At 41.8% G+C, this 460,414-nt stretch overlaps 5 protein-coding genes, 2 long non-coding RNA genes and 2 pseudogenes across 20 annotated transcripts; 4 read left to right on the forward strand and 5 right to left on the reverse strand.

The window, feature by feature from the left end:
* The first annotated feature begins 26,298 nt into the window (after positions 1-26,298).
* Positions 26,299-185,187, forward strand: LOC110084023 (netrin-1). Its single transcript, XM_072990389.2, has 7 exons — positions 26,299-26,533; positions 29,557-30,624; positions 121,352-121,540; positions 138,927-139,076; positions 143,089-143,142; positions 162,734-162,808; positions 179,045-185,187. The coding sequence occupies exons 2-7, from the start codon at positions 29,586-29,588 to the stop codon at positions 179,371-179,373; spliced, it is 1,836 nt and encodes a 611-aa protein (XP_072846490.2). The 5' UTR covers positions 26,299-26,533; positions 29,557-29,585; the 3' UTR covers positions 179,374-185,187.
* Positions 92,220-117,488, reverse strand: LOC144586895 (uncharacterized). The gene is made up of 3 exons (XR_013541981.1): positions 114,560-117,488; positions 111,758-111,907; positions 92,220-109,929 (listed from the first exon to the last, which is right to left on the reverse strand). It is a non-coding gene; the product is annotated as an uncharacterized LOC144586895 (long non-coding RNA).
* Positions 132,406-326,777, reverse strand: STX8 (syntaxin 8). Of its 13 annotated transcripts, none has more exons than XM_020803021.3 (9): positions 326,586-326,772; positions 323,692-323,791; positions 315,570-315,664; positions 314,688-314,798; positions 304,883-305,007; positions 302,510-302,602; positions 233,710-233,811; positions 135,364-135,466; positions 132,406-134,095 (listed from the first exon to the last, which is right to left on the reverse strand). In XM_020803021.3, the coding sequence occupies exons 1-8, from the start codon at positions 326,600-326,602 to the stop codon at positions 135,381-135,383; spliced, it is 729 nt and encodes a 242-aa protein (XP_020658680.3). In that variant the 5' UTR covers positions 326,603-326,772; the 3' UTR covers positions 132,406-134,095; positions 135,364-135,380. The 13 variants fall into 13 exon arrangements, 10 of the variants coding, with proteins under 10 accessions (XP_020658680.3, XP_078242037.1, XP_020658683.3 ...); XR_013541979.1 differs by lacking the exons at positions 132,406-134,095; positions 135,364-135,466 and adding exons at positions 170,811-173,719; positions 190,035-190,399 and having other exon boundaries at positions 326,586-326,767; XR_013541978.1 differs by lacking the exons at positions 132,406-134,095; positions 135,364-135,466 and adding exons at positions 179,613-184,702; positions 190,035-190,399 and having other exon boundaries at positions 326,586-326,767.
* On the reverse strand, positions 192,190-197,169 carry LOC144586945 (uncharacterized). Its single transcript, XM_078386119.1, has 4 exons — positions 196,976-197,169; positions 196,048-196,846; positions 192,563-195,314; positions 192,190-192,303 (listed from the first exon to the last, which is right to left on the reverse strand). Exons 1-3 carry the CDS (start codon positions 197,167-197,169, stop codon positions 193,578-193,580), a joined length of 2,730 nt encoding a protein of 909 aa, XP_078242245.1. The 3' UTR covers positions 192,190-192,303; positions 192,563-193,577.
* Positions 198,325-214,194, reverse strand: LOC144586894 (uncharacterized). Its single transcript, XR_013541980.1, has 2 exons — positions 209,437-214,194; positions 198,325-203,262 (listed from the first exon to the last, which is right to left on the reverse strand). It is a non-coding gene; the product is annotated as an uncharacterized LOC144586894 (long non-coding RNA).
* LOC140705147 (U1 spliceosomal RNA) lies at positions 224,221-224,371 on the forward strand (annotated as a pseudogene).
* LOC144587675 (U2 spliceosomal RNA) lies at positions 270,993-271,097 on the reverse strand (annotated as a pseudogene).
* A 6,309-nt stretch (positions 326,778-333,086) lies between the features above and the next one.
* LOC110084018 (TBC1 domain family member 24) lies at positions 333,087-360,235 on the forward strand. The gene is made up of 8 exons (XM_020803011.3): positions 333,087-333,396; positions 334,898-339,608; positions 346,914-347,949; positions 349,779-349,937; positions 353,543-353,606; positions 354,145-354,240; positions 355,220-355,484; positions 358,774-360,235. The coding sequence occupies exons 2-8, from the start codon at positions 339,476-339,478 to the stop codon at positions 358,917-358,919; spliced, it is 1,899 nt and encodes a 632-aa protein (XP_020658670.3). The 5' UTR covers positions 333,087-333,396; positions 334,898-339,475; the 3' UTR covers positions 358,920-360,235.
* Positions 360,236-376,133: 15,898 nt separating this feature from the next.
* On the forward strand, positions 376,134-428,793 carry CFAP52 (cilia and flagella associated protein 52). Of its 2 annotated transcripts, none has more exons than XR_012083773.2 (14): positions 376,134-376,280; positions 383,349-383,548; positions 384,118-384,254; positions 386,644-386,772; positions 387,711-387,810; positions 388,492-388,608; positions 420,876-420,976; positions 422,477-422,647; positions 425,152-425,300; positions 425,813-425,958; positions 426,425-426,576; positions 426,873-427,056; positions 427,164-427,275; positions 428,304-428,793. XR_012083773.2 is itself a non-coding variant. In XM_072990393.2 (14 exons), the coding sequence occupies exons 1-14, from the start codon at positions 376,214-376,216 to the stop codon at positions 428,477-428,479; spliced, it is 1,860 nt and encodes a 619-aa protein (XP_072846494.2). In that variant the 5' UTR covers positions 376,134-376,213; the 3' UTR covers positions 428,480-428,793. The 2 variants fall into 2 exon arrangements, 1 of the variants encoding a protein (XP_072846494.2); XM_072990393.2 differs by having other exon boundaries at positions 426,873-426,975.
* The last annotated feature ends 31,621 nt before the right edge of the window (positions 428,794-460,414 follow it).

Here is a 460,414-nt window from a genome sequence, read left to right on the forward strand (position 1 = left end):
GCATGTGGGTCTGGTCTCTGGGTGTCTGTGTGAATTTCACTGTTTGGATATACCTTGTATATACTTACAATGACAATAAATTGATTTGAAATTGAAATTTTAAATTTTGAAATTGAACATTAACCTTGGCTTGGTATGGAGTACAGGGAAAGCAAACTGCAGCCCAGGCACTCAGAAGTTGCACTGGGAGGGTCACATCAGTAGGTGGAAGTCACACTGAATAAAGCAGAGTCGTTTTAGGGTCACAACAGGAAGGCTACAGCTGTCAGAACCTTGGAAAGCAGCACAAAAGAAGCTCTTTTCCGTCTCACACAATACAGGAACCAGGGGACATCCACTCCAATTCAGTGTTGGGAGAGCAAGAAAAGACAAAAGAAAATATTTTTTTACCCAGCATGTTGTTAAAGGTAAAGGTAAAGGTTCCCCTTGACAATTTTTGTCCAGTCGTGTTCGACTCTAGGGGGCGGTGCTCATCCCCGTTTCCAAGCCATAGAGCCAGCGTTTGTCCGAAGACAATCTTTCCGTGGTCACATGGCCAGTGCGACTTAGACACGGAACGCTGTTACCTTCCCACCGAGGTGGTCCCTATTTATCTACTTGCATTTGCATGCTTTCGGACCGCTAGGTTGGCAGGAGCTGGGACAAAGCAACGGGAGCTCACTCCGTTGCGTGGATTCGATCTTACGACTGCTTGGTCTTCTGACCCTGCAGCACAGGCTTCTGCGGTTTAGCGCCACCACGTCCCTTCAGCATGTTGTTAGTCTGTGGAAATCCTTGCCACAGGATGTGGTGATGGCCTGTGGCCTAGATGCCTTTAAAAGGGAATTGGACAGATTTCTGGAGGAAAAGTCTATCACAGGTTACAAGCCATAATGGGGATGTATAATCTCCAGAAGGAAGGTCCTTCAAAATGCCAGATGCAGGGGAGGGGTATCAGGAGACAGGGATCCAGTGGTCTCGTGTGCTCCCAGAGGCATCTGGTGGGGCCACTGTGAGATACAGGGAGCTGGACTAGATGGGCCTTTGGCCTGATCCAGCAGGCCTCTTCTTAGGTTCTTACATTTCAAGGAGGTATGAGTATTTGACCACAGATTGAGTTATTGTCCCATCAAAGATCTGCACTCAGTGGAGATCTTTAAAAGGCTTTTGCAGCCTGGTCTTCCCTTAGGTCCACCTCTGCTGGAGTCTGACTCCAGTCTTGAAAGGCCCACAGCTGGTTTTGAGGTCTCATGCTCCTGTGTGGCTGAAAGCTAGGAGAAACTGCATGGAACACGTCTTCAGAGATGAAGGTTAAGGAGAGGGCCCTCAGACTGGCAAGCTATGGGAAAGGGCATTGAAAACTCCCTTTGATATGGGGTAAACTGAGTTCCATCTGATGACACATTCTTCCTTGGGGTGCTGTTAAACCTTAAACAAGGGGACATGAAGAACAGCTGTTCTTAAACTGTACCAGTTTAAAACTAATCACCATAATCTAATGCTATCAGGACACAATATTGGGGGAAGTCCACACCTCCTGAGTGAACAAAATGATTTCCAAATGGAACTTCTCCATCTAGACTAGATTGAGAAAGGCCTTAGTCAGAGCAGATAATGCTGGACCAGACAGCCCAAATGTCTAACAACAGTCGTTTTCTAAATAAGGCCTTCTGTTTTCTCCCTTCCTCCTGCTATCCCACAATCCTTTGAGTCAAGGAAGAATCTGTTTGGACTGGATTCCAAATGTGGCAACCTTCTGCAGAGGATTGGCAGTGCAGTAGATTCCTCATTTATGACTGTAGAGCAACAGCCCATGATTTCACTCGGTGCCCTTTAATGCTGTAGTACATTTGCTCTAGATTTGGAATTATAAAATGGTTAAAAACATGCTGTGTGCAAAAGAAGCATGTTTTAAAAATGCTTAGATAGATAGATAGATAGATAGATAGATAGATAGATAGATAGATAGATAGATAGATAGATAGATAGATAGATAGATAGATAGATAGACAGACAGACAGACAGACAGACAGACAGACAGACAGACAGACAGACAGACAGAATCCCAGTGGTGGTTTCACTCAGAATCTGTCTAAAGACAATATTGTATGTAGAACATAAAGTTGCAGTCATTTGAGTTAGGAAAGAGCAACTTAATTCTGCAAGTCATCAATGCATATTTGAGCAACTGCATCTGTACATGTAGATATGAACAAACACATTTATTTTTTTAGTTATTCTGTATTAATGTCAATAGCAGACATCATGCCCCAATACCATAATTCATGTTTCCCCCAGAAAAAGCAGTTGCTCCTCTACTCTGTTAATGTAAGAAGAGCCCTGTTCAATCAGGCAAAGTCCTGTCTAGTCTAGTCCTGCTCCAATGGTGGTCAATCAGTTGTCTACGGGAAGTCCTATCAGCAGCCGCAATTCTACCCTTCTCTTGATAGTCCTCCAGCAACTCCAGTACAAAGGAATGCTACCTCTTATCCTGGAGGGGGGCAGACTCTCTTTGTTCTGGTATCTTTTACTATAAAAACATAAGAAGATATGGCTGTTTATGGAGAAGGATGATCCTGTACCAAGAGCCTCGTGACGCAGTGGTTAAACTGCTGTCCTGCAGCCAAAACTGTGCTAACGACCCAGGGTTCAATCCCAGGGAGCCGGCTCAAGGTTGACTCAGCCTTCCATCCTTCTGAGGTCGGTAAAATGAGTACCCAGCTCTCGGGGGGGGGGCAACGTGTAGCCTGCATAACTTTTAAATCACCCAGAGTGTGCTTGGTGCTATATAAGCAGCATGCTTTTTGCTTTGTACCAGAGTGGTGGTGCAAGAGGAGGGCACAAAAATATGTGAGCTTGTGCTGAATCTGTGCAATGAAGATGAGGAAAGGAGTCTTGACTATTTTTCTGTAGAGGCTTTTAAAAATGGGGAAATAACAGGAATCCACTTCTCACCATGATCTTTACACACATTACACTCCAAACCTTTGAAGTATCAAATTCATTGTTATTTCATCAAGCTCCACTAGATGTCAGTATAGCCATAGGCCAAAGCCACTCAAAGGAAAAAAATTAAGCATCTAAAAAATAGAGAATCAAATTATGCATCTTCTTGTTTGGTGGCAAGAGGAGCTGGAGTAGATAAGGCGAAGTAGGCTGTCCTGAACCAATATCGCTAAGGCTTGTGCTGTAATGTCCCAAGTCATGTGTATGTATGAAAGTAAAGTGAGCATATTGGGAGACATAGTGGCACAAGTTTCTGCTCATTTAGATTATACTTCATGTTAAGGTGCTTTTTCCATACTTATATTTACAGATTGACAATAGCTAGATTGACTCCTTGATTATGGAATCACGCAACTATAGAACTGAAATGTAACAAAATTCTGGACATTTGTGCAGCCCAGTTCTATAGACATTGCATAAGATGGATCTTTTGTTCCATGGTCAAGTATTAAGCGCCCAGGATTCCAGTCATGTGGTAGAGTTAAAGGCATATTTATGCTTCAGAGTTCAGCTGAGTTACCTCACAAGCAAATGTCTTCAGAATTATAGCCTTGGCCAGTGACTATTTTACTATATTTATTTACTATATTTTAACCGAATCTACAATAAATATCTCACTTACTCTGAAAGTCCTATTAAAGTCACTATAAGTTGGTTCTGACTTGTCGACACATAACCCTAACCCTAACCCCAACAACAACAACAAGAACAACAACAACAAGAAGAAGTTTACTTATATTTACAGATTGATTTTCATAACAGATTGATTTTCATAACAACTAGTATATTCAGAAATAAAGAAGCACATAACTGAGGGCTATAGGGAACCACACCAAACTGAATTTACCTACTTTTATTCATATGGTGGCTGTACACATTGCAATTTGTAATGGTTATTTATAGCATGAGCTGTGACCTATGTAACAAGGCAACTTGATTTACAAAGCAGTGTGTCAGTGGCCCTTCATTTTGTTACTTAAGGTGGAGCAGCAAACATTGTCTCAAACTCACACATCAAAATGCACAATATGAAGTTATGCTGACACATGAGGTAGGAAACTCCGCAGGTACCTCTACCTTTGGCTGTAAAAGCAGGATATCAGAAAATTAAATAGCGTAACATCTGATGCCTTTCATGAATGCTGCTTCTTATCTCCCAGCATCCAGTACCAAAGGTAACTATCTCACTGACTAATGTTAAAGCCAAACCTCTAGGGGGATTAATACGGGAGAAGACCTTCATGGGAGTAATAAACTGGCGTGTGTGTGTGTGTGTGCGTGCTTCACTCCCAAAGCTTCAGAAGAGAAACTCATCCATTCTGGTAATGAGCAACTTGTGGAAGGAATGATGCCTAAGGTACTGTATCTGGATGCTCCCAGACAGTGAAAGGTCTACAAACTTCAGTGTTCCACCTTGAATTCAGCTTGAAGAAAAAAGCTGCAACCAATGCACTTCATGCAAGATCAGTCCAATATGTCTTCTTCTCCTGATATCCCTTGAGAGATGTTACGTTGGCCATGCTGGCTGGCCATTGTCATGGATGGGGAGGCTGGTTAGAAGTCTCCACTGTCTCTGTACAGGCAGGGAAACAGAAATGGTCCTGTCCTGCTATTCTCTGGCTTTTTTGCAACCATGCCCAGAACACTGTTGTGACCAGTCTGTGCAAGAGTAAATGAGAAAAACTGGGGTGCAAAGAGCTGTTAGATATCTCCTTGCATGACTTCGGAAAAAGCATTACTCGTGGAAATGTGATTTGGATCCTGGCCTTTAACTGCACGATTACTGTACTAAACTTCTAACTTTCTTCCCATGACCAGACTGGCTGGGGATTTCCCAGCAATTGTAATAAAAATGTAACTAATTCTGAACTCTGCTGTCTCCTGAATGTTGCCTCCATCTCATTTGGGTTCAGTTCTGGGTGCTACAACCTCATCTAACTGATTTCATCCTTCAGTCTGTACCTGTACCTGGTACAGAATAGAGCTGTTTCTTTAATGGAATGTAGTATCATCAGCATACTAGAGACATCTAACTGTAGGATGTCCTCCCATTGACTTCAGTCAAAATGCAAAGTGTAGTAACAAAACCAGGCTGTAGAACAATCATGCAATCATAGCTAGAATCAGTCATGACCACATGGAGGTTGTAGGCAGACCAAATAAATAATGCAAATGCTGGAACATGAATGCTCTTATCTCAAGAGGTGGAGGTGGTCCACCTTGTCAAATGATCTGAAAAGTCTAAAACATACGTAGCCTCATGGATGGAGAAGGCAGGGCTCCCTCCCCCTAAAATCTTGGGATGACCCACAATCCTGGTCCACAATCTGCTACTGATCTAGCAAGTTCAAGAGAAAGAGATTATCCTAGTCATCCTCCAGACATAAATACTCCACTAGGAACATCTTTAGTGCCCTAGTAAGACTGGAAACTAAAATGGAAAAGGTTGGGAAGGGATATGCAATCAGACTACTGTGAAGGAGTAAACATAATGTGTTTTAGTTCTAACAGTAATAAAAGCACTTTTTATTTACCTGCGAATACCATTGAAAGATTGGCTGCAAAGGATCCTGCAAAGAGCAGTGTTGATATTTCCTGCTCATGGCTAGGATTCTGAGGCTACCATCCATACTTACACAGCATATAAACCCAACTGAACAAAACTGAGCTTATTCCTGAATGGCCATACAGATTACACTACTGCACACTTAATTCTGATAAATTCAAGGTAAATATAAATAGCTTTAAGCTGTTAACCTGAAATTGGACACCGTGCAACTTCAGAATGAATCATGCTGAAGAAAATGGAAATTTTCTTCACGGCCAAACGGCCAAAGAGCCCGAAAAACCCACAACAACCATTAGATCTCGGCCGTGAAAGCCTTCCATACAAAATGGAAATTATTATTAAAAATTCATAGGATTTGGGCTGTACAGGCTTCAGTTATTTTTCTAATATTTAGTTCCACAATTCCATCCTTAAAGCTCCAAGTGATGTTGATTCTATTGTTATTTGATAACACTGGCTGATTCGTGCAGAGAAATTTCTAACCGTTAGCCTTAAAATATATTTTTAATGTTTTCACTGAAGGTTTGGGATGTATGTTCTATTCTTTACAGAGATTAAAAAGTATGACGTGGCCTCCCAGAGAAATCCAAGAGAAATCTGTGACTTTATACAAAGCTCACTCTCTGCCAGTGGTTTTCCATTGTACTTCAGGTTACAGTACCTGGGTTGAAGAATTGGTTTTTCTTCCCATGGAGGAGGCATACCTCCTCAAGTAGTTTCTTCAAAGAGGAAGGAAGTGTTTCCCGTGGGAGGGAGAAGAAAAGATGGAGTGCCTTCAACATAATGGTGTGAAACCCTTTGGAATCTGAGTGAACAAACAGGGCCTCTTTCAGGTGACCTTGTTGTCTCAAGGATGATGGATCAGGTAGGATGGTGACCACCAAGACATGATTGAGACAAGAGACTTGCTGTGTGTGGGCAAGGGGGAGGTGGGTAAGGGTTATCAAGTAGGGCCAGGAGTAGGGCTGGCCACTATTAGAGCCCATGAAGCATGTTGCCTAGACAAATACAGAGCTTTTGTTCACTCTGCTTTGTCTGCCTGCCGTCAATGAGTTCATTTGCTATTGCTTGCATTACTGAGTAGTCATGATCAGCTTTACCCTACATAACAGTGACAATTAATAAGGCTGATAAGAAGAGGTGTTAAAACACAGTCCCTAGATCAGGCATCATTCATGCGAAGGTGTTGTTAGGATCAATGGTGCCGTGTGTGTGTGTGTGTGTGTGTGTGTGTGTGTGTGTGTGTGTGTGTGTGTGTGTGTTGGAGGAGGAGGAGGAGGGACAACCATAATGCACTAACAAGTCTCACTGAACTCTAAACTGCTTGCACAAGTGTCATTCTTCACAATAGGGAGGATGACAGCTCCTCAGATTGTAAACACAATTTTCTTTAAGCACCATTAACCATGGATTAATGATGGATTGCACCCCACAGTAACAATATGGTTGATGGACTTTGGATCAAGAGTCCATCAACCTACAACAGAACCAGAGCTTGGGAAAGGTTGTTGTTGTTGTTGTTGTTGTTGTTGTTGTTGTTGTGCTGCTGCTGCTGCTGCTGCTGCTGCTGCTGCTGTTATTGCTGTTGTTGGATTACAAGTCCAAGAAAATCTTGGCAGGCAAGGCCACTGTTTCACAGGCAAAGTTGTACTTCTTATGTTTTGTCTTTTGGGGAATCAAGCAAGCAAGCTCAGGCCTTATCAGGGAGTGGAGGCAACCATCTCACTTTTTCAGCAAACACCTGCATGCCTGATTTGGCCAATGCAACCAGAAACAAATCTCTGTTAAATTGTATTGGTTTCTCTTCCTTCTCTCAATCCCTGCCCTCCAACCCCCAGATGTTCTGGATGAATTGGATGACTACATTGGCAAATAATGTGGGAAATGCTCCAGGACTGGAAGAGATTGAGTTGTCTTATTTTCTGTTGACCATATTACATGAAGTCAAGGTGAATCAGCCCAGAGTCTCTCCCCCCCCCCCGCCCAATCTTTATTTTATCCCTCCACTGCTGGGGTTTCTACTCTTTTTAAAATCATATCATTATTCATATCAGTTCAGGCAGTGTGATCACTTGAGCAGATGCGGTGTGTGTGTGTGTGTGTGTGTAGGTTACCATTGGATTTAAATCTATTCCAGCTGAGTCCAGCAGCAGGGAGAGAGGCAAGGCTCTGGGGAAAGTGGCATTTGAATCCTCTTTTTCTCACACCTGGAGCCTGGATCTGCATTCAGCTTCCCTGCCTCCCTCCTTCCTTAATTTCACTGCTCATGCAGCTAGGCGATTAAGAGCAAGGAATTGGCAGAGGAAGACGTTTTAATGCAATTCTGTTCTAACTGTCCCTCTTCCAAATCTAGACATTCAGAGCAGAGTTGCCTTTTCAAGCTGGAAATAGGGCTGAACTGAAAACTTCCTCCTGCATCTGCCAATTCCTCCCGTTGACTGATGGGAGGCAGACATTTTAAGAAAAAGAGGGCTGGTTGAACATAAAAATGGAACGTTGCCAAGCATACCTGGAGAAATAAGGGAAGGAGAAAAACAGGTACCGCCAGGGGAGGGAGATGGGAGGGAGGTGCCTCTGAGGGGAACATAAGACTTAGCTACTGGGGTAGGGGGGAGAGATGAAGAAAAAAGGAATGGGGAAAATGGGAGAACCAGAGAGGGATAGACGTTCGGGTGGTGGAGAGGAGAGGAGAACAACCTAACTCTACAAATGTGTGTGAGCGAAAGCGAGAGGAAAACCCTCAAAGAAGCTGGCATCAATAGTAAGTTAAAAATAAGCAAATTCTTTATTTGTTCAGTCTTTCCCCTTGGATCCTGCTAATGGACCACCGAATTTTGTATCATCTGTTTTTGTGTGAAACTGAAACTCCAGAACAACATGTTGGTGATTTTAGACGGCTGCTGCTGACTTTCCCCGAGGCTGAATCTGGTGGTCCCCTGAACAATGCGCCTGGGGTGTCTTTGCTGAAAGAAACCCGGCTGCCCACCTGAAATCACATGAACATGGCCAATGGCGCCCCTTAGAAGCCTCTGGGTCGTGATTTTCCGTTTGTTGGAGAAGGAGGGCATTTTTGCATGGCGTCGAAGGTGAGCTGGAAGGGTCAACCCTTCGAGAGGAGGGGGGAAACTGCCCCCCCACCTTGAAAAGCTGCTGCTGTTGATGTTGTTGATGATGAGGGCGCCAATGTTATATTCCGGCTTTTGTTCCGCTAGAGATTTTAAATTCCACCAGAATTGCCTAGGCAGTGCCTACCTCGAGTTCATTGCCAGGCGGTGGAGCTCCAGGTGTTTTCTCTTGAAGGACACACTGGTTTCCCTCCTGGTCTTCGCTGTTGATTTTCACCCTTTATGGGATGGAGGGGACAGCAGAGAGAGAGAGAGAGAGAGAGAGAGAGAGAGAGAATCACCCGGGAAACCACCCTCCTCAGCTCTGCCACCTGTGCAGTTTCAGTGAGAGAGCTTGATGCCCTTTTGATCGCTCCCCCGGGAAGAAGGTCCTCACCACCAGCATCATGATGGTGGAGGGGCACGGTGCCAGACCACCCAAGGAGCTTTGAAGCTGGACTAGGATTCGAACCCCAGATCCTCTAGTCCAGCGGTCTTGGCGCCTGACTCGTCCTTCCGAACTCTCTTTTCCCGCCGCCGCCGCCCCCTCCCCTTCCTCCCCCCCCCATCCCTTTCCCCGCCGCCAAGTTCCTGCAAGAGTCAAGCGTGGGGAAGGTTTGAGGTCAGGGCTCTGTTTCCCCTCCCTCGATTCCTTTGGCGTCCCGGAACGCCTGAGCGCGGCCACTCCGGGGACCTGTCAGCCTTTCCACCTTCTTGGTCTCGGGGTGTCTAGGGAGGCACAAAGGAGGGGGTGCCCCCATCTTCTAATCCCTCCTTTTTGCTCAGAAGAGGAGGAGGAGGAGGCGTCCGGATCGTTGAACTCCCCCCCCCGGTACCCCCTCTCTTTTCCTAAGACAATTATCCCTCGACCCGAGAGAGATTCTAGAGGGAGAAGACCCTCGAACACATTCCGAACACACCAGACAGGGGAAAAAACCACACGCCCAGTCAGGTAGAGGTCGCTTTGCCCAGGGGGCTCTACGGAAAGCGACCCAAGACTCCAAGAGGGGACTCCAGTGGGCCCTGGCGCGGGATCCAGGAGCAGCGCTCGTCAAGGGGCGCGCCGCCCCCTCGACCCCCGGCACCCTTTCCGAGGCAGAGAGGTAGCGAGGTTGCCCTTTTCTTCGCCCTCCGGGGAAGGTAAGTGGAGCGCCGACGGGAAGCGGGCTCGGAAGCTGGGTGGGAACCGAGCCCCGTTCCTTCGGCAGGTGGCCAGGGATTTGGCCTCACCCTGCTTACCTGGGACGGGGTGGGGGGGGAGGCCGGGAGAGCTGCTGGCGGCAATTATGCAAAAAGCGGGGGGGGGAATCAACCGTGCAAGCGAAGTGGAAGATCTGGGAGCCCCCCTCTCCGGTCCCGGTCTGGAGATCTGCGCTGGGAAAGATCCGCGAGCTGCTTCCCCCTCCCCGCCGCCAACCCGCCTCGGAGACATCCCCGCCGCCGCCCCCCCCCCCCGCCGCCCCTTGACTGTATCTGGCTGAAGCCCACTGCCATTTTTCCCGGCCGCGCCAGAGCCCTCGGGTCCCCGTGGCCTCCGCGCGCGCTCTCTTTGGGCCGCCGGAATTTGGGGAGCGGGTTTGGCGGTCGGGAAAAGACGCCGAGCTCCAGGAGGCCGGGATCCCCGGATCGGCCGGGCGCCCTTCGCTGGCCGCCCTCAAGCCCCGCTTCCCAGCTACCTTGGCCTGAGTGACGTTCAAGGGCTGCAACCCCGAGAGCTTATTTTTACTCGTCCCGGAGAGAGAAAAATCTCTCTCTCCTGTCTCCTGCACTTCTCCGCGCCCACTCCTTCTTGTTCCCCTTCGGCTGCTCCTTGCCTCCTCCAGTCCCCATTGCCTTGATTCAGGCCTTGGTAATTAATTTGGCATTTCAAAAAAGCCCCTGCTCTGGATAAAGCCGCCATTCATCCCCCCAGCCTAATCTGAACACAATCTGGAAGAAAAGCTTTCAGAGAGACAGAAAACGCCTTTCGCTTCCCGTTCAAAAGAGCTGTCACTCCGTCGGAATAAATCGGGCCTGATTATTTCGAACCGGGGCTTCTGGCCTCGCCGTTGCGCCGCGAACTTTGTACAATTACTTGGCGACAACGGTCCCTTTTCAATCCCTCCGTCTCTCGCCCCCACCCCGCACCTCGGCATGCCAAATAAACCACTCCCTTAAAAAAAAAACACTTGCAAATGATTTTATTTATTATATATATAACTTTTCCTTAGTCCGTCCGCAAGTGCGCGCATGCCTGTAGTTAGAGTGGTTTTATTTCAGAGACAAGGCAGGATTGCCTCTTCGCTTGCTTGCTTGCTTGTTTCCTTCCTTGCTTGCTCGCTTTTTGCGCTAGGCGGCCAAAGCGACGATCCTTTGGCAGGCGGGTTTGAAACCGAGAGGGCTCTTTCCCAAAGAAAGACGGGAGCTTTGAAAAGAAGGGGCGCCAAGGGACGCCCGAGGGCCAAAGGGCAGCAAAGGCCGGAGCGATCCCGTCCCACGCGCGGAAGTCCTCTCAGCACCAAAGGGCGGCGAAGGGGGGGGGGAAGAGTTAGATTTAAAAACACGCACACCTCAAACTTGTGGAACAAAGGCTAATAAGAATAAGAATACCTTTAAATCCAGCCCCATAATTGATTGCATTCTAAGGTTTCTGAGGATTACAACCCACTTCTTCAGGGCCATGAGGCACCACACTGAGGCCAGATTTATACGCACGTGTTAGGAAATAGGATACCGAAGACGACAGTCTCATCATCAACACACTTTCAGATTAAGGGAGGGCGATGCCCATGCGTTCACTATGATACAATATCGTACGTTTTGCAATCGGCATCAATTCCTTTGAGGTCTTGAGAGAGCAACAAAACCGAGGGACTAGATACCAATGCGCCCAACTTTTCTCCATTGCTTTCCCCTCCGCCTGGGATCCATAAATCGTCGTTTTTAGGGAAGGCCAGCCCGATTTCGGTTTTTCTTTAAAAGTAAAATGGAAAAGGTTAAGATCCCGGCTAGCTCGTTTGCCGGGAGCACGTTGCGACGACAGAGTGACGGGACTCCCGCTGAAATCAATAGATTTCAAAATCATTCACGTCTCCTGCGGTAGGTACATTCCGCATCTCTCCTTCCTTCCTTCCTTCCTTCCTTCCTTCCTTCCTTCCTTCCTTCCTTCCTTCCTTCCTTCCTTCCTTCCTTCCTTCCTTAAGACAGAGCGACCTCGTGGAGCAAATTGCCCCCCCCCCCCAGGGGAGCCGCCTAGGGCAGAAGGAGGGCGGCTGCGCGGCCGGGCGGCAGGTCCCGGCTCCCGGGAGAGGCTCAAAAGGAGGCAAGGGAGGCCCGAAGCCCTCCGCCGCCACCGGGGCGACTCGAGAGAAAAAGCAACCTGGCCTCGCCAGGGCCTAGGAGGGATCACAGGCCCCGGGTGAACCGGATCTGTTCAGAATCAGAAAACTCCCCCCCTATTCCGCCGGAATGGCTTTCGGGACCCCCTCCTCGCCTCTCCAAAGAGCGAGGAAAAGCCACAAAGATGCGGGCTCCTTACCCGACACACGAGCCCAGGCATAAAGCAGATGGGGAAGAGTTCTCTCTCTCTCCCCTCCCCGTCCTATAATAATCCGATTTCTCGCCCTTCGCCGCCAAGGTCGCTTTTCCTTCGAGTCAACTCGCCTCTGACCGAGGCCGGTTCTCCCGCGCTCGTTTGGACGGAGCGAGCGGGCGAGCGAGCTGCGAAGGGCGTTTGCCCGGCAAGGGCGCCCGCCTGGCAGCTGCAGGGAGCCGCGGTCAGCTAAGGACGACGACGTCCGTCGAAAACGGGAGGAACTGCCGTCGGGAGGCGGAGGAGCGGCTGATGCGCTTGCGCGGGAAGGGCCACGATCCCCTTCAGGCTCCCCCGGGAGTCAACGCCGCAGGGACGCGTCCTGCCCAGAAAAAGGGGTTCCCCTGTAAAAGAGAGAGAGAGAGAGAGAGAGATTTCGGGGAGACAGAAAGTGGCCGGCACTGTTTCCGAAATTTGAGGAAGTGCGCTACCAATCAATAACCCCCGGAGACGGAGGTGTGGGAGTAGATCTAAGTAGGAATAGTAGCAGCAGCAGTCGCGGGTAAGAGCACAGAGGTGGTGGGAGTCCATATGAAGGGCCGCCCATCGAGGCAACGAGCAGGGCGTTTCGGGTCGGATCGGCAGCGGGTCTCCGCCACAGCCCGGCGGGCTCTCACCCGGACTGGTTTCTCGACCTGATCTTGGGGAGAGAGGCCTGCCTGCTGAAGTCACCCCGATTCGGGCAGGTCAGCAGCCTCTCCCTCGGGCCGCCCTTCCGCACACGGCCTCCGGCACGCAGGGCGCCCCAGTCCGGCAGACGCGGAGAGGCTGTCAGAATGCCCCGCGAGCTGAAAAAAAGCATTTTCTTTTCACGAAGAGCAAGACATCCATAGGCTTCCAATGCAGAGTTTAGACCAATTGTTTGTCTGGACTTTCTCGTTCAGAAAATACAACGAACTCCTGTTCGTAAAGACAACGTTTGGGCAACGTTCCCTGAGAGCTGATTCACACGAGCAGGGCTAGACACAAGCGTGTTTATAACGTCACGCGGCGGCCCAGGAGAGCAGCCTCTTTTAAACAGCGATGCTTTTGGGGTGATATTCGGTGACCGTGGCGTGATGACCCCGCGCTGGTGTTTGATCTGCTGCGACGGCTAGTTCCCGAACCCAAGTCATCGCTTAGTGACGTTAGGAGAAACTAAACACGCACGTGTAAACTTGGGGGCAACCATCACTCTTTCAAGGGAACGGCTTGTCTGTCTGCTCTTTCGTTCCATTACAGGTAACTGGGGGAGGTTCGCGCGCAGAAGCCCGGAGGTGGCAGCCCGGTGTATTCTTTTGGCCGGTTGTGGGACGAGGGGGGAGCTGCCATTTGAACTGGACTAGAGTTTCCTTCTGCATGAACCGGATTGCTCCTTTGCTGGTGCTCCCCGCTGTTTCCAAGAGAAAAAGGGGTGCTTCCTATGCAGCAATTAAATCTTAGGTGTCAGATGTTCAGCACACTGCCCAGAGTGCAATCCGATGCATGCTAATTCAGGGATCAATCCCACTGTAAGAATTCGTGCAACTAAAAATGAACCTTTGATTCCCATACATGTTGAAAACATTTGATTTCAGACTTGCAACTTCAGGGACGTTTTAGGGATACCACGGGTACTGTTCTCAGCAGAAACATGAAAACCTAAAGAAAAGGCTATGATACTTGGATCAAGCTAAGCATCCATATATTCCAGTCCAGGCATGGAGGAACTGGTGGACTTCTCAGATGTTTGGGGCTACAACACCGAGCACCTCAACACAACATAGCCTGTTGTCCAAAGCTGGGGAGGGGGAGAGAGGCATTTGCTAATGTTGACCTAGGCCAATATCCTCTTTCTTAAAATGGCTAGCCGGAGACTTTCAAAAGCCAGAAGGCAAAGCATGATGGCCTCTTCCTGCCATTTGGCTTAGCAGCTGTTCAGAGCTATACTGACCTTGCAGGTGGAAGCTCCATTTAAATGTATTCATCCTAGCCATTCACCTTCCTAAAAATTATTTGTCTTTTCCAGCTCCTCACCTGTGCAGCCATCACCAGATCTTATATTAACGATGGCTAGTAATTTTCTTACAACAGACATCACACTTACAACAGACATTAATATGTCCTCATATACTCTAAATGTGTGTGTGTGCGTGCGTGCGCATGCGTGCACATGTGCGTGCCCATGCACACAGACATAGATACACTAAGAGTACATTTCATGCATATGAGAAAGTAGAGTGTAACCCCTGAAACCTTATGTGTGTAGCTCAAACCGCTTAAGTAGGCATAGTTTGGGGGGTGGGGGTGGGGAGAGACAAATAAAAGATCAAAGGATGATTCAAGGAAACAACTGACTTGTAAACAGTCAGGTAAGATGATTCTGCAGCAGAAACTAGGTGTGTTGCTTATTGTCTTAAACTTCTAAATATCCACTGATAAGTTTGATGTCTTCTATCTGTCTCTTCATGTTAAAAGTGGCATCTTGGAGTCTTTTGATTTAATCCTTCCCCAAACTATATGGATCACTGGGTAGAAGCAGTCATTTCATGGCCCCTTCTACACAAAATTCAGAATACTGATTTTCAAATGTTACATTTATTATTATTATTATTATTATTATTATTATTATTATTATTATTATTATTATTATTATTATTATTATTATTATTGCACAGAATATCCCAACTAGCATGACTACCAACTGAGAGTCATAGTACACAGAAGTTGCTTCTTCATATATATATATGAAGAAGCAACTTTTGTGTACTATGACTCTCATTTGGTAGTCATATAAATTTATTAAACAAACATCCGACCTAAACAACATAATGTTAACACCACAATAAAATACAATTACATAATACACCAGTGCCACCATCACCCTCAGGGCTAGCATTAATAATATCTTAAACTTCATTCAGCCCATTTTATCTCCAAAATGTCATTGTTTCTTCCCTCAGTGTATACCCCTTCCCTCTCTGAATACACTCCATATTTTCTTAAAATCATTACAGTATTTTTTGATAGGCCTCTTATTTTCATATTATATGTCAGTTTATCATTAATTGCCATATCCCATAGTTCTCTATACCATTCCTCTAAATTGAGTTGGCTATCATTTTTCCAGTTTCTTGCAAAAATTAATCTTGCTGGCATAATCATTATTACTATTAAGTCCTTATTTTCTTTCAAAAATTTGATCCTTCTTAACCAAATTCAATAAAGTCATTGATGGGGACATTTGAATATTTTACCTAGTTATTTCCCTTATTTCTTTAAAATTTGCTTCCATTCTTGCTTTCTTAGTTCACATGACCGCCACATATGTACAGTATATACATCCCCTTCTCTTTTTTACACCTCCACCATAGTGATGATACATTTTTGTTTATTATATTCAGTTTTACTGGCATTAAATACCACCTCCATATTACCTTATAACAATTTTCTTTTATCCTTACAGACATGTTCTTCATAATTCTTTGGTCCCACATTTTATCCCATTCTTCTCCTATTACTTCTTTATCCAAATCATATTGCCACTATGTTTTTAATCATTGTGTATCCTGTTCAGCCTGAATTAATAATTTATATATTTGACTTACAGTTCCCATTATTTCTGTCTTTTCCTCTAATTTCAATCTTTTTTCAATATTCTCTTCAAATTTTGTCATTTTCTACTTTTCCCTTCCTTACTATTCCATTCCCTTGTCCACCTTTCTATTTGAATCATATTAAGAAGGTGAATCATATTCAAATTCAAAATATTTGAATCATATTCAAAGCTCCAGAATAATTAAGGGTGAATTAAAGGAGTATAAGCAAATATTAAGTTGATCATTTCCCCCACTTTCCTTGACATGCTGTTTCCCTTTTCACTCTGGAAATATATATATTCCTGATTACATCAGATTGAGGTCTCAAGAGGGCAAGTTTTACGAAATCTCTGGCCCTCCATTTTGTGATCATTGGTCTGATGTGCTTAAGTTTCACCTGGCTTAGCTAATGAAAAGGGGTTGGGAGAGTTGCAGGATACTTTTTTTAGAGTATTAAAAGTTCCTCAACTTTTTATAGCATTATGCTTGGGGGAAAATGCATTTTTAAAAGATAACTCTCAGAAATTGCCCAGCCAACATGTTCAATTGTGGTCCAAGAGAAATTATTTCTTTGGACTCCACTATAGGTCTTAAAAATAAACCAATATGGAATTCGCCTTCGTGAATACAGTATGGAATTGTTTGCCTTTTGGGAAAAGGAACCATGTGGAATCCCAGGTAGCTTGCTCTGACCTTTCATGGGGAAAGTACAGATAATATATGCATAATAATGAACCATTTAAAACTATAGCTTGCATAATAGACCAGTGGTTCTCAACCTTGCGTAGCTCAGGTGTTCTTGGACTGCAGTTCCCAGAAGCCATCACCACTATCTGGGCAGCCTGGGGTTTCTGGGAGTGGCAGTCCGAGAACACCTGGATTACTCAAGGCTGGGAACCACTGATAACAACTAAACTCTCTGTATTGGAAAAATACAGAGAGTTTAGAGGATGAAGAAAGGTTAAAAAGGAAGGAAGGAAAAATGGAGGAAGAGAAAGAGGAGGAAGAGGAAAGAAAAGTGCTGCAGGATTCTTCCTGGTTTTTGCTGTCAATTGTCATTTGTGAATATCAAGATGGAAATTGATGACAAATTGATTTATCTCAACAAAACATGCCAGGCCAGCTTTGTTTTCTCTTGTTCCCACACTGATGGAAGAAGTAGTTTTGCTGATGTAGCAAATGAGTGTTAATTAAATCTGTAATCCTTCCTTTCTCCCATTTGCTAAGATTTTGTTTCAATGCCAGCCTGCCACATAGGTGAGGCTGAGAGGGAGTGACCTCCTTGCTTAAGACGATCCAGTGAAGTTTGTAGCTGATCAGCAATTTGGTCTTCGCTTTTCCTACCCAACTATGATATTTTGCCTACTCCTGCATCTGGCTTCTCTTTCTGCCCCTCCCCCCACGCTCATGAATACTTGTCAAATGAGGACAATTTACACATCTGGCGAAGAGAAAGGCCTTGGACTGTGACATCCCAGGCTGCAAGGGTTAGCTGTAAGTTGCTGCATGTTTTGGGGGTGGGAAAAGCTCTTGATGTGTCATAGTTGTTACTTGAGAGAAGAGTTTATATGACATGGCCTACAACCCACTCCATCATATGTAAAGTCCCTAAAAATACCCCATCCTGTCATTGGACTCAATGCTGGTTTTGCTGAAGCAGTTGACACAACTACCCTTCCAGCAACTGCTGTTCAAAGGAAGTGCTAGATACATGCCTTGGACATACAGCCGCCTAGAGTGGTCCATCGGTCCAGATAGGTGGGGTATAAATCAAATAAATAAATAAATAAATAAATAAATAAATAAATAAATAAATAAATAAATAAATAAATAATGTAAAAGCAACCCTTTTTGAACAATTGTGTTCCACATAATTAGGAAGAACATTAAAGCATAAGGGGGAGCGGACACAACTGGCTGATGATTATGCAATATTTTGGTTAGTGTCCATCCCCTCCCTCCGTGAGTGTTAACACATTGGTCAGTTTTGTAATACTGCTGACTAATCAGGCCTGTCCTATCTTTTGCACTGGCATGGATGAGTTTTATAAAGTCACAGCCACTATCTGACACTAGACCCCACTCATTATAGGGGTATTTTTTTTAAATCTATGCATTTCAAATCAGGATGTTCACCACTCAGAGAGGAAATGTAATATCTATTTTTAAAAGGCCTTATTAGTATATATAGTGAGGTGTCCCCTCCTTGGTTCAGCCCCTATCCCACCCCTGGCTGTTTGAACAAGTCTTTGTAAGACCCTCTTCTTGATTTCTCCCTACCTTGCTATTCATCGCCATGCATTCTCCCATGGTTAGAAATGTTAAAGCATGAGATTTTCCCCCCTCCTCTTTTCCTTTTAAAGAATAAAATATGGCAAGCCAGCTGTTATAATGTCTCTCTTGATTGATTGCAACGTTGTTGAGGAAGCATGGAGAAAGGCATGGCATTTGGACAAAACAAACATTTTTTCATCCCCTAACAAATATCTCAGGAGGTTAGTTGCATTCATCCAAAAAGAAAAAGGGGGGAAAGGAAGAGTATTTGGACGAGGAGAAAACCAGGCCCCTTAGATGCTAAAGGGTGAAGCGGAGAAAAGAAAATCCATCTCCTATGTCATCAGGCAGATAATTCTCCAGTCCTACTATTTCAAACATGGACTACGGGGACAGCCTGATTAAGGACATCTATTGAATTTTCTCCTTCCTTTAAAATCAGACCATGCTGAAGAGTCTCAAAATATTTTAGCGCCCTGAATGCATAGCTCAGGGAGTTAAACATCTGGGTGCAAAGCCAGAAGTTGGGAGCTCCATTCCTCAGTGGGCGTCCCAGAAAAGCCAGCCTGTGTGGCTTTGGGTGAGCTGCCCAGTCCCAGAGCTGCCCTGGGAAGAAGAGAATGGCAAACCATTTCTGAGTGTTCTCTGAAAAGGGTCACCATAAGTCAGAACTGACTTGGCAGCACACATTTATTATGTAACAGAGGTAGTTTTCTATACACATGCTCACTGAGTACAGTATTGGTTCCTGAACAGTGTAAAATGGTCTCATGGGAGACAGGTAACATGTGTCCTATAAGTTTAAAATTTGCTTTAAAAATCTCCATTTATCACAAACTTCTAGAGTATGAAGAACAAATCTATCTTTATTGCTCTTAGTAATGAGACAACATCCTTTCACAACTGCATTCCTTCACAAGTGAAGCTTATCTAACATTGAACTTAATGAGACTTTTAGGAGACGCTTCCTTGCACTTCCAGCCTACCTGTGTGGGGCTGGAGTTCCTGCCCCCTCCCTCGCCCCCACCCTGAAACAAAGCTCGGCTCCAAGCCCAAGCGAAGGCAGATAAATGTTGGGAGTCCATTTTCCTCTCATGGCTGTAGCTAGAGAGACTTGGGTGGAAGAAGGGAAGGGAGCCTGTCCTACCGAATTAACAGATCTGCCTGATACAGATGAAGGGAAAGAAAAAACAACAACATGGTGTTGCATCCTGTGCTTGGGGCTGATGAAGAGCAACTGCAGGGATGGGACTTTGGAAGCAAGTCATGGAAGGGATTTTCATGAGTGAGAGATTCTAATAGTGGAGAAGGAGAGCAGAGATACGAAAGAAAACTCTGGTTATTTTTGGCTGCTTAAACAGACCATCAAAGATCATTATAAAATCAGATTCAGGCCCTTTACAGGCTTACATCTTGGTTTAAACCACGACAAATGTGCTAGTCTTCCTAGGTGCTGCAAAGCTGTTTGTTTATATGATTTGGGTTTGCACTTTAAACAATTTCACTTTCTTACATAATGTCTGGCCATCAGTCTCCCGGGCATAAGCATAATTCAGCTTCAGAGGGTTATGTCATCACCAGTGAGCGCAATTAACCAGGTAAACTTTGGAGCCCTGGTGGCACACAGATCTCCAGGTGTTGGCTAGTCACAGTGGGACTCATCTGGGGGATGTCAGAGGTGCAACACCTAGGATTGTGCTGACCTTTGAGAAGAAGCTTAGGTGAGCATGCGTTTGAACTGGTTGTTGAGCGGGGCTGGAGACCTATAGCCCTTCAAGAGTTGTCAGACTCCAGCTCCCATCAGTAGGAGTCAGGGATGATGGGAGCTGTAGTCCAACAACATCTGGAGGGCCACTGGAGCCCCCATCCTTGCTATAGGAAAAATAGTGAGATCTTGCTGGAAGGTGGATCTGAATGGAACTTTTTAGAGAGATCCAGGTACAAGGTTTCTTTTGAAAGGTACACCTGCCTCACAGCTCCTTTTGCATTTGTATCCAAGAGTTCTCTGTTGCTACGGGAAACGTATGGGCAAATGTTTATTTTCCCTTCTCTGGACATCAGGGCTTTGACCCTAGTTGTCCCGGGTCATAAGCCAGCTCCCTTGGGAATTGGAGCGTGTCTGCTCCAAGCAGAGTCCAAATTAGAGGAGGACCGCAGCCCTTTTTTACCCTGCCAAAAAAATATTATTTTTTCCTTGTCCATCTTTGAATTCCAAGGAAAGACATAAGACACGGAGCTGGACTGATGCTGAGATGGAGGTTGTTGTTTCCCAACAAATTTCTTTGGGAAGGGGATGATTAGGTTAGACAAGGGATCACAAGTGTCTTAATTGGGATAGAGGGTGAAGAGTGAGAAGCAAATTACGACCCAAACCAGGGCATGTCCACTGCTGTGCAATAAAATCCTTTCTAGATTTTCTTTCTACAGTATTTGGCTTTTGTGTGGTGTGTGATCCTATATGCCTGCTTTGGCTCAATTCAGAAACTAGAAATCTCACAGAATTTGGTAAATAAGTAGGCAGGATTCCAGCCTTCAGGCTGGTAAGAAATGGTGAAAACTTCCTAGTTAGAAGCCAGGTAGGAATACTTTTTTTTGAACCGGGAAAGGAAAAATCCCCGAATGGATTCCCTGAGGGAAGTCTGACAAAATGGGGACGTGGGGAGAAGTCCAAATTCAGAAAAGGAAGTTTATTTTTTAATGATATGCTATGTACAATGCACACACACACACACACACACACAGAGAGAGAGGTTTCTGACAAAATGTACAACTCGGAACACATCACTGGAGCTCAATTAAACCAGAGTGCACGCGTTTTTAGGATTCTAAGTGACACTTTTAACCCAAGATAAGTGTATATGGAAGAACAGTATTTACACAAGTCCGTACAGATATAATAACTCTCTCAGTTTGTTCCCACTAATGGAACTGATGTATTGAAGATTTTCTTATGAGCAAAGGGAATGTGCAACTACCAGGGGAGTAATCGGAAATGATTTAATCATCGGTTTGTTTGTTTTTTGCCATTTTTGAAATAATTTCCTCTAATACAATTGTTTCTAAAATGACAATGTTATGCAAATATTAAGGATAAGCAATGTATTTATATTTGTATCCTAGGCAGATAAGGCTTGAGACAATTTATTTCGACATGAATACAAATCTGAAGTAGCTTTTAGCTGTAACCTTCACTCTCGTATCCTGTCTTGTGTACCCCACCACTCAATATTTAGGTAAAGAGTTGTATTCTGAAGACTTGAAAGGGAGTTCTATTAAATTAAACTGAAATGTCGCTTTCCAGGTATACTTGCCTTTGTGATCGGAACATCAACATATAATGTAGTGGGGGGGGAGAGAATTATTGAAAAGCACAAGTTCAAACAGTCTAATATTTCTAGCCAGTCGTCTTAGTACATCAGGGAATAAAAGGACACGGAGGGCGGCGGGGGTGGGGGGAGAATGAAGCGCCAGGAATCTTAACCTGGAGGAGAACGAAATGCATTTTAGTTTCTAAAAGTTGATATTCCGCAATTGGATACCATTATGATAGTTTCCCTTCTTATTAGGGAAATCATGGCATTCTTCGCCTCAAGAGAGATGCTTCAGATTTTAATACGATTTAAAAAACAATTGTAGATGAGGTAGAACCTCCGAGTGTGATCCTATCAGAGATAAGCGTTTTAAGCCCCATTGGTTTCAAAGGGGGAAAGTTTGGCAGTTTCTTAAGGCTGAAGTCTTGGAAGGTGTCGCAAGAAGAGCCAGACCCCGCATAAGTCTCACTGTGTCAATGGAGTGGATCTTCTCCCCAGCGGTAGCCTAAGCCCTCTTGAATTCAGTGAGAGTTACGTTTTGCAAGATATACTGAACTTGGCGGGAGAAGGGGCGGTGTCGGGGGGGGGGGGAGGGCAATTACGGGAAGCCAGAAAAGAAGGTTGTGCTGAATAATGTAATGGGATAAAATTACTGGATGCTGATTAGGGGCATGCCTAAAACTGCCTAGGCGCTTGAGTTGCTTTTGCTGTGATGACAAGGGAATCCATGCTCCTGAGCTGCTCAAAGTCCCGCCCTTCCTTGCGCCGGCGCAAGCTCCTGTCTGGGACCAGTGAACGGGATGCGTTCATTTCTGGAGAGCCTTTCCGGGAGCCCCAGCAGGCAGAGTCCGAGATCAGCAGGGATTAGCATCTTAGCCAAAGCTCATGGGAAAGCTTCGTCCCGATCGAGAACGACCATCACAAGTCAAGGACAATTGCGTTTGCGCCAAGGAGGGCTGCACGGAATAGTCCCTACGCTGATCTGGTACTCACTCGAGCTTTGCATAGGAATGCCACAGACGGTCTCTCGTGGGCCTGCCCGTTTTAGGGCTTCCCCACAGCCACCTCTGGGCCAATACAGGGAGAACACTTCGCGCATCGGAAGTGAGCTGAAGAACGATCAGATTTAAGCCACAGGAAGGAACTGCGTTATCTTTTTTTTTCTGTTTTCTTTTCTTTTGTCGAACAAGACTTAATTTCTTAATTTCTTTCTACTAGAGGTGTGCATTGATTTCTGAAGCCGCCGACAATGTAGTTTAAAAGCAAAGAAGTTCGAACACCGCTTAATATCTGCGTAGAGGGGGGCCTAAGCACCTTGACTAAGAAGGGTTAAAGTAGATTTAAAGTTCATCGCAGCTGGAGTGGCCCCACTGAATCAGAGGGACGTGAGCAACTCGACGGTCGCTTCCACAGGGGCTAGTCTGTGATCGGCTCTGATATCTGGAGTTAGCCAATCGTTTGCTTAGAATTTCAAGCAATACACATCTGGTCCCCCACAGGGCAGAGGGAGTCGCGCCATTTCCCCTGCCGGCTAGATCGGAGGAGCGGGGCGGTCCAACCCAGCCTTCCAAAATTTCGTCCGAAAACGATGTGCGGATCCTAAAGGTTCTTCCCATAGGATGAGTGAACTCCCCAGGATTATCTAACCGAGGTTGGCTAGCGGTTTTAGTTTCTACTGGGGAAATCACGCTCTTTTAATAATTGTGTGGTAGAAGGAATTTTAGGAAGCCTAGCTGGTTAAGGAGCCCTTCACTTGCTGAAATTGCCTCCTTCCAGACAACGATTAAAGGTATGGAAGACCAGTCTTCTTTTTCATACGGCCACTCTGTTTTACACCTGGGCTGACCGACTAGCAAGGAAGAAAAGTGACGACTGAGAGTGAAGAGAAGTTTCGCCAGTCTGCCTTAAGAGTAATCTTAGATCTGAAAAGCTGGAAGGGACCCTATGGATCGTCGTCCAGCCGCTATCAAGGGGACAAAGCGGGGAATCGAACTCACAACCTCTGGCTCCGTAGCCAGATGTCTAAACCACTGAGCTATGTACGTGTGCCCGGCGAACGTGTTTGAGTAAAGGGACTTTCGGTATTAGCTTGGACACTATCTAGCCAACGTTGACCTCTGTATTTATTTATTTGTTTAAAGCAAAAATAAGCAAGGTAAGTCTCAGCGCATTGCTGGCTATAGATGACGGAGAAGCAATATAGCACATCTGGAGGAAGACTGTACATTTGCTTTGCGTTACTCCGAGGAGTCTCCCGCCAACCTAGCGGTTCGAAAGCATGCAAATGTGAATAGGGACCACCTCGGTGGGAAGGTAACAGCGTTCCGTGTCTAAGTCGCACTGGCCATGTGACCATGGAAGATTGTCTTCGGACAAAACGCTGGCTCTATGGCTTGGAAACGGGGATGAGCACCGCCCCCTAGAGTCGAACACGACTGGACAAAAAGTGTCAAGGGGAACCTTAACTTTACTCCGAGGAGCAGGGGAGAAAATCATTTGCAGGTGGCAGCGCTTGTAGTCAACGTTAATCCACGCCCATAGATAACAGCCTCTCCCAGTTGTGCCTCATCTCTTCCTCGCATTTATGAAAGCGGATATGAAATGGCTGTGTGGAGGCACACACACACACACACACACACATATATGCCATCTTCTCGCCATCCGCCTGGAACGAAGCAGGTTTCCCGTCGAGCTCTTTCCACCCGCAGCGACTTGGACTTAGCTGGCTTCCCGTCACTGCCGCGGGCGGTGCCAGCACTTGCAAAGGGCAGCCCACAGCTGCCTTATGGCGGTCCAAGCTCACACCCCCGGCAAACTCTGTGCCGGCAACATGCACCTGGCTGTGCCCGCCCTCACTTACTGTCACTCCGCTGGCGTTGAGTTCGGTACTGCCTGATCTTTCCCAGCACATCTATTAAGTGTGACTCGGTCAGCGGCCGAGACAGCCGAGAAAAACAGAATCGCTTCTGGTCCTGCTGGGAACGGAACTGCAGAGAGCGTGGGGGGGGGGGGTGAGGGCGGTTTTTCTCTCCAGGGCGGCTTCTGCAGGTGTCTCGACAAAATCCTCTTTCCAGGTAGGCAAACAGCCCCGTTGGTAGGGCTAGCAAGGACAGCAGGAGTAAGCGTTCTGGGGAACGGAGCATCGATTGAGGACCGCGGGTCGTCCACGTCTGATATTTTGTCTGTATAGAGCAGTGGTTCCTAACCTTGGCTCCTCAAATGTTCTCGGACTACAACTCCCAGAAACCGAGGCCAGCACAGCTGACGGTGAAGGTTTCTGGGTTACCCAAAGTTGGGAACCACAAGTATAGAGGGTGAGATGGGCGCTGGGAGTTTTTGTAGGCAGCTTATGTTTCCCCTAAAGCTTATCTTTGGCGAAGCACTTGTGGCCTTTGAACAAGATCCCAAACCAGCTGCTGCAAGTGAGGTGGAAACGTCGGCGCTCAGTTTTCGCACCCTGTAAGGTGCTGTCTGGGCGAATCCAGGCTGGCTATCCACCGCAAAATATCCCCGAAGTATATACAAACAACCCCATACGAAGCCGTTCACCTCGTGAACTAATCGGCAAAGGGAATCCAGCCCTCTCTCGTTGTGTTCAACAGCGAGGTGTTGGAGCAGGCGAAAAATAAAAGATGCCTGTTCTTTCATATGAAAAGGCGAGATGTCGGCGCACGAATTTATCGGAAAAAGAACACCAATCGCACCAGAATTCTCCTCCCGGTAACTGTGGTGGGCGCTTCATTATGTGAACGGACGGCAAACAGGCTTATTACATAAGTAAGAGGTGAATGGCAAAGAGATTCAGCAGGAACTGGAGTCCCTTGGAGCGGTTCTCGGGATTTGAAACCTAGCAGCAAAACTGAGGGTTTGTTTGAACTCTCCTTTTAACGTGAGACAAATAAAGGGAACAGCGAGGAAAGAAAGTTACCAGCTAAAATCCTGTCGCAGGATTTGCGCAGTAAATCGCACCTAGAGTAGGCCCATTTAAGTCAATGGGATAAGGTGACTCACCAGATCCTACTCCTATGCAATTTCCCACAGTAAGCAACAAGTTTTCGGTCTTTGACTAAAAGCCAAGTGGAATGGGGCAGTTTGGGTGCAGAGAAGAACGCCCCCAGACATTTTGATACCTTGCTCGTAGTAGCATGACTTACACTGTGGTGACAGCTCAAGTCGCTTGAACTGAAGATTCATAAACCTGCTGAAAGGCTGGGCGTTTTGGTTAGACATTTTTTACTTTGGCAGTGAGTGAAGTTTAGCAGCCCAGACTTATATGTGAAGCAATCTGTATGATCGCAAAGGGTCCCCTCCTATAGCTTTCGGGCCAGAGTCCTCGGATCAGAGCTGCGGGGACAGAAAGCGCCTCGCCTCGCCTGACTGACTGATCGGCTCCCACAGGCGCATCCTGCTCTTCCTTAGCAGCAAGGACCGCTCCCACGCAGGCCGCCCAGCAGAGCAAGACAACAGCATCAGCTGGGCAGACGGAGTTGGTGGCTTTCCTCCAGGGCGCTCCTCTTCCTCTAAACCTCGGGTAGTTCAACTTCCCCCCAAGCACCAGCTCTAGGCTCTGCCCCGCCCCCCCGTCCTTCTCCCAGAGCAGCTTTTGACAACCTCGGAGGGGGGGGGGACGTCAGATCTTCCCGCGTTCCTCCCGGGTAACCTGAGCTGCGACAGATCCTTAGCAAGCCCGCTCCCCGCCTGGATGGAGGGCATCGCCTGTTTCCTTTCCTTCACGCCACTTGCTCATCGGGATCCTTTCCGTCTACCCGCTCTCCCCTCCCGGTACCTCCCCCTTCCAGCTCCCTCCCTTCCTCTCCCGGCTCCTCCCTCTCCTGTAAGAGCCGCAGCGCAGGGGACGCCCCTTCTCTTCCCCCCCCTTCCCGCCCCCCGCCGTGTGTCCTGCCATCCCGCCAGTGGATGTCGTTGTTTCTTCCCCCGCGTGAGCCCACGGGGTGTCACTCCTCCGGCATGACCTCAACCTCGGCCCGAGCACTTCGCGTCACACGCTCCGGGCATCCGCGGAGCCTGGCCGCTCGCTGGGGCCGGATCATGGGCACCTCCCGGGACCCCTGAGCGACTCCAGTCCGCCTGGAGCTGCAGCTGCCCGCGGAGAGAGCAACGCACTAGCTTCTTTCCCACCAGCCACCGCCAAGCTAAGCAAGGTAGCTCGGAAGGAAGATCAAGAGGGAGGGAGGGACGGGTGGCCTGGAGGGAAGTTTCCAGGCGGGCAACCGCAGGAGAGGTAGATGCCTCCTTAGGATCGCCGCTGCACCTTCGCACTGAAAGGTCCCGGCTGAGGCCCCGGAAGCGGGAAGGTTAGTCATCCCCCTGCTCGAACCAAGGCGGATCCTCTCACAGGAGGTTGGATATTGTTTCCCCGAGAAAGAGCAGGGAAACCTCTGGCTAGGCTTGGCTCAATTCCCTCTGAGGCGTCTCGTTCTGTTAGTGCGTGATCCTGAGCCTTCTCTGCCCCTGTGCAGCCTTGCAACTGACTGATCTCCCAAAAGACGGGCCCTTGAACATCGCTGCACTGCTCCTTTCCTCTGTGGTGCTGAGAACTGCGAGTTTTCTTATCGAGGAAAGCGTTCGGTATGTCTCCGAAGTCCGTCTCTTTCTCTTTCGAAGTGTTTTGAAATTCTGTCTGCCAGGCTTGAGGCTTTCGTCCGTCTTCCCTCCCTCTTTCTAGCCAACAGTCGTCATGTGCAGCGCAATCCCATCCTTGTCTAAGTGAGAAGGCAGAGGCGCGTCTCCAATGAAAGCGGGGCGGGGGAAGGGAGAGACTTATTGCCATGTCTTTAGGATTAGAGCCTCAACCCGATTTGATTCCACGGCTGACTTGCAGGGGAATTGGGCTCGGCGGAAACCGTGACAGGTTGGAAGGACCCCCGAAGGCGCTTGAGATCAGCAGCTCCTTCGCTTCCTGCCTTCGCGGTGTTTGCCAGAACAACAAGCCAGATAAGCAAAATCGTTTGGTTCTAAGTTGGTTTTAGTTTTAGTGAAGAAGGCTACCCTTCCAATCCTATGTAGTCCCGTTTGAGTCCCACTAAAAGGACCGAAACGTGCGCAGGTGTAGGCTCGGGCGTGGCAGGTTTAGCCCCACGGAAGAAAGGTAGAACCTATTGATGTCGAAGAAGCAAGTGGGTCTTATAAAATGAACTGTCGTTGTGGAGGGCAAGGAATGGGTTTCCAGGACCTCAGTGGGGAGTGGGGTGGGCAGGAGCGGAAGTTCTCCCGTCCATTCCCCAAATGCAAATCTGTGCGTCAGGGTCTGTTTTTCCTTCCTTCCTCCTCCACCAAAACGGCGTGTATTTTGAAATAGCAAGCCCTCCTGGGCAATGACCACCACGAGGAAAGGAGCCGCTCCGCAGAAGAATCATACCAGGCCTGGAGGCGACCTGGCGATTAAACGGAGGCCGATTCCCTCCCCGTAGAAATCCACGGGTCGAATTTAAACACACGGCAGGATATCAGTCGACTTTACTTGCAGGCGGAGACACATGGATCCCGTTGGGGTTGAGTGGGAGCTTTAAGTGGCGTCTACGGGGAGGGCGTCCGCAATAATTAATTTTGAAACAAAACGGGCCCAGGTCTCCGGCGGCTGACTGAGGCACTTTCTACAGAACAAAGCACCCTTGACTAGGAGACAAGCTCTCCCTTAATTCAGTGGGGCTTACTCTCGAGTAAACATTTTAGGCTCGGGCTGGTTAATGGCTTCCTTTTTCTCCTAGCGCTAGGGTCACTTAAAAACACAAAACAAAGTCAAACCAAAAACAGCAACAACCTAAGGGGAAAAAAATCGAGATGTATTAAAGGTTTATGTCTTGAATGAGGCATAGGTCCCCGAAAACAAGGAGCAAATTCTTTGAACTTTGAAGTTTAGGGAGAGAGCCAGCTGTGGTGTGGTACAGTGATTCCACCTTGGGTAACCCAGGAGTTCTTAAGACTGCAATTCCCAGAACCCTTCACCACCAGCTGTGCTGGCCAAGGTTTCTGGGAGTTACAGTCCTACCAAGCTTGGGAACCACTGATGTAGTGGTCAGAGTGGCGGCGCACTTGGACTCAGGTGTGTGTCAGGTGCCGCTAAGTCGCATCCCACTTCCAGCAACCCCGATGGAGCTATACTAGTGAGATGAGTGCTTTTTTAACAGTTCCCTCGGCTTTCCCAGTGAGTGTCCATTGACAGCGGGGATCTGAACTCAAGTCTCCGGAGTCCCAGTCCAAAAACTCTGTCCACTCACCGAGCTGGACATATAGTGAGAACAGGTCACACGCCGTTGAAAACCTCGCTAGGGCAATAACCCTGGTGGGCCATTACACAAAAAAGAAAGGCTTGTATATTAGTTATGTCACGTTTTTCCCTATTCATGTAAGGAGTTCAGGGCAGCCGTGCAGGGCCGTCTTCCGCCCCGCCCTCACATCAGTCCGATCCTGTAGGATAGGTTCGGCCGCAAAGAAAGTGACTGGTTCAAGGTCGTCCAGCGCGTTAATTTTAATGGTCCCGTAAGGACTCCACCCTGAGACACCCCCTGCCCCAGCTTCGTTCCCGCCTTCTATATCTAAGACTACCCTGTTGCTCCGCCATGGGCTCTCCTCCTCGGAGACCTTATCTTCCTGTAATGGTTATAACTTAACCCCTTTGGCGCGTGGAAGTTCGGTACTGAAGCCTCACAGCACGAAGTCCCGCTGGAGGTGGAACGCGTCTCTCTCTATCTAAGGAAGTGGCCCCCTCGAGAGGGAGGCTGATGGGGGCCCCGGCAGAACCAGGAGATGTCACCGTTTCGGAACAGAATTTCCAGCCGCCCCCCCTCCCCGCCCCCTCCCCAGACGAGACGAGCCGAGCAGAGCTGCGGGGGGGGCGGTATTCTGAGAACGGTCACCTTCCCAAGGTCCCTCACCGCGGCCTTCTTTCTGTTTTACTCTGGCTCAGGCGCGCGCGCGGGCGCTCTCAGGTTGCTTCAGGGCGCGCGAGGGGCCAACCCCCCCCCCCGATTTTCCCGCCACTTCAGCCTCCGGCAGAAGTCGGCTCAGCTGGAAAGCCGAGGACCGCTCAGGCTCCAGACGCGCCCACTCGCCAGTCCCAGTTCCCGAGCTGCTCGCCGTCTCTCTTTGACTGACTCCAGAGGGCCCGGGGGCGTCGGCGGCTGGGTGGGGGCTCACGCTCTTCTTGTCTCTCTCCCCTCCGCAGGCCCTCCCGCAGCCTCTGAGGCCGGCAGGATGTCCCCGACGGCGTGGGAAGCCCTGGTGGCGCTGGCCGCCGTGGCGTGCCTGGCGGAAGGGGTGCGCGGCGGCGGCGGCGGCGGCGGCGGCTACGGCCTGAGCATGTTCGCCGTGCAGACGGCGCCCCAGCCGGACCCTTGCTACGACGAGAACGGGCAGCCGCGGCGCTGCATCCCGGACTTCGTCAACGCCGCCTTCGGCAAGGAGGTGAAGGTGTCGAGCACGTGCGGCCGCCCCCCGGGGCGCTACTGCGTGCTGGCCGAGAAGGGCGAGGAGCGGAGCCGCACGTGCCACCTGTGCGACGCGGGCGACCCCAAGCGCGCCCACCCGGCCGCCTACCTGACCGATCTCAACAACCCGCACAACCTGACCTGCTGGCAGTCAGAGGCCTTCGTGCAGCACCCGCTCAACGTGACGCTGGCGCTGGCCCTGGGCAAGAAGTTCGAGGTGACCTATGTCAGCCTGCAGTTCTGCTCGCCGCGCCCGGAGTCCATGGCCATCTTCAAGTCCATGGACGGCGGCAAGAGCTGGGTGCCCTTCCAGTTCTACTCCACGCAGTGCCGCAAGATGTACAACAAGCCCAGCCGCGCCGCCATCACCAAGCAGAACGAGCAGGAGGCCATCTGCACCGACTCGCACACCGACATGCGGCCCCTGGCCGGCGGCCTCATCGCCTTCAGCACCCTCGACGGGCGGCCCTCGGCCCACGACTTCGACAACTCGCCCGTCCTGCAGGACTGGGTCACGGCCACCGACATCAAGGTGGTCTTCAGCCGCCTCCACACCTTCGGCGACGAGAACGAGGACGACTCCGAGCTGGCCCGCGACTCCTACTACTACGCCGTCTCCGACCTGCAGGTGGGCGGCCGCTGCAAGTGCAACGGGCACGCCTCGCGCTGCGTGCGCGACCGCGACGACCACCTGGTCTGCGACTGCAAGCACAACACGGCCGGGCCCGAGTGCGACCGCTGCAAGCCCTTCCACTACGACCGGCCCTGGCTGAGGGCCACCGCCCGCGAGGCCAACGAGTGCGTCGGTGAGTGCGCGCGCCGGCCCGCGGATCCGGACCCGGGGGGCGGGGGGCGGGGGGCGGGGGCGGCGAAGGGCCGGCGGGAGGGAAGGAGGGAGGGCGGCGCCTTCAGCCCTGCCCGGCCCTGTTTTTCAATGGAATCGCCCGCACCTGTGGGATGGAGGAACAGCTGAAGTCCTATATAGGTGACTACAAATATGTCCAGCTGTGAGTTCCAATTCAGAGCTGTCCTTCCAAGGCTTAATGTTGAAAGCAGGTGGGGGCAGGGCTGAGCCTTCACCCATCCTTTCCTAGCCTCCGCCTGACCCCAAATGTGTGGCTAGTAGCTACTGGCTACCCTTAGTTGTGGCCATGGCGACTGAGTCTTAAGGATGTGGGAGGCATCCAGCAAATGCTGGAAGGTCCTTCCCTCTAATTTCTTCCCATGTGGCTTGGAGACCTCACGGCTTGGAGAATGTAGTAAAACTTCACGGCCATGGCTTCTTCTCGACTCTTGTGTGCTGTTCCCAATTGATGGGGGAGGGGTTATGATGGTGAGCGTGTTACCTGCTGAATTCAAGCCCCTCTGTAAGTGGCAAGGGAGATCTGCAAAATTCTACTTCTTTTGACTTTCTCCTCTTTCTTGTTTGGTCCACACTGCACATGCCATTCTTTCTCCCCCCTGTTTTTTTTCTTGTGCTAGGTGGCTGAGCTGCCCCTCTGCTCATGTTGAATACAGGGTCCGTGTGGGGGGAACAGTGACCAAGGTCCTCCACACAGTACAGTTCATATTGTGTATGGGTTTTCAACTTAGTCAGCTTCAAACAGGCATCAGTCCAAGGATTTCTGCAACTTAAAATGAGCCTGCCAGGAAATTAAATTCTCTTCCTTCCTTGTACCATTGACACAACCTTGCTGGTTCATTCTCTGTTCCCGGCCGGCCGCTTTCCTTGGCTAGAGAGACGGGAAAGCAAAAGGGGCAGGGCATGCTGGATTCTGCCTTTCCCATACAAGAACCTGTACAAGATTCCATCCCCAAGTCCTGCAACAAGGCTGCTGGAATCAGGAATCACCCAACAGAGGAGCCAGAGGGAATGTCTTGGTCTATTTCTCCAAAGGGAGCCCAGGGAGGACTTGGTGGATCAGGGGACAGATGAATGGTGGAAGCCCCAATGATAGGACAGATGGTATCTCTGGAAGGAGGTGGCTGTGCAGCCCACAGCAAAGTTCCACACCACCGGATTGAAGACCAGGGCTCTGCAGCAACTGGGCAGCTCCTTGCTATCTCAAAAAGCAGGTCCATAGTGGTGATTTGGGTCCCAGAAGTTGCTCTGCTCTTAACATTGACCCAGGGGAGCCCAATAGGGCTGGGTGGCATCCATAGCTTTTACTACTGGGAAGGGCAGGCCAAGACTAGGAGGTAAAAAACAAACAGAAGAACCTACTGTTACAAGTCCTCCTCTTCCACTTCTAAGGCAGAGAAGTCAATATGGGAAAGAAAGTGGCTCATGGTTGGCCCCTAGGATATGGAGGTGGTCTGAGGCTTTGGAAGGGCCCTGGGAATTGCAAAGTAACCAGACTAGATCGGTATTAATCCAGCTGCCAAACCAGATGTGTAATATGACTGGGAATATTTGAAACCATTATAAAGTGTACATAAACACACTCAAAAGTATTTGGGGGAAATGAAACACTCTGCTTGTCGGTTGTTTTTAAAACATGGATTTATTTACTTCTTTAGCACCTGTCAGTACTAAACATGTGTGAATTTAGAGGTAGTTTCGACTGCAAGACTGCAGCCTGTTCTTGGAAGACTCCTTCATTCTAACAAAATTGGTTTCAAAAATGTAAATGCGTTTTCTAAGAAGTGTGTTGGTGTACTCCTTAGTACAAGGTTGCTGTTTAAACTGACTTGACAGATTTAGGCACCATTGAAATTAGGGTGGCGCCTTCTGAGTAAATGTCTTGTGGATCCTGATTGGAAAAAAGACACTGATCCGGCAAGTATAACCTGGTTAAGAGAGTATCATGACAAATATTTGAAAAGCTAATAAGTGTAGTCCTACATTTTCCCCTTAGTGTATTGATGATAGAAGTATATAGTATTTGAGCTGCAGTTGCATACAAGGCCCCTGGCACCGCTAAGGAGTGTGTTAATGTCAGCAGTCTTTTTGCTGCTGTATATAAAAGGGAAGTACTGTATAGTAAAAGAAAAGAAAAAGAGGATGCTGACATTAAGGGATGTTTCTTAATCAGAACACTGTTTTCCTATCTTGTATAAGAAGATATGCTGGCTGGATAGCTTAGTGGGTTGGTGCAGGGGTCAGGAGTTCGAATCATCGTCGAATCTTCCAGGCAAAGGGCCAGCATGTGCATTGCTGGGCAAATCCCAGTGAAGCTTTGAAATAACAGACTAGTAAAACAATTGTGAATATTATATGCTTGGAAGGTCAATATATGCACTATATATAATGCTATGACAATGAAGCAGTGGACCCAGCAACTTGCCTTTCCATGCTACATGAGGGGCAAAATATATGATGTGATTCAAATAGCCTGGCTTTGTAAAACTTTGAAGCTGTAAGAGTTCAACCTCTAATCAGAGCAGCAGCACCAGGGAAGAGGACACTTAACCCTTTCTCCCGTGTGTTTTTCTAGACTGTATCTTTCCCATATCGTAGAAGCTGCTTTTAGCTCTGTTCAAGAAAATAATGGGCCCAAATCAAGACTACAGTAATGGCATAATGTTGTGTGGGAGTGGGGGTTTTTTAATATGAAAAAGTGACACAGCGAACCCCCTCCTCAATGCCTGTATCTCACTACTGACCCTCACTGGGTAGTTGCCTTAAATGAGGTGGTCCTCCAGATTTTGCTAGATCCCAGCTCTCAAGATTCCCAGCCAGGGGTCAGAGATGTTGGAAATTGTGGTCAAACAACATCTGGCAAATCACAAGTTCCTCACTATTGCTTTTAAAGTTTGTATATATTCTGAGGATCATCAGTGGTTTCAGATTTTATATCGAAACAGTTGGAGTCAAGCCTACACTCCGAAATTTTATTGGTTTCAGCTGCAAATCCAGACATAGTTTTTTTTTAAAAAAAGGTGAACTTGGCACTTAGGTGATAAACTTCAGAGCATCCATTTGTCGGTAGTTTGTTTAGTTTTTCCTTTAGAAAATAAATGAATTAGAAGAATTTTAAGCCTTAGGTGCTATGGTGTTTTCATCAGATCCAGGGTGTCCTGGAGTAATCTGAGGTCCAAAACTAGATGTGACAATGGGGATTCTATGGTTTGCACGCTTGTGGGTTCTGATTGTCGCCATCAGTCTCCTCCTCCTTTAAACAGCAGAGCTGATGCCAGAAAGGCGAGGGGGCATTTGCGTTAGGGCAACAGAAATGTGGAGGGAAGTCAGCTCTTCTTCCCCAATGCCATTTTCTTCATCCGAATTGCCTGCTGGGAGTTTTTCCTCTATTGGGGGCAAAGTTTTGTCCCATGGACAAATAATAACAGGAGGGGGATTAGAGGCTGAACTGGGAAAATCATGTGGAACAAAAGTTTATCTCTTTTGTCCCATCTCTATATGCTTTCTGTAAATTGTTCATTTCTTTAAACAAATCTTGCCTTGACTGATATTGTCCTTAGATTGGCTCAATGAATTTCTTTCCATTTTATGCCAAGTTTGGTAAAGTGAACAACATTCACTTTACTAACATTCACTTTGACTTTCCAGTTACCTGTATTTGATGCTGTGGAAAAGTAATACAGCATATATACAATTCCATTTATTCCAATCATCATCACCTAAGAGATTTTGTTTGTTTGTTTGTTGTCTTACTGCTGAACACAAGAATAATAGCAAAACAAAATATTGGCAGCAACAACTGTTGGCTCACTCAGAACACTTTCCTTTGCAATTGAGTCCAGATAATTATGTCATTATACAAAATGCAGACATGGGCTATGCAAGATATTTGTTAGAGGCTCACATCTTGGTTTAATTTTATCTAAACAGAATTGTTTTGCTGTCCAGCTAACCCTGTGTAAACATACTATTTTGGTACACTAATACGAGCTTAGGTTTGTGTTAATGAATCACATAAAGGAACATTTTGTTCTTGCCGGGGTTTTTTAACAGATTTGGACGCCAGTAGGTAATACAGTATATCTTACCCTAACCACCTACAGGGATAAATGAGTGGACCACAGCATGTTGTCCCAACATGTGACCCTGCATAACCTATTGAATCTGCTGTGGTAAAAGTATTGTACGTATTACTGCTAAATCCTTATGAGCAAGGTAGACCTGACCCTTGGCCACACTTTGGAAGGGATTTAATACGTCAATGGATATTGAACTTTTGGGTAACCAAGAATCCAGGTACATGACACAACTTGTGGCCCAAACGGGGGTGGGTGAAGCACTTTCATTATGCTAAATTTCAAGATCCCAGGTACATATCATAGTAGGACTGCTTTCATCATAGGTTCATCCACACTGAGGTGTTGTCTGTAGTCATTTTGGGGTTGTTCTGATATCTGTTGCTTTTCTGTAGGTCATCCCAGCATTGACACTGACACATGGGGATGCTGTTTGTTGCTGGATGTACTGAGATGCAATGGGTTTTCCCTGCACTGCCTATCCAAACACATCCAGAATTGCTCCATCTCCCAGCATAAACTGCTGCCACCCTTCACCTCTTTTCTCAGCCTTGCCCCCACTTTCTTCACTCTTTCATCCCATCCTTCCTTGTTTTACCAGCCCACCATTTTCAGTCTTCCATGTTTTCACCACAATGCCTTCCTGCCTGCTTGTTTGTTTGCTTCAGTTTTCACTCTTGTGCCACAGTGCAAAAGTGATTAAAATATTTTTTTAATAAAAAGAATGCAGAAAAATTATATTTTCTCCACCTCTCCTTGCTTCACATTTTTACTTATTTTTATTTTTAGGTTTTACTCTTGTGCTACAGTGCAAAGTTGACTGCATGTAAAATAAAATTTAAAAAAATAGAAAAAGCAGAATGTTGGAATAGCTGGTATCCCCAGAAAACTGAACAGTAGCAGTACTAAGGCACAGAGTGATCAGCAAAAAATAAAAATAAATGCCAATAAGAAAATGTCATCAAATGACAAAGACCCAGAGAATGTGCAGATCAGCACACATCCATGTGTTGGCTGGGGTCCACAGGAATATATCCTGTTCTAGAGCAAATCAGAGTAAAACAGAACAAAAATATGCCACCACCTGGCGGGGGTGTAAAAAAAAACAACAACCAAAAAACTAGAAAGCAAGGGTTTTTGTCCTGCTTTGATTTTATTAACAGTAGTTTCAGGCCTGCATTATGCTTCTGGGTGCTCACTGACGACTTGCACAGAGTTTTCCCCAGCTTCATTGACTACAGAAGTGTGACTAAACAACATATTTAAAACACACCATCTTTATATAGGCTAGTACCACCTGTGTAATTAGAATCACTTCCCCCCCCCCAGTCTTCTATCTTGAGTACAACTTGCATCTGAACTAGTTCAAAAGAGGTCACTGCTTCATAGCTATGATGTTCGTTCACCCATGGAACAACAATATTCTTTAAGTCTGCTGCCCCTCAGAGGTATAATGATTGTATCCCTTAAATTTGTAGCTGGCGTGTTTACATAAATGTCAACAGAAATATTTATTTATTTATTTATTTATTTATTTATTTATTTATTTATTTATTTATTCATTCATTCATTCATTCATTCATTTATTTATTTATTTATTTATTTATTTATTTATTTATTTATTTATTTATTTATTTATTTATTTATTTATTTATTTATTTATTTATACATACATACCCTGGATTTCTCCTTAGAAATGGACACAAGGTGGCTTACAGCATTTAAAGACAATACTTAAGAACAAAACAAAGAGTACACAAAGGTGGCGTACATCATTAAAAGGCAATATTTAAGGCAAAAAACACTAAGTATAGAAATATTAAAAAGAAACAACAAAATACCCCTCTTAGAAATGAGAAACGGAAGCAATACTAAAGACACAGTCAAAGCAGTGATACATAACAATCCATCTAAAAAGATCATGCTCAGGCGGCCATTTGTTGAGGGAAAGCTTGCCTGAAGAAGACAAATGTAGCAGAGCATATATAGTAGTGCTATAGAAGTTAAAGCAAATGCACAGGGATCCTCATGCAATCTTTAATGCATGTACACTCTGCACGCAAACAGCAAGCTGTTCCTCAGGAATTCAGACTTAGGTCGGCTGAACAATAGAGGAGTGGGGAAGATAGTTTTTTCAGAATGAGACACAAAGTTTGTTGATGTTTTAATCCATTCCTGATGAAGACTGTCCTCCTACTTGAGCATTTTACTGCGAAAACATTTAAAATATCTTGCACCGCAGATGCTTGTGAGCAGCACTTCCCAAGTCTGTGGTTGGGCTTAAGTTTAAGACACTAATCCAGCAGTCATGGCCAGAGGCAAAAAACATCTGTAATTTAAAACCACAGCAAGTTAGGGTTTTGAAAACCACCCCCTTCATACCACTTTGTGTCAGTAGTAACTATGAAGTCATTCCATGGTAATGAAGCAGAGCAAACAAATTGGGTATCTCCAGACAACAAAGCTTGGAGGCCCAGAAGATCCATGCAGCTCAAGGTTATTCAAGGGAACAGTCATTTGTGAAGGAACACTAAACTTGAATAAACTATGACGTTTATTGGGTCCAGATCTTTTCTCCTGAAAAATCTCTTTGGTTTTCAGACTCTTTCTTTCTCCCCAACCCCTCACCTTTTGCTGTATATTTATTGTGTCCTTAGTGACAGAAGTAATTTGTAGTGTTGCACATTATTAATGTGTTAGATTTTCATTATTAAAATACAGACAATTTTCTCTGGTTCCATCTAGTGGTGAGTTCTGATTTTGCACCTTGCAAATATGATTAAAAATTAAAAAAAATACTTACAGTACCTTGTCACTTAGGATTGATAAGAGAATGACATGAACTTGGGGGGGATCCTGGCAAAAGGCCTCTAAAGGGCTTACAAGTAATATTTGAAGGTAACTGTGTTATCTGTTACTCTCAAAAGTAACTCTAATTTAAAAAATCCTCATTAATAAAAAAATTACTGCAGGCAACTTCATTATTTGTAACTAGCTGTTTTCAGGCTCTGGTTAAAACCAGCATTTTGACTTCTGCACAGAAATGGATCACTAGGTGTAATTTTCTCTGGCTGCTTTAAGGACTGAAAAAAAAAGACTTCTATTGGCTTGCTTTAGGGATCAGGGAAAAAGGGCTGTTGCACTCTATTGGTGGGTGTCTGTCCCATTGAGAAGTAAGGTATCACCCAAGGGCTATCTTTCATTACTCTGGAATGCTCTGCTATTTATCTAAAGAGCAGAGAACCACAGCAGCCAACAGGAGGCAGCATTGCACCTGAGGAATGTGCAGAGCATGCCTTCACCTGCAACCACCACAGAACTTGTGCACACCTTCTGCTTGGTGACTGGTCTTTGCAACCTACTGGGGCTAGGCAAGGTGTTTAACCCTGTTAGACATTGTTGCCCAGTTTGCACAAACTGGATATATTTTAACGACCCATGTTCCTTTGTTGCCTGTATAGTCCAATCCCCAGTCGCATCCTGTTTCTTGTGTTATACTGGAAAATGACAGAATTTTGTGAAACTCTTCGAGGAAAATAGGTTCAGAGATACTTTTTAGCAGGCAAACTGTATATAGCAATTTTTTTAAAAAAATAACTATGTTAGAGTAGTTTCTAACTTTGCGTAACTCAGATGTTCTTGGACTGCTACTCCCAGAAGCCCTGGCTAACACAGTTGGTATTGAAGGCTTCTGGGAATTGCAGTCCAAAAAATCCTGAATTACACAAGTTTGGGAACCACTGGTCTGTGAGAAATGTTTACTACATCATTCTATTGCTTTTAGACTCAGAATAACTTACAATAGTTAAAATGTAACACCGAATATGTCACCATTAGGCGATGTGCATCTTGCTACATAACACACAGATACCTAGCACCTTGCCTCCAGTGTACAAATTTACAGATATCAATAGCTGCAATTTGCTACTGATTTATTATTACTACATTAGCTCTGGGTTATAAACTGGTTTCATCCATTCACTAAAAGTTCCTATACATTTAATTGAGTTCTTGGGATGAAAACACACATAAGTTGTGAACAAACTGTCTTTGAAATATTTATTTGTTCATTCATTTGTTCTATTTTTACCCTGCCCATCTAGATTCAGGAATCTACTCTGGGCAGCTTACAGAATATAGAGATAAAAACAGCATCTTTCAAAGAATAACTTTGTTCATAAAAGCAATAAAGATCAACAAAGAAAACAGGATCCAAGATGGGATAAGGAAGCTATGTAATAGGAGTGGGGGGAAGGCCTGCTGGAAGAACTAAGTCTTCAACTTGTTTTTTTAAAAAATGATGATGAATACATCATCATCATCATGTGCCAACATAGTACCTTATGCTACTTAAAAGATCAGTTTTAAAAAATAAACAGATGGTAAAAGTGTCCCATGAGGGATGCAGATGGCACTGAGGGTTAAACCACTAAGCCACTGGGCTCATTGATCGGAAGGTCAGCAATTCGAATCTGAACAGCAGGGTGAGCTCCCATTGCTTGTCGTACCTCCTGACAACCTACGTAGCAGTTGCAAACGTGAGTAGATCGATAGGTACCACCTCAGTGGGAAAGTAACAGTGGTCCACGTCTAGCCATGCCAGCCACATGACCACAAAAAGTGTCTATGGACAAATGCCAGCTCTTTGGCTTACACAGCTGGACTTGATTGTCAAGGGGAATCTTTACCTTCAAAACCGTGTCCACAGCTGAAGTTACATCTAATGTATGTTGATCTGGGGTGGGTTCAGTTGCCTGATAGGTCACTGTCCAAATCAAAACTACACTTCTTATAAAGATGAGAGACTACACGAAGGGCATCTACAACCACAGAGACAGAGTGACTGCTCTGTCCTTCTAAAAGAAAAGAGAGTTAGTAGTTTAAAAAAAATAGAAATAGCATTAGGAAAACACAGCAGAATTGTATGTGGATGTCAATGGCACATGGACATTCTCCCTCCCAAATGTGGATGAATGAGACATGAATAAACTGTCATGTGGAACCAGGCCCTGCTTTTTCTGCTTGGACCTCCTTATTCAGGGTTTCTAACTCTGCACATGGGTAGGGTGAGTGGAAGGGGTTGATCTACTTTTTGCTGATACTCCAGTAATACAGTGCTTACACTTGCAGGTTACACAAACAGCACTTCTGCTTCTTTCTTCAGAGAGATTTCCAAGAGGAAACAGGATTGTTTGCTCCTTAGCAAATGTACAACCATTTTATTTCTGCTTTCTTATCTTTTCTCACAGTAAATGTGCTAACTTGATGCTCCTTTGTATTCACATTATGGTTCTAGATACAATAGTAGACTAAATTATCTGTTCGTGCTGGTGTGGGAAGTATCCTATAATGTGTAAAGTGCTGGCTGAGGTATTATCTCAGAGTATGACCAAAATCCTTCTGGCTTGATTCCATTATCACTAGATAGTGCTGAATTTTAGCAAAATCAAGGGCATTCACTGGATGTCAAATTCTGCCTTCACATGGGAGCAGGCTATCTGGATGGTTGGAGGGGTGTTATCCCCTGTCATTTCCTTGGGAGATATACAAGCATGCATTAGCAACATTTTTTAAAGCAATACAACATCTTGGCAAGAGTAGCCTGGAGTATATCAGGATACCTGAAAACGTAATATTCACAATGTCCCTCCAATGCCTTCAGTTTTCAGTGTGTCCTTATACTAGTGAAGGCAGAAGTTTCATCTTTGGATCGTGAACCCTTGGGAATATAGTCCCTGTTTTAAAAAAAACAATTTCCATTTCATAGGATGATTATCACGAGACATCTCAAACTCCAAAGGCGTCTCTTTCCCTGGTGCTGAGAGTATCATCATCTGAGGGGTTAACAGAGGTCATTCTTTCAGCGATAGGGTCTTGGTGGGAAAGGGCATCTCGGTCTCTTGTGGGATGTCCATTAAGGACCCTTTAAGTGTGTAAACAGTCTAGAGCTATGATTTATCTCCTTTGGCCTGGAGCAGCTGCAGGAGGGGCACTGCTGGGATTCTCATTAACACCTTGGGAGGGGGTCAGTGCCTGACCGGCCTGCCTTGGGAATCCTGCTTGCTTGAAGCCTTGCACATTGTTCACTGCAAAGAAGCTCCTTTCCTCATTAGGGCCATCACTTCAAAGAGAACTTTTCAGTATGCAAGACTTTATCTTGATTCGCCGTTCTTAACATCATAAAAACATTCACGTGTTTGCCTTCTTTTCAAACACATCAACAATGTGCTTGGCCCAGAGCCAAGAGCTGGCCTTTCTAGCTGAACCAGCAGCTGGACATGCCTGGAGACTCTGTAACAGGAGAATCTGGAGCTGACACAAAAATCTATGTTTGGTTGGGTTTTTAAATATATATATATATTTCTAGTTCAAGTTTAACAAAATGCCTAAATGCAATGCAGTCATGTGTACTAATTACAACACATCATTTTAAATGATAAATTGAAAATCTTAGCTATTGTAGCTCCAGGTCAGAGGCTCAAAACTGAGATCATTCATTGCAAAACAGAAGTGTAAAATATATTTATTTACTCACTATGTATAACTTTTCTGCCCATTTGTGTCAAGAATTAGGAATCAAATTAGGCATTTTCTACACTGGATCTTTTCCGCCTCTTTCTTTCATTTTAATTAATACAGCTTTCCAAACTCACTACCTACCTCCTATATTATATTTACACAACATAATACTTTAGTACCCAGTGTGGTGTAGTGGATAGAGTGATGGATTAGGAGATTTGAGTTCCGATTCCCTGCCAGGCTATAGAGGCCCATGGGGTGGTGGTGGTAGAAGTGGTAAAAACACTCCTTAAATACCTAATTTACCTTAAAATCCCTATTAGGGGTGCTGTAAGTCAGTTCTAACTTGACAGCATATAACATAATACCACATGGTAATATAGCTCATTGTCAGGCCAGAGCTTTTGAAGAACTGAAGCAAAAGATGAATAGAAGCCAGAGATCAATGTTTAATCTAAAGCAGTGGTACCCAGATGTTCTTGGACTAAAACTCCCAGAAAACTCTTCACCACTAGCTGTGTTGGCCAGGATTTCTGGGACTTGCAGTCCAAAAATTTCTGGGGACCTAAGGTTTTTACCACTGATCTAGACTCTAGTGTTTAGGATGCAACCTTCTGGACTAAGCTTATCCAATTTAGAGGGCCACGTGTGATTGCTTCTCTCAGGTCAATCCATGGAATCAGCTGTTGAATCAGAAGTCAACTGTAAATCCCATTGAGCCAGTGGGTATAATTTTGGTTAGAACTAACAATAGGATACCCACCTTTGAGGCTTATTTCAGCTTAGACATAGGGTTGGTTCATATGGAAATGAATGTAATTTTCATATTCATATGACTCAGTGGCTGGATAGCTTCGTGAATTAGGTATCTGACTGTTGAGCCAGAGTTTGACATTTTGATTCCTTACTGTACCTCCTGGGAGAAGACACGGCCTTGGGTGCCTTGAGAATGCTGCACAGTTCCAGAGCGACTCCAGAAGAAGAGACATCTGAGTACTCTGTATCTAGAAAACCTTGGAAATGGTCACCGTAAGTCAGAATCAACTTGACAGCATGTAATATGGAAAACAATAGAATGCAATCCAGGCAAGTAAAGAAAAAACAAACTTGGATCGCTTAGCAGAAATGCTTCAGTTGCCATTTCTTTGTGCTTTGCTTCCCAGCGTACCTTCTTAGGAATGAGGACTATTGATATCTATGAATGTACTTAGAATGTGTGGGGCTTTTAAAAATAAAATAAAATTGAAAGCATATTGTTTAGATTACAAAATGGATAAAGACATGCGGGTCAAGGCTATGCATTTTGAACTGTCTAGCTATTCTCAGAGAGGTGTGCCATCTGAATAGTGCATAGGATTGTAGCCATAGAGACCAGTTATCCTGAAGAAAGAAAGGGAATGCAATCCAAAGGCTAACAATGGAGGGAGGCATGTGGTCCTTGAAGAAATTCTGGAAGCAAGGGTGGGCAGTACAGATAACAAGGAGTGTAGGAAAGGAATGTCTGTCTAGAAGAGAGTTGACTGGATATGGAATTTGCATTAATTTAATAATAATTCCATGCCATCAAGTCAATTCTGATTTATGGCAACCCTTTTCTAAGTAGAGAATACACAGAAGTGGTTTACTATTCCTTTCTTTGGAGAGCATCCTGGGACTGTGCAGCTTGCCCGTGACTACACAGGCTGGCTCTGATTACAGGAGGCATGGTGGAGAATCAGTTTCCCGTAGTGGGAAATCATTCTCTGCAGTTAGATACATAAACCACTGAGCTATCCAGCAAGCTGGAATCTGCATTACAGGAGGCATAAGAGAAGCCCTTCTAAATCAGACTAGAGGTAGCTCTAGTCCAGCATTTAGCTTTTGACAATATACACCTGGATTTCACTGGGAAACCCATAAGCAGGGCTAGTCACTGTCTTGATACCCCCTTTGTGTGTGTGTGTGGGGGGGGGGGGTTACTAAGCAGACACATTTGTCCTGAAGTGCCCTTGCATTAACAGAAGTATGCCTTGGACATTCATCTCAGTATATGGAGAAAATAATGGATAACATTCCACAGAAGGTAGTCTTACAGCACTTGCAAAAGTTGTCTATGGAAAGCTTCTTTACAGGCAGTGCCTCTCAGTAAGCTTACCATTAAACTACACTGGTATGTTTTTAAACAAAACTGCTTGTTTGTTACAGCCGTTTCAAAACTGCCTGCTTTAGTGTGGGACACTAATCTAGGCAGCTAACAATCATATACTGTATAACCCTCCTCACTCGTACCCTTCCCCCTCAACTCCCCTTCCCAAATCAACCCCAATAACCCAAAATCAACTTATCCCAATTCCAAAACAATGCAAATGCACTTCAAACACATAGATAGGCGACAGAAAAGCCATATTCCAAAGTAATGCAGGGAAGGTGGGAGAGTTTCTCCAAGGGCTTCCTTGAAGAGACAGGTTTTAGACAATTTCTTGAAGACTGAGAGGGATGACATTTGATGAATCTTTATGGACAGATTGTTCCACAAATGTGGGACCACAACTGAGACAGCTTGGTTCCTTGTGGGCACCTTCTCTGCCTCCCTCAGAGTGGCCACTTTTAGGAGACTGGCCCAGGTGGATCAGGTAGCATGGATAAATGTTCTTTGACGGAAGCACTCTAAGAGATAACAGGGTCCCAAACCATTAAGAGGACTGTATATTAGTACCAACACCTTGAATCGGCCCTGGAAAGGCACAGGAGGCTAATGCAGCTGAGCTGGTGCTGGGGGGGGGGGATGTGATCAGAATTCATCACCTCAGTGATTTACCTGGCTGCTGCATTCTGTACTCATTGCTGTTTCCAAGTCAACTTCAAAGGTAGCCCCATTGCAGTAGTCAATCCTGAGATCACCAGAGCTAAAAACCAGTGTAGTAAAGGACACACTGTGTAACTGGGCAATCAAGTGAAGCTGATTAAAGTCTGACTTCACCATGACTGCTATTTCATGTTCCAAGAAGAGAGCTGGGTCAAAGGTCACCGCTGTATTATGCACTCTGTTGCTAAGACAGTAACCCTCCACCCTAGAAAGATGACTCTCCAGCCTGTCTTGCCCCCCCCCCAAATTAACAAGAACTCCATCTTGTCCAGGTTCAGTTTCAGCAGATTCATCTGGTCCAGTCTGACACTGAGGCCAGGCAGAGCTCCAGCACCTGGACAGCATCCACTGCAGAGGAAGTAAAGGAGAGAAGGAGCACCCCATCATCAGGATACTGATGACAACACACTCCAAGACTGTGAATGACTTCTCCCAACAGCTTTACATTGATGTTAAATAACATTGGGGAGATGGACAACCTCTGAGGAACCCCACACTCAGGCATCCATGGGGGCGATAAAACCACTCCCCAAGCTGAACTCTCTGGACACAGCCATTAGGAAAGGATCAGAACCAGTTAAGAACCAGCCTCTGATCCCCAGAGCAGATAGCCTGTCCAGGAGAATACCATGGTAGATGGTATCAAAAGCCACTAAGAAACCAAGGAGAACCAGTAAAGTCCCTGTTAGCTTCCCTAAGAAGGTCATAGTGCATGGCAACGAATGCTATCTACGTGCCATGCTGCAACCTGACCCCCAACCAGAATGGATCCAGACAGTCCATTTGTTTCAGAAATGCTGAGAGCTGCCCTGCCAACACCCACTCAAGCAACTGGCCCCCAAAAGGAGTATGGCCTACTTGCCTAGAATTGTTTAGACCATATGAGCCCACACTTGATCTTTTTAGGATGGGATGTACAATAGTCTTCTTCAAACAGAGGGGCATTTCACTATCCTGTAGTGATGAGTTAATCAGATTCACAGCATTGCACCATGATGTCCCTGACTGATTTTAATAGCCAGGATAGGCAAGGGTCGCGTGAAGAGGGGCACAGAATTGGAGCCCACAAGGAATCTGGCAGTGTCTTCAGATGTAAGTGGGTGAAACTGATCCTATAAGACTGGAGAACGGGATTCAACACTGATGTTATTTTGTCCAGGGTAAGGTTTCCTGTTAAGTTATGGGCATACGAAGTGCTATAACTGAACTTGTTTGGTCTGTATTTCAGACAAAAGAAAAACCTTGCAAAATTCACTGAGGTTGCTAAAGACCAAAATGGCGGGTACACTGTTACACCTATCTGTTTTTATAGAAACAAAAGCTAGGCCCTTGGAAGGTATGGTTTTGAGCATAAGAGAGGATATAAAGAAGGAGCTCCTATTTGTGCTTCACAAGGAGAATGAACTTATAGCTCCCCTCCCCAAAAGGAGCAAGGCTTCTTTTGCTAGGCATGGAAACCTCCAGACTCTGCGGATGAGAGCCCAGTGTTTAAGGAGAGATGACTACAAAAGGAAATATTGCAAAATTAAAAAAAAAAAAAAAGATGAAAGGAACTATTATGAACATTCTGCTGAACATCTGGCTGATTCTTTGCATACAAAGTATGGTTACTACTTTAAATCACTGGTAGTCCTGACATGATTTTCATTTGATTAGCCCTGGGGATAGTGAGCTTCTTTGCCTTGTGATTTACTATGGCTCCATTCTGCGTGGTGCTAGCTCACAAGTCTTATGCTGATGGTGTATCTGGTGACCTGTAGTAAGATGCTATAGAATTAGAGGTTAGAGAAGCAGCCTTTCCATTTATCATGCGAGCACACACAGATCTTGACAAGATTTGGCATGAGTATGCATCATAACCTTTCCGTTCAGTTTGCTGGTACAGTGGGGTCTTGACTTGAGAACTTAATCCGTATTGGAAGGCGGTTCTCAAGTCAAAAAGTCTGTAGGTCAAGTCTCCATTGACCTACAGTGCATTGAAAACCAATTAATCCCGTAACAGGCCATTTTTGTTCCATTTTGTTTTTTTTCTGGTCTGTAAGTCAATTCTCAGGCTGTAAGTCAAACCTAAATTTTGCGGCCAGAGAAGTCTGTAACTCAAAAAGTCTGTAAGTCAAGCCGTCTGTAAGTCAAGGGTCCACTGTAAACGTAATGTATATTTTCCCTGGCAATTACCATTCTAGTGCCAGATCTTTGGTAAAAGCATTGTGGCTCCTGGCCAAGCCTCAAATTGTGCCATTAAAGTTAGGAACCTGAGGAGCTGCTGCTGCAGTTTGGGTTTTCTACTTTCATTTCTGGTCCTTTCCGTCAGGAGCTGTTTACCCGTTCTTTACCACTCAAGGATAGTAGAGTCAGTTCTGGGTAATGTTTGAGATTGCATCAGGAAATGAAAATGGGATCAGGGAAAGAAATTTGGAAGCATTCCGGGCAGGCTAAGGATAGATGAGGGTGTTGAAAGCAGCTTGGCAGCAGGCTTTGCACTTTGCACAATTGAGTCCTGACCGTGTGAAGACAAATATCAACAGTGGCTTGTGTTTGCACATAAGGGCTTTGTGCACCGGTATCCCAGGCCCTATACTTTACATCACTGAATCTGAGAGCAGAAAGTTGGTGGTGTGACTTTGGCTGGAATGGGGTGGGGTGGATGTAGGGGCTCCGTTGGGCATTTTGAAATGAATTGAACTGTGCAAACATTCCACTGAAAAGCTCTCCGGGTAATGCTTTGGAATAGATACCGAGCCCCCTTGTAACACAACTGCTGAAATTTAAATAGCAACTTTCACGCTGGAGCAAGCTGAACAAAAGAGGACAAATAAAACAGACCTGAATGAGATTTTATTTGTTTGCTTTTGTAGCTCAGCTAATATTTCAACAATTGTTCTGACCAGGAATGTGAGGGTTTCCCTTTAGAATTAATTTGAGGGAAACATGAGAAGACTCAGAGTTGTGTGAAAGCCACCCATAGTCCATCTACTGCTCTGACTCCCAAATCTGGATGCAAGGAACTCTAAGAAGAGAGAGAGAGAGAGAGAGAGAGAGAGAGAGAGAGAGAGAGAGAGAGAGAGAAGCTTCTAGCTATATTTCCAACATTTCTACTCTTCCAGTATTTGCCTGCATTTCTCCACTCAGCAGTAAGTCCCCCTGAATTCTCTGGAGATTATTCCTATGTAAAGGAGTTTATGATTGCAATCATAGATTGTCATGTGTTTAAGAGGAGAAAAGTTAAATGAAAAATTTGTCAACTGGTTTAAAAAACATGTGTATCTAGTCATCTACCATTGAGATATCCAAATTATTTGTTAATCAAATTTAAATACTTTTGCATATTACTTAAAATGTACATTTTTGTGCCTTTTGGAGATATTGAAGGAAATAAAAATACGAGTGAATAAAGAAATAGAAGCCAACTTACAAAGGCCTCACTAATTACCATTTTGATCTTTGCTTTCTCTTTCAGCTTTACATTACATCAGATTGAGATAACCTCAAATATATGAAAGAATGACACAAACCTGCTACTTAGATAATAAAAATTGGGCTTTATTATTCTGTTAATTACTGCTTGTAGCTCTGGTTTTTCAAATTAAACTTGGGTTTTTACATGTGTTAGTCTTGCCAGCTTTTAAACTAACAACAGAACCAAAACCACAGGGTAGAATTAATGGATTAAAAGGATATTACACGTGGGTCAGACGCAATTAATAAATTAGGGTTGCAGTTCTGTGCACATTTGCTTGACACCAAGACCCACACTGAAATAAATAGAGCCTACCTATGAGTAAAATTGGAGAGGTTCAAACTGCATTTAATTAAAATATCTTAGAATGTCAAGACTTAAGGTAACTAGTTGCATTTGAATAGCGCATAGCAGTCTACATCTCCCTAAATTAGTTGAGAGTACAGTACTCAGACTGGTTTGATTCAAGTCAGGCAGGTTAAAGAATTATTTAAATCTGCAAGGGGGAAAAAAGTGGCCAATCATGATATGTAATATAAACAGTTTCCCATTAATAATACTTCATATATTTCCTAAAGAAGTCTGCAAATCTGATCAGTAAAAATTTACAACTAAATTTAACACAATTGACACAGTGTAATTCTTAAAACCAGGTCTTCAGTTTCATTGGTATTCTCTTGCATTTTGAATTCTACCTGCAAAAAAAAAAAAAAAAAAAAAAAAAATCTGTACAGAAGATTGTCCTTAGAATATTTCTGTACAGATGCAGTCTTACAGCAGGTAGCCATGCCATTTGGTAGAGAGGTACGGGGATCTAAGTACCTGCACACCAAGCAATGTTGTGTTCTGTCCTTCCTGGTGCTTTTCTTCCTCTTGATCTCCAACTTGGAGAAGTCTAACCTTCTCAAAAATAAATAGGGAAGTGTTGGGTTTATAAGAATATATAGAACATTCAAATCAGAATGGAATACTTAAAAGTTCTCTCTGGAATGGGCACACAGGCTCAGCAAAATTAACAAAGAAAGATTTATCAGTACAGAAGAGTTAACAAGGAAGGCATGTTAGACCAAAGCAAGATGACAGGCTAGTAATGAGTGCGAGGAGAGTCTCGCTACATGATGTTACCCTATTGTAAGCATGAAAAAGGGATGTGTTCTGCATACTCAAGAGGAAGCTGGAAAGGGATATGATTATAGCTTTCAGATGTGCAGAAGTCCTCTGTAAGCTTGACCATTGTCCCATTAGCTTGAATGGAAAATGGTTTCCTCTAGTACATGAGTGGGCAACTTTAGCAGGCTCACTCCCTAAAACCTACTGTGAACTATACTAGGCCCACAAAGGGTGAAAAATAACCCAAAGATACAAAAGAAAGAAAGGCCCAGACATTCATTCACTTCTGGTTTTGATTGAGGGTGGGCTGATGCTGAGAGTTAACTGCTATTCCTGGAAGCTTCTAGGAGAGAAGAGAAAAATTAAATTTGGCGCTGGCAGCATCAGCAGAGCTAGGGCCCCCAGAATTGGCTTTGGGGGCCACATGTGTCCCATGGACAGCACTTTGCTCACCCTGGCTCTAATCATCAGAGACCATGCTAGAGTGGCATAAAATGATCTATAGGCACTAGACAGGTGCCAGGCTTGAGGAGAGGGAAAGTAGCGTGGGCCTCATGATGTGCAGCTCTCTGCTATAAGGTCAGCAACAGGTAGTCATAATGGGTGCAAGTTCCTCAGCTATCACAGGTAGCATCTACCTGGCAGCATGAAAGGAGGAAGACAGATATGGAATGATTCCATAAAGATGGATTGATTCAGTAAAGAGTCTGCAAGAACTGAACAGGGCTGTTAATGAGAGGACATTTTGGAGGTAACTAATTCATAAGCAAAAAATAATCACCAGGCAGATATGCTTTGATTGCATTCCTGCATTGAGCAGGGGGTTGAACCTGATGGCCTTGTAGGCCCCTTCCAACTTCACTTTTCTGTGAGTCTATGGTTCTATGAATTGGAGATGACTTAATAGTACATGGCACCAAAAACAGCTCTGTCCTGTTGCCGTGCCTCCAAAGGTGTCTGGAAGGGCAAATGGAGCTGCAAAGTGATTATGTGAGCATATGTTGCATGCACAGCCTGTGCTGCTACAGGAGTTTTCTTTGTGTATTCACACATGCTTTAATCCTTAGTCTCATATTCACTGTCATTTAGAACCTTATAAACAGTGGGAGGAAAATCCTCGGAACGTGATATTTGAGAGCAGTAACACAAAGCACAAAAGGCATCAAGAATTGTAATATAGGTTTGTGTGGCATTGATAGATATGAAAAGGAGGAGAAGAAGAGCAGAGAGAAACCTAAATTGAGTTTATTATGATGGGTACAATAGTGGTGGAGTGTGTACAGAAATAATTTTTAATTTAATATTTATTTTTTAAAAATAGTAGACATTTATTGCTTTTTAGCTTTTCATATTTTTTGTTTGAATATTGAAAGCCACCTGTGATACTCCTGAGGAGAAAAGTGAGATATAAATATAATTTAAAAATAAATGAATAGAAAATAAGATTGTATGGATACAAACTTATGTCCTGCTGGATTTATATTGTCATAGACAATTTACCGGTTATCTAAATATTAGATGTCTAAATGTTGCAAACTCTCAGCTGGTTGGATAGCTCATGACTTCCATATTTGGCTGCTGAGCCAGAGATTAGGAATTTGATTACCCACTGCCTATGGAGACTGTCTCAGTCTGGCTCTTGACTGGTCTGGTGCTGCTCATCTGAGCCGTCGGCGGGCCCAGGGAGGCTCTCCTCTAGAACAACACAGAAAGTCCAATTCTGGAGATCAGACTGTGATAGGAAGGGTCTCAGATAATGCTATAAATCTTTTGATGAGTAGCTGCATGTGTGCTCTGTTTCTGTACCTCACAGTCAAGAAATGTAGGATTCCTAGTGGAAATCCACTACAGGATCACATATTTTCTAATTCCAGTGAGGTTCTTTTTCAGGTTGACATTTACAAAAAGAAGATTCAGGCTAATGTTTGGGCTGAACTTTCAAATAAAAGACATTTACATAGTAGGTTATAATGGTATCAGTATTAAATGCCTCTTACTGTTTGGCATACAATTATATTATTTTAAAGTGTTTTACCTCTTTTGTAAACTACTCTGAATTTAGAAATACAAAAAGGTGAGGTATAATGCTTCTTTTATTTTTAAAGGATGTATTAATCATCAGTGTTACTTATGTACTGCCTTTCATTCAAAGAACTCAGAGCAGGACACGTAGGGTCACCTTGTCAAATGTCACTTCAGGTACTTGCCTCGTTTCAGGTGTGGAAGTCACTTAGGTGCATTCAGACTGTTTTATGAGGCAATGGGTCAGCAGTAACCATCTCGTTGGGTTGGACCAAGTATCATGCAGAACAGTTGGCAAATGAGTCATGATAATTGCAGAGGGGTAGTGGGACCTTCTCTGCTGTGTTAGTCAACGTAATTTTTAAAAAGTAGCCGAATAATTACTGTTTTAAAACAAATTTTCCCTAATTTTACATGCTAGCAAATGCTTTCATAACAACTGGTGCTATGCCCACCCCAAAAAGCCATGCCATTTCTTTCTTAAGCAGCTTCCTTAGGGACCTATGAGCTTGATCTGAGTAGCAGGGGAGCAAGAAGCTTTATTGCTAGTAAGAGATTCCTGGTTTTAGTGCTATATGTTAGAACAGTGTCTTTGAATATGGGAAAGGATATGGGATCCCTGATACAGCTCGTACATGCATTGGATTATCACAAAGGTCACCAGTCAGGCATACGTCATCCCCGCAAAGTGTGGGAAAGAGTGCAAGTAAAGAGGTCTGCAGTGTTGTGAAGTGGGCTCTTGGGGCTTTGGCAATATGCAGCTTCAGAGTCTTAATCTTTGTATATAGAACACCAAGCAGTGCACTGGTGCAAGAGAACTATTTAAAGCAAAAAGAAAAAAGAAAAAAAATCACTGCAAGGAAATACATTAACATGTTTTCCTGCTGAATGTGGAAGATACAGAGCGAATGTGATTCTCAGAGCAGTCAATTGGTACAAAATTCCTTGAAGGAAATGAAGTTTATTTCAGCGCATTGCTTCAAGAACTGGATTCACTGAATGGAGTGACTTTATTTAAACAGAGAAGCTGAAATAATTTAAATCACAGTTGTGTGAAAGAAAAATAAAAGAAATGCAATAAAATCTGAAATGAATAAAATGCCATAAGATGTTCTGATTTATTGAGAGCTAGATACTGCTAGAATTCATTCTTTTCTTTTTTATTCTTCATTTGTCTGTTTTGCAGTAGTAGAAATCATAGTGAGAGCAGTGGTAATGGGAAGCTGTTGTGGAAAGCACCAGCAAGCATTTGAAAACTAAGTAAACAGTAATTTAGAGTAGTGTTCTCCCCCCCATAAGTTGCACAGTATTTAGCAAATTTTGTTTTATTGCGTGCTCCATTATTTTCTAGTACTCTGATAGTAATACTTGTCACAGGAGATATTACATATAAAACAAGAAAACAAAAACAGATCAGTTGAAGTCTCCATGAAAGTTTATTTCTGGCGGAAACACTAGAGATTTAGAGAAGTTGCAGAAATGAATTTCTTACTTGTTCTGTTTTGCCAAGGGAGCAGATAAGGAGGACAGATTTCCATTAGAACAATTTCTAGTATTGTAGGTGATGATGGAAGATATGGTTAATATGTTCCTGATTTATTTCAGTGCAAATGAGTGTGAGTGTGTATAAATTTTGAATTATTTTATTCTATTATTTATTTTGTTTTGATTTGTTTCATTTTGTTTTGTTTTGTGCTATTCTTTTCCCCATGTAATGACTCAGGGCAGTTCACAAATGATTGAAAGCAGATGTAACTAAACACAGTGGCTGAAATCCTGTTGCTCAGTACAAAGTAAGTCACAGCTAGTGAACGTCCATTTGAATCTGTTGAACTTATGGAGAAGTTTACTCATCAAATATCCACAGATTCAGTATGCCTACTCTAATGTAACTTGCTATGCAATTTAATGCTATATATGTTTGCTTTTTTAAAATATTATAACAGGTTAAGTTTTTACTTATAGCTCTTTTTAATCTTGATATTTCAATAATAAGACAATTAAGAATATATTTTGTATATTGAAGAAAATTTACAAATGAATGGCACACTTTCATTCACTAGAAATCTGAATAGAAGATAAAACAGACTGACACATTTGACTGATTTTCAAACTGCTGGCACCAGTTTGCGAATTTGGGTTGTTGTGTAAATGAGTTATTCTGTGTCATGAGTGTGTGATAGACAATATACAATACACAATAAGAGTACAGTGAGGTCAACAGGAGACTTGAATTGAATTCTGCAGTGTGCATTGTGTATCAGTAGAATTAAGTATATCTGGTATAATTTGTTTTATTGTCAACTCTGTTATTTATTTATAAAATAAAATTTCAGGAGGAAATATTACATGCTGTCTGAGGAAAGGTGAGAAAGCTGGGGACAGTACAAAACTTTGCAGATGTACATCTAAAGATAACTGTTTCCAAATCAAAGGCCCAGATTGAACAAGTGCCACAGAGGTATAATTACTAAGAAGCAAAGGTATGTGCTCATTATGGTGTCAGTCTGTCCTGCTTTTGGAAGACAACATAGCAGATATGTTTAATCATTGGGTCCCCACAAGAGGAGAAAAATTCAGTAAATGTGAAGAGCTTGGGAGCTAAGACAGAATCACATTGTCAGAAGCATATGAAAATGCATGGATACTCCAAATCATCCAGCTCTGGAATATGTATGAAATATGGATCTTCTCATAAATGATCACAAAAAAGAGTGAATTTTAATATTGATGCAGGGCAGAGACACAGTGCTAATGTGCTGATTTTAAAATATGATAAAGAACCGCAGTTAGAACCATTTCTGTACTTACATGATCAGAAATATACTGTGTATGTTTCATTAAATAAGTCAAGACAGCTCAGTTAGAATTTTAGGTTGAAGACTTTAAGATACAAATTGTATTAAGTTGTTTAAAATGACTAGTAAGAGTCTCACCTCTTGTTTGCAAAATAAAAATGTCATGTTCCCCTTCTTAGTAGCCTCTCACACAGCCTCCCACATCCCAGTATCCATTGAAGGAGCTCTGTGGGTTGGTGGGCCTCTTCCTACATTTCAGCCTTCTGCTTAGAAGCAAGGGAGGACAGGAAGCTAGCCTCCTAGTAGCTAGTTTCTGTCCTCCTTTCCTGCTTTTCTGCAAATCACTTATGATAGATAGTCCTTGAAAATGCAAACAGGAAACGAAATACAGCCAAATAGTCTATTAAAGGAAATTTTAAAAGAAATTAAAAGAATGAGGTAGGAATTGCAAAATAGTAGGTATGCACATTAAAACAAAAAAAAAATAACATAATAAAAGCTGTTGTAGATCTCATGAGTCATAGCTATCAGTCTGAAGAGTGAAACTGAAGACCTTTCAAATAGGTGCCTCAAATACTGGGATTTTCAGTCCCAAAAAAGAAGCGCTGACATCTGTTCGGCAAGAATGACCATACTTTTGAGTGCCAGTTCCAAACTAGCTGATGATATTTAAATTATAGATAGGATCCAAATATCCTATGTTCTACATAATTTTGTGTCCAAGTCTTGGAAATAAAGTTTCACTGTTCTGTGCTTTGATCATAGCCTTAAAGAGCAACTAGTGAGGTGTGATTCATGGTCTAGTTTATAGTTACAGTATATTTGGTTTAAGTAATCACATGAAACCTTCAGATTGTTTCAGTCCCAATGTCCACACTAGCACTCAGTTTGATGCAATTTGAAATGTGCCTACAGCACATGGTCCCCTTTTGTTCGTATTTTTTTTTCTGTGCAGAGGCAAAACTAACATATTAATTCAGTAATTTGGTGATATAGGGGGACATGGTGGCGCAGGGGAAGGTGGTGGCGCTGCGGGTTAAACCGCAGATGCCTCTGTGCTGCAGGGTCAGAAGACCAGCAGTGATAAGATCGAATCCACATGATGGAGTGAGCTCCCATCGCTTGTCCCAGCTCCTGCCAACCTAGCAGTTCGAAAGGATGTAAAAATATGAGTAGATAAATAGGTATCACCATGGTGGGAAGGTAATGGTGTTCCGTGTCTAGTCACGCTGGCCACGTGACCATGGAAACTGTCTACTGACAAACGCTGGCTCTATGGCTTGGAAACGGGGATGAACACTGCCCCCTAGAGTCAGACACAACTGGACTAAGTGTCAAGGGGAACCTTTACCTTTACCTTATGGTGATATTGTGGTAAACTTGGTAATTAGTTTTTAAAAAATTAAAAAAAATACTTTGGGACAGCTAGGGAGAAAGATCATAAGGGTAGGTGTTCCAGCTGTCCCAAAACATCAGGCCCCAGTTTAATATGTCACCATAACACCACTCAGAGTCAGTTCCTCGCCCCCCCCATTCCACCCCATTCCAGCCACACACTAGTGGAGCATAGGCAGTACACTAACCTATCCTTTGATGGAACTCTCTTATTTCTTTCAGGAGCTAAGTGGCAGATTCTGAAATAGAGAAGTAACTTAGGTCAGCATTTCCCCAGGCAAACAGGATGTGGCTGCCAAAAGGGCATGTGGTGACCCAGAAACTTTCATAATGACAGCGAAAGGATAGTAGTTTTCAGTGTACAATAGCATATGCAGCCAATAGTAGATCAAGTGATCAACCCAAAGAGTAAATAAGATTCAGTAGAAACGGTATCTAGAAAGCAGAGTCCTGCAGTAGCAGCCCCTTACTGGATTACAGAGCTGTGCCTATAGGAGATACCAAATTATATTCATCAGTTTTAAACAGGAGATTTCAGGGAACTGCACTGAAGTTTCAGTCTCAGTCATTTAAAGGAGCCACACTAGCCTATGTGAAATTTGGGCTAAAAGCAATTGTAACTTGTGTTTTTTGTTTGTTTGTTTTTAAGGCACAGAGCCTTTACTCTATTTTGCACGTTGGAAATTCAGTTACCATCATTCAGAATGAAACTCAGAAACATGCAAAAATGATTGAACAACATATGTCCCCCACTATATTTAATTCAATATTAATTCCAAGAGATGGTGTAGCTGTCTAAGGGGATATAACAAGCTCTGCATAGTTCCAAAGATCTTGAGCCACTGTTGGTGGGAATAATTGTGAATGATGAATGTAAGTATTTGAGAATGTAGTTGTATCAGATGCAACCAAACAAGAAAATGAAGTTTTTGTATCACTGTAAGGATGGTTTTGCACTACATTAAGGAATAATGAAACAATTAGATACGTACTTTGAGAAATATTTCCTTTTCCTTTTATTGGGTATGGTATGTGACAGTAATGAGACTGATTTGAGAGGGAATACATAAAAGGAAGAATCCTGGAGAATACCAACTGACAACTGAAACTTAGAGGAACAAGCGTTCTGAGTTCAGTTACTGTAAGAATGGCAGAGTGTTAAGCAGAATTTGTTTTACTTCACTATTTAGTCTCTTGTGGTATCACTTTGTAGAATCTGTTCTAGAAGGTATCTGAATTATGTCATGGGCCTGAAAATCTGTCTATTTGACTGCCTCCATTCCCCACAGTAAAGAGTTCAACTGGAATTTATTTAAGCATTCTGGTCTGTACCTTTTAAGACATGCTGTTAGTATAATTCATATCAATAATGTATGCTATGCCTCAATACTCAGTATTTTGGCATTGAATAAAATAGGCACTGATCCAGATATAAAACTTTATTCTGTGGAAGCTTGAGGCTCACCACAGATTGGTTCACAGTAATCAAAACCACAGTTGTAATCAGAGATGGGCTACTTGGAGGAGTCCAAGGGCTAATTTCCACTTACGCCTCCCAGACCTTGCTATGGGTCACTTTCCCCATTGCTGCATTACTGATATTTGGTGGCAAACCAGAAAATCTGCTTTCAGATAAGCAATGCTTCTTTTTCAGGTGAGGTTGAGTAGGATGGTGTGTATATAATTGACTGCTGAATTCTGGAAGCTGCAGTGGGGGCCAGGAGTGCATGTGACCCATGAGCTGCACATTAATTATGTCTACTCCTGGTTGAGATTATCATCCAAACCAATCAATTGTGCCACAAAACAGTTAATAGAATGATAATATTTTATCCGAGGGCACAAATGGTAACATTTTCAGATGCAACTACTGGGTACTACCCAACTCTCTAAATAATAAATAATTTAGAATCATAGAGATCACAGGGCTTTTGGAAATTAAAAAAAAAAATCAAAACGCTTGCTCAGGGCAGTTTCCTCTGAAAAGTAGGATGTAATTAAAGCCTTCCTTGCAAATAGACTTCCAGCTTCTGCTCAGATACCTCCAGCAGGGGGCAACCCTTTATCTATCTATCTATCTATCTATCTATCTATCTATCTATCTATCTATCTATCTATCTATCTATCTATCTATCTATCTATCTATCTATCTATCTATCTATCTATCTATCTATCTATCTATCTATCTATCTATCTATCTATCTATCTATCTATCTGCCATCTTTCTCCCAATAGGGTATCCGAGCAACAATTAAAACTAAAGACTAATCACAGTTTTTAAAATAGCATTAAAATTTATATTAAAAACCATTGAACATTTGTCAATATTAAAACACAGATTAAAAAATGATCCCCCATGGAATCAGTTTTACCACTGACCTGGTGTTATAAAGCTTCGCTGTAATCTTCTTCATTTAATTTTAGTCCTCCCTCTAAACCAGTGGTTCCTAAGCTTGGGTCCCCAGGTGCTCATGTGCTTGCCAGGATTTCCAGGAGTTTTAGTTCAAGAACATCTGGGGATCCAAGGTTGGGAAGCACTGGTCTAGAGCAAGAGAAAAATAAGTCTGCTGTGTCCTCTGCATGACATCCCTTGAGACCTGAACGTATATTTGTACAGTGGCTTCTTTCGAGATAATAAGCAAGTTGTTTTAGATTTTATTGGTTCTTCCTCCTTTTCCACCCCTCATTGAATAATCTTTGTGCTTATTACCCCAGCTCGGACGAAAAAGAGGTAGTGTTAAAAAAATGGTAGGACATTTTAGAGGAGCATAAACTCTGAGTATTCAAAACTGAACAAAAGAACCATAGATTTTTGTTCATGAGTGGAGGGGGGAAACATTACCCTTATCATGACTCTTTAGCAATTTTTCTTCAGCTTCTAAAAGTGTTTTCTACCTCCAAGATCTGCAAATAGCACAGAAGAAAGTTATGCAAAGCCAACTTTTTCTAACAAAATCTATTCAAACGATGCAAGTCAACTGTCTCCCTCCCTCCCACCTGCCTTTATGAGATAATTTGGAAATGTTAAGGTGGAACAGCTCAGTGAGTAGGGAAGCCTGATTGTGGAGCCAGGTACTGGGAGACTGAATATCTACTATGCCTCCCAGAAGAGGGACCAGCTGAGATCACATGGAGCATATGCAGCTGATGGGATTACATATCAGCTCCCTGTATAGTCAGGGGACTGTCAAACTGCACCGTCTCATGACACCACAAGAAGGTGGGACTGGTAAAGCATTTCTGATTACTTTATGCATAGAAAACTCTGAGACAGTCACCTTAAGTCAGAATGTATATGATGGCACATTATTATTATTAACTACATACTTTAGATATACTGTATAGGTAAGTCTGCATGGTGCCTCGTGGCGCAGTGGTTAAAACGCTGTACTGCAGCTAAAACTGTGCTCACGACCTGGGGTTCAAATCCCAGGTAGCCGGCTCAAGGTTGACTCAGCCTTCCATCCTTCCGAGGTCAGTAAAATGAGTACCCAGCTTGCTGGGGGGGCAATGTGTAGCCTGTATAATTAAAATTGTAAACCGCCCGGAGAGTGCTTGTAGTGCTATGGGGCGGTATATAAGTCCAATAAATAAATAAATAAATAAATAAATAAGAATGTTGCCATTTCCACAAGGTGATCACACACAGCCAGCAAACTTCTGACATTTTTTTTAAAGGAATAGGAGCCTTGCATGCAATATCGATCATAACCGGCATTTGAAATTCTTCATACTTTCCCCTTGTTGTTATGTTGGTGTCTTACCCCATGCAAGCAAAAACACTATCCACCATGTAAAATCACCATCAGATACAGCCCAGCCAGTTCAGTTACATGGATTCTAGGGCACTCTTAGTCAAATCTCCAGCCTGATTGTATCCATGGGGCAAATCGTTAGGGCTACCAATCAGTTTCCCAGCTATTGAATCTGGCATCATCTGCAAGTAAAACAAATACTCTCCCATGCAGTTACAGCTGTTATCCAAATTGTTCACTGTAGGTTATCAGTCCTCTCCTCGCCAGCTCCAGTCTTTCCAGGGCTACAACATTTTTAACAGCAACTCTTAACAGGAAAGCTCTTCTCGTTCATTCTGTTTTTCCCCAGTAAGAGTTTTGTTAGTCTGCGATTTCCCTATCAGACAGCTGCTGAAAGCACAGGATCTTGCCAAGGAAGAAGTGGCAGCTGTAATCTTACTCAAAATTGAAGCTTTCCCACTGATTTTCTAAATGTTTCCAGATGGGTGGTGAGCAGGTTAGTCTGTTACAGAAAAAATAACAGAGAGTCTAGATCAGGGGTTAGTCTTTGTTGCAGTTAGTCTTTAAGGTCCCACAATCTCTCTCTCTCTCTCTCTCTCTCTCTCTCTCTCGTGGTTCTCTTTTTTGTCTGATATAGATCAAGAGTAGAAATCACATGATCTGCAGCCTGCATGCGCCCTCCCTCCCACCATGTCTGTGGACTTGGGAGTTTCCCATCACCTTCCAGATAGCTTTGGAAGGTGTCTATGTTTGTGCACGAGTACAAAGAACTGAAGAATTACGCTCCCAGAAGTGTCTAGATATTTGAGTCTGCTCTCTAGTAGGGCATATCCCCTGAACCCTGTTTCAGCAGCAAAGAACCAGCAGTTCAGGAAGTCTGGGTTTTTTTAGCCACCATGCTCCCATTTCCACTCACTTCCAATTTTTCTGGAAAGGGTCGGACTGCAACCCTCTAAAACCATGTATATCTTGTCTAGATAAAGTGAGCAGCAGTTTACAAAAAAAAAAAGATTCCAAATCTAATTTCAGATGCTACTGTACTTCTTATTCCTCCGGTCTTGTGTTGATAAATCTATGGAGGCAGTGATGTTTATTGTCTCCCTGCCCATTTTCTGACAAGTGCTTTGTTTTCATGGGATGTGTTTAGGTTGGCAGATTTTGTAATTCTCTTCCCATTACTCTGCCTTCCTCTCTCTCTCTCTCTCTCTCATTCTGCTTTAATTTATTATAATGTTCCATGTAACATGGGTATTATAATTCCATTAGATTTACTAATTCTCTTTCTAAATTGCACTGGTAAAACTAATGTGTAGCTCCAGGTGGCTTGTGATTATCTCTTTGTATTTATAGAGACATTGCTGCAAGAGCAAAGTGGGAATGAAATTCGTAATCCCCAACAGAATGTTGGAAACTTGCTTCTACAGTGTTATAAATGAGTAGATGCTCTGTACACAGGCTTGGCTGCAAGAAGAGCGTGCATTTAAGTATGTGGATGAGGCTGTGTTTCCCATCGGGGACAGATTTATTTAAACAACTATCTTTCAGGATATCAAACTTTTAAAAATTGCATAGATGAGCTTGTTTGTTTTACAACCCCAGCATGCTGCATTTGTCACTAAGAGTTTTGCTCATTTATATACAAAAGCATAGAAGTGTGGTAGGTGGAACTGTATGTTTTCCAGCAGAAGTGGACAATGCAGCTCCAATGAATGAATGGCTGCTAGTGCCCCTGGAGCAGACAATTGTGGGGGTAGGGGTGGGGTGGGGGAGCTGCCAGCACAAAACGAGCAGGCTTCCAGTCTTCTCAATGGCTGAGCCATTCTCCTGAGGGTTTAATTTTTGGGAAGCTTTAACATCACAAGCTTATCCAACATTGAAAGAATGAAAGGTCAGCTAATCCTTCACAATATCTGAATGAATTCAGGCCCAGAAGTGAGATTACGCAAAAGGAACGAGGAGGAGGACGGCAAAGCTGCATGGACCCGTCTCATAGCCAGACATGCTTTCTAAAGAAACTGAGCTTTTATTTAGATTTTTCTTTCCCTGGGAAGAGGAGGGGGGCGTGGATGACTAGAGGCATGCAAGGAGGGAAAAGTCCAAACTATTTTCTCCCTCCTGTGCCATACCCAAGATCAGGCACTCAAACACAGACCCTACAAGATTGTGTGGAATGAAATTGAGCAGCTCAGGTGAACCTGGAGATCAGCCAGAAGTAGAAGGCAGACAGAACTGCGAGTTAAAACTTTCATATATAAGGTATAGAGCATATAAGGATAGCAGGATAGCTCCATGGTTTAGGTCTGTGGCAGTAAAGCCAAAGCTTGTGAGTTCAATTCCCCACCTGTGCCTCCTGGACAGAGGCTGGACTTGATGACCCATAGGGTCCCTTCCAGCTCTGCAGTTCTAAGGCAGAGGAGTATCAATGTATTCACAAAGGCTTTCACGGCTGCGATCTAATGGTTGTTGTGGGTTTTTCAGGCTCTTTGGCCATGTTTTGAAGGTTGTTCATCTCTGAAGATGCCGGCCACAGAGACTGGCAAAACGTTAGGAAGAACAACCTTCAGAACATGGCCAAAGAGCCCAAAAAACCCGCAACAACCGTTAGAGGAGTATCATTTTCAAATCCTGGGCATTCGGGCTTCTCTTGCTTTTCTTCAATGCAGCCACTGGTTTATTAGCAGAACTGGGATCGTGTGTTTTGCAGGCCCTTTGAATGTCATGGAAGAAAAGCCATTTATGTAGTCTGGAACCAGGAATGGGCAGAGTGTAGCTTGCAGACTCCATGGAGTCCCTGTGAACATTTTTGTAGACTCACCCCTTGCAACTGCAGAACCCCCTCATAGGACAGCCAGTTTCAATCTTTTTTACTGTTAAATCGTGGCGTTGAGCACCCGAAGAAGAGTCAGGACACAGCAGTTATTCCACACGATTTAATGGATAAAAAGTCATGCACACGCACACGTGTATATATACATAAAAAAACCCCGCCTCTCGTAGAAGGTTTCCGCCCCCACCCCAATTACCCACACCCAAGCTAATTGAAGGGAGGGAAGTTATCTGTGACAGCTGCTGTTGCCTCCACCAGGCTGCTGCGAAAACCTGGAAGGACACAGCAAGGTTGATCCCAAGACACAACATTTACAAAATGAAATCAAACCAAACCAAAATCACTCTTTCTGCTCCTGGAGGCCTCTGGGAACAGTTGTTTTCTCTATAGATCTGACACACACCCCTCTAATCCCCACCCTCCCCCAAAATTCAGAAACTGAAGTGAGTCAGTTTTAATAGCGAAACAAACCAGAACATTTTCATAGAGAGACTATAAATTCTATCCTATTCAGTGGTAGACAATCAACAGTTTAAAATTTCTTCGTATTTAAAAGATTATAAATGAGTACATGCATATATATTACTCCTTTGTTAACTTCTTGTTTCTGGGATATGGAAACCCTAATTCATACCACCTAGAAGTTGTGTGGAGTGCATCATCACCATCACCATCACCATTCTCCATTTTCACATCTCTTTGAATGTGCTTCCCAGGAGAAGAGTCAGCCTGTGTGGCCTTGGACAAGCAGCATAGTCTCAGGTTGCCCCCAAAAGAAAATACAAGTGTTCTGCTTATACATCCCCCATAGCATTTAAAGCACTCTCTGGGCGGTTTACAAGTTAATTTTGCCGGCTACACATTGCCCCCCCCCCCCAGTGAGCTGGGTACTCATTTTACTGACCTCAGAAGGATGGAAGGCTGAGTCAACCTTGAGCCGCTACCTGGGATTTGAACCCTGGGTCGTGGGCACAGTTTTGGCTGCAGTGCAGCAGTTTAACCACTGCGCCAAGAGTGAAGAGAACAGAAAACCACTTCTGAGTGTTTTCTACCTGGAAAAACCTGGAAAGGATCCAAAACCAACTCGATGGCACATGATGATGATGATGATAATAATGATGATTGGAGGTTTGATTCTTATATAATTCATCCCAGACAACATCCCTGAGTGATAAATCATTATTTCCATTCCACAGATACAGAACCAAGCCTGACAGATTATGATATGCCCAAAGCTACAGAGGGAGTTGTTCCTTCAGATGGGATTTAAACTCCATCTTTGAACGCTGGACTTATAACACAGTATCTGTTAGCTCACAGCATCTCTTTTAACCACCGGCAGACAAATGGCAGTCGTCGTAGAGTGCTTTGTGAAACCTGGCTTAAGCAGCAAGTGGGGGAAACTGGGAACTGAAGATCTAAAGGCCAAGATGGAACTTCCAACAGGTTTATGAGAAGCTTAACTGGGAAGGTGGCTGGTACAAGAGAGCAGATAGCAAACTGTGTTAGGAAAGGAAAGCCCACAGCCAGTATAACCCATTCTGTGGGCTGCATTTGGATCAGCACTGCTAGAGTACCTTTCCCTGCCCAGAATCTTCTTTTGTAGCTTCTGTAGAGACCTTTGAGCCATGAGAACATTCCAGTGCTCTGCAGACAGAAGCGGCCAGCTCTATTATGCATTGCACCCACAATCCATTGTCAATCCTGGGGTGATGACATGACAGCCCCACTAAGGGCTCTCTTTTCTTCTGCAAATCAACTGTCCTTCTCAATGCTGGAAGAGCTGAGTCCCATTGAATGGGGGGGGGGGAAAGGCACCCCCCGGGGTGTGGATGCACAGAGGGTGAGCCATGGTAACCTGGCTGCCAGTGTGACAACACAGACACCCAGGCCTTAGCTGTTCTTGCCAGGCTCTGAGTTCTCCCCAGATTGAGTATTCAGGCTTGAGGGTTTCTCTCCATTGAGAACCCTCCCAGTGTTCTGCATGGGAGAATTTGTTCTTATTCTCCCACCCACCCCACTATTTCCCCCATTCCCCACTTTTTTAAGGCATCTTGGATATCAAACATTTGCAGCTAAAAAGCATTTGTTACCCGTCAACAAATCATTAATTTGATTCTGCCAGGTTGTACTGTATCCATACCGAAAAGCTTTAATCAGCAATTCTCGATGCCAGGCACTGGAGGGAAAGGGGAGTTCTGGTACCTTTTAGGCTAGCTCAAATAAATTGAAAATAGTCTGTTTCCAGGACTTCTGAATTATTAAATCCAGTGTGCAACTTCTGTGGGTGTTGAACCTCTGGCAGCAACAGTTTGGCGGTGGCCTAAATAGACATGTAAGGTGTGTAAAAGTTCTTGCCATGGTGCTTGTTGGGTGGTGGTGACTTGTGTTGGGAAAAATGCTGGAAGTCCAGTCTAGGCATTCCAACCTGTCTGCATGCAGACAAAGTACTACAATGAATGGCCCAGGCAAGAAGAGAACTCTTATAAATGGAAGTGTAAAGTCCTCTGGGCTGCTTGGATGCCCCAAATTTGCTGCACTATTCAGAGTGAAAGAAAGAAAGAAAGAAAGAAAGAAAGAAAGAAAGAAAGAACGAATGAACGAACGAACGAACGAACGAACGAACGAACGAACGAACGAACGAACGAACGAATGAAAATCAAATCAAATCAAATCAAATCAAATCAATCTTTATGTGTACTGGTGGCTCTTCTTAAATGTCAGCCACAGTAATAAAGTCTGAAAGAAGGCTATAAAGGGAGGAAATTGAATTGAATTATATTCTGGAGTTGCAAAATGAAGGGGAAAAATGGCTACAGCATTCTTCTGTATCTGTATGGGACCATAGCCTCTGTCCTTCTGTCACATGATGAATTAATGAACAACACACAGAGCTATCAAATAATTGCATCATAAGGACATAGTGGCTGGAATTCAGCATTACATCCCAACTAGAGTGGGTCCACTGAATTAGTGGAGGTTTGATGAATCAATACCTATGTAAATTTCATTGATTTAATGGGCTTATTCTAGTTGTGACTTACTACTGGATTTCAGCCACTGACAGAGTGATCCTCCATGAATTTGTCTGATCTGTATAATTGATCATTATAGCTTATGGCAGTGAATTTCACACTTTGTTTTCATTCATTCATTCATTCATTCATTCATTCATTCATTCATTCATTCATTCATTTCCAGTGAATGAATTCATTTGTAGTCCATTTCTGAGCTTGCTTCAAAATGCCAGTGCCTGTTTTTAAATTCAATATATATACTTGACTCCCCTTGCAACGTGCCAATGCACAGAAGTAGTATTAGATGCTTTCTTTCCCTTTTCCTTGAGATAAAGCAAATGATAGCAGAGAGACCTTTTTAGATGGTGCCACCGTATTGGTGGTATTCCCACCTCAGAAAGGCCTGCTTGGCTCTAGTATTATTACTCTGCAACAGGCAAATGTGTCCTCATTTTCCTTCACATGTTATGTGATTGTTTATGGATTACAGTATATCTTGTCTTTTTGAGCCTGAGAAGCTTCACTAAAGGATGACATATAAATTTTTCAAACCTTTTTTTTTAGATTTGGAAATTCTATATTGCAACTTCAGAATTAATGATTAAGAAGTTAGTTAACAACAAAATGCAAAAATACAAACAACAGCCCTACACACAGGCCTTTTTTCTCTGGTGGTAGCTGAGACTTCCCCCTTTGTTTTGTAGCCCTAAGACAATTATGTATTTATGCATTGTGTTTCTTTTGTCTGTTCCTGTCTGTCAGTTTCAGTGGGTGACCCTGAATTCTAATATCATGGGAGGAAAAGAAAAACTTCTGTTTCTACAACATGCATCATTTTATAAATGTCTGTCATGTCCCACTTCGCTCACTACTGCCCGAATTAAAGTGCCTTTCAGAAAATTTAGTCTTTTCTATAAGGCAAGTTCTCCTTCTCTCCCTCTCTCTCCCTCCCCCCCCCTCTCTCATTCACTCACTCACTCACTCACTCACTCTCTCATTTTGGTTGTCATGACCCACATACTTTTTTAGTACTACAATATTCAGACTTTTACACGAAACCTCAGTTTAATTCAAAGGCAAACTATAATGTACTTATTAAAAATAGTTTTAATTCTGCCCTAACCTTCTGAATCATTCCATTGTGGCTTTCCTATTAATACTGTACATGCCACGTGAATAAGGATGCTGAATTTTTTTCAGTACCATCTGGGGAGTCAAGGTTGATGTCAAAAACTGATGATGTATTCTAGGAAGTGTAGCTATGTCTAAAGGAAAGGATTATTTGCTTGAGTTGTGAGGAAAATGAAGAAACTTTACTATACTGTTTTTAATTTTTAAAAAATGTTTCTACCCTGTTTTGCAGTCATGAATCACAAGGTAGCTATGGTGAAAATGCTAAGGAATGACACTGTAATGCAGCCGGTCTCAACTGGGGCCTTATGGCCCCTTGGGGGACCCTGGCACATTTAAAGGGAGCCACAGACTGGAAACAGTTCTTCACACACCACCTTTTAAGGTTTGTTAAGTGTCTTATACAATCCTCACCTAGCCTATATTTCTTTCATATTATGTTTATGGCAGTGGCCTTAAGGATTCTGTTGAGTTGGCCTCTTGACCAGGAATCCATTGTCAGGTCAGAGAGTCTGACTCCTGAACATCTCTCTAAGAGAGATAAATAAATCCTTTAAATCCTATAAATCCTTTTAGACCTCTGGGGAAAAAATCAGAAGCCTGTGTTCATCACAGCTGTTAACTCCAGAATGAAACCAGATAACTATTTCCAATCATATCAGTGATACCTAGTTGGATGTTTTTTCATTGTTGCAATAATTCCAGGCAATATCAGCTTTGTCTCTTTCTACAAGCTTTATTCATCTACATTGTTTCTAGTTTCCATATGCACAAAAATAGTTCAAAGTTGTTGGAAACATCCAGAAGTCTTACAGCTATGGAAAAATTGTCGACACAAATGCTTAAACAGAATTCTACCCTTGCAACTTGTGAAAAGCTACACATGTGATTCCCATCCAAAATGCTTATAACTATGAAAAGTTGCAAAGAAAATTACATTCAAAAACAAAGCTCACATTGTAAGCAGAACTTAAAACATGTTAAACTCATGCTCCAAAATTGCAAGAGCATGCATTCTAAAAATGCAGGCACTTAAAGCCTAGAAAGACCTGTTGAAAAAGCAGATAACACATCTCTAATGTACATCATTAAAAAGGAAAAGGCATCATGACCTTGAGCAATCTCTAGCTTTTAAGGCTATTACTGGACACCAATATACCCTCTAATTTTCACTGGGCGGGGTTCCACCTCTCTCTTGAGCGACTTCACTCCTGTGTGTGCATGCAACTCCACCCTGGAAACAAAGGTGTTGAACGTGATCGCTGTGTGATGGAGGAAGAGAGCGGTGTGGAGGGAGGAGGCGTCACATGGCCCACATGCTTGCCCAGCTTAGAGGGAATCTTGATGGACACACATGAAAAGTATTCTAAGTGTTCATCCAGCCAAGCCAGTTTTAAACTATGGAGAAAAATCCATGTTGTCCTTGTCTGTTCTGATGTGCTGCTGCAAGGTGTGCTGCTACATGTCCCTGCTCTGTCATGTCTGGTGCTTAGTATCCGTATTGTTGGTATCCGTATGTGTAATGTGACATCTTCTTGTTTATAATGTGACATCTTCTTATTATCTTTGCCTCCCTGTATTTATATTTCTCTCAGTTGTTTACATTTCTCTTCAACTGGAAACAACTGAGTTTTGCTGGTGTGGTAAGTTATTGATCCCTATAAACAGTCAGAATGTTTCCAATGAAAATGTCCATTGCTTTCACTGGGATAGCAAAATATGTCTCTTGTAACTTATAAACTGACAAGTTGCCGTATAGCAGACAATAGCTATTATTTTGACTATATGGGACCCTGAACTTGCAGTTACTTGTTTACCATTTTACCAGGTAGACAAAATTGCATGACTGTAAAGTACTGGTGAACAAAATTGGTCAGCTACAAATTTACTCTATCTGCACTTTAGGACTCTAGGAGCCCCCCCCCCCATTGTTTTATATCCTTACCATTTGTTTACATGTTCAGTTGTCAGCCATGGAAGTGATTCTTTGTGAAGCCATGTTATTTTATATTCGCAAAGGCTTTATATTGACTTTGCTTTTAGACTTGGTTCAAGAGTTGGCTGATTGTATCATAGTGGCTTTTATTAAACTGCAGTTCAAACTTCATTTTTAAAGTACAATGTATACTTTCAGGATTGCATTTTTTTCTACACCCTCCTTAATATTTTTTAGCACTTTATACACAAAAAACTTCACATTTTGACACCATGAGCCAAAAAGAGCATAATGGAGATCTCACTATAGAATTTGTAAGTTTTGTGTCAAGTAACTTTTGACTTAATTAGTTTTGTGCCATCAAGTAATTTCCAACTTCCAAGGGTTTTACAAGGTATGTAAGATGTTCAGAGAGAGGTTTATCACTGCGGCCCTCCCAATAAATTTTCATAACAGGTGGTCTCCTGAGTCCTAATCCAACATCATGCTGGTTCTCTGTTTGGTAACAATATATGCATCTTTTACTTTTATTAATGGACAATGTAAGCATATTTTGTTTATATTACTGACTGTGAAGTGGTTTCACACATGTCATGGGAACAGACTTGGAAGTCAGGCCTTCTCCAGAGAGGTTTTGTGCAACTGGCAACTTGCCCAGGGAGATGTTTGAGGTGTAAATTATGTCACCAGCACATATGTCTCCCTGTGAGGAAAATACACATATTTTTGGCTTCCAAAAGATTTGAAACAGCATATCAAGAATATCAGGGATCCTCTGTCATCATTTTTTGTTATATGTGGAGCAGCTACTAGCAGTTATGAGCCCCGAGACTCCCATCATTTGCTTTCAGTCCTGTAAGTGGATTTTTTTCTTTTCTTTTGCATTACAATTTAGTTCTCTGGCCAGCATGTTATCAACATTGTTTGGAAACACTAGTCCCAAAGCCGCTGTGTGCACAACAGTAGCCCCTTCCATCAGTCCTGTAGCAACGGGGGCAAGGCAAGTATTGCAACCTTCCTAACTCATCGAAAATTAGCACTTCCTGAGTCCCGTCCATCAGTCCAGTATTCAACCCATTCCACCACCCCCCAATCATATGTATTTTAAGAAAATACTAATGTAATAGAAGTAAAATGCATTTAATGCTAATATACTCAAATGTATTTAAAATTATCTGGCTTTAATTTGTGTATATTTTTCGATAGTGGTACTGAAATCTACATTGAAATCTCTCTCAACTGACAGCATTGCTAGGTTACTCAGTCTTTCTTGGCGCATTGCAGATCTCTGATACGTTTTGATTAATTTAAGTTTTGAGAACCTGCTCTCACAACTGACAGTTGAAACAGTGATACTTTGAAAGTTTCTTAATGTCACAACAAAGTTAGTCAAACTCTAAGACGTATTCTGTTACCGTAAGTCAGAAGCGGCTTGATGGCACATAACAACAGCAAATGGTAGGCCACCTTCCTGAGTTGTGTGCCATCCGTTTTCAGTGTCTGATTTTCTGCTAGCTTTGAGGGAAGACCGAAGGGAATGTTTCTGTGAACAGGAACAACAGCTGCTGATCACCACATATGGGTGTGAAAGCTGGACAGTGAAAAAAAAAGCTGACATGGGGAGAAATGATTCGTTTGAAACGTAGTGCTGGAGGAGAGCTTTGCAGAAACCTTGGACTGCCGGAAAGATGAACAAGTAAATCCTAGCTCAGATCAAGCCTGAACGATCTCTGGAAGTAAAAATGCTGAAACTGAAGCTGCCCTACTTTGGGCATGTCATGAGGACACAGGGTTCTCTGGGAAAGACAATAATGCTGGGAAAGGTTGACGTTGGTATGAAAAGAGGAATAGATGGACTCCTCGAAGGAACCACCACCTTGTGTCGGAAAGAGCCAAGCAGGGCGGCTAATGCCAGGACCTTTCGGAGGGCACTCATTCACAGAGTTGCCCGAAGTCTGAAGTGACTTGAACACAGGTCACAACCACCACCGCCTCTATGCCCTTTTTTCCCCCTGACAACTTGGAGCCAAGAGGCTGGGGGCGGGGGACGCTGCATGCAGGTGCACCAGTGAGCAAGTGAGTGCCTCTTGCAAAAACTCAAGGGCTCAGCTTTGGGATTTTCCACCAGAGCAGGCTGTGCAGGAGCAGGAGGCCTCCTGGTGACTTGACTGCACAGCTGCCCCACGAAGAAATGCAGGGTCAAGGAGGCCACCTTTCCTTCTCCAAAGTTTAACTGGGGGGGGGCTGCCCTGCTCATTAGCTCCTAACACCTGTGAGAATTGCATCCTCACCCCTGCTGAGCCACCTCTGGTGCCCCAGGGCCCCCACACACACACACACACCTGAGAGAAGGAGGCCCAGGCTCCTCTGCCCTCACCTTGGGATAATAGCTCCCATAATCCCCCAGGCACATTGTTAGGAGGAGCTGTCAAGTTGGAGCTCATCCCTCTATCCACTCCACCATGCAGTGTGTGGCCTCTCCCAGCCAGAGGAATCGCAGATTATATGGGGAGGGAAAGGCTGCAATGGACTCCCACCCCCTGCCCCATGGGAAGCTTCTTCCAGCTCTGCATTCCCCCCCCCAGCTTGGAGCTTGCCCAAAGCCCTGCTGCTTGGCAACTAGGGCAGAGGTGGGGGAGGATCTCTTCAGAGTGCAGCTTCAAACACGGGGAGGAGTAGCAGAGCTGGAAGTGCCCTCATCCAGACACTGCAAGGGGCTGCGGCTCTCAGGCCTCCCAAACCCGAAGAAGAGTTCTGGTTCTCATGTGTAGGGCAACGGCAGAGGAGTATATGAAATTTTGTGCCCCTAAGAATTTTGCACCCAGCGCAACTACCTCTGTGGTCCCACCCACGCTATAGCACTGTTTTCCATACAGTATGTGGTACAGCTACAGCCCATTTTTCGTAGATTGCAAAAGAGGATGGCTACTGTGTTTGTTTGTTTGTTTGCTTGTTTGCTTTTCCCTTCCTGGGCTACACAGGAAGGCTTAAGAACCTTGATGCAGAGCAGGGGTTGAATGGTGAGGAGTGATTGGAAATGCAACCCAACAACATCTGGAGGACGATAGGTTCCCCACTCCTCGTGTAGGGTAAAGGGAATCAATTTCTATATCATCTACTCCAGCCATCACAACTGTTTAAGGGGCGAAAATTCATTAGTTCAAGAAGCTTCCACATTTCTGATGCATCAACAAGTAGAATTATCTGGGGATTTTATTAGTCCATAAAAATGTCATCAGCTCATGAAGCAATGTCATAAAAAAGCCTAGTAAACTTTATCACCATTTAATTCAAAATGGGAGTCTTTTGGCAAGGGATAAATAAATATCACCACTTCCCCTGACACATTCTTACAATACTTTTGGGGAAGGGGAGTGGAGCATCAAGCAGGACACCCAAGCAGGAAATAGTCAGATGGTGCTAAGTAGGCCACTGTAGATATTAGTGCTGGGGCTAAAGCTGCAAACACATGATGGATGAAAATCTTAAATAACATTATTCTCTGGTGCTGGCCCATCCCACAATGCTCCTGACTAGTATCTCCTGCAATGGCAGCCCTAAGGGTGAGTCCAGGTGCTTTGATGTGGTTCTATGTCCAGCAGTTGGTGGAGGTGAAAAAGTTTAGGATTCAACAACAAAAGACTCTAAAGATGCACAGTTAATGCTGTGCTTGATGCTGTCTCTATCTTGAGTTAAGTTGCAAGGCTACTATGTTGTGTACACTATAGTAAGAGCTGGGCATCTTTGAGTCTTCAGAGAAGCAAGTACTACAGATAGCCAGCTCCCTAGGACATTGTCTGTCCTAGGGAGTTAAATTGGTTACGAACTCTACAGGTTCTTGGTTAATTCTGTGAATTTAATGGGCCAGCACTGTTTAATAATAATAATAATAATAATAATAATAATAATAATAATAATAATAATAATAATAATAATAATAATAATAATAATAATAATAATAATAATAATAATAATAATAATAATAATAATAATAATTATTATTATTATTATTATTATTATTATTATTATTATTATTATTATTATTATTATTATTATTATTATTATTATTATTATTATTATTATTATTATTATTATTTATTGTCATTGTAAGTATATACACAGTATACCCATACAACGAAATTCACAGACACCCAGAGACCAGACACATACACACACATAAAATTCCCCAAACACTCCCCACCCACTAAAAGTCCCCCACTAAAAATACAAACATCTACACCGCAGGCCAAGTAACACAGTCCAACTAATTATTCACTACTGGTGGTCTTTAAGCTCATTATTAATTGCAATTATAGCTCTGGGATAAAAACTATTCAGAAAACGTGTGGTCCGAGTCTTAATTGTTCTATATCTTCTGCCAGATGGTAACAGTTCAAAAAAGTTATAAGCAGGATGGAAAGAGTCTATCCTTCATTTCTGGATTATGCACCTAAGGAACACTAAAACAATACAACTAATTGTTTGGATAAGAGCTATCTCCAAATGTCCCAATAAACATTTTTATAGTTGCATTCCTGTGAAATACTCCCTAATTTACCATCTAAAACCTCACCTCCTGGGAAGTAGTGATAGGACTGTAGCCTTAAATAAAACATTTACCAAAGATTGGGCTACATGGCCTACAAGAAGCTGTGAAGGTTAACCACAGTGAAACAAACAAAAAGGTCTTATTTCTGCCAATAGTGACTTGGGAGTCTTCTGGAATACAGTATATTTTCTTTCCCTCCCCTTACGGCAGTGATGGGAATGGCCCCTCTCTTGTACCATGCACCTATCTCTGCCTCTTAAACTTGCTGCTTCCTTTAATCAGTGAATTCATTTAGCACAATATGCAAATCACTTTCTCTCCAAGGTAAACCTGTGGGCTACGTCCTCTTTGCTCATCAAGGAAATTACTTGCTGTCACAGCCATTTCCTTCTGTGATCTTAAGCGGCCCCTACATTCATTCCCAGCATTTTGCTGGCCCAGATGAAGCTGAGATTAGAAGGAGGAAGAGATGGAAGGGGGAAAGATAGCTCCCAGATGCAAACACATCTGCACCTGGGAAATGTTATGCTTTGTTTTGAAATTTAAATCAGGCAAAGTGACAGCCACAAGGGCATTCATGCTGGGGGAGTGGCACAGATTTATAGCTACAGGTCACTGTTGGACTACACTAAGTATTTGAACTGACAGGAGCTTTATGAATGAGTTTAAATGCAACAGATTAGAAACATGTTCTTTATTATAATAAAATATTCAAGAGAGCCGGCATGAAAACAAAAGCCCTAGGAATATATCTGTCTGGTTACATAGATTTGCTTTGTTTGATGCCCTAAAATGCAGCATGGAAGATGGAGACACAAAATGGCGCCCATGTGGCTTAATTTCTCTTGATTGGCACAGAGAGACCAATGCAGGCTTAGTTATACTAAGAAAATATTTGTATATTTATTGTTCAGTTAATATACTCATTCATGGGGGACCCAGTATAGTACAGAATGTAATCAAGATGAATTGTTCATCTGTATTATGTGGGGTCATATGAGGTTCTAAGTTTTAATTTGGAAACTGTCCAGAGTAGTGTTTCTAGTAAAATGAAGGTATATCAATCAATCAGTCAAATAAATAAATACATATATAATGTAAAGCACCAGCTGTAAAATTAGCACAATACTAACTTTATTAAAACAGTAACCTCCCAGGGTCAGGCTATCTCTCTTAAGCCTGCTTGAACAAATACCTTTTGCATTGTCTAAAACTTGATAAAATGGCACCTAATCACACTTTCCCTGGAAGGAAATGTGATAATTGCATTAAGTCTACATTAAGTCACTAAACCATAATTTGTGACCAGTGGTGGGATCATAAGTTGGGCTTCCCTGGCTCAAAGGAAATATGTGGTCCAAGAAGGGGAGGTACCTCACCCTAAATTTTACAGGTGACCCCTCCCTCCTCAAAGCTATGGTTTTTTCCAGTAGCAATGTATGGAAGTGAGAGCTGGACCATAAAGAAGGCTGACCACCGAAGAATTGATGCTTTTGAATTGTGGTGCTGGAGGAGACTCTTTAGAATCCCCTGGACTGCAAGGAGAACAAACCTATCCATTCTGAAGGAAATCAACCCTGAGTGCTCATGAAAAGGACAGATCCTGAAGCTGAGGCTCCAATGCTTTGGCCATCTCAAGAGAAGAGAAGACACCTTGGATGTTGGGAAAATGTGAAGGCAAGAGGAGAAGGGGATGACAGAGGACGAGATGGTGGACAGTTTCACTGAAGCTACCAACATGAATTTGACTGAACTCCAGGAGGCAGTGGAAGACAGGAGGGCCTGGCATGCTCTGGTCCATGGGGTCACGAAGAGTCGGATATGACTTAACGACTACACAACAACAACTAACAGTCACAACTGAGCCTGCCAGCTCATAGGCTACCAGTGCATTGATTTATTTTATTTTATTTGCATGCTGTTTTTCTCATGGAACTGGGATTGAAGGCAGTTTACAATGCTGTTAAAAACAATAGAAAATTAAAATATAATTAAATTACAAATATTACAATAAAATAAAATGTCCTATCTTATTAAAATACAATTAAAAGTAAAACATTTTAAAATTACTTCATTAGAATATTAAATATTACTTCCCCAAAGAAGGGAATGGTAACCCACTTCTGAGTCCTTGGTACCTGTAAAACCTTGGAAAGGGTCACCATAAATCTCAATTTGCTGATGACACATAATAATAATTATTCCTAATTTTCCAGACATATGCACAATCCAGAGGTCTTAGCATGTTTGATTCTTCTCAGAACATTTGCACCTTACCACCCTCACTGTTCATCCTTCATGCTATCATACGTTCTTTCATGAGATCTGGAGGTCCTCAAGAACGGCCATAAATTCATCCTAGTAGTTAGCCTGTGTCCCTATTTTAGGTAGCTTTGATGTTTCTCTGTACCTCACACTGAAATTGTAGTACCACCACTAGCTATAGGGATTTATCATGACTAATCAACATCTAGGTAATCAGATAATTTGTGAGGAAGTTTTCCACCCTGCCCTGGTGGCTTCACGTGAAAGGCAAAGGTGATGACAACCTATTCCTTGCAACTAGGAGATTTTTGTTTGGCTCTGGGGGTGAAGAAAGGTGAGGAAGAAACAAAGGAAGATTGCTGATGTTGGTGGGAAAGATTAAGACCTGGAGAGATAAAAGCATACATTTCAAATAAGCTCATAGGCAGCCATTCACATGGGATACAGATGCCTTCCCAGGTACTTTATTCTAGGAGGGAAAAATACCGAAGACTGCTTCCATTTGTTAAGCTCTTTTGAAAGAAAGTGACTTCAACTCCAGGCTAAATTTATTAGAATGAGCTACAACAATAATGATTTGTTATATTGGCCTGTTCAGCATTTGCTCAGCTTTTTCCAGCTGTTTTTCTGTAATCTTAATGAAATCTCTTTTTTTCCCAATTGACTCTATTTGAGCACAAATTGTTGTGCAGTTATTTGAGTGGATTATGAGGTAATCAGCTTAGTAATGAAGTACTAAATCTAAGGAGGCAGCACTACTTCCCTTAGTTCATATATACTTCAAAAGCTTTCAAGTGAGGGAGCTGCTGCAGTTGCTGAGGAACAGAAGTAGCAGTGGAAAAAATTAACAATTTGCTTAATACAGAGTGGCAAAGGTCAGAATCCTGATATATAGGTAAGTCTAGCTTGCTCATGCCAATTGGGAGAGGGCACAGTAGGGCAAAGAATGGCTGAGATGCCAAAGAAGTTTGAAGCAGTTATTTAGAGGATTTTCCTTCCTTCCTTCCTTCCTTCCTTCCTTCCTTCCTTCCTTCCTTCCCTCCCCACTCCCAGTGGAAAGTGGAACAAAGCTACAGCACTATTCTTTCTCTGTTTATACTCTTATTATGATCAGTTATACTGAAGCCAGGCAAGCTTTGTACTTTGCCCTACCTCTTCGTTGATGTTTCCAAACAATAGGGGAAAAACATCTGAGTAACACAAACTGCCAGGGGGAGCACACAAGAGTCTAGTTCTAGTTACAGTATGTGCAAGCTGGAACTGTTGTGCAAGACGGTTACGCAAAATGAATCTTGACTATAAAGCAACTCAGCACGGTCTCCTGCTATGGACAGGATCAGCTTTCTTTCCTAACAGGCTTTGATTTGTCATGCAGTGGTAAAGTATAATTATGCAAGTTCTCAACCTACCACACATTTAATTGATTAAGTTTAGTTATGTGTTGAGTGTGATCGGTAGACATACAATTACACATGCCAGGTCTTTGGGCACCAGCTAAAGTCTCAGGAAACTGTTGTGCTTCTCAGGTCTCCATGCTCAGGAACTAATCTCAGGGTGATCAGGACTAGAAAAACATATGTCTGATTTTTTCAGTTGAAGTGACATTAAAACATGGGTACCAATGAACTTCCTTCTGGCCTCAGCTTCTGGCCTTGAAACCTTAGGGAATAGGTGCTGAAGACCTGGCATCTCTACATGCAGCAGTGTGACAGATCCCAGAACTATTGTGGCCTGGGTGTGATGCCAGGGGAATATGGGCTTTAGGATTTGATTTTGCCATTTTTCTCTCTTATCCTTTTTTGTCCCATTAGTGGCTTAGATTTTCCCACCAAAGGACAAAGTTAAGGAATTATTTGGGGTCCAATACGCCCTCCTTTGTTATTAAGGAACAAGAAAGCAGTGAATCCCACTGACTACAAGATTATACTGGGAAAAGAGATTCTTCATAAGAGTCCTAAGACAGGATCCTGGATTTGAGATTATTCTTAGCTACTCATCTAAGAAGCAATTACTTGGCAGTTTCAAGGGAGGAGAATATTTTCTACAGGGATGCTATATGTACTTTCCATGGAACTGACATTTCTCTGCTAGGGGAAAACTTGCAGAACCTCCATATTACAGCAGTTCTACTGGGTGCCGATCCAGATACAACTCAAATTGCTGGGTTTAACCTATAAAGCCCTTAATGGCTTGAGCCCAAGCAATCTCAAGGACTGTGTTTCCATTTATGAGCCTGCCCTGGTGTTAAGATCATCACAAGAGGCATTTCTCTCAGTCTCACCTCTCTCACTGGTGTATTTGGTGGGGACATGGGAGAGGGCCTTCTCTGTTGCTGCTCAGAGACTCTGGAACTCCCTCCCACTGGATGCCAGGCTGGGCCCATCTATCCTGTCCTTCCACAAGCAGACAAAGGCCTTTCTCTTCAGTCCTTTCCCTTAATGACTGCCTGTCTGAGAGAGGTTTTTTTTTAAAAAAAAAATAAGTTGTGCCTTGTTGTTTTGAATGTATTTTTGGTGTTTGGGTGTGTTTGAAAAAGATGGGACAATTTTCTTAAAATAAATCAAATCAAATCAACAAACATACATCTTTATTTCCCCTGAATCCTAAAGAATATGCAGTTTTTAAAAAGCATGTTGGTAAGAAGCAGTGAAAGGAAAGTGGGACATACAATAAAAAGTAACAACCCTGTTACATTGCTACAGATAATTTGAGGCTTATCTCTAAACTTCCTGCTTCGTTCTCATTATATCTGCACAGCTACAGAAGCTTAAACTTAGAAGTATGCTCTTTCATTTCCTTATGGCTCACAATCATTCACCAACACAACTTCTTTGTTTGTACTTCTCACAAGTCAATGCCAAGCCAATGCCACAAGGCATGGGATTCTACAAAATTTCTTCTCTACACTTAAATCTTTGTATACTGTACCTCTATTAATGTCCACCAAATCGCATCTCCTTACTAGATTCATATTATGGTTACTTTGTACAGAATTTTAAAATCTGTAGGTTTTATAATACTACATTTTCTTTGTACATGATTGTATGGTAACCACAAATGTCTTTGCCAAACTAGTACATAAAACTCAGTGGTCACCATGGTCACTATGAATTAAAGTGCAGCTAGATATCTCCTGTCTTTTCTTTTGGAACTGCCTTTTGATGTTGATGTCCCAAGAATGAAATTATGCCAGTATTCTGTTTGCATATTTATAAATGCATGGGGTAAAGTATCTATACTCCTCCAAGTGCATGTCACTCGTAACATTTATGAGATATGGTTGCTGGCTTCTTGGTTATTGACTGGGGTGGGCTAGAGCAGAACTGAAGGATGTGTGGTCCTCTATGTGCCACTGGACCACTCTCAAATCAGTTTTGGCCAGCATAGCTAGTTGTGAGGTAGAACTTGGAAATGCCACTCTTTTGAACTACAGCTCCTGCTATTCCTTAGCCAATGTAGCCAGTGGCAGTGCTTGCTAGGGATTCTGGGAGTTGTGGATCAAAAAGCATTTTTTCCCCAAGCTCTGAAGTGGGGGAGACGAAGGGAATGGCAAAGCAAAAAGATCTAGGAAAGTACATATTCTTTATCCCTCAGCTGAAGGAAAGTTATCTAATTATATTTCTTGCAAAAGCATCATGCCCTATCTTAGTCTGAAGGGACAGGAGACATCCTGATAACCAAGGTTTGTCAAACCTTTGTAATTCTTCTGGAAAGACAAAAACACTGATTGTGAAGAGTAAATGAGCAATTTTGTTCACCACCATGACAGAAACAAAAGAGGTTGGTAGTTTGATTCCCCACTGTGACTCTTTGACAGGGGCTGGACTTGATGATCCATAGGGTCCCTTCCAGCTGTCCAATTCTGTGATGGTAGTGGTGGTGAGGATGATAATGAAGAAGATAGTATAATTTTGTAATTTACTTCCAAAAATAGGCCAGATCCTCCTTTAATGCTAAACAGTCTAGCTTCTCCTTTGGCCTCTGCTGTAGGACTGTCCCTTTACTCTAGCTGCCTAAGCAGCCCATTCAGCCAGAGTCACTTTGTGTAAATTGCCTCCAGCTCTAGCTTTTCTTTCTTTCTACCTCCCACCAAATATGCCCCTAGGAACTGTCAGCAGTTCCCTCTATTCCCCACCTCCCAGCTTGTAGCTACGTTGGCCAAAATGAACAAGACCTCACATTGGAGGTAGTTATGAACGGTCTGCTCATAGTTCTGCTTAAGTGAAAACAAGTACCCTATGCCAATTTAAATACAATCCCCCTTACATGATGTGGAAACCATCTTTCAACAAATTTCCTTCCCCTCCCACCCTCTGTGCATCCCCCTCATTGTACCCTAAACTCTATATATTTCTTGGCTGCAATGGCAAGGGGCCTCAGAGGACACGTCAGCTAGACATGCAAGCTAGCCTACACTTCATGCTACTCTGTCAGGTGATGTCTACATTAAGTGCTTGATGTCTTTCTAAGCACTGAAACTAGTACCAAATCCCAAAGGCCTCCTTTCCTCCCTGCTTGTCCCACCCACCCTCCTCTGCTCACCCTCTCTGTTTTGGATCAGCATGTCACTGTTCCCACTTGGAGTTTGCTAAATATGCCGGCTCCCTGCCAGTCAGACAGGTTGCTTAACATTTCCTGTACTGTCTCAGTGCCAGCTACCCTGCATAGCTGGCATCTCCCGCAGGCACGTTCTTTTGGTTATTGTGAGAACTTCAGAGATGAAAGCGCTCCCACCTAATTACAGTAAGTTTGTGCACTGCATCCATAGGAAGATTCTCAAAGTATCTGACTCAGTGTAAGTGTGAGATGATGAGGGGGGAAAAAGAAAGAGTGCCTTGCCATTAACCCTGGGCTTGTTGGTTAGAGACAAGTAGCTGCCTGACCTTTGGGGAAGAGAATTAAGTGGAGATGGATCTACCATCCATCACTGCTTTGTCACTGGAGAGCGGACTAGGGGTTACTTCATTACAACAGCTCGTTTGGACAGATGCCCTGGCGGCTTGCACTTTTCCAAGAAAATTAGAAGTTTGGCAGAAGCAGAAGAATAGTTTATTAGGTTAGGGAAACAAGAGTTTAGAATGCTTTCAAGGAACCCACCTGTTTATTGATAAAGAGGGTTGGGTCTCAAGCAAGTTAAAGAACAGGAGTCTCTCCCCTCCCCCACTGCCCCTGGCAGTTCATGTTTAAAAAAATGACCCTCTCAAATTAAAGATAATACTGCAAAAGAGCTGAGAATAATCTCTCCCTTACCCCCACATCAGTGTCCTAGCAGCATAAGACATGAGTGCTGTCCCTCCTAGGCAGTGCTGAGAGACACTGGCTGCCTGGGCTCCTGCAGGCACTTGTCCACTACAAACCAATGTTTCGGCCAAAAGCAACCTTTCAGCTATCCAAGAGGCTGTCTCCTCCAGAGGTTCTTGGGCTTTGAGCAGCTGCAAGCGAAGCCCCTGGGAACCATCCCTGCTGGAAATATCATTAGTGCCGTGTGTCACCCTGCTTGGGAGGGCTAATCTGCATGAGGAGGAGCTCTGCTTTAGGAGGGCCTCCATGGTGTGTTAAAAGAGGGAAAGAATTTTTTAAACAAATAATTAAAAGAAAACACAATGGAACCTGATCTCCCAATAAAATTTATAGAGCATGGAAATGGTTTCAAGCTGGTGCAGTTGGCATAGCATTTCAGGGGTTGTTGACCTTGGGTTTTTTTTATGTTGAGATGAAATCATAGAAATCAGGAAAAAAGCAGGCATGTCCCACCACTTTGATAACTCTGAACAAAATTTATGCATCTGTTTGGACTGTTAATATCCAAATCTGTGTATATATGTGTATGCCATATACATGGATGAGGTGATGTTAGCTGTGATCAGGTGGCTGTGGAATTACCTCCCTGTTGGTAATCATCTGTTCTTGTGGATTTTCAGGAAGGATGCAAAAGCTGCCTCTTCTTCAAAGGGTCATGTTTGCTGAGGAGCCACTAGTGTGCTTTGTTTCTATTGTCTTTCAAATATTCTGTTCAAAGCCTCAGACTTGAAGAAGACAAAAATTTAAATGATAACGTTCCAGGGTGAGCCTCCAAGATTCATTCTGTTGCCAGACATCCAGAAACATTCTGGCATATCCTGATAATTTCTGATAATTCAGTGATTTGTATTAAACCTGATGATGATTGAGTCATTATTATTGGTCAATAGTATTATGGACTCTTGGTGCTACAGTGCGGCTCAGCCTAAAATGACCATATCATCTCTGTGGAGTTAATTTGACTTGCTATCTGGGCCACCATTTCTCTAATGTTAACCTTAGGAGCTTTAGCTAAACAGCCATTTCTAAGTATTTAGGAGAAGGTTTTCAGACTTTCAGTGGATTCTGACAGGTAACTGATGCCAGGAGAGGGTGGAAAGTACAAGAGGTAATGCAGTTCCATTAGTGCTTGTGAAAGTACTAGCAGAGCAACAGCTACAACTAGTACAGTGGGGTCTTGACTTGAGAACTTAATCCGTATTGGAAGGTGGTTCTCAAGTCAAAAAGTTCTCAGGTCAAATCTGCATTTCCCATAGGAATGCATTGAGAACCATTTGATCCGTATCTGCTCTTTTCCGTCCTTAGAAACTAATGGGAAGCTGCTATTCTGCCTTTGACCACTAGAGGGGGATATTTTGTTTCTTTTTTTCTTAGGTCAAGAAAGGTTCAGGGAAGGCAGGGAAAATACAGTCCAGGCAGTACCAGGCAATCCGAAGACTGTCTCCCAATCCACTCTCTAAACGCTGGGAGGAGTGAGGAAGCAGACAGGCACCCTTTTCACTGGCCAACAGTTAACTGAAAGTTCACATTTTGCACTTTCCCTGCCTCCCACGTGGTTTTTTTTCAGTTCTTAACTCAAATCTAAGTATGTAAGTCAGGTCAATATTTTCCTATGAGAGTGGTTCTTAAGTCAAAATGTTCTTAACTCGAGCCGTTCTTAAGTCAAGACCCCACTGTATAAGGGATACGTAGCTGAATGCAGTTGTCAGGATCTGTGCACTAGTATGCACAGTGCTGTGTCAACTCCTTATGCAATAGTCTGTCGAAAGACTTGAGAAGCATCTCTGACAACCATAATCAAAGTTTGGGATTTGACACTTGTACAAGAGTGAAAACTGATTTCCACCATCAAATGTTGGAAACTGTGTGCCAGCAGATAAAGGACAACACTATATAAAACCCAAATGACTAAGAAGAGCTCCCCTGAATCAAATCAGGGTTCATCTTGTACCTCTTGTTTCCAAAAGGGGCCAAAAAGATACCTCCAAGAATCACAGTTTATTTATGTATTTTTCTATGTTATGTCAATTTTCCATTGGGGGTGCAATATACTCAATATTTCTGTATAAGAGAACATTTGAGGATATTAGAATGATTGCTCAGTGAGTACCCCAAAATTCAAGGATCTTAAAATTAGTGGTGGTCACTTTTGTGTGCACTCCCCATTCTTTTTAAACTTAAATAACACAGTTTATATTTATAACACAGTTGTGGCATACAAAATATATTTTGTGATATATTCAGTGACATTTGCTATAAATTACTACCTATTATGCTTCTTTGGCACATCACATGAAAGACTCCCAGGGAACTGGTGACAATTATTCTCCTATTCTGTGATATTTGCTAAGGAATTAAAAGGAGGATAAAGCACAAAGCAAATCTGATGCTTAGTGTAGAATGAAAAGGTCTCAGATCCCTAGTGAGGTAGAAAAGTGTTGAACAGGGGGCACATGCTGTTAATGACTCGTTCCTCAGTTCAAATGTGGTATGGTGCACAATGGGGGTGAATAATATCGTTCTCTGAGGTGGTGAGTCCATGCCTTGCCCATGATAATTTTTTTTTAAGTACCAGTGAGAAAAATGGCTCAGATTAACAGCTTCCATGTCCCACCTGCTGACTCAGGGTATTCTTCCACTTAATAGGCCTCTGGCTTCCCCAAACCCTCCCCTCCCCAGGAGCCACTCCTTTCCAGGCCACCATTCACAGGCTCTGGGATCACAATGCTGCAAGGAAAAATTCCTGGAGAGCCCATCCTGCGAATAAAAGGACAGTCTGTCAGCAAGCATACTTCAGCACAAATGCCTGGCTTGTGAAGAAGGGAAGCGCTTGGGTTTCCTGCAAGCTTGGCGTCGGAGGGGAGGATGGGGTGCACAATAGATACCAGTTGATGCATGAACTGGCCTCCGTGAGCTGGTCCCAGAAAGCCTAAACATCTCAATGGCATCCTGTGGACCCAACCTAATCTGCCATTATGTTGCTGTGCTGAGATGGTTCTCTTTAGTGTGTAGGTTCCCTATTGACCTTTTTCTCCTAAAGCGAAGCAAGGATGTGTGACCTGCCACTTCTTATACACTAACGCACTACCAAAATCAACCAGTTTCTAACATGTAATGCCAGTAATTGCAAGAAAATTCAGAGGACTCCACATCACTGTGCTTTTGCTGCAGTAAAACGTTCTTTGGAACAGGGGGAGATCATTTAGTTTCAGCATGAGTGTCTACAGACAGAGATGAGGCCGGGGTGGTGGTGCTTCCTGAGTGTATTTATTTTATTATATGCAGGGAAGGATATGTTCATCCAGGCCTATTCTCTTAAAATATCTGGGGTTATTTTCATACATGAAATCTGGAATTCCGAAAGGACATTTGTACAGTTCAGAGTTCAAGAAATTTTCAAGAGAATTCTCTCTGTGCTAGCTGATACAGAAAAATGGCTTATTTAAAGTGAAAAGTAACGTCAACAGTATATGTACTCTCTTCTAGAAGCCCCAGTCCTGACCCTTTTAATGCCAGAGTTACAAAAGTAAACCATCTAGGGAGTTAAAAGAAACTAGTCTCCTCCACGATTCCCCCTATTTCCAGAACACATCAGTATTTTCTGGGAACATAGGTTTTATGAAAACATGATTAATTTGGCCTTTAAAATTGCTTCTGTTGTTTTCATTGTTGTTTTTATGTTGTTGTTTTTTTACTGCTGATACTTACTTTACTATTGCTTTATTTGGTTTGTTCTGCCCACCCCACCCCCGCAGCCCTGTATGTGCATATTAAGATGAGGAGGAGGTTTGAGTGTGTCAGGCAAGCTGTGAGCAATGCCATCATGAGACTAAACTCTGTTGTGTGTCTAGAGACGTTTGGCAAAATCACCAAGGTGGAATGGTCAAAGTGGGAACGCCAGACCAACGTGCGTTTATTCCCTTCTGGAATTAAGCAGAAAGGAATTGATAGTCCCAGTGGTGATGGGGGACGGGAAAGGGTCTATCTTATGTTTTTATTGCACAAGCTAAGGGCTATAGAGGAGCCAGGGTTTGAAGAACTTGGACTCTCTGAGAAGCAGGGACTACTGTTTCATCCAGGCTTCACTGTTGCTTCTGGGCTTAAGTTGCCATCCTCCCCAAATGTCAACAGAGAATGTCAACATAGAAGCTACCCCTGCTGTAATGCGAAATATTTGAGGGTAGATTGCTATGGAATAGGCAATAGCAGCCTTTGTCCAGCTGCCTGCATTTTAGATTCTTCTTGTGTGGGGGGGGGGGGGCGTAGGGACTGTCATGGTAGGCATTTACACTTCTAGATTTAACACTCCACCATTGCATAACCTCCCTAGCTTGAACTTTATGCCTGACTATCTGAAGGTGTTCATGGTTATGGCTTTTTTCATTTTCTTCTAATCTTCAATCATTTTTCTAGGGACTGTAACCCTTGTGTACAGAACAAAATCGGCAACCTTTCTACCATCCCTGTAAAAACTTTCGCTTTCACTGTTTTCATAATCCCATGTGGTTCTCCCTGTTTGTAGCTGAGGCCTGACGTACAGTACCTTCCTGGAGAAATAGTGAGTGGCTTGGAAATAATAAAACATTATCGACTGTATCAAATGGTTTCCTGATGGTGTATGCTGCAGAAGCTCCAGGCAGAGAGAGTCCCCAGCACCTACTTTGACTGTATACTACGATCTCTTCCATGCGCGGTATTTCTTACTCCACCCTCCCTGAAACCTCAAGAGGGTGTTTTTCTGTTTGTTTTTTTGTGGCTCACTCTTCACCGCCATGGTTTGGAAATCTAACATGGAATTCACCATAGCACTTGCAGTAACCTTGCACAGGAGGAAGGAAATAAATATAATTTACTGCCTGTAAAGAAAGAGTGAAGAGATGGCTGTGCACCCTGCATTTCCCAAGGGCCCTGCAAATTGATAAAGCAGCTCAGGTACTTTTGAGCAGAAACTGAGGCTGAAGGCGACTATGAAAGATTCAAGAAGAGGAAATAAGAGCTCTAATGTCATCGCTAGCTATTCAAGGGTGTTTGTTATGTTGAGGTTAAGGGCAGCTTTGTCAACATTGTGAAATAGCAACTGACAATCCTTATGGTCTCTAGGATGACAAACCTACTTCTGACTAGCAGTAGAAGTGAAAAAGGAAGTGCTTTGTAACCAAAAGTTTACCTTCACCAATTATGAAAGCATCCTTCCACAATAGGGAGAGGAAAAGACTGTGCTTTGTCAACTTAAATGACTCAGTATATAACTGTGTTTCTGAACTGTCTGTGAGAGACGTGTGTGTAGATAAATTAAATTATGGCTATTGATGAGCACTAATTAATTCTGTCTCTTGTACAGTACAGCTGTAGTTTCTGTGTACAGAATCATATTTTTTAAAGTATGTAAGTTCAAAACAACCTGCAATTTGCTCCAATATTTGCCAAGGGACATTTCTATTTCCACTTTTTCAGAGCAAAAGTTTAACCAGAAGACAATCTTAATAAGATAATATTATGTTCTGTCTATTCTCTTCTTTTGGCATAATTATATATGACAGAGCCACTATGTCTAAAGAGGAATTGATTCAAATTGCCAGAACAGTTGGAGATGGCCATGGGGGCAGGGGAGTGATGACATATGGGGGGATGTATAGTTTCCTGCATATGCAACACACTCTCATGTTTAACAATTCTAAATTGCCCCATTCCGAAGCTATTTTAGACATTTGTTACCTGTAGTTCTGTGTAGAAGTGTGTGGTGCCTCTGCTAGAACTCAACATGTATTTTTAAAGCTTTTGGTAAACTGCCATCGTTAACAATTATCAGACAGATAAAACACTTTAACCATGTCAGATTTTTTTTTTAAAGGCTCCCAGTATTAGATTGAAATTTTTTTTAGTACAATAGGTTGAAAGGACAAGTGTGGGTGGGTAATGTTGAAAGACCCAAGGTACAGGTTAGAGTTACTAGGTTTCAGGGCCCCAGCTGATTTCTCAGAGAATTGCAGTGGTTTTCTGATTCTCCAGGCAGGTTGCCAGTGTTAGGGAGAGTTCTGCTGCTGGAAGAAAACATTTTATATTTGTGTTCTGAAATTCTTTGAAGTCTGGGCACTACCCATTCCCAGCTGCCAATAGGGCTCACTGATTTTACATGAAGGTGCGTGTGCTGTGCTTGTGTCCCTCCCAATTCTTGCCTGCCTGCCTCTGTGACATCACATAGACCAATGCCTGTGTCATCACATGGGCCCACTCCCCAGTCTCACATTTTGACCCTGAATTCAGCAACTTTACAGAGGATAATACTTTGAAAATAATGCAGTTTAAGAACAGAATTTACCAGTGAAAGGTAAAAGGAAGAAAACTGATGGGAGAGCATAAGAAGCAGAAACAAATTTGTAGGCATCTTAATTTGCTATCTGGCTGGTGTATCATTTTCAGGCTGGGCCTCTGAAGATGATTGCATAAGTTGTTTTGTTTGAGTTGCCTTCTGAGCCTCCCTCTCCTCAACTCCCTTCTGTCAAAGGACGGACCTATATGAGCATATGGCCTATTCTATGTCCCCTCAACTAATCAGTTAATTCGCTGGCATAGTGGAGGACACTGTTCCATCATTGGGGTTGAAGTGAAGTTCAGTTGTCTATTCAGTCCACTTTTGCACATGGTGGGAAGACATCTCGTCCTCTGTCTCGGGCAACATCTTGGACTGGTGTGGAAAATGCTGACAGACAATCCCAGAAGAATATTTTGAAATGAAATTTCAAAACCCATGCTGATTTAAATGGGAAATGATATCATCTGATGACTTGGCCAGCCATACGTATCTGACATGTGTGTGAGACTAGAGTTCTCCCTCAGGAAATTGAGCAATTCACTCAAAGCAGCTGATTTGAGACTTGACTAAGCAGGTTTCTGGCTTTGGAGAAATGGTGGTGGTTGTCTGCTCAAGATGACAAAATGCTAACCAGCCAGTCAATGTTAAATCTATAGTGGCACTGCAGTAACAGGGAAGACACCAGTAAAAAGTCATTTGAAGAGATACACTAGTTGGCACAGGCTCTGTACCTGAAAGAATTTAAAAATATCAAGACACAGAAACTGTTTGTAATTCATGCATTTTGCACTTCTGATTCTTTTTATTTGTGTATCTTCTCACCTGCTCACTGAGTGGTGAGGGGTGTCCAAAAAACAAAGTACTAGTAATATTACTCCTCCTACCCCTACCTTTTCTCCTCCTACTCCTCGTTTCTCTCCAACTGGAAATTGCAACTCATCATGGCTCTTTGGATTTTGTACATGGAAGCTTTTAAGTAATGTTGTGTGGTATCCAAACTACTATAGTTTCTAAGATTTTTCAGCCAATAGGTTTTTTTCTTCCTGCACGACTTCTCTAATTTATTTTACCTCAAATGATGTGCTGCAACAATCTGTCCTTTTTTCTTTATTATGTGCCAAAGTGTTAGCTTTCTGTGCTTTGTATGCTTTACAATTTGCTTGTTCTTTGTTCACTCGTAATAGTACTTCCTCACTGGTCACTGTCTTGATTCAAGAAATTCTTAGCATCTTGTGATAAATCGACATCTCAAAAGCTTCTGTTGTTGTTGTTGTTGTTGTTGTTGTTGTTGTTGTTGTTGTTGTTGTTGTTGTTGTATGTCCTGAAGTCCTTGATTCCCTGTTATACATTACAACCAAGAATACATGTGTGTATGTTATGTCAATTTCTACTTATGGTGACCCTCCAAGGATGTAAAGGTATGTGAAATATTTAAAGCATGTTTTTACCAGTGCCACCCTCCAGTGAGTTTCCATAGCTAAGCTGGACTTGAATCTAGGTCTCCAAGTCCTGAGTCTTAATATGACACTCTGTCCACAACACTGGCTCTCAGTGCATACATGGCACATTCAAATAAAAAAAACACATTTTATGCATGTAAGGTCACTTCTACTACAACTACAGGAAGCTCTTTACCTAACCTGTGTAGGCCTAAATTTGCATGCTTTTCTGCATCACTTTTAGTAAGGTGAATTCTCTAATTAGGGAGGTTATGAATACATACAAACATCTTTGAACTCACCCAGGGAGGCCTAAACAAAAATGAATGGAGATGAGCTCCAAGACTTTAAAGCAATCCTTCAGAAAATATCATACATTGTTCTTCATTACCACTTGCTCTGAGACATACCTCTTTGCTTAGAGACTCTGGGGAAACATAACAGTTACCTGAGACTTCAGTTGATGTCCTGAGATCTGGCCACCCAAATAACTGTACTGCTCCTGTTCCTGCTCTATTTATATAAGACCAGTAAAATGTGCATGGTGCTTTAGGGCAGAAGAGGCTCTCTCTCTCTCTCTCTCTCTCTCTCTCTCTCTCTCTCTCAAGAAAGGAATTCATGAATCTTAGGGTTCGATCCTATATGCATTTTCCTTGGGGACAAGTCTCTGTTAAACTCACTTAGGTTTTCATCACAACTGGGATTCTGTCGGTGTTAGCATAACTTGCCATGGCTGACTGCAGGTAGTTTACATTCTGCTGGAGCACATCTCAGTTGTGCAGTGTGCTGGTGCGTCACTGGGACAAGCCCTGGTACCTCATAAATTAGCTGCAATTAGCCATGGCAAGTTCACATAAACATCAATAGGATTCTGTTCACAATTAGAAAGGTGTTGTTGTTATCATTGTATTTGGTTTCTTTTTAAATGGGAGCCAGGATTTTTCAGAATGCAGAATTGGGCGCTTAATGCTAAATTCTGTTCATGTGTGAAACGTGTGCAACCCTGGTGATCATGTTCAGTTCCACTAAATAACATAAATTGGGTCTGACTGCAAAATTTCAAAATAAGCAGCTGTTGACGTCTCCTAATGTGTCCCAGAAACTTTTTAAACAAAACATCTTTAAATAATTTTGTGCTAAAGTGACATAAGCACAAATGCCAATGTTGTTCCAGACTGCACCATTCTTCACAGAAGAATGAAGGGAGATCCCAGAGAAAATTAGCATATCTGAAAGCTCTCTAGTGTAGCACATGTCTGTAAAGAAGAACAATTTGCAGATCATTGATGTTGTTAAACATATCCATATGACAGAGTAAGAAAGCTCTTCTTGCTCCTCCCGTTACACCTACTGTTCAGGAAATAGTTTCTCGTTTTATCCTCCCAGGAAATAAACATGAAATAAAATAAAACTTATATAAAATCTGCCTGAATAGCAAACTTAGTCCAAGAGAGAGAAATGATGATAAGAGAGGGGAAGAGAACAGAATAAAACTCAGAGCGGGTTGTAGCGAGCAGAGCCTGTGGGATTCCTACACCAGAGCTTAGATGTGTGTGATTTGCATCACCTGGCTCCAAATATTACAGAGACAGATGAACCTTCTGTGTGGTGACAGTGATGCTAAAATAAAGAATCATAAAGCATGGATTTTTTTTGGATTCTGGGCTGCCCTGGGAGCTGAAGTCCAGCTCTTTTATGTATAGAGGAGCCCTATCAGTTTATTTGAATGTTTAGGCTGAATCCTGCTGACACTGTGCAGAGAGTTTTCCTTCTCATTCTGTTCATGCACTTGCAAGGAGTAAACTGTGTAGGTGGTCTTCTGCCATTTTTCCAGCAGGGAAATTCTGTCTGGCTGCTTGTGGCAAAGTTCCAACTTATACAGGCCACCAGAGAAATATAGGAGTGAGGGAGACAGATTCTCTCCCCCAAATTCCATGGCAGTACTTTGATCTGAAGAGTTTTTCAGTCCTGTCTTCACTTGGCTGAACTTCATGATGGGAATCACTCTTGCTGAAAAGTCTGTGCATATATTGCATGGCGTGCCTTTCAAGGCATTGCTGCGAAAGAGAGCAAAAACAATTGGATTTTTAAACCAAAGAGGAAGAGGAGAGAATCATATTGGGCCCGACTCCTCTTCCTTAGACCTTTGAAGAGGTGACAATAAAATGTTCTACCAACAGTATTCTCCACTCTTGCCAGCGCCCTGTCTTCTGCCACCTGTTTACACGCACCTGGATTAGTGAATAAGCAGTGTGCAGGGCAGCAGAGAATTAGGCTCATTCCCTATTTTTTCCCCTGCATGTACACTCACTGTCTTTTTGTTGGCATTAAAGTTAACTAATCCTTTTCACTGCATCTTAAAGTTTTCTCCCTGGGGCCCATGGTATAGCTGCTTCAGAAGGGATTTCACTGTTGGTAGAACGTCAAATGAGATCTTCACAAACAAAATGCAAACTAAAAATAGGTTCATCTTAGATTCCAACAAGAATCCATTGGCTTAAATCTAGTAGTAAAAAGTAGAGTAGGCCTATTAAATCAGTGGGGATTTGGTGAGTCAAATCCTCTCTGAGTTCCATTGATTCTATGGGCCTGCTCTAGTTGTTGTTCTATTGGATTTCAGCCATTAGCCCCCCTCTTGGTTACAAATCTTAACATAGAGAAGGGATTTGAGTGTCTTTGCAAGACCTGAGCAGGGCTGTGAATAATAGGACTTTTTTAAAGGTAATTAATTTGTGGGGTTTCCATAAATTACAAATTTACATATATTTTAATATTATTCAAATAACATGTACATACAGGAACATGTTGATTTTAGTCTTGTGCATTTTTTCCAGTTAGGATTAAAAAGTGAATATTTTATTCCCCTTCCACCAAAGAGAAGGATAAATATAATGACAGTGATGTGTGCAAAACTGATCAGTATCAGCTTCCTTGGAATCAAATGGGAAGCAGAAATAGAGTTAGTCGTCATCAGCATGCTGGTGGTACCAAACCCCAAAACTCCTGACAAACTCTCCCAACAGTTTCATATAAATTTTTAATAACACGGCGGACAGGACTGAACCCTGAGAAACACCATAGGCCAAGGTGTCAGACAGGATTCCCCCCTACCACTTTCTGAGTTTGGCCATCTAGGAAGAATCAGAACCAATGTGAGACAGTACCTCCAAAACCCATCCCAGAAAGGCACCCCAGAAGAATATCATGGTCAATCGTATTGAAAGCTACTGAGAAGTTCAGCATAACTAACAGGTACACACTCCCTCTGTCTAGTTCCCAGTGTAGGTCATCCACCAAGGTGATCAAAACCCTCTCTGTTCCATAACCAGGCCCAAAGCCAAATTGAAATGGATCTAAATAACATGCTTTATCCCAGAACCTCTGGAGCTAGAACACGGCATGCTCCAAAACTTTGCTCAGAAACTGAATATTGCAGACTGGCTAATAATTATCCAGTATAGTAGGATTCAAGTTGGGCTTTTTAAACAAAGGTCTTACTACTGCCTCTTTTAGGCATGTTGGTACCCTGTCTTGCTGCAAGGAGGCATTTGCACTCCCCTAAAACAGTGGTCTCCAACCTTGGGCCTCCAGATGTTCTTGGACTGCAACTCCCAGAAGCCTTCACCACCACCTCTGCTGGCCAGGATTTCTGGGAGTTGAAGTCCAGGAACATCTGGAGGCCCAAGGTTGGGGACCACTGCCCTAAAACACTCAGCCAGTTCCCATCTAGCTGGTTTTATAAGCCTGGATGGGCAATAGTCCAGGACACATGTGGTGAATTTCACCTCTCCAGAAATCCTGTCCACATCCTCGTACTACTACTGAAGTGTATCAGTTATCACAGGGCCCAAAGTTATATTAACTTGACTTGCATCAGCTACAGCATCTAAGGCAGAGTGGATTCAAGTGACTTTATCTACAAAGACCCATGGAAAATGTTCACAGTGGGCCATTGAGTGATCATTGTCCATTTCTTGCAGACATCTGTGCAACAGGCCCTTGATTGCTTGAAAGAGCTCTGCTGAATGGCTCTGTGCAGATACAAGGGTGACAGAGAAAGAATAGCTTCTTTGCTGCCACCATTACCAGGGAGCAGGTTTTCCTGTGTTTGATTGTTCTGAATTTTCTGCCATCATCAGTCTATTCTCTGTCCCACTTGTGTCATCATCCTCATATCCCTAGTAAACCAAGAAGCACTCCATGACAGTGGATGCTTAAAAGGATCATGTTAATAGCGTTGGCCACCTCTGCCTTCCAGAGATCTGCCAAAGCCTTGATGGTATCACTTGTCATTTACTTTGAAGGGCCTGCGTGGAATGTGTCAGGAGCGGAATTTCTGAGAAAATTTGCTTCATAATTCTTGATTGCATGATAGAGACAGCTTCCCTTAACACTCAAGACTGGCCTTCACATGAGGAATGTGGCCATCTTAGGCGATAGATTCGGCTTTCCTTGAAATGGCAGCAAATCCTTCATTTTTAAAAAGTTATTTTCTTTTTACTGCTATGGGGTGTTGGATGGATTTTCCAGCTTTCATTTGTGCCAAAATAAATATGTTTCTCTTAATTTGGATGAATAGGAGAATAATATTATTATTATTATTATTATTATTATTATTATTATTATTATTATTATTATTATTATTATTATTATTATTATTATTATTATTATTATTATTATTATTATTATTGTTGTTGTTGTTGTTGTTGTTGTTGTTGTTGTTGTTGTTGTTGTTGCTGCTGCTGCTGCTGCTGCTGCTGCTGTTGTTGTTGTTGTTGTTGTTGTTTTGCTTGTTTACACAGTAAAATAGGCTTTGAGCCACCTTTGTTTACCCCTGGTGGCTTTTTGATGAAGCAGGTTATCCGCCTAAATTTTGGGTGGTGCCCCTCTTGGTCCATGAACCCACCTCCTCCATAGGCAGTAAGGCTTAAAAGTATCACAGTAAGAGTGTACAAGGAACCACTGAATTGGTTCTTGATGTTATTATTATAGTTTGATTTGCAGTAATGACAATCCCCACCTCTTTTTCAAGCAGGAAGCTGGTCTTCACTTTAGAGAGGTCACAACAGACACTTCAGAGCTTTGGCATATTGAAATAGCTGCCATTTCTAGCCTGTTTTGTGTGGAGAAAAACTGAGAATTTTCCTGATTCCAGTGTTTGCTTGGGAAAACAAAGCTTCCTGGAAGCACACTCCACATCCTTCTGCTTTACTTAAGCTGCCCTGAGGGGAAGCCTAAGTGTTGAAGCTAATTGCCTGCAATAAACTAATTAAATGACTCTGATATAAATCTTTCTGGCATGCTCCTGGGGAATCCAATGACATCACTGAGCAAAAGGGTTTCTCCCCCCCCTTTCCTCTCTGCTGCATGCTTACCTCTCCTCCCACCCCAATTTGTCAGCAACATTGCAGTGACCTAGACCTGCTCTTTTCTCTGCCAGCTTTTGTCATTCTTTATTTCTTCTTCTGGCAATTTGTTCTTTATGGGGCATCCTTGCTTATAGGCACAAGCTATTCCAAACAATAACAGTTTTCCACCACCTTGAGAAAAGCCTAAAGATTTTTCCTTCAAGCACAGTATCAAAGAACTGCTGGACAGCTCCATGGTTTAGCTTTCTAACTGTGAAATCAAAGGTTGGGAGTTCAGTTCCCCACTGTGCCTCCTTGACAGGGGCTGGACTTGATGATCTATAGGATCCCTTCCAGCTCTGCAGTTCTAAAGTTATTATAATTATAAACATCCCCTTGCTTTGTGCTAATGCATGTTTAATGCCAAGGGAGATGGCATAGAAATGTTTGGGTTGAAACTGAGCATCAGCCTGTGGAGCAGTTGAGGGGACCGGTGTGTTTTCCCCCTCTTTTCTAAGTCTGTGCAGATTTGCTATGCTCAGCCTCTTTCTCCATGTTCCTGTAAAGTCAGTTTTTGCTTCTTCCTGTTCCTCTGTTTAAGCTAAACAGAGGCAGACTAGCAGATACTGAAGCCAGCTGCAAGGTGTCCATACCAAAGTTACAGATTTTTTTTTCTTTGCCCTATCCCTCAATGTGTTTTCTGGATAATAAATACTAAATTTCCTCTTTGCCTTAATACCAGTTGTGAGCTCAGTGCAAGTCCAATCTACTCTGCCAGTAAATGCCAAATAATCTAAAATTTGTACCATCAAAGTACATACAACCTTTAAATGTGTTTCATATAGAAGTATGCAGGACAAATATGTCATTTAGCTCACTCCTGACACCTCAAAGTTCCATTACCCACACATTAAATTGCACACATACCTACCATAAATCAATATGCTATCAGTTCACTCATTTTATTTTGGTAGTAGTATGCCACAGGTGGAAAGCAGAAGCAAAGAAAGAACCATATGTCAGAGGTGCTTATGTCAGAGGGGCTTGCATGATTGATGCGAGTAAAACAGCTCCAGATGGCTCAAACAAGTGAGCAAATTCATAGACCATAAAGGAATGTAAAAATTGCAGCAGCAGCAGCAACAAAACGTTTAGGTCCCTACTTGGCTTGTCCTTGAGAATAAAATGATCCTGTTTGATCATTTAAAACTTGCTGAATAGTCTTATTGCTTTAGAAAACTTGTCACATTTAAGGGGACATCCTTCTTGGTGTATAATTCCTACTGCTATTTATCTGGCCTGAAGAGAATTTATCCAGTTTTTCTAGAAAATGGGAGATGGGACTTGTATCGACTGTTAGTTCAGATATAACAGCAAAAAGAGTAACAGCATATCTATACTGTATTCTTTTGGTCATCCCATTTCTGGAACAGTTTCTGAGAATTGCGAAAAAGTTACTTTTTCCACACCATTTCATTGTTAGATGCATTCTTAAGATGTTTCTAAAATGCAAAACTGGAAAGTGTGAAAGTGTCATCTGTATAAAGTAGACAGACAAGTCAGACAGATAGAGAGGTTGGGAATGTCCTGCTCCCCTCTTAATGTATATCCTGTAATAAACTCAGATTTTTCTCTAAGGCCTAAGCAATGTCTGAAAGTTCCCTTATGTCACATTAAACAAGAAGGAAAAATATTCTTTTGTTTCCTGTTTTTAGTTATTGTTGAGTATTCTCAAGGCCAATGTCAGAAATTGTCACTAGAGGGAACCAGAGAGCATTTCTCTGTGTTCTTCATACATACTTGTCACCTGGAATGTACAGTATGTGCAACATGAATTACTCTCCGGGAATAGCCATAACTATAATGATGAAAGAAATGTAGCTGCCATCAAGGAAGGAGTAACAGAAGAAATGAAATAGAAAATAATGTTTTTTTGTATGGAGGAACTCGGTAGAGGAGCCATAGGACGATCAGGGCTTGGGGGATACAATATATATGTGAATAACAATGGCCTTTATCGAAGATGTCTTCCAAATTCTAGAAATAATGCAGTAATTCTGCATGGCTAATGGTTTTATAGCAAGAAAGTTGAACTGATACTTTAGCCCTCCAAATTGTGACAGCTATATGGAGCATCCGAATTCAGAAACAACATGCCACCAAATGCTAATTAACATTGGGTAAAGAAGGCAACTGCAATTGCCTACATGCCTTGCTCGTTGGTTTCCCTGATTGATCATTATGTGATTATCATTATGGGACAAAGGATGCTGAATTCTATGTACTATATTTTAACTAATACGATTTTACTTACGTTTCCACTGGTGTGAGTGAGAAAGAAAGACAATGTGTGACTATAAACTTGTTTATTTAATGGATATCACTTTCAGAATCTACAAAAGCCCCTGAAATCTTTAGATTTCAATGGGGCTTTGTAGTAGTAGTAGAGTTTACAAACTAAAGATAATTTGATCAAAGATGGCCCTAGATAGTGAGCATAAAGAATTTAATAAATATTAGGTGAGGATTATTTGTGGGACGTAGTGGCGCTGCGGGTTAAACTGCAGAAGCCTCTGTGCTGCAGTTATTACCTTTAAAAATGGTATTTTTAGCCTATATTGTTTGCCATTTTTTGTAATATAATCTACATCACCTATGTTTTTGTTTTGTTTTGTTTTGTTGAAACATTGATTACAGTATATACTGTTATGTGATGAAATAAAAGAGAGTTGTCAGAAATCTGAAGAATGAAATATGAATAACATAGAGTGTAACTAGAGAGCCAAATTGTCCTGGTCTGGATCAGGCTAGATAACTGTAAACAGGATTTCTTTGAGGTGCAGTATGTCATTTGGGGCACACATATGAGGGTCAACCACACTGCACTTCAAGCGCCCTATTTAACATGAACAAGATCTTCTTTCCCTTTACATGGAAAGATGTCTCAAGACCATTAAACAGTTAGTTGGCTGTTGCTTTGCTGAAGCCACTTAATGATCTTGAGAAATTGAGAGCTTCTGTCGTACTGTACTCACCTTGGGAGGAGAAGGATTAGGAAGTTTTTCATTTCTTTTTAATTGTTGCTAGATGACACAGTGCATCACTGATGGCTTAAAAATCCTTTCAAAGCACGGATGGTACATTAGCAACAATTAAAAAGAAATAGAAAACTTCCTCTCCTTTGACTCCCAAAGTTGAGCAGAAAGGAAGCTTTCTATTTTTCAAGATTGTTAAAAGGCTTCACCAAAGGGCCAGCTGGCCAGCCACTTTGGCTCTATCACAGCATTTATGCATACTGGAACTAAACCAAAAATTGAATAAGTCTACTGAAACAAACAAAAACAACAAAAACACAATAGCGCATGAAAGGGACCCAAATGATGAGGGTATGCATTAAGCAGGTGTGGCTAGTTCAATATCACATTGATTGATTGATTGATTGATTGATTGATTTGATTTGATTTGATTTGATTTGATTTGATTTGATTTGATTTGATTTGATTTGTACCCCACCCATGTGGTCATCAGAAAAAGGAGCAAACAACATGGACCAAACCATGGGACAAATCCCCATCTGATCGTTCCCTTACTTTGTTTGTAGCCAGACATAAAGAACCTTACAGTTGTAATTTGTATGATCATACTTTACTTTAACAGAAGACTCCCATCAAATATCTGTGATCAGTTGCCAGTAGAAACTGATTGGCAGTGAGCCCAATCAGAGGGTGATACCCAGGTATTTTAAGCTGGGGAATCAATATTATCCACATAAAAACTTGTGTTTCTAGTTCTTGTTCTTTCAGAAATCTTAAAATGCAAAGAATGTGATTTAGATAAAGCTGTGGCCCTGTGTAACAGCATGGCTGGTGTTGAAGAGGAAAGAACAGAATATAGAGAATGTGACAGATTAGCTTTCCCACAGTCAAAGTAGATGATACAGTTAACATGTACATAATTAGATGGAGAGCTCTCTGAAGACAGAAAAGGCTATCTGTGTATTTAATACAAGCATGACTTAAATCTGCAATTAGCTTGCTTTTGTTTTGTGAGTGGTCATCAGGAAGTAAACATGCTTCCTTGTTTGATTTTTCAGACACTACCTTTGAAGGATTTTGTATGCCTGGAGGGAAAATGTTGTAAAAGGAGGAGACATTAATGTGTGAACTCCGGTCTCCCTCAGGGACCAATGCCCTCAGACAAGTGAAATATCAAATACTGTACTGAAGCCCAGCTTGTTTTTTTTCCCTTCCTTGCTTCTGTTTTATATGTGCCTTTTCTTAATCTGTTAAAATCAGGTTGAAACTGTAATGCCAAAACATCCTAAATGTTCAGAATCAAAGGTGTGTGTATCAAGTCAAAATAAGTGTAATTTAGTTTCTGAAATCTCACTGTGTCTAAGCCCAAGTTGAGACTTCTAAAACGTAGCACATTTATATTTTCTTGAAGCTGGGGTTCAGCAGTTCATAAATCAGATGATGATGAAATAATAGCAATAAGAACACTGAGTGATGAGCTGCCTTTTTGCGTGTGTTACAGCACAATTCTGACATACATTTTGGGACTCTCACTTTTCACAGAAGGACAAAAAAAGTGTCCTTGGTTATTAGTATCTGAGAGTTCCCTGGAATGCACTCATGTGCATACCCAGCATACCCATATACCCATACCACTCAGCACTGAGACTAACACTTTACAAAAAATAATAAAGGCAGAATCTCCACAGTTAGACAGGTTCAGCATTGGCCAGGTGGTGGTGGTGGCCACACTGCTCACCATGTTGCCTGTGGCTGGCTGAGTTGGCACTAAGGGGAAACATCTAAACAGCTGCAAGGTATTTGCCCTGACCCAAGGCTTGCCCTGACACCTCCCTGCAATGCTTTTCATGTCCTAAGCGAGTTGGTGATAACTCTGACTAAGGTGTCAGTCAAACAAGCTCTTGGCTCTCCTTCATCCCTCAGATCTCCCCCGATAAAGCCCCTGGGCATCAGCTGGCTGTGTTTGTAGAAGGGTCAGCCGGCCCCTGCTCACAAAAGAGTGCTCTGTCAACAATCCTCAAGGGGCACTAGTGGCATATCTGAGCAAACAGGACCCAAACAAGCTCTTCACACCTGTTCATTGTTTTGAAAGCAAAGCCTAGGGACAACCTGACAAGCTGGATCCATGACTGATTCCTTTTTTGAAGATAACAGAAGAAAAGGAAGGGAAGGAAAGCCTGCTGGTCTTTAACACCACTGTTCCGGAGCTGACTTTAGCAAATATACTAACTTTCCCCTTGCAACCATCCCTCTATGTTGACTTTCTATGGTGCTGTTCTGGGACGAGTCTTTAGCTTATGTCTGGTGGGTCCTTAGCTGGCTGATATTTGTTTGTATGGCTATGTCCGTGGTTGACTTGGGGGGATATGTTGAAATATATGTACCAAAAGTTCCTTACCATTTCACTGCAACACTCATCTTTATGCTATATTTATTTATTATTATTTTTATGTAGAGTTCAATGAGCTCCAGGCAGCTTTCTTTCTTCCTGCTCTATTCCCACATCACTCCTGATAGGCATATCAAGCTGAGAGAGGTCTAAGTTCACCCAGTTGAGTTTCATGGCCCTGTGAGGACTAGTAACTGAATGTCTTGATTTGATGTCCCAAACTACCCCATACTGGGCTGACACTTGTAAGAGCACTGGGGAAAAAATAAGATTGGGTATCCTTTCTTACCTTACAACTTATTTCTAATATGCCCCCCCCCAAAAAATACATAGTTATTCTACTCCCCATATTAGTTTCAATAATTTTGAACTTCTTTACAGATGAGAAACAGGCTATATTTCTGTTACAGTATTTTGTGAAATTTATATCAATGTGCTCCATATGTAAAGATGAGAAGGTTGAGCCTCCCAGTGATTTGTATCCTCAAGCCCCACTTGTGAAAGTTATTCAAGGAAACTATCCAATCCAGATGAAGGGGGAACAGTGGGGAATCAAACTCCCAAACTCTTCTTTTCCTAAAGCACTAAGCTATCCAGCAGTGCTGAAGAGGTGGACTGCACTCCATGAAAGCTTTTACTGAAATCAACTTGTTAGTCTTAGAGACTGTATGCCACAATATTTTTGGTTGTTGCTGTTGTTGCTTCAATAAAGTTTCTGTTGTCCAGGCTAATGTTGAGTAATTTTAACTAAGCACACTTGGAAAATCATTGGCATAACTCTGGAGAGATGACTCTAAGCATGTACAGGACAGTTGGTATTGAGTGGATATGACAAAAACAAGCAGGAAGAAAGAGGAAGATGCAGAAGAATTCTTATTAGTAGAGTGACAGCCAAGAAACATTTCTGATGTTTCAAACTCTTCTGCACCCTCCCCTTTCTTCCTGCTTGTTTTTGTCATATCCACTCAATACTGACTGTCCCGTACAGGCTTAGAGTCATCTCCTAATTTCTTTCACATTATCCTATATGTTTATGACAGTGTTCAGTCCCTTCAGTATCAGCTGACATGAGGAGCAGCCCAAAATGAGGTTGTAAAATATTGCACCAGTCAGAAAAACTAGGTGGTTGAGCATGGTCCGTTTATTACTTGACTTTTTTTTTTAAAGGTGGTGTTGTGCAATGCAGCCTACCCACAGGGTGCAAAGAAGGAGGTTGTATTCTTGAAGGCTTTCATGGCTGGGATCTAATGGTTGTTGTGGGTTTTTCGGGCTCTTTGGCCGTGTTCTGAAGGTTGTTCTTCCTAACGTTTCGCCAGTCTCTGTGGCCGGTATCTTCAGAGGACAGGAGTCAGAACTGTCAGAGGGAATACACAGAAGTGGTTTACTATTCCCTTCTTCTGGGGAGTGCCCTGGGACTGTGTAGCTTGCCCAAGGCCACACAGACTGGCTCTTGTCACAGGAGGCATGGTAGGGAATCAAACTCCCAACCTCTGGATCAGCAGCCAGGTAACTAAACCATTGAACTATCCAGCCAGACTTGCAGATTCTCAGTTAGAAGTAGAAATAATAAGCAACTTTTGCTCCCACCCCTGCCATATATAACATACAATGCTATGGCCAGTTTGTATTCAATGAATGTCATTTGTCTGTAAATGGCATGATCTGAAGTTGATTTTTATATTGTATTGAAGAGTTGACTCTGCATAGTATGATTGTGTTGCTGATGAGATCTTTGTAGTATTTGAGTTTTCAAGGGTCAAGATGAAAATTTTGACTCTTTTCTGAGCAACTATAAGCCCCTCCTCCAAAGAAATAGCTTAGGAAAATTGTTTGATTTGTCTAAACTAAAGCAGGGGTTCTTATCTGAATGTTAAAATTCAAATTGAAGATTAAGGTATAAGTATGATGCACATGCATATATAACATAATTATTTTTAATTTTTTTTGCACAGTTTCACATTTGAAAGCTTGAGATAATTTCCCCATCATAATCCTGTTCAGTTCTGACTCCCTGCTGATTTTAGAGGACTTCCTCTGGAAATGTTGGTATTTCTGCTCATTCTGCTGAACAATTTAATTGAAAACATAATATCTTTCCACCTGCCTTATGTTTTGGAGAAGCAGTGGCAAGTCTCTCAGAAGCACAGCTAGCTTGCTGGGTATGTTTCATTAAGCTAATTTTAGATACACAGATCCCATTGGATCTCTCTCTCCCTCTCTCTCTGTATCTCAGTGTTTGTGACATGTTCTTCACATATTGAAGGAAACGCGACAGTCTTTTTTTGCTCTAAAATGGGAATTTGAACTTCTGAATCTCACCCATACTCAGACCCATGGGTTTTAGAAGTCAGCTTGTGGCCTGGAAGACTTATTATGGGGGAGATAATAAAATCATAGGGCCAAAACAGACACAAGTTACATACCTTTAATGTAGATTATTTTTCCTCATTAAAAACAGCAACCAGCACATGAAATGTCTTTGTATATACAGTATTTAAGAAAAATAAAACCCATCTCCATATACAGTACCCTCATTCTGATCCATCCTTCTTATTGACTGCTAAGTCACATCTGCTTTGGTCCTGGCATCCCACCTTATAAAGGATCAGAGACCAGGGAATATGAATTATTTCCTTTTCCCCATTAACATGGAAAGTGCTTCTGAATGATACAGGAATGATCTCCTACATTTGTTTCATATGCATCATGTTGCTTCAGTGCATAGATTAAGATCATGTTCAGCAGCTGTACAGTCATAGAGTCTATAACGTAGGTAGCCCATGGTCAAAGCAACGTAGGGTGCCTCACTCTGAAATTTTGAGGTGAGACCACTAGCATCTGAGGAGGAAGGGGTGCTTGCCCCCTTAGAATTTTTTTTTAAAATTACATTCATGGACACATGTATCTAGTCAACAAGAAGTTTAGAATGACTACTGTTATTGAGAACCCAGCTGTGAGTCTCAAACCATCTGCAGTGTTCTGGATAAAGACCTTCCTGGCCAGTGGCCAGCTCAGGTAAAAGCTACTTGTTCTAGTTTAACAGCACTACTCCTGAAAAAAAATTTTTTTTTACAAGACTTGCATGCTCTAGAAAGAAAAGATAGCATAAACTTGGTGTGATATAAGTTCACAAGAAATAAGAACTTAATTTTGGTATAAAATTCACCCTTATTATATCCATATTACAGGGTTGTCACAGAGAAACTGCCAGCTGTAAGAAGTAGCCCTATGTTCTTACACCTGTTTTGTCCTGAAAAGGGAAAGTACTTTATTACAGCTGTCTAGCATAGTGCAATGTTGCTACTTTTTAACTATGTGTATTGGCATTTTGTGTGGAAATGTTTGGTGTGGCTCCTAAATTGATTACAGCAACAGTGCAATTTATTAAGGTCTAGAAATCTTTGAATGGTATCGGGGGGAAAACTGAGGGTACCAGCCAGGGTGGATTTTTTTATTTAAATCACAATTTAAAGTTGTTTAAATTAGATTTTTTTTGATAATTTAAATTTTAAAAATCAATTAAAATTAAATTAAATCAATAATGATTTAAATCAATTTGATTTTTTCAAAATGTATTGATTTTCATCCTTATAACAGCTTCAGGTAATCAAGCCTGCTCAGGAGGAAATGATAGTAGAATAAGTTTATTATATCTGTCTTTAAGGCCAGGTAAGCATATTGTGCTAGACCCTGTTGCCAGGTCTGTGAGAAATGGCAAAGTGTTATCTGATGTTCTTGTGGCTTTCCTCCTACACAAAAAAGAAGAGCTCCAAAAGAACGTTTGTACACCACACATATAAAGAAGTGTAAATGTTCTTTTTTAATTGATATAAAACGTGGCTGATAACAATGTGAATGAAATTGTATGAAATTGTTCATGGTATGAGAAGAGCGCTAATGCCAGAAAATATCCAAGATATACTTAAGTGCAGTGCTTGCTCACCTGTTTCCCACTTTTCATTTACTCTACATGAAAATCTGTTCGCATTCGTGATGCGTCTTCTTTTCTACTGTCAGATTCCAAATTATGAGGATTTGCCTTCCACTATTTAAACAATCCTAAATCTCTTTGAACATTATGGTACTGCTCAAATATTACACGTGTACATACAAAAAAACATGCACAGGCGTGTTATAGCAGCAAGTGCTACATGGACAAATTATTATTATCCACGTTTGTACAGATTTGCTCACCTTTGGAAAAATGCATGTGAACACTCTTAGGTGAGATGTCCTTTCTATGAGACTATAGGTGTCCTGTGGTCTGTAAACTTTCATTGTACAAGCTGAAAGAACTCAGCACAGTTTGACAGTACCATTTACAGTGGGGTAGAGCTCGGGTTCTCAGAGTATGAAGCGAGTCTGTTTAAAGAGCCACAAGCAACTGCTAAGGGAGAAGCAAATTACCCTCCCAACTCAACTTCTCTATGTCACAATTTGGCTGTATACCATAAGTGGTAATATGTCCTTGCTAATCAGAATGTCATGGGATATACAGTAGATACATGTGGTTTACTATGACTAGTTATGTTGTCTTTAGTAGATATGGACTTCAAGTCACTCTTTTATGTTATGTTTGGTGCATTAATCAATTTAGGATGATCATGTTGTCTTCTTGTAATTCATGATTTGAACAGTATTAATTTTTTCCTCCTTTAAGATCCCACCTAGTTTAATCACATATATCAGCCTTCCCCAAACTGGGGATGAGCTGGTCAACAACTCCCAGAAACTCAGGGTCACATGGATGAGGGATTAGGGGAGTAGCGGTCCAGCATATGTAGAAGCCATTGGTCTGAGGAGAGCTCCCTTGTGTTTTGTGATGGCAGCGAACCATTATAATGCCCAATACATGTGAGAATAAAAATGGGTGTGTGTTTGTGTGGGTGGCTGGGTGAGTGGGAAAAGAATACTGGCTACATTCACTTAGCAATTTAGACTGGCTCAACAAGAGGAAAAACCTCACTGAGAAATTGTCAAGACCTGTGATGTTCTTTGCCTAGAAGTGAGAGCAAAGCAAGGCACTCTGGGTTTTTTTCCCCCCAACCAAGGTTTCCATAATTTCTGCAAACTTCCTCTGTGTAAAACTAGTAGCTGTTCCTTTGAAAAGCAAAAAAGACCCTCTGACTGTTTTTTTTAATGACCCCAAACCCCCTCTCATGATCTTAGCCCTCCAAAGTATACAACAAAGTAAATGTTGTCAATTTATGCAATTTGTGCTAATTGAGCTTAATTTGTAATTAATTTATGCACATAAAAATAATTCAGCTCATTTTAAATTTATTTTTAAAGGATTGTACTGTTACTGAACACTCAAATGTATAAACAATTAAAAAGGGCTTGCCAGATGAATTAAAGAAATGGCCTTTTTGACCTTTGGATGTTCTAATATTTGAATGCAGAATTTTTTTTAATACAAGCCATGTGGAATTCACTCAGGGCCACATCTAAAGGGTCTGGATCCCCTCACAAGTTCCTCTTGCCTGTGTGGTCCAAAGTGTCCACAGAATTGGCAAGAAGTTTTGTCTTTCCTTGTTGGAGAGAAAACTCTTATCTATGGCTGACATGTTCTGTGTCATCCAGCATCTCTCACATGGGGCATGGGGAACCTGTGAGAAGGGCGTGTGGAGAAAAAAAACACAAAAGTTAAGCACGGAGGAGTTACTGCAGCATAGGGAACGGCTGGACCTTTTTCTCTCTGATAATCAGCCACACTGGATGTCTGTGGAAAAGCATGAAGCCCACATAATGGTCCTCATTGTTCCGTATTCTCCCTGGTTCCTGAGACCCCCGCCCCGTGCACACACTTTCACAGCAGGAGAATCAGCTGCTGAATGATCCTTATCCGAGGCAAACAAATCGTCTCCCACCCCCTACTCCCAAGCCCCACCTTGGAAACTCAAGATCAGGCATCTTTGGCCAAGCTATACGACAGCGGCAGCATAAACACTTGGTTTTGCTCTGCTGGGCAGAAACAAGCAGCTTGACCTGCCAACTGTTCCCTGGAGCCAGCTCTGCCTCTGAGGAGAAACCAGTGCTTCCCAAGAGCTGCAATCTGTCAAGCCTCTATGAGCATGTCTGGCACATCAAGCCTCTGGGCTGTGGTTTGTAATTCATTGGCCTCAGGAGGAGGACCCAGTAAAGTGCTCCCAAAGAGCTCACACTGTGTTCTGTTTCTCTTGCACAAGGCAGGAGACCAAGCAGCGGGGAAGTTATGGTTTTGCCAAGCTGGCTGTGTGAAAAAGTCACTTCTGGCTGCAGGATAGTTCTACAATTGCACAATGATGAAAAGTCAGGCAGAGTCACTTTTCTTCATTTCTCCTCTGCTGGGAGGTACCTTCCACTCCTTCGCAATACATAGCCTGTCTTCTTGGGACAAAGTTGGTTTTCTACATTTTGGAGGGTATGAAAGCTGTCCCACACAGAAAGAGTCCCGTTTTTACTTTCTGTGATCATTAGTCTCCAATAGCATTTCTTTGTTGTTTTGGAACATCAAGTTGCTTCCAATTTATAGCAACCCTAGTAGAGTTTTGGGGTTATGTTTTCAAGGAATGCGTGGTGTTTGAGGGATGGTTTACCACTGTAGCCCCCAGGGAGTTTCCATAGTCATGTGGGGGTTTGTATTCAGGTCTCCCAGGTTCTAGTCTATAACACTGGCGATAGCTCTAGCCCCTGCTTCTCCATTTCCTTTCATTAGTGTTTTCATTAGAATCTCTATTTACCTGTAGGAATTGGCTGATCATCTGAAAATTATCTAACTATCCTGTTATCAAAGGATCCTGAATATTGTTAAGGATTCTAATAATGTCAGTGAATATGATATATACAAGTTGCAACAATGGGGAACTTGCATCCCAGGATATTTTCGGGGTGAAGTTCTCTTCAGTTGCAAGGGACGTGGTGGCGCTGTGGGCTAAACCACAGAAGCCTGTGCTGCAGGGTCAGAAGACCAGCAGTCGTAAGATCGAATCCACACGACAGAGTGAGCTCCCGTCGCTTTGTCCCAGCTCCTTGCCAACCTAGCAGTTCGAAAGCATGTAAATGCGAGTAGATAAATAGGTACCACTTCGGTGGGAAGGTAAAACAGCGTTCCCTAGTCACTCTGGCCACGTGACAAAGGAAACTGTCTTCGGACAGGCGCTGGCTCTATGGCTTGAAAAGCGGGATGAGCACCGCCCCCTAGAGTCGGACACGACTGGACTAAAAATGTCAATCTCTTCAGTCAAATATCTCATAGACACTAGTGAAGAATTAAAAGAGCTGAAGATCAGCAACATCTGCAGAACTGTATATTTCCACTCACACTACACGGATTTATTGCTATATGTTAACCTGGCATAAATGGGCAGCTCTTACTTGTAATACAGTGTGATTCAGCCCACACTCAGAAATCTTTTTGGTTGTTGCAACCCCTGAACATTGCCATTAATTTTGCTCTTCTCTGCCTCTGAAATGTTGCTAAAAATGGGCACAGATTTCAGGAAGAAAAGACAAGTGTTGCAACCTGATACAAAGTAAGGAATGGAAGAAAATTTACATGAGATTTTGAGAAACTCAACAAAATCAATATATTCGCGAAGGCTTTCATGGCCAGGATCTAATGGTTGTTGGCAGAGTGCTGTCCTTTGAAGATGCCGGCCACAGAGACTGGCGAAACGTTAGGAAGAACAACCTTCAGAACACGTCCAAAGAGCCCGAAAAATCCACAACAACCATCAACAAAATCAGTTTGGCAAGATTTTTATTTGCCTGTGCTATACCCTGTGAGTTATAAAACAGAGTGAGGAATCAAACAGAACCCTAATTTTATTTGTTAGTGCTGCTGCTTTTTTATTTGTTCTGTGATATGAGTGTCTCAGGACAAGGCAGCCTTTTCAGCAGATCTTGTATACTTCTGATGTACAGGCATCTCAAATCTCTAAGAGTAATAACTCTCCATATTCCTCATTGATTTGTTACGGCAGTGAGCGCCCGGATACATTTGTAGGGGGAGCTGAAACTGGGACATGCTTTTTAAAATCTGTTTTCTGGAAAAAGACACCCAGAGTCAATACAAAACAACAACAAATCTATCATCATCATCAAACTAGTTCTGTCTAACATAGGGCTAGCCTTCATATTGTAATTCTCCTAGTTTTGCATTGGGTTTTAAAACAGATTTTAAAATATCCACCTATACAATTTTCATCTAAGCATGCATTTTTGGTCAGAAGGTGAGTTTAAAAAAAAAAACACCAACAAGGGGGTTAATTTTTTAAAAAAATCAATTCTGGTCACTGGTTTGTTTGTTTTTACTCATTTTGGCATTTCCGAATGCCTGTGTTTGAGTAAATAGTGTCTGTGGGAGTCTGTGGGGTTTGCCAAAATGGGTGCCAAGTACAAAGGGTTTTGTACTAACGCTTCCTTTTTTCCTACCCATTTCTATTTTAATCCTGCATTGATCTAGCACGGGGTCTCCAAACTACAGCCCACGGGCCACATCCAGCCCGCCTTGCCTTTTTATCTGGCCCAGCAAACATCGCAGGCTCAGGTCTGTCCCCTTCAGCCTGTGTGTGCACATGCATGTGTTCCTTCAGCCCTTGAAAATGTGGAAAATATATGATGTGGCACTCACACTGAAAAGTTTGGAGACCCCTGATCTAGCACTATGCCAGTTCAAGACTAATTTTAAAATTTAAAAAAAAAATGAGGAAACTGGGGAGACAATGCTGTTGTTGACACTGCCACTCCTACAACTGTTCTAAAACTCATGATTCTTAACCCCCTGACCACTTCCTGGTAACTCCCCCTTGCTGGAACATGTACTGAATCCTCCCTTTTAGCTCCATGGAGCTCCTGGCGGTTGGAGAAAGTGGGGTGGCTGGTCTTCAGAATGAGGAGGAGACATCACCAACTATCCATCTTCTCCCCAGCCTGAGAGGTGCCTCCACCATGTAGGCTGGGAAACACTCACCACATCGAGGCAAGACATGGGAGGTGCAGTTTCCATTAGAGTGCAGAGACCAGCACAAAAACCATCAATTCTAAAAATAACCAAACTAGCTCTGGATTTAATTCAGCAGTGCAGTCATGCTCTTAGACTTCAGAGAGGCTTAGATTTATTAATGAGACATTGTAATTAAAGCCAATTTGCAGAAAAATGACTTGTAAGATGAGTGGCCAATGGCCAGGAATGACTACTGTTTAGAATCTAAGAACTCGCTATCACTTACACTCTTTCTTTCTCTCTTCATTCAAGAGTGAAGGCAATGCATGCAATAAAAGCAGAAAGTCTTTGATCCAAAGACATACCTAGACCAACATCCTGTTTTCCACAGTAGCATCCAGTAAGATGCTTCCAGAAAGCTGAAAAGCAGGTGTGAAGGCAATCCATTCTGTTAGTTCCTGGAAAATGCTAGTCAGCAGCACAATATCTTGAATCTGGGTAGTTTCATGTAGCTGTTGTGATTAATAGCCAATGACAGACCTATCCTCCATGAAATTGCATGTGTCTCTTCCAGCATTGCCATTTCGCCTCCAAATACAATAGGTGGCTGACCTGTATCTTCTGGTTGAGACTACCATGTGTGTGAAGAGGTGCTTTCTCTTTATTTATCCTGAACTTGCTGCCCTTCATTTTTGTTAGATGATGGCAAGTTCTAATATAAGAAGGGGATTTTCTGATTCTCAGAGTTCAGAGGCTTTTGAGAACGCTGTTAGAATGAAAGGCTCTGTTAAGGCAAGCAAGGGGACCCTTAAATATATGGGCATTCTCTCCCATACATGTAAGCTGCTTCTACAAATGGCTGTTCAGGAGTTCTGAGTGACACCTGTGAGGTGGTTTGACACTGACGTGGAAATCATCACATTCAAGGTAGTGGCTCTTCTTTTCTTCCACGGAAATCAATAGGAATTGTTTACTTTTTTGAAGTATTAGATAGAAGATGAAATAAAGCAGAAGTTAGAAATCTGAAGTGTGTTAACTTGTGCGTGTATGTGAACTATAAATCACCATTGGGAACCCCAGTGAATTTCCATATGCACGTGTGGGAGAAAAGCTCCTAATCATAAGTATCCACATAAGCTGAAATGAAGCTACAAAATAAGTTAATTTTACACTCATTCACTTGAACCTTGGAGGGAAGGTGTTGATTTATTTTTACTTACCAATAGAGGAAATTATTGCCCTCATATTTTCCCTTGAAGGGAGCTAGAAATTTGAGGTACCATCCAAAATAGTACCCATTGGGTAGGATCTGCATAAGAATTTTACTGGCTCTGCTTTGCCAATAGAAAACTGCAAAGTACTCTAGACATGATGCAGTTTGCTTGGCCATTAATATGAACAGAAACATATGACTTCTTTCTAGCATTACTATCCCCCTTCCAAGTACAAAAAGTGGCTGTGCGATCCATTTGTAAAAGCAGAGTTCAAGGCTGGGTGATGCCAGTGATGAGACTCTAAAGAAATTATAAGTAAGACGAGCTTTTGAGTGTTCCAGAAGTCTTCATCAGGCAAAGACAGCATCTTCTACACCTTGGAGCGAAAGCAGATAATCCACAATTTGGGCCAGATATTATGCCAGCGACTCATACATCCAGAAAATGGAACTCAGATATCTCATGAGGCCAAACTCAGACACGATCATCTTGCAGTCTTTTCTCCTTTGCAGACAAAATTCAGTTTTGCCCCCACCCCACCCCTTCCTCACCATGAATCTGCCAGTTGCCTTTGGATGAAGCACAAATATCTTTTGTAAATTTGAAGCAGAAAAAGGCAAAGCAAAACACCAGACATCAGTAAAACAGGAGAATGGAACTTGGCATCACACTAGGCTAAAATGTGGATTACAGTCAAATTAGTAGTCATACTTAGCGGGGTTCAGGAGACAGAATCCTCACGTAAGAATGAACCTTAGTGGTCACTATGGCCCCCAGGGTGCAGTAGGGAAACAAAAGAAAAGACCCCCAAAGTGGAACAAAGCACCTAATGTGGTAACTGTATCGAGATTCTTTTATAAGCCATTACTGAGAACTAGGAGTCATATAATAATAATAATAATAATAATAATAATAATAATAATAATAATAATAATAATAATAATAATAATAATAATAATAATAATAATAATAATAATAATAATAATAATAATAATAATAATAATAATAATAATAATAAAGGATACTCGGTAGGTAAGAAGGGGAGAAGTGATAGCGAGGAAAGAGAGAAAGAGGGTTGGACTGTTGTTGTTATGTGCCATCATCTTGCCTCCGATTCATAGTGACTCTATGAATGAGTGATCTCCAAAATGTCTTGTCATCAATAGCCCTGCTCAGTTCCTGTAAACGAACTTCTGCTTCTCCATCTCCTGCTTCCAATTACATCGTCGACTTCCTTTGTGTATAGACTATTTGGTGATGTCCCTGCGTAGAGTCATCTGTTTGATTGTTTGAAACATGTATTTGCAGTAAACAGATTGTTGACTTCACAGAATTCTATGATTTGTTCTCCTGCTTCATTTTTGTTAGATCCAAATAATTCAGAAATACATTTAAGGCTTCAGAAGATGCTCAGTCTGTTGCTCATTAAAAACTAAATGATTTAGAAATTAAAGGCATCCTGTTTGAAAGCATTATGTAAAGAACAACCAGCAAGGTTTTTTTTTTTTTTATATAAATACCACAAGAATATTTTGAAGATGGGGAAGTTCTTTGCAAAGAAGAACCTGCTTTGCTGCAAAACCTGTAACAGAGATTAGAAACAGGTATGACCAGGACTGCACCGAGAAAGAGTTGCAACCAGCAAATAGGTCCCAAGAGGATTTCTGTTGAATTCTAAACTGAGCACTTTAAATACCCCTTAGGCATTTTCAACCACCCCATAATAGCAGTTCTGCATCAGATTTAGTTCCTGCCTTAGTCACGGAATAGGAAGTCAGTGCCAAACCTTGTTCACAGCCAAGTCTCTACAGCAACATAGTTAAGGAGCTGTTGGGGGAAAACATTAAATAATCCCTACTTGTTTTATTGCTTTCAAATATTGCCTTCCTAAACCTGGTTTTCTTACACTCATCACCAGCATCAAAACATATTTACATATAACATGCAGATATCCCTGCAGGAAAAATGGCAGGGAAAAAAATAGCTTGTACAGTGCAGCCCCATGGCTTCTTCGGTACTGTTTTTATTTGTGAATTACAGTAATGTCGCTGCTTAGACTCTTCCAGTGGAATGGGTACACTGCACTTGAGAGGAAACAAAAGTAGCCATAGCAAAGGCAGTCTGTGCTTGCTTCCAAAAAAGTAGTGCTGGTTAAAATATTCTTAATCTTTTCCTCACTGATTGCCAATCCCCAAATTTGAAATGGTCAAGAAACATGCACTCTTTATTCTTTGCAGTGCTGTGTCCATGGTTTTTGTTGTTGATGGTGGTGGAAGAATTGTGTTGGCTGAGTGGCAAGAAAGTGCATTTGGCTAGTTGATCCCCAATCACCCATCAGAGATAGAGAGAGGGGGGGGGAGAGAGAGAGATGTCTGCTCTGCCCCCACTATTTTTGCTGTGGTTGCTTCAAAGGTCATCGTCTCAGAGCCCATTTGCTTGCAAAAGTTAAGTTGAGTCCTCCCTAAATCCTCACAGGGATGGGGGAAGGCTTTATATAGAAGAAAATTAAAATTTTGATCATGCCCCTGGCAAATCAGCTATAGAATGAAGGAGACTGTATTCAGAAAAACATTATTAGATGCCACTCTTCACATGGATCTTGCTTTTCTCGTGACCAGTTCTAAGGAAGGAATTTAGTCCAAGGAGTCATTTGTCCTGCCTTCACTGCAGTTATTTGTGTACAGTAAGATATCCCATATCCATAGGATCAGTATCTGTGGTTTTACTTATCTATGGCCTGAAAATATAAAAATATTAAAAGAAAAAAAATCCCAAAAACTATTTCCACATGTACTACCAGAACCAGCCTCTAGAGGGAGTCAGAGACAGTGCTATGAATACTTGCTAGTGAAGAATATGTAGCATGGTCTCTCACACCCAGTTCTGGTAATACCTGTGAAAATGATAGTTTTCCTGTTTTTACTTTATTTTACCATGCTAAATATGCTATATATAGTGTTCACTATTATCTGCAGTTTTCAGTATCTGTGATGGGGCTTGGAACCATTTCCCCCGCGAATATGGGGATCCTACTGTGTTTCCATTTGTAATGCACGTGTTTGCAAAATGCAAATTAGAACTCAATGGGATATCAGCCCACAAAGTGTGCTACTGCAGTGTAGCAGAAGGAGAAAGGTTCAAAAGGCATTAATTAAACAAACAAACAAAAATCATGATGCTGAGGCTTTCTTTCTGGGTATAACTCAAGAGTGCTTGTTACCTGTGTTAAGTTATATACTTTCTTCCCCTAAGCAAGCAGCTCCAAACGGTCCAGAGCTGGGGGATTTTGTTTTAAATTTCTCAAGTAACTCTTAGTCAAACTGGAACTCACACTTTGCACAAAGAACAGCAGCAGATTGTTTACCAAAGCCACCCAAACGTAATTGCTAAGGTGCAGATCCCCAGCTCACCTCATCCTCTATTCCACAGTGAGTATAATGGTCTGTATTTCACTGCAGCAGTAGGATACGTTGCTCCTTCTGAGCTCCTGTCGGCCTTTACTCTTTAGTTCTTATTCTTTTTATGCTTCCTGGCATAATGTGTTCCATTCTTGGATGTTACTGTAAGGGGAAAATGGTAAGAGTATTTCTTAGCAAGGCCAGTTTTCCCTATTTGGGCATCATAAAGCGCAGCAGGCTAACAAGAATAACTGCCAGCGAGAGCTGGCTAGGGGCCAGGCCAATCCAGCAGCAAGATATTCAGAAACTGGGCATTCAGGGTCAGGGGGAAGACAATGGTTCCTAATCCATTCCCCTCCTAATGAAATTAGAGCCTGTATGAGCTGCAGTTCCAGTGGGAAGGGTAATTTGCAGGGCCTGGTTTCAGCCAACAGGTGCATGGTGAGGGCAGGGAATAAATAGCTACATTTGCATCTGCTCTACAGTAGATCTAAAATGCTTAGGATGTGTTGTAATGCGTGGTAGGACAATGGAGGTAGAACCCTAGACACAACAAAACCCCAGTGAGTTGGCATAGGGAAGAACCACTTCCCAGTGATTAGTTTGGTGATAAAGAAGCAGACCTCTTCCTTGTTATGTCGTTGCATTCCAAACATAGCCCAGGATGAGAAATGGGGGTAGGGAGATGCAGACGGCTTCATTCTCCTCCCAGGCTGGATAATTAGCTTTGCATTTGTAGGTAGAAATCCTGTTTTCAGATGTGTTGTAATAAACATATTGTTTGTAACATATTCTGTTTGCTTACTTCTAACAGAACACAGCAGAGGAATAAAACTGAGATGGATCCCAGGGTGTGAGCAACCAGGAATTTAATGGGAAAATAGTAGTAAGAAAAGGGTCTAATGGAAGAAGAGACAAAAACAAGGGAGACCAAAGAGACAAAGGCAGAGAGTTATATATTAACAAACTTTCCCAGCATCCTTCAAGGCATTCTTACTTTATCTCAGTTTTCCCCAAAAGAAAGTTTATCCAGGCAGATGTTGAGTGCAAGAGGCTGGGGAGAAGATTGCAGCTTAAGACTGATGAACAAATCTTACTACTGTGAAGGAGTTAAAATCTCCAGAACCAGATGAACTGCATATCCAAGAGTACTGAAGGAACTAGCGGAAGAGCTGTCAGAACCACTGTCTATTATTTTCTTGAAATCATGGAGGATGGGTGAAGTGCTGGATGATTGAAGGAGGGCTAATGTTGTTTCTATCTCCATAAATGAGGAAACTGAGAACTGCTGACCAGTCAGCCTTATATTAATGCAAGGGAAAATTCTAAAGCGGGTTATAAAACAGTCATTCTGCATGCATCTTGAAACCAATGCGGTAATAACTAGAAACCAGAATGGGTTTGTCGGGAACAAATCATGCCAGAGTAATCTTATCTCTCTCTCTTTTTTTTTTTTTTTGATTGGGTAATTTCCCTGGTAGATGATGGGCATGCAGTAGCTGTAATATATCTTGAATTCAGCGAAGATTTGGATGAAGTGCCCCATAATATTCTGATTAGCAAGCTAGCTGAGTGTGGGCTGGATAGACCAACTGTCAGGTGGATACATAATTGGTTACAGAACTGTACTCAGATAATGTTTATCAATGGTTTATTCTCAAATTGGAAGGAGGTAACAAGAAGGGTACTGCAAGATTTTTAATGTGTGCCTGCTCTGTCTTCTATTCAGGAGTAATTGATCAGCAATGTAAAGGTCTCTTTCCTCACTTCTTATGGATTGTTATACGTAGAATAGACATGAACAGATTAGTTCATAATAAGAGGATGCATCTAAGCAGCGAATAATCCTCTGAAAAACTTAACCCCGCAGATGAAGAGGTGTCCCATATAAAGTAAATTCTATGGCCATCCTATCAAGGCACAGCGTAAAGCATTAGTGCTGCACCATTCCCAACTTGGGGGGCAGGGAGGAGAAACTGACTCACATTTGAGTCAGATCTGGGATCCATAAATCCTCGCTACAGTTCTGTGTTGCAGGAAAAATCAACATTTTTATTGGCCCAGGTCCTAACATATTCCTCCCACCCACCCTCTGCCCCGTTCCTGTGCCTGGAGCAATTTTCAAACTTTTAAAATCTGAGTAGCATTTCCTTTGCCTCAAGCAAAGAAAGGAAACCCCTCACTTCTTGCTTCAAACATTAGTTTCTAGCTTTAGGATTGAAATGCACCTGTGCCAGTCCCAGCAGGCTTTACAGGCTAGGGAAAAGGAAACAAAATGGCATGCAAGAGCCAAGGAGAGAAAATCTCTTTTGGCTCAGCTGACCTTGTCTGAACGTGTAGATAGGTGTTTTAGGACACAATTTGGTAAAGGACAAATTGGCAGTCCATGTTGATGCTGTGACCATTGGGAAAGAAAGAAAGAAAGAAAGAAAGAAAGAAAGAAAGAAAGAAAGAAAGAAAGAAAGAAAGAAAGAAAGAAAGAAAGAAAGAAAGAAAGAAAGAAAGAAAGAAAGAAAGAAAGAAAGAAAGAAAGAAAGAAAGATTTTTTTTTAAAAGCGCACACCTGTATTGTAATTCTGAGGACTGAAATTTGATAATCAGGCAAATACCACACCTCTGGCTCCAGCTAGGAACATGAGGTAAACACAGGAAACTATGAGGGATTAAGAGTTTCTGTTCCAAAGAAAGGTGACAAACCGTGAGACATGGCACCTTCATGACGTGCCAAGACTTCCAGATGTTTGTTTATACTATGATCCTGCATTGTTCAAGGGCACAAAGCTAATGAAAACAAAAAGCAAAAATAAAAACTACCTGTGGAGTATTTTTGCAAAGCACAGATCTCTAGGGAAACTTCCTTCTTGCCATTTCTTTGATAACTCTAGGTGACCATACAGGAGGGCCGCACAGGTTCCCACTGGGTTTCTGCTGAAAACACAAGTACAGAAGTAGATCTCTTTGGAGTGGAGTGGGAGGCAGATGCTGTCACATGATGTCAGGGAGTGTCAAGGAACAGGGCTTGGGAATCTTAAGATGTGATTTGACCCATGCAAAGTGTTTCAGAAGATCATGTCACATAGATAAAATATCTCTCTCCCTCACTATATTTTACTACTTTTTTGGTTGTAGCATCAGGTTGATTTAAATTATTAGGGGGCCTTTAACAGCATTCCTAAAAAACATTTAAAGCATGGGCTGGTAATCCTAATGTAGGCTAGATATTGTGGGAACATTCCCAGAGTTAACATTCGCAGAACATTAACCACGAGTTAAAGATATAGATTAATATAGGAAGGGGATTAATAAATTTGTGCTGGATAAAAGGTAGACTATTTAGCCCTTCACAGAACATGAATCACTCTTAAAGAGGGTACATATACTAAGATGTAGCTAAACCTTATGAATCATTAGGCCAGTTCTTGAATTCTCATATTCCTGTATTTATTTTATCTATTTCTGTCATTTTTATACCGCCCCACTCAGTAGAAATCCACTATTCTTGGTGGTTTTACAGTACAACATAAACTCTTTCCCCTCCTTTCCCAATCACAAAGTGTAAAAAAATCAATATATACTGTATAAAAGTAAGCGAACAAAACAAACCAGTAAATATTTTTTTTTTTTAAAAAAAAAACTAAACTAAGGAAAATAAATTAAACGGTAGTGACAATCCTTGCAGCGAAGTTGGGAATGTGGGTCACATGGTTACCTGGAAGATGTCCTTATTTTAAAAAGTTCAGTTTTGTGTAGTTCCTAAAAGTCTGGAGGGAGGAGGCCTACCAGATCTCCTAAGGGAGACTATTCCAAAATACGGGAACCACCACCGAGAAGGCCCAGCTTCTAATCAAAGTCCTCATTGCCTCTCTCTCAGTGTGGCCATCTGCAGCAACAAGGTCTGTGAGGATCAGGTGAAATGGGCAGCAGTTCTCTGGGAGAGACACTTTGATAGGTAACAAGATCCCAAACCATTAAGGGCTTTATACATCAGAACTAAAACGTTGTGCCTGGCTTGGAATGAAACAGGCAACCAATTCAGGTGAGCCAGGACTGAAAAGATATGGCCAGACTTCCTCAATCCAGAAATCAACCTGCTGACATCTCTGAATCAGCTTCAAGGGAAGCATCCCATGAAGAGCATTGTAGTACTTGATCCCTGAGATGGCCAGCATGTGGACCAACATTATCTGGAACCTCCCATCCAAGTATGGGTGCAACTGGTCAATCTATTGATGCTAGCAAATGACCTAGTCACAGCTGAAATTTAAAGTTCCATTGAAAGGGCTGGATTTAGGATAACACCTAAGTTATGCACTCAGTCCCTAAAAGGGAGGGTCACTTCATCCAACCTAGGTAAATTCACAGCTACTTGATCCATTCTGGCCCCCAACCCATCCACAACCTCCATCTTGTGCAGGTTCAGCTCTAACCTGTTGGCCTTCATCCAATCCAGTACTAAGGCCATGATATATTGTACTGTTCTTTTTATGTGTAATTAAGAAACAGAAGTTGGGGGAAGCATGAAAGAAGAGACAAGAGGAAAATAGACACAATGCTTTGTTTCCCACCTCCTCTTTGCACATACACTGTAGAAGATTCTATATATTTGTGTTCCCCCCCCTAAATCTGAGAAAAGTGTTTTGTCATTTTTTTTAAGGATAGGATGTCTCTGAGGCCAGAACAGCTGTGGAGTTGTAGGGTTACTCAAGGAGTTTGTTTGTACAGTTCATCTGCAAACACAACTTGAATAATCTCAGCTTCAGAACAGAGTGCACCTTAACAACAACAAGAACAACATTATATTTACCACAAAAAATTAGAGGCCATGGATTGCTGCAAATACAACACATAGTAGAGGAGGAAAAAAGAAGCCTAAATGATTATATCAATACAAAGCAAAAACAATTACTTAAGGCAGTGAAAATGGAGAATAAAAATGGAAACAAAGGCTCAATATAAGAAACAACAATGTGAAAATAAACTAAACAATTGGAAAAATGAACTGCTACATGGACAACACCTGAGAAATCTTGGTGGAAAGTATGATCATAATTCAACAATTCAAATTATCTGTAAACATCACTTTGGGAATTTAGTGTGTGATTCATGTTCATTAGTTTCTGTGGTTTTTTATCCAATTTCTTCATGTCGATTGTCAGGTCTCAGTATTTTGTTAGTTTTTCCAATTCTTTATTTTCAACACTGGCATCCCCTGGAATTGCAAAGTCAATGATCCAGACATTTCTTCGTTCTACTTCTATTATGCCTGGTGTGTTATGTTCAAGGTGTTTATCTGTTTGGATCTAGAAATCCCACAAGATCTTGACTTCCTCATTTTCTGACACCTTCTCTACCTGATCCCATGGATTTTTGGAGGCTGGCATGTTAAATATTTTGCATAATGACCAGTGAACTAACTTTGCCACTTTGTCATGTCTAACTTGGTAATCTGTTTGTGCAATCTTTGGGTATTCACAGTCACAACACAGTTCCATCTTTTTCTTGGCAGAGTAGACATTTGCTGTTAGCACTAATTCCTTGGATCTTAGTTTTCATCACATTGGTTTGGAGTGCTTATTCTTGTGCAGCAAATATCAAGCCTTCAGTTTCTGTCTTAAAGAAAAAGATGAAACTGTCACACCTCATATGTGAATGTCCAAAGACTGCACAAACAGATTACCAAGTTAGACATGACAAAGTGGCAAAGTTAGTTCACTGGTCATTATGCAAAATATTTAACATGCCAGCCTCCAAAAATCCATGGGATCAGGTAGAGAAGGTGTCAGAAAATGAGGAAGTCAAGATCTTGTGGGATTTCTAGATCCAAACAGATAAACACCTTGAACATAACACACCAGGCATAATAGTAGTAGAACGAAGAAATGTCTGGATCATTGACTTTGCAATTCCAGGGGTTGCCAGAGTTGAAAATAAAAAATTGGAAAAACTAACAAAATACCGAGACCTGGCAATCAATACATCTCGGTTCTGGAAGAAACACACTGTAGTCATTGGGGCTTTGGGAACAATATCAAGAAACTTCACACAGTACTATAAGCAGTTGCAGGTCTCACACAATCTGAGCTCCAAAAAACAACAATATTAGGAACAGCATACATGATGCGTGCTACTATCCAAAAAGTCCCTGAAAGAGAGGCACTGTTCATTCTTGGAGACTTTAACGCTAGAGTGGGTGCTGATCATAATTCTTGGCCCACTTGTCTAGGCCGTTTTGGCATTGGAAAGATGAATGAAAATGGCCAACGCTTGCTGGAGTTTTGCTGCTATTATGGTCTTTGTGTCAGCAACACATTCTTTAACACGAAGCTGCAACACAGAGTTTCCTGGAGGCATCCAAGATCCAAGCATTGGCATCAGCTCGATCTAATCCTCACTAGACGTTCCAGCCTTCCTAGTATTACGATCACACGCAGTTACCAGAGTGCTGACTGTGATACTGATCACTCCCTGGTGTGTAGTAGAGTAAAACTACGAACAAAGAGAGTATATCACACGAAAAAAGAAGGAAGACCACGTATTGACATCAGCAAGACTTGCGATGAAAGAAAAGTGAAGGAATTTGCCCAAGCACTTGAGGAAGTCCTTCCAGGTCCGGCTAATGCAAATGCACCTGAACGATGGGAACACTTCAAGAACACTGTCTATAACACCGCCTTGTCCACCTTTGGCAAGAAGACCAAAAAGATGGCTGACTGGTTCGAAGCCCATTCAGAGGAGTTAATGCCAGCCATCGAGGATAAGAGAAGAGCTCTAGCAGCATACAAAGCCTGTCCTAGTGAGTACAACTTGCAAGCTCTTCGAGCTGCTCGCAGTCAAGTCCAGCAGGCTGCCAGGAGATGCTCCAACAATTATTGGCTCCAGCTCTGCTCTCAGATACAGTTAGCAGCGGACACAGGTAACATCAAAGGAATGTATGACGGTATCAAGCAGGCCTTAGGTCCAGTACAGAAGAAATCTGCTCCCCTGAAGTCTGCTACAGGTGTGCTCATCCAGGACCGAACACAGCAGATGGAACGCTGGGTACAGCACTACTCTGAGCTATATTCCAGAGAGAATGTAGTAAGCGAAGAAGCATTAAATAACATTGAGTGCCTGCCTATCTTGGAAGAGCTGGACAGCGAACCAACCCTAGCAGAAATAAAAGCGGCCTTGGACTCCCTCGCCTCCGGCAAGGCACCTGGAAAGGATAACATCCCCGCTGAAGTGCTGAAATGCTGTAAGGAGATCATCACCTCCGAACTGTACGAAGTCTTTTGTCTCTGCTGGAGGGAAGGTGGAGTACCACAGGACATGAAGGACGCAAACATTATCACATTGTACAAGAACAAAGGAGACAGGGGTGACTGCAATAACTACCGTGGCATCTCTCTTCTTAGTGTGGTAGGGAAGCTGCTTGCCCGTGTTGTGCTGAAGAGGCTCCAGGTGCTTGCAGGTAGAATCTATCCAGAATCACAGTGCGGATTTTGAGCTAATAGATCCACCACTGACATGGTATTCTCCCTCCGACAGCTGCAGGAGAAATGTAGGGAACAACAACAGCCACTCTTAGTGGCCTTCATAGACCTTACAAAAGCATTTGATCTGGTTAGCAGGGATGGCCTTTTTAAAATACTTCCCAAGATTGGATGTCCACCTCGCCTCCTTAACATCATCAGATCTTTCCATGAGGGAATGAAAGGCACTGTAGTTTTTGACGGCTCAACATCAGACCCCTTTGACATCCAAAGCGGAGTGAAACAGGGCTGTGTCCTCACACCAACACTTTTTGGGATCTTCTTTGCTGTCATGCTGAAGCATGCCTTTGGAGCTGCAACCGAGGATGTCTATCTCTGGACTAGATCAGATGGAAAGCTCTTTAATCTCTCTAGATTGAGAGCGAAGACCAAAGTCCAACTGAAATGCATGCGGGACTTCCTCTTCACAGATGATGCAGCCATTGTTGCCCACTCTGCTGAAGACCTCCAACAACTCATGAATCGTTTCAGCAAGGCCTGCCAAGACTGGACTAACAATCAGCCTGAAGAAAACACAAGTCATGGGCCAGGGCGTGGACTCACCCCCCTCTATTACCATCTCCACACAAGAATTGGAGGTTGTTCATGACTTTGTGTACCTCGGCTCAACCATCTCTGACACCCTCTCTCTAGATGTCGAGCTGGATAAACGCATTGGCAAAGCAGCCACCATGTTCTCTAGACTCACAAAGAGAGTATGGATCAATAAGAAGCTGACGACACATATGAAGATCCAGGTTTATAGAGCCTGTGTTCTAAGCACACTCCTGTACTGCAGTGAGTCATGGACTCTTTGTGCACGGCAGGAGAGGAAGCTGAACACCTTCCATATGCGTTGCCTCCGACGGATTTTTGGCATCACCTGGCAGGACAAAGTTCCAAACAGAGCAGTCCTAGAACGAGCTGGAATTTTCAGCATGAACACATTACTGAAACAGCGACGTCTACGTTGGCTCGGGCACGTCGTGAGAATGGCTGATGGTCGGATTCCAAAGGATCTCCTGTATGGAGAATTAGTGCAGGGAAAGCGCCCCAGAGGGAGACCACAACTGCGATACAAGGACATCTGCAAGCGAGATCTGAAGGCCTTAGGAATAGACCTCAACAGATGGGAAAACCTGACATCTGAGCGTTCAGCCTGGAGGCAGGCGGTGCATCACGGCCTCTCCCAATTTGAAGAGACCCTTGCCCAGCAGGCCGAGGCAAAGAGGAAGTCACAAAAGCAGCAAAACCAGGGAGCCGGACAGGGGACAGACTGGATTTGTCTTCAGTGTGGAAGGGACTGTCACTCTCGAATTGGCCTCCTCAGCCACACTAGGCGCTGTTCCAAGCCCTCCATACAGAGCACGCTACCATAGTCTTTCGAGACTGAAGGATGCCTAACTAACTAACATGATGCGTCAATACTGTATTTAAGAGATGCTTAGGTTTTTGGTTAAAACCTATATCTATTATATAATACCAGTCAATGTTTTTATAATGTTGACTGCCTGGTGTTTCTGAACAGCAACAGCAGCAGCAGCAGTAACAACAACAACAATCATCATCATCATCATCATTATCAACTGTGGAGATGGAAGAGACCCAGTATAGACCATTGAGTCCAGCCCTTGTCAAGGAGGCAGAGTGGGGAACTGAAGTCCCAACCTTTTCTCCACAGCCAGATACCTAAAACATTAAACTATCTAGAAGTTCTATGTTAGCCTTACTTTATGTACCATGCTTACGTTGGATTCCTGAATTAGGCAAGAGGAAGATAGAGTGGTGTTAACTATACTGACTGTGTGGTAAATTTTGGGAGAGCATTTGTTTCCATGAGACTCCTTAATACCTTGCAATCTGTAGGTACAGAGAGATGGATAAAACTACTTTCTCACTGCCATAGTGATTTCCGCTGAATTTCATCCTTCTCTTCTCCAAAGAACTCAAGAGAACAGGCTTTGTGCCTGTTGTGGTATCCTCAAGTCTGTTAGAATATACTCAGGGAATGTATTATTTAAGGTTTGATTAAACTCTATTCTGTGAAAAAAAAATCACCAGTCATCAGTAAAAACATGTCTGCTATTCCTTCCAGCTTGTAACTGCAACCTGCACGCCCGAAGGTGTCGTTTTAATATGGAACTCTACAAACTATCTGGTCGCAAGAGTGGAGGTGTTTGCCTTAACTGCCGACACAACACAGCTGGTCGTCATTGCCACTACTGTAAGGAAGGCTACTATCGGGACATGACGAAACCAATCACCCACCGAAAAGCATGCAAAGGTATGTATGTATCTTTAGGAGAGAAAGAGTTGGGAAATAAATCACAAATCTACTCATTTCTTCCATCCTCTGCTGCATGTAAAGGGGTTTTCATTTTTATAGCTTGGTCCTGTGCACTTTTGTGCAGAAGTCAGCTCTTCTGAGTTCAGTGGGGCATTTGTTGTTGTTATGTGCCATCAAAACAGGACGGATTTATAACAGCCTTAATGGGATTTTCAGTGTTAGTGAGGTATTTAAACACTGCATTTACCATTTCACACACACACCCAATGAGTTTCCATGGCAGAGCTGGGAATCAAACCCAGGTCTCCTGAGTCCTAGTCCATTGCTCCATCCACTACACCGCACTGTGTCCATATCCCTGAGTAAAATGTACATAAGACTGTATACTCACTATCTGACTTTGTCTATATTCAAAACTGCATGCACTGATATGTCTTTACATTTAATTTTTTCTGTCCCTCTATCTGTCGCCACCTTTCCTTTTAACTCTAATGTTACACAAATGGGGAGTGGTGGGGCCGGTGGTGGTGGTTAAAAAGAAGGCACAGAGAAAATCAGATACAAACATACCAATCACACCTTTTTAAACAGTTTGTCTCCTCATACATGCTTATTATACTAGCAAACAAGCAAGACCCCACAAGTTGGAGACACTTTTGGAAATTGGCATTAGCTGGAACATTGTTGAGAACAATGTTAAAAAGTTTTTGCTCATTTTCCATTGCACATTCATTCATCATGTACATTTCATGTACCTTACTGCACATGAAGGAAAGATCTTAGATGAGAACCATGTCATGAGCAAATTTGGGAACTCAACCTTGTGCACTATTGCCCGCAGAATTCCAGCTCACCAGTACTGTGTGTTCAGCAACACACAGGCTCTGCCACAGAGGGGAAGATCTAGGCCTTTTAGTCTCATTTATTTCTTAGGGTTTTTGCAGAGGTGCAAGGGTGGAAGTCTACCATCACTGTTAATTGATTTTTCAGTAGCAATACTTGCAAAGTTGAGGAATTGATTAGCTTCCAAAATAGTATTTTGCAGGCCTTTGTGTGCCTCCTCATCCCCCTTGAGCTGGCTCCTGATTCCCCCAGTTTCAAAGAGGATTCCACTCATTGGCTCAGGATGGTTCTGTGACCAATGGCCCTACTGGCTGCGGCACCAAGAACATTCCGACCCTTCTCTACTCCCATCTTTTACTCCAGTTTCCCTTTTGTGGAGGACCTGGAAACTTCCCAGAAGACTGGGAGTAGCTCGGAGAAAGCTGAAACTGAAGTGGGGCAAAGGTTGCTAATGTAGATACTGTACTCACACAGAGGCTGAAGTTGTGGGCTATGTATGAGGAAAATAAATGGTTCTTTCAGCCCCAAATTTTGTCTTTTTGGCTTTGGGAGAAATATGCTACATAGAGTTATTTTCCCACCCTCACTTGGAGATATTTGCTGCCCAACAGACTTTCCCAAACTTCCTGACTTTCAGCTGTATTCCCTTTATTAAATCTGGTTTTGGAAGGTACGTAATTTAGAGGTATAATACTCGGGAAGCTAGTCCTGAAACAGTTGTTAGAGGAAAGTGATCTGGGCAGTATAATTCTAAAAGCCCCATTTGTCTGGACTATGCGCTGTGTCCAGGAAAGCATAAGGCTTTGGGGACGTTTTAAAAGAAGAAAGAGAGAGATCAGAAGTCTGTTTTGTTCAACTTGTCAGAGCTTATCAGCCTTCTTTCCTCCTTTTCCCCACCCTGTCCCCCTTCAAACACATAAGGACAGGAACACATACAGAAATACTGAATGGCTCCCAGTAGCTATTCAGAACACTTGTGACCAGACAAGTAAAAACAAAGACATGGAAAAGGGACCTCAGACAGAAGAGAAGAAAGACAAAGGTGTGAAAGGATTGTTGAGGTTATTCAGATCAGCCAAAGGGCCTCTCAAATTAAAAACAAAGGCTCACCTTCCCTCCCCTTCCCACAGGTGTGCATACCAGGAAACAGTGGGCTCCATTCAATAGGCTTAGTGACTGAGAGAACAAAGACTATTTATTTTACAAATACGCATAAACACAGATCTACTACACAGAGACCCATAAATTCTATCTCCATATCCCGCATATGTATTTAAAGCCCGCATATATTCATTTATGATATATTCCAGACCAAGTAACAACAATAACATTTGGAAACATCTGAAGAAAGCAAAATAAAGTTAAATTTACAGGGATGACCATAATGCAAACATTTACTGTTGCCTATTCACATAAGATACAAAAATTAAAATGTTAGTCTAAATGAAATTGCTAAATCAGTACTGGCTAGGGCAGATAGACTGAATCAAGTGCTGATTGGGAAGTCAACACTTATGGAAATCCCCTTATTTCTGTGGGTTACCTGGACTGGCAATTGAATTGCTGATCGGGAGTTCAGGGGCATAGGATCAGGATCTTGAACAATAATCAAACCAACTCCTTAGGGGCTATCATGAAAATGTTGTTATATCCTGCTTTTCTACTACAAGAATTTTGAACAAGACACAACTACAGCATAATAATATAAACATGGAATTGAATCAACATGAAATCCAAATGCAATAACCAGTTGATAAAGCTTATAAAACACAACACAACTAACACTTAAAAGCAAAACATAGAGAATTAAAAAAAAAATAAAAGTAAAAAAACCCTTAACAGCAGCACGAGTAAAAGAAGTTACACATTTAAAATAGCCATAATAAAAATTAAGTGTTATAAATTAGAAACGAGCCAAATGCCATAATTCCTCATTTAATGGTGAAAGGAAGCCAAAGGAAGCAATTTTTTGACCAATTTCACTTGAGAGCATTCCGAAATGATGGTATCATCACACAGAAAATGCCTTTTCTCTGTGTTTTGCACCTTCAAGTCACTTCTGACTTATGACAATTGAGGTGGAGGTTGCAAGATAGCGGAGAAGTTCAAGTACAAAGTGAATATAAAGTCATCATTGCAGATGTATGGCACAGTCATCTTATCACAGTGGTTGAACCTGAGTGATAATGGATGCTCTTTCAGATAAGGCACTTCCCTCCACAATAGCTCACTGGCAATCAGAAACCAACATTGAACAAACTGGAAATATTAGATGTTGATCATAGTCACAGTGTGACCTTATTTTCTTTTTCTTTTCTTTTTGGTCTTTACATTGGTATCTACCAACTCTCTCCTGTTCTCTGACATGTGCAAGGCCTTTCAATTTTTTTATTTTATTTATTTATTTATTTGATTTATACCCCACCCATCTGGTCTAAAAGGCAACATGTGTTATTTGACAAGAATTTCTAAATTTCTTCAGATTGCCTTTTTCTCCTTTTTTTTTCTTTAGCTTCTCTTCAGTCATATCTCAAATCTACTGCTTCTTAGAATGTTCTCTGTTATATGTGAACATATTGGCTTTACATTTGACAGCAGTCCTCACTTTTTCACACCACAGTCCAATGTTATTACTAAATTAAATTTCTTTTCTCTTCAGATCACTGTATACATTCTTCTCTAATGTTATATTTAAAAGCCCCTTGTTCCCTTTTCTTTCCATTTTACTTTTATCAGTGCTCTATCTCCCAAAAGAGCAGTACATGCACCATATGACTATTTTAACAAAAACTTTATTCTGCCTTTAACCTTGTCCTACAGTCAGCACAATGTAGTGTGTAAAAGAATGGTGTTATGTGTTTCAATATTTTAAAAGATCTGATGTTGAATCCCTTTTGATATATTAGATGCAAACTCTGTTTAGCACTGGCAGAAGTGGTTAATAGCTTATATAAGGCAGCAGCACCCACACTAAAGCTAGGCATGCGATTTTCTATTCTTATTGGTAACTGATACAGAAAGGAAGGAGAAGGAGGGTTGGGGATAAGTGGGATAAACCAGTTGGGAATGTTTGCATCAGTGAACAAAGAAACAGCAAAAAACAAACAAAACGGAACAAAAAAATGTGCTTACTGGAAGCTCCTTTGAGACATCCCCTCATGTACCATCTTGGAACTTTAGGCAGATTACATTTGGAACCATGAGAACTAAAATTGAAATCTGAGTTCCTCAGCGATATGGCAAGGGAAGCCAAATTTCAAAATTCATGGACTAAGTGCAGCATAGACAGTGATCCTGTTTATACTCTCCAAAGTCTGTCTCTCTGTTAAGGCAAGGCCTTGCGTTTCAACAGAAGAGTCTGTCTGTGGGAGGCACATGTATTGTGCGCCCACCTTATTCATTTGATAGAAAGGAAACATGCCCAACTAATGTGGGCCACTCAGAACAGCCTGAACCTTTTGAATAAAATGGTGATTTCAGCTGCAGAGAGTAGCAGATGGGGCCAGGGTGTGTGGGGCAGGGGGGCGAGTGGTGAGGGCAAATCAGCCACACCACTGAATGTGGGCATGAAGGAGGGAGGGGGAAATAAAAGATTGCTTGACATCATTGCTTGGCAGGTTTGGGACCCACAAGAGCAGGCCGTTCAGAAAAGACCAAAGAAATTCAAACCTGCAGTGGGAAGAAAACAACTTTGACACAACAGTTTTAATACTTCTCAAGCTGCTTAGCCTTCCTGGAGGGAATAACATGCTTGACTCATTGGTAAATTATTGGCAGAGCATAGAAGCACCAAGCAGAAATGTCTGGTAATAAAGCTGACGTTTTAAGCTTGAGACTAGGGTAAGAAGGGTTTGCAATAAAGAAAGAGAAGGTGGAACACGTGGTCCCTTTCCGAATAAAAAAAGGAGAAGGCAAGAGAGAGAAAGAAAAAGAGGTAAGAACTTTTGAACTTTTCTGTGTTTTGCACAGGGTCCTGCAACTGCTATCACTGCCCTGACACTTTCGTCTTACAGCAAAAACACGTCTTGTCTCCCTATCTTCCACAACAGTTTTCTACATTCTTGCAGAATTTCCAGATTATAACCCCCAGGTTAATTCTGGATAGAGAGGTGGGGGAGAGGGAAAGAGAGAGAGACAATTTTGTCCCTTAGAACTGCTGGCTTTTCCAGACCCTTTTTCCCCCTGTGCCTGTAATAATGTTGTGCAGCCTGGAAGCAGGCTTACTCCCTCACGCGTGTTTCTGAGAACCAGGTCTTTTTCGGTATTCATTTTGTACTATTCATTTTCTGCAGCAACTTCAAACAACCCTTTGCTCATTGTGGTTTGCTTATTAATGACCTTGTTGTTTTTCTGTTGTTTATCTGAATAAAATCAATTTCTAGTGGTGCAATTATAGTTGCTGCTGTTACAATCCCCAGTGAACTTCTGCCCATATAATAAAATCCATCCGTTTCATATTTTTCATTGGGCAAACATGTTGTATGTACACACAAATTACTCCCAAACTACATAGTCTTCATTTGTTTCAAAATCAAGCTGAACAAAATTATCTTGAAGGATAATGCAGCAGCTAGTGCACTGGAAATGTGCACCTTAAAAATATCCTATGTTTCAGTGAAGCTGAAGCCAACCTAATCGGTAGTCGTGACACTATGGGTGAATGACTGATCTCATAGTCTTGTTCTGTCCAGACATCGATGACTTCAGGATGGGTGGCAAACAGAGCATAGCTGGGAGAAAACTTACTTTGCTCTTCTATTCTCTGCCACTGGCTCTCTCAAGATCGCTCAGACCAAAGACATTCAACTAGCTTCTTTTGAAAACAATAATGATGTAAATTCAGTTGAATAAGTGCTTTGTGATGATCATTTTGTAGAATACGCAGAATGTCTAGAAAAAACTCATTTCAATTAAAGCAAATGATTTAGCATATGAAACTTTCCTGATTCCAGAATGTGAGAGTAATATTGGCGGATTTTGCTTTCCTTTGAGACTTGTGAGTCATAATGAAGACTTATAAACAATAAAATAGCAGGCTTTGGTTGGATGCACCTGCCTCAGACATAGCTCGACAGTATGCAAATTGTCTAATGCAATACTTTGCTGGAGAGGCGGATTCTTTTGAAGCATAACTTTCTCTGGGAGATTCTTGCCCATCAGACATATTTGTTTTGTTTAGAAGGATCTGTTTAAAAACCAAGTATATGGAAACAGATTTGTGAAACTTGGCCATCTAACAATCTCAGCTATTTTTCCATTGATAGTAATATTCATTTTCATTTCAACATCTAGGCTGGGCTTACCAGAAATATGCAGTTGGAATGCAATTTGCATTAAGAAATTAACACACATTGCATTTGGCATCAGCTTTCCAGCAACTCACCTTCCATCCTACTCAATAGACTTGATTCTTTCAACCATTATGCTGTGATTCATTTGCGCTTGCATTTAATACATTTTAAAAAATACATCTAATATAGTGTTGATACTTTGTAGGTTTAAGTGACATAACCGTCTCTCAAGTAAGCATGCAGTAAACTTCATCATTCTTGTGTGTATCTGTTGGCTGTTGAAAAGCTGCAGCTCCTGCCACTCTGCTAAGAATCTATGTAGAGTGTTTATGTATAACAACAACTCAGTTTCATCTGTTCACTCTAACAGACATGCTATGCTAAACTGCTTTCCTTCACCCCTGTGCTTCCTATCTGTCACTCCTTCATACTCTCTGTGCTAGCATTATTGACCATGCTGTAGCTTTACTACAACAGACAAATATCGATCTTGAGTAAGCTTTGTTGAGTTCAGTGGAGCTCAAATCTCAAATACAGAATTGCATTCTGAGTTACGTGAAGATTCTCTGTCAAAGCTGTTTTAATTTTGAGAAATTTGTTTGATCCTGGTGTTGCATGATCTTAAAAAATAAAACTTACAGAACTGGATTGTGATGCCCCCCCCCCTTTCATTTAAAAATCATATGCACAATAGATATACATAGTGGATGTTGTGAAACTTCAACATCTTTTAAAAGTTGTGAAATTGCTGTATCTTCTTTAGACATATATAAGCATTATCAGAACTTCTTTTTAAAGTCATAGTTAGGAGAAACATGAATGTTAATTTTTAACTGGTTCTGAAAAGAATAATACATTTTTTATAAAAGAAAAAGAGGAACATAGAGCTATTTGGTTTGAAAGCTCCATAAGCGGATGAAAAATGAACACAGGTATAGCTAACTTTAAAAGAAAAGAAAACAATTAGTGGATCGGTAGAAGAGAATTGCAGAATGTTGAACTTGAGGAGCTTTATTTAAAAATCAACTGGGGAAGAATCACAAAAGCAAAAGGAATTAACAGAATGAGTAATAATTTGCATATTATAATTGGAGCAAAGAAAAGACAAATAGAATGGTTAATATTTTTTTTCTTTGAATCTTAATGGGGCTGGAAGGTAATTCATTAAAGAGATGACTTTAAGGCATAGGGAATTATGCATTTCTGTCACTTGTTTGAAAATTTATTCAGCCCTGCTAGGCTTTTCATATAGAAAGTTTTAACTGGTCTCCCCCCAGTTCTCTACCATATGGTAAACCCAATACCAATCAAATGAAAAACTTTTGCTAGGCCAGCAAGCGTGATGAGTCCTTTACTGCAGCTTGGAAACAAGCCATACAACAGGAAAAGAGATGACAGAGTGAGTAGGGATATCCCATGAAGTGGCAGGGTTGGGAGGATGCCAAGGTCTACTAGGACATAGCTGGGAAGCAATAAAGGAGCCAAACTGCCATATGCTACCGGGTGGTCAAATGCAGAACTGAAATGCCAGTGATTCAAGAAGGCTTTTTGTTGAAAAGAGAAGGATAGAAACCAGGTGCCACAGGCTGAAGCAAGATATGTTGTATTGGCACCGGAATGGTAGTGTTTGTTACTAAGGCCTGATCCAGGGCTCCAGTTCTTCACCACCACCATCCAGCTGCTGTCTCTATCCTGTATTCAGAAGGAGTTTAATTTTTAACAAATGTCCATGTTAAAAGATAAACCAAGTGCCTCTTTGCAAGTTATGTTGCATTGTAAACAGTCCTTATAACCTTGTTTTGAATATTTCTGCATTATTTTACTTTGATGTCCATATGTGTATGTCTAGCTTCCAAAGAACATCACACTCCCAGAATCCACCCAAGGTATTTTATTACCCAAGACAAGATTTTACTGTCCTTCAATCCATGCACAAAAGTTGACCGATCGTTGAGTGTTACGGTAACAAGACAGGAGCCTCCACTCCACCTCAGGGAAGCACGTTAGTTTACAAAGTATAAGGCAGTCTTTGGGACACACACAGCTCTGCCCCACAAATGAGGGGAATGCCCTATGGAGGATCAGGAGGAGTGGTTCAAGGAATGCCACTGTTATTCCTATCTCCCACTTGAGACAGTTGCCTCACTTCGCCTCACGACAGGGCTGACCCCGCATATCTTCCGTATCATCCCACTTTCTCCACATCTAGATGAGTGTGCCAGTTACAGTAGGCTGTGCTGAGCTAAACTGGATAATATTCTGACTGAGTAGAAAGCAGCTTTATATAATAATATAATTATATTCTCATGGGGCCTGAGAATATAAACTAGGATTGAGTCAGTCATGTTTTTTGGCACATGAAGTAAGAAATGCCAGAAACATCTGTCCACATGCCTCACAGTTGAAATACTGGACAACAGAAAGAAAGTAAATAACTTTAAATTTGCTGTCTTGTCGTGACACATAAAATCTTTTACCTGAGACAACTGCCTCATTTTGCTTAATGGTGGGGCTTGTCCTCCCTGTGTTCAAGGGCTGATGCTACTAGTATGAAGTAAGTACTGTAAGGGTATCACTGGTAGCTCTCTTGCTCTTCTTCTCAGATGACATGGCCTATACGCTTATGGTCTGTTTCAGAACCTAAAAATATTGCTTTGATTTTTTAAAAAAATATGTTTTGCATGTTTGTTTTGTTTTTAGTGTTATGACACATCTTCAGTCAAAGGATTTATTCTTCAGTGGTGCAGAAGGGATGCTTGGCTGTTTCAAAGAACAGATACAATTCCATCCCTGCAGCTGAATATTTCAGGACTAGTTCCAGCTAGAGATCCATGTATGAATAATAGTCTGCATGTGTAGTAGGCTATTTGGAAATGAAGACTGCACATCCCTTTCTGAATGAAATCAAAGGCGAGGTGGAGAATTGCTGCTTATCAGCTGTTCTTAATCCATTAAAAGTATTGTGTAGATAGGTCTGTAAGCCTCTCTGTCCTCCCATATTGTCTATCCTGTGTGGAAGAAGACATTCATATACCTTTGTGATGATCATATACTTTTATAGTCCAGATTAAGGAATGGCTGTGTTATCAGATACCAGTCCTGTTGAAGGACTGGACATAACTGTTGAGCAACCAGGAGATAATGCAACATGCCTGCACTTGGAACCCTATGAATAGGCAAAACAATATGGAATGCTGTGAGAGACTTGTTGTAAATACTGTATGGGATGGCACCTATTTCTGCAACACCTGAATCTTGAAAAAGCAAGCAGGCTATCTTTGATGAAGTAAAGTAGATTGAGGTTTTGAAGTACTGTACTGTGTTAGAAACTGAGGCAGATACTATATATGATTTTCTTGTTTGCTACTAAGCTTCCCCAGAGTGGGATATGGAGTTTGCTTTGGTTTCTGCTCTTGGGAATTCCCTGTGTCCCTCCCCCACCCCATTCTGGAAAAGAGAGGTTGGTGGGGAAGCTCCAAAATCATGTCTCCAATTACTGTTCTGTTGTGAGCTGTGTGCAGAGTTTGTTCTGTAAGCCCTCTTTGATTAATTTCAACTCTGATATTTGCCAGGCTACTGATCCTAATGTAATTCTATTGAAACAGAGCCCCTCTTGGGTTTTATAGTATTGCTGTAAAACTTTTCTGTACACAGGGGAAAGGATTTCCCTGCTTTTGATGAAAAAATGATGAATGATATGAACCATGAATGCACTCATGTTCCATTTGCCAATGTAAACCTAGCACAAGGAACCATGGAATTTAACATATGGAAAGGCGACAAGTTGGCTTAATGCAGCCTAAACTTTTAATTAAGAATGCCAATCTTCCTCCCAAATTTGTGCTCCAAAGATTCCCAGCCAAAATTCGAAGCTTGAGCAAAAAATTGTTTCTCAGCTTCCTCACCCTGGGACTGTAGCTGCTACTTTTCCTACAATATCAAAACTCTGAGGGCTCCTTTGAGACAGGAAAGTAAATGAAACCTTCAGCAAGATTTCGGCTAGCACATCAGTACAGTTAGCTGGTATTGCTCAGTAAGTTGGAGTACAGAGCTAGGGTCTGGGAGTTTCAATCCCCACTGTGTCTCCCAGGAGAGGGACTAACCAGAGGGACCAACCTGGATCATCCAGAGTTTGTGTGGCTGACCGAGTTATGCATTCTGCTGCCTATGCAGACTTGGGCAAGCTTCATGGTCTCAGAGCACCTCCAGCAGGAGGAATTGATAAGCCGCTTCTAAAAACTCTGTACCTAGAAAATCCTGGGAAGGTTGCATAAACCAGAAATAGCTTGACAACGCCTAGTTATATTGTAATATGCTATACTCTTCATTTTTCTTTCTGGTTTACCTTTCATTTTCTTCCCCATCTTTGATTATTTAATGAAATCTCTTTATTTATTTATTTATTTATTTATTTATTTATGTATTTATTTATTTATTTATTTATTTATTTATTTATTTATTTATTTATTTATTATTGTTATTATTATTAGTATTATTAGTATTAGTATTAGTATTAGTATTAGTATTAGTATTAGTATTAGTATTATTAGTATTATTAGTATTATTAGTATTATTATTATATGACAGTATTATAATTTTGTAAGCCACCTAGAGTGGTCATAACGACCAGATAGGCGGGAAATAAATAAATAAATAAATAAATAAATAAATAAATAAATAAATAAATAATACTCTCTTGCTGCAGAAATAACAAGTTTTAGTGGCAACTTAAAGATTAACAAGATTTATTTGGTACAAGTGTTTTTGAATAAATTAATTATGACACTTTGTTGCTTTAACTGCAAAGATAATGCAGTGATGATGATAGAAATTCATGATAAAGACATAACAAGGCAAAATCCTGTTGGCATAGTTGTGTGAGCATAAACCAGAGCAAGGCACTGGAAATAATTACATTCATTACAATCTTTCTGTCCCCTGTTTCAGGGTGCAAGTCTCCCTAAGGCTCCCTTTTGCTCTAAGAAAGTCTTTGAACACCTTGAAATGGGGTGGGTGGGTTAGAAAGCCTTTTATAGTGAAATAATTGCTGGGATCTGCACTGCTGGCTGGGTTTGGGCAGCAATTTGTGGCTGTTTAAAGCTCCTGTCATCTCCTGTCCTAAAGCCCCCGAAGGCTTCTCTAAGGAAAAAGGGAGCCCTAGAGAGCCTTAGAACCTGAAAGAGATGGGGAAATTTCAGTTAGGATCAAGGAGGATAGGATAGGATAGGATAGGATAGGATAGGATAGGATAGGATAGGATAGGATAGGATAGGATAGGATAGGATAGGATAGGATAGGATAGGAAAGGAAACCTTTGGTTCAGGATTGAGTCCAGTTCACAACAGTATGTTTTTATACCAACAAAATTTTGCCCACCAGCAAAGGGCTTGCAGCATTATACTGCAGCTTCATGAAATGTCCTATCAAAAGTTAAAACATACGAGCAGTATGCTGTCTACTATAAGCAAAGATAAAGTGTTATAGTGGCTTTAGGATTTCTTTGCTGCTGTTGTTACATGCCATCAAGTTGCTTCCAACTTATGGCAACCCTATGAATGAGAGATCTCCTAAATGTTCCTGTCCGAAGGTCTGCTCAGGTCCTGCAGACTCAAGGTTGTAGTTCCTTAAGTTTAGGGCATCAATCTGTCATGTATTTGATCTTTCTCTTTCATTGCTGTCTCCAACTTTTCCCCAGTATTATTATCTTTTCCAGTGAATCTTGCCTTCTCTTGATGTGCGCAAAGTATGACAACTTTGTTCTACAAATAGGAATAGAAATGCCCTCATCCCTTTCTCAACCCTGACCCTGGCCATTTACATCGTTAGTTCCTTGCGGTGACACTTTGAAAAAGTTTTGCATTTTTATAAATCTGCTGGTTCTTTAATCAATGTATAGTATATAATGGACATTCTAGTGTTAATTCTCACTGTACTGTACTTGAAAATAGAAAAGAGAGATAAAAGAGGAAGAGAAGAGGAGAAATGGAAATACAGAACAGGCAAAAAGAAAGTTCCTGCTTTGAGAATCATAAATGTAAAATTTGGACAGCATTGTCATTCACTCTGTCATCTGTGGGCTCAAACAACAAAGACCCCAGCTCTAGCTCCTTGAACATTAATTCAGCAAACTAAACATCTTTCTACATGCAGTGATAGCAGCACACTGAAGTCACACTGACGCCAAAAATCCACTCATGCTGCAGATGTCTTAAAGCTCTAGAGAAGCCAATGGTTTCCCACACTTCCACCCAGATTTCATCTTGTTAAGTTTTGTGTCCAAGAAAGGATCAAGCAGTCTCTTTCCCTTTAGACTTTTTACAATTCATGATAGTGATGTTCTGGACGTTCTGGCAGGTGGTTTCTTCCCCAACAACTCCTACTCTTGTCTCCTCCAGCTGAAGATTCTGGCTTTCTGTTTCTGTAAAGGGAAGAGAGGCCACAAGGCAGTGGGGATTTGCTTCTTAGGAATACTGTTCTACACGACTGCTTTTCTCCTCCACTCCAAATCAAAAATCTAGCCCATAGTCTATTAGATATTTAGGGATTTATGAAAGCTTGTCATATTTCCCCTTATATATCAAGTGTAAATCAGAAAAGTCTTCGGGGGGGGGGGGAGAAGGGGAAGCTTTTCGAGGCCCTTCATAAAGGCCAGAAAGACATCTGGACATAGACAGGACAAAGATTTCTTGGAACTGAGTCAGACCTCCAGTGTAATTCCCAGAACATGGTGCTGGCATGTCCGCTAGACCTCCCCTGTGTCCCAGTCCAGTCAGAAAATGATTGAGAAATATCCAGGGGTTCCCTGTTTTGTGATCATATCTTATTGCACGTGCTTGCAGTTCCTGGACTATGGGATATCTGCACTTGTACAGATGCTCTCGTTTGTCATAGGCTTGGTATTTCACTCCAGGAAACAGAGTATTTCAGAAAACAGATTATTAGCAGGGCACAAATCAGCCGCCCCTTGAGATGTATGGAGGTGGAGAGACAGTGGTGAGGAGAAATGCAAAGGGGATAAGAGTGGTACATAGCTACAAGGTGCTGTTTATTCAGAATTTCTAGATGGCAAAGCCCACATTCACGACAATGTATGTACTGTACCTATTATATTTATCTTATTAATGTGATCAAATCTCAGTCAGACTTTTTTCCTGATCTCTGAGCTTCAAAGACTCTATTCAGAAAATTGATGGGCCAAAGCAGTAACAGTAGGAAAAATCCAACTTGTCAATAACAAACAGTTGGCAACATCTTACCTTGTTACAATGCTGGAGCCAAGAAAAGAAGAGTAGATGGAAAGATAAAATCAAACAGCGAGCAATTCTGAAGAATGCAATATTTCAAACAGTAATATTTGTCATATTTCCCTATTTGTCAATAGCTGCTGAGCCATATTTTAATTAGCTCAAAGGGGAAATAGTAAACCAAAATATTACAACCAGCACTTTTTTTAACAAAGTTTATAACTGATCAGTGTGCAAAATCAAGGCAATTTAACAACGTAGAAACATTGGTATAACAATCTAAAGAATAAAAACCAAAACATATAAAATCAACACAAGGATAAAATAAGAACTGAGCTGCACTATACTTATTGTGTTGGAGGAAAGTTGTGTTCAATTCAATAAGAGAGAGAGAGAGAACATTAACAGAAGGCAACAATACTGAGAAAAAACAGAGAGTTACCTGTGTTAAACATTGTTTTAAAAAGACATTTGGTGAGCCAAAATGGTTCCACGCCCACAGGACATGATCAGTAAATGTAACAATTTGCACACAGCCACAGCATCTGGAACACAAAACATTATATTGGTTGCACTTATGTGCATATGTACACATTCACCATCATCCCTTTTGCAGGAGGAAGGGCTGAGAAAATGCAGCATTTAATTTCAAATTTGCTTGTAATATTTCTGTTTGTTATTTTGGTCTCAGAGCCAAGACAAATTTATTTATTTATTTATTTATTTATTTATTTATTTATTTATTTATTTATTTATTTATTTATTTACTTTATATGCCACCCACAGTACCCAAAGGTCTCTGGGCAGCTTACAACATTTAAAATACAATAAAAATTTGTAACAATTAAAATACAATTAATATATATATAAAATTGCCATCAGACCCACAGCTAATATTATTTCAATTAAAAGCCTTCTGGAACAGGAAGGTTTTGACCTGGCGCCGAAATGTCATCAGTGTCGGTGCCAGATGAATCTCAGTCGGGAGGGCATTCCATAGTCTGGGGGCAGCTGCCGAAAAGGCCCTTTGTCTACAAGCCGTCCCTCTTACCTCCTTAAGGGACAAATAAGGTTCAACAGTACTTATGTTTTCAATGCACTGAATTAATTAATTAAAAATATTTACAGTGGTGCCCCGCTTAACGATTACCTTGCTCCGGGATGAGGTTTTTGTGATTGCAAAATGATGTTTAAATGGGGAAAATCCGCTTGACGATGATCAGTTCCCTGCTTTGGGAACCGGTTTTTTGCTAAACGATTATCTAAAAACAGCTGATCGGCGGCTCTCAAAATGGCTCCCCGCTGTGCAAAATGGCTCCCCGCTGTGTTAAGGACGGATTCCTTGCTATACAGGCACCAGAAAATGGCCGCCCTATGGAGGATCTTTGCTGGACAGTGAGGTATTTCATCCATTGGAACACATTGAACAATTTTCAATGCATTTCAATGGGTTTTTTACTTTCGCTTGACAACGATTTCATTGTACAGCGATTTTGCTGGAATGGATTATCGTCATCAAGCGAGGCACCACTGTATATGCCACCTTTCTCCTAGAGGATCCAAGACAGATAACACTATTAAAAGAAACAAAGTTGAAAACCACGCAATAAATTATACAATACAATGCTAGTGTTGAATGCAAGGTATTCCTAGTGAATGCATACCTAGTGAATAGGTATGTAGTTGCTGTAGCTAAAGTTTTAAAAACAGGTTATAGCTAAGTGAATAAAATCTTATGAAACTAGAATTTCTGTTGGTTCAGAGTCAATATGTCTGTTTAAAAGCTTGATAATATGAAAAAGTGCAGATCTGAATATGATACACATACTATATACAGATACTAAGACCTCATAAACCAAAACAATATGAATTAATGAGAAGTTAGCTGGATGGCCTCTAACAAAACACAGTGTGCTGCTAAATCATGCCACTGAGTAGTAAACACAAGTGTGTGTGTGTGTGACTATTCTCCTTTCCAAAAGTACAGTCTTCTGTGTCATTAAAAAGTACAAACCTGGATGTACACAAATCAGGTCTGTTACCCATGTAGTACATCAGTACCTATCTCAACAGAAAACTTTCTTCTCTGCCTGTTCCAGTGTGGCTACTTACAGTGGTTGACATTTGCTGGGTCAGTGGAGTAAAACCCCACTTTTGCTGGATGAGCTTGATTGACTTAGCTGTATATAAAAATGTGCTGCTTTATATAGCCATGTCTCAACAAGTTTAGTAATGCTTACTAGTTGATCTGGGGACATCCAATGACAGGAAGGTGGGGACCAACCCTGGATTGTAAACTATAAATAAAATTATAGGCGTCTCATGCAGTCACAGCATTCTGAGTTTGGGCAGAATACATACAGTGGACCCTCGACTTACAGACAGCTCGACTTACAGATTTTTCGAGTTACAGACTTCTCTGGCCGCAAAATTTAGATTCAAGTTGCAGCTGGAGAATCGACTTACAGACCAGAAAAAAAAACAAAATGGAACAAAAATAGAATAAAAACTGCCAGTTATGGGATTAATCGGTTTTCAATGCATTGTAGGTCAATAGAGATTCGACCTACAGACTTTTCGACTTGCAGCCATCGTTCCAATACGGATTCATTCCGTAAGTAGAGGGTCCACTGTATGTGTCACTGAGAATCTGTAGCGAACATTTTAACCAGGAAGCAGCAAAGAATGTCCCTCTCCCCTCGCAACCTCTGCGTTAAAAAACAAAACAAAACAAAATCCCAAAGGTGCAAACACAGTTTTAATAAGGCAACTGATTTGGCTGCTTAATCCTATCAGCTATAGGAAATTTTCTCACATAGTGTGTAAACACCTCATTACAGTTTATTAAAAGAAGTGGCAGCTGTCTGTCCGAGGATTCCAAGGTTCAGATGCAGTGTCCCTTTGTGTCCTGAGGAGGCTTAACAAGAAAGGGCTATTGCTTTCATTTCCTACCAGTGGACTTCCCAAGAGCAAAACTTGGGAAAAGTTAATTTATGCTTCCAAGAATCCTCCAGCCAGTGTAGCCTTTGGTGGTGGTGGTGGTGAACTGTGAGAGTTGCTTCTGAGCCATGCGCAGGACCCACCTGGTTAGTCACTGTGGGAAGCTGGATGCTACCTCATTGGTTTCCTCACCTGGGGTTCTCTATGTGTCCTTAAAGGCACACACTCCTTGTGTTCAGTGACCTAGAGAGATAAGTGAACACTTCGTATTTTTCTTCTTTTCCTACCACCTGTGTAGCCTGAGAGCTGACAGTGAGGTTAGAACGTAAAGTTCTTTTTTAAAAAACCGCTGCTGGAAAGACTTTGGAGATGCAGAAATTGAATTGTAGAGTAAATTATCCTGAGTCAAAGCAGGTGTGGTAATGTCATCCACAAGGCAAGTCCATTCAATTCTGACTTATGGTAACCCCCCTCTAGGGTTTTCTAGGTAGAGATTACTCAGAATTGGTTTATCCTTCCCTTCTTCTGGAGGGTGCCCTGGGACTGTGCAGCCTGTGCCCAAGGCCACACAGGCTGGCTCTACTCACAGAAGGCGCAGTGGGGAATTGAACTCCTAACCTCTGGCTCAACAGTCAGATATCTAACTCATTGAGCTATCCAGCCAGCTCAAGTCCACTCAGGGATAGTAATATCTGCCTTAAACCTTATTATTTTATCAAAACATCTTGTGTGGCCCATGAAATTTCATGTAGTGCAATGTAAGGGCTGTGACGGATCAGCCATCACTTTTCTTTCAGACTTCTTGTTTGGGAAATGGAAAGAAGATTTGCTGTGTTTATACAGCTCCTATATAGTGCGCAAGGTCAGCTGCGATCCAGGGGCAAAGACTACAATAGTGTTTGGTCTCACTGCAGCCCTGCAGCTCCGGAAATAAGAATCCCTGATGCTTTTCAGTAATGTTGCTTATTGATAATGCATATACTTCTTTGGAAAATAATTCCTCTACCCTCAACCCCTCACCTCTGACCCTGTTGTTGTTGTTGTTGTTGTGTGTTCCCCCCACAGCATGTGATTGCCATCCCGTGGGTGCGGCTGGAAAAACCTGTAATCAAACTACAGGGCAATGTCCCTGCAAAGATGGCGTGACAGGCATCACTTGCAACCGATGTGCCAAAGGGTACCAGCAAAGCAGATCTCCTATTGCCCCCTGCATAAGTAGGTGGATGCTCTTTCTGACGTCTGTATTGTAACAGGATTAATCCTGAGTCTGGACTGTTTACTAATACCTGGTTAGATCGACTCACTGTCTTATGTGTTAACTAGAGGGACTGTGCAGTTGGCCACTGACACATTACAGTTTTTATGGGTGCTTGGCACAGAAGCTATAGAATGGGATTTTGGGTCCCACCCTTTTGCCTTTGGCCCCACACAGCACCCCGACTGTATGGCCCCTAAGAACGTCTCTAAAACTGAATCTGGCCTTCCCAGGCTGAAACCTGTATTAGCTTGGAAATTTAAATAGCTTTGAAAAGCATGTCCTGGTTGAAGCAGTAATGTGAACAGTGGTCCTGTGTTGTGTATTTCTGGGTTGCACTGTGGATTTTTGCATGCATTTATGTTTACTAATATATAGATATTCTCTATATATCACACTAGTTTGTTAATATGGGGATAGACAAATGAAACAAAATGTCCAAAATGTGAAAAGCTGTAGAGCAGACAGCTCTTGCAGTGCTACTTCTTTCCTTTCCTTTCCCTTCCTTTCCTTTTTTTTCTTTTCTTCAGCAATGCCAGCATCAAACTACTGCAACTTCCAATTATGCTTCAGGTAGGCTGATGAACATAGTAGAAAATTTTACTTGAAAACCATCACACCACCAGTATTCCATAATTGCTGGGAGGTTGCATCATATGAAAAAAAGAAAGTGCCAATCATGTAAATGTATGAATTCAGATAATCGTTTACTTGGGGTCTAATACCAAACTGTTGAAAGGAGATGGATATTTACATAGCTGAACAAAAATGTGGCATATCTAAGTGTTAGATTCTCCCCCACCCCCTCTTAGTTCAAAATATATTTAGTTAAATAGCCAAGCCAGCAAACTGCAAATCCCATTTTTGCCAAGTTTATCATCTCATAGCTGATTTATAAGTCTTCTATCTAAATTACTATGAGTCACGCTCATCATAGTCGTATATTTAGTTTTATTTCTTGGGCACTTCAGAATGCAATGGGGATCCTGGGGACTTTCTTTAAAAATGCATATTTGCTAGTGACCAGTATCTATCTATCTATCTATCTATCTATCTATCTATCTATCTATCTATCTATCTATCTATCTATCTATCTATCTATCTATCTATCTATCTATCTATCTATCTATCTATCTATCTATCTATCTATCTATCTATCTATCTATCTATCTATCTATCTATCTGTCTGTCTGTCTGTCTGTCTGTCTGTCTGTCTGTCTGTCTGTCTGTCTGTCTGTCTGTCTGTCTGTCTGTCTGTCTATCTATCTATCTATCTATCGGTCACTAGCAACACCCTTTACAGTAGGATCATAGAACTGTAACAAGCATTTTCTCTTCACTTCTCCTCTTCCAACTGCTGCTGCCTGTTATCCTTGCTGTTGCTAGTTCATCTGATGAAGTTGTGGATCATAACGCTGTCCACATTCCCTTAAGGCACAGTTTTTCAAAGACAACAAGTCTGTTAGATTTTTTTAGAAAGTGCAAAGAAAGTTGTGAGGAGGCATAACAGGATCACAGTTCTTTTTCCTCAGCACTGATGTAGCAGAAGGTCATGGTTGAAAGAATCAAGTCTTTGGAGGAGATGTAGGACAAATTGTCTGAATACATTTTGTAGTAATCTGGAACAGAAACCAAAAGATCATACAGTACTCTGGTACTGTTCTTTCACAAATTATACATGGTCTGTGGGCATATGATGCAGCAACCTTGAGGTGTGTTCAGTACCTGGACTGAGCACCTCATGTGCACTGCCTTGGACATCCTGGGTTGAAATCATCATCACTACTGATATTTTATGGTGATGCATCTTCATATGATGAAGAGCACTGTACAAGATTCTTTTGTAATCATGTGTTGCACATGAACTAGAGGAATGACAACACACTGGAGGGTTCCATTGGCATTACCACTCCTTTTCCTCTCAAAAATACACTTAAACAACAACATCTACCATGTTGCCAAGTTAAGAACTCTGCTAGTATGAGCAGTATAGTGCTGTTGAGATATTCCAAAAATAGATGTTGTTCACACTTGTGAAGATGGGCATTAGGATTTCTGTGTTGGACTCAATACCTGCTTTTAGGCCATTTATCCTACGTGTGTACATGGACCCTACAAGCAGTTTGCACAGAGATCTGAGGAGCAGCCAATGTTTCTGATTTTCCCTGACATTACTATATCCAATTTTCACAGCATCTGAACTGGATTTGCATAAAGATTTAACTAGCAGGAGGTACTATTCCTACTCTGAAAGGCTGCAGTTTGAACTTTATCAAGATAATTGTAGATCATCACATTTGCTATTGCACTTTGGAAACCATAAATTTGAAAAATGGTTATGGTTCTAATATTATGTTCCCAGATAGTTTTGATGTTTTTAAAGAGCATAACCAGGGGCTGTTTGACCTCTGATGGCATGGGTTTATGAGATGATTAATTACATTGCCTCATAAATTATTGGTTATAATGCTGACCAATAAATTATTAGTTGTATCAACACATAATTGAAGGATACCTTATCTGGCCACTATTCTATAATTATTTATCGTCCATTGATGGGGCTTTGCACAGAGCTTGGAAATCTTATGATAAAGAATCTGCAGTTCTAGAATTCAAAATGAAAACTGCTCTGAAAGCACTAGGAAGAAATAAATCACCAGAAGTAGATTGAATCCTGATAGAACTGTTTCAAGCTACAGAGACTAAATTTGTCAAAATCCTGACAAGATTATGCCAACAAATATGGAAAACTAAGCAATGGCCCACAGACTGGAACTACTCAATATACATTCCAATCCCTAAGAAAGGAGATGCCAAGGAGTGTAATAACTATAGGACCATTGTTGTTGCTTCATATAAGGTAAAAGCTTTTGCTGCAAAATCTTGAACATCTTTCAGTTGCATGAGAAATTAGAGCAATGGTCCTGTAGTTGCTGCACTCCTTGGCAACTCCTTTCTTTGGAATTCGAATGTATATTGAATGCTTTCAGTCTATGGGACCTTGTTTTGTTTTCCACATTTGTTTGCATATTCTTGTTAGGATTTCGACAGACTCAGTTTCTATGGCTTGAAACAGTTATATTGGTATCCTATCTACCCATGGTGATTTCTTTCTTTCCAATACTTTCAGAGAAGCTTTCACTTCATATTCTAGAGCTGCAGGTTCTTCATCATAGTACTCCTCTTCAAAGGAGAATGTCATCCTTTCCTCTGTTATGTATATATTTTCAGTATACTGTTGCCACATTCCCTTGATCTGATCTTGGTCAGATATCATGTTTCCCTGTTGGCCTTTCAGCATTCTTAATCTTTTTTTGTTCTTTATCTAGTCTTATAATTTTTCTTTGATTTCTTGGATCTTCAGGAAGACATCTCTTGTTTTTCCCCTTTTGTTCTTCTCCTCTATTTCTTTGCAGTGGCTATTGTTATAGTTCTCTTTTCACTGTGTGACAGTAGCTGAAAAGGTGCATTCAGGGTTCTGAACCTATTTCTGTCAACTTTTCCTTTTCCTTCTCACCTGTCCTTTACAATTTTTAGTGTTTCTATAATTGCAATTATAGTTGCAGTTTTAAGACGGGAACTCCACTTCCCCACTTCTCAAAACTAACTATAAGAGTTTTTTTTAAAAAAAATTAATTTGTAAAAGTCTGAATGCTACAAACTGTCTGTAAGACAAAATACACTCCTTCTGTCCTGATTACATGAACTCATGTGCCCTTGCTCAGACCACGTGGTTTCCCTTCTCCACCATTCAGTGAGGCTGCAAAAAGAATGAAACAATCACAATGCAATGTTTTTGTGCCTTTGCTCCAGGGAAAAGGTAATAATTACAAGCAACTAATTTGAACAAAGAATCAATAGTGATGGAGAGTTTTTGCACCATTTCCCTCAACCCCATTTAACCCCATTTAATGCCCTCCATTCGTGTTCATTCTTCCCTTGTTTCTGTCCATTTTTTCTTCTCCCCCACAGAGATTCCTGTTGTTCCTCCCACCACTATGGCCAGCAGCACAGAAGAACCCGCAGGTATGTTATTCTTTTGGGTTTAGGATAAGTTTACTGCTAAGACTGTGTCCACAATGAAGTTGATCAGATGGAACCTAAGATACGTTTAGAGTAGACCCATTTAAATCAGTGGGGCTTGTAGAGGAGGTCAACTCTGTAAGTAAGCTTCTGTTCTAAGGTCATTTATTATAAACATGTTTAGGAAGAAAAGATTACTTAGGACCAAAGTAAATTTTGTTTCATGCAAAGGTATGCTGTACTCTTGTGGTGTCTTGCTGAGATAATAAAAGGACAGCAAATAAGGGACTAGTTTTAGTAATGTTGCCTTTTCTATATGATCATCCAGAGGAAATGGCAGATGTGGTTGTCCCTCTTGCTCTTTTCAAATTGCAATCCCTTACATTAATATATATTAATCGGATGAATTCTGTTTGGTGCACCTTGGACTCTGGGTTTCATATCTTGATTAGTAAAAGAAGCAAAAAAATTTGTTTCAGTACACATACACGCACTAAGAAAAATGCCTAAAGTCCTAAAGTCCTAAAATGCATGATAACATTTTAGTAGCAATTTTGCTGGAGTTTTAAAGTACCATTTAGTCAGGGACGATGAGCTTTCCTGTATTATCATTTTTATTTGACTGACTGACTACAGTATTAGTTGCTATGGTACCCACAAAGTGGGGGCACTTTCCAGAGTCTGTTGTCTCACACTTCCCCTGAAGCAGGGCTGGGAAACCTTAGAAGCAATGCCTGCTTTGGACCACAACATCCATGTTCCCTACCATTGGTTGTGCTGGCTGGGACTTCTGGGAGTTGAAGTCGAAAATATCTGATAGGCTAAAGGTTCCTAAGCTTTGCCTTTAAGTCTATCACCCCATCTTGGCTGGTTCTTGCTTAAGGTAAACAAAACGACCTGTTGTTGATTAGAGACAATGTCCAGTTGTGCAAGGTGAGGACTCTGAACAGTGCAATGCAGGAAAAAGAAATCTAGATGGAATCTCTGAACTCCCCTGGCCATTGGCCAAAGTTGGGTTCCTATTCTCACTCAGAAAAGTGAGAAGAGATCCAGGAAAGCCCAGGCCCAACTTCTCCATCCAGTCATGGAGGTAGCCTCGTTCCGTTCATTCTCTGTCAGCCTGCCTACCAAACAGGGCTATTTTGAGGATAAAATAGGGGTGGGATAAACTATGAAGGCTACCTTTGAGTTTCTTGCACAGATCTCGGTGAGTGGGATGCATCATTTTGTGATCAATTTGATGTCAAGCAAGACTGAAATAGAGGATAAGCCAAGTCAGGTTTGGAGTGAAAGAGAGAACATACTGTTGTTGCTGGTTCTCCACCAGGGTTTGCTACCTTACCTATGTAAGAGCCTGTCCACACTGAGCATTTGTTCAGTTTTCCTTGCACCCATGATACCAGTACGTCATCCCAGTGTCTACACAATTTAGGGCCAAAACTAGTATCAACAGAGTCAAAGCAAGGACACATCCCCCCCCCACAAAAAATCCACAAAACCAAAAACCCTTTCTTTCTCGGTTTTTGACACTACTACTGGGTGATTGTGTATTTTTGCTCTGCTTTGTTTTATATGCTCTAATGCAAGATCTCTGTGTGTGAATCCTAATACTGCATTGTTCTGTGCTCCTCTGCATATTTTGTGGCTGTGTGTTATTTGATAGTATTTTGTGTTAGGGTTTTTCCCCCTCCTGGTCAATCTCCACCCCTTCACACCACATGGACAGGTAGAGCAAGGAGGGAAATGGGGGAGAGAGTGAAGAAAGCAGAGGAAGAAAGCAGAAAAGATGCACTAAAGAGAAGGACAATCTGTGATGGGAGTGAGATGTCTACATGCGCAGCACTGGGACAACCCAAGACACCCCCCCATGTGTGGCTGCAAGTGCTCTATTCAAATTTGCAGCAACAACGAAAGCAACAAGAACAACCAGGGACACCATCAGCATGTGGACAGGACCTAAATTCAGCATCTGGTTGGAAAATCAATTCAGCCTTTATTTGCTTTGAGCAAATTGCTTTTTGCCAACACTTTGTGTTAGCAGACCGGACCAGTTGCACAACCTGAGCTTTTAAAATAATATCCCCTCAATATATACTCCTACTGATACCTTTTCAACTCCATGCCTGTACTCTGCATTGTTGCTGAAGGGCAATACTTGCCTTTCACAGGCTAGTGAGCTAGTTATGATTATCTACAGCACGCAAGGGTTTGGCCTGTGACGTTGGCTGTTACACTGCACATTATTCAGAACAATTTGTGAACACACTTTGAGTCTTTCAGGTAAGATGAGATGTTGCAATTTGTATCTCATTTGGGTCTCAATTTGTGTTACTGTAACTCTGACTTCACTTTTCTTTATTAGGTTTCAGGTCCAGTTCAAGCTCCTGGCGGCGATATTAAAATTTATATACTAATCTGGGTCCTGCTAAATGTTTAGGACTATAGTTCCCATCAGCACAAGCCAGTAATATGCGTAGCTGAAGAGAGCTGCTGCACACAGCCTAACAACCTCAGTATATTTGGGAACACTCCTGCTATCTATAATACTTTCAGATCATCAGGGTGTGATGCTGTGAATGGGATAGGTTTCAGGCTGCACCTTTTCCATCATGATGCCCACCCTGTTGAATGTTCCGCCAGCTCAAGTGAGTTTGGCTTCTTCTTAACAAACTGTTTCTCTTCCAGCTGGTTAACTATGGCGTTTTCTTGGGTGAGGAGGAGTGAGGCAGTTCTTGCTGTTTTTCTTCTGCTATATGGCCACAATGTGTTGTTTACATTTTCCCTTCCTCTTTTTGCTGTTGTGGATGTTTTTTATTAGTACATCTAGACTGAGTTTTATTATTTATGCACTGCATCTCATTTTTCTTTGGTGGCAGAAAATGCAGTACATGGTGGTAGAGGAAATAAATACTTGAGTAGAGGAAGAAATGTATTCGCGAAGGCTTTCACGGCCGGGATTTAATGGTTGTTGTGGGCTTTTGGGGCTTTTTGGCCATGTTCTGAAGGTTGTTCTTCCTGACGTTTCGCCAGTCTCTGTGGCGAAACATCAGGAAGAACAGCCTTCAGAACATGGCCAAAAAGCCCGAAAAACCCACAACAACCAGAGGAAGAAATGTTGCTCCAACTTCAACAGGCAATTGTGCTGGTTTTGTTGCATGAATCGCTCAGTCTCTTGGCTCTGTAAGCACTTTTCTTTAATCCAACTCTGTGCTCTGCTTGTGGCACATTTTGCCCTCAGTTCTCTAGTTATATTTGTGAAGGGGTTGATGTGGACCTTTGTCTTCAAACAGAGCATTGTACTGTTGCATTAGATGATTATTTAATGCTTCCCAACTTCAGTTCTGGAAGTGGTGTTTGAAATTATTTCATGAGATTAATTTAGCATGTGAGCCATGTCATGACATCCAGTACTATCTACCTCTTTTTAGATGCACTCAAACGCTTTGCAGCTTTCCCCTTCATATTTGCTATTAGCACCAACTGCTTTGGGCCACAAATTCTCTCCTGGAGTGCAAAATTGGCTTTTGAGATTACAGTCTGCGCACTCTGAGCAGGCAATGGAAATGATATTAGCTGGAAAAATCCATTGCCATGTTGAAGGGCTAGGTTTTCCTGTCAGTCTTATCATGTTCCTAGCAGTTCTCACAACAGCCGAGGAGTACAGTTTTGTAAGATATGACCTATTCTGTTTTGGCTATCACAATACTTCATTTGCAACAGCTGTGTTCCAATGCAATTACGCAAATCCCTGGGCTGATCAGAGCTGGGCAGGACAACAGCCCAGAGGACATACTGTAGGCAGGATTCTTCTGTTGTCCCTAGAGAAGGGCTACATCCTATTTCCTTGTCTTGTAATTTTATATAAATATAATAATCTGAGGGACAGAAGCAAGCAGGCAGGAAAGTGAGGAGAGAATTATCGTAAGTTTTCTGATAACCAGAAATAAGAACTGCTGTAATTCTTGGATGGCTATACTGATTGACATTTGTAAAATGCAAAATTATGCCTCTGATCAGACTCTGGAATAACATTGTGCACTGGTGATTTGGTACAGTTTCAAATAGTCTACCTCGGCCATTTCAGTGTGAGCCATATGGCCCCTAGGGGGTCCTGGCACATTTGAAGGGGGAGCACAGACTGGAAACAATTATTCGTACATTTATACAACTTATGTTCATTATGTGATTTATGCAATCCTCATCCAGCCTATATTTCTTTCATATTGTGTTTATGGCTGTGGTTAAAAAAAATGAGAATGACTGGTCTACCCAATCCTGAGTAAGGAAAGTCATTCATATACTTGTTTTCTTTGCAGTGGAAGTCCTGATTACTTTACCTGAACATATCTTAGTAAATGTGTGTAAGACTGTTACCCAGGGAACGCTTTCTTTTGAAAGACTAACACGAGGGGAAGGAGACAAAGAACACTAAGCATCTATTTAGAATCATGTCCCAGATCATTCCAAGCTTTGGGCTTAATTTCTTTGAGCAGTGTTGGGCAACTGTGCCCCTATAGATATTTCTGACCTACATTTCCCAGCCATAACCCAAATAGGTAAAGATCCACAGTTGCACACCTCTGCCTGGAGAATGCTGCCTCTTGAAACAGCATTTCTAAGAAATTCAGGAGGTTTCGATATTGTTTGTAGCAATGCTTTTTCATGTCCTGTGATCAGTCCACATGTCCTGTATGACATGCAGCTTTGAGCTGGTGCTTAAACAAAGGAGCCAGCTAGAAAAGCAGAATGTTTCCTGGTGTGATCACGTGGCTGGACTCCGCAGGCAAGTCCTTCCATGTGCTTACACTATGTTCCTTTGGATTCCTCCTTTTTGGATGCTCATGAGGCGAGATGGCAAAATGGGACACAGATACTTCTGTTGAGGATGCTGCATGAGCAACTCTGATGCCTGCTAGAGAGCAACAAAACATCATACCAGCATCCTTTCCTGCCAGTCCCATGACTACCTTGAATGGGAGATGGTCCAAAACTGTGATCAATGAGTTAATGCTGCCCCCTGCTTGCCACCAGAACATTTTACCATGGAACCCCCTTACAATACAGGAAGCCAAAGGTCATGCCAAAGGTTAGAAAGCATCCACCCGGAGCTGCAACTTGCTGTCAAACACAAAGCAGTTTTTCACACTCTCAGTCTTTGGGGGTTGAGCATTTTATTCTGTTTTCATTTTGTGGGTGGACATGGCTGCCTGGCAAACAATGGGGCATCTTGAAGGCAAGTGTGGGTGCCCTTGACAAATGCATTCCATTCTTTTCCCCCAAACCACCATATAAGAAAATCTGGTGTTCTTTGTTATAATTTCAAATAGGTATTCACTTTCTTAGGCTATTTGCCCACATTTTTCAACAGTTTCGTAATGTCTAATAATTATGGCATATGGGGGAGGCAGGACATCCACATGTGATGCCAGAATAAAACGTTGATTCCAAAATTAGAAGTCTCATATATAAATTTGTTCTTTCTCCCTCCAACCAGAGAGAAAGCAATGAAGGCCAAAGTTGTGAAACAATGTCACTGAGAAGATCCTAGGCAGACATATTGGGGGGTGGGATGGGAAAATGATAGTCCATATTTTATGTTAAGTCAAAGTTTATTATAAACTAGGAAGCGTTATGAATTAAACACGATTAAAAACTGTTGGACAGATGCAGCTGTTCATAACTCAAGTAAAACAACTTTATATTGGTATTGGCGGATCTTCTCTGAATTTGCAAAACCTTCTGGTCCCCAGAAACTGTAATACCATTATAAAATTATAATGACATACACGTATCAGGTGAAATTCAAATGTAAATATTGAACAGATCAATGCTTACTGCAGTGGTCTCATCATAACTATAGAGCCATTTTTTTTTCTTTTTAAATTGTGTCCACATTTTGCCAGTTCTTTTTAGGATGCATTTATACTATCACCTGCAAACACTGGGGCTGAAATGCCCTTTTGCTATGAGTCCCTGATCAGAAAAGACAGAGTGGAAAACTTCTACTGATGGAAAAGTCCATGAAGGGATAAGGCATTTTTGTCATAGAAATGTTCACCGAACAAATATTGCTTTAATATACTAAAATCATATTAATTCTATGAAGTGCAGACTTAAATTATACTTGAAAAGGAATTAATCCCATCCCCATCCTGATCAGAATGGGTGGTTCTTCTAGAATAGAAGAAATGTGCACTGACTTCCAGAGAATAATATGGCTTTAAAAAAACTGCTTGCCACACACACAAAAACAATCTACTGAACCCACTAGATAGGGAACTGGGGCCTTGCCTGGGATCCTTATTTGGAGAAAGGCAGCCCAGAAATGAAAACAAATAAGTAAATAAGGTACCTCCAGGAGAGCATGTGTGGCAGAGGAGGGAAGCAAAGTGCCTTAAGCATGTTCTTTCTCTGCATGAGTCCTTTTGTTACAGGGACGTGGTTGCACAGGAATACCAGGTGCCTTTGTTTTCCCAAACCTCCCTTTCACCGCTCATGGTATTCCATTCTATGTAGCTACTGCCTGCTGTGGTGAACACAACCTTCAAAGCACCCCATGATTTGTGGCAATAATCAGCCTCTATAAATATGTGAAAGAGTATTTTAAAAGAAAGAAAAACTTGGGGGGAAAGTTGGAAGGAGCTCCCCTTCCCCATTTTTTTTTATCCCAGGTTCTTTCCATTCCAAAATTTAACTTCTCCACTTAATGCTCTCCTGAGTGGCAAGCCTGGGAGGAACGTTGGTGCTTTATTCAGGTCATGCTGCTCTAGTTTGTTACAGAACGGAGGAGCCCTCGTTCTCCTTTGCTGCTTGAAGCGCCACTGGAGATGTGCGATGGAAACATCCATGGCCCTGTCTTGTGTCTTACAGTGCTTGAAGTGTCTCTGGAACCTGGTGCAAATACTTTTTTTTTAAAAAAAAAATGATTACAGCCTGCTTTTCCTCCCTGATAAAATGCAAGCTGGTGTACAGGTAGTCCACAGCCCGTCTCCTGTCCACGAACTGGTCAGGCTATGACCTTCTTAGTCCCAACTGGATTCTGTATCTTCTTTCTGTGGCTGTTGCTGGGATGTTTTAGTGATAAGACCCTGGCTGTTCTTCTCTTCTAGCAAAGTGGCACATGGGTCTGGCAATGTTCACCTAGCCAAAAGGTGTAATTCCTAATACCCAAATCTGCAGTACTCTCCAGTGTCACAACTTGTTTTCTCTTCCACTGTGATGGTTGTTCAGCATAGCCTGATGAAAGTCAAAGGTGTTTAGATGTAGTGTCCTGGCTAAGAGCAATAGGTTTATATTATGTGCCTTACAGGTGTCTGGTCTCGGTCAGCTCCATACTACCAAAATAGAGCTTCCACTTGCTTCTTTCCAGGTATCAGCCGTCCTCCAAAGGCAAACAATGACTTTTCCTCTACATGCAACACAATATCTCCCTGCCTTCTGTGGGCTTATTTTCTGGACTCCATTCTGGTGGTCCCCAGAAAAAGGACTGCCATCCCTGCCACCAGCTACAAAAAACAAAAACAAAGCAAAGCAAAACAAAAAAAAGTTTCATTTCAGTGTCCCATGTAGATCATATTTATGTCTACCCTTGGTCAGGCAAGACCTTTGCATGCTGAGATTTTGCATTATTGGGCTGGCAAGGGAATATGTCGGATAGACAAGTGTCAGCCTCCTTCCACCCACTGCCAGGCTGGGAATCATATCCAGCAGTTATTGGCTTGGGGTGGGGTGGCCTAGAGGCCCCCAGGAGTGGGGCAAGTGGCCACGTTTGATTGTTATGGCTTTCTTCCAGTTTTGTGGAATTTCCATTTTTGTCTTCCCCAAATGGGTGGATATAGTAGAAAATATGTAATCAAGCAGGAAGAAACATCCCATCCAGCTGGTTTCCTGTTCACGTTTTTAATTGGGCAGAATGGAAGTTCTCTACAAAGTCTGTTAGGCTTCAGGGGAACTGTAACCAAGAACACTGGAATGTTTGAGCTGTAACGCACATCATTTGGCAGTTGATGTGTAAGAAGAAAACACAGTGGGAGGGAAAAAAACCCCTTCCTGTTTGTTTATAACGATGCCCTGTCATAGCCTGGAGCACATCCCCTTGGGCTATAAGCCTGTGAGGACACGGAAGGGCCACAGGCAGGTTTATTAATGGTGTCTGCGCTCCCATAGAAGCCGGCCCAAGTCTTGATTTCCCTCCTGGCAGCCCTAGGCGAAAGGCTTTAATCTAATTTCATGCTTTATTTGCGCCAATTTGTTTTTCAATCAATCTTGCTCAGCAAGAAGAAAGGATATTGCTGAGGGCTCATTTGTTCGGTCTTGTTCCAAGGGTGAGGTTAATAACAGTTATGCCTTGCTGGGAGTGCTGCTGGGTTCATGGAGATTCAGCTCCGTGTATGCATCAGGCACATCCTTCTATGCTGTGACTTTCCATTCCAGCCGTGCAGGAAACACCTTGCACAGCAGAGCGCTAGATCCTGGCTTCTGTCATAAGAGAAACTCTCCCACTAGAGGAAACACTGTGAAATGGCATAAACTGGCACAGGTTAGGCCAAGCAAGAGTCACTCTAGAAAGGCAGGATTTTGTAGAAATGAAGTGAGAGGAAGGGCAGTTTCCCTTCTCTAGGTTTCTGAAGCTTTTACAATGGACTGAAATCTACATCCTTACAAGAGGAAGGAAAAGACAAATTCTTAGTCTGGGGAAGGGCCTGTGAGGGATTTACAGATCTTCCTCACTTCTTGTAAGACCTGGAAGTATCAGCAGAGGAAATCCAAGTGTGGGGCAAAGTATAACATTTCGCTGCCTGAAGCTGACCAGCAGATAGTGTTCTATAACTGCCCAGGTCAAGGTGCCTCCAGTCCAAAGCCAGCAAAGTTACTTTTGCACATGCATCAGAAGATCTCATAAATACATCTCCCTGCATGGAGCAATATAAAGAGATCAATAAGTATAATCACTTACAATGTGACATTCTGTCACCCCACCTAAATTCTGCTGCCTAGTACTGCCTCCCTGCTCTATAAGGCCACGCCTGGGAGAACATACTTTTTCAGAATATCCAACATGGATCAAAGAACAAGGGTCAATGAACTGACATGTAGCCCAGAGCCAGACCTTGGAATGGCATATTTCAAAAGGAGCTTGTTAGGTTGCTTGTTTACTTCTTGGCAGCCAGGTTATTGTCATTGCTCTGATCATGCAAGCAATTCATTGCATGGGCTGCATTATGCCATAGTCATGTGTTACCAACAGACTGGAAAAACACACTAGGGTTGTAAAAAGCATGCTGTTTATATATTGTCCTATAGTGCTTAAAACATTCTCTGGCTAGTTTACTATCTATCTATCGATCAATCAATCAATTGCCCATTTGGCCAAAGACCACTCTGGGTGGTTTACTACAGATAAAAACAACAACAACATAATTAAAATACAGTTTAACAGAACAGAAAATAAAGTTAATAAAATACAAATAAACAGTACAATCCAGCTGTAAATTTTATCTAAAATAGATTTTAAAAACTGTTAAACATTTATTGCTCTGATCATGCAAGTCATTTGTTGCATGGGTTGCATTATCCATATTCTTATGTTACCAACAGAGCAGACTTGATCAAGAAGGCTAGCTAGGCTCAGTGGAATCCGCAGGTATACTATTTTGGGATGTCTGCCTAAATCACCAGGTTTTTAATGAATTTTTAGAAATTGCCAATGAAAGAGCCAAATGAATTGCAGGGGAGAGTACATTCCACAGCCAAGGGGCAACCACCAAAAAAGGCGGGTTTCTCGTCTTATACCTCTGGGCCTCTCTTAGGGTTAGCATCCTCAGTCGGCCTGCTCGAGATGTTCTTGTAGGACAGGAAGATTCTTTTTGAATCAGGCATTCTGCCAAGTTCAAACCATTAAGGGCTTTATACTGTAGTTAGACCCATCACCTTGAAGCTGGCATGGAAATGGACAGGCAACTAATGTAAGGTGTAATGTTGATATTTATTCATTCTGCTCAATAGCCTGGCCACCATTTTCTGGATGTGTTGGAGTTTCCATGACAGTCTCGTGGGCAAGCCCCACAAAGATAGAATTGTAGTAGTCCAATCTTGAGATTACCAGTGTGTGGACCAGCGAGGTGAGGGACCAGGTGCTATGGTGGGTGCCAATTTAATTATACAGGCTAGACATTGCTCTCCCCCATCACCCCCAGCAAGCTGGGTGCTCAGTTTACCAACCTTGGAAGGTCAGTGGCCATTTCTGATATCTCACCTTGAAAATATATACAAACACTCCAGACAAAACCAAGCAATACCTTTGCTATTTAGGATGGCTAGGATAAAAGTTAAAACTTGTAAAGTTTATGGCAAACTGTTGAAAAAGTGCCATTTAAAAATAACTTTTGTGAGTAACTGCATAATTATTTGTTAACCTAAAAAGATAATTTTGTAGCTATTATGTTACTTTCACTATAAGTTTGTAACTGTTACATTTTTTTTTTGGACTTATATACCGCCCCATAGCGCTACAAGCACTCTCCGGGTGGTTTACAATTTAATTATACAGGCTACACATTGCCCCCCCCAGCAAGCTGGGTACTCATTTTACTGACCTCGGAAGGATAGAAGGCTGAGTCAACCTTGAGCCGGCTACCTGGGATTTGAACCCCAGGTCGTGAGCACAGTTTTAGCTGCAGTACAGCGTTTTAACCACTGCGCCACGAGGCTCTTTCTTTCCAAAAAAAGGAAAATTAATATTGAAAAAAAAAATAAAGTAGGCAAATTCAGGAGGTTGAGCTTTGACAACAAGTGTAAGCAAGGTTTGACTCTGTTCTGGATGTCTGAATCAATGGAAAGGTGAAATGAAAAATGGTTCCCTAGTCCAGCCTAGTTGTAAAAGTGGAGCAGCTATTACAATATGTTCCTTGTTTGGAGATAACCTTTCTTCCAATGCTCACAAGTCTTTAGCTTTTGGAATATCTCCAGTGGATGAATTTTCATGTCTAAAGTGTTTCTCATGTAGGATGCTGTCACTGTGTTTCAGCACAGGCTTCATGGTGAAACATGCTGCCAAGGTAGAACAATTACACATGGATTTCTTCTAGCTCTCTTTGACCAGATGCGCTGAGTTTGCAAAAATCCAGCAGGATCCATTAATGAAAAGCTCAAAGCAGCAAACCTTTTGAGGAAATTGCACTTAATCAGCATAGAAAGCAGATACTAGTTCTGTGAAATTTTTTTTTACCATTGCCCATGGAACTATTTGCTGCTTTGTAGCTAATCTTAAAAATATTAAAGCCAGCAAACTCACTCAAAGGACAGATTGAGCCTGATCATAAAATTAAAGAAATTACAGGATTGGGGTGGAAAAACCTTGAATATCACTGAGTCAACATCTTTTTACCAGGAGGAAGGAATCACTGCTACAGGACTCTTCTCTTTTATCCAAGTTGCATCTTCACAGAGAAAAGTGAAAATGATTATGATAGTGATTCAGCTATACCAAGGTTAGCAAATTAGGTAAAGGTAAAGGTTCCCCTTGACAATTTGTCCAGTCGTGTCTGACTCTAGGGGATGGTGCTCATCTCCGTTTCCAACCCATAGAGCCAGACTTTGTCTGAAGACAATCTTCTGCGGTCACGTGGCCAGTGCGACTTAGACACGGAACGCTGTTACCTTCCCACCGAGGTGGTCCCTATTTATCTACTCGCATTTTGCATGCTTTCAAACTGCTAGGTTGGTGGGAGCTGGGACTGTTCATACAAAACGGTTTCCCTTTTTTTTATTGAAAAAGCCCCTTTGTGGCCAAATAAATATTCTGTTAAAAAATTTAAAATATGCGTGTGTCGGCCACAAGGGTCAAGTCCCGCAAAATATGGCAAAATGGTGCCTGTGCCCACTAGATTCTCCAAAAGGAGTCTTTGAGTCATAGTTTTTTTTTTTTAAATGACGGTAAAATTTAGGGATGGGGGTGCATGGTGAGCAGCTGCAGACTCACATGTTTTCCATCCCTGTTCTACACTTAAGACTTTTCATTGTACCCCCCTTCACTTCAGCATTGGCTAGATAATCACTGTTGGCCATTTATCTTTTGGCACCTTCTGGAAAGTTTCCAGTGTGCTGTCTGTAAATGGTAATTCCCTTGATGACTCATTTTGGGGTGGTCCGAAACCCCTAGCTGATGGCTCTGCTTCTTCAGGATCAGACGTGGAGACTGGGCAGTCAGTAGTTTTCTCTCAGTTGCTTTGCTGTACTCCTGGAAGGAGAAGTTCTTTGGCTTCCTGCATCATTCGTGACACCATTTCTTCTTCTTGGGTACTTTCCCTTACATTCCATACCTCATGCTGATGTGGTGGCCGACTGCAGGGTTTGGGACCGAGAGGCTTCTTGTAAAGAGGGTTGGAGACCTGGCTCTGCAGCTGGAGAACAAAGCAGATGGAGCATGCAGGTCCACAGAGAGGGGATTAACATGAAGCTCTGTTGATTCACTTGCCAGTGCTCTCACTATATGTGTTATACGGAGCACAGTGGCTACCTAGGCAGAACACTGATCCCCATGTAATGAAGTGCATCCACTGGTACACAGAGCTCTCTCTTCTTTCACCTCCCCTTCAACTTTTGGAACTTCCCTGGAGATAAGTACTGTATTTTTTGCACCATAAGACTCACTTTTTTCCCACAAAACAGGGGGGTGGAAAGTCTGTGCATCTTATGGAGCGAAGAAAACAGATTATATTTTCCTGTTTTCTTCTCCTAAAAAATCGGTGTGTCTTATGGAAAGGTGCGTCTTATAGAGCGAAAAATACGGTAACTCCTGCATATAGGGCGTGATGTACTAAAAGAGAACTGTGGGTTTGGCAGGAATGGGCTAGGCTGCTGCAGTCTTTCCAAGACTACAGATGTCTTCTGAATCGAGTTTGTTTCATCTAAAAGCAAGAAAAGAGGCACCTCCAGACAATCAGCTCTGGAGGCTGTGTTACTAACAACATGAGAAAAGCTATCTGTGCCAAAGAGATAATCTAGAGCCATCCGTGATCTTCTCTGGCTAGCTTGAAAAGAGCTTCAAGCAATCTTACAACTTTAACATCCCGTACAAATTTGAAGAATAGCAAGCTTTCCATCTTCAATTCACTGCTTGAAAAATATGTCTGTGATACTAGAGACACCACACAGCCAGTGGAGAAGACAATTACGTATCCGTGACCTTTTGACAACTTGCTTTTGCATTAGATTGTGTTGAAATCATAAAAGAGCACAATGGCATGGAAGAGTAACAAGGTATTGAAATGTATAATAATAAATAACATTATGAAGTTTAATTTATAGTAGTATAGATTCAGTGATGGGGGGAATAAAAATAAATGCATATAAGAAAGACTGTCTTGAGAGAGAGGCAGATAAATAAACCCAGCTAATTTACCTCCAAAGATAGCCCAATTTGCCTGCCATTATCCAGTGTGCATACTTAGGAAAACAGAATGGGAGACAGATGGACTAAAATAGATGTGCTGTGAACAACACAAGCCAGTCTACAAGGAGAATATCATGTACTGCAAGCGCTGCCACTATGCGTGTCAGGCTTCTGGCATTCTGTCTAGGACGATGCATCCCAGCTAATGCAGGCAGTGCACTTTGTTGTAGGCTCCAAACGTCTCTAACACTGTTATTTAAGAAGTGTTTAGTGCTGTATGGTTTCAGCGCCAGACATTTTGACTACCCACGATTTCCATCTACATGAACCCTATCCTGAGAACTCGGACAGCAGCATCCTGGGCTTTCTTTGTTCCAGGCTTAGCAGATCTGAAAGTATGGAGCTTAGAATTGTACTGGCAGAGCTACATGTCATTTCTTGCCCAACACCTGGGAGTGCCACTGCACAGCATACAAGGGGGCAGTAAAAAGTGGGAGCAACTAATTCCCCAACAGGACATTAAGAAAATAAATTTACTAAACAAACACACTGGCAAGGTGTTTAGCTGTGAAAAATCTCCTGACATGTTCCTAAGCTGCCAATGAGACAAAACAGCTGCCCCACATTTTATTCTATTTTGAGGAGTTTAAAATGCTAGGGAGTCCAGACATGCTTGAATACTCAGGGCTTGTGCTGTGTTATATAGTAAAAGAGCAGAACAGGGAACAAAGGGACCCTCATGGCACTACCTATCTGCAATCTTTTTCCAGCTCTAGTGCTTACCTGCTTGCTCTGCTTTGCTCTTCAGAAGTTCACAGTCACTTCTTAGGCACCCTTCAGTTTCGAAAGACCATGATAATGCACTACAGAGCACGAAGCCTGGGTAGAATAATATGGAGGATAGGCTGTTACCCAAGCAGCAAATCCCCCCTCTCCATGTCACTGAAATAGTCCAATGGAAAGGCAAGAGCCAATACAACTGGTTCCAACGAAGTCGCAGGAGTTGCCAGAACGACGCGAACTGCCTCCGGGACTCCAGCTCCGGATTTTGCCTCAAGGTTTACTCCTGAAGCCTTTTCTATCAGTGGATATAGCCACAAGGCAGTGGAGGTTTTAAATCAGAGTTTTCCTTCTCCTAGATGGGCTGTCTTCCAAGGCTGACAGCCCCATCTACCCGGTTCACAATCAATACAGGTGAATAATCCCCTTCACAGTTTTCCTGTAACAATTTACATATTTCTAACTAATACTTCTTTCTATTTTTTAAAAAAGGTAGAGAACCTGTAACAGCAGCATGAATTTAATTTTATTTTCTTTAAAGATTTCATTAAGTGAAGTAGCTTTGTTTGGAAGTGAATCCCGGTAAACTGTGCACTCTTCTGACATGGAGCAGCAAAAGGGGGAAGGGGTGCAAATTCTTTAGCTGGAGGAGCCACAAGACTGTACAAAGCAGGAATTAAAATCAGTTTATCTGCTGAGAGAAAGGAAAAGTGTTTGGTATGGTGTTCTTCCCCTTTTCTCAAGAGCGACATCTAGATGGCAATCTTCCATAACTTTGTTGAGAGGATACTCCACTGGTAAAGAAAGCTATTGCACAATTTTTGTATGTTGTGCAGATTGAGTTGGCAGCTTTATATGTACATATTAGGAAACTAATCCTGAAAAGATTACTAAAAGGATTTATAAATAAGGACTGCATTAATTGGAGAGCAAAGAGTAAGAGAACATCTACATTATAATTTCCAAAAAAGAAGATAATTTGGGGAGTGAAAGAAGTCAAATACTTCATCTTCTGCCATTTGGAAGTACAAAACACCCAGCCAAAGGGCACTGCAAGAAAAGAATCTCCAATGGGTCATGCCAAATTTAATCTCCCCCCCCAAACTTTGAAACCAGCATGTCTGATTCCTGTATTCTCTCTGTGAGTTGTAGAAATTTCAAGCCCAAAGCCTGTATGCATAAAAGTTACACTGGACTCCTAACTAACAGGCTTCCTTCATTTTCTCATGCCCCACTCTGAGCCCAAAAGTTTGGCAGATCAGCTCAGTGCAAATTTGGTGATTCCTTGGCTCTATATCAAGATAATGCGCTGAAAAGTTATTCAGTAGCTTTTTCTATCCTCACAGCAAAGGGAACAACAAGTAGAAGGGAAAGGGGGTAAAAATAACTTTACTTGAGAAGGTACAAAGTAGCTTCACTCTCGAATTGGCCTCCTCAGCCACACTAGACGCTGTTCCAAGACCTCCATACAGAGCACATTACCATAGTCTTTCGGGACTGAAGGATGCCTAACTAACGAAGTACCGTAGCTAAATCATAATTTCTGCTTACAACTTGAGTCCATCCATACTGGTCTCACTCCCATCATGAGTTGCCGTCTTCTTTTTCCTGCTTTCTCCATCTCCTACTTCATTTTCCTTCCCCTCTCCTCCTTGTTTTGTCTGCCTTGGTTTCCCAACCAAACGTTCATGTTTTTGCAACAAGGCTCTCTAATATCATTATGCTTATTTTTCAGCTGGAAAAATACAGTTGAAAAATGTTGTGCTATAGTGCAAAAATGATTTTTTTTTTTAAAAAAAAAAAGCAGTGGAATGCAGAAAGATCTGGTATTTTCTTTGCCCTCTCCCTGACTACTGCCCTCTCACCTCCCATCAGGTTGTTGCCCCCATGCTTCCAATTTTTAAAAAATTAACCCTTCCTTTTTTGCTATAGTGGAAAAGTGATTCCAGTTTTAAAAATTATAAAGCAGAATGCAAGAACAGCTTGCATCTTCTCCATTCTGTCCCCAAGTTCACCTCTCTTCCCTGTATTTTTTAAAAACACATCTACTGTTCTCAAATCTTCATATTTTGGCTTAAATTTTTTTGAAATTAAAAAAAATTACTTTTCATTTTTTGCACCATGGTGTAGAAATGATAGCATTTTAAAAGAAAATTAAAAGGCAGAACATAGAAATGTTAATATCCAGAGAACACAGAACAAGAGCAGGAATAATATATGGATAGATTCTGTCCAGCAGAAAATGCTTATAAGGAAATGTCATCTAATAATATACATCCATAAAATGCATGGATCAGCACACAAGGTTTCTCAAGCACAGATCCTGCACTGGAACAAATCAGAGCACAGAAGAACAAAATATGCTTTCACCTGGCAATGGGGGGGGGGGGGACAAAAATCAAGGGTTTTTCTCCCTCCCCCCCCCCCCCATTTTGACTGCTGACACTAGTTTCAGCTTTGCATTGTGTGGGGTCTGGGATACAATACCACTAACATGGCTGCAAGGAAAATTAAGCAAATGCTCGGTGCAGACATATACTCGTAGGATGTTTTTCTTTGAAGCTCAAAGGTAGGCTTTTCTTCTGTTCTCTTCTCTTTGGTGACAGTTCATGTGTTGTTATTGTGTACTAATATTACCAAGTGTTATGGTGCTGCTGCTTGGAAACATGGCCTCTGCTTTACCTGATAGAGTGAATAGTGGGGCTGCAGCAAACCTCATGACATATATTCAGGTTTGTTGCATTTAGGAAGAGAATCCATTCATCTCCCCAAAACCAGTCTAATCATGGACATCTGTGCATATGGCAATGTTTAATTGAGTGGAGTTGTTGTTTGTGGTCTTTGCTGTTGTTGTTTAGTCGCTTAGTCGTGTCCAACTCTTCATGACCCCATGGACCAAAGCACGCCAGGCCCTTTTGTCTTCTACTGCCTCCCAGAGTTGGGTCAAACTTTTTTGTGGTCTTAGTAGACTTAAAGCCTGTCCACACTGGCATATAGATATGATAAGACTATTTGAATTTTTTTAAAAATCAACTGCATCCGCTAGTGTTTGTTCTTAGAACAATCCATCCTTCCCCTTTAAGAGTTGTCCCATACTTTTCTGACCCTTGCCTAGGGCATGCATTCTTTTCGGCACAATTTGGAGCTCAGCAGGCTCAGGGGCCAAGAAGGGAAGTGCAGTCCAGGAGGCCAGCCAAGACCAGGCTCGCCATGGCACCATGGATGCACAGTGTCCTGAAAGCTGGTGGTGCCTCCACATCTTTAAATGTCACACATATATTCCATCATTGTCCAACATTCCACTGCTGTGTAGCATACATTACAAAGTATACATTATATATTAAGCAGACTGAGGCTGTTAGCTCCCAACAAATCCATGTACTGGGGTAGGGAGGAAAAGGGAGAAAGATGAAATCTGGTAAAAATGTCTTTTCCTATTTCCTTCAAGGCATGTGGGGAAGAGTGGTGGGAAAGTATATGTGTGTGTATGTATGTATGTATGTATGTATGTATGTATGTATGTATGTATGTATGTATGTATGTATGTATGTATGTATGTATGTGTGTGTTTGTTTGTTTGTTTGTTTGTTTATTTATTTATTTATTTATTTATTTATTTATTTATTTATTTATTTATTTATTTATTTATTTATTTATTTATTTATTTATTTATTTATGTGATTTATATCCCGCCCATCTGGTATATGTGTGGTTGAATTCTGAATTATTTCTTACTGTCCAAGAAACCTCATGCCTTTATACCATGTTTCTCCAAAAATAAGGCAAGGTCTTATATTGATTTTTGCTCCAAAAATGCATTAGGGCTTATTTTCAGGGGATGTTTATTTTACAGTCATGTCATCTTCTGATTGCTGCACAATGCAGCACAATCGTGGAGGGTGGGGTTTCACTTAACTGGGGCTTATTTTTGGGGTAGGGCTTATATTACAAGCATCCTGAAAAATCATACTAGGGCTTATTTTCAGGTTAGGTCTTATTTTTGGGAAAACAGGGTAAGTAGCCAAGTGAGGTAGATCAATATATCTGTGCAATTTTGATTTATTTATCTACTATGGTGTGTGTGTGTGTGTGTGTGTGTGTGTGTGTGTGTGTGTGTGTGCGTGCGTGCGTGCGTGCGTGCGTGCGTGCGTGTGTGTGCATTGTTCTCTGGGTACTTTCAGTAGAAGAGCAGGATAGAAATCAATTTCCCTTCCTTTCTGATTTATCGTTCCACGTAGTGACTTTAGTTCTAGAGCATACTCACTGTAGAGAAGCAGTATGATCATCAGCATTTCCCGGACAAGAGGTTATTGAGAAAACCATGTAATCTGTTCTGAGATTTCTAAAGAACATTATGCTACATGTGCATGATGAATCCAAATATTTATTAATAGTTGCTGAAAAGACAGTGCAAAATAATATCTGGCTCACTTGCCCCTCCATTCAGTGTGGGTAAGCATGACTGTTGTAGCAGAAACTGTGGGGTTTGGAATATCTGATTCTGGCAGGATACACAGCATGTATGAATGTGCAAGTCAACTCAGCCAAACTGTGGAAAGAAAAAGGAAGATGTGGCAGCAAAGAACAGCCTTTCGTGCAAATGTATAGAATGGCATTCCTCGCCTTCCAAACAGCTCCAGTACATCCAAAGCAGGATTGAGCCAGAGCCAAAGTGTCAGTGTGGCATTGCAATAGCAGCACTGGAACCCAGAAATGATGTTCAGAAGGAGCAAAACCATAGCTTCACAGCAGTAGAGCCCATTAGAAACGAAGTGGTCCCACTGGGGCATTTTATTTGCACACTCCAGTAGAGTGGACGCCAAAGGCTTTGCTAATGCTTCATGGGCTGCTAATTTCCTCTCTGACCCCTTTTGTTGAGGTGTGACCCCAGCCAGAATCCCTCTGCAATGAATGCCAAAGCCTGACACAGGTCTGGGTTAGGGGGTGACAAAGAGGCCTCTGTGGGCTTTAATCAGGCTCCAGTTTGCAGTTTAAGGATAGGGGGGGGTAGGGGCTCTCTAAAGATCTGGGTGGCACAATAAGGGAGGCCTCGGGGTCTCCCATGGAGGCAGCTGAGCTGTGGCAGCCTGCAGAAGACGGCTTAAAGAATTTGTCAGGCGGAGAAGAGAGGGGAGGGGAAAGGAGAGGTGGATGGCTTCTTTTGTGAGACACTTTAGAAAAGGAAGGTTTTTCAGTGAGTGCCCCCATTAGATGACCCAATCAGGTCCTGGCAGATGAATATCACAGGCATGCTGTTTATTCACAGCAGCCTGCAGCGTCCACTCTTTTCCCCTTCCCCTTCTCCTCCCCCTGCTCTTACCTCCCCCCCTTCCTTCTTTCCCAAAGCCTTTCATTCGTTTTAAGACTAATTTGTTTTTATTAATGCTTTTTCTTTTCTGTTCTACCTCATCTCCCCCCAAGACTGTGATTCCTACTGCAAGGCATCCAAAGGAAAGCTGAAGATCAACATGAGGAAGTATTGCAAGAAAGACTACGGTGAGCTACCTATCCTCTCCCTCAGGTCACCCTGGGGGGACGTGTGTGCCAGTCTGCATACATGTGACAAATGGTTTTAAAATTGTGTTTCTCTTCTAAAACGCAAACAGTAGCAGCCAGAGGCATGATGAGCAAACAATGAGGGTTTTTTTTCCCTCTGGAAACAAGCGGGTTCAGATGCCCACTAAGGCTAAGCCACATACATTACTGAGGGTCCACAAACATGTGGCTATCTCTCCATCTAGCATATTTGCAATATGAAAATAAGTAGCAGCTAAAGTTTCAGGTGAAATGTTTTATATGAGAAAGTGTGCATGTGTGCGTTCTGGAGAGAGAACCAAATGAACAACCCTGCTACAATTAAAGAGTTCTTTGTTGGCAAGGAAATGAAAGGCTATCGATTCCTGCTCAAGGGACTGCCTAGGAAGGAGCAGCAACATAAGGCAGGACAGGCAAACACTAAAGAAAGTGATTTCAGGTGCTCACAGTCAATAACTTTGCCAGCCAGGTAACCAGAATTCATTGGCTCTGTGATGCCATTTAGCCTCACTACATGATCTCTGATTTTTTTTTGTTACTCAGGAGGAGAGGGGTGGGGGTTGATGTCACTGATTCTGTGAAACAGCTGCAAGCCACCACAAAAAAAATTGGATGACGAAATTGTTTATGGGAGGTTTGATAGCAAGTCAGCACTTACAACCCAGAAATGTTGAAATGCACATTAGACATTCAACTAATTATATTTCATCAGTAAGGTGAGGATAAAAATGTGGTAAAGATACATAGTATAACTTATTAATACTTTTGGAATAGTGCAGTAGAAACAAACATGCTGTTTTTATCCCCTTCCCCCCACCCCGTTCCAGCCATCAGAGCACTCTGTTCTTCTTTGCTTCCTTTGAAGCCACAGCATCAAAATAGATGAGACATCAGCTCTCATTTGGAAACTGATAACCTGTCATTCCTTCACAATGTGATTGCTTCAGATGTAGAAGTCCAGTCAATATAACTTGCAGATTATGTCCATATTTACTTTCCAGTAACCACTCATTCAAGATAGCTTGCTCTAATGTAAGATTACAGTGCTGACTAAAAGCATGTAGGACACATTTGACCAGTACGGGAAGCCACTTAAAAAAATTATCAACTAATTTGATCCATGGAGTTGGCTGCAAATGAGAAATCTAAGGAGTCTGCAGTTAGGTGAAATACCCATTTATGAGGCAATATGCATAAAGTCACAGAATTAGAATTGCATAATAATTAATGGAGACCTCACTCCCTGCAGACTGAGTGGCTGCTCAACATTTTCTTCCAAAGTCCAAAGGAAGGACATGTCTGCAACTTTCTAAGGTAGCACCACCTTATATCGATTTACTACTTTATTATTTAAAAAGTCTGCTGAAGTGTCTTTCCATGTTATATATGATAAACAGACATTTGTTATTTATGTGTTCTTCCTCATCACCTATGTGAGCCTCAGTTAATTAGGGAGCATTAATAGCCAAGACCTAATTTTTTAATATGGGAAAATATTTTACTTCCTATAAAATATATGTTCATTTCTACTTAGGCTTCCATTTTGAGATAATATTGCACTATTATTGAGCATCTCTATATTCCTAAACTTGCAATATTTTATTTTTGGTTTGAACTGGCCATTAAAAATAATAGTCAGTGGATGTATGTCCACTATCCAGTCCTGCTGCATGTACAATCAGATATTGTTTAAAAACATTACTAACAAAGTATGTGCACTCTTTCTTATACTGAAAAAAGATGGGGGTGGGGAGGGACAGAAAGATTGAATGAATTGAGTTTAAATGCTTAAAATACTTTTAGACTTTGATGGAGGCCTTCATTCATTATGCTTCTGGATGCCATCCATATATTCATCATCATTTTATTTTGGCCTCAGTGATCTTAAGCATCATGGGAACCTCATATGCCACTAATGTTTTGAATCCAGACTTTGTCATATTTAGAATAGACCCACCAAAATCAATGGGCCTACAGTTAATAAATCATTAAGTACCAGTGATTTCAAAGGCATACTCCAAGTCAGTCTGTTTCCAACCCATTTTGCTGCACTGATTTTGTAACCATTTCCCAACAGGAGATGGTGGGCCAAACAATTATCTATAACCTATTAAAGCTGCAATCAGTTAGTGTTCAAAAAGTGTCTGAGAAGTCAGATTTACAAGAAAGAACATACTTGCAGCCTGCAGACTAACCACAAAACAAAGCAAGTTAATTTGTAAATTACATGAGGTGAGGAATGCTTCTGATACGACAATCATACCAAGTGACATACGGAGCAGTGAAAGGAGTAGTTAGACTACAGATATTTTCTGTATAAATTGGTAAGACTTCCCATGGGATTGGGTCATGAGCTATGAGACTCATGCCATGGCAAATGCAGAGAGGCCTTGATGGCAGATGAAAGTACCTACCACATTGGAGGATGGAACAGGCAGATGAACCTTTGATGCTGTCACTGATATTATTAATACTGTTGCCTGAATTGATATGGAGACAATATAGGCATTTGGTTGTTTTGTTTCTGTGTCTGTGTCTCTTATGACATAGGTATGATTCTATGAATAGCTGTTTTAGGGTGGGGCCTAAAAAAGGGCAGGTCAGCTTTTCAAGACCTCTGGGAGAGAAGATTCTTAGATGAACTGTAGTTCATTGATGGTACTTGCAGTGATTTTTACCTGAGAACTATAATGACAAGCTACAGCTTGGTCTTTTTTTTGGTTCTGGCCTTCAGTAGATCATTCTTATGTACCAGTTTGACTTTCTAGGTCTTTTTCACAGTTCTTGTCTAAAAAATGACTTGCATAAATCCTTAAGTAGTGAGTCTCCAATGAATGAGAACAGACATGATTCTATCATAAACTTTAGTCATAGACAGTGCATCTTGTAATGTATTCTCAATGGGCATCATAAGCTTATCAGTGGGGTTTCAACATAAGGAACTCATTATGTATCTACAGAGGAATGCCCAGAAGGTGTCATAAGACTGAGTGGTAGCCATTTAAGTCTGTGAGGGCAAAACAGGAGATTTTAATACATGCCTACGGATCAAAAAACTTAACGAGTCGTGCAACAAGTTTATAGATTCCATTGAGCCAGTTGCTTTTCTCTCAAAACAGAAGACATACCATCATAACTGAGTAGATTACTTTGATTCTCACTGGCTGCAGCTTCTCTTATTTACTGGAAATACAGTGGTGTCTCGACTTACGAACTTAATTGGGTCTGGAATGATGGTCGTAACTTGAAATGGTTGTAAGTTGAAGCACCATTTTCCATAGGAATGCACTGAAATGCAATTAATCTGTTCCGGCTGAAGAAAAAAAATCACACACACAAAAAAGAAACACAAAAAACCACTACAAGACCCATCGGAAATGCAATTAATCCATTCTGGCTGAAGAGGGAAAAAAACAGAAAAGCAAACAAACCCTGCAAGACCCACCGGAAATGTGATTGATCCATTCCCAGCCAAAGGGGAAAAAAAAACACCGAAAAGCAAACAAACCCTGCAAGACCCATCACAGCATAGAAACAGAACCCCACCACCCAGCCCAAACCCACACTGCAAAACCCACCCAGAATAGCCAGTTTTTAAAGTAGAAAGCAGCACCTTACCAGGCAGTCCGAAGTTGCCTCCAAACACACACTCTCCAACTGCTGGGGCAAAAGAGCTACAAAGAAGCAACCTCTTCACCACCAACGGTTAGCAATTTGAATTCCCCACCTTTTTCCTGGTTGTAACTCGAAGCTCTGGTCACAAGTCGAAGCGAAATTTTGCGGCCGGAGCTGGTTGTAACTTGAAATAGTTGTAAGTCGAGGCACCACTGTACAAGAGGATTCCATCACCTGAGGCAGCCTATTGTACCATTCTATGTATTTGTGAAATCTTATTTTTTACAGTCATTATTATTAATACAATTCATGCATCTGCCGTTGCTTGTAGCCAAATGTGTGAAATACCAAATTCTGGCCTTTGCCAATATTTGTTTTTCAGTGTATTAGGAATGTCACCCAGATTTCATGGAGCTTTTCATTCTTGACTCTTGATCCACTGGTGGGAAAGATAATCCCTTCCTCAGTCTCCCCAATACAAGAAAAAGGAGACAAAGGAGCCTGTTGAATTTATATCTGCGCAGAGTACACCTGAATGTAGCATTCAACTTGTTATGTCAGTCAGTCGTGTACACAGCAAAATCTATGGAGCAGGATAAGATCAACTAAAACTGATGGCTGGAGGCATCTGAATCTCCCCACCTCTAATTTCCTTCCTGAATCAGAGTTTCTAGGAGCCACAGAAGATTCCACTCATTTGAAACTTAAAGCACATCCTGACAGTGTATGCAAACAGCAAACAAATTTCTAAATTACTCCCCTTAGCAACATTATCTTCATACAAGGGAATTCTTGACCGTAATTGAAACCATTCCGAGGATGTGTTGATTTTGTTCTGTATTTAGACAGCTTATTTCAAATTCATGGGAGCAAAACGGCATCCAAGAACAGGCAAACAACAAAAAGACCCTCCTCTGGTATACATGGAAAAACTTCCTCCCACTTTACCCTGCCATGGCCACCTGCCCAGTCCAGCAAAACAAAATTCCAATCCCCCTTTGCAGAGATAAACCCTGAATAATTTATCACCTTTTTCCCATGGAAGGACAGTGTGTGGACTGTGCCTGTGTGACACTGGGTGAAAAACCAGTGCTGTTAGATTCTTTGCCAGTTCCCCCATTGTGAGGGTCAAATGCTAAGCCTTGTTGTTTAGGCTCGCTTTTAACAGAGAAATGTGTTCTGAAGCTTAAATGAGAAACCCTCTCTTCTTTTTTTCTTCCACAATAAATATTCATTCACTAGGGCAATAAAGAAGAGTCACATGTCCATCAGCAGAAATGAGCTGGGAAGTCATCTCCAGCACTACCCACCTCTCCTTCCTGTGACACACAGTTCTCATCTAGTCTGTAGCAGCAGAAGTTGTCTGGACTTCCTTTTAATAAAGTCATAGGAAAATCGAGTTGGAAGGAGCCCAGAAGACTATCAAGTCCAACCTCCCTTCTCTGTGCAGGGGGTTGGACTTGATAAGTCTTCAGGGCTCCTTCCAACTCAATTTTTCTATGACTTTAGAAAAGTCATTTGGATTCTATGACTTTAGAAAAATTTGGATTCCTGCTCCGTGCAGGAATCCAAATAAAAATAAATTAAGACACATGGTAATGGGTTCCATTGTTTGTACTGCTCTAACAGTTAAGAAGCTTTTCCTGATATTCAACAGTGTTTCAAAAGTCGCAAAAAGCACTTATTCGCTGAACTGCAAGGCAGTGGTGCCATATGCATTCTTCCATTGTCCAAACCTCCTCAATTTCTGGCAAAACAGGGAATTACCATTCCTAGAGTAGCATTTCACAGTTTAAACAGATCACAGCCCCTTCTACATTTCTTATCACCTCAAAATACCATTTTTCAAAATGTAAAGGAAACCTCTAGCCACATCAGGTTTCATTTTGCATTTTTCTGGGCAAGCTGACACCCAGATCAGCCAAAATTGCCCATGCCTGTTATGAAGGGTGCTTTGCTATGATAAAAAAAAAAAAACCACACACAGTTGAAGTCTGAAAGGGACATATAGAAATTAATTATTTTTATTTCAGGAGAACTTAGGGCTGATTTTACATGGCTGTTGAGCCACATAATACAGTATTTCCTGTGGCAGTTTCTGCCACCTTCAGCCTATGTTGCTTATCTCATAGTCTGGTCTGGCAGTACAAACTATCCTTAACAGAGATTTGTGATGACATACAAAAGATGAATATGAAGAATACTCATCCTGTGGCATGGCCTTTGGAGCGCAGAAGCAGGTAGAACTCAGAAGAGGCTGTCTTGTTTCTACACTAGCCATGGAGTGAGGTATTCACATTAGATCAGTAGTTCCCAGCCTTGGGTCCCCAGATGTTCTTGGACTAACCCCCCCCCCCCAGAAATCCTGGCCAGCACAGCTAGTGGGGAAGGCTTCTGGGAGTTTTAGTCCAAGAACATCAGGGGACCCAAGGTTGGGAACCACTGCATTAGATGGCCCTTTCTTTAATATGCTTAGTAGGATATACTATAGCCCAATTCAGGTGTTCTAGAATCTAATGGCAAAGGGGATGCAAGAATGTGTATGGCACCCCCAGCCCTTCACATCTCCCTGTCTTGTACTTGAAGGTCTGAAAGGAGATGGCCACTGTATTCAGCCAAATGTGGTCAACTCTCCATGTAATCAGGAATCTGGATAGTGTGGAGTTCCCAATGCACTTAGAGGATTTAGCCCATGTTCAGATAAATGCAGTTAACACTATTCTTTCAGATTTTCTTCAACCGGAGAAGACGGAGGGCCAGGAGGAAGGTCTAGAAGAGGAGGCAGCATGTTTGTGCTCATGCCTTCCACCTGCTTAAGAATTTACATTAAAGATGAGCACAAATCAGAAAAATTGTGATTCCGTTTGATTCATGATTTGTCAAGGTCACCGAATCATGAATTATGAATTTTTCTGATGAATTGATAAATTTGTCAATTTGTTTTTTTAGTTTAAAACCCAATAAAATGCCCCCAAGAACCTAGAGACATCAAATTTGCAAAGAAGCTCCCCCTGACTCTCCTCTACAAGTCCTGCAAGTTTGATGAAGTTTGGGTTTCAGATGTATGACTAACAAAGAGCCCTGCCACAGAAAATTTTATCCAGGCACCTAGAGACACCAAATTCAAAGAGAGGCTTACTCTCATTTTCCTCTACAATCCCTTCAGGTTTGATGAGGATAGGGTTTCAAACATCCAAGTTATGTACTCACAAAATGGGTTCCCGCACAAAAGCACCCTTTAGCAGTTGCTTTGGAAAAAACCACTCTTCACTGAACTTGGGAGGGATGGTAGAGGAGAGTCAGTAGATGTTTGTCTGTGATTTGGGGGTCTCTAGCTGCCTGGGGAGAACTTTCCTGGGGACCCCTATTTGTGGGTGCATACCTTGGACATCTGAAACCCAATCTTCACCAAACTTGGAGGAATACATAGAGGGGAGTCAGAGGAAGTTTCCATGCAATTTTGGTGTCTCTAGGTGCCTGGGGGGGACTGCTATGTAGCCAAATGAATCAACAAATCAAAAATCACTAACATTCATTGAATTTGCGATTTTTGAATGAATTTGGTGATTCATTTTTTTTAATTCATGCTCATCTCTAGTTTAGATCAAATAGATATTGTTTGGAAGACATAAGTGATCCCAACATATTCAGGGCCGTGCTGGAATTATGTGAACCCCCTGATATAATAACAAAAGCAGCTCTGCTAAAAAGTTGCCTGCAGATGTGTAGTATGCAAGAATTTCATGTGTACAGCAAAAAAAAAGAGCAGCTGTTGGCCAGTGTTGTTCTTAACGTAAGAGTAGTTAAATGGAACAATACCAAGCCAACAGACTTAGAGGCCCAAAGCACAAACCTGGTACAAGCTTTGCGTGTGTGAAAACCTACTGAACTCATAATGTTCATGTGTTTGTACGAGGGTAGTTTCCTATCACTAGGCCTTTAGAGGAGGGCAGCACAGTGTTCAAAACAGTCCAGCTGCAAAGAAAGTGCAAAGCAGGTTACAGAGAAGGACAATAAAGACGTTTTTATGGACCCCAGCAGGAAGCCAATTAGGAGACTGTTTGCCTCAACTTTACGGAGTGATAGCAGCTCTGAATATCCTAAAAGGCCTTAATTAGATTGAACGCAGTTATTTCACCCATGCATTAAACCGAGGTGCTATCATCTGGACAGCCAGCCTCTACCGAGCTTCTACCATCCTTTTAATTTGCTGACACAGAAGGGTATTTAAAAGAGGGCAGGCTCACTTATTTATACTTTTTTTAAAAAAAGGACACACAAGCAAATTGAATTCTGTTCAAATATTTAGAGCTGAAGAACGTTAGAAGGAATTTCATTTCACTTTGGCTGACATCAAGATGACTTTATTTTTAGTTGGCTTCTAAACTGAGTAACATAGAGACTTTTGCTTAAGTCCCAACAGCCAGGCAAAAAATAAAAGAAGCTGGTGGACATGGTGTCTTCGAGATACTGCACATTCAAAGATAATTACAGTCAACCCTCGACTTACAAACGTCTCGAGTTACAAACATTTTGACTTACAAACCACTCTGAGAGAAAAATATTGACTCGACTTGGACACTTAGATTCGAGTTACAAACCAAAAAAAACGTGTTTGAGGTGGGGAAAGCATGAAGTTTGAACTTTCAGTTAACTGTTGGCCAGTGAAGAGGGTGCTTATCTACTTCCTCAATCTTCCCAGAGTTTTGAGAGTGGATTTGGAGACAGTCTTCAGACTGCCTGGTACTGCCTGATACTGCTGGTATTGCCTGGTACAGTGCGGTACGGACTGTATTTTTATTTTTTGGCACTTTTTTAATTTTTGATTTTTGGATTTTTAAAAGGTGTTCCCTCCCTCCTTTGCTGCCCCCCCTTTCCCCAAAAGGTGCTTGTATTGGTTTGTCTTGATTTAAAAGGTGCTTTTCAAGGTGATCTGTTGTCTGAAAGGTGCTTGGTTTTTTCCAGAAGGTACTTGTCTTGGCTGAAAATGTGCTTTTCAGGGTGTTCTGTTGAAAAGGTGTCTTTTCCCTCCTTCTCTCCCTCATTTCTTTCCTTTTTTTTTAAACCGAAGTCATCTTAGATTAAAAGGAAAAAAGAAAGAAATTCTGCCCCTAGTGGTAGGAACGGATTAACCGGCTTTGCCTTAGTTCCTATGGGAAATGCCCCTTAACCTAAGAACCAAAAACAGCCGGAACAGATTAATTGGCTTTCAGTGCATTCCTATGGAAAATGCTGATTCGACTTACAAACTTTTTGACTTACAAACTGCCTTCCAATACGGATTAAGTTTGTAAGTCGAGACCCCACTGTAAATAGCACATAGTATTAGCCACAGGAGGATAAGCTATTGAGCACGAAGTGAGACAGTTGAGGTCACCATTTCCTGGCTGATGGAGCAGTGGAGCCTGTTTCTATCTTTACCATCTCTTGCCTACTGAGACACAATACCCAAATGCTACAGGTCAAGGTTCATGCAGGATTTGCAGTGGGGCATCTAGACTGCAAATGTGTACAGGTCTATGTTTGTCATAGACGGGGAACATATGGGCCTCACAGTGCGAAACTTCATCATTGGCTGTTACCTAGAGTTGTTGAAAGTTGCAGTCCAGCATCTGATAGGCCACATGTTCCTCATCCTTGATTTAGAGTGTCACCAGTTGTGCATGAGAATAGTAAAGAAGAGCTGCTAGCACTATGTGTTTTTGTGTGGAGGCTGTGTAAAGATTTTTAAAGGCAGTAAGTACAGTCATTCAGCAATGGCCCCCTCTCCTGAAAAAAGCCTTATAATCCACATAGACTTACTCAGACACTTCTAAGTGGCAGGCATATTGTACGAGATGGAGTCTCATGATATGGGAGGATTCACTTTCTCAATGAGATTCTTAACACACTAGCTATACTCCTTAAAATCAGTATAAAGAGACAGAAGAATCTGTTCAACCCAGTCCCCATTATGTTTTTTCTGAACTGACCTATACTGGGGAATACAGGATTCTCTGGACAGGGTTTGGGTTCCTGCCTTATGCAGGAGGTCATTTGCATAAGACTAGACAGAGAGTTTGGATCTGGCTTTGCAGATTGCGTGCGCTGCACTCTTAAGTTTATCCTGGTTCTAAATTACTGAGTCTTATTTGCAGCCTGGCACCAATGTATAATGACCCAGTTTTCTCCCTTTATTTTATTCCTGGATTTTTGCAAAAGGGATGGCTGAGTACTAGGGATGTGCCAAATGTTTTTAGTACTCCAACTCCCAGAATTCTCCAGTACCCCAGGCAGAGTTCTGGGAAGTTCCAGCCCACAGACCCACACTCACAGACACCTACATTTTGCTCACCTGGACCAGGGCTTAGCTCTGAGACTACAAGTCCTAGCTATGGCCATGCTTCCTGTTGTGGTTGTTCTCTGGGAGGCACCTGGTCTAGAATCTAAAAGGCAATGAAACAAACATTCTTGAGAAGTACCATAGCAACTTCCTTTTTTGCACATTAGACACAAGGCCAGCACTAGGTCATGCAGCCTCAAAGCTAGGCCTTGGTCAAGGTGAGCAACATGTAAGTATCCATAGGTGTGGGTCTCTTGCCTGGAACCCCCAGAATTCTGCCTAGAGAATTCCTGGAGAGGTCCAGGAGTTGGAGTCTAAAAAATCCAAATGGCACATCCCTAATGACCACATACAGATTGTTGTTGTCAGTTCATTCCCACTTATACTTAACAGGCATTCGTGGGCATGAGAACTGATTAGCAAATCATGTGAAAAGTGCTTAATGTGCAGATACACTACAGCACTGTAAACATTTACATTCTTCAAAAACTGTATTCTACATGGTAGTGTAATATCTATGCACATAGCTATTCATGCATATTAGTAATTTGCAGTAAAAAAAACATGTGAAATCAGGAGTGCAGTACAATAATTTAGAACACACCAAATCAACTTTAGGATTTTCACAAGTTAAAACATAAGTCATACAAACTGAAGTAGGAGTCAAAGCCAAACCACAGTGCAGTAGTGAAGTGGACTGGGGATGGGGAGGGGACGGGGAATCTGCTCATCTCTAGTTGCACTTGTTTCTCATACTGGGCACGTCTAATGTCTGGGCTTGAGGGAGATGTGGGTGAATTCATAAGTAGGCCTGTGAAGAAGCTAAAGCAGCAGTGGCACGACTGGGCTAAATTTACTGTGATTGGTGGGGGACACACACATCCCTGCTTCTAGGTAATCATTGTCTTCTGGTCAGATCACATCCCCTTATGTACCTAAAAGGGTAAACAAAATATATATGATTAGTATCCTTGTCCAGCACTACACCTGCACGGAGAATGGCAAAAGAAAGTTTCTTTGTCCTGGACCACTTAATCTCTTAATTCTGATGCACTGTGCACTCAGTTTCTTTCCCTTGTCCCTCCCCACCCAGCACAAACACACACACCCTTCTCTCACATTACTAGATAGAATGTCAGTATTGCAGGCAAGAACACAATTTGATCTGTTCCTTTACCCCTTCCCTTTATCAAACAGTGTGGATCAACAAATCTCATTTGCACCCATAGATTTAGTATGCAAAAGTAAGCATAAATAAGCCACAACAACTTCTGAACAGAGACAACTCAGTACAATCCATCATTGACTTGAGGGGAACCTAGCAATAGCTACGGTCTCCCCATCAGTCAGTATATCTGTTAAGGAGCTTGGGTGAGTGTATAGGGGTGGGGTGCCTTCTATTCTATCCCAGAAGGTGAGATCATGATGCATGGTATAGCCGCTTTCTTTGGAAAATCTTTCCTTCATGGATACTCTGGTTAGTCATCCTCTTTGTTGAAAGGCACCTTGGCAGGAGCACATGGGAAAAATATGCTTTCAAAAGATCTTTACTGAAAAGTATTCCACATAGAATAATTTCCACAGGAATGTGGTGCTGCTGCATGTTAAACCACAGAAGCTTCTGTACTGCAAGGTCAGAAGACCAGCAGTTGTAAGATCAAATCCGTGCGGCGGAGTGAGCTGCCGTCGCTTGTCCCAGCTCCTGCCAACCTAGCAGTTCGAAAGCATGTAAATGCGAGTAGATAAATGGGTACCACCTTGGTGGGAAGGTAACAGCGTTCCGTGTCTAGTCGCGCTGTCCACGTGACCACAGAAACTTGTCTATGGACAAATGCTGGCTCTACGGCTTGGAGACGTGGATGAGCACTGCCCCCTAGAGTTGGACACGACTGGACTAAATGTGAAGGGGAACCTTCACCTTTACCTATTCCACATGGAAACCCCAAACACCTGAGAATAGAGCTGTGGAGAGAAAGGAAGCACATGCTGTTCCAGTAATGGTTCGTCCCAACATATTAATATGGTGCAACTATATTTCTAACCTTTGGGAAAAGATTCCCAGTATGGCTGTCAATTACTAAAGGTCCCTGGGCGTAACTACATCCATATGTCATGTGGAGAATCAATATCTATGTGACAAAGAAAAATTATGTTGTGCTTCATAGCCATAAAACTGGTTGGGGAGAAATGAATTAAACCATGTAAAGAAGGAAAGTGACTGCATGGGTCACACTCTTTGCAAAAATACGAGATTAAATCTCATAAATCTTCAATATTAAACTTAAACAAAACAGGTAAACCCCCATAAGCCGTCTAGCTCATTTTCATTTAAAAAAAAATATTGATAAACTTTACTCCAGAGATGGTTGAAACTGGAATGACCTGACCTAAGCTTAGTTTAAAAGAACTAGAAACTGTATCAAACACATTTGTTTTGCACATGTTTTGGAGAGGTCAGAAAGGAGATTTCCCAAGTCAATTTTCTCTGTTTAGCAGATTTTAATTTAGCTTGGTAAAGCAGAGTTCCTAGAATTTGATACGGAGGGCTCATCTTGCAGCTAAGTCTCTGAGACAAGATAATCAAGCTCAAATATTTTTTATCTAAATGATATTCCTTCCTGTTACTATTGTGAAGGACTTTGCTGTATATCTGAAATACAAATTGTTAGAGAGGATGAAATTTCCACGGGGTTTGGCCTGTTCCAGATTTCAATATGGGAATATGGCTAAGAACCTTCCCCCAATTTGTATTTTAAATACTTGCAGATTGTGTGGCATTGTGGAGGAGATGCAAGAGATTTGCAATGCAGTCCTGGAGCGTCTGCCAGTAAGGTCCTTTGAGTTCACTGAATCTTGCACCTAAGCAGCAAATTGCACAATTTATTAAGAGTATTTTGCATCTTGCCTCAAACTGTGACTTAATGTAGTGCTGTACTTCTTCAATTGCCTAAAGAGCCATATTGCCATCTGGCGGCTGGTTAGTGGCACATTGAGAAAAATAAAAGCTTTGCCCCCAAAAGGGATTGTGTCCCAAAGAATATGTATTTACCCTCCACACCTCAATCAAAAGTCTCATGAGGAAACCATGTTTGGTAGAGCCAATGTCAACCCAGTAGCCCCAGGATGATAAGCAAGAACTTGGTGGAAAGGATTTTCTTTTCTGTTCCTTTAGTGATGCAGCACTTTCTTAGGAAACCCCTTTCCTGCACCGCACATTTCTACCTAAAAGAGTTCTGTGATGTCTGCCTATTCCCCATCAACCAACCATGTCCCAGAAGTAAGTGGGCTTTGGCCTGAGTAATGGTTGCTTTTAGAAACTCATTTCCAAAAATGATAACTCTTGCCGTTGCTGATTTGGCCTTCTCTTCCCTACTAGTATTAGATAAAAGTTTACAAACACTAGGACTACTGGTTGTTTTAATTGTGCAGTAAGGACAATAAGCCCAATGCCAGCCTTGGGACCCCTGTCCTCCTCTGCTCACAAACTCTGAGTTTTGCATGCCTAAGATATTTTTAGCCAAGAGCTGGACACATGCCACACCATGTCGGAAACTAGTGTCATCAGGGGCCCAGGCGGCAACAAGCTCAGTGTGAAAGCTGTGATTCATTTGATTTTGTTCTCCTCCTCAGGGGGTGTATTGCTAGAATATAAGAGCTGCTTACGGGGCACCTGCTGCTTGCTTCATCCGCTTGCCCCCAGCTACCAAGCCCAATCATTTTGCCCATCGTGGTGGTTTTCTTGATGCCAGGGCTCAGGCTAATCCACTTTGCTTGTGATCATTTGACTAGGAGGGGGGCTTTGTGGCTCACAGCACAAGCTCAGCAATGAATGAAACAGAGATGTTGCCTCTGGTAGAATTTTCCCTTCTTCCCTGCTGTGAAAGGTTACCAACCCTGTTAAGCAGCTGGCTTGTCAGTGCTTTCCTTTAGGCAAATGCTGGTTTGATCTCTTTTTAGTCTGGCAGCAGGCAGTGGGAAGGTATGCCAGCAGCTGGAGGAATGTCTGTGTACTCCAGTGCAGAGTCTACTACGATTTACTAGATTTACTAGAGTTTTCTTCCCCCTTTCATTTCAAGGGGAAGGGGGGAAGGGGGGGAAGGACTGTTCTCAAGACTTCACAGACCCAGCTTCCAAACTTTGAGCAATAAAGCTTCCTAGTATAGGACCAGCAACCTGAGGTACAGTCAGAGTCTTTCCAGAAATAAAACTGTAATTATCCGGGACACTCTATGACCGGAGGAACAATCAGTGTCCAAAGCTTCCTAAGCTGATTTGTCAAGAGTATCATTTTAGCCTACTGAGTTTGCATTGCCTCCCTCCATGAAAAACTACTACTACAGTACTTCTAAAAAACTAAGCCACATTTTATGAAGAACAGTAGCAAGATAAATTGCTGCCATTTATTGAGTCAGATGCTTGAGCCCATCCTTCTAGCTCGGTATTAATGACAGCGGCAGGTGGGAGTTCTTCAAAGTTTGGAGCTGATGTCTTTCCCAGGGCTTCTTGTGGAACTGGACCTAGGACCTTCTACATGCAAAGCATGATTTTCACTACTGAGCTATTGCCAATGTCCAAAGATATCAAGCTGCAGAGGGGATTTGAATTTCTACTTCTAGATCCATAACTAAAGGCTCTGCCAACTCAGTTTTACACGGAACTGTGAAAGGCTTATACTCAATATTCATGCTAGGAGTCTAGACTGGGATGTTTTCCTTACCATCAATGTCTCACCAATGGAAGGTGGTACAGGTAGTCTATGAGAGCCAACAATTCTAGATTTGTAATGGACCTGGTAGATAGGATGGTTTATTTATCTAAACTAGTCTGAAAAGCCTTGCATTTCTATGGGCTGCACATGGTTAAAAGGTAAAGCCTCTACTTTGTGCAAATGCAGTGCAGCAAGATTATTTTCACACACTGGCTGCACTGTATGCCAGAAAATCAAACAGCGGGGCAAAGTTCTGGATGGGTTTTGTTTCCTTCCTTAACTCTCTGCTCAAAATGAAAAGAATGCCTTTTGTTACCATGGTCACCTTTCATGATTTCAGCCAAACAAGACCCTGATTTCCTGAACATTAAAAAAAAAAATGAAATTTAAGTGCACATTGAGTTTCAAATCCCTAGGTAAGGGAAACATGGAAACCGTTACCATCATAGTTCGGCTTGGAATGTGGGACCCAAGCACAACCCACAGAGGTCCCAATGCCCAGCAAGACAGGAGAATTGGGCAGGTCCCTGTCATCACAGTGGGAAGACACAGAAAAAAATCCTTCTAATTGCTATTTGGCTGGAGTAGCCAGATGGCAGGCAAAGAATGAAGTAACCAGAGAAGAGAGGGTTGAGAGTTTAGGCAAGGGTTAGAACATGACAAGAATAAAATATTGTGCCCAAACCATAAGCCCACTCTTATAACACTCAGAAAACCAGAACAAGCTCCCCCCACACACGTCCTCTTTAATTATTAATATCACCTTTTTTCAAATCAAAAAGCTAAATGTATAGCAAACATTATTTCATATCTGAGCAATACCAGATCCCACCAAATGACCATCCTGAATTTTCTCTTTCGACAATGATCTCATAATTAACCAGGCAACAAAATAATTTCATTCTATCAACATTTCAATGGCTTTAAAATTATTTCCTAAGTCTTTGAAAGTCCTGTTCTTTCAGTGATCTCTTAATAGTTGTATCACTCTCAGTCTTTGGTGCATTAAAGAGGCATATGTATGGTTTACTACCTTTGGATTCCAAAAGATGGCAAGTCTAATATTTCTATTTTCATTTGTGTTTTGTATTTTTTGAGATTGTAACCTGCTCAGAGTGGTGCTATGACACTCGTGAGAGCAGGATAAAAACTGAATAAATTAAATAAATATAAATAAGTCTGAAAACAAAATAAAAAATGAATAAATGGGCCTCCCATGTGGCAATCCTAGGGTGATGTGATGCATTGCTCCTTTTCCTATTAAGTAGGGAGATTGCTTCTGTTGTACTGCTCTGTTGAACTAGGACATAAGATATTTTTATGCAGAGCATTTGGACATTGGATCAATAAACTGGTGGTTTTAGGGGCAAGCCTCTGCCATGACTCAAGAGTCTGGAAACTATTCCAACAATACAAGGTATAAGGTCTATTATATTCCTAGATAACAAGTGTTAAACCTTGGTACAGACTGGATCATTGCACCTTGTGCTCCGTTATTGGGATGAGAAATGAAATAAAATGATAGCTCCTTTCCTTGACTTTTTGTTCCCAGCTGTCCAGATTCACATCCTGAAAGCAGACAAGGCTGGAGAATGGTGGAAGTTCACAGTCAACATCATCTCTGTATACAAGCAAGGGACAAATCGGATACGGCGTGGAGATCAGATCCTCTGGATACGCTCTAAGGATATTGCTTGCAAGTGCCCGAAAATCAAACCCATGAAGAAATACTTGCTACTGGGCCACGATGAAGACTCTCCTGACCAGAACGGCATCGTAGCAGACAAAAGCAGCCTTGTGATACAGTGGAGGGACACATGGGCTAGGCGGCTGAGGAAGTTCCAACAAAGGGAAAAGAAAGGGAAGTGCAAGAAAGCCTAGAGGGAGGACTGGAGACGAGACGAGAGACACTACGCACGTTGTTCTGTGTAGAACTTGGAGCCAGTGGGGTGGGAGAAGGGACACACTGGCAAACACCCACTTTACAACTTATGTGTAAAAGGCTGGGGAGGGCAAAGGAGGGACTGGTAACTTCTCTGAGACATGCCAGTTTTGCACCTCATAATACACAAAGGTTTGTGAGAAAACAGGTTTAGAGAAGAGGGCTCTATGTGGGGCCCTGCTCACCATAGTAACAAATATTAGATCAGTTACTAGTTTTCATCAACCCCTTTGGCTTCCCTTCTCTCTCGCACTGAACAGGAGAATGACCAACTGCCTTAAGTCTGCTAACAATTAATTCCAAAACACAAGATTAAAAAATCTGTCATTACAACAACAACGGTGACAATGACATTGCCCTCTGAATGAGACATCCACAGCCCCCTGGAGACTGAATCAAGTTGTTATTGGTAGGAAGAATGGCAGGTAAGGATGTCAGCTTGAAACAGATTCCTGGAGGAGCAACTACCTTGTCAGCAAACAGCCTGAGTATCTCACATGCAGCATCTAAATAACTGGGTCAGGTTTTCAAAAGAAGCCTATGAAAGACAGCTTAATTTTAACCTATGACAATGCTACTTATCCACAGTGATTAGGAGATGAAAGAGGTGTGCTGTACCATTCGGGAAATGCAGTCCCAAACTAAAATCTCATTTGCTCAGTTTGAGGAAGAAAAGCTTGAGCATTGTGAAAGAAAAAAAATGTATTTATAGAGCTGCTGAAATAATGAATATTTACTCACCCATATGCTTGAAAATCTTACCACCACCACTTAATTATGGATAACTTAAAGAAAGAATTGAATATGAATTAATGCTCATGCTCTCTAGGGTGTCTCCCAGTGATTTATTTGTGGATATGGCTCTTCTCTGAGAGAAACTGGACTCCCCCCCCCCTTTCTTACCTTTAAGCAGAATGTAAAAGTATCACAGTGTTAAGTGGTAGCAGTTGCTGTCTAAACACCAACTAAATCTTCTGCAAACATTATATACTTGGCAGAGTCTATACTGTACTAGCTCTCCCCTAAGATGGCACCATAGAACAACTTTGCCACCTGTGCCTTGGAGGGATGCAGTCTGAAGGAAGCAATGAAATTGCACTTCTCTGAACTTGTGTGTCTCCGTAGTGGTTGTTAATACCTCAGTGTAAGACCCAAACAGCACTTCCAGTATTAGCATAGCATTTGAGCTGGAAACATGACTGTAAGCTTGTTCTACTTGCAGTGACTGAATTGACCAAGATTTGTATATTAATTGCTGCATGGAAGAAGCAAAAAATTATCATTGAACAAAACTCTTGCTAGTGCTTATATAGAACAATCGGACAAGAAAATCCCTTTGTTTGTTACGTTAATGTCATACTGGTATGGTTTGGGACTGATCAAGTACTTGGAATGAAGACGGCATGTCCTTTTAACATCCCCTAGAACAGCTTTCTGCACTTTTTTTAAAGCTGGAGGATGGGCTTTGGCTTCCATTTCAGATCACAAGCGATGGTGAAGTTGTTTGTTTCCACGCATGCAAATCACCCACTGCCCCTGCATAGCAAACCTGGATGACTCTATGAGCAGGCACTTCACCCATGAGCTCAGGGCTGCCAGCCGTGTAAAATAAAAACTTCCTCAAGATGTTTCCTATTAGGAAACTTGGAAACATCCTTTTAATGACATTTTTCCAGTGGTTGTGCCTTGTTTTATAGCAATTGACAATATTTATATAATGACATAAGCTACCATAAAGCAAACTGCAGCACAAATAGGTGTAAAGTGGCCAGATGGTAGGGAAGTGGAGCGCTGGGAGGGGCAGAAGTCAGGAGCCTTGGCCTAAAGGGGGAGAAATAAGCACACTGGCTCAACTGCTGTGCTCACTGCTGTTTCCCCCCCCCCTTTTAAGTGCTTAGTTGATGAAATAGGTATATGATATTTTCTTAACTGAGATGCATTTATCCATGTAGGTAGTATCAATTTTTATTTTAGACCCAGAGGACGTGAGTTCACCAATAGGAAAGAAGAGTTAAAACTTACAAGGAAACTGAAGCATATTTCAGGACTGAATGAGAGACACTTTTCTGCTGTCCAGATTGGTTTTAATTTTACTTCTACGAATTTCTGTAGGTTGGCCAATATTAAAAAATGTTATCCCTCTCCCTCCCCCAGCAGTCTGAAGCAATAAAGCTCCATTTCACCATCTCAAGATATGGCCACCTTCATGTTCTGCTGGATTGGGTAGAAGAGGGCAAACTGTGTATCATTGACGGTTTATATTTTACCAGGTAACAGATGTCAGACTTCTTATCTTCAGTAAACCTGTTCTCCATTGATTTGTCTGCTTAGGAATCAATGTGACAACAGGATTCTGAAGGGCAATATAGAGAATGCATTCAGTTCCTGTGGCCAGTTTCAGCTGTGCCTGCTGGACCTCCACAAGAGAGGTCATTACAATACACCCAATATTTCACTCAGCCTAGGCACTTCATGGAAGGAAAATTGATCAAAGAATACTGGATAATCACTGGCAGGAACACCATTTGAATACCACTGCTGCTTGTGCTCAAAGTCTTGTTTTCAAAAGTCATCCATGTTATGCAAATCCAACAGGTTAAGGAGCACTGTGTGAAAGAAGTGTGCAAATGCATAATCAACATCTGGACATCTCAAAAGGTTCTGTTTCAATGGTACAGTTGTAAAGCACATAGACAAGAAGTATATGTGGCAAGTTGTCTGGCTGATGGTCCATTCCATCAAAACAGGTAATTAAACATATTTGCATACTAACTGTGGCAAATTCATCCAGAAAATGGCAAGCTGGTATCAAGACCAGAGAAATTTGAAAGCAGCACCCATAGTGGAAGGAGCAACCACAATAAAAGCTTGAAATGTAGTTTTCAGAGTGCCATGCTGACTATGGTGACTGTTTCTAAGCGAGGGCTACAGTGCAGTGAAAGCTGGACTCTTTGGGGGGGGCGTCTGCTCCATGTGTCCCATGAAGTGCTTTCCCCCCCATTCAATGCATCTTCTTTCTCCAGATTGGGTTTTCAGAATTATCTGCTTCCCATGCAGCCGGTGTCTTTAAGAGATACCATCTGATCAGCAGCAGAAGCACCAGAGCTGCCCAAAGGAGAAGAAGGCAATAAAATTTCTTTGCAGCTATTGAGCACTTTATGTTCCCTCTCAGCCACCCCAGAATGATCCAAGTTCATTAGCCTGACCCAAAACTGTTGTCAGCAGCCAAGACAGAGATTACAAGGAAAGTGATGGAAACATTTTGGTTTGCCCCAAAGACAGGAAGCCAGCTACTTTGGCAGCAGATAACAGTTTCACTTTCTATGAATTATCATAGAGGTGAATTGTCCAAAAGCAGTTAAGTGAGGAAAATGTAACAGAAGACTCATATCTCATCAACATTTTACCAAGAAGCACCTACGGTATTTTTGCTTCCTTACAGTTCATATTTTAGCATGGTGCTGGTGAAGCAATTCTCATCATGACTTGTCAAGACTTTGCAAAGGTCATCTGCAAAAAAGTCAAAATTATCCAGGGTTTGTATCTGATTATGTGTATACAGGATACTACTGTACTTTCCAGGGGCGGATCTGCTGTGAAACTAACAAGGCACAAGGTTCACGGCTCCTAATCCTGGAGGATTCCAGTTTTTTTAAAAAACTGTCATGGAATAACCCCCACTGAAGAAGATAAACAGTGGTTACCCAGCCTTCACTGCTGGTTGCAAGTTCAAGCCTCAGGACCCCAAAAATGTAGGCCAGCCACTGTTACTTTCTATCAAATCACAGCACAGATTGGCTAGTCATAAACAATTGTGTTGGGTGCTGTTTTGTACTATGTGGCCTGGGGGAACATGGCTTAAACAAAGGGTATATAAAATACTTTGCCTACAGTTCTGTCAGTTTGACAGACACAGAATTCTTGGGAATCTTTATTCCCAAAGTCCAAAAGATTTGAGTTCCATTTTCATGTTATGTACTTAAAGAGTCTAACAAAATGTTTTCTTTTGAACGTGCAAATCTCAACACAAATAGGGGGAAAAACATGGAAATTATGCTCAGCCATATTAGTGCACTATTCTCAACACAAACATCTTTGCTCTAGATTTCTAATACAATATATAACACAAAAAAGTATTCTCACTGCAGTTCCTGGTGGAAAGATGCTTGCTTTGGCAGTACCTTTCCCCACTCAACTGCAGCATCCTGAATATACACAGCAGCGGAGTCCTGTGCGAGCATTCCAAGGGAATTCTATGTTTGAAATAAGTAGTCAAAACCACTATTTAATCCTGAAAGCCAATGTTTACAGAACAGATACTCTCATAGCGTGCAATCCCCTTGAAGAAAGATGTGAAATGGCCTCACCTTGCATAAATGGATACTGGGGATCTGGAAAACTCAAAAGTGATGACAATGCCTGACAGCAAATGCAAGACAAAATACAAAGGAAACTAAGAAGACTGATGGTAGGGCACTACAATATATAAAATAGTCTAGAACTTGAAAATTGTACATTTATTCAAGCTACAATATTGGATTAGATTTTTTTTAAAAACAGTCCTCATACATTCCATATAAGTGAGAAACCTTTTTTCTTCACAAAACAGCATCTATCTTGACAGATTTAAGGACATATTTTGCACTCCTACATTTTAACAATTATGTATTGCATGGGCGGCTTTTGATTCAAATCAGCTAAGCAGAAAAGCTCAAAGTTGCATGTTTGGAGGACTGTTTCCCCAAACTTTTCCTCCTGTATAACAAAAATACCCCAACACAACATTTACATATTTTGGACTATTTATTGGAAGAGCTATAGATCTTGCAGCATGATCAAATGTGCTTTGGAGGTACTAGATGGCCAGGATCAATTTAGGGCTGGCATTTTTATTTGGAAGCCTACAATAATTACACCATCTTGCACATGGAAGGAGATCAGTAAGTCTTTATGAAGCTAGAACTAGGCAAGATGCTTAAGAGGTTAAGAATGGGGCAGGATAGTCAGATCACAGTACAGTACTGGCAAAGATGATCTATGAAGTAAATGGTAGTTTCCATAAAGAAATTTAGTGCAGTGCACAATAGAAATCCATGAAAATGGTACTGGGTCCCAATACAAGCAATGCCACCACAAAATACAAGAAAGAATCTGAAGCAACACAAATTGGTGCCTTGAACTTTTCCAGAAGTATCACGCAGTAGTAGGCTGTCAAGTCTACGTATGTAATGTAAAAGGTTTAGGTCCTCTGAAGAAGTATCCCAAGCTCTGTATTAAGAGAGGAAAAGAGTGACAGAAAACATTCTGAGATGCAACTGAAGTACCAAAACGATTGTTACTCACAAAGAGCACTGAACAATGATTTCCTTCCCAATTTTTCTGTTTGTTTTACCTGGTCCACTTGTATGTTTCTTCACTTGTTGTCACTTTTTATCCATTACACAGGGAAGGAAAGACCCTGTGCTCTGGTGATTCTTGTTAATATCATGAATTGTAAATGTTTACTTACGACCATTGCATATAGTTTTGGGGCAATGTTTCTTTACAATGCATACTAATATATTATGGTTATATATATGAATATATTTAATGACATGTGGGGGAAAAAGTTGTGGATTTCCTTACCCTTATCTTTTATTCGTTAGATGGGCTGATAATTGAACCAGAAAAAGCATGTAACTGCAGATTCCACTTGATAGGACTAAATCCAGACATCTGTCAAATAAACTTTTGTAAACTTCTACTCATCTAAAGCCAGCCTCTTCTGTTTCAATTGAGATGAACAAAGTGATTCTTTCAAGCTCTAAGGAAATCTAGGCTCTTCCACTGAAAACAGCTAGGCAACTGTTTATTTGCAGCCATTTCCTCTGCGGTTGGGAAACGTGAAATAAAAAACACTAATTAGATCGGAAGTGAGAAAACAGCAGATCATCAGCCTAAGCTGCACCAAACTCTGCTCCCATGGTAACTGTACCATTCACATACTCCTGAAGGATCTGCATACACTGTTCTACTGGGATTTATCTGTGCCTCTTTTGCTTTCCTATTGAAAAACTTGTTATTTCACTTATGTTAAACCTGAATAAAGTAGCACACACTATAAGCAACTATTTCTTTTGAGGAAGACTAATAATCACAGGCTAATACTGTAATAATATATCAATTACTCACATATATTAATAAGTGTTTACAAGTCCCACTAAGCCTTTTAGTGGTAATATCAAACTGGGACTGGTGAAATGCAAGATACAAAGTAGAAGAGGCTTTTAGTGGCAGTTCTAGTGCTTACTCTTAGTCTGTCCATCAATTCTGAGTAACCTCCTCCCCTCCCCAAAATCTGAAGTTAAAGGAAGGGCCTCCTAATGAAAGAATAAAATTAAAAGCAAGTCTGAACTCTTGTACAATGTGAGAAATGAAGCTCCAAATTACCATTCTAGCTTTGCTCAAACTATGGGATAGTTACATCTAGACCTACTTAGCCGTGGAGGAAAAGGTCTGAAGAGCAGTTCCCCATGCTGCTCATTTAAACAGTACTGTAATTTGGCCATCTTGGGTTCAAAAAGACACATGGGTTAATGTATTTCACCACAAAGGAGGGAAAACTACTGAACTTATATCTTACTTTTCCTTTCTCCTGTATACCTGTTCTTAAGGTGTGCACATCAGTACAGCTTAAGAACAGAAAAAAATCAGTAAAGGCTCTTTGGCATCAATGCGTCTTACTGTTCCCTTACATGAGCCATTCAGTATTACTGTGTCAATGGTGGTCAAAAGTGCAAGTTCAAGCTCCACATCAACTGGAATGACCTCAGACAGGCCACTGTCCTCTCAATACCATTCTAGTTTAAATACAGCAACAGAGGCAGGTTCTGTCGAATAAAACAACAATAAAGTAAAAAGGGAGACAATAAAAGACTAGCTAAGCTGGAATACTTAAGAGATAATTGCTCTTCTCTTCCAATGGCAGAAAAAGAGGAACTGAAAGGAAGTTGGAGGAGGCGGAGCCTATATACCCGGGGGGGGGGGGAAGCTTAATTGATGCTTTTTTCTAAAGCTCTAGAGTCTTCTGAACGTCCTGCACAGGCGCAGGATTAACTCATTTTTGTGCATTCACAGAGACCACTACGAAGAATATATGTGAAGCTTTTTGAACACTTGCTTTTATGTATTAGTTCAATAGCTCTATACAAATTCTAAATCAGGGGTCTGGGAACTTTTTTACCTTTTACCCCCCAAAAAATGTATATACGCCGACATTACCCCCTTGATTCGAGCGGAAGGAAATCATACATTATTTGAATTAAAAATATTATTGAATCTACACAGGCTGTGTACCAAACTAGCAGGATGCACCAAATTTGATAAAGATGTGCAGTATTTTTGCTGGAACACATTGCACTCCAGCCATGGTGTGGTATAGGGAGTAGTAAGGTGTCCAACGTGCCTAGCAAGTTGCATTAAATTTTTGCTAGCTCGCAGAGGATTTAATCATCATCAGTGGTTACCAGAGTGGTGTTAGCAATGACATGCTTGCTAGAGACAGCCAACACAGAATTGGGGAGGGGTCTTTCCCTACCACTTTAATCATTCTATGTGTGGTGTGCAAAAAGGAACAAACCAGGCTAAAGGCCATGTCACCCACCCTGGAGCCACAGCCCAAAATCACAGGACCACTGCACTATTTTTTTTATCATCATCATGGGAAAATTCAGCAGTGGCCAGAGGGTTGGAAAAGATCAGTCTACATCCCAATTCCAAAGAAGGGCAGTGCCAAAGAATGCTCCAACTACTGTACAATTGCACTCATTTCCCACTCTAGCAAGGTTATGCTCAAAATCCCCCAAGGTAGGCTTCAGCAGTATGTGGACCAAGAACTCCCAGAAGTACAAGCTGGATTCCGAAGGGGCAGAGGAACTAGACACCAAATTGCTAACATGCGCTGGATTATGGAGAAAGCCTGAAAGTTCCATAAAAACATCTACTTCTGCTTCATTGACTACGCAAAAGCATGGCAGAAAGTGAGGAGGAATTAAAGAACCTCTTAATGAGGGTGAAAGAGGAGTGCAAAAAACGGTCCAAAGCTCAACATAAAAAAAACTAAGATCATGGCCACTGGCCCCATCACCTCCTGGCAAATAGAAGGGGCAGATATAGAGGCAGTGACAGATTTTACTTTCTTGGGCTCCATGATCACTGCAGAGGGTGACAGCAGCCATGAAATTCAAAGATGCCTGCTTCTTGGGAGGGAAGCAATGACAAACCTAGAAAGCACCTTAAAAAGCCACCTTCCCCCACCACCGCCTTAATTCAAGGTTTCTCTTTTTCTTGCCTGTTCTTTTTCATAGTTTTGAGTCAGTCTCTCACTCACACTCTCTCTCTCCCACACACACACACATCCATCCACCCTCCATTTTCTACATACATTTAAATAAGCTTGATGAAGTCCTCGGTCTCTCACACCTTTCTTCCCTCCTTTCCTTTCTTCCCTCCTTTCCTTTCTTGCTCCTTGATCCTTTCTCTCCTGCTGCTTCTTTGCAGTCATTTCTGGAGGAAACAGTCATTCAGAAGCCCTGGATTGATTGATTGATTGCCTGGGGCTAATCCACAGCTGCAACCAATCAAGGAGCTCATCTCCGATCTCTGAACTAACGGAGGATTTACAAGTGCCTGCTGCAACCAAGAAGTAACAGGGAGAGGTGGCTTACAATTTGAGATTTGGCTGCAGAGGGTGGGGGTGGGAGGGAGGGGATTTTCACTTTTACCCCATTTGGGGTAATTTACCCCTGTTCCCTGGCCTATGTTCTAAATTGTATACCTAAGCAACTAATCAAATTATGCCACTGTAACAACAGTCAAGCATTAGATTCTTTAATACTTTGCAATGTTGAGGACTAAGCAAGGTGATGGTTAAACAGACCTGCAGAAGCAGATTTTACCTGAAGCTAAAAGAAGGCAAACAGAATCTTTATTTACTTGGCAATCTGTTGAAAATATTGATATCCCAGCTTTGGTGGTGAAAATTTGAAATCAGATGGGCAATTGCTCCAGCAGTCTCTTAAATTACTGATAGCGAGTTACTAAGTCTGTTAACTCTTGCTTCAAAAATTATCTTCATATAAGCCTTTTTTACAAATCCCACAGCATGCAATGATCTTATTCCTCAAGCTTTTTCTGAATGGAACAAGCAAATGAGCCACACAGCAGCACAATTTCTAATTGTTCCAGCTTCAAAAATGATCTTCAATATTAGGAGGTAAATGTTTGAATAAAGACCATGATACCCTTCAGAGGAAAAGTGATCCCAGCACTTATGGGTGCTGTTTCTTATAACAGAGCATCACACTGCTCTAATTAATACCATAGTATTATAATTCATGTGACTGCTGTGTTGCTCAGCATGATAGCATCTCTTTGCCTTTCTTGTTTTGACAGAAGGCAACAGCACTATGGTGAGCAGTTTTGCCAGCACAGAAAATAGCATTTAGATTGGTGACTCAGGCTTTCCCTCAGAAGGTTTTTCCAAATGAGAAGGGATGCCCGTGAACATTTTACATCTAGGGAGCACTGAGCAACATGATTCATTGTTGCATATGCTTCCATAGGTTCTTTCCCGTGGATTATAAAGCGGATATCTTAGGTTGATTTAAAATGCCTCATTTTTTCATTAATCTCACCTTCAGGCTTGTATACAACCTGAAGACAAGGGCAGTTTCCTTTATTGGACCATATGACTCCTATAGAAGCTTTCATCAGGCTGAGTATTACAGGCAGAGGGGAGGTGATGCAGAAGAAACATAAGAGTTCTAAAAATCATAGCCAGATGTACAGGCAAGGTTCCTCTGTTTTAAACAGGAACTGCAGACTCAGCTCAGAGGAGGCAGATTTCAGGTTTCACCTCTGGTATACGTAAATTTGATTGTCTCTCCCAATCCTGTTAGACAAATATCTTAATTTTATGCAGAATCTTAATCTTTGAGGTTCCTTGTGGTTTAAATGTCCCTGATCTGTAGGAAATTTTAAAAGAAAAAATACTGGTAAAGAAGGAAATAATACAGAAATGAAGCAGCTTTTATTCAGTCTTCTTATTGTGCTATCAAACAGGTTGACAAATATGTTACAAAATAATAATATCTGGAGGTAAATGGCATTATGTTGTTTTTTAATATACTGCTAATCTTTTCTATCTATTCTCAAAATATAGACAGATTCTCAAACTTAAGTATGTACAGTTTTCATCATTTTCCCTGCCATTACTGTGTTTAGGGGAAAGATCACACATAGCATAGCATATTATGACAGATTCTGCAGTTTGGGACACAAACCCATCTACCCTTTCCACCCAAATACCTATCTGATAATGGTATGTAGATCAATGTGAAATAATTGATTGCTGGTTCGAATTAAATACTATCTTGAGTTTCTGTGCATTTGAAGAGGTCTAAAAAGACATTGCACACCACTGTCCTTGAATGAAAGTTGTAGTTTGCCATGAATCACTCTCCAATCCCATGCCATGACATCTTGAATGAAAACTGATACTCTTTAGCTCCACAGAACCTTATTTTCAACAGGCATTCTAAAAATTAACTGTAGATGCTACCTTGCACTCTTGAAAGCAGGGTCAGCTAGTCAGATAGCACTTCTCTGGAATCAACTGCATTTATGTCTGGATGGTCATGAGGTGATACATTCCATTCTATGTAACCTTCTTCAAAACATGAAGTCTTCCTGGATAGCGATTTTGGAAAATAAAATCTGCCCCCTGCTGTGGATCTACCAGTGCACTCAGAGTGGGATGAATGCAACTCAGTCTGTGGAATGTGCCGACAGTGAGAAAGAGCTGTCCTTGCTTTTAGCTTGCAGTTGACACTTTGCAGCAGAATGGTATTCTGTTCTGTTATTTCGTAGGCCACACAGCAACAACGACAATTGCAATCAGCAGCAATACGATCACCACTATCATCCCTGTAAGGAACCAAGATGAAATGTAATTATCATTGTAAGTATCTTCAATCTCAGAGATAAGTAAAATAAACAAAATAGTTTCCAGAAAACTTTAAACAAGAAGTTACCAGAGAAGAATGGCATCATTCTGGAAAGAGAATGCCTAAGACAGTGCTCACTGGTACTTACTTAGTTTTGGCATTCTGTGTGGCATCTCAGAGACATCTCAATAAGCATTGTTTGTTCTGAACTGGATGAGAGAATGGATGACATGCCTCTGATTCATATAAATAGGAGGCTAAGATCCTCCCTTCAAACAGTCTAAGTCACTTCTGCCAACAAATACATCAAGCCGAAGACCCACCTCCATTTGTTTTGCGAGTGATGTGGCACCTGTTGTAATGCAGCTTCTGCCCATGCTGCTGATGCAAATGCAAAAAGGGGGTCTACAATATCAATCTTCTTTCAGCCAAAGAACGGACATCGGAAAGGGCTTCCTTCAAAAGCACTGAAGCCAGCTTTCCGATGTCTGTGTTTGCTCATTTTTAAGTGTCTTACAATGTTTGGAACATGTTTTAAATGGTTGGAATAGTTAGTCCACCTTGTGAAACCTATGCACACTTAGTTTGGCTTTCTTCTGAGTCTTCGTTAATTTTTGGTGATTTTTTGTTTTTTCCCTCATTGAAATCCAATGGACGGACAGTCCAATAGATTTCAATGAGGGAAAAAACAAAAAAATCACCAAAAATTAATGAAGACTCAGAAGAAAGCCAAACTAAGTGTGCATAGGTTTCACAAGGTAGACTAACTATTCCAACCATTTAAAACATGTTCCAAACATTGTAAGACACTTAAAAATGAGCAAACACGGACATCGTTAAGTGAAATTCCCCCACAGAGAACATCGTTAAACGATGCTGAAAATTCCTCAAAGAAACCCATCGCAAAGCGAATACATCGTTAAACAAAGCAATTGCTAAGCGCGGCACCACTGTATTCAGTTCTAAAGTAAAATGATCACTGTCAGAATCCAAGGTTCTCGACTCTCACATCGTAGGTTGTTTGTCCTTCAATTGTGTTCCTTATGTTAAAAGTGAAATCGCACATTATTTTGCTATATGCCAGCAGGCATAATCTTACACAACAGCAGACTCCCTTGCTGTGTAGAATATCTGTCTAATATGCTAATTTTGGGAGGTTTCTATGCTGGTTTTCTATGCTGGCTTCTTTGCTAAGCAGTCCTTAGTTGACGAAATATTCTTGGGGAATGAATGCACACCCCAACATTTTTTCCATGGAAACTCTTACTATGAATCTGTATATGAAAGCTAGACTTGCTGAAATTTAAATGAAGACCGTGAAGGAGAGCTGAGTTTGAAATGAGGATGAGGGAGAATGCCATATGGGTATAGATAGGTGGAACAGAATAAAATTGAAGCCTAGGCCTTTGAGAGTGCGGGGAAACAGTATAAAATGAGATGCAGCTACTCTCACGGTGACTGGAACTATGTTTCCAAAGAAAACAAGTGGAATCGTGCATGGCAAATGTAAGCATAAATGTACTCCTGAAATGAGTCAGTCACTGGAGACCTATTCCCTCACTTATGCACTATGCAAAAGGGTAGCACAATGACAGGCACTGTCTCCAGCATCAGAGGGCTTCCAAGTGCCAAGCCCAGCCAAGTTAGAGAGTGGTTCTCTTAATACTTTTCTAGCATCCTTGGTTCAGCAATGAGAGATGCTCAGGCAACCGCTTCTCATGAAAAATGTCATTGATTTTACAACTTGTACAACACAGAACATGGGAAGGTGCAAAAAGAACAGGTTACTTACCTGTAAACATGGTTCTTTAAGTGGATTCTCTATGAATACACACTGATGGGTTAAACAGCGCCTGCGCTGGTTCCTCTCGGAATTTTCCAGAGCTATGAGGGAAAAGATACAATGTTTGAGTTGCCCTGCACTGCGCAAGTGCAGCCCGCCAAAAATCCCCAGTTCCATGTGCCCGCACATAGAGAGAGTTGGAACTCAGTCAACAGTGACGGACACGTGGGGAGGTTGGGCGGGTCGTGTGTATTCATAGAGAATCCACTTAAAGAACCATGTTTACAGGTAAGTAACCTGTTCTTCTTTAACGTGGTTCTCTATGAATCCACACTGATGGGTGACTACAAAGCTACTTACAGGATGGTGGGCCGTCACTGCAGCAGTGATGTAAGGATAGCCCTCCCGAATCTGGTCTCATTCTTGGCCCTGAGGTCCAGTCTGTAGTGCTTGATGAATGTGGATACACTGGACCAGGTAGCTGCTCGACATATATCGGGGATGTCAACGCCACGCAGCAGGGCCGTGGATGTAGCAACAGCTCGTGTGGAATGAGCACGCAGGTTTTCAGGGAGAGGTTTGTGCTGCAACTTATAGGCCAACGAAATGGTGGAAACCAACCATCTGGAGAGGGTCGACGTCGAAGCAGCAGTCCCTTTACGTTGGCCATAGTAACACAAGAACAGTCTCGGGACCTTTCTGAAGTCCTTGGTCCTGGAGATATAAAAGGACAACGCACGACGAACATCTAAACAGTGGAGTGTGCGTTCAACATCCGAAGAGGGTTCGGAAAAAAGAGTAGGCAGCAACAGAGGTTGGTTGACATGAAAGTCTGAGACCACCTTTGGGAGGAAAGAAATATCTGGGTGTAACACCACCTTGTCCTTGAAAAATTGGAGGTAAGGGGAATCAGCCCGGAGAGCCGCCAATTCACTAGCCCTACGGGCAGAAGTGATGGCCACAAGAAACAAAGTTTTGAGGGACAAAAACTTCAGGTCACAGGTAGCCATTGGCTCAAAGGGGGGACGAACCAGTGAGTGTAGTACTGTCTGTAAAGACCATTGAGGTAATGGTCTTCGCACAGGGGGTCTCATGTTGGTCAGACCTCTGAAGAAAGCTTTCACCGTTGGATGGGAAAACCATCTGGAGGATTGAGATCCCTTGGGTTGGAAAGTTACAATGGCTGAGGTGTATACCTTTAAGGTAGACTTAGATAAACCAAGATCGAATAGGTGTCTGAGATACAGTAGCAATGTAGATAAAGAGACGGGAGATGCTTGTAAACCCCGCTCCGTAGCGAATTTGAGAAAGCCTTGCCACTTGTGTTGATAGAGGCGGATGGTAGAAGGCTTTCTTGCCTTGTCAAGAACTTCCATTATTGACGGGATATCCTCCACGCTGTCAATTGGAGGGAGTCGAGGTCGGGATGGAAGATCGTCCCCGAGTCCTGGGTTATTAGGTGAGGAATGAGAGGAAGCTTGACCTTGTCGATTGCTGCCTGCAGAAGTAGAGAGAACCAAGGTTGTCTGGGCCACCAAGGTGCAATCAAGATTGCTTCTGCTTGCAACTGGAGGGCTCTGACTACTGACCTCTGAACCAATGGAATGGGAGGAAACAGGTAGAGAAGGCCCTTGTGCCAAGGGATCATGAAAGCATCTCCCAATGATCCTGGGCCCCGTCCTGCCCTGGACGCGTAGCGGAGACACTTCTTGTTGGAGTGCTTGGCGAACATGTCGATTGTCGGAGTTCCCCACCTGTGGCAGAGTTCCTGAAAGATCTCTGAGTCCAGTTCCCATTCGTGATTTTGAGTGGGACGGCGACTGAGCTCGTCTGCAACGATGTTGTCTGTGGTGGCTATGTGGATGGCTACCGGGTAGATTTGCTCCTGGTAGCACCACTCCCAGAGATGTATTGACAGGAACAAAAGGGACTTTGATCTTGTTCCTCCCTGCTTGTTCACATAAAACATCGCTGTGGTGTTGTCTGTGACGAGCTGAATCGCCCTGCCTCTCACTAAAGGTAGGAAGGACCTCAAAGCCTTTATGATGGCTAGCAGCTCCAGGTGGTTGATGTGCAAGCCCTTCTCCTGAGGGGACCACAGGGCGTTGATCTGATGCCCCTGGCAATGGGCGCCCCATCCGAGTGGACTCGCGTCCGTAGTGACTTGAGTTGTCAAATGAAGAGGACGGAAGGGACGTCCCACCAAGAGGTGAGGTGGGAAAGTCCACCACTGAAGCTGTTGTGCCAGCTCCGGGGTGACAGTAAGAAGCTTGTTTGGACTGTCGAGGAGTGGATCGAAGAGGGACAGCAGCCAGATTTGAAGTGAACGCATCTTGAGGCGAGCATGGGACAAGGTCGCCGTTGTAGAAGCCATGAGGCCTAGCAGATGTTGCGCAAGGCTTGCTTTTACTCTTGTCCTTGGCCTGAATTTCCTGATGGCTTTGTGTAACTTTCGGATGCGTTCTGGAGGCATGAACATCCGAGCGTGTACTGAGTCTAGCCTCGCTCCGATGTAGTCCACCACTTGAGATGGGTTCAGCTTGGACTTTTCGTGATTCACGGTAAGACCTAGTGATTGTAACGTCTGGAGAACATACTGAGTGTCCTCTAAGGCCTGACGTTTTGAGGTCGAGACAATCAGCCAGTCGTCGATGTAGGGAAACACCTGGATCCCTTGGAGGCGCAGGTATGCTGCCACGGGAGCCATGCACTTGGTGAAAGTCCTGGGTGCTGTGGAAAGGCCGAAGGGTAAGGCCAGAAACTGAAAAATGGTGTTGTTGAAGAGTAGACGCAGATATTTCCTGTGGCTCTTGTGTATGGTGACATGGAAATATGCGTCTTTTAGATCCAGGACCACAAACCAGTCTCCTTGCCTCAGAAGATGGAGAATGGACTCTAAAGTCACCATCTTGAACTTGCGTGGTTTGAGAAACTTGTTGAGGCTTCTCAGATCGAGGATGGGACGGAGTCCCCCGTCCTTCTTTGGTACCAGAAAGTATCGGGAGTAAAAACCGTCGAGGACATCCTCTGATGACACCTTCTGGATGGCCCCTTTCTGAAGGAGAGTCAGGATTTCCTCCTCTAGGATTGGATCGAATGATGTAGGGTTGACCTGTCCTAGAGGAGGCAACCTTATAAACTCCAGGCGGTAACCGGAGGAGATAATGTTGAGAACCCAGATGTCGTTGGTGATGAGAGTCCAGTTGTGAAGGTAAGGAGAGAGGCGGGTGGTGTGGGAGGGTGACGGTGGAATGGCCAGGGAGTCAAAGGTACTGTTTCTGTTTTCTTCCAGGTGCTTTGAAGGACTGCCTCTTACGGGACGGTTGGGGTCTGAAAGCAGCAGATGAAGAGGAAGAAGCTTGAGGTGGACGTTGGGAAGAATTGCCTCCATAAGGACGGTAAGTACTGGTGGAAGGCTGTTGGTAAGACTGGGTGGTGTACTTTGGACGCCACTGAGGTTTGGATTGTCTAGGTGGAGGTTGGACAGAATAGGACTTGGCTGTTTTCTTACTTTTATGTAAGTTTTCCAGGTTCTCATCAGTACTCTGGCTGAAGAGGCCTGTGGCATCAAAAGGTAGATTTTCTACTCTAGTCTTAATGTCCTCAACAATGTTGGCTGAGCGCAGCCAAGCATGCCTTCTCAGAGTGATAAGGGAAGCAAAATTCTTGGACGTGGCCTCTGCTACATGGCGGGCGGCTAGTCGTTGGTATTTAGATACCGTGAGAGCTTCCGCATGAGTATCCAGACAGAGCTGTCTAATGTCGTCTGGAGCCATTTGAAGGGCTGGAAGAACCCTGGACCAAAGTTGTTTTTGGTAGGCACCCATAGCCACTAAATAATTCACTGCACGCAGGGTGAATGTGGTCATAGAGTACATTCGACGTGCCAGAATCTCTAACTTCCTGCCCTCCTTGTTGGTTGGGGTAGGATGACCTTTTGCAGGAGTCTTAGTGGAGCTAGACTCCACTATTAAAGAGTTGGGTGCAGGATGCATGACCAGGAAAGAGGTGTTGTCACCATGGATCCTATAGAGATTCTCGGTTCTTTTCGAAATCGAGGTAGCATTGGCCGGGTGGTCCCAGAATTCCTTAATAAGATCCATCAGTTCAGGTATGAAAGACAAACTGACTGGATGCGTTCGCTCGGCCTCGATATCCCCGAAGATGAGATTTTCTTCTCTTCTTGGGGACTGTTCAATTGCAAGCTTCAAAGCCTGCGCCATGCGGCCAACCATTTGGGTGTAGGAAGAAAAATCTTCCGAAGGAGAGGATGGCTTTAAGTTCGCTGCCTCTGGGGGCAAAGGTTCCCCCGGGATCGGAACTTCCAAGGACACCTCCGACTCGGTGTCGTCTTCCGCACCGGAAGATTCCTCTCCGGGATGCTCTTCCTCTGAGTGGTATGGAGAGGATGGAGGACGAGGTACTTTCGGCCCCGAAGGTGTCTTTTTCGGGGCCGGAGGACACTCCTCTGCAGGTCGTCGAGGTGGCGCGACAGGCGGTGCAGTCGGGGCATCCGTCGGCGCCGTAGGCTTACCGGAGCCCGTTTCCGAAGGTCTATTCGGGGACGGGGTTCGACGCGGAGAACGTGACCGAGAGGATGAGGAATAGGAGTACTTAGATCTCTTTCTCCTATGTCTCCTATCTCTTGAGGTAGAAGAGGACTCGGTAGAAGAATCCCTTCTTCGCCGTCTCCGGTGGGACCTCTTCCGACCCCGACTGTATTCTGAGTCGGACGGTGAGGAGTCCCTTCGGCGTCGGTGGCCTCGACGGTGCCTGCGTCGATGACGGGGTTTTTTCGGCAATGGTTCGTCGTCGGCAGAGTGTGAAGCTGGACGCCGAGGGACTGGATCTTCGACTGGCTTGGTAGGTCGACCCCGTGGGGGGGGAGAAGATGCCGATCGACCCGACTCCGAAAGGAGTGAAGGAGATCGGGTGGTACGCCCGGTAAGTATTGGGCTGAGCGGCATGCTCTCGGCGCCGGCAACGAGCTTGTCGAGCTGGCTAACCGTAGGCGATTTTCCCAAATCCACCGGAGGCGGTTGGCGAGGTGGAATGGGGGCGCCTAAGTCGGAGACCGAGTCTCGGTCCCGAGAAGACTCCTCAAGAAATGGAGAAGGGACCGAAGCCGAGACAGGTGGGACGACCAGGGTAATCTCCTTGGTCTTCGCCTTAGCCTTCGACGACGCCTTGGACGGACCCTTCTTCTTTGTCGGTGCCGAGGTTGAAGAAGAAGGAACATCAGAGGAAGACTTCTTTCCAGTAGGCAATTTCTTAGATTTCGCTTTGGAAACCTTCGTGGACACCTCCTTGGATGTCGAAGGAGGGGAAGAGGAGACCAAAGTGACCGATGAACGAACGGTGGAGACCGACTGAACGGATTCCATATCTGACGGTTGTGAAGCTGAAAGAGTACGGTTCCAGAGAAAATACTTGAGGCGTTGCTGACGAGATTTTAGGGTCGCCTTGGTGAATTCCTTGCAATGCTTGCAAGTGGTGGGTGAATGGGTCTCGCCCAGACAGAAAAGACAGAGGGAATGATGGTCCTGGAAGGGGAGCTTCCCGGAGCAAGCAGAACAGCGGCGGAAAGGTCCCTTTTTCGCTGACATAAGCCAAGCGGTGAACGAACGGTAGAGAAAGTCAGTAATTGAAGAAATCCTGCTGGCGCGTGGCGCCTCAGCAGGAGGTAATAGGCCTCAATCAGGATCAAGCGGGAAGTGAAAGTACTTGCAAGAAGCACGCCAGAGGCAAGGGAAGGTCAGCCGGTCCGAATTCAGGGCAACGGAGAAGCGGATAAACGATAGGCAAGCCAGGTCAAGTCCAAAAAATCCGAAAATAGCGAAAGGAGAGTAAAATCTCAAGAGCTCTAACCGAGAGGTTCCAACTCCGCGGGCGGATAAATGGAACTGGGGATTTTTGGCGGGCTGCACTTGCGCAGTGCAGGGCAACTCAAACATTGTATCTTTTCCCTCATAGCTCTGGAAAATTCCGAGAGGAACCAGCGCAGGCGCTGTTTAACCCATCAGTGTGGATTCATAGAGAACCACGTTAAAGAACATAAGCACATCTAGCTCAGCATTGCCTAAAGTGGCTGACAATGGCCACCCAGGATTTGCTACCCCTACCAGGGGTGCCAGAGTTCAACATGGGGACTGTAATATGCAAAGAATGTGCTCTCACTTGACTATGGTTTCTCCCCTGACTTCCGAAGAACATTTAGAGACGGCCATTGGTCCATAACACAGCAGCTCACCATCTGAGCACAGAACATCACAGAGGCAAACTGACGAGTGCTCAGGAATCTGCATCACCCGAAAGCACTTCCATTTCAATGCATTCCTTTTGTCCTACAAAAATTGCAAGTGGCTTTTGTCCAGAATTTTACCAGAGAACCTGTAGCTCTATTACTAACCTATATTACGAGGTCCAATTTCTATCAGCCCTATCTCAATGGCAAGGCATGATGGGAGCAGACGTTCATCAACACCTACAGGGCACAGATTCTTCATCTTCACTTTAGAAACTGCCTCCTCCTGGGTGCCTTATTGTAATTTATATCAAGTATGCATCATGTTTGTCTACAAAAGACATACATACGGTGGTTTGTTGTTTTTCTGGAGATCACTCATTTTCTGGAAGTCCTTATATCCCATGACCCCAGTGGCATAGAGGCATATTTCAGTGTAAAACAGTAGGAATCCCATTTCACCACAGTAGCTAAGCAAATGCACAGTGTCCTGGTGTTTCTTCATGAAATATTGTCACTTGCCTTAGAACTAGAAATAAGCTCAGATCAACTGAATTGATGTTTCCACTAGGATGCACTCCCTGATTCTTAAGAAAATCAGGACTGCAAGTTTATTAAAACAGTAAACATTTTATTTGTTAGGCACTTGATTTTTAAAGCCAAGATTACAACTGGACTACACTGCAGCAATACCAGGAATTCCATGTAGAAAAAAGAGATCTGTCTGATATTACACACTATGCAAGATGCAACTTATGTCATTACAGTGGTGCCTCACATTATGATCGCTTTGTTTAACGACGAAATTGCATTACGATGAACTTTTTGCGGTTGCTTTTGGGATCGCAAAATGATGTTTCCTATGGGGGAATTTCGCTTTGCGATGATCGGTTCCCTGCTTTGGATACCGATTTTTCGCAAAACAACGATTTTCCAACAGCTGATCGGCGGTTTCGAAATGGCTGCCGGGTAAATAAAATGGCTCTCCGCTGTGTTTAGGGATGGATACCTCGCAAGACAGGCAGCGAAAATGGCCGCCCTATGGAGGATCTTCGCTGGACTGTGAGTTTTAAGCCCATCGGAACGCATTAAACAGGTTTTAATGCGTTTCTATGGGCTTTTTAATTTCGCTATACGATGTCTTCGTTCTACAGCGATTTCGCTGGAACGAATTAACATTGTAATGTGAGGCACCACTGTATTTCTTTACAAGGGGGTGGATTACAGAACTGAACATGGCATTTTCTTTGTCAGCTATGGTTAGCAACAGGGGCTACCAATGGAGTTTGTGACAAAGGTCACCCGACAAACGCTGAAACTGCAATTGTTTCTCCAGTTACTGTCCTGTCTGACGTTAGCACAACTGAGTGAAAGTGTTGGACAACATCCTTTTAATGAGCAGGGCTCTCCAAAAGCAAAAATCCTTGCAAAACTTATCAGCTCAAATCTTTTGCTGGAAGTTACTAAATCACAGAGTAACTGCAATAGGTTCATCAGATATGAATCGTAATTTTCCTTTCAATGTTATTCAAATATGAATTGAATTAAAATAAGCAGATAAAATAGCTGCACCATGCAACTTAGGATGCATTGTAAGAAATGGTGTTGAATCAAATATGAACAGATATTTAAATGGTCATGAACAGATGTTTAAATGGTCACCAAGTAGGCACTGTGTATAACCTAAATGTGGGACAGAGACCTACCTAAAATACCAAAACTGCCATCTTTGATATAAAACAATGGCTGAAATCCTGCTGCTTAGCGTAGTAAATCACAGCTAGAATAGGTCCACTGAATCAGCGGAGATTCAGTGAGTCAATACCTTCAAAAGTTCCACTGATGCCATGCGCCTGCCACTTAGCACACCAAGCCACAGGATTTCAACCACAGTCGCTCTAAGGACCAGATAAGAAATACTGCCTCTTTTCACACTGGCTCATTGGTTAGTTTAGTACATTTATTTATTTTTCCATTCTTGTGTGTATGATAAAAACTATAACTACCCCACAAGAATTAAGAAGTCAATGTGTGCAGATAAAACACAATTTCCATAAGCACTGTGCGGCAGTTGGCAAGAAAATCTCTTTGCTTCCTTTTATCCACTGATGCCGGCTGGTAAGCATACAGAATGAGAGGAAATAAGAAGCAGAAGAATTCCTGCATGTCAAACTCTGTCAGTAGAAGCGTATAGTGAATTTTCAGTCCAAAATGTTTATTGTCTCTATGATGAAATAATCCCTAGAGTTTATGGTCCCAAACCACATGCACAATCTGCCTGAATGAGAGGAAATGAGATAAGTGTTTCCCCTCATCTATCACTGTTAGCCTTCAATTTCTGGAGGTATATATATTTAACTCTGTTGCTACTTTTTAAAAAGAGAAATCAATGCCAGATAATATACTTTGCTATTTCCAAAGGAATTTCAAAGACATTCCAATTTCTTTCCAGAATGTAGAGCTGTTAAATCCTCCATTTTGAGCATGAATTGACAGTGAGGCCTGAGCACAGTTTGAAAACATATGTATGTTTAAGAACAGATAAATCTCGTCTAGTAAGAAGCATTACTTGTTGTACCTTGCCTTTTAAATACATTTTCAATTCCAATTGTATGCTTGGAAACACTCTGGAAATGCTTTTGAATAGCCTAGTTCAGTTGTGCTTATAATTACCAGCTGATGATGGTTCATTTTAAAATTTTAAAAAGTGCACAGAGCCAAATATACTGCCTTCCTGACGTCTATCATCTGTAGAGGCAAATGATAGTATTACCTTCCTGGGAAGTGCATAGCATGAGAAACATTATGAATTCGAGGAAGATATTAGGCCTGGTTCATGTCATTATGTATCAGCGTAGCAGAAGAAAGAATGCTGTGGGATATGTAGTTTGGCTGAATTAAAAGACAACTAGGGCAAACGAAAAAAGAGGGAGGGAGGAAGGTGAAGAACAGAAGAGTATCTTTGAAAGATCAGATGCTTTTGCATTCCTGATCAGAAGGTGACAATGGAAGTGATTTCTTCTTAACATACTAAACACTGGAACACTAAATGTACCCCCAAGCCTGGTGCAGCTCTTCCCTTTTACTAAGACACATCTTCACCCTAATAAGAGATGTTTTGAAGATAGCACTAAACATTTCAGTGTGGGCTGCCCAGTCTCCACACTCACATCCTCTGTTTCTATTAGAGCCCTGTTATCATAAATGGAAAACTGCTCAACCCATTGCCATCATAAATCTTCTTTCAAGAAACTATGCAAGAAAAACACCAGCTGCAACTCTTCTTTTTGAATGAGAAGACAGAAATTGGAAGAAAAGGCGACTGAGACAGTTTGTCACTTTGAGCAACATCCATCCACAAAAGATGACTCTTGGAAAATTAGGTCCCATAACATTAAGTGGCTGCAGAGAAAACTGAAGAAACACGACTAGTACACAGGATTCAAGTCAGAAACATGGCACCTTGCAAATATTGTCTCCTGCCAAAACCACAATTTTAATATCCTGTGATTCAGAACACTGTTTCATAAGGGACTCCAAATGCAGTGGCTCATAAAGATGTTGCATGGATTGGGGCATGCACACATCACCTGTACATGAATGACGAAACACACTTGTATGGTGAAGCAGTGTGTACATTCAATGGGGAAAGCAAATGTTTCTAATAACATATTGAATATCAGTATATAATAATAACTATGTGCTGTGAAGTCAATTCTGAGTTACGGTGACTCTTTTCAGAGTTTTCTAGGTAGAGCATACTCAGAAGTAGCTCGCCATTCACTTCCTATGGGGTTGCCCTGGGACTATGTAGTCTGCCCAAGGCCACACAGGCTGGCTCTTCTAGGATGCACAGTGAGAACTGAATTGCCAACCTCTGGCTCCATAGCCAGATACCTAACTCACTTGAACACATACTCCAGGTTTGTGGTTGGTCACACAGTAAGCAGTCAGTTCTCCTGGGAAAAAACTTTTAAATCAAGCAGAAGAGCACATCATCATTTAATCCTGATTATTTTCTGTCCATAAGTCTAACAGAAGAACAACTCAAGTGCAATACATTTCCTTTCAGACTCCTGTAACTGCTAATGAACTCTCCCTTTCACTAAGTCTCTGTATTCCAAATCAGACTCCAATACCATCTACACTAGGCACAAGGATAAACCAAGAGAGATCACCCTGTCATCTTTGATTGCTTGCCAAGTAGTAATTTCAATAAGAACAATAAAGGCTGAGATGCGATTTTACTCCCAAGAGCAAATGTGAGGTTCTGCTGAGGTATCCAAACTGATTTGTTTCAGGCAAGATTCCTTCAATTTTCATTTCATCGGGACTGAAAGAATGTGTGTATCATGCCAACTTGGCTTTAAGAGCCATGAAACTGGATCTAGCCAATATGGCCTTATCTTTATTAAGTTATAATTATATTCAGAGTTGTTGGCATTCTGTTTTTATACCATAAAGCATCCCGACCTACAGCACCACCAAGATTTCACACCTCTCTTGATTTATTTTAACAGTAGATGATTTTTGTTCATCAAAAAGAAAATCTACATTATTTCATATACCCACATCTCCTAAAGAGAGATCCACACATATCATATCTTCAATATTCATTATGAAAGTTTGTCAATACACCCATAAGCCTCTTATTTTTATTACTGGTCATTGATCTACTCTTAAGATGACCCTGAATCACATACATCCAAAGTCTAAAAAGGTATAACAATGCATTGTTATCTGGGACTCCAAGAATCACTGTAATTTTATTAGAATTAATGTGAAATAATTTATCTTAAATTGATTTTTAAGAAGTCTTAAGTGTTACATACAGCACTGATGTTACCTGTCTGTCATGGGTTTGGAGGGAAAGTTCCATCCTATGGGGAGTGGAAGGCGGGACATCAGGAGGAGGGGCTGTACTGTATATATATGTGGAGCGTGTGTGGAGAAGCTGGGGGAAGAAGCTAGAGAGAAGAGCTGAGAGAAGAAGCTTGAGTGGGAGTCTGTGTGTCAGACAGGGTACTACTGTGTGTCAGTCAGTACCAACCTGATAGGTTCAGGTGTCTGTAGGGTTAGCCAGAACTGATAGGTTCAGGGTCTGTGCTTTATTTAAAAGTGTTCTGAGTGAACCAAGCTGGTGTATGTATGATTGAGACTAAGCCACGTTACTGTATCTTATTCACCTGATCATTTTATTTTCCCTGTGTGTTGTTTAAATAAACCTTATTCCTTTATTTGTTAAAAATCCATCCCTGGTCTGTGTGACTTCTTATAGGGAATGGTTGGTGGCAGCTTAGTGAAACTGTGGCATATCCCAGTAGGTCTGGGTTTGTCACATTGATTGGTGTCCAGCGTGTGGGATACGACTGGTCCAGTTGTCCAGTGGTACAGCAAAGCCTTGGCAAGTGTGCCCAGAGCAAGGGGGGTCTAGTCAGGGACAATCTGAGGGCGCGTAGGTAATCTTCTAGGTGTACCTCACGGGGAGGTGCGCTAGTGGAAGAACGTGCCAACTGGGGACTAGATTAGGGAGCTCTGAGGTTGCCTGTTTTGGCGGGAAAAAAGCTGAGGCAAAACTGTGTAGTAGCAGTGATCTAGCCTGCCTGCTGAGAGGCCTAGCAGAGGGGGGTAGACTCTGGCTCGCAACTGTTGCAAGTTAGTGCTGAAGAACAGCAGCAATCTATAGAAAGCTGGTTCTGAGGCAAAAGAAAAAAAAAAGTGGTCGCTTTATGCTGAGGCTTGACTTTTGAAAGCAGCCTGTTCTGGGGGGGGGGGGATTATGCCCTTGACTCGAAGCCAAATGGCAGAAATGGGTGAAGTGAAAGACCCCCAGGTAGACCAAGGTTCTGAGGATGAATTTGGCTCAGTGCAGGGTGACAGCACGGGAGAACAGAACCCAGAACTCAGAAAATTGCTCCTAGCCCAACAGCATGAACTGAGGATGAGGCAATTTGAAATGGAGCAAAGGGAAAGAGAGAAACAGAGACAATTTGAATTGGAATTGCAGAGAGAGAAAATGGCGTTTGAGTTAAGAAAATTGGAACTGATGAATCAGAACAATAATAACAATAGGGATTCTGAGGGAGGCCAATTGTCTAAAGCTGACCTGAAGAAATTCCCTGTGTACCACAAGGGAGATTGTCCTGAAGTGTTCTTTTCCCTAGTGGAAAGAGCGTTTGTGGACTTCTCAGTAAGGGAAACTGAGAAGATGACCATCATGCGATCTTTAATCAGTGGCAGCCTTGCAGAAGTCTATGCAGAGATGCCAGAGGAACTGATGAAAGATTTTGCAGAGTTTAAAAAACTGGTGTTTGCCAGACATGGGATAAATGCGGAACAGCTGAGGCAAAGATTCAGGTCAATCACCAAGAAACCAGAGCAGACTTTTACCCAAGTGGGGGCCCAATTGGTGAGGCTGCTAGAGAAATGGCTATCTCAGGAGGGGACAGAGACCTTTCAGCAGCTCAAAGACTTGATAGCGCTGGAACAGTTCTATTCAGTCCTGCATGGGGAACTGAAATTCCAGGTGAGGGAAAGGAAACCGAAATCTGTGGCAGAAGCAGCTGAGATCGCAGATTTTATTTACCAGATAAGAAAGCCCTTAGGTGAGGGGAAATCGATGGGGAAACCTAAAGAAACCTACAGCAAGTACTCTCAGGGACCAGGGAAAAGCCAGCAAGGGGGAGGGGCCCATGGTGAAGGGAAGCCCTCAGACATGAAACCAAGACCTCAGATTTTGGAGGGAAAACCAAAACAAGATGAGAAAGACTCAAAATATAGCAGAAAATGCTATTTCTGTCAGGGAAAGGGCCATCTAATCTCAGAGTGTGAGAAATTAAAGCAGCTAAAAGGAATTGTGCCTCAGGATTCGAGTGGAACCAAGCCAAAAGCTGTGTTCTGTGTCCAGAAAGAGCAAAGCTCCTTGTCACTGAGGGAGCCTGTTGCCATGGCTACTCAATCTGGAACAGTTACATCTGCTGATCAGGCTGAGGAAAATGGTCCTCTTGTGGAGGTCAAGCGCTGCTTGCTCATGAGAACAGATTCTCAGTTGTTTGAAACAGCAGGGGTGGACGTAGGAATACTTGACCATCAGTATCGGGGGTTGAGGGACACTTGTTCCCAGGTGACCCTGTGCCATCCAGATATTATTCCTAGGGAATATATAATCCCAAATGAGAGCATGAAGGTGGCAGGGATTGAGGGGCAGGTGATCTCACTGCCAGTAGCGGAGGTACCTGTGAACTTTCAAGGCTGGAGGGGAGTTTGGCGGCTAGCGATTTCATCGACTCTGCCAGCAGCCGTGCTCGTGGGAAATGACCTGGCTGAACATGTGAAACGGGTGCTAGTGATTACACGTTCACAAGCCACCACGGGGACAGTTCAGGGGGGTACTGATGAGCCAGAGACGGAAGCAGAGGGGAGTTCAGAAGCTGTGGTGGAAACCTTAACCACAGACAGCAGATTTGGCCAAGAGCAAAAGGCAGACGCCACTCTCCAAAAGTGTTTTGAACAGGTGACTGATGCCCAGCTAACACCTGAAACCCCAGTGAGATTTCTAGAGAAAAAGGGGATTTTGTATAGAGAGACCCTGAGGAATATCTCAAAAGGGGGAGATGGGATCCAAAGTCAGCTAGTGGTACCTGAAAAGTATCGCCCCATGATCTTACAAAGGGGGCACTCTGACATGTTTGCTGCGCACTTAGGGGTGAACAAAACACAGCAGAGAATCACACAGAATTTTTACTGGCCTGACATAGGGAAGCAGATCAGGGAGTTCTGTAAACAATGCGATGTGTGTCAAAGGCAGGGGAATAGCCGCGACAGGACCAAAGCAAAGTTGTGCCCTTTGCCTGTGATTGACACTCCGTTCAAATGTATAGGGGTGAATATTGTGGGACCTTTGCCCAAGGCCACAAAGAGGGGGAACAGGTTCATTCTCACCATTGTGGACCATGCCACGAGGTACCCTGAAGCCATTCCCTTGACTAACATTGAAACTAACACAGTGGCAGATGCCTTGGTGGGGTATATGTCCAGGATGGGATTTGCCTCAGAAATAATCACAGATTTGGGCGCATCGTTCACATCGAAGCTCATGAAACGGTTATGGCAAATCTGTGGAATTAAGCACAAGGAAACCACTGCCTATCACCCTGAAAGTAATGGGTTAACTGAGAAGTTCAATGGGACTCTAATGCGAATGATTAGGGCTTACTTGGCAGAGAATCCAAACAATTGGGACCAGAAGCTGCAATCCCTTTTGTTTGCTTATCGATCAGTGCCACAAGCCAGTACCGGGTTCAGTCCGTTTGAACTTTTATTTGGGAGAAGGGTGAAAGGGCCCCTTGATCTGATCAAACAAAATTGGGAGCAGATCACCCAGGATGACCCACAGGACATTGTGACATACATAGACTCTTTAAGGAATGACCTAAAGAGAAACCTAGAGCTAGCAGCAGAGACCCTGCAAGCTCAAAAGGTCAGAAAGAAAGCTTGGGATGACCAGAGAGCCAGGGAGAGGCGCTTTGACCCAGGGGAGGAAGTGCTTTGGCTTAGGCCCTGCAGAGAGAACAAACTGCAGCTCAAATGGGCAGGACCATATAGGGTCATTTCCAAGATGTCAGACCTGAACTACCTTATAGAGCAGGAGGAGAACCAAGCAAGGAGGGTGGTTCATGTGAATGCCCTAAAACCCTACTACAGAGGGGAACAGAGGGTTTTATTTGCGATAAAAGCAGCTGAGAGTGAGGAAGCTGAATTACCCTTCTGGGAGGGTAGAGGGGAAGTAAAATACAACCCAGAGGAGGTAAAGATCAGTCCTGCACTCACCCAAGACCAGCAGCAAGAACTAAAAATGCTGCTCATTAAATATCAACAGGTGTTTTCCAACAAGCCGGGGATAGTGAAGGGAGTGATGCATCGGATCCACACAGGGGATGCACCCCCGCAGGCAGTATCCCCATACCGAGTAACGGGACCCTATAGGGACAAGGTGCGGAAGGAGCTGGACGAGATGCTTAGGGAGAACATAATCGTCCCCTCTTCTAGTCCTTGGTCCTCTCCGATAGTCCTAGTGGACAAGCCTGATGGGAGCATTAGGTTTTGTGTCGATTACAGGAAATTAAACCGCGTAACCACTCCTGATGCCTACCCAATGCCCAGGCTAGACAACCTGATTGAAACCATAGGGGGTTGTCGGTTCATCTCATCATTGGACCTGGTAAAGGGATATTGGCAATTAAGAATTGATCCCAGGGATCAAGAAAAGACCGCCTTTTGCAGCCCTTTTGGTCTCTATGAGTTTCGAGTCCTGAGCTTTGGTCTCAGAAATGCACCAGCCACATTCCAAAGGCTGATGGACCAGACCTTGGCAGGGCTCAGTGACTTTACTGTGGCCTACATTGACGACATAGGGATCTTCAGTAATACCTGGGAAGATCACCTGAAACACCTGGAGTTAGTGCTGCAGAGGTTAAGTGCAGCAGGGCTAACAGTAAAGGCGAGCAAGTGTCAGCTGGGTAGCCCAGAAATAAAATACTTGGGTCACATGGTAGGGGGAGGAGTGATAAAACCCCTCGAGGCCAAGATAGAAGCAGTTCGTGATTGGCCCAGACCCAACACCAAGAAAAAAGTCAAATCATTTCTTGGGTTGGTGGGCTACTACAGAAAGTTCATCCCGAGGTTTAGCGAGATTGCGGCTCCGCTGACCGATCTGACGAGGAAGAAGGCTGATGACCGCATCCCGTGGACCAGCGACTGTGAGGAGGCGTTCCAGAGGTTGAAGCAGGTGCTCATCAACTATCCAGTGCTGCGTGCTCCAGACTTCGACCGGGAGTTCATCATCTACACCGATGCGTCTAACAGCGGGGTAGGAGCAGTTCTTTGCCAGGAGGATGAGAATGGTGACCAGCATCCAGTGTCCTACCTGAGTAGGAAACTCCAGAAAGGTGAGAGACATTTGGCAACCGTGGAGAAGGAGTGCCTGGCCATAGTCTACGCGATCCAGAAGGCCAAGCCTTACATCTGGGGAAGACATTTTATTCTGTGCACTGACCATTCACCACTGCAATGGTTAAAGACAATGAAAACCCACAATAGTAAACTTATGAGGTGGGCTTTAAACCTGCAAGACTATGACTTTGAAGTGAAGGTGGTCAGAGGGTCAGTGAACTGTGTTGCTGACGCCTTGTCAAGAAGACCTGAAGAATGAAGACGGCGAAAGAAACATGGACTATGTATATATTTTGATGACAAAAAGTCAAATGTGTCTGTTTATTAAACATGTTGGTTTGTATGAATAAAGGTAACTTGATGTATTGTTAATGGTAAATGTTTAAATGCCTAATAGAGTGTAAGTATAAGTAAGTATGATATTGTATGTATGACTGTTTTTGTTTGTTTTGGGTCCAGGTTGTTTTTTGGTGAAAAGCACCTTAGCTTTCCCCCTACAAAACAACTTATAAAGAGGGGAGGTGTTACATACAGCACTGATGTTACCTGTCTGTCATGGGTTTGGAGGGAAAGTTCCATCCTATGGGGAGTGGAAGGCGGGACATCAGGAGGAGGGGCTGTACTGTATATATATGTGGAGCGTGTGTGGAGAAGCTGGGGGAAGAAGCTAGAGAGAAGAGCTGAGAGAAGAAGCTTGAGTGGGAGTCTGTGTGTCAGACAGGGTACTACTGTGTGTCAGTCAGTACCAACCTGATAGGTTCAGGTGTCTGTAGGGTTAGCCAGAACTGATAGGTTCAGGGTCTGTGCTTTATTTAAAAGTGTTCTGAGTGAACCAAGCTGGTGTATGTATGATTGAGACTAAGCCACGTTACTGTATCTTATTCACCTGATCATTTTATTTTCCCTGTGTGTTGTTTAAATAAACCTTATTCCTTTATTTGTTAAAAATCCATCCCTGGTCTGTGTGACTTCTTATAGGGAATGGTTGGTGGCAGCTTAGTGAAACTGTGGCATATCCCAGTAGGTCTGGGTTTGTCACATTAAGTAACTCAAATCAGTGACTGGCATGGACTTGAATTCTGTATGACATTTTGAGACTTTAGCATGGATTTCAGCAGTCTATTAATTACACTGAAGACACATTAAAATTTATTTAATGTGTTTTCTTATGAAAAAGCAACCATTACTTTACTATCCAGACCTTTGAAGAGCAAAATTTGAAACATAATTTCAAACTTAAATGAACCACACAAAACTAATGCTTATTATAAATACACAATGATCATGATTATACTAACACTTCTTCCTTTAACTCACTGCTAATCAATGTCCGTTACAGGTTTTCCTTGAAGGTTTTCTGTATTTAAAAACAAAAAAGTCATTCCTGATATTCCAAGCTCAGACCAGTCTACTACAGCTACTACTCTGTTTCTTTCCTTTCTTCTTCTTCTTTTACAGATACACAGCTCCTCTCACAAAGATAAATGGAATGCCAATAGAAATGTGTCAAGACACATATATTGACTCTTTCAAATTCCTAACAAGAATATATCAAAAAAATACAGAAAACAAAACAGCCCACAGACTGGAAACAAGACACATCCTAAGAAAGGAGATACCAAGGAGGCAGTAATTACAGACCCGCTACTTTAATATTCCATTCAAGCAAAGTGATGGTCAAAGTGTGGCAACAAAGGCTTTGACCTTATATGGAGCAAGAAGTGCCTGATGTTCAAATTAGATTTTGAAAAGGAAGAGGCACTTGAGATCCCATTGCAAATATCCACTAGCTACTGGAAAGCACCAGAAAGTTTCAGAAGATCAGTACTGTATATGCTTTATAGATTACAGCAAAACCTTTGAGTGTGTCAACTGCGAGAAACAATGGTTTGTTCTGAAAAAAACAGGTGTGTCCCAGCACGTGACTGTCCTGACACGTAACATCTATTATATATTACCTGCCAGGGCTGTATGGGTGCCTATGTGGTAAAATATTTCTAATGGACTGTTGAACTCTTTATGAGCTTTTTTTTTTCATTACTGGCCTTACTTGGCATTTAGCAATTATCTGTGGCTCCACGTAGCTGTAGCATATGCAGCGGCCATATCCCAGTAAAATACACAACAGGTAGGCTAAACCAGATGAGGATGAGAGAGATCGAGGTTGATGCTGCATAAGCCCTCCTCACTTTGAAGAAACCTATGTGCAAGCCATCTCCATCACCTCACCATCTTACTACCCTAGTACTACCTGTTATTTGAACAACCCTGAAATGACGGGTGAGTAGAGAAGTGGGAGGTGCAGATACACCAGTAGCCATAGTTGCAAATCTGCAGACAGGAGGCTCAAGATACAAAATTACTCTCAGGTAAACTGAAGCAGCAGAAAAGTTCAGCACCCTCCTGAGTGACACTAAGCAGAGCTTTTTTAGGATCACGCTGCTCAACTCTGAGTTGAAGAAGGGGCTAGAAAAGATGCCCTAAATATTGTCTGCTTCATAGTACTCTGGCCAGTCAGCCATAGGTAGTGGGAATCCTACACTTTGCAGCAGGAACTCACAAAATAAAATAAAAAGCATATCCAGATTATGATTGGGGCATGGAATGTTCATTCTCTTTTAGATAACACCGGGAATAACAGACCTGAGAGGAGAACAGCACTTGTGGCCAGAGAATTTGGATGCTATAATGTTCCCATTGTTGCTGTTAGTGAAATGCACCTCCCAGAAGGAGGACACTAAAAGAAGCTAGGGCTGGCTACATTTTCTTTCTTTTTTTAAAAAAAATATTTTTATTTATTTATTTATAACTATAACAAAAAAAATCATATACATAAAACATATACACTTACAACACAATAACAGTGTTCCCCACCACCATATACGGGACCTCTTGCCATATTCTTCTTTTTCTTCTTCTTCTCATTCTTCTTCTTCTATTGTCCTCCTCTCCAGAACTGCATAGATTCTTGATTTGGAGCTCTCCCTTTTCCCCTTATTAACACATATTCCAAAAATTTGCCCCATATTACATAAAAATTATTCTTTTTCAACTCTCCTTTCTTCATCTTTAAATTACAAGTTAATTTATCATTTAATGCTATATTCCATATTTCTTTATACCATTCTTCAATTTGTAATTCAGTCTTTAATTTCCACTGTCTAGCAATAATCAATCTAGCTGCTGTTATTAGATTAGTTATCAATTCTTTAATCATTTTGTCATATTCCACGTTCTCATATATTGATAACAAAGCAATCTCAGCCTTACATTCTATATCTTTTCCACAGATACAACTTAATTCTTTAAAAATTTGTTTCCAAAAACTTTGTACCTTTTCACATTCCCACCACATATGAAAGTATGTACCAACTTCTTTCTCACATTTCCAACAGACATTCGGATGACTGGTGTTAATTTTGTTTAATTTTACCGGTGTTAAATACCATCTTAAACTAAGTTTAAAAAAATTTTCCTTTATTCTTACTGACATCAATCTTAAAATCCTCATTTTCCATATCCTCCTCCATTCTTCTTCATTTATTCTTTTCCCAATATCTTGTTCCCACACCAATTTCAATCCTTCTTTCTCACTTTCTTCTTCCTCTAAATTAAGAAGTGAATAAATTTTACTCACTGTACCTTTTACTGAGTCAGTCATCTGAATGTCCTCATATGAGAGTAAAAATTGCTCAAATTTTGTGTGTTCTCTACCTTTATTATATTTATTTGCCCATTCCTTAGTCCATCTTTCCAGTTGTACATAGTTCAACCATAAAATAGTCTTGTTTTGAAATACTTGTTTCATTTGATCTATCGATCTCATTTTATACAGCCAATCTTTCAGTCTAATCACTTTTTCTTCTTTAAATAAATCCATATACACCTTCATATTGGTAGGAAAATCTTCTATTTCTGTCACTAATCCAAATGGAGAGTATGATGAACATAAATTCTTTTTATACTTATACCATATATTTAACAGTGTCTTTAAAAAAGGATTATTAACTTGACTTATTTTGTCTTTCTTACCTTTAGCAAATAAATATTTTTCTATATTTCCTTGTAATTCTGATGATTCCATTTCCCACCAAATTAACCTTTCCGGATTATATATAATTTCACCAATAAACCTCAGTTGGTTAGCTAAATAATAGTTTCTTATATTTGGCAAACCTATACCACCTTTTTTTGTTGTTTTATACCAATACTTTTTATTTATTCTAGATTTCTTCCCTTCATTACAATATTTGTTAACTATTCCTTGCCAATATTTCAACTCATCCTCTGTTAACTGCATTGGTAACATTCTGAATAGAAAATTAATTTTTGGTAAAATTTTCATTTTTACCAATGCAATCTTTCCAAACCAAGATAATTTGAACTTATCATATTCTTGTAGTTTCTTATTAATTACTTCCTTTAGTTTGTTATAATTATAATCCTTTATCTTTTGAATATTTTTCGCTAAATCTATTCCTAAGTATTTAATTGTTTTACATATTTTAAAATCATGTTTTTCAGTAAACTTTTCTTGTTCTATTCTACTCATGGCTCAGCAGGAAAGCAAAGGAGATTCAGGACTTTGCTAATCATGGAGAAGCTAAGAAAGTATTTGAAACAACCAAAACCATCTATGGCCAACCTGTGAGAATGTCTCTCCTTCTCAGCTCTAATAGCTCACTACTCATCACTGAGAAATCACAGATGTGCTGAACAGACTGTCTGGAAGTGAAGAGAAATTAGTAGGTTGCTACAAGTGCCAATCAACTGTTCCACAAACCTCCCCACATACCTGGAAGAAGCACAGGAGGCCATTAACCAGCTCTGTAATGGAAAAGGGACAGATGCAACTCCAGCAGAGATCTATTAAAAAGGTGGCAATAAACTCCTCCAATAAGAAATGTGGACACAAGGCAAAATCTTTCAGGACTTCAAAGATGCACAATTGTTTACTCCTATAAAAAGAAAGGCAACTGTCAACTCTATTACAGCCACCAATGCATCTCACTTTTAAATATTGCTGGAAAATTCTGGGTTCCTTTTGAATCACCTCACAGGACACTTAGAGAGAAGCCTCTTAGCAGAAACTTAATATGGCTTCTAGAAGGGACTACTGGCATGATCTTTGCCATTTGACAGCTACAAGAAAAAAATATCAAGAGCAGCATGTTAACTTCTACAAAATATTCATAGATTATGATACAACACGCACAAAAAGTATATGGAAAATCATGAAGAAATGTGGAGTCCTGAGAAATTCACACATACCATTCAAGAATTCCATGATGGTAGGCAAGCTCATGGCCCTGACAAAGGCATCCTCTCTGATCTCTTTCCTGTTACAACCTGTGTAAAATAAGGCTGTGTTCCTGTTGCAACTTTTTCCAGTCTTATGTTTTCTGCACTGCTCTGGAATGCTTACAGGGAAGAAAATGTTGGTGTTGATCTTTGATATCACACAGTGGGAAGCTGTTAGTTACAACCTGAAGTGTCTGCAGGTCGTAACAAAAATCTCATTTTGGACAATATGTGAGCTTGCCAATGGCTACACTCTTAATGCAACCGCACTTCTAGAAATTTTGATCTGTTCTTCTATACCTGCAACAATCTTAGCCTGGGGATAATATAGATAAGACAGAGATGATGTACCAATCTATTTTGAGTGTACAGTGGTACCTCGCTAGACGACGACCTCGTAAAACGACGAATCTGCATGACAATGAGGTTTTGTGATCACTATAGCGATTCGCAAAATAGTCATTCCAATGGGCGATTTTCGCTGGATGATGATTTGGTCCATATTTATTTATTATTATTATTATTTTATTTATTTTATTTCTATCCCGCCTATCTGGTCGTACTAGACCACTCTAGGCGGCTCACAACAAACAGCAACAACAAAATTTTAAAACATTACAATTTAAGAAAGATAGAAATTAAAAAGATATAGAAAGAAAATCGTCAGGAGTTTTCTGTTGGAAAGGCCCGCTTATACAACAGCGTTTTTAATTGTTTCTTGAACATGCCCAGCGAGGGAGCCGCGCGAATCTCAGGAGGTAAGTTGTTCCAGAGGCGAGGAGCCACCGCCGAGAAGGCCCTATTTCTGGTCTTTTCCTTCCGGGCCTCTCTCGGCGTTAGGCTCCTCAGCCTCACCTCCTGGCTAGCACGAGTGACACGGGTAGATCTTGGTGGGAGAAGGCGCTCCATCAAGTATCGAGGTCCTAAACCGTTTAGGGCTTTGTAAGTAAGCATCAAGACTTTGAAGTCGATGCGGAATCGGATGGGCAGCCAATGCAACGCGGCCAGGGTGGGGGAGATATGTTGGTATCTTCTCACTCCACTGAGTAATCTGGCCGCAGCATTCTGCACCACCTGTAGTTTCCGCAGCAGCCTCAAAGGTAGCCCCACGTAGAGCGCATGCTCTCCCACGTAGAGTCCATGCTTCGCGGACAGTTTGTTCGCAAGACGACGATTTTTACAGCTGATCAGCAGCTTTGCAAAATGGTGTCCTTGTGTTTTCGGGACCCATGCTTCACAGGACAGCCACTTTAACAGCTGATCGGCACTCGCAAAATGGCTTCCCTATAGGCGATCTTCGCAGGACGATGATGTATTTTCCCCATTGGGACGCATTAAACGGGTTTCAATGCATTCCAATGGGGAAACGGTTTTTGCATGACAATGATTTCACTAAACAGCAATTTCTATGGAACGGATTATCATCGTCATGCGGGGCACCACTGTACGTCATGAGGAATCAGTTCTGAAGGTATACGAACAACCTCTTACTGTAGTGGATAAGTACATATATCTTGGCAGCAATGTCTCCTGCTGCGTTCTCAGATAATGAGGTGACCTCATAGATCTGTAAAGTCAACACTGCTATCAGAAAACCTTGATCCTCTGTGTAGAATTGACGTGGAATCCATCTTTCAGTTAAGGTGAAAATGTGCAAAAACTGTTGGCTCTATCCTCTTTGTTGAACAGAGATGTGGATTTTCTATCAATGCCATATAAGAGAATTCAATCATTTTCATTCCACCTGTCTTCAGAGAATTCTCTACATCAAATGCAGGATAAAATCCCTGACAGTGAAACCTTGGAGCAAACATAGATGATGAGCATTTTTCAAATCTTAAAACAATGACAACTTCAGTGGGCTAGCCATGTCTTCAGGATGTCGGACAACCATTTTTCAAAACATATCTTCTATAAAGTGCTCGTTGCAGGTGCTCAATTCCATAGCATAAAAAAGAAACAATTCAAAGATACGCTGAAGGCAACATTGAAATATATTTTTTAAAACTGACCATACCAATTAGGAACCCCGAAATCTAAACAGCATTAGGGAAGTCTATCAAACAAGTGGTTAAAGAATTCAAATCCAGAATCAAGGATAGACAAAGAAAGAAAGTGAGAAAGCTGTGGCGTAACTTAACAGTCTAACAAGCCCAAGATCAGCTAGCCTGCTCCCGCTGTTTCTGTATCTTCTGGGCACATATTGAGCTAGTTAGTCACCTGCATGTCCATCAACTGCTCCACATTAACCATTTACTTCTCTTTTATCCCCTAAATGATGAACCTGATATACTCCTATATTAATAAAACAGGGGAGTGCTTCACATGCTCCATTTTCTTGACACAGTGTTATAGAATGTAATGTTTTCAACTTATCATATAATGATCATTATGTGAGTAGTCCGCTGTGATACATCCTCATCTATGCTTTTAAAACTGCTCCACATCAACAAGGCTCATCATACAGGTATATTCAAAGATGCCATCTGTTAATTCTGAAAGATAAAGTGTCTGCTATTTTATCAGTTGTTGGGGTCATGGGTGAACACCTATTCTGGAGATCTAGCAGTTTGTGACCTCTGGGGATGGATCAGCACATGCATTTCAAACGAAATAAATTCAGAGTTCTGTTGGGTTGGGGAAAAGGCACAGCATAATGTTTCAAGCAAGCCAGACAACTGTGTGATATATACTATGCTGGGTTTCATTCCTTGCCTAAGTTAGCATACAACCAAATGTAAGAACTTCAAAGACTAGTGACACACTGAAGAAGCCCTCCAAGTGCATCTAACATTAACAGGTGGTCCACCGAAAATGCTGAATGACTATTTTTAAGTCATACAATACATCTCTTGTATCATTTCAACCGGAAGTATACTAGGATGCCTTCCACAAAGGAAAAAATAATTTAAGCCAAATGCTGAAATATTGCTGAAAAAGTATTTCAAAGAGAAGCTCAGTTTTGAGATGAGAAAAGGTTATACAAGAGTACAGTACAGTTAGATTTTTCAACTTTGAAGTTTGAATAAGCCAATGCCCAGTTAAAGCTTCAATTTAACATATAAAATACAGTTCAAGGTGTTACATTAATCAGGCAAACAAGAGATAGAAAGATAAGGAATGAATGACAAATAGTTTGTACTTGTAAAGCCGATAGTGACTAAGGTCTGTCTGGGGCTCTGTTTCCTGATATCTGCATTTCTGCCCTGACTTTTTTGTCCATTCCTGGTGCCAACCTATCAATACTTCTGTTTCTGCTTATTAGCCCTCATCCGGTCCATTATCACTGCCAGATAGCGCTCAAATAGCTCTACTGCATCACCTACAGATGGTGAAAGGGAAAGACTGAGTTGTGTGTCATCCATGTATTGATAACAACATGTTCAAAATCTCTAAATGCTTCTCCCAGCAGTGTCATATATATGTTGAAAAGCACTGGGGAAGAACAATCCACCATGGGGTAGATGTTGCCTCCCCAAGCTGTAGTCTCTGAGAACAACCCTTGAGGAAGGACTGCAACCTCCGAAGAATGACACCTCTAAGCCATCTCAAAAGGATACTGTGGTTGACAGTATCAAAGGCTACAGAAATATCCAGGAGGACCAGCAGGATCACACTCCCCCTATCAACTTCTCTCAACAGGTCCTCTTGCAGGGTGACCAATGCAGTTTGGGTTCCGTGGTGCAGCCTAAACCCTGAGTGAAACGGATCGGGACTCTCTGCTCTGCCACCAATCTTTCAATTCACTTGTCCAAGAATGGTACATTAGCAACAGACCTATAGCTATTAAGATCATCCAGTGCTAAATGAGGTTTCTTTAAAATGGGCCTTATAATGGTCTCCTTTAAGAGGTAAATGTTCCTCCCATAGAGACACACTGATAATATATGTAGCGCATTCCCTAGCTGATTTTAGGAGCCAGAATGTACGAAGATCTAGAGAGGAGATGGGGGCTTTGCAGTGTGCAAGTGCCTTGTCTACATCCTCAGGCCGTAAAAACTGGAATGAATCTATTTTAATCTAACTAGAAAGCGTTTAATCATCTGGCAACTCAATAAAAGCTTAAAATTAATTACCAAAAGACTAACATATTAGTATCCTCTAACAGATTTTAAAAACATTATTGGCAAATTGATGGACATTCTATAGATCAAGTTAAATCCTTCATATATCTAGGCCTAAAATTTTCTTCATCTGACTCCTGAAAAATTCATAACGAAAATACCAAAAACAATTGCCACTAACACAGTAACTCCCTTCTTAGGTTTTAATGGGGCAGAGGTGGCAGACAGATCCTTCCTGCCCTAAAAGTTTGTAAGGCTAAAGTCATCTCCCAAATTTGATATGGTGCCGAAACATGGAGTCCAGATCAGAAATCATATTTAGAAACATCCCAGAACAAATATCTAGGGACCATTCTAGGCCTCCCTAATGGAACAGAGACCTCAATCCCCTGGTTGGAAGCTGGCCTCCGGTCAGTGAAGGCCCTAGTACATATCCATGTGATTAAGTACTCACTGAAATTGAAAAAGGGAATTGGCTTGGTATTAGTGCTGACAGATTTCAGAGAAAAATGTCAAACTTTATCCACAGAACAGCCCTATCCTGGAATCAAAAATTTCTCCAAATTATTAACAAATACTGTCTTTTAGGGGATCTCTTGAATTTTGAGGAGGCAGAACGCTATTTGAAGACCCATACCCTAAAACAAGACCTGAGTGCTGACCGTATTTCCATCTGCTCATCAAAATCTGCCCCCTGGTACACAAACCTACCCATCCAAACACCGTATCCACAATATCTTAGCAACATAGCAACCTTCAAATGGAGAAATGCCCTAACAGCTTTAAGATATCAATCTATGGCCTCGGCAGTGGCTGAAGGACAACGCCATCAGATTCCTTGGGAATAGAGAACTTGCCTGTGTGGCACCATGGAAGTAGAAAATCTAATTTACTACTTAATTAATTGCCCCATATACAAAGACCTAGGAGCAAACTTGTTCAGAGAGACAGGCCTCATAACCAACAGATCAGGTGCTTATCTGATAATTTTTTTGCTGGGGGGTAGGGTTCCAATATATAACAGAAAAAGTAGCCTGCTTCACCTTTAGAGCATCAATTTTAAGAAGGAAACACTGTAGTGATAAGGACCTGATCAATTAACTGGATCTAACTTATTTTTAATATTAGTTTTGACTTGTATCTAGATAATTAATATTTCTGTTTTAATCTATTTGTAATGTGTGTTTGTAATGGCTAAGGCCACACAAATAAACTTGCATTTGATTTGATAGCCTTTGCAGGATATGTTAAACTAAAAAACTAGATGGTGCTTCACAGCAGCATAGCAGCAGAACTATAAGGGGGAATAAATACTGTGATCACTGTGTAAATTGCAACTGGAAACCAATCTCTTTGAATATGACTACAGCAGCTCATTTGCGCTTTCATCTACAAATATGTTCTTTGTGGATAACATTAGGAATACAGTATATGATCTAGTCCATCTCCTCTCTCACATACCCTTATTCCTTTTCTGACTTGTCCCACTCGTTCTACCCCACCTACTATCATCCGCTGTGAATCTCCAGAACTTCCTCAAATGTGATGAAAAGCCATTTAATGGCTAGAACGTTGGACTGGGACTAGGGATACTAGGGTTCAGAATCCCACCCATCCATAAAGCTCACTGGATGAGTCTGGGCAAATCATCATGTCTCAGCCTACTATATTTCACAAATCTCTAAATAAGGTACAGGAATTAAGACTATAAGAACTATGTATATGACTCTTACTTGACAATGAAGAATGGGATGAAATTTTAATGTAACCATTTTATACACATTCTGTGCACCTCTGCTGTCTTATATTCTATACCTGCTTATATACAGACGTACACAGGCTCCCACTGTTGGCTCAACCTACAAGGGTAAAGCCTAATGTACTATGATCATCCTGCAAATCCACTGGCCTCAGAGCATGGAGGACATATTTACTGTAGAACAGAGAACAGTTATTCACACTGTGGCTCGAAAAACCCAAAATGAGGCCCATTACTGCACTTAAACGAAGGGTGCCTTTCAAGCTCTCCTCCTCACTTAACCTACCAGTGAACATGGGAAGCCATTAGTTCAAGCTGGCACAATTAACTCTCATCTTTCCCTTCAAAGGCTCACGGAGTCCAGAGCTACTTATCATGCAAACTGGGCTGCAACCCTCATTCTCCCTGCAAGGCAAGGGGAGGGGAGAACTACTGAGTTAAGTAGATTACTGGGGAAGGAGTCACACTCAGCTGCCCTATGAGATTATCAGACCCTGGGAAAGGCATACTCCAAATCCCCTGCTCCTGACATTGAACATTCATCAACCGCATTTGGATAATCTGCAATCAAGAACTTTTACAGAAGTTTCCAATACCCCCACCAATGGAATGGCAAATAGAACGGAACATCAGCTTCAATATTGAAGTAAGAAAGTTTCTGTACTACTCAATGTAAAACTGCAATAAAAGGTTGTCCTATAATGTGCCTGCTGCTGTCTTTGTCTTATTCAAACACATAATTCACCACTGTAACATGGAATAAATTTATAGTATTCAAAAACAGAAGGAAACTCCTTTTGCACATAAGCAGTGATCATCTGGGGGCACCACAATGCGGGCAGTGGGCCTTCCTCAGGTGCCTTCTTTCATAAGAGCAATGTCCCTTGCCCCACAACCCCTCCCGCTAAACTGAACTCAGCTTTGAGTGGCACTGCTGCTGGAATTCATATTAACTGCTAACTGAAAGATTATATATGTGTGTTTGCATAAGATGAAGGTATCATTTTTATGAAATTTTGGTGTAAGGAAATCAATTAACACTTTTTCACCAAGCATTTGAATTCTACAACTCAACTAAATGTGTTTTATACAGTTCTTGGCTCAATCCCTTTGTTGTTAAATTCTTCCCATTGTAATTCTGGTTCAAGAGTTTGCTGTACAATACTGGCCAACAAATAGGATACAAATATAGCAGAGGGACAAATAAAATGCATTTTACTAGGCAATACTCATTAATTCAAAATGACAAAAATATAGTAAACAGCAAGAATGGCTACTTTACAACACATCTCTAGGCCTACCAAAAATTTCCCCAATTACGCCACATGATTTCCCCAATTCCTATCCCATTGTACCTCCTAGCACTTTTCACCACAAACAGAAGCTCAAACATTCTTCCCCTATTTTTGTAACCTCAGGAAAATTGCTGGACCTCAAGAGATGGGAAACCCTGACATCTGAGAGTTCAGCCTGGAGGCAGGCGTTGCATCATGGCCTCTCCCAATTTGAAGAGACCCTTGTCCAGCAGCCCAAGGCAAAGAGGCGGTCATGAAAGCAACAAAATCAGGGAGCTGGACAGGGGACAGATTGTATTTGTCTTCAGTGTAGAAGGGATTTTCATTCTCGAATTGGCCTTCTCAGCCACACTAGACGCTGTTCCAAGTCCTCCATACAGAGGACATTACCATAGTCTTTTGAGACTGAAGGATACCTAACTAATGAGATAGTTGTTGGCTACTTGCGTATTATTCATCAGAAACTACTTTATAGCAAAATAATTCAACAAAAATGAAAATCTTTATCCATAATAAAGATACTGGAATTGTGGCTTTCCCGTTCCACCCCACCAGCTCTCATTTTTTTATTTTGGGAAACTTTCCCATTCTGAGCAACCATCTCTTTTCAGAAGGAGGAGTTTTAAAGACCTATTTGTTCCCAATTATTTAGTTTGTAGCTCCACCTGTACTAAATTATTATTTAAGCAACATTATAGATTTGCATTCTGCATGTAAAACTGTTCAGATATCTAAAGAATCCCACCTGCTATTCCTACAGAGTACAGAGAGAGTACCCTGTGCATCAAAAAAGAATCCTAGGCTGCAACTGATATATAAAACTGATCAAGCATTGTTTCTGAATTCAATTCATGAACACATCTCATGCTGAAATACTAATATCAATTAATTAATAAACATATTCATCTAATACATTCATTTTCTACTACACCCGAGAATGGCAACTAGTTCTTAATATGTTGTCTGTGAGTTTATCACCCAGTGTGTAATTACTTCTTTTCTGTATATTCAAGTGTCAGCAAAGAGAAATAGAGGCAATCAAAACATGGAGATAAGAGATGTTTCCTTCCTAAAATTCTATTCTTACTACCACTGTAAGAGATACATGTGAGCTAGCCATGAAGGTCTTTACAAAGAACCTTATGAAAAAGCTGTGAAGATACAGTAAATGCAAGTTTGTACAGGCCAAAGCTTCCTAATATGAGGTTTACAGCAGGTTCGCACAGAAGACGTTACAATAATTGATTGCTTAAATTACTACATCATGAATGATTTTTCGGCCTGCTTCTGTTATGGTCCTTAAACTCCAAGAACAGCTGCAGCCAAGGAATCAGGTGCAAATGAAAAACAACACTTAGCTATCAATGCTATCTGGATGCCCATGGACCTTCCAACCTAGGTATCTGATCTTCTAAGAGTGAACCTGCATGTTCCTAACCTCTAGATGGAACGAGACACACCACTTGCAGTCTTGATTGATTTCTACTCAGTTCATTATGCGCAACCAATCAATTAAATCTCCTAGATGAAATGTGCATGCAAGTTCTCATAAGAGAGAAGCAGGGGTAACAGATATGTATTAAGATATCTATAGGCAAAAAGAAAGGAGAACTGAATCAGCCCAAACCCAAATTACCCCAAATCATTCAGAAGGAAATGAGCTGAATATCATGAAGCAGCACAACAGCTGAGATTACTAAACAAAGACCATCTAGCATAACTAGAAAAATGTTTAGGGCCCACGGCCCAAAGCCACAATAAAGAAATTACCGTATTTTTTGCTCCATAAGACGCACCTGACCTTAAGATGCACTTAATTTTTAGAGGAGGAACACAGGGAAAATATATTCTGAACCAAATAGTGTAATAAAATATTTAATAAACTATAACAGAATAACATTTGAACCATGTAAAGAGAACAGCAGTCAACAGTGGCATTAATATAGACCATTATCAGCCAGTGATAAGACCTATACCACTCTACCTATATTTTACATTTCCTTTCATCCACCTCCTCCCCATGCTTATAGAAATGTCTCAATGACAGATGAGATTGTTGTGCAACTCTGCCCAGCTACAGCACAAGCCTATATTAAATTAGAAATGGTTTGTCTGATTTGGCACTGCATTGAGAGGTCCCTTTTAGTTGTGTGGAGGATAAATAGTGGAATTAAACTATTTAACAGCTGGTTTTCCTTATTTACTTTAGGTTATGCAAAAGAACAGCAACACAAAGCTTAACCCGATCCCATTTACCAGCAGTAGCACATGCTCAGCATAAGACCAAATCTCCATTTTCTGGCATAATTGAATGTTTATAGCATGCAAGGCACAACAGGTTAGGCCACACAAAGCCATGAACAATGTTCTTGATGAGCCAAAAAAAAAAAAAAAATGAATACAAACTATAGTAGCTGAAATCAAGAAGCAGGTACTGTAATCCAGTTAGAAGTCACGAGACAGTTTCCTTGCTGCAACACCCTTTGGAAATACATTCTCTATTAGATGCCCAGAACTAGTTGAAAAGTTTGCAAGTTGAATCCAAATTTCCCATAAAAATACATTGAAAATTAACGCATTTTTATGGGGGGGGGGAGGTCAGAAACTTTAGAAAACTTAAAAGAAAGTCACTTACCAGGTACTGTAGACTGAGCCTTGCTCTTCACAGTGCCTTGGTAGACCCCAGAACAGCCAAAAAAGAGCCCCAAACAGCTAAAAGCCAGCAGGCACCTGACAGATGGCAGCCATTTTGTGCTCTTCTCCGCTCCTGCTCCTTCCCCCTCCCATCTCCTCACCTAACAGCTGATCGGCACTGGTCTGAAAGGCTTTGCAGGCAGCTTTTAAAGCAAGTACCCCTATGCACGTTTCTACACAAGCAGGTTTCAGCTCAAACGGAGCACCTTTTCACCCAAGCACAGTTTAACCCAAAACAAGCAGCTTTTAAAGCAAGTACCCCTATGCACGTTCCTACACAAGCAGGTTTCAGCTCAAACGGAGCACCTTTTCACCCAAGCACAGTTTAACCCAAAACAAGCAGCTTTTAAACTACATTTTACATTTTAAAACGACAATACCAGGCAATACCAGCAATCTAACTGCTTGGACTAGCAAGGAAGCAGACAGCAGCCTCTTCACTAACTGAAAGTTTGAATTTCCCCACTTTCCCTGCCTTCCCCGCATATTAGGTATGCTAATATCTGTGCACTGGAGGATTGTGGGAAGAACATTTCAGACCCTGATGGGGGTCCTGTGGGGCACCCCAAAACACTGAGTAGGTCTCTTGGCCTCTTTCAGGACTGGGGTTGTGCAGCCCTGCTCTGATCAGGAGGTGCAGCCGGGGGGGGGTCACCATGTCTTTGGGGGATAGGGCACAGAAAGGGGAAGAATTTTCAGGGGCCATTCCAACTCATACCTGGCAGGGGAGATACCATTATTGTAAAAGTGATTTTCCCAGGGTAAGGTTCATCTATTGCACTCTGGATGTGCTGACCCCTGTGATTTCCCCAAATGTGGGAAAATCAACTGCCTAAGTGGGGGACTGCGTGGTTTCCCTTGGTCTTTCTAGAATTACTCTTTCCCCTTTGGTCCTTGGCTGTTTTCATTGCCTGCTGCCATAGGCCTGTTAGCCTTGCTGGTTTTCCAGGTGGGCTGCAAGAAGCAGATCCTGGAAAGCCAGCAGTGCAGAATGGTGAGGTCCAAACAGCAAGTAGTCTTTGGTGCCAGTTCAGAGGCCTCCCAGCATGGCAGTGGGAGGCTTCTGGGTGGTGGTGGCTGAATCCTTTCTTACTGTATTCGCTCCATAAGACGCACATACTTCCCCCCCCTTTTTTGGGGGGGGAAGTGCATCTTATCGAGCAAAAAATATGGTAATATCACCCAAAAATGTGTAGACAGGTTGCAATTACCTCTATCACAGTACCTATAAATAGTAAGTGATCAGAATGCACCCATTTGTTGTGAGTCATTTTTCCTCCACCTCATTTTATCATGCTAATCCTAATCAAAACACCAGGCTCTTAAAATCCCTAGCAAGCTGATATCTTTGTGTATTTGTTTGGAACACATCTCTTCAACACAATTTCTTCTACCAAGGGAAAGCAAAATACTTACACTTTAAAATTTCTTTTATTACTTCTCTAAAACAATGAAGAAGGGTACAGATATTTGTTTTCCCATACACCCAGACTATATGCAAATTCCAGCGCTTAATGAACTCACTCAAAAGCTTTTGATAGCACACACCCTCTCAACAACACAGTTCCTCGACTGAAAAACCAAAACAATGGCAACTAATTTCATTATGATTATGTACTGAAAATATTATATAAAAATGAGGGGGGAAAGGCTAAAATCGACTGATTCCTCTACAAAGCAGTACCTGCAATACTTCTGTCTGGTATGAAGACATTCAAGTTATTCCTTCATTCACAGAAACAGACATAGAGCACTGACTCCATGAGGAGAAGTGTTTGCCCTTTGTGGTTTACCCTCTGACCCTTCATTAAGGCTAAATAATCAGCCTGTGGAAAGTGTTACAAAACCTCTTCTACCTCCCACTGTTTTTTTGTTTATAGATATACACACATGAACATAAAGGTTGGTTATTCCTAAGAAAGACTCCCTCAGACTACGCTCGCTTTCTCTTGGGGATGTGGACTCACTTCTCTGCACAAGAGGATGACCTCCACCAGCACAGAGCCTGCACTTGCTACTGTCTTCAGTTTGGCAACCCAATACAAAGGCAGCAGGCCCGTATATACAATTTCAGGGCCGAGGCCCCTATTCACAAAACAGGCTCCCCAAGAGACAAAGCCAGCAAGATTCTTAATTAAGTCTAAATGAAAGAAAGCCTAACTGCATCCTGCTCACATCATCAGAGTACCTTCATTCTGGACTTCAAACGCCATAACACTGCCCATCAAGTAGGCCACGGCATTCACAGCCAACAACAAACAATTTTTTCTCTTTTAAAAATATAGAAAGCTTGGTCTTCAGCAGTGCCTCTTCAGGCTGCTCTCATTTGTTGCCGATTTTAGACATGTCTCTGGTTTATAAAACAGGAAACAAAGGGACATCTTGTGTGTTAGAAGCTCTCCAGAGGGTCTGCATTTCATTCCTCCCTCTCCAGGCAGTACGTGGAGAGCTCTTTAGCCCATTTTGTCTCATTAACATTTCCACAAGTGATTGGAGAATATATTAAAAAATATCTAAGTATTAAGTACAATTCCTTCTAGGAGAGCAGAATATAGAGACTGGTACAAGAAACCTCCTCAAATTCCTTTCCCTGACTCATTTTTTATTCAACAACTGCGTCTTCATTAAAGAAAAAAAAACTTTTCTTTCAATTGAACTGTCTTTCTACAGATCCTGTGAAAATCTTGGTAAGTCCATTCCACTGAATCCCCCCACCCCCCAAAAACTGCAAACAATTTCTGTTTTCCAAGCTTTGCTGTGATAATGTCCCTTGAAAACAGAAACCAAATTATTCCCTGGCAGTAAGTCACTAGCAGTATGAATTGCTGTAATTTTGCCCCTTTTAGCAGCTGTTCAGGGTGGGCTGAGAGGTGGCCCTGGTAATGAAACAAGGATGAATACTAAAGAAGCACTGAGGCATGGCATCCTGCAGAGCAGCAGTGTTTAATTTTTCTTAAAGTACTTTCTTGCTCCAGGAAGCAAATCAATGAGATTTACGTGTTAGAAAAGGAGCTTTCTGTTGTATACTTGTATTCAGAATGCCAACCAGAATACGAATTTCTATGCACCTGACTAGCTTGTAAAAACGTTCACCTTATGTTTTAAAAATGCTAACACAGCCCTCCCCCTTCCTCTGTAATTCCTTGCTTTCTCATCAGAAATGCCCAGCAACATCCACCAGACAAAGACACTGCAAACAAAGTATACGGAGAAGAAAGGAGAGAGGGAAAAAATTAGAGAAAACAAAACAAAAAGACACGCAGAGGAATTCCTTTTTCAGGGATCTGTGGAATACATTAATATCTTAAACTGTTGGCACAGAGTCCAACGTTCAGACGGGTAACAATACAGGCAATGACTCCGAGTCTGGGATCTTCAAATAAACCTCCCCTGCTGTCATGGCCACAGGGAAAAAGACCGAGGGCAATATTAGCTGACCTTCATTTCGTTGTTTCACCAGACCTAACTGCTGGACCTTTGTTTGCCTGTTACTAGGAGTTGCTCTTTCAAAAATGTCAGCATTTCCTCGAGGACACAGGAGCCGGTTTATTAGGTAAATAAACCCATCCTGAGCAGACTGTCCTGCTTTATGATGAGAAGCCATGAAGAGCAAAGACAAGAAGCAAATTTCACACCTCAAAAAGAAGAAAGAAAAAGGGAAAGACAGCAGTTTAAAGTGCATTTTAACAAGAATATATGAATACAATTTGTGTTGTACTAGGCCGTTGAGGAGTAAAATCAAGCGCAATGAGAAACGCAAAGGGGAAACTATTAATAATTAGTGAACATTCATGTACACAATCATATTTTTGAGTGGCTTATTTTCAGGAAATTCATGGGCAGTAGACCCTGGCAGATTATAGTAGTCATCTGGACCAATTCAAGTGGATTTGCCAATATTTTGTACAGGTATGTAACAAAGTTAGAGACCCTGTAAAGATGTGCTCTTTATTTCTAAACATCACCGTCATGGAAATATATTAGCAAACACCAAAGATTCACAATGTGACTTATATTTGAAATTTTGGATTGAAAATACTAAATTTGTCTACTGGAAGCTGCTGGCATTTATTTCATCATTCTTTATGGGCAAAAAATCAACAAAACACCTTCAGCAGTGGCAACAAACTACTAAGTATGTCCATATAATAGGACAGTTCCAAATGTTTTCCACAAAGCTATCTACTAATGGTGTTTTTTTTTTAAAATTAAGTATCAGATCATAGCTCAGCTGGCAGAAATAGAGTGGCAAGGAGAAGTGTCAGGTCTCCCGTCCACTACCCAGACAACACTGGCCCCTGTTCAGAATACAATCACCAACCACTTGCTCAATACCACCCCACAACACAGCTCAAGGCCAGAAGTTCTAAAAAGTCAGCACAGGTATGCTCAGTGTTAGGAATGAGATACTATAGATTCTTGGAAGTTTACTATGGAAGTATCTACAGTCGTGTCCCGCTTTACGATTGCCTCGCATTATGACGAAACCACACTACGATGACGTTTTTGCGATTGCAAAACAATGGTCTGAATAGGCTTTTTTCGCTTTGCGATGATCGGTTCCCTGCTTCGGGAACTGATTCTTTGCAAAACGACGATTTTAAAACAGCTGATCGGTGGTTTCAAAATGGCCACCAGGTAAATAAAACGGCTCCCCGCTGTTTTCTGAGACGGATTCTTCGCAAGACAGCCACTGAAAATGGCCGCCCTATGGAGGATCTTCACTGGACAGTGAGTTTTTAGCCCACTGGAACGCATTAAATGGGTTTTCATGCATTTCAATGGTTTTTTATTTTTGCATTACGATGTTTTTGTTCTACAGAGATTTCGCTGGAACAAATTAACGTCGTAATGCGAGGCACCACTGTATACACCTTAAGACTGCTATTATGGTGGGATGTTTCCAGTGAATATGCATCTTGTTTCCACCATTTTCCAGTTTTGTCCACAATCTTCTGTACTGTCCAGTTTCTATTCCTGAAACAGCTATCCTTCTGGTAAAGCAAATTATTAACCCTATTTTTTCCCTTGAGAAGAACATGTGTATAGTCAGGCAGAAAGGGTAGTACATAATCCCCAACCAATTTTCATTAAGTAAAGTTATGCTATGATCCCAATAAAACTTCAGCACAATGGCTAACTCTTTCTGTTTGGACTTTTAAAAGGCAAAGTTTGAAAAAAAAATAACCTAAGCCCCCCACTAACCTATAGGTCATGCTGGAAAGAAAGAGCAGGCATCAAATTCTGATTATTGGATTTCAGCACTGTTTCCAGAAATATCAAACAGTGATTTAACTCCTTGACATGTAGCCTTGGAAACTAAACTATAAGCAGCTGCCCCAGATTCTTCACACAATGCCAGGTTTTTCTTCTTTGTATTCAAATATAAGTAATTACTTGGCCTTTGAAATGATAGATGGTTAAGGGGGCGTTGTGGGGTCTCACTGCAGCCTTCCAATGGCAGAGCCAGATGGTAGCAACAGCTGTGCCAAATCCCCCACGAGGTGAGAGCAGGCACTGGTGAGGCTCTATTTGAACAGCTGCATATGCAAATGTAATTAACTAGGTGTTGCTGGCTTTTTCTGCTCCTAGGCACAGTAGGCTCCCTGCTTAATCATTTCCTTAAAGAAAAAGGAAGAGAGGCAAATCACTCCACATTTTAAAACTAGATATGTTAAAACTATAAATAATGAATAAAATTAACGGTATTATTTGGATGTCAGTATTTATGACTGGCAGATACAAAATCCCAACTAAAGCATCCCAACTCTAGATGGAGTACTCTGAATTTAAGATTTCAGCTCTTGAAAGCAAGATAAAATTAACTGAGCTTGTTGCTTTTCGTTTTGTTTTGAGAAGTCCCTGGGAGTTGAGAGGATGTATTGTCAAGATTATTTTTTTCTGAAGATCTTCATCACAGACTCTTGCTAAATAATGAAGTGATTGTTGTATGATTAAAGCCTAAGGTTTAATTATAACTATGCTATAGGCTGTTTGGGTGACTTTGGCAAGTCAACTTAACTTTTTCTTTATTCTACTAGTAGGAGAGAGTGGAATAGGATAGAGAGAATTGATGGCAGTCAGATGGAGATAAGCTTATTAATATTGACAGCAGTGTGGAAGAAGACATGCCATTGTCCTGTAAGTATCTGCTGCTTACGATCCTGCAGTCAGTGAATTATAATGCACTGAGCAAAATTATCTGAACCGTAAAAGTTATTAACACACCACAGGAGTTATAATCTTCCAAATGCATCTGACAGACATAGAGAGGTGTGTGTGATATATTAGTGCTGGAGTCCTGCATTTGAAGTAAACAGCAGCTCAGTCATTACAGTGCTTCAGTTCAAGGTACACCTACACGACTGCATTAAATCATGAGCTGGTTCAGGTTTTTAGAAATCGGTTTAACATCACATGGTTTTTGTGTCAGTGTGGGCATTCTCATGAAGCAACTTTTAGTCCATTGTAAGCTGTGTGTTATATGGGTACTTTGGTGCTCCAGGTCCCGGTTTTTCCACTGTACTGGGAAATAAATTCTTCACCTTAACCATACCTTGTGCCCTTCTTGTGGCAGAGAACCCAGAATCAGCAGCTTTTATTTAGCAAAGCAACCCACAACACAGGCTACAACCATTTCCTCTGTCTTTTAAGAATCATTATGTCTAATCTAAATCACGTTTTGTAATATCACACACACACGTTTTCAAGTGGCATAACACTAGATTGACGGAAAGCTAAAACAGAAACAGATGAGGGGGAATCCCATTGTACTTGGCACCCAAAACTTCATAAACCCCACATATCCCCATAGATACTATTTAATTCAGCACAGGTGATCACACATACCAGAATGAGCTTTTTAAAAAGAAATCGCGATCAGAATTGATATAAAATAAACAACAGGGGTGTTTAAAAAATAAATAAAAACACTTTCTCACCAAAAAAAAATCATGCTTGGCTGTTCATCATTTAGCTGAAGATTTCTAATTTGCTTTCAACCATGCAAAAACAGAAGTTTTACGATGTGTAGCTGAGCCATAAGTCACACAACAAACCAGTGTTACAACCTTTTGGGCAATTTCTCCCTAGGCCTCATGGCCAAAGCAGACAATACTAATTACATTAAAGCCACTAATGGACACTGTCAGGACTGGGGCCATGCCAGAACCATGTAATCTTAGTGCATGCAGGATTGGCCCAATCTCTCTGGGGAGAACTGCTCCAGAGATTGTAGGACTGGGTCCTTTCCCTGCTGCTGTTGCCCAGCTCCTCAGGAGGGCCACCTGGGGAAGCTGAAGACTGGGCTATATGAGAACAGGCTTTCCTTACAGACCTTTGCCTCAGCAAGGAAGGTCTCTGGTTCTGCTGTTATTGCTGCCTTTCCTTTCCTTGTGTCCCTGGATCCTGTTGCCTTGACACTATTCCTCCTGGCTTTGACTCCTGGACCGTCTGACCATGATTTGCATCATCCTTCTACTTGGCCGCTGTTTGGACTCAAAACCTTAGCTGGTTGGTCTCTGCTTGGGCTGTGGGGTTGTTTCTAGAAACAGTGTGGGGATGGCACTGAGGTGAGGGAGCTGTTCCACTTCATGTTTGTGGGCACCTGGTCCCATAAATCAGCTGGGGGATATTCTGCTGAATTATGGGTTGGAGTCCCCAGATGCCAAAAATTCCATCCATGCAGTTAGGGTCACTTCCAATTTGGCCCTCATTTCTATTCAACGCACCCTCTAATGATCAGCCCTGCTGGGTGGGGCTCTCCCTTTCATGTGCGTGACTTCGCCCCTGTGTGCGCACACAACTCCCTCCCACATGTGGGCTTCTGTCATGACTGGAACCGAAGGGGTTGAAAATGAAATGTGTGGAGGGAGGCACAGTTGTGTGCAGGCATGCGCCTTGGAAGGAAGCTTGCTTCTAATTGTGCAAAACACCCTTCCTCTGTCCCACTTCCTACAAGAAAACTACTGTGCCTAGGCACCCTTCTCTAAACTGGGTCTCACAGTTTAGAAGTAAAGGATCAGCAAGGCGTGAAATGCCAAAAGACCTCTTCAAGGATAACTTGATGGGAAAAAAATTTGTATCCATCACAAGCAGAATGGTAGCAATACCATGGAAAGTGACTGAGAATACTCCAGACAGCTAGACGGAGAATATGAAAAGAGGTAAAAAGGAAAAAATAAAAATGGAAAAATTCAACCACCAGGAAAAAGTTGTTTGGAGAAAATCATCTTTTGGTTCATACCCAAGGCAATTGTCCATGCAGTATTTGGAAGGAACACTGGCATAACCTTCTGGCAAACAGGCCACAGGAAAGATTTACTTCATACCACAAGGAACTAAGGTCTCAACTATGCTAAAAATAAAATGTACATGCATAGCCTACATTAGATGAATAAACCCAATGTTTTGTAGTCCTGTATTTATCAAGTCAATTTTTTTTTCAGAAAGCTATGGAAGGTGGAAAGTACATTGGAAAGATGAATAAGACAGCACATATTCTGTAGAAAACAATTTTAGAGAAAAGGGAAAAATCCTTTAGAATGTCATTTGGATTAAATAACACTTGTTAAAAAAACAGACAACTTTTGTAGAGTACCTTAAAATTGATCATTCCTGACAGATTAAATACAGTGAAGCACATTTTTATTAAAGCAGACAAAAATTAAAGCCATGATTTTTGTTTGCCTCAAAAAAACTGTCAAAACTAAAAACGAAGAGACATCTTGCCAATTTCTCCAATGGGGATTTCCTAAGGATAATGAACTGCAATGCCATCTTGTGGAATCAGAGAAAATCATATTTTCTGAAACAACCACATCTTATCTCTTCACTGCATACAGAGTATGTTCTATCACCTCTACTGGGTATTAATTTTCACAAACTGTCAGCCACTTTAGATTCTTTGGGCTCAATCCTAACTAGCCATGAGGGCTGGCTGGCACTAAGCCAGCTGAGGCCTTGCTGAATCCAAATCCCTTCCAGCCAAAGGAGGTTGGAAATTAGTCAGTACTACCTTAGCTGCGGCTTAACTTTGTGCTGGCACAGTGGCTATAAGTCTGGTCTGAGAAGGGTTTGGATCTGGAGTTACTCAGCTACTGTCCTTCTCTGTCCTCCTTTTTTGGTCCTACTACCAGCTGATCCCAGCCATTCAGCAGCTATGCTGGCAGATCCAGTCGCGCCAACCGACCTGAGATCAGCAAGCACAAGGGCAACAGTGTCAGCAAAAGGCTGTTGTGCCATCACAAGCAGCTTCTGCCATTCTCAATTCTCCACAACCAGTGTATCTTTCAAGTTTGGACTGCACTACCCTATCATGGGAAACACAAAATAAATATGTAAAAAAAAAACACCCTGAAATATAATTTCTCTAGATATAAACTAGTCAGTCTAACATAACTTCACTGCTGTTTTTAATTTTTTTTAAAAAAAAAACATGTTCATTTACTTCTGCAGTAAAAATGGGCTGAAGATTTTGCAGTAAACATATGGTAAACTGCCCGGTGAATAAAAAAGGAAATTAATGAACATTAAGAACTCTTAATCTTCAGATCAACTGTTTTGCACTCCAAATCTCATAAAATTTAACACAATTTACATGTACAGTCCATCTTGGAACACAACAGAGCTGTAGATAAATAATTCCCCAAATGTTCTTGGACTACAACTGCAAGAAATCCTGGCCAGCACAACTAGTGGTGAAGGCTTCTGGGACTTTGAGTCCTGGAATATCTGGGGACTCAACGCTGGGAACTACTGCTGTGGATGTACATTCAAATGCTATTCCACCATCCAGATGACTGGTCCATGCTGCTTTGCACTTAAGCAGTGTACTACATGGAAGTGCTGAGGTATCTGAAGTGGTCTTGATGTGAGTGAACGCTACCTCAGCTGAATAACAGGGTGGGGTGATAAACCTAATGGAACTGCTATTGAAATAACACTCTTTCTCTCCTCATCCTTTCTCTCAGAAGCAGTAGTTGCTTCAAAATGTTCTTAATCCAAAAGTGACCCTGTGAAACTATTATCAAGAGACAATGAAAGGTTATATGACAATCTTTGTGATTAGTGATATCTGACTCTTCAGTCATGTATTACAAGTAGTTTAGACTTTTCAGTTTCAAGTCATATATATTGGAATTTACAACATCTTAGCCAGTCTAAAACAAAAAAGAATTTTAAGTCAAACCATAGCTTACCACAAGACGTTGACTTTTTCTCCACCATCATCACACGCCTGGTTTGGTTCCGCAGTTTGTCGTCAGTGTTTTCAACCAAATTGGCTAAATCATCAATGATTTCTAAAAGGAAGAATATTACAGGATATCAGTATTTTAATCTTTCCATCGCTGACTACAAACAAATAAGATTATAACATTTTAAGGCATATTTTTCAGTGGAGGTTACAGAGATGGGGGCTGTTTCAGCTCTGGACGTTACCACGTGGAAGCCACCACAAAGCATCATGTAGCCATAGCCTACACAGGTGCTATACAGTACCTACATAGTACAATAGGCCAATACAGATGCTGTAGCCGGGACACAAATGATTCAGGGAAAGATGGAAGTCTTGTATTGTTTATGTAGGGTGCCTACATGGATGCATTCTCCCCAAAAGGCTGTATTGGCAACGAAGCACAATGATTCACTAAAGGTGAATCTCCAAGTGAGCTAAGCTTAAAAACTGGCTTTTTAAATTCAGTCCTAAAAGTACATTCATTGTACCATATTATATCATAGATTTCATCCAGGGTTTCAAACAAAGAATATTAGTACCTTTGTATATTCTGGTAACATAATTTCTAAAGAGAGTCGGTGGGAAGAATCAAAGACTAATATTCAAAATGTAATTCTATTCAAATAGCTTCCCTATAAAACATGTTCCTTACCTCTGTACTTTGTATACCTCCCTGCAATATATCTCTTTTCATTGAGAACTAGAAGAGTAAGATAGCTACCAAGTGTTAATTCCATTGATCATGTATAATAAAATATTAAAGTTAATAAAAGTACAGTAAATTATTCATATTAACCTTAAGAGAAACTATTTAATCAACACAAATAAATTTAAATACATAGAGAATTGAGTTATGTGACTCAGTATAACATTGATAATGTCGAAAGTGGTTTCTTAACTTCGGGCAATTCATTTTCGTAAGGTTTCAATATGGTTAAAATGATCCACAGCTTCTCTGTTTCTTGAAGCAGTTCTGCAGCAATTTTCCAGCAAGTTTAATAGCCTTTCCCCCTTTGGTTAGTGTTTGTATAATTTATTTAGTTATGAAAAAGAGCTTACCACTTTTATTTTTGTCAAAAATGCCTGCTCTTTACCTTAATAATGTTAACTGAAAAAGGAAATTTGTGATAATCAGTTTTTACTTGCAAAATAACTTCCATGTTAATAAGTCTGTTTGTTATTTCCTTAACAGTCTCATTGGTTAGGGATTATATGACATCAGAGAAGCAGAGAATTGCAATTCACTTACATGTAAACAATCTCTAACTATTATAATTGTTAAAGGAAGTAAAGAACTGTCCACTCAACAAAGACTATAACAGTTTTGTTCTGGGAAATAAATACAGTACCCTTATCCACGGGATCAGTATCCACAGATTCACTTATCCACAGTCTGAAAATGTTTACAAAATATTAAAAATATTAAAAAGAAAAAAAATCCAAACAAAAGTATTTTCACATGTATTGGGAGAACTGGCCACTAGAGGGAGCAAGAGACCATGTTATGAATACTTGTTAGTGAACAACACATAGCATCTTCCTCTAGTTGCCTGTTCTGGTGATGCATGTGACTCCCCCCCCGTTTCCCCCCCTTTTACTATGTTGTCGGTTGGTTGATCCTTCTGTCTGTCTGTCTGTCTAGCATTTGCTACTAGCCACAGTTTTCAGTATCCATGGTTTACAGTATCCATACTTAGCCCTACTGTATGGTGGCTAAGAACCTCTTTGTTAAAGATTATTAAGACAAAAAATAAAAGTGGCAACTCCTTGAAGTTAAAGATGCTAGAAATGTGCAAAAAATGCTGCACATTGTCTACGAAGTCACCTATGGAGGAGATGGCTCCAAGCCCCCACTGATTCAATGGACCTACTTAAATGCAATTTACTACATTAAGCAACAAGATTTCAGCCACTGTCTTAAACACAAATAAACACCACCACATTATATTCACAATAAGTATAAGAAGATAAAAGTACATGTAAAACTAGACTGAAAATCTACTTCTGTAGAGATTGTTAGTGGGGAAGGGAGGCATCTCCCAAAGATCCTAAAGAGTCATAACTGTCTAGTAATGATATTAATTAATTAATTAATTAATATCATTACTAGACAGATATTATCAGTTATTAATTAATTTGATTTATATCCCGCCCATCTGGTCTGGTCGACCACAACCAAGTATTTTGTTTCTATTTGTGAATTAAATGCTAATTTGTTTTCAGTTTTTCTTTTTTTTTTCCTAATTGAACACTGAATGATTTAGTGTAAGAATGCTCCTTATAGACAGGTCGATTTTCATCACAGAGCTCCAAGTGCACTCAGAAGTGAAAACAATGAGTAAAACTATCAGGACATTAAAAAGGCAAGCTAGTAAAATCACAGAAACCAAAATCCCAGTAAGGCTTCAATGTGTTTTCTTCTGAGTACAAATCTCTTGCTCCAAGCTATTAATTAGTGTCTCAGTAAATTCAACCCCCCCCCCGCCGTCTCCATAAATGTATTTATGTAGTGTAGTGTATTTTTAAAAAAGTAGTTTCTTAAGTTCTTTCAGGTCAAATACTGATAAAATGATGACTTCCATAAGTCATGCAGCCACATTAAAATTCTGTTTTTATTATGTTACAACTTTTGCATTGTGCTAATCCATTTTCCTGAACACAAAACTGGTTTTAAAAAATTACTACAAAATATAGAAATGATTCGTATCAGTAAGACTACATTTGCATTGCAAAATTGCATTAAACGGTTACTTCAAAAGGTGGCATTTATTTGGACACCTGTGGTATTTCCAAATCTTCAGAATTTAGATGACCACTACAAGGTCCTTCTTTTTTTTCAATTTGGTGTGAAGTCTCAATTTTCAAAATGTACCTGATTTATGTATTTCACACAGTTACAAATAAGGTGCTCAACAATAGGCAAAACCACCACCCGAAGCCATACTACAGATGCCATGGGAGATATGAAGCCACCTTTCAAGGCCACCCCCCCCCCAAAAAAAAACACAAACTCGGTCACTACCAAGCACATTAATGTGGCTGAATTTCATAAAAGTGATGGGCAGGAGGCAGATTGAGATTTACTGGTACATTGTACATTTGGGTTTTTATTTGTGGGAAATCGAATACCCATTTTTTCTTTTTTCTAAAAATAATTTTATTAAGTTTCTCCCGCCAAGAACACACTAGGGAGAAGGGGGTTCACATAGGAGCAAGCCAGTCTAACATTTTTTTTCAATTTTTTCTGACAGTTTGTTTCAGGACTTCTTACTTGGAGAGCAACAACTTCATAGGAACTGTACAAGCCTCTTCGCAAAGTATTCTAAGGCTAGGGGCAAAGTATTCCCAGGCAGCTGCTAAAAGAAGATGTTGGTGGGCAGCTTTTATTTTGCACTGTTTCGCTTAAAAACTTGCTCATGGCAAGAGTCCACAGCTTTTCAGGTAGGTCAAGTCTGGAAGTCGCTAATCTTTATGAGACCAAAATATGCAGTCTGTATGAGGACCCAATCAGGAGACTAGGATATTACAAAATGTTAAGAAATAAAGAAAATAAACAAGCTTCCCTTCCATCACTCTTCTTTATAAATGAGTTCACCAGGAAAGAATTTGGAGAAAGGGGGAGATGGGTAGAAAGGGAAAGAGAGCTCAGTGAAATTCAGGGCAGATGGGCAAGGAGAGGAACAGAAAACTGTTCAGCTTCAGAAAATGCTCCCATTCTGCCCAAAGTAAAGTACTTTTTCTCTTCTCCCCCACACTGGGAAGAGGGACTTACTTGGTTTACTTTTGTGTTCCCCCATATCCCAAACGAAGAGTTTCTGCCTGTACATCATTCAGGTATGTCCCCTTCACAGAGCCATAAAAGTTCTTTTGCCACACACAGAGTCCCAAGAGCTGTGGAATTCCTGCCGCACTCCAAAGGAAAGCAGGCTGTAGAAACTGATTTGTCCTCTAGCTTTGTAGAAACTAATATTCTGATTTAGTTAAACCACGTAAAAGCACTGTTTTAGATTTGGCAAATGTTTTCAAGAACCGCACCATCATCCTTGTGAATTAATGAAAGGGCTAGCTTTAGGTCTGAGCATCCTCTCTCCCAGCAAAACATCCTACATGCCCTGGCAATGGAAAATGACTAAGTCTGTGGTGTTATGTTCAATACTTGATGTACAGAATGGAACCTGATGGCTAGCAGGTAGTCTTTCTTCTTCTCTTCCATCATTATTCAGTAAATGAAAAGTAAACTATCAGATAAGTTCCTTTCACTGGCTTGGTGCTGCTGTACCGTACACCTAATCCCCCACATGCCCTGTGTATCATGTCAGTGACAAAAGGATTGCAACAAACTTATGTATGTATAGAAGGTAAAGGACTTCAGTGCATATTGCAGATAAAGGATTTAAAATCCAAAGAAAAGAAAAAAGAAAAGAAAAGAAAAGAAAAGAAAAGAAAAGCTAAGGTATTACCTCTGTCCCATTTAAGGAAATAACATCCAGTTCTTCTAAGACTTAAAAATGTACAAAATACTCCATATTGTGTGGCTGGCTTTTACACACAAAAAAGCAGGTGAGGAAAGTTAATGTCAAATCATTACAACTGCAATCAATGCTGTGCTAGTATACACTTTGCTTCTCTCAGCAAATAGGTAAATACACTCACTTTGACACCACTCACAAGACTTGCTTTCTAAATAGGACGGAATTGTTACAATCTGCTTTGATTCAGCATAATTTGCAACTCTGTTACCTAGAATATGTGTCTGCTTCTCAAATACATTGCCAGAAATGTGAGCCTCTACCTTCTGCCCAAAATAGGAGTGAGCATGCGTACATTTTTGTCCATGTACACATACACACATCATATGAATGCACAAGAAACCACCACCTCCACAAGCCTGAATAAATGAAAAGTCAAGTTTAGATCAAAACATATTTTTCTATAGAATAAATAAGGCTATCATAACCAATAGCATTTGCTCCCATATCAGCCAGGATATTTTTTGTGCTAATATATGTACTACTGCAGGTGCTGAAGAATATGGACAGGGCTGGTCAGACAATATGGGTAGACAATATCAAGTACAGTTACATGACAGGCATGACATTTTGGCTCCCCATTTATATTCATATCTAGTCCAAATTGCTTATGTTCGTTACAGACTATGATCATCCAATCTATAATCTTGGTACACTTTATGGATTGATAACACATACTATTAAATGTACTTTTTTAAATAAAATGACCCCTTCCTAAAAATCTGGAAATTATATTATTCAAGTATTTAAAAAATTTAGAAATAGAAAATGTCAGCTTTATATCACTAACTAGAAGTATTAAAGTTTTAGAGTTAGTACTTGTTAAGGGAGGAGGAAGGTAAGGAGAACACTGAGCTCAGAATCCACGAATATTAACTGGAGCCTTTGCTCTCTAGCATGCACCAGGGATTTTCTTTTCCAGCTGCTTATTTTGTTTTAGTCAAACAAAACAGACAAGCATTAATTTTAGTTGTATTTAATTGAATAATTTCCCAGGGGAATAGTTCAGGAGAGTTTTAAAGCAGCTTGTTTCCAAAGCCCATTACTGACTGGCATATACCACAGCATCTGCCTGCCAACCAAAATAGGATGCTTTAATGTTACTGGAACTGCTTTCGTTCCAGATGTGTTGAGAACTCTTGGTGATATAATGCAGGCAAATGTTATATTTACACAAGGTAATATTTTGAGTATCCTTTTTCCAGTTATCTTGGGTAAGATAACAGTCCCCTTAATTAGAAGCACTTGAATATAAGGCAAGGTCACTTGTTTCGCCTCCTCATTCTTAAATGTTTTGTTTTTGATTAGAATTGCATTTGATGGAGACCTGCAGTTATTAAAGCAGATTATAAAAGCATGAATAACTGCAATTTTAAAAATCTTCATAAGAAGCATCCCATGAACTATGAGAACTCTGGGGCAGTGTTGTGGTAACTTCCTGTTTTGTGTAACTTCACGATAAAGCCAAACTAGAAGTAGGACATTAGAAATATTCTTGTATTCCATGTGCACATTTCTTAAACAATGGAATTCTAGGAGTGGAGTGGGGCTAATGATCATTCTTGTTTGCATTAATGGGAAATGGTCTAATGGGACCAATGGGGATTTTCTCCCAATACAAATAGCAGCTCCTTCAGAGGAAGAACTTTCACATGGATTACAACAGGTGAGGAGAGCACTAAATTTCATACCTTCCAACATGTTATGAACCCAATAATGATAACTAACCCAACCATTAGGAGACTACATTTCCATTTTAGAAATACAGATAAAATGTAGAAAAGAATTTGACATCCCATCTGTGCTGGCCCTTCAGTGAACAGCAGGAACAAAAGTCCAACCCGTTTACAAAGAAAAGAGTGGGGAGAGGTCATAGGTTCCTCTACCAATAAAAGAGATCATGATTTGATCTTGGATGTTTTTCAACGCACTTTGGACAATTTATAAAAATTAGGCTCCTGAGACAGAATTGAAATCACTACCAAAATAGATGAGAAAGTATAGGATTTTTGGATTTTCTTCACTACAGCTATCAGAATTCACCAGTAATTTCTCCCAGCTGTGGATACTGCTGTGGCTCAGCAAGATTCTCTCTGCAGCTATGGCAATTAAGCATGGATAAGAAGGAGATAGGTGGAGCTTTCTAGGATCCATGGGAGCTGCAAAGCATTAAGGGATGATAGTCTCTCTGTTCGTTAGGCTTTGTACAACTGATGGGTAAGCAGAATATGCTTGGCCTTAAAGACAATAGTGTTCTAAAGTGGACTGAGTGATTTTCATCACACAAATAGACTTTATGACTGACAGAGAGTATAAATAAAGTCATGGCTGTTCCAGATATCTCAGGCTGCTGTACCGTTATAATTAAACTGCACCCTTCTCTCCTGTGATCATGTATAGCCTCTTCATTCCCACTAAGGAAACAAATTAAAATATGGAGACACACAGCAGCTGCAACAAAACAAGTTTAAGTTAGCTTATTTGAAAAAAATAAAAGGGATTTAGATGCTCAAATCCTAATAAATCCCAAATGAGATGAGGATGTATTAACTTTGACTTGACTGCATTCTAAAATCACATTTTCTAAACAAGAACATGAAATCCATGTGGATATAAAAAAATCAAAATTAAAATGCAATTAATTCTCGGGCTTATCCATCTGTACAAGGGAAACAAAGCAACTAAATAAGGTCTTACACAGATTTTCAAAATCAAGAACAGTTTCTGTTATTGTGTCTCTTTTCTTAAAATAAACCAATGCTTAATATGATGGGGACATTTGGGAAATACAGGTAGTGTCTCCAATGGGTCAGAAACTAGAATGGATCTGAATTGGTCTTCTAGTAATTATTACTTACCAGCTCTATTCCCTCAATACAACATAATCCCTTTCTGATGCTATGCTAGACTGCTATGAATTTAGATCTGCACATAATCTGTGTCTGCACAGACCATTATAAATTAAATTGGTATTCTGCATTTTGTTGAATGACCTCAAGATATTATATGTGGGTCACTCCTCTGTACTTTATCCTCTCAATAACCTTGTAAGGCAGGCCAGTCTAAAACCTAACATTTCAGTAAACTTCATAGTTCAGTTGGGGCTTGAACCTGGACCATGCAAATCCCAATGCAAAATATCAGCCATGACAGTACATTGGTCTTTCAAATGACCTATTATGTAAAATTTGTTTTTACACTTAGACTGGAATTAACAAGTATTGTTGTAGTGGTATTACATATTACTCAGTCTGTATTGCATCTCACTGTAGAACTCTAGTCCCTGATAAGCAAGGCAACAGGGATGTACAGTATGTTTATCCTTTAGTGCCTGGGCTATTTCATCAATTCCAAAATAATGCTGGCAAACTGCTTGTGAGTCTTTCATGAAGCATGAAAGGAGTTGGCCCCAAAGCCAATATGTACATAAACTTCAATGGGCAACCAGAGATGTAACACTATAAATCCCTTCTGCAGTTCTGAGCGGCTGGCCTGCCCTGCAATATATCACCAGCAGAAGCACCATTAGAAAACGCTCACTGGTCTGTAAGACACAGATGTGAATTCCTCTGTTTGACCTGCCTTGGCACTTGAGTAATGACAGCTGCACACTGACTGATAACTCACAAAGGCAGGGGTCCTGCTATAATACAAATACCAAGTCACATGGGAATAATGGGGTAGCATCTCAAATACCCTGTAAACTATCCAGTTTGCCTAAACCTGAAATCATCATTAAATGCAGAACAGAGATCTTTCCAATTCTGATGAGAGTGCCAACACTATTCTACCCCTTAAGGAAAAATTACTGCAACCATTGGATGAAGACAAGTCATATCACGTGACATAAGTCAACCAGACAGAAGACAAATGAGAATGAAAACAGCTGAAAATTAAACTCCTTTTTCTTTAAAGTCCAAACTTAAGCAAGCATTGGCCTTCAATTTCTCTCTCTCTTTCTGTATTTATGCAAGAAAGAGAGGGCTCTTTTTTCTCTCATTTAATCTGGACAGCATGCCTGCATAGCACAAGGTAAGGCAAAGGTAGGAATGAAACCTTTCTCAAACTTGGGAGGGGGGAGAGAGGAGCGAATATACAGTGGAGCCTCGACATATGAACGTCCCTACTTACGAAAATTTTGAGTTACAAAAAGCTCCGGCCGCAAAATTTTGCTTCGACTTGCGACCGGCACTTCGAGTTATGAACGGAAAAAAGGTGGGGGAAAGGGCGGGAAATTCAAACCATTGATGAAGAAGAGGCTGCTTCTTCGCCACAACGGTTAGGAAAAGGGAGGCTCAGCCTCCTGGGCTTCCAACACTGCACCAACTGCTGCGGCGGGTGCCGCTGCTTTGGAAGCTCAGGAAGCCTCCGCAACAAATTTTTGGATTTGTTTTGTTTTGGTGATTTTGGGGGGGGGGGGGGTGGAACGGATTAAATGGTTTTCAGTGCATTCCTATGGGAAATGGTGCTTCGACTTACAAAATGTTCAAGTTACGGCCACCATTCCAATACGGATTAATTTCATAAGTCGAGGCACCAATGTACAATGACAAGACAGAAAGAAAATCTGTCAATGGGGCAAGCAGGATGTCTGGGGAATTTCCACCTACATGTGCTTTAACCATGCACAGACAGATTGTTAAGGATTTGATGTGAATAAGAGACAGCCTTTATTGTCCAGAATCCAACTGGTGTTTACTTAACGTTTGTGTTCTTTGTTATTAGTAACTAAAGCTAAATGACAAAATGTTGAGGCATGTCTCCTTTGCGTGTCTGGTCATGCACCTGACTGAGCACCAAGATGTGTTAAAGTACCTCATCAATTAGCTGCAGCTAACCATGCAGTTAAACAAACCTTTAACCAAGCACCAACAGGATTCTAATTGTAAGTTTTAAATTACCACACTTCAGTCTCTGTCTCAAAGTACTGCAACTGGCTAGAGTAGAGATGGGGATATTTGTATGCGATCTGTTCACCACTCCTGGCAGGACGCAGGAGGACAAGTCTTGCTGCAAGGTCGAAAAGTGGTGAGCATTGCGAAGCCATCCGCAGAACTGCGCTGTCCATGTCCATGGCAGATCGGTGAGTGTACCGTACAGCCCCATGGGGCTGGACCCTCGTTAACGCCACCTGTGTGGGGATATTCGTATACAAATATCCCCATCTCTAGATTAGAGGCTTCCGTGTTAACCTCCCCATCAAAATGAATAGTGGAGACTTCCCCCCCCCACCTTTTAATTACAGATTTAATTTCCTGAGGTTGTCTATGTCCAAATCCTTTCCCCAATCTTCATTCAATATCCCCATAACCCTCACTCCAAACAAGGACACACTGATGCACCCTTTTTATAAAGTTTTGTGCTTGCATGGTGCATCCAACTTACTTTGACTCTTTACAGGGTTTTCTAGATATGTAAGGATTGGTTTTACCATTGCCACCCCTCCCAATCACTATGTGACTACACAACAAGAAAAATACAATTAATCTGCTGGGAAGTTTGGTCTCCCCAGGTTTATTTGATTCTGTTGACACAATAAGGGGGGTGGGGGCAGAAAATCAGCCTTGTTTGCAGTTTGTTAACAATTTGAATGGACATTCTCCCCACACCGGATGCCTGGGTCAGCTTCCTTCCTTCCTTCCTTCCTTCCTTCCTTCCTTCCTTCCTTCCTTCCTTCCTTCCTTCCTTCCTTCCTTCCTTCCTTCCTCCCTCCCTCCCTCCCCTCCCCTCCCCTCCCCTCCCCTCCCTTCCCTTCCCTTCCCTTCCCTTCCCTTCCCTTCTCTCTCTCTCTCTCTTTCTTTCTTTCTTTCAAAGGCTTGTTGTCCTAGTGGTAGGTCAAGCTGGCTGACCAAAGGAAAGAGAGAAAAAAAGAGTGAGAAGCTGGCAAAGACAGGAAGAATCTTTTCCTTCAGCCTTCTTCTAGATTCTTGAGGTAGCTCCACTGTGCTCTAGCTGTCCAGATTTGCAGGAGGCACAGTTAGAATAGAACTGATTTAACATTCCCTTCCTTCTCCCCACTTTTGTTGCCTAGATTACAGATTTGGTGGGGAACACTGGGCTGATTAACATCGACTTTTACATCATGTAAAAATAATGCAAGTCAGACGATCCCAATTCTGGAGCATTTCTCACACTATTTGTCAATGTAGCTGCACCCTCAGTTTCCATGGACAGACAGGGATTTGAATCTAAGTCTTAAATTGTAGTCACACTGGCTCCCAGCCTTCTTATACCTAAATTTAAATCCATGTCAATGTAAGAGGTAAACTCCCCTCTTGATTCCCCTAAAGAGAAAAAAAAATGCTTATGCAGGGCTAAGACTATTAAACAGAAAGGGACACTGTTCTCTCAAATATAGAGCAAGGGGACTGGTCTAGTAATGTTTATATAACTTTGAAATAAGAACGCCTGTTTGAGTGAGAATGACAGGGTAATCTATGGCCTGAAATCAGAATTCCCTTATTTGAAGGGGTATAATCTTGACCATGAGTTTTTGCTTTAAACTGAATTCATTGTATTTTTATCACTTGGGGAATCTAATAAGAATCTGAAATGGCTGGTTACTGTACTCTTGATCAACTGTCATTCATTACTTTGTTAATACTTGTAACCTCATTAAAAGAAACCTATATGAACATTTCACAGCAGCCCAAAGAAATCCTGGGGAAAAAAGCAATTTAAACAAAGACTTATGAAACAGAAAGCAAGATAACAATATCCAACTTATACCTGTCACTTTTAACATATTTTGGTTTCTTGAGGGACTAACCAACAGTCAGAACCCTAGTATCAATAATAACTGGTCAAGGATGAATGTACTACTAGAAATATAGCCTCTTTCACACACACACCCCAAAAAAGTAAAAAAAAAAATCGGTGCTATGTATCCTTCATCAACATGGAAATCTGGCAGTGAAGCCAGCAGCTCCCGGGAAAAGTTGGAACCGCCCGGTCTGGCATTCCTCTAGAAAGGGGGGGGAACGGAAGGGGAGGCCAGGAGAGGTCACCCTGATGCAGATGGTGAGCCCAGAAGGTAGAAGATTTGGCAGCAACGAGGTCTTTCTTCCCTCTGAAAATTCACCCAAGCACAGACCGGAGACGGGAGGCCATCTTACGGCAGAAAGCTGCGCGAAACTCCACCCCCAAATTCCCGAGGAAGGAGAACAGAAATACATCCGAAAATACACAATAACAAAGTAAGCCTTTGATTTATGAATAACCTCATTAAGATGTAAAAGAAACTAAAGGGAAAATACCTGACTGAAAGGAAAAAGAGGAAGTGGCGAGCCGTGCCTGCCAGCTTGTTTTTTTTCAAAGCGAACTGACTGTTAAACAGCAAGCTTATAATTAGCAACTTGGCTCAAGGTCATTGAGATACACAGACAGAAAAATTTTGTGTTTCTGAAAAAAAAAATCCCAGAGGAAATACCACTCAAGGCTTCAAGGGACTGAAATCTTGTCAATGCTGTGTAGTCTGGATTTTTCTCCCTAGTTTGAGTGGGACTTTGAAAATAAAATCTTGTCTTTGGAGTAGGAGGCATAAGCTTTTGGGAATAAAAAACAGGCGATGAATCATCAGTGTGGCGACACAGATCGAGGAGCGGGAGAAGCCAGGACTATAGTCGAATGGGACTCTGATAACAGAAGTGTCTTTGGTTTTGGAAGGAAGTATAAATCTCTGGGAGCAATGGACAGTAAATTATCAGCTCATCAGCAAGAGGAACCAGGTCTGGATTTATTAAAGGACTACGACTTTTTTTTTTTTTTAAAGAGACTGGCTCCCTGTTTTGATGTGTAGTCTGGACTCTCTTTTGGTTGGACTGTGTGGATATTGACAATATTGCTATAATATCTGGGCAAGGAGGGGAGGATATACCTAGGAGAGGTTTATGATGATGGGTTTGGTTTGTTGGTAAAATAGTGGAATAAAAAAAAATATTATTTATACAAACCATATGTACTGGAAAGATGGAAACAACCTCTGAAAAAGTTAAATATCAATGGCTGGGAATGTTGCCAGATAAAAAATGGCTCGTTATCATGCAAATGACAATAATAACAGGATTTCAGCAGGTAAATGAGCACCTTAGCCAGGTAGAAGACCTGATGAAAGGGAAACCATCAGAGGTTAAACAACAGCTAAATGAAATTGTATTAACTCCAGAACAGTCTTTATTGAGAGCGATGCCAGGTAACATAGATGAGATTAAGAGTTACCAGGTGAGCTACTCAGCTATAATAGTCAGGAAAGGTGGTGTTAAAAATCAGACTACTGTCCTGGATTTAATTTTATCTCCCCAAAACTGGAAGAAAATAGAGGCACAGAAACGAGAGAAGGGTAGTGCCAGAAAATATGGGAAGTGGCAGAAATGGACATCTTTCCGGACAGGCTGAATGTACGTCCAAGGCAGAAGGAAATTGAAAGAGGGGATGTATTTTATAATTGGTCTTGATTTCTTGACAGAGTTGGAATAGATTTAAATTAAAATATGAATATAAGCTGATATTTAGAGGATAACCAAGCAGTATATAGATATATAAAAGAGAATATAAAGTTGTTTTTGTATTGAAAAATGAACAGATCAGAGGCATGTATAATATGAATAGATTGGATGATTATATACTCTGTGTTCTCCTATCCTCAAAACCCCTTTTCCATCCCTTACACTCCCTTTTACCTTTTGTATTCCCTATCCTATTCCTAGTAGTTAAAAAAATAAAATAAAATAAAATAAAATAAAATAAAATAAAATAAAATAAAATAAAATAAAATAAAATAAAATAATAATAATAATAATAATAATAATAATAATAATAATAATAATAATAATAATAATAATAATAATAATAATAATAATAATAATAACATGCAAATCTGAGTCCTTTTTTTCAATGTGCTAGTTCAAAGCCTTCGCGAATACACTAGTTCAAATACTTTGGCCATTGCATGAGAAGAGAAGACTCCCTGGAAAAGACCCTTATGTTGGGAAAGTGTGAAGGCAAGAGGAGAAGGGGACGACAGAGGATGAGATGGTTGGACAATGTCATCGAAGCGACCAACATGAATTTGACCAAACTCCGGGAGGCAGTGGAAGACAGGAGGGTCTAGTGTGATCTGGTCCATGGGGTCACAAAGAGTCAGACACGACTTAACGACTAAACAACAAAAGTTCAAAACATCTCCTTTTTTTAACATTAGAAAAGGCTACTGATAACCACTTGTGTCTTGGCATCACAGAAATAAACAAAAAATACTGAATAATCCATATGTTCAACACAAACAATTATGTATTTAATTTGCCATGAAGCATGAGCCTATCTCAATTTTAAAGTTCTCCACTTAGTGCTGAGCAAGAAGTTTCCAGTTTGAACATTAGCTGACACACCTAATAGGTAACTGAAAGTCATACATTTAGGGCTCCAAGTAGCATGTGCAGCCTTCAAAGAAGAGAAAATTCACACATACCAAACCTAATCCTTCATCTTCTTTTTTAAGGAAAGTCTAACATCTGGACTGACAATCTGCATACCAGAGCTTCAGCCCATCACAAATTGAAACAGCTGACTTATAAATCTTTAGGAAGAGGATGACTGGTCATGGAAAACAAAAAAATGTGCATTTAAAACAAACAGTTTGGTAGGTGGATAAAACTCACAGAATAGTCAGGGTTTTTTTTCCCCCAGGGACACATTCTCAAAAGGATTACAGCAGATAAATCTTCCACCTCCCGAAAATAAATCCTGGATCAGAACCTATGGCAACTAATTTCTTCCTTGTTTCTACTTCAGGACAGTGTAACGCAACAAAAGAGACAGGATCCTCTCCATCAGGTTGCTGAATGAATGCATTCTAACATAATTGCTCTTCCTCCGCACTCTATGTTTTGAATCCTACCATGCTGAAGAAAAGCATTCATTCCAAAAAGGTCCTATAAGTGACATGGGTGTAGATGTCTTTCATAAAGGCAGCAACTTTTCCTATGAGAATTGTTAAAAGCACTCCTTCTCTCTAAATGCACTTGTTAACAGTTTGTTGTTCTTGTTGTTAAAGAACAATGTTAAATGCCTAATGAAGTTGAGTACTCATCTCTTGTGACAAGTGGGCATCCAAGCATTCCTGCCTGGTTATGTCTAGATCTTCTTCAGTACAGCACTTTCTGCAGACAGTCAGTTTCACCAGGATAATGAAACCAACAGCAGAATGGTTTAGGATTACAGTCCTACAGGAAAATGGAAACAGAAATCCAACATCTGGAATAGCAATGTGTTAGCCAAATATCTCTGCTGGAATTCAAATATTTTTAAATTGATGCATTATTTTTCCAGATTTTATACTAATATGCTTTCTGTTTTCTTTTTTAAAAAAATAATCATTTTATTTGTCATTAATTTTTAATAGATATGGAGAAAGAGAAATACCAATATATCACTTCTGCCTATTAATTTGGCAGTTCTATGGCTATCTATATTATATGGGAGAAAACATAAAACTTGTTAGGCGGTAGATTCATGGAAAAGAATGTACTCTATCACTATTTATTGTACTGTATCAATAACTAGTGACACACCTTGGTTATCAAGAGGCAGGCTGCAATTCTCCTGATGCATCTCTATCATATGCCATGTCCATGTCCAGTCATATGGAGAAAAGTTATTACTTGTATTAATTTTGTATTGGACCGCTCTTTGATCTTTCAAATTATTTACCTGTTTCTTAAAGATTAACCACTGACCAACCTAAATGGACTCTCCATGTCTTTACTACTGCCAAAAGGCTTATTTTGCAATATTGGTAAGATAGATGCCCACCGCCTGTAATCCAGTAGATAACCTATATTAGTGACATATGACTGTATGGCTTCCAGATGACAACAATGCACGGATATATTTTTAGATACTTCGAAGCCTTTTAAAGAACCCTGTGTATAAACTGGATATGGAACAACTGATTGGTTCAAAATTGGGAAAGGAGTATGACAAGGCTGTATTTTGTCCCCTGCTTATTCAACTTATATGCAGAATACATCATGCGAAAGGCTGGGCTGGAGGAATCCCAAGCTGTAATTAAGATTGCCGGAAGAAATATCAACAACCTCTGATATGCAGATGATACCACTCTGATGGCAGAAAGTGAGGAGGAATTAAGGAACCTTGTAATAAGGGTGAAAGGGGAGAGTGCAAAAAATGGTCTGAAGCTGAACATCAAAAAAACTAAGATCATGGCCACTGGTCCCATCACCTCCTGGGAAATAGAAGGGGAAGATATGGAGGCAGTGACAGATTTTACTTTCTTGGGCTCCATGATCACTGCAGATGGAGACAGCAGCCACGAAATTAAAAGACGCCTGCTTCTTGGGAGGAAAGCGATGACAAACCTTGACAGCATCCTAAAAAGCAGCAACATCACATTGTCAACAAAAGTCAGCATAGTCAAAGCTATGGTTTTCCCTGTAGTGATGTATGGAAGTGAGAGCTGGACCATAAAGAAAGCTGACCGCCGAAGAATTGATGCATTTGAACTGTGCTGCTGGAGGAGACTCTTGAGAGGCACCTGGACTGCAAGGAGAACAAACCTATGAATTCTAAAGGAAATCAACTCTGAGTGCTCACTGGAAGGACAGATCCTGAAGCTGAGGCTCCAATACTTTGGCCATCTCATGAGAAGAGAAGACTCCTTGGAAAAGACCCTGATGTTAGGAAAGTGTGAAGGCAAGAGGAGAAGGGGACGACAGAGGATGAGATGGTTGGACAGTGTCATCGAAGCTACCAGAATGAATTTGACCCAATTCTGGGAGGCAGTGGAAGATAGGAGAGCCTGGCATGCTCTGGTCCATGGGGTCACGAAGAGTCGAAAACGACTAAACGACTAAAAGATGACGTGTATAAACACTAATTATTTCTTTGTCCCTCTTTTCTTTCGGAAAACATTAATTATTATGTTCCTAGGCATATTTGTATTTCTAATTAAGATTTGTTTGTTTTTGTTCTGGTTATACTGTTTGTTTTTACATTTATATTAAAAATTAAGAATTAAAAAAGAACACAGTTGTAATAGGTAGAATGAGTACATTTGTCTAGGTATGAGCAAGGTGAGATAATGATAATACTTTCTTGATAGCATTTTATACATGGGATATTAGGAAATTTATAGGAGAATCAGTGATAAACCATAAAATAAGGAACCAGCTCTCAGCACTTTTTTCAATTACTTGCTTATGTCACTGGAGTCTTCTAGAAAATGTCTGCCCCTTCTTATCACCGCATCCAAGTGTCACTACTCATTTAGAGTAGCAGCAAACCTAATCCTTCACATTTCCTTTTGTACTGATAGTTCTGCCACTATCTACTAATCAAGTAGAAGGGCCCCTCAAATACCAGTAATTATCCTGATTTGGAGAACTAAATGAATATCTGAGGGATTTTTTATTTCTTAAATTTATATACTGCCCCATTAGTGTCATGCACTATTTTGGATGGTTTACAGAAATTAAAATGTGTAACAATGGAATATTAGATGAACAGTTAAAAGACCAAAAAAAAATCAAAGAGGCATAAATTGTTTTTAAAAAATGCAGAATGCAAGGCATAGAAGCAAACTATCAAAGAGGAGAAACAGAAAAGAGAAAAAAGAAAAGAAAGAAAAACATGTCAAGAATGGTTACCAAAAAAGTTCTCTGTAAAGCAGTGTTTTAAAGTGCCTTTTAAATGTGGGGAAGACAGGTGCAGCTCTACCGGAAGTCGGTTCCAAAGTATTGATGCCAGGTTTCAATCTCACTACTTACGTACTTAAACTTTAGGGGCCTGTAGAATTACCTTTAGTAACTTGATCAAAAGGATAAAAGTACTAATCTGTGGTAAAATAAGCCAAGCAAAAACTCTACAGATCAAAATACACAGGTTTACTGAACTAAAAAAAAAAAGTAATTATTTAATATTCACAAAGAACATCAAATTGCGGGGGGGGGGGGGAATCTTGTTTTTAACTTATTACTTGCCCTATATAACTTTAAAGACTTTCTAATTTGGCTACAAAAGATCCAAAGCAAAGAACAGTGTGAACCCAACTCTCCACCTTCACAGAAAGTACAAAGTGCCAAATTGGAAAGCATAACTTTCATTAACTCCAAATTAATGACAATTTAGCAACTTGGCTCTCCTTTGTCATCATAAAAAATGCAATTCATAATTCAGAACCAAAAATAAGCACAACGCCTCTGCAACATTATTATTTTAAAATTTGTGGCGTAAAATTTGAAAATAACAACCATTTAACTTGTCACCTTTAAGAATACTCTTTGAATTATGAAAAATCTCACGTGCTTGTACACATCTTAAAATTTCACATTCCCCACTCCTCCACTGGGGAACCAATAATTCAGGAAAACAAACCATGACTGACAATCTATTCCTGTTCCAAAACAGAGTTAAAATTAGCAAGTCTTGTATTTGTATATAACAGTGGTGGCAAAGCTTTTTGAGCCTGAGTGCCCAAACGGGGGGGGGGGGGGGAAGGGAGAACCCCAGAAGGTGGCAGAAGGGGAAATTTCAGGCACAGAGGTGCCTCAAGACCCTGGCCCAGCGCCTGTCGAAGCGCCAGCACCACAGCTGCAGCTGCCTCCTGAAGTTTAGCTGCCCGGGAGGGGGGTAGTAGCAATCCAGCAACTTACGGCTCACATGCCCACAGAAAGGGCTCTGGGTGCCAGCTGTGACACATGTGCCATAGGTTTGCCACTGTTGGTATATAACAATAAACTTGGTTAACTGGAAAGGGGAGGAAACGTTTATGATCCATTCACAACAATGCCAAAAGAGGAAAGGGGAAATAATGAGTCCAAAGCATCAGATACAAAATCACAGCTTCATGTCCAACGATTTCTCTGTTGATTTGAACAGACACACCATTAACAAAAATATAAAATCTGAATTTCAGATAAATGTGATATTAATAAGAGACATTAAGTCATGCAAAGTAAATAATCTGTTTATGGGAGAATATTAGGTTTAAATTTAAATTATAGAGGTCTAAGTCTAACAGAGAGAATACTTTGCTTGTGGCATGGTGGCACCTTTATTACATCATTTTGGCCCACTTATTCAAGCAGTGCTCATCACTTGGATAACGTGAGAACACCCTCTTAGTTCATTCTGCAGGCATATCCTTGCTAAACTCTTACACATTTATCTACATGTAAGGAATGTAACACAAACTTTCCCTTCTTGCTACAAACCAAATATAAATACCATTTAATCTAAATACAGCTGGAGTCTAAAGATTCTTACAACTCTTTTTATCAGTGGAAGAAACAGCCTTAAGCTAGGGAAACTTGCATTCAGAGGCTACAATATACTCTTTAGAATGTAATCCTTTGAAGATCAATAGGAAAAAAATTAAATGGATAGGTTTTTGTGTGTTGCATTGTGTAATCTGTTTTGAAGAACAAATGGTGATGCACATCAGCCTGATACGCAAAGAGGTGATCTCATCGGGCTGTTAACTCAACTAAAAAAGCAAGATCATCTCATGCAAGAAGATGTGCTGGTTAAATACAGTTGTTCGGTCTCTGAACAGTATTAGCATTAAGAGAATATAAATGCAAGCTTCATTACACAGGCAGAACATGGCAAATAGATTTCAGTCTTCCACAAACTGTTCAGCCACATTGAAAAGTGGGATAGTGTCTCACAGTTTCCCACATTTGTGTTCAGACTATGGTGAGTCTCACTGCTGTACTGCTAGGAACACTGTCTATTGTATGAATTTAAACAACAAAAGATGGCTTGTGAAAAGTGGCAGCCAGTGAAAGAGAAGAAGGAATGGCATTTTGAGATTCAGTGAGAATACCAAAACGTACACCACACTTTGGGGACTCCAATTTTTCTACCTTTTTACAGCTGTGATATGAATGGCATGATTTAAACAATAATATACTAAAATCATTTTGGTTTCGATTCAACATTGGAAAAAAAATCTACAGTGACAGATTACAGCAGTTTGACTTCTGAGAATTAAAAAATGTTTCACACAAGCTATATTCCACCACTTCATATTTTCCAATTACTTGTAATATTAAGACTCTTTTATTTTACTTATTAGAAAGGTTTACAAATTAGTTTATGAATAAAAGAAAAGAAAATATAGCTGTATTGGTCCATGAGAACGAAATCAAACTAAAATCCAAATATTTTACATCCATGGGAGCCACTGGAAGCACAGAACACAAAGAGAAGAGAAAATGTAATCATCTGGAGTTAAGAATGCAGAAACAGAAAAGCAAGGAAGATGAACATAAGACTAGCTACTTTAAACGTGAAAGGTCTGGGATCAATAGTGAAAAGAAGAAGAATAGAACCAATATTGCAGAAGAATAAGCTGGATATTGCCTTTTTGCCAGAGACTCATCAATCAGAAGATGGAGTCAATAAACTTAAGAGGAATAATATAGACCTTTATGGGGATAAGAAACTTTGGAATGTCTAAATCTAGAGGTGTGGCAATGATAATTTTTAAAAATTGTGAATTACAGTGAAACAGGTAGCAAAAGATTGTAATGGTAGATTTATAATAATACAGGGTAAAATTGGTTTGGAAGAATATACTTTGGTTAATGTTTACACAACTAATTGTAACAGCCACCCTCAAACCTCAGAGAGTGGTTGCTACTTTACTGTAAAATCTCTGCTGCCACCAACTTATCCTTAAAGAATCATAAAAGGACAAGTGTAACTTTTCAAAACAAAATCTGGTTTATTGATTACAAAAATAAAAATGGTAAATCACTGGTAAAGAATCAATAAGTCAATCACTGTAAATAAATCACTGGCTCTCACAGCCTATTTCACACTGACAGGCTCTCTCACTCACTCTAACCCCTAATCACTTTAAACTCTCAGCTCAAACTCTCATCTCCAATCTCTATCTCTAATCTGCCCTCACACACTCTTCACCCCCCTTTTTATACCGGCTCCTCCCCTTAAGTTCCAACATCCGTCACACCATTGGCTGATGACTCACTGCCCAGCTGTGATGGACATGTGATGTTATGTCTGCCCGTTACACTAATAATAAACAAGGAGATTTTTATGACACAGTTATTAAAGAAATGGAGAAAATCAACAAAGGTTCTGTTATTATGGCAGGGGATTTCAATAAGGTTATGGATAAGATAAAGAATAAAACTTTTTTTGATCGGAATGATGTTCTCCAAAGAAATACAATATTGAGCAAGAAGGTAAAAAATAACCACTTGAAAGGTACAGTGGTGCCCCGTATAGCGAGGTTAATCCGTTCCGGATTAACCTTCGCTATACGAAAACATCGCTGTGCGGGCAAGGAAAGCCTACTGGAACGCATTAAACTTAGTTTAATGCGTTCCAATAAGCGTCCAAACTTACCCCTCCAGCGATGTTTTCGCGTCCGGCGGCCATTTTGGAGCCGCCGATCAGCTGATCGGCGGCTCCAAAATGGCCACGGATGACCCGAAATGCCCCCCGCAGCGTTTTCGCGACCTCCGTAAGCAAGGGGAGGGCGCGAAAACACTGATAGGGGGCCATTCCGGGTCATACGGCGGCCATTTTGGAGCCGCCGATCAGCTGTTCGGCGGCTCCAAAATGGCCGCCGGACGCCCCAATCGTCGCAAAGCGAGTGCGGCGATTGGGGCAGATCCGTATAGCGATCCCCAAAAAGGGATCGCTATACGGATTCTTCGTTAAACGGTGCGCTCGTTAAGCAAGGCACCACTGTATTTGGAGGGTAATGAAGGGTGATGAAAATATATATATATATATATATATATATATATATATATATATATATATATATATATATATATATATATATATATATATATATCAGCAGTATATAATAGTTATTCCAGAATAGATTTCATATTCACATCTCAAAATTTAATTCCTGAAACAGTTAATACTGAGATTAATTCTATAAAAATAACAGATCATGCTTTGATGTCAATGGAGATTGAGATTTAAAAAAGATTATAAAGACTCTAAAAGTTGGAGAATGGATATTAACATTTTCCAGTACCCAAAGGTAATAGAAAAGATAAAGTAAGAATGGTTAGAATTATGGAGAATAAAAGAAGCAGGAGGTACGGGATTAGGCCTGCTGTGGGACACGATAAAAGCAATTTCAAGAGGAATAACAATAAGGGAATCCTGTAAACTGAAAAAAAAATAAGGAGATAAACTTGAAAAAACTGGAAGAATTGAGAAATTTGGAAAGCAAGTTTTTTTTTAGAAAGAAGATAGAAGGATATTGGCAGAAATTCAGGGAAAGAAAAAGGAACTAGAAAACTTAGAGATAAAGTTCAGAGGGATTTGATCTATAAAAAGAGGATTTTTTTTAATTTAGCAATAAAAACTCAAATTAGCCAGAATGTGCAAAAATAAAACAGCTTAAAAAAACACAATTGGGATAATTAAAGATAGAACAGGCAAAAGGTGTAATATAATGAAAAATAAATTGAAGATTTTTCAAAAATTTTATCAGAAATTATAAAAAGGAAAGAATGTACTGAAAGAAGATATAGAAAATTATATAAATGAGAATTTAAAAATTAAACTATTGGAATGTGATAAAAGAATATTAGAAGAAGAGATTAAAGAAGAAGAAATTGTTGAAGTCATTAATAAACTGAGAAATGGTAAACATCAGGCCCTGATGGATTGGGTCCAGAACATTATAAACATCTTAGTTTCCTTTTGATACCTAAGCTAAAAATGTTTTATAATAAAATATTGGAAGGAGAGACAATGAAACCTTCCTGGAAACACTCATTGACAATTATTCCAAAACCCAACAAGGATCTAACAGATCCAGGATCTTATAGACCTATATCTCTAATCAAGATGCTAAGATTTATACTGCTATATTAGCAAATAGATTAAATAGATTTATAGCAAATTATATTAAAGAGAATCAATGTGGCTTTATAAAGGGAAGACAAATGGATAATCTAACTAGGCGAGTTCTGAACATTATAAAATATATGAGATAGAAAAGGAAAAAAACAAAGGCAACTGTTTTATCACTAGACATATTTAAGGCCTTTCATTGTGTGGAATGCCCAACATTACAGCTCTTTATAAAGGGTTGGGGATTTGGTAGAATATTTATTGGGGTTATAGATGAATTATATTCAGATAATACTTCAGAAGTAATAGTTAATGATGGTTTAACAGAGTGGATTTTTCTAGGCCAAGGTACAAAACAAAGCTGTCCACTTTCACCAATATTGTTTTGTATGATTATAGAACTGTTAGCTAATGGAATAAAAATGATGAATTAATTAAAAGATTAGGTAAAAATGATATAAATAAGATTAATTTATTTGCTGATGATTCATTATTAACTATTAAAACCCATTAGAAAGTATGGAAAAAATAAAAATCATTTAGAAAAAATTGGAGAAATAACAGGATTAACTATGAACTGGCAAAAACACAAATAATGATGTTTGATTACAATAAATATGAACAGGAAACGTTTGCAAATAAATATGGTTTTAAAATGTATAATTATATTAAATGTTGTTAGTTAGTCATTAAGTCGCGTCCGACTCTTCGTGACCCCATGGACCAGAGCACGCCAGGCCCTCCTGTCTCCCTCCTGGAGTTGGGTCAAATTCATGTTGGTTGCTTCGCAGACACTGTCCAGCCATCTCATCCTTGGTCGTCCCCTTCTCCTCTTACCTTCACATTTTCCCAACATCAGGAAGTATTGGAGCCTCAGCTCCAGGTTCTGTCCTTCCAGTGAGCACTCGGGATTGATTTCCTTCAAAATGGATAGGTTTGTTCTCCTTGCAGTCCAGGGGACTCTCAAGAGTCTCCTCCAGCATCACAGTTCAAAAGCATCAATTCTTCAGTGCTCAGCCTTCTTTATGATCCAGTTCTCACTTCCGTACATTGCTACTGGAAAAACCATAGCTTTGACTATGCAGACCTTTGTCGGCAAGGTGATGTCTCTGCTTTTTAAGATGCTGTCCAGGTTTGTCATTGATTTCCTCCCAAGAAGCAGGGGTCTTTGAATTTCGTGGCTGCTGTCACCATCTGCAGTGATCATGGAGCCCAAGAAAGTAAAATCTGTCACTGCCTCCATATCTTTCCCTTCTATTTCCCAGGAGGGGATGGGACCAGTGGCCGTGATTTTAGGGGTTTTTTTATGTTGAGCTTCAGACCATTTTTGGTGATCTCCTCTTTCACCCTCATTAAGAGGTTCTTTTATTACTCCTCACTTTCTGCCATCAGAGTGGTATCATCTGCATATCTGAGGTTGTCGATATTTCTTCCGGAAATCTTAATTCCGGCTTGAGATTCATCCAGTCCTGCCTTTCACATGATGTATTCTGCATATCAGTTTAATAAGCAAGGAGACAATATACAGCCTTGTCGTACTCCTTTCCCAATTTTGAACCAATCAGTTGTTTCATATCCAGTTCTAATTGTTGCTTCCTGTCCCACATATAGATTTCTCAGGAGATAGATAAGGTGGTCAGGCACTCCCATTTCTTTAAGGACTTGGCATAGTTTGCTGTGGTCCACACAGTCAAAGGCTTTTGCGCAGTCGGTGAAGCAGAAGTAGATGTTTTCCTGGAACTCTCTGGCTTTCTCCATAATCCAGCGCATGTTAGCAATCTGGTCTCTAGTTCCTCTGCCCCTACGAAATCCAGCTTGTACTTCTGGGAGCTCTCGGTCCACATATTGCTGAAGCCTACCTATTTAATTATATTAACTATTTAGGTATAAATATAGTTAAAGTTACTCAAAAATTAAAGAAGCAAAATTTTAACAAATTAAAAAGTGATATTAAAAGTAAATTGCAGGAGTATTCTAAATTGAAACTATCATGCTTTGGGAGAATTGCTATGATCAAAATGAAAATATTATCAAAAATTTTTTTTAGTCAGGATTCTCCCAATACAATTAGAAGAAGATTTTAAGTATTGGCAGGGATTAATTAATGGATTTTGTAATGAGGGTAAAAAACCAAGAATAATTAAAAGATATTGGTATAAGGCTCAAAAAAATGGAGGTTTAGGTATTCCAAATATTTAAAAAATTATATAGTGAATCAACTAAGATTTATTGGAGAAATTATATATAACAAAGGAAGCTTAATTAGTTGGGATATGGAATCCTCAGAAATGGGAATATTGAAAAATATTTGTTTAATGTAGTAAAAAGAAATACAGTGACACCTCGCTAGACGATTGCCTCGTGGGATGAAAAACCCACAAGACGATTGGTTTTTGCGATCACTATGGTGCCTCGCAAGACTTTTTTTCTATGACCCATGCTTTGCAAGACTTTTTTTAGACCGATGCATACGGCACCTCGCAAGACTATTTTTTCTCAAGACGACGATTTTCACAGAATGAATTAAAATCGTCTTGCGAGGCAGCACTGTACAATAAATCAGGTGAACAACCCTTTTTTAAGAAACATGTTAAATGTCTGGAACAGATATAAAAAGAAGTTATGTCCCTTTATTGGTTGTTGTGCGTTATTCGGGCTCTTTGGCCGTGATCTGAAGGTTGTTCTTCCTGACGTTTCGCCAGTCTCTGTGGCCGGCATCTTCAGAGGACTGGAGTAGGAACTATGGCCGCCCGCTGTGTTGCCTCGCTTTAGAGGCACCAAAAATGGCCACCCCTATGGAGGATTTTCGCTTTAAGGTGAGTTTTCAAGCCCATAGGAACGCATTAATCACGTTTTAATGCATTTCTATGGGCTTTTTAATTTCTCTTAGCGATGAAATCACTTAGCGAGGGTTTTTCCGGAACGGATTAACCTCGCTAAGTGAGGCACCACTGTATTAGAAACCAGCCTTAGGAAAGCATCATATACATTCATAGTTGTTACCTGCTGTCAAATAACCTCCAGCTTATGGAGGAGGGCTCTCCAAAATGGCCTATATCAATTGCCTTGATCAGCTCTTGTAAACTCTAGACTGTGGCTTCCTTTAACAAGTCAGTCCATCTCATATTTGGTCTTCCTATTTTCCTGCTACATTCAAATTTTCCCAGCGTTATTGTCTTTTCCAGATGATGTGTCTTTTCATGATGTGCCAAAGGCTTCAGTTTCATCATTTTTGTTTCCAGAGATAGTTCAGGATTCATTTGATCTAACACTCACTTGTTCATCTTTCTGGAAGATGAGTATCAGTAAAACTCTCCTTCAGCACCATATTTCAATTGAAACATTTTTTCCCTGTCAGCTTTCTTTATTGTCCAGCTTTCACACTCTTACACATTGGTTGGGAATACAAGAGTACAGATGATTCTGGTATTGGTCTCTAGTGACACATCCTTATACAGTGGTGCCTCGCTTAACGGGTGCCCCGTTTAACGAGGAATCCGTATAGCGATGAAGATTTTGCCATCGCTTTTTGCATCGGAATCCTCCATCTGGCCGCCATTTTTGCTGCCCCGTAAGCGAGGAATCCGGGCCAAAACACAGGGGGCGGCCATTTTGCCAGCTTCCCTGCTCCAGCCCCTCCCCCTCTCCGCCTTACAGCTGATCCGCGGTGCCTCTTTGAAGCTTCCACAGCAGCTAAATAGGCAGGGAAAATGCCCTGGGGAAGCCTCTGAAAGCCCCACTTTGCCGGGGTGGGGGTGGGTGGTTGTGTGGCAGGAACAGGCCCGCCACCCCCCCGCGCCACCCCCACAGCAAAGCGGGGCTTTCAGAGGTGCATTTTCACTGCTGAAAAAAGCCCCAGGAGGCTTCGAAAGCGGCGCAGGGGGGTGGGGTGGCGGACGGGGGTGGCGGACCTGCCCCTACCACACCCCCACCCACCCCCACCCCAGCAGGGGGTTTGTAAGATTGGCGACGGTGGGAAGACTGGGCACGGTAGGTGGAAGCGGAGGTATTGCTTTGTGAGGATGTAGGTTGAGACTGAGGTTTATACTGCCTGAACTGGTGGGACTGGCCAAACTGATTGGAAGATCTTTTCCATTGATATTTGTTAAATTTAGGCTGAGACTGAATAAAGTATGACTTAGCAGTCTTTTTCGCTTTGTGTAACTCCTCAAGGTGACTGTCTGTCTTTTCGCTAAATAGACCAGAGGCGTCGAACGGCAAGTCCTCAATTTTAGTCTTTACGTCGTCAAGGATGGAGGCTGACCGAAGCCAGGCATGCCTGCGCAAGGTAACTGAGGAGACAAGGATACGAGCTGCGGCCTCTACGGAGTGGCGAGTAGCGATCCTCTGATGTTTCGACACCGTTTGGGCCTCTTCAAAGGTGTTAAGATAGCCCTGTCTCACGTCATCAGGCAGTAACTGGAGACCTGGGAGAAGTTTAAGCCATAGCTGCTTTTGGTAAGCACCGAGAACCATTTGATAATTAGCGACTCGCAATAGGAAAGAGACCAGAGAGTAGATTCGTCTTCCAATCATCTCCAACTTTTTACCCTCCTTATTAGTAGGGATAACATGAGAACGTCCCGTAGGTTTGGAGCAGCTAGTTTCTACAATCAGAGAATTAGGGATGGGATGCTTTAAGAGAAACTTGGTGTCATCCCCAACAATTTTGTACATGTTCTCGGTACGCCTCGGTAGAGGGATGGAGGATGAAGGATGATCCCATAGCTCCTTGATAATTTTGAGGAAGAAGGTAAGTAGGAGAGGCTAGGAGGGGGAGTGCGTTCCTTAACAATATCTCCAAATATGAGATCTTCCTCTGGAGGTGGAGGTTCATCTACCCGCAGTTTAAGGGTTTTTGCCAGTCTGGATAACATTTGACAATAAGAGGAAAAATCCTCGGAAGGGGAGGGGTCATGGGGATCACCAGTATCCGACTCTACAGTTTCCCCAACCGGCAACGGAACAGGTTGAGGGTGCTGAGGGAGCTCATCATCAGACCCTGATTGTTGAGACGAGAAAGGCTGGTCATCATCGGAAGATGGCTCATGGACCCTCTTACGAGGTCGAGGTTCGACCTCGACCGCAGGAGCAGGAGCAGATGGTGTAGGTAAAATCGTTGGAGCAGTAGGCGGAGGCAAAACTGGTGGATCAGCCGGTTTGGGTGGCAGGGGTACCGGTTGAAGGATAGCGTTGACGTGCTTATGTCGGTGTCGACGACGGCGGGGAGGAGTAGAATCAGAAGAAGACAGGTAGATGTATCTAACGCGACGACGTCGGTGACGTCGATCGGAGGACGTCGAGGAAGAGGACGAGGAGGAGTCACGCCTTCGACGTCGCTTATGCTTCCTACTTCGGGAGCTGGAGGATGTGGAGTCCTCCGAGGGAGACCGACGTCGGCGGCGAGACTTCCGATGACGAGCCCCGTGCTCCTTATGAGCGGCTCGACGCCGATCTTTGGAAATATGCTTTGTTTTCTCCGTCTTCTTCGTCGGTCGCGAGCCTGCTCTCGACGGCGACGGAGAGACGGAATGAGCCAGAGAAGCCCGCCCGGTGGAAACAGGGCTGAAATGGGCTAGACCCAAGCTTGTAGTTGCCAGAACAAGCTGACTTGGCGTCGGAGACTGCACGCCAAGGGGTAACACAGGCTCAGGCTGTCGTGGAGGGAGCGAAGTCGCTGCCTCCGACACCGACTCGACATCGCGGGACGTATCCTCCAAGATGGGCGAAGAAAGAGAAGTCCCGACAGCGTCCAAGTAGTCAGTGGAGAACTTATTTTTGGAGAGCTGTTTAGCCTTCTTTGTAGGCTTGACAGATCCAGGTTTGGAAGTAGAGGATTTCTTCGCCACTTTCTTTGGCGGTTTAGCAGCAGCCGCCCCAGAAACCTCAGCCTCCGATTGAATAGAAACAGCCTGGGGTTCAGGCGCCGAAGCGGTAGATGGAAGCTCCATGGCCGATGGCTTGGAAGCTGATAAGGTGGAGTCCCACAAGTGAAGCTTCAGCCGCTGCTGCCTGGCTTTCAAGGCGGCCTTAGTGAAGGCTTGGCAGTGTCTACAAGTCTGGGGAGAGTGTGATTCACCCAGACAAAAAAGACACGTGTCGTGCCCGTCTTGAAAGGGGATTTTACCCGAGCACACAACACACCGGCGAAAGGGTCCGGATGGTGGAGGGGGCATAGGCAAGGACCACAGGGACTGGGAAACGGCCGGTAAAAAGGGCGGGAAGAATGGTGGGTGGGAGTGGGAGAGAGAAAAAAATACCCAACCGAGTCCGTAGAGAGAAAGCAATGTCCGTAGACGATCCGAATCAAGCCAGAAAGACAATATGCGAGGAAAAAAAACGATCCGAAAAGGGAAACTTTAGCAGAGCTAAGCCGAGAGGAACCACTTCACACGGCGGAGAAATGGAACTGGGGCTTGGGCGGGCGGAGCATGCGCAGTGTAGGTAATGTTAAACTATGTTTCATTTACAGAGCTCTAGAAAATTCCGAAGGAACCGACGCTGGCGCTGACTTAACCCTTTATGTGTGCATTCACAGAAGACCACGAAGAAGAAGTTTTAAAATCCTTTTGAATAATTGTATACTATATGTCACTATACATTATATATAATAGCATACATATATATGTTATGAGCTGGCTAGGTAACTTCATGAGTTAGGCAACTGGCTGTGGAACCAGAGGTTGAAAATTTGATTCCCCAATAAGTATCCTTGAAGAAAAGCCAGCTGAACAATACCAGGGTGACCACAGAAGAATGGAACTGAAAACTACCTGAGTACTCTGTACCTAGAAAACCCTGGAAAGGGTAGCCATAAGTCAGAATCAACTTGGCTTCATAGTGGTTATTATTATTATTTATATTAAGCTGTTAAACTGATTTATACTGTTCTTGTTCTACCTGCTATGAGGTTTTATGATACAGGGTGGGATATAAATGTTATTTATAAATAAACTAATGATTCCAATAGATAGACTAAGTAACAGGCCTTGATCCTTTAGTCTGTGAACAGATGTGATCAGTGGTTGTTGGACACATTGCTTCATTTTGTAGATGCTGCTTACACTCTGATACATTGCTATGGTTGTCACAGAACTGTTCTGAGGCCTTAGAAGACCATTCATAGCCGCTATTAAATGACAATTTAAAGAGTGCATTTTCAATAAGATTTCACCTTCAATGTCAGGAATGATAAATAGTTTGCAGCAATTTCCTGCTGGAAACCCAAACACTAATGTCAAGCCAATGTGAATGGGGACTGTTGTAGAAGATTTTCGAGGACAACAGTGCCACAAGCAAAGCTTTCGTGTTCCTAACACACACACCCTCGCCCCCATTCAGGAAGCTTACACTCTTTGTGTGTCCCCTATCACATTAGACTATGGATAGAACCAGGAGGGCTGCTATTCACTTCCTCAGAGTACTTCTGCTCCAAACATTAAAAACCAAATAAGAACATAACAAACACATAAATATATGAAGCTTGTTTAAGCACAGGCCCCAGAAAAAAATAAACTATGCTGCGGCCATGCTAGCACTACTCAAATGCTAGAATAACAGAGCCAATACAGAACTCGGCTTACAGTAGGAATAGGCAACTTCAGTAGAGCCAAGGGTTGTTTTCTTGATTGATCAGCTGCTCAGGGGCAGCACTCCCTACTCCTAATATGCAAAGCAGACGGGTCCAAAATAGCTAATTCCTTTTAAAAGATAGATTACAGTATTTCAGCAGTTGAGAAATAAAATATTCATCCTCCCCTCAAAAATAATGCTCATTCTTTGAAAATCAATTTATTCCGTCAGACTAATAATTCATTTAAAATAATTCATTCAAAATTTTCTACCTTTACCTAAGTATTTATTCACATTTACAGTCACATGAAAAAGTACACCGTCTTTGAATTCTACAGCTTTATATGTCAGGACATAATAAAAATCATCTGGTCCTTAGCAGGTCTGAAAATTAGGTAAATATAACCTCAGATGAACAACACAAAGTATTCATGGATCATAGAATCATGGAAAAGTGAAGTAGGAAGGGGCTTACAAGTCGATCAAGTCCAACCCACTGCTCAAGGCAGGAATACAATCAAAGCATATCTGCCAGGTGATTATCTAAGTTTTTCTTGGATGTCCCCAGTGTTGGAGCACTCACCAACTCCTGAGGTAACTGGTTCCACTGTTGTACTGCTCTAACAGTTAGGAAGTTTTTCCTGATATTCAACTGAAATCTCGCTTCCTTTAACTTGAGCCCATTGTTGTGTGTCCTGTACTCTGGGATGACCGAGAACAGATCTTGCCCTTTCTCTGTATGACAGCCTTTCAAATATTTGAAAAGTGCTATCATATCACCCCTCAGTCTTCTTTTACACTGTTATGATTTATTTTACAAAAATAAAGCCAAACTAGAGAAACCATATGTGAAAAACTACATCATTTGATTAAATAGCTTGTAGAACCGCAGCAATAACTTGAAGTAATTGTTTTCTGTATGACTTTGTCAGTCTCTCACATCATTGTGGAGGAATTTTGGCCCCCTCTTCTTCACAACAGTTGCTTCAGTTCACTGAGGTCTGCAGGGATTTGTTTATACACGTATCTCTTCTGGTTCCGCCACAGCATTTCAATAAGGTTGAGGTCTGGACTCTGACTGGGCCACTGCAGCACCTTGATTCTTTTCTTTTTTGGCCATTCTGTTGCAGATTTGCTGGACTCTTTGGGATAATTGCCCTGTTGCATGACCCAATTGTGGCCAAGCTTTAATTGTCGGACAGATGGCCTCACATTTGACTGTAGAATACTGTGAAATACAGAGGGGTTTATGGTTGACTCAATGACTGCAAGGTGCCTAGGTCCTGTGGTTGCAAAACACACCCAAATCATCACCCTTCCACCATCATGCTTGACAGTTGGTATAAGGTATTTGTGCTGACATGCTGTGTTTGGTTTTCACCAAATATGGTGCTGTGCATTATGGCCAAACATTTCCACTTTGGTCTCATCTGTGAGTCTATTTAGAGCAGGCTTGTCCAACCTTTCACCTTCCCTGGGCCACATTAGAAGATGAAAATTTGGGTTGGGCCGCACATAAAATGACAGTAACGATACATGATCATCCAAAAAAAAAAAAAAAACCATAGAAAACATAGTTAACATATTAAACTTACTTGGAAATGAAGTTAGTGAGATGTTTGACATTGTTTCTCAGCCACCAATGCATCCATATTTGCTTTGATGGAACTTGTTGCAATTCTCAGTGAGTGCTCAAGGTGCTCATCAGATATTTTGGTTCTAGTTTTATTCTTTGTGTGCTTCATCCTTGAAAATAGCTGCTCACAAATGTAGGTGCTTCCAAATAGCGATGACATGAATAAGGCATGATTGTGAAGTGAAGGATAATTTTCTCTGGGAAGATATATCTTATAGAAGTCCATTAAAGAGACATGGTCAAATTTTTCTTTCAATTGAATGTCAGATTGGAGCTCTATGCATTCCATTTGCAAATTGGCAGGTAATATATTAATGTCCACTGAAAATGGAATTGCAAATATCAGAAAAGATGGCTGATTTTTTTTCTAAAATCTTGAAACCTTTTCTGAAATTCCTGTACCAAATTGAAAAGCAAGGCTGCATATTTTTCTGTGTTCACAGAGGTGTGTTTAGCCAATGTGCTAAAATGCATCAAATGTTTTGTCTTCATTTGAGAATGCCATAGTTTCAGTTTCATTTGGAATGCTGTTATAGTTTGAAACATTGTTCTGATCAATTGGTTTTCACCTTGAAGACGCATGTTTAACTCATTTAAATGAGTGGTCAACTTGACTAAAAATGCCAAATCTGTGAGCCAGTTTTCATCGTCAAGTTCTGGCACACATTTTGTTTTAGATTCCATAAATGACTTGATTTCATTTCTCAGATCATAAAATCTTGCCAGCATTCATTCGTTCGTTCGTTCGTTCGTTCATTCATTTGCTTTATATCCCGCCCATCTGGTCTGGTCGACCACTCTGGGCGGCTTCCAATAAGGTGTATACAATAAAACATAAGAATTTTACAAACAGTCCATAACACATACAATAATAAAACAAATAATAAATGAAAGAAAAAATAAAGAAAGAATTAAATATTGGCAGGAGGGAAGGCCTGAACATACAACCATGTTTTTAGTTGACTCTTAAAAGTGCCCAGCGTAGGGGCTGCACAAATCACCGGAGGAAGGTTATTCCAGAGGCGAGGAGCCACCGCCGAGAAGGCCCAGTTTCGTGTCCTTTCCTTCCGGGCCTCCCTCAGCGTTAGGCTCCTCAGCCTCACCTCCTGGCTCGTGCAGGTGATCCGAGTAGATCTAGGTGGGAGCAGGCGTTCCACCAAGTATCGGGGTCCTAAACCATTTAGGGCCTTATATGTAAGCATTAACACTTTGAAGTAAATGTGGAAACGGATGGGCAGCCAGTGCAGCATGGCCAGAGTAGGAGAGATATGTTGGTATTTTCTCACTCCAGTAAGGAGTCTGGCCGCCGCATTCTGCACCACCTGAAGTTTCCGCATCAGCTTCAAAGGGAGCTCCACATAGAGTGCGTTACAGTAGTCTAATCTAGAGATTACGAGTGCATGTACTAAGGTACATTTTCCCTCGAGTTAACCATCTTACTTCAGAAAATTAAATGATATCCCCATACTCAGCATCCATAAACTTAAGGAATTCCTGGAATTGGCGATGATTCAGTCCCTTGGACCTTATGAAATTTACAGCCTTGATGACAATCTGCATGACGTTACCCATCGTTAAAGCTTCTGCACATATATTTTCTTGGTGTACTATGCAGTGATATTTAACCATACTGAAATTTCGGGAGGCAATTGCATCATCTTCTATCAATTTTGCAAGCCCATCCCTTTTACCTATCATTGCAGGGGCACCATCAGTAGCTATGCCAGATATGTTAGCAAATGACAAAGAAAATCGCTGTAATGTATTTTTCACAGCTTCATATAAATCTCTTGCTTTAGTTGTGTCTTTCAGTGGAAATAAAGCAGCCATTTCTTCAGTAATATTATATTTGTCATCAATGCCTCAGATAAAAATTGCCAATTGAGCTGTATCTGTAGCATCTGTACTTTCGTCTATTGCCATAGCATAAAATTAGAAATCTTATCCTCTTTGGGGGAGGGTAGCAAATCCAAGGTTAAACGAAACCCTGCTGCACATAGCAGATTTCTGCTTTGCATTCCCCTAAAATACGGGGGTGGGGGGGTGGAAGACATTTTCCAAATCGAAAACCGGCCCTAAATTATCGGTGTGTGTGTGTGTGTGGAATGACAGTGCAATTAAGCAACCTGGCTAGCAAAACTGGGCATAGATCCCAGACAGCGTCCAACCACATCCATAGGTCCAATCCAGAACCCAGCTACGCCGGAACGTGTCGATCGCTCTACTAACCTCGCTGCCCCCCCCCCGGCTTAGGCTCATCTGGGATCACGCTGCACAGCCCACAAGCGCTTCGCTGCCCCCTCCTCCTCCTCCACAACGGCACAACCCCAATCAATCCCACCTGCGCAACTTGGGATGGGAGGGCAATTCACGCATGGGGTTGGAAAGGCAGGAGGCAAACCGGCTTGCACATTTTTAAAACAGCGCCCATCGCCATCCAAGCCAGCGAGAAGGAAACAAACAAATGGGGGGGAGGCCAAGGTTTTGCAAACACCTTCTATGGGGCTTCTGCGGCTCCGCGCCCACGGCCTCTCAACCCTGGACCCTGCCCTGTTTAGCAAAGAGATCAAACCTTTCCCTCCCCCCTCCCGCAAAAGGAATAAGCGAGGTGCGTCCATGCATTGGGGGGGCAGCCCTAGCCATCCTCCGAAGCCCCCACTCCAAGCGTGTTTACCGGCAGCTGCGATCTCAGACAACAGAGGCTGCCAGCTTCGGCTTTATGGGGCCGGGAAGGGGTCCACTTATTGACTGGGATGGTGCAATGCAGTCACGCAGCCCCCCTCTCCCCTCCCCTCTCACTCCTTCCTTCCTTCCCTCTCTCCCCCTCTACTGTTGTGACATGACCCAGCCGCATTCCGGCCGCAAGCACCGGCAGTGTAACTTGAACCTTTGAAATTTCTTTTAAAATAAAAATTTGCACTGGGCCACATTACGAGCCGACCTGGGCCGCATGCAGCCCGCGGGTTGGACAAGTCTGATTTAGAGAGAAGAGGCTTTCTCCTGGCAACCCTTCCAAACAAACCATACTTGTTCAATCTTTTTCTAACTGTACTGTCAAGAACCTTAACATTTTAACATGCTAACTCAGTCCTGTCGAGTCTGAAATGTAACTCTTGGGTTTTTTGCAATTTCTCTGAGCATTGCACAGTCTGACATTGGTGTGAATTTGCTTGGACATCCACTCCTGGGAAGATTGGCAGGTGTCTTGAATGTTTTCCATTTGTGAATAATCTTCCTCAGTGTAGTACGATGTAGATTAAATGGTTTGGATATGGTCTTATAACCCTTCCTAGATTGATGGGCAGCAACAATTGCTTCTCTATGATCCCTGCTGATGTGCTTCCTCCTTGGCGTTGTGTTAACACACACCTGAATGCTCCAAACCAGGAAATGCTAAAACTTCAGCTTTTATAGAGGTAGTCACACTTACTGATGATCAATTACTCAAGGGCATTTCGTTAGCAGCACCTGGCTGCTACGTAGTCTCTTAATTCCTATGGAAGCAGTAAGGATGTACTTAACTTTTCAAACATAGCTTCTCCATTTTGGCTTTATTTTTGTTAAATAAATCATGAGAACGTGTAATATGTCATATGCTGTTGTTCATCTGAGGTTTGAATTATCTAATTTTCAGACCTATTAAGGACAAGATGATTTTTATTATATCCTGATACGTAAAACTGCAGAATTCAAAGGAGTACATTCTTTTTCACATGAGTGTACATTAATAAAACAGCAGCTATAGTCACAGAGAGATTCACTGAATTATGATTCCCTGGTGGTTAATACTTCCTGAGAATTAAGCCACTTAATTATAATTAATACATAGGTGCTTAAATAACAAGGGGTTTGGGTCCACTACAATTAAGGTTTAAGGAAGATAAATGATAGAAAACACCTGAGGATTAGGTGACGATTCAGAGTTTTCTGCTTACATTTACACTAACATAAAGGCTTCGCTTGCTGCCTTATGAAGGCTCTTCTATAGATTTAATGGTTTGCTACCAAACATTAGTGACAGGTCATGAATTTTACCATTTCTCTGGAAAACACTGAAAGATACAGTGGGGTTTTGACTTGAGAACTTAATCCGTATTGGAAGGCGGTTCTCAAGTCAAAAGTTCTCAGGTCAAATCTGCATTTCCCATAGGAATGCATTGAAAACCATTTGATCCGTATCTGCTCTTTTCCGTCCACAGAAACTAATGGGAAGCTGCTATTCTGCCTTCGACCACTAGAGGGGGATATTTTGTTTCTTTTTTTCTTAGGTCAAGAAAGGTTCAGGGAAGGCAGGGAAAATACAGTCCAGGCAGTACAAGTACCAGGCAGTCTGAAGACTGTCTCCCAATCCACTCTCTAAACGCTGGGAGGAGTGAGGAAGCAGACAGGCACCCTTTTCACTGGCCAACAGTTAACTGAAAGTTCAAATTGTGCACTTTCCCTGCCTCCCACGTGGTTTTTTTCAGTTCTTAACTCAAATCTAAGTATGTAAGTCAAGTCAATATTTTCCTATGAGAGTGGTTCTTAAGTCAAAATGTTCTTAACTCAAGCTGTTCTTAAGTCAAGACCCCACTGTATAACAAATGGCTTGGGTCTACATGTGGCCTGGAGGCTGCATTCTGCCCACTGCTATCTTATTGCAAGAGGAGCACAACTACAAGTGGAGTTCTACACTTACACTGAAATTATCAACAAAATTCTTCTCTTTGGAGACTTGTGGGACTGAATAAGTCTGGTATGACTATTCTGGATCTAAAGAGCTGCCCTGTTTGGTGCCAGCAAAAATTTCCCTGCTCTAAATTACATTGGCTCCTGAACTTTATCTTAGCTTGTACCATGAACAGGAACAATCCAAGATGATACAGTGGTGCCTCGCTTAGCGACGTTAATTCGTTCCGCAAAAATCGCTGCAGAATGAAAATGTTGCTATGCGATATTAAAAAGCCCATAGAAATGCAATGAAACCCCTTTAATGCGTTCCTATGGGCTTAAAACTCACAGTTGAGCGAAGATCCTCCATAGCGCCGCCATTTTTGGTGCCTCTAAAGCGAGGAATCCGTCCCTAAACACAGCGGGTGGCCATGTTTTTTTCCCGGTGGCCATTTTGAAACCGCCGATCAGCTGTGCAAAAATGGGGGCTTTGCGATGATTGCTTTCCTGCGATCATCGCAAAGCAAAAATACCCCATAGAGAAGATTGCAAAGCGATCGCTTTTGCAATCGAAAAAACAGCGTCGCTAAGCGATTTCGTCGCTAAACGGAGCGATCGCTAAGCCAGGCACTACTGTAAACCACTTATATATATCTTTAGCTAGTGTTGATCACAACTGGACTAGGCTGTGGATGCATATTTCAATAGATGGGGACTGCATTTCTGCAGCTATCGCTCCGAATGTTTCCACAATGGCTTCATTTTCCCTAGCTTATACCAGTTCTCACAAAAATATTTTAAGTTCTCAAGATGAAAAATACCTTTGGATTATTTCTGCAGACTTGGAGCTTCGGCGTTACATTGCACTCTACCCCGATCATGATCTTGCTCACTGACCCTATGCAAAAACAGAAATTTATATATTTGGGGGACATAACTCTGAAAACTTGGGAACAGTTGCTCTACCCTGAGCTGGTGACAAGATTAAAGAAGTCCATACCGTAGATTTTGGAAAGCATAAAAGCAATTCCCCTATTAAACTGATAAGAACAGATACTACACTTGATCTTAGCCAAAAGGCTGAGAAGCGATGCAATTCCCTAATGCTAGATGCTTTCATGAGTATCTCTGTATGCCCTTATCTCATCAACATTCTTTCTGAGAAACCTGGAGATATGAATAAACTGTGCAATATAATCAGCTGAGCTGATGGCAACAGCAAGTTGCCAATATTCCTTTCTAAAGTGGGACATGCTATGATTTCTTTTTCCTTCCACACAGACAGACCTAACTCAGGAGCTCCACTGAAGAAGACCATTATGTGCTGCTGCTTTTTGAAATTATCCAACTTTCATAGCCCAAGTCACCACAAGAAAGCTACCAAAAAAATCCCAGTAGGCAGCTCAAGATAATTTGAGATGAATATTGTTTTGTGCAATCCATGGCAAGCTTCCCTGAAACCTTTGTGCAAATACAACTACAAAGAATACATTTAGCAATTTTACAATGCAAGAGATGTTAGGGTCAAGCATTCTATTTGAATACCCAAAGGGTAATTCTTGCTTGATAAAGAACGTAAAATACTCTATTGCTAAGGATCTGCCACATACATATTGGGGGTGAAAAGAGGGCAGTAGTCTTAATTCATTTAGACAGATTAATGAATCCTCAACCCCCACCTCAAATGCATAAATGCAATTATTACTTTCCTTGATTGGCTGCCAATGTGATATAAGTCTAAAAGAAATGAACCTTTTCTACTGAGACAGAACAATAAATGGGTTTCCTTGAATACAGTGGTTGAGGAATCCAAGTTCCTGACCTCAAATGTTTTACTAGTAGTGCTCTATGCAGTGGGGAACAATCAGAATGACATCTGCTGAAACACAAGTGATTTACGATATAATTGGTTCTGCATATGTGCCAAGAGTAAAACTCCTAAAACCAACAAAAATCAAGATTAATGACCGATTAACATACAAAAAGAGAACAGTGCCATACAGGTGGTGCAAAAACCTCTCCTCCCACTCCCTGAAAACTTGTGATTAAGGAACTTAGTCCTGAGGTCACATTAAGCTTGATATGTCTTCCATCATACCCTCCTAGGGAAAAGAGACAAGTGCTGCTACTTAGTTTTTTCACCACGTACTTTGGGTTGGGTTGAAGGGAGTCAGAATAAGGGCGACGACATAGGTCTAAGCCTCAACTGAACAGAATACTGCCAAAATCATGCTGGGACTGAACAAGCAGTGTGTATTGTTTTTTGTGCTGTTGGTTGCCCGGTTATTGTGACCTCATTGCACAATTAATCCCTCAATGAACAGTACACAATTAGAAAAGCACTTACGCAATTGCCCATATGCACACACTAAGTTCAACAGGATTTGGGCCAATGAGCTTATTACAGATAATACTGTACACTATTAATTATTAAACCTACAAAAGTAAAGAGCAAGACAGACAGTGACAGAACACATGTATGCTTATACCGGTTGAGATAACCAGATTTTATTTGCATGGCTACAACTGTAACACAGTCTTCAATGTGAACATCCAAAATAAAATCTGATGGCCCAGGAAAGAAACTCTCCTTCACAACTAAATTTTACAGCACATTTCTGTTATGTACAGAGAGGACAGTCGATGTACCTCAATAGTTCAGAAAACTGGCCTTTGGATTTTGTAAAGATCCCTATGCCTTTCTGTAAAATCTGATCTTGCTCAGTTCATACCATGCACTGCTAGTCTTCCTAATTGTCAGAAACTCTCACAGATTTTTCAACATCAATATATATATAAAGCTATAGCCAAATTTACTCTCTTATTTGTGTCATTTTAAAAACAAAAAAAAATCAACTCCTAGTACTATAAACAGACACACAATGCAAGAGTCACCAACTTTGTTATCATTTATGAGCACCGGTTCCCATAAAGTGATTTGAGAGGTGCTATATATAAGAGAGGACATATATCTGTTTCATTGCATACAAACAGATCCTATGAACATGAAATATACCAGCATACCACTATGCAGCATCCTTGCCCCCAGCAATATTGTTACAGATACTGCAAGCATATAGTGGTTTGGTAACCAGTTACCTCAGTTGATAACCAACAGGAGAGTGATTTGCATTATGCACCAAAATAGGTTAGGTTAACCCATAACCTATGATATTACTTGCTGTTTTGAGTGTATTTCTCGCTTTACTTTTCTCTTGATTATTGTTTGGTTTGTATCTACGTTTTGCTCCTGTCTGTTCATATGCCAATAAAGGTATCGAAATCGAAATGCACCAAAATGTACTAAAAGGGAGAATAACAATGGCCTTTAAAAATGACAAATTGAATCTAGTCTTGGGAAAAACAAGAGAGATTATATGACTAGTTCCAAAATCTATTCTTTATCAACACACTCTTAATCAAGATGCAAAGTAATGTGACTGCCCCAGACAGCTGATTGGGGTGGACAGTTTTTATTTCATTAATTATTGTGGTATTTTGCTACCACAGAGTAAAGGCTGATCATTTAGGGCAAATAGAGCACCAGACCACTCCAGGCCTAGGCTATCCCCCACAGTCCATTCCTGCCTGCCTCCTTACCAGAGGCAGAGGGTCATGACCTTGCCTGTGTCTTGCTGTGTGTATGAATCCATGCTTATCCGTGCATACGTGTGTCTACGAATAGCCACTTCTCTCTTGGCTCAGCATGTCAAGCCTGGTTCACTGCACCTCTGTTCTGCCTTCTAACTCATAAAGCAAAATGGGCTCCAGATAACATTGCTGACAGCTAGGGAAGAGGTTCTTATGGAATTTCTTGCCTCATGAGCAAGAAATGACCTGGCTGGCTTGGGGTATTTGGACTGGGAGGGCATTTAATACTCTACTTTAGGTAGCAAAATGTACTGAGGTGGGTACAGAACTAGGGAACTGAGCTATGTTTCTTGTGACTTTGCTTCCTCATTTATGAGGAACAACTTCAGCAGGCCAAGAACATAGCAGAAACAGGTGAAGGACCAAAATGGTTAAGGTTACATTATTTCAACTTGAACAAATCAACTATTTCACAAATGATAGACATTAATTGGAAGCAGCTGCAAAATGATTCATTCCCTTATAATTACATACACTTATGTGAATCATTAATTTGGGTAATTTCAAAGCTTAAAAAATAACAACTTCAGGAATCAAGCCACTCCAGTCAGGCAAAGGGTCTTTATTAAAGAAGTTGTATGAAAATGAAATTGGACTCAGTTGTGAATGCCAACAGATACCATTTTAACACAAACACTGATAATGGCAGAAGGACACAATAGAAAACATTCTAAGAGAGGACAGCCAGCAACAAGGCAGGATGCCTCTTTTTAATCATGAAGAGATTATAATTCTAATCAAACCTGTGTGTGCCACAGTCTGCTGCTCAACCTGTTGTCAAAAAGAAAGTGAAAAACTGGAAAGCAATTTGCTCATTTAGCATTTTGCTCGTGAAATTGTTCGTTTTTCCTTTCCTTTCCTTCTCTTTTATTTTTTATATATATATTTGCCTGTTCTGTTTTTCAAAAAAACACATTACCAATTCACAAGGCAATTTTTAAGCACTATTCTGATCCTAGGAACTGGGAGACTACTCACCTACCACCTCCGTCATCACTTCTGTCACTTCCTACAAATCGTAGGTGGCAAGTCTGAAGACGGAGAGCCTGCACCATCTGTGAGGACACTTTACATGAGTCAGGTCCCTTGGAAATTAGGGTCTTGAGTCAGGTTCCTAATTCGCACAGAGAGTCCCACTGGAAAGTGGAGCTCTCCCTTTTCAGATCCACTCCTCTCTACCAGTAGCAATTCAATGAAAACCAGACTTAGAGGAAGGGAAATGGCCCCCTGTGAGGATATGCCATGGTTTCTAATGCCTCGTTAGGGTTCTACTTTTAGAGAGATTACTATGTATTAAACATAATTGGATATGCTCTTACTGTTGCATTTGACTAAAAGGTGGCAGCTTGAAGCTATGTACTTCTTTGGCCACATTCTAACCAGATTACAGGACTAATTCTGCTTGAGTTAGAAAGACTATACTTCACAGTAGCAAGGACCTTCTGGTTCCGATGTGTGTTTTCAAATTCAGTAGCAATGTCAAGCAGACACAAATGTTTCCCATTTTTCACTTAGAAGTTTCTTTTCACTAAGGCACGCATGGTACTGGTGGTAGAGGTGTTATTTGTAGCTGACAGTTCCAGAAATATTTTTCATTTTGGAATAAGTAGTAGTGGAATGATGTTCTTTACAATAATGTTTTACTACTTGAAATGCCAGGAATTGTGAAGCATGAAGATTTGCACGCAAGGCAGTGTACAGAGTAAGAGAACAATAATTCCTGTGTATCTGTGGATGAACACAATACTCATATATAAGATGCATTTCTGTGCTGCCATCTTCTTATGAGGACAAGAGGAACTCAATTTTTGTAGATGAAAATTTTGGAGCTACTGTATTCTTTTCAGTACAGGACACATCATTTTTCTTGTACAAAACTAATGGTTTCATGCTTTTAAATTCTGGATAAAGCTGCGTGAAATTTCTTTTATCTTAACCTGTATACTACAACACTCAGAGGGAATTGGGTGTGCTACAGTTTCAAGTTAAGCAGCAAATGTCCAATATTTTCAGTTAGCTAATTTAAAAAATTGTATGGGCTATCAGATTAGTATGGGAATCAGACTTGAACTTCGAAATTCCGATGGAAATTACTCTTGGCATTGGACAAGAGTTGCAATATCAGGAATCAAATGCATTTAATGCTCTGCACAGAAAATAAGTTTTGTTTAATTAACTAAAATTTATAGGGATATATTGTCCAGTTGTTAGAGACATTCTTGTCAAAAGTTTATTTATTTTATTTATATAACAAAGTTCTTTGTTAACTGGGTTAAATGCATAGAGTTTGATATGAATGTAGGTATTGCATGTTTTTCCCCCTTTTTTCAAAACGTTTCTTTTTCCTGGGCTCGTTGGATTACTCAGTGGTTTGGGTATCTGGCTGCGGAGCCAGAGGTTGGCAGTTCGATTCCCCACTGTGCCTTCTGTGAGTAGGGCCAGCCTGTGTGATCTTGGGCAAGCTTAACAGTCCCAGGGTGCATTCAGAAGACGGAAATGTAAACCACTTCTAAGTATTCTTCATTTAGAAAATTCTGAAAAGGGTTGCAATGAGTCAGAATTGACTTGATTGCATACGATTATTAATATTTATTTTTCCTAGGGAAAAAATACAGTGAAAAACTACTTTCCTCCTATATCTTCAACACTGCTTTAAAAAAAACACTATTAGCGATGAAGTGCACTATATAAAGTTATTTCTTCATTTTTTAAACTCCTAATAAATGAGATCCACACACATGACATGGATGGAAAAACAGGAGACATCTGTTTGAAAACTCTGAGAACTCTTTATAGTATCAAACATAATATACAATGTTTTTTGATGTTCTGTGAAATTAGCAACCCTTTCCTGGAAGCATGAGCATGTAGGACTTTAACTCTTTTCCTACACTAAAGAACAGAAAAATGAACTTTTGAAGACAGTGTTTTTAAAAATGCTTTCCTTTATCTTCTCTTCCCTCCCTCCACTCCACCCAAATTATTTTCATTTTTAGACCCAATACCACTAGTTGTTTATGTAACTGTAGAAGAGACAGACACTCTTCTTCCCAAGTGATTTAAAGACCTCTGGTGTTAAAAGTAAAACAGAGAACACAAAGACATTAAAATATTAATCATCTTGTGCAGCATCCACTGGGAGTAACAGAAAAATGTAGTGCTTTGCAATCTACTGGCCTCACTTCCTCACTATGCACAAAGAGACTCCCTTTCCTGCACATATGGAGAATACTAGGGGAAAAATTGACCTCAGGGACCCTTTTCCAGCACAGTTCAGTCTTCCATATGAAATGCCCGCCACATCTATAACAAAAAGTTGGTTCTTGTTCTAGAGTGCCTTAAATAAGCTTGACACAATATACCTTCCAAGGTTACTATTCCCATGTGCAAAAATTTATATTGTAAACTTAAGAAAGGTCCCAAGGAAATTAACCCACAGGTTATGAGCTCATGATTTGAAGTGACGGTGGTAAGAGATGGTGGTCAGGCTTGGTCAGGTAGTCAAAAATGCGAATAAAATCCTTATCGAAAAAGTACCCAGGCATCATGAAAATAGCACAATCAGAAGCACATTCCCAAGGATCAGCTGCCCTTCTTGTGCAGTACTGAACCATATTCATGCCAGATTTTATTTTAATATAGAAAATCCTAGCCAAATTGCTTATAATTGATGTATATAAATGAAAGGTCTACACAAAACATAAATTTGTAAAAGAATCAGAATACGCAGTGCCTACATAACCCAGTCTAAAGTGGTTTTAAACCATTTCCTAACGATCAGCTATTCAAGAAACTATTCTTGAATATTCAAGAAGGATAACTAGCCCTTTTATGAAGTATGCCAGAGGTTGAAATGTACAAGAGTACCTCTCTAACACACACAACAGTAGATCAGCACCTCTTTAGGCCTTCAGGGGTTTCTCTCTAGTAATACTCTTCTCCCTTGAATTGCATAGGTCTGGGGAGATGGCTTTGGTAAGACATGGATATTTTTTTCACTCACTCAATCAATCAATAAATATTTCAATAAATACTGTACTGATATTTGTCTCCAGGAAATGGTCTGAGAAATGTGGGTTTTGAGCTTATCAAGGCCCCTGTTGTTGGCATCTCAGCCAGCCCCCACTCCTGGCTTGGCAATTCCACATAGTGGATGAAAGAAGGCTGGAATATGTTGGGAGGTTGGCACAGATTGGGGGAGGCCTGTATATTTGTGTCTTTGTGTTTGTGCGTGAATCAACTGTTGTGCTTTGTAATTCTGTTTTTTGGGGCATAAGAGTTATACATGGATTTGGAAGTACACAGGAATTCAATGCTTCTAACCCCAGCATTGTTGAAAGGGGGAAGTACGTATACAGTACATTGATATATACCTCCCAGGCTCAAAAGAGATAAGTAACAGTATACTCTTGGCTGTTTGCTTTGGTTACGCCCAAGAGCTCTCCTGCTCTCTTTCAGGACTGTTATCAACAGATCATACTATCTATATAAATACACAGGGAAGAAGTTATATCTAAGGTTAAGAGTATTCAAGCCATACTCAGCCTTACAAATGCCACTCACCCCTTGAATCACACCCAGAAACAAATCACAAGCCAATGCAGACCACGGAGCTTACAGGGAGTGTGTTACTCAGAACTATACAGTATTAACTAAACTGTGTCTATACTATGCATGCATTCTACAACCATCTCCTACTATATAACAAGGAGAATATACCTTTCAGAAGCCAAATGGCAATGACCAAACTTATGTACCAAAAAAAGATGAGCAAACAGTGTATCCTGCATGACAGAAGTGCACTGCAAGGCTGGATTCTGAAATAATCTAGGCAAAAGAGGCCCTGCCATCTTCAAATCAACTGCACTGTTGACTGCGGGAATTTTTTATTTTTGAACTGGGAACATAAAAATGATAGGACAATAGGTTTGATTAAATAAGAGCTTTGGAAGATATGACATATATTGTTCTAAAAAGTGCCTATAAAACAGACGTGTGAAAATGGGAGAGGAGCCACTTAAAAGAAAATATTTGCCATTCACCTCCTCAGACCATTTTATTTCAAATAACCACTGTCAATGGAAGTAAAAGATGAAGAACTGCATGGGAAGTGGAAAGGCAGTGATAACCAAATTAACTTTCATGAAACGGCTTTCCAATAAGAATAAATAAATGTTCCTGAATATATAAAACTTTGTATAAACTGCCATTCAGCTGTCATCAAAAACCAACATGTTCTTCCAGAGACAGTGCTAGATTAAATGCAAGAAAAGCAATGTGCAGCCACCTATCGCTCACCTCTCCCATCCAGGTCTCAGGATTTAGGGGTGGCAAAGAATCATGAGATTTTTTTTATGCTTACCAAAAGGCAACACAGGTTTTTAAAATTTTAAAAATGCTAGTTTACTGAATGTCTCATTGTAGAATCATAATAGAGAAGAAGGGTTTTCTTGACTCATTTGAAGCCTTCCTCCATAGACTGAATATGATAGAGAAGGTGGGGCGTGGGAGAAAGCACCAGAGGAAGATCCTCTCCCAGTTTCCCTGGGATGCAGTTTCAGGACCACGCTGCTTACTATTTCCAAGGAAACGTCACACTAAGGAGACAGATGTATTACCAAGTACCTGAATGATTTGATTCTAACAGAAGACACTGTTACAGTTCAGCTTGACATCAAAAGTAGGTCAAGGGTGGGAACTATTTTTTAATATCACCTAGCTTAACTAAAATGGACAGGAATGGGTGAATTCAACTCGGAGGTTTATCATATCTACTATTGTGGGCAAGAATCCCATAGAAGGAATGGAGTAGCCCTCATAGTCAACAAAAGAATGGGAAAAGCTGTAATGGGATATAATCTCAAAAATGATAGAATGATGTCAATACGAATCCAAGGCAGACCTTTCAACATCACAATAATCCAACCACCATTGCTGAGGAAACTGAAACTGAACAATTTTATGAAGATTTACAACACCTTCTAGAACTGACACCAAAGAAAGATGTTCTTCTCATTCTAGGGGACTGGAATGCCAAAGTAGGGAGCCAAGAGATAAAAGGAACAACAGGGAAGTTTGGCCTTGGAGTTCAGAATGAAGCAGGACAAAGGCTAATAGAGTTTTGTCAAGAGAACAAGCTGGTCATCACAAACACTCTTTTCCAACAACACAAGAGGCGACTCTATACATGGAAATCACCAGATAGGCAATACCGAAATCAGATTGATTATATTCTCTGCAGCCAAAGATGGAGAAGCTCTATACAGTCAGCAAAAACAAGACCTGGAGCTGATTGTGGCTCTGATCATCAGCTTCTCATAGCAAAATTCAAGCTTAAACTGAAGAGAGTAGGAAAAACCACTAGGCTACTCAGGTATAATCTAAACCAAATCCCTTATGAATACACAGTGGAAGTAAAGAATAGATTTAGGGAATTCGATTTGGTGGACAGAGTGCTTGAAGAACTTTGGATAGAGGCTCGTAACATTGTACAGGAGGCAGCAACAAAAAACATCCCAAAGAAAAGGAAATACAAGAAAGCAAAGTGGCTGTCCAACGAGGTCTTAGAAATAGCAGAGAGGAGAAGGGAAACAAAATGCAAGGGAGATAGGGAAAGTTACAGAAAATTGAATGCAGACTTCCAAAGAATAGCAAGGAGAGACAAGAGGGCCTTCCTAAATGAGTAATGCAAAGAAATAGAGGAAAATAACAGTAAAGGAAAAAACAGATCTGTTCAGGAAAATTGGAGATATTAGAGGAACATTTTGTGCAAAGATGGACATGATAAAGGACAAAAATGGGAGGGACCTCACAGAAGCAGAAGACATCAAGAAGAGGTGGCAAGAATACAAAGAGGAATTATATCAGAAAGATTTGAATATCCCGGACAACCCAGACAATGTAGTTGCCGACCTTGAGCCAGACATCCTGGAGAGTGAAGTCAAGTGGGCCTTAGAAAGCATGGCTAACAACAAGGCCAGTGGAGGTGATGGCATTCCAGTTGAACTATTTAAAATCTTAAAAGATGATGCTGTTAAGGTGCTACATTCAATATACCAGCAAGTCTGGAAAATTCAACAGTGACCAGAGGACTGGAAAAGATCAGTCTACATCCCAATCCCAAAGAAGGGCAGTGCCAAAGAATGCTCCAACTACCATACAATTGCACTCATTTCACATGCTAGCAAGGTTATGCTCAAAATCCTCCAAGGTAGGCTTCAGCAGTATGTGGACGGAAAACTCCCAGAAGTACAAGCTGGATTCCGAAGGGGCAGAGGAACAAGAGACCAAATTGCTAATATGCACTGGATTATGGAGAAAGCCAGAGAGTTCCAGAAAATATCTACTTCTGCTTCATTGACTATGCAAAAACCTATGACTGTGTGGACCACAGAAAACTATGCAAAGTCCTTAAAGAAATTGGAGTGCCGGACCACCTTATCTATTTCCTGAGAAACCTATATGAGGGACAGGAAGCAATAGTTAGAACTGGATATGGAACAACCGATTGGTTCAAAATTGGGAAAGGAGTACGACAAGGCTGCATATTGTCCCCCGTCTTATTTAATTTATATGCAGAATACATCATGTGGAAAGCTGGACTGGAGGAATCCCAAACTGGAATTCAGATTGCCGGAAGAAATATCAACAACCTCAGATATGCAGCTGATACCACTCTGATGGCAGAAAGTGAGGAGGAATTAAGGAACCTTGTAATAAGGGTGAAAGGGGAGAGTGCAAAAAATGGTCTGAAGCTGAACATCAAAAAAACTAAGATCATGGCCACTGGTCCCATCACCTCCTGGGAAATAGAAGGGGAAGATATGGAGGCAGTGACAGATTTTACTTTCTTGGGCTCCATGATCACTGCAGATGGTGACAGCAGCCACGAAATTCAAAGACCCCTGCTTCTTGGGAGGAAATCAATGACAAACCTGGACAGCATCTTAAAAAGCAGAGACATCACCTTGCCGACAAAGGTCTGCATAGTCAAAGCTATGGTTTTTCCTGTAATTATGTATGGAAGTGAGAGCTGGATCATAAAGAAAGCTGACTGCCAAAAAATTGATGCCTTTGAATTATGGTGCTGGAGGAGGTTCTTAAGAGTCCCCTGGATTGCAAGGAAAACAAACCTATCCATTCTGAATGAAATCAAACCTGAGTGCTCACTGGAAGGACAGATCCTGAAGCTGAGGCTCCAATACTTTGGCCATCTCAGGAGAAGAGAAGATTCCCTGGAAAAGCCCCTGATGTTGGGAAAGTGTGAAGGCAAGAGGAGAAGGGGATGACAGAGGATGAGATGGCTGGACAGTGTCATCGAAGCAACCAACATGAAATTGACACAACTCCGGGAGGCAGTGGAAGATAGGAGGGCCTGGCGCGCTCTGGTCCATGGGGTCACGAAGAGTCAGACACGACTAAACGACGACGAGCTTAACTAAAGAATGCTTAGAGAAAGGGTTGGTCCTGCTCTCAGACAGAGACAGCTGGCTGAAACAACAAATATAGGAATGGGGCAGCACTCCTGTGATGTGTGGCGCTGCCATTACTTATGTGAGGAAGCTTCACTTCCTGCTTCAGGCACTGGAAGAACTTGGACCTACTCTGCTCAGAGAATCTGGATAGATGTCACAAGGATGTCCTGTCAAGTTTACCCTTTGAAAGAGCATGCCTGAAAACTTATTCCTAAATGAATCAAATTATAGGGAAACATCCCAGTCTGTTGTTTTAGGCACCTGCTTAGAAAGTACATAACAAATAGAGGTTGTGAGTAAGATCGGCAGCTCTAGCCTGCAGTATCAAACTGAATACCTCCATCACATCCAATCTTAATGGACTGTCCCCACGGCAGGCTTGGGGATGGCACTATTCTAGTTATTTACAAGCATTTCTATGCCTTTTAAGACTGAAAATTTCAGGAAGAGGGACAACATGAGGACTTCATCACATAAAAGGAAATCTCTATGTGGGTAAAATCCAACATGGCAGCTAATATTCATATCAATCAATCATATTGTGAATTTCGTTGTATGGTATACTGTGTATATACTTACAATGACAATAAATTATATTATTATTATATCAAGCTAATATTCATATCAAGCAATCAATTCATATCAAGCAGGATTCCTTCTGTTTATAGTATTACAGATTTAGACTCCCAAACAGCTCAGTCATAATAACTGCATTCAGGGTAAGAAGTCGACAAAGAAGCAGATTAGTGCTTTAAAAAAGAGAGCCAATAAAGCTTTGCAAAAATAAGTAGATAGGCTCACAAGACGAATGCATACAAATTAGCAACCTTCCAACTGTGTGAAAAAAACAAAAATTCAGAGGCACTGGGAATTATCAGCATCATTCTCATGAATTCTCCAAGGATTCAAAACAAATATCATGAACCAATGATAACTCTAAAACCTATATAGTGTTCTTAATAATTGTTATTACAAAATAGAACAATTTAAGGGTATCCTGCTGCAGGCTGTACTCCTTAAGATATTATACACATATAGCTTCAGAATTACTGTAAATGACAGAACTCAAGCAAGTGACTCATTATTTTGTGGTTGTTGAATTCTGAGGACCACATTTTCCAGTAACATCTCACAGTAAAATCCTATTCAAGGATGTAGGCTATTTTGGCTGCCTGTCTTGCAACTGTCCACGTTTGGACTGGATTACACATCCTCTTGGAAAAAAATATTAGGCACACTCAGAGCAGTCAAAAGCCCGTTCAGTGAGATCACCAGGATGAATGCAATACTAAGTACACCAAATTCTAGGCTTCTGGCATGCAACTTAAGTAACAGAGCAATAAAAAGAGACCAGCTCTTAATTGCACTTCTAAAGAAGACATAATTTAGGATCCAAGAGGTCAAAACTGCATGATGGTAAGTTTCTGTTAGTCATGTGTTCCCATCAGTCTTATCATCAGTAGCATAAAAATATAGTGAAATGTTTTTATCTTGTTTCTACAGTGGGTTAGAAGAAAACCCAAGCATAAGAAAAGAAAAGGTAAAAGTAAGTCTTATTTGGGATATCTTGGTTAATTCATTAACAAGTGAAGAGAAACAAAAACAAGCAGGGGTGGAAAGCGACACACAAATTCCACATTAAGCCCAGAATATATCACTCTTACAATTGCTTTTTACTCAATCTCAAACTCACATTTTATCATCTACTAGGAAGGAGGATTAAAAACAGTTTTAAAACTCTGGTATTCCAGAGAGAAAGCAGTGTATAGTCTTTACTATCTCTGCCTGGTGCAAGCATACATACTCTATCTCTCCACCCTTTAGTCCCATAGAGAGCTGACCATGTACTTGTATCTACACTTGAAAATTTCTTCTTAATCTCATTTCATATAATCTCTTTTGCCCACTATGTAAATGATTCAACCAAGCTACTTAATTAAATTCTATGCTGATCAAATATTGCCTCAGGTCAGCTAACCAAGAACGTCTAGAGTGATGGATAGTACAGACAATCATCTGAGGTTTGATAAGCTATTCTTTATGTGTGTGTGTGTTTAGTCGTTTAGTCGTGTCCGACTCTTCGTGACCCCATGGACCAGAGCACGCCAGGCCCTCCTGTCTTCTACTGCCTCCCGGAGTTGTGTCAGGTTCATGTTGGTTGCTTCGCAGACACTGTCCAGCCATCTCATCCTCGGTCGTCCCCTTCTCCTCTTGCCATCACACCTTCCTAACATCAAGGTTTTTTCCAAGGACTCTTTTCTTCTCATGAGATGGCCAAAGTACTGGAGCCTCAGCTTCAGGATCTGTCCTTCAAGTGAGCATTCAGGGTTGATTTCCTTTAGAACTGATAGGTTTGTTCTCCTTGCAGTCCAGGGGATTCTCAAGAGCCTCCTCCAGCACCACAATTCAAAGGCATCAATTCTTCGGCGGTCTGCTTTCTTTATGGTCCAGCTCTCACTTCCATACATCACGACAGGAAAAACCATAGCTTTGACTATTCGGACTTTTGTTGGCAAGGTGATGTCTCTGCTTTTCAAGATGCTGTCAAGATTTGTCATCGCTTTCCTCCCAAGAAGAAGGCGCCTTTTAATTTCAGGGCTGCTGTCTCCATCTGCAGTAATCATGGAGCCCAGGAAGATAAAATTTGACACTGCCTCCATATCTTCCCCTTCTATTTCCCAGGAGGTGATGGGACCAGTGGCCATGATCTTAGTTTTTTTTGATGTTGAGTTTCAGACCGTTTTTTGCACTCTCCTCTTTCACTCTCATTACAAGGTTCTTTAATTCCTCCTCACTTTCTGCCATCAGAGTGGTATCATCTGCATATCGGAGGTTGTTGATATTTCTTCCGGCAATCTTAATTCCGGCTTGGGTTTCTTCCAGTCCAGCCTTCCGCATGATGTATTCTGCATATAAGTTAAATAAGCTGGGGGACAATATACTGCCTTGTCGTACTCCTTTCCCAATTTTGAACCAATCAGTTGTTCCATGACCAGTTCTAACTTTTGCTTCCTGTCCCACATATAGGTTTCTAAGGAGACAGATAAAGTGGTCAGGCACTCCCATTTCTTTAAGAACTTGCCATAGTTTGCTGTGGTCCACACAGTCAAAGGCTTTCGCATAGTCAATGAAGCAGAAGTAGATATTTTTCTGGAACTCTCTGGCTTTCTCCATAATCCAGCGCAAGTTAGCAATTTGGTCTCGAGTTCCTCTGCCTCTTCGGAATCCAGCTTGTACTTCTGGGAGTTCTCGGTCCACATACTGCTGAAGCCTACCTTGGAGGATTTTGAGCATAACCTTGCTAGCGTGCGAAATGAGTGCAATTGTACGGTAGTTGGAGCATTCTTTGGCACTGCCTTTCTTTGGGATTGGGATGTAGACTGATCTTTTCCAATCCTCTGGCCACTGTTGAGTTTTCCAAACTTGCTGGCATATTGAATGTAGCACCTTAACAGCATCATCTTTCAAGATTCTAAATAGTTCAACTGGAATGCCATCACCTCCACTGGCCTTGTTGTTAGCCAGGCTTTCTAAGGCCCACTTGACTTCGCTCTCCAGGATGTCTGGCTCAAGGTCAGCAACTACATTGTCTGGGTTGTCCGGGATATCCAAATCTTTCTGATATAATTCCTCTGTGTATTCTTGCCACCTCTTCTTGACGTCTTCTGCTTCTGTTAGGTCCCTCCCATTTTTGTCTTTTATCATGTTCATCTTTGCGCAAAATGTTCCTCTAATATGTCCAATTTTCCTGAACAGATCTCTGGTCTTTCCTTTTCTGTTATCTTCCTCTATTTCTTTGCATTGTTCATTTAAGAAGGCCCTCTTGTCTCTCCTTGCTATTCTTTGGAAGTCTGAATTCAAGTTTCTGTAACTTTCCCTATCTCCCTTGCATTTTGCTTCCCTTCTCCTCTCTGCTATTTCTAAGGCCTCGTTGGACAGCCACTTTGCTTTCTTGCATTTCCTTTTCTTTGGGATGGTTTTCGTTGCTGCCTCCTGGACAATGTTACGAGCCTCTATCCAAAGTTCTTCAGGCACTCTGTCCACCAAATCTAGTTCCTTAAATCTGTTCTTTACTTCCACTGTGTATTCATAAGGGATTTGGTTTAGATTATACCTGAGTGGCCCAGTGGTTTTTCCTAATCTCTTCAGTCTAAGCTTGAATTTTGCTATGAGAAGCTGATGATCAGAACCGCAGTCAGCTCCAGGTCTTGTTTTTGCTGACTGTATAGAGCTTCTCCATCTTTGGCTGCAGAGAATATAATCAATCTGATTTCGATATTGCCCATCTGGTGATTTCCATGTATAGAGTCGCCTCTTGTGTTGTTGGAAAAGAGTGTTTGTGATGACCAGCTTATTCTCTTGACAAAACTCTATTAGCCTTTGTCCTGCTTCGTTCTGAACTCCAAGGCCAAACTTCCCTGTTGTTCCTTTTATCTCTTGGCTCCCTACTTTAGCATTCCAGTCCCCTAGAATGAGAAGAACATCTTTCTTTGGTGTCAGTTCTAGAAGGTGTTGTAAATCTTCATAGAATTGTTCAATTTCAGTCTCCTCAGCAATGCTGGTTGGTGCATAAACTTGGATTATTGTGATGTTGAATGGTCTGCCTTGGATTCGTATTGACATCATTCTATCATTTTTGAGATTGTATCCCATTACAGCTTTTCCCACTCTTTTGTTGACTATGAGGGCTACTCCATTCCTTCTACGGGATTCTTGCCCACAATAGTAGATATGATAATCATCTGAGCTGAATTCGCCCATTCCTGTCCATTTTAGTTCACTGATGCCCAGGATGTCGATGTTTATTCTTGCCATCTCCTGTTTGACCACCTCCAGCTTCCCAACGTTCATAGATCTTACATTCCAGGTTCCTATGCAGTATTTTTCTTTGCAGGATTGGATTTTCCTTTCACTTCCAGGCACGTCCACAGCTGAGCGTCCTTTCGGCTTTGGCCCAACCACTTCATTAGCTCTGGAGCTACTTGTACTTGTCCTCCGCTCTTCCTCAGTAGCATGTTGGACGCCTTCCGACCTGAGGGGCCCATCTTCCAGCGTCATATCTTTTAGCCTTTTGTTTCTGATCATGGGGCGTTCTTGGCAAAGATACTGGAGTGGCTTGCCATTTCCTACTCCAGGTGGATTGCGTTTAGTCGGAACTCTCCACTATGTCCTGTCCGTCTTGGGTGTCCCTGCACGGCATAGCCCATAGTTTCTCTGAGTTACTCAAGCCCCTTCGCCACGACAAGGCAGCAATCCATGAAGCTATTCTTTATAAAGCCAGCATAACTGTTGAGGCTCAGCATGACTTTCTCATCCTCCACCCCACTTGTTCTCCCACTGTTTGGAAGATCCCCCATCTACACCTTGGTTTATATCAAGCCAGATTTCCCATTTACATCTGAACTGCGCACCTGTGGCATAGCTTTTATGAAAATAAGACAGGATCATGGAGGCTTCATCAAGAAAACCTACTGTCTGCATTCCTTCTGTACCCAACTAAAACCCAATAAATCCAGTAAAATAAGAGGAGGATTTCTCCTATTAATCCTTAATCAGATTGTGTGGGCTCTTCAAGTACAGTCTACTGTTACTTACCATTACCTTGTACTGAGGCTGAGTCAAAGAAAGTGCTGAATCCAATTGAATATTTGTATTTTCAGAAATTACAGCATAAGACTGATCCCTCCTTAAGAAGAAAATTATATTTGTATGCAGCTCTGCATAAGAGTCCATCAATAAATTTAAAAGACTCTTTTTTTAAAAGCTCAAAGACATCATAACATCACATATCCTTGAGATGAAACATAGAAATAAATAAAATCCACTTAAGCTTGAGTACTGACTAACACTGGTTCAAGTTAAGCAATCCTTCCAAATACCTATAATACATGAACCCAGAATATTGCTTTTGCATCCATGATTCAGAAATCCAGGAAATGGTTTTAATTGCTAGGCAATATCTTGCCTGCATGGCCAGCAGTAAAAAGAATGCCAGGTACTAAAGAGCAGAGGCTGTCATAAGTCAAGATGATCTATAGCAGTGGTTCCCATCCTTGAATAACCAAGGTGTTCTTGGACTGCTACTCCCAGAAGCCTTCACCACTCACCATGCTGGTCAGGGTTCCTGTGAGTTGCAGTCCAAAAACATCTGGGCCACCCAACACAGATCTAGAGGGTCCCCTTTCATGCTCACTGTCATTAACAAAGACACTGAACATAAGAAAACACCAGATTCTGGGTAATTTTTTAAATCAGCTAACTATTTTTCACCAAAACGCAAAGTAACTATCATGGTAGCATTTGACAAGTATTTATTGCTTGAGGTGCACAACCCTCTCTCATTCTCTCCAATTCCAACACCACCTCTTTCTAGTCCTTTCTCTTAGTGACTCTACTCCTTCTCCCTCTCCTCTGTGTATTCAATTACTCTTTTCCTGTAGTAAGGCTATACTCTTAATACTATACTTAATACAATCTTGTCCAGAAGTAAACCCCATTCACCTTATAGCAAATTCAAGTACTGAATTTCCTTAGTACTAGCAAGACATTTGGGTATTTACTATAAATATTTCAATAACTGTTTGCAAAATAGCTACTCCTTAAAATAAGCATTTAAAGGCATATATCTAATCTAAATGACATGATGGACCCATTTCAAGTAAAAGCAAGCAAGCAGGGGAAGCAGTCTCTTTTCAGAAAGCAGATGTTAAGAATATGAAAAACAATCACAGAATTGTCTGTTTGCCAGCAAAAAAATAAGCAAAACATCTTCATGGGATGGGGATGGAAACCTTTTTTAAAAACAAAAATTAGAAGTTAAAAAATGCTTATCCAAACTTTTCCATAGTTTGGCACATAGCAAGTCCAAACCGTGTTCTACCTCTCTGCCAAACATGGTCCTTGTTCAAAATAAGTTCAGAAGTTATAACTTTTTTTTTGGACTTCCTATCAATAATGGCTCATGAGGTACAACATCAACTACTCACACAATATCAGAAGTACACTTTTTATACTGCTAAAAATGGAGGATCAAAAAGATCATCAAGTGTAAGGATGTCTCACTGGAGACCTAGATCAGCATCACCCACACTCCTTGCGCCGCCTACCCAGCCCGTTCTCGGACACCTAGGTGTCCGAGAACAGCCTGGGTAGGCGGCGCGGGGAGGCTTTAAGCGGCAGGGACAGGCTGGGGGGTGGACCGGGGAGCTTGAAGCCTCTCCGCGCTGCTTACCCAGGCTGTTCTCGGACTTCCGGAAGTCCGGGAACGGCCGGGGTAGGCGGCGCGGAGAGGCTTCAAGCTCCCCGGTCCACCCCCCAGCCTGTCCCCGATGCTTGAAGCCTCTCCGCGCCGCCTACCCAGGCTGTTCCCGGACTTCCAGAAGAATTATGGGATTTTTGGTCCAAGAAATCAAAAAATCCCATCCCTACTACTCAACTGATCAAGACGAATCTGTCAAAATTGTTGGCTGATATATATCTCAATTTAGACAGATGGAGATAATGCAAATCAACTTTTAGGGGGCTCCTAAAGGGGCTCAGTGTCAGGCTAATCCTCATGCGCTGCACACCAGCCAACCCTTGGATGATCTCCCTGGGGCTATCTTACCTATGGCAGATAGCGGTAAGACGGATAGTGTCACTGACACCTCTCCCACCCCCAAAGTTGTCCGTGGAGATGGAAGACTCAAGGACCTCAGGAGGTATCTACAGTCCAAAGACAGAAGAATTTTTGGGAAGCATTGAGATGCAACAGTCTCAGGACAGGGCAGAGCATGCCTATCAGAAGAATCTGGGAAGGAGGAGCAGGGGCCACAAAGGTATAAGCAGAAGGGATGGGATTTGAGAAGGGGGTCCAATAGCAATAGACCACTTGGTTGAAGGCTGAGGACAATGATTAAGAAGAAATCTGGTTGATTGTTCCTGAGGGCTGACCTATCAAGAGGTTGCCAACTCTCCCTTGTGGTTGGAGGCAGTGACAAAGACTTTTCTTCCATGCAGTTAACCAATCCCCAACTTAGTGCTGGAATCACGAAATGAGAAGGCTGATGGGCTTTGCGATGATCACCAGATAATTAGGATAGCAAATAGTAGAGATAGAAGTTAAAGAAGCAAGCCACACACAGGGATGTGTGCCAGCAGTGCCCCTGATGGGCGACTATTCTGAGGAAGCAGAGTGAGAAGTCTTCTTTGTCCTGCCCCCAGAAGAACTGTGCTTTCATTAACCTTACAAGTTCACGGATAGTTGACAGTGTACAAATAGTTGACAGAGTTCAGATAGGACAATGGTTACATAATGCCATTATGATTGGCCCAAGGAAAGGCAATTAAGCAAGCTCTCTATCACCTATGAGAAAGAAGAATGCTGGGCAGTCATGCCCCTCAGAAGCAGCTGTGACGTCATCCAAGAGGGTTTGCCCTCTGCTGTAGATTAAGCCAACAGCTTAGCAACCTTGGGAATGGCACCCCCACAACTTAGGACCAAAGAGTAAACCTGAATCAGGCCCAACTTTGGGAGTTGGGGAAAGACAAGTGTATTGGGGATACTGTAGCATTATGTCATTGGGTTTGCTTAATAAAGCAAGAAGCGACCATTAGGACAGAATATGGAGAGACAAAATGGCTCCCTATAGGCAAAGGTGTCAAACAAGGGTGTATTCTATCCTTTTATCTATTCAGTCTGTATGCAGAATGCATCATATGGAAAGCTGGACTAGATTCTGATAAAGGAGTGAAAACTGGTGAAAGAAACACTAAAATATGCAGATGACACCATCTTACTGGCAGAAAGCAGCAATTACTTAAACCATTTTTAATGAAAATGAAAGAAGTGCCAAAGCAGGACTGCAGCTAAACACTAAGAAGACCAGAATCATGACTACAGAAGAATTACTCAACTTTAAACAGTTGAAGATTTTGTACACCTTGTTTCAATCATCAGTCCAAAAGGAGAGTGGATCCAAGAAATCAGAAGAAGATTGAGTCTCAGAAGGGCAGCAATGAGGGACTTCAAAAAGATCATCAAGTGTAAGGATGTCTCACTGGAGACCTAGGTCAGCATCACCCACACTATATATGGGTTTGAGAGCTGGACAGTAAAGAAGGCTGACAGAAAAAAATGTTTCATTTGCAGTATGTTGCTGGAGGAAAGCTTTGCAGATACCCTGAACTGCCAAAAAGATTAATAATGGAATCCCAGAGCTAATCAAGCCTGAATCATCTCTGGAGGCAAAAATGATGAAATTGAGGCTGTCATACTTTGGGCACATGATGAAAAGGCAAGATTTGCTGAAAAAGACAATAATGCTGGGAAAATTTGAGGGCAGTAGGAAGACTGGAAGAACAAATATGAAATGGCTTGACTCCACAAAGGAAGCCACAGGCTTGAGTTTACAAGAGCTGAGCAGGGCAGCTGAGGACACAACATTTTGGAGGTTGCTCATTCATGGGGTCACCATACGTCAGAGGCAGCGTGATGGCATGTAACAACAACTTTTTTTAAAAATGGGCTTGGGAGTTATAGTGGTGACAGGAAGGACAGAAAATAGGAATGAGACTTGTTACTTGAGCTTCAAATCAGTCCCATACCCTTCCACAGAAGAAGCTGCTCAACAAAGAGAGAAGTTTGAGGTTCATTTAATGGGAAACAATTAGAACTGTTGCCTTCTTATTGCCTGAAATTCATGCAACCCCCTCCTTGAGCAGACCAGATGGATCAAATCTTTACAAACTTCACACAGCTGGCAGTATTTCACAGTTCTACCTTTGCCCTGCCATATTATAAGAAACAGAAAAGCTATAGATTTGCTCCCCTGAGGCCTATGAACTATCAAGCGAAGGATACAGCAAGTTTAACTTCAAATTTATCAAATTATTCAAGAGAGTATGCTCTGTGTTACTTACAGATGCTACATCAATGCAATATTAAATTGATCCACCTAAAAACTCAGGAATAGATTATTTGCAGAAACTGCAAAGTGTTTATCTTCTAATAGAGCTCTCTGTACAACTACCTGTTTGTCCACCTTAGCAGCAATTTTTACCCAGGTGAACAAGCAATCTGGTGGAGAATAACTACTCCATTCCTTTCCTGCCAGCTCATCTGATTTCTACACCAACTACTAAGGAAGTTACAGGTGTTCCTCTGCAGCAAGTAAAGGAATACAGCTGCCTGAAAGAAAAAGGACAGGTTACTTACCTGTAAACATGGTTCTTCAAGTGGATCTCTGTGAATACACACTAGTGGGATAAGACAGTGCCTGCACTGGCCTCTTGGAATATTCTAGAGCTATAGAGAAAAGTAACAAAGTTTGAGTTGCCCTGTATTTCGCATGCTCCGCCCGCCAAACCCCAGTTCCATCTGCCTGCCACATAATCGGAGTTGGACTCGACCATACAAGTGACGGACAGTGGGGAGGTTGGGCAGGATGTGTGTATTCATAGAGATCCACTTGAAGAACCATGTTTACAGGTAGGTAACCTGTCCTTCTTCAACGTGGCCTCTATGAATCCACACCAGTGAGTGACTAGCAAGCTAACTTACCGGAAGGTGGGCCGTCACTGCAGAAGTGAAGTAAGCACTGCTCTCCCAAACTTGGTCTCATTCTTGGCCCGGAGGTCCAGTCTGTAATGTGTAACAAAGGTAGACACATTGGACCAGGTTGCTGCTCTGCAAATGTCTTGGATGTCAACTCCTCGCAGCAGGGCTGTGGATGTGGCAACAGCTCTGGTGGAATAAGCTCTGAGACCTTCAGGGAGAGGCTTGTTCTGCAATTCATAGGCGAGAGAAATGGTGGAGGCCAACCACCTGGACAGAGTAGAAGAAGAGGCAGCGGAACCTTTACGCTGACCGTAGAAACAGATAAACAATCTTTGAACTTTCCTAAAGTCTTTAGTCCTAGTGATATAATAAGCCAATGCTCTTCGAACATCTAAAGAGTGGAGCATGTGCTCAACATCGGTAACTGGGTCAGGAAACAAAGTTGGTAATATTAAAGGCTGGTTAACGTGGAACTCGGAAACCACCTTAGGAAGAAAAGAAACATCAGGGTGCAGAACCACTTTGTCCTTGAAGAACTGAAGGTATGGGGAGTCTGCACGAAGTGCTGCCAATTCACTAGCTCTACGAGCAGAAGTGATGGCCACCAGGAATAAAGTCTTGAATGAGAGCAACCGAAGGTCACAGGAGGCCATGGGCTCAAACGGATGGCGAGTGAGGCAATGAAGCACCATTTGGAGTGACCATTGTGGTACAGGTCTCTTTAGAGGAGGTCTCATGTTGGACAGACCCTTGAAGAAGGCTTTTAGTGTGGGATGCGAAAACCACCTGGATGACTCAGAGCCATGGGGCTGAAAAGCAACAATGGCTGAGGTGTAAACTTTTAAGGTAGACTTGGAAAGTCCTAGGTCAAAAAGATGCTGAAGATAGAGGAGGAGTGTAGACAAGGCCACAGGTGAAGATTGCAGTTTGCGCTCCTCAGTAAACTTGAGAAAGTTTTGCCACTTGTATTTGTAGAGTAGCTTAGTGGCCGGTTTCCTTGCTTTCTCAATAACTTCTGTTATTGATGGGAAATCCTCCACGCTGTCAAGTGGAAAGATTCCAGGTCCGGATGAAGGATGTTCCCGTCGTTCTGAGTCATTAGATGTGGAAGAAGGGGTAACCTTATCTTGTCCACTGCTGATTGCAAGAGCATGGAGAACCCTGGTTGTCGTGGCCACCAAGGAGCAATGAAGATTGCCTCCGCTTCCATCTGAAGTGCCCTGACTAGGGCTCTTTGAATGATGGGTATCAGTGGAAAGAGATAGAGGAGGTGTTTGTTCCATGGGACCATAAAGGCATCCCCCAGTGACCCTTCGCCCTTTCCTGCACGGGAGGCATACTTGTCGCACTTCTTGTTGAATGGAGTCGCAAACATATCTATGGATGGATGTCCCCATTTGTGGCACAGACTGAGGAACACATTCTGATCGAGTTCCCACTCGTGAGGTTGAAACGACTGGTGGCTCAACTCGTCTGCCGGCTGATTGTCCATCATGGATACATGGATGGCCACAGGAAAGATGTGCTGTTGGTAGCACCACTCCCATAGATGGACTGCCAGGAACAAAAGGGACTTCGACCGTGTTCCTCCCTGCTCGTTTATATAGAACATGGTTGTAGTGACCACTTGTATTGCTCTGCCCTTCACCAGAGGGAGAAATGCTCTGAGCGCCTTCATCACTGCTATCAGCTCCAGGTGATTGATGTGGAGCAAAGCCTCTTGAGGGGACCAAAGGGCGTGAATTTGGTGTCCCTTGCAGTGGGCTCCCCAACCTAGGGGACTGGTGTCCATTGTGACCTGACATGCCAACTGCAGGGGTCGAAAAGGTCGGCCTATGAGAAGATGTGGTAGGAATGTCCACCACTGAAGTTGTTCTGCTAGCTCTGGTGTGACTGTTAGACGCTTGCGCTGACTGTCCTGCAGAGGACTGAATAGAGCAAGCAGCCAAGACTAAAGGGAGCGCATCTTGAGGCGAACGTGGGATAAGGCACAAGTTGTTGATGCCATGAGACCCAGAAGATGTTGTGCAACTTTTGCTGACACTCTGCCTTGGGGCTTGAATTTCTGAACCGCCCTTCTTATTTTTCGTATGCGCTCTGGTGGTAGAAACATGCGAGCATGGACTGAGTCTAGTCTTGCCCCGATGTAGTCCATCACTTGAGATGGTTCCAAGTGGGACTTTTTGTAATTTATCGAAAGGCCTGGCACTTGTAGGGTGTGAAGAACATACTGTATGTCCTTGATAGCTCTTGCTTTGGATTTGGACACAATCAGCCAGTCATCAATGTAAGGGTTAATCTGTATCCCTTGTAGACGGAGGTAAGCTGCTACCGGGGCCATGCATTGGGTGAAGGTCCTTGGAGCTGTTGAGAGGCCGAATGGAAGAGCCACATATTGGTAAATGGTGTCCATGAAGATTAGACACAGATATTTCCTGTACTTTTGATGGATGGTGATGTGGAAATACGCATCTTTTAGATCCACAACAACAAACCAGTCTCCTCTCTTCAATAGGTGAATGATTGCTTCTAAGGTGACCATCCTGAAACGGCATGGTTTGAGGTAGGTATTTAAGTCCCTCAGATCCAGAATTGGTCTTAGACCACCATCCTTCTTGGGTACTGTGAAGTACCGGGAGTAGAACCCGTTTTGTATGTCCCGGTTTGGTGCCTTCTGGATGGCTTGTTTTGCAAGAAGAGTGAGAATCTCTTCTTCTAGGATGGGATCGAACGATGTAGGCTTGACCCATCCTAGAGGAGGCAATTCCATAAATTTCAGCCGGTAACTTGAGCTTATAATGTTTAAGACCCAGGAGTCTTGAGTTATCTTGAGCCAGTTGTGAAGATGAGGAGACAGGTGGGTTGCGTGGTCGATACTTGAGAGGATTCTGGTGAAGTCAAAGATATTGTTTTGACTTCCTACCAGGTGCCTTGTAGGATTGACGTTTGAGGTTTGATTGTGCCTTAAAACTTGAAGTGGATGAGGATGCCTGAGAGGACCTTGGCTGAACCTGGTTCCTGAAGGAACGGTAAGTATTGGAAGTGGATTGCTGGTATGGTTGTTGAGAATATTTGGGACGCCATTGAAACTTCCCGGTCCTTGGCTACTGTTGTATGGAGTAAGACTTTGCTGTCTTCTTACTCTTGTGTAGATTTTCAAGATTTTCGTCTGTCTTTTCACTAAATAGGCCCGAGGCGTCAAAAGGCAAATTCTCTATCCTGGTTTTAATGTCGTCCATAATATTGGCTGATCTTAGCCAGGCATGACGCCTCAAAGTGATGATAGAGGCCAAATTCTTCGCGGTGGCATCAGCAATGTGATGGGATGCTAAACACTGGTGTTTAGAAACTGTTAGGGCCTCAGCATGAGCATTGAGGCACAGCTGCCTAATATCATCTGGGGCGACTTGCAGAGCTGGTAAAACTCTAGCCCAGAGCTGCTTCTGGTAAGCCCCCATGGCTACCAAGTAGTTAATTGCTCTGAGGACGAAAGTAGTCATAGTGTAAGAGGCGACGTCCCAAAACTTCAAGCTTTCTACCCTCCTTACTGGAAGGGGTAGTGTGTCCTTTAGTAGGAATTTTGGAAGCACTGGACTCCACTACCAAAGAATTTGGAGCTGAATGCTTTAATAAGAAGGAAATTTTAGATCCATGAATCCGTTAAAGGTTTTCAGTTCTCCTGGACATGGAAGTAGAATTAGCGGGATGCTCCCAGTATTCCATAATTAGGTCCAGTAACTCAGGTAAATAGGAGAGACTGACAAGATGAGACCTCTCCTTGTTGATGTCACCAAAGATCAGGTTATCCTCGCGTGAGGGTGATTTTTCAGTTTCCATCCTTAAGGTGGTTGCCATCCGAGAAACCATCTGAGTGTAGGAGGAAAAGTCCTCAGACGGTGATGAAGGGTGGATGTCTGCAGCATCCGACCCCAAGGGTTCCCCTGGTAGAGGTGTCTCTAGGGAAGCCTCAGATGTTACCTCCTCTTCCTGATCAGAAGAGTCTCCAGAGACTTGGGGATCGTCATCAGAGACAGGAAAAACCTTAGGATGTTGTCCTATTTCTGTCTCAGTGGAGGGTCTCTGAGGCTTGGTAGGCTGGGATGGACGAGGTTCTATAGGCTGATCATTAGATTTGTGACCCGTCAACGCGGATGTCCTTTTCCCTGTCGACGTCGATGGTCCCTGTGTGTCGGCACCAAGATGTTTTCGGTGTCGACGTCTTCTCGGCGGCGAGACAGATGGTGAGGATGAAGAAGTATAGCGTGTCCTCTTTCTTCTTCTTCTGCGGTCCCTTGACGTCGAGGACGATTCAGAAGAATAATCCCTCCTTTGACATTGACGGCGTGATTTTCTTCTTTCAGCACTGTCATCTGAATCAGAGAAGGAGGTGTCCTCTCGGTGCCGATGCTTCCTGTGTTTTTCGACACCGGAGCCATAGATCTACCCGAGTCACCCGACATAGCCAGCAGGGACGGCTGAGGGGACTGACGCCGAGGGAGGCCCGGAAGGAGAAAACAAGAAACCGGGCCTTCTCAGCGGTTGTCCCTCGGCTGTGGAACACACTTCCCACAGAAATTCGGCTGGCACCCTCGCTGGGTGTGTTCAAAAACTAACTAAAAACATGGTTATTCAGACAGGCCTTCCCCCCAGTCACCTAAGTTCTTTCCCCCTGCCTTTTTTCCGGTTCTTAATGTTGCCATCTTGGATAATATTAATTATAATAATTGCATTATGCTAGTTATTTTCCTACATTGTTTTAATGTGTTTTAATTTTTGTAAGCCGCCCTGAGTAGACGTTGTCTAGAGGGGCAGGGTAATAAATGAATAAATGAATGAATGAATGAATGAATGAATGAATGAATGAATGAATGAATGAATGAATGAATAAATAAATAAATAAATAAATAAATAAATAAATAGCCATGTCTATGCCTGTGTCGGCGTCAAGGTTTTTTCGATGGAGGTCCCTCATCCTGATCCGTTGAAGGACGTCAAGGAGAGGGAACATCCAAAGGTTTCTCTGGTCTCCCTCGAGGTGGAGGAGGAGACTTGGAGCCAAGAGATCCCGATGCTGAAGATTGGGATCGAGGCACCCACCTGGTTAAAATAGGGCTAGTAGGGGCATTAGCTATACCAGCAATGGCTTGTGCTAGCTGGCTAGCAGCTGGCGACCTCTCGATGTCGACAGGAGGTTCCTGTCGAGGTGGTAAAGAGGTGCCCATTTCCGACGTTGAATCTCGGTCCCGAGACGAGTCTTCTAGTATGGGTGAAGGAAGAGATGTTGAGACTGGAGGCACGACCAAGTTGAGTTCCTTGGACTTAAGTTTTTGGTTTAACCACAGTCTTCTTCTGTTTCAGCTCCTGGGATGTCGATGGAGCAGAGGACGTCCATGGAGCAGACGAACTGGTAAGTGCTTTCTTGGTTGCCCGCTTTTCCTTAGGCTTTTCCTTAGGCTTCTCCTTAGAAGCCTGAGGAGGAGGTGGAGAAACCACCCTGACTTCAGAACGAACCGAGGATGTAGACTCCATGTCCGATGGTTGTGAAGCAGATAGGGTTTGATTCCACAAAAAGTATTTTAGGCATTGCTGGTGAGCCTTGAGGGTAGCTTTAGTGAATTCCTTGCAGTGTTTACAGTGGGTAGTTAAATGGGTCTTCCCCAAACAAAAAACGCACAGAGAATGTCCGTCTGAGAAGGGAAGTTTCCTAGAGCAGGACGAACAGTAGCTAAATGGGCCTCTTTTATGTGACATAAGCCAAACAAGCAGTTGAGGCGATAATAGAACAAGCCCGGTAGCAGTTGAAGTGATAATAGAACAAGTCCGGTAGGCGCATGGCGCCTCAGCGGGCGGTAAATAGGCAGCAATTAAGAGCAATTTAGGTACTTGCACGATCGCCAGAGGCAGAAGAGAAGTCAATACGGTCCATAATCAGGGCAACAGAGATAGGGAAATCGAAAGCCAATTCCAGGTCAATACACGATGCAGAAATAAATTGTTTTTAACACAGCTCTAACCGAGAGGTTCCAACTCCACTGGCAGAAAAAATGGAACTGGGGTTTGGCGGGCGGAGCATGCGCAATACAGGGCAACTCAAACTTTGTTACTTTTTCCTATAGCTCTAGAAGATTCCGAGAGGCCAGCGCAGGCACTGTCTTAACCCACTAGTGTGGATTCATAGAGACCACGTTGAAGAACAGTCACTCCGTCTTTTGCCTGCTACCATGCTGCACTCCTTTATTAAAAAAGAAACTATCCTGTATTTTCCAACTCACAGCAATGGAAGGCTATCCCCTCCGTCTACATGAAACCAAACATGCTGGGAAAAGAGAGTTGGACTGATCTGTCCCTCCTGCACCTGCAAATGGCTTGATCTGTCCATCACAAGGATACAGCAGGTGAAGCAGGCTGATTACTCTAGCACAATGGAAAGCTGCTTCAAGTGAGGAAGCCTGGTGAAGTGGAAGTCTTCACCTATGCTGCACCTCCTTGGCTCCATTGCCACTACCTTAAAGTGTAAAACTTTTAAGGTTCAATGCTTTGGCCCAAAGATAAAGACTCTTCCTCCTTGCTGAAGCTTCTTATTGATTGTTTGCCTGCAATGTTTGGAAGCTGAAGTAGAGTGGGAGATACCCTCTAGTACCTTGGTTCAAGGCAAGGTGCTCATCAAGTATCTGGATTAAGTTCCACAGATATGGAACTTAAACCTCATCAGGTCCATTCACAAAAATCTAATTTGGTGGTGGATTATATTAACAACTACAGACCCATCGCCAGTGTGCCTTTCTTAAGCAAGATAGTGGAGACAGTGGCAGCCAACCAGCTACAGGCAGTCCTGGAGAAAACTGATCAAGCACATCTCAAGTGTCACCTTCCACTGGCTACTGTCAGTTTCTGTGCCAGCTGCAAGGTGATGATGCTGACTTACAAAGTCCTAAATGGTTTGGGACCTCAATACCTGGCAGAACACCTCTTTCCAGTGAGATCTGTCCATCTTACATTATCTTCTCAAGCAGGGCAGTTGAGAACACTGATCCCAAGAGAGGCCAAAAATTGGGCCTTCATGGTGGTCACTCCTTACCTTTGGAACAACCTCCCACCTGAAATTTGCCTGACCCTTTCACTGGGAAACTAAACAATCACTGAAAACATGGCTTTTCAAGCAGGCTTTCCTGATGTATTTAACATCCTAACACAGTGGTTGTTTCAGGGTTTTATACTACCTGTTCCACTATCTTGCCTTTAAATTATCCATTTTTCTTTTTAATTACTTATGTTGCTAGTTTATGTTTATTTTATATTTAATTTTGAATTTGATTGTTTTTGTGTTTATTGTTTCATATTATTGTTTATCTGGTTTTTAGCTGTAAACTGCTCGGAGTGGTTCTGGCAGCCAGATGGGCACTATAGAAGTCAAATAAATAAAATAGATAAATTAGATGTCTGAGTCACGTATAACACCAGCAAAATCAAGTGACTCATCCTGCCCTGATCCTGAGTTTAAGACAAAGGCCACAGAACCCGAAAGGCAAATAGGTCATCTTTCTTCTGTTCAGACTAGTACTTTTTCTGGCCCTATACACAGGACAGCTCTAATCATACATTACAGATTATTTAAAATAAAAAGAAAAGATTAAACAGATTCAAAGAACAAGATTATCACCATACTGTCCTGAACACACCAGATAGTCTGATTTTACCAGGGCCAGCCTGGTTAGTACTTGGATGAGAGAGCAGCAGGGACTATCAAGAATCTAGCATATGTTTAGTCATCTAGCTGTTTTTTAAATTTGTAATGCTACCCAGAGTAGACCTTTGGTCCAGATGGGCAGGGTAGAAGTATATATATATATATATATATATATATATATATATATATATATATATATATATATATATATATATATATATATATATATATATATATATATATATATATATATATATATATATATATATATATATATATGTGTGTGTGTGTGTGTGTGTGTGTGTGTGTGTGTGTGTGTGTGTGTGTGTGTGTGTGTGTGTGTGTGTGTGTGTGTGTGTGTGTATATATATATATATATATATATAAAAAAAATAAATGAATGAATGAATGAATGAATGAATGAATGAATGAATCTTCAGGCAGAGCTAGGAAAGAATCATGCCTAGAATCCTGGAGAGTTGCTGCCACTCAGAATGGGCTATGTGGGCCAGTGGTCTGACTCAGCATAAAGCAGCTTTCTGTGTTCCTAAAATGATTGGAGACTCTGACGGAGTTGTAATTAAAAATAACACCAGACTAAAGGATGGACTGTACCATTTCAGGGAGAAAGAAGTGATGTACTGCTCATAAGTCAATCAAAGAGTGATGCCAGAGTCTAGTTATTTACAGCTATTACTTCTAATTGCTTCCTTTTTCCAACAATAAAAACATGAGTACAGTGTATTACAATCAAAAATTAACAAGAGCCACTTTGCCTCTTTTTACAATGTAACTAAAACTTTTAAATTTACTTTACAGGTGATGGGTTGTGAGCCCACTATACAGTGGGCAAGGAGTGACACACAGTTCAAGTGCTGGCTCATGCTCTGCTGCGGAGACTTGAGATGATGAGGAAATGGATGGGAGGACAGTATGTGTTGGATCGCACACTAGTAGCTTGGAACATTTAGAGTCTTTCCAAATAAGTAAAACTAATTATTTAGTTGCTTTGGAAATACAGTAAAGCATTACATATAAAACATAATAGTAACTCATTGTATTGGGATGGATAAGACTATATTTGCAATTAACTACTGAAAGAAGCTAAAATACAGAATCAGAGACTCCTTCCTCTCCATAGAAAGGAAAGAAGCACAGAATGTCTCCTGGTCTGAAACTGGCATAAACTACGGAAATGTCTTTCTCTGACATCTGCTGTCACCTAGTGGCCTGCAAAGCAATGCTCACACAGCTACTGTTAAGCTCTCATACGCTTATCTGAGAAGAGCAAAGACACTCACCTACCTAGCTCCACACATGCATATGTACATATACCTACACACCTCCTTACATGAAGTATATCACACTTTCTGCTAGATATAAACCCTTCCCTCTTCCATTCTAGTAGCAAAAGGCAGCTCTCCAACAAAGGTGCATCTATCACTTTCATTAAGGGAGTTTTATCTTCAAAGAACTAACGGTTGACAGGGTAGCGCTTCTACAGCATAACAGTATCTAGGTCATATCATACTAAAGATTATTTATTATTTAGTGGATGCTTTTAATGGATCCCCATTTTCAATCCTCGCCATAATCAGATTGAGAGCATGACTTGGCCATGATCACCCAGTGAGTTTCACGGAGCGGGAATTTGAATTTTGGCCTTTTCAACCTTAGTTGAAATCTTATCCGCTGCACATTGCTGATAAAAACACATCTGATGAGAATGGTAAGGGATGTGAAACAAGTTCCTCATTTTTACAGTTCTTTTAAAACAACTGAATCTGTCCTTTGATGACCTGAAAGTGCAGTTCTTGCCCTCTTCCAAAGACGCATCAAACTCTGTGGCCAAAACTGGACATTTGCCAGTCCATTAATTTCTATACCATATGAATAAAAAATGAAGATGCTTAAGTATAGCTGTTATCATCATCACCACCACCATGATGTAAGGAGGTACTTTGCAACATTTCCTATATTGGATAAGATATTTGCAGAGATGCAAGAGACATAAAAGTAGTAAAGATTTTTAGTAAAATGCCTCTCTGTAGTTCTCGCATGGCATTTCGTAAATTGAGCCTCCATTTCTTACAATCTAACAACAAGCTTAACAGATCCTATCACGTTGTCAAAACTGTTTGCCTCTTATTCTTACCATTCTGTTCCTCTAACTCATTCCCAATTTCCTGTCCCATCTGCTTCTGCCGGGATAAGATTGAAGAGAGGGCATCGAGGCCAGCATCTTGCTCTGCACAGAAACAGACATATGAACTCAATCAATAAAAATTCCAGCCTACTAATATTAAATACCAGGTTTTATAAACCACCATTGAAAACATAAGAAAACTGATATTCAGCATGTTAAAATAAAGACATGTCGCCAATGGCACAATAATGAATCCCAACTTGACAGATCTCAAGAAGCTAGCATAAATGCTGACAGTGCTGGACAATTTCTAAGGAATAAAGTTTAGCTAAGACTCCAAAACCATTCAGAAACTGGATGTCCAGCTGCTTCTCAATCTTAAAAACAGCGGATTTTCTGGCACATTCAATTTAGTCTCCTGATTATGCCTTTTTGATTTTCCAAGAAAGGTTTAACATGACTGAGAAACTAATACATGATGCAAGCACCAAGGAATCCAGAGAGTTTTTCAAGTTGCGTGCAAATGTAACATTCCTATGAGAAATAATCCTGCTCTTGGCAGAAGGAGTGATAGCAACCATAGCCAGAATAAAAGTCTCTCTCTAGCCTCACAAAATAGTCTCTATGTTAGAGTACATGGACGTTACCACAACTTTGGTTCCTAAAAGGCATTGAATTATACTTTAGCTATCTAAAGATCTCTTTAGTATAAAGACCCCTCTTGCCAACAAATGGGCAGTTGTCAGGTTTCTTCTCCAAAGCTATTACTATGGCTACTGCAGATGGCATTTTCTAAACAAAAAATAAATCTTTATGGATGCAGGAGGAAAGAACCATATGCAACTCACTGTTGAAACACAAGAGAGCAAGATATTATAGGCTGACTGATAAAGCCATATATCTCCATGAACAAGTTTTTTGATCAACCCAATCCGTTCACTCCCACTTGTCAGTTCAAATGATGGCTTTGAAATAAGAAGTGTGGATTCTTAAGGTGTCTAGACAAACACTAAAACAACTTAATATATTTATGAAAAAACTGGCTTTTTGGCATCCAGGTCGCAAGCATTGTTTTATTTATTGTTTAATTTAATTTAATTTAATTTAATTTAATTTAATTTAATTTAATTTAATTTAATTTATTTATTGCATTTATACTCTACCCATCTAGTCAACTGACTACTCTACATACAGATGACATATAGATGACATGTCAAACATCAAACAGCATTTCTAGGAGGTTAAAAAAAAACCTTTTGGGCTGAAAAGGATTCTACAGACCCCAACATGAAATTACAGATCAATAAAAAGCAGTAAGACTGGTAAAGAGCAACAAAACAAGGGCAATGGGAAAGGACTAACTGAAGAAGAAAACCTAAGTACTGGGACAGCCCAGTTAACTGAGAAATGAGAGGGATTTTGGCTAAGGCCCACACATGTGGTCAATGAGTCAGATACTTCCCACCAAACACATATTTTTGTTTGCCAATGGGCTGACAACCTTATTTTAAAGTCCCACATAAATAACAAACCCAGAATGTTCAATGAGCCCTATTCTACTAAAGAATTCTCAAGCTGTGCAGGTTTACTCTAAGCTCCTAATGATTCAACAAGTCCAAATTTATCTCTGTTTCAGGTAAGATTAGACAAGATTTTGTCAAATAATATGAATTTTTATCTTAATCCTATAGAACCATATTAGGATGAGATTTCCCGATCTGAAAATTGACACAGGTTAATCCATTCACTTTAAATACATTCTGCTAAGAACCACAGAGGTTTAGAAGGGTCAGGCACTTGTGCTAATTTCATGAGGCTTTTTATGAACCAGTTGACAAGCATGTTTTCAGTTACCTAGAGAGGTAATTTGCAAGCCACGTGTGAACATCAGCACAGAAAATTCCCTGGAGTCAAAATAAATATTCACTGAAGGACTAAAACATATTGGATAATCAGAGACAAATCCAGTTGAGCATAGGAACACAGTATCTTTTTTAAAGGAAAAAAGTGTGTCCTATGAAAGCTTAAACTATATACATATAAAGGGAGAAGGTGTACGTGAATGTGTTTGTGTATATTTACATGCACACAACATATGGTTGGGGTGTAATTGTTGACAATGAGGTCAGGGTACTCCACAACACTCTTTGCTTTTGTCTAAGAGACATACAATAAGTCTGGTATGTCAAATAAACATACCAGTCTGGGAAGAAAAGCACTTGGCTGAAGACCATGGAACAGAAATATGTGTTGGTCTTCATTTCCTCATGCATCTTCTTATGCAGGTCACCAAAACAAAAAGATGTGGTCAGTGTCGAGAGTATCTGTCATAAGGCCACAGACTGTGGGTTAGGACTAAGCATAAAAACAAGGAGGATTTACCTTCTATAATCCTCTTTTGCTGTTGCTGGATCTCATGAAAGCCGAGTCCTCTTGTTTCCTCAGGCTCTTCTACAAGCCATGGGTTTGTTACACCTTGTCTGACCCCTCCTGCCATTAGGCTAGACCTAAAAACATGCGAAAAAACCAAAGCAAAAATCCTTTACTGCTACTATCATAGAATTTATACAACAAGGTTGCTCCTGCTGGCAACACATCTGACCTAGAAAAAAACCAAATGCAATGATATTCAATAGTTATCTGGCCCGGAGAGTCCAGTATATATATATATTGAGAGACCAGTCATTCCCCAATCATCGAGAAACTGGGACCCCAGAAGATCCTATAGAAAATATAGTGGAATACTTTCTCAGCACTTCTATTTTTGAAGATTCCAGTTTCTGCGTTGTTAACAGAGATAGTGGAGAAGGAAAATGGGTACTTTGTCCACATTTTTAGAATATTAGAAGTGGCTGTCAAAAACAACCTCATCAGATTATAGCAGATTTTTCTTACACTTCACCTGAAATACTTAAAATACAAGATAGTGCTCTCTCATGACTAACGTCTCAGTCTCAGAATGACACAAAACAGAGACGAGCCAAAGCTACATCTGGATCTACTGTTAAGATCTCTGAGTGATATGTAGCAGATCCTCAAGGGCTTATGTCATTATTTTCACAAAATCAGCAACAGCATGGCTGCCCTCCAGTTGATCTATTTTAACAAGGCCTAACAACTGAATATAGGATGTGGTGGCTATAGCGTTCACCCTTTGTTAGGTAATAAGTCATGTATTATTCATGTTCTCTGCTAATGTAATTGAGAGGCGGGGCCAAGAGAGATGTAAAAAAGGCAGAGCCTAAGAGGAGGGGAGAGTCAGAGAGTCTGGGTCAGGGTTTGGAATCAGAGGGGGAGAGAGGTAGTTTGGGGATCTGAGGAGTGACTAGACTGAGGAGTGATTAGTAACCTGTGATATTTAATATAGAAGATTAATATTGATGCTTGGTGAAACTGAAAGAATATGCTTATGATGCCGGCCACAGAGACTGGCGAAACATTAGGAAGAATAACCTACAGAACATGGCCAAAGAGCCTGAAAAACCCACAAAAACCAATGAAAGAATATACGTATGAATTATCCTAGAAAACATCTGTAATCAATAAACCTGTTCTATTAAAAAGTAAGTACTGAATGGACCTTCATCTTTTCTAAGTAAAGTATGTTGATAAGGAGATCAACTGGCGGCAGTATGTAAAGAGATTTCTTTTGGTTTGCCTTTGTGAGCTCTGTGTTTGGGAGACAAGCAGGGGCCATGAGGGTGAATGCCACAATTGGTGTCCAGCGGCAGGATACGAAAGAATCCAGTAAAGCGAGAGTTTTAAAAGTGAATTTTTTTGAGTCATGGGTACCTTTTAGTTAGAGGTCTGTGGTGAAGAAGTGGGTGACCTGCTAGAGCTTTTGTGGAAAAGCTTAGTGGCTGGGCTTCTGATCCCAGATCTGGGGGGAACTAAAGATAGGAATGACTCTGAAGGAAAAATTCCTTTTATTTACCTCAGAATTTGGGAGACCTTGTGGCTAGCTTAAAATCCAAGGCTTGGAGAGTTAAGGGAGCACTTGTGGATAAAAGTGGGAACCAAAAGTCAGAGTAGATCTGAGGGGAAAGAAAAATCAAAGCAGAGGTTTGAAAAATAAAATTATTTCAGTGAGTGGAATTAAAAGTAGAAAGACAGGTCCTTTTTAAAATCAGTACAAACACTCAAGCCTAATTATCTCAGAAGTAAACATGCCCCCCCAAATGTAGCCAAAAGGGGAGTTATGAGGCAGAGAGTTTACCTCAAGAAATTGAGGGAACTGGAGACCCTTTAACTCCAATGGAGCAGGAGGAGACTGATGAGCGTGCCTCCGAGAGACAAAGGGATCTAAGTTCCCAAGATTTTGAAAAACAGAAATTCGAATAGGAATTCAGGCTTAAGGAATTACAGCTCAAAGCTGAGCAAGAGGCTAGACTAAAGGAAGTAGAAATTAGAGAAAAAGCCAGAGCTGAAGAGAAAGCTAAGGAGCTAGAGCTCAGGGAACTAGAAGTCAGAGAAAAGGAGAGGGCTGAGGCCAGACAAATGGAATTAAGAGAAAGAGAAATCTAATTTGAGCAAGAAAAAAGACAAATGGAATTTCAAATAGAGATTAAAAAAGTGGAAACTGATGCTCAAAATAATAATTATAACAGCTCTAGTGAGGGAAATCTCTCAAAGACTGATCTAAAGAAATGTCCCCAATATAGAAAAGGTGACTTCCCAGAATCTTTCCTCATTTCATTTAAGAGGGCGTGTTGGGATTTTGATATAAAGGATGAAGAAAGGATGATAGTGCTAAGATCACAAATAAGTGGAGATTTAGCTGAAATGCATTCTCAGATGCCTCTGGAGCAGGCTAGAGATTTTGAAGCATACAGAAAGATGGTATATGCTAGATTTGGCATCAATGCAGAACACCTGAGGAGAAAATTTCATTCCCTTACCAAAAAGCCAGAAAAATCTTATTTTCTGTTAGGGGCTAACTTGGTTCAATGTTTATACAAATGGAAATGTCACTTCTCTAGAGCAGAAGAAAAATGTGATTGGGTTATAACAATATTATTCTATTTTGCCTGGGGGATAGCGTTATTTAGTCAGAGACAAAAATCATAAAAATCTATTAGAAGCAGGTGAAACAGCTGATTACATTGGGGAGATTCAAAACCACAAGTTCTCTGAGGTAAAATTTAACAGGCAAAACTGTGACAAGAATAAGAGACCCTTCAATAAAAATTTCCTCAGAAACACATTAGGGAAATAAGGCCAGAGTAGCGCCTCGCCTGAGTTGCCAGGGCCTAGTCCGCCGAACCGAGTGAACCCTGAGGAAAAGTTCAGCCTCAGAGTAAGCGAAGAAAACAGCGTTATAACCGCGAAGAGTTTGGGCATATTCAGTCAAATTGTATGAAAAACAGGAATAGAAATGGAAAAGATGATGAACAGACCAAAAAAATATACTGCTTAAAAACTGTGGAAGCCACTGAGGGAAGTTGTAACAATGGTTCTGTCTCCATGGCAACTGGCACGACAGAAAATTCTGATCTGCCATTAGCCAGGGTCGTTCAGTGTTTTGTTGTAAAGACAGAAGATACTTTAGTACAGAACCCTGGTGAAAAGATTCTTATTAATGAAAAGTCTTATGTGGGAGTTGTTGATACCTGCTCCAACATAACCCTGTATCATCCTGATGTGGCTCCTAGAGAACAAATGCTTCCAAACCAAATCATTACAATCAAGGGAACAAGTTCTACTCCAGTGACTTTACCTATGGCTAAAGTAAAGATGAACTATAGAAATTGGGTTGGAATTTGGGATGTGGCAATTTCTGATCAAATTCCAGAACCTTGTTTAATCTAGCTAAATATCACTAAGCATGTGCAGAGTGCTTTTGGAATAACATGTTCCCTGGAAGAGCAGTTAACAATCCCTGAAGGAAGAATGGAATCCCTAACCTCTGAATCAAACAAGGGATGCCTCAGGTTAGAGAAGAACCCTGAGGTAGCAGAAATGGCTGATGAGGTCAGATTGAAAACCCCTAAGGATACTTCCTGTATTGATGAACTGAAGGAAGATGTACTTTAAATGATTTTATTACACAGGTTAATGAGAATCCCCTTCAACTGACGCTCTCAAGAGCACAGAGTGCTGTCCTCTGAAGATGGCAGCCACAGAGACTGGCAAAACATTAGGAAGAATAACCTACAGAACATGGCCAAAGAGCCTGAAAAACCCACAAAAACCACTGAAAGAATATACTTATGAATTATCCTAGAAAACATCTGTAATTAATAAACCTGTTCTATTAAAGTCAGTACTGAATAGACCTTCATCATTTCTAAGTAAAGTACGTTGATAAGGAGAACAACTGGTGGCAGCCTGTCAAGAGGTTTTTTTGGTTTGCCTTTGTGAGCTCTGTGTTTAGGAAGACAAGCAGGGGCCACAAGGGTGAATGTCACAGTGGTGCTGCGGGTTAAATTGCAGAAGCCTCTGAGCTGCAAGGTCAGAAGACATGCAGTTGTAAGATCGAACACACGCAACGGAGTGAGCTCCCCTGTTGCTTGTCCCAGCCCCTGCTAACCTAGCAGTTTGAAAGCATGTAAATGCGAGTAGATAAATAGGTACCACCACAGTGGGAAGGTAATAGCGTTCCATGTCTAGTCACGCTGGCCACGTGACCATGGAAAGTATCTATGGACAAACGCTGGCTCTATGGCTTGGAGACGGGGATGAGCACCACACCCTAGAGTCAGACACGACTGGACAGATTGTCAAGGAGAACCTTTACCGTTAAAAACTGAATATAATCCTAGGACAGCCACTTTTCTGAAATGTTTAACTGTATTTTAAAACTTTTTACAAATCAAAATAAAACTGATGCCTCAGGTTGTTACAGCCTTGCAAGAATAGAAGGGACCTGAAGGCAATATATAGTTGCTTGATCTCTCCTGGGTTAATATTCTCTTCCCTGAAAATGCTCCAGAAATACAGTGGTGCCTCGCTTAACGGGCACCCCATTTAACGATGAAATCGCATAGCGATTAACTTTTTGCGATCGCTTTGCGATGTTCCCTATGGAGAAAAATCGCTTTGCAATGATCGGTACCCTGTTTCGCTTACCAATCATCGCAAAGCGATGATTTTTTAACAGCTGATTGGCGGTTCCAAAATGGCCACCGGGTTAAAAAAATGGCCGCCCACTGTTTTCTGGGACGGGTTCCTCGCTTACCGGGCAGCGAAAATGGCCGCCATATGGAGGATTTTCACTTAAAGGTGAGTCTGAAGCCCATAGGAACGCACTGAAGGAGTTTCAATGCATTCCTATGGGCTTTTTAATATCGGATAGCGACGAAATCGCTTTGCAGCAATTTTTGCTGCACCGATTATTGTCGCTATGCGAGGCACCACTCTACTGTACTATTCTGTATCATCCAGTGTATCATTCACTATAGGAATTGAATATAAGCAAGTAATAGAGATAATGTCACATGAGAATGCAGGAAAAAAGAAATCCATATGGCTTCAACTAGGTGACTGCATTATATATGACTCTGAGTGGTCTTTGTTTTATTTTATTTTTTTGTATTAACAAAGGCCATAAAGCAAAAGTTACTAAATATTACTTTCCATCTCTCCAAATACCAAATATTGAGAACAAAAAAAAGGGAAATTTGCAGCACAGTTTTCCTCAGAGAAGCTTTTCTAGCACTCCAGAATCTATAGTTATTGCTCTACTATCTAAACTGAGAAACTACATTTACAATTGTTTAAAAAAAAGTTTAGCTCTAGAGGTACAAATCCAGCTCTAGTGATGGCTTCTAGTCTTGCTTGTGACAACTGACTTGTTAGTATCAAAAAAATCTTTCTGACATGTTTGCTAGCTCGCTTCCTACCCAACCGAGCCCTACTTCCTCCTCCTCTGACGGATTTTTCCTCTGTTTCACTTTGGCAGTGTGAAGATTAAAGCTTATCCAATTAGCCACCCATAGCTTTTGCCAAGTTAATCACTTAAATCTTTGAAATTGTCACAGCACAGTGGAGTGTGCAGATACCTTTTGATTATAGGAGCAGATTTAACTAAAGACTTAACAATGTGCCCAAATATAAAAGATGTTGGGGGGTTATAATCAAGGGTTGTGCTTCTACTTAACAAACAGCAGCTTATCTTCCCAATTGCATTGTTTCACTGGTTCAGTCTTGTAACATTTCCCAAGTAATTCGGATTAGTCAACCAGACCTTTCCCTAGACCACACATTAAGACTTTCAAGCCTTAGAAAAATCAGCAGGAATGATTTTTTTAAAATGCAGATCAGGTGACATTGGACTGTGTGATTAGCCACATTTTGTCTTGCAGATATGGCACTATAGTAATAATCTTTGAAGTGTTTTGAGTGCCTCAACCAAGATTCACAAATTGTGACTAAATAGGATTTATGCATTTTGAAAACTACTGGGTATACTACAAAGGACTCTCTCTGGAAGCAATATACAGTAGTAAAATGTTTTCATTTTTCACTCCAGGGTGCTACTTTCATTTTATCCGCTTATATTGAATCAAGAGAAGATATTCAGTACATCATCTGAAGGGCTTGGAGCAAGGTTTTCTAACATTCAATATACATACACCAAAAATTAATTCAAAATATATGAAGCCATCAAAGGCTGTACCTCTAAGTAGCATACCACTGAAAACAGCCACAGGGAAAGCTTTTCAGCATTGCTGAAATCTATTTGGGTCTTGGCTGGCCTTCACTTAAAGACAGTTTCACAACTCTGTGGTGGCTCTCTGAATAAGGGAGATGTTTTAGAAATATCGTTTTAACCATGGCTAACATTAGTTACGTGTTCAGGAAGGTTTCTTCTAGATTCTTACACTGTATATCCACCTAATTTTAAATTCACTTCCTACCCTCACTTCAGCACCATCAGGTTCTCTGAGAAACAAAAGACACATCAAATCCCATCTCGAAGCAAAAGCAGCACCATTAATGTTGCTGCTATGGCCTATTCTAATACTATTCTACTATTTCCCTTCTAACTCTTCTTTTTCAAACAGTAGTAGAAAGGCTAAGGGGAGAGAGTCCAGCCTTTCAGAAACATCATCCTGACCAGGCTGGAATGCCAATGGAGAGCTGAAGAAACCAAGGTGATAGGCTGAAAACATTTCCATATTTCCTGGGCTACCTACAAGAATAGCTGTCTCAACTGCTGTTACAGAAAATTAGAGATGGGGGCTTATAACAACAGAGATTTTTAAACTCGCACTGTGAAAACCCTATCATTTTTGCATTCAGCAAAGTGTAGATTATTAGATTGGCAAGAATCTTGCCTGAGAGTCCTTTTCCCCCCATGCTATGTTCTTTGATCCGCAGTGTACCAGAGCCAGGACACACATGGTTGAAACACTATGATGTTTTGATTAACAGAGATGATTATACTATTTGCTAGCCCCCTTCAAGAGCCCCTGTCTCCTCTACATTCAGCTGCAATCTTCAGGCATCTTTAGATGCACTTTTAATGGCGGCTCTACATCATTATGAACACAGCATCTCAAAATAGGGCTTGGCCTTGACTGACTAACTGATTAAAAAGATCGGCTCCTGGCAGAGATAAAAATTACTACAACTTGTTTGCTGATATGAATCAACATAGCAGCCTGCAGGTTGCAAGGTTATGGAAAGTGTTGTGACACTTACCTTCCAATTATACTATTGCACTGCTGTACTAGGATATCATTCTCTCTTTATTACTTCATTTATTATGTAGATTGGCTGTTTTAGATTCCCAACAAAGAGTTCATATCCTCTTATAACCATAAATGAAAGGAATCCCATTCTAAAATTCAATTCAATTAACAAATTACACAGTATCCAAATACATAATATTTGGCCCTCAAAAAACTATGGATGGCTTACAATTGGCACTCAACAATATGCATGCAAGATCCATCCACTGAAAAAGAATTCAAGTCAAAGATGTTGGGATATTAACTGAAACTCAATTGAGGAAAATATTTTGAGTTGGGAGAAGTAACTTTATTCAGGCAGCTATGCAAATACCAATACCCTTCTGGTTACTGAGAGCTGCTGTTTCCTAATTAAGGCTGACAATGCTGAAAGGTAAACTACTTTGACACCACCTAAAGTAATGCCCTGATCTGCATGATGGCTCAAGATGTCACTTAAAACAAGAATTAGAAGCACTAAGGCCACTGTACCACACCAAGAGAACTCACATTAAAGCAGATTTCAAAGGATGTAAACTCATTGAGTGGTGACCAAACATAAACAAAGATTAATTTTGAGAATGCCTTCACAATTGCACTCCATGAGGACAATAAGATATGTGATCACTGATGCAAAAAGGTTAATGAAGGAGATGACTATGGCTGTGGAGGGGAGAGTAAAGCAGATTTCTTAAAATGAGCGATGTACTTTTAGCACTGAATCAAATGTTTTCTTTTAAAGGCAGTGTGAAAGTATTCATATATTCAAAATAAACCACCAAGACTCCACTAACACACACACACATCCACAGATATCTAAACTCCAAACGAAACATGCACCTGAACATGCTGAATATGATGAACTAAATGATGATTTTTTAAAAAAGAAATCATAGAACTCTGCAACAACCAGAGTAGGGATGCAGATCTATGGAAGGAAAAAATGCAACAGCTTTTGTAGTCAAGCAATCCACAGCCATATCCACTGTTCCATATAATTTCACCAGCTTCTGTACTCTTTTTGCCCTCATATCATGCTTATTTTATATATCTCACTTTAGATCAGAAAAGTAAGAATAGCAGAGGGAAGCCATTTGCTCCCCCTGTTGGCATTTAATAGTATCGATTCACAACATCCCAAGAACATATTTTAGGACCTCATTTGTGTATTGCTAAAGCATGCAATCAACAGCAATTCAGCACAGACAACCCATCAAAATGGAAGCCACTGCCTGACTAATTTTCCATGCTCAGTTAAACTAGCTAAATGCAAAATCCAACACACAGGAGAGATGCGGGGATTTGAGGTGCTTACCGGGGATTACAAGAGCATAAAACAATTAACGGATTAGATATTCTACCATGGTTTCTTCTCAGCAGCACAGAGAATCCAAAACACATTTTTCTCCACCCAGATTGTCTTCAGTTTGCAGACATGCTTTAATCATCTCCAGTTTTGAAAAAGTGGGGCACCTTATCAAATCCTATCTGCCTCCATTGCAACTTGAAAATATTTCCATCAATTCTCACTTACTTAGCTCAGGGCTAGTACAATTTTAAAATACAAACATTAAGAATTACTACAAGAGTCAATGGGCTAAGAAGAATACAAATATCACAACTTACACTGATTTACCTGAATGATACTACATGATATTTTCCCTTTTTGAGATTCTGCTGCAATTGCCTTTCTGACAGCAAAGACCACCACAGTGCCCACATTTAGGCAGCCGAGAGGGAAGGTTTGCTGGAGGAGTTCAAATGGGAGGCAGGCTGCAGCTTTGGACCAAATAGCTTTCTGTTTCTTAACCAATTTTAATCCCCTCTTATATGTGTATCCTTCCAGAATGTGAAAATAATCCTGTCTAGACCCAACTATGCCTGGCTACTTTTTGTTTATCTACTCTCCTCTCTTTAGAGACTCTTTGAATCTGATCTGCATTCTGCTTGGCGTGGCATGCATGTCTATCTTTAACACAGCTCTGCAGGAATCTACTTTGGCTTGATTCTAGTTCCTGAGCCATTTGGATCAGGAATGGGCAATCTGCAACCCTCCAGAGGCTGCTGGATGCGAGCTCTTACTAGCCCCATCCAGCATGGTTAGTGATGAGTGATGTTAGGAATTGTAATTTGGAAGACCACAGATTCCCTATTTCTGACACTGAGAGAAACTGAGTCAGATTTTTTATTACTATTGCCTTTGATGTGGACTCTTTCTCTAATATTTGATTCTAAAAGCAACACCTGCCACTTGGTTCCAGCAAACCTATAATCCAAAAGACAGCAACAGCAGCTATAATAAAGTAGCAATGAGCTACACATCCTCAGCTATGTCTGGCATGAAAACTGGCAAAGCCACTTACAGAAGGCCTGGAAATGATCATCCTGAAGAACAGCAAAACTGTGCACAGTGAGAAGGAGGGGTTTGTTCATAGTCAGGGCACTAGAATATAGATGGCTCAGAAGTGCATTCAGAGCACAAATGACTGCTTTTTCATGGGGCAGTGTTTTACCTTATTACATCTGGTTCTGTGCCTTCATTTTTGAAAGATGCCTGAAGTTGTCTATGACGTGTGAGAAGCTCATCCACCAAGTTCTGCCTTCTGTCTCCTTCAAGTTGGGTTCTACAGGAACTGGGTTAAGGCTGGTTGTCAGAAATAAATGAGTACAATTGCTACTCCTGTCATTTTCACAAATGCAAAATATTTCACCTTATTTTACAAATGTACTGAATAACAGTGAGGTAAAGGTAAAGGTTCCCCTTGACATTTAGGCAAGTTGTGTCCGACTCTAGGGGGCGGTGCTCATCCCCATTTCCAACCCATAGAGCTAGCATTTGTCCGAAGACAATCTTCCGTGGTCATGTGGCCAGCGTGACTAGACATGGAACGCTGTTTACCTTCCCACCGTGGTGGTACCTATTTATCTACTTGCATTTTGCATGCTTTCAAACCGCTAGGTTGGCGGGAGCTGGGACAAGCGATGGGGGCTCACCTCATCGCGTTGATTCGATCTTACAACTGCATGTCTTCTGACCTTGCAGCACACAGGCTTCTGTGGTTTAAGCCGCAGCGCCACCATGTCCCCCGAATAACAGTAAGACATGTTTTAAAAACAAGCCATGGAAGAAGTCATAACAACTATTAGCGAAAGTCAGATTGAAACTTTTAGTTACCTAAATGGCTGTCCATTTGGTTGGAAGTGCTATAGTGAAATGTCTGATGTTACAGAAATGCAAAGATTGCAAAGATTCTGTACTTGGATTTTCCCAAAGTATTAGAAAAACATTTGCCTGGAATTCTACTTAATCATCTGGTGCCTTCTCCAAAATAGAATGATGCACCTGTTCCCATATCATAGGCATTCCTGTTATCCTAGCTCTTTTAGAAGGATACATCTGGCGTGTAGACACAGAGTGAAACAACAGGTCCTTGAGACGATCAGTCTTTTCTTTGAGATTCTGTAATAGTGACCGGATGGCAACATTGAGCTGAAGGGAGACAGAGAACAAGCAAGTATGCCCACAGTAAATGAGCAGAGATGATTATCCAAAAATAGTGGCCAATAAGTAAATAAAACGGAATATTTATGTATGCTACACTTATCAAACTTTCCACAGGCAACCAAAATTTTTTCAGGCCTTTGAATTTTAAAATGGCTTTTGGCCTGACTGTAAAGAATAATTTGATTCACATTCATATTTACAGTGTGATTTTATTGTACATTGTTTTAAGAGGCCTGGTAAATAGAAAAGTGATTTTGTAAATACTATAAAGAAATCAGTTCCTCAATCCATCTACAACCAAAGAAAGAAATCTTCTAGGATTCTTTAAAAAAAAACCTCTAAACTCCAATTCACCAAACACGAAACATACACCTACAGACAACATCATTTTCCTATATTATTATTGGCCTGCTAATTCTTAATTCAAATGTGACTCTTGTTTTTGAGTGATAGTATTTCCTAAAGTGGTCTCCAAACCAAGGCCTGATGAAAAAGAAAAGGAACTACTGATATTGGAACAATGATTCAACTTGAATAATAATCATGTGCCGTCAAGTCAATTCTGACTTATGGTGACCTTTTTCAGGCTTAGAACGTAATAACATAAGAAGAGCCCTGCTGGATCAGGCCAAGGGCCCATCTAGTCCAGCTGCCTGTATCTCACAGTGGCCCCACCAGATGCCTCTGGGAGCACACGAGACCACTGGATCACTGTCTCCTGATAGTCCTCCCCCTGCATCTGGCATTTTAAGGTATCTTCCTTCAATTACGGACCATAACCTGCAATGGACTTTTCCTCCAGAAATCTGTCCAATCCCCTTTTAAAGGCATCTAGGCCAGAGGACATCACCACATCCTGTGGCAAGGAGTTCCACAGACTAACAGCACACTGAGTAAAGAAATGTTTTCTTTTTTCTCTTTTCACTCTCCCAACACTCAATTGGAGTGGATGTCCCCAGGTTCTAGTATTGTGTGACAGGGAAAAGAGCTTCCCTCTAACCACTTTATCCATCCCCTGCCTAATTTTATACGTCTCAGTCATGTCCCCCCTCAGGCGCCTTTTCTCTAGATTAAAGAGCACCAAGCACTGCCTTTGCTCATAAGGGAGGAGCCCCAGCCCAGTCATCATTTTAGTCGCTTTCTTCTGCAGCTTTTCCAGTTCCACAATGTCATTTTTGAGGTGTGGTGACCAGAACTCTACGCAATACTCCAGGTGCGGCCTTGCCAGCATTTTATACAACAGCCTTATAATGTTGGCTGTTTTATTTTCACCCCCCCCCCTTTTATTGATATCTAGTATGAAATTGGCCTCCTTCACTGCTGCCGCACACTGGGTTGACACTTTCATCGGTTTTCCAGGTAGAGAGTACTCAGAGTGGTTTACAATTTCGTCCTTTTTGGGGCATCCTGCTTTGCCCAAGGCCACACAGACTGGCTCTACTTACAAGAGTCACACTGAAGAATCGAACCCCCGACCACTGGCTCTGCAGCCAGATACTAAACCACTGGTTTCTCCAATTAAGCTGCAACAATAGATCATTCTATTTTCATCAAAGAGCACCAATTAGCCTCCATACCACCACCATCAAAACTGACAGCCACTGGTCCAAGGAGCCTCGGGTGGCCCTGATTAGCCAAGTTAGCATGGCCTAGTGAGGAAAGCCAACAGGCAAAGCATGGCTGAAAGGAGGCTGCTCCTCACCTGCAGTACACTGTATATCTTGTGGGGAACTTGGTGCAAAATACTTCATCAACAACCTCATTGTGCATCAGGCTTTCAGACATAGCACAACAGCCCCCTTGCTGTGATCTATTGAAAGTCAAAGACCAGTAAATTGTAAAAAGGTAGTATAAACTGACAGTTAACCCAGTTCATGTCTAGGAACTCCTAGAATCTCATGTCACTATAATCTAAGATAATGAAGCAATGCCATCCACTCACAAGACCTTTCCCAGGCTACAGCCTATTGTGAACGGAAAGCTCCTACGGCCACCCAGTGTCTGATACCATAACAATTTAATAACAAACCTGTGTTATGTATACATTTGTTTAAAGTCATAACAAAGATGGAAGACAGATTCACAAACACTCCATCAAAAATTAATATCCTTTGATTTTTAAAAGAACGAAAATTTAACACAATGTCCAATAAGTAGTGTTAAGAACAGACTTGTATCATCAGGAAATTATAGTAGAAGAGGTTAAGAAAACAGAAATCAACATTTTGAGGCCACTATCCACTAGAAGGGGCTTATGCAAAACAAGGTAAATTTCAACCCCATGAGATGAAATAAAAACAACAAAGTGTTTTGTAGCTAAAATCCCTGAAAGCTTGAGTTAAAACTTACTAGTCTTTGAAATGCCACAGGACTGTTTTGCTTTCACTGCAACATAGACAACTACTTGGAAATTCCTATAACGGGTTGAAACGTAACTGCTCTTCAGTAATTACAGACTAGTATACATCATATGAAATGTTTTTTTACAGGACAGCTCTCTGTGGACTTACATTAACTAACCATTTCATGTTTTTTAAACTGGGAAGGAGGTCGTTTTTAAAGTGTAGAAAGAATGGCAACCTCCAATTAAACAGAAGAGGGGAAAAGAGAAAGGGTTTGAATTAACTATACAGTATTTTGAGAGACAAGAAAATATTTGCATAGTTTGAGGCCCTCCTTATCTTACCTCCAGTTCTCAGTGGATTAAAATTGTTCCCTGTTCTCAACACACATTTTTAAAATGTGCAACTGCATAAATGTGGCAAAATCCCCCCCAAAAAGACAAGCAATTGGTTTTTTCCCCCAATCGACAGATAGAGTGGAAGGACAGTTTTGTTCATTAAATTTTTTTCTGGCCACAAAGAACATGACTGATGTATTGAGTGTTTTTCAGCATGAACCCATAATGTCAGTTCTTATGGCAATAAATACAGCCATTGTGAAAAGCCTACTTACTTTGGACTCAAATGCTGGCTCTTCTTGCTAGCTCACCAAACAAGTGCTTCGAAACTCTACTAACAGAAAAAAAAGAACATTTTTCTTCATAAAAACTACTTGCTAACTGATTGGTGTGCTTCATAAGATGAGCCATGCTGCCTAAATCATCAGAGGTGTGCAGTGTTCTTAATGCAAGACATATCCTCATATTAGAAAGCCACTCTGGTTTCAGATACTCTCCCATGGAAAAAGCCCTCAAATATTGGAAAAGACTGTTGTCCAACAGAAGGGAAAAGGAAGCCTGAGAAATAATTAACCTATTATAGAACACAAAATGCTATTCCTGGAAGAAGACTGTGGCAGACACCACTCAGTAAAAATATGACAGTTACTGAGTTCTTCAATTCAAAGGCCTAGATCTGAAGGCAACTTTGGCAAGTGTGCTTGAGGCAGGTTATGAAACACCCATGATAAACTTTATTAAGAAACATTTTTTTAAAAAGTAAAAATTGTAGGCAACTTGTTATAGTGAATGAAATATAACTCATTTTTAAAAAATCTCGAAATTTATACAGGATATCTACAGTAGACCCTTGACTTACAGACGGCTCGATTTACAGACTTTTCGAGTTACAGACTTCTCCGGCTGCAAAATTTAGGTCCGACTTGCAGCCGGAGAATCAACCTACAGACCAGAAAAAAACAAAAATGGAACAAAAATGAAACAAAACCGGCTGGTTACGGGATTAATCAGTTTTCAATGCATTGTAGGTCAATGGAGACCTACAGACTTTTCGACCTGCAGCCACCATTCCAATATGGATTAATTCTGTAAGTAGAGGGTCCACTGTAAATAAATTAAGTAAGACTGGTAATATGCTTTTAGTACATTATAAAAGCATGATCATACATATCATTTCATAAAGTGGTATGGGCTCCAGGGGGAAGTATAAAACACTGTTGTTCTTTCTATGACTAATAAGAATGTCTCATGAATACCTGAATGTAATAACATATGCAGTTATTCTAACAGCTAATCCATTAAAGCCAAGTTCCAGTCCTGTCTTTCCAACTATCTAAATTATAAACTTGTTCAGTGTGATACAAATTTGCACATGCTTAACATGTAAATATAGTACTAAATGAGACATGTAGACATTTTACTGGGTGTATGACACTAATCCCCGTAGATAAGGTTCTACCCTTAATACAAGCGACAGTAAATAATGACAGAAGCAAGGTAGCACAAAACATCCTTCTTATGAGCACCATTCTCCAAGGAGAAGATTGAAATCTACAGTTTCTTAAATCCTACTAAAGCACTAACAGTTGGACCAGAGAAGGTCAGACTAGGTCTATAAAGAGCTAGTATCTGGTGGAAAGGAAGGAACCGGCTGAGCAGCTAGCACCAGGGTATAATGCTGGATGTGTGGAAGTTTCTGAACAGATTATGAAATAGTGTTGGATAATCTAAGAACCATTTAGAGAAATGGAGATATTCACCTGCTAGAACAACAACGTGTGGATGTGGAGGACACTAAACCACCACACAACACCTCTATCAATCTTCATTATAGATTAGAGTGGTCACAATCGACCAGATAGGCGGGGCATGTATGTAGAAATAAATAAATAAATAAATAAATAAATAAATAAATAAATAAATAAATAAATAAATAAATAAATAAATAAATAAAGTCTTCCAACATGCAAGGAAGAAGATCTTGTCAGGGGAAGAGACGATGCAATTTATGTAGTACAATTTTGTTCCATGCTTATTTACATTTTCTAATATACAGTTAATCACATATTCTTCTATTTTTCATATATCCTTGTTTCATGTTTTTAATGGTTTACTTTTAATGTCTTGTGAATATTAATACAATCCTTGCAATGTTCTCACATAAATAAACGAACTAACATTTTAAAGAGAAGTTTCTACCAGTTTTCCATTGCAATACTACTTCTAACTCAGCAGTTAGACACATATAAGCGAATCTAATTCAAAATGGAGTAAAATGGGCAGTTCCGCGACACATGATAGTATAAGCCTAAAAATTTACACACTCCATAATACCTAGTGCTAAGGCCTTTGTTAATATAACTGTTCCTTAGCAGAACCAAGTTACAGTGGTTTACCACCTTAATGGTGTGTTCATGTATGCTTACAGAAATCAAATTTACAGAAGTCTTTTTCCACAAGAACTAGACTTGAGTACTCAATAGTGCAGTATACTTCATTTTCATACAATTTTTTAAACCCAGATAATGTACCATAAAAAAATCCAATAGTATAAACATATTTTAAAGTGAGAATTCTGTCTTAATTAGATTGTAAAATGTGACTGTCAAATGCTTGTCAAGGGTAGAACAGTTTGTGCTTTCGCTTTCAGACAGGAAGCAAAATGTACAGCCTGGCAGATTTTCATTCCAGACACTTCCACCAAACTGAACTGTTTATGATCCTGTGTCTCTTGCTTGGGATCAAATCCTCTATAAAAATAGCTTCAGTGATAAAATCCTTGAGCTTTCCACAGTCTAAACTGAAATTATTTATTCTGATCAACAAAGAAAGAGTGGCACAGGAAATGGTTAGCAGAGAAGAAGGAGGAATAAGTTTCCTTCCACATTTTCAGGATATTATTTTAAAATGATTTCAATTTAGAAGATATAAGATGTAAGAAAGAAATACCTTGTACTTCACCACTGAATAGATTTCAAATGTTGAGCTTAAAGCAAGACTCTACTTAAGAACTGTTTATCAATATTCTTCACTACGATAGCTGGTAATCAATGTTGTGTGAATTCAAGTTTGACATTCCTAATCTTCCCATCACACTGTGTTCATGGCATAAAGATGAGTGATATCTGGTCATTTACCATTGTTAATGAAATGAGAGATAAAAGTTTGCCATTTTGAGAAACAGTGTTTTGCCAGTGGCCAGAATAGTGGTGTTTTTTTTTAAAAGAATTTTTTGAAATAATGACATCTTGATTGCAGTTATGCAGTTAATTACAGAAAGCTTAAATTTATTCCATCCCTGTAGCAGAAGCTTACTAGATCAATGAGAGCATTTTAGGCAATTTTGTAGAGTAATTCCAAGGTATTTTAAAGAATTAGAATTGACCAGAACATTAGTATCTGCAATTAGCTGATCTCTGAGAGTGTTATGGGCCAGGATGTTTTATTTCTTTGTTGAGTTCCATAACTGAAAAACTGCCATGTTCATTTAATGTGTTTAATATTGGCTATTTCATATTTCATTCAAGTGATTAGAAACCACCAGCAGAAAAAAAATTAGGTATATTTTACCACTGACTATTAACCTCTGATAACTTCAGATCATTGTGTATGATGTTTGCTAACAGCTCTTGGCAAAACAAATAAAATTAGGTGGAAAGGTGATATCCCTGCTTTGTGTCCCCCAAAAATTTGCTGGGAAGAATCAACATACAGTAGTTGATTTTTTTTAAAGTATTTTTGTGCAGAATAGAAAGAGCAACTATTGAACTAAGTCCACTTCCCATTTCTAACATCCCACATGCCTTAAAGATGCTTGTCTTCTCCGTTTCTTGAAAGCTTTGAAGGTATCAAATGGGGCAGTGGTGTGGGGCAGAAAAGAACTTTTGGTGTAAAGGGATACATTTAATATTTGCCTTATTTGGTCCAAAGTTTTCCTAAATCTTATGAAACCAAATTATTCCTCTTTCATAAAGTTTATATCAAACAAGTCTACTTGTCTACCAGGATACTTGTAAATAGCTTCACATTTTGACTGATAATTGTACTAGGACAATATAAATCAGTACCACTAGGATATCTGCCACATTCAGGGATTAAAACAATTCTGGTATGCTGCCACAAATCTGGAATGTGATTCCCAAGCAGTATTGAATTACAAAGGCAGAGACAGAGAAAATTTCATCTGTACATTTCTTATAGAAGTGGGCTTGTCCACAAAAGCTCAGATTAAAATATAGCAGTTATTCTTTAAGGCACCACAATGTTTTTGTCCCCTTTTTTCCTCCTATGTTTTTGCCTTTATAGAAGACATAGAGCCCATTAAGACTAGGAAACTTCTGAGGTTTTAATTTTTTGAATTGCTTTCTAGTTCATTTATGGAGATTTTTAGAGACAATAAAGTATTGTGGTTTGGAGTGAACAGAGGTTAGCCTCCTTTATTCCGAAGAGAAGAAATAATATAATTCAAGGAAAAGTAAAGGAACAGAGGGATTTTTTAAAAGTTTGTAAGCAAATGATTATATTCAATGAAACTGAAAAGTTTTTACCCTCTGGATTTTTTAATTAAAGGGAATGAGCCTCCGTATCTTATTTAATAGGGTGAACTAAAACCTTGAATATCTGTTATTAAATTCATCATACATTTAATACATTGCAAATCTTTTTGTATTTTATTCATATCCAGTACTTTAAGTTCATTTCTTTTAAACTTCAGTTTGTGTAAGAGTTTTTTATGTGTATTCCTGTACGTTTATCTTCCAAATACTTAATTTTTCTTATCAGTCAGTTTCTAGTGAGAACCATACTTTTAAAAAAAAATGAAGACAAATTCTTTTATATATTTACCTTTTATAGTGGCTTTAAAAAAGCTGTAAAATAAGCTAATATCTGAGATGTTCTTTTCTGCTAGCATCTGTGAGATCAAGTTCTTTATTTTTATTTGTTTGTTTGTTTAGTGTTCTGTTAAAGAAAAGGTGATGCTACTAGCTAAGCAAAAGGTTTTGGATGTTTGTCTTATAAATGTAACTTGCAAAGGGGACAAAAAGAAAAAAAAATCAACCAAGACTTCAAGCACTTAGGCTCCAGTTATTTGATGGACAATTAAGGGAGACAGTTCTACCCTAGCACCCCCTATATCTGTTTTCTTTTAATGTTCATCATTTCTGGCCCATGGGATCAATGGGCAGCAGGTTATTAGAGGCTACTCTAGGGAAATGAGCTCTGAGTTACAAGGAAGAATACCTAGCATACCGGGTCTGTGAAAAAGATCCTGTTATTCTTGTAAAAAAAATATAAAGCAAATAAGGAGGGTGGCTTCTGAAGAATACTGTACCTTAGTTGTACTTTCACCGTTCCTCTGATATCTGTTGCGTTCTTGAATCTTTTCAGCAACCTCCTGGGCAGTACGGCAAGTAGAATCATACATTGACAACCTTTGAAAGAACAGGATGTATCATTAAGGCACACTTCTCATGTTTTCATTTTCAGTGTTCATCAGAAAAAGTTCATTAAGTGCTTGACTTCAACACCCGTAAAATAACTGTGCTGAAGTCAAACAGCTTCCATACTGGAAAGATAAGCCCTCCTCAGGCTTTTCCCAGAGAAGGAAGACATTGCAACAAAGATTCCAAGTCGTCAATTGCTACAAAATTTAGAAAGATATAAAATAGGGTATATTGAAAAATATTAATCTGTATGAAATGTTCTAGGACACCAACATAATTTATAAGCAACAAGCAGCATCTGGGGTTATATGTATCTATAAGTATTCAGGAACACTGTTATTCAATTTGTTTTTTTGTTAGTTTTTTTTTAAAAAGACCTCTAGTTTTTGAATGTGTGATATTGTGCTTTTGCATCCATGATTCAACAGGAAATGGTCCAATAATCTCATCATGACTGCAGTGTCTGATATTTCCTGCATTGGCAGGGGGCTGGACTTCATTGTCCATAGGTCCCTTCCAGATCTACAGTTCTATGATGGTATGATTGCTATACAATATTGTGCCCACACTGCCAGCGGGAAAAAGGATGCCAAACTTTACATTGCAAAGGGCACCATGAATGTTGATGATACTTATGTCAGCCGTCAAGATCATCTACACAGGATATCCTCTTGTACTCACTACCATTTCTTCTAGGCATTTTGATACCTAGAGAATTTGCTGAAAAACGCTTGCAGTTGCTTTGTATTTGAGTGAGAAGTGGTTAAGTGATGAAAACAAGAATCAAGTTCTGTGAATTTCTTCTGCTTGGTGTCTTTTTGTGAATGGTAATGAGCCCAAGAGGGTATAATAGAATCATAGAAGAGTGAAGTTGGAAGGGACCCTCAAGGCCATCAAGTCCTACCCCCCTGCTCAAGGCAGGAATACAATCAAAGCATATCTGCTACGTTTTTCTTGAATGCCTCCAGTGTTGGAGCACTCACCAGCTCCCAAGGTAACTGGCTCCGCTGTCGTACTGCTCTAATAGTTAAGATGTTTTTCCTGATATTCAACTGAATATCTGATATGCAACTGCTGTCCTCTGAAGATGCCGGCCACAGAGACTGGGGAAACATTAGGAAGAACAACCTTCAGAACATGGCCAAAGAGCCCAAAAACCCCACAACAGCCAATTGTGAAGAGGTTTTTGGGGGTGGGGGTGGCTAAGGACAGCAAATGACTGAAAGGACTGAGGTCCTTTGCTGAGCATTTACAGAACCCTCTCACAGAAAATAAAGCTTGCAATGAGTTTTACAATACAAGTTATAGATGTATTGTAACAATGAATGTTAAACAACTACACTGAAATACAGAAGTCCAGTATCACTATGCTGTGAAATGCTCAATATATGATATTCTTAAATCCATCAGGTTGAATCCAGACCTACCCATACGTACTTAGAACAGACCTGCTGAAACAAATGGAATTTGGGTTAGCCACTGCTAACTTAAATTCCATATTTCATTGATATAATCCAGGAGTAAGTAAAATGCACTCCTCCAGATGTCACTGGGCTATAACTCTTATCAGACATTTTCAGCAAGACCCATGGTGAGCAATGCTGGGAACTATAGTCTAAAATCTAAAGAGTCACACTTTGCCCCTCTTCCAAAGTACTATAGATTCTTGATCCAACCTGATCAGTTTTTAGTTAAATATTAATTACAATGTGGAAAAGCTCTATTTAATCTCCCAAAACTGTTAATCAGCAGCCCCCCTACATCATCCATAACTATTCCTAACATTGGACAGCAAAAGGCCCAAAGGCTCAGGTCCCTTGATTCTGTAAATAGCCCAGGGTCAATCCATACTGTCTCCTTTGTTTCTGCATTCATATTACAGGGATGTATTTCAGAAGTACATAATGCTTAGAATGTGGTTTAAATAGTAGAATGTACTGCTTTCACCAGTGCTCATAGGAACAAATACAGTATATGAAAATAATTTGCCAGTTTTAGCATGACAGGATGATCCTGGATAAACAAAAACACTTTGTAGTGAGAAATGGTTTACAAGGAAGGCTCAATACGCCACACACGCAAATACACTTTGTAACTGCTATGACTTATAAAAACCAACAGTCTATGGTGGCCTTTTATAGTTGTAAACATATTAAATGTTTAATATGTTAGTAATATTAAACAGATAATTCTAGCAACTGCAATTTGCCTCAAAGGAAAAATCTGTACCACTTCAATTTTCTCTCCAAGGCACGTCTGTCAAAGATCTTCGCCTTCCTCTGCTTCCGATCCTAGTCCTGCAGGGATGCCCAGATATGGGCCCCAGATGTTCCTGCACTACAACTCCCGCAAGCCCTGATCACTGGCTGAGCTCAACAAGGGCTTCTGGGAGTTGTAGCCCAAGAGCACCAGGGTCTCACTTCGCCACCACGGTCAAAGAGGCCCCTGGAGAAACTGTGCCCAGGAATTGTCCCCTGCTGGACAGCGAGGAGGACCCAGACTCAGAAATGAGGGCGAGGCGGGGGGGTTGGAAAAGGCAGCAGGCCCTTCTTTCCCTCCACTCGCTATGGGGGGGGGGGGCAAAGGCAGCCCAAAGAAACACTGACAGGGCCAGGAGAGGGGGAGAGAGACGCGGCTGCCCCTCGCAGGCGGCCCACCACCACCGCCGCCGCCAGGCCCGGACTAACGGCCCCGTTCTCTGTCTTTGCCGCCGGCCTCCCTCGAGTCCAAGGGCGGTCCCTCGGAGGGAGCGCCTCTCCCCCGCGGCCATGGACTGACTCACCAGGGGTCCGGAGCCATCGCGGCGCCCGGCAACCATGGACTTTTCAAAGGTCTCGCTCTCGAGCGGGCACGCCGGCAACACCCAGACCCCACTTGACTACGGCAAGCGGAAGGGCTCAGACCACAAAACCCGAGGGGGGGGGGAGAGGAACGCGCGACCTCACACGCCTTTGCAAAAATAATAGAGGGGCGGGGCTTCTCCAAAGTGAAAGAGAGCGCGGGGAGACGCGGAACCAGCGGAACGAGGACACGCATGCGCATTTTTGCTGCAGCAATTTAAGGCTCTGTGTTAGCGAAGAGGTCTAAGCAGCCTCTTTCACTAAAGCAATGGGGAAACTCCCTTCGATTTCTTTAGAGAAAACCTATCCTCACCCCCTTTGTCCACCGGAGGGCAGTGCTCTCTTAATAATTGCCTTCTGAGGAAAAACTCTGCGCAACGCGGAAATCTGCATTTACCGTGAAGTTGATAAAAATTAGCGATACACTTTGTTCCTCTCAAGCGCCTGAACCCGTGACACAACCTTCATGCATCTCGTGATCTGAGCGGTAGTCTACGAAAATTGATGCCATAATAAGTGTGCTTGTTTTTTTAAGTGTCACAAGGTGGTGGGTTTTTTGTTTCCCCTTCCCTGCAAGAAATTTACAGGGTTTACCGTAATCCTCTGAAAAATGCAGCTGTTTTTTATCGCAATCTGTGATTATTAATAGTCGTGGCTGGGTGGCATTACACTGAAACAGAAATCCTGTCCTTTGGCCTTAACTCTGTTTTTTAAAACTTTGTTTTGGTGGTGTCGTTTAGTCGTGTCCCACTCTTCGTGACCCCATGGACCAGAGCACGCCAGGCCCTCCTGTCTTCCACTGCCTCCCGGAGTTGGGTCAAATTCATGTTGGTTGCTTCGGTGACACTGTCCATCCATCTCATCCTCGGTCGTCCCCTTCTCCTCTTGCCTTCACACTTTCCCAACATCAGGGTCTTCTCCAGGGAGTCTTCTCTTCTCATGAGATGGCCAAAGTATTGGAGCCTCAGCTTCAGGATCTGTCCTTCCAGTGAGCACTCAGGGTTGATTTCCTTCCTAATGGATAGGTTTGTTCTCCTTGCAGTCCAGGGGACTCTCAAGAGCCTCCTCCAGCACCACAATTCAAAAGCATTAATTCTTTGGCAGTCAACTTTATGATCCAGCTCTCGCTTCCGTACATCACTACTGGGAAAGCCATAACTTTGACTATGCGGACCTTTGTCGGCAAAATGAGGTATCAGCTTTTCAAGATGCTGTCCAAGTTTGTCATCACTTTCCTCCCAAGAAGCAGGCGTCTTTTAATTTCATGGCTGCTGTCACCATCTGCAGTGATCATGGAGCCCAGGAAAGTAAAATCTCTCACTGCCTGCATATCTTCCCCTTCCATTTGCCAGGAGGTGATGGGACCAGTGGCCATGATCTTAGGGTTTTTTTTCTGTTGAGCTTCAGACCATTTTTGGCACTCTCCTCTTTCACCTTCATTAGGAGGTTCTTTAATTCCTCCTCACTTTCTGCCATCAGAGTGGTATCATCTGCATATCAGAGGTTGTTGATATTTCTTCTGACAATCTTAATTCTGGCTTGGGAGTCCTCCAGTCCAGCCTTTCACATGATGTATTCTGCATATGTTAAATAAGCTGGGGGGACAATATACAGCCTTGTTGTACCCCTTTCCCAATTTTGAACCAATCGGTTGTTCCATATCCAGTTCTAACTGTTGCTTCCTGTCCCACGTATAGGTTTTTCTGGAGACAGATAAGGTGGTCAGGGACTCCCATTTCTTTAAGGACTTGCCATGGTTTGCTGTGGTCCACACAGTCAAAGGCTTTTATGTAGTCAATGAAGCAGAAGTAGATGTTTTTCTGGAATTCTCTGGCTTTCTCCATAATCCAGCGCATGTTGGCAATTTGGTCTCTAGTTCCTCTGCCCTTTCGGAATCCAGCTTGTACTTCTGGGAGTTCTCAGTCCTCATACTGCTGAAGCCTACCTTGTAGGATTTAGAGCATAACCTTGCTAGTATGTGAAATGAGTGCAATTGTATGGTAGTTGGAGCATTCTTTGGCACTGCCCTTCTTTGGGATTGGGATGTAGACTTATCTTTTCCAATCCTCTGGCCACTGATGAGTTTTCCAAATTTGCTGGCCTATTGAGTGTAGCACCTTAACAGCGTCATCTTTTAACATTTTAAATAGCTCGACTGGAATGCCGTCATCTCCACTGGCCTTGTTGTTAGCCATGCTTTCTAAGGCCCACTTGACTTCACTCTCCAGGATGGCTGGCTCAAGGTCAGCAACCACACTATCTGGGTTTTCTGAGACATCCTGATCTTTCTGGTACAGTATAATTCCTCTGTGTATTCTTGCCACCTCTTCTTGATGTCTTCTGCTTTGAAAAGCAATCTATAGGTTGCAGAAGGAGGGAGCCAAGGATACAACAGCTTCCTCGGATAGTTTAACTGCTTCCTTCCTGGGAAGCAAATGACATTCTGTAGAGGGAAAACCAAAATCTTCCATCTCTTTTGCTTATTAGGGTAAGCTAGGGAAGCTGAAGACTTTTTCACCCAGAAGGTATTTCAGACTCATTGCTTAACTTTTAATACATATGGGGCAAGAGAATATGTTTGGGGATGTTGCAATAATGGGGAAACCAGGACCAGAAAACGTGTTCTGTCATATCCTGTAAGCGTCCTGGATGTATAATACGTTTTTCAGTTTGTTGTTTGCCAGTTTTTGTTTTTAAAAACACAGCTCTGTGGTTTATAATAATAATAATTTTAAAAAACCAGAGTTGGGCAGTACCTTTTTTGAACCACTAAATGACTAAAACATGTGAAGAAGATTTTTAATCCTTAAAATTAAAACAGATTGCTGAGTTTGAGGGAGATGGAGGAAGAGAGAAGTCCCAATTCTTCCTGGCTAAATGTTGAAATATCTGGAATTAAAGTAAAATTCCAGGATGGAGTCTGCAAACTTGAAGAATCAGCTTGGGACCAGCTTCAGATTTACCACAGCTCTCATGACTCCAGCCAATGAGGAATTATGGGAGTTGCTGTGAAATGACATTTCGTTTCACAGGCTGTGAGTTTCAGTATAAGTACTGTGGCAGTTTTTAACCTATTTCAGCATGTCTAATTAAAACAAGAAGAAAAATATTGTGGCATCATAAAGGCTATCAGATTTCTTCCAGTGTGAGGTTTTCTGAATTTCAACCTACAACCTCTGACAGACCATTTACGTCAGCTAATTACTCTGCCTATTGCCAGGATGATCATAAGGAATAACATAGGCTGCTGATTCAAGTGTAGTGTAAATAATTGTGAGACCGAAGACTGAGTGAAATTAGATAGAGAAACAGTTGGTAGTGAACTTGCAAATGGACAATAACTCTCATAAATGCCAGTGTGCATTTGAAGGCTTTAAAAAAGACTGGGTTTTTTTCACACTTTCTTTATATTACTAGGCTAGTTCGTCATACAATTTAGTGCAGAGATCAAAAGTTGTGAGTGGGTGTGGCAAAACTCTGTCCTTAGCCAAACCCTGAAAGCAAAGGTCATTACATCAACACTTCAAAGACAACAGCCTACCCTCTGTGTACCATCCGACAATTTACAATAGCTGACGATTCAGCCTATTTCCAGGATGATTAGATAACCAACACTCTGAATGTTCAAGACTGTGTCTCGTTTCACTTGATCCCTATCCACATGATCATGTACACTGTGCATAGACGTGTATATAGATCTGAGGCCTAAAAACTGTCTGAAGACAAAAATTGTAATGTGTCTGAGGAAGTGGATTGGGATCCATGAAAACCCATGCTGAAATAAATCTTTTAATCTTAAAAGTGCCATAATACTTTTCTTTTTGTTATACATTCTGAAAGGCGTCATGTTGCCCATCTCCATCTATATACCATGGATCTCTCCCTTCCTGCTCCTTGGAGTCCATAGACCCATCTTTCACTCACACAGACATCTTGTATAATGATATTTATTTCACTGCTTGAAGTACAGAGTGCCTGTGTTGTGTAGTGGAAAGAGCTTCGGACCAGGACACAGGAAACCTGGGTTCAAATCTGCCACCCTGGCGATGCAAAATCACTGGGGTGCTGCCAGTAGTAAAAACATTCTTTAAATAGCTCATGTGCCTTAGAAACTCTACTGTGATTGTCAAAAGTTGGGATCAGCTTGATAGCATGTGTAACACCTACAGTAAGAGTACAAGCACCAGGTGACAAAGGTGACAAATATATACAAAGGAGCAGTTTGAATACTTCAACAATATGCTGTGCAGTCCCTATGTACAGCTGTTCTTCCTGTTCTGGTTGGGGTAACGTTGTCCATTAAACAGTTATCATATCTGAAAGCAAAATGTGGTTAGCCTTGCTGTTAGATGGCATTTTAAAGGGTACAATCAGTATCATTGCAGCTCCACAGAATGTGATTCTTACTTCAGTACACTTAAGTCGATAGTACTCTGTAGGACAGGTAACGAAGACCTATCAGTGCAAACCTCTTTTTTTTAATGTTTCTGTTGACATCCAGGAGTATTGCCTTTGAGAAGAGTGCAGAGTGAGCATTCATGCACATGGTCCTTTCATAACCAATGTTTGGGTTCCAAACATCCAAGGAAATGATCAGTTAAATTACTGCCACAAGTTTATTTTGAATTTCATTAATCATGCTACCAACATGAATTTAACCCAACTCTGGGAGGCAGTGGAAGACAGAAGGGCATGATGTGCTCTGATCCATGGGGTTGTGAAGAGTCGGACACGATTAAATGACTAAACAACAACAACAAATCCATTGCTTCTTGACTGACATGAGGCTCCTTTTCCAATGGCTTTTCTAGACCCAAGCTCATAGGCATGGCTCACTTTTCTCCTTGTTTTGATTATGACTTGTTATTGTTATTTTAAAATGCCAATCTGCTAATTTTGGACTCAGGTCCAATATAACTGGAGCTAACAATGGTATTATCTACCTCCAGTGCTTTGAACAATAGCCTGACATGGAGAACTTGAGCTGGCAAGGTTTCTTCATCATGGAGATCAAACTCTGATAGAAAAAGGTGGTACACCATACAGATGGAACGTCAAATCATAAATCCTTTGAACTACGTTACTATTATAACTAAGTTGTGGAAAGTGCTATAGAAAAGAAAAACTATGTTCATTAATAATGTGGAGAAAGGAGGCTGAAAACCCTGTCAAAAAGTGTTAGTGATTATTGCTGGTTGATAGTATGCACTGCTGCCTGAAGAACGACGTACTGTACTGTTACATAAATAGATTATGATCACTTACTTTCTGTAAATGGTATGGATGCTTCAGTAGACAAAAGAGCTGACAAAGGGGAAAGGAGGAGATGTGGCAGAAGTTGTTTTTTTAGACTACAACCTCCACAATCCCCCATCAGCATATTGATTCTGTGAGTTTTAGTCCAGAAAAGTAACATTTCTAAGTTCTTGAAAGAAAAGATAGGAATAGAGATCAAGCTGGCAACAAGCTTACTCACCTGGAACAATTGCAAAGATATTTTGTGAAAGTAAGGAGGGGGAGTGGCTGAATTGAGAACTGGAGGAAGAAAAAGGTAATGCTTCCACTGCTTTTATGGTCCTGCTTCAGTGGTCCAGTGCTTTTGACAGGAGCCTGTCAAGGAGAAGAATGCTAGTGCATGAACCTTCATCTTCTTGCAAAGGCTTCACAATTCTGTCAGAGGGACAGCTTTCTTGTTTAAAATAATAGTGCCAGGGAGAAGAAACACCGGCAAAGGGTGCTTCTCATACATGAGCTCAAAAGGAATGAACACAGTGTACCTCAGCACAGAGCAAATCTCCAGTCAAAGCTAAAGTCCTAGGCACCTTCGCTTTGCTCCATTTTCCTTCATTGGACTCAGCAGGACTTTTTTCTATGTAAGCCCGTACAAGAAAGGGTTCACACCATCGCTTTTGATGCTTAGCACCTGAAATTAGCTCATCCTCATTTGGTCCCCTGAAGCTTGAATGGAAAGACAGCGTAGTATAGTGGCTGGAACATTCGCCTCACTGCCACCATGTCTTGGTGCCATCCAGATGATTTAAAGTGGAACTCCTATGACCTTTCCAGGCATCACGTGACTCTTGGCTTTTTAAGATGGGAATTAAGGGAATTGTAACCCAATATAACTGAAGGACACCGGCCTATGAAAGGCTGGGCTACAGCATTGGACTTAGATTGTATAGACCTGGATTCAAATTTCTGCGCAACTACAGTTTACATCTCTCTCTCTCTCTCTCTCTCTCTCTCTCTCTCTCTCTCTCTCTGTGTGTGTGTGTGTATGTGTGAGAGAGAGAGAGAGAGAGAAGGAAGGAAGGAAGGAAGGAAGGAAGGAAGGAAGGAAGGAAGGAAGGAAGGAAGGAAGGAAGGAAGGAAGGAAGGAAGGAAGGAAGGAAGGAAGGAAGGAAGGAAGGAAGGAAGGAAGGAAGGAAGGAAGGAAAGGAATGAATGAATGAATGAATGAATGAATACAACCTGGGCTGTATGTCTATCGAACATCAAAAGGCTGCTGCAAAGGTGAAAAGGGATTATATGTGCTAACCTTTCAAGAAGGCTAGGATAAAAATGGAGAAAATGATCTTGGTCAACAAGGCTTTCCACATACACAGTGAGCAGCCATCAATTGCAGAAATGATTAACTTCATGACCTTTTCTCCCAGCAGGCAAAGCATGAGACAATGTTCCCCAACCTGATGCCTTCCTGACAGGATGAACTACAGCTCCTACCATCCACATTGACCAAGCTGGCTGAGCACGGTGAGAGTTGTAATCCAACCCATCTGAATTATGCCAGGCTCAGAAAAGTTGCCATTGTAGGTCATATAGGAACATGTACATTGGAAAGGGTTCTTGTTGTGCACATGTTCTCCTTCCTTACAGTAGGACACAGACTCCTTTCAGCAGATGGATATAGACTTGTTAGTAATTACTAAGCAGAGAACAATATTCCATAAGCATAAATGCATCTAGAGGGGCCACTATGAGATACAGGAAGCTGGACTAGATGGGCCCTTGGCCTGATCCAGCAGGGCACTTCCTATGTTCTTATGAATGCCTGTTAATCAGGGCCTCCAAATCCTCTTTGTACCTGGAGCTCTTTCACCTACCTAATGCAAACCTGCTTCCTTGTGATCATATCAGGCAGATCACAGTTGACTGTTTAAGTACAAGCAATCTCCCAAACTGGCAATCAAGATACAGTATTAATAATCATTAATAGGATGTTTTCTCTAGTGCTTGAAAGCAATAGGTCATGTCTTGATGAGCAACATTGTTTACAGAAGGGCAGGATATGCTGCAACTTCTAGCCCTTTTCTCATTCTTGCTACATTCCTATCCCTTTGCTCATTTCCTGTGGAAAAGTACTGGTGCCCCAAAGAGGTAATTTTCTTCACCATCATTCAGGCATGTGCCTGGATTTTAATTTCTTCTTTTGAGCTGAAAAGAAAAAAAATCACATAATTAAGAGCAAGGAGCTTTCATTATTTTAGAAATCATCCAGTCTGTGTCACTTCAGAGTGTACAGAAAGTTTTATGCTCAAGTCCAAATGACATGTGGCATTAATTGTATTCTTGGATTTAACATGACTTGGGTTTTAAATGCCAAAAAATAGCAGCTGCAGGTATCCTAGAAGAGGACCCACAGTTGCTGGGGAGGGAGAGCTCAATCTTCCACTCTCCTTGCCATGATCTAAGCAAACCTTGCCCTCTCGTTTGCATCAAGAAAGGGCCCAGGGGAGCTTCCACCCTAATGCAGGCCTAATACTGTACCTAGTCCAATAATACACCTATATCTGGGTGGGAAAGGGTGGGCGCCAGTTGTTTAGTATTAACTAGTTCTCTCATCATCCTAGGCTGCTGGGCAGTGGAGACCAACATCATTGCAGGGTACCAGCTTCTTCTGCCCTGATCTATATCATAGGGCAAGCTAAGCTTAATGGGCTTGGGTTGAGCACAGCCCTTCAGATACTATTGAACTAGTGTTCTCCTTGTGCCTTACCACTGAGCAAGTTAGCTGGGCTGATAGGTAAAGAGTTCAGAGGAGAAACTTCTGTTGTGAGAACCAAAGGCCAGCAGAGCAATCCACTGTCCCAACTTGCTCCATGTGCTTCTACCAGCTTGTCTGTCAGATGCATTGCTCTCATGACAGATATATCGTTATTCTTCTGTGTATTCATAAACAGTAATTATCCACAGAGAGACATTCAGGATGTTGTTACAGGAGACTGATATCAAAATTCTCTTGTTCTCATAACAGGGAAGATGATCATAGTCCTTTTGCCAGCTCTGGCAAGAAGCCATTTCTCAACTGCCTGATTCTCCTTGTTATGATTCCCCAATGTTTTTCCTTGGCACTCGCCTCCTGGGATTGGAAAACAATTCATATTTTTTCCCCTTTATATCTCCCTCCAAGGTAATTTCTATACAGCAGAATTATTGTTTCTTTGTAAACAAAGAGCCGGTCATTCATTAAGCTTCATGGGATAAGAGAAACAGATGAATCCACAGCAAGGGTTTGCTCATTTGGAAGTAAAAACAGAGATATCAACCATCATGGTGATCTCATATCTGTGATTTACATCTTGCTTCAAAACATATCAATCTTCTTGCCCATGTTTTTTCAATTTAAAAATTGGATCTGAGGGTCACCTACTTGCCCCACAATGAGCATGATTCTCCATCAATTTGGTTTTGGGCCTTCCTCTAAGGCACCAAGTATTCCTTTATCCTTAGAATATTTCCTTGAAGTTGGTTCAGCTGAAACAGAGAACTTCTGATCTAAAGGCAGATCACAGAGTGAGATCTATGGTAGAGTGGATCCAGTTTTCTAAATCAGAGATAGACAGATGGCAAAGCTTCGGCTGACTTGCTGTGGGTAGGCAAGGATTTCTGACACTTGAAATAGCAGCAACTGTGACTGTGTCCCTCTTTCCTCACATTCTAAATTATAATTGTCATAAAAATAGGAATTTAGTTAAACAAAGCAAGTTTGGAAGAAGCAGGAGTGGATTTTGTGTGAAAGAACTTTGTGTAAGGTGTGTGCATGTTTGGCCTGGAAAAGTTGAAGAACCAGAGAGAGCAAAGACACAAAGATGGAGACCAATAGAACCTGAAGAACTATGGGACTTTGTACTTCTGGCTGTAAGCTCTCATAGTAAGAAATTCGACTGAACTGTGAGCTTTTTGAACTATGCTTTCAGTAAATTGACAGAAACCATCTGCTGCTAATTGAGGGAGTAGAGCAAACCCGGGGAATAAGAAGACCCTGGTACGAGGATCCTCCTGAGCAAGGAGATTCCACACCTGTCCACTAAGTGATGGAAGACCCACTAAGTGCATTCCATACTTCACAATATGTGATAAGGACCATATATCTAGGGGGAAACAAAGAAACATCTAATGCGCATGCTCAGCTAGTCACCTGCCCAAAAAGAATATAAAAAGAGGGGTCCGGGCAACCATAATTTGTCTGCTGAAACCAAAAGGCTCTTGGAACTGACTACTCTTTTTTTTGAACTTGGACAATGCAAATGAATAATTCTTTTCTCTTTGGTGAGTATGTATGTGATGTGAATGTGTTGAATGCATGAAACTCCTTTTATTAGAATTGTAATCAATAAGTAATAAAGTATATTCATTTTGCATTTATTAATGTGTCTTGAGAGGTCCTTTGCTGTTTAATATTGTTCTTCCTGGGATACAAAGATCTAGTAGTAACCCTTTTGTGACATATGAATTATGTTTCGTTCTGGTGCTTATAACAAATTCCTGCACTCAGCATTCTTTGATCCAAGGAATATGTCCCTTTCACTAGGCTTTGCCTGGTGGATCATCTTGAGAGTCTAGTAAACTAAAGTGGATGCCAGAAGCCTGCCCACCCCTGTTTTAAATACTGTACCCTACTATAATCACATAGTCATAACCTTATTAAGGTGGCATATTAGATTGATTGAAGGCTGGCCCAGTGGCCAAAAAATAACAAATAAAAAATCAGCTATTTGCTTGAAGTCTCCAGTTAAAACCCAAGCTCAGCTCTGGGATCTTTTCAGGTCACCTCATCAAATGTTAGGAGTGGTTCTACCCGGACGCTCTTCTTCTGAACGCCACGAATAAGGACATGTAAACCACAGATCGCTGATTAACTGATTGTTGTGCTGGTGGCAACATCATTCATTATGGCAAGGGTGGCTCATTGTTTGGAAAGTTGTTTTTGAAAAGAAACACTAAAACAATATGCCAAAACCATCCAGAATTGAGGTAGGAGGATGCCCTGGTTTCCAGAGAACTGTCCTACTACTGCTGGATTCTGGATGACTTCAGTTTGTCAGTGTATGCATTCTTTCTAGAAGTGAGTTTGCTGGTGCAGGTCCTGTTGATGGCAACTCTTGTCATCCTTCACCATTAACTGCCCTGGCTGGGGTTGAATTTTAAATAAACAGCTTTTGGAGAGTCATATGTTCTCCAACCCCTGTATTACAGGGATTCACAAATCTCATGCCTATCAGATATATGGGGTTGTAACTCACAAAGGAATAATTCAGTTCCCATCAGCCAGTGAGCATTCTGGAGAGGGATGATGGGTGCTGTAGGCCAACATTTGCCAGGTATGGTGGGTGGGAGCTGATCTGTACACTCTGCTGTAATAGGACTGGTCTCAGCTGACTGTGCCTCAAAGTTTACTGTTCCTTCTTCAGTTGTTCTGAATCCTGCAGCAAATGGGATTAAGAGGATGGTGGGCTCAAGCCTTTTCTCTTTGCACATTTGACATGAAGTCATCATGAAACATTCATTATGTTCAGCTGCCTTCCTCATCTGGAGGGAATGGGGCCTCTGCATATTTCATTTCCTTCCCATTAAAATATCATGAAAGAGTGATCCCTGGCTCACAGTTCTTTAATTAGTACCTTTATATCCACCGCCATTTGGCTTGCTCTGATTTGTCCGGAACAGTGCAAAGAAGCACTGGAAGTGCTTAGGTATTGGTGCATGTTGGGAAGAGAGGGGAAATAATAGATTTGTTGTACCCCTCTGTGTACACTTGAACAGCATTACTCAAGAGTAAGCAAATGGGCACATCAAGTTGCACATGCCTTCCTGATGCAAAACCAGGGAGAGGCTGAACTGACAAACAAAACTGAGAAAAAAGTAATTTGACTATTTCAGGCAAATCCTTAAAGAAAGAAAGAAAGAAAGAAAGAAAGAAAGAAAGAAAGAAAGAAAGAAAGAAAGAATGAAAGAAAGAAAGAAAGAAAGAAAGAAAGAAAGAAAGAATGAAAGAAAGAATGAAAGAATGAAAGAATGAAAGAACCAACTTTTTTAAAGAATCCTATGCTCCTCTGCTTTTCACAGGTTTATCTATAGTTGTTTGTTGTTCTTATTGTTTAGTCATTTAGTCATGTCAACTCTTCGTGACCCCATGGAGCAGAGCACACCAGGCCCTCCTGTCTTCCACTGCCTCCTAGAGTTGGGTCAAATTCATGTTGGTAGCTTCGATGACACTGTCCATCTATAGTTGTTAGTGGATAATAAAGCTTATCTCAAGGTTATGAAGTTTCACCTGCTGATTTTCTGTGTGTCAAGCTGCTATTAAAAGCACAGGGATATACTAGGTTGTGTTCTTCTGATCAGGGAGCAGTGCTGGGGCAATCCTGGAGGGCTGGGAATGAATGTCTGGAGAATGTTTTGGAGAACGGATGTCATATTGGAAGTAGAAGATCTGGGTGACTGTCTATGGCAGAGCTAGACATTCCATTTGGGTCGGCACCTAAGGGATCTATCCAAAACCACTTGAGCAAAATGCATACCGCCTTTGTCTTGAAAACCAAATTACATCCACAGAGGGTGGGAACCAAAATTATTTCTTGCCTAAGATTCATTCCATTATAGCAGATATATTTTTACAGTATGGGCCCTCGTCATGTCTGGGGTTCCCAACAATTCAGTTTTGCACGATTCAGCTGGAATCATTCCATTAGAATGCAAGCTTCCAGACTTCACAAGGCATTTCTGCTAGGGAAATGAGAGACAAGTAGTAAAAACTGTTTTGCTGCTTACTGCCAACAGCAGTAATGTAAAAATCAAACCGACACCCTACATTCTGTCCTGATACAAATGTTTCAGCTTATTTAGCAATTGCTTTACTGCTTTAGACAAAGCTCAACTAAGAGCCATAAACAAATTGGTTAAGAAATTGCTGACATACATCTGGAAAAAATTACTCAATACACCGTGTTCAATGTTAAGTGAATGCTCTCCCCAGTCTAGCTTTGTAGTATGTTTCAGCAGCACACCTCTTTGTTTTGATACACTCTGAAACTCATGGCTTCACTATTTAAAGACTTGGCATTCAATGTTCACATGATTCTATTTTTGTCTTCAAGCAGAAACAGAAGAACCAGTAGGAAGCAGTTTGAGAGCCACGCTCTGTGTTTATGTTCTATTAGTTCAAGGACATTTAAACATCAAAAGGACATACATCCAGACACACACACAAACATACATACATGCCACCTCTATCTCCGTACAGTATAGTCACTCCTTCCTCTTCTGTGTACACAGGGGTCCTTGTGACGTTGCAAGGGGTGTGCTGGAAAAAAATAAAATTTACCCTTGGGAAAACAAACAAAACATATTTCATGACCCTGTTGATATTTGATCAGTATCTTGTTTTTGGACATCCTGCTTCTCTGAGAGACATAAAGCCAGGCATGGAGGAGCAGCAGTAGGTGGCAAAACCGTTTTTTACTACTGTTTACACCAAATATCAGGGAGGTGCTAGCTAGAGAGGAGGCCTTTTCTAGCCCAGTGAGCCAGGTCTTTTGAGCAAGAGCCCGAGATGCTACAGGTTGGGCTAAGTTATACCAGCCCAGCTGGGGCTCACACAGCAGGCTTCCCTTCAGAGAGAACAAGAGAAAGAGCAAATTCCATCATGGACGATCTAAAAGAGGGCAACCAGGAAGTCGTGCAAGGTAAGGCATGCACCTTGAGAGGATGTACCCAGAGGGACAAATGGTTGAATCAGCAGGCAACAATGTACAAATTCACCTCAGGTTTGTGGGCTTCCACCTTTTTGCCAGAGGGAGGTTTGAACAGCAAAGCGGGCAGACTCCTCGCCTTGACAGAATCCATACTCACTTCAGGCAAGTAGTCAGTGGCAACGGGACGTTTAAACTGGTGTTTATATTGCATCTTGTTTTGGTTAGAGGCAGCCCAAGTTCTCATCTCTTTCAAGGGTTAACACTGCAACAGATGCATGTCTTTTGTGCTCTGGATAGACACTGGGAGTAACAACTAAGACATGACTTTCTTCGACAGCTGACTGTGCCGTACATCCTCTTAAAACGCACATCTTATTGTTTAGGACTACAGCTCCTCAAACAGTGATCAGGTCAGCTAGGGAATTGTTGTAGTCTTTAAAAACTGTCTTCTTTCTGTCTCTCCTCAGAGGACGATGCTGTCTTTCTGGCAAATTGAATACTCAAGTTTCCAAACATACTTGGTGCATCAGTACATTGCAGTTTCACCGATCTGGTTCACTTGTAATCCGTGTTTGTCACATATACACATTGCATTTTATGAGCACATTTAAAAGTTATAAAGCTGCCCTGGTCAGCTAAAAAGAGATTCAGCCTAACTTTACTGGGTTGCTCTAAGGATAAATGAAAACAATTTCACGGATAGGGGAAAGATTATCTAGAAATGCTACAGAGCAACTGGATAAAATAGCTGAAAAAAGTGTGAATGAGTGGGTGGATATCTTTCAATTGCAAGATATCAATTCCATCAATGAGCAGCATTAAACAGGCATAATATACAAGGCTACAACATAGTGTCTATTCAGTTATTTATTGCTAATTTCAAAGAGTTACCATGCAGTTAGTGGTCTGACTTTACTCTTGTTTGAAAGAAACAACCTGTTAAAATATTTCATAGAGTATGAATGGAATGCTTAATCATTATTGGAGACTTCTTCTATCATAAATCTAGGTTTGGAAACAACAACGACTCAATTATCTCTTGACAGCCAGATTACCTTTCCTTTTAAACTTATTATTTAGCACTTTTTGGTTGTTGTTCCTTCGGGTCCTGCAGCATCAAAATCATGCCTGTGAGTGAACGGAGACACATCTTTTGGTATACAACTCCCATTAAAATTCCCTGTCCTCTACAGCAGTAGTCCCCAACCTTGGGCCTTCAAGATGTTCTTGGACTACAACTCTCAGAAGCCTTGATCACCATCTCTGCTGGCCAGGATTTCTGGGAGTTGAAGTCCAAGAACATCTGGAGGCCCAAGGTTGGGGGCCACTGCTCTATATCACTCCCCAGTGTGCTGAACTACAACTCCATTCAGCTTCCATCCCCTTCTGAAGGACACCAGGTTTAAGAAGGCTGCCATATGGTCCCCAGGGCAAGGCACTATAAATAACTGTAAACTATGAATAAGGTCATCTCTGTCTCTCTTATCTGTGGTTTGTTGTCCTTTGATGTCAGTGTCTACAGTCCTACCCCAGGCAGAGAAGTGCTGAGGATGGAAAATGCACTCCTCTCCCTCTGCCCACCACCAACACATGAGGGTCTGTTCTGTAGAGGTGTTTTTGCTGGACACCCCCTCCCATCATTCCTTGGCTTTAAGGAGCCCACAGAACCAGGCATGTACAAATAGCCTGCTCTTAACAGAGTGCATCGCTGCACCAGGATGCCAACAGGGAAGGATAAGGAGGTAGACCCCCTCTTGCCACTGGTTTTCCCCACTCCACCCCACTGATTGGATGCCTGCCTCTCTGGGATGGGGCAAGCCACTAGCTGCACAGTTGCAGATGCCAGCAGTGTTGGGGGTGTGCGTGCAGGGTAAGGTAGCAATGGGGGAAAGATGGTTTGTTTCCTGCCTCAAGGGGCAGGAGAACGTGGGCTGCTTCCACTTCAAGACATCAAAGTGCGCACACCTTTACACAATTTTCCAATCTAGTACATTTTAAAAGGTACATGATTTTGTTAGTCCAATAGGATTACACTCTACTTAGAAAAGAAAGAACTCAGCAATTCAAATTCACCTTGCCCCTCTTTCTGAATATGGGGGAACTGTGTAAAACTGGAACGCACAGGGAGCTTTTTGCTGCGTAAGGTATCTGTTCAAACATGGTCGGAATAAATTCCAAACCAAAGAACTGCACAGCCTGCAGAACATAGCTTGATGTATGCATTTTAAATGAAAAAAAAATACAGTATCTGGAAGCAGCTCTCATTCAAAGGAATGTAGCTCTGAAATGATCATAGGAGCTGCACAACACTTCTCAGCAATGGTGCATGTTTTCCTCCAGGGGGAGCCAGTCACCAAGAGCCGGGTACAAAAGTGGACTGCACAGGGAGAGACAGCAGGAGCCTCTTGGCAGATACTGTCTAGTGCTCACTGCAGGGGGTTTGGGTACCGTGTGAGGCATATGTGCCCTGCTACTGTGTGGTCTGGTCTGGCTCAATGGGAGGAAGCAGGAACCACTGGCTGGGAGTCTGAATCCTCACTGTGCCTCCTGGGAGAGGGATCCACTGAGATTACCTGGAGCCGATGGGGTTCCGAGCCCCATCACCCATGCAGCCGTGGGCGAGGTGCATTGTCTCAGAGCACTACCAGAAGGAGGACCTGGGAAGCCACTTCCAGTTCTGCTATACCCAGAAGACAATGGGATGATGGCTGTTAGGTCACTGTCAACTTTATAACACCACAATATCACCATCATTGCTGCTGCTATTGCTGCTGTATTTCAGAGGCCCTGTAAAAACACTGCAAAATTCTCACACACATTTTTACTCACAGCATTGGTTCACTGGCGAATCACAATCCTATAATTCCCAGGGAAGCATGACTCTCAGGTAGAACAAGGTGCATAGCAGCACTTCTGTGCCTTCCTAACCTTGGGCCTCCACCTGTTCTGGGACTTCAATTCCCAGATGCCCTGGCCAGGATAGCAAGTGGTGAAGGCTTGTGGGAGTTTTAGTTGAAAAATATCTGGGGACCCAAGGTTGGGAACCACTGTTTTAGAGCAAAGTTTAGATTTAAAGAAAAAAGCTTACTCTCTTCCAGCTCCTATTGCACTGCTGGATTTTCATAGCATCAACGATGGCAGAGGGTGTTTTCAAAGAAGTAGCCGTGTTAATCTGTGCAAGCATATTAGACAAAACAAAAATATAGCAGGCACAATATTGTGGCACCTTAAAGACTAACTGCTATATTTTAATGTGTGGTTTCATGGATCAAGTCCACTTCTTCAGGTATAAGACTGAGACTATATGACTGTCATATTTATGCACACCACACAAACAGCTGGGGAGACAGATAACGAACAAAATGACAATGGTACGTTAATAATAGAATAAGCTATCAGCCTATGAATAATTTAAGTTATCAGTCTACAAGGTAACAATAGCATAGCTGAGACAAGTGGCAGACAGGGAATCAATGTGACATAATAACTTAAGGTCCTTTGATTGATATTCAGTCTTTTAAGTGAGTCTCCAGCATCCATATATACCTTACTCACTTTAGCTGTGTCTTTTTAAGTTTTGATCTGTAAGCTGTTTTTCCCCCCTAAGACAATCTGTTTCAGGTTACTTAAAGCAGTGGTCCCCAACCTTGGGCCTCCAGATGTGTGCTGGCCAGGATTTCTGGGAGTTGAAGTCCAATAACATCTGGAGGCCCAAGGTTGGGGACCACTGACTTAAAGAGTGTCCAATAGACTGAAACAGTCTGAAATTTGTTTTTGTGTGTTGCAATTTCTGACGTCCAATTCATGTCCATTAATCCTGTTATCCAGAGGTTGTCCTGCTTGCCCTCCGTACAGTTGACAGGCATAGATCACATAGTTGCCTTTTTCTTTCTTTTTCTCAGTTCACTGATTTCTATCTTCTTCCATTTCCCACTCATCCACATGTTAAGAAGAAGTTCAGGGGCACCATTATAGGACTTTGCATGAGTGGGAGAAATATCAGATCCTCATGTCCTTCCTCAGCAGGTAGGTTTGGAGTTGGCAGAGTCCAAAGCAGTCTTCCTAGAATCCTTCCCAATACTTGCAAGTTAAGCTGTCCTAGCACTTAGCATTCAAGTCAACACCTGTTGCCCAACAATTTATAACATGGTTATATTATTCATTTCTACTGCAGAGACATTACAGAAATAGACATGCCAGCACACTTCCACAGTGGCTGAAAGCTCAAGAAGAAAGAACAGTGAGTCACAATTAAAAGGGGGGGGGGAACCAACTGGAAAACTAATGTTACCTTTCAATCATTCTTTTATTTACAAAAATACAAGGTGAACATTCTGGAAGCAAATTGTCTCTCCCTAGAGCAAGCAGAACCACTGCTAACCCTGCATTAGATTCCTAGAAGGATCCTCCATAGTTCAGAGTGCTTTACCCTTAACTATCAAAGCAAAGCAAAGTGTGCTGCTTACGTATATACCACCCCATAGCACTTCAAGCACTCTCTGGGGGGTTTACAAGTTAATTATGTAGGCTACACATTGCCTCCCCAGCAAGCTGGGTACTGATTTTACTGACTTCGGAAGGATAGAAGGCTGAGTGAACCCTGAGCTGGCTATCTGGGATTGAACCCCAGGTCGTGAGCACAGTTTTGGCTGCAATACAGCGGTTTAACCACTGCAACACGAGGCTCCTTATCATGCCACTCAGTACGTATCACACTACAGTATTCTTCTCCCTGAAGTTCCAAATTGTTATTCTCCTACTGCCTGAAGTGTGTTACTGATATGCCAAATTCTGATATGCCTTCCATTCCGGAGCTTCAGTTAGAAAAGGGGACATTGATATCACATAATCCTTCAAACAAAACCTTAGACTAAGAACTGTTAGCAGTGATAAAGATCTCCCAGCTCACAACTCCATCCTCAACCTTGAGCAAAGTAAGAAATTCCAGATGGTTTTTGTCTTTGTTCCAAACTGTTCCTCTATTTTCAGTGCTGATCTGTTGCAGCTGACACCCGTGAATGTGTTCTGGTACTTCTATTTTCATATCATGTCTTCCCTGAAGCAGAGTTTAATAATACAACAATGCTATAAATTATTGGATGATAAGCAATGACTGAATGCTAAGTTCTGGTTCAATTTCACTTGCTATGATTATGAAGGACCCTAGGAAAATAGCGTTCAACTCCAATCCTACAGTAGCAAGCGTGTGCTGATCTGTTATTTTACCCATCTGCAAGATTGTGCAAATTATACCCTTTCTGTTTCAGTCTCAGTCTTAACTATTTGGCCTCTTTGGTGGCAATGGAATTGTACCACCCTAAACCCATCAATATTATTTGTTTTGGGGGAAGGTAAGCAGAGTCTGGCTTGGTTAGTATTTCATTGGAGACCACCAGGAAATGGAAAAGAATGATACAGGGAATCTAGAATACAGTACTTCAGTGGGTCCAAAATACAGCAGCCAGATTGTTAACTAGGACAGGTTACAGGGATCACATAACCCCCATGTTACAGCAGCTTCACTGGCTGCTGATCAGTTTCTGGGCACAATTCAAATGCTGGTTTTAAGCTATAAAGCCTTAAAAGGCCTGGGGCCAAGCTATCTCAAAGACTGTTTATCCCATTATGAGCTGGCCTGGGTGTTAAGATCACCAGGAGAGGCCTTTCTCTTGGTCTGATCACCTTCTCAGGTGCATCTGATGGAGACATAAGAGAGGGCCTTCTCTGTAGCTGCTCTCAGACTTTGGAACTCCCTCCCACAGGAGGCCAGACTGGCCCCATCCTTCTGCAAACAGGCAAAGACCTTTCTTTTCAGGCAGGCTTTCCCTCAGGGACTGAATACAAGAGGGTGACTTTTAGATGGATTGTTATGCATTACTGCTCCAACTGGGTCTTTAGTATTACCCTGTTTCCCTGAAAATAAGACCTAACCTGAAAATAAGCCCTAATATTTTTTTTGGAGCAAAAATTAATATACCACCCTGTCTTATTTTTGGGGAAACACAGTACGTGTTTATCATATCTCAGAGTGGTACTTATTTGCTCCTTTTAAATATTTGTATATACTTGTTGTTTTAGCTTTAATATTGTTTCTCAGCAACGTAAGCTGCCTCTTTATACTCATTGTTTCAACTTTAAATATTGTCTTTCAATGATGTAAGGTGCCTTGGATCCTTTTAAAGGAGAAAAACAGAGTAAAAATATTTTAAATAATAAAATAATAATAATAATGTACCCCACTTCTCCATAGACTGTGCAGGAAGGGAATGGGGGAATGCATGTGTAGTTGTGTAAATGAAATTAAGGTAAAACACAATGGACACTCCATATTATCAGATTTAACATATACAGTATATGGACTATGACATCAGGGGAAAATGACCCTGCTGAGGGTCCTGAGTCTTTTGTGGCAGGTGAATTGAAATCACAATGAATTGTGACAATGAGAGAAGGAATTTGTAGAATCTGAGAAGGAAAACTGCAAATATAAGTTCAAATGGGTTTTCCAGTAGGTTATAGCACCTTCCTTCCTTCCTTCCTTCCTTCCTTCCTTCAAAAAGCACATTCACTTAAGCATTAACATGACATGATCACATATTCATCATAATTTTTAAAGTTTGGTTAACTATGTGCTTTATTTTTTCCTATCATGTTATTCTTTTAAAGGTAGTTATAAAAATACTTTCCCTTCAGTGTTCATGCTGATTCTAATTTTTTAATGAGTGAACTTATCTTTATCTGCTACATTGACTGATATCCTGTTGCTTAGCATAGCAAGTCTCAGCTTGAGTAGGCCCGTTAAATCAGTGAGGATTGGTGAACCAACTCCTCTGTAAGTTGTATTGACTCAATGGGCCTACTCTAGGTGTCACTTACTATGCTAAGCAATAGCATATCACCCAGTATGTATTAATGCATTTAAGCTCCCACCCTTAAATGTACTTCTGTTTTAAATGGAGAAAAGATTTTGTGTGTGTGTGTGTGTGTGTGTGTGTGTGTGTGTGTGTGTGTGTGTGTGTGTGTGTGTGTGTGAGAGAGAGAGAGAGAGAGAGAGAGAGAGAGAGAGAGAGAGAGAGAGAGAGAGATCCCTAAATGACAAAAAGGCTGCACCAAAGTAAATCTTGTGATAAGGGTCAAGTGATTATTTCTGAATTTTAAGTGGGAATTGTCTGTACATGTCAGCTGTGAAAGGTTGATAACAATATTACAACTCTGTATCCATCGTTATCAGGCAGAATCAAGCAATATGTCAAACGGTGACCTAAATCATACAGAACAGAATGTCTTTGTTTACAGAGACAGCCACGCCGCCTGAAGTCCTCTTGCAATTTTCCTCCAAGGTTGAGATGTGGGAGGGTGATAGAACCTCCCACCAAGGCTGCAGTGAATATGTGGACCAAAACAAGATTCCCATGTTGAATGAGCAGCTGAACACTCATGAAGAGCTCCTTGGCAAGTCTACCAAAGAACTGAAGAAGCTGGCAAGGGAAGGCTTTTGGGCTAGAAGTCACATTCTAAGGGCACAGGCTTACCAGCATGTCATCCAGGATATACCTTGCCGCCTCATGACCCCTGATGTCCAAGTCTACAAGGATGTTGCCAGCAAGTTATTTGGAAACCAGAGTGAGACTTTTGATCCCTTGCCTGAATTCTTGACAGGAAGCATCATGCCAGATTACTGCCTCACCCAAGAAGGGGTTGCTGTGGTGAAAAAGATACTCATATGCATTTCCAACCTGTACCCGGACATCACCTATTGTCCCCTGCTTCCAGCTGTGACTGCCCTGATACTCCATTACTGCCAAGATGAGGCCCAGTGCTTTGAGAATACCTGCCGGCTCCTCTACTGCAATGCCCCCCACACCTCCTACATAGACCACTCTTTCCTCACTCATGAGGCCTCATGCATGACCTTTGGGGACCTTGCCAACAAGCACTGCCCAGCGGCCCACCGACTGATAGCAAGTTCATCCGACAACATCTTTGAGGTGTATTCTGAGTGGCTGGTATGGCTTTTTAATGACCTGCCCTTTGACTACATCATCCGCATCTTTGATGTCTACCTTCTGGAGGGACAGAAGGTCCTTTACCGAATTGCTCTGGCTTTGTTGAGGCAGTACCAGATCTCAGTGGATTCCAAAGGACTGGAGGTGACTGATGTCAAGGGAAGCCTGCAGGCTTTCATGTGTGATATTCACAACCACATGACTGCCGAAAAGCTCCTGGAGAAGGCATTTGGGATCCGTCTTTTCTCTCGCAAAGAAATCTGGCTCCTTCAGATGGCGAACAAGAAGGCACTTGTGGAAAAAGGGGTCACTGTGGTGCAGCACAGGTACAAGACTTTTATATTTACTATGGCTTTAGACTTGCCCTGTTCTCTCTTTGGGAGCTGGGGAAAGTGGTTTGTTTGAACTACCCCTCCCAGAATCCACCAGCCAGCATGGCCACTCACCACTCACTCTGCCGGCTGGGTATCTGGGAATGGCAGGCCAAAAAAAAAAAAAAAAAAAAAAGGGATCCTGACCTGCTGACAAACAGCCAAGGAAACACACAGTGTGGTTTGTGTTTCTCTTCCTGTCTTTCTCTTTCTCTCTAAGCCCTCAACTGATTTTCTCCTATCTCATCTCAAGTAAGAACTGAGTAAGAACTGCTAGCCACTGGGCATTTTGTGGCGATTCTGAGCCAATGCAGGTCAGTGGGGCTTGCTCTTAAACACACATGCTTTTCCTGGCAGCATCATGTGCAGGCACATTCCAACAGCTACAGATGAACACTAAACGCTTAGACGTTGATTTTGTTTAAGTGCAAGTGTGAGAGATACTGCCTCTGAAGGAGAAAGTACCGTTCTGTCAAAGGAAGCAGGTATTTCAGTAAGCAAGGGATGAGGAAGAAGACAAGCTGTTTCAGAGGTAGAAAACTGATCCCTGAATTTTGTAAGGCAGTTTTATTATCTCTTTTTATCTCTCCCTTCTTCATTAAGAAACTTGCTAGGATAATTTCATACAAAATGTTTTGTGTTTCACCCTTGGTGATGCTTATGCCTCAATCTAATACAAAACCTAAGGAGCAACAGTTCACAGACAGCTCCTGTACATTTACTGTACTAGGTTTGTTAGCCAGTAGACCGCACTGGCCTGACATGCACTTCGGAAAGAAAGTACAACGTGAGGATGAACTTGGTTCATGTCGTACGACTGAGATGAGCATAGTAATATGCGTGGGGATACAGTTCATCGTGGCACCACTGCTTGATGTGCAAACAGCAAAGCTGTTTAGCCATACTCGAGACAGGGTTGGGAGCTGAAGAGCAAAAGGGATGCATGAGTGAGGGGACCTGAGTCCTCCGAAGACATACCTCCAATTCCCTGTCACTGGAACTACTGTCTCTCCTGCTGTGATGGAAACAGTTCAGTGCTAAGACTGAAAGGAGGTCAGCTACTGCAAGGAGGAAGATGCAGACTTTCCCGCCACCTATGCATTCCTTTTGCCCTTTGTATCAGGCAGCCCCATAGAGGCAGATATAGATACACGTAGCAACTTTAATGGATCTACCACCACTGTATATAGTTTAAGCTTTAGTGTAAGCAAAACTCTCACCTGGAATTATTCCAGATCTTACACTTTGCATTACAGTGGTATTGGTATTGCAGCATTGGGCAACTTATAGCATTCCTCATGCTCCTCGACTCCAACTCCTATTAGCCCCAGCAAAGCAAAGGAATCAGGATGATGGGAGTTACCATCCAGCAACATCTAAAGAGCCATGGGTTATCCATTCCTGATCTGCCCTCACTGGATCTAACATATCAAGAGCAGTTTTGTTTTTTGTTTTTTGCTGGGCTTGCTCCTTTCTGCTCAGTCAGGTGCATGCTTTCAAAGAGGACCTTGATTCGTTGCCAGACATTTGTTGTCATTACATGCCACCAATTCACTCCTTGCTTATAGCAACCCTAATAGTGTTTTTAAGGTACGTCTGATGTTCAAATAGTGAATTACCAGTGCTAACTCTGCGATTGAGGCTACTTAGCCAAGTGGAAGTTTAAATGCCAGGAGTCTTAATCTGACACTTTAACCACAATATCAGGTTGCTCTCCTAAAGGTTAGGCTCCGTTCTTACAGTAATGGACTGATGGTTTTCTCCACCTTTCCTCTGCTACACAGGCAACCATTCCATCTTACAGTAAATGCACAAGATTTTGCATCTGCCATTGTCAGTATCCAGGAAATGCGCATTGTGTGGTCCTGGATCCCTGAAAGATTTTCTTTGTTCTCACCTGTGCTTTTATTCTCAACTTCTGAAGATGGGTACAGCTTGCAAAGGTAAGGTTGCACTTGCAAAAACTATCTTATGATTTCAGAATTTTATCAGAGAGAAAAACAAACAAACTGAAGAGTGCCATACCAGTTTCAGCCAACTCACAAAGCAGGCTATTATGCTCAAGAGAAACATTGGGGTCATTTTTACTAAGGCTGGCCTTCTGGGGCCAGCTGCTAGGAGAGATGTGATTAGCATCAAACATCCCTCCTGCACTCAGAGCAGAGGTATTCATGAGGGATGCACATGGAAGCTCATTACACAGATGACTGAAGTGCATGAAAGCACCTTGCCTCTAGATCTCCCCGGGGGGGGGGGGGGAGGGAGTGACCTGAGGACATGCCCATTTATTCTGAAGTATGGAGATGTTTTCCTGGGGTGTGTCAGATCCTAACAGTTTCCTTATGTGGGAATGGATCTGTGTTTGCTGCTGGTCTCTTGTCTGCACAGCAAACAAATGCAGACCAATGAGATCAGTGCAGGCTAGAACTTGGAGATGTTACTCTTTCAAATAAAAGAATCCCTCACCCCAGTGTGACCAACCAGGGGATTCTGGCAGCTACCATTTTAAAAAGTAACTTTTCCAGGCTCTGGTGTGGACTGCATAAACTCACTTCAACTTGGATCCCATTCTGGGTGAGTGGGAACTTTCTTACCAATGTCAACATTTATGTTTCCAGTAGTCTGTCCATTGTCCCAGAAAGAACACAGACAAAGTGCTGTGGAATAATTCCTGCTCTTGAGTTTTCTAAATATTCATCTTGTCAAGAGTAGAGAGTACTCTAGTACTTATCGTTTCGTCTTTTCCTTTGGAATGATACAGCTCAGCAGATGCACAGCCAAAGGTGTGCAAGGCAATCAGGTGCAGAGACAGGCTGTTCAGGAGTTTCAATCAGTCTGACAACTGCAAATTTACAAAATGACAAATATGTTAATGTGGAGGCAATTAGAGGATTTTGGGTATCAGTAGTTGCAGGATGCTTTATGGTGACCTATGACACTGAAATTTGCAATACCCAGGGGAATTTTAGCTGTAAACCAATTTCTAGGCTTAAAAACAGTGTTGTTGTTGTTTTTTAAAAAAATCTAAACAACCCCCAAGAAATAGTCTCCTCTTCAACTAAAAAAAGGTCCCAAAGTGACTTGGTTGCAATCGGTAAAAAAGAAGAAAGTCTCTGAGTTCAGGAGTATAGCCCAGCAGCCATGATACAAAAGGAAAGGGGAATGAGGAGGGGGAAAGGAACACTTAATGTTTGGACATCAATTCTTAAAGGTGTGGTGTTCCTTTATTGACCAGCTTGAAAGCAAACAAGTCAGGGGATGGCCACTGCTTCATGGCAGCTTTAAGAGGGAGGGCCTGACAGAGCTGGTCTCTAGGCAGAGCTCATAGAACAGCCCTGCAGCCCCATTCTCCCCTTTGCTGAAACCTGATGGAGTGATTCCTGGGGGGCAATAGTTGAGGGAAGTGGGAGTCAAACAGAGATGTTGTTTCAGCAGAGTTGATGGAAGTCACCCCACTTCCCATCTCTTTCATGGGTGCAGCCTGATGGAATGGCATTGTGTCCTTCTCACCTGTAAGATTTATGCTGCCACTCAGGAAGCAATCTTCTAACAATGGGGCAGAAAACAGACTGGAGGCAAGCTGGCAAACCAACTGTATCATGACTTTGATGCAAGTACAACAAAGATGAAAGGGAAAGATGTTGCATTTTCCTGTCTGTTTTCCTAGTTGTATACTATAAAACCAACAAAACATGTTAGCCAGAGCCCTGGAGGCGGAAGATAGACAGAAGCTCCCCTTATCCTTCTGAGAGATGAAGAATAGAAATACAGCTACAGCTCCCTCATGGTATAAACAGCCAGGGGTGTCCAATAGTTAAGATAGATCCACATCCGAACTAGCACTTCAGAGTCACAATTAAGCTGTCTGACTTCAGGCTTCAAAATCTATCTGTGTCAAGATTCTGTGTATGCCTCGGAGATTATGATGTGTTAAGGTTTTATCTGTGCAATTACCTGCTTCGCTGAGCAAAAATTATGGCTTCCAAATGTCTTCTTTGCTAGTTAGTATATACCCCTGAACGATACTGGAGAAAAATAAAGGAGTGGTTTTGCCATTGCTTCTTGATGGCTTTGCACAGGGGGCCTGTTTAATATAACAATCATATGTGTGGAGAGCTTATCGGCAATTGCCACAGGGGGCTATTCCTCCAGATGTTTTAAGTGTATATAATCATAATCATAATCATAATCATGGGCTGCCAAGTCAATTCTGACTTATGGTGACCCTTTTCAGGGTTTTCTAGGTACAGAGTACTCAGAAGTGGTTTACCATTCTCTTCTCTTGTTAATAATAATAACAATAACAACTAACTGCAACTACTGCTGCTGCTGCTCAGAAGGGGTTCGCCATTACCTTCTTCTGGGGGTGCCCCAGAACTGTGCAGTTTGGCCAAGGCCACACAGGCTGGCTCTTCCCCTACAAGCCACTTTGGGGGATCAAACTCCCAACCTCTTTTACACTAGCACTATTGCCAGCAAAAGCCTACACTGTATCTTCTCCTCTCATCAACAATTAATTGGATCCTGAAGGAATGGATTCCCTTCCATACACTCATTCTCATGCATATACACCCCAAAAACAGACAAGAGAATGCAAGACACCCTGGGGCCCAAACCAAAGTCAGAAGAGCACGGCAAGGGCCTGGTCAGAGAACTGAATGTTTCCCCAGAACTCCCTGGATAAATCTAGGAGAAGGAGCACATTACACATTCAGGGTGATTTGGCTATGTGAGTTGTGAAAGGATAGTTGTAGCAGTATAAAACAAGAACAGTCCACACTTCAGTCCGCACCCATGTTAAGGAATAGCCTTTACTGACAACCTCATAAACAGCATAAACACCATTGCCCCCTGTCAAATTTTAAAAAATAGTATTCCAAGGATACAACTCACCCTTTGCCTCACCAATGGCTATTACTGGCTAGGGCCAGTGAGAGTTAACAATATATCAGGGGTGGGTATGATCTGAGGGTCTGAGGGCCTGGGGCCAAATTCAAGTCCTGCCAGGCTTGGAAATGGCTGGAAAACTTGTCTGAATTAGACGGGGTGGGGTGGGTGGGTGGAAATAAGGATCCTGACCTCCAAGGCCTAGAAGCGGAAAACCACTGCTGCTACAGATCTCTTTCTTTGGCCATTATATGGCCATACTTGTATTTGTGTGTGTGTTTTGATGTTAAAGGGCTCTGGGGTGTCTCTGGTGCCTGCAAATACATCCCTGGTGACCGCAGCCTTTCAAAAGAGGAGCCACAGGTTACCCACTCCTGTTCTAAATGAGGTGGAGCATCTCTGCTATGTCTTGGTAATGGTCTTAGGCCAGGAAGACTGTGGAAAGCATGCAATGAGTCTGGGTAATCGGTGCCTCTTCTGTTTCCACCCTGCTGCTTTCCTTGCCCTAGGTTTGCTAGGAGTGCACTAAAAGCAGAATGTGGTACGGCAACAGCTTCCAGTCGGTTCTACTCCCTTTCCCTCTCAATGCTATTTCAGGTTTGCCTTCCTTCTCCTTTGCTCCAGATTCAGCTCACTTCCTTTCCTCTTTTGTTACTTACAGGTTTTACTCCTGCTGTGAAGGCTATGAACCAACTGTATTGTTGCTAAAAAACACCCTTGGGGAAGTAAGCCTCTTCCGAATATCATAGCGGACTGTGGGTGGGTTTTTTCCTCTTTGGGACTGTGATGGAACTGAAAAGATGAGAAACCATATACCAGATTGTATACACACTGGTTTAAAAATGAATTCCAACCTTTATTGCTGAAGGAGAAGCATCAGACAGCTCACCAAAGATGCGTGAATTTACACCTATGCTTTAAAAACAAATGTATTTATGCACATTTTAAATTCTAATTTCTATATTTCAGTGCTTGCCAAAATAAATAATATTTTTGAAAGAGCAGGATTTGTGGTGGGAAATGCAAGCTTCAGTCAGAATGACTGATGTCAAAAAGACTGTGATAATAGACTATATTTTGCTACATTCTGCCAGCATATTTCTGGACGCATAATCCTATCCCATTATGATTAAGCTGTTTGACTCAGACAGCTTAAAAGCAAGCTTCTGTGAGAATAAATTCTATTGGCTCCTTTTGCTTTGGCTGATACCTTGAAACCATATATTATGGAATTTCACATTGCTTGCCTTTCCTCCTGCACAGGTGTGTGGAGCATTTCTGTCCTCTGACTGGAATGAAAGGAAAAAAAACGGGGGTGCATCAAGTTTCTTTGGCACTGGAGAATGTTTTGTTTTCACTGTGAGTCTAAAATTACTTCCCATGATGAAGAATTGATTGAAATATCTCTCTGTAGACCTTTTAGCTATTGGTTTCCCAATGGGTGTGACCAACAGCAATATTACCATACAAAAGGAGGGTTTTATAAAAAATCACTGGGTGAATCCTGGAATGCATTGATCCCAGTTCTGCACAAGTTAAATATTTCTGCACATATTCCATAATGTGGCTATGTCTCTGAGAGAGGGCTATGTGCTATACTTCTGTATAATCAAGGGATTATAGACTCCTAGAGCTAAAACGGATCCCGAGGCTCATCAAATCCAACCCACTGCCAAGGCCAGAAAGCCATAGATCAGTGGTTCTTAACTTTTGTTACTCGGATGTTTTTGAACTGCAACTCCCAGAAACCCCAGCCAGCACAGTTGGTGGTGAAGGCTTCTGGGAGTTGCAGTCCAAAACTCCTGAGTAACACAAGGTTAAGAACCAGTGCCATAGATAAAGCATTCCCCATAGGTGGCTGCTTAACTTCTGTTAAAACTCCACCACCCTCTGAGGCAGTCCATTCCATTGTCACATAGCTCTTATTTTCAAGAAGTTCTTCCTAATGTTTGGACAACATTTTCTTTCTCATAATTTGAATCCATTTTTATGGGTCCTATCCCTTGAAGATAGTCGTTTTATGTGAACTTGTACTATTTCTGCATTGAGTAGGGGGTTGGATTCGATGGCCTTATAGGCCCCTTCCAACTTCATTATTCTATGAGTTTATAATTCTATTATTAGACCAGCCATTTCTCACAACATAGTGTTCCAGTCAACTGCTACCACTTACGAAACACAGTGTGTTGTGTGTTCATATCAAGGTCTCCACAAGCTCAGTCAAAGAGAGTACCATCAAGAGGCCTCAGTGCCTCGTACTTATGGGCTACCTTAAGAAAACAAACAGGAATAAGCTAAGCTAGCATGGGCCTCACATGTATGTTGTCTGTTTTGAAAGGTGTGCCCTGAAATGGAGCGATATGAGTGGGTGTTCATCAAGAAGCCTGAACAAGCCAAAGCAATGCCTCGCTCCCCACGCCAGCGTTCCCCATCTCCCTTTTCCTCAGAGGGCCGGACAGCAGCCAGCAAAAACCACCTCACGGTGCCAAAGTTAGACGTGATTAAAAAACGCCTCTCTCCATTCCTGGCAGTTAGGCACTTCAAGTTGCCCTCAAAAACGGCTTCTATGTTTATGTCTGGAACTCATGAAGGAATTATCATAGGTAATTATGCTATTATAACCTTGCAACTGCCACGTTAATGTCCCTCCCACAATACTTCTAGCAAACCAGGTCCAATTCTCTATTCAGCATTTTTGTGATCCTACCATAAGATGGTTCTCATTTTTTGCCACTGCCTGATGCTTCAAAATATCCCCTAAGGAATATCATGGTTGAGAAACAGGGAAGTGTAAGTTTCCTTCAGTTTTTGTTGAAACAAAATTAACAGAGCTATTTCTCTAAGTCACTGTCCAGTAAGGGCAGGCACAATGGAGACCAAGGCACTGCAAGCCTTTTGAAAGCCCCAGATGGCTAGTAGAGTCTTTTGATGGGACAACTGTTTTTACAGAAATGTAGTTTTATCCAGCATCTCCTGGGGTGTCATACCAAAGGCCTCACACAAGCTTATGTGCTGCAACGGGGAAACAGCCAGCAAGTGCCTTGTGCTACGATCAGTTGTTTCCCCAGAGTCTCAAGCCAGGAGGCCCTCTGCCGTTGTTCCCTCTGTGTCCTTGACTGATTCCAATGCCTGCCTCACGCTTCCAGCCTTTTCCCTCCACCTCCTATTTTTTTTCCCTTCCTTTCTCTTTTCTGCAGGAAGCACAATTCTTCTCTGCCCTGTGCAAGCACAATTGTTCTGGAGGTTCACATGTAGTTCATTCTCTGTGGATCACGGGAAAGCTAGGCTTCTCACCTCTCTTCCCGCTCCTTTCCGGCACTCCCTTATACAAGGCCATGCATGTTCAGTTCTGTTTTCTGGGAGGTGCTGGATGGGTTGGGGGCCATTGTGAGTAGTCCTGAAAGTTACAAAGGAGGGAAGAGGGGACCAATTTCTACTCATCTCAAGACTGGTCCAAGAACGCACATACTGTATCTTCTCCAACTCTCGGGTGGGTCTGTTTCATCTCCAGAGCTGTTGCTGTATCCCATCTGATTCTAGCATTAGTATAAGGAGCAACTGTGAATAAAGTACACAGAAGTATTTAGTTTTTTAGATTAAAACATAAAGTAAAGGGAGAAGGTCCAAGACAACTCAATAAGGAGAGGGCATGCTCAGTTATTTCCAGGAGCAACTGTTTGCTTGTTGGAACACAATTTTTTTAAAGTGAGGAGTGGCTGTTTGAGCCTCTAAGAGATTCTAATAACCTAGAGGAAGTCATGACTGGCTGGAACCCATAAGAGAAAAGTTCCTGTTAGACAGTGAGGATACATTTTATTGCGGGTTTCACTTATAGAAACATCATCTGTATTCTGTATGATGTTTTCATGAGGATACTGGGTGACTGCAAGCTCCTCACTGACACCAAGTACAGCTCTCTGTAATGTAGAATGAAGAAAATCAATCAGATACCCTAGCTGTGCTGTTATAATGAGCCCCTGATTCCTTGCATTCAATAATACACCTACTGATTATGCTGTGTGCATGCAGAATAAGACACTGTTCTGAACATGGATCTTTTGGCTCATATAAAATGCAGCAGAGTTGTGCTGCACACAACCAGCACAGCACAGCATAAGACAACTAGCTCAGCCAGGCAGAGATTATGTTGCCAAGGGCAGTCATTAGGAGGAAATAGTAAACAACAATATTGGCACAGAAAATATGTGAACTGTGTCATACCACTTACACATGCTTACATACATCTTCCAAGTTTTTAAAAGCAAACAATGTTCAAATGGAGTTCCTGATACATTGTTTTTGCTGTTGTTCACAATTTCAGTTGCTTAAATAAAACCATCTTGGTGGTTTTTACTATGCAGATATATAAAAGAATATTTTAATTCTCTCACTGAGTAACCATTTTGATGGTTCGTTATGAAAATGAGAAAAGTCAAGGCAACTTCCACAGATGTTTGTCTTCTGTAGCTTTATTCATGCATTCCGAGAAGAGTAAATTTGAAAGTCCAAAGAAAGAAAGAATTTTGGTCCATTTCCCAATCTGTCACTATCTCTATGTGAAAGACCTCTGAAGAGGAATCAAGGTATAATCAGACAGGCATTTGTCCTGCAGTTTGGTCTAGGTGGGGGACGGGCTGGTTTGCTCCTTGTTTCAGTGAGCACATGACATATGTGCCATCGTAAACCAGCCTGCCCCTGACCGATTCCTACACATGCTTTTTGTGGATCCAGAATTTCCTTTCCACTCACCTTTGGAGGTCCAGAGGGAGGACGTTTTGCATTTATTTTTAATTGTTTCTAACAGATCAGTGATACTTTGAAAGAGTTTTTTTAAGTTCTATCAAGAGCATTGCTGATGCACTGTGTCAGTTATTAACAATTAAAAAGAAATTGAAGCCTTAATCTTCCTTCCCCTCCAAAGGCCATAAGGAAACTTTCTCAAATCAGTCAAGCAGCTTCACCAAAGGGATAGCCAGCTGGCCAGCTAACACTCTCGAGAAATGGGAAGCTTCCTTTCCCAAAGAGCAGTTTAAATTATGCTAAGCAGAGTTACTTGAGGTGCCTTGTGGTCAATCCCTGCATGTGGATATAAGGAATGCCCCAAATGGCATACTTTATCTCAAAGAGACCCTGTTTAGTGTAATCTAGACCAATCCAAGCTGGAATAATTCAGTCATCAATCTGCTCTATGTGGAGCTTCTCTATGGGATTCAGAACCCTGATTTTTCTAAAGGTAAAGGTAAAGGTTCCCCTTGACAATTTTTGTCCAGTCGTGTTCGACTCTAGGGGGCGGTGCTCATCCCCGTTTCCAAGCCATAGAGCCAGCGTTTTGTCCGAAGACAATCTTCCGTGGTCACATGGCCAGTGCGACTTAGACACGGAACGCTGTTACCTTCCCACCGAAGTGGTCCCTAATGATCTACTTGCATTTATATGATTTCGAACCGCTAGGTTGGCGGGAGCTGGGACAAGCGACGGGCGCTCACTCCGTTGCGTTGATCCGATCTTATGACTGCTTGGTCTTCTGACCCTGCAGCACAGGCTTCTGTGGTTTAGCCCACAGCGCCACCACGTCCCTCTGTGCTGATTTTTCTAGATGCCCAATAATGTAGCTAGACTCCACATGTGGCAAAAGCTTTCATACTCAGGCAGACTCTCTCCCCAACAGGCAGGGGGCAAGTCTAGAACTTTCTCATGTTTTCTCAAGCCAACCCTTTCTGGATTGCTTGAAAAAGGCTCAGCTGCATCTGTGTTGTCTACTTGCAACCAGAATCAGAGACAGCTGTATACATATTTATAAGGAAAAGAGAGATCGCACAACAATAGCCCTTGTCCAGAATTGGGCTCTATAACACAGTGAGCAAAAGTTCTAAAAATATGCATTTTTTCCAGGTGGTGGTGGAGGCCAGGCTCTGTCTCTTGATGCTAATCTGGATCACGGGAGAACAGAACACTGTGAAACATTTGACAACCCTCCTCTCTGCCAAGAAAATTTTCAAGTGCAGCTTTTAGAAGTCTGGGGCTTTCAGAACTCTTGATGACCCTTTTAATCCCACAGGATGAAATATTTTAGACCAAGATTGCTCCTCATAGCTGCTCATGGCAGCTCCTGACGGAGTAAAAGACAACACACAGCTGGAGATGTCAAAGATCAAGAACAGATCATTTTACATTTTTGAGGATATAGTCTGATAATGTAGTAATTTTGGCAGGAATCTCTGGGGAATAATAAAATATATTAGATGATCTGATTTAGCATTTAGCCCCCAAACCATTCTTCTTGGTTGTCTGAAAAGTTTAATTCTGGACAAAGATGTGCAATTGCTATCCATCCTGATTGTTCACTTTGATTAGACAAAACATATCAGGCCTGAAAACTACAAGAATTCCTTTTTCCTCTGACTGATACAGGTAGGTATTGACACTAGTTTTCCTATCAAAACAAGAAACCCAAAGTAAAATTAAATGTATTTCTAATTCCGTGGAACGATCAATTTAAAGACGAAGTGTATCCATATACTTGATCTTAAGCTTCTTTCTCTTTTAGCTTCTTGAGATGCATATTATTTAATTTGGTTATGAGAAATAATATCAGATAGAAAGACAATATACTTGACTTACATCTTCACAAGAGGAAAGCTGTGAATGTCATTTGATGCCATACACTCCACTGAGTTTTTTTCTTTTTGTTTTGTTAGCACATATAGTAAAGGAAAGTGGGGGAAGATGCCCTCTAAAGCAAGGATTGGTGGATCTGTAGGATTGTTTTCAGGCTATTTGCTGCATCCCCACTGTTGAATTCATTCTTTTATTTCCTTAGCAATTTGCAATTAAAACAGATCTGCAGAAAAAATCATTCTGTCTTCATATGCATTTTTCCTACTATACTAGGCTATATCAACCATTTGTCCTATGGAAAGGAGATCCATTGAAATCAGTGAGATTTGTTAATCACCGCTAACTTAATTCTCACTTATTGCAATGGGCTTATCCTAAGTAGGAATAATATTTAAGACACACAATTTTGTATGCAATCCCTCAACTCAATAAAATAAGTATTTCTATCCCATCTGAGAGAGGAACTATATCTGCAGCTATCTTTAGCAGGCATTTTTTATGTTTACCTTCTCTTAACATATGCAATTTTCTGCATATTTTCAAACTGACTGCTGTGAGCACAATTTTCATAGAGTGCAGATTTCAGAGGATACCTCAGGAAGTGCAAATTAAATATGTTCATATCAAAATAACTTCCAAGTGAAATTCTTCCCCATCCCTACTTAAACCCACTTCTTAAGCAAGGACTAGATGCTGTTTACCTATAACTCAAACCAAATCCAAATACTCCTATTCCTTGGGACAGCTGTTTTCTTGTTTCATACTTGATTGCTGGTTGCTTAATCACTCTACAAACTTTGCAGAATTCTCCCCCCAACTGCATGCAATCCTTTGCATATAAACTTTATTGTAATATGCATTTGCAGTTTCTTACTTTCTTTCCAGTCCCACAAATGTACGATACTTTAGAGGAGAATAAACAGCTTCAAAATCATCACATGCTATGAGAAATGACTTCTCTTTGTTTAAAATACAGTTGTGCAGGTGACTTTGAAGTGTGGCTGCTTTTGCCAGGAGGGAAACCTATGACAGAGCTACCCATATTCCCTTCACCATCAGTTTTTGCACTTCTTTTAAGATACGACACAACAGACTACATTCCAGCATTTTTACATCTTCTATTACATTTGCCAGGATTTGTGTCACAATTCCACGTGGCCCCTGATTGTTTAAACTAGGAATCTTACACTACATGCCCCTCAGCTGCCACCAGTTGATTTCATCAACAATACCTACTATTAATGATAGATGTCCAGGCCATATGTCATTTTAAAAGAACCAAACAGAAAATGTTTATTGATACAGGTGTTGACAGAACCAGCAACATTGTTAACTCCTAAACAAATATTCTTCTTTATCCACCCTCAACCACCATTCTCCTGTCCAAACTCCACAACTCTCCCCACTCTCTAACACAGCAGTCCCCAACCTTTTTAGCCCCGCAGACCGGCCGGGGAAGGTGGGACACCCCTCTGTACACGTGCACTCGTGCACATGTGCAAAGGAACGGTGTTGTACGGGTGTGTGCACACTTGTGTGCATTTGCAAAGGGCAGTGCAGCATTTGTGCAGGCACACTCACACGCAGGTGCAAATGGGCTGTGCAGGGGAGAGTGTGTGTAGGGGTTGGTGGGGGAAGTCTGTCTCCACAGCCCGGTCTGGCTCAGGCCACAGACCAGCACCGGGCTGAAGACCGGGGGTTGGGGACCTCCGCTCTAACACTCTAATTCTCCATGTCCAAACCCTATCTAAACCTTATCTAAACTCCTCCTGCTGCTGCGGAATCTCTTACACCTCATGGCTCCGCCCCTCCAGCACTCCCATTGATCTATGCAAATAGCATATGAATATTCATGACCTGGGTGAACGCCACAGTTTGTTCAGCACACCTGTGTAGTTTCTATCTGGGCTACAAGCCCAGGCAGACTAACTGGCAGCCCGTCTCTGTGGTCAAAACGAGGTTTCTGAATAGCCCTGAGCTATTGCAGACCTTCTCAAGGAAAAGGCAAGAGACATCTGGTGACTGGGTTGCTCTGGACTGCATGCTTTTTACCATTTCTGCACACCCTCTGGGCATCTTGCTGGGTGTATAAGGAAATGTCAATAAAAGAACTAAATGGGTCTTTCCTCTTCAAGAGTGAATGCTTTTACTTTTGGAATGAGAGCAGAGAGACGTGCTTTCCTAATTCGCCTATTCAAAAAATGAAAATAGAATTGTCTTTGGCCTTCATGGCTGCTAACCGTTCCCCATATCAGTATTATTCCAGACTGCAGTGATGAATAAATATAGCAGCATGCTGTTCGTTCTTCTCATTGAGCCATATATTCACAAGGCAAGCTGTATTGTAATTGTCACAATACAAAAGAGGCTACTGCACTGCTATCCAAACTCTAGTAACAGTACATGCATAAACATTAAAAGTTAAAGCACAAAATGCGCTGACAGGGCTGAGCAATATGGGTTTTAAAGTCCGTCTAGTAAAACAGTACTTCCTTGAGGGCAATACTTCCTGCGTCTGATGAAGTAGACTCTAGTCCACAAACATTTATCCCAAAATTGGTTATTTTAAAGTTACAAAACAACTCTTTGCTGTTTCTGCAGCAAAACAATGCAGCTACCCATTGGGAAAATGTCTTCGCTGTCTATACTTATCATCCTGATTGTAGTTTCCCCTCCTCCCCTTTGTGCTTCTTTTTCCATCAGCTGAACACATAACTAATCAATACAGCCCAAGGTGATATTTTCAGAAAAGGCTATGGCAATACAGGATGAAAATGAAGAACAGTCCAAGGAAATATAAAACTGTGCAGGCTGCTCAAAGCTAGAGTCATGTAGATTTCAGAATAAGTGCAGGTTTCTAGGAGGAAGCTCCGGGGCAACACAACGGTTGATCGGGGTGGGGTGGGGAGGTGGGGGAGCCAAAAGAGACATACAGAGGCATGTGTGATGGAGGAGTGGTGGAGAACGTGTCGTGCTAAGATATACAAAAAATAAGAGCCGAAGATGTAGGACAGAAAAATGCTATGGAAATACTAGTTACCACAGTGTTTGTATCTAATGTGAACTGCAATCCACAGGGAAACATGAAATTTGATACAATCACCCTAGTTAAGCTATTCCAAAAGTCTGTTATATTTTAACCAGAACCTGCGTTTTCTGGGAAATTCCACAAACCTATACTTTATATGCTATATAAGTAAGGTACTATTGGGATATTTTTGATGTGCCCCAATGGAGGAAAGGGGGACACAGAAAGAGCTTCTTGAAAGAATATGAGGACTGTAAACACATTCGGGCACCCCTTGGGTGATGACAGCAACCTGTCAACTGACCTTTCCATTAGTGCAAAATCATTGGATTCCTTCTGAAATTAACTAAGAAGAAGAGGAAGGGGGTGGGTGGGAGAAATATACATGGCCATAAATTGCGGCCCATTGTTACATGTTCTGGATCTGAGCAGTTTAGATGAATCTTTCCAAGTGGCCAGTTCTGTGCACCCTCATAGCCATAAGAGAGCTGATTTGTTACTAAAGAAAAAACATACTTGTTTTTCCTGGTTGTGCTCAAAATACTTGAAAAATATCAGGCTGGTGATTTCAAATGAAGCTAAGATAGTTCTGAGGAACTGAACAGGAATGGAAGTCTAAAGATATCTAGCTAATGCCTAGAAATTGATGGGCTGCATGACCTGCTCTGGGGGACAGGTGAACTACGTCAAGACGTTGACTTGCAGCAGAACTGGCATTCCCTGACCCTTTTACTGTATAGCCCAAGTGCAAGATTTTAAAAAGGCCACAAGAGACTTGCCTGGAGTTAACTCTGTGCTGTACAGTATTACTTCCAAACGGGGGTAAATAAGTTAGCTGGTTTCCATCCCCTTATCCCATTTGGTAGAGTTATAAGAAATAATTATTGATATTTACCCTACGTAAATTGAAAAATACTGCCACTTCATCAATGCCAAAATGCACATAAGAAGAACTCTGCTGACTCCAGCCAAAAAAGCCCATCTGGCCCAGCATTCTGATCATCACATACATAGTAGTCAACCAAATGCGTCTAGGAAGCCCAAAGGGTGACCACACTGTCCTGCTCATGCTGCCCAACAACTTGGTTTTGACAGCTATACTGCCTCTGATACTGAACTAAATTCACATTTTGTTTCCCTGAGGTCCACAAATCTCTCTGTGTGCTGCTGAAATTGCTTCAAGGTAGATGTATCTGCTAGAGTTGCCAGACCTCAGGGAATTGCTATGCTTCTCCAGATCTCCAGGTAGAGAGACAAATCTCAGGGCGAGTTGTGCTGAGGAAGAAAAAGTCTGATTTTAGTGTTTGAGGCAGTTGTGAAGTCTGAACATGATCTCCACTCACTTCTAGTTGCCTCCCTGGCTCAGTCTGAAGATTTTTTTTATGTGTGTTGTGGGTTTTGATGCATCAAAAAGTCAGGAGCAAAGGGAGGTGACTAGAGAGAAAGCGGGTGAGTCCATTGACTTGGGTCTCACATGCCATTTGGCAGGAAGGACTGAAGCACCAGTTTCACCATTCTTGAGTCTTCTTATTGTACAAGCTTCACCGGCTTATGGAGCCATAAGAAAATTCTCTCGTTGGCAGGTAGTAAGCCTTCTACAAGTCTCAGCAACAGCAGCACCCAGAAAACCCAGAATGTGTGCCTAGTGGGATGTGAGGCCTAGTAGGAAGGGCAGTGACTGCTTCATCCTCTGGGTGCATTTTGCTACCTGCCCAGTCACCCAAAAATGCTCTGTGTTGCCATAATACTTGGTTATCCAAGTTTTAGCCAGATTCTGTGCCTCTTTCCCTCATGTTATTTTTTACCTAGAAGCAATTACACCTCCATCCCAAACCTCACCTGCCCTGCCCAACGACATAATGAGAAACTACCACTTGGTCTCAGTTGTTGACCCTGAAATCTCAGGGGATGACGTGAGTAGTATAAGAGGCTGACCTGACACCCATCTTCCCATGGTTGTGGACTAACATTTTATACAGCATTAGAAATAAAGTATCTCTGCCACTTATTGTTGCCTGATGTGATGCAGCAAAATTACACCCCTTTCCACTCCATGTAAAAAAAAAAAATCTGACTGGACTGGCTACTGAGTCTTTCTTTAATATTAGTTATAGGACTCTGCTTTTTTTTTACCACACAGCAGCACCAGGTTGGGGGAAGGTGGGCCACATGGCACACACAGTCCTGTCCTTCAAAATGCTGCTCCCATCTTTTAGCATCTGCTATCCAATGTAATTATCTCACTCTGCCTAATGGCAGGGCCAGCTGGAAAGGACAGCTCTTTTTTCTTCCAGGATCGCCTCAACTAGACTGTGAAGCTGATTCTTGGTGTGATTATTTTTCTCATCACCATTAGTGAAAAACATGAGCTTGAAGATATGAGGATGTGTTGACTCCTGATGTTATGAATAAAGACATCTATTTATCCATGCTAGTAATTTATTTATTTGTTTGTTTGTAATAGTCTTAGTCAGCTTCTTCAGCTTGAGGACCAGGACTGCATGGATCAAGCTCAAGAATTCTTGGCAAACAGTCAGAGGACTGCAACACAAATTCCAAAATGAAAGTCAGTTTGGAATGACAAGTAGCCCAGGAGGAATTCTGATGACACACTCTTCTTTGGAGACTGTCAGTGTAATATATTAGCTTGAGTGCTGTAGTAGCTTGGGTATCGAATGTACACTCAAATCATTGCTCGGCTATGAAACACAGGTTCTGGCATCTCCACCACTCAACCTAACTCACTCTTCTGAATTATTCACCTCATTGACTTGCAACCCTATCCTTTTCAGAGCACGGTCTAAATCAGTGGTTCTTAACCTTGGGTTACTCAGGTGTTTTTGAACTGCAACTCCCAGAAACCCCAGCCAGCGCAGCTGGTGGTGAAGGCTTCTGGGAGTTGCAGTCCAAGATCACCTGAGTAACCCAAGGTTAAGAACCACTGGTCTAAATCATTCTAGATATAATTTTGGCAAAATACTGCACTGCTCTTATGATTTAACTTGGCCAGACTGGAAGCAACGATGTATCAGATTTTAGCCCTTGGAAAAAAAAGCCTTCACTGGGAAACCCGACTGAGTGGCTTTTCTCCCTCATCACTGGCATCATAGCCAGATTGCTTGCTCTTTTTCCTCTAGACCTAATCCACGCCATGGTCCAGAAAAGAAAGCAGAGACTGGTGCTTGTTCTCACCACTGGCTTTGTTCACACCTATAAAATCATTTGGTCTGATTGATTAATAGGCAAGAGCAGCAAAGTTGAGGAGAAGGATTAAGTGTTCAGAGATCAGCAGCATTACACCCATGATGACGTGAGCCACAGCAGATGCCCAATAATGCCAACCCTGATACTCATCCTGACCCACACCCTCCTGCACAGGCCAGGACTGACACCCAAAATAAAGTATTGTGACCTATGAGGCATTTTTATCCTTTAAAAACATTCCTTTTTCTTCTTCTTAGAACTGTACAGCTGGATAGGACCCTATGGATCTTTGAGTTCAGCCCGTCAAGGAAGCACAGTGTGGAATCAAGCTCCCAAGCTCTGGCTCCACAGTCAGAGACCTAAACCACTGAGCTATCCAACACCTCTTTTTTATTATTATTCATAGAGCGTTGCACAATTTAACATTATGGACGTGATGTTAATTATAGGTGTAGGTGAAATATAAAGTTCAAACAAAATTAAAATGTTAAAATGATTAGAATATTTTTGACTAGAAGCTGGCTACTTCAAAAGCATTATTTTGGCCATTTACTAGATCTTCTTTAGTACATATGATGGGGTATAAATTGCATGCTCAAAAATGCTGTGTTGATTGAATTTCTCTATTTTCACAGAAAATTTGTCCTGCATCCAAAAGCCCCATTTTACTTTACTGTATTATTCTTTAATCTTCCTGCTTCAGTTCCAAGTCTATTAAGTGGCTTCCAGATGGTCCAGCTAGTCTTTTCTTGGTGGGAGACATTCTTCAGCATTCATCCATTCAGCAAGGTGAGTTGTTTTTATTCTCCTTAGATTTAGCTTAGTGTTTTCTGGTTTAAAATTTAGAGCTTGAGATGCATACAGAAGACTTTTCCTCAATTTTGACCATCATCTAGGGAGTTAGGGTCCATGAAATGGATGGATTTGGTGCTGTATTACCTTATTTCATTCATTATCTGCTAGCACCTCTTGAGATACTTCCAGAGGGGCAGTGACAAATAATATATTTTTTTTCCAATGAGGGTAGATATCAGGAAGCCAGTAATAATCCTGCATGATTCATTAACAGCTACTTCCACTTTTTTGGCATGCGCTGATTTATACCACGTGACAACAGTATATTCTGCTTTGGAGAAGCACAGAGACAAAGCCATAGTAGATGGCTTCTGTCACATACAGCACTGATGGTACCTGTCTGTCATGGGTTTTGAGGGAAAGTTCCATCCTATGGGGAGTGGAAGGCGGGACATCAGGGGGGAGGAGCTGTACTGTATATATTTGGGGGAAGTCCTTCGTAAGGAAGCTGACGTGGAGAAGTGGAGTTGGAGTCTGTGGGTCAGACTGAGTACAACTGTTCGTCAGATAGTACATACCTGATAGGTTCAGGTTTCTATCTAGGTAGCCAGAACAGATAGGTTCAGGGTCTGTGCGTTACCTTAAAGTGTTCCGTGGGAACCAATCAGTTGTATGTGTATGATTGGGACTATACCAAGTTCCAGTATCCTATTTACCTGATCCTTTTATTTACCCTGTTTGTTTTTTCAATAAACCTTGTTCTCTTGTTTATTAAAATCCATTCCTGGTCTGGGTGACTTGGGAGAGCGAATGGTTGGTGGCAGCATAACTACAGGGTGGGATACTCCAGTAGGTCTGGGGTTGCTACATTTATTGGTGTCCAGCGGGTGGGATCCGACTGGTCCAGTTGCCCAGTGGTCCAGCAAAGCCTTGGCTAGTGTGCCCAGAGCAAGGGGGGGTCTAGTCAGGGAAAATCTGAGGGTGCGTAGGTAATCTTCTAGGCTTACCTCACGGGGAGGTAGGCTAGTGGAAGAACGTGCAAACTCAGATTGGGGGACTAGATTAGGGAGCTCTGAGGCAACCCGTTTTGGCGGGAAAGGGCTGAGGCAATGCTGCGTGAAGTAACAGTGATCTAGCCTGTCTGCTGAGAGGCCTAGCAGAGGGGGTGAATTCTGTCTGGCAACAGTTGCAAGTGGGTGCTGGAGGGACAGCAGCAGTCTATAGAAGGCTGTTTCTGAGGCAAAAGGAAAAAAGTCGTCGTTTTATTTTGAGGCGTGACTTTTGAAGGCAGCCTGGTCTGGGGGGATTATGCCCTTGACTTGAAGCCAAATGGCAGAAATGGGGGAAGTGAGAGAACCACAGGGAGACCAAGGTTCTGAGGAGGAATTTGGCTCAGTGCAGGATGAGAGCACGGGAGAACTCACCTCAGAACTCAGAAAAATGCTCCTAGCCCAACAGCATGAACTGAGGGTGAGGGAAATGGAGGAAAGGGAAAGGGAGAAACAAAGACAATTTGAGTTAGAAAGAATGGCGTTTGAGCTGAAGAAGCTGGAAATAATGAGTAGAAATAGGAATAACAATAATAATGAGGGGAACCCAGGGAATGGGGAAGGCAGCCTGTCTAAAACTGACTTGAAGAAATTCCCTGTGTACAACAAGGGAGATTGCCCTGAGGTGTTCTTTTCCCTCGTGGAAAGAGCGTTTGTGGACTTCTCAGTAAGGGAAACTGAGAAGATGACCATTATGCAATCTTTAATCAGTGGCAGCCTGGCAGAAGCCTATGCAGAGATGCCAGTGGAACTGCTGAAAGACTTCGCTGAGTTTAAAAAACTGGTGTTTGCCTGGCATGGGATAAATGCTGAACAGCTGAGGCAAAAATTCAGGTCGCTCACAAAAAAAACCAGAGCAGACTTTTACCCAAGTGGGGGCCCAACTGGTGAGGTTGCTAGAGAAATGGCTGTCTCAGGAGGGGACAGAGACCTTCCAGCAGCTCAAAGACCTGATAGCGCTGGAGCAATTTTATTCAGTCCTGCATGGGGAACTAAAGTTCCATGTGAGAGGGAGGAAACCGAAAACTGTGACAGAAGCGGCGGAGATCGCAGATTTTATTTCCCAAATAAGGAAGCCCTTAGGTGCTGAGGGGAAAACTGTGGGTAAGCCCAAAGAAACCTACAGCAGGTACTCTCAGGGACCAGGGAAAAACCAGCAAGGGGGAGGGGCCCATGTTGAAGGGAAGCCCTCTGACATAAAACCACTAAGACCTCAGATTTTGGAGGGAAAACCAAAAACAGATGAGAAAGACTCCAAGTACAGCAGAAAATGTTATTTCTGTCAAGGAAAGGGCCATCTAATCTCAGAGTGTGAGAAATTAAAGCAGCTAAAGGGAAATTTGCCTCATGATTTGAGTGGAACCAAGCCAAAAGCGGTGTTCTGTGTCCAGGCAGAGCAAAGCTCCTTGCCACTGAGGGAGCCTGTTGCCATGGCGACTCACTCTGGACCAGTTACATCTGCTGATCAGGCTGGGGAAAATGGTCCTCTTGTGGAGGTCAAGCGCTGCTTACTAGTTAGGACAGATTCGCAATTGTTTGAGACCGCTGGGGTAGACGTAGGAATACTTGACCATCAGTATAGGGAGCTAAGGGATACTTGTTCCCAGGTGACCCTGTGCCATCCAGACATTATTCCTAGGAAGCATATAATCCCAAATGAGAGCCTGAAGGTGGCAGGGATTGAGGGGCAGGTGATCTCACTGCCAGTAGCTGAGGTACCTGTGAGCTTTCAAGGCTGGAGGGGAGTTTGGCGTCTAGCGATTTCATCGACTCTGCCAGCAGCCGTGCTCGTGGGAAATGACCTGGCTGAACATCTGAAACGGGTGCTAGTGATTACACGCTCACAAGCCACCACGGGGACAGTTCAGGGGGGTACTGAAGAGCCCGAGGCTGAAGCAGATGAGGGTAGTCCCGAAGCTGTGGCAGAAACCTTAACCACAGACAGCAAATTTGGCCAAGAGCAAAAGGCAGATGCCACTCTCCGAAAGTGTTTTGAAAAGGTGACAGACACCCAGCTAACACCTGAAACCCCAGCGAGATTTCACGAGAAAAAGGGAATTTTATATAGAGAGACCCTGATGAATGTCTCAAAAGGGGGAGATGGGATCAGAAGTCAGCTAGTGGTACCTGAAGAGTATCGCCCCATGATCTTACAAAGGGGGCACTCTGACGTGTTTGCGGCGCACTTGGGGGTGAACAAAACACAGCAGAGAATCACACAAAATTTTTACTGGCCTGAAATAGGGAAGCAGATCAAGGAGTTCTGTAAACAATGTGATGTGTGTCAGAGGCAGGGGAATAACCGTGACAGGACCAAAGCGAAGTTGTGCCCTTTGCCTGTGATTGACACCCCGTTCAAATGTATAGGAGTGGATATTGTGGGACCTTTGCCCAAGGCCACAAAGAGGGGGAACCGGTTCATTCTCACCATTGTGGACCATGCCACGAGGTACCCCGAAGCCATTCCCTTGACTAACATCGAAACTAACACAGTGGCAGATGCCTTGGTGGGGTATATGTCCAGGATGGGATTTGCCTCAGAAATACTCACAGATTTGGGCACATCGTTTACATCAAAGCTCATGAAACGGTTATGGCAAATCTGTGGAATTAAACACAAGGAAACCACTGCCTATCACCCCGAAAGTAATGGGTTAACGGAGAAGTTCAATGGGACTCTGATGCGCATGATTAGGGCTTACTTGGCAGAGAATCCAAACAATTGGGACCAGAAGCTGCAATCCCTTTTGTTTGCTTACCGATCAGTGCCCCAAGCCAGTACCGGGTTCAGTCCGTTTGAACTTTTGTTTGGGAGAAAAGTAAAAGGTCCACTTGATTTGATCAAACAGAATTGGGAGCAGATCACCCAGGGTGACCCACAAGATGTTGTGACGTATATAGACACTTTAATGAATGACCTGAAGAGAAACCTAGAGCTAGCAGCAGAAAACCTGCAAGCTCAGAAGGTCAGACAGAAAACCTGGTATGACTAGAAAGCCAGGGAGAGGCACTTTAACCCAGGGGAGGAAGTGCTTTGGCTTAGGCCCTGCAAAGAGAACAAACTGCAGCTCAAATGGGCAGGACCATACAGGGTCATTTCCAAGATGTCGGACCTGAACTACCTTATAGAACAGGAGGAACACCAAGCACGGAGGGTGGTACATGTGAATGCCCTGAAACCCTACTACAGAGGGGAACAGAGGGTTTTATTTGCCATAAAAGCAGCTGAGAGTGAGGAAGCTGAATTGCCCTTCTGGGAGGGTAGAGGGGAAGTGAAATACAACCCAGATGAGGTGAAGATCAGTCCTGCACTCACCCAAGACCAGCAGCAAGAACTAAAAGTGCTGCTCACTAAATATCATAAGGTTTTTTCAAATAAGCCGGGGATAGTGAAGGGAGTGATGCATCGGATCCACACAGGGGATGCACCCCCGCAAGCAGTATCCCCGTACCGAGTGACGGGACCCTATAGGGACAAGGTGCGGAAGGAGCTGGACGAGATGCTTAGGGAGAACATAATCGTCCCCTCTTCTAGTCGTTGGTCCTCTCCGATAGTCCTGGTGGACAAGCCTGATGGGAGCATTAGATTTTGTGTAGATTACCGGAAATTAAACCGCGTAACCACTCCTGATGCCTACCCAATGCCCAGGCTAGACAACCTGATTGAAACCATAGGGGGTTGTCGGTTCATTTCATCTTTGGACCTAGTAAAGGGTTACTGGCAATTAAGGATTGATCCCAGGGATCAGGAAAAGACCGCATTTTGCAGCCCTTTCGGTCTATATGAGTTTAGAGACCTTAGTTTTGGTCTCAGAAATGCACCAGCCACATTCCAAAGGCTGATGGACCAGACCTTAGCAGGGCTCAGTGACTTTACTGTGGCCTACATTGACGATATAGGGATCTTCAGCAATACCTGGGAAGATCACCTGAAACACCTGGAGATAGTGCTGCAGAGGTTAAGTGCAGCAGGGCTAACAGTAAAGGCAAGCAAGTGTCAGCTGGGTAGCCCAGAAATAAAATACTTGGGTCACATAGTAGGGGGAGGAGTGATCAAACCCCTAGAGGCCAAGATAGAAGCCATTCGTGATTGGCCCAGACCCAACACCAAGAAAAAAGTCAAATCATTTCTTGGGTTGGTGGGCTACTACAGAAAGTTCATCCCGAGGTTTAGCGAGATGGCGACTCCGCTGACCGATCTGACGCGGAAGAAGACTGATGACCGCATCCCGTGGACCAGCGACTGTGAGGAGGCGTTCCAGAGGTTGAAGGAGGCGCTCATCCGTTATCCAGTGCTGCGTGCTCCCGACTTCGACCGGGAGTTCATCATCTACACCGATGCGTCTAACAGCGGGGTAGGAGCAGTTCTTTGCCAGGAGGATGAAAATGGTGACCAGCATCCAGTGTCCTACCTGAGTAGGAAACTCCAGAAAGGTGAGAGACATTTGGCAACCGTGGAAAAGGAGTGCCTGGCCATAGTATACGCGATTCAGAAGGCCAAACCTTACATCTGGGGAAGACATTTTGTTCTGTGCACTGACCACTCACCACTGCAGTGGTTAAAGACAATGAAAACACATAATAGTAAACTTATGAGGTGGGCTTTAAACCTGCAAGATTTTGACTTTGAAGTGAAGGTGGTCAGAGGGACAATGAACTGTGTTGCTGACGCCTTGTCAAGAAGACCCGACGAGTGAAGACGGCGAAGAAACCATGGACTGTGTATATTGGTGACCAAAAGTTAAATGTACCTGTTTATTGAACAGGCTTGGTTTGTATTAATAAAGGTAACTTAATGTATTGCAAATATTAATGTATAAATGCATAAGTGATATGTTTGACCTAGAGTGAGTAAGTATGGGTTATGGGATTGTATTAGAATGTATAACTGTTTATGTGTTTTGATCCTGGTTGTTTTTTTTGGAGAAAAGCACTTTAGCTTTTCCCCCGCAAAACAACTTATAAAGGGGGGAGGTGTCACATACAGCACTGATGGTACCTGTCTGTCATGGGTTTGGAGGGAAAGTTCCATCCTATGGGGAGTGGAAGGCGGGACATCAGGGGGGAGGAGCTGTACTGTATATATTTGGGGGAAGTCCTTCGTAAGGAAGCTGAGGTGGAGAAGTGGAGTTGGAGTCTGTGGGTCAGACTGAGTACAACTGTTCGTCAGATAGTACATACCTGATAGGTTCAGGTTTCTATCTAGGTAGCCAGAACGGATAGGTTCAGGGTCTGTGCATTACCTTAAAGTGTTCCGTGGGAACCAATCAGTTGTATGTGTATGATTGGGACTATACCAAGTTCCAGTATCCTATTTACCTGATCCTTTTATTTACCCTGTTTGTTTTTTCAATAAACCTTGTTCTCTTGTTTATTAAAATCCATTCCTGGTCTGGGTGACTTGGGAGAGCGAATGGTTGGTGGCAGCATAACTACAGGGTGGGATACTCCAGTAGGTCTGGGGTTGCTACAGCTTCTTAAAGCAGAATGATATATTAAGTGATTTATATATTGATGTTCCTATATACACAGCCAGTTCAACCACCAAAATTTATTTTTTATTTTATTTTTATTTAATTAATTTATATGCCACCCACACTACCCAAAGGTCTCTGGGCGGCTTACAACATTTAAAATACAATAAAAGTTCATAACATAAAAAAATATAAAAATTGCATAGACCAGATGGGCGGGATACAAATCAATCAATCAAACAAACAAACAATTAAAATGCAATTAAAATATATATAAAAATTGCCATCGGACCCACAGCTAATATTATTTCAATTAAAAGCCTTCTGGAACAGGAAGGTTTTGACCTGGCGCTGAAATGTCATCAGCGTCGGTGTCAGACGAATCTCAGTCGGGAGGGCATTCCATAGTCTAGGGGCAGCTGCCGAAAAGGCCCTTTGTCTACAAGCCGTCCCTCTTACCTCCTTAAGGGACGGCTCTTTCAAAAGGGCCCGCTGGCTAGATTTTAACTGCCGGGTAGGTTCATATTTATATGTTGTCCTCTTCAGTAAAGTCTTTTGAGAGGACTATACCACCTAGTCTTACTAAAAGACTTATTTCTGTATTGTATGTGCTACCTCTCAACAACTAGACATATCCTGGAAGCCTTTGGTTGATGCTGATCAGTTCCTCTGAGAGTAATTTGGACATAGAAAATATCTCATTTTGGTTCACGACAAAATGAAGCTAACAGTTCTTTTTTAAGATAAAAAGATACCTTCTATATTAATAATGTCATTTCTACAATGATGATAATTTTGATTAATATAGAAATACATTAATATATAAATATTATATAAATATAGAAATAAGGGGACATAGAAGGAGTCTCCCTCTAAAGTGGAAAGCATTGTAAGTATACTCAGTCATCCTCTGGGCAATGGCATAGAGTTAGCTACTCCTTCCTATCCGGAAGTGTCACACTGTAATTTTGCTGATCAGCAAATGACCCAGCAGTCCTTTTTGGGACCAGAAATGACAATAATTTTTAAATATTTTAATGTTATTATTTGGTGTAAACAATCATATTTGCACAAACATGTAGTAATGTTCAGGATGAATTAGACTCTGGGTTTTGAATCAGAATTTTCAAAATTTCATCAACAAACTAAAATGTTACACACTTCTGTCACATTGTAAAACTAAAAACACACAATGTAAACAGCTGCAAGACAGTCTGTCTTGTGGGGGAAAGTTAATGTTGCCTTTGTTCTTTAGTTTCTGGGCATGTAAAATAACAACACTGCATTGACGTGAAAGTATCTCTAGTCTTCCTTTTAAAAAACATCCCTAAACCTCACATGAAACAGAAAAGACACTACCTTGCACCACATACAATGCATGTGCCCTACTGTCTCATTATAGTCCGCGCTTTATCAGTAATTACGCCTATTACCCTGCCCTTCTTTTTGTTTTTAATTGGTTTTGTTTTTTAATTGTAAGTATCCATTCTGAAAAGCAACCCATGAACAAATGATGACAACCACAAATATCTTGAGTTGGCTCTGCTTTTCTCCATTGTGCTTCAAAACTATCTATTGTGCTTAAATAGAGGAGGTTCCTACTTCACATTTTGCATCATCGTTTAGTCGTTCAGTCGTATCCGACTCTTCGTGACCCCATGGACCAGAGCACGCCAGGCCCTCCTGTCTTCCACTGCCTCCTGGAGTTGCATAGAGGGGAGCAAAAAGTCATATTTAACCTGGAGGAACCAAACGTGTATTTTACATAGAAAGAGGCAAAAAGAGAAACAAGGCCTTCCCCAGGTTCGTTCAGGTGTTGTGGAGACCAATGATCCATGAACTGAGCAACACATCAAGTCATTAACAAGGCTCTGAAGGCACAGTAAGGGAGGATACAGGCTGCTCAATTTCCACCGTTCGCTCAGAGACTCCTAATGAGAAACTGTTCCTTTTGCTGGAACAGGTACAGATGCCTCATAAAGTAGGGCAGGCACACTGGCACTTGTCAAAGATAGCATAATTGGCTGCCTGTCCTACCTCAGGAAAAGGGGGGAAAAGTGGCAGCTTGCCTGAAAGTAGGACAGCCCCGATCAAACATAGGCTTTTCTTCCCTACTGTAGCTGGAAGGAAGGGAGGCAGGTCAAGTGGAAGAAACAGAGAGAGAAAGAGATGGAGAGGCAGAGTTATTCGAGGCATTTTTAGTTTATTAAAATGATTGCTTTGCTCCACACGAAGGACAAAGTGCTGAGAATGTACTCTTGACAATGAATCACCGAGTCCAGCTAGGAGCCTTGCCACGTTCCTGGCTCCCCATAGTGACACTTTGGATGAATTTGTTAGCAGTTTCTATAAATATTTGATCCTGGCATTACTCTTTTAACAGAATCCTAAAAAATATGGAGAAAGCGGTAACCTGAACGATTTTGTCCATTTACAGTTTGATGTGTACAGAATGGAAAACTGCAGTAGCACCCATGTCCTTCAACTGTACACGTGTCTAGCCCGGGTTCTCACCAAGGGGCCATGTGGCACCAACTCTTGTCCTTAACAGCAGCCTTCCACGTTTGGTTCCTCCAGATTAAATATGACTAATCCAGACCACCTTTCCTCCAATGGTTTCTCCACACCCCGACCATTACTGATGCCTTTAAATCTCCAATGTGAAACATTCTTTCTGGTAGTAAACCCCAATCAATGCATTAGTAAGCATGGCTTCGGTCCTGCTTTTTGTTTTGTTTTGTTTTCCCTTGCCATTCGCTACTGAAAATCGAGTACAACACTGCTGTACCCAGTGGCGTGGGTATTTTCAACGTCTCTTGAAAGTACTCACGCCACTGATGCAGATGCTGCTCCTCAGAAGTCAACAGTACCCCGCGTTGCCCTTTCCCTGTATCCCTAAGGGGGCGAGGCTCCCCCCCCCCCGCCAGCCCTGTGAACCTCCGTGGATACACACATCAAGCAGTGGTAGACCTTCCCTCGCCACGCCGGTCGCTCCAAGGCGCACCCAAGCTCATGGCCACGCCCCCTCCCCAGGGGAAAATGGCATTACTACGCACGCGCTACTTGCCGGGGATGGGGGGGGAGTGCGTGTGGCGCGCCTGTGCCGTTTCCCGGGCAACCGGCGTATACAGCCGCTGGCCTAGGCGCTGAGCGTCTAAGAGGGAATGGCGACCGAGCCCGCTGATGACAATTTGTCCGGACTTCAGCTTGAGGCGATCATCGGATTCAATGGTACTGACAGAAAGGAGAGGAGAGTACGGGGCGGGTGGTGTCGCGGGACTGGGACACCCGTGAAAGGCCAAGTCCTCGCTGGATCGGAAAGGCAGACCGCGCTGGGGGCTCAAGGTTGCCTAGGAGACAAAACCCCCGGGAAGGGGAAGCCACGGCCTCTGGTTGCGCGGCGGGGAATACGTGGCCTCTGCAAGTGCGCAAGAACACTCTCTTCGTTTTTCACGTATATGCACCTGTTCTAGCCCTGTGCCCAAATTTTCTTAACTACTGGGGGGGGGGGGGAGAGAAATATTGGGACAAAAGCATTTAAAGCGTCCTAGGTATGTATGTACCTAATTTAAACTTGCCCACGGATGCAAGCCAGCCATTCAATTTCCTTAACTCCAGCTTCAAGACTTCAACCTTTAAAATGTCAGCAGTCAGGGGTGTATGACTAGGTCTCCGTTTCAATAAAGAATGTTCTTTGTGTTGTGACTTTATACTCAAGTGCTGTGACTATTTCATGCAGTAATAGTATGCACAAACAATGATCATTTGCCTTGAGTATAGAATAGGGTTTACAGACTCTAGCCTTTTAGGATCTACAGTACTGTTTTGTTTTGTTCCATCTATTAACCAGGTGTAAAAACAAAAAGGCTCAGAATTTTAAAATAGGATGCATCGGATTGAGGCTCACAATTTCTTTTAGAACAAGAACATAAGAAGAGCCCTGCTGGATCAGTCCAAAGGCCCATCTAGTCCAGCTTCCTGTATCTGACAGTGGCCCCACCAGATGCCTCTGGGAGCACACGAGACCACCAGAGACCTGTCACCTGATACCCCTGCCCTGCATCAGGCATTTGGAGGTCCCTTCCTTCTAAGCCTGGATATTGATTATACATCCCGCTCATGGCTTGTCACCCGTGATGGACTTTTCCTTCAGAAATCTGTCCAATCCCTTCTTAAAGGCATCTAGGCCAGATGTCATCATTACAACCTGTGGCAAGTAGTTCCACAGACTAACAGCACACTGAGTAAATGTTTTCTTTTGTTTCTTCTCACTCTCCCAACACTCAATTGGAGTGGATGTCCCTTGGTTCTGGTATTGTGTGAGAGGAAAAAGAGCTTCCCTCTATCCACTTTATCCACCCCCTGCCTAATTTTATACATCTCAGTCATGTCCCCCTCAGGTGCCTTTTCTCTAGACTCAAGAGCCCCAAGTGCTCTTATGCTTTCCTCATAAGAGGGGAGCCCCAGCCCAGTCAGCATTTTAGTCGCTTTCTTCTGCATGTTTTCCAGTTCCACTGTGTCTTTTTTGAGCTGTGGTGACCAGAACTGTACGCAATACTCCAGGTGTGGCCTTACCAGCATTTTGTACAATGGCCTTATAATGTTGGTTGTTTTATTTTCAATCCTCCCTTTAATGATACCTAGTGGAATTGGCCTTCACTGCCACTGCACACTGGGGTGACACTTTCATTGAGCTGTCCACCAGCACGCCAAGATCTCTTTCCTGATCCGTCATGGACAGCTCAGAACCCATTAACTGATAATTAAAGTTTTGATTCCCTCCCCTCCACAGTGCATTACTTTACATTTTCATGTATTGAAATGCATTTGCCATTTTTCCGCCTATTCTCCCAGTTTGGAGAGATCCTTCTGGAGCTCTTCACAATCCCTTCTCGTCATAATCCGGGAAAGTTTTGTGTCATCTGTAAACTTGGCCACCTCACTGGTTTTCCCTGTCTCCAGACCATTTATGAACCGGTTGAAAAGCACTGGTTCCAGGATAGATCCCTGGGGCACACCACCTTTCCCCATTGTGAAAATTGCCTGTTGGCACCTACTCTCTGTTTCCTGGTTCTCAACCAATTCTCAGTCCATAAGAGGACCTGCCCTCTTATCCCCTGACTGTGGAGTTTTCTCAGCTGTCTTTGGTGAGGGACACCTTTTGAAAATCCAGATAATATCCACTGGTTCCCCCATTGTGCTTGGTCACAAATGGATTGAGTGCATTGTCCTTTCATACTCAGAGTATCTTCGTTTTAGCAGTCTAATTTGTTGTTGCTGTTCTGAAACAGCTGGAGGGAGGAAACGCTGGCTAATTTAGTTCAAAACAGCCAGAGATTTTATCACTAAATCCAACCGCTTTATGTGTTCCCTTGGTTTAGATTTTCAGGGGAGCAAATCAGTGGACCTCTGAGTCTGTGGGCAGTCTTTGTAAGTCTTTCGCTTTTTAAAGATGACAGTTTCAGCGCAAACAATGGCGAATTATGTGGCACCTTTAAGAGTAACTTTTTATGCCTCAGTCCATGAAAGCTATTAGACCAAATAAAACTTGTTAGCCTTAACAGTACCATCTGATACTTTGTGGGGTAGTGGTTTTTTATTTATTTATTTATTTATTTATTTATTTATTTATTTATTTATTTATTTATTGCAGCAGTGGGCTACTTACTCTAAATTTAGATTTGATAAGCTGGCTGAGTGGCTCAATGTGTTAGGTCTCTGGCTGTGGAGTTATGTATTACAAGTTATGCATTATTCATAAGTTGTATGTTAATGTGGTTGTGAGGCGGAGCCAAGGGGGCTGCTGAAGAGGCGGAGCCTAAGGGACAGAAGTTCAGTCAGAGTCAGAGCAAGAGAAGGGATAGTTTTGGGGGGGTTTGAGGAGTGATTAGGCAGTGATTAGTCAGAGTGTGACTTGTGTTAATTAATATAGAAAAGATTAAAGAAAAATATTGAAGCTTTGTAGAACTTTAAGAATGTGCTTAAGAATTATTCCTGAGACCAAGTGTAATCAATAAACCTGTTTCTGTTAAAAAGTCAGTACTGGATCGACCTTAGTCTTTCAACAGAAAAATAAGTTGATAAAGATATCAACTGCTGGCAGCGTGTCAAGAGGCATGTTGGGATACCTTTGTGAGCTCTGGGTTTGATGAAACAAGCAGGGGCCACAGGATAAACGCCACAATTCTCTACCTAGAAAATTCTGAGAAGGGTCACAATAAGTAAAAATTGACTTGGCAGCACATCATCATCATCGTTATTGTTATTGTTATTATTATTCAAAAACTCCAGGCACAGTCAAAATTATAAACACATTGACTGGTATTATATAACAGACACAAGTTTTAACCAAAAACCTAAGTATGTCTTAACTGTTGATGCAGTGCAGTATGTATGCTGTTCCTAATACAGTGGTGCCTCGCTTAACGAGTGCACCGTATAGCGATGTTTCCGTATAGCGATCCCTTTTTCGGGATCGCTATACGGAAACATACCCGATCTTCGCAATGGGGAAAACCCGCATTGCGAAGATCGGGTATTGTGGCGGCCATTTTGGAGCCGCCGAACAGCTGTTCGGCGGCTCCAAAATGGCCGCCGGAAGCCCGGAAATGGCTGCCGGCAGCCGTTTTCACGCCGTGCCCTCACTTAGCGAGGGCGCGAAAATGGCTGCCGGCAATTGGAATCCTCGCTGAACGGGTAAGTAAGAAAGGTATTGGAACGCATTAAACTAAGTTTAATGTGTTTCAATACATTTTCCCTACCCGTTTAGCGACGATTCAGCATAGCAAAGGTTAATCCGGAACGGATTAACCTCGCTATGCGGGGCACCACTGTACTGCCGTTTTTTGTAGCTCTGATGGTAGTGTGATTTCTGAGATCTGCAACTGCTTATAGTACTGTGTGAAATTTCTTGATATTGTTCCCAAAGCCCCAATGACTAAGGGGACCACTGAAGTGTGTTTCTTCCAGAGGTGAGATATTTCAGTTGCCATGTTTCTATACTCTTAGTTTTTCCAGTTCTTTATTTTCAACTCTGGCATCCCCTAGAATTGCAATGTCAGTAATCCGGACATTTCTTTGTTCTATTACTACTATGTCTGGTGTGTTATGTTCAAGGTGTCTGTCTGTTTGGATCTGGAAATCCCAAAAGATCTTGACTTCCTCATTTTCTGACACCTTCTCTACCTAATGTTCCCATGGATTTTTGGAGGCCAGCAAGTTATAATTTTTGCATAATGACCAGTGCACTAATTTTGCCACTCTATCATGTCTAACTTTGTAATCTGTGCAATCTTTGGACATTCGCAGATGAGGTGTGACACAGTTTCATCTTTTTCTTGGCAGAGTCGACATTTGCTATTAGCACTACTGTAAGTCCTTCCATCTTAGCTTTCATCACGTTGGTTTGGAGTGCTTGTTCATGTGCAGCTAAAACCAAGCCTGCATTTTCTTTCTTCAGGGACCCCAGTTTTAGCCATGCTGATGTTGAATTATGATTGTGCTTTGCATCAATATTTCTCTGGTGTTGTCCTGCAGAGGTTTATTTTTCCAGCTGTTTATTTTCAACTTGCTGTTTCTTATATTGAGCCTTTGTTCTCAATATATTATTGTTCAACATATTCTCCACTTTCACTGCTTTCAGTAATTTTTTCTCTGCTTGTACTAATATAATAATTTAGGCATATTTTTCTTCCCCTACTACCTCCTGTATTTGCAGTAATCCAGAGCCTCTGATTTTTCATGGTAAATATAATCTGTCCACTGTTTATTAGCTTCTGTGTTTTGCAATCTGATTGTTCTAGTTCGTTTTGAGTCCAGTCTATTATTCCAGCTGAGTATCTAATTAGTAGAACGGCCCATGTGTTTGTTTGTTTGTTTGTTTATTTATTTATTTATTTATTTATTGGACTTATATAGTTTATGGCTTTGATTGTATTTTCCCCATTTAATTTTGATTTTAAGATTTTCTTCAGTCTTTTGATATCTTTCTGTTGGTTCTTTAACTTTTGTGTGCACGATGTTGTCTACTTCTAGCACTCATTCTTTGGATATTAGCTTTCATCACTGTATGAGAATCATACAATTTTTAATGGAACAAATATCCGTTATGACAGGTCACAAACCATAGTTTTTACAAGATTAGTCACCCACCTTGGAGATCCTCCCTCAACTCCTATCAGTTATTAGTGATTATGTAGGTTAATATTCCTTGTGCCTAGAAAAGATGGGCTGGAAATATAACAAACAATCATCTATTATACTTGAAGGCTGAAAACTGAGCTTTACCTCTCGGCAGGCTGGACTGTGACATGTTCCTTTCCAGCTCTCCAGTTCCATAATTCTGTCAGAGGCAGCCTGTCACTTTTGGCAGCATGACTGAACCCTCCTGCCTAGAGCAGCCCCGTCCTTCATTCCCAGCCAGCTCCTAGCTTTCTTCAAGAGAATTGCTCATAGCACATGCTGTCTGTGTATTTGCAGTGCTTGTTCTTGTGCAGCAAAAATCAAGCCTTCAGTTTCTTTCTTAATGGTCCCCAGCTTTCACCATGCCCGTGATGAGTTAATGTCATGCCATTGATCAATATTTCTCAGATGTTGTCCGTGTAGTAGTTTATTTTTCCAACTTTTTAATCTATTTTCAAAATGTTGTTTCTTATATTGCGCCTTTATTTCTGTAGTTTTCAAAATATTCTCCATTTTCACTGCCTTAAGTAATTTATCTCTAGTGGTACTATATTACACCATTTAGGCTTCTTTTTCCTCCTCTGCTACATGCTATATTTGCAGTAATCTATGGCCTCCAATTTTTCAAGGTAAATATAATCTGTCCACATCAATTTTTGGAAGTAGTGTGTGATACATTTTTATTAGTTTCCATATTTTTCAATCCAAATCTTCTAATTCATTTTGGGTCCAATCTATTATTCCAGCTGGGTATGATAGAGTCAAATGCCTTTTTATTGTCTATTGAGGCCATATTAAGATGTGTTTTTTTGTCTTTTCGTTTTTTTTAAGGATAATTTTATCAATAAGTAGATGATCTTTCATGTCTCTTGACTTTTTAAAGTTCCCTTTCTGTTCAGTTGGGTATAGGGAGTTTTCAGTTAAGTAATTATATATTGAACTTGCAAATACTCCTGTGAGAAGCTTGAATGTTATTGGAAGGCATGTAATTGGCTGATAATTACTAGGTTCATTGCCCTTTTGATGATCCTTTATTATCAGAAATATGCAGCCTGTTCTCATCGAATCTTTGGTTGTAGAATTTTGAAGGAGGTGATTAAATTGCAGTGCTGTGTGTTGATGGAGACTTGTTAATGCTTTAATCAAAACCCATGCAGCTCATCTGGACCAGGTGCACTCCGGTTTTTAACAGTCTTTATTTGCCTCTTAATAATTTCAGTTATTATTAGAATATCACCCATATGTTTTCTGTGAGTTTCTTTACAAATGTTCTTAATCCATGAGGCATTCCTGTTATGTCTCATTGGACTTTCTGAAATTTCTTTCCAAAATTTTAGAGCATCGTCTTTACATGGGCCTAATATTTAAAACTTCGTGTGGTTTCTCAAAAGTAAGTAGTTACAGGCTGAAGTGTTTTATTAGAACCTAGAATATAGACTTTAGTTTACAGAGAGTCAGTGGATTTACGGGTTTCGATCTCAAAGACATACAGAACTACCGGTAACTAGAGAATGTTTGAGTGCTGGATTTTTCAACAATCCCATTGTGGTCCAGGCTGTGGAAAAGGAATTCTTTCAACATTTTGCAGAAGCTACAGGAGACATAGAGTTCTGTACGCTGATTTTGTTGTTTTATACAAACATGCTGTGATTAGATATTTGAAGCAGCTGAGAACCATATCCTTCTACCTCTCAGATCTCTGCTCATAGTTAGAATGGACTGGGAGTCATTCCATGTGGAACAAAAAGGTCTTGAGTTCTACCTTTCGATTACAGACTAGATCAAACTCAGTACATTCAGTGCAGTATGTTCCCTAATGTCTATGTAGAAAAGAGTGCAATGGGAAACTGGGAGAAAATCTGAGTGGTAGGAAGCATTAAGAAACACTTGTAGAATACAGCTCAAACAAAAAGTGCAGTAGAGTCAGTGTGTTGGGCAATGAGAGGCAGCATGGAGAGGGCTAGTGTGCTCTGAGATTGTGATCACCAGTGGTTACTTACTACATATGGGGAATAACATCCAGCATCAAAAGAATATTTTCTTACTCAGGAAAATATGTTTTTTCCTTCATAGCTTGACACTTAACTTTTTTCTTTCCTGTCCTCCTTTTGCATGCAGGACATGTTCCTTGTGGCCTCATCTGCCATCCAGACCGGGAGCACCTCATCTATCCTCTGGGCTGTACAGTTATTGTCCAGGGCATAAACATTCGCACTCAGGATTTTTTACATGGACACACCAACAATGTTTCCTGCGTCACAATTTCTTCAAGTGGATCCTATGTGGCTTCTGGTCAGATCACATTCATGGGCTTCAAGGTAGATGATGGCCCTTGTTTAAATTTTTTTTTTTATTCCCAGTGGATGTTGTAGTAACCAGGGGAATGCATGATCCTGGAAATGTTTTCTTCAATCTTGTTATGATTGCTTTGCTTTTACATTGTGTTATGACTCCAGTGTTATGTATACAGTATTACACCACTGAACAGTCATGTTGTTTTCGTCTCCATCTAGGCTCATTGACAGGGCCAGGCCTGTGTCGAGTTTCCAACAGGGTACAGTATTTAATTGTTGAAGTTTAATATTCAGTTCAAAGACTGTGATGTACTGTGATGGAGAGAAAGCATATGTTTTAAAGAGATGCACTCCGTGGCTGATCCAAAATTACAAGGGCCTTGAAAGAATTAAGACTATAGTCCCAAATGGCTTAAAACATAGTAGCAGTTTTGATGGGCTACCATCTTAATCTGTTGCACTTTGGATTGCAAAGAAGACTGGTTTATGGCTTTTAAAAATGAGAATATTCTGTTCCAAGTATCTTTTGAGTCACAAATGTTGGAGCTGACCTAAGGGCTGTTGTCATGTGGATCCTTATCTTTACATTCCAGGCTGATGTCATCCTATGGGACTACCAAAAAAGAGAGATGTTGGCTCGGCTGTCACTTCACAAAGGCAAAATTGAAAATCTTGCATTCTCACCAAATGACCTTTACTTAGTGTCACTGGGAGGTCAGGATGATGGAAGGTAAATTTCACTGAGAAATAACTTTCTTTTTCCTTTGGAAACTGGAGATCAGATACAGAGAAAATTACATTACTGTTTTAAATTGTTAAGGGAAAGGGCTGTCCAGGCCTGTTCTCATTTTGATTTTTTGAATTTGGTTTTCACAGTTCTGACTGTCTTTTTCTTTTGTTTTCTTCTGAAGATGCATGGAAAATGGGGGAAATAGTTGCACGTGTATTTGTAACATCTGGTTTTAATGAATACAAGTGACAAAGGATCTTTAAATTGGCCCATCAGTTAAATGTATTAGGAGCATATAGGTTCCAGGTAACATGGGATTTACATTTCTTTTGGACTGCAACTCCCAGAATTAGCCAGGAATTCCCCCAGGCAGAATCTTGGTAGATGTAGCCCAAGATGTAGCTCTTCTTTAAAGAAGAGCTTTTCTCATCTTCATGTGGGTGCCTGTCACCATTATATTGGTCTTTCATGAAGAAAGAAATTGCTCCTGGTGTTGCGTCAGAGAGGTGCAAGGGTTCATGGGGGTCTCCAAGCAGCATAGGATGGGTAGTTCATAGGCATCAAGACTACTTGTTCCATGTTCCCTTGAGACCCCCTAAACCCTTGCAACTCTCCAAGGCAGCATTGGGAGCAATTTTTTTCTTCTTAAAAGGGCAGTATAATAGTGCCTACATGGAGGTGGGAAAAGCTCCTCTTAAATTACTGGTTTTGTGCTGCAGCTCCCAAGATTCTGCCTGGAGAAATTCCTGATAAATTCTGGGAGTTGCAGCCCCAAAGAAACAGAAGTCCCATCCATCGTTCCCAGATTTTTAACCTCATCGTTTTCTCCCTATCTTTCTACACATATCTTAAGGAAACCTGAAAAGAAGGACAGGTTTTAAGAGAACCTCTCATAATCTTTGGTCAGGCAAAGTGACAAATCAAAACCAAAGGTTATGCCTCTTCATTCCAAAAATCTCTACCAATTGATTGAGAGTATTTGAAGTGAGAGTTCTTCGTGTGAGGACTAGAAATTATTTCTCTTTCATTGCCGATTCTCTGTTCAATGATACATCACTTGAATTCTTTTCTCTTTGATCTTCAGAGATGTTTATTTGTCTACATGTATGCCCTTGGCTCTATTTTGCCTACTTCCCTGTTCTCAACCGCATGGGTTATCTCATAGTTGGTGGGATGATGAGGATGTTAGAATAGCACATATGTCACCTGTGTTATAATTGCCCAAGTCAGACCTACCAAACTGAACATAGTCCAGCAGGAACACTTTGTGGCCTGACAGGTGCTGCGTTTGCTGCCTGCCTGGGACTGATGAAATACAGCTTCTCAGGAACCTGGCTGAGAGCTTGGGATTATTGGATCACAAATTAAATGGCTATAGCACAAGCATTTAATTTGCATATCATGCTTTTTTCCAAGTGTGTTTGTATACAAAGCTTATTCTGTCAAGATGCCACACAATGCTCTCACACAGGAAAACACAATTAACAGCTGAGCATACTTCGTTCCAGTGTCTTTGATAGAAGTATTCTTGTGCTCAGAATTGAGTGATGTGAGGGAGCCAAACCATGTGTCTATTTTGGCTCGGATATTTTAGTGGCAGCATATGTTCAACTGTCTGTAACAGTTTGTAGCCACAATACCCAAGTATACAGGCATCAGTAAGATTTCTGACATTGCACTTGTATTGTAGTCAGTATCCTTCATCCTACTGGCTGGCATAGTTAATCTTTGAACCGAGCTGTTAAATTGAAGGTAAAGATTGTATTGCTGCATGACATGCCAAGGAACAGTCTAGATGAGATTTGCTTCTACTTGACAATCTTGTGAAAATAAAATTTAACTTGAAGAAATGTACACTCTCTTTCAGTGCACAGATCAGTTGCTTCAAAGTAGCCAAATTTTGGTCGAAATGCCAAATGAGAGTTTGACATGAGGTGAACGAGCAGTCAAGAAACCTAGGCCTCCGTCGGTCCCTTCTTCTCTTCCTTTCTACTGGTTTTCCTGCTTCCAGTCCCAACTGGCAGTTTATAGGCTGGAATCCAGTAGTAAGCTTCAACAGGAGGACAGCCAATGAATCAGTAGGGATTTGATGAGAACTCTGTAAGTTCCACTGATTCAATGGCCATATTCTAGTTGTGACTTATTGGATTTTAGCCTCAAATTGCACTTGCCTTGTGAAACAGGATAGAATCACTGGGTTTGGAAGCAGAGAAAGGTACTCCTGAGACTCCTGAGACTCCTTATCTGTCTAATGGCTTCCCCCCCCTTCTCAGCCAATTCTTGTATGCTGTGCTTCTTTTGGGAAACAATTCAGTGTGACAAATGAATGAATGAATGAATGAATGAATGAATGAATGAATGAATAAAAATCCTCTTTCTTTCTTGGCAGTGTGGTAGTGTGGAGTGTCCTGAAGAAAGAGGCCATATGTGGCAGTCCTGCCTCTGCTCGTAGTGCTGGGAACCCAACCACACTGGTGTATTCCAACTGCAGGGATGAGATGTTCATTAGTGCCGGAAAGTATGACTTTTCTTTGGTAGAAAAGCTACCCATTACTTTTTTTGAAAAAAACCAACCCTTCAAATGCATCTAATTTTCTAAAACCCACTTACCTACATAGCAAGAAATGACAGTAATTTTTCCTTCAATGTTTCTGGGTGGGAATTGCATGAGAGTATGCATCAGGGTTTCTGACATGCATTTTGGCACAAATTAAACATATCAGTATAACTAGGAAGACCTAATATCACACATCCTGTCCAGTACCCTATTGAGCTTGCGTGGAGCAGAAATTCTTGCTGGCATAGAAATATCAGATTGCACTGCTTATGCAAGCATTGCATTAGGAGGCTCTGGGGAGCAGAAGGCCCTGCCAACATAGCGACATGAGACTGCACCAATAACTCTGTGATTAATAACACTAGACTCCTCCTGCATTCACGTTCTGTGGTCTGCAAAAGACAAGACACTGTAAAAATGTTGTGTGATATGGCCTTTGAATATTGAAAGAAGGGTATTTCTGTAATTGCCAGTGTCTTTCTCTCTTTCGTCACTCATAGTGTGCCACCATCAGTTTAATAGAGAGTGAAGCAGTGGATTCAGTTACCTACACTTTCTTTTTGGCTTTGTATCCTGAATAATTGCTACTTACAGTACATATAAACAATTGAAGGCAGAATCCATAGAAAATAGATGGTTTCTGAGCATTTGGTGCTGTGGTCAGAACAGTCTTCTCCGGAATGATATAATCAGCCAAACCAGTGCCGCCCACCCCGACTTGTGGATTACAGGAGAATAGATTGTGCACATTGCTGTTATTTGCCTTCCTTAGTCTGGTATGCCTGATATTGCTAGACTTCAGGAAAAATAGCAAACATACCTTTGAATATAGTGCTGAAGAGATTGACGTGAGATTGCTCTCTCTGAAATTGATTTTGAAGTACTTTTTTTGACTGCAGCGGAACCATTCGAGTATGGGAATTGGACTTACCCAACAGAAAAATCCGACCAATTGACTGTCAAACAGGGCAGCTGAAAAGAATAGTTACATGTACTATGGTAAGAGGTCTGCTAATATGACATTTACAATGTAAAGGGAATTTGAGCCTACAAGCCAAAAGAGCAGGATTTTTAGCAGTCCTGTTTAGATAGGCCAAAAGGCACGATGCATGGCTGGGAACTATGTTTGCCCCAATGTTAAGACAGTCATAGAAGACTCTTTTCTGTATCTCCCTGCTTTCTGAAATTATGCAGGCAGCAACTTCGGCTGGGCTCTCTGGGACTCCCCCATCTCACTGAAACACTCAGCTGTCACAAACCTTTGTGAAGGGAAAGACCATTTAATTTTTCCAGGCTTTTATGAACACTTCAGTTGCTTTAGCCAGCTGTGCTGTTGTTGTTTTATTCTGCTGTTACCTTTATTGTTGCATTTTGTTTTCACTGAATTATGTTCTTCTTCTTCTTCATGGTCTCTGTGAATGCAGACAATTGAGTTTTAGTGGGTGAAGGTTTGGATACAATTGTAACAAGTTATTAAGTAAATAAATAAGCTGCACAGCATTGACAGCAGCATCAGGACCTGAAAATACAGTTAGAAGATGTCCTGCATACTTTCTAGGTTGTTTTATTTGAGATGGCATCCAGTCTTTAACCTGTTAATTTTTTAAAATAGCAATGAATATATGATTTTCAAAAAATCAACATATACTCTTAATCTTTCTTTTCCTCCCCTTTACCCAGATGACAGATGATGATAATTATTTCTATGTTGGCACATCCACTGGTGATGTTCTGAAAATCAATACCAAGAGCACAATGATGAGTGATTATGGCCCAGTAAAGGATAAATTCAGTCTGGTAAGTGGCTATTGTGCTCCACCTTTCACTAATGGGAACATTATAATCAAACAGTTGCATATGAAGTACTTGCAATTACAGTGGTATCGTAATGGAATTTTATCAGGCATCAGTTGACTTAAGAGACTGGCAGAGATCCACTAGATCCTATAGGTCCTCTGGCTTAACTGTAAGCAGTTTGTTGCTTGTGCAAAGGCTGAACTGCTCTCTGTCTGACCAACATGCTCACTTGGGTATGTACCTGCTAATAGGTTTGACCTTCTCTTTTCTAGGTCACCAATCCTGTAAGAGGGGCATACATTTGAGTTATATTCCTGATTAACTAAGATACATCTTTGGTTTCTTTGGGCAAGTCCTTTCAATCTCAGTTTGCCATTTAAAAATGGGATATGGGGATCAAATAACTATAAGGTACACAACAGGCTGCTTTAAATCGGGTCAGGCTGGTTGGCCATGGAGTGCAGTATTGTCAGCTATAACTGGCAGCAGCTTTCCCATGTCTCAAGCAATGATCATTCACACCACCTGCTGATTGATTCCTTTAATGGAGATACCTTAGATTGAACTTGGGATCTTCTGTATGAGAAATGTGTATTCAAAGCTAATACAGTGGTGCCTCGCTTGACGAGGATAATTCGTTCCGTTGAAATCACTGTTAAGCAAAATCCTCGTCAAGCGAAACGAAAAATCCCATTGAAATGCATTGAAACCAGTTCAATGCATTCCAATGGGCTGAAAACTCACCGTCCAGCGACGATCCTCCATAGGGGCGGCCATTTTCGGTGCCTGTAAGCGGGGAATCCGTCCTGAAAACACAGCGGGGAGCCATTTTGCACAGCGGACGGCCTTTTTAGAACCACCGATCAGCTGTTTCAGAATCATCATTTAGCGAAAAATCAGTTCCTGAAGCAGGGAACTGATCATCATTAAGCGAATTTTCCCTATAGGAACATTGTTTTGCGATCGCAAAAACTTCATCGTCAAGCTGTTTCATCATTTAATGAGGCAATCGTTAAGCAAGGCACCACTGTATATTACAGAACTGTTGTAAGGATTTATGGCGTAAGTGCTGGAAAGCATTCTACATATTAATATATGGGAATGACTGATCAGAATAAATGACACATTGACTTCTAGCACACATGTCATCTTCTTTGACATGGAATTTTCCTTTTTGCTAAAATACTTTTCTACATGCTGATTCAGAAGTTGTTGTCAATCTTATGCCCTTGGTTTCTCAGAAATCTTCCCTGAGTTTACCATGAGCTCACAAATCATGTTTCTATGTTTCATTTGACTTGGAATCTTGCGAGCACTGGCTGTTCTCTTACTGTCCCTGCCATTCATAAAATATGAAGGTATCACAGTAGCCTGATTGGCTTAATTAAAATGCACACATTCCCAAATTGGCCATGATTGACTAAAAGTGCAAAGAGACTTTTCTGCTTGTGAGCCAGAAAGCCAGTTTGACCTGTCTATAAAATATATAATTTACTTTTAGGTATTGTCAGCTCTTAGGGACTTGGTTTACTCATTTGAATTGAGATTGGGAGTCTGAATTTTTGTTTAAAATTTAAAAGGAGCTTTGGAGACTAGCTACTGACTGGATTTGTGGCTATGGTATTTCTCTTTACCACCCCTTTATGTCGTTTTCCCAGTCTCACCCCTCTCTGACCTCTTTCTGCTACCTGCCCTGAGAGGGACATCTTTTCCCTCACCTCCTAGGTCTGCAGTTTTGAGGGGCAGAAGAATGTGAAATTCAGATTGGGAAAATGATAGTGAAGGAAACAGTTATCTCTCACCATTCCACTCCAGTCTGTTGCTCCAATCCAATTTATGGCTAACTACGGTATATCTGATTTTTACCTTCACAAATATAGGAGTTTGTGATAATTTTGTTAGCAGAGTGCAGGAGGCCAATAAGGTCTTCTTGGACTGCAACTCCCAGAAACCTTGGCCAGCACAGCTGGTGGTGAAGGCTTCTGGGAATTGCAGTCCAAGAATACCTGGGTTACCTAAGGCTGGGAACCACTGATCTAGATCAATCCTGTAGTCATTTAGAGCAGTGGTCCCCAACCTTGGGCCTCCAGATGTTCTTGGACTTCAACTCCCAGAAATCCTGGCCAGCAGAGGTGGTGGTGAAGGCTTCTTGGAGTTGTAGTCCAAGAACATCTGGAGGCCCAAGGTTGGGGACCACTGATTTAGAGTATGCAAATAATATCTGGCTTTGTTCCTTTATTTCTGTTCATACTGAGGCATCCCATTTTGGAGCTGTATTGATGAAATGGAAGAGTATAACTTTTTTAAAGGTTCACATAAGAGAGATGAATTTGAATCTTTGTTGACAAATTAAAAGAAAGAACAGAATCATGGGGCTTAGTGTCAACTAGTGTCAGCTGCACTGCAACTTGTAACACCAGTAAAAAAGCAAGGGCAGGTGATTCCTTTATTAGCCCACTAAAAAAAGAAAAATCTAGTTTTGACCTATATGACTTTTCATCATGCTGTGTACCAATGTATTGTAGATAGTGCGCGCAGGGGGGGGTGTCCCAAAAGTCATGCCAGATATCTATGATGTTTCTTAAATGTACGTTCAAACATGCAGGCTGCAAATAAAAGTCAGGAATGTAGGTTTCAATTCCACTTCTGGTGTCCTTTGGTTGTATTTTGTCCCCCAGCTCAACAAAGTGCTGCCAGGTATTCAGCATTTTCCCCGCCTCTATAACCATCTTTTGAAACTCTATGTTCCTATTTGGCCAGGGAATGTGGTCAGACAAAAATGTGGCGAATGCCCATCAGAGAATTGGGAATAAAATGTAGTCTATCCCCTAGGTGAAGCCAAGTGAAGCCAGATCAATAGTATTACCTAGTGATAGGAAGCTGATGTTTTCTTCAGTTTGTGATCCTGCTTGGCTGATGTTGTCCATGCTATCTTCTAAATGGTACAGTAGCTGAGTGTTCAGGGCATCCTCCATAGTTCAGAAAAAAACAAAGCCATCTGGTCCTTATACAATACTAAAGCAGAGACAGGTGATACCATTATTAGACTACGTAAAAATCGAAAATAACTAGCTTTCAGCTTGTACTAGTCTTCATCATTTGTTTGTAACACCAGTAACACTTTTCAATTTACTGCTCAAAAATAGCTGTTTTCTCTTTTGAAAAAACATCCACTGTTATCTGCTTAATGTTACAAGCAATACAGTTGCTCAACTCGAGACTCAGCTGTGCTAGTCTGCTATAGACAGAAGAAGTGACAGTGCCTTGTGGCAGCTTAAGAGTAACAAAAGTATTGAAGCATGAGGTGTTAGGATCAAGAATTTGCTTCATCAGATGTATAAAGATGACAATATTCTGTTAAAATCCTCTTCAGTTTATCTAGGTTCTTTCTTGCTTAAACATTTTAGTGTTTTCATTAGCCTCACTGTGCTGTATTTGCTGTGATTTTGATTATATTTTTGATTGCTTCCTAACTGCACCATTAGAAGGCTGGTAGGAGATAAATATATGAGTGGGGGTCGCTATCCACCATGTGTGTCTATATGTACATGATAGTGAATTTGAATCTTGGCACTAAAAAAAATATTGTGACATCAGCTTTTGTGGCCCAGAGTCTGCTATCTTACATTTAGTGGTCAGTTTAAAAGGCTGGGATTTTGTCTATACTGTGCTCATGACATAGGTAGCTCAATAGCTTAGACATGTGGTTGCACGCCCAGAGATTTGGTCCGTGCTTCGCAGACGTTTGTTCGCAAGACAGTGATTTTTTTCTGCTTCGCAAAATGGCTGCCCTGTGTTTTCTGGACCCATACTTCGCAGGGCAGCCATTTTTACAGCTGATCGGTGCTCGCAAAATGGCTTCCCTACAGGCGAACTTCACTGGACGAGGAGGTATTTTCCCATTGGAATGCATTAAACCAGGTTTCAATGCATTTCAATGGGGAAAGGATTTTTGCATGACGACGATTTCGCTAAACAGCAATTTCAGTGGGATGGATTATCGTCATCATGCAGGGCACCAGTGTATTGGGACCACTAAGGTATGTTTCATCCACAAGCAAGATATTTCAATTGCCATGACTCTGTGTTTTGTTAAATTTTTCAATTCTTTATTTTTGACTCTTGCATCTCCCGGAATTGCAATGTCAATGATCCAGACATTTCTTTATTCTATTACTACTGTGTCTGCTGTGTTATGTTCAAGGTATCTATCAGTTTGGATCTGGAAATCCCATAAGATCTTGAGTTCATCATTTTCTGATACCTTCTGTACTTGATGTTCCCATGGGTTTTGGAGGCTGGCAAATTATATTTGTTGCATAATGACCAGTGCACTAATTTTGTCACTCTATCATGTCTAATTTTTTAATCTGTTTCTGTAGTCTTTGGACATTCATGGATGAGATGTGACACAGTTTCATCTTTTTCTTGGTAGAGTCGACATTTGCTATTATCACTCATTCTTTGGATCTTAGCTTTCATCACATTGGTTTGGAGTGCTTGTTCCTGTGCAGAAAAAATCAGGCTTTGTTTTCTTTCTTAAAACTGGAGTGCACCTGGTCCAGATGAGCTGCACAGAACTGGCATACTATTCCCTTCCTCTGGGGTTGTCTTTATTCAAAGGGCTAGCATGTTGTCACAGTTGGTTTCCTGCTGGGAATGAGTTTATGGCTTCCATCATCCCTTGTGGCCCTCTCCATCTAGCTAGATACACCGCTGCTTAAACAGGTTTTTCCATAGAGCTTTCAGAAATACCCCTTCCCTTGTCCAGTCCATGAAACAAAGGTTAGCAGCAAAATCCAGCCTTGTAAAATGTATTTTGAGCAAAACAAAGGGGTGGAGTTGGGGGAGGGAGGGAGACTAACACCAAAGCAATCTTTTATATCTACAGTAGGACCCCAATCTGTGGAACTGGTATCCATGGTGTTAGCTATCCATGGTTTACCACAGCCCTTTATATAAAACATCTAAGGGGGCAGTTTTGTGTCTTTTGCCCCACCCCTTTTTGGCCTTTGTCCCACCTCCTTGGATGCTTTATATAGGATTCATTAATCTCTGTGTTTTTAGACATTTGTGATAGATCATGGAACAGATACCTTGCAGATATGGGGGTCCTACTGTACATTTTTTCTGCTGAAGGAACCAAAGAAGGGCAAACTGAAGCAAATCAATGTACTGTATAGCAAGATGTTTGAAGTGTGAGATCCACACAACGAAACACAAAAGCAACACACCCCTATGCTATGGCCTAGCAATAGGAAGAACAATTACGCCTGAAATGCAAAGCATAACATAGAGGCTCCCCTTCCCCACATTTATTAAAACCAGGCTCAGTTTAACAGTGATAAAGTAAGGAGATGAAGTGATAAAGTAAGAACTAACCATGGCCCAGTATGTTGACCGTGCTCCATTTCCGAACTTGAGGAATGAGACACACATAGTCTATTGCGATCAGAGTAGAAGTGGGGGGGGAACAGGCTTTAGAATCTAATAGCAATGATCTTGAGCACAAGCTCATTGCATAGAAGAAGAAAATAAGGGTGGAAAAGATTAAAAAAAAGGAAGGTGGGGCTGGAAAACAAATTATTTTTAAAAAAAACAAAACTTTGAGGTCTTCTGGGGATGCATGCTATGCATCTCAAAATTAGCCCCAAGCTGGTGATAAAAACATTGTTAAAATGAAATAGAAAAATAAGAAGATGGGGAAAATGTAGGAAAAAGCTGATGAAGAACTGAAAGCTTATGTTGCATTATATACACATAATTACTATTCGATAGTCTTGGATGGTTCAAGTCATCCCATTGAATCAGTGGGGATTTGGTGAATCAACTTCTCTGTAAATTCAATTGATTCAAATTGACCTAACCTAGTTGTGACTTACTACACTAAACAACAGGGTTGCAACCAATGCTTATTTTAATAATAATAAAATAAATAGATACTGAAGGCAAGGCTCAGTGTTTGCTAAGCATGTTTCAGCTGCGCTGTGTTTGGGCTATTTCTGGACTGGAGGAATGAGGCACAATGTATTGCAGTGCTCTGCATAGGTGCAGAGATGCATTAAAACTAAAAACATGATGAATAATTATGGATGCTATCCATTAATATTTGTTTGATTTAAAAAAATCACATGGCTGTGACTATATATGGCATTCCATGAGCTCAGTCCTTCTGGTACATGGGCTGAGAAAAGGAAACACCACTGAAGTATGTGGTGTAGCACAGAAAGCTCAAGGATCCTGTCTTTGAAGAACATTTCAACTGATCCAAAAAAGAGCAGCCAGGTTGCTGATCAGAGCCACTTATAGGGAGCATGTAACTCCCCTCCTCCAACATCTTCGCTGGCTGCTGGGTTGTTTCCAAGCACAACTCAAATGCTAGTTATGGCTTGTAAAGCCTGATACGACTTGGATCCAGGTTATCTGAAGGATCATATCTTCTGATACAAGCCTGTCTGGGCTTTAAAATCTTCAGGAAAGACAAGCTAGGAGCTGGCTGGGAATGAAGGATGGGGCTACTCTAGGCAGGAGGGTTCAGTCATGCTGCCAAAAGTGACAGGCTGCCTCTGACAGAATTATGGAACTGGAACTCCAGAGCTGGAAAGGAACATGTCACAGTCCAGCCTGCCGAGAGGTAAAGCTCAGTTTTCAGCCTTCAAGTATAAAAGATGATTGTTTGTTATATTTCCAGCCCATCTTTTCTAGGCACAAGGAATATTAACCTACATAATCACTAATAACTGACAGGAGTTGAGGGAGGATCTCCAAGGTGGGTGACTCTTCTTGTAAAAACAAACTATGTTTTGTGACCTGTCATAATGGATATTTGTTCCATTAAAAATTGTATGATTCTCATACAGTGTTGGATTAGATTATTCCTATTGAAGAAAAAACATAAATTACTGTAGTTTGTAATGCTAGGCACATTTTCAACTTTGGGCTCATTAGCCATGCTTCCCAATTAATTTTAAATATAATGAAGAGCAGTGGCATTCACACAATTAAAAGAATAATGAAGAGGAAAATAGTAGAAGGAGAGAGATGGTGTGTCAGAGTAGGACTCAGAAGATTGGGGTTTAAAGCCCCACTTGGCCATGGAAACTCACTCATTGAGCATCTCATATACTGTACCTTGAAAACCCTTTAGGGTTGCCAGAAGTTGGAAGTGACTTGATGGCACATAACTGATGGAAGGGAAAGCTAGTAACTTAAATCCTGTGATTTATAAAAGCCCAACAACTTTAGACTGCCCGCTTATAATCCCTGTCTGATTGATTTCTGGCTCTCAGTACTACTGTTGTCCAGGTGTATCTTTAGCATTTTTGCGATCACAGCAATGGAAGGTGTACTTCATGTAGCTACTACAGCCTTAGCCACTGAACAATTACTATTGTAATGGCTAAGAAATGCACCTGATGAACTGAAGTGTAGTCTATCGGCCAGTCCACACTGGCATATAAATTGATATATGGATTGCTGTTTGCATAGTTCAGATCAAGCCAAATGATATCATCCACAGTGCTTCCCTTTAGATTGATCCATTCTTCTATCTTAAGAGCTGCCCCGCACCTTTTTGAACCCCTATTAGGGAGTTCTACTATTTTGGTACAGATTGCAAAGCTCGAGTAATCCATTCCCAATAATTATAGTTGCTTGGAACAGACTGATTAGCTCCTTCTGGTTTCAATTTCCAGTACTCTGAATTGTTTTATAAACCACTTAGGATGTTGGAAATTGAATTTTTCTCCTGATCATCTGTGGAGCATCAGGGGAAGTAAAAATATTCTTTTTTTTCTTTATATCTGTGAGATCCTCATTTAAGTGATTCATGACTTCTGTTAATTTTTTTTAAAAAACCTTTACCTGTCTATATAGTGTCAATAGAGAAACTCCCTGCAGCTTTCACTACTCCCTCCCTGTCTCTTTCCATCCTTCTTTGTAACTTGCTAATGTCCATTTATAACCTGCTGGGGCAAGGAGTCAGATGGCAAAAGCTGAACTCCCCCCCCTTCCCACACCCCTGTCTCAAAGACATCTCCTCAGCTGTGGGTGGTTTCTCAATCAGGAACAAACAAAGAAAAATATTTTCTTCATTTAACAGAAGTGATGCATCACTTCAGCAATGATCTAGGAGGCCATAAGAAAAAAAAATCACTTCCCCAGACCTTTCATAGATGATCAGGGAAAATGTTTAATTGACAGTGGGAACCAAAGTGCCATTAGGACAGGGGGAGTGCGCCATATAGCACATCACTCCTCCACTCAAATTCAACCAGTGCTTTTAACCCTGATCCAGCCCACACCAAAATGGCCAGTCTCAACAGGCCCTATGAAACAGCATTGTTTGAATGCTTCTAGACTAAGGGGACGTGATGGCGCTGTGGGCCAAACTGCAGAAGCCTCTGTGCTGCAGGGTCAAAAGACCAGCAGTCGTAAGATCAAATCCACGCGATGGAGTGAGCTCCCGTGCCAACCGAGCAGTTCGAAAGCATGCAAATGCGAGTAGATAAATAGGTACCACTTCGGTGGGAAGGTAAAACAGCGTTCCCTAGTCACACTGGCCACATGGCAACGGAAATGGTCTTCGGACAAGCGCTGGCTCTACGGCTTGAAAACGGGATGAGCGCCGTCCCCTAGAGTCGGACACGACTGGACTAAAAATGTCAAAGGGAACCTTTACCTTTTAGACTAAGGGCGCTTAGTGCTCACAATTAAAAGTTACTGTAAAGCTGTTCAGTCATTTTTCCTTACTGGACCTTTTCTGGTAAGAAAGAAAGCCAGAAGAAACAAAGGGAGAACATGGAAGGACCACAGATTGAAGATGGCTTCATCTAAATTCCTGAAAATTTTAATGAATTCGGCGTTCCCAGCCCATGATAAAACTGAGCATAGATGTGCTGTTTGTTTGAGGGAAAGGTTTGTGTATTACAACAGACCAAAATAGCTACCTCTCTGAAAACTCTTATCTTTTAAAGTAATTTCTTCATGAAGTGTTTACTGATTAAAGATTGTTGCAAATGAAAGTTCCTTTATATATATTTTGCTGCTTTTTGCTGAAGTAAAAAGGGGATTGTCTGTTTTTGAAAAGAGTTATCCTGGGATATTTACATTCTGAGAGCTCTGTAAACCACTTGAGTGGAAGCAATTAGAATGAGCTGCAGAGCTTCGTTTCCCTACAGGGAAACAAGTAAGCTACATTGTGGCTTGTGAGTTCCATTTTGGCTTGGAGTTATCTTTTGTAATCAGGATTCGTCAAGGCTGTGATTTCTTTGTGTAACTAGTAAATAATAAAAGAAATGCTAAGCCTTCCAGCAGCCTTTGTGTTTAGCTCACAAGGGACATGGCAGGATGTAAAGCAGAGCATTGTATCATTAATATGAACCACTGAGCATCATGAATAACAAGTGTGGATTGTTAAGCTATCCCTTTGCTCCCAGGGATTCATAGGGACAGACTTGATAGGGAAGAAATAAGACTGAAATTAATCTGTAGCACTGATGAGAAATTTTGTTACAAGAGATTTTATCATTTAAATATATAAATGGATATCTTGGGTAGTGACATCTGATTTGACTGACTCAGTTTTAACTGATGGGTCTTGCTATCATGTACAGTAACTTTTCAGATATAAAATATTTTATTTGTAACCATACCACTTGTCTCATGCCTAAGCCAGGAATTGTTTGTAATGGAACAGTCCTTTAGGAAATACTGTTTTCTGGTAGATCAGAGACACAGTTGATAGGTTTTTGATAGCTAGGGATTTCTGAAGTGTTGCTGATGCCCCTTAAAAGGCTCTGTGTATAAAAACAACCCTGTTTGTGGATAAAAATTTCTGGAAAGAAAGAAAAAAACTGCCATTTGACTGATTATATTTGCACTGAAAGAGACTTCTGCCCTAATGTTTACTCCACACAAAGACTTAAATATCTGTTTATTTTTCAAGGACATTTGTGTATCTCTTAATATTTTAAATAAAATATATTGCTGTTTACTGCTGCGTAATTCATACCTACAGGCACTGTTGGAGGTGGCCACCTGCAGTAGAACTGGGTAGGTAGAGTTCCATGAGAAGTTAGTATGAGCAGTACCATACACTATTTGCAAGAAGTGGAACCATAACTAGTTCTTCTGGTCTGGTTAAAATCTACTCAAAGCTTGTGGGACACCCCTGTTTGTTTGTTTGTTTGTTTGTTTGTTTGTTTGTTTGTTTAACTAACTAACTAACTAACTAACTAACTAACTAACTAACTAACTAACTAACTAACTAACTAACTAACTAACTAACATGCCGCCCACACTACCCAAAGGTCTCTTTAACTACAGTAAAAAAGATAAAACGATTAAAATACAATTAAAATATATACTCTAAAAGTTGCCTTCAGGACGCACAGTTGATATTATTTCAATTAAAAATCTTCTGGAACAGGAAGGTTTCGTCTGGCACCAAAATGTCATTACCATCGGTGCCAGACAAATCTGACTCGGGATGGCGTTCCGTAGTCTGGGGGCAGCTGCGGAAAAAGCCCTTTGTCTACAAGCCATCCCTCTTACCTCCGTGAGGGAGAGCTCTTTCAAAAGATCTAGCCCCCTGGATAGATCTTAACTGCTGGGTAGGTTCATATGGAAGGAGGCGATCCTTTAGGTGTCCAAGCCCCAAGTAATTTAGGGCTTTATATGTCAAAACAAGCACTTTGAATTGGGCCCAGGCAGCAACTGGTATCCAAGGCAGACCTTTCAACATCACAATAATCCAAGTTTATGCACCAACCTCCATTGCTGAGGAGACTGAAATTGAACAATTTTATGAAGATTTACAACACCTTCTAGAACTGACACCGAAGAAGGATGTTCTTCTCATTCTGGGGGACTGGAATGCTAAGGTAGGAGTCAAGAGATAAAAGGAACAACAGGGAAGTTTGGCCTTGGAGTTCAAAACGAAGCAGGGCAAAGGTTAATAGAGTTTTGTCAAGAGAACAAGCTGGTCATCACAAACACCCTTTTCCAACAACACAAGAGGCGACTCTACACATGGAAATCACCAGATGGGCAACATCGAAATCAGATTGACTATATTCTCTACAGCCAAAGATGGAGAAGCTCTATACAGTCAGCAAAAACAAGATCTGGAGCTGATTGTGGCTCTGATCATCAGCTTCTCATAGCAAAATTCAAGCTTAAACTGAAGAGAGTAGGAAAAACCACTGGGCCACTCAGGTATAATCTAAACCAAATCCCTTACGAATACACAGTAGAAGTGAAGAACAGATTTAAGGAACTAGATTTGGTGGACAAAGTGCCTGAAGAACTTTGGATAGAGGCTTGTAACATTGTCCAGGAGGCAGCAACAAAAACCATCCCAAAGAAAAGGAAATACAAGAAAGCAAAGTGGCTGTCCAACGAGGCCTTACAAATAGCAGAAAAGAGAAGGGAAACAAAATGCAGGGGAGATAGGGAAAGTTACAGAAAATTGAATGCAGAATTCCAAAGAATAGCAAGGAGAGACAAGAGGGCCTTCTTAAATGAACAATGCAAAGAAACAGAGGAAAATAACAGAAAAGGAAAAACCAGAGATCTGTTCAGGAAAATTGGAGATATTAGAGGAACATTTTGTGCAAAGATGGACATGATAAAAGACAAAAATGGAAGGGACATCACAGAAGCAGAAGACATCAAGAAGAGGTGGCAAGAATACACAGAGGAATTATATCAGAAAGTTTTGGATATCCCGGACAACCCAGACAATATAGTTGCTGACCTAGAGCCAGACATCCTGGAGAGTGAGGTCAAGTGGGCCTTAGAAAGCCTGGCTAACAACAAGGCCAGTGGAGGTGATGGCATTCCAGTTGAACTATTTAAAATCTTAAAGGATGATGCTGTTAAGGTGCTACATTCAATATGCCAACAAGTTTGGAAAATTCAACAGTGGCCAGAGGACTGGAAAAGATCAGTCTATATCCCAATCCCAAAGAAGGGCAGTGGCAAAGAATGCTCCAACTACCGGACAATTGCACTCATCTCACACGCCAGCAAGGTTATGCTCAAAATCATACAAGGTAGGCTTCAGCAGTATGTGGACCGAGAACTCCCAGAAGTACAAGCGGGATTCCGAAGGGGCAGAGGAACTCGAGACCAAATTGCCAACATGCGCTGGATTATGGAGAAAGCCAGAGAGTTCCAGAAAAACATCTACTTCTGCTTCATTGACTATGCAAAAGCCTTTGACTGTGTGGACCACAGCAAACTATGGCAAGTCCTTAAAGAAATGGGAGTGCCTGACCACCTTATCTGTCTCCAGAAAAACCTATACGTGGGACAGGAAGCAAAAGTTAGAACTGGGGAGCAATTGATTGGTTCAAAATTGGGAAAGGAGTACGACAAGGCTGTATATTGTCTCCCTGCTTATTTAACTTATATGCAGAATACATCATGCGGAAGGCTGGACTCGAGGAATCACAAGCCGGAATTAAGATTGACGGAAGAAATATCAACAACCTCCGATATGCAGATGATAGCACTCTGATGGCAGAAAGTGAGGAGGAATTAAAGAACCTCTTAATGAGGGTGAAAGAGGAGAGTACCAAAAATGGTCTGAAGCTCAACAGAAAAAAACCCCTAAGATCATGGCCACTGGTCCCATCACCTCTTGGGAAATAGAAGGGGAAGATATGCAGGCAGTGAGAGATTTGACTTTCCTGGGCTCCATGATCACTGCAGATGGTGACAGCAGCCACGAAATTAAAAGACGCCTGCTTCTTGGGAGGAAAGTGATGACAAACCTGGACAGCATCTTAAAAAGCAGATACCTCATTTTGCCAACAAAGGTCCGCATAGTCAAAGCTATGGTTTTTCCAGTAGGAAGCGAGAGCTGGATCGTAAAGAAAGCTGACCGCCGAAGAATTGACGCTTTTGAATTGTGGTGCTGGAGGAGACTCTTGAGAGTTCCCTGGACTGCAAGGAGACCAAACCTATCCATTTTGAAGGAAATCAACCCTGAGTGCTCACTGGAAGGACAGATCCCGAAGCTGAGGCTCCAATACTTTGGCCATCTCATGAGAAGAGAAGACTCCCTGGAAAAGACCCTGATGTTGGGAAAGTGTGAAGGCAAGAGGAGAAGGGGACGACTGAGGATGAGATGGTTGGACAGTGTCATCGAAGCAACCAACATGAATTTGACACAACTCCGGGAGGCGGTGGAAGATAGGAGGGCCTGGCGTGCTCTGGTCCATGGGGTCACAAAGAGTCGGACACGACTAAACGACTGAACAAACAAACAAACAAAGCAACTGGTAGCCAATGTAATTTAAACAGAATCAGATTGATGTGTCCCCTAGCGGCCCCACCACTCGCCAGCCGCACAGCTTGATTCTGTACCAGTTGCAGTCACTAAAACATCTTCAAAGGCAGCCCCACATAGAGTGCATTGCAGTAGTCTATACGAGATGTTACCAGTGTGTGTGTAACTGTCACGAGACTCCGCTTGTCCAGGTAGGCTTGTAGCTTGTATAATTTCCGCAGTTGAAGGAAGGTGCCCCTAGCCACCGAGTCCACCTGGGCTTCCATAGTTAGACTGGGGTCCAGGAGCACCCCCAGGCTGCAGACCCTGTCGCTTAGGAGGAGTGCATCCCCATTCAGGGCAGGGAAATGGCCCTCCAGCCTGTCTGGTAAAGCACCCACTAACAGTACTTCTGTCTTGTCTGGATTGAGTTTCAATTTATTAACCCTCATCCAGTCCATTAACAGGTCCAGACACGAGTTCAGCACAGAAACCGCCTCACCTGGATTGGTGGAAAATGAGAGGTAGAGCTGAGTGTCATCAGCATATTGCTGACTCCTCAGCCCAAACCTCCTGATGACTTCTCCCAGTGGTTCCATGTAGATGTTAAACAGCATGGGGGACAATATTGAGCCCTGAGGAACCCCATGACATAAACTGTCCCCCAGCATCATCCTCTGGATATGGTCAGCCAGGAAGGAGTGGAACCACTGTAAAAAATGTGCCCCCTGCCAGCCTGTCCAGAAGGACACCATGGTCGATGGTGTTGAAAGCCACTGAGAGGTCCAGGAGTATCAACAGAGTCACACTCCCCCTGTCTCTCTCCCGGCAAAGGTCATCATACAGGGCGACCAAGGCAGTCTCTGTGCCAAAACCCGGCCTGAAACCTGATTGAAATGGATCCAGAAAATCCATTTCATCCAGCAGCACCTGGAGTTGCCCAGCCACAACCCACTCCAACACCTTGCCCAAATAAGGGAGGTTCGCCACTGGTCAGTAGTTAACCACTAGCCTTGGGTCCAGGTTAGGCTTTTAAAGGAGTGGCTGAATTACTGCCTCTTTCAAGGTGGTAGGGACCACTCCCTCTCTCAAAGAGGCATTCATGGCCTCCTGGACCCAGGTGCAACTCCCCTGGCAGATCTTCCAATTAGCCAAGATGGGCAAAGGTTGAGTGGAGTGGTGGTAGAATGGACAGATCCAAGCACCCTGTCCACATCCTCAGGTCTCAACAGTTGAAACCCATCCATTAATACTTGACCTAAACACAGCACACTGTACACATCCTCTGATTCTGCAGTAATGGTGGAGTCCAACCCACTGCGAATCTGAGCGATTTCCCCCTCAAAACGAATGGCAAACTCATCACAGCGAGCTGATGAGCAGTCCGGGACCTCCACCGGATTTCCCGGTTGAAGAAGATCCCGGACCACCCGAAACAGCTCTGCTGGATGGCATTCTGAGGAAGCAGGATGGCTGGAAAAATATGCCATTTCTCCAGCCGTATTGCTATGAAATAGGCCCAGTAATGGGCTCTAAGTCGTGTTCAGTCGGACTCCCAGCGGGATTTCCTCCACCTGTGTTCCAGTTGTCTCCCCTCTTGTTTCATCGCCCACAGTTCAGATGTATACCAGGGAGCTGTCTGGGCTCTATGTGCAGGGAGAGGGAGCTTAGGCGCAATCGTGTCAGCAGCCCGGGTCATCTCCCTATTCCATAGGGTGACCTGAGCTTCGACAGGAGTGCCAACCATATCAGACGGATTATCCCCCAGAGCATTCAGGAATCCATCTGGATCCTTTAGTCTCCGAGGGCGGATCATCTTAATAGATCCCCCGCCCTTGCAGAGGGGAGAAGAAGCTAATAGACTAAACTTGACCAGGAAGTGGTCTGACCATGACAATGGGGTCACAACTAGCCCCTCCAATCCAGGCCACCATCTTCCCATCCCGTTGAGAAAACCAGGTCCAAGATATGGTGCTTATCATGTGTCGGGCCAATGACTCGTTGAGACAGCCCCATGGTTGTCATGGTGGCCATGAGGTCCTGAGCCGCCCCAGTCAAGGCAGCCTCGGCATGGATGTTGTGGTCCCCCAGCACCAACAGCCTGGGAGTCCTCAACACCAGGTCTGAGACTACATCCGTCAAATCAGGCAGGAAGACTTTTGGTATGCAGCAGGGTGGGCGGTACACCAACAGAATCCCTAATCTGTCTCGCAAGCCCAACACACAATACAGGCCCTCAAGACCTCCTCTCACAGAGATAGGAATCCTGGTCAAGGAGATAGAACTCTTATAGACTATAGCAACTCCCCGACCCTCCGAGCGACATTGGTGCTGGACTGAGTACCTAGGTGGACACAGCTGGGAGAGGAGAACACCACCCTCCTCTCCCACCCAGGTCTCAGTAATGTATGCCAGGTCAGCACCTCATCCAGAATTACATCATGGATGAGAGCAGTTTTATTTTGTACTGACCGGGCATCCATCAACAGCACTGTGTGGCTCAAGGGTTTGCCGATATGGTCACCTGATACCATCTGGATGGGGGTAGGACTAGAAGAGGGGATAGATGTAAAATATCTTACCTCTCTTCTCCTATGTGGGCATGTTCTACCCCCACCACCATTCCTTCCCTCAATGGCTGCCCCCTCCAACACCCTCCCCACTTCCTGTTCCCTCAGACCCACTGTGGGTCTCTACGTATGTAACCTGATGGCAACTGATAATCACAATAAAAACCCCATGATGATGACTTGCCTGTACATTTTGGTATAAGTAGGTAGCAACATCCACAAAGCAGGCCTGTGAAACAGGGGAAAACATGGAGTGACAAGGGAGGAAAAGGACACTACGTAGTGCACCTGATCAGCTCAACCAACTCTGGTGATCAGTGGAGTGACAGATGTTGCAGCCAAATCACCCGCATACCCAAGCCTGTCGTAACTTTGAAAATAGCTAAAAAATACTGTAGCTCGGCATACTAAAGGTATTTGTAAATGATTATCCTAAAGTGGAAATTATATGTAAATATGAGAACTAGGCTACACAGAATAACAAAGAATTGTGTTTCACCTTGAAGGCTAATAAATTTATGATAGCATGACTTTTCACAGACACAGAGCCCACTTCCTCATATACAAGTGACTGTGTGTCCACTGAAGCTTGTGCTGTAATATTCATTCATTCATTCATTCATTCATTCATTCATTCATTCATTCATTCATTCATTCATTCATTTCAGATACTTGTATACTTAGAGAGAAGCACTACTCAGGGTGGTTCATTTTAACAGCATCACAGAACTATTTGTTATTTTGCTAAAACATCATCCCCCGGACCCCAGAAGTGATGGTAGGATTTTAGAAACAAGACAGTGCGGTAAATGGATTATTATTCGTGTGGCAGCTATATGATTGATGTACTATTGAAAGAAAACATATTATTACCATGTAAATGACATTAATGTGTTGAATCTTGTCTCAGCCTTCCTTTCACCTGCTTTTTCCCCCCTTCAGTTCTTTTCCTTCAGTTCCATTCAGGCTTTTGGACCCTCCCATGTCCAAAAGCTGGAGGAGATTTTGTTTGTTACTAATGTTCAGCTCCCATATTTATGCCTGTGTTGTGAGGTGCTAAAGATCTAACTCTAAGGAAGACTTTACCTTTTGCATGGTGGCATAGGTTAAAGTTGAAAAAAATATATAATGTGTGGTGGGAAGACACAATGCCTTTAGTGATGAATTCAGGGATACCTTGAATCTGAGCACTGGAGAGGGAGCGTCAAGTTTCTGCTATAAGTTCACCACATTTGGAAAAGTATATAATGCCTTACATGCCTACCACAAGCACTAGTGGAACCATTAAAGTGAAAGTGATTCTTAAGCTGGATTCTTGGTGGATCTCTTCCACAATGCATAGTGCAGCCTATCATGTAGAAAGATTTACACACAAGGTGTGATGATACAGGCAATTGTTTTTCTGTAGTAATGACATGGACACATCTCTGTATTTGGGAACTATCATAGAGATTGAGGCAAAGGGTAAAGAGGTATGTGTGCTGTGCAAGGGGAAGGGGACAATATAACTTTATTGTGAATTCAGATGAATTCAGTGACCAAACTGAGGAGAACGGGCAGCTTTCCAGCCTCTAGTCTAATTACTTAGTTGATAGACAGGGGCTGAAATCCAGTAGTAAGTCACAACTGTTGGTTCATTGAATCAATGGAAATTACAGAGGAGTTGACTCACCAAATGCCCACTGATTCAGTGGGTCTGTTCTAGTTCTGACTTACTACAGTACTAGATTTCGGCTAGTGTCTCCTTTTGTGTTGGCAAGCTCTCTAGCACTGCATAATGCCACCAATAAGCTGTTGTCACTCTGATGTAATAGTTCTTCAAAGTGGCTTCTATGAATCCACACCAGCTCCTGCACTGGCCTCTCGGAACTTTCTAGAGCTATAAGAAAAGTAACAAAGTTTGAGTTGCCCTGTATTGCGCATGCTCTGCCCGCCAAATCCCAGTTCCATTTTTTCCGCCAGCGGAGTTGGAACCTCTCTGTTAGAGCTGCGTTAAATAACTTATTTCTTGACCGTGTATTTCACCTGGAATTGACTTTTCGACTTCCCTATCTCTCTTGCCCTGATTACAGACCGTTTTGACTTCTCTTCTGCCTCTGGCGATCCTGCAAGTACCTAAATTGCTCCTAATTGCTACCTATTTACCACCCGCTGAGGTGCCACGCACCTACCGGAATTCTTCTATTATCACCTCAACTGCTTGTTTCCGGCCTCTCTTGGCTTATGTCACCTAAAAGAGGACCATTTAGCCGCTGTTTGTCCTGCTCTAGGAAACTTCCCTTAGACGGACATTCCCTGTGTGTTTTTTGTTTGGGAGAGATTCATTTAACTACCCACTGCAAACACTGCAAAGAATTTACCAAGGCTACTCTCAAGGCTCGCCAACAGCGCCTGAAATATTTTCTGTGGAATCAGACCCTATCTGCCTCACAATCATTGGACATGGAGTCTGCTCAATCCACATCCTCGGTCCGTTCTGAAGTAAAAGTAGTTTCTCCACCTCCTCTTCAGGCTGCCAAGGAGAAACCTAAGGAAAAACCTAAGAAGCCGACAACTAAGGAGGCACTGACCAGTTAGTCTGCTCCATCAATGTCCTCTGCTCCATCGACATCCCAGGAGCTGAAACAGAAGAAGACTGCGGTTAAACCTAAAACTAAGACCAAGGAACTCATCTTAGTCGTCCCTCCGGTCTCAACATCTCTCCCTTCACCTATACTGGAAGACTCTTCTCGAGACCGAGATTCCATGTCAGAAATGGGCTCCTCTTTACCACCTCGACAGGAACCTCCTGTTGACATCGAGAGGTCGCCAATTGCTAGCCAGCTAGAGCAAGCCATTGCTGGCATAGCTAATGCCCCTACTAGCCCTGTTTTAACCGGGCGGGCGTCTCGATCCCAATCTTCAGCGTCGGGATCTCTTGGCTCCAAGTCTCCTCCTCCACTGAGAGAGAGACCAGAGAAGCCCTTGGAGGTTCCCTCTCCTCAACGCCCTTCAGTGGATCAGGACGAGGGACCTCCATCGAAAAAACCTCGACATTGACATGGGCACAAACACGGCTATGGCTCTGGTGTTGAGAAACGCAGAAGACATCGGTGTTAAGATGACACCTCCTTCTCTGATTCGGATGACAATGCTGAGAGAAGAAAGTCACGCTGTCGACGTCGAAGAAGGGATTACTCTTCTGAATCATCCTCGACGTCGAGAGACCGTAGGAGAAGAAGAAAGAGGGTGCGTTATGCCTCTTCTTCGTCCTCAACGTCTGTCTCGCCACCAAGAAAACATCGACACAGAAAACATCTTGGTGTCGACAAACAGAAACCCTTGACGTCGACAGGGAAAAGAGCATCCACGTTGAGGGGTCTTAACTCCAATGATCAGCCTACAGACCCTTGACCATCTCAGCCTACCATGCCTCAGAGACCCTCCACTGAGACAGAAAGAGGACAACACCCTAACATTTTTCCTGTCTCGGATGATGATCATCAGGTCTCTGAAGACTCTTCTGACCAGGAAGAAGAATTAACATCTGAGGCTTCCCTAGAGACACCTCTACCAGGGGAACCCTTGGGGTTGGATGCTGCGGACATCCACCCTTCCTCACCATCTGAGGACTTTTCCTCCTACACTCAGATGGTTTCTCGGATGGCAACCACTTTAAGGATGGAAACTGAAAAATCACCCTCATGCGAGGATGACCTGATCTTTGGTGACATCAACAAGGAGAGGTCTCATCTTGTCAGTCTCTCCTATGTACCTGAGTTACTGGACCTAATTATGGAATACTGGGAGCATCCCGCTAATTCTATTTCCATGTCCAGGAGAACTGAAAACCTTTAACGGATTCATGGATCTAAAACTTCCTTCTTATTAAAGCATTCAGCTCCAAATTCTTTGGTAGTGGAGTCTAGTGCTTCCAAAATTCCTACTAAAGGGCATGCAACCCCTTCCAATAAAGAGGGTAGGAAGCTTGAAGTTTTAGGACACCGCCTGTACACTATGACTAGTCGCCCCGGAGGATATTTGACAACTGTGCCTCAATTCTCATGCTGAGGCTCTAACAGTTTCCAAACACCAACGTTTAGCATCCCGTCACATTGCGGATGCCACCGCGAAGAATCTGGCATCTATCATCACTTTGAGGCGTCATGCTTGGCTGAGATCAGCCAATATCATGGACAATATTAAAACCAGGATCGAGAACTTATCTTTCGATGCCTCGGGTCTTTTCAGCGAGAAAACAGACGAAATTCTTGAAAACCTGCACAAGAGTAAGAAGACAGTGAAGTCTTACCCCATACTACAACAGGCTGGAACTGGAAAATTTCTATGGCGTCCCAAATATTTCCAACAGCCCTACCAGCAATCCACTTCTAAAGCTTACCATTCTTTCAGGAACCAGGGTCAGCCAAGGTCTTCTCAGGCCTCTTCATCCACCTCCAGCTTCAAGCCTCAGTCAAACATTAAGCGGCAATCCTACAAAACATCTGGTAGGAAGTCAAAGCAATATCTTTGACTTCACCAGAACCATCTCAAATGTAGATCAAACAACCCGCCTGTCTCCTTATCTTCACAACTGACTCAAGATAACACAAGACTCCTGGGTCTTAAACATTATAAGCTCAGGTTACCGGCTGGAGTTCATAGAATTGCCTCCTCTAGGATGGGTCAAGCCTACATCCTTCAATCCCATCCTAGAAGAAGAGATTCTCACTCTTCTTGCAAAACAAGCCATCCAGAAGGTACCAAAGCAGGACATACAAAACGGGTTCTACTCCCCGTACTTCACGGTACCCAAGAAGGATGGCAGCCTAAGACCAATTCTGAATCTGAGGGACTTAATTACCTACCTCAAACCATGCCGTTTCAGGATGGTCACCTTAGAAGCAATCATTCACCTATTGAAGAGAGGAGACTGGTTTGTTGTTGTGGATCTAAAAGATGCTTATTTCCACATCACCATCCATCAAAAATACAGGAAATACCTGTGTCTAATCTTCATGGACACCATTTACCAATATGTGGCTCTTCCATTCAGCCTCTCAACAGCTCTGAGGACCTTCACCAAATGCATGGCCCTGGTAACAGCTTACTTCTATCTACAAGGGATACAGATTTACCCATATATCGACGACTGGCTGATTGTGTCCAAATCCGAAGCAAGAGCAATCAAGGACACACAATATGTTCTTCACACTCTGCAAGCACTAGGCCTTTCGATAAATTATGAAAAGTCCCACTTGGAACCATCTCAAGTGATGGACTACATCGGAGCAAGACTAGACTCAGTCCATGCTTGCATGTTTCTACCTCCAGAGAGCATATGAAAAATATGAAGGGCAGTCCTGAAGTTCAAGTTTCAGGGCAGAGTGTCAGCAAAAGTTGCACAACATCTTCTGGGTCTCATGGCATCAACAACTTGTGCCCTACCCCACACTCGTCTCAAGATGCGCTCCCTCCAGTCTTGGTTGCTCGCTCTTTTCAATCCTTTGCTAGACAGTCAGCACAAACGTCTAACAGTCACACCAGAGTTAGCAGAGCATCTTCAGCGGTGGACATTCCTACCACATCTCCTCATAGGGCGACCTTTTCGACCCCTGCAGTTGACACGTCAGGTTACAATAGATGCCAGTCCCCCAGGTTGGGGAGCCCACTGCGAGGGACACGAAATTCACGCTCTTTGGTCCCCTCAAGAAGCTTCGCTCCACATCAATCACCTGGAGCTGATAGCGGTAATGAAGGCGCCCAGAGCATTTCTCCCTCTGGTGAAGGGCAAGCGATACAGGTGATCACAAACAACACTATGACCATGTTATATATAAACAAGCAGGGAGGAACATGGTCAAAGTCTCTTAGGTTTCTAGCAGTCCACCTATGGCAGTGGTGCTACCATCAGCACATCTTTCCAGTGGCCATCCATATATCCACGACGGACAATCAGCTGGCAGACGAGTTGAGCCGCTGCTTGTTTCAATCTCACGAGTGGGAGCTCAATCAGGAGGTGTTCCTCAGTCTGTGCCACAAGTGGGGACATCCATCCATAGACATGTTTGCGACACCAGCCCACAAGAAGTGCGACAAGTGTGCTTCCCATGCAGGAAAGGGTGAAGGGTCACTAGGGGATGCATTTATGGTTCCATGGAACAAAGGACTCCTCTGTCTCTTTCCACCGATACCCATCATTCAGAGAGCCCTCATCAGAACACTTCAGATGGAAGCAGAGGCAATCTTCATTGCTCGCTGGTGGCCACAACAACCATGGTTCTCCATGCTCCTACAGTCAGTGATGGACAGGATAAGGTTACCCCTCCTTCCACATCTGATCACTCAGGACACGGGGAACATACTTCGATCCGGACTTGGAATCTCTCCACTTGACAGTGTGGAGGATTTCCCATCAATAACAGGTTATTGATAAAGCAAGAAAGCCAGCTACTAAGCTACTCTACAAATATAAGTGGCAAAACTTTTTCAGGTTCACCGAGGAGCGGAAGTTGCAATCTTCACCTGTGGCCTTGTCTACGCTCGTTCTCTATCTTCGACACCGGTTTGACCTAGGGCTTTCCAAATCTATCTTAAAAGTTTACACCTCAGCCATTGTTGCCTTTCAGCCCCAGGGCTCTGAGTCATCCAGGTGGTTTTCGCATCCCACACTAAAAGCGTTCTTCAAGGGTCTGTCTGAGACCTCCTCTAAAGAAACCTGTATCGCAGTGGCCTCTGCAAATGGTGCTTCATTGTCTCACTCGCCATCCTTTTGAGCCCATGCCGTCCTGTGACCTTCGATTGCTCTCGTTCAAGTGGCCCTCACTTCTGCTCGTAGAGCTGATGAGTTGACAGCACTTCGTGTTGACTCCCCGTACCTTCAATTTTTCAAAGACAAGGTGGTGTTACACCCGGATGTTTCTTTCCTCCCTAAGGTGGTTTCCGAGTTCCACTTTAACCAGCCCTTAATACTTCCAACTTTGTTTCCTGATCCAGTTACCGATGTTGAGCGCATGCTCCACTCTTTGGATGTTCGAAGAGCGTTGGCTTATTATGTCACTAGGACTAAAGACTTTAGGAAAGTTCAAAGATTGTTTATCTGTTTCTACAGTCAGCGTAAAGGTTCCGCTGCCTCTTCTTCTACTCTGTCCAGATGGTTGGTTTCCACCATTTCTCTGGCTTATGAATTGCAGAACAAGCCTCTCCCTGAAGGTCTTAGAGCTCATTCCACCAAAGCTGTTGCCACATCCATGGCCCTGCTGCGAGGAGTTGACATCCAAGACATTTGCAGAGCAGCAACCTGGTCCAATGTGTCTACCTTTGTTACACATTACAGACTGAACCTCCAGGCCAAGAATGAAACCAAGTTTGGGAGAGCAATGCTTACTACACTTCTGCAGTTACGGCCCACCTTCCGGTAAGTGAGCTTGTTAGTCACCCACTGGTGTGGATTCATAGAGACCACGTTGAAGAAGGACAGGTTACTTACCTGTAAACATGGTTCTTCAAGTGGACCTCTATGAATACACACATCCTGCCCAACCTCCCCACCGTCCGTCACTGTATGGTCGAGTCCAACTCCGACTATGTGGCGGGCAGATGGAACTGGGGTTTGGCTGGCGGAGCATGCGCAATACAGGGCAACTCAAACTTTGTTACTTTTCTTATAGCTCTAGAAAGTTCCGAGAGGCCAGCGCAGGCACTGTTTTAACCCATTGGTGTGTATTCATAGAGGTCCACTTGAAGAACCATGTTTACAGGTAAGTAACCTGTCTATTTGTGCCCCAATAAGTATGTGACAATGTCTGAGGGAGAAAGGGCATGAAATAAAGAGATTGTGCAAGGTCATACAACAAGTGATGTTGATTTCAGAAGCTATTTTTGTAGTGATTAATCACCTATTGAAGAGAGGAGACTGCCACTCTAATTTTGCTTCCATATTCATACTTTAGTGCTCTGTTCATTTTTCAGAAAGCTGTTTAAATGAAGATTTTGCATTTGTGTTACCTTTGGTTCTTCTTTGTTGTATTTCCCTTGCATATCAGTTTGTATATTCAGCATGTGCAGATATATATCTGATGCAGATGAGGCAAAAAGACTGCCCCTAGATGATGTGATTTTTTTTTTTAAAAAAAATAATTCTTGAATGTATGGGGTTTTGTTATCAGTAACAGAATCCTGAAGGGGTTTTCTGCTCCACATACCAACATAATTTAGCTGGACCTGGGTACTGTATACTAGAACATAGTGGTGACGTTTTCTACCATGCTTCAGACACAAACAAGTGGGTCATAGATTGAATCAAGCCTGAACTTTCTCTGAAAGCAAAACTGATGAAACTGAGACTGTCATGCTTTGGGCACATCATAAGAAGGCAAGTCTTATTGAAAAAGATAATACAGTGGTGCCCCGCATAGCGAGATTAATCCGTTCCGGATTAACCGTCGCTATGGGGAAACATTGCTATACGGAACGGAAAAACCCATTGGTTCCAATGGGGCCCAAAACTCACCATTCTGCAATGTTTTCCCATCCAGCCGCCATTTTCGTGCCCTCGGTAAGCAAGGGCAGGGCGCGAAAATGCTGTGCGTGGCCATTTTGGGTGTCGGGCGGCCATTTTGGAACCGCCGAACAACTGATTAAAAAAAATTGCTATGCGAAAATCGCTTTGCAACGATTGGTAAGCGAAACGCTTACCGATCGTTGCAAAGCGATTTTCTGCCATAGAAAGCATTGGTATGCGATCACATTAGCAATCCCAAAAAATGGATCGCTATGCGAATTGGTCGTTAAAGGGTGCGCTCGTTATGCGAGGCACCACTGTAATGTTAAGAAGAGTTGAAGGTAGCAGGAGAAGAGGAAGACCAAATATGAGATAGATTTACTCTGGGAAGGAAGTCATAACTTGAGTTTACAAGAGGAGGCAGGGTTGTTGGGGACAGGACATTTTGGAAGTCACTCATTCCTATGGTTACCTTAAGAGGCAACTTGATTGCACGTAGCAACAAACCTGGCAGTACAGTGGAAACTGAATCAATGTCTGAAATCAGAAAAGAAGGGCAATTTAACTACAGTTCAAGCCTGTTAAGAAGGAGATATTTCTGGTGACTGTCTCAAACCAGAATCAATTGTTCTTCTTCGTGGCCTCTGTGAATGCACACAACTAGGTTGTTCTGTGCCTATGCAGGATGTCTCGGAAGTTTCTAGAGCTTAAAGACATGTGATTAGTAGGACATTCCCATGTGGAGTGTATGCTCTGCCCTCCTAAGGTCCCCTCAGTTCCTTTTTGCTGCTGCTTCAGTTGGACCTGTTTCGGAAGGCTAGAGCGATTATTGAGATCTTTTACTGCCTATTTACTGATTCTTCCAATCATTTCTTTCATTTTCTATTTTAATCATATCTTTGTTGGATGTTCCCCTGAAAGTTATCCCTTTTCAATTTACCTCAGTGCTTTTCCTTTTTACCCGTGTTTTTTCTCTTCCTTTCCTCCTCAAACCCCCATCACCATTTTTCCCTTCCTTTTCCCCCAAACCTTTTATGGTCCCCCCAGGGCCTTTCAAGCAATGTCTGCTTTGCATGAATAAGATACCGCTTACCGACGGTCACGACCGTTGCCTTTTTTGCTTAGGGGAACAGTACCAAACACCTTCCTGCCCCAAGTGTAAAAAGCTTACAAGACCCACTCCAAAACTACGCCTGCAAAGACTTCGCTCATACCTTTGGGAAAAGTCTCTCAATCCAGCCCCCCTGGACCCACCAACATCTCCAACTCCGCATCCAGAGCGTCGAGAAATCACTCAACTGATATCAAGCCTGACGATTCCATCACCTCTTCAAAAAAGCCTTTCAAAGTCCGCTTCAAAATGAAGCTCGATGTCCATGTCAAAAACTCCAATTTATCCTGATGGCTCATCTAGGAAAAAGAAGGTTAAGATCAAACCTAAGAAAACTAAGAAACCTGCGAAATCGACTCAAATAGATCTACCTCAACCAGGGCCTCCATCACTGACCCTTGAGGAGTCATCTAGAGATGCCCTTGGCTCAATTTCGGATAGAGAGGACCCAACTTTAATGTATTTGCGAAGGCTTTCACGGCCGGGATCTAATGGTTGTTGTGGGTTTTTCGGGCTCTTTGGCCATGTTCTGAAGGTTGTTCTTCCTAACGTTTCACCAGTCTCTGTGGCTGGCATCTTCAGAGGACAGCACTGGCTCAGGCTGCAGCTTCCATCACCAGCCTTTCACCGAGTACTGGCCCATCTCCGGCTGATGTTCATTCCAGCCCAGCCTCGGCCCATCCAAGCCCTAGATCTTCAGGGTGGGCAATATCTATTCAGGTCTCTGGTTTGGAATCGTCTCACCAGTCTCCCCGCAAGCACCGGGTGAAGAGACGACACCTTTCTCCAATCCAATATGCCCCTCCATGCAGGGAAATTTACTATTATCATGAACCATCTCGATACACAACTCAAGATGACTATGGGGATCAGTACCACCACTACGACCCTTACTATCATGAAGACCAGACTGAGCATGTCTATTATGATGAACCAAAAAGGGTGAGATATGTCTGTCCACCCCAATACTCACCTTCCATATCACCTTCACCGTCATGACACCGACATCGTTCATCCATGATGTATGTATCCAACATCCATTCACCATACATCAATCCCTACGAAATCAGCTCTCAAACACACTCTCCCAGTACTGAATTCTCTACTACAACCCAAATGAGCTAAGCACTCTTCCAGACACTCTTGACATCATACATCTCTCCAGGTCACCACCACCTACAAAGGACTACCCCTCCTGACATAGAACAGCGCTCGGTATCAAGTGTACCTCCACCATCACAACCATCTGCATCGGTAACCAAACCACAATACCGATCACCATCCTTATAATCTTCTCTTTCTACTTGTAGCGAACAGCCCTGACCTCACCTGCCCGTCACTTCAGGACATTGAGGTGTCTCCATACTCAATTGATATTACAGCAGTAATATCTGGTGGCAGCGAAGAAGAGTGAGATCCTTGTGAAGGCCAGGGGAATAGGGTCTTCAGAATTACCCACTAATTTACTGACTTCTGATGTGGGTGAAAACCATCCACCATCCCCATCAGAGGATTTCACATCTTATTCACATCTAGTCATGCAAATGGCAAAGTCTTTACAACTGGATATTGAAGAACCACCACCTCAAAAGAAAGACCTGGTCTTCGATGACCTCAATCAGGATAAGACAACACCCCTTAGTTTGAGTTTCATCCCAGCTATGCTTGATTGGGTAAAAGAATCATGCGACTTCCCTCCTCACTTCAAATTTTGAGATGCGTTGAAAATCACTACAAAACTCACAGCCTTTCTTTCAGCTTTTCTCTCCAGACATCCAATACCAAACTCAATTATTGTGGAATCTAATCAGTTGAGAGCACGTATTAAATTTTCCATAGTTCCCACCAACTGAGAAGGAAGAAAGCTAGACATTCTCAGGAGACGTCTCTATTCTATCATGTCATTTATCATGAGGGTCGCTAATTATCAAGCCACTATGGGTGTGTATTATCGCCAGCTATGGGATAGAGTTTTAACTATCATTCAAGCAGTCCCAGACGCCACCAAGAATGAGGCCTTAAATATCCACACTGAGGCCTCAACTCTGGCTAAACAGCAGATAATTGCTTCCTGCCATACCACGGACACGGCCTCCAAAGCTATGTCCATCTCTATTGCCTCGAGGTGCCACGCTTGGCTGAGATTGGCTGGTATCTCAGATGACACTAGGTCAAGGATAGAAGATCTTCCATTTGATGGTGCTGGCCTTTTCGATACTAAAACAGATAAAGTAATGGGTAATCTTCATAAACTGTCAGTGTCTCATACCAATTCTGCTCTTTCCCATTCGGACTTTCCACGGCACCAAGAACCTTTACCAAATGCATGGCACCAGTCGCTGCATACTTCTGACTTCAAGGTATTACCATATTCCCGTACATAGACAACTATCACGATGCCATCAGAGCTACCCAACTCACACTCAATACTCCCCAAGATCTCGGACTCAAGGTAAACTCTGCCAAGTCCCATCTCGAACCCTCTCAGACTGCCACCTATATTGGGGCTTTTTTCGACTCCCTACAAGCCAGAGCCTTTCTCCCTTGAGACAGAATCACCAAATTAAAGTGAACCATTTGACTGTTCCGATTCCTAGCTTTGGTATCGGATCATCAGGCCCAGCACTTTCTCGGGCTTATGGCTTCTATGATGGCTGTTATCCAGCATGAAGGCTCAAAATGAGATCCCTACAATCATGGTAATATGCTCTTCAAACTGAGAGTGTTCTTTGGATTTCCCATACCATACATATGCATGCCATCCCATCTTTAAGTCGTGTCCTTCTAATTTCAACAGCCTTTGATTTTCTAAAGTTATCCATTCCTTAATCCAAGTCATTGCACATGCCTTGTAATATAGCAACCAGTTCGGCACACCCACTCCCCCTCTTTCTTTCAGGTCTTGCTACTACTAATTTCAAATTACTTTCCTTGAAAACATCATTCCTTGTAGCAGTTACATCTGCTAAATGTGCTAGCAAGCTTGCAGCCCTCAAATTGGACCCACCTTTCCTTCAGTTCCACCCTGATAAGGTGACCCTCTATTGTGATGTATCATTTTTAATCAAAATTGTCTCTGAATTCCATCTCAATCAACTGTTGATTTTACCAACTTTATTTCGGTCTCCTTCTACACCTCTCGAGCTCATGCTCCACATGCTTGATATAAGACGCTCTTTGACCTTCTTCATTGATAGAACTAAATCATTCAGAAAGTCTCCAAGGCTCTTCTTATGCTTTCATGGCCCTTATAAGGGTGCCACTGCTTCACCTCAAACTCTCTCGCTGGATTGTCCAAACTATCTCATTGGCATATGAGCTCACAGACAAAACACCTCCTTAACATTTAACAGCTCATTCCACCAGAGCGCTGTCAACTTCTATTGCCTTCCAGCATGGAATAGAACTTCCTCACATCTGCCATGCAGGTACATGGTCTAACCCATTGACTTTTGTGAGACACTACTGTCTTGATATCCAGGCAAAGAATGCTGCTGCTTTTGGCAGAGTGATCTTTACATCGTTTCTACCGTGACATCCCACCATCTGGTAAGTGAGCTTTTCAGTCATCCAATTGTGTGTATTCACAGAGGCCACGAAGAAGAAATAGAAGTCTGTTGTTGTTGTTGTTGTTTAGTCATTTAGTCATATTCGTCTCTTCGTGACCCCATGGACCAGAGCACACCAGGCCCTTCTGTCTTCCACTGCCTCCCAGAGTTGGATCAAAGTCATGTTGGTAGCTTCGATGACACTGTCCAACCATCTCGTCCTCTGCCGTCCCTTTCTCCTCTTGCCTTCACACTTTCCCAACATCAGGGTTTTTCCAGGGAGGCTTCTCTTCTCATGAGATGGCCAAAGTACTGGAGCCTCAGCTTCAGGATCTGTCCTTCCAGTGAGCACTCAGGTTTGATTTCCTTCAAAATGGATAGGTTTGTTCTCCTTGCAGTCCAAGGGACTCTCAAGAGCCTCCTCCAGCACCACAATTCAAAAGCATCAGTTCTTCGGTGGTCAGCTTTCTTTATGATCCAGCTCTCTCTTCCATTACATCACGACTGGAAAAACCATAGCTTTGACTATGCGGACCTTTGTTGGCAAGATGATGTCTCTGCTTTCTAAAATGCTGTCGAGGTTTGTCATCGCTTGAACCATGGTTCTTCTAATGGTCCTCTGTGAATCCACACATCCCGTCCATCCTCCCCTCTGTCCGTCTCGTTGTCCTTGATATAAGCCTTGGACAGCGGCAGACTCTTATAGAAACTGAGGGGACCTTTGGAGGGCGGAGCATGCGCTTCACAGAAGAACGTCCTACTAACCACATATCATTAAGCTCTAGAAACTTCCAAGACGTCCTGCACAGGTGAAGAAAAATCCTTTTGTTTCACTGAGGACCACTAGAAGAACCATGGTTACAAGTAGGTAACCTCTCTTTCCCTTATTTTAATATATGTTTGTATTTTGTTAAGGTCTCCTTTTCAAAAAAAAAAAAAAAACTTGTGCTGAAGTTGCATGTAAAACTGTAGGTCCAAGGAAGTCTATTAAGACTGTGGAGGTTGGCTCTCAAGAGAACTTCCTTTTTCTGATCTTCCATGGTCTGAAAGCAAGTGGATAGGGTCCACAGGTAGGTAATGCATTCTTCTTGAAAAACTCACCCTTTACATATATAGAGTAGTGGAAGCAGATGAAGAGGAGGAGGGATGGTGGAAAACAAGAGTGCACCATCCTTGTGTGTTTATTTTAGGCAAGTTTAATAATGTAGGACACATAATAATGGGCTCAAGCTATAGGAAGCGAGATTTAGCCTGAATATCAGGAAAACCTTCTAGAGCAATATGAAAATGGAACCAGTTACCTCAGGAGGTGGTGAGTGCTCTGGTGCTGGAGGCATTCAAGAGAATATTGGACAACAATATGTCAGATCTGCTTTGATTTGGATTCCTGCATTGAGCAGAGGGTTGGGCTCAATACCTTTATAGGCCCTTTCCACTCAGTTATTCTATGATTCTAAAAGCTGAAGAGAGCTCAGATTGCCATGTTAACCTGTTCCAGTGGGTTACACACGAGGCTGCCTTTTGAAGTGCACAGCTACAAACAAGGACCAGAGACACTCATCAGTGGCCTAACTGGGAAATGGTGGGAATGGTGAAATCAAGAACCCTGGTGTTTTCCTTTAGAACAAAGCTGATTTTCAGTTCAACCAACCATGTTTATTATTTGTATTGAAAGCTGCCTTTCAAGTATTTGTGCCATAAATGTTATATATTCAGTCAATGTACCACTCTTAATATCTTTCACTACCTAATTCTTTAAGCTCATGCTGAGATTGCTTTACTTCAGCATCTTATCTGTTTGTTAATTCTTGTTTTATGACACTTCATTTGGTTTGGAACACCAAACACCATATGTCTTTTGCCCTGAACATAAGAAGATGCAAAAAAAACCCCACATTTCTTTTCTCCCCTTTATCTCTCCCCTCTTCACATACCGTATTTTTCCGTATATAAGATGCTACTTTTCCCTAAAATTTTCCTAAAAATTTGGGTACATCTCATACACAGAAGTAAGCTGAGAAAAGAACAAAATGGCACATACCTTGCCTCTGCAAACAGGCTTGCTTCAGTCACGAGGCTTAGCTTCCTACAGTCACAAGCCTTATGGAACTGATGTTAGCTGATGCTGTACAAACCAACTGGAACACACCTAGTTGGAGGTGGAGCCTGTAGGCAGTGCTGAGATTCAACAGGGACTAGTAATGTCTGGGTGTTCTGAGCCCAGAGGCTGAATAGTCAAAGCTACGTTTTCTTAATTTTGGGGTTAGAAAAGTGTGTGTGTGTGGGGTTGTCTTATAAACAGGGAGTGGGGGGGGTCTTATAAACAGGGATGTGTTATAAATGGAAAAATACGGTACGTGTATACATACATGTACAGATGTTTCACATCATTAATTTTTCAGTCTGCTTCATTTGAAAGGTAATACTACATTAAATTCATCTTTAAGGTCTAATTGGTCTGCAGGATATCAGTATGGTTACTGATATGGACCTGAACTTAGTCAGAAGGCCCAGCTGAACTAAACCCATTTAATCACTTGCTGAATGGTGAGAACATTTATGTAATGTCCACTGATTCAATGGGTCTACCCTAGTTGGAGCTAACAATTGAACTCAGGTTCTGTTCCTACTGACAGAACATCTGGAGAAGGATGAGTCTGGATAGCAAGTATGTGTGACAGAATAACATGAGACTGTTGTTTTAGCTTTTGTTTTATTTTCTTTTAAATTGTGTGATTTTGGGTTAAGAATTCTAGAAGGTGTTTCATTTCCTCTAAATTTTTTAAACTGCAGGATGAAAACATTGACCCTTCCATATATTTGATAAAGTACTGATAAAACAATCCTTCAAACAAGTGTACTTAGTAGAGATGGGTTTTTTAAATACTGTATTTTTATACATATTCATATGTGTATACAAGTTGTATACAAATACCCACACACAGCTGGATGTAATGACTCACACGTCCTGCTGCAGCACTGATCCCACTCATCCTTCCAATTGCGTCTGGAGAACCGCTCCCTTCCTGCTCGGCTGGCGACTCCAGGCAGGGAAAGGAAGGACGAATACGAATACCCCCCCCCCCATCTTTAGTACTTAGAAGTAAGCTCTACTAGGTTCAATGGAACTTATAGATAGAATTGTGCAGAATTGCATTAGTAATTTGTCTATATACCATCTCTATGAGCCAGATAGGCACTCTGTTGAGTTATCCATCCAACCTGCAGAAATGCAGTGATTTGATAAGTATTTAAATATCTAAATCCTGGTTTCTTCCAGGGAGTCACAGCTTTGCTTTTGCTGGCGACAGGTGACCTCGTCATTGGCACTGGCACTGGAATTATAGCTCATTGTTCAGGATCCGGCTACAAAATAATCAAGTGAGTTTCTGAACATTCATAGATAAGGTTACGCGAGGTTTCACAACTTAGTTGTTGACATTGCAGAAATAGCAACTTATTCCACAAAATGGTAAAATGTTTGTGAAGTGTATGCGGGCGTGTTGTTGTTGTTTGGTTTGCACCTGTTGTAGTTAGACACTGCTGCACTGAATTTGACTGAGTTCAGTGTAATAGTGTTTGCTAGGATATTCTGCAGCCTCAGTTATTGTATTTAACAGGTAGTGAAGTATGATAAAATAATATCCCATTACAGTGGGGGCTTGACTTAAGAACGGCTCGAGTTAAGAACATTTTGACTTAAGAACTGCTCTCATAGGAAAATATTGACTTGACTTAAGTACTTAGATTTGAGTTAAGAACTGAAAAAAAACCACGTGGGAGGCAGGGAAAGTGCAAAATTTGAACTTTCAGTTAACTGTTGGCCAGTGAAAAGGGTGCCTGTCTGCTTCCTCACTCCTCCCAGCGTTTAGAGAGTGGATTGGGAGACAGTCTTCGGACTGCCTGGTACTGGACTGCCTGGACTGTATTTTCCCTGCCTTCCCTGAACCTTTCTTGACCTAAGAAAAAAAGAAACAAAATATCCCCCTCTAGTGGTCGAAGGCGGAATAGCAGCTTCCCATTAGTTTCTATGGACGGAAAAGAGCAGATACGGATCAAATGGTTTTCAATGCATTCCTATGGGAAATGCAGATTTGACCTGAGAACTTTTTGACTTGAGAACCGCCTTCCAATACGGATTAAGTTCTCAAGTCAAGACCCCACTGTATTTCTTCTGCTGGAAAAGTCGAGTCTTATTTAAGAAAAGACTGCTTTCCTTTATATCTGTTTCTAGGATATCTTGAAGCAGATTTTCAGGTGGACCATGAATGTGAAATTTTGCTGCTGCTTTGTAAGCAAAATAGCTATGGAACAGAGAAACTGATCTGTAATAGAAATCAAAGTCTGTCAAGCCAGCTTCAAAACAGTGTTGTTGAAAAGAAGTTTTTACATGCAGATTGTTGCTTTTCTTTGCCAGCATCTAGTTCAAAATTCAGTTCTAAAGTACAACTTTGTTAAAATTTATTAGTGTTATCCAGTTGTGCAAAAATAGAGGGGGCAGATCTAATTATTAATCTCAACAATGTTGAATCTAATGTAAGTCCCATTGATTAAATAGATCTGTTCTGGCTGGATTTATCCTGTAATAATCACCAATTTTAGTTAAATTTAATGTTCTCAACATCTGTTTTCTGAATGTGACTGATCCTTTTTATTTAATATATAATGAAGTTGCATTAATATAGTACATTTCAGTGTTCTCTAATCTCTAAACATAAAACATGTCCTGATTTTTCCAAGGTCCTGCCACAAACCGTTAGTGAAAGAAGGATAAACTGCAAAAACAAAACAAAACAAAAACCTTGAAAAGCAAGGCATGGGAGGGAGGATTGGTCAGAATAGTAGTCTCTGTCAGTACAAAACTTTGCTTTGGCTTTATAGGAAAGTTCAGTTGCAAGGTGCCGTCACATCCATCACACCACGCGGGCAGGGTCACCAGTTTTTTGTGGGCACTGAAGAGTCGCAGATTTACAGGTTCTCATTTTCAGACTTCAAGGATGAGCTTATAGCTACCTGCCACAGTGAGGCCATCCATGACATCATTTTCCCTTTGTAAGTGTAATCCAAGTATTCTTCCTTTGCTACAGAAATGGAAAAAGCATTGTATGTTTGTGTACCAACAGCACTCTTAAACTGTGAGTCAAATTAGATTTCAATGAGGCCTAGCATGAACCCATTTTCTTTTGGACAACAGGATTGTCTCAGAAATATGTGCCTCAACAATCTGACTTGCATATGATGCCTGTGTTTACCTTCTAGGGACCAATTAAAAAAATAAAACAAAATGCAATATATTTAGGTGGAGAAAACTATACGCCATGATAAACAGATAACCCTTCATCATCTGAGGGGGTACCTTTTCTAAATATGTGCTAAGACAGTAATCCAGATTCAGCCCTTTCCTTTTGATTTACAAAAGCAGGCATTTCGTTATTGTTAATACAATTAACTAGGGAAACATAGTCATTCTGGATATTCCAAGAATTAGAGCAGCTAAGAACATAGTCGGATTTTTATTATTGTCTAGTACTTTTGTAGTCTTTCATTTTCCCTATTTCCTTATCATAGTTTCTCTAAATGCCAATATAATCTCTTGCTTTGGAATTTTGGATAAGGAACCCAGTATAGAAACCATACAGAGACTTACTTTAGTGCTCCTTCTTACCAGTGTTTTAAGACACATGCAAAAATTGGAAGAAATACACAATTTATTTTCTCAAGAAAAAGGCGAGCACACCTGTTAAAAGGACAATCCTACCAGCACCCCTTGAGTGTTTGACTGGTGGCAGTTCTTTATGTGTTTGGAACCAGACCAAGCCCACTGTTCCTGGTTGGGTTAGCTCTGTGCAAGAGAAGGATGTTGAAAGAATTCAACCCATTGTGAAAACAAAGAGGAAAAATAAGTTGGACATCTTGGTAATATGAGCTGGGAGAGGACCAAAAGTTTGGGTTCTCCAATCCACTTTTGCTCACTAGAAATCACTTCCAAAATCTGCTTTGCCTTTTGATCTTTCAGCAAACCCTGTGCTTCTGTTTTCTGACTTTGTGTGCAATTATGATGACTAAACACTTACCCAATTATTTACCTAGTTGCAAATTCTGTACTGCAAGCAGATTTAAAAATAGTATTCACAAAAATATTACCAGCACACTTCATCTTCTTGCCCTGGAAGTAATGTTCTCATGGGACCTCCCTCGGAAGGAGCATTTAGGTGGGGAAGATTCCATTTCTGAGGTGCCCTTCAAACTTAGCCCCAACTTTATGAGAACTGTTTTTTTGCTAACAGGTCTCACACATTTGATGGCACCATAAAAACAAACTAACCAGGAGTACATAATTATGCTGGTTCTGTGGGGAACATGCCTAATTAGTGTTGTCATGTGTTTTGATTCATCCAGAAGTATTCTTCAGTTGTGTTCAATCCATTCATGGTAGAGCAGCTCATATGGTAGGGATTATATTCATTTAAATAACTTTTTTGTGTAAATATGATTGTTTCTTTCAATCTAAACAATTGCTAACATTGGCTGAAATCCTGTTGCTTAGTGTAATAAGTCACAACTAGAGTAGGCCCAGTTGAATTTATGGACGACTTGACTCATCAAATCATCATTGATTCAGTGGGCTTACTCTGGTTGTGACTTCCTACGCTAAGCAAAAGGACTTTAGCCATTGTCTTCAGAAACATCCATCCACATTAATGCCAATATGGTGTTTAAATGTGGTGGTTTCTTCCATTACATTCTGGGTATACCACATGCTATCCTGTCTGCCCGGGTTCCTCATTTGTTTGTATTCTCCTCATCAATAGGCAGAAAAATTATTACCTGCTGACAATAGCAAGACCATGATGTTTCTTAAAGATGATAGTTCAGGTGCCCTTTCTGCAGATTGAGATTGACAGCTTGAGACATTTTCTGCTCTACATCCCTCAATCCCCCAAGGGAGTCCAACATACAGGATGTTTTAGACATGGGTAGGGGCAAGAATGTGTTAAGCACCATGTCTTGAAGAGAAGCCCTTTTGCCATCCTGATTAGTACCAGAAAATCGTTACTGTTGTCTACATCTGAGTTATCTGGTTCTGGTATGGTTCCAGCTTTATAGCTCCAGGACCACCTGGTAATGCTAGTAGACTAAGTTGCAAGAAAACAACCTTTATTGTGTTTCCTGGTGTACTAAAAGCTTCATATTATTTTCCTTCTCTCCCACTTCAAGTCTCCACCTATGATATTTGAACTCTCCTGCGCTCCACTTTAAGTGTACATTTTGGCTCAGCCTGCACTAAAAGTGGCTAGGTTTCATTCCCCAGTCTTGAACACTTTGATCATTTGATCTGTCGGGATCATTTATTATCAACTTGATTATAGGATTTGCTTACCAGCTGCTTGTCATTTCCCCCCCAGAACAATAACATACAAAGAAGTTCTGAGTGAGGAATGGGATTCAGTGTCATAAGGCCCAGTAGCTCAGTTCTGGCATCTCATCAGGAGATTGAGATACACAATATGTTTGTTACACTGACCTTCCTAAACTGGATTCCCTTCCTCCAACAGTGGTACATCAGACTTGTTTGCCACCTGCTCCAAAAGTGACATCCGTGTTTGGTATACACCAGAAAATAGGGAACTCCTGCGGATTACAGTCCCCAACATGACATGCCATGCCATAGATTTCATGAGGGATGGCAAGAGCATCATTTCAGGTGAATGTATTTTGCATTGTCCTATTTACTGAGAAGTGATAGCCATTGTCAGTTGCTTTACATTTATGATTGTGCCCCTGGTTGGACTGTTAAACCTTGCCCATAATTTGCTAAGATTTTTGAATACTTTAGCACTGTTGCGTTATGGTGAGGATTCAAGATTTGGGTGAACAAGCAGAGTGGATTCTGGTTCTGTAGTCTGATGTCATGGAAAACACAAGTTGTGCAGATTAATCTCTGCTGGTTTAACTCCTGCAACTGTTGCCTTTTCCCATTAATAATACTTAGGTTCATTTGCTGAAGAAAAATGTAATGCCTTCCATCCATTAGCTTTTTCCTTAAATGGAATTGGTGATCAAAGCCCTGGAAATTGGACAGTGGTGAGCTGTATGGTGAGATTGCAGACATTCTTGCACCAGCCTGCTACCTGACTATGATGCATTTAAATATATATATGGGGGACTGGGAGAGAAATACTTTTGTCTTAGAAAGCATTTTCTATTTTCTATTAGCTTGGAATGATGGGAAAATCCGTGCTTTTACCCCAGAAACTGGACGGCTAATGTATGTGATAGAACATGCCCATAGCATGGGTGTGACAGCTGTGGCTACCACAAGTGACTGCAAAAGAATCATCAGTGGAGGAGGTGAAGGGCAGGTAATGTGCTGTGAGGTTTCATGGGTGTATTCTACTGATATCACCAGCATATTTTTTTCAATCACTTCTTCATTCAGTACAAAGTACTATTTGAACCACTGCAAATAGAGAGAACTTCTGTACCAGCTGGTGCCAACTACAACATAGTTATTTTTCATGAATAGCAGGCCACACATTTAGCCATATATCATCATGTGCTGCATTATTTATGTGACAAACATTCATATGGGAAGCAGATCCCAAAGCTTAAGAACAAGTCCCTGGCTTAAATATCATCTCAGACATAAACCTTTTCAGATGGCCTTAGGCAAATTGCCCTGACTATAGTCCCCATTATAATATGGAGATAGTACAAGTCCAACTCTATTGGTTTGTCAAGGCTTGCTGAGATAAAATATTCTGAAGCACTTTGAATGCTTGCAGGGAAGGGGAGGCACAAAATAAATGCTGCTTTTGTTGGCTGCAGGTGAGGGTGTGGGAAGTTGGTAAAGAGACGCGCAAACTGGAAGAGGTAATGAAGGAGCACATCTCTTCTATCTCATGCATCAAGATCAAGAAGAACAACCAAGAGTGTGTCACAGCCAGCATTGATGGAACATGCATTATCTGGGATCTTGTGTAAGGTCATTCTTGTTTGGAAGTGTCATTGTCCTAGCCATAGTTTGTGCTCATTTCTTCTTTACACTGCAGATGATATTGCAAAAACAACAACCAAAAAAGGAAGAAAGGCCACTGGTATTTCTGGGATAGGACTACATGTTTTCACATACCTCAGCAACTCAAGAGGTTTTAGTGCTTCCCAAATCACAGATCAGTACCTAAAAAACATAAATTATTGATGGATGGGTTGGAATGTATCTTATCTGATGGTAGACAACTTAAAAGAACCTGGGGGGATTTCTTTTCCCCACTAGTCGCTTCATGAGGCGTCAGATGATCTTGGCCAACACCTTGTTCAAATGTGTGTGCTATCATCCAGATGAACACCAACTTATCACAAGTGGCACAGACCGGAAGGTGAGTAGCTGTGCGGGGTTAAAAGGAAGCACCTGGAGATGAGTCCAACAAGGCTGATCACCACCTAAGAAGGGCCCAGCAGTAAGTCTAAATATATCTCTAAGTAAATATATGAAATAGACTTTGTGTTGTTATAAAAGGGAAACTTCAAACAGTTTTTCCACTTTGGATTTTCCTCTGCTTTGTAGATAGGTTACTGGGAGGTGTTTGATGGATCCCCAATCAGAGACCTTGAGGGCTCCCTCTCTGGTTCCATCAACGGGATGGATATCACATCAGATGGAACTTATTTTGTCACAGGTATGTTGAATGAATAGATGTTCTGCTTTCCATCTACAGAGATGCCCCCCTCATCATTTCTTAATATCTACTTTGCTGACAAGTTTTAGAACTGGAAATTGAGAGGTAGGTATCCCCTACAGACATCCAAGGAGGTGTAGTAGAATGGAGAAGAAAATAGAATTTAGCTTGAGAAAAGGTGGGAGGAGAGTGGAATTACAGTAAGCTTTGAAAGATGAAACTTTAAAAATGATCACTCTTCGAAGTTCCTGTTAAACTCCACTGTTACACTCAAGAAACAACACTTTTTTCATTTATTTCTGCCACGGTTTCCAAATGTGTTACTTTCACCCCACTCATTTTTCCAACTCTAGTTTCTTCATCCTTGCAGCTTAGGACTGCATCTGCTTTCAGTTCCTAGTTTTGTCTTATGTACTAATAGGATTTCTTCAAGAGAATAATAATTGTGTGGTGTCATCAATTCTGACTTACGGTAACCCTTTTCAGGGTTTTCCAGGTAGAGAATACTTATTCCCTTCCTTTGGGGCCACCCTGGGACTGTGCAGCTTGCTCAAGGCCACACAGGCTGGTTCTACTTGCAGGAGGCACCGTGGAGAAATTGAACTCCCAACCCTCTGGCTTCACAGCCAGATTCCTAAACCACTGACCTATCTAGTCAGATACCTTCAAAAGATCACAGATCTTTCTATAACGATAGCACCAGGCACACACAAGAGGGGAGGTATCGGCAGAAAGCTCACGCTGTGTAATAGTATAAAGAATGCCTCAGAAAGAAACCAAAGCAGAGTGTGTCGTGGCATGTTCAATAGGCACAGAGCATTAAGTGGCTGGGGTGGGGGAGGGGAAGAAGTGAGGGGAATGTGAATGTAAGAAGAGTATTGTGGAGGAAGGCCTGACTGATTGAAACCCTGAATAGGAGCACTCCTCACAGCCACATTTGGTGTTCCTCTTCCTTTCTCTTTATTCCTGAAAGAGACTAGTGGCCGATTTACTCAGGGCCTCATATCTCTTTCTTCTCTCCACCACAGGAGGTGACGATCACCTTGTGAAAGTCTGGGACTATAACGAGGGTGAAGTGACTTTTGTTGGTGTTGGCCACAGTGGCAACATCACCCGTCTGAAGATCTGCCCTAACAACAAATATATTGTCAGTGTGAGTGCTGATGGTGCCATTCTTCGATGGAAGTACCCTCATACCCACTAATGACTCAGAGCAGTAGAAGTACTTAAAAATTGTGTAGAAATTTCCATTAATCGAAGCTTAGGAACTCTTCTTGCTTCTATGGAGATGCTGTTAAAAACAGTTTAATGAGAAATAGTGAGAAACCTATTATATTTGGCCACATAGCCAAGTGACCACTGTTTCCATGGGTTTCAGTTGGTGCTTCATCACGTGACACAGTCAGCCCCATTCCTGGCACATTTGTGTTTATGTTTTCGATGTACTCTGTTGGAACTGTCAGTTAAAATCATTTGTCCTGTCCTTTTCCTTCACAATGAATTTCTATGTTGTGTAAATCTGTGGTACTGTGTGCATCTTTCACTTTTACCTGCTGAAAAAGTCCAGAGGTTTAAAATCTTGTCCGTAATCCTATACCTGGAAATGTTCTCAAAAATGTGTCATATTTGGGGCTGCAGGACATCAATGACAGCAGTTTTTGGCATGAAAGGAGCAGTGAGAAGTTTTTGATGCAATAGTTAGAGCCTAGTTCCTTCTGACTCTGTATAGGTTGCATTGACTGGCAGTGGCACTCAATGTTCAGAATCAGGAGTCTCTCTCAGCCCTTCCTGGAATCTCCTGCAAGACAAATGTACTGAATCACTGAGCTGTGTCACTTCTCCCTGGATAAGTTTATTATCCAGCCTCCTCCTCAAAATCTCTGGGGAAATCAAATCCATTGTTTTCCACTAAAACCCCTTTTTCATTTATCAATCATTGCTATATACATTTATTGTAACTATAATCCTCAACAGTGATTATTAGGAAGCTTTTTGTGCTATCTTAAAGGTATACCACTTGGATCTTGTATATTTAATTTAGAAACCCAGACTAAATAGGAGACTGGAATGACATTTCTTGCTGCCATGGGGAGCATTTCAGACTTGTGTGATTAGGCACTAAGCAGCACATTCCGGTGGATGTTCACTGAGAAATAATCCCCACTCTATTCAATGGGATATAGTCCTGAAGTAAATGTGTTTGGGATGGCAGCCTGAGCTATCCAGAGACCCTCAGACTGCATTTGACTATGGAACTCTAGTAATAATTCTGGAAGTGACACATGGCCCAGTATCTTGTTGCACAACTTTGTGCCACACAACTATTATAATAGCACCAGCTGCAGCCATTTTGGAGAGAATTAAAGGTTTCCTATTTCTCCTCGGGTACCAGAGATCCTTAGGGAACCCTTAAATCCTTCCCCTTGTCCCTTTTCTTTTCCTCTTCATTCTCACTTAGTGGCCCCAGAACAGCATGGAGTCAGGCTAAGGACTGCCAGCTGCCCATCTGTGATCCATCCTGTTTATGTATTATGCTTCTGATAGATACTATGTTTGGTCCTGTATCATCATGGAGCATGCCATTTGACATCCAGACAACAGGTGATCTCTTTAGACTGAGAGCCACTGTTCCAGAACCATTTAGTTCCACAACCAGTAACTCAGGGACAAATGGTAACAGATAATATCACATAAGAAATTGATGTATGAGGAGTGTTGCATGGCGTATTTGCTAGGTTTTAATATGGAGCAGAGTGTCCTGGGGTATCACAATGTCTAAAACTATGTGTAAGTAGGTCTAGTAACATTGCTTGAGGATTTCTCCAGGTGGGTAGAGTCCAGCATCTCACCAATGCAATGTGTTTTCATAGAACTACTTTATAGTGGCTACCACTGTTCTTCACTGCTCGGGAAAGTGTCATTAGCTGTGGGAATGAGTTGGTTCCAAGGGCACAGTCTGAACAGGCAAATTAAGCTGCAGTGTGTGCTTGCTTTACTGCTAATCCTACCCAAGAAGCCAGGGGAGGAGAGGGATGGGATATAGGAGACTACCCAGGGCAAGCATTAGAGCAAGAAGCCAAATAATGCCATATCCTGATTTGGAATGGGATTAAAAAGTCTGCTTAATGACATACTGGGTATCTTCTGTGACAGGGATGGAAAGGAGGTGGTTTTGAATCTGCTGGTAGATCTTTCGATGTATACCAGCAAGGATTTCTGATTCTCATTTGTTAAAACAATAGTAGCAATAAAACAACACACACCCTGGTTCTAAACAAGCTGTACCGGTGAGAGCGAGAAAGCTTAAGGTAACAAGGAGTGGTTTTTTGTGTAGAAGGACCTTGAGCTCATTCAGTTCTGCTACTCAGAACCAATAACTGGGTTCAGAATTCCCACATTATAAGTGCATGGCTTTTGCATGAAGCTCCAGTTAGTAGAGTTGAGGGATATTAAAAACAAACACTTGTCTCTCTTCTGAGATGGCAAGAACTAACTTGCAGTGCTGCTAATAGGTCCATTTGCATTCCCTTGGCATCCACACATCCTGTTTCTCATTTTCCCACAAGTGGCTGCCTGTGAGTAGTTGGATATATTACTCCGAGTCCAGTTTAGACAAGGAGCCTGTCTCCAGTTTCCTGAGAAATATTGTTCAACTCTAGTGAGAGATTGTGAGCCTACTCTTTTGGACCTGGGAGGCGTTCACGGCACTCCCTGCTAGCTGAGCAGTTCCCATTTTCAAAGACTCAGCCATCTCGCAGCAACCTTCAAAACAGTTCTTATGCATAGCCTGTCCTCCTGTGCAGCAGCACATACATTAAACACAGTGGGGTCTGCCTCTCATTTGGTTCCAAACAATACGTTGACAGCTTTCACCCCATTGGTACAGTTCCAGAGAATAGCTTTTCTTTTCCACAGTCACAGTGGGGGAATGCCTGGTAACTTTCTTTGGGTGTAAGAGGCTTCCTGCCTCTGACTGGGTTTTAAATGGCAAATGGTAAAAGGGCAGAAGTCAGATGCATGCTGCTTTATTTTTCCCTTGCTCTTTGCCCAGGAGCATTTAGGTGATGATAAGGACATGGCCAGCGTTTCCCTTCCCACACAAGTCTGGAAATGGGCAAAGTGCACCCCTCCAGCCCAGACTGCCAGTGGCGAGTATAGCAAGTGGTAGAGGATGCTGGCAGCTGCAGGCCAGCAATGCCTGGAGGGCCACCTTTTGTATATAATTTTGTTCCTGCTCATGCGGGAAATGAACCTATCGTATCATGTAAAGTACAAGCAGGGATAAAACTGTCCAGGCTATACTTCAGGCTATAGACATGATGGTGGAAGGGATATGGTGGCGGAAGGGACATGGTGGCCCTGCAGGTTAAATCCCAGAAGCCTTTGTGCTACAAGGTCAGAAGACCTGCACTCGTAAGATCGAATCCACACAACCAAATGAGCCCCCATCGCTTGTCCCAGCTCCTGCCAACCTAGCACTTTGAAAGCATGCAAAATGCAAAAATGCGAGTAGATAGATAGGTACCACCATGGTGGGAAGGAAACAGCGTTCTGTGTCTAGTCACACTGGCCACGTGACCACGGAAGATTGTCTTTGGACATACACTAGCTCTGTGAGTTGGAAATGGAGATGAGCACCACCACTAGAGTGAGACATGACTGGACAAATTGTCAAGGGGAACCTTTACCTTTACCACTATAGGCGGGTACCTCGTTCACCAAGAAAAATATGGATCGGGGAGAGGGTTTTAGCCTCATCTATCCATTGACAGAATCGTTTTTCTTTTTAAAATATGTCTATCACTAGATATGGAGGGGAGTAGGCTGGCTGCAGCTGCAGGGGAATGTTATACAATATTCATAGTTTAATGACTGAACCATCAAATGTCTTTCCTCTACAAGTAAGTTCCCACTTTCATACATCAGGCAGACAGACATGGATGTCATGTTATGTCACATCACCTCAAGCAAGAGTTTGGTGGAGGTGTTTACACCTTCAGTTCCATGTGTGAATCAGCCCTGATGTTCATATTTTTAGCTCTGGGCCTTCTGCCTCTGTATGTCTTGTTGTCCTCATCCATTACCCAGCCACATCCCTCACAACAGCATCACCTTTCTAGCAAATGGGATTCACTTGATCTCCAGAGCTAACACAGTGGAGAGAGAGCTGCACAGAAGGATCTCCCGTTAGTACTCTTCTTGCTACAGCAGAGTTGATTCTCAACACCAAGATTTATTGGCTAGTTGTTCTGTAGGAAAATGGGAGAAGCAAAGATGGGGATTGGGCTCCTTGATTATATTGGTCTAACACGATAGTTTCTCCCCACTGCTATCCTGTATTTGTTGCTTCCACAGAATCTTGGCTGGAAAGCCACACCATGGTGATTTATTCTGTAAATTTGGGATTGAACCCAATAAAGGAAGAAAGCTATAGGGGTCTTGTGATTAATGGTACTGGCCAGTGTATCCACTAGAGGGCAGGCAAATACTTTTCCACTCCAGGTGGAAAAAGTTCAGGTTTGGATTTTTACATAGTAAGTTTCCTCCGTTTTAAACAAGCTGCTTTGTAAAATCAATTTCCTTTGGGAAATCCCTGGTAGAAATTATTGTGGTATAAATCAGGCTGGCACTTGGCTGCTTCAAGATCAAGATCTCTTTGTATGGAGATTTAGAAGGTTTCATTAATTGGATTCGTAGTATCTGTGGTGTGAAACGTGCTTCGCAATAGAGCCACCCATGTACCTCTTGTAATGGATAGTCACTACTACCATTCTCATTTTTTTTCAAATGAGGAACTGAGGCTGAGAGATAGTGGGCTGTCCAAATCTGGAGACACACGGAAAAGACCATACTGTCTCTTTAAAGATTTTTCTTTCTGCAAATGATACACTTTCTCTTATCCCAAACATCTGCCAGAGTGCATATGTTGTGTCTAACAGGAATAGACAAGAAGCATTTACTCACTTATATAACTTTTTAGTTTTACTTCCCTGGGTTGAAAATCGTTTAACAGCAGGTACCCATGGCTACTATTAGAAAGTGTTAAACCTGGTAAGCCATCAAGTCAAATTTTATGCTTATGCTTTTAATTTTATTATACTACTTTTATTCCATTTTTATTGTTAGCCGCCCAGAGTAGATTTATGTCTAGATGGGCGGGGTATACATTTAATAAATAAATAAATACATCTTATTGGAGGATTGTTTATACCTTTCTTTGATTTTTAACCTGACTTTTCCCATAAGGGTTCAGGGTTGTGAGCAATTCACGTAGAAAACAACACTGTTGAAATCACAAATACTGAAGATGTTCAATATTTAAAACTACAAATTTACAAATACCTGTTATGAATCTGTACAAAGAATACAAAGTTGCATCAGTCAAAGAATAATTAAAACACTCCTGCATATGTCAAGAAGGGTCAATGACTCCTGCTGCCCAGTTCTGTGGAGATGAAATAGGTTTGTCTTCCCTGTGACTTGACCGTCCATCTGCCACTGGCCAAGGAGTCTGGAGGATTTTTGGAGTTGTCGTTCAAATAGGTAAAATTTCTCAGCACTGCAGATGATGTGCAAAGGACGCGTCTTTCTAAACCATGTATTAATAGTTTTGCTTGATTTTTAGAACAATGGTTGTTTTTGGCTCATTGCACAATTTTACGTTGCTTCACTGTATTCCTGCTATGCAGACTGCATTAATTAGCATCTTTCTGCTGTTGTACCTGCCTGGTAGACTGGTGGGGGCAACTGGGGGTTCATCACAGGATAAAGTGACTAGAAGGTATGCCTGTGGGATTTAGGTGCATAATGGAGGCATACCAAGGAGGACAGGTCATACCTGAGGAGGTTCAAAAGGTTGTGGACAGCTCACTCTGACAAATACTCAATAGCCTTATAGACCCCTTCCAACTCTATTATTTCATGATTCTATGGATTCCAGCTGCTTAATCTAAAAGGACGAGCACAGAATTGTGCTAGGAAATGTATGCTCTGTGGAGCTGAACGGCTAGGTCCCATACATATTCATTGCAGCCAGGGTGAAATTGCTGCAGACATAGTGCATAAGTCACCACAGCAGAGGGGGAACTGAGCTAGCAACTGACCTTTCATGTTGGAAAGCAGTGGAGCATATCTATAGCTGGTTTCTCAGGTTGATGAGAGCTTCCAGAGAAAGCAAACCTTTCCCCCATCTCTCACTTTGCCATTAATACTTGCATTGCATTCATCTTTTAACACAAGGAGTAACTAAACTTTCTTCGTTATGTATAATTTAACTGTGTCAGAAATGCTTAAAAAGAAGGAAAGTGACTTTTAAAGGCATTGCTTCAATTTCAGGTGCTTCTTCCCTGTTCAGAGATAAATTATTAGTGGGCTGGAGCAAGCTATAGAACTGCCTGTGGGCCAAGACATCTCTGAAGAATGCACAGAATATAGACTCTTAACATTCCATTTAAACGTATGAATACCAGAATGTGATGCTGCTAACATAGCTCATCCAGATATAAGAAAATCCACTCTTTCTTCTTCGTGGTTTCTGTGAATGACCACAAGTGTGCCTGCAGAGAGACTCTCGGAAACTTCTAGAGCTTTAACACAGGTTGTTAGGCCCTCCCTCCCATCACGCTTGCCCTACCCATGGCACAGAGTGCCTCGGTTCTTTTTTTGCTGCCGCCACCGCAGCACCTCAGCAGCTACGAAGCTACTGATCATTGTGTTAAAAAATTAAAATACACTCAATCTCATTAGGGCCTTCCTCAATTTGTGAGTTTAAAAAAGAAGAAAAAGGAGAAGATGGAAGGGGGGGAAAATAAAGACGTATCTTTTTTCACACCCAGGCCCTTTGTTCTTTAATGGCCTCTTTAGGCCCCTTCAAGCACTGCAAATTCTGTCCAAATAAAATAACTCCAGCTTTGGGAAAAATCTCTACAACCACCTCAGCAGTTGACCATGGACCCTAAACAGGCTGAACCTGTAGAGTCCTCACCTCTCAAACGTGCTCTCCAACTTCAAAGCCAGCTCAACCTGCTAAAAACGACAAACCAAAGCCTTCGGCCAAAACCCACTTTGACTCACTCCACAGTGTCGACACCAAAATCGACATCAGTACCGACGGACACTTATAAAAATAAAGAGAAATCATCACTTTCTCACAAGACCAAGCACTCTGTGAATAAACCAGCTCCGTCTCTACCACCTATGGAGGCACCTCAACAGAAGGCAGTGTGCCTTGATTTGTCCTCTGGGGATGAGGATGTTGCTCTCCCTTTGCCTGATGCCATGCCCTCCTTGCAATTCGGTCAATCTCCTGACTGGGGAAATACCTTGGCTGAGGTCCCTGCAGTGGTGCATTCAGTACAGGCGAGCCCTCAATCACATCAGCTCCATTTCAGACCATACATTGGTATCAGTCTTGGATTCTATAAGGCAAGATCCTCCGTGAAAGAGGACCCATAAAACACGCCATGTTGAATCTTGTGGTGATATGGAGGGTCACCAACCTCACACTCTATACCATGCTCCTACGGCTCCAGAACCATCATACCAGCATCACCGTTTTAGAAAGGTTCGGCTTTATCATCATTCAACCTTTTATGAGCCCAAAGTTTATTACGACCTGAGACCATGTGAACCATACCCTCAGTACTGTAGACACATGTACAGTTTGCTTATGCCTATGGATCTAACTCTTATTTCATATCACCATCTCCTCCTCAGTACCATGCACAGACTGAGGCCCTTCCATACCAATCTTCAGAAGACAACTGGCATGCCCTTCCACCACCTCTGGAGCCACCGCAACATGAAAAGAGACTTCTTGCTTCTTTTTTTATTATTATTATTATTAATTTGGATTACAAACTACCCCACACCCTCCCCCCTTTGAGGACAGACCTCGATATAGATCAACTTTCCCAAATTTCAGAGAGCATTAAAGCATAAACAAACACAGCTGAGGGAAAAACAAAAAATACGAAGAAAAAGAAAAAAAAACCAACACAGTTCACCAACCACATTATCCTATCTTCATATCTGACCCTGGGCCCAAACATATATTAAGTTCCAGCTTTGTTTTGCATAGTCTCTTGGTTGATCTCGTAGTGCTTCTGATAGTGTGTCCAGTTCTATAATGTCCAACAGCTTCTTCAGGTATTCCTCCATTGTAGGTACCTCCTCACTTTTCCATTTTTGGGCCCAGAGAGTTCTAGCTGCTATCAATATATACATCAAGCAATATTTAACTTTCTTATCAGTAATCTCTGGCATAATGCTTAACAAAGCTATTTCAGGTTTAAAATTTAGTTTCCCTTGAATAATTCCCTGTATCATATCCCACAACTGTGACCAGTAGGCCCTGGCTTTTTCACATGACCACCACATATGGTAATAAGATCCCATTTTTTTTTTTACATTTCCAGCAGATATTGCTGCTTCCTTCTGACATTTTTGCCAGCTTTATGGGAGTGTGATGCCATCTATAAAACATTTTGAGGGTATTTTCTCTTAAATTAACTGGCTTAATCATTTTATAACAGTCTTTCCACATCATTGTCCAGTGATCAATGTCAATATTATAACCAAAATCCCTTGCCCATCTTACCATTGTCTCCTTCACCCTCTCATCCTCCATTTCATATTTCAATAGATATGTATACATTTTCTTTATTATTTTCTCATCAGAGTGGATCCAGAGTTTATCTACCTGTACTTCACCTTCAAAAAAGCCCAAAATTCTATCTTTTCTGTATCTTGATTCTAGTTTGTTCAGCGACCACCAGTCTGTTGCCACCCCTAGTTCCTCTAATTCTTGTTTGCTTTTTAGCTTTTGTTCTCTATTAAGCAATTCTTTGTAATTTAACAACATCCCTTTCTGATTCATCACTTTCATCGAAAATGCCTCTATGGGGGCTACCCATAGTGGGATTTTTTTGTATGTTTGTGCTCGAAATTTATACCAGACTAGACCCAAAGCTTTCCTTACAATATGTTCCGTAAAATGAGATTGTTCCTTATCTTTCCCATACCACACATATGCGTGCCACCCCATACTTAAATCATACCCCTCTAATTTCAATAATCTTTGATTTACCAGGGTTATCCATTCTTTTATCCATGTCATTGCACACGCCTTATAGTATAATAACCAATTTGGGAGCCCTACACCACCCCTTTCTTTCAAATCCTGTAATAGCCTAAGTTTTATTCTTGGTTTCTTAGTATTCCATATAAATTTAGTTGTCAGGCGATCCAGTTCTTTAAAGTATTTAAAGTTCATAAGTATTGGTAAATTTTGGAAAAGGAATAATAGTTTAGGCAAAATCATCATTTTTATCGTTGCAATTCTTCCCATCAACGATATTTGAAGCTTGCTCCAATCTTCCAGATTCTTCTGCATTTCCTTCTGTATTCTAAGATAATTCTCTTTCATTAGATTGCTGGGTTTTTTAGTGATAATAACTCCTAAATATTTAATTTTTTGAACTACTTCAAAGTTACTTTCTCTCAACAGTTTTCCCACTTCCTCTTTCTTTATGTTTTTGATCATGACTTTTGTTTTTTGATAATTGATTTGGAGACCTGCTACTTGACCATATTCTTCTATAATTCTTAATACTTCCTTTAGGCCATCCTGCGGGTCCTCAAGTATTATTACCAGATCGTCTGCGTAGGCTTGTACCTTGAATTCTTCTCTAATTTTGAGGCCTTTGACTCCTTCGTTAGCTCTTATTTGTCTATTTAGAATTTCCAACGTTAGTATGAATAGGAGGGGAGATAACGGACAGCCCTGTCTTGTGCCTTGTTCAATCAGTATGCTCTCCGTTAAATTCCCATTGACCTTGATCTTGGCTTCCTGCTTGGAATATATTGCTTTGATTGTTTGTAGGGATTTTCCTTCCACTCCCATTTCCTTTAGTTGCAGTATCATAAAGTCCCAGTTAACATTGTCAAAGGCTTTTTCTGCATCTAAAAATATCAACATCATCTGCTTTCCTGGATGAAGCTCATAATATTCTAAAATGTCTATTATCGTCCTTATGTTTGATGACAATTTCCTTTTGGGGAGGAAACCTGTTTGGTCTTTATGTATTATTTCTCCTAATATTTCCTTTAATCTTGAAGCCCAGATGGTTGTAAAGATCTTATAATCAACATTTAATAGTGAGATTGGTCTATAATTCTTGATTTTGTTCTTTTCGGTCCCTTCTTTATGTATTAATGAAATATGTGCCTCTTTCCATGTATGTGGGATTATCCCCTTGGATTCGATGACTTCAATTAGTTTCTTAAATTGGGGCCTTAAAATCTCTTCAAACGCCTTGTAATATTCAGCTGGTAGGCCATCTGGACCTGGAGATTTACCATTTTCTTGTTTATTCCAAGCTTCTTGAATCTCCTCCATTGTGATTGGTTTGTTTAATTTCTCAAGTTGTTGGGGGTGGAACTTCCATTTTGAAGATTTATTCAGGTATTCCCGTTGTTTCTCTTGCTCTACCTCCCTTTTCTTATAGAGGGCTGTGTGGAATTTTACTATTTCTTCTTCAATCTCCTTTTGCGAATAGATTTCCTTTCCTTGCTTGTCCCGTATTTCCATAATTCTCGTTTTTTCTCTTTCTTTTTTTATTCTGTATGCTAACCATCTTCCCGGCTTGTTTGCATTCTCAAAAAAGTTCTGTCTTGCAAATTTTATTTTTTTCTCCATTTCTTCTTGTTCTAACAGGTTAATTTTATGCTGTAAGATATTTATCTTATTCAGTACACTCTTTTTAGTTGGAGATCTTTTAAGCTCTGTTTCCTCCCTTTTTAAGGACTTAATCAAAGTCTGATATTGTTTATTCCTCTCCTTTTTTCTTTGTATATTATGTTCTATTGCCCATCCACGAAAAAAGGCTTTTGCGGCATCCCATATCACTGTCCTCTCCGTGTCCTGGGGTTTATTTGTCTCGAAGAAAAATTCTAGTTCCTTTTTAATTTTATTCAAAAAAATTTCTTCTCTCAGTAAGTGGGTATTCAACTTCCATGAGCCTCTTTTTGGTATTAGTCCTAAGTTCATCCAAATTGGGTTGTGATCTGCATATGTGTTTGGTAAGATATCAATTTCATTCACTTGATGAGTAAGTTCCGCTGAGATCCAACAGTTATCTATTCTTGACCAGGAATTATGTCGATTAGAGTAGAATGTATAATCCTTCTTGTTTGGGTTTCTGGTTCTCCATATGTCAATTAAACTTAATTCTTCTGCCATTTCCAGAAATACTTTGGGTATAATGTTCCTTGATCTCTTCTTCTTGCTTCTGATGAAGATACTTACCAGCTGACAGTGAAGTGACCTTGCGATACGGCTTTGACACTGGGCCTGCTGTCTCAGACCCAAACAACTTCTCAGTTCCACTCATCTATCCTGAGGGTCACTACAAAATACAGAGGACCATCTCCAGAGACCGTTGGTCTCTAACTCATTCATTGTGGATGCTACCCAAAATAGAGCTCTGAATCTCTCTGCCTTCACTCCCAACAATTGTGAAGGGCGGAAATTGGATGTTTTAGGCCATTGAGTCTGTTATTTTGCCTCTTTCATCCTTTGGGTAGCTAATTATACAGCTTTTATAGGAGCCTACCTTTGCCACCTTTGGAACAAAGTACTACCTATTCTCCAGGCTGCTTCAGAGGATGTACGTTCTCATGGCCTCTCCTTCCATCAGGAGGCCATCACCCTTGCTTGCCAGGAGGGAACAGCACCACGCCACATGGTGGATGCTGCTTCTAAGCAAATGGCCACAGCCATAGTGCTACATCGTCATGCATGGCTGAGAACTGCCAGTATATCTGATGATGCACGGTCTAGAATCAAATACCTACCTTTTTATGGCCTTGGTTTTTTTATTTAAAAAAATGGTACCAATGCACAACACTCACAGGCTCAATTCCATATGCCTGTCTCTCCCATACAGCGGTATCAACACCACTACCCCAAACAGATTTGTTGTTATGAATACCTGACCTGCTATAAGCCAGGAAGCTATTACAAGCTTGAACCTCTATACCACCTGGAACCTCAATACTATATGAAATCAATGTGACACCATTGTTCTAACTGTTATTCTTCTGACTTCTTTTCAGCATCACCATCACCTCCACACTACCGGACTCAACCAATGGACGATGCACCCTCAGAGGATGACTGGCACCTGCTCCTACTGACCTCGACTTGACACCAGTGCCCCAAACAGCCCTTGGCTTTGGAACAGGATGAAACTCCCTTCACCCCTTGCTATATGGTCCCAATACTGATGCAGGTAGTGAAACCAGGCACTACCCTTTCACATGTTCACTACTCCTCTCTACACAGGGACGTTGGTAGCGCTGCGGGTTAAACCGCAGAAGCCTCTGTGCTGCAGGGTCGGAAGACCAGCAATCGAATCCACGCAACTGAGTGAGCTCCCGTCACTTGTCCCAGCTCCTGCCAATCTAGCAGTTCGAAAGCATGCAAACGCAAGTAGATAAATAGGTACCACCACAGTAGGTAACAGTGTTCTATGTCTAGTCGTGCTGGCCATGTGATCACAGAAACTATTTACGGACAAACGTTGCCTCTATGGCTTGGAAACGGGGATGAGCACCACCCCCTAGAGTCAGACACGACTGGACTAAATGTCAAAGGGAACCTTTACCTTTACCTTACTCCTCTCTACACAGAACTACTACCTCCAGGGAACTCCTGCCTGGCCTGCTGGACATGGTTCCAACTCATGCAGCTCAACATCCTTTGAGCCATGCACCTCAACCACAGGTTCTGCTTCAGTTGGATAAGTCAAACCATAGGTGGCACTCATCACCACCTCAGGCCTCCCATTCAGAGCACTCAATATCAAGGCAGAAATTATCACCCTCTTCTCCAGAGGAGACTTACCCTCATGATCTTCCTCCTCTAGGCTCTGACTCCCAGCACTTATGAACCAGAGTCATCCGGACACTCTCCTCCTAATATTCCTACTCCTGATTCAGATGTGGTGGACACCCATCCTCCATCTCCTTTATGGCCTATTGATACTCTGATACTCTGGATAGCCAAAGTTATGGACCTTACTGTTGACCAGCTGCCACCTGAAGAATCAGACAAGGTCTATGAGGACATTAATCAGACCCAGGCAACCCCACTCGATCTTGCCTTCATACCTTCTTTGCTTAAGCTCAAGGAGCTTAAGGAGTCATGGAAGAAGCCACCTTCCATACCTCAATTACCAAGATGGGTGGAAAACCTATACAATACGCATGGAAACAACATACTCTCTAATTTTCAACTGAAGCTGTCTGTATCATGGGCAGAGCATGCGCACCTGAGAACAGATCCTACCCCTCTTCTGTATGACTATCTTTCAAATATTTGAAAAATGCTCAGTCTTCTTTTCTCAAGGGGAAATATGCCTAATTCTTTCAGTCTTCCCTCATAAGGCTTGGCTTCCAATCTCCTGAGCATGCTTGTTGCCCTCCTCTGAATTTGTTCCAGTTTGTCTGAATCCTTCTTAAAATGCAGTGTCCAGAACAGGACATAATACCCAAGATGAGGCCCAACCAGTAGAGAGGAACTAGTACTTTACAGAATTTTGAGACTATAGTTCTTTTAATGTGGCCTAAAATAGCATTGGCCTTTTTTGTAGCCACATTGCAATGGTGACTCATATTCAGCTTGTGATTTAGAACAATTCCAAGATCCTTCTCACTCACAGTATTACTAAGCCAGGTATCTCCCATCTTATAACTGTGTATCTGTTGCCCCCCAGTGTAAAATTTTGCACCTATTCTTGTTAAATTTCATTCTGTTGTTTTCAGCTCAGTGCTCAATCCAATCAAAATCTAATCTTATCCACAAATTTTATAAATATTCCCTGAACTCCTTCATCCAAGTCATTAATAAAAATGCTGAAGAGCACAAGGCCCAGGATTGAGCCTTGTGTTACTGCATATTTTACCTCTGCCCAGTTTGAGGAGGCATTGATAAGCACTCTCTGAGTACAATTCTGTAATCAACTGTCTATGCATGTGACACTTATGCTATCTAGCCTACACCTAGTTGATTTGCTAATTAGCATATGAAGTGACACTCTGTCGAAGGCTTTGTTGAAGTTGAGATATATTACATCTACCACATTTCCACTGTCTACTAAGGAGGTCGTCAATATATTATATGACAAAGTTTGGTCCCTGTTGAGTTTCGAAAATATTTAACCAAAATTGTGACATAATTGTACAGAGAGTTCAAGTTTTTGCTGTTTGTGTAATTAGAGTTTTAGATGACAATCTTTTCATTTAAATCCTCCCCAGCATCACACTTGGCTGGAAATCAGAGGGGTCTTTTAGACCAGATGGGTGGGATATAAATCAAATAAATAAATAAATAAATAAATAAAATCACAATGGCTGGTCTTTTTCTTGCAAAGCTTGGCCAATGCAGTGGGAGTGATGTCACTGACAGCAGCAGATTGCTACTAATGGAAGAGTTGCAGCTTTGATTTCAGGTTGCATGCAACTTTGTATCATTGAGTGTGAGTTGTACACAACCAAAAACCAAAGGAATTTTTTTTAATTAGTAGCTATCTGTTACTGCCAGTGACATTATTCCATCTATGCCAACATAGCCACACAACAGGAGACCAGCCAATGTTGCTTTTAAAATGACACAGAATTCTAACAAAAATCTTTCAGAATACTAATACTGTACTTATTTCTTGTATGTTTTTCAGTTGCATCAATGAAAATACTGGGGCTGTTTTTTATAAATGTTAATAGTGGTGTTCTTCCTCTGAAAAAGCAGACCTAAATATTAGTATGCAATTGATAAGAATCTCCAGAGGAGATGAATATAACTCTGTGTTATCTATGAAATGCATATAACCTCCCATGCTAACTAATGAAGTCCAAGCCTTAAGTAACATTTCAGCCAGCTTTTTTGCCCAAAGGCATTGTGAGACATTGTCAAAATAGAAGATTGGGTGCTGCTTTAATCAGCTTGGTGGCTTATAACACTGTCCTGAAGATTAAAATACACATCTCAGATCCAGTCATTTTAGATAGGATTCATAAAATGCCATTTATTTTCTGCATACGTTGCACTGGAAGAGGGGCATTTGACCAGAGAATGCTACCAACATGCATTGTTATAATTTCTCTCAAATATTCATGATTTATTTTATTTTCACAACCTTTCATCCCTTGCTGAAGATTCTCTCCCCAGAGCCCCATATGTTAACTTAAGGCTTTCTTCAAACAACAAGCTATTATTTATACATTTTAATTAGCAAGCACAACACTTCCTTAGAATACGCCAAACGCCTAGCTGAATCAGACCAAAGTACCATCTGATTCATCAAGTCTGTTTCCAACAGTGGCGCCTCCAATGCCTTTGGGAAGCGAGCATGCACAGCATGGGAGGCAGTAGCCCTTTCCTGCTGTATGGCTCTGGCATTTCCATTCACATGTACGCTGCCTCTGAACATTTAGCTGATGTGTCCCATGACAACAGAGTGAGCTCATCCTCTTTTCAAAGCTGCTGAAGCTAGTGGTCATCTTTGCACCTGTGGCTGTGCATTCCATAAGGCAGGGGACATTCCAGTGATGGGCTTTTTAATACTGACACAGAGCAATATCTTAAATTCCATTAATTGCACAATGGAAACACTAGTAGCCTTAGGAGTTAAAATTGGGTAGCAAGTTCCCAAACACACCCAGCCCACTGCATTTAAGCAGCTAAATTAATTATTCAGATACTGCTTTTTTTTAAATTAAAGAAAAAAATAACTGACATAAAATGTGTGTACATATACAATACAACCAGAATTTCCCACTTGTGTCATCCTCACCCCTGGGACTAGGTAACCAAAATTATAATTTTAATACTTTTCACCCCATTCCATTCCAAAAATATATTGAGTCTTCTGCTGACTTATTACCTTTTCCTTTCACAAAGACATACACCAAATATAAATTCCATACCTCTTTAAAATCATTATACTTTATCATTCTCCTTCTTACTTTCATTTTACGTTAGCTTATCATTAATTCCTAAACTCCACATTTCTTTATATCAGTCTTCAAGATTAATTTGTTTGTCACTTTTCCAATTCTTTGCAAATATTAATCTTGCTACTGTGAGCATTATAATTGTTAACTCTTTCTATTCTTTTTTAAAAGATGATCATTCTTATATGTAGGAGGCCAATAATTGGTGATATTTGAATATTATGTCCAATAATTTCTCTAATTTCTTTAAAAAACAGTGCCCTCTCTTTCTTTTTTTATTTCACAAGTCCACCACATATGCATATAGGTCCCTTTTTCCTTTTTATATCTCCAGCATTGAGAAGGTACATTTTTACTTATTATGTTCAGTCTTACTGGAGTAAAATACCAACTCCATTCTGCTTTATAACAATTTTCTTTTACCTTGATAGACATATTCTCCATTACTCTTTGTGACCATAATTTGTTCTAATCCTCACCTTTGACATCCTCCTCTAAGTCCTCCTGTTTTCCATTATAGCTTTTCAGATACTGCTTTTAAGATAAAAACGAAATGGATACTTATTGCTCTTGCAAGCTATAGGCTTGAACCTGGTTACAGAAGACTTCAATGGAGTATAAAAGACAGAAGTTAATAGAAGGAATGAATTTAAAAAGATTAAAACAAAAGTGAGTTCTCTCAGGACACATGGCTGAGAGAACATGGTGGACATGAGGATAGGAGAGACTCAAAAGAGCAGCCTTCCTCTGTAGTGTCCCTAAAGGTTGTGCCTATACAAAGGCAGTAGAACAATTGAAGACAGGGGAGGGGTTATCCTTGCCCACCAAATAAAGAGTTGTAGTTAATTGGGGGGGTCATAACACTTATTCAACAACCTATACAACTCCTACATGCGCTTCCTTCCTCTCAGGTGATCATGCCCATAACTCCAACGAGGGAAAGGAACTAAATTCAGATGTGGAAAACAGCTTCTATTTCCCCTCTTACACCATTGAGTCCTTGGCTGAAGCTTTGGGGAGTGGGGGTGGTGTTCTATCTGGCCACAGCTTCACAGATGGAAAGAGGATGCTCAGTACCTTTTGCGTTACTAGACCACATCATTTCTCCATTCCATAGGACAGAAAAGATTCCAACAGGTCAATAAGATGTGCAGGCAAGAATATCCCACCCAGCCATCAAGAATCTGTCTGCAGTCGTAGACCTCCAAGAGCATAATGTTTTAATTGCCCCCTTGCTGCGGCAGACAGCAGGGGCAAGGGCCCCAATAAATCCAGCTTTGCTACATGGCATCCTTGCCCATCCTAGTCATTTTTCTCTCCATGAAAGATGAGTGATCTAAATCGGCACCACCAAGATAAAAAGAGCATCCATCTGCCCAACTGTTAAAACGATATGTGCCCAGTCCAACGCTTGGGAGCAGGCATCAGCGGAGAAGGGCCCAAATAGGCTATGGTGGTCTGAAACCCTGTTGTGGCCTGAAAAACATCACAGTTCTCCACTATTAGTACTCTTGGGGTTGCCAAAGGCATGCTACAAATGCCTTGATTAGGTCAGACAAAGCGGCTGATTGGCTGCAGGGGAACAGAGCCATATATCAAGAGAATATCGATCCATCTTGCACACCCAGATGGGTGTGTAATTTGAAGAGGAATTGTTGTTGTTGTTGTTTAGTCGTTCAGTCATGTCCGACTCTTCGTGACCCCATGGACCAGAGCACGCCAGGCCCTCCTATCTTCCACTGCCTCCCGTAGTTGTGTCAATTTCATGTTGGTTGCTTCGCAGACACTGTCCAGCCATCTCATCCTCTATCATCCCCTTCTCCTCTTGCCATCACACTTTCCTAACATCAGGGTCTTTTCCAAGGACTCTTTTCTTCTCATGAGATGGCCAAAGTACTGGAGCCTCAGCTTCAGGATCTGTTCTTCCAGTGAGCACTCAGGGTTGAAGAGGAATAGCTCTTCAAAATACAAAAAACATTGACCAGGGCATGCAGATGAGAGTATGGGTTCACCACAGACCACCATCTTATTGTTCCAGCAGTCAACATTTCTTTCATATGTGGTGACAATGTGAGCCGCCCAGAGTAGACTATGTCTAGATGGGTGGCATATAAATGCAATAAATAAATAAATAAATAAATAAATAAATAAATAAATAAATAAATAAATAAATAAATAAATAAATAAATAAAATAAAATAAAATAAAATAAAATAAAATAAAATAAAATAAATAAATAAATAAATAAATAAATAAAGAAGGAGCATATTTTGGGGAATCGGCCTAGACCCTATAAATGAAGGTTTGAATCCTGTCTGGCATCAGCAGAGCATAATGTAACTTATGTAACTTGGGATTTTGAACTTGATTGACCTGCTACAGTTAGTGGAGTTATGTTCGGACAAGGATGCCCTCAGCCCTGCCCTCTGTGAACTTATCCAATCTCCCTTTAAGGCCAACCAAGTTGGCACCTTTTCCCACATTGTGTTGTAATAAGTTCCGAAGGAGAGTGAGCAGTAGTATCTTGATGAAAAAGGGTGGCCCAAGAAAGGACACCTTGCCCGTGAGACCCGCAAACCCTGAAGCAGGCATAACATTGTGGCACGCAGCCCACACAAGCCATCAGTTCTAGAACCAGCTGCTCATTCCTCCTGGAGTTGCAACTCTTTTTAGTTTTAGAGAGCATTTGGAACTTGAGCATGTAAATATTTGTAAAACATGAAGACAAGGTGGCTGGAGCACCAAGAATAACTGTAATTCAACCAAGAGAAGTTCTCAAAGCTTAAGGTATGATTTGCCAAAATCTCATGAAACAAACTGAACATGTTTACCTTGCTCATGTGCATGTGTGTATTTGGGGTGGGGGTGGGGGCGGAAATGTTGTACAACTTGTTTTTAAACCGAAACCTAAGTTCACCTTTGCACCACCTGCCTTCATAGTAGTAGCATTTACAAGAAATAAGGGTTTTACTTTAACTCTGCCTTAACAAAGGGCCTTTTCAGTCATCAAATTCCAGTCATGTTTTTCTCTGCCTGGCTATCAGGGGATTCACCTACTCAACTTCCTTCTCTGGTTTCTAGGTCTTGCTGATTGCTGCTGTGTTTGGATTTCCAGTATCACAAGACCTAAATGAAAAGGGGAAGGAAAATGAAACTGATTTCCCACAGGGAAAAAAAATGTAAAGCACAGATGCCTCTCATGTGCATCGATTGGTGACCCTTGGTCTGAATTATGGAGGAAAACCTCACCCTGCCACCTGCTCAGACCTCAAGTTTCTCAGACAAGTGTTCACAAATGTTTAACGGGGTGTGCCTGGGCCTCAGCTGATATCCAAAATTTGAGCGGAAACAGCCATGCCTGGACTAGTCTGGATGCCTTCTGAGGAGAAGTGGACCCCAACATCTCCAAGCTAAAAGTGCACACTTTGAACCAGCTGAAGCCTTAGGGGAGCTTTGATGTTGGAAAAGCAGAGAGTCAAATGCCAAAGATAGTGGCTTTCTTGTGGGAAACAACAGTGGAGTGGGGTGGGGGGTGGGGAAGTGGTGTTGAGTGGCTGAACAGGCCCATCTCCCAGTCCTTGAGGATGTTCTATGAGGGACAACTCAGACACTGGTCTTTCAAGAATACGTCTGACATTTAAAATATCCATTCCAGAACCATCCACTTTCCTCGACTGGCTACATTGTTATCTAGCAGCAGAAAGTCTTTTATGGAGTGGTGGGTTGTACAGAGTGGCATGGGGTTTTTTTGCGGGTCTTTTTTTTTTACAATTCCTGTAGCCAAAAAAAAAGTTACATTGATTCATCAGACCCTTTGCTGATGCTTGGCTCCCTCTATGTCTCTGGGGAATTTATTTATAAGGAAATGCTGTATTTTCAAAGGAGTGTTTCTGAGGGTGGGGATGGAATGGGGGAAATGCATAGGTATGTTCACATAATTTGCATACATAACATGCACATCTACAACACAGGGCTTCCCTGTGTGTACAAAAAACAATTAATGTAGGATTCTTATAGACACCCATGCCATGACTCCTTCCCTAGATAAAAGGATTTGCATTTACTTGACTGTAAGTAAGAAGGAGTGTGAGAGAGAGAGTATCGATGAATTATGTATACATTCTGTTCACTAGAACTTTGTCAGTGCTCACTCCTTCCTAACACCATGGGTTGGTATTTTTCAAAAGGCTTTAAACCGGATTTCAAATATATTCCCTATCATCTACACTTACCCTTCTAAACTATTCCAGCCTCCTGGCTGGAATAAATCACATGTGTGATTTATGCCATTTTCATAGCTGTTCATTCAAAAAAGAATAGAAGGAGGGAAGGGGAAGTGATTAAATCTCAATTCCATTCCCTGATGATATTAACTAATGGGGGCCAGTTGTGCAGAACCTATGAGTCCCTTCCTTCAACAGTTGCACTGGCTACCATTTTGTTTCCTGACCGAATTCAATAGGCTAGTTGTGACTTAGCAAGCTCTATATGGTTTGGGCCTGGGTCTATCTGAAGAGCCATATCTCCCTATACGAGCTTTCTCAGACCTTACGATCTTCATAGAAGAATCTTCTCTTGGTCCCATTGTCATCTAAGGTATGAAACATGAGAAGGGGCTTCTCTGTAGCTGCTCCCAGCTTGTGCTATATATTGTGAGCTGTCTCAGGCCACTCCCTCATCAGGAGAAAGGCAGCCTAAAAATAATACAAATCAAATAAATAATAAATGGCAACTGTTACACCTACCTTGAAACTCTCAAGGTTTGTTACTCAAGGATATTCTCAGTCCTCTGATTTTCACAGCTTTGGTCTGCAAAGAACATATGGAGATGTAATGTGTCCTTTCTGGATGTCCTCAAAACTGAAAGACTGTGCTTGCACACAACCTCCCACTACTTGTGCCTATTTATCTCATATTTAGCAGGCATAAACCTCTCCTAACGAGTCACTAAGCTTGCAGATGTCTTCCAGCTCTGCCAGGATATAACATCTTATTAATGACTGCTGATTTTTTTTTTTTGGAAAAGCACCTATATCTTTATAATAAGGAGAAAGGCAGGATAAAAATATTTTAAATAAATAAATAAACTGAGTGTGCCACCAAGTGCCTACCATGTCCAAGTGGATATACGGTGACCCTTTTCCACGTACAGAATACTTGGAAGTGGTTTACCATTCCCTTCTCTTGGGGGCATCCTGAGACTGTGCAGCTTGCCCAAGGCCGCAGAGGCTGGCTCTTCTGGGGTGTACAGTCAGGAATTGAACTCTTGGCCTCTGGCTCTATGGCCAAAAGCCTAACTCTGTATCTTTGCAATTTGCCAATAAGGTTAGGGTTAGGTTTCCTCTCACCAAGTTACTAAACCTTCCTGTTCTGGCAAAGAGAATTCATAGTCCTTGCTTCCATTGATAGCCAAGGTAAGTCATGAACTATTCAAAGTCTGTATAACTCCTTGTTGGTTTGGGACCCAAGTTGGAACAAATTGGTTCTGAATTGGTCTGAGCACAACTGGGGTTCTTTCAGGAGTCCTGATGAATCAGAATCTGAACTAAATATAGAGATTTATGCCCATTCAACACATACATAAAGGGGAGCAGCTAGTCCTGTCCAGCTTCATCATGGCTTTACACACATATTTATCTACATGTCTGAGAAGGAGAGGTTTCCACTCACATGAAGATTCACCCCATGAGCAGTTACAGAATGATCAGATATCCCACTCTCTTGTTCCTTAATTAAAAAAAACAAAAAACAGCCACACTGTTCTTCTCTCCAGATGTGGAACAAGAACATAGTGTTGAGAGGTTCACCTAATATTCCTTTTGTCACCTTTCTGCATTGGTCCTGGGGTTGTTTTTCATGGGGGTGGGTGGGAAATGGCATGTACGAAACAAGAATGGAAAAGACAATAATGTTAGGAAAAGTGAAGGGTGACAGGAAAACAAAAGAAGAGCTACTATGAAATGGATGGACTTAATAAGGGAAGCCACAGCTTTTGGTTTTCAAGACCTAAACAGGGCTGTTAATGACAGGATATTTTGGAGATCTTTGGTTCACTGAATGACCATAAGTCACAAATGACTTGATGGTCCATAGCAACAGAAAATCAGTTCCCATTTCTCAGGTCTGATTTCCTTATTTATTCATGACAAACAACTCTATATTGCTTCGCTTAGAAATATAAATTGGTTTGTAACATTTTTACCATTTCACAAAAGCAACCCAAACATGTCACTCTTAAAATTTCCCTTTGAAGCTGGCTTAATTCAGAACAATTCATAAAGTTCAGAGCGCAGCATGTGTACAAAGGGTTTTTTTTTTTTTAAAAGGAAAAACTTTCACTGTTGTCAACCCTACTCTGCCTTGACCTGAATACCCAAGGCAGGTGAATATGTCATAAAAATCCCTCTGATTAATGAGTTCAGGATAGCTGTCTCCCCACAAGGGCAGGAAAGATTTCCAAGGATTATTTCTATATGTTAAATCAATTTTATTTGCATATTAACAAATTTCCAAATTATTAACATACAGATGATGGCCAGAAAGCAACAGTAACAACACTTGAAATCTATTTCAGCAGTCAGGAGAGCCAGATCTCAAAGATAAGAGAAAAATCTTTATGTGACCTTATATGCTTAATTCACAAAATGCCTACTATCTCCTGAACTAGATGTCTGACAGTGTGTTTTGTCTGTCTTACAGCTCTGAGGGAAGTGGAGCCTTATCCTTCCTGGATGGAGGGGATCATGTGAGCTCTATCCCAATAAATTTAGGGAGCACCAGCTTAGGGGAGATGGATACAAGTTACTTCCTGCTTTTTCTTCCAGATGGCGTTTTCATTTGGGGGCTGATGTTGTGCTCATTTTCAAGGGCCTGGTAACACACAGACATGGTATGACGTGGTGATTTAGGGGCCTTGTTGCTTGATGCAAATGTGCAGAGTGTGTTTTGTGCCTCCACCCACCCAACAGTTCCTTGCTGTGCCCACATGCCAGCATTTTCTGATCTCAAAAACTAGCCAACTTAGAAAGGACAGTTAAATGATCAACTCACATGACACGTAGGTAAGACCAAGACACTCCTTTCATTCTTTCTTGCAACCAGATCCCTTCAGGCATGGACAAAAAGACAGTGAGTAGTGATGAAGGGTGTCAAAAATGCCTTGCTTTAAAGATTAATCTGCTTGGCACAATAGGTAGGACCCCCCCCCCCCCCAGTTTGCCTTGAAACGATCAGGTGTAGTCTCTCTTGAAATGGGATGGAGATGAAGTTTTATGGCGGTTTTGCCTGGTCCCTGTGGATTCTCTCAGGGGGTGGTTGATGTGTCATAGACAGCTTCTTTCCCACATCATGATGGAAGATAATGTTTTCTTGAAGTAAAATGCTCTTTTGTGCAATTCCTAATTGAATACAATTTTTCCTTCAGAATTCAGTGTGAGAAAGATCAAAAGCGTAGAGTTAATTATCTGAGAAGAAATACATTTTGAAGATAATAGAATTTGGATTTAAAAAGAAAAAGAGACTAAATGCTAGAGAATGGCTTTCGTGTGCACGCTTTTATAACATAATCCTGCCAAACCTTCTGAGGCTGTCCTCTAGCATGGGATATTAAAACTCATTTATTTATCATTTAAGCCTGTCAGATACAAGAAGTGCTAGAATCTAGGTTGGCTTGTTTGTTTTGAGAGGAGGCAGCCATCAAGAATTTTTCACTATGTCTACAATATTGGTACCTCCTGTACTTTTAGGACTTAGTGTGAAGCACAAGTGACCTGTTTATCATATCTCTGCCTGAGACCTCCCTCTGCCAACCAAAATGAAAATGGCTTATTTCCCACCTTCCAAAGTTGTGAATAAGTAAGGTGAATGTAGTGAAGAAGGCAAGTGATCTTATGTGTGATAAACTGATTAACCACAACAGCAACAATAGTCACAATAGAGTAGCCAGAATCCTGATACAGCAGCATAAATCTAATGGATCTGTCCATTCACTCCTGTGGTTGGAGTGAATGGGTAAGTCCATGCTTGCATTCATCACTGCATGCCAAATCACTTGACAGGTGCATGAAGAGGAATACAGTATAAACCTCTAATTCTCAACTAGTACTGATTTGCTGCTCTGATGTATACCTTTTAACGTATTACATGTGTAAATAATAGGATTATTACCACTGCTGGCTAAGAACAACAACAATATAGAGCTAGAGTCATACATGTTATTTAAGGGAAGTTGAAAGTTCTTTTCTTCTTAATTATTATGCTAGAAAATTAATTGCCAGTTATGCATCAGATTCTGCTACAGAAGATCCACCGAGGAGCCCATTAGGTGTCTTTAAGCTCTGATCCTAGGAAATCTTAACTTACGTTATGATGAAGCCACATTAGGAAGCCATTGCCATGCATGACAAGGTAGCCATTTCTGTTAAGTTCCACAAACAGTGCTAAAACAGCACTCCATAGCAACTTGTTCACTTTTGCAAGGATCAAACAAGATGCTATGCAAGATATTATCTTCTTTAGAAGTGATGCTTCCTTAAGTGGCAAAAGATTTCTCTTTGCTGTATGACATGTTTTTCTTCATGTTTTTCTCACCACATTATCTTGCATTGTAGGGCATTCTGTCTTCTGATTCATCATCAGATGGTAAACATAAGCTTAATTTGGAAGTGTGACACATCAGGCCATACAGTTTTAGCTACAGGACCAACATACTGATAGCAGGCTATAAGGAATCCCCTTAACATTTAGTTTGGCCCTCAACGTTATCACAATATGCCCAAGATCTTAGCATGGAATTCACCCAAAGTACAAAGGTGAGCTGGATGTATTGTTTAAGCATCAGTGAACTCATAAAAGTGACTCCTCGGACAGAAATTAGAGATTCGTCACACTGGGCTCTAAAACAGAACAACTGAGCCTGAGGAAATGTTATTATACTCAGTCACTGTCAGGCTTTGCTTCTGAATCTGTTAACCACCAAACAATATTCTTGGGAATGTGCCGAGGCTAAGCCGGCCAGGTAGAGCTCTCATTACTGCTTCCCTCACAGTGTCATACCCTGTGGCTAAAATTTTTCATAACTTGTTTATTGAAAAAAGACAGGTTATTTACCTGCAACCATGGTTCTTTGAGTGGTCCTTTGTGAATCCACACAAATGGGTTATTTCTGCGCCTACGCAGGACCTCTCAGAAGTTTCTAGAGCTTAAAGACATGTGATTAGTGGGACATTCCCCCACATAGCACATGCTCCACCTGCCTTAAGTCTTCTCAGTTCCGAAAAAGTCTGCCGCCATCAGAAAAATAGATGGAGATAACAACATGACAGGCAGAGGAGATGTGTGGATTCACAGAGGACCACTCAAAGAACCATAGTTACAAGTAAGTAACCTCTCTTTCTTCTTTGTGGTCTCTGTGAATGCACACAAATGGGTGACTAGCAAGCTCACTTACCGGTTGGTAGGACGTCATATTAGAAAGGAGGTGAGAACAGCTTTGCTGAAGACAATATCATTCTTTGCTCGGATGTGGGACACAAATGTCGAGGGAGTTGAACGAAGAAGAACAAGACTGTTCAAGTCTTGTTTGTTGGCCCAGTCCTCCTGCTAATTGCCAACTCAGCCAGGTACCTTATTGATGTTAATGAAATATTTTCCACTACTCTTTTACAGCTGTTTTATTACTTGATTTTGCTGCACATAGTGGTTTTAATACTGTAATATCCACCTTGGGATTTCAGTATAGACATAATAAATAAATAAATAAATAAATAAATAAATAAATAAATAAATAAATAAATCAAACAAACAAACAAACAAACAAACAAACAAACAAACAAACAAACATACATATAAACTGCTGTTGCTTTTTACTAGCTCTGGCCTCCTGCCTGCCTTCTTTTGCCTATTCATTATACTGGCCAATGGGTACCCATACAGAGATCTGCTGGGAGCTGTATGGAGCAAAACTCTTAGGCTGTTCTGCACATCCAAAACGGCAGTCTTCAAAGTAAACAGATAAACTGGAGTGAGACGGAACTGATGCCTAGACCTACTGAGGCACCTGACTGAGGCTCCTCCCCAGATCTGGAGCTGGAATTTCCTATGTTGTTCTTTTTCTTTCTCTTTTCCTTTCTAAAGGATGAAGGGACGTTGTGGCTGATGAGGAGGGAGAGGATTTTTCTAATGGCCTGTGAAGACAATCTACTTTTCTCTCTCTCTAAGCTTTCTGGTAATATTTATCCTGACCATTCCAGCAAAGTTTATCAGAAGAAAGCAGATTGTCTATACATTGGATACAATCGATGTAGAGGCATTCAATATAATTATCATCATCATCTTAGAGCTGCGGAGCTGGAAGGGAACCTAAATGACTCCTCTTTGATGCTTACAGAAGCCTGTACTCATTATTCCCATGAATGGTTTTGTTGAATACTGTGATGGGATTCAGATCCATGTCTGCCAAGTCTAAGCTTTTCTTGGATATGAATCTTTTTAGATAATTCTCAGGGCATCAACCAAAATCTCATGATCAGCTGCTAGCCTGGCGCCTGTACACTTGAGGCTTCTTCTACACCATTTTGGGCAAACTCTATAGGCAATTTCCACCCCTGGGAACCTGTCAAAGACTTCTCTCAGCCTCTGCCATGCCACAAAAATTGAAATCCGACACTCCTGCAACATTCCCTTATAAGAAGAAATGGAATGGGAGCCTTCCAAAAGTACCATTGTGTCTGAAAACAAGGCATACATAGAGCACATACCTTGGCCTTAAAGGGACAGGCCTCTTTCTTTGCCACTCCAATGGCAGTAGCAAGGACCTCTACAAAGTCAACTATGGTCTACTTGGGTCCAAGTGGCCACATGTTGCTTACCCCATTTGAAGAGCATGTGGGTATGCTAAGGTGAACTGAAGCATGTCTGCCTGTACCAATTACTATGCATATACTTAGACAAGGAGCACATCAGCAGATATACATTAGGATTACTGGATTGCCCTGGCACCAGCTTTGTCCAATTGAGGCTAATGTACTGGACAAAAAAAAAAAGATATGGAAATACAAAAGGTGCTGAAAGCACCACTCTGTTCTGCTTTGGTCAGACCTCATCTGGAGTACTGTGTCCAGTTCTGGCATCACCATATAAGAAGGATATCAACAAGCAGAAAAAAGCAACTAGGATGAGAAAAGGTCACGAAACCAAGCCCTATGAGGAGCAGTTGAGGGAGCTGGGAATGTTCATCCTGGAAAAGAGGATACAGAGAAGTGATATGGTAGCCATCTTTGGATTTTTGAAGGGCTGTCATGTGGAAAATAGAGTCTGATTGTTTTCTGTAGGTCCAGAAGGTAAAGGATTACAATAATGAGAAATGACATTTTATCTAAAAGTTAGGAAGAACTTCTGGACAGGAAACACTGTTCATCAGTGGAATAGGCTTCTTTGGAGTGTGACGAACAATCCTGTATTGGAGGTTGGATAGGCATCTTTCAGGAACATTTTACCTCTGAATTTACTGATTTGGTAGGGCATTGGGATTTGTTGACCCTTGGGGTCTCTTCCAGCTCTATAGTTCTATTGCTCTTACTATTCTGTTTTACAAAGCATTATGTTAATTATTCATCAGTTGTAGGGATGTATAGTGGCACCAAAATTCAGATTTGGAATTCAGATTTTTAAAAATTTCAAATTTCTGTATCTGGAACTCCATTATAGCCAATATGGATACTATATAGTCATTATTTTCCCCTTTAAAAAAAACACAAACCAGCGAGACAATTTGAAAGAATTTTCCTGTGCCCTCTGACACCTTCCCAGTGATTGTGTCAAACCAAGAGTGCACACCAACATCCAACAGTACCTAGGTATCAGGAAATAACTGTAATGGACATAGTCATTGAACCCTGAACAGTGGGACTGCCAGGGGCATTGGGGAAGCAGAGAACAGATCACACTGTAGAGTGGGCAGCACTGGCAGGTAGACTGGAGCACCAGATGGCCTGTGGTGGGTGAGAACTGTGCCAACAGCATGAGACACAGCACCGTTGAGCAAGGGAGCACCATCTTGGAGCAGCAGTTGGAAGAAAGCAAGAGGCAGAAGGAGGGGGCAGCAGACTGAAGCATGTCGTACCTAATCCTGTGAGCAGAGTGTGCCATTCTCTCTTATTTAAAGGAAACTTCAGGGAAGCTCAGCAATGGTGTGTTGACTTTAAGGAAAATAGATTTTTCTACGGAGCCAGGTTCCAGGCATGAGTGGAATACTCTAGAGCAGTGGTCCCCAACCTTGGGCCTCCAGATGTTCTTGGACTACAACTCCCAGAAGCCTTCACCACCACCTCTGCTGGCCAGGATTTCTGGGAGTTGAAGTCCAAGAACATCTGGAGGCCCAAGGTTGGGGACCACTGGTCTAGAGTACAACTGCTGGTACTGCTATGACCATGTCTTCCATACCCTGCAAAGCACTTGAACTACTAGGCTGGGAGTGTACGCCATACACCACACTCATTTCATCTTCCCAGCATGCAGTTCTGCCACCATTATTGCCTCATGGTCTGTGACAAACAGACCTTGCCTTTCTATAGCTTATGTTCCTCAAAGCCTACGTATTGAATGTAGTGAGTGGTGTGGCTGCCCTCCATTATAGCCACATTCAACAGGGCCCACCTGTATCCTGCCTGTGTGCATTGCCCTCTGCCTGATGCCTGCACACCCACCAGTGTCTTGTCAAGGAGAGATAGGCACGGTTTGCATCCTAACTGCTCCAGATGTCACTTGTAAAATATACCACTTGTGCTCTGGCTAACTACTGCTGAACCAGTTGCCTGACACCCCATATAAACGCTATATGACCTGAAGGGCTGTTCGGGGTGGCAATTGGTAATGGGATGCCAGTTCTGGCAGAAACCTATGGAAACCAGTGTTCACCATCACAGTCTTTTATTTTCTAATCTATTGGAGTAAAGGGAATTCCCAATATTAGGAGTTATTATTACAGATAAATGGAGCTAGCAAATTCAAATATGGCATTATTTGGTGAGTTCTGAATATTTCTGAATCTGAACGCATATCTCTAATAAAGAGACTTCTTGGGTTCTCAAAAATACAAAAATCATGTTATATAATCAAAAGTAAAATTAAAAAATGTAAGAAATAGCCTTTTCCTGATTTCTCCCCGTATTTTGAGGGCTTTACATCTCTAATTCATCACTTTTGTTATGTCCTATCTGTTTTATACTGGACTCCTCTCCTGGCTCATATATATAACTGCTGAGTTCAAGAAATGCTAACCCTATATGGAGAGCCAGCAATCCTACCTGGAGATATTCTGGATGGGTAATCAGGTAGCATACATAGCAATTGTTTAAGATTGCCTAGTTAGCCACTACCTCTGATGATATGTTTCTGGCCTGGGGCTCTATTTTAGCATTTCTTCAACTATTCTTTGTAAATGAAGGAACATATTACATACGCCACTACAATGAAGCTTTCATTTTCGATTCGATTTGCCAACATTCTTCATTCATCAACCACACCTTTCCCTCATTCTGTTATTTCCTGTTTTGGACTGTAAGCTTCTTGACTGCAGGGATTTACTTGTGCTGCTTCTCCGAAGCTCCATCTACACTGATGGGTTGGTATGTGTCATGTAAACCAGTGGTTCTTGACCTTTGTTACTCGGATGCTTTTGAACTGCAACTCCCAGAAACCCCAGTCAGGACAGCTGGTGGTGAAGGCTTCTGGGAGTTGCAGTCCAAAACTCCTGAGTAACCCAAGGTTAAGAACCAGTGATCTAAACGTATGCATGGAAAAGTTGGCCATATTTTCACCAGAATACAAGTGCTTAATCTGATTATCATGAGACCTTGCAGGTTCACACTCATAAGCAAGCATACTGGCAAGTAATTCTGAGTGGCTCTTTTGTACGGCAGGTGATGTCTCATCAGAAAATGACTTCAATAAGGATGATGGGTTTTCGATTATAGCTTCTGTTCCATTTCTAGTCTGTATGTATGACCTGACTCAAACCAGTGTGTGCTATCTTTTTCGTCTACAACATATTATAGACTATAGAGACATCAGCATTTCCCTGGCAACGGGGGTCCCAACTGCTCTTCTCCTGGTCTGGTGCTCTCTCACCTGCCAGTCATTGTGCACTTGAATTGACAGCAAAAGACCCTGAAGTGCCTGGCAGGCTGACACTAGGTAACAAGCTCTCCGCTGAGGCTTAACCTTGTGCCCCAGTAAGTGATGTGGTTGCCTGGGTCTTACACACAACAGATACCAAGTCTTGCAGACCACACTTGATATCCGCTATGAACATTTTATTCCTATGGCTCACCAGGAACCCAAGCTTTAACAGACAGAAGTGAGAAGAAATTTTGCTTTCACTGGCAACACATTTAAAGCCTAATGAAACTGCCACTGTGACACTGCCAGAATGCTTAAAATTCTGTACAGCCCCACCTGCCTCCCACCGTCCTCCTACTGAAAGACAGTGACTCAATTGCCTCTCACATCTTCCATTTGTAATCTTGGTTCTTAGTACAGAATTCCAATTTTTTTAACCATCGGAGGCTTATTCCTCTCATCCCTCCACTTTAAAAAGAAAATGACAATGAGCTAGCTTCGAAGAATTAGTTGCTAGCTAGAGATTCTACTTGTTGATTTCAAACCTACTATTGTTATGGTTTGTTACTGATTGTACTGTGAAAAAAATAAATCACAATTAAAAAAAAAAGCCACACAGCAACAAGGGACTGCAACCCTGGATTCCCGCTTGTTTTCCACCCTTGTCCTTGCTGTTGAACCTTCCTCTTCCTTACTAATGCTCACATATGCCATCGCCCCACAAGAGTTATCTTGGTCATCTCAACATTTCTTGCATTTCCCACACACACACACACACACACACAAGAAGGGCTGCTCCATTACTGAATATGCCAAGCCGTCAGATGCAGAAAGATTAACTATTTAGTAATGCTCTGCCTTTGGCAGAGAAATCCATGTGGAGTGAGTATGCCTTCTTTGCAAGCTGAATATTTAGGGGTCTATTTCTTTTCTCGCCCCCCTCCACGAGCAATTATACAAAGATTAGGAGTCATGAACTTAAATTGCATGGCAACAGGATGCAAAAAAGCAGAGACTGGAGAAGATGGGTGAGTGGGGAGGACATGTATTCACCTCAGTCCTCAGAATGGAGTCTTCACTGTCTGTACACTTTGATATCTTCTCTGCATTCATGAAGTTGTACAGGCCGTCTTTTCTTAAAAGGAAAACAGTGGCCGTGAAGAACTCTGTTGAAATGACTAGGGATCATTTCTTTCAGATGAAACTTTTATTGTCTAATCACTGCTCAGAATTATTGTTCACAAAATTCAGGTGAGGGGGGCACCTTCATAGCTCTACTTAGTTTTGCTTTTACTTTCACAGACAAGATGCACATGCTAAGAATGGGAAAAGTTGCTATCTTTTAGCCATGCCTTCCTCACAGGCTTGATGTGAGGATAAACATGGGGAGGAAGGCCTTGTATACCAACTTGACTTCACTGGAGCAAAGCTGTAATGCAAATGTATTCACAAATGGACAACTCCATGCAGTTGGATTAAAAGCTGAACACAGCATATGACTCCCAGAACACAGGCCCAATGGGGACGCTGAACAAGCACTGAACACAAGCCGTCAAGTGCCACTGCATGCCAGCAGCAGCAGGGGTACAGCTGCATGTTGATCTGTGTGATCAGGGCTTTGCTATGTGTCCAGCTAAGAGATCTAGTTGTTGTTTATCTGGTGATGAAGGCACTTTTCATGCATTATCTCAATGGTCCTAACAACCAATAGACCTACATTACCCTTCTCTTAGTGTAAAGGATTGATGCTCTTGGCAGCTTGCTCTGAAGCAGTCAGGGGGGCATTTTCCAGCCCAATGAGCCCCATGCAGTTCAGAGGTTCCTTATCTGACCTGTAGGTGTCTTCTGCTGTTTTTTTTTTCCCCTGATCAGAAGATTGGCGATAAAGAGTTTTTTTTCCAAAGCCAGGAAGTGTGAAATGGAGTGCTGCTTCATAGCCCAGGAAACTATAGCACTGAAAGGGGCTCTGGTTTTCCAGGCTGGAGAGCTGATACGTTGAGGTTTCCTCT

The sequence above is a fragment of the Pogona vitticeps genome, chromosome 2 (assembly GCF_051106095.1).
Source record: "Pogona vitticeps strain Pit_001003342236 chromosome 2, PviZW2.1, whole genome shotgun sequence".
NCBI classification, from domain to species: domain Eukaryota; kingdom Metazoa; phylum Chordata; class Lepidosauria; order Squamata; family Agamidae; genus Pogona; species Pogona vitticeps.

What these genes read in the sequence shown, in the direction of transcription:
- LOC110084018 (XM_020803011.3), top strand. Translation starts at nt 339,476, where the DNA reads ATGCTACAGGTTGGGCTAAGTTATACCAGCCCAGCTGGGGCTCACACA. An exon ending in GATGGGTACAGCTTGCAAAG is followed by an intron (nt 349,938 to 353,542) that starts GTAAGGTTGCAC and finishes TGTTACTTACAG; the next exon opens with GTTTTACTCCTGCTGTGAAG. An exon ending in TCATGAAGGAATTATCATAG is followed by an intron (nt 355,485 to 358,773) that starts GTAATTATGCTA and finishes CATTTTTTCCAG; the next exon opens with GTGGTGGTGGAGGCCAGGCT.
- STX8 (XM_072990390.2), bottom strand. An exon ending in GCAAAAGAGGATTATAGAAG is followed by an intron (nt 302,603 to 304,882) that starts GTAAATCCTCCT and finishes GTTTCTGTGCAG; the next exon opens with AGCAAGATGCTGGCCTCGAT. An exon ending in TGAGTTAGAGGAACAGAATG is followed by an intron (nt 233,812 to 302,509) that starts GTAAGAATAAGA and finishes TCTTCCTTTTAG; the next exon opens with AAATCATTGATGATTTAGCC.
- CFAP52 (XM_072990393.2), top strand. Translation starts at nt 376,214, where the DNA reads ATGGCGACCGAGCCCGCTGATGACAATTTGTCCGGACTTCAGCTTGAG. An exon ending in GGCGATCATCGGATTCAATG is followed by an intron (nt 376,281 to 383,348) that starts GTACTGACAGAA and finishes TTTTGCATGCAG; the next exon opens with GACATGTTCCTTGTGGCCTC. An exon ending in TGGCAAGAGCATCATTTCAG is followed by an intron (nt 425,301 to 425,812) that starts GTGAATGTATTT and finishes ATTTTCTATTAG; the next exon opens with CTTGGAATGATGGGAAAATC.
- LOC144586945 (XM_078386119.1), bottom strand. Translation starts at nt 197,169, where the DNA reads ATGCCGCTCAGCCCAATACTTACCGGGCGTACCACCCGATCTCCTTCA. An exon ending in AAACCCCGTCATCGACGCAG is followed by an intron (nt 196,847 to 196,975) that starts GCACCGTCGAGG and finishes TTCTACCTCAAG; the next exon opens with AGATAGGAGACATAGGAGAA. An exon ending in CCACATTCACCCTGCGTGCA is followed by an intron (nt 195,315 to 196,047) that starts GTGAATTATTTA and finishes CCTCTAGGACAG; the next exon opens with GTCAACCCTACATCATTCGA.
- LOC110084023 (XM_072990389.2), top strand. Translation starts at nt 29,586, where the DNA reads ATGTCCCCGACGGCGTGGGAAGCCCTGGTGGCGCTGGCCGCCGTGGCG. An exon ending in TCCTATTGCCCCCTGCATAA is followed by an intron (nt 139,077 to 143,088) that starts GTAGGTGGATGC and finishes TCTCCCCCACAG; the next exon opens with AGATTCCTGTTGTTCCTCCC. An exon ending in CAGCACAGAAGAACCCGCAG is followed by an intron (nt 143,143 to 162,733) that starts GTATGTTATTCT and finishes TCTCCCCCCAAG; the next exon opens with ACTGTGATTCCTACTGCAAG.